Source organism: Natator depressus, chromosome 13 (genome assembly GCF_965152275.1).
Source record: "Natator depressus isolate rNatDep1 chromosome 13, rNatDep2.hap1, whole genome shotgun sequence".
NCBI classification, from domain to species: domain Eukaryota; kingdom Metazoa; phylum Chordata; order Testudines; family Cheloniidae; genus Natator; species Natator depressus.
The window spans coordinates 11563598-12140313 of NC_134246.1; the positions used below are offsets into that span (position 1 = coordinate 11563598).

A 576716-nucleotide genomic window follows, 5' to 3' on the forward strand; every position below is an offset into this window, starting at 1 on the left:
TCCTCAGGACAAGTTTCATGATGCTACAATAAGCAAAATGAGTAGCTTTGAAGTCTGGAAACACTGTCTTTAAATTGGTCTATTGTGCCTAAGAATTAGGAACGATCTCCAGTTAAGAGGGACAAAAAGGACATTAACATATTTCCTAAAGAGAAGAGTGACAACTATAGAATTCAAGCCACAATTCTGAATTCCCTTGGCTTTCTTGTATTAAGAATTGCAATATTAAACATTTTAAGATTGTAAAATGCCATTGTTAAGGTATGCAGATGCAAACATGTACAACTGTATATACATGTTAGCTGCCAAGGCAAGATTTTTATAAGAATTCAGGTGTACGTGCGCAGAAGATATAATCCCTTTAGAGTGTACTGGGGAGGAGAAACACTAACAATTTGCAGAATGGATTTCAAATTGTACTCCACTGGCAGCACTTCAGGAGAAAGAGAATTAACACTGAATACAATCAGGCATCTTACTTAAAATTTCATGTTTTTAGGGAACTACATTACGGTATACCAATCCCTGTCACTGTTATGTACTGAGCACTACCTTGTTCTCTAATGACTAAGGCCATCAATTAAAAATAATTCCACATGTGAAAACATGCACACAAATTTGGTGCTTAACCTGCACATGCAATTGCTATAGTTCTGCATGTAAATTAGGGGACTGCCAACGCAAAGGGACAATTCTGATCATTTATGCATGGAATCCCCTCATTTGAAAACACGGGCCTCTGTGTGAAAATAGGAAAAAGTTCCTTTGATTTATTTGCATTCCACAGACTTCATGGAAAAAGATATTAGTTTCCTTGCAGGCAAATTTAAAACTTGTGTCTAAAGGGGAAAGATTCCCAAGTCTACAAAGTGAAAATTCTGATTAGAGGCCTTTCCTGCTTCCACTGAAATTAATAGCAAAACCTCCATGGGAATGGGGCATTCTAAGGGATTATTTTAAAACCAAGAATAGTTGGATGGTTAATTTTTAGATTGTGGATTCCACAATCACAGAGATTAAGCAGTAGTTTGCTTACACCTGGGTGTTATATCATGGGTGTGAAATTATAGGTATATACACTATGAACATGATTTATAAACTTCATGCTTTGCATAGTTTTTATATAATAAAGTTACACATTCTTTCACTTCGACTCCTTTTCTCATTTACAAAGGGTCAGAGCTGCCCACAATTATTTGCCACTCTTTCAAGTTCATGGAATGGGTTCATAGGTCTTGCAGTTCCAGTCCTCTTCAAACTTCTCTTCAGTCTTTCCATTGCATCCTTAGTCTTCCATGTCCTTTCCTGCTGTCCCCTATATTTTTATATAGCTCCTAGACATCAGAATACTTCACTTTCTACAAGTCTGATGAAACATTTCTTCAGATGGAAAAGAGGGTTATGAAGCTCTCATACATGTCCAAGCAGTTTAAGGACATATTTCCATAATGGGAAAGTCTCTTACCTGAAAGACAGCTCTATCAGAGCCATACCAGTAAATACAGGTGTATAGAGAGTGTCTTCTTCAAAGAGGGTGGAAAAAGGGGACACTGCATTTGCAAAAGAATACCAGTCTTTTTGAAATTTTGAGAGTTTTCTGTCTCAAACAGGTGGGAAAAGAGTAGCTTTCTGTCCGACAGGCAGATAAGAAGAATTCAATTGACACTGGCTATCCTTTGCTTGGATTGATTTTTTGGAGGACCTGGGTGCTACACTAGACACTTCCAGGCTCTTGTTTGTTAGGCTGCTGTCAGGCAGGATATAAGAGACTTCAGAGTTTTGTTAAATTCTAAGTTTTAATAGTAACTTGAGTTATTTGAGGCACTTACAGAACAGAGTGATACTGTGGCTCATGGAAGACACCTGCCTGATCATAGCAGCCAGTACTGATTTATCAATAGCTACCTACTTAGACTGTAAACTCCTCAAGGTAGGGAGTGTCTTTGTATAGTGCCTAGAACAAGGGGAGAGGGTAATCTTTGTTTGGGGTCCCCTATGTACTATGGTAACACAAAAAGTAATAGAAGCAACTTTACTCATAAATTATTTAAAAATGTTTTAAGTTTTCAGAGACATTCGGAGGCATGACCATTAAACAAGCTATGGCCTGAGGACACCAACAAACTCTTCTGGCTTTCTTCTCTAGCCATAAATCATTTGTGCCAGCAAAGTTAATTCTGATGGATAAGGTGCATGACAGTTGCTCAATGGACCAGCAAAAAAAGTCCAAAAAACAAAAACCACAACTCTTCCCCACCCCCCTCCATAAAATAGAACATTAATGCTTATCCTCCATCATTATCCTGCAATGCTGGCTTGTGTTTAAAATTGCACTTGTAAGGCTGCCTCTGCTTTTAAAACAGCCACAATGCTCCAATGGCCACAGCCACCCAAAACATTTGCGTTCAGTCTCTTTAGTCCAGATTCTTCCCAATACATCCTACAAAGCCATGAAAGTGAATTCTTCAGACTTCATATTTATCCCAGTCTTTTAAAAGACAACTCTCCCTTTCAGAATGCTTCCTGTGTTGGTCAGTCATTTTGGTTAACAGAAGTTGAAGAGTTTCAGGAGGCTTCCATTAGTTACTGGTCCCCTAAAGAGCAAAGCTGTAGCCTTTTAAATCCTTGTATAATCATGCCCCCTCCTACCCTGCTGATCTCACTACTTCCTACCTTCTCCCTCTGCACTGTATCCAACCCGTCTTGCACTCATGCAAAAAGTGGAGACTATAATTGCTTTGGCCCTACCATATTGAACAGACTTTGACTCTGGTCTATCTTCACATCCTGTCTGAAGATGCACCTCTTCCTGTTTTTGTCGGCAGTTCTACAAAAAGTCTCCACAGAAACACGTACATACCCAGAGGACACGTTGGGATTTTACTTGACCTGCAAGGATATCACCGGAAAATTCTGCTCATCTGCACAAAGTAGGGCAGAGGCAACCATTTGATAGCTAAGTAAATGTTCATTAGCATTTTGATTATTATGGCAAGGGTGGAAAAGTAGACGGCAGCAAAAATCTACCAACCCAAGCCCTCCCCCGCCAGCCTTATTTAGGAATAACAAAAAATAGAAAGGGAAGCCATCTTTTTAAGTGCTTCAGGATTCAAAGGTGTGCGAATAAGCTTCAATCTATTGCACATCTTAATCTGATGGCTTCTGAAATTGGAATCCAAGAAAAATTATATGGGTAGTTGACTGAAAAGAATGTGTCATCTACAGATCATGCTTGAATATAGTGAATATACATGCCTTATAGTTAGTATTATTAATATTACTGCATTATAGTAACATTACTATTAATAGGATTATTACTGTTACTAATATTACTGCCTTAGAGTGTCACTTTGTATAAATTCTCAGGCTCACTGACTCCAATCACTGAAGACTGAAAAACAGCAGAGGATACCTAGTAAATAAACAGACTGACAATGTGGTTATTCTAAACATCAGTATTCCATCAAATGTGCTTCTCTGGAGATTGGTTCTGGAGACTAAAATGGGGCTGGAGGAAACAGTGTTGAGATAAGGCTAGCAATTTCCTGATGCCGTACATAAGCTTCATCAAAGTGACTAACTGCAGGTCCTTTAAAAAAAATTAATTGACTTTGACAAAAGTAACGAAATGAACTTTAATCTCTGGGCTTTATTTAATTTTTTTTTTTTTTTTTTTTTTTTTTTTTTTTTAAGATGCTACATAGTCAAACAGGATTGGTCTTTTTACGGCATAGAACTAGTTTACTACTAATTTTTTTGCTAGATAGACTTATTTATTTACATACAAAAACAGTTTCCTGACTGCTGTTTCCCCAATGTTTAAGTGATCAAAACTTTAACAATTACATAGTGCCCAAAACATGAGGGGGCAGAAGAATCTCGCATCGCTACAGCAGTAATTTTTTTAGTTCTATCCACTGGTTTTAGAACAGGTGCCTTTTTATACCATAGGATTAGTCAATATGTGACAATAAGGAAACATGAGATGAAATACATTAAATAAGTTAAATATGCATTAAACATCTCTGAATAACATTTCAATTCAACTAAATGAACCAACAGCAATGTAGCTTGGTCCCTTTAAGAGAACAAGGCATTGACCTTTATTCGAAATGAGTGTCATACCAGTCAATATATGCCTCTTAATGATGCCTTAATTCAGCACTGCCACATAAATTAATAGTAAGAAGCTGAAAAGAATTGTAAGTGCCAATGAATTGTTAATTTGCACGGAGTTGAAGACACTAACAAACTGTTAACTTTATGAGCAGAATGGTGGATCAACATATTTTACAGAAGTTATCAACCCCTCCTGCCTAACCCAGCTCCAAACATCCAAAAGGGCCAGCTCCAGCAGTGGAAGAATAATTAGTTTTTTTTTTTTTTAAAAAAATGGACAGGGGGACAGCAACATGTACCAAGGGCTAAATGTTTAAAATGACATTTACAGTATGCCATTGTAGTGTTAACTCATGATTTTTTCCTCATCACTTAATAAAGAAGTTTCTTTATCATTCATTCACTCATTGTACATTTTAAACTTTCAAGAGGATTACGTTATGTTATATTTGTGCAGGGGTAATTTAAAGGCAAGACCTGTGAGATGTCATACATTAATTTTTTTAAAACATTGTTATGAATAAATTTAATCCAATGATATGGCAGAACCATCAAGCCAATTTACAATCCTCAGCATGCTGCCTCTACAAGGCTATTTTCCCTATAATTACACCAACAATAAAGAACAAAACCACCAGAGCAAGTAGTCTAGTGCTGAGCCCTTCCTCCTTGACAGCAGTTGCAGATGCAGATACTGGGTTGTTCGTCTGGGGAGCCTTTCTCATCCGCAGACCATCTTCTTCCTACAGGAAGGAACCCTAATGATTAGTTTTGACCAAAAAAAGCTGTATTTAAAAAAAACCACCACACCCTGAGACCCTACTGTTAACTAAGCCTATTAGGTGAGTTTCTTTGGAAAGGCACACAATTTTGATGCAGAAGTATGACAACTCGTCTCCATTCTAGTCCTACCAGTTCATTTGAATGGGGATAAAAAAACAAAAACAAAAATAATTCATTCAAGAAGTATCCCACAAATATATATATATGGACAGGGGGACAGCAACTTCGAGGGCCTGATTTTCAGTACTATGCACACAAGTAAGCTGTGCAAATTTGAATACTATCTTGCACTTATGCAGATGCCAATCACCAATGGAATAACCTTGAATTATGAAGTAGCAATTTTTCTCAGGTACTTGAGCTAAGTATTTCCATTTCCATGCTAATATTAAAGGACATCTCACTGATACTACTGAGAATTACTGGCCCACGTTCTCCTACAATCCTATCAGTGCTCTCGATTGAAGAAGAGTCAGGCTAGTGATTGGATGAGATACCTATATTACAACTGCTGATGGAGGAGCTTTAATTTTAATTGGATACAGTATTCATTACTTCCTGACCTAAACAGTTGCGTAGCAGTGCTGCAGGCCGTTAACCACGTCAGAACGACTGTATTCAGGGGTGGATAAAGTGAGCCCTTTGTGCCCATACCATTCAAGTATCAGAGGGTTGGTGTTAGAGACATTCAACTACAGCCTAACACTAATCATGGAATTAAAGGCATGTCAAATAGTTGCAACATGGAAGTAACAGACTCAAGTTTGGGCAAATAAAATTAAGCTATTCTTCCAAAAGGAATTTTTTTTTAAAATTGTAATAAAATTACTAAAACTTCAAAAATTCACAGGGCAAGTTGGACACTTCCTTACTTTTGACTTATGTTTTTTGCATTTGCTCATTCCAACAGGATGTTCAGTCTACAACACTGCTCATTACAGCTGTGTTTTAAAAACAACAACAACAAAAAACTAGAGTCTTTATACCACTTAATATTTGCCAAATGAAGCAGGTCACAGACAGACAGTTAAGAGGTTTTATAGTTCATGTCTTAGGCGCTGAAGGCCAGATTCTCAGACAAGTTAGACACCCAATTTACATGCACAATTAGGCTAAGTAGGAGCTGCTCTGCAAACAGTTGTCTCTCTATGTTGGAAGATCTGGTACATAGTCTAATCTGTTATACTGAGGTACCAATAACTGTTGCTGTACTGCTGCAAAAACAGACATTTATGAAGGGATTTTCTGAAGGCAGGCCTAATACTAGAGTCCTGTAATTGACAATATGGATCTATGTTCATCTTAAAAAAAGAAAATGGAGAGAGAAAAACTATCATGAAGGCTGGTGGACACGAGGACTGAGAATATGTACTAAGGTTTCAATCTCTACAAGATTTTAACAGAACACTTTGCAAACATTTGCAGAGACCATTTGTGCTGTGAGCCTTCAATATGCTGTACTGAAGAATATTGCTTTACTGCTACATGTGGACAGTCCAGATCCACAAAGGAAAAAAATGAACAAACCAAGTTCTGATCCATGTAACCCTGTCGTGCCACATTGAAGCCAAAATTGGAGGACAGTGTGCAATCTTTTAAGTTATTCTTCACGGGTCTTTGGTGAAAGCAAAAAATCAGAACGAGCTTTCCCCTTATAATTGTAATAACTTAAAAGAAAGGCTCAACACAACAGTATGAAAACTCCATAATAAGAAGCACACTTAAACTTTAAGTGCCATGAGAAACGTATTTAAGAAAGATTTTTGAAAATCATATGGCATTTCAGACAATCATCTTGCGAGACACCAGCAAAGTGAGGACATAATGAGAGACTAAGCCAGCATCTAGCATGCTTTAAGAGACATAAAAATGGAGGAAAAACAAAACAGATTTTTAAATGGTAAAGATTTATTTCACACTTAAACCATTATTAAAAGAAGGATGAACATACAATCTCTTTCAATGTGACTGTGTCCCATATTACTATTTTCAGCTTTATAGCTACTTCTAGGCCTAGATCTAGAGAGCAATTAAAAACGAATTTAAAAAGAGTACTTCAAAACAGTGACAAGTGGTTCTTATATACCGAGCTTTCATACTGCTGGGCTGGTTAAGGCACGAACCAATGGTCCTCTTGCACTCCGGCTAACAGTTTAGAGTATGCATTTTAATAGCTTTGGACATTATAAGTGGGATTTCCAAAAGTGCTCAGTATTGGCCTGACTCTGTCCCTGCTGAACTCAGTGGTCAAACTCCCAACTGATGTAGATGGGAGCAGACTTTGCCCAATGCTGACTGCTTTTGAAAATTCTGCCCTAAATTCATTCTACAAAAGAACAAGAGGGGAGAAGAGAATGAATCATTTTGGGTCACTGTCATTTCGCTTTGCCAGGCTGTATGCTTCAGACTTCAGCCCATGCCCCAAGAGTGCATGGATTTATGCACTTCATTTTGACGGCAAAAACTAAATCTGCAGATAAGAATGTGTGTTCTCCTTACATGTGTAACTAATGCTTAAGTACCATGGCCCATGCCAACCACTCCCACCCACAAAGAGGGCTTCAAACTCAAATGGGCAGAACTCAAAAGAAAAATCTTTACCTTAAACTGTTTATTCTCCTCCCGTAACCTCTGAACTTCTACTTGAAGCCTCTTATATTCTTCCATTACTTTCTTAACTTCAGTGTCATCCAAGGAAGAACTTATTGATTTAGACATTACAGAGGATTCTGTCTTTGCAGTTGTGGATATAATTTTATTTATTTCTACATCATGCTGTCAAAAAAAGGACAGTGATCTTAGGGTGATAATTAAAAAAAGAAAAAAACACACCTTATATTGAGAGGACTATTAGATAACTACTCTGCATTCCTGAACTGTGCCTACCTTAAAAAAAAAATCTTAAACTTTCTTTTTGCAGCCTTTATTTCCACTTCCTGGTTTAGGGCAAAAAAGTCAGAGCAGCAGCAAATCAGACAGGGAGATTCCTAGACCAGGACTCTGCCTCTCACAATGACGGGACAGGAGCTGGGGGACACACGTTCTGATTTGCTGTTTGCTCTCCCTCCCCCACTGCCCCAATACACTAACAGAACCTGTTTGGGGGCATTAGTGCCACCATGAGTCTGAGCAGGAGGGAAGCATGGAGAGCACAGAATGGCAAATAGTTGCTTCCTATACATGCTTAGACAGTATCTTTGCCCAAGCTGCACCTGGCCCATTGCCAGGAAGCCACCTCTTGACCCTGCAGTACATCTGAACACCCTCACTGCCCTCAGCTGGCCACCACTTCTCTACCCTCCTATACTTCTGTAGTATAGGAGAGGGAGCCACCCTTCAAGCTAGTTTAGAGAACAGGAGTTGATATTTTAAACACTCATTTGTAATAAGGATGTATGTGGAGAAACAATTCCCTATTCGCCATTCCAAATATGAGCCTGGACAGAAGGAGCTCAGGGATTTCTTCCCAAACCCTTCCCTTTGAACTTCTTGCATATTCTGTACTTAGGCACATAGAGCCAAGCCCTTGTGAAAAGCACAAGTACTGGTAAAAGCTTTTGTCAAGGAATAAAGAATAGGATCTTGTTGCTACTTACAGTCTATTTTTGTCCTAATGAATTTTTGGGATTAAAGAAAAACCAAAACTGCAACTTCAAGAGTTATGTTCAGACATACAAGGTTGCAAGTTTCACATAGATACAGGGCCATATTTCCTCCACCTCCCAAAGAGTGTGCATACAAAAGTGCATTGGCCTGACACATGTGCACATAAATCCCAGAGTGAATGTGCACAATGTGGGGTTTGCAGATGCACAATATTACAAGTCTGGTCCACAGATGCATAGAAAGAGGTATAAAAGATCACAGAAGGCTTCTTGGGCTTGTAGGGCTTGTTACAAATACATAATTGTAATTGCACTAGCTTGAATGCAAGGGAGAACAGTCTGCTCTTGTGCTTCCTATACATGAGGGTGAATGCACTAGATACACATTAATAGGCAGATCTTAATCAATTCTGCATTTGAGGACACTTATTTCCATCATGAATTAATCAGTATCTTCTCTGTCCCAACAAGAAACACCACAGCTCAGCTCCTAACCAGCAGGAATCCCACGCCACAGTTGCCATCTTTGTACTTGACCCCTTGCTAGCCTTCTACTTTTAAAACACCATTTCACTCTCAGGAAACCCCATCAGATCAGGAAGGTGGTAAACTAGAAAGGCAAGTGGAAGCTTGTACTGCTGACGCTTGTGTTGTATTTGCTCTGGGGATAAACAGAGGCCTTTTGTGATATCAAACTGCACCTCTCAAGGCTGAATTTTTTTTTTAATGCATTCTTTCATTAAGGAACAAAGATAAACCCCAAATTCACTGAGAAATAATAGTAGTTTTGCTGCACTTCTGTTGTGCAAATTAAGCTCCAGCTGGATTAAGTAGCATGGATATTCTAATTAGTGTGTTTTTTCCCCCTAAAGGGGATGTTATAGGGTTGGTCTGTATGAACATGCAGTTTTATATGTTCTAGCTGTGGTATTAAGTTAAATCGCCCACCACATTGTTGAAAATACTCACAGGTTTATCATTTTCTGCTGGTAGCTCAAACACACATCTAAGTTTAGAATCCATGAGTTCTTCTGGCTTTGCTTCTTTCCACTAAAAATTTAAAAGTTATAATCCGGTCACAATAAGGCTTATGGAAAAGGTAATGTAATTCAATTCCTTGTTGCACCGCCTGGTTCAGGAAAACACACTTGGTTTAAAAGTACTGGGTGTTCATCAGATCAAGGCTTTCAACAACAACAACAACAAGTGTTTTACTTCCACTCCGCCAAGCATATAATTCTTAAGGTATACTTGTTAAAACTATCCTGTAAGGGATAGGAAGGTACAAAATCTGACTCTCTAGATGTGCTGTAAAAATTCGTGGCATTCAGACATTTATATTTAGAATTTGTACAAAAATGAAAACTACCTGTAAAACTAATTTGCTCTAGGGTGTCAGATGCACAAACGCTTCTCAGGGATATTTACAGTCTAGATCAAGCACACGAGATGCAAGGAGAAGGCTCAAAAGAAAGGTGAAGTTACTAAAAACAAAACTAAATCAAATTCAGGAATGTTAGCACTTATAAATGTACGGATTGAACAACAATCTATTAACAATATCAGTGATTTGTTTTCTAGCTTATTTCAAATGGGGTGTTCAAATCCCTTCTAGAACTGTGTCCATTAGGTATTAAACACCATTTCCTCAAAATAAGAACCGGTTTTCTATTGTTAATTGGTAAATTCAATTTCATGTGATGGGGGTGTTCACCCCACACTGGAAAGGAAGGGGTTAAAAGCAACCTAGGGAGGCTGTGCAGGGAGCAGCCAATTGTTGAGAGGCTGCATGGAGCAGCCAATCAGGGCCCAGCAGGCTTACATAAAAGGAGCTGCAGGGCACGAGGCAGTCAGCTGCCACAGGGAGCCTGAGGAGAGAGGACTATGTTCCTAGCTGGCTGCAGGAAAGTAGCACATTGTACAGAGCAGTTGCTGGCAGGGACAGGGAAAGCAAAGAGGTAGCTCCTGGCTGGAGGCCCTGAGAAGAGGGTGAAGGTGGTGCTGGAGCCTCAGGGACGTGGTCCAGAGAATTGAAGCAGCTCTGGCAGAGAAGTTAAGGAGAGGCAGCAGGAGGGTGCTATCCCACAGGATCCATGGGTCAGAACCCAGAGTAGTGCTTAGGCCCGGGTCCCCCACACTTGCCACTGGGGAAATGACTGCACTATAGAACTGGGAGATTCTTCCCCTCCTGGGAAGGGGGGAAAAAAACACAGATAGTGACATGGCTGGAGGGCAGAGTCATGAAAAGGATGCTGTGGTTCCTGGGCTGAGATGGGTCTACAGGCAGAGAAGGCACCAGGAGAGGGGATGTGGGTTGAGAACTAATCCCCGAGACAGCCAGCAGGAGACACCACCGCTCTGGTAAATGAACTCAGTCACACATAGAATATCAGGGTTGGAAGGGACCTCAGGAGATCATCTAGTCCAACCCCCTGCTCAAAGCAGGACCAATCCCCACCTCCAGGGCCAGGCCCACCTCAAGGACTGAACTCACAACCCTGGGTTTAGTAGGCCAATGCTCAAACCACTGATGTTCATATATAGTTGTTAGTTACCTGCTGAAGTCCAGAGTACTCAGTGCTGCATAAGTGTTACAGCCCTTATCCCCAAAGGAGGAGTTATACCATCTAAGCAGACTAACAATACATTTCTGCAACATTTACGTTCAGGGTTACAAATCAGAAGTTTTTGCCAGATATACACAATAACTCATAACTGAAGTGGCTGGCTCACAGGAATGCTTTCTAGCTAGAAAGGTCCACAATTGTGTGTGTGTGTGTGGAGTGTTCATACACATCTCTTCTCCCTGAACGTATTTTTGTTAGTGAGATATTTTAGATAATCAGCACATCTCAACACTCTGCAGATTGTGGCTCACCCTCATACAGTCTGATTAAGGATTTGACCCAGGTAAATAGCTGAACTGTTCTGTCACTTTTCTGTTGCTGAAATCAGGATTCTCTTTTGAGCTTGTTGGCTGGCTATGAAGCGTTGAAAGCTTTAGAGGACTCTTGAAATCTGTCACATCTGTTTATCCAGAATAGGAAGATATCTGTATTGTGGAAACATACTGAAGGACTGAGTGAGTACTGCAGGAAGAAAAAGTTACGTTGGCCTAGAGAGCTCTGGAAAATTTAAACACCCCTATAGGCTCAATGGTGTGGAGATACATTTCTGAGGACATAAAGTAGTGCATAAAAATCAAACTTAGAGATTGAAAGAAGAGCTATTTGATTGATTGGTAAATCTCTGCCAATGCAGGAATGTTTCTAACCAGGTAGTGGCTATTGTTTCACCTAGCCTCTTTCTAAAATGGGCTAAACCAAGGGGCTTCAATAACTTCCTTTGAAAGGGTGAGTTCTGGAGTTCCTAAAGGTTCAGAGCCTGTGAAACCATCCAAGAGGGTTAACATTGCAGACAAGAGTAAGATTATGTGACAGTAAGTCATTTGTACGGTTTTCTGGCCAGTCTAATAAAGACTAAGACCAACCCAGTTATCTTCATAGAACTGTGCACAAATTTGTTCTGTTCTACTATGTGATTTCTACTTGGCAAAAGGGCTAGCCTATCTGCACGGCAAAGTCACCATACCCTCATAGAAACAAAGGACGGGAAAAGAGAGTTTCTCAAATAATATATTAAAGGGAGTAATTCTCTTCAATGGAACCACTACAAAAAGCCTATTACAATTAGCATGCTCTCATTTAGCTTATCAAAAACCACCACTGCGTGCAAAGAGAATCAGTAAGTACCTTTTGGGTTCGTTTTTTTTTTTTAATTTTTAACAGTTTACTATGTCTTTTTTTTTTTTTTTTTTTAAAGAAGGCTCAACTCAGGAGACATTTACAAAAATCCCCCTTTTCTTAAAGAAAGGGAGAGACTTGCGGTCATGAGTGGGATTAGTTTAAATCTGCTGTCGCTTCAGATGCATTTTTCTTAGGCGAGTTTGTATGAAATATAAGCTAAATTTAAGTGTCCAAGAGTTTAAATGCAGGTGGATAGTGAAAAAGTATACTGCACAAAAACGATGTTAAACAGCTAGAAGTTTGTACAAGGAAATGTTTTCAACAAAGAGTACAAAAGCTACTTTTAGTGTTTTCACCTGTGTCAAATGTTTAGTAAAGTAATAAAAGTAAGGATGGAGAAGGGTTCAACAGGAAGACACTTATGATTACAGGAAGTGCCATCAGTGGAGAAACAAGAATACCGGTGAGTGTTTAACGGTCAGTGCTGCTTGCTTAAAGTAGCCAACAATCTTATTGCTATATCCTTTGTCCTTCCTCACCCCAGCCTCTACCTACCTCTGTGTTCCTCATATATAGCCCATTTAATGCTGTACTGTAAGATCTCTGGGGGTAAGGACCACATATGGGCAAATAAACAAGGGAAAGGATAAAGAAAACTCTACAATACTAGAAAAGATCCTGGTTCCCACTGGAAAGGCGGAGGCTGGTCTAGGAAAGTCCTACTGTACATTCAGGAGGATTGAGAGACTCCAGATTGAGGGAAAATGTTTCACAGAGCACAGGAAAAGCAAAACAAAAATCAGACCATTAGCCTTGTAGCCTGGTGTCCTAACACTGACAGAGCAGCCCTCAGAAACAGATGGTAAAGGCAACTCTTCCCATAGTGCAGCTATCCAATTCTGCAATGCTGAGACTTCTGGTATCAGAAACATGGGGGTGAGGGTAGATGTCATCACCCTTTGGAGTTATCAGGAAAACCATGAAGTTCATTAACTCAACCTACAAGCAGCGATAGAAAAATCTGATTCTGTTCCTCTTTAAGATGTTCTCTTTATCAAATTATACAAATAAATGACACTGTCTCTATAAATTAGTTTCAATACTTACTACTGCTTCCATATCTGAAGTATCAGCTGGAGCAAACATAGACTGTACCATAAACTTGTGTTTACTTTTCTCGTTAGGGTCGTAATCGAAAGGTTGTAGCATCACTGCAAGAAAAAAAAAGTTACATTAGAATCACTAATGATTCCCCATGACTATATGGTGTCTTGATAAGAAATATGCAAGGTTAAACTGGATTCTAAGTTGCATGCCCTTATGCCGAAATACATTGCATAGATCTGGCTGAGATTCTGAATTCAAAATTAAAATCAATTTGTGAAAGTTCAGACTCTTCAAACAGAAATTTAGATTTAAGAATCAGCAACTTTCTGTACAAAACCCCAGAAGAATAAGGATAGTAACTTGTACACAGCAGGAGAATATAGGTTTTATATATGGGATGGGGAAAGATGTGGAAAAGGGCATCTAAAATAAAGTAACTACTGTGCATTCTGATTACTCATACACAGTATTGCTGATGGGTCTGAAAGAAAACTGCACAGAGCCACACAAAGACATAAGGATGTTTTAGAGATTGAGATTAAAGTTTAAAGATGCAAGTTCTCTTTGGAAAGCATCCTGAGACTTCTAAGCAATTTTACAGCAGAGATTTTTCACATTAAAAATGTTACATAAAATTTTAATTTGTTGTAATTTATAGCACAATCTTCCTTAAAACTACAGAAAGGCTTAATCAACTTTGTAATAAGTGCAGTGAGAATGACATTATAATGCTGAAATTAATATAATGTATTTGAGAATTGACTGTGCAGAATGAGGACCATGTCTACTTTGAAATGTCCCATCCTCCCCCTTGCATTAAAATTTTAATCTGCTTGAGTAATTCAGTGCACACATTCTGCCTTGCTAATTAAGATTTATGACAGATGTTTTCCCAGCTGCAGCTATGACTTAAGATACATTTCTTTGTGCACATATAAAAAAGCCCTTTGTTCTTAATCTTTTATAATCAGCTCCCAGGAAGTAAGGCAATAGGTGCTCATACTATTTTTCAGGCGTCATGGCTCCACAAACCTAGGAGCAACGTGAAAGCAGAATACTCATCACATTAAGCGCTCCACTCTTCTAATTTATGGTACGTCATATCTCTAGGCTCTTGCAACAGCACCCACCACTGTAGGGTGTGTCTTTCAAAGGGCTGAGGGGCCAATGACAAGAACAAGGCTATGTCTACATTACAAACATACGTTAACTCAAGTTACATCAGCAGACAGCCACCACAGTTAGTACATTGCTTGTGAGCATGCATACGTGGGTCCTTGCGTTGGCGATGTGCATACTCACTAGGAGTGTTTGTGTTGATGCAGAGTGTCACTATCACAGGTAGACCACTGTGCAACTTGCCACCGTCCAGTGCACTGACTTGGGAAGTTTTGGCAATGCATGATGGGGCAGAAACAAGTCAGGCAGGGATGCATGGGGTCAACTTCCCAGTTTTCAACTGTCTCCATCCAATAATAGTATCTGTATCCCATAATTTTCATGCCTTTTTTCAAAATCCCACAAACCCGCATGCCCCTCCTCACTGTCTGCCATCTCTGACAGAAGTGCAGAGCCTACACAAGCTGTCATGAGAGTTGCAGGCACAGGGCACCCAATCCTGCAGTATTTGCAGAGCTGCAAGAAGAACTGAATGAGTGGGGAACGTAACGATTCCTTGGAGGACAGATTGCTGTGGGACATGGCAAGAACCAATTCAAGGTTGTTGGTGGTATTCATGCAGCAGCTGCAGATTGGAGAGCACACCTTCTGGCCCCAGAAACAAGCACCGACTAGCGGAATCGCATTGTAATGCACGTTTGGGATGATGAGCAGTGACTGCAGAACTTTCAGATGCACAGGACCACATTCCTGGATCTGTGCGCTGAGCTTGCCCCAGTCCTCCAGCGCAGACACACCAAAATGAGAGCTGAACTGACACTGGAGAAGTGAGTGGCAATCCGACTCTGAAAACTTGCAATGCCAGATTGCTACTAGTCAGTCAGAAATCAATTTGGAACCAGGAAATCCACTGTGGGGGTCACTGTCATGCAAGCATGCAGGCCATTAATTGCCTTCTGCTACGCAGGACTGCGACTCTCAGCAATGTGTAGGACAAAGGGGATGGCTTTGCAGCAATGGGGTTCCTAAACTGTGGTGGAGCAACAGATGGCACTCATATCCCTGTTTTGGCACCAGACCACCTTACCACTGAGTATATAACAGAAAGGGCTACTTTTCTATGGTTATACAAGCATTGGAGGATCACCAGGGATTCTTTCACTGACATCAATGGGGCTGGTCTGCGAAGGTGCATGACACTCACATATTTAAGAACACAGGACTGTTCAGAAAGCTACAAGCATGGACTTTCTGACAGGCAGATTACCATTGTTAATGTTGGAATGCCAGTAGTGATCCTGGGGGAGACCCAGTCTACCCCTTGCTCCCTGGCTCATGAAGCTGTACACTGGCCACCTTGACAGCACCAAGAAACAATCTGACTACTGGCTCAGCAGGTGCAGAACAACAGTTGAATGTGCTTTTAGTCATCTGAGGGATTGCTGGTGTTATCTACTCACAAGATCGGACCTCAGTGAGAAAAGTATCCCAATGCCTATAACTGCCCGCTGCGTCCTGCAAAAAGGGAAAGTTTCTTCCAGGATAGAGGGAACAGGCAGAGCAGCTGTCTGCTGAATCTGAACAGCCAGACACAAGGGCTATTAGAAGAGCTCAACATGGAGCTACATGGCTCAGGGAGTCTTTGGAAAACCATGTTAACAGTGAGCCAGAGTAATGTGTGGTGGTGCTGTATGCTCTATCTGGCCCTGCTCTTGTGTGGCCTGGTAGGAATTGTGTAGTGATTGCTGTACATGTAGGAATATAACGTAGTCAATGCATCTAGTAATTTTGTTTGTGACTGATCCTATGAATTGTGCCACTGTGAAACAACAGGAAATTGACTGCTTTCAGAACGGCTGAGCACTCAGCAGCATCCATTATGAACTAATAAAGATGAATTATGTTCCAGATAGAATTTTATTCTGTAACAAATAAGTGCAAAAATGCAATTTAAAAACCAATACATTAAAAACTAAACATTCATGTCCATTTCAGCTACATATACATCAACTGTAGCTTTCACAGGTCAGTATATGTGAAGCTGTGAATGTCTTTAATGCTCCCCACCGTTGAGCGGTAAGAGTAGTGCAGCAACCCCATATGCCACGTGGAACGTTGGGGGAGCGGTGTAGGGAGGTCCTGATACTGAGTTCTCAAGGGGCTGCAGAGGGAGGCGAGCCCAGGATTGGTGGACCTGCAGGTTCAACAAAATCTGCAGCATCTGTTTGCTGTCTGAAGAGCCTTGATGCATCTCCCTCCCCTTTTCCTGCTGGGATTCCTGGGCCTCTCTCCTCTCTATTCTTTCCTTCTCCAAGCTAGCCGCCATGTTCATAGCACGGGGCCTGTGCTCACAGGCCGATGCAGCATTGGCTTGAAGGATCTTACTGAATATGTCATCTGAGTCCTCTTTCTTCTCCTCATCTGGCTCGAGTGTTCTGTGGGAGTGGAGGGGGAAATCACAAAGGCCGCAGGGGCAGCAGCTGCAGATAAAGCACACTGAGGTGCTACCGTCAGTGTATTCATTACAGAAAGTGAAACCTAAAATGCTGAACTCACTCCCCCTTGCTCCCCTAAAGTGTGAAGCACTACATTCTCACCTCTGCTTTTGCTTGTGTACGGTGCCAGCCACAGCACCAGCCATGGGGTTGCCTGGGGTTGACAAAATGAAGAAGGAATTGCTCAGTTGCATGAAACTGAGTATGGAGCAATGACACTGAATAATGGCACCATTTCCCACAGGTAGTGGTGATTTTATCTGACATCTCACTCCTGAAGGTAACAAACGCAGGGAAAGCACAGCTGCTGCTGGTGTCCCAAAGCCACCCAGGTCTATATGCTCCTAGCCTGTGTATTGTAATGGTGCCTGCTAAAGTTATTGCTGAGTGGCGTGGGAAAGCGTTCTACTGTGGAGACGGAACTAAGGCAGATCTCCTGAGAAACTTTTGGCAGAGAATTGCAGGTACCTCTGTGAAAGTTTCATCGAAAGCACTCAAAAGGATTCAGGAGACATCGCTGTGTACATAACCAAACTGTTCCACATCCTCTCCCCTCCGCCTAACACTAGAGGGGAATGAAAAGCAGATAGAAGCTCTACCTCTATTGGTTGTATCATTACCTCTTCTAGAACGAGTAAATTTAAGGAAAAGTCAGAAGATGCATCCTGTTACTTTGGGGATGCCAGCCCTGTAATTAAAAGTTTATCTACATGCTTACCCGAGTTTCCTTCCCCTGACCCGGGCTTGCCTGTGCTCAACTGGTGGTACTGACTGGACTGCAGTGGAGTCAAAAACATGTCCTGGCTTGCCACACAGCTGGATTCCTGGTCATCTGTCCCCCGTATTCATCCTCTTCCTCATCCACCACCACCTTCTCCTTGCTGTTCATGGAAGAGCCTGTGACTTGGGCTCCTCAGAGGTATCCACAATGCTGTGGGGGGATGCAGGTGCTGTCTCTGCCCAGAACAGCATGCAGCTCTTTGTAAGAGTGGCTGGATCGACGGTTGGCTTCCCTGGCCTTCTGATATGCCTGCCATAGCCCCTTGGCTTTCACGTGGCACTGCTGCTGGTCCCTATTGTACCCCTTTTCCTGCATCCCCTGAGCAATCCGCTCGCAGAGGTTTACATTTCTACGGCCAGCTAGGAGCTGTGCCTGCACAGCCCCTTCAACCCCAAGCCCAAGAGATTCAGTATCTCCTGTCTACTCCAGGCAGGAGCGTGTCTGGAGCGTGCAGCCAGCATGGTCAGCTGGGGAGTTTCACTCAGCAATGGAGACCTGCTAAGCTCGCTCGCCAAGCAGAGCAATCAGGAAAATAAACTTCAAAAATTTGCAGGGCTTTAAAGGGGAGAGGGGCTTCTGGTCTCCATGACCCGGGGCACGGGAGTTCACAGTGATGACCAGAGTGGTCAGTGTGTGGCATTGCAGGACAACTGCTGGAAGACAAGGTCGACATAAGCAACACGGTATTTACACATGCACTGCACTGAATTAAGTATTTCAACTGCGGCTGTACACTGCTCGGCGAGATGGTGTTATTATGTCAGCGTAACGGATAATTACAGTGGTGGGACACCAGTTTAAGTGTAGACACATGCACAACTAGGTTGACGTAAACTGCATTGTGTCGACCTTAAGCCTGATCTACACTACGAAGTAAGTATTGTAGGCATGCAGCACATTCTGAGAAGAGGCCCACAGAAAGGATGTGATCAACTCCCGCTAGTTCCATCCAGGAAGAAGAGGTCACTACCTGCCAAGTCACCTTTCTGTGAGTTGGAAGGTGGTGAGGATTAGGGGGCAAAGGAACTTAGGAGTCATCTTTGGCTTTTTTTTGTTTTGTTTTTGGTTTTTTTTTTTTTTTTTTTTAAGAGAAAATTCCCTTCTAATAGAGTGATTAACAGAGGGGAATCCCTGTGCTTCAATTACTGACAATTTTTAATCACAGCAGTCACCTGGGACCTCTGTTGTTGCAAATTGCATTGCATGTGTCAGATTATCATGGAGAGAGACTGCTAACTATATTTTGATTGCAGCCCATTGGTCAATTAAAATACCACATGCAATTTCAAAAGCAAAAACAAGTTTGAATACGAACACATGTAACTAGATGGTACAAAGAGCTCCAAGCTAACAAACTGGAATCCAAAACTAAACTTGCATAATGCCACAATTACAATTATTAACCCGACTTAAAGATACCCAGTGTAAAATTTCAGAAGGTACATTTTATGATCAAAAGGTCCCCCCACCCCATCATTTAGCTCATGCAAAGTCCCAGAATTAAGTGTAGTCCGATCTACTAGCACAGCTAAAAAAAAACTGTAACGAGCCGCTTATCAGACGAACTACAGGAAAGAAATTTCAGTTTACAACTGATATATCCAGTATATAGCTTTATGTGGATATCTAGAGGTTTTGTTACAAGAAAGCTATGTGCAAGGATGTCACTTACTTCAGAGTAAAAACGGCCAAACCAATTTGTTTTCTTAAGTGGACAAAAAACAAACACTAAGGCTATGCCATCACATTCTTACACACAAACACAACACACAGAGTCTGTTGCCATTAGCAACTGTGTGCCTTTAAAAAATGGTAGAAGGAGCTAAACATTGACTGTTCTTATATGAAGTGCTAAATATAAAATTTAAAATGATGATGAGATGCAGTGAAGTTGTAAACACTACTTTAAAAAGTTGGTCAAAATGAAAATGTGAACTGTGACAGCACTTGTGTTTCAATATTACACAATATGTAACAGACAAGAAGCATGATAATTAAGATCAGTACTTCCTCCATTGTTGCTCAGTTGTCTTCTCTGCTGCTCGAATCTCTATAGTGGGTGAGGACTAACTGGGTAGTTGAATACATATCCATTTATTGAAAAAGTTCTGCAGGCCTGTGGTTCATATCAGTTTGCTTAGTTGAGTGCAGCTATAAGTTCATTTAAAAGTAATTATTTCCCAAGGTACAATGTTGAATCTGTTTTGAACGCGAAACAGACTGCTGTTCTGAATTTAATTTAGTGCTTCGTAACAGCAGGATGCTAGAGAAGGTTTGATGGTGTAAGTGTTGTTACTACTTGTTCTTTCAGATCAATAGATGAAAATTATACCGACAGGAATTATGTAGCAAACTTTGCATATGCCAGACTGTAAACCTGAAATACCTATCCATATCAGTTCATTCATTCTATTTACACTGTGAGGAGCCAGACTCAGAAACTGAACAGAAAACTTGGGAGCCTTCAGTCTAAAATGAATTTAATGTGAGTTCCAACATTTCTAATGCCAAATATATAACAGAAGGAGGCTAGAGCATGGATCTCTCGGTCTGTAAAACTGAACAGTCACTATTTGACATCAACATTGTAAAATATTCTCAATATTCTGCCACATGTGAGATCTGCATAGCCACATGGAGACCAGTAGACAGAGGAACAGAGTAAGACATTTGCTTGAAGCATTTTGAAAGCAATCATTCCCTCTGCTAATACAAAATGGTGGGGATTCAGATCAGGTGGGTTCTGTGTGCCGGGTTACTGCAGAAGGGAATACTGGTTTCACAACACATGCCCTGTTTTTCTCCTCTTATGCTGTGTTCACCTCTTTTGGTGGAGACAGGGGGCTACAGAGTAGTGGTGGGGAGGGAAAAATAGTGACTCCCACTTCACCTCTTTTCCTTGCATGGATTACTGGCAGAAGTTAATGCAGACACCATCAATATGAGTTTATGCTGGTTACTCACATCAGAGCAAACCTCTTTCTTCCCCAAAGGGAAGAGGAGGTTAGGAGGCAGCAACCAGCAAGGAGGCCCTGGAGAAAAACATGCTGTCACAGGGCCAAGAAGCAGTGAAGAGTCCCAGGGGCTTAGTGCATAATAGTTGTGGCCTCAAGCACTTGTCAGGCGATATCAGTGAGCCACCTGCCACAGTCTCACTATGAAGGACACTGGAGAAGACCTCTCATCCAGAGAGCCAGCAGGCAGAGATTTAGAATTTTGAAACAGAGGTTAAGACTTAATGGCTGTTTATGATGCACTTGAGAACTGCAGGAGCACCTTGCTTGTAGGATCATCTACATCAACACCTGCCTTTCAAGATTACATCAATTTTGCACAGCATAAGAGGAACTTGACAAGAGTCAAGAGTATTAGGTGCACAATGAAATCCTATGAAAGAAAGGGCTAACCAGGAATTCTCTGGCTTAAATCATCTGCACAAATTAGGAAGAGGAGGTGGATGAGGCATTTCAAGGACAGATAAATACCCAGATCACAAGACCTGGTAGTAATGGGGGACTTAATAGGGCAAAACACAAAATTTCCACTAAGTTCTAGGAATGCATTAGGGACAACTTTTTGTTTCAGAAAGTGGAAGAAATATCCAGGGGACAGCCATTTTAGACTTGATTCTTGCCAACAGGGAGGAGTTAATTGAGAATCTGAAGGTAAAAGGCAAATCAAGTGAAAGTGATCATGAATGACAGATTTCAAGATTCCCAGGAAAGGAAGGAGTGATAGCAGCAGAATAAGCACAAAGGACATCAAAACAAAAAAAGCACACTTTAGCAAATTCAGAGAGAACTGGTAGATAAGGTCCCATGGGAAGAAAATCTAAGAGAGGGAAAAAAAAGTTCAGGAGAACTGGCAGTTTGTCAAAGAGACAATATGAAAGGTACAATGGCAAGCTATCCTGACATGAAGAAAACATAGTAGTAAGAGGCTAATATGGCGCCATCAGGAAATTTTTAATGATCTGAAAAATCAAGAGAGAAATCCTACAAAAAGTGGAAACATTGACAAATTGCTAAGGAATAGTACAAAAGAATAGCACAAGCATGAACAAACAAAATCAGAAAGGCTGAAGCACAAAATGAGTTACACCCAGCAAGGGGCATAAAAGAATCTAAGGAGAGGCTCTTTAAATATATTAGGAGCAGAAGAAAGATGAAGGGAAAATAGAAGTCCTCTACATAGCAGGGAAGGAGAGCTAACAACAGATGATATCAAGGATGCTGAGGTGTTTAGTGATTAGTTAAGCTTCAGTCTTCACTAAAAAATTTAATGACCAGATACTCAACATAATTAATATTAACCAGAGAGAAGGAATACAAGCCAAAATAGGGAAAGAACAGGTTAAAGAATATTTAGATAAGATAATGTATTCAGAGAACTGTAGGACTGGAAGGGACTGAGAGAGGTCATCTAGTCCAGTCCCTGGCACTTTTGGCAGGACTAAGTATCATCTAGACCAGGGGTTCTCAAACTGGGGGTCAGGACCTCTCAGGGGGTTGTGAGGTTATTACATGGGGGGGGGGGATCACAAGCTGTCAGCCTCCACCCCAAACCCCACTTTGCCTCCAGCATTTATAATGGTGTTAAATATACATAAAAAGTGTTTTTCATTTATAAGGGGGCGTTGCACTCAGAGGCTTGCTATGTGAAAGGGGTCACCAGTACAAAAGTTTGAGAATCACTGATCTAGATCATCCCAACAGGTGTTTCTCTAATCTGCTCTTAAAAATCTCCAGTGATGGAGATTCCACAACCTCCCGAGGCAATTTATTCCAGTGCTTAAGCACCCTGCCAGGAAGTTTTTCCTAACATCCAACCTAAACCTCCCTTGCTGCAATTTAAGCCCACTGCTTTTTGTCCTATCCTCAGAGGTTAAGAATAATAATTTTTCTCCCTCCTCCTACTAATAACCTGTTTACGTACTTGAAAACGTATGTCCCCTCTCAGTCTCCTCTTTTCCAGACTAAACAAACCCATTTTTTTTTCAGTCTTCCCTCATAGATCATGTTTTCTAGACCTTTAATCATTTTTGTCGCTCTTTTCTGGATTCCTGAAATGTGGCACCCGGACCTGGACACAATACTCCAATTGAGGCCTAATCAGTGCAGAGTAGAGCGGAAAAATTACTTATGTCTTGCTTACAACACTCCTGCTAATACATCCCAGAATGGTGTTTCACATTTAGCTTGTGGTCCACCAGGACCCCCAGATCCCTTTCCACAGTACTCCTTCCTAGGCAGTCATTTCCCATTTTGTATGTGCGCAATTGATTGTTCTTTCCTAAATGGAGTACTTTGCACTTGTCCTTGTTGAATTTCATCCTATTTACTTCAGACCATTTCTCCAGTTTGCCTAGATCATTTTGAATTTTAACCCTAACCTCCAAAGCACTTCCAACCCCTCCCAGCTTGGTATCATCCGCAAACTTTATGAGTGTACTCTCTATGCCATTGTCTAAATCACTGATTAAGATATTAACAGAACCGGATCCAGAACTGACCCTGTGGGATCCCACTCGTTATGTCCTTCCAGCATGACTGTGAACCACTGATACTACTCTGGGAACAGTTTTCCAACCAGTTTTGCACCCACCTTATAGTAACTCCATCTACGTTGGATTTCATTTGTTTGTGAGAAGATCATGCGAGACAGTATCAAAAGCTTTACTAAAGTCAAGATCTCTCATTTATACTGCTTCCCCCCATCCACAAAGCTTTCTTTGACAGGGTAACAAGCCATCAGGTTGGTTTGACATGATATTTTTGGACAAATCCATGCTGTCACTTATCACCTTATCTTCTAGATGTTTGCAAATTGATTGCTTAATTATTTGCTCCATTATCTTTCCAGGTACAGAAGTTAAGATGACTGGTCTGTAATTCCCCAGTTTGTCCTTATTGTCCTTTTTATAGATAGGCAAATATAGTGCCATTTTCCAGTCTTCCGAAATCTCTCCAGTCTTCCATGACTTTTTGAAGATAATCACTAATGGCTCAGATATCTCCTCAGTTAGCTCCTTGAGTATTCTAGGATGCATTTCATCAGGCTGAAGCACAAATTTGACATCTAAGTAATTTTTAATTCAAGTCATTAGGGTCTGATGAAATTCACCCTAAGGTAGTTAAGGGAACCAAAGCAATCTCAAAACTTTTAGAAATTATCTTCGAGAACTCATGGAGGATGGATGAGGTCCCAGAGGACTGGAGAAGGGCAAACATAGTGCCTATTTTCTTATTTTTTTTTTAAAAAAGCTTTCCTAATCTCTGCCCACTTGATGTGTTAAAATGAGAAGCTACTCACAACAGCAGATTGTGCAGATACTGAAATATGACAACATATACTCTGCTGGGCACCTCAGGAGGGTTTGAATATACCCTTGAACACAGCCAGATTAAGGCGTAAGTATGGGTATAGGGCCTCAGGTCCCAAAATCATGTGATGATATCAGAGGCTTTAAATTATCAGTAGGAATCCCAGTTAATACCATGGAAATGAAGCTGTTCATACTTACAGAGCTATTGTTTCAGACTCTCTGCAGATGCAGGCAGGCATGACTGCATCGGTTACATATGTTTCACATTCTTGTGGTTCCCTCTGCAATCATCAGTGTCTTTCAATTTAAAAAGTAGTAAGATGAGACTCTGGAGATCAAGACAGCAGCTTCAACAAAGTGACAGGTTGCTGCTCTGCCCAATTTGAGTCCTGGAGGAGGACAGAGAAACAGAAACAAGGCTCTTCTGTGCAGCAACTGCAAGGCTGATGGAAGAGCAGAGCAGTAGTCAGGAGTCTCTGGGATGGAGGAAATGAATACTCTTCTCTTCACCAACTAGATGACTTTGGGGAGGGCTAATGTTATCAAGTACCTATTATCCAGAGGCCTATAAGAAAAACAGAATCCCCTAAAGATGTCCACAGACAGCATCCTAGAGGGAATCCTAGCGCTGCCCTCCCAGAAGATGAACTGAGGTGCTGGGCTTTCCACCAGGGTGTTTGTCCATGGATGGGATGCGCCTCCCCAACCCCCACTCCTTGCCGCATATCAGTATCTGGTGAAATTTTCAAATTTTGACTGCAACCGCAAGTAAACCCCACTATCTTCATGTGCATCTTTTACAGACTGCACAATCCAGGGAGCTACAAAACCAGAAGGAAGGTCTTTGTCAAAGAAGCAACTCAAACACACACACGCCCAATTTTCAAAGTAGTTAAGACCAAATGCCAATCTGCTCATTATGCAAATAGCTGCTGATGATCATTTGCACTCAATTGCCATAATCAGACACACTGTATGTACATTTATGTACTCAGCCTTTTTTTGAAAATCTGGGCGACAAGCCTGGAATTGTCGTTAAGTGTGTGCTGATAGGTATGGGAATGCTTTAAAAAAATTCTGGTATTTAAATAGTGCTCTGAAATACTCTCAAAACAATGTCTAGAGGTTGGACATTTGCCACACTGTTGGAGAATGGAAAGCTTGATTTTCAGCCATTGTAGGTGTGTTTTAAGGGAGCTATCATGCTAGCTCAAGTAAAGCAGATTATACCGATAATATGACTGGACTCCTCTTATCGGAGAGGAAAGTTATCCACTTATAAGCGTACATTCCTATGAGAAACTTCAAACGGTATTATACCGTTTTAATGCAAGACAACTGGTAGCATGGTGAAGATACAACAGCCCCCATTTTAGCTTCAGATAGTAATTTTCTGATAAACTACAACAACAACGTGGACAAGATCTTTATGCAGTCAGACTTTTGCAATGATCTTTTAAAAAATGAAATGCGGTGCCACTCTAGTGCAACCAAATTGCCACGTTAAACCTAGTCAGCAGAAACTCAGGAGGATGGAGTAGAGATTGTAAATACAGCCCTATTAGTTTCATTGGCTGGAAGTTACCATCCAAATCGTTATACTCCAATATTTTCTTATTAGGTTTTGGACGATCCAAGTGCTGTTTTATGCCTTACATATGATTTAAATTACAAGACCGAAAATATCTTGCTTCAGAAAGCAAAAAAGAATGTTATTTTTACTTCTTAAAATTTAGGACACTAATAGATTTTTTATTGCACATTTAACAAATTAAATATATGCTATTTGACATGGCTACTGACAAGTATCAGTGCTGAGAAGCAAAATTATACCAAAGTAAATCATATACGCAACTCTCCCCCCAACCTCTAATTTATTGTGTCTGGTAGCAAGCAGTACATCCGCCACTTCACTACAAGTGTTACAATAATTACTTATGTATTCATGAAATCAAAATTTGGTGAAGGTTAAAAGTGCTAACCCTATTAACATGCTGCAAGAAGCTGAAGTATTTTTGATGTGCCTAAAATATTGTTGCTTCTCTTGATCCATGAACAAACATCAAATCCTGCTTTTTAAACTGCTGTGTGTTTGACAGTTAGACAGCATGCCCATGAAGAGTTTTGAGAATTAAACTACGCTATTTGCATATTTTGGAAAATATGGGGAGAAAGGGGGAGTTAATGTAGGCAAGATCATGAAAACTAGAATGCAAGATTCAAACAGCATAGCACCAATTGACCTTTTCTTTTCCAAACTTTGTATTTCAGGCCCTGATCCTGTAAACTGGATCTGTGTAGATGGGAGGTTCCAGACATGATAGTCTGATTCTAAGGCCAGAAGGGATTACTAATCATCTAGTCGGACCGTCTGCATAACATAGGCCACTTAACTTCCCCCAAATAATTCTTGTTGAACTACAGCATATCTTTTAGAAAAACATCCACTCTTGATTTATGAACGGCCAATGATAGTGAATCCACCATAACCGTTTGTGAATTGTTCCAATGATTAATCACCTGACTGCACTCTGACCTTACTTAGTGCAGTTTATGCAGTTCACACTGTTTAGGCCCTATTTAAAGTATTAAGGCAGGATGGAAATGGGTTTGCTGTCTTTGGTTCCCATATTGCAACTAAACCAACACTTGGCAAGATGGTGACTAGCATCAGTCAATTCTACACAGGCTTCTCCCAACAGGCTAAAACACAGGTAACTTGCTATGCAACTTAGGGGAACCTGGTTTTCAGCAAGGGTTGGGGATGTTTTGAATCCTTTCCCTCAACCCACCCCAATGTGGTACCAGAGCACAACATGCTACTTCCATGGCTAATACAACAGTTCTACATATAGCAGTACCTGGTGCACTTACCCAAAAATTGTTGGAAACCCACTATCTATACATCACTTGCCTCCTCCCTCAATCTTCTCTTGAAAGCCCCTTCAATATGTAGACCCTCTTACGTGGTCTGTTCGTATTACCCTATGCCCTCCAGACCCAGGGTGACTCTGCTACTTTGTGTGTGCAGTCCCCCTCCAGGTTTTGTGGTTTAAGGAAACTTCCATGAACAAAAGGGGTGCACAGATCTTTTTGAAAGAGGCTGGAGTGCAAATGGGCCATCATTAAATAATAAAAAAAACTTACAGTTGAAAGGTCACTATAGCTTTTCTAAGGAAACAAAGAACTAACATTTGTAATCCCAGAATCCTGCTTCCTTAACCTCAAACAGTGCTTATCAAAAGGAAAGAAATCTGAAAAACTCAAGTATTTATCAGGCATAGTTTAAAAATTCATTGCTAATTTGGGGTAGGCATTTTAGGATTGAGTTTATCACCATCGTGATGTGAATTTCAGTGTGAAAGCAAGTCCATTTCAGAAGCATTTAAGTGCCACAGTTAAACCCATAAAGCTGACTGAGAAGGAGCAAACAGATCTCCCCCCCAATACACACTTGAAGGATCTGTCCACCAGTCTAGAGAGGCCAAGATTTCAGTGGGTATCCAAACCATCATTTCTATGGAGAGTACACAGATGGCAGCTACCCCTGAAGCTGCTGAAAACGGCACCGGGCAAGCTGAACTACGTAAGTGCCTGAGCCCATATACCCCAGAAGCCATACTCCATACTAGTCCATACTCCTCATGGTAGGATGGGCCTTCAGGTCTAACACAACGGCCAGCATCATCTGCAATCCTATATGTGGAACAAAGGCCTTGGCTTCCACAGAGTCCAAGACTGTTCCTATAAACTCTCTCATATAAAAGTGACAGGATTGACTTCTCCATGTGCATCAAAGATGGTTTGGATGAGTGACATTTAGGACAGCATCTGAGCCTCGGATTGGCCTCTAACTAGCCAGTCATCCAAGTAGGAATCACCTAATTCCTGACTTCCTCAGGAATGCTGCCAGCACTGCCATATACTGTACTTTGTGAACACCCGTGGAGCTGCAGACAGGCCAAACAGTAGTACTGTAAACTGGTAGTGGGTCTGATTTACCAGAAACCTGAACAATTTCCTGTGGCTTTGATGTATTGCCACATAGAAATATGCATCTTTTAAGATGAGGGCAGCATACCAGTCTCCAGGGACAGGATAATGGAAGCCAGCATGACCACGCAAAACTATCACAGGTCTAGTATGGGTCTGAGACCTACTTTTGCTTTTGGGATCAGGAAATACTGTGAAGAAAACCCTTCCCTCTGTATAACTGAGGAACTTCCTCTATGGCCCCTACTGAAGCAGAGATATTACCCCCTAAAGGAGAACCTCCTCCTGACAGTGGTCCCTGAAAATGGATGGAGAATAGGGATGGGAAGGGGGGAAAATGAAGGGTGTAGTCCCAATTCCACCCTGCACTGATCTGTAGTGATGCGGGACTGAGCACTTATGTAGTGGGATAGGAGTGGCTGGCACTCCAGAAATTGGTAGGCTGTCTTTGACAAACAGCAAGATGTTTGCTTAGAGCTCCCAGGCTGTATGAGCGAATCAGGAGCTGCTGAAGAAGGAGGGTGTCTTTAAATTTAAATAGATTGTCCAAGAGGCTATATAGAGACCGAGCAAAGACTGCTGGTTAGCAATCCTAAACTGCAGACTCACTGGCAAATAAAGTTTTCTGGCAAAGAGATCCAGCTTCTTTGCATCCTTTCCATTCCTTCCTGCTAATCTTGGCGTCCTCTCTCACTGGCAGCTGAGACCACCAATGACCCTGGAGGGTGGGTATAAATGTTCACATCTCTGTGAGGGGACAGAATATCTGCGCTTGGCCCTTTTTGCTGTCGGAGGGAGGGAGAGAGGGAAGGAAGATGGTGTCTGCCATAGCACCTTAATGGGCTCCAGATTGCTCCCAATTAATGAAGCTCCACTCTAGATGGTTCCTAAGAAACTAAGATGTTGACCAGCCTGAAACCCCTTTCTCCAACCCCTTAAACCTGGATATCCAGACCAGAAGCCACCCTTTTTAATAGCAATGATGAGCCCTGTAGTCCTCTGAGTGAGATGAGGAACCTTCTGACACCACTGCCTCATTGGGTGATGAAGAGGAGGTGGTCAAAGGTGGGTGCTGTGGAGCTCCACGGATTCCTCTAAAGGTAGATCCACCAGAGCAATTACTTCCCACTCAATTCTGAGCCTGGTACTGAGAGTGGTCTCCTGCTGCATCTGGTGTGGTGTTGGTGTCTACTTGATAAAAGCAGAACAAGGAGGATGTGGAAATCCCCAACGGATCCATGGCCATTTTGACAAGACCCCAGAGCTAAATTTCTTCCCAGCCATGGGTCTCTGCTTGATGGCCAAGACAGAGCCTCCAGGGGATACTGAGGATGGTAGGTAGTGGAAAGGGAATAATGATATTCATGGCACAGCTGCGACAGGTTGGAGTCAACTTCTGACCAAGAAGGCAGGACCGTTCCCTTCGATGCCACAGATTGATGTCTGGAGCCTGGAGATGGCAGTCCCAGTGAGATGATAATGGTTGGCACCACACAAAGAGGCATACAGCAAACCAGAGGAACTCACGACATTGCATACTGGGATGACACAGTTACAACAGGCGCCAGTACTGGGTGAGAAGTATCTTGGAAAGCCGGCGAAGCCAGTGCTAAGAGACTCACCAGATCCATGCAACACTCATGCAGCAGACTCATGCACCACCATGCTGAGTGTCCCTAGCCTCTGTTTGCCAGAAGCTGGGAATGAATGACAGGGGATGGATCACTTGATTGCCTGTTCTGTTCATTACCTCTGAAGCACTTGGCTTAGGCCACTGTCAGAAGACAGGATACTGGGCTAGATGGACCACTGGTCTGACCCAGTATGGCCGTTCTTATGTTCTTATCTCAGGCTGCTGCATAAGCCTCCGGCGTAGACAATACCAGGATAGTCTCCCACACCACTGAACTAAATGGATCCACTTCAGGGGCTGGTATCCAGGGTGCCAGCACTGGAGCTGATGGTCCCTTTTAAGCAGATGACTGCCTCGGCCTTCAGTGCACTCTTGTGTTCTCATCCACAAGCTTCCTGGATTTTGGTGCCAGGGATCTCAATCTCCCAGATTCTGAGCATTTGACACAGATTCCTGACATAAGACTCCCTGAGACACCTCAGGAAACTGGCAGGTCACCCACTGGCATCAGTTTCTTGCAAGAATGGCAAGGCTTGAAACCCAGTGACCAAGGTACCCAACAACAGGAAACAAAAAGTGTTCAAAAACACTTTAAAGGAAAACTTATGTCTATAACTAACAAACTGTCTAAAACTACTAAAACACTACCAACTATACACAAGTGAGAAAAAAAAACTTGCTACAACCGTTCCAACAACCATCAAGGGCAGTAAGAAGGAACTGAGGGGAGTCACGGCAACTCTGTCCTTTATACTTTTGCATGGTGGCACAAGACAGGCCCATGGTGCATGTGTCGCCCTGACTGGTCCCACTGAGGGATAAACCTCCGACTACTGTGCACTTACACACACCTCGAGTGGAACAGATGTGTAACCACTTGAAAAAACTTGGAATTTAGCTACCCAATTTGCAGCCATTACAATTAGAACATACAATTCTGAGTCCAAGCATATAAAACTGAGTCAGATATAAAACAATGCATGAAAAAACCCATACATGTAGTTTTATGGCTTATTTAAAATAGTCACTAAAAACTGACTTAGTAGAACTGATTCAATAAGTATTTCCATATATTTTTATAAGCACTGACTATACTATCATGTATAAATAGGGTTAATATTTTATTGCTAAGTCATAGCCATGTATTCCTCATTCCAGGAATGAAACTGCCATTGAAATCTAAGAGATTCGTACAATTATGCCCCTCTTAAAGTGTAAAAGCTTCAAAAAAGGAGCAATGATCTGCGTGAAATCCACAAAACTGATTGATTTAAATCTCTATCTAATTCTCTACTACTATTGTGACACTGGGTTTATGGAATATTATCTGACTGTTCCAGTACATCTGCAAATGCTAGAAAAATAGTCAGAGAGATGTAATTTAAAGTTGAACACATTTATCTTTAAGGGCCAAATTTTTCTCTGGGTTGCAGTGGTGTAAATTAAACAGTTACAAAACCCTCCCATTTCAGTGGGAAATTTATTCAACTCTGTAAACTTACGGCACACCAATCTGCTGTGTCTTTTTATGATTGCTATAATTCAGTTGCCAAACTTCCGCGGATTTATGCAAGTTAAAAATTCAGCTATCACTTGTCAACAAACATACAAACAAATAAACCCATTAACCTTTTCCCCTTACAAAGTAAAGTCTTGTTTTTTTTAGTGCCAAAGCACACACTGCATTTTCAGGGAGTACAAAACATGTGCATTCTGAAAGTAATTATCTGCATTGTTTACACTGATTTGTTTTAGCTTTTATCAAAATATAAAAAAGATTTAGAAATTAAGCCACCAGGAATAAGTAGAGGTGTATAAAACAGTTGGTTTTTCATGGAGATAAAATAAATATGAAATCATGCTCTCTTGCTTGTCTCTCCACTTTCCCCAATATATATTTAGTTCACACAGTGTTCTTAAAAAAAAAAAAAAAAAAAAAATCACTGATTTGATGAGACCAGCTTCAACTACAAAACAAGCCATTTTGAATGACTTACCGGAAACGTTAATTGATGTTCCTGCATCAATAATTCCACTGTTAGGCCTTACACAGTATCTACGTGGTGCTGTAGTTTTCACTTTGAAGCACACATTTCTGTCTGTAGGATTACCAAGTTTCAGGTTTGTGGTGACAACATCTGTGAAAGGACCTGCAGAACACAGCAAAGAAGATTTTAAAATTATATTAAAAACACTCTCTAAACTTTGAGTTTAGACAGACTCTAAATTTGTATCTACAAATCTTATAAAGTAGTTAGATATTCAGCTTCCATTAGCAGCATCTACAGTTAACTGTTCAAGCAGAACTGAGGATGGGTTGAGGCCTCTGAAAATCTGAGCCATATCAATAGTTGAGCTTTGCCTTTAATGACTAATAAGCTACAAGGAAGGATAGTTGGTACATCATGCAAACGTAGCAGCTGAATTCCGCTATCTTACACTGTTGTAATTGTGAAGTAAATACTGAAGTCAGAGGTATTTTGGATATTCACAGATATAACTTCAATAGCACAGATATAGGTGTGAGGTTTTTTGCAGGAATGGTGGGTGAAATTCTGTGGCCTGCGTTGGTGCAGGAGGTCAGATTAGATGATCATAATGGTCCCTTCTGACCAAAATATCTATGAATCTATGAAAAACACTGAAAGCAGAGAGTTTGACACACTTTATTCTAGGCTGTATAGAGGAGAAAGTTTTAGAAGGAAAGTCTAATCGTTAAGAAATTGTAAAGCTGTCTAAATGGACAAAAAAGCGAATAGTGCGCATATTAAAAGGGAAGGCAGCGTTATAAGACAGTGGTTAATACAAGAGTCAACCATGGAGTAGTGGGGTGTCCCAGTGAAAGCATGTCATTCAAAGGACACACTTGGGATTTCTAATTGGATCAGAGCTATGGATTGCTGGCAGTCCAAATATTAGCTACTGTGCTACTGCACTCATTTCTCTGTGCTTCATATTAACAGAGCAAGACAATTACAGAAGCGAAAACATTTAGATTAACTTGCTTCTGACAAAGGCTACAAAAAAAACAAACAACTTGGTGCATAATCATTGGAGGGAATTACCAAAAATCCTAGAGAATAAAAGCCAAGTGGACGTGAACATTTAACACTGTAGTATGCAAATTTTCTTCATATTTTGAACTGTAAAATATGAAGAAACTCCCAGAAAAAGGAGGCTAAATAGATTTTCAACTGGATACAAAAGTGATCATTTGTTTTAGTACTGTTTTTTTAATGTTACATTCCTTTATAGAACTGTTGCTGCTTCAGGAAGATGGGACTTGTTCCAGACCACAGCACCTTCAGCTTGAAATAAATCAGATTGAATGATAGGCTCGCTTTCCCTCCTCCAAATCTGGTCTTTTAAGGTGATGTATGATAAAACTGTAAAAATTCTAAAGGCTTAAAGCCAATGTCCTTGATGCAAATAGTTTAAAAAGGAAAAAACCACATACCCTCCAACATCAATATAGTATCAGTTCTGCCTGCACTGTGAACAGCACATTAGATCTGTATTTGCTATGCAAGAAGGCACCAAAAGAGGAAGCCCATGGAATTTAGGGCTGAAGACACGTTTCATGACATGAAGCAGTCCCTCTATCCACCAAATTCTGGCTCTACTCAGTCATGTGGCACCATGATTGTCCAAAGGTGTAATCACTAAATTCCCTCAGCCTTCCATATTGGAATGGAGTCCATGATTCCCGCCACCACTTTGAGAACATTCAGAGACAAAGGGCTATAATTAGGAGTCATGGAACAATTCTGAAATAGATTTTGGGGATAGATTTTCAAAGGAGCTCAGCATTCATTTAGGCACCTCAGTAAAGTAGGCAGATTTTCAAGATAGATCTTAATGGTGGGGAAAGGTACTGTTTACTGCTCTAAACAGAAATTTCTGGGTGTGAGCACTTCTGAAAAACTGGCCATTCAGGTTATGACTTTACTGCAGAGTTAACCTGGGCAACTGGCACCTATGTTTGACTAGCCAGGCTGCAAGCAGCCACACTGCAAAACCAGACTTGAATGTGTCCACTTAATTGCATCCACACTGGTGCTGCACTCACTCACGTATCTCTAGGACTTCTGGGGGATTGTCCCATGGTTCTTAGTGCTGCAGTAAGCCTCTCAGAGATTTTTTCCCAATGAGTTGTGGGATGTGTGTGTACTGGGAACATGGGGTGGGGGTGAGGGGGGCTGGGGAGAGAGAAGAGAAACTGTCAAAAGCACTGGAGGACTATCAGCATGCAAGCAAGCTGTGTTCTCACTGCAAAGTGGGTGGGTCACTAGCCCAAGCATAAGCAGCATTTGGGCTTAAGCCTCTATCCCAAGGCAGGCTAGCCAGTTAGGGTCAAAAGCACCACCACATTTAGGCAAGAATTTTGTATAGGAGAACAACGTAATAAGAACCTGAGTCAACTCTGCAGGGAAGACAAACTCTTTAGTGCCTAGATGGGAGCTACTGAAAACTGAGCTCTATTAAAAATCTGGCCTAGTTCATCGAAAGATTCAGACTAACGACAAAAAAACCATATTCACGGTTACTGACATTTCCAGAAAAATGAGATTATACTTCTATAGATTCTTACCCAGCAAGTCTAAGTATACTCACAGAAAGTTTCCCCCCTAAATGAAATTTCTAAAGTTAGGAAACTTTCTCTGTTCTTTAAAAACATGAGAAAAATGGTGAGAAAGTTATAGGAAATGGAGAATCTGTCTGTACATAATCTGACATAGGGTTGTCATGCACACTATCTAAAAGGAAGAATGTACCAAGTTGAATTTGGTGGTGAAAAGTTTGGAATGTTCTTCTGGGATCTTCTGAATTTTTTCAGCCAGTTCGAAAAAAGTTGATTTGTATTAATGCAAAACAGGCAACATTGTTTTTTTGTTTAACATTGCTAGATACTGCATACAAACACAGTATCACCTAGTTTGTGCCTCAGAGGTCACAAGTGTATATTACCAAGGACAGGAGGTATCTGACTTTCATATATACTCCAACATATTTTCCCAGTTATTTTCAAACTGTTTGTGGCTTTCCATCCAGAAGCTATGCATGCAACCCTTCACATTTAAAGATCACTGCATTATCTCACAATTTGCCATGCTCCATTTCCTATTGAAACGCCAGTGCTATATCAATCATATCTAAAAAAGTGTCATTCTACATTGTAGCGTTTTATAATTTGTAAGATGATCATTTCAAAGAAAAAAGTGTTTGAGAATTAAGTCAGAAGAGTATGCAAACTATCTAACATTTAATAAAGGCTTGTTACCTTACAAATGCAGCACACCAATTCATGTACTGTACTATTCGGCTAATACGAGTTTGCCGAATAATATAGTACATGTGTATTCCATCACCGATTATCATGGCAAATACGTCACCACACTGTCATTTCACTTGGATGGCTTCTATTTGTGCACCCTTTATGAAATTATTTGTATCCTAGTCAAGGCCTCTTACATGGGGGGGAGGGAGAGATTAGGCAAACAATCCTCGCATACAGGGAGGGTATGCCTACACTTTGAGCTGGGGACATGATAGCCATCAAACTAGTGTGCTAAAAATAGTGTAGCTGTGGCAGCACAAGTGGTTGGAGGGGCTAGCCACCCCCGGATGATGTATCTATTGTCTCAAGGCAGTTCGCTCCTTCTGGTAACTCATGTTGCTACAGCTGCATTATTTTTAGTACCCTTGATCAGGCTAATGCATCTCCTCAAGCTGGGAATCACACCCCTGGCTCAAAGTGGACACATACCCCATACTAACATCTTTAATCACTTCTGTTCTCTAGCCCTGTTTCAGCAAAGCACTTAAGCACATATCTAACTTCAAAAATGGGACTACTCATGTACTTGCAGTCAGTGAACCTACACTGCAACTGGGAGGTAGTATTTCCAACTCAGGTAATACAGGAGCTAGCTCTGCTTGAGATAAAAACAGAAGTGTGACCACAGCAGCATGGGTGGCAACCTGAGTTATCCTCCCGTTAGAGTTTTATATGGACAGCCTCAACTTAAAGGGAAGAAACCGAAATAAAACAATCACACTTCTATCTGAACATTTTAAAACCTGTTACAAACAACAGTAACACCTATGATTAATTTAACTGGAAGACTAGATAAAGCCTATTTTCTCAGTTTGTTTACTATGCATTTCACAGATCTTGGAGTCAGTTACTCTTTCCCTTGCATACTCCTTTCCCTCTTTAAGTTTGTGCGCATCTTCTTGCGGAAATAATGGAGAAATATAAAGAAAAATGGTTGATTGTAAAACCACAAAGACTGACAGGAGGGCTCAGTGGCAGGTATAGCACTTGCTATTTTAATTTTTTTTTCTTTTAAGATTTGATGAGATTTCAAGTTTATGTCCTTTAAGAATAAGCTTTAAAATGAAATAAGCTGAAATGTCAAGTGAGACACCATGGTCTGGAAGAACAAGTACATGGATGGGAGTCAGGAAGTCCTGAGTTCCAATCAAAGCTCTACCACTGTCTTGCTGTCTATCCTTAGGCTATGTCTATACTACCGTGGTAACTGGAGTCGACATACCTTAGGTCGAATTACCGTTGGGGGGGGAGGGAGGGGGGTCAATGGGAGAAAAAAAAATCTCCTGTTGACTTACCTTACTCTTCTTGTCAGGTGTAGGGTACAGGGGTCATCGGGCGGAGAGCGATCTGCAGTCCATTTGGCGGGTCTTTGCTAGACCCGCTAAATTGACCGCCGGTGGATCGATCTCAGAGCGTCAATCCCTGCTGTAATGTAGACCTGCCCTTAGATAGATCACTTAAGTACTTGGTCTTGTGATTAAAATCAATGGGAGTTGACACCAATTTAAACAGGAGCAGGTTTGGGCCCTTAAAATTTCTCCACCTGTAGTAGTAAGTGTAATATTACCTAATCATAGGGAATCTTGTGAAGAGGAGTGTTTTAAAAGCACTACATTCCATATTTTAATCATTATCACGTGGCCCTGTGGACACTTGTAATTAAGGAAGCATCAGCAACTTTTTAAAATCAAAGTAGCTGAGGAATGAGAAGCCAAGAGTATCTGTATTATATATTTCAGAAGTATTTGGTTGAAAGCAGCCCTCCTATTTTGAATTTGAAAATTAATTTTTTTAAAAAAAATAGGCAGATCTGTATAACTGCATCACTCACTTCTGACCTATTCACCTCTGGTTTATTCTTTTCACATCTTTGCTACCTTGCTTTCGCCTACCAATTCATGCTATGGCCAGGCAGTTCTTTTCAAAGGTAGCAAAAGTACGTACTACCGCTGGAAATAGATACTTCACAAAGATCTGGTCCAGCAGCCCCAAAGCCAGCCATTAACTTACTCCCTGGGGAGTGCAGTGATGCAAAAAAACAAAAACAGTCACTGTAACTAAATAACTGTAAAACAACCCTGCCAGAATAAGCACCAGACTGTGGAGCTTCTACACTGGAGAAGTGATGTGCAAATGAGTGTACTGAAGCAGCTACCTATATATTTCTACTACGAGTACACTTCTCAAAGGAGCTACTGAGGCTACCTGAGCCCTGATGGAACAGGCCCGCAATTAGGTAATATTCACAGCACAGTCTAATGTAGCCAGTAATCCCAAAAGAAAGTCTAAGTTGAAACGTGTTTCCCTTTCATCCCGCCTGTGTAAACTACAAATAAATTTACAAGCTAGCTCTTGGGGGAAGGAGCTTTTTTTGTTCTGTTTGTACAGCGCCTAGCACAATGGGGTCCTAGTCCATGACTACTGCGCCTGGGCACTATGTTAAGGCAAACAAATACCACCACCACCACCGGCTTAGTCCTACCTAGACCAAATGACAGTGTTTTATGCACTTCTAGAGTATGTAGCTTAGCTTACGTTTTTCTAGTTTGACCTGGAGAAGAAGAGGTGGTGGATTACTTGACTGAGATGGAAGTCAGAAGGTATTCTGAGGCCTAATTGCAACTTGTTATCCAAAATTATACTGTATTCTATACAGACAGGGTAAGGCAGTCTTGACATAAGGTTATGAATCTCTCCCACCCTTTAGGCAAATGTTATTGCTACCAAACACATTGTTTTGATGGACTGGTGAAAAAGAGAGCAGCATGATGCTAGGGGCTCAAAGCGTGGTCCGATCAACCCATTAATATGTTTAGAGCCCACGGGGTGATAGGTCATCTCATTAGGGGATAAACCCTGATAAGGCCCTTCAGGAATCTAGCTACTATGGGATGAGAGAAAACCGAGTGCCTTTGAACTGGAGAGGGATTAACTTGACATGACTTGTGAGTAGACTAAAGAATTTATGACCAGTCCCGATCTCTGTAATGATAAGCAGTATGCCTAGGAATCCGAGTCTATAAAGAACATAGTCGTTGATTGGCCCAAATGATAAACCTTTTCCATTTGGCAAAATAGATAGTCCTGGTAGAGTCCTTTCTACACTTACGAGGATATTCTAGATTTCTGGTGAGCCACTTCTCTCTAGCGCTGACAACTATCAGCAACCTGTAAGGAGTACGGAAGTTGGCTCTGGCCCTCCCTTTGTGACATCAGGTTCCTTTGAAGTAGTTGCTGAATAGGGGGCCAAAGTGATAGATTAATCAGATCCAAGAACTAAAATTGCATTAACCTGGCTTGTGCTAGGACTGTCATTTTGCCCAAGTCTTTCTGAGTTTTCTAATTATTCCTGAGATTTAAAAAAATTGGAGGCTAAGCACATATCAGACTTGGGAGACCAGGGAACATGAATGCATCTTACAGAGGCCCCTACCCTTGACCTTGACCTCCTCTGGAGTAGAACTTGGAACACTTCCTGTTTGCAACAATGAACAACAGATCTATGGAGGACTGATCCTGACAAATATTTCTTGGATAATCCTTGACAGCATTCTTTGCTGCCATTCATGTTTGCTTATAAATTGCCTGAGGTGATCAGCCTGAACATTCTGTGGTCCTGTTAAGTGAAGACTACTTAGATTTACAGTGTAACTGATACACCAGTTTCACAGATGCATAGTTTCCTGGCAAAGAGGGGTGGAACTTGCTCCTCCCTATGGGGTTATGTAAAACATCACTGTGGTGTCATCTATCAAGACCTGAACGGATGATCCTCAGAGCTGGAAGGAACGTTATGCAAGCATGACTAATTGCTCTCAATTCCAGAGTGTTTATGTACAATTGGGCTTCTTGACAAGACAAGAACTATGAGTCTGTAAGTGGTCCAGTTGAAACCCCATCATACTGGATTGGATGCATTTGTTATTGTTTGGATGTAACAGTGGAGAGAAGGGAACCCCTTCACAAACTTTTTCAGGACCCTTCTACCAATCTAAAATTATAGGACTTCCTGGGGGACCTACACTTTCTTCTCTAGTGATATCTGATGGGCTGATATAGGACTTCAACCACTCTTGCAGGCAGTGAAAATGAAGTCTGGTATGCTGAATTACATGAGAGCAGAAAGCTATACGGCCGAGAAGCCCAGGGCAAGTTCTCACGGAGGTTTGATGATGTGCCTGCAGTTGACTGAATCTTTCCTGAAGCAGGTAAGCCCTTGCTGGTTGAATCTAAAACCTGCTCCTATGAACTGTCTGACACAGGTAGGGCTGTGGGGATGCTCCTCCAGTTCTAGCCTCACCTGAGCTAACTCTGTAGTAAAAACATACCCATAAGTCCCAACAGATACCGCTGGCCAAATGAATTCTAACTTGAGTGCATAGGGCACATGTGCACCATCAGCGGAATACATATGAACAAGCACCCAGATTTTAAATGGGAGCTCTTTGGAAAACTCAGTCCTGTGAAAATCTGTCCTCCTCCTACCACCATAAACATCCTCAACTGCAAGGATGCTTGGTGCAATGGGAGTAGAAGAGAAGAGAATGTAATTTCTCCATTCCCATCCCCATCTGAAGTAATCTTCAGGAAAGAGCTACTGGAAAAGCAAATTGTTACACTAACAGGCACTACCAATGTCAAAATACAGAGGAGGGAATAAGACAGGGAAAAAATGTTTAAAAATTACATAACAATTTTTAAATTAAAAAGAGTCAACAGGAAAGAGAAGTGTATAAAAACCCAACATGATTACGAGATCCAGATGCCAAACTTGGAATGCTGTTCATAGTTTAAAAATTACTCAGTTTGGATGGATTAATCATTGTCCTTCCTTCTCTGCCTGTTTTGGCACAATCTATTCTTGCCAAGAATATACCTCACTCACAATGGGAGTGTGGGGGAGGGGAAGAAACATGACTAAGATAGTGAAAGAATATTTTCAGTATATGAATGGGCATGCTCCTTTGTCACCTTCTATATCCTTAGTGTCATTAACTGTTTACTTCACAGTTGTAAAAACTGTAAAGAGTGAGGTCACACTCAAGCTTGCCAACAGAGACAGATGAGCACGTCCTTCAACATTGAAGTATTTATCAGATTTTCACTTGCTTGTTCCAATCTGACTTTAGAGTTTATTACATCCAAGCATTTTGTATTAAGTAGTTTTAGAAGTTTTACACAAACAGAAAATAATTTGAGCAAATATTTTTTCTTGTGTCCCAAAAACTTAAAAACATGCTTTGTCTATGAACGATGAAGTAAACAAAAGGATTAACAGCACAGTTGGCTGGATTTTACTTCTAGACATCTGTTTTTAAAAGGTAAGCATTATTTTAGAATTGGGTTCCAAATGAATTACATCATATTGTTAATGCATGGAACAAACATTTACTAAGTTATGCTTTATAGCAGAAGAAAGGGGACATGTGTCAGAATAACGGGAGCAGAATATAACTATTCTATTTTTCCAGTGGAACAAAACAAAAAAACCCCCACCTCACCAGAATAAAATCTTCTTGAACAGAAAAAACCTCCCACACAACTTCAATACCCTACCTGCACTTGAAAAGAAAAACCGTAATTACAGAAAACTTAGCATTTTTCATCCAAAAGTATTTAAAAAAACCTTTACAGCAAGATGAAGTAGCATGAATCTAAGACACGGGTTCTCAGCTTTTTCTCTTTCTGAGGCCCCCTCACAACATGCTATAAAAACTTCATGGCCCACTTGTGCCACAACAACTGTTTTTCTGCATATAAAAACCAGGACCAGCGTAGACGGTAGTAAGCAGGGTAATTGCCAGGGACCCTGTGAAGTTAATTTGCCCACAGGTGCTCAGATCTCAACTTCCACTGGAGTTCTGGATGCTTAGCACTTAAAAATCAAGCCCTTTTAGTTTGGGGGGAGTGGTGATGTTGGGATGGAGCTCATATCCAGATCAGGTACAATGTTGATAGTAACAGCAAGGAGTCCTGTGGCACCTTAAAGACTAACCGATTTATTTGGGCATAAGCTTTCGTGGGTAAAAAACTCACTTCAGATGCTTTTCTACCCACGAAAGCGTATGCCCAAATAAATCGGTTAGTCTTTAAAGTGCCACCGGACTCCTTGTTGTTTTTGTGGACACAGACTAACATGGCTACCTCCCCTCCCCCCCCCGGATACTTGACACAATGTTGATAGTATATGCTATTTAAAAAAAAAAAGTTTCTAGAAGCATCAGTCCAAAAGAGAATTTGCTGTGACAAAGTTTTTTCTCTTATTTGCTTGTAAAATTCTGTTTTGACAACTGTTCCTGCATTTCCATTTGCTATCTAATCTGTCTTTATAGTTATGTCAACTTGTTACTTGCTCCATCTTGCAGCTATTCTCTACCTCACCAACACAACTTCTAAGATTTATTCGAGATGTGCCAATCCCGGGCTATGGACATGTGACTTTCAGTAGTGACCCAACGCAGTAGTTGCTAAAACATGTTCAGCTGCTCTGAAATCAGTTTGTGTTCTCAGTCCTATTCCAAATACTTGCATCTCAAAACACACCACACAATCTTGTTTGATCACTTAGAGTTGACTTAAGACTGAATGGCTATGGAGAATTAAGCACACCCTTACGTACGGAAGTAGTCCTTCCAACAAGAAAGAGAAGCACAAAGGCTGGAGAAGCCTGAAATGGCACTGCTCATGCTGCTATTTGTACACTGAAGTCAGCACAAGACTTAAAGAGCCCCAAAAATTTTATTTCAGGAGTTGTCCTCTAAAAGGCCTTAGTGGTATTAGTATTACTCCTGGGGGAATTCTGCACCAAAAAATTAAAAATTCTGCACAAAATATTTGAAAATTCTGCAAAATTCTGCATATTTTGTCAAAACACCATAATATAATCATGCCAGGAAATTATTTTGGTAATTTATATCCAAATATCTGTCAGCAAAAATAGATTCCTTATAAGGCATACTTCAGAACTTTGAGTCATTCATTTAAAATTACAATACAGAACTATATTTCCTGCACCTGTCAGCAGCAGTGCAAAGGCTTGGGGGAGCCCGGGGTAACGGAGGAGCTGAGGGAGAGTGAAGGAGCCTAGGAGTGAACCTGGAGGGTGCCAAGTGTGGGTAGGAGCAGGTTTTTTAGGGGGTGAGAGGGACAAAGGGGTGGGATTGTTAGGGAGTTGGGAAGCCTCCCTCATGCAGCCCCTGGCTGACCCCAAGCCTCCCCCATTCAGTAGGCACATCTGCCCGTCCCTGCACCTCCCCATCCCCAGGGGTCTCTGCAGCCCCCCTCCAACATCCTCAGTCACCCCACTAGCTCCTGAGCCCATGCCCCAGTCTGTTCCTCACTAGCCATTCAGAACTCCAGTCTGTGATATCCCCTCTCCTCCCAGCAGCCTAGTTTGCCCCACTCTGTCCTAACCTGGCTTCGTGGGCAGGGTACTGTGATGAACTTCTACGCCTGGGGGAATTCTGCAGCACTGGGCATAGAATTCTCTCCCCTGGCTCCAAAAATACATTCTGAAACCGAAGTACTGCAGTCTCGCTTTTTGCCCACCAGAGGCCGCTGTGGGCACCAGAACAGCCAGCTGCTCTGGCACCACAATGGCTTCTGGTGGGCAAAAGGCAGAACTGCAGCACTTCTTGGGAAAATGTATTTTATGTGGGAAAATACAAAAGTATGCGGGACAGAGGAATTCTGCATGTCCCCAGATATGCAGAATTCCCCCAGGAGTAAATTTCATGGTTTGGTGGGCAAAGTTTCTTCTTATATTTGCTCTGAAGTAATTTTTTCTGGCCTCAAGCCCCATCTACCCAGAGATCTCTATTTCAGAGCAACAAGGAGTCCAGTGGCACTTTAAAGACTAACAGATTTATTTGAGCATAAGCTTTCGTGGGTAAAAACCTCACTTCTTCAGATGCATGGAATGAAAGTTACTGATGCAGACAAATATACTGACACACAAAGACACCTACATGCCTCCAGCTTCCATCGAGGACACATCACACAATCCATTGTCTACAGCCAAGCCCTAAGATACAACCAAATTTGTTCCAATCCCTCAGACAGAGGCAAACACCTACAAGCATTTTTAAAAACTACAATACCCACCTGGGGAAGTGAGGAAACAGACTGACAGAGCAAGACAGGTATCCAGATATCACCTACTACAGGACAGGCCCCACAAGGAAAACAGAACACCACTGGCCATCACGTACAGCCCCCAGCTAAAACCTCTCCAGCACATTATCAATGATCTACAACCTATCCTGGAAAACTATCCTTCACTCTCACAGACCTTGGGAGACAGGCCAGCCCTCGCTTACAGACAGCCCCCCAACCTGAAGCAAATACTCACCAGCAAGTACACACCACACCACAGAAACACTAACCCAGGAACCAATCCCTGTAGCAAAACTTCGTTGCCTACTCTGTCCCCATATCTACTCTAGTAACACCATCAGAGGACCCAACCACATCAGCCACACCATCAGAGGCTCATTCACCTGCATGTCTACTAATGTAGAATATGCCACCATGTGCCAGCAAAGCCCCTCTGCCATGTACACTGGCCAAACCGGACAGTCCCTACGGAAAAGAATAAATGGACACAAATCAGACATCAGGAATAGTAACACACAAAAATGCCTGTGGGAGAACACTTCAATCTTCCTGGACATTCTATAACAAATTTGAAAGTAGCTATACTTGAACAAAAAAACTTCAGAAACAGACTTCAAAGAAAAACAGAAGAACTAAAATTCATTTGCAAATTTAACACCATTAATTTGGGCTTGAATAGGGACTGGCTGGCTCATTACAGAAGCAGCTTTGCCTCTCCTGGAATTGACACCTCCTCATCTATTGTTGGGAGTGGACTACATCCACCCCAATAGAATTGGCCCTGTCAACACTGGCTCTCCACTTGTGAGGTAACTCCCTTCTCTTTATGTGTCAGTATATTTATGTCTGCATCTGTAACTTTCAGTCCATGCATCTGAAGAAGTGAGGTTTTTACCCACGAAAGCTTATGCTCAAATAAATCTGTTAGTCTTTAAGGTGCCACCGGACTCCTTGTTGTTTTTGTGGATACAGACTAACACGGCTACCCCCTGATATTTCAGAATACTGAATGTATTTAATATTGGGGGGAGGGAGGGAGAGTAGCAATTACTATGAACATTAAAGGGACAAAGGTTACAGCAACATGGTAATTTAAAGAAATGTGCATTATCATTCTGCTATAACCCTTGTCTATTTATACCATAAAGACCCTATCAAATGTGTGGCCACTGTAACCAACAGCATCATTAACATGATGGCTTTAGAATAAATGGAGAATAATTTTCTTCTCATTATCTAGTTCTAATGTATTCATTTTCTATATACAAGTCAAATTGTATGTGTTCATATATATTATACATGTAATTTATACCTACAAAGGTTGTTACTGAATTGGAAGAGATTCAAAGATGCAATTTATGTATAATTTTAAGTACCTGAATAAAAATAACAGTGGATGTAAAATTAAAGGTTTCAGGATATGCACAGACTGGCTGCACATCGAGGAGGTTATAAAATAAACGTCTGCTATTAATATATTCAGGACCTAAAAATGGAGATCAATCCTGTTCTCTGCAAGCAGTGGAAGCTTTGGCTCTGCTGTTGAACTCTTAGAGAGCTGGATTATTAGTGATGTTTTCAGGATATGATGGAACACAAAAACAGCATTTAGGAGTGATCAGAGAGCCTAATGGAGGCAGAGAAAAACCTACAATTATTTTTCAGAGGAATCACAGCACAAAATTCAAAACAGTGAGGTGGAAAGCATCTGTAGTCCTTATATGAAAGCAACTCCCATAGAGGTAATTTGAATTTCTGCACGAGTCAGGAGTGCAGAATTAGGTCTGCAGTGATCAGAGTCTAATTTAGTTTGTAATTGGTACTGTAAGTGCAGGTACCTATAGCCACACCATGGTTATAAAATTAAAGCTTTTCTCCCAATATAATTAAAGTTAATCAATTGTTTGTACACAAGCTCTCTTACTTTATTATTGCTTCTTATGCCCACAACTGGGAATAGATGGGAGTGTAAAACAGAGAAAATAAGGCATGCTCAACTTTAGCAGAACAAACATTTGGAAAAAATGGTATAAAGTCACATGGTATAAATAAGAAGCAAAAAGACATTTTATAAAGCCTTCATTTTCCTTAGTTGTGTAGCCAGTTAATATGACCCTGGGATAATCACGCTTTCAGTGAGCTCAAGTGACTCGCACTAGGTCTTAAAACTATTTGCAGAAGACAAGATTTCCCTCCATTGTAGGGAAAACCAGGGATCAGAATCTTACAAATTGCATTGTAAATAACTGTTGGATCACCAGGCATGCAAGCATATACCTCTCCTTCCCTAATTCCCTACCTCCTACTGTGGAAACTGAACAAGAATGCAAGATTAAATTGTTCAGAAACACAGCATCTTTAATCCATAGCACCATGGTAAGAGGGACTTTGTTTACAGCTCAAAGAAGAGCTATGGCATTAGTAAAGAGATTATTTTCATAGAGTTACTATAATATGAGATAAGGCACTGCAGGAAGCACCAGAGCCAGTTTTTGAAATATCAGAAAAGGTGTTTGGAGAAAGCAACATTTTGACATAATCGATGACAGGAGAAGCTTACTCAGCTTTGTATGGTGGAGCATGATTTTTTGTTCGCATAAAACCTCAGTCACTTCTTTATTATTCAGTCTTAAAACACATTTTTAATTAAATATGGAAGTAGTCATGCTCGGTCACACAGAGAGAACATTTTGAGTGGCAGCAAAAGCAAGACAGCTGTTGCAGATTTATTACATAAACCCCTTTCTATAAAAGGCTGCCTAACAGGCCAAGTTTTCAAACTCAACAATTAATCCAGTCACATTAGAAAAAAAAATCCTGTGTCCCTTATGCACACAAGAAATTTCCACCTTGGCATGTAAAGCAGTGGCCTATAATAGATTTGTATATTGAACAAATGTTGAGGGGGAAAAACAACAAACAACAACAAGGCTATAGAGCCTTATTTTAAGACTTGCCCTTAAGTTGGATAATTGTGCTTATGTACTGATGCACATATGCAGAAGCACAGGCTCTCTTCTGTCACTGGCACTCAGTGGAGAGAGATGAAGGAAAGAAAGGTCTCAAAGAAGTGGTTCTAGCAATGAGAATTGTCTGCAGTGCTGGAGTTCATTCTTCACTAAAAAAGAAAGGCCTAATACAGAGGTCCTTAATCTAGCAAAATGCCCATTTATGACAATGGGAATTGTGCTTAGAGACAATGGAATCTGGCTTAAAGTTTGGGTTAGGGGAGTTTCTCTATGAAGCATCCTGTTTCTCTATAAACAACAGATGACATTCCTGACCAACAGTTATGAGACAAAAAAACAATAAAGCTTTCAAAAACAACCAACTGCATTCACAAAAAAGTAAAAAAAAAAAAAAAAAAAAGGGCTTTGTTATTGTACTAACTGACCAGGTTCTTTCAATACTTGTGTTTTCACCCTGCAGTGAGCTAATAAGACTGATATGGTAATGAGATATTAGAAAATGAGTGTTACAGTAAGATGTGGACATAATTAGCAAGGCTCATTTGATTCCGCATTGTCTCCAGCTTGGCAAAAAGCTACGTTTAGAGGAAATACTACCAGCCCCCGTAAACCAAAAAAAAACCCCCACACAAATACTAAGATCAACCTGCATATTACCTAGTTTTCTGCAAAACTAAATTGACACTTAAAATACCCATTAGACTTGACTGAAGCAATGCCTACATCTTTTTAAAATGGTTATTAAGAGATGTACTTTCTATTGCAGTCTTCCATGAGATTACAGGTGCCTCAAATGAAGAGAAACTCAGCAGACCAATATTACATCTTCAGTTATTCAAGCAAGTTTTATTACCATTAAAATGATAATTTGGAGCAAAATTCTGTACAGAGTGTAAAAGTAGAATTTGGCTTTATATTCTTATGTAAACAATCAACTTATACGAATCAAGAGTTCACATGACCACCATTGATGCGTCTAATTCATACAGCTGCAAAGTGAGACAGAAATGCACTGATTTACATAGGAACAAACTACTTTGCAACTAGAAGGCCTAAAATTACTATTTAAAAAAAACAGATTCAGCCTCTCCTCATAACTCATGTGTTCCAGTCCCCTAATCATTTTTGTTGCCCTCCGCTGGACGCTTTCCAATTTTTCCACATCCTTCTTGTAGTGTGGGGCCCAAAACTGGACACAGTACTCCAGATGAGGCCTCACCAGTGTCAAATAGAGGGGAACGATCACGTCCCTCGATCTGCTGGCAATGCCCCTACTTATACATCCCAAAATGCCATTGGCCTTCTTGGCAACAAGGGCACACTGTTGACTCATATCCAGCTTCTCGTCCACTGTAACCCCTAGGTCCTTTTCTGCAGAACAGATTTAGATATATCCTCCATTAAAATTAATAGAAGATGTGGCTACATCTCTTAGACTGCTTTGAAAAACAACTCATAAGCCAATTTTAGATCATGGAGTCATATAAAAGATACAGCAAGAGACAGTTGACTCAAAATGGTAAAACTGTGATAACTAGACTATATATCTACACACACTCAACCTCACCTATGGAATTGCTACTAACACATCCATAACCGTAATATATGAAATAGATAGACTTAAAAAAATTCACACTTTCAAAAGATGAAAAGTTGAAGGAATCCTTTTGGGGGATATAAAGATTGCCATGAACTATAACTTACTGTATCTTCAGTGTTTCTTTTAAAGTGATGCTAAGTTTCCATAAAGTTACAACTGATTAAAAGTGATCGGTTAATTATAAAGATAATACTAATGATGCACTTAAAATCAGTATAATTCAAGGAGGTACACAGCATGTCTGCTCTACTGTAAAGAACATTTAGCACAGTTAGAATAAGTTATTGATTTTATTTGCATTGCAAAGAGAGCTACTGTAACAAACGGCCAATATTTAAGTGTTGCTAGGAAAATGATTCGTTGTGTTTCATATTTGGGTTGTGTGTTGAGATTTGTATACATTTAGGAAGTTTAGCTGTTCTTTAAATACTGTATTAGGTTTTTTAATAATCAAACGCAAATAAGCAGGAATAAATTAATGTTTTGCTGAGAGAGTACAAAACCACTTACTTTAATTATGTAACTGATTGTTAACCAAAGTGAAATGTGAACTGATAAGTTTTCCAACGGAGTAGTGGATAGCTATTCATACAGTAGTATTCAAATAGATGGGAGTAGAGAAATCCTAGTACAGACTGCCATTATGCATGAATCCAGAAAGGCTCATGGTTTCTAAGAGTTTAAAGAAAGCACGGTATGCTTTTTCAGTTTTGTTCTTTATTCATATCTAAAAGGGCAATTTTAAGAAGATTTTTTAAATGATTTCTGTGTACACAGATCAGCACCCATTCCAGTGACAACACAGGAAATCCCCATTTAGCCACAACACAGATACATTTTGGAAATTTGCATTGTTCTTACCTAAGAACCCTTACCAACAGCATGCTTCGAACTTGGAGTATAGAAACCACATGTAGAGGAGACAGGATAGTTTCATCTCCATGACGTATTCAGTCCTTAGCCTCTCTGCTGAGACTGATAGCGATAGAGTCAATTATGCTGATGAGCTGCTTGTAGTAGACAAAGATTACCACAAGCAACTGGACTGAGAACCCTAGTTCACGAATTACCCTAAGCATCAGACATCCACTTTCAGATTTAAGAGATTTAGGGTAAGTCTGAACTAATGACAGATGATAGCTTGCAAAAAACACTACCAAGCCTCAAGCCAATGCCAAAGTAGTGTTTATGATTAAACAGGAAAAGTAAAGTGTACACCTCATTCCAGGGTTATTTTTCTGCTCTTTTCAGAAAATGAAGTTACATGGAGTCGTAAAACATATATGCAGAAGCAGGTGCTTGTGCACTGGGAACAGGAAACAGCATTTCCAACTGGAAGTAATTCTTATTGGTCTGTCTTCCAAGTTGTTAAACTCATGCATTTGGCAGTATTGCTATTTGCCAACTGGGGAGCACCACAACACACTGCTGATTCACAACTCAGGGCCTACCTGTGCCTAGCCTCTAAGAAAGCTGATGCAAGATCTCATCTGCTCAATCCAGGCCATTTCATTTTAGTAACCTCTCTGACTACTGTATTAAAGAACACTTCCTTACATCTCCCCAACCTGGACAGGAAGCAACAGCATTACAATTATATTTAAAATAAGCTAAGTCCTAAAATGGTTACTCCCTAATGAAATTGTACTTGCTGGCATTAACAGACCAATCATGTCTCTAAAACTAGTTTTCAATAAGGTGTCTATACAATTTTAATTTTGTCCCCTTGGGGATCCATACTGTACACTCAATGAGGCAGGAGTCCTGTGGAGAAAACAGTATGATCATGTAATTAAAAACTATCAAAATGTTTCAAGTGCTTGACTTTGCAATCTAAATAATATTCTTTTAAACAGTTTTTACATTTAGTTTCCTAGTTTTTACAAGGAAATGTGTGTGTGTGTATATATACACACACACAATTCTAACAGTTCTCTCCATTGTACATCATTAGCGTTTGAACCCTGAACCTTCAGCAAAAACGTCTACCACTTGAGCTACAGGACTAACTACATTGGCTAGCAACAGCAGAAGGCAGTTAACAAGGGGTTGGGAGCATGGCAGCCTGACTGGCTCTTTCTCCACATGGGGTTCAGGCTCCTACTCCAAATGATGCTAGGGCTGGGGGAGGTGGAGGGAATGGTTTGCTGTAGCCATATGCTGGGTTGGGAGCAGAGAACCTGGTCTTGCTCTCACTCTCGCTCTCCTTCTTCTCTCTCTAGCTAAGTTTCCAGCTTAGTATGTGGTTAGTCCATTGATGCTGCCTTGGTAGTGGAGGGTGCTTGGCTATAGAAGGTTCACATTCACTTATTTTGACAGCCTGCTATAGCAAGTGAGGGAAAAAGAATGGTGATTTTTTCAAACAGATTAGATTTTAATAACACCTGAACAGCATGCCCTGGGACAAATAAAAGACCTAATGCCATAGCTGAATTTCAAAGGTCTGCTGCAAACAATGGAGGTGTAAGAGATTTTCAAAAATGGCATAAAAAAAATCTCTTATAATGGACGTTAGGTAACCTGAAAATGAGGAATTGGCAGCAACCCCTCTCTTGTCTATGCCAAGGAAGACTCTCTCTCAACACTATACTAAAGCTCAGCATGCTCTCCACCTCTGGATATATTCTTCAAGGTGGTAACCAGCTTTCTAGTCTTCCAAAGTAACAGAACATTATAATAATTTTAGAGTTGGAGACTTCACTACTGTTTTCAACTCTGAACTGGCTCCATGCATCTGAAGAAGTGGGTTTTTTACCCACGAAAGCTTATGCCCAAATAAATCTGTTAGGCTTTAAGGTGCCACCAGACTCCTTATTTCAGTGCTGGGATCTTTATACCACCCATATCCAACATATGCATTATGAAACTTAGATCACAATCCTTCTTCACTGACGTCACTAGTGTCTACAAAGTTCTCCGAGATCTTCCAGGGAAGAACACCATGGCAGCACACAATGATATAAAGGAATGGAGTATCTTCTGCTATTGATATCTCTCAGCAATTCTTATCTACTAATATGATACAAAATATCCCTTCTAAAATAAGCGTACCTAGCTGAAAAATGTAATGTGTGACATATTCATAGGTAACACATAATTTAAAAAAAAAAAAAAAAAAAAAAAGGGTCACATGAGCACTACCCAGAGCAGAATAAACTTCCTGATTACTTAAAATATGACTTTTCTGAACAAATCTGTGGTATTTTCCCCAGGGAAACTAGCTAAAAATTACTAATAATTGAATCTTTGCATACCAAAGATGCATTATGATAAATCTTGTTCTAGTGTAGATGTTTAAGCACAAGTTTAAATCAAGTCATTTAATATCTGAAAATTGTCACTTGACATTTACATGGTATGTTTCCCCTTATCATAATGCTACAGTATATCAAGAAAAAAGAAAAGGAATACTTGTGGCACCTTAGAGACTAACCAGTTTATTTGAGCACGAGCTTTCGTGAGCTACAGCTTACGAAAGCTCATGCTCAAATAAACTGGTTAGTCTCTAAGGTGCCACAAGTATTCCTTTTCTTTTTTCTTTTTACGAATACAGACTAACACGGCTGTTACTCTGAAACAGTATATCAAAGCATCAAAATCACTGTCCTTTACACATTACTATTCCTGTCATATGGCTGTAAAATAAATAAATAAAATCTAGTGAGTAGTTGACAATTTCACTGATGCTGACAGTTTAGCCCTGAATCTTGAAGCTGTGCATTATTTGAACAACAACTGGTCATCTCTCTATCCCAGCAGATCTTGGCAGTTGTTAAAACTGATTGTGTTTTGTGAAAGAGAAACAATGTACAACTCCAGCCCCCCAACAAATAATTATTATGTTTCAGTCACAACTCAATACTGATTAAAGGTCAGTACTTTTGTCCATCACACATTCAGATGCTGATTTTTAAATCTGATGGAAATAATTTTGGAATGAAAATTACTGGCTAAATTTTTATTTTTACATTACTATATTATACTGCAATAGTTTGCTTCTAAATTTTGTTTAACTCATTATTGTTGCCTTTGCAACATGCAATTACCTTAATTTGCAACAAAATAAAAACATTGACTCCATACCATATTTATTACTATGTTTTTGTTCTTTTTAATAACTGTTTACCATATTATTTTTGAGATATTTATTAATGACCAAGTTAACGAATATATAGAGATGTTGCGAATTTATCAATGTTGATATGTAACCTAAGTAGATTGTATTACAACTTGATGGACTGTACTGTTGTAACATCATAATTTAAGAGCAAATAAAGTTAATCTGTTCACAGGAGGGTTCTTCTTTAAAATAAAATCCTGAACATATTATTAGGAATGTGTTTATTTTAGAAGTTTATAAAATAATGAAAAGAAAAACAGAAAAATATTGCCAGATTCAAGGCCAGAAATCCCAGATTTTCTTTCATACACAAACTGAAATCCATTCCACATGTTCCAGGGCCCTGTATGGTCCAGCTACATGTAATTCTGACAGCTTTCAGATGGCTGTAAAGCTGCTCAGGAAGTAGGAGCCACAAAACCATTCACTTATCCCAGGTGGTGGCTTCTATCTCAGCTTAAAATATTTTTATTCTTCTTTGACTACACCTCTAAAAATCACAGCAGCCAGAGCTAGTAATTAAGACCACAATCAGATTATTTAATCTGTAGGAGTATGTCAGGATACAGCTCACATAAAAGACGCCATATATATAAAGTCATACTGAATTACACCCACCATGAGACAAACTCAAGGCAGAGAGCAATCATACATAGAAGAAAAAAGGCAGAAGGGTTGTTTCTCATCCTGTCCTAATGATACCACCGAGGCGACATGGAAGGTCAGATTATTTCAGTATAGGGCTTCTCTGGAGTGGGCGGGGGGAAGATGAGAAATCTGGAGTCTTCTGACAACACCACACGATTGTGTGTGTCACACACACACACACACTACAAGACACCCCCTCCTTCCCAGGAAACACCCCAGAGAAAGACAAGAAGCATTTCACACCCCTTCCCCACTCTTTGTGGTCCTTCGCAATTTCAGGGCTCCCGGCATGCCTGGTGCCGGGGGATTGGGGCGAGGGCGGAACAGAGCCCCGGGGGTCCAGACCTAGGGGCGGACGGAAGCACCCAGCGCCCCCGCGCAGACCCCCGGGGGCACCGGCCGCCTGCCCCCCGAAGGGAGCGGTGGGAGGCCCGCAGAGCGGCGGGGCTGCGGGCCAGGGCCCGCAAAGGACATTGGAGCCGCTGGAGCCGAGCGCCAGCCCCCGGAAAATGGCTGCCGCTGGAGCCCAGCCCTTGGCAGCGGCCGCCGAGGGAGCGCCGGGCCCCGCGGCCGCTCCTCACCTTTGAATTTCAGCTCGTGCTGCGGTTCGAGACTCAGGACCTGCTCCACTTTCGCCATGTTCCTCGGCGGCGGCGGCACCGGGAGGGGGGTGGGGACAGTGGGGACGCGCCCGGCGGGTTTAATAACCCCCGAGCCGCGGGTGACCGGCGGGCGGGAGGGGAGCGGCAGCGGCGCCTCTAGACGGGGTGGGGGCGTCAGGCGGCGGCTGCGCGGCGAGGAGGCTCCGGGCTCGCACACGCTCCCCTCACAGGGTCCCGGGGCGGGGAAGGGGGCGGGGATAATGCAGCACGGAGGGGCCCAGAGAGAGGCTACCGCTGACGTCGCCCTCCAGCCGCCGCCACAGCAAACAGCCCCTGCGCGCGGCGCCGAGCGGCCCGGCGGACCAGGGCGCAGCGCGCGGGGCTGGGAGGGGAGCGCGCAAGCGAGGCAGGGGCCAAGGTGCAGCACGAAGGGCACAAGGCAGGGCAAGGGCGGGGTGAGGTGAGGTGAGGGGAGGGGAGCGCGCGGAGCGGGGCGGGGCGAGGGGAGGGAGCGCGCAAGGCAGGGCCAGTAAGGGCACAGCGCTCCGTGTGGGGGAGGGGAGCGCGCAGGGCAGGGCCAGGGCGCAGCAGCGGGGCGCAAGGAGAGGGCGTGATTAAGGCTGGGCCAGGGCACACTGCACGGAGGGAGAAGCCCGGGCCGGATTAACTCTCCTGCGGGCCCTGGGCTATTAGGCTATTTGCGGGGCCCCTGTATACAAGTCTTTTCCCTAATTTAAAACAAAGTGATCCCAGTTATGGCATCGAGGCTATTAACGCTATACTGAACTTGCCTTTCATTACCATAGAGCTGTTCTGTGGTTCTATTTCAGTCTTAAAACATGTAGAATATAGTTAATTCAAAATAGCCTACTTCTTACCGTAGGACAGCTGTCATAGTAGTTTTTTTCTGGGAGGGCATTTGGGTGCAGCAGGGGGCTCCAGGCTGGGGCACAGTGTTGGGGTGCAGGAGAGGGTGATGGGTGCAGGCTCTGGGAGGGCGTTTGGGTGCAGGAGGGGATTCTGACCTGGGGTGGGGGTGCAGGAGGGGGTGTGGGGTCTGGGAGGGCGTTTGGGTGCAGGAGGGGATTCTGACCTGGGGTGGGGGTGCAGGGTCTGGGAGGGAGTTTGGGTGCAGGAGGGGATTCTGACCTGGGGTGGGGGTGCAGGAGGGGGCATGGGGTCTGGGAGGGCGTTTGGGTGCAGGAGGGGATTCTGACCTGGGATGGGGGTGCGGGGTCTGGGAGGGAGTTTGGGTGCAGGAGGGGATTCTGACCTGGGGCAGAGGGTTGTGGTGCAGGAGGGAGTGCAAGGTGCAGGCTCCAGCCGGGAAGTGCTTAGCACCAGTGGCTCCTGGCTGGCAGCGCAGCAGGGCTCAGACAGGCTACCTGCCTGCCTACCATAGCCACAAGCCGTTCCTGGAAGCGGCCAGCTGCTGGCACATCTCTGTGCGCCCCTGGGCAGAGGGCGACAGCGTGTTTCCATGCTCTGCCCGTGCCCGCAAGTGCTGCCCCTGCCGCTCCCATTGGCTGGGCCAGTGCTGGGGACGGGGCAGTGCATGGAGCCTCCCGCCCCCTTCCCCAACCCGCCAGGGGCCGCAGAGATGTACCAGCAGCTGGCTGCTTCCGGGAGCGGTGTGGGGCCATGGCATGCAGGCAGCCTCCATGAGCCCTGCTGCACTGCTGGACTTCTAGCAGCCTGGAGATCGCGATTGACTGGCAGAGGCTCTAGGATCGACCAGTCGATCACAATCAATGGGTTGCTAACCACTGAATTGTATATAATTACGGATTTATTTTTGTGGGGGTCCCCCCTTAGCCCGAGGCTGCAGCCCCTAAAGCCCCTGTGTTAATCCGGCCCTGGAGAAGGGGAGTGCATAAGGCAGGGCCAGGTCAGCTCCACACTGAGCAGGGTGGGAGCGGGAGGGAAGGAGAGTGCAGGGCCAGAGCAGAACGTGCACCAGACTGAGTGCATTGCTTGGGAGGAGCAATTTGTGAAGGCAACAGGTGATTTTGGTGGGCCCAGGACTAGGCTGGGCTGGCTACAGAGCCCCAGGACTGGATTCTGCCACCCTTACTCCTGTAGCTCTCTCCGCAAGCAGCCCCATGTATTTAAATTGAAGAACTACTTGGAAAGTGCTACTTAGTAGCAGTAAGGGTGCCAAATTCTGGTCTTGAGAGCACTGGCCAGTGGCTGGTCTTGTCTGGTTGTGGGATTGGGATGGTGCAGACCACAAAATGTGCATGCTGGGCTGACTGCCAAGCCAGGGCGCAGCATGTGCTGGATGGTTATAGAGCCTAGGAATAGGGATATGATGCAGTAGTAGAGATACATAGTTTAAGGTGGTATTTAGGTAGGTGCATAATTTAACAGTCTGGGAGCAGTATGGAATAGGCTAGACATGCATCCTGGGAATATCACGACCAGGATGGGTTCAGTCTGGGTGAAACAGGTGCTGGACTCGACATATACCTTGAGAATAGTCTGCAGGGGACAGTCTGTGGGAACTGTGCAGAGCTAGAACTTGGCCAGGGATAATGTGAAATGCCGGAGTATACCACACAGCAGGTTGGGTGCAGAGCCTAGGTAAAGCATGCAGCAGGCTAAGTGCACAGTCTTTGAATAGTCCGTGCAGAACTTGGGTGCAGCCTGAAGCAGAGAATTCTGGTTAGATACAAGAACAAGTCTTTAACACAGCCAAGAATATTTATTCTGAATTGTAAGATGTTCACTTGCCTCTAGAAATAGCTCAAAAAAATGTAGTATTAAAGAGGAAAAGGCCCAGCAAATAACAAGCAATACTTAAATGAGTATGAAATAGTGTTGAAAATGCAATTTATAATAGGCTCTCCATTCTTTCCCGTAGTACTGAGATGAGAAAAAGTACCGTATTTACCTCCATCATCTCATGGCAGCTTTATTTCATCCTGTTTGTTTAGAACCTGATTCTGTAGACCAGAGCTGCAGAAACACTTTTATTTATGCAGTGAGTTCCCTGAGTATGGTAGGTGATGAAGAGCAATGAAAGGTTCTTGTTTACAGGTGGAGGTGGTATCAAAATGATAAATTGCAGAGCCACGCTGATAAATGAATCAGGCGCCTTTGACCACCTCATCTGTACTTTTGTGCCCTGTAATCTGTGTCCCTAGGATTTAGTCAAATATTCCATTCTCCTGAACAGCTTTAAATAATAATAATTAAAAAACCATCAAAGGGATAAAGAAATGATTCCATCTTCTGACTCTAAATGTGGAATTTTGAGTCTGCAAAATTACCCCAGTCCAAGGCATTAAAGATATCTGATAACAACTTTTCTGTACATAACATCATGAGTTTAAAGTGTGATATCTCATGACTCTGTAAATCTGGAGATTGGATTTTTAGACCACAGAAAAGGGGAAATTCTGATTTTCCAATGGAGCCCAGCACTCAAAGCTAGCCCTGGAATGGACTAAGATATACTTTAAAACTGAGATTTTTATGTATAGGAAAAGCAGTTTTATGTTATTTTTAGGTGTTTTAAGGCTCTCTCTGAGCTTTGTACTAATTTGGCTCATAGTAATTAAAGCATCTGGCTTTATGCATCAGGTGATTAAAAAATTCTAATACGATTTCTAAAAACTTTAAAACATTGCTAAAATAGTGTTTCTGTACAGATGTGGCATATACAGAATATATGATGGTATGGTATAACAGTTTAATCAAGCTGGAGTTTGGAATAGCAGCAAAGATTATAGTCTATAATAGTCTGTGACTTTTTACATACAGAAAAACTCATTCATTCAGAGCTGAATTTTGCCTATCCTAGGCCTTGGAGAGGTGTAATGTGTGTGTGTGGGGGTGGATTCCCATTTGCAGGAATGAGAAAATCTTGAGGCAGGTTGACTTTTAAAAGGGGTGTCTGTTGAAGGTGCATAGGTGTTTGGTTTGTTAAAGTCCCAATTAACTGGATTAATAGGCAGAAAAAGGTGATAAACTCATTTTTTCACAATGCTCTGCAATTATCACATTGATACAAACTCCATCTGTTTAGTATGTAAAATAGAAATGGATAACACACAGATTTTATAACTGTATATAATCTGAATACTTTCATCCAAACACATGTAAATAATATATATAGAGCTAAGAGGACCTGAGCTTTGCATTGACAAGGCTCTAGTCTTTGGCAACATGAGCAGTAGGGAATGATTGATGGTCGTGAAAATTTGCATCACTAAGTGGAATAGTTATATTATGATCTGCACCCCAAAGAAGTCAGTACAAGTACATTTCTGCAGTATTTATACCACATATCAATACTTCAGGTGCTCTTCTCCATATTTGTTGCTGTGTTTCAGCTGCTCTGACCTGGTCTCTCTTTGGATACTCAACCTGTTGCATCTTGTTTTCGTTTGCTGTGGAGCATCTTTGATTTTTTTTTTTTATAGCATTTAATTTTCCATATTATGTAGCATAAGTGACAACTGATTATGGGCAAAACTGACCTGCACTACTGAAGTCGGGGAGTTTTACCATTGACTTCAATGGGAAATTGTATTGTGGCCAAATTCATTTTTTTATTGGAGGAAAAATGGTCAAAGAATGCCACAAGGTGAATTGTGTAGTTTTTTTGTTTTTTTTCCCTGTGCCTGGAATGTCCCTCACCTCCATTCTACTGGCCTGGAATCAGGGACACTCTGGCCAACTATTACTGCCCTTTGTCAGATTCTAATTTACTGCACCCACCATAAAACAAAATCATCAAGCAACATTCATTCAGATTTGAAACAAGAGGACTTTTCATATGTTTATTGCTCCAGAAAGTACAGAACTTCTTTAGGCCACCTATTCTCTATATTATAATTTTATGATGCTCTGAAGTTTGCTTTCTACAGTTCTGATAAAACAACGTAAGAGGTTATTTATTTTCATAAACAGATTGACCCCATTAAGCTGAGCATCAATCCATAACCATAAAGAGCAATCAGTAGAAAGCTTGCAGACAAGTACAAAGCTTGGTTTTAATAAAATATTATCAGAATGCAGAGCAGGTCAGAGGAAAATCTTAGACTTCCAAATGTCCTAAAAATTCTGTAGAGGAAACGTATATTTACCCAAAGTAAATAAATAAGCAAGCATACAATATGCTACTTATACCTTTTCAAAGATCTTGTGCCTGAGGAGCCAAGGATGTTTAAAAACATTTGGTGATCCAAAAGATTTGCAGAGTTGCATTATTCTACTGAGTGCAATGTGACTGGCATCTTCTAACCTGACTCATATGCTTGGTTTTGGAGGGCTCACCTATGTTTGCTTCCAGGATGAAATGTTTAAGCATGTAAAAATTCTAGTCATGAAAGTGAAAAATTATGAACCTAATGAACATAGTTTGTCAGGCTTTTGTTCCAAGTGATTAATTGTGTATATTTAGTGCTGTAGGGATCAGATTTGCAGAGTTGGGCATACACCAAAACCACCTACAGGCTCAACTGTGAATTTTTTAACAAACCAGTAATGGTGGGACTATATGGTAATTTGTTGCCAGGCAAATTGTTAATGTAGAGGTGGGGTAGTATGGATGAGTACCCTTATCTGACTGTAAACTCCTTCTGGAGCGGTGTGCTGGAATTATTTCTTCTAACTAATAAAACTGTTTACCTCAAACATTGAGTTAGACTTGGTCTGCATTGGGGAAGCTGCATCTTCACAAGTTGTGTGCACAAATCAGGCAGTTTGCATGCAGTTACCTAACTTCCAGGTGCAAAGATGTGGTTTTGGGGGCATACTATTTCTCTTGCCAGTACATTCATATTCAACACTGAACATTTGGCTCTAGCTGTACATTTTCCCAAGCACAATCATTTCTGTTATGCAAGCACATTGACATCTTTGAAAACAATACACATGGCCAAAGAAATACCTTAAATGATGGCAGGAGGACAGTAGCTGAGCATTATGCATTAAACAAGTTTTTCTATTGTTTCTGTGGCAAAGACATACCAATATCTATTTCCCAAGTCAGCTGCAAGCCTGCTCCTTGACAGAAAGATGCTGAAGTATATTTTCTCACAAAATAAAGATCTTGAAACAAAGTGAAATAGCACTATCATTAATAGACTTTTTTTTTTCTCCAAAATTTCTTGCTTTTGTGAAGTCTGCTGTTGGTTAAACATCTTAAAAGTATAGTATCAAAAGCTGGAAGGGGAATACTGCATGCTTATGGCATTAGTACTAGGTAGTAACTAAGGAGAGGGTTTCATTTCCATCTTCTATATACACATTTATAATTGATCCTACGCAGACCTTACTGACAGTTTTGTATAATGTTCCACTGACCATAATCCTTTAGCTGGAAGCACATTGCAACAGACCTTTTAATTTAAATTCTAGCATCCCACACTAATCAAGTTTGGCTAAAAATAAATTCCTAGGTAGGTGTAGGGCAGAGTGTATTTTGATAGCTTGCCTTCACACACTAAGAGGGGAAGGCGCTGTTTATAAAGGTATACACACATTTTTAGTATGTAACTAAAAGATTTCATTTATATAGGAAACTTTGTTGAACCTTCCATGCAATTCCCACTGAAGCCACCTTTCTGTTGACTTGATGGACGCTGGGTCAGGCTCAGCGTCGGATGTGTACATAGGACTGCCATTTACTACATGTTTGTAGAGGGCCTAGTATAACAGAGCCCGGCTTTGCAAGCAAGCGGAGGGCAGATGCAATTGTTTGTGGAGGCAGTTCTTTAAGGCTTCCTTTTGCTTACCAGCTTCACCTCCATCTTGCCTGAGTTCAGCTTTAACCAGCTACTCTTCAGCCTAGTGGTGCATGTAAGCTGCAGCAGGATCAGTAACTGACTAACTGCATCAGGCCAACCAAGTCAGGGGGATGAGATTCCCAACAAGCAAAGGGACAAAGTGTCAACTGCAAGCAGGCATCTGACATGCTCAGAGGGGAAGGGGGCACAAGTAAATATATAGTGGGCCTCCCTATTCTCACTTCCTTTCTTCTTCCATTGCTAGGGCTATCCAGGCTGCGGAAGCTGGTCATGTCACGGCCTACAGCAGTTCCCTTTGTAGGAAAAAGGAGGAGCCTGTTAATTAGGTTGGGGGGCCTTTTTCAACACTTGACCTCTGGGTTCAATGAGGATGTTGCACCCCCCTTTATTATTGTAGAGGAACCCTCTTCTTTCTGCTTCCCAATGGTAACAGCTGTGTGGAGTGACCAAGAGGAATAGTCTTCAGTCAGCTTGGCTGCCTCTTCTCTTTCTGGCTCAGACAGACAGAGACTTGGGCAAACACCGGCAGTCCATTTTTTCCTTCTACATCAGCAGGTGGGGACAAAGATGCTCCTTGATCAAAACATCAAGATGAAGTACCAAATACACTCACTTCATACACAATTTGCAGAAGCTGCACAACGATGCTGGCATGACCTCACAACAGCAACAGCACATGGCTTTGTGACTGACAGACATGACAACTTCCTGCCATATCCTTAGAAGGCCTTATTGAATTAAGTTTAAGTATCTTTGGGGTCCATTGTACTAAATGAAGAGTTTATGTATGATTGTGTCCTACTGCTTGAGGGAGGGCTGCCATTCCTCCTCCAGGAACCAAAAACCATGGGTAGTGATTAAGGCAGGTCACTCAGATTGTAATAGCGCCAGAAGTGTATCACCTCCCAGAAAGATTCACATACCAAAAAGAAAAAAAAAGGACTTTTGGATAAATAGCCTTAGTTTAAACTGACTCAGTGATCTGCCTTTCTGCTCAGTCTATTGCTCACAGGTGGTTAAAGACATCTTTACAGAAAACCGTTCTTATGTATTATTCTCTTTTCCATTTTTGTAGTTTAGAGCACTTCTGCTTCACTCTAATGGCTTTATACTTACAAGATGGAGATGTTTCTTATGCTTGTCTTATTTTTAAGTAAGTTACACATGCAAAATGTGTATGCAATTGCTCACCTAACTACCATGTCACAGGCACACCCGGAATTGCATGCACCGATGACCACGATTAGCTAATTGTGTGCAAAACTGCAGGGAGTGAACATTCAGGTTAGACATATGATTACAGATGTGTTTTGTATACACAACTGCAGATGTATATTGTTTCTATAAAACAAAGTTTAGTCCCTCAGCCTCATACTCAAAAACCCAAACCATATCTCTGAATAGCATTAATCTCCATTCCTGAGATTTTGGTTTAAATTGACAATGCCAAAATCCATTTTACGCACAGACCCCTGCTGCGTCTGTGGTCAGGGGAAGGAGTAGGGTGAAAAGAGAAGGGTCTTCCTAGCTTATGTAACCAATAAGAACTATTGCAGATTCCACAGCTGCAAAGACAAGTTTGATCTGGTTAGAGCCTACTGTATGTTATGTTGAATTGACAGGTTTAATCTACGTTCTTGTACATACACTGAAGACCTGGCCGTAAATACATAGTTTCATTAGGTAACATTTGACAAATAAAGGGGGGGTGGGGAGGGATTTAAGACATGATTAAAAAAAACAACAACGTTTTTTTAAAAAACTGCAGTTTAACAAAAGTTCTGGTTTACCCAATCAAAACAATACCAGCTTGTGTAACACTTCTGTGAGCCTGCAACTAGAAAAGCAAGCTAAAAGCAATGCATTAAACAGCCTGAGACTGGTAAATGTTTGCCAGGTCCTGGAGTGGTTGATGAAACTCTGATGGTCTATATTTTCTCAGGGGCTAGGTGGCAAATGAAAGGAAGCATTAAAGACAGATGCTGCATTTCCTGTCTTTGTTATTACTCTCTCTCCTTTTGTGCAAGTTTGTCTTGTGTTGCTTGGTGTGTGCACCTGCAACAAACATTCAACTTTTAGATGGAAAATGGTAGGTGTAGCATTGTTTTTAAAAATTATATGTTTGAAGTATTACTTGTACTCACTTTTTCCTTGGGGTATTTCCTACAACCTTCTTCCTACACACTATGCTGTACATACTGAGATGTAACAATATTTCTGAGGACTTTGATAGCTAGGGAAATTGTTGAAACCAAGCCAGCACATTTATAAAAACATTTTATTAATAAAATGTTTACACCTTTTTTGCACAATACATCACATTGGTAGTGATTTTGCATGTTATTACATTATAAAAGTTTATTATGAATGATTAAGCTGAAACAAAGCAGTTTACAATATGCTAACTCATTGTTTGCAGAGTATCTACTGTAACAATACAAACTAAAAAGAGAGATCAGAAGTCTATCTTTCTTCATTAGCATCTACAAACCAACAATACAGACTTACTGTGTACACTCTCAGGACCAGCCCAAGAGAAGACCGTAAAAAAAAAAAAAAAAAAAAAAAAAAATCAAGTCTCAAAACATTCATAAGCTTAGCAATTCATTCTTACAATATTTCATCACTAGTAATCAGACTATATTTCATGCAATGAAGCAATGGTTGTAAATTTGTGCACTTTACAGTACTACAAATGCTTTTGTAACTGTGAGCTTAAATTTTGTTTTAATAATGGATGTTAAATAAGAAGGCACAGACCTTTTAACCCTTACACCAGGTTAACCCCCAACATAGTCTTTAGAAGCAGAACATTCTGAAGGACAAGAATTGCTGGTACAAAGATTATTTTTTCCCATTTATGTTTACAGACCAAACACTACTTATACTGTAGGAATTATATGCTTAAATCAAGATTTTTACTTTTGTCCCCTAATCACAGGAATTTAAATGCTTTCCTTTTTTATTTAAACTAAAAAAACACAAACCCTAAGACACGTGGAATGATTTCTTCATCCAAAGAAGAATAAAAAAAAAAAAAACATTTGCCAATGTATTACACATTCTATATAGGTCTTTATACTGTTTCCATCACCGTGTGTAACATGAGAACATGGTGTGCCATACACACAGTATCTGTCAGCCTCATTACCCTGTATTCAAGAATACAAAAGTTAATCATTTGTAAGTCTTATTAACAAAGTCTTGCAAAACTTTACACATCCTAGGTGAGTAATGTTTTTGGCAAAGGAGTAACACTTTCTACATCATCCCAGGAGGATGTAGATGTATGTGTCTTGTCCGCTGTGTTTTCACAACAGTTTTGCAAGGCAGTACTAATGAATTACCATTTTGTTTACAAATATTTGCTGCTGTGGCAGATGCTTTAAGAAGAAGAAGAAAAGATTTGCCAACCCTTACAACCTGAATCCCTTGCAGCATAGTGCAAGATGTCAAGAAAACATAATAGGTTTAAGGTACAGTACAGCTTCATGGAACATACAAATCATAACATGAGTAACAAAATAAGACACGAAAGTAGAGGTGAACCCATCTTCACTGACTACTCAAAGGGTTAAAATATGTTCAAGAACAATAACTGGATGGAATTACTAGAAAGGAAAGGTAAGGCCAGAGAGAAAAGGGGCTTTCTTCCAACATCTGAAAAATTACAGTACATACGCAAAGAAGGATAACAGGAATGGAGCAAAGAAAAATTAAATCACATCTAAAGACAAAATAAAAATACCTTTTAATAGATTCAGAGGTAATGGGTTTTTTTACCATAAAAGTGAAGACCAATTCTGGGGATTATAAAATGACCAACTCCAAGTTCTTAGATAACGCAAAGGGAAAGTCAACAATTGTTCCTTTTGGGAGAATGCCAAAATTCTGTAAGTGTCCTGGAATTCAAGTAGTTTCAACAAATTCTGTTGAAATCTTTAGAGGTTAGATCATATGCCCCATGTAGAGAAACCCACAGGTGAGGAAGAGGGGCACATGCAGCCACTCAGGTCGCCTCCCCTACTTCCACTGGATCACTCTACCAGTGGAAGTGAAAAGAAAAAGCCAGCCCTCAGTCTTAAAAATTTGATCCAATTTTAAATAGTTATGCTCACACTAGAGGTTGTCAACATTAGGAGCAAGATTTCCAGAAGCCTTCAGCATTTAGCTACTGTTATTGTTGTCAGATGGAGAATTTTTGAAAAATCTGCCCACTTCATTTAGGCACCTACATGGCAGCTGAGCTCTTGAAAATCTGGCCCTAAACCATAGTCAAATCCAGGAGGTACAACCCTACAATGTATATTACAGTATGGAACCATCTGTTAGGGTCTCAGAAAAAGTCCTGCTGCCAGTAAGCATTTCAGGTTAAAACAGACTCTGGCTTCAATTCTATCTGGAAGTTTTCTTCCAAACACCCTCTACAGGATTTCCTTTCTATGACACTGCCTGGATAAATTTCAGGAAGGTCAAAAATGTATAACCAAGTTCGGCATCTTTGGTTCCAGTTGTATTACCAGGAAGAAGATCTGCATTTATTTCTCAACACTCCAGAGAATCAGAAGGCATTTTTCTAAATTTAAAGGCAAGTACGATTTGGCACATGGATTCTTACACAAGAAACCGAAAAATGGTTTCAAGCTTGCTTCCCTCCCACAGGTTGGAACCATTTGACAAGGCATCTGCCGTCACATTCTTTGGGGAGAAAGAACAGCTGACAGCTTACAGATGTTTTATTCTAGAATCCATATTTTATTTTTGCCTCAAACATCCACATGCCAACATCTCATTTCTACACACAACAATTTTTTTTGTTGTCTAATAAAACATACAGCTGGGAATGTAAAATGAACATTAATTTTGTCAGTTTTCTTTGTAGAATTTTATAGTGAACTTTTATGTAGTTTGGTTCTGGACACATGGTTCTTCTATTAAGGGACTGACTGTAGCTCCATAAGAATGCATAAAGAGAATATTATTTGTGAACTCAGACTGCTAGAAGAGTGCAAAATCAGTCTAGACATTTACTTAGTTCTTATCTCTGTGGTTTTGGATCAATTTTTTGGAAGCTTCCAAGAACCTCAAGTGAGTAACCTGAAATTATTTCAACAAATAAGATGGTGCTGGTAAGAGTATGTCCATGCATAATCCACATTCTTGCCTCCTCCCCCCGCCCATTCTTTCTTTCTTTCTTTTTTTTTTTTTTGAAGTATTTGCTTTGAATTTTTACTTTTGTTTAGTTATTGCTATTTATGAGCAAGGCTCACTAAAGGAGAGATAGGCCATGGAGTTTAGACAGCATCTTCTGTAAATCTGCAATTCCCAAGGTAGTCAACACAGCAAAAATATAAAACCTCATTCTCAATAAATACTAGAGACACTTCCACAAGGGGGGGAAGTCATCCAAACATCACTGATAAAGCTTCTTTTCCCGCACCATAATCTTAAGTGTTTTATATCATGTTTGTCTCCAGTAATATTAAATAAGGAATAGTTTAGATTTAACATCTTCATGAAGAGCCTGTTGAGGATAGCTTTTAAATCATGCAAGATATTCACCTTGAATGATTTTATTTTCAGCAACTAAATTGAAGGCTTTACTATTTATGAAAGAAATGGCTCCCTGATGAGAGCTGGACAGTGAACAATGAATGCCCAGTCTCCTGACGAATTTAAAGAATGATGTTTCCAAAACACTATAGCAACTATCATATTTTCCAACTACACTATTTTATGGGAGGTGAAACACCCAACACATGTGCTTGTAGTAAAGTTATATTCATGTTACATATAGTCACATAAAGGGGTTTATTTTGCACAGAATGCCCCCATCAAAAACATTAAGGACCAGATCCTGTAGCACTTCAAGCAAAAAAGTATTACTGATTTCACTAGACGTTAAGGGCTGCATCAAGTTTAAAAACAGGCAAGACAAAAATAAGCTAGTAATACAAGATGTGGTTTCTCTAATAAGCTTCAACAAATAGCTCAATAATTTTAACTTCTTGGCAGCAAAAACTGTTAACTCCCAAGAGAACTCAGATTCCTAGCTTCCAGAGCATTTTCAATAATCTTGCCTCTAGAAAAAAAAACCCAGGAATGTTTCTGCCTTTTGTTAAAGTAAGTAAACTGGCAGAGCATGTCCATTTAGAGGCTTAATAGGAGGATCTCAGCAGGTACACACAAACATGGTACTGTAAAGCCACATACATCAGAGAAGCAGTTTCTAAGCATTTATTTGGGACTGAAGAGTTCAGTTCATTGTTTTGTGGGGTTTTGCCCCCCCCCCCCCCGCCCAAAATTTAGGAGCATGCTTATCCAGCTCCCAAAGCTTTATCTTAGACATGTCAGCCAACAGTTGCTACACTTTTATACTTCATTTGAAAAACAAGTAAGTCTTGTCCACAGTCTGAAGAAAGCTGAAATGTTTCTACTTTGTCAGTTTCAAAAAGATGCATAGGATCATTACAGAAAGACATGCATTGTGCTACACAGAGAATAATGTTACTTTCATCCATTATTCAAATCGTACCTCAGAGAAGTCCATTCCCTTTGAGAATATCAGAGGCTAGATTTTCAAGAGTGCATTTCAGCCATTTAAAAAGCTGAGACCTTAGAAGTGCGGAGCTTCTGATCTACTTCAGAGAAGAGAGAGTTTTTAGAAAGTCAACTAGAACCAGTGATGCTCAATACCTCCAAAAGAACAGACTCAAAAGTTATTTAGGGACAAAAAATGTAAGTAACTCAGCTGAACACTGTGCAGCACATATGAAGGCTACATCTACAGTAGAAACTTCAAAGCGCTGCTGCGGGACCGCTCCCGCAGCAGCACTTTGAAGCGTGAGTATGGTCACGCACGAGTGCTGGGAGAGAGCTCTCCCAGTGCTCCTGGTAATCCACCTCCATCAGGGAAGCCTGTCCGCACTAGCGCTTTAAAGCGCTCAAACTTGCTGTGCTCAGGGGGGTGATTTTTCACACCCCTGAGCCAGCAAGTTAGAGCGCTATAAAATATAAGTGTAGACAAGCCTGAAGAAGAATTTGCAGGAAAGCTACGTAGCTCTGCCAGAGATGAAACTGCAACAAGCCAAACACTCAACTACATGGACGTCTCTGACCCAGGGAGACGTTTACTCATGTAATTGTATTTCAGCATCCAGATTATTGACAAGTGAACACTCAAGTTGGGATTTGGGATCAAAAGAATTTAGATCTCAGCATACTGACACATTTTAAACAAGCATGATACTAACAAGACACTTTGTCTCAGCTAACGTGCATGAAAGTATTTTTAGGTAATCTGATAATGAAGACATGGAAATGCCCAAGTTAAGTCTAACAATGTGTGATTCAGAATCAGAAGACAACTGTACAAAGGGGAAAAAAACTACACTGATACCTCATTCGAGTGGGGTAGAGCTACAGAGAAATTTCACTTCTATAGATTTAAAAAAGTAAAAGGAAGAAGAGTTATGAGGCATCAAGATTTAGTCAGAAAAGGAAGGATATAGGACTGGCTTGTTAGAGAAGATGATGTATTAATCTTAGTCTATCTTGCCAGTGACCAAATTTACCATATACCAAACTGTATTTGGAAAAAACAAATGCTGTCCAAGGAAGAAAAAAAAACAAACCCTCTTTTTGGCCCTCTCTCAAGTTTTTAAAAGATTTGCTAAGAAGAGATATGGCTATATGGCTTCATTGGATCCTGACTGGGGACTCTACTGTAAGACTATTACTACAATTCTAGAGTCAAATATCTTTTTTTCAAGTAATGCATATTTTATAGGTGTAGTTAAGCCAGTTATTCTCTGCGAGGAGACAATAGAGTTTAAACGTACACTTTTAGGTGCAAGGACACTGAAGTGATAATTTAGAGGGTATCAATCTGTTTGCGGCTCCCTGAATGGATCTTCTGCATGAGAGATGTTATTGATCTTTCACAGATATTAAAAAAATAAATATGCTGTTCAGTGTCTGGAAACTTGTCAGATTTACAATAAAATTCTTATGTTCAAACACTATTAATAAGCCTGAAGAAATCCAAGGCAGGTGAACATATTATATTAAAGATAGCAAAGGTACCTAATACCTTGGTGTGGAATGGGGAAGGAGACTTCTGAAGCACTGCCAACATCAACAGCTTGCAGGTAGAACTATGACACCATGCAACCATGTGATAACAAAACATGGTATTTAGTAGCAGCTCGACAGAACCTACTGTAAGTATATACTGAATCTCATCTTTAGATAAGAAACTGGAACAAAAAGCAATTATTTGTAATTGAAGGGTACAAAATATTTTCAGTGTGGGGTTACAGTGATAACACAAGATTACAAAACAAGCATTACAAAATGGTGAGCTGATGCTTCCAAGTAAACACCCCCCAACCCCAAAAGAGGAATATATTTTTTGTTATCCTGAAAGGGAACTCTGCTACAAAAGCATACTGAAGTGCCAGAAGAGTATACTGCTTGACATCTTTTTAGGACTAGCTTTGAAATCAAACATTTTTTAATCTATCTTCATTAAGTGGATAACTACATCTCGGTCTTATTTATTAGAACTCTGCCAGTTGGTTAACCGAAGACAGAGCAAAACTTTCAAACAAGTTTGGCGTTTAATTATTGCCATTGTGCAAGGGCTTTGAGTAACTGTAATTAAGTTTCAGAGTAGCAGCCGTGTTAGTCTGTATCCGCAAAAAGAAAAGGAGTACTTGTAATGTTGATTACAAAACTATTAAACATTTCAGTCCGATGAAGTGAGCTGTAGCTCACGAAAGCTTATGCTCAAATAAATTTGTTAGTCTCTAAGGTGCCACAAGTACTCCTTTTCTTTTTATATATAATTAAGTGGTCAGTTGCTAGCCTGCTTTGATATAATACTGTATCATAGCTTTTACAAAACTTTAAACTTTATGTTTATAATCTATTGCTTCAAATGCCGCACAAAGATTTCAATCATATTGTTATATATCTTAGGGCTGAACCATGATGCACACCAATATATAATTATTCTGTCTTCATTGTAAGATTCTCTGTTAGGGCAAACCAGCCTCCATATATGTGCATGCAACTTTTTGGGCACACACAATAGACTTTATATGCTCATAACCCATCTGCACATGCAGGGAGTTTGAGCATGTGTATGCTATTGCAGCAAACAGAAGTGCACACTCAAAGGACTGCATACCCACAGATAGAGGCCACATTTTGAAATCTTGGTCTTAAGAAGTTTTAACCCCAACATTTCATTAAAGCTTATTAACCACATTCAGAATATGCTTTCTATCACACCAAGTTACGATAACAGCAAAATAGTTTTGCTTGAGGATAGCTTTGAAACAAGGATTCTGAGTATGATTTAATCTGAAGTATAAGCTGTTTCATTTCCTACTTATTCTTTGAAATCTCCTTCAGCTAAAATACTTAAGATTGCAGAATGCCAAATTACAAATCGAGAACAAATATCACAGACATAGCTTTAATTTCAGAATCAAAACTTAAACTCAAATATTGAAAATACTCTTCCTTTAAAAAATAAGAAGTTCTCTACTAGCTCTGGAGGAAACTAAAAATAAATAATGAAAATAGCATAAAAGGATACGGTCAATTTATAGTTTAATATAAAATGTAAGAAAAACAATACAACATAAGCGAAAAGCTGATTTGCTTAAAAAAAAAAAAAGCCAAGTAATTAAAAAGTTATTTGGGCTAGACCCAGGAACCAAGAGGTAACGATCTACGCTACCATACATGACTTGGATTTGGTTTTCCGTTCGTGTGCCTAGCCAGCAAGGATTGGGTGCACTGCAGAGGTGATCTGCTCAATGGACAAGCCACATGCTTCACCAACAGCAACATCTACCAGCCATTTCAAGCAGAAATGCAGATGTGATAGGAGGGAAGCATCACCCAATCTTTTTCTGGAAGAGGTCACTGCAATGTAAGACCTCACAAGCGGGGACAGAATTGTTGGAGATCTCCAGGGACTCTGTCAATGGGTGAGGAATGGAAAGACTGAAGAAAGCTGATTTCTCAACTGCTTTTACATAATTTATAATACTTTAGGCATTGGTCTCATAAATATAGTACAAACACTTTACACATGCGAAGCAATAAAGAACTTTCCCCCAAAATATTAAAGTCTTACGAGAACTATTGATGGCATCTGTTGTCAGTCAGTCATGCTCAAGTTTAAATTTAGAAAGAGTTTCATCTAGGTTCTCTTCCACCACCATTTTTAATAGTAAAAATGCTTACTACAACAAATAGGTGCTTATAAATGTATCAGTTTGCCTTTAAATGATTAAGCCAGCATGAAAAGGTAAGATTGTCTATGGTTTAAAGTTCATTGCTTGTTTGTTCATATTACTTTTAAATAAAAAGTGCAAGTGGGATCTGGGGACTGGATGGGCTGATTTGCTCATTTTTTATCAGTAACTTATTTTGTAGCCATCTACAACCAATTGCCTCACTGTACTTTGGATTAGCTACAATTATATTTAAAATAATGCTCATTATAACAATTGAAAGGGTAGCAGAATAGCCTTATAATTAAAGTCACTATTTAAACAGGGCTGTTTCTTCCCCCTTCCTCATCCCCCTGGACCACAAAAGTGCTCATTTCCCTTTTACAAAAAACATTACATATAATGTTGATTACAAAACTATTAAACATTTCAGTCCTACCATCCATATGTCGACATTCCTTTCACGCAAGGCCAAAGAACTAATGATGGATTCCCTTTGAATACAAGAGACACTATACATGTTGTAAGTAAACAGGCTGACATTATCACGACTGCAGTCTCTTCTGTGACAGACAGATGTCAGATGAGCTGGTCCATTTTTGTGGGACCTTGAAGCATGAACATCAGGCAGATAAGTTCTAAGACCAATAATGTATACTCAACATAAACTATTAGCTTCCAAGACCACCTACTTTCAAAACAAGTCTGATTTTCTAAAGTATCAGTCAACAACAGCTGCGTTTTGTCACTGAAGGCTGTCTTCTAAGTTTGAAGCCCTTACCGCTAGATGGGGGGTTGGTGTCAGTTGATGGAATTCTACGACCTATAAAGAAGAAAAAAAAAAGTTTATAGCAAGAGTTACATTAATTATTGAAACTACTTTTACAGAGCATTGGATATCTGCAAAAGCATTTAATCCAATGGATTGGATTTTGGAGGGAGCCCCTCGGAAGGGCAGGTTCCCTTCTTTCCTGAATAGATACGGGGCTTTAGGACTCCTCATCCCTGCACTGGCCCCTTTTCTCTGTGTAAAAGTGCCAGAGTAGTGTTTCAGATCTCACCCTATATCCCTAAGATTAATGCTTAAACAACATGATCTGGTTTGGCATTTTTCAAGCATCAAAATTTATTCAAAATCAACTAAATGCATAAGAAAAATAGCTTCCTGATTTCCTTAAATAGTTATAAAAGAATCTAAGTTGTAGTTAAAGTCAGTAGTAAAGAAAATATTTAAATTTTTTTAGTTTAAAGTAAAAAATATTAAATAGCTTCACAATCATTTGACAGCTCTGATCTATCTATGAAAGGATTGCCTCTAATTTTATACTGTTTACTTGACTCAAAAGACAAAGCTAAGAGAGATATCGGCACATAAGTGTTCAGTGTTTATTATAGCCATCTGAATTACAACTCAAATCCTCACTATAAGAATGCAGTACTGCACTGTATTCCCTTGTGGTACTGTTTGCATTTCTTCCATGTAAGAATCAATTTGGAATAATGTAGAAAAAAAATTTGTGGTCTAATTGAGGGACAGGGTTATCAAAAATTTCGTAAAGGGAATCCACACAAAAATGCTTGGTTTTAAATCACATTTAGTAATTGTGTGATAATTACACAATTACTACTTCCCATTAGCTAGTTATGCTTTGGATAATACATTCCCCTAATCAAATCTGAACATGGAACTCTGATTGGAAATACTATTTCCCCTTTTGTATTTGTGAAGGTTTTGGTATCCCTCATGCATTTCCTTCACTCACCCTTCAGTGACCTTGATCTACTAACTGAAACATTCACCAACAGATAGGGTAAGATGACACTTGACTTTTATGACAGTGACCTGCTTGCTATTTATCCAGTGATGTGGATCATCATAGTAGGTTTAGAATCTCTAGGCAGAAGCTTTTAGAGGTCATAGGAGGATCAGAAACCAGCAGATCATCTTGCAATCTTGTATCCCTACCAGTGGTGACAAATATGAACCCAACATTCTCTCAGCAAAATAGAATTACAAACTAATGCAGTAGTCAAGTTTCTGCTTAGGGTTCCTTCAGAGAAAAAATAATGTGTTAACTAAAGAAGTACTTACTAATTTCTATAAAGAGTTCATTTATGTTAATTGCATTTTTAGCACTGGTCTCTACAAATATGGCATGGATGGAATCTGCATAGTCTTTAGCGTCTTTTTCCATGACTTCTCTAAAAAGGAAAGAAAACATTGTGAACAAAGTAGAAACATTAAATTATCCCAATTTTAGAAAATTGGCTCGCTACTTAACAGTAATTTCAAAAAGTGATTTAGTGTCAACTGTTTGGCATCCTATTCCTCATGGAGCAGTCAATTCCTATCCTCAGCTCTTCTTTTACATAACCCCCAGGACCAGACAATAGTGTGGCCTGAACAACAGTATTTGGACAGCACCATCATATAAATTCAGCAGCCACCACCAATTTCCTCTCTGGAAAATATGGATGTGTTTTCTTCTTAAAAGTGCCAGAATGCAGCTCTGAAGTCAGCCGAGGGGGAAGGGAGACCTTTATTCTCAGAAAAAACAGCTCAAATTATAGGAAAAAACATGTTACTTCTAACATCCATCTCATTCAGTATGAATCCAGACTTTGCTTACAAACCCTAATATCCTGCAACACAGCAATGTTCTGTACAAGCAGAGTTTAAAACGTTCAGATTGTACAGACAAAAGAGACAGGAAATGAAAAGGTTCCCACAGGCATCTAAGCCATACTATGCAGCACACCCTATATATTTTATGGTAGATATTTAACACTAATATCAAGCTTCTCATTTACAATAAATGTGGGTAGAAAATACATACAAATTAATTTTGCTCTGAGAGGTCAGGAAACTAAAGTTAACTAGGAAAAAAAAAATGGTTACCTACCTTTTCGTAACTGTTGTTCTTCGAGATGCGTTGCTCACGTCCATTCCATTCTAAGTGTGAGCGTGCCCACGTGTGCCATCGTCAGAGATTTTTGCTTTAGTGGTATCCGGAGGGTCAGCAGTAGTGCCCCCTTAGGTGCCGTGCTCATGTGTCGGTATATCAGGCGCCGCCGGCCCTACGTCCTCTCTGTTCCTTCAGATGGAGCGACCACTAGTGGTGAGACAAGAAGGTCCTGCTGGGGCGATCTGCAAAACACGTTCCTAGTCCCGGGCAGATGTGTGACTACCAGATGAATAGCCTGCTGCACACAAAAGTCCTAAAGGTGGAGCACTTCTTGGGAAAGGTCGGCGACCTGGCTCTGCCCTGCCTGTTGATGTAATACATTGAGGCAGTATTGTCCGTGAGGACCTGCACCACCTCGCCCCTCAGGTGGGGTAAGAAAGCCTGGCAGGCCAGGCATGCTGCTCTGAGCTCCCTGACATTGATATGGAGGGCCAGATCATCTTGCAGCTGGCAGCCTTGCGTGCTGAGCTTGCCCAGGTGCGCTCCCCAGTCTAGGTCCGAAGCATCCAAGATCAGGGTCAGCAACAGGGCCAGGGCTGCGATGGGAACTGCCTGCAACACCAACCCTGGGTTCATCCACCAATCCAGGGACGATAGGATGTGATCGGGCACCCTGACTATTCGGTCTAGGATGTGCCTGTTGGGAATGTAAACTGACGCCAGCCTCACTTGCAAAAGCTGGAGCTGGGCACGACTGACCACATATGTACAGGAAGCCATGTGGCCCAACAACCGCAGGCAGGTGTGAGCCATGGTGAGTGGGTTGTTCTTCACATGGGAGATCAGGTCTGGCATGGCCTGAAAACGCGCCTCCGGAAGGAAGGCTCTGGCTCGCGTGGAGTCAAGAACCACCCCAATTAACTATATTCATTGGACTGGCCTTAAGGTGAATTTTTTCTTGTTTACCAATAGGCCCAGGTTGCGGCAGGTGGAACACACCAGATCGAGGCTTCTCTGTACTCGTTCCCAAGACCTGCCCTTAATGAGCCAATCTTCAAGATAAGGGAAGACCTGGACCCCTCGATGTCTCAGGTAAGCGGCCACTGGTGCCATACATTTTGTGAAGACCCTTGGGGCTGATGAGAGGCCAAAGGGGAGCACCGTGAATTGGAAATGGCATCCGCCCACTATGAAATGGAGAAAACGTCTGACGTTAGAATATGGAAATAAGCGTTCTTCAAGTCGAGGGTGGGGTACCAATGTCCTGGATCCAGGGAGGGGATGATGGAGGCCAGGGAGACCATGCGAAAATTAAACTTCTTGAGAGACTTGTTGAGGTGTCGCAGGTCCAGAATGGTCTGAGGCCCCTTTTGCTTTCAGAATTAGGAAATAATGGGAGTAGAACCCCTTTCCTGTCACGTCCTGAGGGACCTCCTGCACCGCCCCTAGGCGCAGGAGGTTCTCGACCTCTTGAACGAGGAGTTGCTCATGAGAAGGGTCCCTGAAGAGGAACAGGAAAGAGGGTGGGTGAGCGGGAGGGAGGGGTGGCTGAAAACTGCAGGGTGTAGCCTTGTGACACTATGTCCAGCACCCAGAGGCCTGAGATGACCTGCACCCAGGCAGAGTGGTAGGAACAAAGACAGTCAAGGAAAGAACGGGGTGGATCCTGGGAGTTGATTGCGTGGTGGTGGTGGTGGTGGGGGGTCGCTCGAGTGCACCCTCATAATGAGTGATTCTGGCCCCTTGAATGCTTAGCCGGGCCGGGCCGGGCCGGGCTGATCCCGTGAGCGGCAGGAGGAAGGGTGGCGGCGGCTGAAACTTATGTCCCTATCCCTTCCCCTTGCAGACCCTGGACGAGGCTGCCAAGGCTTTGGCGGTGAGGGCAGCCAGAACCGCTCCTGTGCAGACTGCGGCTTATACATGCCCAGCAAGTGAAGGGTGGCCCAAGTGTCCTTTAATCCATGCAGCCTCGCATCTATCTGCTCTGAAAAAAAGACCGTTCCCATGGAATGGGAGGTCCTGGTTCGAGATCTGCATCTCTTGAGAGAGGCTGGCGGTCTGAAGCCAGGAGCTGCACCCCATAACCACTGCTGAAGCAGCCACCAGCTCCCGAGTCAGACACGTCCTACGCCATTTGGAGGGAGCACTTAGCTGCTGTGGCGCCCTCCTCCACCCAGGTACCGAATTATTGGGTTAAACCCTGCGTGTGGTACTCCTTGAACTTACGGAGGGAGTCCCATAAGTTAAAATTGTATCTGCCTAGGAGGACCTGATGTTTTGCCACCTGGAATTGTAGGCTGGCAGATTAATACATTTTCCGCCCAAACAAGTCCAGTCTTTTCGCCTCTTTGTTTTTGAGAGTTGGGCTGGTGTGCCGCTGCTTGTCTTTTTCATTGGCTGCAGAGACGACTAGTGAGCCCGGGGGAGGGTGGGTATAAAGATACTTAAATCCTTTGGCCGTGACAAAGTACTTCTTTTTGCCCCTTTTGCAGGTGGGAGGGATGGATGATGGGGTTTGCCAGAGGGCCTTGGCAATTTTGAGGACTTCATCATGCACTGCTAGTGTGACACGGGCAAAGGTAGAGGCTGAGAGGACATTGAACAAGATGTCTGCCTGCTCGGCCATCTCCTCCGCCTCTAGGCCCAAGTTCTTGGCCACCCATCAAAGCAGGACCTGGTGTTCTTTAAAATCGTCTGGTGGGCTGGCCCTTAGGGTTCAGCGACCGCCTCGTCCAGGAACAAAGACAACAACTGTACCACAAGGGGAGGCCCGGGGGCATCTTCTCCTTTGGTGGAGGGAGGTTTAGGGGTGGGTGCAGTCTCCTCTGCCTCGACCTCTTAGCGCACCTCATGCACTCAGCCCGGTGCTGCCAACTGATGCACCTAGGCGGTGGCAGATGAGCGGTGCAAAGGGGGCAACGTCATGACCAGCACCCCCCATGCACTCCAATAAGGCCACTGGCCATGCTGCCAAGGTGGTGCCGTTGATGTCGACATGGCCCCTGATGCCCAATTGTGCCGGTGGGGTCTGGGTGAGGGGCTGAACTGCCCTTCCATGCCGGAGGAATTCCCTCCACAGTGGGGCCGTTGCCGCCTGAGTCTGCCTGCTGACTGTCACCGTCGGAGACTGATGCCTGGAGCAAGGGGATTGGTGCCAGGATCAAGTGGACTTGCACCAGTGGGACCGGAGACGCGACGGAGAGTGCTCCCACAGGGCAGGCAACTGAGATCTGTGCCAAGAGGACGACTGACAGGAGGGCCAACAGTGCTGGTAGTACAGAGACTGGTGCCTCCCTTTAGGCAGTCTGTGCTGAAACGACAGGGACGGCGATCGAGGGCTGGTGACTGAGGGTGAGCCCCAGAGGATCTGGGCTGCAACTCCAACGATCTGCGGCGCAGAGGTGGAGATGCTGTCTTGTCTTGGGGGGATCAGTGGTGCTCTACTGCCCCCTGAGGGTTCTTAGTGGCTGGCTTGCCCTTGTGGGGAGCCTTTGCCGTTTCCTGTGGCACGTGCGGGTGGAGGCCTCTGCTCTCTTGGCGCTGGGGGAGCTTGGGAAGGCATCGGTGCAGTCAGGGGTTTGGGTCCCATACCACTCCTGAGAGTTGGTGGTGGACCTTTTAACGGGCCAAGAGCCCCAACTGGGGAGGCATCTATACATGGCTCCGGAGTGTCCGGGCAGCCCGAACTGGGTCTCTTGCCCAATGACCCATGACTCTTCTTGCCTGGTGCCAGGGAGCCATACTTCCTTGCTTTCTTTTTGGGCACCGACAAAGGGGAGCGGTGCCGGGAGGAGCGGGTGCTGGGGGTGCACTGAGGCCAAGGTACTCGGCGAGTCTTGGCGGGATGGCTTGGAAGCCGGACGAAGGGCAGAGTCCAGGAGGACAGCTTGCAAACGAATATCCCGCTCTGAGTCCTGGGCCGAAAGTTTTAACAAATACGGCATTTGTCCTTCACGTGTGATTCCATCAAGTACTTGAGGCAGCTACTACTGGGGTCACTTACAGGCATAGGCCTGTTACAGTCCATGCAGGGCTTAAACCCAGGAGACCAGGGCATGGTTGCCTGCGGCAAAGTCCCCTCTGGGACTATAACTTTAATTACTAACTACACTTAACTACTTAACGCAAACTACTATAAGGCCCTAAGGCTAAACTATTTACAAGGCTCTAAGGCTTGAAGTCAGTGGAGACGAAACCGCTAGCCCTTGCTATGAAAGAAAGGCGCTCCGACTAATCACCATGGGCGGTAAGAAGGAACTGAGAGGGATGTAGGGCCGGCAGTGACTGTTATACTGATGCATGAGCGCGGCACTCAAGGGGGTGCCACTGCCAACCCTAGGGATACCGCTAAGGCAAAAATCTCTGATGGCTGCGCACATGGGCGCGCGCACACTTAGAATGGAATCAACATGAGCAAGCACTTGAAGAAGAACTATTAATGCCACATTACTGTATTATTTTTGCATTTAGTTGTCTTTTTGTTCAGTGTGCACTCTGTCTTGTCTAGTCAGGCTCTACTCAGCAGTTCTTAACATACATTGGGAAGTGCCCTCTTCAGGGAAACATGCACGCTCTCAATCTCCTGAAAGCAATGCAAACTCTTAGACTTAGTGAAATTGTCTACTGTCAATACCCAGTACAAATTTTCAAACACGTCAATAACCTTATTGATATCTAACAATTTTTTTCTCCAAAATTGGTCAAGGATGTGCTTCTCACAAAGGACTCTATGTTCCAAGTTTCATATTCAACTGTTTCCAATTTTTCTGTGTTTTATAAAATATAGTGCACAATAGTCATGCTCCTGCCCCAGAAAAACAGACCCACCCACCCAAACAACAACAAAAAAACAACAATACCTGAGGCTTTAAGAGAATACTTCCCCTTAGGGCAGATACCAAACAAAATTTCAGCCAAAAATGGAATTAAATCAAATGCAAATATAATGGAAACTTTTCTGCAACTTTAGTTACAGTGTGACTGGCAGTAAGTGCTAAAATTCCTTATGTTACAATGCTATTTTCACATTACTCCTGGGGGAATTCTGCGCTACTGCATGCATGCATAATTAATGAGCCATGCATATTTTTCAATTTTTTGCACAGGAAAAAAGCTTCTGCTGAAATGTTGCTGCAGTTCCAACTTTTGCCCACCAGAGGGCGCTATGTTGCAGGAACAGCAGCAGCTCCTGGCCACCAAGGGAAGAAAAAGAGCCTGCCTTCTTCGCAGCACCTGTTAGGCCAGGTCAGGAGCTATGGGGAGACAGACAGTGTGGGAGGCTGGGGGGTGGGGACGCGAAAATCAGACAGGGGCTCATAAGGGTTAGTGGGGGAGGACAGACTTGGGCAGGGGCTGAATGGGAGTGGAGGCACAGGACCACAGGGGGGAGGGAGGTGCAGGGCCACATTGTGATGGGGGAGGGGGCCAGAGCTACATAGGGACAGGAGAGTGGCTGGGTGGGAGGGCAGGGCCACATGAGGATGGGGCAGATGTGCCTGACTGAATGGGAGAGGCTAGGGGTCAGACAATGTCTGCATGGGGGGGGGGGTAGCTCCTTAACAATCCCTCTCCAGCCCCCAAAAATACCTGTTCCATACTTTTCCCATCCGTACCCAACAACCCTCCAAGTGCACACCCAGGCTCCTTCCCAGCAATTTACTTCCCTCTCTCTCAGCTCCTCCATTACCCCTGACTCTCCCAAGCCTTTGCACTGCTTCTGAGGGGTGCAAGAAATACAGTTCTATATTGTAGTTTAAATGAATGATTACTTAGAGCTCTGTATTAAGATGCCTAGTAAGGAATCTACTTGTCAAAAACATTTCTTGAATTATTTTGTTGTCCGTGTTGTTACAGACATACTTGCTGACAGGTATTTTGAAATAAATGACTAAAAATAATGGAAACTGGTGTGATTACAGTGTGTTATTTTGACAAATAAAACATGCAGAATCTTAAAATACTGTGTGCAGAATTTTTAATTTATTGGCGCAGAATTCCCCCAGGAGTATCACATGTAGATTTAAATAGTTTGTATCTTAAAGTTATAATTCTAGTCAATAAAATTGAAGATTCTAGAGTAGCATGTACACTGCATATGGCAGCAAAGTCCTAAGTCAGACTGCCAGAAGTCATACAAAACCATCAGCATTTTAAGTATTACACTCATTAAAGTTCAGGAGTCCTGTCACTCATCAGTTTCAATGGGGAGTTGCGTGTGCACACCTTATGGTGTTATCAGGCCCCAAACCATTAGGAGGGACAGAACTATGTTTGGCTTCACCAACACCAAGGCCCACTACGAAGCATGCAGTATCTGTCTTACAAATATTTAGCTTTTAGTCATTTACTTCATATCATTTCATCCTTGGAGATTATAAACATGTTTCTTAAAGATTTATTGGTGTTCTTTAGGTAACTGAAATTTCAGTATTTTTAAAAGTACAGGTGACTGAATTTTGCAGTCCTGTCTCCCTTGGGATCAATGTCAACCAACTTTGCAATGGCTCTTTAAAAACATATCCACCTGTTTTAGCTGAGACCCCAGTTGTGGTAGTAAAATATAAAACAAAGGAGAGATCTGTGAGCAGGTGCCTTTCCCAACCTGCTCTGAAAAGAGTCCACATGCTACGTAGAATCCAAACTCATTCCCTTTTTGGGGCTTGGCTTCATTAACCAAGACATTAGTAATAAAGAAGTTGTGTTCAAACCTTTTCTAAGACTTGGCTGCCTCTAGAATTCCTTCCTCAGGACTTCATCCCATGTTCTAGATCCACTTTCCCCAGAACAGCTCCCACCCTCTTTTATATTGGTGGGGGTAACAAGGTGCCTGAATCAGCAAGTCAGCAAAAACCCACTTAAACTTTCCCAGAAGGATCAACATTTGCTAATAAGATGAAGTGTTGCAGACATCGCAAGCCTTTCTAAAATGGGCTAGACATCTTGTACTAGTTTTTAAAAAGACTTGCATTTTTTAATTACTATATATCTTTCATGGCTTGGTAAATCCCTTAATCTTCCTAACAAATATTTAGTACCATCACTTTGTATCTGAACTTACACCTGCACTGGACTGACATCAATTTACCTTACATCATTAAGGTCACACTTATTTCCTGCAATAGCTACAACAATGTTTGGAGGTCCATGTTGTCGAAGTTCTTTCACCCAGTTCTTTAATGTTGAGAAGGTTTCCTGGTATGGAGAAGGGAGATAGAATTAAGATTCAAAACTGGTCAAACAAAACATACATGAGTGTTGGTTTGCAATATAGTTCTATAATCTCCTCTTACCTCTTTTGTGATGTCATAAACTATAATAGCTGCTGCCGAGCCTCGGTAGTACATTGGTGCTAAAGCACGGAACTGTAGGGAGAAACATCATACAGAATGGATTTAATACTGTGCCAGAGATCATGTGGCTCATTTACCAGTTAATCCAATTTTCACTGCTCTAATATAGGAAAAGAGTTTAGGTTAGTGGAAAATGTATCCTTAAATTTACAAAGAGACTGCCAGCAGGATATAAAAGCTTCACATGAAGCAATCTTAGCCAAAGGCTAGCCAGTGAATACTTTTGGGTGCTAGTAGTACAAGATTACTATAGTACAATGGACTATAAATAAAGCCATATGACAACAAACAAAATTTGAGTTTATCCAGATAAAGCTGGTAAAGAAGTGGTTTAACTCCCAAAAGAAGGCAGAGTAGAGCTATAATTTAAACCTGTAAACCACTCTGTTCCTCCAAGACCACTCACTGTTAAAGAACTCCATTTTCTGGTTACTATTCAGGCAGTCTGTACAAGTTCATTTAGATGTGGATGTGGGAGAGAGGTTTCTGTTCCAAGCCTCAGCTTCAGGAATAGCAGGAATCTAGTACAAGTAAGAAGAGGGCTGCTTCTATTGAAGATAGAGTATACTGCTGAATCTTATAGCAATGACTAATCTTTTGTGAGAGAGAGAGAGAGAGAGGATTAAAAGAAAGGGTATAAGAGACTGGAGCAATACAGAACGTCAAAGGCATAAAGCAAAATTCTTGGACTTCATGTTATCTCAGTCCCTAGTTCATAGTCCTCAGAAAAGCCAGGTTGCAAAGGCGAAATTACAGAAGGAACCCTGACAGTTATGTGAGATATGGAATGGGTCACCCCCATTAAAAAAAAAAGATAGCTATACAGATATAGACAATACACACAGGATATATGCCTAATTTTGAACACTGAGGGAGAGAAAGGGTGGGGTGAATTGAATACATTTCTTCCTTTTTGAGATACTCATGTCCACAAAAGGAAAAATAAAAAGAACCAGTGTACATTATTACCAACCAAAACATCCTGAAAATGGCTTAAAAGTGAGATAAAAAACAACAAATGTTGCACTCTTTTTATTTATCTTCTGGTATTTAGGATTAATGTTTTCAAGCTTTTCCCCTTCAACCAAAAGAGTTAGGGAAAAAAAAAAAGTTAAGGAAGAATAAAAGCTGAGAGAGTCTCACAATCACCTGACCCCTGAAGCAAAGGCTTTAGGAAACACACCAAATATCATAAGACTTGCAGGAAATCTCAGGACTTAGCAACACTGACAATTGCTACAAATCTGAATGAGCCTGCAGTACACAGATCAGGCTACTATCCTTGCACGAATGCTACTTGCTCTTTGACTGCATAAGAAACTACAATGGTTACTTTAACACATGCTTGGCACTATAAAATAACTACTGTTTTAGATGCAGTGTTCAGAAATTCTGCTAAGGTAAGAAAAAGCAAACAACTCATCTAGCACACTGAAGTGTCAGTGGAAGAAGAGAATAATTAACTGATAGATGCAGTGTATTGATGTATGGCTTTATATACACTATTTACTATTCAATAAGAAATCTATAAAAATAATGAAGACAATGTAGCTTTTCACAAAGACTTATTTGGTTATAATAAAATACTAGTTTTCTTTTGGTTAATATAGTTCAGCTGAGAGCAGTTCTCTACATCCTAAAAATTCCTTTGTTATAAAACAAAATTCCAGCCCATTTAGATTTGGGTCACAAAATTCTTCTTTTGAGAATAAGCCTTTACACAAAGTGCACAGAATGAAAATAAATGTTTGACAGGTAGGAGGGAGGAAATGTGTGATGCACCCAACTCATCCAAGAAGGGTGTAATATCCTCTCCTCCCCCCATAAGTACTTAGAATGTAAAAGGGAAACATATTTGATAAACCACTACGCGGACTACTTGACTACCTGGCTTTTTGAGGTCTATTTATATTGGGGAAAAAAATCCTGCTTTCCCTTGCTGATCTTGTATTACTCATTTCCTGCCTGCTAACATTTTGATTTCTTTTCTCACCTAGGAATAGTCAGCAGTTAAAAAAACATTTTCCCTTTAACAAAACAGATGTTTCCAGAAACTACATTTTCTTTCAGCTGTCTGTTCAAAGAATTCAGCTTTCTCGCACTGCAGCCCAACTCTGATTTGAGCTTTAACACAGAATTACCAGTGAGCGTCAGTATAACACAAGAATTTGGCAGCATGGACAATAGACAAAACTCAGATAGTGGTTGAAGGCAATTTCATACTAACTTTAGTCAATGAAAGAGAAATAGTTACTTCTGACACTTGAGCAGAAGTGCCCCAGATGAAGTGTTAAATTTAAGTGTGATGCAATCCAAAAATGAAAGCTTCCATCAGCATGAATATAGGAATGGAAACTATGTCACCAAGAGAAATGGAGTAAATAAATATGGACTGGGGGAGGGGAGATGCCAGCTAGTCAACACCACACTAAATTAATGTTTTCTGCGTTTGGGTTCCAAGACATCAGAACTTATTGGAAATACAGTTCTAGAATGACTAATTGAAGTAAATAGTAGGTTGAGGGAAAGAAAGAAGAGGGAAAAAATATCTTGACAGCAACTGATGTGTTTTCATTTTTAAATACGAGGCCATTATTTGTAATAATGGAAGCAGACACTTGAGATATTTTAGTGACTTACAATGCCAATTAAGGCATACTTTACATGTAGTCAGTGATCCTCTAACTTACTGTTTAAATCTGATTAAAAAGTTTGAACTGGCTATCAATGGAAATACACCCAACCTGAATGAAACTGCTTTACAACAGAGACAGTGTTAGTCACAGAAAATCTGCATTTTCTAAAGTCCTTGATTTTTTCCCCTCCTTGTCAAATACAACAATTCAGGAACAAAGGAGAGGGAGATCTGTGGGAAATAAATTTACATCAGGTGAAATATTGCGTTCTAGCTTAAAAATCAAGCTGTTGTTAATCAAGGTGTTTAGCAACCTGCTGAAAAAGAACTGCTCACTGATAAGCCTTGGAAGTGCATTGTTAAAATACAGCAAATGCTAAAACTAAAATATCGGGAACAGCAGATGATACTGGTTGGGAACTCAATGGTTCATATGGACCACCGCATCTGTGTTTTAACACTGTGCTCAAACCCTGATGGCTGAGGTCATATGTGGTTTGATGCCAGTTCTTAGTAAACCTGAGAAAGCCAATAATTTATCCAAACTGCAAAGTGTGTAGCGACTGTTATAATTTCTGCTGAAGAAGGCGCAGAAACAGAAAACTGTCATGGAAGTTTCAGGGCAGGAGATTCACTGATCGAACTGACTAGCAGCTTTGATCAGTCCTTTCTGTAGTTGGTCCATTCCTAGCCAATGTTCTTAACCCGTCATTTTAAGGCACACCAAGTTCTTTTGCTGTACAAAGATTCTGCAGTAAGATTTTCTCCACACAGTATTTTTTTGACAGTCCATAGCCAGCTGTCTGAAAGTGAATACAAATTAGATCTTATCTGGCAGCCGTACAAACATTTTTGTAAAGGAAAAAAAAAAACAAAAAAAACCCAGTACCAGTATTGGAAAACAAAACAGAAAAAAAAAATGTTGCAACTATGGTTGTGTATGAATAAATCCTGGTTCTGTGATGCATTACATTATCACTATCTCTTTAATCCTTACAAGACTTAGTCTTTTGAGCCTGTAAGCATTGTCCAAATTAAGTTCAGGTAGTATGTAATTTTCCCATTAGAATATGTATCTTGCAAAAGGAGAAGATGCACAAGTGATTAACAGTGTCATTTATTATTATCAGAGTGGTATTATTAAATCACTGAAAACTTGATATAAAATCCAATACCACATTCAGTACTTGATATAAAGTCAAGTGTTGGATTCAAGAGCCCTACAAGACACATGAAGTTATGGTAAGAGAGTTTACCGTGGTTTCTAGTGGCTGCCCAATTTGATTGATGGGCAAGTGGAAAAAACAGAGCCCTGAGCTTGGTCAGTTTTTCTTTCCCGGGCCAACAGAGTTTGGGAGCATCATGTATGTTCACTAATGCACAAGAGAGTTTTGCTCTTACACCAGAAGCTGTTACGGATAAATTGGGTTATTAGTAACTGACCTGTGCTATGACATTGGAGTTTGTATTTGACTGAATTGCTATGAAGCATTAATACTTCCATGTTTAAAACAAAACTTTCATTTAAAAATAAAGAAATAAATATATTAAATATAAATAAAAAACACATTGCCCTAACTGATCACTTGGAAGGGTGGAAGTATTGTTTGTAAAGGAACTCGAAACATACTGTCTGTGTGGGGCAGGAGGTGGGGGAAGGGAGAATGATGGATGCACTTGAGCTTGTAGATTCAGCAGTAGCTGTCAGAAGCACTCTTTAGTGGTGGTCTGCTGACGGAACTAAGGTGACATTGGCACCTTCTTATGAAGCATCAGAATCTTGTTCCTACATCACTGTAGTCTCAAGATGTATGTTCTCCCAAAAAATAACCCCTCACTCTCAAGGTGTGGAGGGAGAAGTCTACAGAATCTTCAGCTCTGAGTCAGAGGTGCAGGGAGGATATCTTCATCTCTTCCAATTAGACAAAGTGTTGGACAACTTGCACGGAAAAAAGAAAAGGGCATCACTCCAGGGATAAGAATAGAAAAGAGGAAACATTTACTTCATACAAGCTGACAGCACCAATTGTCAGCCATTTACAGATATACTTCCTCATAGATTGCCCTACTTTGGATTCAGCATACTACATTCTCCCACTGCTTTCAAACAGGATTCAAATGAACAGAATGAAACTCTAATACGTAATGGAAATCCCTTGCCGAACAGCTTCAGGCAGGTTTATAAAACTTCATACATAATTGCAGCTTTTGTTGTTGCTGCCTGTAGTTCATAAGAAAGGTAATTAGTATGCAGCACAAAGACACTTCCTCCAACTCCCTTTTTAATTTCAGTTTGTGTGCTTGTAAGTCTTGAATAAGTTTGTTGCATCCCCTCAAAAGGTGAGTATGTTGCAAAAGCAGCCATCAAGTTCTTCTGGAAAGAATGCCAGGTTAAAATTTGTATTTCAAATGAAAAACTTCCTGACATGCACTTCTAACACAATCAGATTAGAAATGAATTTAAAAAAAAAAAAAAAAATCAAGTTAATAAGAACAGCCATATTGGGTCAGACCAAAGGTCCATTTAGCCCCGTATCCGGTCTTCAGACAGTGGCCAATGCCAACTGCCCCAGAGGGAATGAACAGAACAGGTAATCATCAAGAGATCCATCCCCTGTCGCCCATTCCTAGGTTCTGGTAAACAGAGGCTAGGGACACCATCCCTGGCCATCCTGGCTAATGGCCATTGATGGACCTATCCTCCATGAATTTATCTAGTTCTTTTTTGAACCCTGTTATAGTCCTGGCCTTCACAATATCGTCTGGCAAGGAGTTCCACAGGTTGACTGTGTGTTGTGTGAAGAAATACTTCCTTTAGTTTGTTTTAAACCTGCTGCCTATTAATTTCATTTGGTGGCCCCAAGTTCTTGTGTTACGGGAAGAAGTAAATAACGCTTCCTTATTTACTCTCTCCATGATTTTACAGATCTCTATCATATCCCTCCTTCGTCATCCCTTTTCTAAGCTGAAAAGTCCCAGACTTATTAATCTCTCCACATATGGCAGCTGTTTCATACCCCTAATCATTTTTGTTGCCCTTTTCTGAACCTTTTCCAATATATCTTTTTTGAGATGGGGCAACCACATCTGCATGCAGTATTCAAGATGTGGACGTACCATGGATTTATATAAAGGAAATATGATATTTTCTGTCTTACTATCTATCCCTTCCTTAATGATTCCCAACATTATGTTCACTTTTTTGACTGCCACTGCATATTGAGTGGATGCTTTCGGAGAACTATTCACAATGACTTCAAGATCTTTTTCTTGATCTTTTTCTTGAACGGTAACAGCTAATTTAGACCCCCATCATTTTATACGTATAGTTGGGATTACATTTTTCCATATGCATTACTTTGCATTTATCAATGTTGAATTTCATCTGCCATTTTCTTGCCCAGTCACCCAGTTTTGAGAGATCCTTTTGTAGCTCTTTGCAGTCTGCTGGGACTTAACTATCTTGAGTAGTTTTGTATCACCTGCAAATTTTGCTACCTCACTATTTACCCCTTTTTCCAGACCATTTATGAATATATTAAATAGGACTGGGCCCAGTACAGTCCGGAGGACACCACTATTTACCTCTCTCCATTCTGAAAACTGACCATTTATTCCTACCCTTTGTTTCCTATCTTTTAGCCAGTTACCAGTCCATGAGATAACCTTCCCGCTTATCCCATATTTTCCACCAATACTGTTGTTTCAAATGCGGCGTATAAACATCTAGGCCCCAATCCTGCAGACACTTAAATGTCTGCATAATTTTACTCCCAGGATTAGTTACAATATTGAAGGCAATGGGACTGCTCATATCAGTAAAGCTACACAAGTGCATACATTTGCAGAATCAGGGCCTTAGCTTGTGCAATTAAACTGGGATGATCAGTGTTGCAGAGAAATGTTCAAAGCCAAATAGAAATGCTTCTGTGAAGTAAAACTATTGCCAAAAACCACTACCTTGCAAGTCTGTTTTTGTGACAGACACTGCCCATTTGGTAAATATAACCTGTTTTTTCTAATCTCTCGAAAGTTATAGCTCTCCTTTTATCTATAATCTCCTCAGTTGTACCTTTTCTAATTTGTCAATATCCTTCTAATAATACTGTCTGAAATTGTGCTTAATATTCCAGTGAAGTCTCAGTAGACCTTTCCATTACTATAAAGATGTTATATAAATAGGTAATCTTCACATTTTCTAATAATTTATTTCCCTAGGGGAGCCAAATAACGAAGGTGAAAGATGAAATTTTGATTAAATAAATTATCATGGGTTTGTCTCCAGTGTACTTTGAAAGAATCATCTGTGAAAACATACATTTACAGAATTTGATCACATAAAAAATCTTTACAAACTAAGGAGGAAAACAACATCTCTACTTACTCGTTCCTGTCCAGCTGTATCCCAGATTAGGAATTTATGCAACTCATTTTGATACTGCACAGTCTTTGTCATAAAAGACGCTCTGAAAGATTTAATGTAATGTTACCAAAATGCAAATACAAAGAAAAAACTATTTCTAGCATAATTAGTTCATATCTCCAAATTTTTATATATAAAAAGGTCAATATCTTCAATTGACTTTAATACCACAATTTTTCATAAAACAGGTCATTTTTTCAAAAGTGAAGTGCTTTTTACTATATATAAAACTGATTAAGATCATGATACATAATGTTTGAAATTAATTACTGTGCAAAGAACCCAGACAAGGATGCATGCACCAATTAAGTCACACTTACACCACTTAAACACTGGTGAACTCCACCTTAACAGAATACAGTACAAAGGATCAGAGAGGGGATAAGAAGCCTTGTAAATTTGCACTCTTCTTCCTCTTAACTTTTCTGTTGAAGGTGAGGGGATGTAGGTTTTGCACTGCCACAGAAGCAGCTGGGGAGTGAGAGTGGCATTCTTCACACCTCCCCCACACAAAGGAACACCACAACAAATTCACGAAAATGCACATGAATATTAGAGGAACTACTGAAGGGATACCACATGGAACCTGTGCACTAGCCCTTTCTGGACTTATGTTGACATGAAATTTGGCTGCCAACCACATTCTGGGGAGTCCCACAGAGCAGAGACTGAAAGCAGATAAGTTAATGCTGACTTCCCACCAAAATTTAATTGGGTGTTTGGGAGGTGAATAAGGCAGTGGAGAGTGCTGCCCCCAAGCCCTCTCCCCATCAGTATTTCCTGAAACCTGCAGATCCCCAGCACTTTCAAAAGAAGGGCCATAATCCTTCCTTCTCCCTAAATATATATAACTTTTCTGTGCAGGAGGATGGTAATGATGGGGCTTCAAGATATGTAAAAGAGATTACCTTAAAAAAAAAAAAAAAATCTGCCAGAACCCAGTGCCAGGATTCTTCATGTTTCCTGCAAGAATTGGATGACAACCCCAACACCTACCATGGTTGCTTCATCAGGGAAACAGTTCCCAGCTCTAAGTGTTACTGATATCATCCACTCTTGCAAAAGAAACGTTACACTGAATTTAGGTCTGCAGAATAAGAGTACAAGGTGCTTTAACTTTTTATTTTTTGGTGGCATGTGTATTTTGTTAATGCTTTGAGAGCTCAAACTGTTTCTTTACATTAGTTTTTGTCTTTCAAAATACTGCATATTTACCAGGTAATTAGCATAGGAGCTAGGGCCCCATAAAGATGTCTTGTGTACTTCAACAGGTCATACAGCAACTGACTGGTAAAGTATGCTATGGCATAAAGGCCTGTGTGAACTTACTAGCTTAAAAAAAAAAAAGTTTGATAAGTGCCAGATAGGGTGTGAATTTTTCAAGTTTGAGATGAAAACCAAGGCCCTGATCCTGCAGTGAACTCTACACAGGAGTCAGGACCTGCATAGAGCCCCACCGAAATTAGGAGTCCACCAGCCCAAAGCCTATTACAGAAATGAAGCCAAAGGGTGAATGTCTTTAGCACAGGATGCAGTATTGGACACTAAAGTTCAGTGACTCAGGCTTTAGAGTCTTCCTGGGCTCTAAGTATTGTCAGGTCATAGAAATTATGACAATAAGCCCTTCATAATTTCAGTTACACATTAATGGCAGCTACAGAGTATATCAACACAATTCAACAGTAAGGGAGCATGTAATAGTTAAGTTTAATGTATTTGTTTTTAAAAGGAAAGCAGAAAGCTCTTAAGTTCTCCCAGGGGGTTAAAACCTCCCATCACCTCAGATGGTTTAGCTAGAGTCTAGCACAAAGACTGCAAGATTTTAAGTTTCCTTTAAACAAGCTGAACAAAAGGTTACAATGACCTTAATACAAGTTAATACCAAAGCACAAGGGTAAGAGAGCCAAACTTCAGTGGATTTAAACGTAACTAATTATGTACTTGAGCAAAGGATAAGGGAAAGTAGCATGTTAAAAGAAAGTGTCTATTGTAGGCATTGTAAGCACTGCCACTTTCTTACATTATAACACTGCTGCACAACAAGAATGAGGTAAAGTGTGCAGACCATGAACATGATGTCCATTAACAGATGATTGTTAGTGTGTATTTAAAGTGTATGGATACACATTTTAATTCATCATTTAAACTACAGTGTATAAATGACTGTTTTTCAATTCACAAAGGGGCCAAATTTAGGTTGCACAGTTAATCTTAATTTTTTATTTTCTAACTTTTAAGTTTTTAAATCTAGGAAATTACACATAAAAAACAAACTGAAAAACACAAATTCTATCATGTGACATCATACTGACACCCACATGGTTCATTGGCCAGGTTGGAACTGTTTGAGCTAATGGACAAACCTCTACTACTTGAGCTAAAAGACTAACTGAAAGCAGTAGTAGGTTGTCCTACTGTATGTGGACCACATGTTGGGGGGGGGGGGAAGAGGAGAGAGGAGAGATACTTCACCATGGGTTTCACAAATATTTGTGAAAGACATGGACAGCAGAGGAATGGTCAGACTCAGGAATTTGGGATTCCTTTCCAGGCTTTGGAGGGGAGTGTGATCTAACAAACACAGACTCTTCTGCTCGTTTTGCTGTCGTGGGTACAAATACTTCTGCCTGTTTTGCCTAAGCTTGACCCCTTCCATCCCATACCTTCCAACCTGTCTCAGTCCTGTCTCTTTGTCCATAGGCTCTTCCCACCTGAGCTTGCTGTCTGAGTCTTAGCCCCTACCACTCCTAATCTCTCCCCTTCCTCACAGCCAGTACCAGTTCTGTCCCCTTACCCTAACTCCCTCTCCCAAGTCTCCTTGCCCAGGCAGTTCAAGTTATACCCCCCTGGCTCCTTGTCCAATCTGTCTCTTCCTTCTCTCCGACTGGCTACACATCCTAATCTACCTCCACTCCTAATTCTCCCCCTGAATCATAGCTCCTTGTCAGATCTATTACCCTCTTTTCCTTCCCATGATGGATTCCTAGTCCCAGTCTCCTTGTCCGGCCAGACTCATTCTTCCCACTCCTGCCAGTTTCTCACCCAACTGTTTTTTCCCCACACCACCTCCCCATAGTGCTCCCAGTCCCAGCATCCCCCACAACCCACTCTCCCAGCCTTATCTGACTAGGGCAAATCTTTATGCAATTTCTTCAGAAGAGACAGGTAGTGTATCCATCCCAATTTTCTTTAGAGACACTCAAATAGTTTAGCCCCAACATTTAATATAAATTGCTTGTGATTTAGAAAGGCCTTCTGGATTGTAAATATTCATGGCATACTATCACATCAATTCTAGTCCAAAGTTTAAGTTTTATAACGGATTTTACAGAATCTACGATCAGTTGTAATGTTACCAACAATTTTTAAAGATTCCAACGAATACAGTTGTATTTTGATTTAAGTCATCAGATGGAGCATTTGCAATCCAGCCACGACAGGTCTGCAGCTCTGTTCTAGTGTGTGCGAATCAGAGAGCAAGTAGTCCATTTTCATTTACCACTCTAAATTTACTTCGGATACTCCTCACTTTTGAGTACTAAATTATTTCATCTTTAATGAATCTAAAGTGTTTCCCATTCTCTCTTAACAAAATTAAATTTGTCTTTAAGAAAAAGTCACTCTTCTTAGCTTTGGGCATTAGGGTTGCTACTGTTATTGCAGCAGGATATACTGCTGATATCAAGGCACCCAGGGAAGAGCCTGTTTATAACTGTAGTTATATTGGTGATGATGTTCACAGTCAAATTTATGATTGTTCATTTAAAAAATGCTCACATTACCAATGTCACTAGACATATATTGTTGGAAAGCAGTTTACCAAAAGTTCCAAAGTCTCACTGCATAAAAGTTAAGGTTATATGACTTCAGCATCCCTTAGGCAAGACGCCATTAAATAAATCAGTTTTGTACTAAGCTCTGAATTTTAAACTCTAGCCAAAGTGGAAGTGAATTCTGGAGTTGCAGGACCTCCACTGAAGACATCCCATTCCCATCCCCAGAGCTTCAGATATAGGGATTGTTAGCATGAGTGTCTCATCTGACAGTGGTGGCTGGAATGAGACACATGGAGAGAGAAAGTCTTCTGGGTAGCTAGGAGCCAAAACAAATTAGGCTTTAACAATCAATCAGCACCCTGAAGAGTATATGAAGATAGTCCAGTCAATGGAACACTGGTGTAATGCACTTTCTACAGAAACCCCTATTCAGCAGCTGTGCTGCTCTATTCTGAGTTGTCTTTGTGGACAGTTCCACATAGAACATGTTGTATAGTCCAAAATGGAGGTCACCAAGCTTTGCATTTGAGAGAAATGAAGATTTTCATTGTGGCAAGTGTTACTAAAAAAAGGCAGCTTTTTATGGCTCAGAGTGCTATCTGGGACTCCAACAGCAATCCAAAAATACCCCTGAATTGGAACTACCTTAATTATCCTCAATATTGGGGTAGGCAGCAACTCCTAGCTGCTTGCCTCAACCAACTTGCATCACATCCAGCTAAGCTGGGTTAAGCTTCAACCAGCTTGCTCTCTCATTCAAGAATCTATAATAGTCAGGCAGTGGAAAAGCAGAGATGGTGCACAAACTAGAGAGATCTGCTGATCAACAGAAGCAGACTGTTTCCTCAGCATCCTGGAACTTTAAGCAGTGTTCAGCTCTTAGGGAGCTCTTAGGGAACTCCAAGTAGAACAGATGACTTCATGCCCAGGTATATTACATTGCTGTAGTCTAGATGGGACATGGCAATGCCCTGAATGCCCTTTAGTGCTTTGGTTATAATATAGCAGGATGGAAGAGAGTCTCCTAGTCAAATGGAGATGGTAGAAAGCAAAGCGTAACTCGCAGCTACTGCTATGTAAGCGCTTAGGGACAGAAAGGCCACCAGGAGCACTCCTAAACTATGGACTGAATTGACCCATTGTAAGTGTGTACCCTCAGCCAAAGAAGACAGCATCTACACTGTAAACTCTGCCCTCCAGCACAACCTCTCTTGCTCAGGTTCATCTTTGCCCCATTTGTTCTTCATCCATGAACGGATCTTATACAAACACTGGATTATCTTGGTGGTACTAGCATGGCTGAATGCGATACAAGATAGGCAGAGCTGTAGCACTTGAGTTCATATCATCCTGCCAGTTTACTTAGTGACTGCATGTAGACGTTTGGCCACACTTGTGCATGGATCCAGTGGCAGGATCAGGGTCTTTGTTGTTGCAATGATTGCACAAGATAGCTATCCAACCATCAGTCCAAAGAAGAAGAAGCAGGGACAGATTTGTAAAAGTGTTCAGGTGCCAAGAGATTCAGATAGGCACCTCAGCTCCCAGTTGCTTTTGCAGATCCCATTGAAGTGCCTATCTGCATCTTTAGGCACCTGAACACCTTTAAATATCGCGCCTGTAATGAATATATCTGCAGATAATGATTCTCAACCTTTTTTATCCCAACACAGCTTTTCCATAACCTCCTGCCCCCACATCTAGCTGGGACTTCCCTGCTCCCACTCCATTTAGTAATATAAAAAGGGCAGAGCACTCACAAACTCTACATGAAGAACCTCTGCTGTAGATTAATTAACAGATAAAAACTTGTAGCCCTTAAGTTTTGACATAAAATGATCTAGGTGTCTGTTCTCACATATAGCTTTTGTTAATAAAAGAACAGGATTTCTAAACAGCATGATTGTATTTAATCCAATTTTGTGTACCATAATTAAAACATAGAAAAGGAAAACTAGATATTTCAAAGGAATGGAGGAAACACTTGATCTTTATTAGGAAGTGTTATTGTATTTACCCCATTTTGTTAGTTAAGGGAATATGCATTTTATATTAATCTAATTAAAGAAACAGAGCTGGGAAGGAGAAAAAGATGCAGTTGACAAAAACATTTATCATTGTTAATTTGAAACATCCTAGAAAAATCTGAGACTTTGTTTTTACATTACTGTTTAAAAACTCGAGCAACCAGATAGTTACTGTACTCAGTTATTTCTGAAGTTCAAGAATGGTGCCTCAACATAAAGTGGACAAAGATTTATGTTCTTCCGTTGATGAATGAGAAACAGATATTGAGGTTTGCATCAGCAGTAGAACACACTTGTTTGTTCATAATCCAGAAAGCCTAACAGGATATTTTAGTTAAGATTATTAATACAAAAACAGGACAAGATTTTAAACCTGCCCTACAGCATAAACATTGAATCTGCATGAAGCCAGAATATTAACACTTAGCATTTTAGTCTTTAAGGGTATTTAGAAATCTTAGACATTACAATGACACTGTAAGGCAGTTAAAGTGTAGATTTTTAAAACTAACTTATTTCCATGTGCATTAGTTGTGACTGGGTATTCAAAATCATGTATCTGTGTATACAAATGGAGGGTTATGTACGTAACTGCTGATTTGCATGCAGCTTTTACTACATGCAATTTTGCTGGTCAAGCCCCAATGACTGGCCTAAGGCCTCACAGCAAGTCAGTGTCAGTGCAAACATTGAATTCAGGAGTTCCTGACTCCCACTTCAGCATTCAGAGCATGCGTTTTTCTTGCATTGAAATGAAATTTGGATAGATTTAACCGCTTTACCCAACTTCTGCTACTTCATGCAGAGTGTGTTTCATATGTGACTCTTTGGGATTAAGTTATATATTCCTCTATCTTATTTACAATTCAAATACATTTTATTTAGTGTCTTACCCTATTGTTGGGTTGATGTTAGGGTCAAAGCTGTCTTCTACAAATCGCCACACAATACTTGATTTGCCTACACCAGTATCCTGAAAAATAACATAGCAGTTACACCAATGAGAATTTAGCTACCATAAACACTTAGGCACATTTAAGGCTAGTCTACACTAGCAACTACATTGGCTTGTGTAGTCACGGCAGAGCGACTTCCATGGGGGGCGGGGCGCAGCTCCCAGCGCTGGTGCACGGTCTACACTGGTGCTTTACAGCGCTGAAACTTGCTGCGCTCAGGGGTGTGTTTTTTCACACCCCCGAGAGAGAAAGCTGCAGCACTGTAAAGTGCCAGTGTAGACAAGCCCTTAAACCACAATCCCGCAATAAGCTCCTTATGGAAAGACTGATCCCAGTTCCTATAGAGAGCATCACTGAAGTCGGTGCGGGTCCAGCCAAGTGGAACAACTCTTAGGATCAGGGTCTTAGTAATCAAAATATTTCAGTGCAGCAAAATTGAAAAACTGAAGAGCGAAAAAAACAACATTTACGTTGAAAACAGGAGATAGCTCTGTTAAAGATACATTATCCCAAAACAGATATAAAAGATATTTGATAACTTTGTGTAAGACTTAAACAAAAAGCTATTATGTTCATCTCTTGAAATAGATTGTTCTGTATGCTCCCCTCCCACCACGCCTCCCCCACCAAAAAGTCTGCATAAGTGCTTGTTTTGAATTAGGGATATTTGTACAGGAGATCGAGAAAGCTGCTGCTTTATACCTCAACTGTTAAAGTGTACATCTGCACTTGAATAAGGTAATTAACACATTCAAGTAGATCAAGGGTGTCACACTATTACAAGCATTACAAACACATTTCAGCCTCTGAGTCATTGAGTCCCGCCCTATTAATGAAAGATCTTAAACATCTTCTGAGACATACCTGAAACTAATACATTTTTAAAAAAGAAAAAGAAAAGGAGTACTTGTGGCACCTTAGAGACTAACCAGTTTATTTGAGCATGAGCTTTCGTGAGCTACAGCTCACTTCATCGGATGCATAGCATATCGTGGAAACTGCAGAAGACATTATATACACACAGAGACCATGAAACAAAACTTCCTCCCACCCCACTGTCCTGCTGCTAACAGCTTATCTAAAGTGATCATCAAGGAAGGCCATTTCCAGCACAAATCCAGGTTTTCTCACCCTTCCCGCCCCCCGCCCCCACAGACACACATACAAACTCACTCTCCTGCTGGTAATAGCCCATCCCTCTTTGAAACCTCTCTTTATAATGCGCATGATAATCAAGGTGGGTCATTTCCAGCACTAATCCAGGTTCTCTCACCACCCCCCCCCCCACACCTCCCCCTCCAAAAACCACACACACAAACTCACTCTCCTGCTGGCAATAGCTCATCTTACAATGTGCACAGCAATAATCCAAGTTTAACCAGAACGTCTTGGGGGGGGGGGGGTTTGTAGGAAAAAAACAAGGGGAGATAAGCTACCTTGCATAATGACTTAGCCACTCCCAGTCTCTATTCAAGCCCAAATTAATAGTATACAATTTGCAAATGAATTCCAATTCAGCAGTTTCTCGCTGGAGTCTGGATTTGAAGTTTTTTTGCTTTAAGATAGCGACCCTCATGTCTGTGATTGCGTGACCAGAGAGATTGAAGTGTTCTCCGACTGGTTTATGAATGTTATAATTCTTAACATCTGATTTGTGTCCATTTATTCTTTTACGTAGAGACTGTCCAGTTTGACCAATGTACATGGCAGAGGGGCATTGCTGGCACATGATGGCATATATCACATTGGTGGATGTGCAGGTGAACGAGCCTACAAACCCCCCCCCAAGACGTTCTGGTTAAACTTGGATTATTGCTGTGCACATTGTAAGATGAGCTATTGCCAGCAGGAGAGTGAGTTTGTGTGTGTGGTTTTTGGAGGGGGGTGTGTGTGTGTGGGGGGGAGGGGGGTGAGAAAACCTGGATTAGTGCTGGAAATGACCCACCTTGATTATCATGCGCATTATAAAGAGAGGTTTCAAAGAGGGATGGGCTATTACCAGCAGGAGAGCGAGTTTGTATGTGTGTCTCTGTGTGTGTGTGTGGGGGGGGGGGGGGGAAGGGTGAGAAAACCTGGATTTGTGCTGGAAATGGCCTTCCTTGATGATCACTTTAGATAAGCTGTTACCAGCAGGAGAGTGGGGTGGGAGGAAGTTTTGTTTCATGGTCTCTGTGTGTATATAATGTCTTCTGCAGTTTCCACGATATGCTATGCATCCGATGAAGTGAGCTGTAGCTCACGAAAGCTCATGCTCAAATAAACTGGTTAGTCTCTAAGGTGCCACAAGTACTCCTTTTCTTTTTCTTTTTACGAATACAGACTAACACGGCTGTTACTCTGAAACCTAATACATTTTTTAATCTCATAGCTGCGTGGAGCAAGAGAGGAGGAATTCTAAGGTGACAAACCACAGTTTAAAATAGTGCCAAACACATTAGAAATTTAACACTAGCTTGTGTGTGTTTTGAATAGTAACTACGACAACTCAAGCTTAATAAAAGAAAGAAACAAAAGGCATGCTTCAAGTTGCATCTACTTGCAGCACTAAGTTAAGATGTCTGATTGCTCACATGCCTTTAAACACAACATAGCTGAACCACTTCACAATCTTCAGATGAGAGAATCAGGTAATCTATACCCCAAATTTAAAGATTTGAAAAAGATAGTTTACCAAACCTAATATTAAGAAATGTTTGAATAAAACAAGCTTGCTTTCATTTAAGCTTGCTTTCTGTAGTGTTTGCAGCGCAGATTATATTTTTTTTATTCAAGCTAACGTTAAAAAATTATATAATACACAGGTTAAGAAAAGAGTATCTGTACGTCTGGGGATAGAGTTTAGATTATCCACAAATATTGAGTTTATTTTTAAAGTCATAAGATACATATAGTGCATAATCAGCAATATTACTACAGTACTAATCTGTACAAAATTTAAGTTTGTGCTAATCGTCTCGAGGGTTCTCCTTTTTTGGGAGAGGAGAGAGGAATTAAAAAATACACTATTCTTGTCACTTACATATTTTAGTGTTTAACAGAAAGTTATAAAGAAGAGAAAGGGAGATGAAAGTAATTTCCTGGCTGAGGCATTTAGAAGGGGAAATTTTCTTAGTTACTCTCTTACTCCCCCTTTTCCCACTCCACAAAGATTTCACAGGTAGAGTTTGACGTAAACAAAGGATAACATATTTAGGAAGGTTTCAGAGTAACAGCCGTGTTAGTCTGTATTCGCAAAAAGAAAAGGAGTACTTGTGGCACCTTAGAGACTAACCAATTTATTTGAGCATAAGCTCACAAAAGCTTATGCTCAAATAAATTGGTTAGTCTCTAAGGTTCCACAAGTACTCCTTTTCATATTTAGGAAGCAATCGTGCCAACTACCTTCCCCCAAATACCGGATATACAAAATTAGGGAATATACACCAATTTTCCAGGGAGAGGGAACAAGACAATCTAGAACCAGGAAATACATAGTCCAACCTGTCAAATTTCGTTGTTTTTTTTTTTTTAAGCAGACAAAACTCCCAATAGAGAGAGTCCAGGAAAAAGCTCCAATTGACTTCAGTTGGATTTGGTTTGGAGGACCTTTGATTGGGAGCACTCGCATTTTGGAGCTAAGAATTTTTAAAAACGTCTGTCTTTTGAGATGAAGATTTTGCCGTATATATTTCTAAACAAGATTAAAAGTCTCACCCACGTTTGTTTTGAAGTCTCCTTCATCCATTATCTAGTATTTGGAGAGTGCTTTTGAAGCCTGAAAATGGCATTAAGTGTCTGATATCAAACTACATAAATACAAGGGCTAAATATTATTCAAATGATCAAAGCCTTGGACAGCATAAGGGGGATGGGAGCCGAGCAGTTTCAACACAGGACCATTTTTTTAAATAGGGGAGCCTTGAAAATAAAAGTGTGTTACTTTGTGTCTCAAACACAGACAACAAAAATTCTTCCTAGAGAGAAAGGCTTTACTAGCTGTTGTGGAGCACACAAACAGATGATGCAGAAATCAACACGAGCACTGGAAAGAGACAAAAATATCCTCTCACCACAGGAAAAACACCGCCACAAACCACCCTCGCTTTAAAGCAGTTTTAAGGGCTTTCGTGATCATACAGGGCAGAAATCCCCCCTCCCCTTTCAAATGAATCCCTCTATGAGGGAAACTCCCCCCTCCTCCATCCCCTCCCCCATTCACCAAGACCGCACCGGGGGAGGGGCTATACAGCAGCCCCCCCTTCCCTATCCCCCCAGATACACCCAGCAGGTGACTTACCCCCAGCAAGCAAACTTTCAGCTCCCTCAGAGCCATGGCCAGGGAGGCTGCTGCCTTAAAGAGAACCAGAGGCGCAGCCCAGCGTCACCATAGCCCCCACCCTGAACACAGGCAGGAGGGTCTCCCGAGGAGACAGAGGGCTCCCTGCTACTTCTCCCCCGGTCACTGCTTACAGGTAACCCCCGCTTCTCAGGCGCCACACACCAGACGCCATCTTGGGCAGCCTATACGAGTCACCTGACTGACTACCTCCCTCCCTCCAGGGGCACACTTTTTTAAAGGCTGTAATTTTCCTGTCTCCTGGGACTGCTTGGGCGTTTGGGGGGCTACCTGCCTCCAGGGCAGCATTTGTTTATTAAAATCTAGTGGGGGGGCGGGTTGGGGTTCAGCCGGGGTCAAGCAGCGCAGGCAGCTCCGCCCTCTGCCCCCCCCCCCCTTCCCCATGTCCATTCCAAGATGGCTGGTAAGCAGCTCTCGCTCCTCTCCTTCCTGCTCCGTGTGGGGTGTGCGGGTGTGTTGGGGTGTGCGGGTGACTAACGCCAAACTGCCGTGTAACTTCGTGCGTGCCTCTTTCCTCCCCTGTCTCTCGTCCCTCCAGAGAGCCTTGTGAAACCAACCCCCCGTGTCTCTCTCTTTTGTTTTTGTTTGTAGGGATCCCTTTGTATTTTGTGGATTTGCAGGATGACTTAGATGATTGTGAGTAACTGTTTTTACTTGTTTTACTCATTCACCCACATGCTCCTTTCTGCACCGCCCCACCCCATCTCCCTCCCCACGCTTTCATCCAGATTAGGGTGAAAGGAAGAGGCTTGTGAGGCTCATTTTACTGATAGGTGAAAGATCAGAGAGGGCTTGGGTTTTCTTATCTAACACACGGACACACACGCAGTCTTGAATTTTCATGTTGCTGCTGGCGGAGGGGTCTCTGATACAGTAATTTTTGTGTTTTTATGCTAAATTTTTAGGGCGCCTTATGCCACCTAACTGTTGTGATTTGATTTTTTTTTAAATGCTCATTGACTCAGTAAAATCCTTTATTGTAAGAAGGGAAAGGGACTGGGGGCTTTAAAACTCTTTATAAAATGATAGGTTATTTTATTTTAAAATCTCACTAAAACGCACTACAGAAAGCTGTGGGTACAGGAGGGAGAGAATTAACCCTAAATGAAGGAGGCTTGTCAGATCTGGATACATGGGATGGACACCTGAATAACAGGGGAAAAGGGGACAAGTTAATTCAGAGCTGTCATAAGCTATGATATTTTGAGGGATGTTTCTAAATTGTTTTCATAATTTTTTGCATGTCTAATTGTAACCCCAAAATGTCAATCTTTCATCATACACAGAAGATATAAGGTATTTCTTGCTAAGCAAAAAGCCTAGCACGCATTTGGGTGTTGCAGAAATAATACTTTAAAAACTGAAATGCAGTTAATTGCCAGAGAAGGAGCCTACATTCAGGTCTGTGTTGTTTATAAAGTTGAGAGATGAAGTAGGCGAGGTAATATTTTTCTCTCCCACCAAAAGAAGTTAGTCCAGTAACAAGCTTTCAATCTTATACAGAGCTTTTCTTCATTTCAGGTTTATAAAGTTGACATTAGTTCTGTTGCTTGCAAAGGATGTTCCTAGCAGTTGGCCTAAGACAAGGACTTTTTGTTGTGATCATTTGAATGAGTGAGATTTTTAAATGATTAATTGAAACACACAGGACAACAATTTTTTACAAGGTGGTTATTTGTTTTGCGTTTCTTATGCCATTGTGAGAGTTACAGAGATACGGAAAAAGGTATGATCACTTTCTGTGATCTAGACTCATAGTCTCAAGTGCTAGTGAAGAATATTAGGGAGTTCATGTTCAACCTGTTACTGTAATACTCCTCCCTTCACCCAGTTTTCTACAAACTTCTCACTATCCTACTGAGGTCTGTCTCGATGGGGTTGCAGGTCTCATACATTCTCTCTTTAGCATCTCTCACTGTGACTTTTTAAAACATGTGATTGCATTACTTTCCAGAACTGCCACTGATTTGTTTGGAAGGAAACTTTAATCATGGATTAATTTTGAGTCTGCTTTTAAAAAAACATCTCCTCTACTCATGGCAGATTTTTACAGAGTTCTTCAATGTGACGTTTAAAATCTCCCTCCAAATTTTTTGTACCCTCCCTTATTTAGGCCCTGGTTATGCAGTGAGCTCTGCACAGCAGATTCTTGTGTCTATGTAAGGCATTGTTGAAGGATTGGGGCCTCATGTCCCAATCCTGCAAAGGGATGTGCATGTCAGAAGCTCCATTGTCAATAGGACAACTCATACTTAAAGTTGAGGACATACATGCTTGAGTACATATGTGTTTAGTGGCTTGAGGGCCACAGACTCCTAGAGTGTGTTTACATTGTAATAAAACACTGTGGTGGGGCTGTGTCAGCTGATTCGAACTGTGGGGAGAGGGGGCGCCCAGGCTGCGGGGCTATAAAATTGCAGTGTAGACATTCTGGTTGGGCTTGAAGGCCCGGCTTTTGGACCCCAGTGTGGTACTAACTGGCACTTTGGATGGCAATTTGAGTTTATCATTTGAAAAAAAAAATTGAGAGTGTTTTTAAAGTTGTTGCTTTTGAGGGACCTGTTCTGTATTGCTTAGACAATCCTGATTTGTGGGGGGGATGGCAGTTCAGAGACTGGGCTATAAAAATTGTCTTAAAGCTAATTGAAAATTATATGGAATCGCTCTTTAAAGTGGTGAAATTTTGCAGGTCTGGATTTGTAGGGTTATGCTTGTGTTTTGCACTTCAGTTCATACATTTGTCTCTCTGGGATATTGGTTTTAAACAGAGGGCTATTGCTTTCTAAGTTTGTTCCATGACCTCAAACAACACCAAGTACCTTTGTTGAGCAGAGGATTTAAATTGGGAGTAGATTGGCTAATACACTTCTGTGTGCCCACACTGGATTTGAAAGAAGCTTCTCAAAGCCCAGTACATCCCACCTTAAAGTTCCATTAATAACAAGGGGAGCCAAAGTAGCTGGATCTGCAGTTTAAACCCATTAGTAGAGTTGAAAATCTGTTCTATTTTGCTTTTCTCTGCCACAATTAAAATAAATAAATAAATAAACCCCCTTATAATCCAACCAGAAAATAGTCTGTCTGTGTCTTGCCAACTAATTCTTCCCCCTTCGATTGGAAAAAGTGAAAGATGCCTGTCTGCCAGCTGAACTCTTCTGTTTTCAGTGCAAGCACAGTACAAGCAACAGTCCAAACCTCCCATGGTGTCCTGCCAATGTGCCTGGACTGACTTGGAGGGTACCATCTCCAGGGGTGAAAGGGCAGTTCATTCTCCATGGCCAGTGAGTCCTTGGCTTCTTTGCCAAGGCTATCAGCAGAAGTGTCATTTGTCCTGGTAACTTGACTAAAATAGTTTTATGATTGTAAGCCAACCTTCTGGCTTGGGGGATGAAGCTCAAGTTTGCCTCATCTGAGGATTTTTGTTTTTTATCATTTTGCAGTTTTGAATCTAGAATGGTGATCCAATAATGGAAAAAGTGTGCTTTGCATATGTCTATTTAATCATATCTATATGTACCACTATCAGTTTCACATTGAAATAGACCTAATGCAACATGTTGATTTATCACTACTATGGCATGGACAGACAGAGAAAAATGTCTGACTTGAAGTATTGTTAATGACACCTGTTTGCATTTTTAATTCAACATCAAGTTCAAAACTAGAGTATGAACTGCTCCTAGTTGGTGTGAAAGAGCACCTAGAATTAAGATGCAAAATCTGAGAACTCAGTGTGTGGTCTTGATAGTTTGTTGTTTTTATTTACAGAAGGTCTCAGAAGCCCCAATCTATATCAGTTGTGCTAGGTGCAATTGTGCTAGGTGCTGCAATTAGTCTCAAAGGGCATGTCTACACTGCAATTGGGAGCTTGCTTCACACTGCAGGTAGATGGGAGCTATGTTTGAGCTAATAGCAATGTGGGCATGGTAGAACGGGTGGCAGCTTGGGCTAGCCTAGCCACCTGGGTGCAAACCTGCCCAACCTTCTTGGCATGTACTTGGATGGCTAGCTTGAGCCACTGCCCGTTCCATGTGACCACACTGCTATTTATAGCTCAGTGGCTCGAACAGAGCTAGCACGTATCTCTCTACCTGCATTGAGAAGCGTGCTCCCAGTTGCAGTGTGGACATACCCTAAGGAAAAGGTTATGGAGCATTTTAAGCAACTCATTGCAGTAAATCACTAAAACTAGATCTATGGTGTCTGAAGGAAAGAAAGCATTAAATAGTGGAGATATTGGTGAGGAGATGTAATGTGCTACAACTAATTTTTATTAAAACAATCAAACAAAAAGAGCCAGAAGAGATCCTGGGAATTATGGAATGGGAAATCTCCCCTAAATTCCAGGGGAGCTGATTGAGAAACTAATTGTGGATAGTGTGTTACTGCACTTGAATAAATATTAACTGAGGGTCAAACCAATACTGACTTTGTAAGATACTTTTTCATTCCCCACTGTGAAAGCTGTCAAACCTGTATACAATTCTTTAAGAAGATTAATAAAATAATAAATGAAGCTGATTCTATAGGGTTTTATTTAAAAACTCCTTTTGTAAGACTGAAGAAAATACTGGTTAAGAAATGAAGTTTAATGGTGGATTTAAAAACTGAGTAGGTGAGAAAAATGTAGGGAATGACTGTTCTTTGCTCTTTTGAGAGATTAATAGTTCTGCAGGGGTGGGTATTGGTATTAATATATTTATTAGTGATTGGGTGGGGAAAATGGGCAATGAGATGGTGGTATTTGCTGATGTCATTGAATTGTTTGGATATGGCAGGATATGAGATTTAAGTACCTTTGGGACGGTCACATGATATATTAAATTCAACTTCTCTGGTGCACATTGGCTACACTAGTTAAATTTCCTATACACTGATGGATTCTGAACTTGTCCACTTGATCTTCTAAGTGGGAAAATATGCTAGGCCTCTCAGTGGATAGTTGAATGGAACTGTGAGCCCTGTGTGTGTCAGCAATGGTGAAAGCCTATTGGGTGCATTAGAAATAATAGTTCATGATTTTCTGTATTTTCTTTTAAACATGCTTACAATATATCCAGAGTAATGTGTGCACTTTTGGTTTCCTCACTTTAGGAAAGAGAGTTGAGATTAAAATGGTCCAGAGAAGGTCAGTGAAGATGGTTAGAGTTATGGTGGAATTTATTTGGTATGAGTTGAGAGGCTGCTAAAACTAGGATTATTTAACTCTTTACATTCTGTATGTAACAAAAGCATTGTGTTCTGTAGCTGCTCTTCAGGGCCCGGATCGTGCAAGCACTTAAGCATGTGCTTAACTTTAGTAATTTGAGTAATCAGTGCAACTACTCAAGTTAGTAAAGTGAAGTATGTGCATACATATTTACAAGCTAGTGCAGTAAACTTTAGAACATAGAACCATGGTTGGTTGGTTTGTTTGTTTGTTGCAATCAGAGTTACAGGGAATTCTACTGCAATAGTCAATATTATGAAGGTTATAGTGGCAACTGGTCAGTTCCTTCATTTTAATGTGGTTTTCTAATACGAGAACAAAGGGGTACTTGATAAAATTAATGGCTGATAAATTTAGTATGAATTAAAATAAATATTACTTCACATGACATGTTAGTTTAAAGAATTCACTGCTGTAGAAATATGTTCAATATGTCTGGATTTTAAAAAGAACAACCTTTATTATCAATAGTATTTCTCATTATAGCAGGTCAGACAAGAGTAATCAAATCTCATGCTTCAGTATGTAAACTGATTGCTGCAGAGTCAGGAAGGAGCTCCAAGCACCTTCCACACAGGGCATAACTTACTCAGAGCTTTTAGTGATGGCATCAGGGTTTGGCTACTGTTAGTTAGGATATTAGACATGATGGAGCACTAGTCTTATTGAGAATGGCATATCTTATGATCTTAAATTGATCTGATGTTTGCTACACTAATCTGGAAAGTGTGTTTCACCACTTTCAATCCTTCTTTGGTCTGAGTAATGTGTTTTTTGATACAAATCGCAAACCTATTAAAGGATACTTATCTGTAGGCTGGTATTGCTTCTAAAATAATTAGTAATGCCACCTGCAAGAAGCAGTAATGGCTAGTTAAGTGGAAGTACATTTTAGTTTCCAGGTTATAGGTCACCTGTGCACAGTAGTATATCTCTGTGTTGCTATACTGCCCCCTCAAATGCCATATCTGTAAAAGATAGTTGTGAAGTAGTTCGATGATTTAAATATCAACAGAAAAAATACTCAGACCCTTATTTAAAAAAAACCCACAAACCCAATAAATATTAGCATGCCTAATTTGCGTGTACAGTTATGTGGCTGTGGGTGCGTTTGTGGTAGCTGAATGTGCACAAGTAAAATTGGGCCTTCACGTTAATCCCAGTTTTCTTCTGCTTTGCTTTGTGTGCATGATTCAGCCCTTACTCAGTCTCTTGTTCGAATATTTTCCTGTGAAACTTCATATTGCAGTAGAAGAGGCCAACTAGCTTTCTATTTTTTTTAAGAGACTATGATATCAAATTCTGTCATCAGCTGTGTGTGCACCATTCCCTTTGAAGTAAATTAGCTGTGTGCCTATCTAAAGGCAGAATTTGACCCTACATATGAAGGACATCCTGTGTCTGAAACCAACTTTTTTGTTGTTTTAAATTTAGTTTTATCTCTTGGCAGGAAGTCTGCAGTATGCTCCAAGAGCCCTAATTTATAATGATGATACTAGAGGGGCATGGGCCCCTTTCTGTAGTACGCAAATGTTCTCCAATATTACTGATGGATACCTCTCTGTGAGGTTGGGGAAAAAAGACACCCTTCCCTAGGATGCATATTGTGGGGGAATGGGGGTGGGGTGGGGAGAGAGAGAGTAAAAAGCAAGTTTGGCATTTCGCAGTGACTTCACATTTTGTTGTTATTTCATATTACTCTGAAAATAGCTATCTACATAGTTTTAACATTTGCTGATTGATACTCCAAATAATATACCCATCCATATCAGTCTAGTATTTATATACACTGCAGTATCACTCTAACACTGTCATTGGTAGTAGCGAATTTTAATGTGGTTCAGAGCCAAAGTTTGTTATATCAAGGCACATGTTAAGAAGGTCTTTGGGGAAAGTGTTGACCTTATTAAACCTAATGCTGTAATAAATGAAGGATGAGAACCAGAAGTGAAGGTGTTTATCCTTATTAAATGCAAGCATTTGAACCCTGTGAAGAGTGTTGTATCCAATAGCTTGGAGAGTGTAAATGACAGTGTAGATATAATTTTTTTAATGTACTGGCAAATCCAAATTTGAATATGAATAGACAGATATAACAAATATTTAATGAATATAAAGCAGTCTTGTGCAATTTGTAACATCCCATTTGGAGGAATTTTAATTATTGGCATGTCAGCTATTGGGAAAGTACTCTTCTTAAACAAAATACTTTAAGATAAAGCTTTACTTCTTCAAAGCACTTTACATAAATCAGTTAATTTTCACAATGTCCCAGTGAGGCAGATTAAGTATTATTCTTCCCATTTTACAGAGCAGGAAACTGAGAAGTGATAAAAGATCCTTTCTGGCTCACTTTGAAGTATGTTGCAGAAGTTCCATTGATTTCACTTGGAGTAGGACTGGGTCAAATGTGAATATCCCACCCCAAAGTCCATTGATGGAGTCTGTCGGAGCCAGGAGATGCTAGATCACAATCCATTAGACTATGCATGCATCAATTTAAAATTAAAGCATAACAGAATATACCTAATCAATAAGTGCAGTAAATAACTGATTACTTGATATTTTTATTGTGTTGTCTTAAGAGCTGCTTAATTTTATATATGCAACAGTAACATTTATCATTTCTTTTTCTTTGAAAGCTTCCACTAGTTTGAGAGACTTCCTTAGATGTATAGTGAGGAATTCTGGTGCAACCAATACCAATGTTGTAATTATGATCACAGTAATTACGTAATTATACTATATATGTGGGCTCTGTGTACAGTTTCTGCACCTATTGACATCATTTTACTAAGATTTAAAGTTCAAGGGACAAAATAGAAGGTATAGCTGAATGGAGGTCATCTTTATTATACTATATGCAGCTTAGTTTGCTGTTAAAGTTTATTTCTTTAAGGACAGAGGTTAGAAATATCTTATCCAGTGGATCAAATTATATCTATTATTTATGCGTGGTCTCTAATGTTTACAGGACTAGAAACCAGTGACAACAGATGTGGTGGAGGGCAAATACTGGCAGAGTACTGTTTGGGTAACAACATTGTTAGGAGTCTGAAATCACAAGAAAATCCCACTTGCATGGAGATGTTTATGTATCTTCAGAGGAAAACTCCCAAATGTGCCCACATAGTAGGGGAAAATTACTAGTACTTATTACAGAAATTCTGATCCACCCTGCATTGCCTGCCTGAAAATAAAATGAGAAACAAGGTGGGTGAGGTAATATCTTTTATTGGACCAACTTCTGTTGGTGAGAGAGACAAGAAGTTGATCCAGTAAAAGATATTACTTCACCCACCTTGTGTCTCTGATATCGTGGGACAGTCATGGCTACAACAACACTGCATACAACAATGAAAATAAATGGTAACTTTCCCACTCTATCATTATACTAGCCACTCCTATGTGATTTGCTTAAAATTATCCAAATTAGTGTTTCAACCCCTTGCATGCAAAAAGTGTTAAGCTTCAAAAAATCACAAGATTAACTTTATAATCACGAGGGTTTTTTTTAAATGAATCTTGGGTTTTGTATTTGCCTTCTGTGTTTGAGCCTTTACCGTTTGTTTTCAAGCTTTTCTCTACAATCACAAGGGCTAGAAACTTTTTTAAAATGAAAGATAAGATTTTCATGTAACTAATTGCATGATTCCAGGAGCTATGTCTTCAAGAATTACACTACATATCACACGGTTCACAATAAATTTGCAGAACTCTCTCCTTCCCCCCCAGCCCCTGGATAGCTGATTTTTGGCTTGGGCGCTAGAGTCAAATCAGCAGTATTTTTATAGAAGTGGGATATACACCCCAGATAAAATTCTTTCTTCCAAGAAGACCAAAACAGTTTGCTAGGTTCTTGTGATATGTGTATCCCTAAAATGTCAACACTTGGTCAAAATTTAAACAAATATTCATTTTTTTCAAGACAAAATCAGGGTGTTTTTTTTTTCTTTTTTCTGAAATGTGTTTAAGAAAAAAAGCCATTATAAAACCTAATATTCATATAAATATCTTCAAGGCTTAAAGAAAAATGAAAAGTATTTTTGTTTGAATGTAAACATTCACTTACAGGGTTTGGGATGTAAACTCTGTAGTACTGAGCATGAGAATCTGAAAGTGAAACTGAATAGTCTTCACTGCTGAAGCTGAGGGGCAAAATGTAAGCAAACAGCAGAAACTGAAAAGTAAGATTATTTTTTCATTTTTAATAATCTAAGGAATTATTAGCAACAGGTAAAGACAAGTTTCTTAGATATTATCTGACAGTACTTACTGAATAGCACTCAGGAATGCACACAAATATTGAGAGCTTTAAGGCAGCGCTATTTCCAAAAAACATAAAAAGCTTATAGAAATTGATTCTGGATTTAATTGTCCGTGTAATCACAATCACATTTTTGGTGAATCGCTGTTTCAAAAAGATGATTATGTAACTTGAGTCTTTGGGTGTGTCTACACAAAAGAGCTTTTTGCTGGCATAGCTACTCCAGCAAAGTCCCCTAGTGGATATTCAACATATACCAGCAAAAGCAGTTCTGTGGGTGTAGTTACACCACCTCCCTGAATGACATTGTGTTCAAAAGCACTCTTCTCTTTGTATCTTTGAGTATACACCTGGGATTTTGCTAACGTAGCTATGTTGGTTGGGTGTGTATGATTTTCCCCCACTCCTAGCTGACATAGCTATTTTGGCAAAACTTTACAGCATAGAGTAAGCCTTAAAAGGGAACTTCACTTACATGAAGGAGTTTTGCATTTTCCAAATACAAACCAGACAGGGCTGAGGCTTTCAAACCATCGACAGAAGTTTGATGCACAGCTCTCATTAATTGCAGTGGGAAATGTGTCTAGGTGGCTTTGGAAATCTCAATCTATATTACGTATAAGGGACAAATCATGACTTTTGCAGTCATTGTTAAAATTCCCATTTACTTCAATCAGACTGACTTCCCTTATGGATTCATCCTTAAAGCTTAGTTGTTGAAGTACATGGGGGTGTGGTCACTGACCTCTCTAAGTGAAGAGTTGGATTCTATCTGAGCAGTTCTCGGCACTGTACTGATAGTTGGCGCTGTTATGCAGAATATTTCTAAAAGGGATGCTGCCAAGGAGATGTATTTAATGCTGTGATTTCTTCTCTTACTGACATGTTTTTTGTTTTTGTTTTTAAAGTTGGGTTTGAAGACTATGGACCAGATTGTGATAGCATGAGGATAACTGCATTCTTGGACATTCCGGGACAGGATAACTTGACTCCGCTTGCTCGTTTGGAAAAATATGCTTTTAGTGAGAATATATTTAATCGGTAAGGACATGACAATTAGACTAATATTCTTAAAGGTGAGGCTAGAAATTTCTGCATTGTTACTTTATTCCCCATAGTTTTCTAGTCATGATGTTAATTTTTTTTTATTTTATTCTGAATCTTATTATGGATTTTAAATGAAGAATAAAATATTATGATACTATACCTCTTGTCCATTTTTTAAATGCATATTTGTTTTGGTTTTTATTGCAGTAGAAACAGGATTATTGCTGTACATAATTTCTACAAGGGCCCAATTTTCAGTTTTGGTCACCTTAATAGGACATCTAAATCCCACAGTTCTACACTTGGTTTGGGATGTAGCCATACTGCATACCTGTTCTGTATGCCTGAACATTTAAAAAGAAGATTGGCCATCCTTTTAAGGTGCAGAATGCTGCACTTAAGAGGGAAAAATTAAATGTACAAATACAAATTGGGGAATAACTGTCTAGAGGGAAGCATTGCTGAAAAGGATCTGGGGGTGATAGTGGACCACAGAGTGAATGTGAGCCAACAATATGATGCATTTGCAAAAAAGCGAATACCATCCTGGGGTATATGTATGACCACAAGAGGCAATTGTCCTACTCTACTTGACACTGGTGGCCTCAGCTCGAGTATTGTATCCAGTTTTGGGCACCACACCTGAAGAAAGATGTGATCAAATTGGAGAGAGTCCAGAAGAGAGCAACAGAAATGCTGAAAGATTTAGAAAACCTGACCGATGAGGACAGGCTAAAGCAAACTGGGTACATTTAGAGAAAAGAAGACTGAAGGAGGACCTGAGAAGTTTCAAATACGTTAAGGCTATTACAAAGAGGACGGTAATCAATTGTTCTCCCAGTATAGGTAGTTAGATCTATTAGGAAAAACTTGCTAACTATAAGATAGTTAAGTGATGAAATAGGTTTCCAAGGGAAGTTGTGCAATCCTCATCATTGGTGATTTTTAAGAACAGGTTAGACAAATGCCTGTCAGGGATAGTCTATAAATATTGGCCTGCCTCAGTGCAGGGGACTGGACTAGATGACCTTTTGAAATCCCTTCGAGCCCTGCATTTTTATGATATTCTCCCCTGCCCCTTCCCCTCTCTTCCCCCCCCCCCCCCCCAGCTGTCAGCAGGATGTTAAAGTGCACATTATGTTGTCCCTTCGCAGACAGATTATTGCCAGAGGTCTACTTGATGTCTTTCGAGATTTCAGTAATAATGAAGAAGATTTCTTGACGGTAATGGAGATAGTGGTCAGACTGTCCGAAGATGCAGGTTTGAGATTCAATTTCTTAATTTTTTAAAACTTACTACTGCTTGGTTTGGATTGACAAATACTGTGTAAGGGTTTGTTGAGCAGGAGAGACAGGTCTATGTACCGTGAACACCTTGTGACCTACTTTTTATTCAGCTCTCCACTCTATCTTTGTGTATGTGATATATGCTCTCTTTGGAGAGGTGCAAGGTCTGTTAGTGACTGAAGGACATGGCTTCTGGCAGCAGTTCCACCATGCAACACTTAGCAGTCAGGTGTATCAATGAACTCTTAGTTTAGAAATATACACATTCTGGAGTATATCTTTGATCTGTCTGGCTCTTCAGAGGAGGAGGAAGAAGGAATGTAAATGTGTTAAAGCACAGGGTAGATTGAGCAAAACACACTTGTTTAATGTACCTTATGTATTTTATATGACACCCATTACCGTGGAGTCTGAATATCTCACAGTCTTTAATGTATTTATCCCATAACATCCCAGAGGTAAAAAGTGCTGTTTATCACCATCTTGCACGTGGGGAACTAAGACGTGGAGAAGCTAAGAGACTTGGCCAAGGTCACACAGGAAGGCTTGGAGACAGTGGGGACGTGAACCAAGGTTTCCCAAGTTGTAGTCCAGTGACCTAGCCACTGGACAATTCTTCTCTGGAAGTCGTTAACTGCTTTGCCATATGGGAGCCATAGCGATTGGAACACTAACTTCTGTGTGTTTGCTTACTGCTCTATGGGCTCTTTCTTAAAGTCAGCTCCTGACTTAAAAAATCAGAAGGCAAAGTCTGTACATAGAAAAAGTACAAACATAAAAACTTAAGCCAAAAATTTCAAATCTTCCGCCTAGTTAGTCACCAGGGCTAGGATTTTCAAAGGTACTAAGGGATTTAGGTACCCAGATCCCATTAAAATTCTCTGGGAGTTGGGTGCTTGACTCCCTTAGGTTCCTTTGAAAATCCTGCCCCTAAAACTATATTTTCATTTAAATTAGCGATGAGTACTTACAAATTCCACTGAATTCAGCAGGCGCAGCAGGTTTTCAGGACCTCTAAAAACCAGGCCACTTAATGCAGGTGCCTAAGAATAGATCTAGGTGCTTAACTTTAAGCACCCAGGATTGAAAAAAGTTATTTCCCAAAACATTTCTATACTTACTTAGAGTAGTTAGGGTAAAAATATATGTAACCCTCCCCCATAAGCCCACCCACACTTTGCTCTACTGTGTATATTATTGTGGGCAAGTTAACATGGATTGAAGAATTTAGTATTTGAATTTCCTGATGTTTGTGGGGGGTTGGTTTAACATATGCATTAACATACGGTTTTGGGAGTGTTTTTTGGTCACATATAATTTATGTATATTTAATATGACAACTTCTGTATGTGATTGCTTTCTTTGGGTTATCATGTGCTGAGTTGACGCCTGAACTAGTTAACTGTTTAAAGTTTCGTTTCTATGATATTTTTCTGCTTGTTTCTTTTAAACCTGTCTGTCTTAAAAACAATTGAAAAATGTTAATTGCAATGAGGGAGAAATAGCTTTTAAAATACATCTCTATCTTATCAGTAGTTACATGATTAATATGGCAAAGTTTAACTATTAATTAGTGATTGATTGCTTTCTCTATCGCTCTATGAGGGACTAAAAAATGTTGCCCCTAAGGTAGGAAAAAATGCATGCCTAAGGTAGGAAAATAAAGCACAGGTCCCCAACCTCTGGGATGTACGCTGTCTGGGACACTGGTGCAAAAATGCAGAAAACATCTAAGTACTTTTCTATATCCCAGTTGTGACTTTTAATGTTATTTTTATTATTAAACTACACCTGAGAATGTACAGGATGCTTTTCAAAAGATGAAAAAAATCCAATGAACCTTAGCAAAACACAGGAAAACGGTGTGAAAAATAACCCTTTTATATCCCTAACCTAATAACCTATATCCCTTTTCCTTTTGACTACTAGCTACTTCCACATGCATTGGCTCATAGATAAATGAGGTACTAGTACGCAGAAGCTGTAAGGAAATTAGTTATAATGCATGAAAAGGGCCAGATTCTCAAGAAAGATAGCTATCCATTTGTTTAAAAATATGGCTCTAAGTGTCTTGGGCTGATGGGAGGTTATATTTGAGACCGTTCGATTTCTCAGCTGACCTTTAAACACAGATATTCTAAATAGTGACATTTCAAAAAACAGGATTTCTTTTTTTTTTGCTTTTCATAGTTTCACAAGAGGAAATGCTACTTACTGAATGTATCTGGTTCTAACTTTAAACTTACTAAAGCCGTTTTGACTTTCTCTATGCTGTCAGAGCCTACTGTACGGACGGAACTGATGGAACAAATACCTCCCATTGCCATTTTTCTGCAAGAAAGTCGACCAAACTTCCCAACAGCATTTTCTGACTACCTTATGCCCATTGTAGTGAGATACCTCACAGACCCTAACAACCAGGTAGGAAATCTCAGACTGTAAAAGTTGTATAGTTAATTCAGTCTGGCATGTGGACTTTTCACAATAGGGAGGAGTTATACATTAATTTCTATTAGTAATAATAATACTTAGATCTTATATAGCACTTTGTACATAGATCTGAAAAGCACTTTACAAGGGACATCTGTATCATTCCCATTTTACAGATGGAGGAACTGAGACATAGAGACTGGAAATGACTTTCCTAAGGTCACCCAGCAGATCAATGATAGAGTCAGGAATAGAATCCAAGTCTCCTGAGTCCCAGTCCAGTGCTCCAACCAGTAGGCTAGTACCCAAAGTTGGGTTAAAAGTCCCCTTAAAATCCTCAAGTTTTTCTGTTTATTACTAAGAATATCTTAGTTTTATTAAAACTGATTAGCTTTTCACTGTTTCCTCGACTTTTTGCACTCCATTCAGTGAGAACAGATATTGACTTCACTTTTATGGTTCTCATAAAATACTGCGTTTACAGTGTGTTTTTTCTGATCTTTTCTTTTGCATGTTACTAGGTTAGAAAAGCAAGTCAGGAAGCACTGCTGATACTGCTAGAACAAGAACTCATTGCTCAAAATGATATTGAAAATAAGGTGTGTCCTGTTCTGTTGGACCTGTCTGCTCCAGACAGTGACGATGAGTACAAAGTGGAAGCAGTGAATGTAAGTGGCTGTGAAGAAGAATTTTTTTGTTTTAAAATTGTATCCCCTATTTGGACGCTTTTTTTTTTTTTTTTTAATTGGTGTATACATTGGTCCATGCAAGGATCTGGGAGATGAACTTCATATTCAAACTTTTAACTTGCTAATTAAGTAAACTAGTTAACTGGAAGGTTAGTTTTAATTCTGCCTGTACTGTCACTTACCTGTTTCTCAATTGTCCAGTTACAAGTGATCTTTCTGTAAAGGACTGACCAGTTTCCCAGCCCCTTTCCAGTGTCTCAATATGCATGTCTGCCTGTGAGATTTAAACAGACACACACACCCCCTAAAAAAACAAAACTAGTGAATGAAAATTACACTAACTTGAGTTCTGGAATTTGCTGTCTTTCAGTCTCGGCCAGTGCTGGTAAAACATTTCTAGATCAAGGAATGTGAGTTGATCAAAGTCCTCTTTTGTAAACCTTCTGGAATGGAATTAATTCCTGATATAATGAAAAAAAAACACCTTAGAATTATGATTAAAACAGAGATGCAAGATGGTATTGGCCATTATTTTGAGAAGTTAGAAACCAGTGTTAAAATCCTCTCTAAGCTTGGAATGCCAGCTTCAGATGTGGTAAGCCATTCAGGCTTGAACTTATGGGGTCATTAGTAACTTGTAGTATTGGGCCCCTTGGGGCCCCAAACTTTCATTATTGTCATCAACGCGCGTTGTGCCATTAACAACATCAAACAGCACAGCTTCAAAATTACCTATATCGAAATTATAATGCAGTTGGCTTAACTGTCTGTGATGGAATTACTAATAGTTTCCTTAAACAAAGGGATATTTTTTCTGTATATAATGTTCTTGGTATGTAATGCTCCAATAGGAACTCTGTTATAAACTTGTGCCCCTTCCTCTGACTGCAGCATCACTTAATCTACAGTCCCAGAGTAATGCTGACATCACAGTGTTAATGCACAAACAAGCAAGTAAGCAAGCAACAAAAGCTATGTTAATTACAAGTGCAATTAAATTCATAGGGAAAAATCAGTGTTCTCCATATTTGGGAAAAGATCAGAATCCGAGTTTATATTTTCAAAGTGCTAAAAGATTGTTAGAAACTGAGAGCAAATAAAATTAAAACACTTGGCAGCATCCCTTAAATTGTTGCAAAGGTCATAATTTCCCTCAGTGATCTCTTTCTGAAGTCTTCAGATTTCTGCCCTGGTTCTTGTTAACTTTATAGAGAGTATGAATGATGATTAAAGTCTTAGGTCTCAAGTGTCTTGATGAAAAAGCAGATTCTGTTCACTTACAAGAAATCAAATTTGGGTTCAGCAAGGACCTCTGACACTTGACCTCTAAAATAGCTTTACCAGCTAGATTCCCCTTCCTTGCCTGGGAGTTGGTTATTACTCAGACTTCCAGGGTGACATCTGAATACCAGATGTCTTTTTGAAGGATTGACAGTTCCATTTAAAAAGTGGGATTGTACGGTATTCTTCCTTAGTTTTTATTTGGCATTCTATCACAAAGATGGAATATTCTTGGGAGTGGTACTTGTTTTTATAGAGGTAGAAAGTATATCTTTTTTGAAAATATTAAAATGTAGAGTTCTATTCAGTCAATAATATTTGTATCAGTATGCGATCCTTGCTCTGTGGGACACTGACCTAATCAATGAAAAGGCATGTGGAAGCCAGTAAGCCCTCCCTCTCTCTCTAGTCACAAATTTGGGACTCCTCGTGCACTGCACTGAAAAGACAGCTGAAAGAGTGTATATGGCTAAAGTAATTAAATGCTACAGGTAACATAGTTTGTGGTGACCTTTGAAATTGACAACTTCACACAGAAGCTTGAATTAATGAGGGTTTTTTAAAGCTGTTAGTTTATAAACTAACAGCTAACTGAATCTGAATTCCATCGAGTTGTGCACTAGCTAACCTATATAACCATGTTGTCTTAATCATTGTTACCATTGTCCGTCCTTCCCTTTGTCTGTCCTGTGGTTGGACAAACTCACTTTTTTTTTTTTTTTTTTTTGGTCTTCAGTTTAGGCCCTGTTCCTGCAAAGAGCTGTGTACATGCTTAACTTTAAACACCCGAGTTGACTAATTGAAGCCAAGGAGACTACTTGCATTTTTAAAGTTAAGCATGTGCTGCAGTTTTTTCAGGATTGTGGGTTTTGGACAACATCTACCACAGGGGGGCTTCAATCCTGGTATGGTCCTCCAACACTGCTGTCACATATATTTAAATGTAATCCACACTATGAAATAGTTTGAGAATCCTTGGATTAAACCATATATAAATTGTTGATTTCTGTAACTCATACTACGCAATTTAAAAAAATAAAATCTCAATCTTCTAATACAGAAATGTTATGCATAATAGTATGGTGTCCGTGGATTTTGTAGTTTTAATAACTCCTGGCAAGCAAAAACAATGTCAATTTAACTCATACAATAGTTGTATTTTAAAGTAGTAGTTTGCCTTTTGCTTTCAGAACTATTCTTTTTAGAAAGAAAACTTGAAGTAAAAGTGCTTGGTGACTGTTACACTAATGTTTTCCCCCCTCCCTTCTGTGTTATAGATAATTTGTAAAATGGCTTCTATGCTGAGCAAAACTATTGTTGAACGTATGCTACTTCCCCGTTTCTGCGAGCTGTGTGGTGACGGGAAACTCTTCCAAGTCCGTAAGGTTAGTATGACTTGTTTCAAAACTGAAAGACTTCAAGTACATTCGACAGTATTTTTAACATCTACATCAAATTATCTTTAAGCAAAGTATTCATAGGAATATAATTTCAGACTTTAACAGTGCCTCCGATTTTCCTTTTTCAATGTAAAGGAATTTCCTTGTTTGTTTAAATTGTGTGTGTTTTCTTTAAATAATGCTCATGAATATGAGGTACCTACGCCCCTAGCTTGAGCCAAATATAGGCCTTGATTCAGCAAACCGTGTAAGCGTGTGCTTGAAATTAAGCCAGTCAGGGCCATAGTGAAGATAGTTTTGTCAATACACTTAAGTACTGACCTGCGCACGCTTTTTTTTTTCTTCTCCATTTTTGACAGCCTCTGCTCACATTTTTAAAATATTCAGGTGGCGAGCCCCTGCGGTCCATTCAGCGTCCATTGAAGTTGATGAGATTCCTCACTGATGCAGAGGTCCAACCTAGGGGTATCACTGATTTCAACGGTGCTGTGTATGTACCACAGGGGGCTGCCCTAATCAATCTCTTGTTCAGGACTGAGGCCTTAGCCTACTGACACATTTAAATTCTGTAAATACTATGTATTGTAAAAGACATGCAAACTATTGAATCCAAATTTGATTCTTAGGAGTGAACAATAAGGGGTAAAATTCTTGACTCTAGTCAGTAGCAAAACTCCCATTTCAGTGGGGCCAGGAGTTCACCCATAACTTTTATTGTTATGGTTTTTTTAGGTTTGTGCAGCTAGCTTTGGCGATATTTGTAATGCAGTTGGACAAGAAGCCACAGAGAGATTTTTGGTATGTAAAATTTAGAGATATACAAAAAGATTTGTATTTTGCTTGAGCTTCCATATCTGCTTTTACAACTGAAATGTTTTAACAAGGAAATTACTGATAGTAACATTTAGTTTTCTTTGAGACAAAAGAACAAACTTTTGGATAACTCTTTCTTAAATTTAAACCTGATTCACTGGTTTAGTTGCCATTGGTGGCAAAAGTTTGTTTTTTAAAAGAGACTTTTCAATTTATTTTTTAAGACACTGTTTATGCAATAAGGGAGGGTTCTTTTCAGTGAATTTATTAAATTATCAGGAAACAATCAACTTGAAATCTCAACAATGGTAAAAAATTGAGTTAAAATAATTTCATGATTTGTATCTATTCATGAGTGCTCTGGCAACTTTTGTAGTTTTATATTAAAGTTTATTATATTTTAAATGTTTATTTTCTTTCTCATCCTGATATTGTATAAAAGATGCACCCAAACAGTAGGCTTAACTTACAATATTCACTTTTCTTTAGGTGATAGTGAGTAGTTTTTAGGTGTCAGTGCAGGAGCTAGCTGTACTTATTGCAAGTGAGAGTCCTGATAAAACACCACAGTTGGTGCCTCTAATATTGTGTCTATATTGCTTTTAGTGAAAGGCAAGGAAAAATCAATTTTGATTTGAGTATGATTGCTGTACAGATATGTATAAAATAGCATTTTAACAGAAACACAGAGGTGTTTGCAAGAGTCTAATTAAAACAGATTACTTTCTTCTGCGAGTAGCTGGCTATTTTCCCTTTGCTAGAGTTGTTAAATAAAATCCCAGAAACTTGTGAGAGTGTGAGAGAGGAAAAAAAAACAAAGGGTGGTGGTGGTGGTGGGGTGTTCTTAAGCTAAACCCAGTAGTTGACTTGAATGCTCCTGAGGCAGTAATTCCAAATGAGGAGCTGGTCTGGTACTGAATAGGAAGATCGTGTGTTTTGCAAGTTAACAGTTTTATGCCTCACCTCCAACATACTTTTTTTTTTTTTTTTTTTTAATAAGCACAGGTAAAAGCACAAGAGTATTTTTAAAGTGATCTGATTTTTCTGTTCCTATCCCTCGACCCTCCCCAGACTGGAAAGAATTAGTTTCCCATGCTTAATAAGTTATCCTTACACCAAGATATGTTCGCAGAAAAGAAAGCCTATTACTAATTTTCCTTATGCCCCTCCCCGTAATTTAAATGTTAGCGAGACACAACTGAGATGAATGGGGGAGGGAAATTTTAATTCTTCAATAATTAATATAATTATAATTATTTTTCTTCTAAGTCACTACTTTCACATTCTTTTTCACCCATTGCACATAAACTATTACCAACTGCTTTTTCCAAGTAATTAAACCGACAGAAAGTGGTATCTTGTACTGCAGCTTTAATATCTGTTTGATTAGCTATAGTTTCATTCATTTTTGACAGATTCCAAAGTTTTTTGAACTCTGCTCTGATAGTGTTTGGGGAATGCGAAAAGCTTGTGCTGAATGCTTTATGGCTGTTTCTTACACCACATCCCCAGAAGTTCGCAGAAGCAAGCTGTCCCCTCTCTTTATCAATCTTATCAGTGACCCCTGCAGATGGGTAAGTAGATGGGGAGGTACCTCTGACCTAAAAGAAATTCATGAAGGCAAGCTACCTTTTTCAATTACAAGGACTTTTAAGTGGCCAAACCAGGGGCTTAATAGCAAAGGTAGGTCTCCTGTATAGGCACACATGTTAATTCTCAGTCTTGGTCCCTGAAATGGAGGACACTGAGGGCAGTATGGATGCAACATGCATATGCTTCCTTAAGGCACACATGCATACCCTGTAAAATTAGAGGACAGATTAAAATCCAATTACATGGGCTGTACAGTCACCACCAAAATCTGATAGCTGGATATGTTAGGATCATGGGTATGTGGTCTGCTCTTTTTAGTTTCCATGTACACTTTAGAAATGTAAAATTCATGCTTAGAAGTTGGGTGTCATTCTGGACCTTCTAAATTTTGGCCCGTCAAATGTGGGGATGGTCCTTTAAATTTTTTTTGAAAATGTCATAATGGAGATTACATTTAACACTGTGTAAGAATAAAGAAGCATTTTCATTGTCACGATACTGGGTGCACAGGGTTTTTGGATCATGTCTATGAAACAATTGTGATTTGACTTGAACTTTGTAGTGAAAAGTTAAATAAGTCAGATGAATTATATTTACTAACACATTTTGCTGCTTAAACCCCCTTACTCTGATGTCTTGCGTTTTCCTGATTAAACTCTAGTAGTAAAATGTAATAAATGAAGCCAGGACTGGCTTAATAGCATACTCTGAAAAACTTAGATAATAGCAAAGTATAACCTTGTACATTACTACTTAATATAGTAAGAGCTAAATTTGAGCCACATTTCATATTTCATTATTAACAATTTGCCAAAAGGCAGCATGGCTACAAAATATGTCACTTGTTTATTTTTGTACTGTGCCAGGTTCGCCAAGCTGCTTTTCAGTCTCTAGGCCCGTTTATTTCTACCTTCGCAAACCCTTCTAGTGCTGGCCTTTATATTCGGGAGGATGGGACCCTCAGTATCCGACAATCAGCACAGGATGTGACTTCCAGTTCCTGCCAACCAGGCAACAATGCAAATATCACATCTGCCAGTACGAACATTGTATCCTCCAGGTAAAGCTATGGTTGAAGTGCGAAAGGGGAGAGGAAAACTGACAAAACATTTTTTCCTCCACAATCTTTGAGTTAAGTCTCTAGCTTTAGTTGATATGATCTTGTGTTTAATATATGTGACTAAAAATAAGACCTTTGGTAACGCAGATGTAGTTTCAATAATGGTGTAAAATGTGGGCTACACATAGGTCTGATGAATTGCCACATGATTTAATCTAGCTACTTTAATGTTTCACCAGTAATTTTTTGGAGGGCAAGGGGAGAGAGGAGGGGAAAATATATTGAAATTAGAGGTGAAACAAGTAGTTCTAAAGCAGGATTTGTCCTCAAGTAGAATAGCTACACCTATTGTAATTGCTCTTGCTGCCTTATCTACAGTGTGTGTCTTTTAACTGAAAAGTATTGTTTTAGGGTCTTTACCTTTCATTTTCCTAATGCTATGTCTCTGTTCTCAGTTCAGAACAACCAATAGAAATTAAATTGGAATCGTCAACTGATGGGACTTCAGCAGAAGCCAACCCCTTGATCTGTGTTGAAAGCCCAAGGACAGACCTACTGAAAGGAAGTTCGAACAGTTGTGGTAGTCCTGGAGAGGCTCTGACTAGATTGTCCCAGAATGACAAAACCACTGCTTGTGTGATAGAAGGCATTAAAGACTGTCATGTGAGCAATTGCCAGGGAGTGAACTCAAGGTTCCAGTCTGCTGAGGATGTCTTTAATACTTTCCTGTACTGGCGCCCTCCACTCCCTGATATAAGCCAGGACTTGGAGCTGCTTCAGTCCAAGACTGAGAAGCATGAAGAAGGCTGCTCTATGTCAAAGGCAATGTGTAATAACTGTGTTGCCAGTAGTGAAATAAAAAAAGTGCTGGAAAGCTTGCAGGAGCACATGGATGATCCAGATGTTCAAGGTAAAAGCCTACAATAGTAGTGATGTATGGAGGTATAGTTTCTGATTCCCTCCCTACATGAGGCTTCCCACACCCTTCAAAGCTCCTTATTGCAGCAGCCCTCTCTTGCCTACAGTTTCTCAACCCGTGGGTCAGGACTGAAATTCGGGTTGCCAGAATGTTTCAGGGAGTTGCATGTCAGTTCTGTGGCTCCTGTCCCAGAGGGCTGGCTGGGCTCGCCTCCCTGCTCCAGGCACTGCAACCTCTGGAGTCCCAGCACCACTCAGGTTTGGCCCAGACGTTACGATGACAGATGTCCGGGTAGGCCAAATTTGAGTGATTTGGCACTGCAACCCCCTGAGCCAGGTCACAACTCGACTCTCATTTGATCCAGTCAGGCTGGGAGTGGTAAACCAGAGAGATGCTGCAACCCTGGAGGTTGCAGTGCTCGCAGTGGAGAGCCACATCCAGCCAGCCCAACAGCACAGGAGCCACCGCTGTGGGGTGAGTGCCTGGCAAGACCCAACCACCCTGGGAGGGCAGGATCCAACCACCATCCCAGGGCCCCCACCCCCAGACTATTTACTGAGTCACGACAGGCCATAAACATTTTCAAATGGGTCCTGAACCCCAAAAGATTGAGAACCACTGGAAAAAGTGAGTGGTGGGGATGGAAGGCACAATAAAAAATATAAGAACAGAGAACTCAAAGGAGGAGAAAGCTTAATGACTAGGAAAAGAGCAAGAGGTGAAGTGGAACTGAAGCATAGGAATTGGCATCAGAGTGGGGAGTCGCATGGCTGACACATACAACAGAAAATAAAGAAAAGGGTTTGGGCTACTAAGAAACAGTGAAGGAGTTAGACAGGTAAATCTGTATCTTTTCCATCATACCCTTTACTGTAATGTCTTTGCTTTTCATCATTCCTCAGCCAGGCAACCTTCTTCCCTTTCAGAATAAAAGGATGTGTGAATGCTCATTTTTCTTCCTTCCTAGCCAAGCTGCCAAAACCCTCTAATATACCTCTACATGACCTGATCCTCTTCTCTTTTTTGTTACAGTCATCTCATCTCTTCCTGTCTACTCTTAAATGGGTTGTTTTGATCCATTCCTGAAAGACAGTTCACTAGAGAGACATTCACTAAATACTTCCTCTTGCTTATATATGATCAGAAATGGCTTCATCTATGTGTACGTGATATTTTAGGAATCACCCAAACTGGTAAGGGGTTCTGTCACTGCCTGCCCTGTAACTTTGGGGTGACTTAATGCTGTGCTGCTGTGGCTCAGATCCCTGATAACCGGTAGGTTGCCACAAGCACAAGGTCTCACCCTGGCTTCCCCCAGCTTAGTGACAGCAGGGCGACACCAACAGTCCTTCCAGTCCCAAGTCTCGCCTAATCCATCCTCCCCAACTTCTTAACTACCAGAGTCTCTGACTTTTTCCCTCTGGTTCATCACCCCCGAAGGTATGAAACCAGCCACCCAGTTATCAGCTCACTTTGGTGCACATATACTCCATACGGGTTGCACAACAGAGATCTGCTTGGGGTAAAAAATTCAAAGATGAAATAGTAAGGGAGAACAAACATACAAGTTACACAATAAACAAACACAAAATGCAACTTCTGGCATTTACACTTGTATGGTAGATAAAATTCCTTTTCTATTACAAGTTACCTATTGCCTTTAAACAGTTTCCCAGCATACCCCATAATTGCAGGGGGGATCCAGAGTTTCACAGGCAGCCTCCTATCTAGAGGCTGGCTTTCAGTTTCTGGATGAAGGCCTCAGTTTCAAGCTTCCTTTCTAAAAGTAGTGCTGCCCCCATGCCCTACTCTCCTCCATGTTAAATTGTTTTAGGATAGTGAAATAGGAGATGATCAGAGGTCTGTCCAGAGAATGGAAACAGATACTTATATGCTTCTGCTGGAAACGGTAATACTGCCTCTAAATCTATACTCACAGCTTATCTGAAAGGTTTTGCTGAAGTTAATTCTAGAGCTTTTTTGCAAAGGTAAATAATTCCTCTCATGTTTCTATGCATTTCATTGTGGGTTTTTTTGTTGTTTTTTAAATCTCTCCGTATAAATAATTGTAGTGTTAATACTCCTTTAAAATGAAGCCCAGAAAGGAAACTAAGGACCTATATACACTATGCTGGTGAGGGATACTAGAGGGATGTGTTTTGTAGAGCACTCTAATGTGTTGTGCTCTAGCTGCCCTGTGTAGAGCCTGATGGTGTGCTCTAAAAAAGTACCTGGTTCATGTTGTCCCTCTTTACACAGGACTACATTAATGTGAACTAGTTATCTTTCAGAGTGCATCATCAGGGGCTACACAGGGCAGTTAGAGGGCAGCCTCTTAGTGCTCTTTACAGATCACATCCATCTGGTGCACTTTGCCAAGCTGTGTAGACAAGCCCTAAATGTGCCCCCAATCCCTTTACTTTATACAGCCCAGGTTCAAGTATTGTCCGCTGCGCTCAGAGCTGCTCAGTTTGATTCCATCAATGATTATGAGACCAAACACACAGAAGAGAGCAATGGCAAACTTCAGAATGAATTGTCCACTTTTGAAGCCAGCCATGCCACTGTGGAGAAGAACAGTTTGTCCTCTTCATCATTCCAGGGCAATGTGAGCAACCAATCCATGACCAGTATACTGAAAAGCAAAGTAAGTATATACTCATCCTCTGGATAGACGAATAAGCTTTTAAGGTATGGACAATGTCTACCTCTGTTTGCACAGCACTTAGCACAGCAGTGCCCTGTTCTTGACTGGGGGCCCTAGACACTACTGTAGTATAATTTAGTATATCCCACTTATAATATAAAACAAAATTTAAAGTTTTTCAAGAAGCTTATTTCTATTTAGGTTCAGGTGAGCCAGGAAATAGAAACCTTTAAGTGGCCTTACAGGATCTTCATAGAAAACAAACCTAGAAAAATCTTTCCTGTTTCTGAAGCAAATATAAGTCATTTGTCCCCAGACAAGGGACTAAATCAACCAGTGACAACACACATTCTTCCTGATTGCCATTTTACAATATTCTTAATGTGCATATAGGCTAATAGGAAAACTTTTTCACAGTGCTTATAATTTTGTCTTTATGATAGAGCTAATCATAGGAAGATACTAAAACCCTGCTTGTCCCCTAAAATAACACATTCAGTGCTACCACATGTTTTGTAAGTACAACTTGGTGTTCGCCTTTAATTCCTCCGCAATACAGGAGTAAATATTTTAATCACCAGCTTTTTATTAGGAATTCAGAAGGGGGTGTACTTCACAAATTGACATATTGATCTTGGATTGGAGTTCACCAGAACAGTTTCTTCACTGGTCTGTGGGAAAATAAAAGCAATATCTTGAGGGGAAGTACAGGAGAAGTAGAGTTTCCGGGACTGTACTCCAAAATGAATAAAACTTTTATCAGTGTGTTATTTTTTTCTGAAGCAAATATATTGAGCTGCTTTGTCAACATCTGCTACATTTGCAGAGAGAGTAGAACCTTTAGAGAATAAATAAGAAACTACCTTCCAGTATCTGAAGGATGTTGGGTTCATTGCAATTAAAATTAATAATTTATATACCTTTTAAAGTATTGAAAATATTAGTTGCTCAATCTGAACATGGTTCTGAATTCAGAGTGTGAGCATGAAGGCAGAGGAGTTATTTCAACATTGACCTTTTTACTGAAATCAAAATATTCTGGCTAGTGTCCCGTGGACATTTTAACAATCATAAAGTTTGGTTAAAGAAAGTCCTTTGGGGTAATATATTTGTTTCGTTGCCATAGTGGGTCAATAACTAGATGTGCAGTATCTGTTAATCATAGTGATTGTTCTTGATCTGACTTGCTATTCGTGAAGCTGAAAACTGATCCTTTCTTGATTAAGACATTGCATGGAATTCATTTTGTTGTGGTTGATTCTTATACGGCCAAATTCTGCTTGCATTACTCACATAAGTAATCATCTTGACTTGGCTACTTACATGAGTGGTGTGAGCATGATTTGGCCCTCAAAGACCCGCTCTGTGTCTGAGTTGTGTTGCTCTTCAGTGTAATGCTTTGAGATATACTAAACAGTAGTTCTATAATGAAAGAAAGAAAAACTAACTATTTTAATCATAAATACTACATCCTTTTACAGGAGTCAGAGGAACAACACAATGGGACCACTGAATTTTTAAAGAAAGAACAACATCATATTCCACCCATTGAAGATGATAAATCGAAATTACAGGTGATTTAAAATATTAATTCATGAGGCTTTACCCTCAACTCTGTGGCATTTACAAATTATCACATTACAGACAAAGAAACACCTGTCCAATCAATTCCAAAATTTCAGAAAATGTTCTAGGCATTAATGAGTAGAACGCTATTGATTTTGATAAAATCCAGGCTTTTCCTTTTCCAGTCAGGTCCACAGAGTGCATATTTGGTGCTGCAGAGGGATCTCTCTCTGGTGTCCCCAGCTGCTGCCTACATATCACAGGCAGCAGCTTAATATGCTGCTGTCACTGTGTGTACAGATTGACCTACAAGCTACAATTTTGTTTTTAAATTGCCAGAGAAGTTTATATAAACAGAACTGCATTGGAAAATCTAGCTGTTAGATCTAGCTGCATAAAATAACTTGATGCAGCACCCAAAATGATGATGATCAGTAATAAAAATCGACCTTTGCTGTCTTCCTGATTTGATACATAGACTGTTGCCTACTGCTTTGTCTAAACCGGATGACAAGCCACCCACGGTAGTGACTCGTGCTGTAGTTTGTTGCGCTAGCCTGATGTAGGGTGTGGAGTGTTCAGTCATTTGTTATTCTGTCCTGGCATGTGCCCCTTGTGCACCTGCCACCTGGTTAGAGGCAAGAGAGAATGCTGTGCTAGAGCAGCTGTCTTTCCGTACCTATAATATCTTCCTCTTTTTTTAATTTATTAATGTTAATAATTTACTATCTTTATCTGTAGGATATCATACCTCAACCTTTATTAGACCAGTACTTGTCAATGACTGACCCCGCTCGAGCCCAGACTGTTGACACTGAAATAGCAAAACACTGTGCATATAGTCTCCCAGGGGTGGCCTTAACTCTGGGCCGGCAAAACTGGCATTGTTTGAAAGATACGTATGAGACCTTGGCAGCAGATGTACAGGTAAAACTGCATTTTCAAATAAGCATTCAGAATTCTAAGCAAATTATACAAATTAGAAATATAAGCAAACTATGCTGTAGTTTACAAGAAATAATATCTAAAATTGACAGTGAATAAAATTTTATGATAAATCTGGAATGTTGTGCTGGATGCACTTTTTTTTTTTATTTAAGAAAGGAGACTTTATAAATGACACACATGCTACGCAGCACCTGGTTTTCGTGTAACGAATTATGCTTTTTCTGCCCGTACCCTTCAAAATATAAGTGTACTTCTATTTAAGAGTTGCTCAAGAATATAGTGTTTAATCTAGATTGGTTTTTCTTAACTATGGACAGTGGAAGGTCCGTCGGACGCTAGCTTTTTCCATACACGAGCTGGCTGTTATTTTAGGGGATCAACTAACAGCAGCTGATCTGGTGCCGATCTTCAATGGATTCTTAAAAGATCTGGATGAAGTGCGCATTGGAGTTCTTAAACATCTCTATGACTTCCTTAAGGTAGGAGATTATATAGCAGTTTAAATTTCTGCTTTAATTTTATTAGGCACATGCAAACCTCCATTTTTTTCATGCAGCAATTGCCTCAGAAGCTTTTTGTGAATTCAAATGTATAACGTAATTGTTTTTTGGGTTTGGGATTCTTTGCAGAGAAGTTAAGTTTTTTTAATTTAATTTAATTTTAATTAAAGATCTTCCACTTTCCCCTCTGACTTTGTTTGCTTGCTTTTGTAAACTGTTGTAGTGGAATTGGTGTTCAGAGCAATCTAAGTGGCCTACGATTAATTGAGGAATGAAAAAAGGGTATCAGGTCATCAAGTCCATCCTCAGGGTCCATTGCAAGAAGTGCCGAAGTAGCCCTTGGCATACGTAGCTACCCCAACTGGGTGTGCATTACTTTCAGAATCTGGGCTTTAGTTTTCTGGAGGAAAAAGCAGATTCCCTGTGAACTGTAATCTGATTTTAAGAGTTCTTTCTATCAGGAAAATACAAATAAACAGGAGTGACAGGAGAGTAAAGAATAGAAGAATAACCCTGAAAGAAGTGAAAAGTGTTTTATAAAGCTTCAAACTGTAGTTTCAAACTGCTGGATTCATCAGTTGTATTTACTAATCCGTTGTTTGTGGAACAACATTTCCTGTAGTTGCTTCATGCAGACAAAAGGCGCGAATACCTTTACCAGCTTCAAGAATTTGTCGTGACTGATAACAGCAGGAATTGGAGGTTTCGTTACGAGCTGGCAGAGTAAGTAAAACCTGTTAATGTGTGGTTCCATTACCTTTCATGGTAACGTTCAGAATTTTAACACACCCTGAATGTGAGCAAATGGCAGTAGCTTTCCATTTAAGGGGACATGGAGACTATTTTTAGGTTAAAATTTGAACTACATTAAGGCCAGAAAATCTTGTACAGTAGCAACAATTTAGGTTACACCATATTGTCCCACCAGTGAGCCTTAGCCCAACCTTTAGGGATCATCTGTTAGACAAGAGGATAGAGCAGTATCCATTATCATTCACCTCAGCTGAGGCAGCCAGCCAGAGGTGCCAGTTATAGTGATGGATTTGTGATTTGGACTCTGTCCATTAGGAACTGTACCATCAACTTATTTCACATAGGTCCCTATCTCGCTGAACCATGCTCTGACAGCATTTCTCATTGTTGGCAAATAGTAGGGTTACTCACTACTTCCATGTAGTTAAATATGAGTAGGGAGGTAATTTTACACCTGTATATAGCATTGGTAGACATTTTAGAGTATTGCTTAAAGTCTAGTGTCCACAATTTAAAAAGAATGCTGAAAATTAGAGTGGGTGCAGAAAAGAGCCACAAAAGTGACTCAAGGGCTGACGAAAATGCATTTACAGTGAGAGACTTAGGGTTCAATCTGTTTAAATTATTAAAAAGAATATTGAGAGGTGACTTGTCCCCAGAGTAAAAGTATCTTCACAAAGAGAAAATACCAGGTAATAAAGGACCGTTTGATCAAGTGAGAAGGACATAGCAAGAACAGATGCCTAGATGCTGAAGCTAAACAAATTCAAATTAGAAATAAGACACACATTTTTAACAGTGAGGGTGATTAACCGTTGCAGCAAGCAACCAAGGCAAATGGTGGATTCTTCCTCTTTTTGATGCCTTTGAGTCAAGACTAGATGCCGTTCTGGAAGATATTATTTATTAATCATGTTTTCTATGGTAGGGCCAGCCAAGAATGGTCCCTTTTGCAATAGACCTATATAGAGCAGCAGGCGGAGTCAAATGCAGGTTATTGGGCTTGATACAGAAGTAACTGAGTGAAATTTAATGGCCTATTGTGTATAGGAAGTCAGACTAGATTGTCAAAGGTTCCCTTACAGTCTTAAAATCTATAAAACTCTGGCAGATTATATTAATGCTCATTCAGTTGTATGTCTGATCCTATTTAGTTGTGGTGCTTATGTATAAATCAACAAAATGTGTATGGCATTGGTTTTTCCATTGTACAATTAGTTGACTCATTTTGGTGTTTTCACCCAAGTGGGAGTAGAATGGGGATGGACTAGGGACTGGTAATGGTTCTAGTAATGGTGGCTTGTTTCAGGATCTAAATGGCTAGCCTGTAGACATACACATTCCTGGATTGATGTTTCAAGCTACTTTAAACTCTTTTCGTAAAGCATTTTAATGCATACAATTAAAATACTTTCCTTCACAGTAATCTTAATTCAGTATGCTTTATTTGGTCTGTTGAGTTTTTAACCCCCATACTGGACTGCTGGTGTAATGTTATCCGTGTATTATAAACCCAGTGAAGAAAACTGCAGTGAATGTTGTGTGAGTTCCCTGACATCTAGTGGGAGAACTTTGTAACGTCGGTATGATTTTTTTTTTTTTTGCTGTGATTGGCAGAATTTCACCACCTGCTGCTTGTTGTTATGGCTGTGATATGTTATGTTCAGTTTCCTACAGATGATGCAACTTAAGTAGGCGATCTTTACGTATTCACTGCAGTAATTCAAATATTTCTCATCTTAACTTCCTAAGAGTATGTGTGATTATGTTCTGCAGTTAAGAAGAAGTTTCCCATCATAGCATAAAAATTTCAAAATTCCTCAACATTTTCATCTAAGAATAATAAATTTTAAAGTATTAGTGAAGAAGGGATGAGGGGGAAAGTAAGATAAGGAATTTGAGAATCCCTAAGTAACTTACTTTGCAGTTTCTGATAATTCCCTTATACACCTGTAATTTATGTGAAATCTCATCACTGAAGCTGCATTTTTATACATTTAACTTTATTGAAATGTAGTAGTTCTGAAACGTGCACTTCATGTATAAATTTTAGTCTGGTTGGGAGACTAAACAGAAGAACAAAATCCCCAAGCTTTGCATAATAAAAAATGATTGTTCTCCCAGATTTTCAACAACTTTGTTCATGAAACCAAAATGATTTTCCTCCATCTTCAGCAGGAAGGCCATAAAGAAAAAGAGAGGAATGTTTTGACTCAATGATCCCTTGTGTTTCAGACAGCTGATCCTGATATTAGAACTCTACAACCCCAATGATGTGTATGACTACTTAAGGCACATTGCGTTAACTCTCTGCTCCGATAAAGTATCAGAAGTCAGGTGGATCTCCTTCAAACTGGTAAAGGATTTTACTTTTTCTTGCAAAAAAGATTTATGAAAAATGTATTTAATAGCAACACATTGACTTGAAAAGTTTATTGAAATTATATGGTAACAACAGATATTAGGAACACAAATATGTTTCAACTAGACCTGGTCAAAAAATGAAGAGACAATTTTTCATGAAGTATTGTGAAGTAGTTTCTGTGCTCCAAATGGTTTTTTTTTAATTTCAGTTGTCAAGAAATCACTGCAGGGAGGAAAAAGAGACGTTGAAAGGAAGAAAAAAAATCCCCAAAACGATAAATGAAAAATTTCAAAAAAATCTGTTTTTGAAAAAAAAAATTGAAATATTTTTTTAAAATTTACAAATTTTGAAAAAAGTAGTTTTTTCATTTAAAAAAAAATCTTGTTTAAAAAAAAAAAAAGTGGACCAGCTTTAGTTTCAACATCTTCCATGTATGCTCAATTTTTTTCTTGGCACAATAGAATTATACATGCACTTTTGCAGAAACAAAAGTGGTGTGGAGAAAGTAAATAAGGAAGTGTTATTTACTCCTTCTCATAACACAAGAATTAGGGGTCACCAAATGAAATTAATATGCAGCAGGTTTAAAACAAACTACAGGAAGTATTTCTTCACACAATGCACAGTCAACCTGTGGAACTCCTTGTCAGAGGATGTTGTGAAGGCCAAGACCATAACAGGGTTCAAAAAAGAACTAGATAAATTCATGGAGGATAGGTCCATCAATGGCTATTAGGCAGGATGGGCAGGGATGGTGTCCCTAGCCTCTGTTTGCCAGAAGGTGGGAATGAGCGACAGGGAATGGATCACTTGATGATTACCTGTTCTGTTCATTCCCTCTGGGGCACCTGGCATTGGCCACTGTCAGAGTACAGGATACTGGGCTAGATGGACCTTTGGTCTGACCAAGTATGGCCATTCTTATGACAAAAGGTGAAGTCCTGGCCCCACCTGAAGTCAGTAACAAAACTCCAATTGACTTCAATGAGGTTGGGATTTCATGCAAACTTTTTCAGGTGCATTTTTGCAAAGGCAAAAATCAGAGGCTCCCGAGCAACGTGGCTTAAAAAATTCTCACTCACAGTCTGTTACATTAGAACTCTGTTTGTTTGTGTTTTTTAAATTGTGGCTCAATAAAAGTTTACAGAATGGGCTGGGCATTGGGTATATTGAGTAAATACTAATTTTACAAATCTGTAAGCCTGCTAAATACATGGTTAACCAACAGAACTTTTTTTTTTAAAGACATATTTCAAGATAAAGGGGGAATTTTAATGTATGTACCCAGGTCTGCATGGACTTTTATTTTTAAACTTACTGATAAGAATATATATGTATAAAAGAGATTAAGGAAAACCTAGTTCTTTTTTAAGTCAGCCTAACTCGTATGTACAGAATGACGGGAATACAAAATGAAATCCTGACTACTTACTATAATCTGATGTGCTGTAGCCCTGATAGTATGTAATGTTGCACATCGTGTGGTGGTGAAGTATTAAACTGCACTTGGAAGATGTGCCTGCTTTGAGGGGAAAGCTGAACTCTGAATTTCCCTCTTTTCTTCCTTTGTGTCATAGTGTTAATGGTAATTTTCTTTGTGAATGATCCACATATGAGTAACTGCTGTTTTCTTCGTCTTCCTCAAAACTAAGATTCTCATATGTAATCGTAACTATTCAGGAGATAGCAGCACCATTCTCTTGAATTTATTTCTAATGACTTATTTGAGCCCATTTTGTGTCAGACCTTTTCTGTTAAATATATATGCCTTCTGTAGAGAAGGACATGCAAGTAATCTGATACATGAAAAAGTAGACAAATGATCTTACTGTTCACTGTTCTTTCCTGTAAGTTGGTTTTATGCTAGAATATAGTTTTGTTTAACAGTATTTAGTAAGTAGAGAACTTGTCTGCATGCTGGCACCACAGACATCACAGGATCTGCTCTTTGCTGCTTTGGTCCTCCATGGAAAGGTGGTGGTGGTGGTGGTATTATTATTTAGTATTTATTATTAGCAAGGATATCGCTGAGAACACCACAAAGTGGTAGTGTAACATTTCTTTTAAAACCAGTGTTTGAGTGAGACCATAGCAAAGTAGACAGTTGGGTCAGTAAAGAAGCTTAAAAATGGCCTCTTCTCTCAACCTTTGCATTTCAGAGCTGTGCTAAGTAAAGCTTTTGTCAAAACAAACAACACTATAGTTTAATGATACCTATAGTTCTGCAGAGGTTTTGGCATTCTTAAGTAGTAGTCTTCAAGTAAAGTGATGCCACTTAAATGCTAGTATTCACAGTCTAAATCTGCCCTCTGATCTTTTCACAGGTTGTGGCAATACTACAGAAGTTCTATGCAAATAATGCAAATGCGTTGGGATTAAATTTCATTAATGAGCTTGTAGCAAGGTTCCGTCATTGTTCCAAGTGGATTGGAAGACAAGCTTTTGCCTTCATTTGTCAGGTTAGATTGCCTTTTTACATGTATGGGTGTATCTACAAATTGAGAGGATTCATAATGCTGGCAGGAATGGCTTTCAGAATTGGTAAAGGAATATAGAGCCATTCACCTCCAGAGTATTTAAGAACTATTCCAAATCAGTAATGAGTGAAAGTCATTATCTTCTCAGGGTGGTTCAGTGGCTTGTGTGAACTGACATGTCCAAATCACAAAAGCAAACCTCAGAAGTAGCACCCTCCATTGTCAGCAGTCTTGGCAACAAAGCAAAATATAGATGAGACTGAAAACAAGCTGTGTTTTGTGAAATCCGCCTAGACTACTGGCAGGATTGTGCTTAGACAGGGACTATACAGTTCACGTGTGCTCTTTGAATTAGTGGTGGTTGCCGGGTGCCCAGAGTTAGTGGAAAACAGGTATGTCTCTAAAGTGACTAAACTTGTTTGCTACCGAGAGGAGGAGGAGGGGAAGTGGCCATTGACTGCCCTACTCTTCAGTTTGGTGGTCAATACTAGTCCATGAAAAGGCCATACATTGTTTTCTTTTAGCCAGGGAAATGATTCATACTAGTAGTTAGTTGTAAGGCAGTGGGAAGAGGAGAAGCAAAGCCAAGGTGTTAATGATTCCCAGAATAAAAATTGTAAGTCCACTGCCTTCGTTGGGCCAACTTTAAATGAATCTTGACATCCTAAATTCATATCTACACAGGGTAGAAGGACCAAATGGTACTTATCCTTGAGTGAATCAATCAGATACTTTGCTTGTGGTGTCCTTCCAAAAACTTCCAGGGGAAGGAAGGGCCATTAAAAGAAAAAATATATTCAAGTAACCTCCCCTTGTGAATGTAAATTTAGGCTGCGTGTGTGGAACAATATACATTTGAGAGTTAGGAATACATCTGAAATAGACAGCCAGATAACTAACATTTTTTAAATACAAGCTAAACTTGAGGCAAGTTGGAAAGGAATCGGAGATAATTGTTTTTGTTAAAGATACACTGATTGCTTTATCTTCTGTTCTGCTCTTACCTCCACAGGCCGTAGTAGAAGAAGAGTGTATGCCTGTTGACCATTTTGTCGAACACTTACTTCCCAGTCTTTTAAGTCTTGCTTCTGATCCTGTGCCAAACGTAAGGGTTCTGTTAGCCAAGGCTCTAAGGCAAACGCTGTTGGAGAAAGGTATGCTAAACTAATTCCTTTGATGTAAGAACTAATTTCTCATTAATTCCATCATTTCTGTAACACCGCAGCTTTTCACAAATTGGCTTGCTCAGCTGATAAAAAGAATGTTCAGATTTACGATATAACGATATAACAAAGGCAGAAACTAGTACACTATAATTTTGGGATCCTACATTTAAATTCAGCCTGTGCAATGCTTGATATCAGTTAGTTTGCAAAAAGAACGCAGGCTTCTTTTTCCTTTCAAAAAGTTTTTTTTTTCTGCTAGCATTAAAAAGCTACTGTATATCCTCTGTGGTTTGTCACCCTTTTGTGATTTTGACATAATACAACAGATGTGATATTCTATTCAATGGAAGGCAGTTGAATGCCTATTTATAGTGGGAAAGTCACATAGCATGTTATATAAATTATTTAAGGCAGGAGTTCTCAAACTTCATTGCACCGCGACTCACTTTTGACAACAAAAAATTACTGTATGACTGCAGGACAGGGGACCGAAGCCTGAGCCCACCTGAGTCCCACTGCCCCAGGGGGCAGGACAGAGCCAAAGCCCTGAGCCCCACCACCCCAGGTGGGAAAGGGGTTAAAGCCGAAGCCCAAAGGCTTCAGCCCCAGCCAGGGGCCCTGTAACCTGAGCCCAACCGTCCAGGGCTATATCCCTTGGGCTTCGGCCCTGGGCAGTGGGGTTTGGGCTTTGGCCCTGAGCCCCTGCAAGTCTAAGCGAGCCCTGGCGGCACCATTAAAATGTGGTTGTGACCCACAGTTTGAGAAGCACTGACTGAAGGCTAAGAAGAGACATCAGTAAATTATAGGTCCAAAGAGGAGATGCTTTTGAGAAATTCAGAGGATCAAAATAAATGAAAGGAATTGTAATCGGATGTTTAAAAGGTTCTGCACAAACTCCGTTTGCTATATTCATCAACTATTTCTCAGTTCTAGAGAATGAATAGTATAACAGCCTTGTTTACAAATATGGTCACTCATCCACTCATATGCATATTCCTGTATTTGTTTTTCAAAACATCCAGGCCGCCTCTGATATATGCCTTTTTATAAAGGGAGTCACCCTTCTCCATTCCTCACCAGAATCAGTTATGTCAATGGGAGTATTTTGATAGTACTAAAAAAAAAAAAAAAAAAAAGAACATGGCAGCCTGCCAATTTTCCTTTCTTCCTGGTACGTTTCCACTTGGGGGCCAGCAAAAGCAAAGAACCACTTATAGAAATATTGAGTATTCAGCATAGAGCTCTCCCTTTGCCAAGTCCTAAGCGAAAGAAATTAAGAAAAAAACACAGCCTTCTTTCTCAACTTCCGTGGACTTGCTTTAGCTTCCCCAGGGAGGCTAGCCTCGAAGTTAGACATACTTCTCTGGATGAGGGAAGACCCTAACACTAATCCCACCATGTCCGTTGTGTGATCTGTAACTTTAAATTTAAAAAAAAAAAAAGCAAAGTTTCATTCTCTCTCTTCTGGCAAAGGGTAAGAATAATTTTGTGATGTGCCTGAAGTGTACAGTACAGCACAACTCTGAATAAAACTGTTTTTCCCCCCCTCACCTTTTTTCCCCCTTCTTGTTCTAGCTTATTTTAAAAGTGTTGGCAACCCTCATCTAGAAGCTGTGGAAGAGACTGTTCTAGCTTTACAGTCGGACAGAGACCAAGATGTGTCTTTTTTTGCCACTGTAAAACCAAAACTGAACAATATGGACATGACTTCCCTTGAAAAACAAAACTAAACTGTTCATCTACTACAAACCCTGAACATCAAAATGGTGACACACTTCATGTTCTTGGAGGAACATGGAACCAAGCAATTTATTGCCTCCCTGGTCTGAGAGAAAAGGGCTTGTTGAAAATGCCATTATCTTCATTCAGTGACCACTTTTATATCTACAGCTGTGCGTCAGATTGGATGACTACATTCAAACGTTTGTTCTTTTCCTTGTAAACATGGATTGTAACTCATCTCTACAAAAGGTCCAGTGTTGTAAATATCCTCTTACGAAGTTGCACACATACAGCATTTCAGTATCATCCGTTACAGTAATATATTTTTAAATACTGTATTTTAAAAAAATCCAGTAATAAAGCAGTTTGCTAGAAACCCCTCTAAGCTTGTAAGTTTAAAAACCTGAAGTTAGTAAGCTTGTGTGTAGATGCTTTCCCCCATTTTATTGTGGTTTTTATATTTTTTGTTTATAGTACTGCATTTTATTATTTACCTGAAAAAAATGTATATATGTGAATAGCTCCTGACACTTGGCAAAAGAATTCAAAAAATTTGAATCCCACACCAGTGAGACTCATATAAGCCATTTTACGTTATACAACACAGGTGGCTTGTTGGAACTAAAGCATGGCTTACTTCTACTTTTAACGTACATGTGATGTTTTTTAAAATCAGGGCTTGACTTTCTCTGTATATTGGGTCAGTTTTTATTACTTTGTCTTTTGTAAACTGTATTATTATTATTTAACATTTTTTCTCACTTCCTGCTGTTAATCCTTGGTCTCCTTTTCTCACTGCTAGTACTGATGGGTGTGTAATATACATGGACTGTTAACTTCCCAAACTGGAAATTGCTAATTCTGCCCTAGCAAAGTTCATTTCATTCAAGGAACTCAAAGGTCACAGATTAGAGGTTACTTCTTATTGCAGAGACTTCATGTATAAATGCTCTGCAAAGTGTGTAAGTAGGGATGCATGTGTATGGGAGTGCATCACACACACCCACCCACCCACCCACCTGTGACTTGAAAAACACTGTATCTGGTTCAGCATTCAGATCCCTGGGAATCTGTCTCTCTGTACTGTAATGACAGAGAAAAATTCTTATGTTGTGGTCTCTGTATGTTTCCATATAGTGCAGATTTCCAGAGTACAAAAGTTGACCTATTTTACTTTACAGACTCGGTTTGTAGTCTTGTAGCTGTTGTCATGATTCTTTGGATTGGATGTAAACAAAAAATGAAATGTGAAAAACCAAGATTACATTAACTTGACAGTATATTGGATTCTTCTCATATCTAAACAGGAACTTCGGTAGAAAAAAGTAGGATGAAATCCTCTTCACTAAACCTGGCAGTTTTGCAAAATAGTCACTTAAGCTAGAGAACTGATTCTCTTTGTTGGGCCCTGCTTATTTCAGCTCTGCCTTCCCGTGTACAGAGACTTGAACTAACATAGGACCTGATCCAAAACCTATTGAAGACAATGGGCTTTGACTCAGAACAGCAGCCTTGCAGTATATATACTGCATTATGGGGAAATGGATCTCATTTAATGACAAGTAAATTACTGTGTCCAGCATTTGCTTAATGTGTAAACAGACCAGTAAAAGAATAGTTCCTTCCACTTTATTTCATTGTTATAACATGAATTACTTATATCGTCTGGAAGTTAAAAATACTCCTCTCTTAAAACTGGATTGTCAGCCTCATAGCAAGTAGCTTTCCCAGCCTGATATGTGTATGGTTTTTTGAGTGTTTAATTTTGTATAAATATTTACCAAACTAGTTTTGCATTATAATGTATAGTATTTGTAATAAATCGTTTGCTTGCAAGACCATAAGATGCTTTTAGAAACTATAGGCGGAAATATATTGTTGCTATTTCAGAAAACAGTTTAAAATCTGTAAATTCCACAATTTCCACCCTTAATTTTTTTATATAATTTAAAACAAATGCCTCTTCAATGCAAACCAATTTTTTATGACTGCAATTTCTCAGCAAAAAAAAATGCAAGTTAGTTTTTTTGTAGTTTTAATATCTTTTTCTAATGCTAACATTATACTAATATTTTTTAAACAGTTCAAATTTTCTAAGATTGTTCTGACCAGGTTTTATTTTTGTTGACTATTAACAGGTCATTAAATTTCTCAGCACTGATCATAAAGTTTTTAAGTGTACATAGATATGTTTTAAACGTACTGTATATAAACTGGTTACTTTGAACATTAATACAACCCAGCTTTCTGTTTCCATAATCGTCTTAAAAAGTTACCTTGTCCTGCAGTAACTTACTGGAAAATACAAACTTCTGTGTGTTTATGGAAAGTTGGGATAGTTTTTCATGATGGTATTCTTAGAATCACTTGTAAACCACCAACTAAGGTCGCTAAACGCCATAACAAAAATTTGTGTTAAATCTTTTTTTGGCACCTTTCTAACTCCAGAAATTCACGTCCATTTTAAATGATGTGATTTTTGGGTTGTGTTTTTGTGTTTTTTTTTTTTTTTTTTTAGTAGAGCTTTTAAAAATTCATTAAAACTCGATAGTTGCATGCACTAGAGGGGACAACAGATCTTCCTTTAACTTCAGACAACATGCAGTTCTATTAAACTGGCTCACTTTTTCCAAGGTGTGCATTTTGTTTTCATTTTATACTGGAAATATGACTTCAGCATGACTAAAGACTGCACTTTACCACTCACACTAGACAGATGGTTGCAATGAAGATTAAAGCTGTGTATTCACCTGCAATTCTCTGGGCTGTTTAAATTATGCAAAAACTGTATTTTAAAAGCCAAATGGAGCAAAGTGAGGTAGTCAATCCACCTTTGCAAAAGCAGCAAGAATATTACTCTAAAACACTTTTGGCTAAGGGATATGAGAATAACATTAGTGGTGCAATATTGCTTGGATGCTGTAGAAAATTATCAGGCACTTGTAATCCAAAGCATGTTAGTCATGTTGCTTAGAATTCAGACTCACTGTATCCACTATATATGATACACTCTTGGCAACTAACAGGATTCTGCCCTAGTGGCAGCTGTCATCTATAAACGGTGTTGTTTAGAGCCCAAATAAGTGGAGACACTCTGGAAGTGCCACTGATTTGCCAGAATATAGAAGCTATGTAACTTTCTATTGTATTTATCTCAATAAATCTCATGACTGTTTTACGAAATGTCTGTGGTAATTGACTCCTGTCATAAATAGCATATACAATTTGTTTTCTTCACCTGCTTAAAATACAAGTTCAGTACTTGGGGTTATAAAGTGGTAATTACGTGGTTAAAAATAAACCATGAACAGCTATAGACTAACAAGGAAAACAGGAATATAAAATACCCTAGTGCATGCGTGCAACATGGCAAAGTTAATGTTGCTGTAGGAGCCTTAATAATGGAATTTCCTCACTTTTCTGTGCTTGGTTTCTTAATGTTGCATCAGTGCTAAGTTTTCCATATAAGAGACTAGGGGCCTGGGGGAGTGGGGAAGGAAAAAGGATGTCACAGGGTCCATTCACTGCTAGGGGCACCTCCTCCTGGCCCGTCTGGGGTTTAGCTCCTTCCAGGTGTTGCCCCCTCCTCTGGTGGTCCCTCGGCCCAGCTTCTTCTATCACCCTGCAGCCCCTCTTGCTCCAGGAACTGCAGCTGCCTCTCTGCGACTTGGCCTTCTGGCCAGGTCACTCTGTGTGTTTCCCTCTTCAAGGGCATCAAAGTTTTTCCTCAGTGCCAGTCTCAGGCAGTCTTCCCATTCATTCCCCCATGCTGCCACTTCCTCTGTGGCTGGCAGGGGAACCTGGGCCTGCCCTCTACTCTGGGTTCCAGCTCAGGGACCCTCTAATGAGCAGCCAAGGTCTGTTCTCTCCTGGACCTTCCTACCTTTCCCTGAGCCCAGGCACTTCTTGTTCTGATCCACCTGAGCCTCATCCTGCTTCCTGGCTCCTCCTCCAGGTGCAGCTTGGGGAGTTAATTGGCCCACCTAGCCACTTTAACCCTTCCAGGGCCTGTGGGGGTGGATACCCCATCACAGGGGGGATGCTGGTTATTAATTTTCACCCATCTCAGTGCTGCTCTCTGCCTCTCAAGGTCTGTCATCCTTTCTCCTCTTTTTCACCTCCCCTAGATCCCTGTACCTTCTCATAAATGAGTTGAGAAGTCCCATACTTCTCCCCAGCTCTTACTTACCTCTCCTGACCCCAACCACCTCTGTACCTGTCTCCCCTTCTCAAGGTGCTCTCCTGCACTCCTTCCCCAGCTCTTCCCTGGATTTGTACGCACAATTCCCTTTTGTCCTCTTTTGGGTTCCTCACCTAATGTGCTCCTATGCCCAGTCTCAAGGTCCCTCTGTGTCTATTCCCCACTCCTGCCTTCACCAAAGAGCAACTCTTCCTCCCCTCTCCTCCCTCACATTCCTCCACATTATCATAAATGATAAATCTCAACATGTCACCCCCACCCTCTAGGAGGAGGGAGGAAACGAAGCTGCGGCTGGTGGCTGGGACTCTTCAACTGCTGCCCTTTGAGGTTCCGGCCTTCGTTCTGTTCTGAGCAGGAAGGACCCCAGTACTGCAGAGCAGAGAGGTGGGGCTTGTCTACGCTGGCACATTTTTGCAGTGTAAAGCAGCTTTTTGCACTCAAACTGCGGAGGTGTACACGCTGCCCAGCCACTTTGTGTGCAGAAAACCCACCTCGACGGGAGTCCTAAGGCTATTTGCACAGAGGCTCCGGCACTCTGTTGCCCGTGTAGACACTTGATTGCTTTCTGCGCTGTAATTGGCCTCCAGAGTCATCCCATAATGCCTCAAGTGACCGCTGTGCTCATTGTTTTGAACTCAGCTGCCCTGGAGACATGCGCCCCCAACCCCCCTTTCAAAGCACCTTTTCTGACAACCCTTGTATGCTGTGCTGATCTGCTCCGGGACACAAAGCAGACCATTAATGTGGAGTGTTTGTGCTGTGTGTGTATGCGTGTGTGCTTCCTGCCACTGTACTTACAAGACCGCGTGCTGACATAGTCTGTCCCCCCAAACACACACTCACTCTCTCTCCCCCCCACACACACACTCACTCTGCCCCCCCCCCTTCAGTTGAAAAGCAGCTGGCAAGGTTGTAGGATGCCCATGGAACAATGGGATTGGGAAACCTGCATCATGTGATGCTGTGTCTGCCCCATGAGGCATTGCAAACACTTCCCAAAGCACCCTCCAGCCAGTTGCACAGTGGGATAGCTACCACAATGCACTGCTGTCTTTGCCATTGCAAGAGCTGCTAATGTGAATAAGCTCCAGCATCACAAGGAGCACAGTGTGGACACGCAACAGCCATTTAATTCCAGCGTTTTAATAAAAGTGGTATAATTTGTGGTACAGAAACTTGCTAGTGTAGACACACCCTTAGATGCAGCCTTCACCCTGCTCCCTAGTGAACATCTTCGTACAAAAAGAAGGAAAAGAGTTGGCTGAGTTACTGCTTCCAGCAGGCTCACTCCCTTTCCCCTTCCCTGGCTGCCCTCCAGCCAACTAAAAGCTCTTGTCACCCTTGGTGAAAGTTGAGGGGGTTGAGACTGAGCGAACAGGCCCCCCTTTAAAATCACTGCATGTGCGCTGATAGCTCCTCTGAACATATGTACTATGATGACACACCCATGCCACTGTGATTGCTACATGACATCATACTTAAGCTGCCTACCTAGCTATTATGTCATGTGTATGGTGTACATCTGAGCCACATCCTTCATGCTGCCCAGATGTACTATGACATGCTAATGCTGCCCAGGTAACGGCACCTGGAGGGTGTTTAAGAACAACGGCCATTGGCAGGAGGAGGGAGTGGCCACCACCAGGTCCAACCACAACCCTTAGGTAGTACTATGTTTTGGTTCAACCCAAGCTCCAAGCGGGGAAAGATCCACAAAGTGGCCCCGAACAGCAGCTTGCCCCCCCGGCTATTCAGCATCAAACTCCACCTGGCTGAAACTAGTGAGACCTTCCAGTTACCCAGGTGCTACAGCGACTTGACTGTGTTGAAGCTGAAGCACCATCTGGAGCTGCTGACTGGTATCCCCCTGCATTTCCAACGCCTCCAGTACCTGGATGAAGGTGGGGACTTCTACCATCCTGGGGGTCTTCAGCCTGGGTTCCTTGCCACATTGGGCGTCCCCAGTACCTGCTTTAAGGTCAGGGGCCACCCCTGCCAATTCCAGTGACATTAGTAGCCAGATGAAGATCCTAGACCTTCTTTCCTTTTTCCTACTCCATTCCTGGAACCCATCTCTTGTTTCAACCCTTAGTATTCCCTCCTCCAGCCCTGGGATCCCCTGCAGGGCTTGGAAACCCCACTCACCCATGGTGCTTGGGAGCTTTCCCCGATGGGTGCCAGGGCTGAGTCTCAAGTTTGGCAGAATTTAACCTTTCACTATTTTTTTTAATTGCTTAGTGCTTCAGGCTGTGGCGAAACCCTTCCAGTGTGAACATAGTGCAAACTGAAGCAGGGCCCTCTTCTTGAGTCTGCAGAAAGGCAGCTCAGAACTTTGCCAAGCTGCAGCAGCGTGAAACTAACAAGATTTCTGGTCAGTTTCCCTGCTGCTCTTTAGAACCCAGTGATAACTGTCCAGAGTTACTTTTGCTGCCGGACTTCATATTTTTGGAGAGTTTATATAAATGTCTGTCAGGGATCCCTTTCTCAAAACCCAGCTATACCTGACCACATATTTCCTTTTCTCCCAGACCCCTTTGTTTTTAGAATAAAAAACAAACAGTTGTGTGCAACACACGTGCACCAGACACACACATGCTCTGTATATATTTTGATTGTATCCCTCTTTACCTTTTACCCTCCCCCAACCATTCCACCTTTCATATTTTACGTGTCGTCTTAGGCCGTGATCCTTCAATGAGCTCTGTGTTGAAATGGGTCTACTCACAAGGAGCTTTTTGCAGAATCGGGACTTTAGATTATAAACTATTCCAGGCAGGGAGCCTGTGTTTATGTTTGCACGGCACTTACGCAATAGAACTTTGATCCTGGATGGTGCATCTGGGTGCTATTGCGACCTATTTCTTAAACAATAAATGAGCGAACAGCAAAGCCAGATCAAAGTTCTGTTTACTAGAGAAAAACCAAGAGATTTTCAAATGGATGATATCCACCATATAATGGTCTTGTAGCAAGGGAATCTCTTCAGTTGATGTGCATATTAATTTCTCTCTTAATAACCCAGTTCTTTGCAAATGGTATCTTGACTTGTCGTTTTTCATTCCCTCCAGTAGATCTGCCAGATGAGTCTACGTTTAAATACAATGATATTGTCCCTGGCGGAACAATTACTATACGCGTCTGGCGACAAGATGGCTGGGGGCTTCTCGTGGCAGCTGCTGCTGGAGGAGATATTACCCAGGTTGATTCCATAGCTTTTGTAAATGATGGGTCTGTTTTGTGCAAACACTGTAAAAGGGGGATTGTTAAAAGATTCATGTACTAGGTGAATATCTTCAGAGAGCAGCCAGTAGTGGGGAGGCTGTATCTGGGGTCCTAGGTCAAAAACCAATGGGGTGATCTTGAACACCTGCTAGTAGTAAAACCCAATGAAAGGTTGACCGCAGTAATACACCAGGACTTCAGTATGTCCGTCCATTTCTGAGGGAAGTTTATGGACAACTGGGAATCCAAAGAGGATGAACAGCTTTGTGAAGGAGGGAAGAAGTTCAGGGGAGAAGATCTTTGATGTTGGTTCACTTTAGCAGCCAGCCTGCTTCTTTTGTTAAGCTCTGGCCTTAGTTGTAGTGGGCTTCCTTTTGTCACCACTACAGTTTGGCTTTATTTTTGGTAGTGGTATTTCCCAATTCTTTTTCCTGCCCACAGTCATACTACTGTTTGATCAATATACTGCCCCATGGGAGAGTCTTTATTTTTCTCATTGCAAATTGCCACTATTTTAAATATCTCTTCTCTTCAGACACTTTTTACCACCATGCTTTTTTCTGTGGGCAGCAATAATAATAATACTTGGTATTTACATAGCACTTTTCATCCATATATCTCCAAGTGCTTTAAAAAGGTGATTAAACCTTTATTATCACAGTTATAGCTAGGGAAACTGAGGCACACAGGATATGTGAGTTGCCCAAAGTCATGTGAGTCAATGGCAGAGCTATGAATATAACCTCTCTCACGTAGTCCTTTATCCACTGACTCCCGAGTAAGGACAGTAGGCTAAGGACTCCTTCAAAGCTCATGAAGCTTCCAAAATCAATGGAAGGGAGGGACTGATGTAGCAAAATCTGCACCTTCTCCACAATTCCTGGGAGTTCCATTGGTCTGAAGTCATACTGTGATCTTTGAGCTGTGATCTTTGACTAGCTAATTAGGCTTTGGCTGGGTCAGCTCTGAGATGGGAGATCTCTGTGGAACACATGGTCTTCAGTTTTCAGAGTAACAGCCGTGTTAGTCTGTATTCGCAAAAAGAAAAGGAGTACTTGTGGCACCTTAGAGACTAACCAATTTATTTGAGCATGAGCTTTCGTGAAGTGAGCTGTAGCTCACGAAAGCTCATGCTCAAATAAATTGGTTAGTCTCTAAGGTGCCACAAGTACTCCTTTTCTTTTTATGGTCTTCAGTGATTCAGAAGATGGCATTCTTCTCTCTGGGCTTAGTACTAAACCAGGATCTGAATTAGAGGGTAATGTGCTGTAAACTCAAGGTCCTGACTAGCTGTGGTCATGAAATATCCCATGGCATGTTAGAAGGGCTCTTTACCCAGTTGTCTTGGCTAATTACATTCTGCTTATCTACGTTTCCACAACTGTTTGACATGGATACAGAGGTGTACTTCACTTCCTGTCCTACACTGTTGTGTAATGTTGCAATACACTGGTAAGCAGCTGCTATGTTTTGAGCCAGAGGCGGCTGTATTTCACTGTTAAGTAAAGTGAAGTTGGTTATAGTGTATATGTCAGTTTGAAGGCCTGATTCTATGTTCCTTGTGCACCCAAAATTCCTACTGATCCTGTATTGGCTGGGTGGGCAACATAGGAGTGGGCCACAAATGCTATGGTGTCTTTTGAGATGAAACATGCAGTGTATTATTTAATACATTATACTTTCAGCTGGTCAAAAAAAATTCTGTTTAAAACTTTTTTTCGACCAGAAATTGGGGTTTCAACTCAACGACCCTGAGAGTGCCTGATACATTACCTCCCTTCACCAAGAGGAGCGATGATGGTGCATCATGGGAGATGTAATCTGACCAGGGAATCCAGCCTATTGAGGAGAATGGGAGCATGAGGCACCTAAATTACATCTCTCATGAGACACCACGGCAGCATTTCAGAATTCAAATATTTTGGCTTTTGATTTTTCACCAAAAACTCTAAAGCTTTCTATGGAGGTGGATGGGAGGGGAAATCTTTTCTGATCCGCTATAATTATAATTCTACCTACCAGAAGACCTGAATACCCAAAGTCTCTTCTAGATCTTGGTTTTGTTTTTGTTTTTTTCTGGTTCCAGTGCACAGGCAGCTGCCTAGCCAAGGGTCACTTTAAGTTTAGAACGTAAGAGCCTGTAGTTTGAGTCTTTATAGGTATCTACACACTTTTAATATTGAAATTGATTGATTGAATAATCAGTCAGTATTTGTGTGATGTTCTCGTTTATTTCGCCAGCTGCTACGTTTAGGAGTTACAAAGGGCTCCACATGCAGCACTCCAAATTCACAGTTACTGGGACCAGAGGAGAAAAAGAAATGGATCGCGCACCGAGCATTTGTGGCATTGTACATTGCCAGCCACAGAGGCCACATTGCAGCTGTAGAATTTCTTCTGGAAAATGGTAATATTCATTAATTTTCAAGGGGTCCTTATGATCATCTAGACAGATTTCCTGCATAAGGCAGGGGTAGAATTTTCCCCAGAGATTCCTGAATCAAGCCAAATGACTTGCGCTTGAACTAAAGGGGGCAACTTTTTGAAAGGCATTCAGTTGGGAGGAAGAATCCACCCCAGCCCTTGGTAAGCTGTTCCTATAGTTCATGACACTCAGGGTTTAAAAATAGGCATCAGATTTCCAATTTGGATTTTTCTGACTTCAGCTTCCAGCCACTGAATTTTGTCATTATTTATCATATTTATTCCCATAACACCTGTAGTTACTTTGAGCTCTTGGGTGGCTTCACCAGCCAGGGAAGGGGGAAGAAAGCACCCAAAATTATCCGTTGAAGGCCTGTCCTCAGGGCTTGCTTGGTCACACATAAAAGCAAACCAACTGAAAACCACTAGGTAATAACCCCAGGAGATTTCCCCTGTTGGCAGCCAGCCAGGAGGAGAGAGACACCCTTCCCTTTAGACCCACCTTCCCCTCCCTTTTATACTCTGCCTGAAGCAGCCATGTGACCAGCTGGGACCTGTTAAGTTTGCAGTCTGCAGTACCTTTACATTGTTGTTCTTATTTGCTTAAAATCTGGTATCCTCCCCCCCCCCGCCCACTTGTTTTCTTTGGAGAACCTGCTAATAGAGACTAAAGAAATGATTTGTTTTTCTACCATCTAACCCATATATATCTTCACTGGCCAGCAGGTCTTATGAAAATTGACAATGAAAATAAGACCAACCAGGGCAGCCCCCTGTAGGGCATATGGAAGATGCTGCACGTGTGCTCTTTTTGTGATGGGCTCCCTGGAGTCCTCTTAAGGTGACTCCAAGGCTATTGACTGGCTCCTCAAGACTATTTAGCTGTGTTTTTCCCCACTTACTAAACCCAGTCTTCCTTGTCTTGCCCACAGGCAATCAATATATGGGAAATCACAGAGTCAGCCATGTGCTTTGAAAAGCCAGATGTTTCGTCTCAGGTTGTTTCCATGCTGAGCAAAAGCCGGGCCAGTCAAACACCATTTTTGTATTTTATTATATCTTCATATGACAGTAGGAGTCTGATCCAAAGTGCATTGGGAAAAAATGAGATCCTTTCTATTGGCCTCCCTGGGGTTTGCAGGGTGTATGCAAGCATAATGAGCCTTTCTACTTCAGCTGCCAGTGTGCACTGTGATCCAACCCCTACACTTGCCCATCTGTACTGCATGAGTATTACTCCATCACTGTTTTGCTTCTGGTGAGGTAATCTCCATCATTAAGAGCTGTGCTCAGATCCCAAAGTCTGTTGCTTTAAACTTCAATAAATACTTGACCCCCCCACTGAAGTCAGGCTAGGAACTGCATAGAATCATAGAAGATTAGGGTTGGAAGAGACCTCAGGAGTCATCTAGTCCAACTCCCTACTCAAAGCAGCACCAACCCCAACTAAATCATCCCAGCCAGGGCTTTGTCAAGCCGGGCCTTAAAAACCTCTAAGGATGGAGATTCCACCACCTCCCTAGGTAACCCATTCCAGTGCTTAACCACCCTCCTAGTGAAATAGTTTTTCCTAATATCCAACCTAGACCTCCCCCACTGCAACTTGAGACCATTAGTCCTTGTTCTGTCATCTGCCACCACTAAGAACAGCTTAGCTCCATCCTCTTTGGAACCCCGCTTCAGGTAGTTGAAGGCTGCTATCAAAGTCCCCCTCACTCTTCTTTTCCGTAGTCTAAACAAGCCCAGTTCCCTCAGCCTCTCCTCATAAGTCATGTGCCCCAGTCCCCTAATCATTTCCGTTGCCCTCTGCTGGACTCTTTCCAATTTGTCCACATCCTTTCTGTAGTGGGGGGCACAAAACTGGATGCAATATTCCAGATGTGGCCTCACCAGTGCTGAATAGAGGGGAATAATCACTTCCCTCGATCTGCTGGCAATGCTCCTACTAATGCAACCCAATATGCCGTTAGCGTTCTTGGCAACAAGGGCACACTGTTGACTCATCCAGCTTCTCGTCCACTGTAATCCCCAGGTCCTTTGCTACAGAACTGCCGCTTAGCCAGTCGGTCCCCAGCCTGTAGCAATGCATGGGATTCTTCCATCCTAAGTGCAGGACTCTGCACGTGTCCTGTCGAGTGCGGGAATTTGTGCCTACCATGAAACATTTGCCTTACACATTTTACTGTCATGAACCTTATAAATGATACGTGGATTCAGTTGGGAAAATGGGGTTCTTGACATTAAAGAGACATTAATACAGTTTAACCTTGAGTATTAATAAATGGTGCTGAAGAGCATCTCCTGATGTTTTTATAACATGCTCTCAGCTGTCGCTGTTCAGGCTGTAATTCCATCAAGAGGTTCTGGTGATCCCATGTAACACAAGAGCAAAGCATGAGTGGTTTACTCATGTCACCAGAATCCCCTAAATGGAAGGACGTTTCTTTATCATCACTGGCACGTCTTACTGAGGAGTTGCTTAGTGGTGAGGAAAAAGATCCAGCAATGCTCTTCCGCTCCGAGGTTCTCACACCCAACCTTGATAAAGATTATCATCCTCCTCACGGATGTTCCCTTCCTGATTATCATCCTCCTCACGGTTTTTCAGCCACCAGGAGTTTCAGAAACAAATCTGGTTAAATAATAATCCTTCATGTGCCCTACATGAAGCAAGGGCAGACTTGGGTGCCCTGAACAGAATAGGTGTGTATCAGTTCTCAGACAGGATGTTATCCAGAGCCAAGGAAGAGAGAGCATTTGGCCTGTAGATATGTTAATTTAAATAAGGGTGATTAATTCAAGATCCTTTCTTAAGGAGGATTTAATTTTCACCTTCCTTGAACATGCCAGGGGATGTGCACTCTCCTCTTCTGGCTTATTGGGTTCTGAGTATGCGTTATCTTCTCCGCAGGTGCAGATTTGCATGCTAAAACACCACTGGGGAGGACTGCTCTTCACGCTGCTGCTGTCATGGGCCAATGTGACTGCATTGATCTGCTTCTTAGCTGGGGGGCACAAACTTCTGACCCAGACAATGAGGGACAAAGTGCAGTAAGCCTAGCCCGCCTCTGGGGCCAGAAGCAGAGCGAACGTAGACTGTTCCATTTCCAGTGGCAGCAGAGATAAACTGGAACCATGTCACTGTCACCAAGTTGGAGCTTACATCAGAAGATGGATTCCAGGACACAGACTTCTCAGTCACGTGCTAAAATATACATGGGCTAATTTATTTAGTGCTGGTCAGTTTCAGGGGACAGTCAATAATTCTCCCGGAAAGCCACACTTTAAATATTGGGGAGAAAAATCCGTGTGGTTCAGGTACTAAATGAGCTCTTGTGTTGGTGATGCTGCAGCCTTGATGACAGAAGGCTTGACAGCACAGCTCCCAGACACGCTCTTAATTTGTAGGTTACAGGGATCTGGAAAATTGTTACATAGCCATTTAATCAATACACTTAGTAGTGAGAGCTCAGACCTGCCTGTGAACTCTCCTTGGAATGCTCAGTGTTGGGGTAATTTTCTGATGGTTGGCACTAGGTTGTGACAGTGTTGTCTAATGGGTAGATCAGGGGCTACAAATTAGGACTCCTAGGTTATTAATTCCGTTTTCCTGCTGACTTGCTATGTAATGTAGGGCGGGTCACTTAAAGCTTGCTTTATTCAGAAGTGGGGGTTCTATTCCCATGACTGTATGTAAATCAGGTGTACAGGCAAGTGGCTAATTATGGTCACTGGTAGATGCAATCAGGATAATTATGCATGGAAATTAGACAGTCCATTGCGTCCCCAGCTTTTTAAACAATTAGGCCTGGAGGAGGGTGGCTTTTCAAAAGCACCTAAGGGAATGATGTACCCAACTCCCATTGACTTTCAAGAGGTGCTGGGCAACTAACTTGGATGCATTAAGAAAATCCCACTTTACTTTTTTGGGGTCCCATTTTCAAGGACCTACTCCCAGATCTTCCAAGAGCTCTGCTCCCATTTAGGCACCTAAATGAGGGGCAGATTTTCAAAAGCGCTCATCCCCCAGCAGCTCCCATTGAAAACCTGCCCTTCGGGGTCACCAAACAGCTCCAGACCTAGCAGCTTCCGATTAGGCAACAAACGTGGTTTTCAGTGAGAGCTGAGCACTTCTGAAAATCTGGCTCACTGCCTGTTTGCTTGGTCAGCTCTATGCATACCCAGGGTGCTTTATAAATGGTAACAAAGAGATTCATTCTCAGTTCCTTGTGTCCAAGCAAAGTTTTCTTAATTTGCTAAAGGGATAGCACAAAAATTTCCAGTTTAAATAGCACATGAGTGGATTTCAGCGTCAATATCTAGGTGTTTGTGGCTGTACTGTCGGACTTTGAGTTGACTCCAGAGTTTGTACCCAGCTCCGCCACAGATTTTACTGCATGTCCTTGCCAAGTTATTTGGGGTGGGATCCATGAAGGGACTGGGATTTGCAACTCGAAGCATCATCATCACCCTAACTTTTAGGCAACTAGTAAATCACAGAAACAACACTGTGATCCACAAAGCTGAGTTAGGTGCCTTGGCTCCCTGTACCAGGATTAGGGAGCCCTCTGCTACAGGCAGCAGAGGCATTCTCTGTCTGGCCCAATGACTGTTCACTATGGCTAATACTAAACTACCCTGGGTTCAGTCCCCCTGCTCCAATCCCTGGTTCATTATTTATCCACAGGGGAACAATGGAGGGAGTCCCACATCAGCTCAGTTGTTAGAGCACCCTCCTGAAAAGTGAGAGAGGGAGGAGTTGAACCTGGGCCTCTCACCTCCCAGGTGAGTGCTCTAACCACTGGTCTAGCAGTTTCAAGGTGGGTGGTGCTGGTCCCACCTCCTCCTCTGGATTTTGAAGGGGGCTTGATCTGGTAGGAGTGCTCAGAAGGCAGCCTACTGGATCGGTCCTGCACACAAGTTAGGTGACCAAATGTCTGTCTTTCCCTGATTCATGGATCGCTCTGGGGCTTAGTCATCCAGACGCATGAAGTGAGGCAGCAGGCTGCAATGCTCAGAGGCAGGAACATAGAATCATAGAATATCAGGGTTGGAAGGGACCTCAGGAGGTCATCTAGTCCAACCCCCTGCTCAAAGCAGGACCAGTCCCCACCTCAAGGGCCAGGCCCACCTCAAGGATTGAACTCACAACCCTGGGTTTAGCAGGCCAATGCTCAAACCACTGAGCTCTCCCTCCCCCGCAAAGGTGCCTGGGTAACTTTTTACATTGTAAATGTAGGCACTGAGGGTTTGTCTACACTGCGATAAAAAAACCTACAACACCAAGTCTCAGTAGACTCGGGCTATGGGGCTATAAAATAGCCGTGTAGATGTTTGGGCTGGAGGCTGGACTCTGAAACCCTCCCCCGCCTTGTGGGGTCTCAGAGCCTGGGCTCCAGCCCAAGCCCAAACATCTATGCTGCTATTTTCTAGCCCCACAGCCTGAGCCCTGCAGCCCGGGCCAGCTGTGGCTGTGCTGTGTCTTTTATTGCAGCAGTGACACACCCCATGCATCTTTAGGTGCCTCTAGGGTTTGGCTGGAGTTTTGTGGTTCACAGGGAACCCAAAAATGGGACTTAGATGCCCAAGTCTAGCGGGTTAGGGGCCTTAGCACTTCTGTGGCTCCTACCCCAGAGTCTGATTTCTCAAAGACACGGAGCTCTGGCACATTTCATCGATTTCAGAACCTGTTGTGCCCGCTCATTCCCTTTAAACATCAGGGCCTTAACCTTTCTGTACCATACTCACCCCCTCTGTCAAACAGGGGTACTAATTCTCACCTACTTCACAAGACTCTGTGAGGCTTAAATAATGAATGTCTATAAGGCGCTTTAAAAAGCTGTGGGTAAAAGGCAGTGTGTAAGAACAAAGCAGCATTACTGTGCTGTAGACACAAGATGGTAATATGATCTCTCGACCTTTCACACTCACGTGTGCGGGCTTGCTGCCCCCTCGCCTCGTCCTTCCGTCCCAGGGGTGGACCACACTACAAATACGCTGTGGATGTTCAGATGCACGGAGAAACCGAACTTATTATACAGCTGAGAGATGTACTTCCAATTTCCAATGCAACTACATCAGCTCAGTTTTACTTTATAAACTCAAAAGGTTCCCCCTCCCCCCACATTTAAAATGTGTTTCAACCTCAAGGAAAAACTCCAGGTTTTTTTCAATCCTATTAATAAAAGTTGTACAACAGAAATTGCACGATACGGAATTAGGTGATCATTCTTAAAATTCACAGCAGAGGGCACTCTGGGATCAGACATAATGATACAATAGGTCACACTCCTATTTAGAAACAGGATTATTAGTAAAGCCTGTGTTTTCATAGACTCAGAGAATCATAGGACTGGAAGGGACCTCGAGAGGTCATCTAGTCCAGTCCCCAGCACTCATGGCAGGACTAAGTATTATCTAGAGACCCTCCCTGACAGGTGTTTGTCTAACCTGCTCTTAAAAATCTCCAGTGATGGAGCTTCCAAACCTCCCTGGGCAATTTATTCCAGTATTTTGGGTGCAAAGACATCCCTAGTATTACATTTGAAATATCAGGGAAGACTTTGATGTTTAAGGAAGCAGACACACTGTTGGTGTAATATTTTTTGCCATTCATGTTGGGGAAAAACAACTCTTTTTTCCTTCCTTCATTTATGATTCAGGTATATTTTTATTGTTCCTGTCTATCGTAAAACAGAACATATGCTGAGTTTGGGGGAGACTTTCAAAGGCAGCCAGCTCCCACTGACTTTCTGGACCTCACTGACATATGTGCCTGTGAAAATGCTATGCGATAAGTTCACATAGCTTCCTGTGTTGTTGCTCTTGTGAAACAGTAAATGAGGGTTCAGATTTTTAAAACACTGGGTGCATAATTTGTACATGGAGTTACCTTGATTCTGGTAAACATTCCATATTGCTTACACCGACCAAGCATAGTTCTAACAATCTGAGCACAGATTTCGACAATCCAAGGGCTCCAAAGTAACTGTTCAGCGATGTTCTGCTCTTGAAAACAAAAAAATAATTTGAGTAGGAAGTGAGATGGTTTTCTGGAGACCTTTCTCTGTTCACTCTGTTGCTTCAGACTTTACGGTTTAAAAATGCAGTTGTTGTAAAATGGCTGCTGACTGGGAATGTTGTATGACTGACAGTCAATGGCGCTGATACAAAAGATGGTGCTGCTGGCATTTTGTTGAGCAGTTGCATATTCTAAGGAAGAATATACAGCTGGTGTCTCTGGAAGTCCTTTATCCTTCCCTTCTTTTATCTGCATGGACTGTCGTTTAATCTACACCCAAGAGCCTAGAAACATGCAGAGGATTTGGATCTGCTCCTGAACCGTATGTGGTCTGAGGAATGATAGCAGGTGCATTCACCTTTGGTATCAGGAAAGACCAAACGGGGCTGCTGAATCCACAGAATTATCAGCGCCTTTTGCAGGTTTTTTTAATCTGTGGGAAAGAACAAAAATTCTAGCTCAGTGTGGATGAAGGGAACATGTTGCTTGTTTGAAAATTGGGTAGCGAACCATGCCACGATGCTTATCAACACATGAAAAAGAGCATCTCGAGGGGTAGAAATCACTCGAAAGAAAGTGTGTTCTAGTGACTAGTGAAGGGGCTGGGAGTCTAGGTTTCCTGGTTGCTGTTCTTAGTTCTGCCACTGTTTGATTACACAATGTCAAACACCTGTTCTTGGGTCTGATTTACAAACATCAATGTGATAATGTATAAAAATAAACAAATGCATTCTGTGCGCGTGGTACAGCTGTGTACACAAGCTGGTTACCTGTGCAAATGGCAAAGTATATCTCTAACTGGCCATTTATACATGCAAATAACTGATTTGCTAGTGCAGTTATGGTATCAATGTGCAGATTTGACGTGCAAATACACATGTATTTTTGCATGCATTCCTTAACCTCTCTCTCCCTTTCTGTAAAGTGGGGATAGTAACGCTGATTTACCCTGCAGGGCTCTTGCGAAGCCTCATTAAAATTTGAAAAATGCTTTGAGATCCCGGGAGAAATGATGTTCTAGAAGGGAAAAGTGAGATGATTATGAACAAGAGGCTGCACTAAAAAAGCCCAAGCCCTAAAACACAGGGTTAGGACAAATGCAATGTCTGCTTTTGCTTCACAATATTAAGAAATATGAAGCAGCTGGTTTCTGCTGGATGTGAAAGGCAATAAGAGTGTAAGTTAATAGTAATGACAAGCACAGCAATAACCCATCACATTTCCTCTGTGTTATCAGCTCTACTTTTCCCTGTGTGGGAAGGGCCTCTCATTCCTGGGCTGCCCTTGGCCATCACATTGAATGTTTTCACTAGAGCGCTTGATAAAGCGAAGGTTCAGAGATCCTGAAACATCTGACCTTTGCTATTTAGGAATAAAGTTACCTTGAGCAGTAAGTGCCTTACAAGTCTCCTAATTGTCACCCTCCGTGCCATTTGTTGGTGAAATTTTGCAGTGTGTTCTGGCAGTTCCTCCATATGGGATGTCCTAGAGGTTTCTTCTTCATTCCCATCTGCTCCAGAATTACATTTTGATCTTGCTTATATTTGTTGTGTGATCGAATTCCTCTTTTTTGTCCACATTCCTCCTATGTGGATGGTGCAAGTTAGCAAGGTCTTTTGGCAGAGTTGTTAAAATCAGTTGCTCTCTGACCTCAACAAAAGACTCTCTTAGCTAATGGCATTGCTCAGAGGCTCTTTGTCACAGCCGCACTGACAAGGTAAAGTAAGTGGGATTAGGCCTTAAGTAAATAACAATACACTGAAATGCAGAAGCAAACATAGCTGAAGAACACAATGTCACTGTTGGAGCTGGAAGTTGGCTAAGCTGCATGGGTTAACCCTCCTATGGAGTACTGAGTATGGTACCGTGGAGAGTGAAGCAATGCGGTAGCCTGGCTACAAAAAAGCAGATCTCTCTCTCAGTGTGACAGTGTCGGTTCCCACTTCTCGCGAGTGCCCCCTCTCTGGCTGATACGTGCCTGCAATCTCAGTTTGGAATGGGGCAGCACCCACCTCTCACGAGCACCACCACCCCACTTCTGGTCAGATGTGAGCCTGCTTCTTTCTTTGGTCTTTCATTGGGGTGGCACCTACCTCTCGCAAGAGCCGCCATGGCCAATTGTTTTTTCATTGGGTCTTCAGCGACTCAGCCCTCCAGCTGAGTCACACACACTGTACCCCTGACCCCCTTCTGGGGAATACAGTCTCTAGTTTTTGGTCATGGTGCTGGTATGGGGCCACAGCACCAAGCCTTCCTTCCTGGAGAAACTGCCTTCTTTAACGGCTCAAAAGGGCCCATCTCTGTGCCCTCAGTTGGTATGTTCTTTTTGGCAGCCCTCCTGGGCTCAGTCTTTAACCAGACCAGCAAGGCCCATTGTGGTATTCTCGCCCGGTCTGGCTAGGTTCTGGGCTCAGTGTGCCCTCACTGACCCATCCATGGTTCTGCTGCTCTTCCAGCCAGCCAGGCACCCAGGCCTTCCTCTTCGAGCTCCAGGCAGCAACTAACTGCTCAGCCGCTGTTGCTTTCTGTCCCCTGATTGGTTACTCCAGCAGCCCCTCTGATTGGCTACTCCCCTACAGCCACTCTAGGCTGCCTGGAGGACTTCTTCTCTGCTCTTTCTGGGGTGGGGTGAGGCAGGCGCCACAACCTAGTCCACCCCACCATACTCACTTTCATCATGAATATAGGACATATTTAGATGCAGAGGTCCAAATCCTCCTTTCTGTAGAGGCCCCTTTAAAATTCTCTGGTGGCATAAACGGGGCTGTACCGCTGGTGCATCTGGGCATGGGGAAGTACTCCCAGGATAGGAGGAATCCCAGTGTGGCATAGCAGCTCTACATCAAGTTTCTACTTATGTGCTCTTGCAAAGGAGGCATGGCCAGAGGGAATGGCCAGAGCTCTGGCACCAACTCTGCTCCTGTGTAGCTTGGACAGACCAGAGAAAGTCCAGTTAGGAAAGTAATGAAGTCAATATGACTCGTAATTCCATATAATCTAAAACAACCTCTTCTCTATACAGTCATATGTCTTTCTGTTTGTCTCACCCGCTCCCATCTGTAGTGTTGCCCACTTACCTCTGACATCACAATCGCACCTCTCTGCAGTGACCTGTTCCACAGGAGATTTGTTTCCAGTGGTCACAATCCCCCCTCCCCCTCTCCCAATCAGCAGTGAACTCTATGGTGCCTAGGGCAGCAGCAGCTGTGGGGATAGGAAAGGCAGGACAAGGTTCCTTTGGATTTTACAGGTCTAGCCACCTGTTAATTTTTTTTTTACTGATACCAGCTAGCAAAGGTACCAAGCTATGACGCGCTTGGTTGATATCAGTGCATGGACACACTTTTTCAAGGACTGTACCAGAGACAATTAAACATAGCAGTAAGACCCCGATACCGCCACCAAAATCTCTTGAGCTATTCAACTATAATAAGCAGAGAAGAGTGGAAACCAGGCACACATGAGTGGAGGAAGGTAGATCTCCAGAAATAGTTTTATTAAAAGGTAATTGAGGCTAACCACATCACCTCCTTTTCCTTTGGCTGCAGTAGAAATACTGCCTGCCTCAGCCAACCCAACAGCCTCCCATAAGGCTACTGATCATGATATGTATCGGGCAGATTTAAATGCAAGCATCTGAAAATGGAAGTGACAGTAGAAATCAGCTGACTTCCTCCATTCATATGTCAATAACTTAAGCCAAAGGAAGAGAAACATTTGAGGATTAAATAAAATGAAGTAGTGATATTAAAGCAGAGGATCTGTGTGACTAGAGGCTCATAAGACTTTTTCTATGGTCTGCCACATCTACAACCACTCTAGGTTCAGTTATACATTAAGGCTTTTTGACTTACACGTGGAAAGCTTTGTTCACTAATTTGCAAAACCTCTAGTTCCTTATAGCACTTGCATACATGGGTCTTGTTCTCCAAACTCCCAGCCAGTTTGTGACACAAAAAGGCCTTTCTTCATTTCCCCATTGCCTGTGCTTTTCTACTCTTTTTTGGGGGGAACTCAGTAATCATAACTAACTGTTAACTAATCATTCAAATACATCCTTCTTCTCTCCGCAAGCTCCTTTTCACAATAGCCAGCTTTGGATCAGGTCTTAACACAGCCTTGTTGGGAGAGACTCCCAGCATTTGCATGGTGGTCAGTGGTTTTGGATTATAGTGAGAATGGATCAAAAGATTCTTCATTGAGAATGTAATCCAAAAGCCCTAATTACCATGCAAATCCTTGGATCATCTCTCAAAGAGGCTGTGGAGTAATGCCTGATGCAAAGTTGGTTGAAGTCGGGAGGAATCTTTCCATTGACTCCATTCTGGAGGCTTTGGATCTCTGGCCCATAGTGACCAAGTCACTGCTCAGGTGAAATACAGACTACAACAGCAGCCACTCAGGGTCATTATTAAATCTATTCCATAATGGGATGGCCTGTATTACACAGTAGGTTGCACAAAACCATTGCAACATTTCTCCATTACAGTCATTCCTTAAAATGAATCAAATGAACAAAAAATCTTAAATTCTGGAGTACAATATGGTTTTAAAAAGAAAAATCTCCCAATAGATATCAGGAAAGCTCTTAGATGTTGTTTTCCTCTCACTTTGGAAAGAGAATTGTAGTTAGCTTTCAATCTTCCTGACATTGTTCATGGAGGAAGCCAAGAAAAAGCACCAGCAAAACAGAATGACTGCAATTTAGTTAATTTTATGCAAACTAGACTCGGCATTTAAGTTGGGAGCTACTGACCATAAACATAGTGATGGAGAAACCAAACATTGCATGTATGTAAATGGATGAATTAGTAGAAGGATTGCGAAGATACTCCATGCACCCATATCTAATTATGAGTCTGGGAAGACACATGTGGTGAACCCAGGCTCCACTGAAGTCAATGAGGCTATGACTTTGTTCATGATAATTTAGCTCCTGGAAGAATTATTGGGGTGATCCCCAATAATCCCCAGTTGGTGTGAATTGGTGCAGCTCATTTGAGGTCAGTGGAACTATACCCATTCACACAAGGTGAGGGCTTTTAATTTTGGAGGTGGAATACCTGGATGATTTTTTTGTTTTATTTTGTTATCAATAGACTTCTGGCTGTATTGTGACTTCAGCAGAATGGAATTGGAAATTCTGAAAAGCAGTAATATTTTTTTTCCTTAAATCTTAAGGGCTACAAGAATATCATGTCAGGTGGGAAATTCAGGAAGAGTCATGGATAGCAAATTAACTGCTTATAAACATGCCATTTGGGTTGTAGAAGAAAGGAACATAAAATCTTTAATCAGGCTACTAATAGCTTTGGGTTTAATTTTGGTCAAACGCATCAAAAATGAAATGAAAAGGTGAAAGTCAGAAGTGAGGGGAGCTTGGAAGCTTATTGGAATAGCTGAGTATCTGTCAAATATTTGTGTTTCTATGTGAAGGAGGAAGAGGTCTAGACTTCTTTGGTCACTTGCTGGGATCTTGGTACCACATGGCCTTATGGTATGTTTTTATTTTATTTTTTCCCTTGCTTGCTTCTTAAAAAGTATTTGTCTCTGCTCGTGCCGCCATGTGAATTCTCTGAAATAGACCATTAGTCATTAGCCTGTGCTAAAGGAGAACAAAGAATAATGGCAAAAAATGACCGCTCATCCTAAAACAAAACAAAAGTTTTAAAGGCAGCTAGTGCATAAGATATCAGTGAGCTTTAACCATATGGGAAGTTTGAAGCCTCTCTGTCGTTCCACTATTAAGATCTCTCCAGACATAAGTGATCATTTCTGACGCCAGGTGCTAAATCTCTTAAAGAACCCAAAGGACTCATTTTAAATTTAATTTAACTCTTAAGCTAAGTCAATGACTTGTAAATTCTCAAAAATGTATTCTGTGGACAAAGAGTAAGTGCTGTAATTTTCGGGAGGAGCTGCTGGATCCTTCATAGGTAAGCAGACAATTGAATTCCTGCTTTAAGTGTGTAAGTCAGATGAACTCAACTTGATTATGAAATCACAAGTGGTGCTTCCTTGTCTTTTGCTTATCTTCCCAAGAATAAATGTGTGTATGTTCTCTCCGTGCAGGCTCTTGGTATGACTGTAATGCACCCAGTTAATAACAACAAGGGTACTGTTTGCATTTGCATCTTGAGGACCAACTCCCACAGCCTTCCTCAGGTGATGCTCCCAATGATTGCAATAGGAATTTTGCCTGAGTAGGAACTGCAGGATTTGGCCAATATTTATATTGTGTATCCACATTCCCACTTTGGACCAACAAGTTGGTGTCACTAAAAGCGTCATCTTGTTGATCGGGATGGCACTAATGTTTAAACCTGGGTGAGATTCTGGCCCCATTGAGATCAATGGCAAAACTCCCAGTGATTTCAGTGGGGTTAGGGTTTCACCTGAAATGCAGGCTAAAGACTGTGATGGGAAGGATGATTCTGTGGTTAAGACTTGTGGTGGAAGAGCTCTGAGTTCAATTCATGGCTGTGCTGTAGGTGTTCTCTATGACCGTAGACAAGTTACTTAACTTCTCTCTGCTTCAGTTTCCCATCTGTAAAATGGCAATAACATTTCCATCCATCACAGGATAAATTCACCAGTGTTTGTGAGGTGTTTGGATGCAACAGTGATGAGAGCCATATAAATACCTAGATGGAGAAGCTAATGCTAACTAGCCAGATACGGGTGTTTAGTTGTATGGAGAAAACTATGCTGGTTTCTTCCATGGTTTCCTAGGTCTCATCACAATATTCCACTATCTTCTGGTTGAGTTGTTTTTATATCCTGGGTCCTTTAAAAGTCATCATCCAGTTTGCATAGTTCCCCTCCTCCACTGGGGCACATTTCTCTGCCTTCGTATTTGGTTTCTAAATTTGGTATATTCCCTTGGTGTGGTATGTTCAAAGGGGATCGGAGTTCTGCTGTGAGGATCATGTTGGCCATTAACATTTAGAAGGGATGGCATTTTCAGAAGGAAGCTAAAAATGGTACACCTTCCAGTATGCTTTCAGTATCTCTTTTGTGTTGGTTGATGTCTACCCTAGACTTCAAATGGAGGATTACCCAAGGTTAGTGCTTTGGAGTTCCAGTTCACCATATATCATTCTATTTGCTTTCTGCATTGTATCCCTTACTTTACATTAAATGTAAGGCTCAAATGTTGGCTTTGCTGTGTTGTAAGAAAAAAATTGAGGGAATAAGAAAACGTTGCAAAATGTGGTTGACATTGTTGCCTTGTGTATTTTGGAAGGATTCCTCCATGCACAGAAGCTGAAAAACTAACTGCCGACTTTCAGAAAGTAAATCTTAAAATCTGCCATCTCTGGTCTGGATGAAGAAAGGCAGACAGTCCACTTCCAAACCTCTGCAGTGGCATTTGTGATCTATTTTAACTTCTGTGGTTTTCCAGGTAACCAAACTACTATGAAAGTCAAGTAAAAGTCAAGGTGTAAAAACTCCTTGCTTTATATACTGGGCTATAAATTGGAGGGGTAATCTGTAGTACAGGAGTTGTCTTATATCCCTGATGAGCGTTTGTATGCATAATTCAAGTGCATCCGTGTGTTTGAATTCCAGCCTATATTGATTGAATTGGTCTCTGATAATAAACAGGATAAATAAACCTGATGTGAGTTAAAGCAGGTACATTGATGTGTTATATGGAAAACATTTAAATTCAACACAGTGACCTTGAGCAGGATGTAATTTCAAAAGTGACTTAAACATGCTGACACACACACACACAAGGGTTGAGAGAGGAGGCGGTGGAGGAACAGAACAAACACGTTCAAAATTATTTGGATATATCGGGATTATGGGCTGATAAGTGGCTTATGCAGCTTGTTGTAAAGAAGTGTGAGGTAATAAGGCCAGGGACCAAAAGTAATCAGAGACTGCAGCCTGAGAGTGAGCACAGTGCAGAATACAGATTAGAGCATGGCAGAAAGACACGCATGGTATTGGGGTAGGTTCTGTTTACGATGGATGACCTAACAGACACCGGGGCCTCCTCCCTTCAAGAGACCACTTCCACCACTGTGACTGCAACATGGCTGGGATTCTGTTGGTTCCTCCAAAAGGGCTTCTGCTCAGTATGACTGTTTCATGAACTGGCTTGTAGATCAGATTGTTTTAATACTCCCTCCCTTGTTTTAATTCCCCTTTGTAGACTGGCGCCTTACTCTGTGAGCACTCCAATTAATTTCAAAGGAAGTATATGTGGAATAAAGCCCACTCAGCATGGGTAAGGAGGACAGAATTAGGCCTTATCTATACGTATAAAACCACCCAGGACTCCTTTTAAATTCACGTCTATGCTCTCTACATATTTGACCGTGTCAGAGATTCACCAAGGACTTTGAGTGGGTTCCTGCCAATCCAATTCTAATAGAATTCGACCCAAATTTGACTTACTCATTGGTCAAATTGATACTCGCTGTCTTCTCCAAAGGAAATGTTAACTATCTAACGAGCTGTCTCACATTCCATCACATCTGCTTGTGATTTGATAAGCTAGAACCTCATATCACTTGTCTTGTCGGAAAAATATGAAGCCACATTTTTTCAGGTTGGCTACCTGCTATCAAGCTGGTTAATGTGAACTCAGACTAAAGTACTACTGATGGCCAGAGGCAAAACAAACAATAGTCGATGAAGTGTCTCCAGCATTTGGAGGTAGGTTACCAAGGTTATTAAAACACTTGGTGTCTTCTGTTTTTCCTTTTAAACTTATTTCTGCATATCTTAATTTTTAAACCAGTCTTCATTTCCCCCCTAAATTCTAAGTTTTTGATCTCACTTGAAATGTAGCCAAAAAGCTTTTGAAACCTCGTCAAGGAGAGAGATAATTACAGAAAAGGAGAATTTTTGTATCTCTTTCTGAATTTAAAATACATCAACTCATCTAAAGCATCCCTTCATTTTATTAAATAGCACATCAACCTTAAAATCATATTTCTAAATATCAGTTTTATACTTAGATTTTTTGCTTACCATCTTAGAAATTTACAAATCGTTTTTCATGCCAAATATTTGTAACCATCGTAGTTTATTAAGAAAAAGCCCCATATTTGATTATTTCATGTTTCTGAACCACCCTGAAATATCAGTAACATTTAGACTTCTCTTTGGCCAGTGCTTTACCAGTCCTGTGGTTTGGTGCAGCATTAGATTGAGGTCCGGGATTGTCCATGTAATCTGGGTTCAGATTTGACCTAGGAAGTGTGGCTGCATGGGTTGTGTTTGCAGGGGTGTTTCTAGCATTGGGGAACTGGAGGAAGGCTTCACTCAGAAAAAGGAGAAAATGAAACCAGAGTAAGAAAAATATTCCTTCCTTCTAGTTCATTCAGAGCTCTGTCATTAACCCAATCGTTCTTCTGGGTGAAGGAGCCATGGAAGAGCAGTGCTCAGGTGTTCCCGTGTGTGTCATTCCCGTGTGCCCATTCCAACCGGGGTAAAAAGCAGCATCAGAACTTCATAGGCTAGCATAGAAGAGGACTTAGGGACATGTTAAGTGCCCTCAGTTATCCACCTCATGGGCAGCTAAGGCAAGTTGTGGACTGTCACTTTACCTAAAACTCTCACCCTTAGCTGCCAGCGGGTGGGAGGCTGCATGCCCGTCTGTAGGGCAATCTGCGTGAGGATGACCCACACCTCAGAGCATTGCACAGCACTACAAAGTTCAGTTGTATAAAAAACTGAGGGCTACATTCTGATAAAAGTTACACAGGCGTAAATGTGGAGTAACTCCACTGACACAAAGCTGACTTGAGATTAGAACCAGGCCCAGAGTGTGAGGGGGTGGTGGAACACTCAGAAGATGTCTGAGACACATCTGGAAATGCTTCTATTCTGGGTCTCTTAGGGCTTTTCTACCCTTCTGTTAAGTTGCTATCTGGTACACTGGCACTTCCTGAAACAACTGGGAGCACATTGTCTTGCAGAATGCACTTTAAGTGAGGGGTTATCCTGCCACACCTGCTACTGGTGTTGTATCTCTCTACATTTGCCCACCAGCCATTCTCTGTCCCTTATGTCCATCTAACTCCTGTGCCTAATAATGAGGGTGACAAAGAATTGTCTCCATGTCCTATTGCTCTGTGTTTTCGCTCGCCATCGATCCTCCATGTCGAATGGTCCTTACTTGTTGGAATCAGTGACTTTTCTCTCTGTTGTCAGTTCAGGCTGTTGTCACAGAGTTAGCTAATACCCTCTAGCACTATTATTCCTTATTCACATGCACTCTTAATGTCCTTAGTCATTAAGCTGAGAAATGTTAACCTTGTCATAGCTAGTGACTGGAAGCAGAAAAGTCCATTTAGTTCTCAGGGGGAATGAATTCTAATTTTCTGCCTGTCAGAAACTGACATTTTACATATTTTCCTCCCCCTCCCCTCCCCACCCCAGTTTAGTGCTAAATTTAAATGTGTGTCATAGGGAAGGACCTTTTGCTCATGCTAAACCCCCCAAAGCCTTGGGAGATATCCAAAGTGTGAGGCTCTTGACCAGTAGCTGCTGCTGGAGCTAATTTCATATGCTGAAGGGAAAGGGAGGTGAGAATGAAAAGTTGCAGAAGAAAGGTCTCTGCAAAGGCCACATTAGAGTTCCATGTCAGAAAACATTGCTTTTTTTTTTCTTCTCCCCAGCTGAAGTGGATGAAAAACAACTCCTCAGGATTTAAAATATGAAACAAAGAAACAAATTATGTTAATCAAGCAGACTGGTATCTAATATTTGTCATTACGATGTAACACCTCTTATTTAGTGTCACAGACTATTGGAGGCCTTTGACAAGCGTGTTGGTTGAAATGAAACATGTCTAAAGATATCCAGAGTTCACTGTTCTAGGCTCAGGTAATAGCTCATGTCTTGACAAATATATATGATACCATGATGGGGTGTATACACCCCCTACAGGCCCATAAAGAGTTAACAGGAGCCTGAGAGCCCAGTTAGCCCACTTTATGGCACTCAACAGGCCTGTCAGACTCAATTCAGTATTAGACCTAGCAGGGGAGGAGCCGGCTGGTTGCTGTAAGTTCAGAGCAGTCGTGAGGGAGGACCTAGGCCTGAGGAGACACTACCTAAGGCCCAGGAGAGCAGCAGGTTGGAACTTGTCCCCTGGGTGGAGAGGCTGAAGAAGGACCCAGACATAGGGAGTAAGAGAGGAATAAGTTGCAGGAGTCAGGGATTAGTGTCTATGGTGGGCCGCTAGGGTGGTGCAGAACTTGAGGCAACTGTCCCTGTGGATCTTTGTCCTGACAACAGGACTGAACACAATGGGAAATTGTGAAAGAGACAGAAATCTCAGACCTGCAAGGGAGGTAGTGAATTGGTTAGTGTTTTTTTGTTTTGATGTCACTAGGTGAAGAGACAGGAACTGAAGTAAGACCTTCAGCTAGGGAAGAAGACATTTTGATTTGCTATCTGTGTTTTAATAGTGGTGAAGGTCATTACGGTCACAGATGCCCTGGAAGGGGTGGGACTCCAGAGGGACCTAGCCGTTATATGAGATTGATGACGGTGCCACAAGAGCGAGCTCCATGATGGTAAGACCACTACAGACATTTACTGGAAAGAGACACATTCATCCTGCAAAATCTCCAGTTATTTGTTGTGCTGCTTCTGTATTGTGTTGACCGTATCATCTTTAATAAGTATTATAAATTCTAGCATATTATTTTTACAGTAATGCTGAGAAGCCTGACCAAGATCAAGGTCCCATTATGGTAGGTGCTGTACTTATACCTAGTAAGAGATGCTGCCTCAGAGAGTTTGCAGTCTAAACAGTGGTTTGAGCATTGGCCTGCTAAACCCAGGGTTGTGAGTTCAATCCTTGAGGGGGCCATTTAGGGATCTGGGGCAAAAATTGGGGATGGCCCTCCTTTGAGCAGGGGGTTGGACTAGATGACCTCCTGAGGTCCCTTCCAACCCTGATATTCTATGATTCTATGAAATAGAGAAGAGGGTAAAGGATGGAACGAAGGCTAATTCTCCCCATTTTACAGATAGGCAACTGAGGTATAAGGAGTCAGTGACAGGGCTAGGAACTGAAACCAGAACTCCTAATTCCCACTCTGCTGCTTTCACCACAAGATCGTCCTTCCTTTCCCTATTACAGCTGAAGGTGGAATTAGGATGAGGTGTCATACAGGCACTACATGTGTTTAATGAGCTAAATTCTGACCTTCTCTTAGTTAGTGCATCCAAAGGCTGGAGATAACCCACTGGATGCAAAACATTGTTAATATTTATTCCATGAACCATCCACCTCCCAGGCTTGATGTGAGATTCATCCCTTCCCCCTGGTGTTTTCACCAGCCAGGGGTTGGCTGTAGACTGGAGTGGAGATGGCAGTCCATTGTTCCATTCGTTGGGTGGCTGAGGAGGCAGTGGCTGAGTGTTTTGGCCCAGGTATGTGGCCCCTTGTGTTATCCCAATGCATCCAGGCATCGAGTGGTACTTGGCACATGATAAATGAATCGGTTAATACAATAAATAAACAAAGCCTTCAATAAAAGTGGCCTGTCAAGTTCCTTCATTATTTGGGGAAGGAGGGAGAGACTTGTATGCATATATCCTATACTCAGTATATATCCCTCTTGTGCTGCTCTATGGTAACTGGGTATAGGCTGACTACAAATGCAGACAAAATGAATTCTGCTCTTTTAGGCAAGTAAATATTCGTTCAGAGAGTAGCTGAAGGATTTGTCTGGCTGCATTCTGTGCTAATATTTTCTAGTGGGTGGAAGTTTGGCCCAATGGGTAAGGCACTAACTTGGGACTCTAGAGACCTGAGTTCAATTCTCTACTATGCCACTGATTTCCTGTGTGATCTTGGGTGCATCACTTAATCTTTCTTGCCTCAATTGTAAAATGAGCATAATACAAAATGTGATTTGTTAAAGACGGTGGGTTTCTCTAATATAACAGTAATGGGGGCTATGCAACATCATAACTATATAGGATATTTCTGAGAGCTGACTTTGTAGGTACTACTCACCTCTTGGATGTATAGGAAACTGCTGGTTCAGGTAAACTGCTCCAAATATGGACTCTGTGTGTGTGTGTGTGTGTGTGTTAATTCCTGAGTTGCATGTACAATGTTTTGGTGCTGTTTGTTTTGGAAATAAGTTCTCTTGTTCACAGTTCTCTGGACATAATGATGTGTTCTAATACATGACAGGTATAGGCATGCAGAATTAGCAGGGATAATACAGAAAAACAATTTATGGAATTTTATACAGTCAATTGTACATTAAACAGCTGTAATTCTATTGAGAGGGTTTGGAGTCATCATAAACTAGAACCCTGGAACCCCGACCTGGGATATTCTATCTACTACCCAAGATCCATAAACCTGGAAATCCTGGGCGCCCCATCATCTCAGGCATTGGCACCCTGACAGCAGGATTGTCCGGCTATGTAGACTCACTCCTCAGGCCCTACGCTACCAGCACTCCCAGCTACCTTCGAGACACCCTGACTTCCTGAGGAAACTACAATCCATTGGTGATCTTCCTGATAACACCATCCTGGCCACTATGGATGTAGAAGCCCTCTACACCAACATTCCACACAAAGATGGACTACAAGCCATCAAGAACACTATCCCCGATAATGTCACGGCTAACCTGGTGGCTGAACTTTGTGACTTTGTCCTTACCCATAACTATTTTACATTTGGGGACAATGTATACCTTCAGATCAGCGGCACTGCTATGGGTACCCGCATGGCCCCACAGTATGCCAACATTTTTATGGCTGATTTAGAACAACGCTTCCTCAGCTCTCGTCCCCTAACGCCCCTACTTTACTTGCGCTATATTGATGACATCTTCATCATCTGGACCCATGGAAAAGAAGCCCTTGAGGAATTCCACCATGATTTCAACAATTTCCTTCCCACCATCAACCTCAGCCTGGTCCAGTCCACACAAGAGATCCACTTCCTGGACACTACAGTGCTAATAAACGATGGTCACATCAACACCACCCTATACCGGAAACCTACTGACCGCTATTCCTACCTACATGCCTCCAGCTTTCACCCTGACCACACCACACGATCCATCGTCTACAGCCAAGCTCTGCGATACAACCGCATTTGCTCCAACCCCTCAGACAGAGACAAACACCTACAAGATCTCTATCAAGCATTCTTACAACTACAATACCCACCTGCGGAAGTGAAGAAACAGATTGATAGAGCCAGAAGAGTTCCCAGAAGTCACCTACTACAGGACAGGCCTAACAAAGAAAATAACAGAACGCCACTAGCCGTCACCTTCAGCCCCCAACTAAAACCCCTCCAACGCATTATTAAGGATCTACAACCTATCCTGAAGGATGACCCAACACTCTCACAAATCTTGGGAGAAAGGCCAGTCCTTGCCTACAGACAGCCCCCCAACCTGAAGCGAATACTCACCAACAACCACATACCACACAACAGAACCACTAACCCAGGAACCTATCCTTGCAACAAAGCCCGTTGCCAACTGTGCCCACATATCTATTCAGGGGACACCATCACAGGGCCTAACAACATCAGCCACACTATCAGAGGCTCATTCACCTGCACATCCACCAATGTGATATATGCCATCATGTGCCAGCAATGCCCCTCTGCCATGTACATTGGTCAAACTGGACAGTCTCTACGTAAAAGAATAAATGGACACAAATCAGATGTTAAGAATTATAACATTCATAAACCAGTCGGAGAACACTTCAATCTCTCTGGTCACGCAATCACAGACATGAGGGTCGCTATCTTAAAGCAAAAAAACTTCAAATCCAGACTCCAGCGAGAAACTGCTGAATTGGAATTCATTTGCAAATTGTATACTATTAATTTGGGCTTGAATAGAGACTGGGAGTGGCTAAGTCATTATGCAAGGTAGCCTATCTCCCCTTGTTTTTTTCCTACAACCCCTCCCCAAGACGTTCTGGTTAAACTTGGATTATTGCTGTGCACATTGTAAGATGAGCTATTGCCAGCAGGAGAGTGAGTTTGTGTGTGTGGTTTTTGGAGGGGGGTGTGGGGGGGGGGAGAAAACCTGGATTAGTGCTGGAAATGACCCACCTTGATTATCATGCGCATTATAAAGAGAGGTTTCAAAGAGGGATGGGCTATTACCAGCAGGAGAGTGAGTTTGTATGTGTGGGGGGGGGGGGGGAAGGGTGAGAAAACCTGGATTTGTGCTGGAAATGGCCCTACTTGATAATCACTTTAGATAAGCTGTTACCAGCAGGAGAGTGGGGTGGGAGGAAGTTTTGTTTCATGGTCTCTGTGTGTATATAATGTCTTCTGCAGTTTCCACGATATGCTATGCATCCGATGAAGTGAGCTGTAGCTCACGAAAGCTCATGCTCAAATAAACTGGTTAGTCTCTAAGGTGCCACAAGTACTCCTTTTCTTTTTTCTTTTTACGAATACAGACTAACACGGCTGTTACTCTGAAACCTATCATAAACTAGGAGAACCTTGCCTGGAATTGCAGCATTACATGCACAATTGCAATGTCTTTAATATTTTATGATGCTTCATTGTAATTAGAAAGGACTCCTTTTTGTCTCCATACTGTTTATTACAGTTGCCTGGTGGCCTTTCCCTCAACCCTTTCCTTCTGCCTTGCTCTTTTATCACCTCCTTATTGGTCTGCATCTCTTTCTCTCCTGCTTCCCCTTCTTTTATTTCTTTGTCTTCTGCTGCTCCTTTGCTCCTCCATCTCATCCTAACTTTAATAGGGCCATTATGGCTTAGAGGTGGCTACAAATCCATTTTCAGCCCATCTGGATAGACGTGATCCTGCTCAAAGCTACAACTCTTCAAAAAAAATAAGAGCCACTGATAAATACAAGTGAGCCCAATTCAAAATCCCAGATCTAAGCAACCTTCAAACTCTGGGTCTGTTAGAAATCCAAATCCAGATCTGTGTCTTAGAAGTAGTCCCTAACTTTACAGGGAGCTGAATCAAACACCCCACAGCTGAGCAAGCACAGATTTAAGGATGTTCACAATCCAACCCGTTTCTAACCTTGTCATCAGTGGGTAGATATGTTTTATTCCATGTGCCCACAGGCATCTGGCTTAGCAGAGATTGAACCCAGGCCCTTTAGTATCACAAGCACACACTCCTGCTACTTGAGCTAAAAGAGAAACTTCATTAGCAGTTTGCAAGCAGCAGTCACCTAGCCTCATGTGGGCCATTCAGTAGAGGGAGACATGATCACTCACACTTAGTCACTAATTATTCCTTAACAAAATGTAATAAAGTAAATGACAAATTAAAGGCCCAAGTGCAGACTCCTTATACAGAGACGTATGGGAATTTTGACTGTGTAAGCAATAAGGGTGAGCTCCATGGAGGGACTTAGGTGTTGCAATGCTGAGCACCATGGAGACGAACTTTTCGGCATCTAGAAAACCACAGGAACAATACTGTGATCTACAGAGCTGAGTTAGGTGTCTACGCTCCCTATACAATGAACAGGGAGAGACAGATGCTTATGAATGTGATCCACAAAAGCCAGCATGCTAGGCGGGGAGCTGCCTAAACCAGCCAATGGGAGATGCCGACTAGAGAGGTGTGTGCTAAGCCCTGACCTTCTCTCTGAGGTAGGCACGTAAGTCTTGGCTGCACGGAGGCACCTAGCTTTGCTATCAGCCCACGTCTGCCAACGCACTGCTTGGAGTCAGATGACTTAGGCACCAAAGGTATTTCTTGAGGGAATGAGTTTAGGTGCTGGCCTTGCCCACACAACAGTGGGGGTGGTGTGGTGCCCACAATGTAGCTTTTAGGTCAGGTGGTAGAGCACTCCGTTGGGATGTGAAAGACTCAGGTTCGATTCCCCCCTTGCTGCCAGATGGTGAGGGAGAATCTGAGGAGGAGTCTCCCACCTCTCAGGAGACTGCTCTACCCACAAAGCTATGGGATATTCTGATGTGGGGCTCCCTCAGCTCCGCTGTTGAACTCTGGATAAATAATAAAAGAGTGGTTGGAGCAGGAGGACTGGACTTAGGGTCTCCAACCTCCCAGGTAGGTGCCCTAACCACGGGAATACACAGTCATTTTCTCTTTTTTTCTCTCTCTTGTGCCCAATGACTATCCCACTGTAGATAAATACATCAATAGCCATTACTAGTTTTACCTCAGATCACCATTCCACTTAACACACAGTGCGTAGATATGTTTACAGTGAAATCAAGTATAAGTTTATTTAACAAACCATAGTGATTCAAGTAATAACAAACAAAAACAAATGGTTACCTAGAAAATAAAACTGTAATACACACTCTAGAACATAGACTGCATTAACTACATACACTTATGTCTGGTAGAGTATTGCTCACCCAAAATCTTACAGCACTTTGCAGCCAGGTAGGCTGTGATTCTCCTGTCATGAGATAGACACTGTCAGCTTGCCTTCTAGATGAAAGACCCTGTGTGTTTCCTTGCACTCCAAGATATACCAGAACAATCTTTTGTCTTTTTTCATAAATAGGAACCCCTGCACCCTAATGTCTGGTTCATCTTGTAGATTTCCTTTCTTGTAGATTTCACAATCTCTTTTTTTGCCTGTTGCTCAGTACACACGTAGGCCTACAGTGTGGGGCTTACAATACACAAATGATCAGACAGGGAGATAGGTGTCTGTTACCTCCTGCCCGAAAGGAACATTTCTGAGGTACTTTACCTCCTCGTGAGCTGCCTTAACTCCAAGACCTTAAGAACATAATTTTTAGCATAGATACATAACTCCTTAAATATTATCCCTACATACATTGCACATGATGACCAGTGGTGGGCTACTTGCTCTCAGCAGAGACCTCACATGCCACCATTTGGTGCACTATTATGCATATATCTGAACCAGGGGGTCTGTGGGTCACAGCTACTCATGAATCTCCATTTTCTTGTGAAAATCCCAGTTAGGTTTCTAACCCACTCAGTGCTCCTACATTTAACAAAAGGGTGAAAGAACCCACCCCTGTAAAGGAAATTACAGGCACAAAGTTATGCTAGTAAAATCATAGCCTTTGCTCATTTGCTTACAGTTGGTTCAGAGAGTCTCCTGTGATGTTCCAAGATTGGTTCTATGTAGCTTGCCCGTACGGTGAAATGTTCTCCCCCTAATCCCAGGGTAAGTCAGAATTTTATTTTATTATTCAAAATTCCTAGATTTCAATCTATGGCTTGTTACAGGACATCTGCTTATGAGATCTCATTCACACAATTAAGAATATGGTTCTTGAAAGCACAAAACATCTGCAGGGACAATTTGGAGCAGAGCACTTACAAAAAGTGTCCTTTTTTTTTTTTTTAAGAGACACTAAATATTTTGTTTTTGTTTATGAAATAAACAAAAAACTGAGCTGGCAACTGTGTGCAGTGCATCATGGTAGCACAGAGAGCGGTTGCAGCTTACATTGTAACAAAGGACATAACCATGCCTTGGCAATAGGAGGAGAATGGCTGTTTAATTTCTCCAGACAGGAACTTGCAGCTCATTGTTTTGTTTTTTGCTCCAGCTTTGAAGGATGAGAATGTTGTGTCTGATGCATTTCAGCAAGGAAAGAGGATTCACTAGCACAGTTGAGTTCATTTCGCTCCCCAGTGAGGAGTAAAAAGCGTTAACCGTCTCTCACTTCACCAGGGAAGGAGGAGGGGGTGTTTTCAGCCTGCGAGAAGTGTGAAGGCATTGTCAGGTTTAGGTCAGGCTGTAGCAGGAGGCTGTGTGGTTCTCTCAGTAGGATAGATTAGTTTGATGTCAGACAGCAGCCTGGAGGCAAAGCACAGAAAAAGCAAGAGACCCCAGGAATGGGGTGGGGGAGACTGGGGAAATTGCCATGTTTCCTTGTGATGCAAAGCTGTTCTCTCTGACAATGACCTTTCTGGAAAGCAGATTCAGAAAGACTGGTTTGTGTAAAGAAACCGTACCAAGGAAATTGGACTGGAGAGGAAATGGCCATGTTTCCAGTCCTTAAACTGTAATTGTAACTAAAGTTGTGGTTGTCTCTCCTTGAGCTCTTACATTTCTCCATGAGATTCCTGTTCAGATATATACCAATGTTGATGACAACAAGGCCTGATGCTACAGTCCTTACTCAGTCATACTCAAGGAAGATGACATCGGTGGGCCTATTCAAATGAGCAAGGGTTTCAGGGTGGGGACCATTCTTTGCATTCCTTTTACCATTGTGCTTTACTATTATACATATTTCCATAGTGCCTTACATCCCAAGGTCTCAGGATTAAGTGAGTCACGGCACACCCCTGTCAGGTAGATGCTGGGCACATGGGAAAATGTGAGACAAAGAGCCAAATTCAGAGTTGAGTGTAAATTGACATAACTTACACACTCAGGGACCACAAGGTGTAAGTTACACTAATGCAAAGTACCTTAGACTGACACATCACCTCTGAAATTCACCCAGATTTTTGTACAGCTACATGACTAAGTGAGTCATGTATCAGTGGTGGCATCGAGAATAGAAGTCAGGTGTCCTGGCTCCCGGGGTAAGCACAAGACCATATCCTTCTCTGGTGCTCAGTCCCTGAACTCCCTGGTTCTGAAGGTCTGTTGAGGTAATCCCCTTCCTCCTCTCCATTCTGAAGCAAGACAAAAATCTCCTAAAATGATGGCTTTGCTCACTTCTGCTATACTTACACAAAGGCTGTGAAGTTCATCACAGCTTGTCTGAATTCCACCAGCAGAGCTGTGCAAAATGTTCATACTTGAGCCTTGACTCAGCCAGCTCAGACTCAGTCTGAATTCAAAGTTTGCTGTGTTTTGTCCTGGCGGGGGTGTGGAAATTACAGTAAGGTGAGTAAAATCAGTTCAGCAGGGTTGGTTCAGTCATTGACATTTTGAAAAGAAAAAAATTCAATAAAACATACAAAACATTCAGACCTTTTCCTTTTGAAATGGTGGGGGAAATGCCAAAACATTTCAAAGTGAAACATTTCATTTTATAATTTGTTGTTGAAAAACGGAAATGTTTGTGAAAACTTGTGAACCAAATGAAAATCGTTGGGTTTGTTTTTCCCCCCCACAAAAATCATTATCTTTTTTTGACCATCTCTAGTATTCTGGCTGTAGCCTGACCTTTTCTTTGTTATTGGTACAAGTCAGGGGTAATTAATTTAAATGATATGATATTTGGTTATCCTTAGAGGTGCTCTTTAAAAAGGATGATTTAACATATTGTTCTATACTGCACCTGGAACATCGTTCTCATTAAGAGTAGCCCATATTATGTATTAACGGTTACGGAGGAGAAAGCACTTTCATTCTATTTTCAGCACTATTTTCAGATGCTCTTATCTTTAAAACAAAAGATTGGGCTGTTTTCTAAACACACAGCAAACTCTTCACATATGCCATAATTAACCCCAAGTTGTGTTAAACTACTTTTGAGAGCTCAACTTCATTATGATAAAAAAAAATGGAAGTGCTAAACCATGGAAAATCTTATTGTGTCTTTCAGGTATAGTGTACTGATCTCTGCTTATCTGCTCAATCTTCTGAAGCTGAGCAGTTTCAGACAAGGAGATGCTGAGTCATATGTCTAGCTGGAGCTTTTCATGTTACAGTAAATATAGCTGCATTTGTTCAAATGATTAGACATTATAATTAACCTGCTGCATTTATTGTAATGTCTGACCCCATGTGATCCTTCTCAGAACATCTGGTGAGCCCACTGCCTGGAAATGCATTGAGACTCCTCCACTCTCAGATAGCCTGAAGTTACAGGCATAGGTGGATGGTGCGGTGGAATATTTAGGGTCTTTAAGTCACCCGTCAGTGCATAACTAGGAACTCTGGTGCTTTAGTGTCTCTTTCCAATATTGGTGGTCGGGTGATACAAGACTAAAGTGGCATCTGGAGAGCCACCACCACCTTGGATTTGCTTTCTACAGATTTCCTCACTCCCACAAGAGCCTGCAAAACCCAGTGCTCTGTGTGAGGAGTGTCTCACTTTCAAAGGGGTAGCACTATAAATCTTGCTGCACTGAGATGAACATATAACCTGCAGTACTGTTCAGATTATACCCGTGAATTTCTAGTGGGAAATCTTTATGGAAATAAATCCTGCACTGCCGTGGATAGGAAAGATCATTCTTTAAACTCTGTATTCTGGTCTATCTGGTGCAGAGCAGGACTTCAGTCTTGTGTGAGCAGCCTGAAGCCCTAATGTAAATCTAGCTCCAATCCATCTGAATAATAATAACCCTATCCAGTGTTTTACTTTGAGACTTTAAGAACCAGATCCTTGCAGTTTCCTTATTGTTTACACAGGCTTTCTAGTTTTAAGTATTTCCCATATTGTTTACTGCTGATCATTCTCACGTACAGTGGAGTCCTCAGTGAGAGAAGACTAAAGGGGTGCAGTTTTGCCCATCTATAAGTGAACCAGTTTCCGAGTACCTGAGAACAAAAGAACGGCCATATTGGGTCAGACCAATGGCCATCTAGCCCAGTATCCTATCTTCCGACAGTCGCAAATGCACAACTGTGCATTGTACAACAATGTCAGTTTACAGTACAGTTGAATTTAATACAGCAAGGCTCTTGAAATAGTTAATATGCTTTCAGCCATTAAAATCGATGTAACTACATCTCCTTTGCCTGGATGCTTGCAAAAAACTTGACAACAATTAGGATGCTGCTGTGCTGAGACCTTACTTATCATGCTGACCAATTGTCTCCTTGTTTCCTTGTACTTTCCTATTTATTTATATCCACCTGTTGTCTCTTGTCTAATACTTAGATCGGGGTGGCCAACCTGAGCCTGAGAAGGAGCCAGAATTTACCAATGTACATTGCCAAAGAGTCACAGTAATATGTCAGCAGCCCCCCATCAAGTCCCCCGTGCCCTGCTCCCAGTGCCTCCCACCCACCAGCAGCTCTGTCGATCAGCACCTCCTCTTCCCTCCCCACACCTCCCGATCAGCTGTTTTGTGGCGTGCAGGAGGCTCGGAGGGGGAGGAGCAAGGGCATGGCAAGCTCAGGGGAGTGGGTGGGAAGGGGGGGAGTGGGGACAGGGCCTGTGGCAGAGCCAGGGGTTGAGCAGTGAGCACCCCCCCAGCACATTGGAAAGTTGGCGCCTGTAGCTCCAGCTCCGGAGCCGGTGCCTATACAAGGAGCCGCATATTAACTTCTGAAGAGCCGCATGTGGCTCCGGAGCCACAGGTTGGCCACCCGTGCCTTAGATTGTGATTTGGGACAGGGACAGTTCTTTTTGTTCTGTGTTTTATACAGCACCTAGCACAACGGGGTCCTGGTCCATGAGTAGGACTTCTAGGCGCTATGATAATACAAACAATAAATAATACATATGTTCCGTTTTCCAGAAACAGAAATGTCAGTTATACAATACCAGTGAGAGTTGTTTTCTAATTAAGAGTCCTCCTTGCACAGTAAGTCCATCACATATACACACACCGCAGCTGCTTATAGTCCTCTCCCCTCTCAAAATGTACAGCAGCACTTGACTGGTGACTGGAATTCCAGCAGTGTTACTTATTCAGAATCATCATTTGCCTTTCATCTAATCAAAATCTCTATCCTCTGATGCAGAATGCATCTTTCAAAACAAATAACAATCTCCTAAAACTAAGTCTCATACAAATCATCTTGTATTAGTGCAATTATATGTAGCAAGTGTCAATTCTAGGTTTTCCATGCATATTTTAACAGCACAAAAATGAACACCCTCTGAATGGAAGACGTACTAAGTTTTTGTGACCTAATTTTGTTGGCCTGTAAATAAAGTAACTGTGGCTTGAGGACAAGTTAATTTGATGTTAATAGGAGCATTGTATGGTAAATTGTAGCTGAGACCCATATATACAAAATGTTGCATGGCCAATTATATATCCCAAAAGATATGTGCAAGTGGCAAGTGCACACCCAGTTTGTGCATGCCGTTCAAGTAATTGTGTGGGTAAACAATAGGGGTCTGCCAAGTGTGCATGAGTGTTTAGTTTGCATAACTAGTCAGAGGCCTAGATCCACAAAGGGCACTTCGCTTTGTTATGCCTTAACTCTTAGGTATCCTGCTGCCCCATGGAATTTAAAGCTCAGAGTTAAGTGTCCAGGCTCCCTGTGTGTTGTACTAGGAAAGTTAGGTGCCTAAGAAAGGGATTCACAGAAGCCAACAAGCTTAAACTTAAGGCACTGCTTAAGAAAGTTAGGTGCCTAAGAAAGGGATTCACAGAAGCCAACAAGCTTAAACTTAAGGCACTGCTTAAACTAGCCAGTAGGAGATACCCAGGAGAGGGATGGGGCCTAAGCCCTCCAAGGCAGTTAAGTGTTTAATTTTGGGCTGGAGGGAGGCACCTTTCTCTGCTTGAGATTCTCAGCTATAAACCCTCTGTTGGAGTTAGGCTCCTATATCAGGTCAGTCCTTTCTTGTGAAAACACAGAGACAAGCCTCCCCCTGTTCTCTCCCCCTGCCCCATTATGGCCAATACCCAGTGGTTTGGGCACCTACCTGGGATATGGGAGAACTGTTCCTAAATACCTGCTCTACCTGTTGTGGAGCACAGTCCAGATCTACCACACTGCAAGAGAGTGCGCTCGCTACCAGGGTATTCTGGGTTGAGTCTCTTTCTGGGTATGTCTGTAATTGAACTGGGAGGTGTGATACCCAGCTTGCATATATGGACTCATGCTAGTTCTGCTAAAGCTAGCCCCTCAAAGTAGCAGTGTGTCCACGGTGGCTTGAGTGTGCCTATAGAGTACATACCCGGGGGTAGGGGGATTATACTCAGGGCGGCTAGCCTAAGCAGCAGCTGCCTCTGCTGCCACAGACACAGTGCTATTTTTAGGTGCTAGCTTGAGCAGAGCTAGCACGGTATGTCTGTGCAAGTTGGGAGTCACCACTCCTAGCTCAAATGTAGACATACCCTCCATATTTCCCATAGAAGCCATTTCACTTTGTATGAAATCATTCATGGTTTGGGGGGCAAGGGAAGAGAGACGCAGAGATAGATTGACTCGATAGCTCAGGGGTTAGGGCACTCCCTGGGATGTAGGAAAGTCAGATCCAGGTCCTTGCTCCAAATCACAGAGAATGGAGATTCAAACCTCAGTCTCCCACACTTCATGCGAGTGGTCAAACCGCCGGTGTATTGGGCATAATTGAACAGGCCCCGTCCCAGAAAATTCCTGGCTGTCCTTAGGTGGGGAAATGCCTGGTTTGAAAATCCTGCCAGAGCTTAGGCGTGAGCTAGGCTGCTGAGCAGGTTGGTGGTGTCTTAGGCGGCTTTGTGCATGCCCACTTTAGGCGGGGCTTTGTGCATGCCCAATTTAGGCGGCTTTGTGCATGCCCAGTGATGGAAGCTTTGGAGGTGCCTCCAGGATCAGGTTGCAGCTGAGTGAGGGGTTTTGAGGATCTCGGTGGTATTTAAATGTTGGATTTAGGCACTTTAGGTGCTTAAGTCCTTTGGACTTCTAGCTCATGCTGACTGTACACATAAACAAGGCTTTTGGACATGCATTTAAAGAAAATGCATCTCTTTCCCTGCTTAAGAATACTGCTATTAAATGTAAGAACCTTGTCTAAAGCAATGATTAAAGGACAGGATGGCTTCAATGGTCTGTGAAAATGTTAGAAAACTAGGGAACCGCTAATATATATTCCTTGGCTAATGTGATTATTTAACTCTATTTGTGTTAGTCAAAGGCTTTGAGAAACACATTACTCAATGAAACTTTAATTGAAAAATAGCAGATTTTTATATACTCAAGTGCAATTTTAGGCTTAAAAATTAACAAACTGTGATTTTTTGTGTACATTCAAACTTTGACTCATGCAGTACGGTGTATGTTAAAGGTGTACAAACAGAATTACATGTCTTGGGTTTTACTTCATTTTTGAGTTTAATCGTTTAAAAATCGGGGAGTTCATTGTCTTGATACTCCACTAATGTGTACGCTGAGTTTACTAATACTATACTGACCTTAGAAATGGTGTGCTATTTTAAAGTGTGCAGTGACATTTATGTGCCCTGTTGGACTCCAATAAAGATGTTAATTTTCATAGATTACATGTCAAGTTTGAAACAGTACAAGGTAATTTAGTACTTCTGCATTGTCTGTTTGCACTCATGGTTGCAGCAGTTGACTGGACAGTTCTCTCTAGTACAGTTACAAAAGAAATTGTATTAAATACAGAAAAGGCAAAAGAGGAATCTTGGGAAAGTAGATACAATCAGAGCAATATAAAATGATTCTTTCAAAAGTTTCATTAAACAAAAAAAAAATCTCCACTGATTTGTGGATCAAGTAATGGTTAATTCAGATTAGATGAAGTAATTTCAATCCTGTGTATGAGTATTTGAACATCACTGTTAGGTAGGGCTCCGTGTTTGTCACGGAGGTCACGGAAGTCATGGATTCTATGACTTTCTGCAAATTCCGTGACTTCTGCACCGACCAGTGTGACTGACCCCAGGGCTGCCGAAGCAGCTGGCTCCAGGGGCCAGCTGCTCAGGTGGCCTGGGGGACAGTCACACCGGCCACTGCTGGAGCGGCTCCGCAGCCAGCTCCTTGGGCAGTCCTGCAGCCAGCTGCACCAGCTGCTGCTGGAATGGCCCCAGGGCCAGGGAGCGTAGGAGCAGCGGCCGGTACGGCTGGGTCCGGGGATTGCCTGAGCAGCGGTCTCAGGGGCAGCCAGAGCAGCAACTGGTTGGTGGCCCTCAGCAGTGATCCTGGGGCAGGCCCCCAGAGCACCCTCCCCAGCAGCAGCCTCCCCAGACACCCGCCTAGTAGCGGCCCCCTGGGACACCTCCTGCCCCAGTAGTAACCCCTCCCCCAAGATTTAGTCAGGGATATTTAGAGTATAAGTCATGGACAGGCCACATGAATTTTTGTTTATTGCCCGTGACCTGACCATGACTTTTAGTAAAAATACCCGTGACTAAATCGTAGCCTTATAATTAGGTTACCATCAAAAGGCCTCTTAACTGAAGCAAAGTAGAACACAAATACCTATTCATGGTCTTGAGTCAGTTTTTAGGGATCAGTTATAAACTCCAGCAATTTATGGTTGGAAATTGGCAAGCTGGGAGTTATTTTGGGTTTGTAAAATGTTGTCAGTTTTGTTTTGGTTTTGCAAAATAAAAAAACCCAGGAGTTGTTTGGACCTGAACCTCATTTTACACAAATCACCACAGGATATAGGGTGCCATTTCTGGTTCTTTGCTAATCAGTCAGTATTACAAAATTCAGAATACAATCTCAACAGTGTTGTCTCTCCTTTGTTTGGCTCTATCTATGCTGGATTTAAAATAGTGCACTCTGAATTTTATGTGCCTTTTCAGCTATTAAATTACAGGTTCATTTGCAGCACAAGCATTTATCTGAAACCAGATTGGAATTAAAGGGTCAGTCTACACTTGCCTTTAAAATAAGTCTGAGAACCATTTAATGGAAAATGTGTTAAATATAATCAAAATGGGCCACTTTCCTTACACCAATATAAACACAGCTATGGCAAGGAAGGAAGGAAGACATTGATCAAAAACACTGACTTCTAGTATGGCCCTATCTGTTCACGGAGCACTGTTTTTTCTTTTTAATGCTATGTTGTTTAGTAGCAAACTTGAAACTTCAGATCATTTCCAGAGTCTGATTTTATATTATTCCTTTCTCTGGTTCTAAAGTAAATTGTCTGGGGGTGATTTCAGATATGGGTTCTCATTCTTTGGGTAATCTTTCCAAAGGATGTGAGTCACCTCTCCATTATTTGTAAAGAATATGGAGAAAGTCAAATGTTCTTTTGTGGGCATTTGGAGTGGGATGTTAACGTAAAAAATAGATGGGCTGTTGATCATCATGAGTCACTTCTTGGGAAGCAAGAAAGAAAAACAACAACTCACAAACAGCTGACCTACTGCCATTTGTGCCAGGGGGTTGCTGCTGACTCAAGAAGTAGGTATTGACAGCTGCAGGATGCATTGGAGTTTTGATAGCAATACTACAAATGGAGGATTTTTGGGGTGGGGAGAAGTCACCTGTGTTAATTTCTGGGATTTTTTAAATCTTCCTTTAATTTCAAATATCTTCACAAGTTAAAAAACCTGCAAATGGCTGTAAATTCAAAATAATCATAAAAATATAGGGCTGGAAGGGACCTCAAGAGGTCACAAAGTCCAGCCCCCTGAACTAGGCAGGACCAAGTAAACCTAGACATTTCCTGACAGTTTTGTCCAATCTGTTCTTCAAAACCTCCAATGAAGGGATTCCACACCTCCTTTGGAAGCCTGTTCCAGTACTTAACTATTCTTATAATTAGAAAGTTGTTCCTAATATCTAATCTAAATTTCCCATGCTTCAGATTAAGTCCTTTACTTCACGTCCTACCCTCAATGGACATGGAGAACAATTGATCACCGGCTTCTTTATAGCAGCTCTTTACACAGTTGAAGATTGTTATCAGGTCCACCATCAGTTTTCTTTTTTCAAGACTAAACATGCCCAGTTTTTTAACCTTTCCTCATAGGTCACGTATCATCTCTGGCACCCTGCATCCGACTCCACTCCCATGGCTTCCTGTTCTAAGCAATATTGCTCTTCATATTAGATGTGAGGTTGCCACTGGCAAGTTACTGGAGAAAGTACGCACCAACTCAAGCCTGCTGCTGCACAATGACCTTTTTAAACCACCAGCTGCACGTTTGCCGTCACATCCCCCATTATGGTCTCATCTGCCATGCCAGGATGTTAGGGTGGAAACACTCTGGCAAGAGGAATGGATATCTGTTATAATCCCCAACCAGTCCCTCGTCACCAACCACACAATTTGCCCGCCTGGTTTTGACTTGCCCCATCGCCAGTGGTCCCTGTTGAACAGGTTCTGGACCGGGCAAGGTCTCTATGCAGCCAACCAGTATCGCCGGGGCCTTCGTGACAGCCCTTTGTGCAGCTGAGGTGCAACACAGATGATGGTGCACGTTGTTGAGGAATGCCTGCTGATTAGGTTCAGCGGTGGCCTAGAAGAGCTGCATCGTGCCACTGAAGATGCCATCGCTTGGCTAGACGACTATGCACACGCTAAATAAAAGGTTTAATAACCCCAACCTATTTATCACTTGTTTTGCCCTCCTCTGGACTCTTTCCAATTTATCCTCATCTTTCCTAAAGTGTGGTACCCAAAACCGGACACACTACTCCAGCCGAGGCCTCAACAGTGCCAAGTAGAGCAGGACAATTGCCTCCTGTGTCTTACATATGACACTTTTGTTAGTACACCCCAGAATTATATTAGCCTTTTTTGCAACTGCATCACATTGTTGGTTCATATTCAATTTGTGAGCCGTTATATATATATATATAAAAGTTATATATATATACACTGGTACCTGTTAGAAGCCAGTGATTTCTCAACACTGATGAGAGGGACCAGTTTGCACAGAATTATTTGAGACTCACTGAAAGAACTGACCTAATGCTCAGTAAAGTCAATAGGAATAGGAAACTTTCCATTGATTTGAATGTCAGGTGGATCAGACCCTCAAATGTATCGGGTGAGGCAGAGAACCCTTGTTCAGGTTTGCATTCAGGCCTAATTTCTGTGCAGTAGCAAAGTGCTTTTAATTTTAAACCTGTGCATGTTATATTGCACTGAGCTATGCCACTGCGAGACTAATATGCCGGTTTGATAAGTAGGACACAGGGCGCACTCTATACGCTCTCTACCGTCATGTGACAAGCATTTTCAATCAAAGAGTGAGTAGCTCTGTAACCTGATGGCTGTTCAGTGGGTTACTCAATGACCTGTAGGCAGTGCTAATGGGTTTGTGTGATTTTTTTCTTTTTTCAAACCCACAATGTTTCTGAAAAATTAGTGTGAGGGCTTTTTGTTTGGTTTTGGTTGAAACATGAGGCATTGTCTTTGCTTATGTAAAATTTACATGTTTTGTACCTTGCTGGATGGCTTCGGAGGTGTTTGAATGCTATACAATTACTTGAATTTGGCCAACTTTGTTGCTTTTGTCAGTTTATTCAACAAACTATTTCCGAGTCTCTGGCAAGCTCTAGATTATGTAAATTATTTTAATATAATTACTGTAATTCAAATGCTTGAGAAGTCATTGTATTGTTATATACAGTTAAATGCTCACCAACGTACATATGGATACCTTTTTGATCAGTCATCTAAGTGGTTCTGATTTTGAAAGCAACCGCCTTGCATGCAGATAAATAGAATCGGTGTGAACTATTTATACTGATAAGGCAGCTCAACTGGGATCCACAAAATAACACAGATGTGTTCATTACACAAACTACCTATAAAGCATATACAATGTCTTTAGTAATTTATGGCTTAGTGACAATTCTGACTCACCAGCACAGTCATAGATAAGTTGTAATGCAGACAACTAGAAGGGTGCTACTTAAATAATCTTCCTAGGATTCTTTTACAGGAAAACTTATTGCAGAAAATAAGGTGTTTTAAATTAGGGCTGCTTTCATGGAAAAACATTCCAAAATGTGCACTAACAGTATGTATACTGTAGACTTCAATAAAACAGTAACAACTGACATGCTACATTTCTCACATACACCGCTTACCTAATATATTGCTGACACTATGCACAGACATTTACTCTCTAATATCAATTTATGCAAATCTGACATTTGTTCTACTGAATATTAACTTAGATTAAGAACAAATGGCTCAATATGCCTATTCGTTATTTCTTAATGTCAATCAGAGGGTTCATCAGGCCACTTCAGATCCTTGTGAAAGGCACCTTTGCAGCTACTGATCTGATAATAACGTTCAAGTTCCAGTCCTGGCACAGATGATCTCCAGCCAATAAATCCTTGAGTTGTTTTAGGGATTGGAGGAGATGGGTAGACCTGAAATAAGAGTAAGTAAATAGAATTAAGTATATTTCTTGTTCATTTCTATTGTACTGCCATGCAACATGCTCTTTTGTATTCTAGTGTTGATGGAATGGACAATTTATTTTCAAATAGCTCTTTTTTTAAAATGAAAATTGATGAATACTACTTCAAAGTTTAAATGAATTCTCTCTTTAAAGTGGTGCCAAGTATATGCTGTGCCATCCTGCATAGTGCTGAATAACCTTCAACTTTTATTGAAGTCAATGGAAGTTGATGGAGCTAAGGACCTTCAAGAGTTGAGCTAGCACCCTACCGGATTGAGCCCATAATACAGATGTCATAATTAAAAACCATCTAGAATATTTTGGGGGCCCATTCTACAAGCTATGTTGGAAATATTTTTAATAGCAATGGAAAATATTAAGAGGTTTTGGTTAAGTAATTGGTTTTGTTTGACCAACAGGCTTAAAAATTATTGCAATGCTTAAATCAGTATGTATCGAAGAAAATAAGTTAGTTCCAAAGGTAATAAACAAGAGGTAATCAGAAGTTAAAAGGAAAGCATTCCATTTGCCATCCAATCCTCAATTTTTATCAACATACATCTGATTTTTCAAGTTTTCTCTACTGTTGAAAGGCAACTTAAGCAAAAAGAAGAGTATGAAAATTAGCTTTAACTTCATTTGGCAGGAAAGAATTAAGTGTTTAATATATTTTAGATTATAGCTTCTCATCATTACCTTTGTTTAATAAAGTACTACAGCCTTTGTTTGGTTTTCACTGTTAGAATCAAAATTTAAGCCGATGCTTTAATTGTTTCCCAACTATCAAATATTAAAATAATCTCTGGGTAGGTAACATTTCTAAACAAGGGAAGCAGACATTTTGGTACCAAATTGGATGTAAAATAGCTAAGAAATAATAGTTCTGAGGCCAAACACTGAAGATATTACTGACCAAGCTGGCTCTTGCATCAAGAACTACTTATCCTTTAAAGTCTGTTTCTAGCATAAAAGATGGTTATGCATCAAGTTAATCAGTAAGAAGGAAACAAAACAAAAGCCAGCATTCTCTGATCACTGACTGCACTGCTTACTTTGGCTGAATCATCCCACTAAGGCACATTAGAAGTGCTCTCTGTTGTATCACTTTAACATCTGGGGACTTACTCAGTAGAGAAATACACAGTGAGAGAACAATGTTTCAGTTTATTCTTTTGCCAGAGTTGTTTTGCTTTGTTCTTTGGCCAAAACTGAAAAATGTTTTTGATATTGAGGTGGAGCATTTCCTTTGAAGAGATGATTTTCTATTGCCATAAATGCCACCCACTGAGCAGGATAATGGAGAAAACTATGTTCCACATCTATTCTGCAGGAAAGAGAAGGGGACAAGAAGGCCAGGAGATTACGTATCTAACCCAGCCAAAGGAACAGACATGTTATTACTGTGCATTGCCATGAGAGAGAGCAAATGTGATAATTTCAAGTCACAGATTTAAAAAAACATTAATATGGATCTTCATGTAAAAGGATGAACTACAGCATAGATCCAACAAAAAGAAAAGGAGGACTTGTGGCACCTCAGAGACTAACAAATTTATTTGAGCATAAGCTTTCGTGAGCTACAGCTCACTTCATCGGATGCATTCAGTGGAAAATACAGTGGGGAGATTTATATACATAGAAAACATGAAACAATAGGTGTTACCATACACACTGTAACCAGAGTGATCACTTAAGATGAGCTATTACCAGCAGGAGAGTGGTGGGGCGAGATGGGGGGACCTTTTGTAGTGATAATCAAGGTGGGCCATTTCCAGCAGTTGACAAGAGCGTCTGAGGAACAGTGGGGGGTGGAGTGGGGGGGAATAAACATGGGGAAATAGTTTTACTACACTAATTCTTGCTCTCCTTGGCTAATTCATATGTCAGAGGTCAAATCTGAAGCTCTGGCCTCTGTTTCTGAGCACACACCACTGGCTACTCATGCTAATCTTGCAGCTGAGTGCCCAACTGCTGAATTTGTCGTACACACTTTGCATGCACAAGACGGGTGCAGGTGCAATTGTGCCCACAAATTCCCTAGTAGGTCCACACTGCAGCTAAGAAGTGTAATTCACAGCTCAGGCAGCTGCGTCTGAACTAGCTCTGCTTGAGCTAGCACGCTAAAAGAAGCAGTATGGTCACAGTGGCATGGTGGCAGCTCGGGTTAGCTGCCTGGGTATAACCCCGCCCAAGATCCTAGGTATGTACTCAGACAGCTCGCCCGAGCCGCCAATCATGCTGCTATGGCCCCAGTTATTTTTTGTGCACTAACTCAAGCAGAGCCTGTGAGAGTGTGTCTACCTGAGCTTCACACCTTCTAGCTGCTGTGTAGACATAGGTAAGCTTGGCTCTGACTTGAATATTTGGTCTTACAACACTGTTTAAGAATGTGAAGCATTAACAGCAGAAAGGGTGGCACTTTTTCAATTCTAACATTCTGCACTAACTTTTTCTTTAATTTTCAGTTATTTTGATTTTGGTAACAGCTTTGTTGCTTATTATTTTTGTAAATCCTTTAAAAAGATTTTTTTCCACCAGAAGGCGGGGTTTCTAATGGTACTTTCTTCCATAATATGGTATGCATCTTAATAGAGATGTCGTCTCTTGAACTAACCTCCCCTCCCATTGGCAATTGCATGACCCCCAGCTCACCTCCTGTTTCTGACTGTGTATCCTGCTCATTGGCAATTGCTTAATTGCTTACATGGCAGAGAAATATTAAGAAATTGAATGTATTGTTGGCTGTCTTTAATCTGAGCCAGTAGCAGGAAAGAAGAACAGCCAACACCATATCACAAGTCAGCTCTCAGCAGACTACCGGTGATCAGTGGATCTACTGCTATAAGGAAAAGGTTACAATAACCACACCAAAGGAGGAAGAAGAATTCACTTCCTAGTTACAGACATTGATGCAATGTTACAGCAGATTCTGTAATAGTACTGATTGAGACACAGGTGTTCATAGCCCTTTATAGATATACGAAACAGGAGTGCTTTCCCAAGGAAATGATGATATAAGGCCCTGACTTTAAGAAATCTGCCCATACGATCTTTTTTACTCTGGCACAGTTCTGGTCAGTTCAGTGGGGTGAAGTAAGTGTCTGTGGCGGTGGATGTCTTTGTAGGATTCGGGCTTATGGGGCTTTCAATCCTAATTCACACAAGTAGTCCCTTTGAAGCCTTGTGGGTCTCTGTAAATCCAACTATCTATTAACCTAGCAGCTCCCAAATGTCTTCTGTTGCTGCCCCCTTGAAAAGGATGGATCAGAGTCTTCTCACATCACAGGTTGGCACTGTTGCCACCATTTTTATTCTGCCCATTTTCCCTTCTGTTCTCTTCTGCCTTTTAGTCTTTCCCTTCTCACGTGCTTTTATTTTTGCTTTGTTTTGTGGCTACTTGCTGCTCTTTGGCTACTAAGCAGAAGATTGCATGAGTGGGGACATCCACTTGAAGTACAAACACTGTAAAATTGTGAATTAAACAATGTGCCAGGTTCCACTGTCAGAAACAGGTGTGTGTACAACTCCCACTGGCGTTCAGGAATATGAGTATCAATGACAAGCTATAAAACCAATTGCTGAATCATCTGTTAGAAGATAGCCTAGTAGGAGTAGCAAGAAAATCTAATTTGTGCCACTAAGAGGGCTTAAAATAAATAAAATCCAGAAAAAAATGATTTATTTAAATAAAGACAGAACAAGGATTCGTTTTTACAACGTTGTTGAAGTTGAAAAATGGCTCTTAAAAATGGGTTATGATAAATCTTGAAATCATTGTGAGATGGAGGTAGAGGGGAGCTTCCACTGAGCTCCTTATAAATGCTACCCTCCTCCCCCACCACATTAGAAGACTGGTCTGATACTATATAAACCTTATGTTACACAGGAGGTTAAAGAGGAGGTGCTTTACCATAATAGTTGATTGTTGTACAGTGAAACCCATAGTAACAACCACATCAAAAGAGAAAATTCCCTGGCTTAAGCAAACCCTTTAAAGTATCCTCGAGGTTTCCAATACAATTTAGTCTGACCTTTAGTGGAAGACCCGTCTCTACTAGGCGACTGACTTTTAGCACTTGGGTGGCTGCTTAGGACAGATTTAACCTACTGGTATATTGCCGTTTTAAAATCTATTGCCTAACCTTAATATATTTTTCCACTGGTGTCACAGGTCGGATTTGTAAATGTTCTGGAAGCTCTATCTTAGGCTTAGTGGGTTCTTTCTTTTCGTCTTTTATCAACTAAAAATAGAATACCAACATTAATCAAAATTAACACTTCAGGCTAAGAAATGTGTTGTCATAGCATTTTAATATCAGATATCTATACCATTCCCATCACTACGATATCTGTGCACTGTGTTCTTGGCACCCAATACAGGACTATTTATTATACAGCTTTGGAAGCTGTTCTAATGCACTTTTCAGTTTCAGAAAGAGCTTTAATTCTGAATTCAAGACAGGCTGAATCTTGCCGAGCACCCTCAACTCTCACTTACTTCACTGAATTGAAGAAACCTGCAAATTTGTTTTGTGTGACAACAAACTAAAAATACATAATAAAAGTGCCAAATATATTTGTAATATACAATGTATAGTAATATATGGCATTAAACATATTGGTTAAAGCTTATATTGTGCTTTTCATCTTTACATCTCCAAGTGCTGTACAAAGGTGGACAAGCGTAATTTACCCTGTTTGTAAAGAAGGGATACTGAAGCCCAGAGGGCCAGATTTTCAAAGGTACACAGGCACCTAAAGATCTAGATGGACAATAGGACTTAGGTACCTATCCTTCTTAGGCACTTTTGAAAGTCCCATTAGGCACCTATATGCATCTCCAAGAGTCTAAGTACCTTTGAAAAGCTGGCCCAGAGAGATTAAGAGTCTTGTCCAAAGTCACACAAATCAGTGGCAGAGTTAGGGTGACCAGATGTCCTGATTTTATAGGGACAGTCCCGATTTTGGGGTCTTTTTCTTATATAGGCTCCTATTATCCCCCACCCCCGTCTCGATTTTTCACACTTGCTGTCTGGTTAGCCTACGCAGAGTTGGGAACAGAATGCACGTGCCCTGCCATCCAATCCATGCTCTAACCATTGGATCATAATATATAAACTTGCAAAGCTGCAAGCCCTTTGTTATTGCTGTTTGTGTTCACATTTGTTACAATTTGTTTTAGGTGCACTTAATCATTCTTTCAAGACATTCAGTACAGGAAAAATTATGCAGAAAGTAGTCTCACAGAGAAGATCGTGTCAGATAATCAATTAAGTGACTCACATTTTACTGAATTTAATATGCATCCTGTAATGTTTAAATATACAGGCCATGAACCTGTTCCCATTTAAACCAGTGGGAGGTTTGCCATTAAATTCAGTGGCAACATTAACCCTATTTCAGTAGAGATCATTTTAGCACATTGTAAAATTCCTTACTGAAAATTAAATTAGCTAAATCCTGGCCCTCCTTCCATTTTAAAAGCATCTCATAGACAAACAAAGGGGAAATATTCTCGTATCAGTGCATCTAGTTCCTGTCACCACCACTGAGAGTGATGTACGTCAAGAGGAACATTAGAATATGTGCAACACACAAAGTACAACTTGTCATATTTTATTCTGAAAGAAACTAGAACTATCACCTTAAAAGAACCTCATTTGTTAGTACTCCTACAAACAGGGCTCCAAGTTATCAGTGCTTATCTACACTTATATGCTCCATTCATGTTGTCTGCAAAAGATGAAGATTCTTTGGAGAAATACATTTTGCTTGTATGGCAGGGTGCCTTAATCAGTTCCTGCCATTCCAGCCCCAATTAGGGGGATTGGATTGGGGTTGGGTAGATAGCCTGATGCTTGCTTGGTAACGGACCACAGCTCCCTGCCTTGTTAGCAGGAGCTATAAGGCTGGGAGGAAGTGAGAGCAAAAGAGGAGGGTGGAGGCCAGGAGAGGAAGGTCCGGGTCCGGGTCCGTTGTTGTTGTTGGCGGCGGCGGCCAGGTCTGTGGTAGGCTAAACTGTTGTAAAAAGCCTGTATATAGTTGGGAACTGGTGGTGGGGACTTGATCACAAATAAAGAGCACGGGGGTTGCACCAGCCTGAAGAGTCTCTGAGAAGAGGGGGAGAAGGGCCGAACTGGAGAGGCACAGTGTGCACCCTGTTACAGCTTGGCTTTCAATAATAATGATTCTAAACTGGGACATCTTAACTGAAAGTCATACCTAACTATTCTGGGTATACTATTCAAGTAAATTTCATACACAGGCTACATCAAATTTAGTTTTACCTCCTCAAAAGGTGTTGTTAAAAATCCCCATTTGATGGACCATTTCTTTGCAGCTTCAAACTCAGTTTCAACATGGTATTTCCTGAAGCAGACAGAAATTATGTTTAAAAAGACTTTCCCAGCTATCATCAAAATAAAAAAATCTGAAGTCACAAAACACAATTTACAATGATGAGAAATGTAAATTGTGAAATTGTAGTCCCCCAACTTAAACCAAAAGTGTCTGTATTAAAAATTTAAGGCTAAAGAAGTCTGAGCCAAAGATCTTCTTATCAGGGAAAAATAAGACTGAATATGTCCCCTGCTAAATTAGATTCATATTTAGAATTCATCATCAGATGAAGTCTCAGAAACATAATCATTTGGGAATCCTGACTCAATAATACTGGCAGGTTTTGTTACAGTAGTGGCCATTAAGCCATGAAAAAATGATTGTATGAACCTGTCAATGAGAACAGACCTGATTTCATATTTTGTATGTCTCGATTAACCAGAGATACCTGTTAAAAGTGAACTACAGATAAAACTAATTTAATAAATGCATACCAAAATAACTATGACTATTGCTTAGACTTTAAGCAAAAACTCTTTTCCATTAAGAATTACTGGAGAATTTACAAAAGTGTTGATTTATTCTATTCACTGAGTGATAGTTTTTAAAGGTCCTCAACAATCAAACAACTTGATGAAACAAAAAGGTCTTACTTATAAAGGAACTTGTTATTGTATAACTCTGCTCAGAATTGCATTTACAATACTTCTTGTTGATCATTCATCTGTTTTTTTCTTACCTTAAGAAAAAGGACTTTGCTTGCTATTTTTCCCAATTACTACTGGTACCTGCCACTCTACATCCCACACATATATAAGTATATGTGAGAAAAATGGGTGTAACAAGAATCATACCAATGACCGTGGAGTGCTGAGCGTACTGATGAATGAAACACATATGTAGCCCACCTCACATTCATGTCTCATCTGCTTAGCTTTTCTGTTCAGAAGTATACTTGCTAGGGTTTTTTAAAATTAAAACAGGTATTTAATTTCATAGAGACATGAAAGCTTTTCAAGAGTTTTACATGGTATAACACTTATCAGGCAAAATCTGTCATATATATCCAGAGATGAGGGCAAATAGAGAAGGATGGGAATATTAACAAAGGCAGTGCTATATGTAATAGGCAATTTAGATAAATAAGTATTTATCAGGAAACCAGAGAGCTGGGGGAGGTCAGTGGAATCAGTGATGGGAGGAAATGAGGATTGGGATAGGGAAGGTCATTAGGATAAGGTCCTGGGAATGGGCATGAGAGGGGGCATGAGCTGTGCAATGTGTTTGAGGCTGCAGGAGGGGAGGAGTGGGTACCTGAACTGTGTCTGCAGGATTGGGCCAGGAGCCATGTGGGATGGGGTGAGCCATGTGGTAAGGTGTGTGTGCGTTGGGGTGGGGTTCTTCTGGGGGGAAGGGGTTGTGTCTAGAATTGAGGCTGGTATAGAGGCCACAGGGTGAGAGGAGAAGTTTAGGGGCTGGGGTTTTGGAGTTGGATAGAGGAGGTTGGAGGAGGAGACGCCAGCGGAGGGAGAAGATTGGGGTAGAGACCCAGGAGAGGGAGTCAAAGCAAGGGGTTGGGGGAGGAAATTCGGGTGGTGACCTAGGGTGCGGGGAGTTGGAGCGACGGATTAGGGGGAGGATTTTTGGGTAGCGACCCGAGGAGGGGCGCAAGCCAGAGTGAAGGGGATGGGGCGGGGGGAAGGAGATTCAGTGGTGACTCAGAGGGGGCACGTCAGAGCGAGAGTAGTGGGGGAGGCCGTACCAGATATTATCCTGAGCCACAAAGTTGAATTGCTGGGCGGGGTTGGTGCTTTTCTGTGCCATGGCTCCCCCCTGCCCCCACTAGGGCCCCCCCAGTGGCTGGGCTGAGCCCCCCGGCGGCTCCGGTACAGTCTGATGCCTGGGACTGAGCCAGCCTGGCCCTGCCCTTTGCCACCTCAGGTGTTGCTAGGAGACGGCGGTGTGTTCAGGCTCCAGGGAGGAGTGAATAAGGCCTGGCACCCGGTTCCCAGGCTACCACTGCCTCTCCCTATAACAAGCACCCTAGAGCCTGTTGCTCGAATCTCCCCTTTCCCCAGGGCCCCAACCCATAGCCATGATCCTCAATACATCTCAGCATCTTCCCTCCCCCTGCAGCACCCAACCTGCTCAGCCCTAACCCAGCTCCTCTCCTCACCCCCCACAGCATCCTGATCACGCCCAAATCCAGATCAGCATCTTCCCTCCTCAACACACAGTGCCCCATCCCCAGTCCCCGCGCAACAGCCCTCCAAGCCCAGAGGCTGCTGATAGAGAACAGCATTTCCAAAACCTCAGGTCTCAACCCAGGAGTCACTGAGAGCTATAACCCCCACAAAAAGCCACCCCAAACCCACACACCACTGCAACCCATAGCCTCAAAGCCAGAAGCCTGCAGTCCCCACAGAAAACCACTCTAAAGTCAGCCTTCCTATTCCAAAAACCATTGAGAGCCACCACCCCTTCCATGCCCCCAAACCACTGATAGGGCTCAGCGCCCTCCCAAAAGAAGCCTGAACCCCCAACCAGTAATCACTGTTAGTCATGACCCTTCAAGGCCCACATTACCACCCTAAACCCCCAAATCATTCTTAGCACATGCCAGCTTTCCCTTTTAATTTCCCCAGAATATTGACTATCCTCTCTATCTCCCTCCTTTATGTATTTCAAAGGGAACAAAAATGTATGGCCATGCTTTTTTATTTATTATTTATATTGCAGTGGGATCTAGGAACTCCTGTCATGGACAAAGACCCCACTGTGCTAGGTGCTGTGCAAACATAGAACCAAAAGGTGAGCCCTGCCTCAAAGAATTTACAATCCAGCTAATGCAATCCATTGCCCCTGTAGTGTATATATCTTTCCACTGTTGGCAGGTACACCACCGCCACCCACCTCCTCAAAACGTGGTGACCTCTGACACAGGTCTGCAAAACAGTGCAATTAAGAAACATCAGGATTACTACTACTTAATTGTGGTGCTTTCTGAACGGCAAATAAATAGGTGTCCTCCAGGATCCAGCTAGTTTTTAGAAGCCTTTGGTTGTGCAAACGTCCTGCATGCAACTATTAGATTTGCTAGTTATTTTCATTTGACAAATAGAATTTGATGCATCAGTCCATTGTCAAGGTGTAATCTGATAGGGTGTTTTCCCAAGTTCAATGGCCTCATTATTTATTCTGATGATCTTTCTTGCTGTTATTCTTCCCTCTCCCTGCTCCCCAACACTCTTATTAACAGACTTGTAATTTGAAGTGTTCGCTATTTTACAGATGGTGTTTTTCTTCTCAACCCACCCAAGCCCTAAAAGGTGCTCGTCTTTGTGAAGAGTGGCAAAAACAAAAATGAGGGACAAAGCAAAAATAGCAGAAGAGGAACCTTAAAGGTGTGTGTGGTGGGGGGAGACAATGGGGCTTTTTTGCTTCTTTATGATGTGTGAAGAAGTCCAGTAAGGATTGGTTTTGATTTTGAAGGTTTCCCCACCATTCCTTGTTTACATTAGAAAGTCTACCATGGAAAACTGTAATGATTAGAGAGTTAAATACCAAGGAAGTGAAACCAAATCATCTGGGGGGGGAAAGGGGTTTAATTCAGACAATTTACACCTCTGTTTTTCACTTATTTTGTTAATAACTATTTAATGAAAACACCTGAGAGAAAAACTCACTTTTTTTTTTAAAGGATCCAGTAACATAGGCCCTTGAGATAAAGGCTAAAAAACTCTGTCTCCATTACCCAGTCATCCAATGAGTTCTTCAGCAAAAGAACAGGGAAGAGCATATTTGGTGATGATATTTCTAAGGTTTAAAAAAAAAGGCAGAAAAAAGAAACTAAAAAATAAGTAGCTAGGAACACCACTTTTCTGGCTTCCTGTAGAAGAAGCAGGGGGGGAACCCCCCTGCCTTTTTTTTTCTTTGCAGCTCACCTTTACAATGTTGCACAGTAAGAAATTCTTTTATGTATAAAAAGTTTACTACAGCCCTTCTTTCATGATTTGTTATACAAAATAATAGACAGTGAAATAGCACCATGTTTTTGTAGGGTGGAGATAGGTCCAGAAACCAGGTACATTAAAAAACATGGTTACAACTATAAAGAAGAAATAACTAAATGGTATGTAAAGTAGATGGGCAAATTACAGGCTGAGAATGAATTTCTACAGTCGCTATTAGAATAAGGTTGTTGCAAATAATATGTAAACATATTTTTTTTTAAGATGGATTCTGCTTGGATTTAGTTCTTGGTTTTGCTGGGCCTGTGTACAGTGATCCTGTCTTGTGCAGGAGTTCTCAAACTGGTCTTTGAAGCTGCTTTTTTATTTTTTTTTTAACTGCGAGTGGCATCTCTGTCTGCATTGGTAGAAATATATGGAGTGGTTGCCTCACAGATGCTGGAATCTACCATTGTGGCGCAGTTTGCAAGATCAGTGCATTAGTTTATATGAAAGGTTGCTGTCTGTTAGTTGTAGCTAGCTTTCCAGAGGATATTTTAAACTAATAATAAGTAAGCACTTTTTCTGAACCCTTCTTATATTTGTCCAATGTTTTATATTCAACCATAATCAAGTTTGCAGACCAGACCAAAATTTGGGGTGTTAGGGGAGTAAAAAAAAAAGACATAATCAAACTACAACATGAGCTGGAAAGAGCAGTTGGGTCTGCAGACAATGGGATTGATATTCAACATTAATAAATGTAACTTATACTTAAGGAGAGGAAATAAACTGCAGTTTTAAAAAGTTAACAGTTGCCAATAGTTACCACGGAGTGATGTGTGAGATTACTAATTTCCCCTAATATTTAGAATAGGTGATATCTGTGGGAACCGTTGTATAGAAAGGACATAACCAAGTAGCCACATCCATTGTGGTAGCAATGTTTCATAATTACCTCTTAATATTGCATTTTCCATGCATACTTGCTGCAGAGAAGGAGTGGAACTGGTTTAGAAGGTTGGAAAGGGAGCTATTTGTAAGAGAGGGAGAGAGGCTGGGAACAGGTATTAATACTTGGTGGTATGGGCCCCATGATGAGGGCCTTACATGCTAATTGCACTGCCTCCTCTCTCCACTGTGGAATATCAAAGCTAATTTTGATTCCATTAGGAGTCTAGTTAGAGGCTGCTGAGCTGAATTCACTTTGGGCTAATGGTGCACCAGCACTGAGGCTCCCCTACTACAAGCTGAAATCACTGAGTGTTGTGTTGAGTAGTGGGGGAGCCTGAAGATATATTGCGGAGTAGTTTGCGGGGACGGCTGGCAGAGCTGAGCGGCTGGTGGAGCAGAGCAGTTTGTTGGATGCTCAGTGGTTTGTGCTATCCCAGGGATGTGAGTTCAATCCTTGAGGGAGCCATTTAGGGACCTGGGACAACTATGGGGGATTGGTCCTGCTTTGAGCAGCGGGTTGGACTAGATGACCTCCTGAGGTCCCTTCCAACCCTGATATTCTATGAATATCTTCATCTTTTATCTTAAGAATGTGCTAAAATTTGTTTACAACTTCACTGTGTCTTTCTTGCTAATACAATATATTTGAATTAATCTGATGGAAAGCTGACGTATCCCCTGGGGCTTTAGTGAGTCTTATGTCACAAATAGCGGTGCTTCCGTAAATTCAAGGTATTATTGAATCTAAATTAGCTTCTTTTTAATAGGAAGCAAATAGTAAAATACTCTCCTATATTCTAACTGATAGACTTGGTTTAAATCTGAACATGCAAGTTTGTACCAAGGTTAAGAATTTTACAAGAATGATATTTTAATTTTTATTCAATTTGTAATAAGACCTTTCACAGATGCTGTTTATTATCTTGGTAGGAACCAACTTGCTAATATGTCCAAGGTCCAGAAAGCTAGCCAATCAATATCTGCAATGATGGATCTTAGTTCTTATTTAATAATTTTTTAACTAACTAGCCTCCAATTCCTAGATAGTTTTGGTAAATATAAAAAGGATCTTACTTCTGGTATCTGTAATGGGAAATATGTAGGCCTTTTGACAAACAAAATGACTTTCCAAAATATTTTTTTAATATTGTTTTGTTTTTTGTAGATGTTATTTATCATGGACTACAAACTTCTACTGGAAGGTTTGAGAAAGAAAGGACTCAACATACTTTATGGTTATATGTGGGAACCCGAGAAAATATTTACAGATTGCAAAAAGTTCACTGTGTTCCAGTATATTAATATTTTTGGCCCTCTACCAATTTTTCAGTACCGTTTTTCTTCTTGCAGTTGCTTTATAAAACATTTCAACAACAAATAAAGCCAACTGGCTCTTTCCACTAATGTGCTTGAATAGTTTTCCTCCTTTTTGTCTGAAACCTGTTTTGTGCAATGAATTGTTAAAGCCTAATGTAGCTTTTTCATGCCATGCAACAGGTTTTTATTCATTCTGTAAAATGAATGCAGAGAGGGTTTAAAACTAAACTTACCAGTTTACAAGCAACATATTTGACTGTTTAATTGCCAAGTTATTTTTTTCCTAGGGCAAGGGATCTAATGGCCTTGAATACAAAAATACTGTAAACACCTTCAGTAGTCATTTTAGATGTACAAAAGAACTTTTATTTGCTTAGCAGAAAAATAAGCACCACTCTGTACACCCAAAATAGCAGTTATTATTGCTCTTTGGGGTCTCAAAAATCTTTAAACTACCTAAAATACAACAGTTATCTCACTTGCACCTAGCGGCCTGATTCTATACTGTGTCTAATTATCAATTAGTTCAGCAATTAAATTGGTTGAGTCTTCAATCACGCTCAGAAAAGCTTACTCACTGTCCTATTTAATTAGCTCCTTCTGTTTAGTCACATTTATCTCCTGGAACCCTCTTAATGTAGTCTATGCCACTTTATGGGCAAAAAATAATCTTTTAATGAAAACAATCAAAATCAGAACTTAAATTCTAATGCACAGTAAAGGAATTGCTTTAATTCTCTGTCACATGGAATGAAACTTTATATTTGAATATTAATACTAAATTTAGCAAAAAAAATTCTTGTCACCATTATTGAATGGAATCAGAGTTTTCAGATATGAGAAAGCAGATGTAAAACATGACTATAGGTTTTAGGATTTTCATAATATCCACAGTTTAAAAAAAATCCTCTCTTTTACATTTCCCCCCTCCAAGACTGTGCAAAAGTATGAGTGTACTTGTGAACATAATTCAAAAAAGCTGGGACTGATTGTCTTCAAGATCTGAAATCCATTTATAATGTTTATCCCTAAATTGATGCAAACATACTGTATTTGATGCTTTGTATCTTATTCATTGGGGAAAAGAATCTGAAACTCATACACGGGAGTCTTCTGTGAGATAATCTGTTCACTGAAGTTATATGCCATGACCAGGGTTCATCTCACATGGACTCTATATAAGTAGCCCATAAGTACTATTTATGAGTGTTTTCACTCCCACACAAGTGAACTGAGATAGATGATTCTATTGTATATCTTGCACTCAAGTAGTACAGATATAGGCATAAAGTATTTTTCCTTTTATTGGACTCTAAAGTATCTATTCTGTAGTTTTCATCTTCAGTTACAAAACCGGGCTTCTTATTTATATCTAAGATTGGGTTCCCAATGTCAATATTACACCATATCATCAACTGAAGAGATTTGACAACAGTTGCTATCCTTGCCAGTAGAGACAAGAGTGTTACCGTGGATGGCTTTCATCAGAGGTTAGTAATGCAAAAGAAAAGTTGTTATAAAAGGAACTTTTGAGGGTCTTTGTATTTTGCTAGCTCTTAGTCCATCAGTACTTTGAATTATTCAGGAAAAAGTGAAGTGGCAATTATAGGGCTAGATGTTTCGCCCCTGTTTTAGTTGCTTTGTGCTGCACATGTTGGAAAACTGCCTTAAAGGGGCAGCTGAGAATCCCCTTATATAGGGGAAGCCTCGGGTGTTGTAAAGATGAGTTGTTTTACTTTCCCCAAAAGTATAGGTGGTATATTGGGAGTAGGGAGGGAGTCTGTTGAGGGCAGGTGAACACGGAACTAGAGCTCACAGTGCTCTTGTGGATCCTGGTCTGGCAGAATAGTTGCTATGAAACTTTCCCACCTGGTGCAATTTAGAGGAGCTGTTAGACCATAAATTACACTGGGGATTGTTTCAGCTCTTGGCAGTTCTAGGATTGGAGCATCATAAAGGTGGCTTAGAGACATCCTCCATCCATCCCCATTTTTCATGGCAAAATTGTATGTGCTTCATGACCTACTGTGCTAACTCACATATATATTGTGAACAAAATCCTAAAATTGTAAATATATGAGAATATTTTTCATCTCTACAGCCTAGAATTGCTCAAGGTAGGAAGCATGTGTCACTAAGAAAAAGCTTTGAAGTATGTGTTTGTCTTTGACATTTTTGAAACACACAATAGTAATTGTAAAGATCTGTTACAGTATCGGAGGTATGTTTTATACAGAGAGTGGCAGGACTTATGTACAATAGTTCTCTCTCTCTCTGGCTCTATATATCATCAGTCCAGGGGTCAGACATTTTTAATTTTTTGAAGGCCTCCATTTCAAACTATGGAGTTAGGCACTTCAATGTATATATAGGCACCTAAAAAGAGGCTTGATTTTTAGAGACGTTGAACATCCCCAGCTCCCACTGAAGTCTGTGGGAGCTGTGGGTGTTTCTGAATATCAGGCGACTTATTCAAGTGTCTAAATATACATTTAAGTGTCTACTTTTAGGCAATCGCATTTCAGAGTGTTTACCATTGGCAGTTCTGTGCCTGTTGCTGTGATATTGTTTGGGTTGCTAACAGCGTAGGAGACTAAGAGAAGAGATGGTACACATAACTTCAGCCTGTTTTACTAATGTTTTAACATTACTGTTTCAATTTAGGTACCTTAAATGGTACAGTCTTCGTTATGATTACTATGATTTTTTTGAAGTAGACAAAATCCTATTGATGTTATAGACTGGTGGTTCCACTCCACTATAAGCTGCTAAGACCTGTCATGTCATGAATTCATTAATTAAAGTATGGAATAACCATTTTAACAATGGTCCCCAATGGTGTTGTTGGACCCATTAGAGTTTATGGTAACATTTAGGGCTGTCACCATCCTAATGTGACTGTAATGATTCCATTGCTTTGAACAATGTTGTCTTCACTTTCTCAATGATTGACTGTTCTTTTGCTGTCCATAAAATGACACTGACAACAGCAGTCTTTTGTGGGCTTTCATGCTGCTGAAGCTGGAATAATTTTAAATTGAATTTGGACATAACTGTTGCAATTTCCATGAATACTTCAGAGGTCACATAGGCATACTAGATTTTGGCTCTTACCCCCAGGGGGGTACACATATCTATAATCTGGCTGACAGAATATCCATGTGTAGCACCCCAAAGAAGATTATTTCTTCAAACAGCATAGGGGACTCTGCATATGTGTACCTTTGCATGAAAGCATGGCCCTTGACTCTTCAACCCTATCCCCGAACACAGTTCCCAGATCCTGTTGCAAAGAGTCTGCATAATGGTCTCACTGAGATTTGAAGGAAGACAGAACATGGGCAGCCAACTTCCAGCCTGTGCTTGGTGAGGATTATTTTTGTCGGTGCCTACAGGCATCACTTACAAGAATATTGCTCATACATGCTGGAGTACCTAGGCATAAGAGCATGAATTAAGGATGAAGTGAGAAGATTTAGCTATGAATTTGTTGAATTATATGGTTTGATATCAAACTCTTAATGTTATTTCAAAGTAGTTTTCTGTGTCTCATACAGTGCAAGTTTCAAATCAGGAGAGAGTTACCTTTTTTTTTTTGGCATGTTAGTCAGGGAGTCTAAGACATTTTAATAGCTTTCATATTCCACTCTTCAAATATATTATTGCAGCACAATAGTTTCTTTGCATGAGAATTACTTAAATGATTGAAAATGGATTGAAAAATATATTTCAGGTTTTAATTTTATGCACAGAACTTTAATGAGCAGTGCCCCTTAGAGACTTGCTGTCAGTTTAACATATTCACAATAATCTCAACACAGATGTTATTCCATCTAAATCCTTTTAGAGGGAAGAAACTAGTAATTTTTCCTTGGAGGATGTCAGAAAATATATTATTGTTGAAATTACATCTTGATCCCAGAATGCTACGTAAAATATCATTGCTAGGAAGAATAAATAGCACTTTGTTTCTGAAGTAATATGCATGTGAAACTTTTTTTTGAGTCTCCTGTAAATGTAAAAACAAGTGATCTTCATTTTGTTAGTCTCATACTGTTTTGCTTCCCTTGTAGATAATCATAGGCAGTGATGGATTTCAGCATCTAATTTTCCTCTAATTTAAGGAAACATTTGTTATTAGCTTCAGATTTTCCTACACACAAATGGCACCTGTAGCATGGTGAAGTTATTATCAGCCCTGTCTAGATATATCTCACTGGGCATACTTTTGAGCAAGTAAATTAGAAATATTTGATAAAAGTGAAACTCAAAATTACTAATTTTTTATTGCAAGACATTACAGTATTTCCTCTGGAGCACATGAACAAATACACTTTAGTCCTGTCCTGAGCCCTGTGATGTATCAGTGTTCTCTTTCCACTCAGAACATAAGAATGGCCATACTGGGTCAGACCAATGGTCCGTCTAGCCCAGTATCTTGTCTTCTGACAGTGGCCAGTGCTAAATGCTTCAGAGGGAGTGAATAGAACAGGGCAATTTTGAGTGTTCCATCCCCTGTCATCGTGTCCCAGTTTCTGGCAGTCAGAGATTTAGGGACACCTGGAGCATGGGGTTGCATCCCTGACCATCTTGGCTAATAGCCATTGATGGATCAGTCCTCCGTGAACTTGTCTAATTATTTTTTGAATGCAGTCATACTTTTGGTCTTCACAACTTCCCATGGCAATGAGTTCTACAGGTGTTGTGTGAAGAAGTACTTCCTTTTGTTTATTTTAAACATGCTGTCTGTTATTCTTATCGGGCAACCTCTGATTCTTGTATTATGTGAAAGGGTAAATAAGACTTCCTTATTCACTTTCTCCATTCAATTCACAATTTTGTAGATCTCTATCATATTCCCCCCATGTCATCTCTTTTCTAAAACAGCCAGCCTCTGTCTTTTTAATCTCTCTTCATGTGGAAGCTGTTTCATACTCCAGTCATTTTTGTTGCCCCCTCTGCACCTTTTCCAATTCTAATATGTCTTTCTGGAGACAGAGTGACCAGAACTACACAATATTCCAGGTGTGGATGTATATGAATTTATATAGTGGCATTATGATATTTTCTATTTTATTATCTATCCCTTTCTTAATGTTTCCTAACATTATTAGCTTTTTTGACTTCTGCTGCACATTGAGCAGATGTTTTTAGAGAACTCTCCACAATGACTCCAAGATCTGTTTCTTGAGTCGTAACAGCTAATTTGGACCCTGTCATTTTGTATTTATAGCTGGGATTATTTTGAATTACTTTGCACTTTGAATTTCATCTGCTATTTTCTTGCCCAGTTAGTTTAATGAGATCCCTTTGTAACTTTTCAGTCAGCTATGGACTTCACTATCTTGAGTAATTTTGTGTTGTCTGAAAATTTTGCCACCTCACTGTTCACTCCCTTTTCCAGATCATTTATCAATATGTTGAACAGCACATGTCCCAGTACAGATCCTTGAGGGACCCCGCTATTTACTGCTCTCCACTGAGAACTTACCACTTATTCCTACCCTTAGTTTCTTATCTTTTAACCAGTTATTATCCAGGGGAAGAGTTTCCATGACTGCTTACTTTGCTTAAGAGCCTTTGGTGAGGGACCTTGTCAAAGGCTTTCTGAAAGTCCAAGTACACTATATTAACTGGATAACCCTTGTACACATGCTTATTGCCACCCTCAAAGAATTCTGACAGATTGGTGAGACATCCTACTCTGCTTGCTCTCTTACACATTAGTTTCTAAATATCTTCAATTATATTATATCAGTGCAACTGTATTGTCTCAGTCAGCAGGGTTGGAGAATGAAGTTGAAGTCAATGGTGCTACAAAGGTAGTACAGGACAGAATTTAGTCTTCTGAGACTGGACCAAGATATCCCTGTTTCTGGAATCTTAATATTGGTAGAACTCTTGTTGCTTCACTTTAGATGACTCACATGTTGCTGTGGGGTCAGCTTCAGTGGAGAGGCTTTATCTAACCTGTCTAATGTGTTTTAGGGCTTACTGTAGTGACCATCACTGCAGTAACAAAAGGCTAGATCAACATTAGGCATTGAAAAAGAGGCACTTAGGGATAGATCCACACATGAACTTCAGCAACTAAGTGGGGTCCATGGTGGACTTCATGGAGTTATTCTGGTCTTTACCCTTCCCTAATTCTGGGAAGCTCTCCTAGGGCTCTGTGTGTATATAGGCACACAATCGATTGTTAATGAATTGTTGACTGTGGAGCCCATAATGCTTCACTGTTTCTACAAATGGTCTGATGTAGATAGTGAAAAGATTGGTGGGGACAGGATAAATCCATGTTGGAGTCAAAAGGTGGGGGAGCTTTTGCCAGGGGTAAAAATAAAAGGGGCTGAGGGCGAGAGGGCACATTTTACCTTTCTCTACTAAAAGTAGAGGGAGAGCTTCCCTTCCTCCTTGGCTGTGTGGTGAAGTTCCCTCTCCTGTTTCAAACTACCAGCCAGCTTTTGGGAAAGATGAGCAGTTGCCCACAACCGTTCTCTGTGTATTGTTGAGAGTAATCAAGATTTCAAACATTGTAGTGCTATATCACCTACTTCAGCTATGATGAGGAAGCAGGATCAGCAATACCTCGTGGGCAACTGTGTTAAAAGCTTCAGACAGGTCAAGAAATATGAGCATTAAGCTGAGTCCTCTATACATTTCAATAAGGAGGTCATCCATTAGTGCTACTAAGGCTGTCTCCACAACACATCCCAGCCTGAAGCTTGGTAGTAAAGCTTCCAGATGTCAGTGGATGTCACACGTTGTTGGAACTTGGCTGTCACTACTTTTTGTATGTTCTGAATCATTTTGCCTGGAAATTGGAGGTTGGAGAGGATTTCTGTATAGGATTTTGACCTTCTGAGGACAGGACAGACTATTATGCTTTCCAAGGATGTTGGCAGATTCACTTGGAAGGAAGTTTTGATTCATTTCCATTAGCAGTGGGCACAGTTTTCTTTGCTGGCTTTCTTCAGCCAGCGGGGGCCACTGGTATGTGTCACATGTAGTGGCTAGGATATTTCTCATGACTTCTTGTGCTTTCATCATGTGTGGACAGAGCCAACCTCAATAAGCAACAGTGGGATGGTTAATATCAGCGGGTCAGGTTTTGGGTTTTCTGCCTTGTTGAGTTCATCTTGTTTATCTTTTCTGCAAAGCAGGATGAATGCTCTTCATAGTGGTCAAAATTTGAGTTTTATTACACAATCTGGGATTATTAGCTGCTCACTAAGAGGAATATAGCACTTCTAACTGATGGTTGCAGTTGTGATGGTGGAAGAAGAAAGGTTTCTATTTGCTTCATTTACTGCCATGGTGCAGTGCTAGCAGGCGGCCTTCATTGGTGGTGAATGGATTCAAAGTGCATTTTGCTTCATTTGCATTCTATGGTTTTGTTTATGCACCTCAGTTTTTGATCAACCACTGTGATTTTCATAGTTAGAGCAGGACAAAGAGGTGACTTGCATCCAAATCACTGAATTTACTGAGGCAGATATTTTCATGAGAAATGGCTGTTCCTTGCTGTTGAGAATGCTAAACGGAAACAACTGTTAACTCTACGATATAAGAATGAAACGGGTAAAAAAGTGTAAGAACATGCACAAAGGTGGCTCAGATGAAATTGTCCAAATGTGAATGTCAGTCTAAACAGAATCAATTTTTATTTAATATTAACATGGCTCAGAATCCTACTCAAATGTAAAGATAACTTGTATAATCCTACCACTAAATTTTTCAAGCCGGTGATAAAATTTTTATGAGTTGAACTTGTAAATGTAATATTTTGACATGTATTTAAATATTTAAAGAAATTTGTTCTAGATACTCAAATATAAAATATTCTTATGCATTTTTAAAGAGCAAAGAGTACAATAATTTGCTGCTGTCATCTGAGGTTGTTTTAAGTGTGCATTAATGACCTCTAGGATATACATCACAAGCTTCATGCTCACTAAATTATAGAGCTTGGGAGCTTTGCCATTATTGGTCAGGTTCTGGTTTTTTTTTTTGTTTACATGAATTTTTAAGCATGTCATTGACAAGATTTGTAGATCTGAACGTTAGACAAGAATGAAGGCTATACCTGCAGCTCATGGTGGCAATAGTTACTATTTCTAATCACATCTAAAAACACTTGTTTCAGAGAGAGACTACCAAAAAATGTGGCAATTTTTAGTTGCTTTCCAAAAATTATTTGTATTAACTTGGGTAAGATGAAGCATTTTAGGTTATAGATAAACTATTGATAAAAATCACAAATGGTAAGGTACAGGATCCTCAATATTATAACTGAATTGGGTGTTTTTGTTTTTTAAAACATGGAAATGACCATTTCAAAAGGGGTTGATTGGCTTAATTTTGTGTAACTTAATTAGTTGTGTTTGGATGCATTTTACTGTCTCTTGTAAGTTCCTTCCAGTGAATAGGTTTTAACTTTTTTGGTCTCCTTAAAGGTCCCCAACAGAGAAAACAGGATACATAATGCTTGAGTCTGTGTATTTGCTAATGAACACTGGGAAAGATAAGCACAGCCTGAGAATATCACAACATTTCCTGCTCTCCTGAGTGCTCTTGAGTATCAAAAAGTCTCCCAACATTCTCAGACACAAGTTCCCTAATTAAGTGCTTTTTCTTTAAGGCAAGAGAGAAGGTGGCTTTACTTTGTTGCAAAGTAAAGGAAGCCATGGGAAAGAAAAATAAAAAAATTTATAGGAGGTTCAAAACTGCACACCAATTAGAATCATGGTCTCATTTTCTAGCATGAGATTCCCCCCTGAGAAACCAAGTTCAAAAGTAGCAGCAAAACATGATTAATCTGCACCCTATAGGAATACAGATGAGAGGAAAGTGAACCAAAACAACTGGAAGCATAAATATTCCTGTACAAGATCGAACAGAAAAGGGCTAAAGGGTTCCCTAAGGTTGAAGATAAGGTTGCTTTATGCTCCTCCTACACAGTCCCCTAGTATATAGATAAAATTGATACACTGCAACGGGAAGGAAAGCTTAGTTGTTTCTGGGATCATTCTGCACAGCATTTCTTATTAACGCTTATAATATCAGACTATTGGCCATATTCTTCTCTGCTATTTCACTGTAAAGCTGAATAGAATAGAATTTTTCCTTAGAAACTTAGATAAGCTCCCATGTGTTGAGCTCAGTGGAGTCAAATCTAGAATAAGGTAGTCATGTATACATCTCTGCATTTAAGTTAGGACAAGCAATCCCTTTGTTGTGGTGTTAGCCACTGGTATTCATGAAAATGTTATAGGTCTGGGACATCCTTAGGTTTGTGAGTCTGCTGGGGCTTAGTAGTGCAGTTGACCGCTTCTGACAGAATGCATGCCTGTGTCAACACCTTACACACTATTGTAATAATCTTTGTATAAAATATACTTTGTGAGGTATCACTTGAAAACTCATAATTTGCTGGTCATTATTGTCCTGACAAAATGTGTGTGGTGACTTTGTATGTGAACTGATAAGTTTCCACTGTATGGTGTTATTAACACATTCCAAACTAAGGTTGGCAAATAGGTGTGTCTCAAACAACGGAATGTGTGCTCTGTTTAATTTGCATTTAAGCAATACACAGAGTCATCATGTAGGAGGGGAAACAAAAGAAGCTCCAACAAGAAAAAGCAGCAGAGAACATCCTCTTTGTCTCTTGAATGTCAACTGGAAATGTTTTCCAAAAGGGGGACTGACACTGTAAAAAGGAGGGACAAACACCCCAAGGCAACCCTCCTCTCCCTCTCTTTGCCATTGATTCACTGCACCAGAAAGGACAAAGAAAGCAGCCATTGAACTGGGGTCCTGACCTATGAAGTTTGGTCAGTGAGACTGCTGAAAGCGTGTGGTGAGAAAACTTTGCTTTGAGTTTAACATAGTTAAGTTGGGCACCAGTTGTATTTTATCTTTATTTTTCTCGTAACCCTTTCTGACTTTTATGCCTCATTACTTGTACTCACTTAAAACCTATCTCTTTGTACTTAATATAATTGTTTTATCTAATCCACTAATTGAAGTGTTTGGGAAACTCCATTTGGTGTGGCAAGTTATGTGCGTATTAGTATTATTAAAATGTCATGCACGTCGCAGTAAATGCAGCTTTGTGGTTCCATCCTGCAAGGTGCTGAAGTGCCCTCACCTGCCGTCGCAGCTTCAAGAACCTGAATGCTGTTGAAAAGCATAGACCAGTCTGTGACATCCTGCACTACGATGTACTGTAAAAGATGGTTGTCATTGCAACAATAGTCTTGATATTAGAGCCTCGGGGGCTCTTAAGATGAGGCCATGCACAGAGAATAAAATTCATTTCCTCAGTGGAATACAAAGAGGAAGAAAATGCATTCCCCTGCAATGTGGCTTTTACTGTAGCTGTGGAGGGTCATGGGACTTAAAATATTTACACTGCCAAATGTATGAAATCCTAGACATGTCAGTATTTAGACGTACGTTCCATATGTGGTGTTGCTATAGCGAAGAATTATCTTAATGGACAATTATTGTATGCTGCCTGCATAAATAATTTTACCAACAATTTCTGGCAAATGTAAGCCTCTGTTATTGGATTTAGACTATCATTTTGCTTCTTCCCCCCCCCCCATCCTGTATTTCAGTAATGGATACTTTTAACCCGTTCTTTATAGAAGGAGCAATTCCAAATGTAGCAAAGGTTACTGGCATCAATTATTGCCGCCAAGATTACCTACCTTTCATATTTCAGTCTGATTTGCTCTTCCTTATGTAAATTGCCCCTTTAAACATAACCTGAGCTAGTCCATTTTCTTCCCAGGATTGTTTGAGAACCTGTCATACGATGTGCTGTATAAAGATATATGTTAGAAAAAGGCAAATGATGGAGCATCCTAATGTAGTTGTAAGTTTTGGTATAATAGATCTTATTACTATTAACCCATCTGAGCTATATAACATGTAATTTAATATATATAATTTAATGAAAGCCTCCATCACTTCTCAGTAGCATGTTAAATGTTACAAATTCAGGGAGGTTTTCACATAAAAGTAATTGGAAATAAAGCTTATAAGAACAGAAAGAAAGTTTACTCTTCCTCTTTATAGTGAAAACAAATGTGTTTTTCTCTAGACTCTGCCAAGACTGTGTTTTAATGATTTAACAGATGGAGTTGGCACATGTGAACCTGGAAGATGCATCTGTCTGATTTTTCCAGTCTGAGGATTTTTTTAACTGCATTAATAGCACAGATGATGGTAAAATATCACCTCCCCAGGCTGCTTTGCTCTCCTAACACATAATGTCTTTTAAGAAAAAAGTGATAGAAGACTGGGGTGAGGAAAAGGCCAGGGAAATGAGGATTTGAAAAGTTTAATATTTTCTGTCTTCACTGCACCAGGCTTTTAAAACTCTTGCTTTGATGAATTCTGTGCATGTGACTTGTGTGCATGTGTGTGTGCTGAAGCTGAAATGCTACCCAGGCAGCCTTATCTGCGATCTTACAGCTCTGTTAATTACTTGCTCTAAATAAACAAACACAATTTGAAATAAGGAGACCAAAGAAGAACCAGCCTTTCAGCTTTTCAGTTTTAAGTGAGTGTGATTTGAAATGTTGAATGTGCAGTATGGTCGTTCTACTATTTTTAGGAGCTTATCTTGCAAAGGCATGCTTAATATTAGATATGTGAGTTGTATCATTGTCTTCTGAGACATTACTATGCATGCATGTAAAGCACCCGTGTAAGTGTTTGACTTCAATTTTCTCAGTCCTTGTTCAAACTTCCTAGTGAAGCCAACTTGGATGTCTACCTGAGGGCTTAGCTGCACTAAAAATGCTGCAGCAGCACAGCTGCAGCGCCGTAATGCTTCAGTGTAACCACTCGACGGGAGGGATTCTCCCATAGATGTAGGTAATCCACCTCCCCGAGAGGCAGTAGTTAAGTTGACAGAAGTCTTCCATCAACCGAGCACTATGTGGGGACTGAGGTCAGCTTCACTACACCACTTGGGGGGGGTGTGTGTGTGTGTGTGGATTTTTCACATCCCTGATCAACCTGGTTAAACTGACCTAATTTTCTAGTGTAGACCAGGCCTGAGTAAAAACAGCGGGAATTCACTCTTGATTCTATCCTGCTGCCATTTTACAACAGTTATGTTAAGTACAGGTCAATGGATTGATAGTTCTAAGCCTGTGAATTATATAATACCAATTTAATTTGTGTAAGGATTTAAAATAATTTTAATATTTTGTATTTGTGCTATAATACTATACTATAATAATAATAATAATTAATTAATAATGATAAATATTCCAGTAGTGCCTAAGATCCAATTGATAGGGCCCATTGTGCTAAGGGTTGTAAAACTCTTACTAAGAGTGGGTCCCTGTCCCAAAGAGTTTACAGTTCAACAGCCAGACTGTAAAGCCCTTAGCCACGTTGGTTAGCATGCAGTCCATCTGGTTTCAGTAAGTTTAGTCTCATGAGTAAATGCTTGCCAGGGTGAGCAAGGGCTCTATAGTCTGCTCCTAAATAAAAATGTTAGTGAAAATTAATTTCCAGGAGGCTATGGATCTTCCCGTGCTTGCTTTAATAGAACTGGGCCTTTTAATTAATTTCAGTTTTACTTTACTAGTTTTGAGAAAAGAGAAAATGAAAAATGGAGCAGCTCTCACTGCTTGTGGATTCATCATAGAGAAACTCAGGAGCAAAACCAGTCTGGACTGAGCAGTGGAAAGAGCATTAATGATACTGATGGTATGTTAAAATTAAAAAATACTGCAATGAAGAAGAACTTGTTTCCTTATGAACAGCACTCTCTCTCTCTCTCTCATCCGCTGCAAAGCAAAACAAAATGTATCAAGCTACCCCGTGCACCTGCTCCACAAATGCCATGATGCATGTTTAACTCTGCACATGTTACTCCTTGCACAATGACAGCACTTGAAAACCAATGCATGGTAAACATATTTTTTCATATAAATGTTTAAAATAGATTTATGCTTTCAGCCATGTTTGGATCATTGCACAGTGTGCAGCTGTGCTAACTCCCTTCTGCTCTGCCTCTCAGCTGCAAACCACAACGGGTCCAACACAATGGCCACTTCTCTTCACCTTGCTGAGTCCAGGTTGGAAGCAGTTAGCTTTCTTTCTATTAAGGCCAAAACCAGAGGCCCTTACTCAGGCAAAACTCTTTCTGAAACGGCAGGGAGCTTGCCTAAGGAAGCAAGGAGTTGACCAGGAGCCTCATCCAAAGCCCAGTGAAGTCAGTGGTGGGCTTTGGATCAGGCCCCCTTTCTAACCACTCCCAGACACTATTAGACCATCCGCCCATACAAACATTTAAAAACATTTCTCAGAAGGGGTGCAAACCTTGCTAACACACAAACATCCTGTATCAGAATCAGGAGCGTGCTACTAGAACCTAAGTTACGTAGATTCTACAGGCACACAAGTTTCCATGGATAGCAATAGGAGTCTGGGATTTTCAGGAAATAAAAGACTGAACTCAAAATTATTAAAAATATCTGCACTTAATTGTCCTGTTAAAATCCCAATCTTCAAATCAAACTTCAGTTGTTGTTAATAGGCAGATTGGAGGTTGGGACTCGGATCACTGACAGCAGTAGAAAAATGTCCAGTTTAGTTTTATTGTAAACTCATCATGGCAAGGATTGTGGGTTTTGGGGTTTTTTTTTATTTATTTCTGTAAAGAGTCATGCAAATATTTTTGGGCTATAGAGACAATAAATAACACTAATGTATTTTGTATGGATTACAGAATGAATTGCTGTTAGTTATATTCTTTAGCTTATGAAACAATATAAAATATTTCCTTTTGAATCAATGGGAGTTCAGTGGGCTTTAAACAGTGGTATATGAAGTCAAAATGTAGCCCTTGACATCAGTGAGCACTGAAGTAGGTTCTATGTTAGAAAAAAAAAATTGCACAAATTTTTAAAAATCTCATTCCAGTTAGGGGAAATTTCAGTAGTCTGATTTAGAATTCAGGTTGTAATGACTCGACAGTTACACAGGCTCTGTGGTCTTTATCTACATAGCTAAATAAATGACTTGGTCATTGGTAGGAACTGAACTGAGAGCCTTTTGCTCCCAGAACATAAGCCTTTACCTTGTAAGCTAAAGGAAAATGTCTATTGCTGGCAGTATTATGGTTTAGATACTCTGTAGGCAAGTCACTAGGGAAGCAACATTACGGGCACTGAGGATATGTCTACACTGCAATTGAAGGTGTGGTGCAGCTTGTGTAGGCATACCTTTGTTAGCTTTAATTTAGCTAGCATAGCTAAAAATAGCAGTGAAGATATGGCAGCAGGGGCTTCAGGACAAGCTGTAGATGCACGCCTGGAACTCTGTATACATATGTGCATTGCTAGCCTGAACTGAAACCCTAATCAAATCTGAGATTCTATGCAGGGCAGTGGTACATATAATACACTAGATGGCCTGTTGTATGATTTAAAAAATGATATTGCAAATCCACCATATTTAATGCTTAAATTATGGCCTCTATTTAGCATTATGTAGAGCAATAATAGGGTATTTGGCAAAGTCTGTTTGTTGAATCATGCTAGCTTTTTTTCTATAATAGCCATAGTAAATAAGCTAACATTTTCTGTTTGATGTGAATGAGATAATCATTTGTTAAGAAAATAAGATACATGATATTCTGCAGATATAAGAAAAGAGGGATAATATCATTTGAAGCTATTGCATCATATTTCTTTGGAGTGTTGTACTAAAAATAATTAATTTCCCTCGTCTTGAATGTACATCAATTTTGACACTTCTTTATGTCATGGCTACAGGAGAGAAGGAAGCTAGAGTTAGTGGCAGCCTATTGACATGAATGGTGTTAAATTAGAGGCTACAGAGTTTAGGTAAAATGGATTTATATGAACTGAATCAAATCTAATCTTTTGAAAGAAAAAAATTGAGTTATGACATAAATGTTTTTATATAACGGAACAGTCTTCAACAACCTGACCCTGTTCTCATTAAGTCCATGACAAGTCTCCAAGTGACCCTAAATTCACTGATAAAAGTTTTTGGCTTCTGTACATGTAGGGGGAAAAGAGAAATAATGGTGCTGAAGAAATCTGAGAAGAAAGTACTGTACTGAGAAATCTGCCTTCTTCCCTTAATAATAAAGAGACATTTGTAAGGTAATGAACTTTAACAGTTCTCTTTAGACTGTTAACAGTTTGGCTGAGTTATGACATTTTAAACTTTTTAATTTCTCTTTATAGTTCCTTTGCTCTCTCATTGTGATTGGTAAAATAGAAGTTTCATTAACTGGATGTGCAGATAAACCTATCAGCTGCAGTTACTGCCCAAGTTACCAAAAGTAAAGTGCAGCAAATCATAAAGTTTTTCTATGCTTTGAATCTCACCTTCATCTTAAAACTAAGTGATGTACATGACAAAGCAGAATAAAAGAAATTCAGTCTGCTTCTAAAGGAGTGGACTTACCGCTGCGGCGACTCCTGCTGGTCTTGGTTGGGAATTAGCTCACCAGGTTCTGGAGCGCCATATGCAGGCCAGTGATCCACCTTACTGCTGGCTCCGCATCCCTCCCGGACCCGGTGCCCCTTGTCTCCTGGATGGCTGCAACCTCTGTATCTGCCTGGCTTTCTACTAGGTCGCAGCCTGGGATTTTCCCGGCTGGAGCTCCCCAGCTCCCTTAGCCTTTCTCCAGCCCTGCTGCAATCTAGGTACTCTGTGCTCCCTGCAGCCAGGTCCCTCCCTCTCCGAAGGCTAGAGAGAGAGTGTGTTTGCTCCTGGCTCACTGTCTACTTATAAGTGTAAGGGGACTGTTGCCCCCTTACTAACATTCAGTGGGGGTGTTTTAGTTGCTAGCTCCCAGTACTAAAAAAGGGGGCAGGGTCGATGGGGACTCAGGACCCTGAAACTGACAGCCCCCAGGAACAATGGGGAGAGGCCAGTGCCTGTCAGCCTGAATGACAGGGTGGGCAGGCTAATCAGGGAGTCAGGAGGCCAAGGAGGTCCCGTCCTCCGTGTGAGCTGGATTTGCCTGGGTCAGACAGAGGGGGGCTGAGCTAAGGAGAAAGCAGGGGCCTGATCTGAGCTGGGGAGCAGAGCTGGGCCAGATCCAGAGGGACCAGAAAAGCAGCCCAGAGAGAGCAGACCCTGTTCTGGCAACAGAGCTGCAGTCCCAAAGCCAGAGGCACAGCCCAGAGAGAACAGACTTGCCCTGGGAGCAGGGCTGCAGCAACCAGAGCCAGAGGGGCCAGAAAAGCAGCCCAGGAAGCAGGTCAGTGCTGGGGGCAGAGTCACAGAAGCAGCCTGCAGAGCAGACCTGTCCTGGGAGCAGAGCTGTAGCAACCAGAGGCAGAGGGGCCAGAGAAGCAGCCCAGGGAGCTGGAGATAGAGCAGCAGCGCTGAAACCGAGTGGCGGAGCTGGGGCTGGAGCAGTCCGGAGCTGGGTGCGATGAGCAGCTGCGGAGAGCGAGGGGGACCCTGGGCAGTGGGCCCAGCACAGGGAGACGCCTCAGCCAAGAGGGTCTGCAGGCCAGGCTTGGATCGTAATCCTAGCAGGGCAGGGGCGACACTGGAAAGAAGGGTCCTACCACTTAGAGCCTGAGAGCGTGTGGCCACCACCAGAGCAAGTGTCCAACCCACAGCATCCCTGCAGCACAGCCAGGGCCTCAGCAGGAGGCCTGGGACTTACAAGGAACAGACTGTGAACTGCCCGGACATTCCAGAGACACTGTTTGTGATGTTCCCTGCCACAGAGCGGGTTGATATGTTTCCTTTAACCTTTCCCATTTTTCCTTATTCTTTTTAAAATTAATTGTTGATTAAATAACTTGCATTTGCTTTAACTTTTATGTAATGGTCAGTGGGTCAGAGAAGTGCCCAGTGCAGAGAGAGTACCCCGGAGTGGGGACACCCTAGCCCCTGTCCTAGGTGACCACAGCAGGTTTGGGGGTCGAGCCCCACAGGAATCCTGGGCCTAGCCTTGTTGGGGTTATGAGGACTCTGCCAGACAGGAGATCGGAAGGGGAGTCCTCAAGGGCAGGGAGGCCACTGGGTAAAGGAAGTGGGAGCGAGGACTCAGATCCTTTCACTAGCCCACTTCACCGGGGTAGTACAGAAGCCAGGAAAGTTCCCCACAATAGTGGGACTATTTCCCCGCTTACATAAGGCCAGCTGAGCCTACTTCCCTACTCAGCCTGGGCTGCTTGCCCCAGCCCCAGACCTCCCCGGGCTGTTCTAAGCCACTCAGGGCAAGAGTGTGTGTCTACCCCATTACATTGCTACACTAGAGATCCAGCTATTTAAATACATATGTACCGATGATAATAAATTCTTATTGGCAGTTTATATCTATCCTAACAAGGTCAGATAAGAACAATGCTATGTTTGCTTGGGTGGTGGTGGTTTTTTGAAATTCAGAATCCAGCTCTTTTCTAGATTCACCTTTTGAAATAGTGCAGTTTGATGGTTAACTTTCTCTAGAATAGTGTTGCAGCATACCTGTACATGAAACCAACTCCCTTCCTTCTTTTGTAAGGGGCTGGTAAACGATTAAGACCCTCTCTCGCTCTTCCTGATCGAGCTTAGCATTGCTCGTTGACGTGCGATGCTCATGAATTGTGGTGTGCCCGCTTTTTATGCAAACACGGTAAAGCGAAATGAACAAAGATGATTTCTGGTTAGTCTAAATGTGCAATTGTGGCCACTTTAGGAAGCACTGACAGTGAAATGGAGCTATTAAGTTTTATGTTTCCTTAGGTCCATTTGTTTTCATCTCCCCAAACATGGATCTTCTGCTGAAATCATGAGAGCTGCAGATGCTCAGCACCACTGAAAGTTAAGTCACCTATTTTGATGCCTAAATATGGTGCCTACATTAGGTTTAATTGTCTAAATTTGGGCATCCAATTTTGGTCTAAGTGACTTAGCTGTAGCAAGAATAACTTGGTGACAGTTAGAACCTGTGTCCAGATCTTTATTTTAGCCACAAGGTCATCATCCTCTCCAAGAAAGACCTCACTGCCTTTAGGGAGAGATTCAAGATAGCAGTTTGATCTGAGCAAGGTTCTGGCATTTTTACCTTCTGCCTCTTGCTAGCCCACAGATGTGGCACTCGAATCTTTGTTCCTTTAATAATGTTACTCATTGTGGTGCACTTAACAAGGAGAGCTTTCTTGGATAACACGTACTACCCCTTGAGCATGAATGGCACAGTCTCTCCTGAATCCCTGTCTCCTACAACATGATATAACACTATCTGCTAGATTATTTTGATTCCTCTAAGATATCTTCATTTGATACTTGTCTTTAATACATTGATATAAACACTCGTGTGTATTTGGATCTGTAACTTAAAATACATAGTCCATATTCAGGGGCTATTAGGGTTAAATTGTCAACACTGAACTGAACCCATGAAATTTCTGCAAGCACGTGTTGGACCTGTGGTTTTGGCATTTCTTTTTTATAGAGCACCATCAATATGCATGGTACCTTATAGACATACAAGAAGGTAAATTCCCTGCCCTGAAATGCTTAAAATCCTAACAGGTAAAAGGCAGAAGAGGGAAGGGAGAAAGGGGATGATTCAAATCCCATTAAAGTCAATAGGAATCTTTCTGCTCTCTTCAACGGGATTTGGATCAGACCCAAGCTGAGCAAAATACAGGCAAAGTGTTGAGCAGTTGTGTTTGGCCGTAACTTGCTAGTGCCTCATGAGGTGTTCTGGCAGATTCATTTCTAATGTACAATAGGGATTTTGAAAATATTATAATGTAGCTCACTATAAAGATTATAAAGTGAGGCATGAGAAAAGGTATGGACGGTAATTACTGGAAAGCTAGCTATTGGCACATCAGGTAATTGTCACAATGGACTCGTACAAAGGTAGTAAGTCATGCAGTGGGGTACCAGTGTTGTTTATCCAGCTGCTTCACAGACTTACCTTATGAACAGCAGACATTGTTTTTAATTGTTTGTGCTACAATGTCCATGGGAAATCCATCATTTTACTATGGCTGGTGTGGCAGATTCATCTTCTTCCCAAGTCACAAGAGAAATGTATGGTATACCTTTCTATAATTATTCTATACATAATAAATCACGGTTTGCTGTATTTCAGCAGGTGCAGCCAGTAGAATATACTTGTAGTCTTGTATCAGGTACTAATATTTGCTTTAAAGATTCCCAGGCTATCGTGTCAACCAGTTTGGCTGGTACTAAGATCTGGGTTACCGGCCTGTAATTGCCAGGATCGCCTCTGGAGCCTTTTTTTAAAAATCAGCCTGACATTAGCTATCTGCCAGTCATCTGGTACGCAGGCTGATGGTACTTCTTGATGCTTGTGCCAAGGGGCTTGGATAAAACGCTGATGGGAGTCATATAAGTACTAACTTAGACAGTTTTCTTCCTGAAGCATGAGGTTCGATCGCCTTTATTGTAGCGTGCATGACTGCAGACTGGTCCTAAAATGATCTAATCCAGTTGCAGTATTTAACTCTGCAGTGCTGCCTGTATGTTGTGCACAGGAGTGCCACCTTTATTTGTTCTCGATTTACCAGCCATTCATTTCCTAGGGACCGTCCCCCTTGTACCTGGACATCTTAGATAAATAAAAATTGTACCTGTCATGCCAGAAACCTGTATTTAAACTGAAAGCAGAATGTTATAAATTGTTCCTTTCTGTCTGTGATTTCCAGTCTTTGGGTGTTTTCCAGCCCCTTTGCCATTATGCAGGTACCTCAGCTTTTATTCACACCCGGCAGTGGGGCTGCTACAGTACCGCTAGCTCTTTCAGTAGAGGCTGTGGGATGCTGTCCATTTATCCATGGTACACCAGAGGAATCAATGCCAGGTCAAATCATACCCTATGCTTTTCTTGGTGCAAGGCAGAGGTGGAAATTGCTCTTTCGCCCCTTGCTTAATGTTAAGATTCGGCAGCTTGGCTTTGTATTGTGATTTCACATTGTAACCCATCAGCTGGTGCCGACATTCTAATTTGCTGTCTCCTTTGTAATAATAATCAGTTTCCCAACCCACAAACTTTTTTCTCTGCTGTCTGCTATTCTATTCTAAAGCAAAAAGTTTGAAACGATGCAGTCATGTGGTCATAATTGTGACTCTCATAATAGGTTTCAATGAAAGGTGAAGTCATGTTTAAACTAGCCATCAATCTGTTGTTTCAAGAGCAAACTAGTGATTGGAGCCAGTAGATCTTTGCAATTTGGTATTAAATGTCTATTGCATACCAGTGCCCACTGTTTCACCTTCTGTTGACTCAAATTCCCCTTTCTAGATGCTACTAAGATTAGTGTGGTAAGCCTTCATGCTTGTTTTTGCCTGCAGAGCTTCACCAATCCTGCTAGACTTCCCCATTCAAGTGCTAATTTTCCAAGGAAGGAAGAGCGAAGAAAGAAAACAACAACAACAAAACAATAACCCACCCAAGTGGCTAATTGTTCCACGCTGAGCAAAGTATCACACCAGATTGAGCATCTACATTTTCCAAATCATTCTGGAAAATAGTCCTTTGCTTTTTCACTGAATACAAATGCCAGCTCAACATGCATGTTTCTGGCTTTCAACCTCCTTCCTTGGTATTGGGTCCTGCTGAACTGTTTTCTTTTCAGTTGTGCTTGCTGTTGCATGCCTGGGGTTGGTGTCTGAATAGATGCTGGGGTTGTAATGCTGAGCAGACCGTGTGATTGCTAAATTTGGTGGTGGCATCACTCGCCCCATATGAGTCTGGTGTGGAGGCTGTGCTTTTTGAATGTGGAAATAGATAGATAATGAGTGATTTTCTGTGTGACAAAATACATTACATTAATTTAACAGTGAAAAAGGCAGCGGAACTAGCAAAGAGGCTCCAGAATCATGAATTGTGGGCTAAAATCTAGACGTGCCATTGTACCTCTAAAATGCGTGCATACTTGCCTGTCTTAATGCATATACGTGTCTTGTTATGTGTGTGCAATTGCTTGTCTAAACTGTCCTATACACAACTTGGGCCTTATTTGCTTGTTACATTAGTGTCCTATCACTGTAAGGCCATCATACTCAATGGAGATCTCTCATCTTACACCTGCAGAGAATTTGACCTCTGGTATCTAAGGGGACAGCATAGCTCAGGGAATAGTTACTGAGATATGGAGCTTGTCATGACTGCTAGAGAGCACTGGTTCAGAGATGAATAAAGGTGCTGGCAAATGAAAGTAATTCATTACCACCTGATAACTGATTTTGCAAAGGTGCACAAATAACTCGCCCGATTCAGTTCTTAATGGACAGCTGTTCACATTACAAAAGCATCAGCTCAGCTGTCACCCTTGTTTGTATTCTGATCAGAAAGGCCAAAAATTTGCCAGGGCATGGACTCTTAAGCTTCCTCTCTCCCTTGTAGAAAGAGAATGAAACTTTGTTTTAAATTTCCAGTGCTATTAATCCAGTGTCCTTCATGGGCTATATACTGGGCCTGGTTTTGATTTCATTTGCTTTTTCTTTTCAACCAACAGGTATGTTCTTTAATACCAATAACAAGGGGCATCTTAAAAACACTGATGTGAGGTAAGGTCTGTACAAAGGGGAGAAAACAAGACAGTCTTGAAATGCAGTGATGGAAATTACCCACTCTTTATGATTCAGGGCCAGCTAATGAACAAGAGAATTCCAAACCTCTCAGATGTGCTTTACCTCATACGAGAAGAAATCCACTAATACTGTCTGTTTAAAGCAAAGTCTCTCTCATAAAGTACTGAATCCTGTAATGAATGGGCAATGCTCTTCCATTAGTATTAAGATGATTATTCATTCTTTTGGGTGCTCGTTGGAGCAATATTAATTACGGTGAACACTTCTGGGAGTCATTTGGAGGAATATGAACTTTACAGCCTTAGAAATTCTAACTCTCAATGTGTTACAAATTCAGGGCTGGATTAACCCATCATTTTTTCCTCTGGACAAATATAGGCACTACAGTTGTACCCCCTTTTTATTTAAAAGAGAGAGAAAGGAAAAAAGGTGGGTTTTTTTGCTTAAAAATAATGCGAATTCAAAAACTATTCCTTGCCGTGTGAGAAGAAACCACTCTAAGAGCAGTTATATTAACAGGTGCTTTGCCAGCTACTGAACATTCATTACATTTCTGTAGGTATTTTTGATCTCCTTTGACATTAACATTGTTATATTAAAATGGGCAAATAAGCAAGCAGTCCATGTAAGATACTTGTTGAGTGTTTATTGCCATCTAGACTTTACATTTGGAAGGACAGGTATCCCAGAAATCGTGAATTCGTGTGGCTGACCAGTAGACTTAGTGGAAAAGTGAGAAAATTTTCAGATATTTTCATGAAAAATGCCCCTTTTTCATTAAAAAAAAATGTAGAATTTGAAATATTTTGGGCAGCTCTGCTGACTGTCTGGAGTACTGTGTCCAGTTTTGGGCCCCACACTACAAGAAGGATGTGGAAAAATTGGAAAACGTCCAGCGGAGGGCAACAAAAATGATTAGGGGACTGGAACACATGACTTATGAGGAGAGGCTGAGGGAACTGGGATTGTTTAGTCTGTGGAAGAGAAGAATGAGGGGGGATTTGATAGCTGCTTTCAACTACCTGAAAGGGGGTTCCAAAGAGGATGGATCTAGACTGTTCTCAGTGGTAGCTGATGACAGAATGAGGAGTAATGGTCTCAAGTTGCAGTGGGGGAGGTTTAGGTTGGATATTAGGAAAAACTTTTTCACTAAGAGGGTGGTGAAGCACTGGAATGCGTTACCTAGGGAGGTGGTGGAATCTCTTTCCTTAGAAGTTTTTAAGGTCAGGCTTGACAAAGCCCTGGCTGGGATGATTTAGTTGGGGATTGGTCCCGCTTTGAGCAGGGGTCCCTTCCAACCCTGATATTCTATGACTAGGTAGCTATATTAAAATTTTATACAGAATCTCATTTTAGGTGTAAATCCTGTGAACTTGTATTTCAACTCTAACATGTTAATATTTTGGAAGTACATAATTTATACCTTTCTTTTGAGGTCTTATACTCATATTGAATTTATCACATAAATAATATGCATGCAAATGAAGAGTCTGATTTTCATGAATTTGTGTGCGAAGTTCATAGCATGTGGCCAAATATCTTTTTGGATCTTGCATCTTACATGGCAACTATGAATCTACATACACAACCCATGGTCCAGAGAGCAAGATATTTCTTATCTCATTTCAGTTTACGGTTTCCCCCTTTGCACTGAGTTACTACTGAGTCTGCTGTTTGCCTAACTTGGAAAGTCTAGCCAGGCCTTTCCTAAGTTTTTCATGTGGATTTTTGTCTGTTTTTAGTGAACTCTCCAAATTTTTTTGACCAGCATTGGATGTCATCTATATAAGGTATCCATATCATGTTTGATGAGGCCTATATTAAGATGTGCAAAATGAACTTGTTGGACTAGGGCCCATTCCATCTCCCAGGTAATTCAGTGGGATTCTTTCCATGGTTAGACCCCCCCCCCCAAGTAAGTCTTTTTCATATCTAATTGCTATGAGTATCCACTGCCCACAGGCTGCAGCAAAATATGAGAACTGGCATCTCCTGAGTACCTAGATTAGATCTTTATTCTATCCAACTTGTATAGAATCTCCAACAGATAGAAAGGTGGCAAGTCAGGGTCTAAAGTCAGCTATCACCACGAGTGGGTGAGTGACTAGACAAAACAAAAGTGGTGGACCAAGCCCGTTCTTTTCTTAAAGAATAATGTTTTCCCAAGATGAGCTTTGCAAAAATACGTATTGTTCCTCAGAAGATACCTCCTTTTAAAGTCCAGCATTTTACCAGTATGGCTGTTTAAAGCACATAGACGTTCACTGAGACAAGGTGGGTGAGGCAATATCTTTTATTGGACTAACTTCTGTTGGTGACAGAGACAAGCTTTTGAACTACCCCGAGCTCTTCTTGAGGAATCTCGAAAGCTTTACAGTCTCACGAATAGAAGTTTGTCCAGTAAAAGATATTATCTCACGCACCCTGTCTCTCTGGGACTGACACAGCTACAATAACATTGCATGCAATAGATGTTTGCTAACAGTCTCCTTAGTGTTCCAATGTCTAAAGGAATACAGTCCTAGACCTCTGTTGCATTTAATAGGCAAATACTATATAAGAATTGGCACTTGCATCAGCAAAGCCGAGATTGGAAAAAATGTCTCCCATATAGATGGACAGAACTTTTTTCATTAAAAAAAATGCAAGCAGTTTAATGTAAGTATAGAAAGGTGAAGGATTTGCAATATTTAATGTCCAGAGTAAGATGAAAAAATTATGTGGAACTCAGGCTCAATCTCTAACTTCCAACTATAATTGTCATGATCAGATTTTATAAACGTGGCATGTGGAAGAATGCAAGTTCTCCTGCTTGTGAAAAACCACAATGAGTACTTGGGTTAGAAAATGAGGTGGGAAATTAATATTGGACATATCATAAAGCCAGAAAAATCCATATGACATTTTATACCAGCAATATTGTTAGTGCTGACTATTTTAACTTTTCCATTGTACATATCTTTCCTCTACACGTCTTCTGTGCGATAAGGTTGCAACACACAGAATTTCTGAAATACCATACCTGTACACCAGTAATGTGTGTGTGTGGGGGGGAGACTATTTATAAATGAGCATGGATTTTTTTAAAAAATAATCTGTTTGTTAAAAAATTTCCAATGAATAGAACAATTTGTGCAGCAGGAGCAAAAGAAAAGGTTATGCTGGTAGCACAGTGCACAAACATATTATCAGCCAATGAGAAAATGAATTATTCAGCTTCTGTTGTTTTATAAACCTCAATTATTTACCAAACAGATTAGGGTGGTGACTTGGCAAAAGCTAGTCATAAATCAAGCAATTTTATACTCAAATACAGCCCTAAGTTTTGCGTTGATTTTTTAAAAATAGTTGTCATCAGCCTTATGGTTTGAGATAATTCATATAATTCAGGAATAAAATATAGGAAATAATAAAGAATAATAAAACAGGAGAGACTGGAAAAGATAAACAGAATAATGGATGGGCCGGATGGATGGATTCCCTCCCCTCACTAACTCACAGTTTTCTGAAATGATTGACTTAATCACGTTAGGGTGCGAACACCCTCAACCACTGGACCTTCTTACTCTGATTTCAAACTCTTTCTGGATTCGAAAATTCCTTTAGTATGATCCTAAAACAAAATTGCATGTATAGGGAGGGGGTGGGGAGCTCTGCAAAATTCTGCAGTAAGTTTTCTACAGTAAAACTGTATGTGGTAGAAGATGTTGCTCTATCAGTTCTGTAAATTTACTACAAGATGGTTATGTTTTCTGGAGAGCCAGAGCCAGATGCTGATCTTGGTAATGCTGGTGCAAATCTGGAGTAATTCCAATGAAGTCAGTGGAGATACTTGGATTTACACAGTGTAACTGAGATTTAGAATCTCTCCTCTTTCAATGCTGGTCTCTTTATGACTATGTCCATTATGTGCTAAATGGACACATCTCTCGAATGCAGCAGTAAGGAAGCAACCTCTGTCATATAATGGGAGTGGGTGTACTTCTTAGCATAGGGTGAAAGAACTCAGGAGAGACAGTCGGTTTGGACTGGTAGTCAATGCTGTATCCATTTCTAATGCTCCAAAAAAAGTTGGAACTTACTTCGCTCATTTCACTACGTATGGCCAAGCAATTGAGCATGCTACTTGCAGGAGCTCCCATATCATGATAGGGAATATTAAGATATATAAATACACACACAGAATAAAACAAAGATGGGGCAAAATTCTGACTTGGTGTAAGAGGTATACAACTTCCAGTGGAGACGAACCTCTTACAGCTGGTCTAAATTTGGTCCAGCATGCTGTGACTATCATTATTATCATGATCATAATTATTAAATCCTATTATTGCACTTTGAAGTGTTCAGTCTGGTAGGACTATATGAACTAAAGCTGTACTGGAATGAGACTGCAATACCAGGGGAAGCCAGAGCATACACAGTGAATAGCGCCTGGGAAAATAGGGGCTTATGCATTTATTTAATCATATGTAAATTAGCATTAAAACAATGAAGGACTCACAACCAGCAAAGCAATCTGCCAGTCAAGTGATGGATGCAAACCCAGGGTTCTTCCTGGAGCATCTCTTTGTTACCTGTCGCCCCCACCTCTGGCACAAGAGAAAGGAGAAAGCTCTGTACTGAAAGCACGATCCCCCTCCTCTTCCCAAGGTCACATCCTGCCTGGGAAATCATCTGTCAGTCACCTGGGATCCTCCCCTCTCAGACATATGTTTGGGCAGGAAGGATTAGAATGGGACAAGGGAGATCTGAGATCAGTTCTGGACTCTGCAACAGACACTCTGTGTGACCATGGGCACATTACTTAAATATCTCTGGGCCGCAGTTCCCCACCTGTAAAATGGAGATGATAATGGATTCTTCCTCCCATCCTTGGAGTTCCTTTTCTGTTTAGATTAGTAGCTGTTCATGATGGAGACTGTTTCCTATTATGTGTTTATACAGCATCCAGGACAACAGGGCTGTGATCTCAGCTGAAGCCTTTAAGTCCAACAGTAGTATAACATTTATTAAAGAGGAGCACCAGACTCCTAGGGCTCCAGTCCTCATTCTGGTTTCCACTGGAATAACTGATGGCCTCTTCTTCTGGCAGCCAGACCAACGGCTGCTTCAAATGTGCTAATGCCGAGTAATCATCCAGGACCAGCAGGGCCAAACTGATCACTGGAAATTTATGGGGAAGCAGCTATGCCACAGTAATGAAGAACAGAATGGAGAATAAGACTTTCCACATCTATGAAGTAAACAAGAAGTGGGGGGGGGGGGGGAATGCTGTGAAAAGTGTGTGTGAGAGATTTTTTTTATCTGTAAACAGAACAAAGGGCTAATGAAAGAAGTAGCCAGCAAGTAGGACCATTACTTCTGTTATTTAAGACATTCCAGCATTTCATATTTGCAAAGATGCACATCCGTGTAATTCAAATATTGTAGGTTAATTGCTTATTGTATTAAATTATTTCCGATGAAAAGAAAAAAAATCCCTCTACAGCACATGAAGAGATGTTGCTTTGTCTTTTATTAAGATGCTAAGCAGAATCCCAGACTGCAACCAACTCCCATCGAATAGCTGCACATTCCTGAAGTCAACTTGGGAATAAGGCCAGGCTGCAAAATTACACCTTGATTGCAGAGAAGCCTTCCTTGATGTATGCATTGCCACTACAAATGAGTAGTTTGTTACTCATTTACACTTGGAATGTCTTTGTCTAAACTAAGTTGAAAATCAAATATTGTTTCTACTTTGCCTGCCATGTAAATGCTGCTCGGTAGAGGCCACTGTTATACTGTGCTGGTAACTTTAAAAGGAAAAGTAGGTGCAGTATTTAAAGAAAATATGTTGTACTTTTTTCAAATTTACTAATCAAAGCCTCAAAGAAACAGGCAGCCCCTTTTAATCTGCTCTTGATTTTTAGTCATGCATCAGTGTTTTTATTTTCAGTGTTCTCTGTTTCTTTATATTGACTGGTTAAGTCCTTTAACTTAACAAGAAAATAGTAACTATTGTGGTCGTAAAATATCATTGGCAATTGAGATATCTTGGATGCAGAGTGGATAGGACGAATAAAGGCCAGCTGATATAAATCAGTGTAGCTTCACTGACTTCCATACTGATTTACACCATCTGAGGATCTGGTTTTCTCCTCTCTCCCAACACATCCATTGATCAGTATTGGGAACTGTAGCAACAGGATGGCTTAGATTTAGGGGTTTTTTAAATGTATATTTTTCGTGTGTATAACACTGAATAGAAAGAGAGAGAGTCAAATTTAGCCTTGATGCAAATGGATATAATGTGTACTAACTTCAGTGAAGTTAGCTTACAACCGGCTAAAATCAGTCCAGAGAGAGGAATGAAACACGCTTCTTTTTTTTTTTTTTTTTGCACTCTTTTGATCTCATTTTTTTCCCTAAAGGGAATATCTTTTTTTCCCTTCACAATTAAAAAAAATAGGGGACTGCTGCTCTAATGCCATTAAACCTCTCTCATTTCATACTCCAAGAATGTTGCACATTTCACACTAGTCACGGATAATTCAGGCAGTGATCTCCTTTGTATAAATCCATGACAGGAAAATCAGATGCAATAGAGGTTGAGCAGACTGTTGTTACTGGGATATGTCATGAAATGATGGAGATGTGTCCAAGTTAGACAGTGAAATCTGTCAGTTTGCTTTTTTTTTTTTCCATTTGAAAAGTGCAGAGAATGTAAACCAGAACGACAAGGATCTGTGCCCACTCTTAGCAGAAATACTGTTGTGTTGAATGGAATTTTTTGGTTAGTATTTGGTATGGTAGTTATTATTATTTATTATTATGGTAAATGTCCCAAAGAAGATTGGGACCTCATTCAGCTAGGTCCAGTGCAAGCACATAATAAGAAACAGTCTCTGATCCAAAATGTTTACAGTCTAAGCTGAGAACACAAAGGGCGATAGAAAGTAAGGATTGTTACCTCATTTTACATATTGAAATCTTAGGCACAGACAGTTTAAGTGTCTAAAGTCCCTCAGGAAATCAGAGCAGGGAATTGAACCCAGGTTGACCGAGTCTCAGCCCAAGGCCGCTGTCTTTTGTTTTTGGGTGATTTGTAGTTCCTCTCTTTCCTTGGTAGCAATTACAAAACAGAAAAGAGCCTTACCTTGAGAAATCTTTGGAAATGGCCTTCCAGCTTTCGTCTTACCTCTGAGGAACAACGTGAGGTGCAGGAGAGCTGGGTTGGGATATTCATACCTCTCAATGGTAGTCTAAAGTGCTCTGCTGGTGTGGAGAAAGTTCCATCAAAGCCATTGATACAAAATATCCACGAATCACCTTCTTGTGTGCAGTATCTAGTAACCTTATAATGATTACATTCAGGAGCACCATTCCCAGTTATCATAGTCTTTACAAAAGTAAGGCCAGGCACGTGTCTTTCAAACAAGAGACAAAATGGCTTTTGGAGGGAAGAGGTCCTCAAAAGTCAAATATATACAGAGACAACTGAGCATATGTTGTTTTGAGGGAGTTGGAGTATGGGGCAGAAGATTGATAGATTTTATGCAAAGGTCATCCTCCTTGTTTAAACAGAAATCATACTTTTCCAGAAACACAGAATTTTGTAAATGTTCTTACATTTGTGGCTTACTCTTCCATTTCTTCACTAATATTTCCTGTTTTAATCATCAGGCTCCTCAATATGCTTTTACACATTACAGGAACAGATCTGTGCAGACACATGCCTAGAACCCCGACCAGGGGTATTCTGTCTGCTTCCCAAGATCCATAAACCTGGGAATCCTGGATGCCCCATCATCTCAGGCATTGGCACCCTGACAGCAGGATTGTCTGGCTATGTGGAATCTCTCCTCAGGCCCTACGTTACCAGCACTCCCAGCTATCTTCGAGACACCACTGACTTCCTGAGGAAACTACAATCCATCGGTGATGTTCCAGAAAACACCATCCTGGCCACTATGGATGTGGAAGCCCTCTACACCAACATTCCACACAAAGATGGACCACAAGCTATTGGAACAGTATCCCTGATAATGTCACAGCAAACCTGGTGGCTGACCTTTGTGACTTTGTCCTCACCCACAACTATTTTACATTTGGGGACAGTATATACCTTCAAGTCAGAGGCACTGCTATGGGTACCCGCATGGCCCCACAGTATGCTAACATTTTTATGGCTGACTTAGAACAACACTTCCTTAGCTCTTGTCCCCAACGCTCCTACTCTACTTGCGCTATATTGATGACATCTTCATCATCTGGACCCATGGAAAAGAAGCCCTTGAGGAATTCCACCATGATTTCAACAATTTCCTTCCCACCATCAACCTCAGCCTAGACCAATCCACACAAGCGGTCCATTTCCTGGACACTACTGTGCTAATAAGCGATGGTCACATAAACACCACCCTATACCGGAAACCTACTGACCGCTATACTTACCTACATGCCTCCAGCTTCCATCCAGGACACACCACATGATCCACTGTCTACAGCCAAGCTGTAGGATACAACCGCATTTGCTTCAATCCCTCAGACAGAGACAAACACCTACAAGATCTCTATCAAGCATTCTTAAAACTACAGTACCCACCTGCTGAAGTGAAAAAAAAACAGATTGACAGAGCCAGAAGAGTACCCAGAAGTCACCTACTACAGGTCAGGCCCATCAAAGAAAATAACAGAATGCCACTAGCTGTCACCTTCAGCCCCCAACTAAAACCTCTCCAGTGCATCATCCAAGATTTACAACCTATCCTGAAAAATGATCCCTCACTCTCACAGATCTTGGGAGACAGACCAGTCCTCGCTTACAGATAGCCCCCCAACCTGAAGCAAATACTCACCAGCAACCACACACCACACAACAGAACCACTAACCCAGGAACCTATCCTTGCAACAAAGCCCGATGCCAACACTGTCCACATATTTATTCAAGTGACACCATCATAGGGCCTAATCACATTAGTCACGCCATCAGGGGCTCATTCACCTGCACATCTACCAATATGATATGTGCCAGCAATGCCCCTCTGCCATGTACATTGGCCAAACTGGACAGTCTCTACGCAAAAGAATAAATGGACACAAATCAGACGCCAAGAATCATAACATTCAAAAACCGGTACGAGAACACTGTAACCTCTCTGGCCACTCAGTAAAAGATTTTAAGGGTGGCAATTTTGCAACAGAAAAGCTTCAAAAACAGACTCCAACGAGAAACTGCTGAGCTTGAATTAATATGCAAACTAGATACCATTAACCTGGGTTTGAATAGAGACTGGGAGTGGCTGGGTCATTACACATATTGAATCTATTTCCCCATGTTAAGTATCCTCACACCTTCTTGTCAACTGTCTAAATGGACCATCTTGATTATCACTACAAAAGTTTTTTTTTCTCCTGCTGAGAATAGCTCATCTTAACTAATTAGCCTCTCACAGTTTGTATGGCAACTTCCAACTTACCTGTATGTGTGTGTGTGTGTGTGTGTATCTCTCTCTCTCTCTCTCTATATATATATATCTATCTATATATCTATATCTTCTTACTATATGTTCCATTCTATGCATCCGATGAAGTGGGCTGTAGCCCACGAAAGCTTATGCTCTGATAAATTTGTTAATCTCTAAGGTGCCACAAGTACTCCTGTTCTTTTTGCAGATACAGACTAACACAGCTGCTACTCTGAAACCGTACACATTACTATCTTACTTCCTCTGCTGTTAATTTCCTACTCTTATCTATACCTTCTTTATTCCTGCAATGGCTTTTTCTTTTTGTTTTTTCACTCTACTCCTTCCATCTTGAGTAATGTTTAAAAAAACCCCTCTAAACAGGCAACTGACATTGGAACCTGGCCACTTTACTCCTTTTCCAGCCCTGAACAATCACTTTGAAACTCAAAGCCTGTCAATATCTGTGAAGGGAAGTCAGCACTTCACAAGGAATTTTTCCATACTGAGGAATAGGATTGCCAATTGCCACAGAGAAATGGAATTTCCAGTGCCTAAACAAATAAAGGAGGATGGCCTTGGATATTTAACAGACACTGATATTTTTCCTCCCATTTCAGAAGTGATCCCTGCAATTCAGAGTTGACGCATATTGGCAAAGGACTCAGATGGAAACATAATACTGACAGTGCCTGAGTTGAGTTGTACTCATTCTGTGCATAAACAGGAGAACTGAGTCTCCAAGCCTGCCAGCCTTTCATCTTCCTGAAAATTTATTTCACTTAGGATTTGCTTAAACATTGTCTAGATAGACAAGGGAGTGATGGGATATCTTTTATTCGACCAACTTCTGTTGGTGAGACAGACACAGAGCTTTCAAACCACATAGAGCTTTTCTCTTGAAAGCTTGTTTCTCTCACCAACAGAAGTTGGTCCAATAAAAGATATCCCCGCACCCACCTTGTTTCTCTAATATCCTGGGATCAACATGGTTACAAATACACTGCATATGACTTGTCTGGATAATTGAGTTATCCTCCTCAGGTCACTTCAACTCAAACTTTATGGTCAGATTTGGCAGAACTAATCAGGAAAACTTCTTGTCAAAGCCATTGTGTTTCTGGTTCACAGAGTGCTGGATGCTGTCCTAGTTACAAAGGAATGAAACTTTATTTTAATCTAATGGTGAACTAAATAAAGCAGAAAACTGTCTATTGGACTATTTTGAAGAAATCACTACTGCAAGAGGAACTAAGGTTTGTCAACACATTTGTGGAGACCCAATACAAAAGGAGACACCTGCATTGTAGATACCCTAGTGCAGGTTAGATAAAACATTATGTAAGGGAATCAGGCTGATCCTGTTATTGATGATTAAGAGTTTGATCAGTAATTTGAATGGGCTTTGCTTTTCACTGTAGTCAACTAGCAGAACAAGAAGAGAATGAGCCAGCGGCAGCCTCTGTAACGAAGAATAATCAGGGAAAGATAAATGAACAACTCTTTCAACATGACAATGCTGGCTGCCTTCTATATGGAATTAAGCATCCTGAGAGAAGACCAATGTTCTTTGCAGCACAAAGTGCGACTGAATGCCTTAAGGAACGGAAAGCACTAAATGATCTGTCATCACTTCAATCACTAGACTAGTTAGGGAAATTTTTAATGAAGGTCATAAGACTGGGAAAATATCATAGGTGACAGTGTAAGCAGCACATCTTTGGTTGTTACATGTTCTTTCTGATGCAGGCAGTTTCTTAAGATGTTCTTTGTCACCTGTGGCTGCTTTTTCTTTCAGTGACCAGCTTTACAGTGTACTACAATATAGTAGGATTGGAATAGATCTGAAGATGTCAGGTGATCATGAGTGGCATTTCTTTCATGCTCTCTGTAGAGAATGAGATAATTTAAAAACTTTTCTATCTGTTGTTCTTATAACAACACTTGAATTCCTTTAACTCCATTCCAATAGTACAGGAATTGTCACTGGCAGAATTGCTAGTGCAGTGGGTCTCAAAGTTTTGTGTTGGTGACCCCTTTCACACAGCAAGTCTCAGAGTATGACACCCCTTCTAAATTAAAAACACATTTTTAAAATATTAAACACTATTATAAATGCTGGAGGCAAAGTGGAGCTTGGGGGTGGAGGCTGACAGCTCATGACCCCCCACGTAATAACCTTGTGACCGCCTGAGAGGTCACGACCCGCAATTTGAGAACCCCTGTGTTAGTGCTTACAAAAGTTGCAAGTGGCTTTTGGAACTGAGGGGCCATGAAAATAAATAGCAGCTTGGCCTGTACTCCACCTTTTAAATGTGTGGTAGCCCTGCTGGATTTTTGTTGCAAGGTAATGTCAGGAACAGTGACCCAATTAGATCTATAAGGCCTTGGCATAGGGTGGTTGTTCCTTTAATGGGTGTTGGGCCTAGCCCCCCCCCCAACACCCATAACTAATCAGCTGCCTCCTGGCTGATGGTGTGAGGCTGGGGGGCAGGTAATAGCTTAAAGATAGCCTAGTCTTTGTAAAAGCTAGCAAGTACTTCAGTTGAGAGGGAGAGCTGCAGAACGTGGGAAGGCTCCCACAGGAGACTTGGGGGAAGGGGAAAGAACCCAGTTTATCTCTGACTATCAGATTGGAAGGCTGTAGGGAGCAGCCCAGGAAGGAGATGGGAGCGGAGGGGCTCCCCTTGACTCCCTGGCAGATAGCCTGTGCAGTGTAAACCTGGAGGGAGTAGATAGGGTCTTCTGCAGGAGCTTGGGACAGGGTGAACTGGGGACATAATTGATACTTGTGTTACTAGTTTCATTTTAACAAAAAAGGGACTGAGCATCCTGCGTATGGGGAGTGTTCTTTGGTGAACGGGCCACTGAGAGAGCCCACCAGCTTCCAGGCATAAATTTAAAAAATTTAAAAACTGTGGTCAGACTCCTTGTGGGCTCAACATTAAGCATGCACTTAAATGTTTTGCTGGACTTGGAGGCCTTTGTGCCAAATTCTGGAGCCAGGGAGGTCAATGGCAAAAGGGCACAATTGATCCCTTTGTACTTCTCCCTCACTTTTACTGTAGCCTAGAGAATTGTCCACTACCAGCAAGAACACTAGCAATAGAGGATGAATCGGAGGTCTGATTTTCAAAAGCAACAGCATTAGAGATACAGGTGCTCTTCTCATTTAGGATGATGGTCTCAGAGGACCAGATTCACATTTACACTACGGTGCCCTTACACTACTCTGACCACACCCACCTCAAGACACCCACTGTGCCTTAACCTTATAAGGTGCTAAGTTGGTTCTTTCCTAATGACTACAATGAGAACCAGTCTGCAGAGGCATAAACATTCAACATCTAAAAGACAATTTTCCAAGCAGAACGTGCATCTGATGAGCCATGTAGGACAGCCATAGAGAAATGGAGTCATGCGTGCATTTAAAAAAAAAAAAAAAGACAGAATTCTTCACCATCTTGATTGAATAGTGATGAAACATTTACATCCTGGGTATTTGGATATTGGCAAAATAACCTTTTTTTGTCAGTCCTCCAATTTAAAACATTGTCATTAGCTCAGAAAAGAAAAGTATATTTATTATTTCTTTACAGGTTCATCAGGGAGCCAGTGATTTGTTTTTCAGAGACATCACATTATGTTACATGATGCAATACCATGAAAGAATAGGTCTTGAAAGATGAAAATGTGTCTCTCTGGGACAATCACTCTCAGAAGCATTCATCTATCAGTTTGCATAGTGTCTTTTCTTGCCAAACCACAAAAGCAGAAAGCCCAATATCTGTGATGCCAGCTCTTACTTTTTATGAATCAAATGTAAACATAAACAGTAGGAGGCCTGGTCCAGAGATGAAATATATAAGCTTTGAGATGGTGCCATTAATTTTCTGTGTTTCTCAGTGCATTCTGAGTAGGTTGTGTTACACCTGGGACTAGTGCTTCACAGTGGTTTCTGCAAACCTTTCCTTCAATTTCTATCTTCTGAAGGTTCGTTCCATCTGCTTCCCTTGCTCTGCAAGATTTTCTGTCAGTTGTGATATCAAATGAACCCACATTGAATGCAAAATTCATTCTAAATGGTTGAGTTTCTTCTGGCTCTGCACCGAAAACATTCAAACCCATTCATTTTGCAGGACTTCAGAACCAAAACCATAAATCTGTTGAAGATTGCTGAAAATGGGGCCTGCGTTAGTTCAGGAAGTTACACAAACCTTAGCAAAACTGACAGAGAACCTGATTTACTCTGAGTGAGTAACTGAACCTCAAAACTAGGTGAGATTCAGGCAGTTGCCAAGGTGACTAATGCAGAATATTTCGCTAGCACTAAGTGATGCAGGAGGGGCAGACAGAGTTGTGGGAAAGAGATTTTTATCAAACTTGCTGAGAGGGCAGTGTTTGTCCAGTGGCAGCCTGGCCAAACAATTTTTCTTGAGCTCCAGGTATCACTCCAAATTAAGTCCCTCCTGGACTGGTCCTCTTTTTCTAGTCCCACTCATCATACCACAAAGAAGAAGATGGTAAGTACTGCCTCCACGGACTTTCAGGGGTCTGCACAGCAACTAGCTAAAAATACCCCAAGGACAGCAACAAAAACAAAGACCCAACCAACCAAACACCCCCCACAAAACAAAACACAACAAAAACACAACACCAGAAGAAAACATGAATATTTTCATAATATATTTTCCTGTTTTAATTGAAAAAAACATTTCAGACTGGACATTTTCTGACCAGCTTTAGTATGCACAAACTTCAGAGTGATACAAAAGGCAGGCAACTGAAGAAAAAGGGAATACATGGGACATTGTCTCTGGGAAAACAGTAGATGCCTGATTTTCATTTACACTAAGTCCTCTTAACATTGCCAGGGTGGTGCAAAGAGGCCTTAGTGTGAATTAGAATCAAACCCCCAAAGTATATCAGGTTTATCTGCTCATATTCTGCTCATATTCACCAGCCTTCATGGTGTGGTTCTGGGTTTCAGTGTGAACTCTCCAAACAACTTTAAGTATAAAGAAAAGGAGTACTAGTGGCACCTTAGTGATGAAGTGAGCTGTAGCTCACGAAAGCTTATGCTCAAATAAATTGGTTAGTCTCTAAGGTGCCACAAGTCCTCCTTTTCTTTCTGCGAATACAGACTAACACGGCTGCTACTCTGAAACTTTAAGTATGTTACCTTGCTGAATAGCTGTAGAGCTCTTCTTCTATTAAGCCATTGTCCACACTACAACTTTAAACTAGGGATTTTATAACTGTTGTTGTTGTTAATTATTTTATTACAGTATCACTTAGCAAACCCAGTCTTGGGCCAGGACCTCATTGTGCTAGGCACTGTCCAAACCAGAACAAAAAGACAATCCCTGCTCTAAAGAGCTTACATTGATTATAGGCACAGTCAGCATAATTGGTTACAAATGCCATGGGATGGGAGGGCACAGGTACTCTGATACCCTTATAAGAAATAAAATAGGGTACAAATCCTACTGAAAGCTCACCATGCTAGTAAGTGGTCACAAACTCAATTCAAAGCTGTAGTGTGGACAGGACTTGCCTGCAAGTTTTTCAAGTAGTAACAGGCATGCCTACAATACTGTGTTGCCATCACTAGTGTGGTTTTATCACAAATCTTGTGATAGTTGGTGCTTTTCTTAAAGCCTCAGCTCCTGGAGTCATGTTAATATGTGAGATTCTCAGGTTTTGGGTGGAGGGGGTTGTTTTGTTTTTTTAAAAGTAGGTTTCTGGCCCTCATGATTGTTGAGAAAAGCTTAAACACATTACCTGAACTTCCTAAAGGGTAACCTCCCCGCCCCAAAATCAAAACCTAACCCAGAAGACAAATAAAATCAAATGCTTTATTTTTAGCCTAAAAATCACAAGTTTTTTTTAAAAAATTCATTATTTGGGGGCTCCTGAAATTTTTTAATGCTTGGGCTTTGCAACACTGATGATATTTGTTGGGTAAACACGTCTAATAAAGCAAGTCTTGTTTTCTGCATGTACCAATGGCACCAGTGACTCAAATGCCTGGGAACCAGTTGTGTAAAGTGTAAACACACAGGCTAGGGTGTGGCTTATTCAAGTTGCTCAGTCACTTCAGCTGAGACTGTTTACCAACAGGACATAGTTTTTGTCCTTCACTGCACCTGCGAAACAAAGCTGACATGCTCAACAGGTGCCGGAGAGCATGAGACAGGAGGTGTTTAGTTATTCAAATCTTCAGGAGTGTGGAAATTCAAGGAGATGTAAGGAAATGGGGCAACATCGCAAAGTACCTGTTACTTTGTAAATATTCTGCGTTAGCACATTTGACTGGTATGAGTAGATGTGGCTGTCCTGATTTTTTTCTCCTTCCTAGACATTTCCTGAATATCTGTTGCATTCACTCCAAAGACATTTAGCTCTGTCACATATCTGGGCTGTGTAATGTGCAACTCCATGTGGCCATGCCACACACATTTTTCAAAGAGAAGAAAACTTTTACGCAGAATCTTGACTCTAAATCTCAGAAGTTCTGAGTCAGCAGCGTGACTAGCATGCACGTGTGCTACATGTTTTCTAATGTCTCCATCGGTAGTTATCTGTGAGCATCTGCAAAAAAGTAGTTCATTGATAGCTTTCTTCATATCAGCTGGATACACTGTGTTATTCAAGCACAATACGTGTTAAAGTGGGGAAGAAATTGATGAAAGATTTTAAGACAATCTCACCATCAGAGTATGAAGTTCCCCTGAAGACTTGCAAAGGGCTTTAAAAAATGAAATCTGGCCTTGAGCAGAGGGCCCACAGAAATCCACCAGTTATCAAGCTAAGGAGTGATTGAGACAGAAGGGGTGCATGGGCCTTTTGCCAGCCCTGTGCACAGGGATTGAATTTCACCCAATATATGTATGTAACATGCCAGGGAATATCAACAGCTATCATTGTTGCTTCAGGATCAAGCAAAGGTCACTCCATCTTGAAAGATGGGCATCTGGACTACAGCGACAGATCAGGGAAAATAGACTGCTGTAGATTGCAGGCTCTGGGTACTGTGTTCTATGTTGTTTCAATAAAAATATATAATTGTTCATACAAGCTCCCTGTGCCTTACTGACAAGAACAGCATGTATCCTACTTTCATGTTCAGATCTCGCAGAAAGCCAGTGCCACCTGGCATAGATTCCATCCTGAAATTCTGAGGTTCCACCATTTAACTCTCACATGCCTTGGACTTACTGCATCTTAAGTTTTTCTTCTTTTTAATTATCTCTGTGCAAGCTGATTCCTTAAAACTTTCCTTGTCCGCATACTACAGGCACCGGTTTCAGGGGAGTGCTGGGCACACACTATATAGTACAGCGGATAGCGACGTTCTCAGAGAGAGAAACTGCATTCCAAGTGTGATTAGTCTGAGGCAGGAGCTTGGCACGGGTGGGTAGGGTGTGCCATTCCAATGCCCCATCCCTTGTGCCCTACCAAAGAGGCCAGCAATAGAGACTATCCTTGTGCAAGGACCTAGCAAGCGTAGTATGGACAGATGAGATTTGTGCAATGGTCATGTCCCAGTTTCTGGTCTGGCAAGCAGAGCTGGACTGTTTACCCTTTCAGAGGATCATAGAACTGGAAGGATGTAGCAGAGGTCACTCTGACTTGTGCTTCCTGGAAGTCTTGGAACCAACTTACCCAAGTCAGGATCAATGCCTCTGCACTGATTTTGAGGCAGCATGCTGCTGCAGCCCTCCGACTAGAAGCTTGTCGCTTCACAGCCACAATCTAGCTGTAACCAGGGAGATGGATCCTAACTTTTGTCATTGAGGTCTTCAGAAACAGGGCTTGGAATGGAAACATATTTTTGTGACTGAGGAGTCGGCTCTGTGACCCCATGAGGCGGAATGGGTGTCGTTTTGAAAGGGAACTCTGTTAACTTTGCATTACAGACTTGGCTTCACACAGTGGTATTGAAGCAGTAGCTGGAAGCAGCAGGAAAACCCATCATGTACTCTCTTTCTAGTGTGCTGTTTTGTCTTTCAGGCTTGTTAAGCTATTTTCCAACAAGCCCTTTCATAATATGTCTGGTTCCTCAGCCCAGGGGCCATGGTAGCCCTGAAGGGCAGCTGTGCCATTAAAATAAACTGATAGCGTCTTGATAACAAATATGCCTTTTTACATCTCATCTGAAGCCCTGGCAAGTAAACTGGCATTTGCGGTGATATCTGATCCAACATAACAGTTAAACCCCAAATGAACTGTCTATTGAACTATCCTGTTTGGCAACTGTGCTGCAGCTATTTATGTAAACAACCATCAGGATGTTCTCTAAGCAATTTAAACAAGGAGAAGGAAGGGTCTTAAATGCCTTCAGTCATAGCCCAAATAAGGGTCGGAACAGAAACTGGAGCAAAATGTGAAGACTAAATTGAAGAAGAAAAAGGTCCATAGACAAATAGCAATAGCCCTCTGGATTTCTGGGGAAGAAAGACACGTGTGCAACACAACATGCATATGCACAAAAAGAAAACTTGCTGTTCCTATCAAGCCAATATTTCCGACTGTATGTTCAAATCATTATTAGGAATATTTTAGTAATCTAATTGAAATGCCAGTTGCATATTTGAACCCAACAGACAGCATAATATGTTATTAAAACACTTACCCCCAAACTACTATATTAATGTCTCACTGGGAAAAACAAAAGTACATTTCTCACACTTAAAAAAACCCCAAACAAAACAAAACAGGCTAAAACATAAGCCAACAAGAATCTAAGTTAACCTATTCAAATGCCATCTCCAGCGGCCTTTACACCTAGGTCTTAATATCAGTTTTACAGAAGGGTAAATAAATAATTTTAATGACTTCACCAATGTAGCATGGCAATTCAGTGGTAGAAATGGTACTTGATTTGATCCTCTCTGCTTTACCTCGTTGACCATCTTCTTTAGATGAGCAAGTGATAAACAGCAAGTTACTTTAACCATTAGTGAATTCTGGGAAATTAAAATGTCAGGTTCTCCTCTTCAAATTGGAAGTTCATGGCGCTGACACTCTTTTACACCTTTATATATATATGCACATTCACAACCCCCCCCCCCACCAAATGCTTTAATCATCCATCTCTAGTGGGTTAAATTCTCTCATGCAGTACACATGCAGTTGGTCCAGTGTCCTTGCTGAAGTTAATGGGAGCCAGATGCACAGGTCTGAGGACTGAATTTAGTCTATGGACAGAAAAGTTCAGAATGGATAAGCGGATCAATCCTTCCTAGAAATAAGTGTCAAAAACTTTCAACAATGTCCTGACAAAAATTTGCTTTCGTGGTTGCCCAAGGTCTTTAAGGACCTCATCCAATGTCCATTAAAGGAAAGATTCCCATTAACTTCAGCAGCATTGGCTCATGCCCAAATTGATTTCCTGGCCTACATATTTTTTCTCACCACTTTTTCCTCTTCAGCTGCGTTCAGATATCCAAGAAATTCTTTTTAACAGCAGCTGGTTGCTTCACTTCAGTTCTTCTTAAAGCCATTTTCAGTGTTTACAACATTTTTAAAGGGATATCAAAGGGCACTTCAAACAACCACCTGTGCAAAATATTTTTGCTACGTATGCAATAATGTTTGGAGCGGTAAAAATTCAAACATTTCCCCTGTCTTTCCCCAATACATCCAATATTTATGTTGGATGTGTGAGGCTCGGGTCTATTGTCTCAATGTCTAATGCATTTTGTATATACGGCATTATGGAAGCCTACCAAATAGTTATCTAGCTGTGCAATAGCTTGCCGTTTCTTTTAGCTACCTGGTCATGAGTCTGAAGCGTGTTGTGAATGGAAGGGACATGGATGTAATGGAGGAATTTTAATGGTGGCAAATGAATCGCACTGAAAGTTCGAGCTTGTCAGTGCAGAAACACATTGGACCAGATTGTGATAACCTTCCTCACAACGAGAAGCACTTTGCACCACAGGTAGTCCTGCTGATGGTAATGAGACTACTGGAGTAGTAACCTTCTACTCAGTGTGAGAAATGTATCCCAATGTGTGCCTTAAAGAGCAGTTAGCCATTTGTGTACAGAATGGTTTGCTCACAGATGAAAACAACTTACTAAGTGGATTAGACTTTGGGGCAGGGGGTCATGTGGAATGTGCGGCTCTTAGCTGCCTTTTTTATGTATGAAAAACGAACCGGTTTGTTGCGTTTCTTCTTCTTTTTTACAAAAATGAAAGAGAATCCCATGTCGCCCGGTCATGTCCCTTAAACCACCTTCTCCAGAGTGTTAATTTCATGCAGAAAGAACCCCAAAGGGACCCTCTGACATGAGCCTTATAAAGCCTGTTAACATTTCCAGCAAAACCATCTGTGAGGGCCCCCCACTTGGAGTGTGCTGTTTGAATGGCTTTTTAAATATCTCATGGCTTCAGCTGCTTTCTGACCTCCACAGTTTGTTTCGTACAGGAAGTTTGGAAGGAATAAAGATGTGACGTACTGCCTGTCTGTCAGACCTGCAATGCTGTGATGTCCTTTGAAGCAGCAGGATTACAAAGTGCTTTGATGAAGTGGTAGATCAGTGATGAATACAGATGGGGTAGTGGCAATATGGTTTAGTTTATTTGCTGCAGCCGGCCTTTCCTCTTTGAAACAAGAGAAATAGATACCGTTTCACTCATAACACGCTGGCCTGGCCTGAATAACAATGAGATGTGAATTAGATGGTCCTGTAATATACTTACCTCTTGCAATACTAAGGTGATTGGCGTGCATTCCTCGTGGCTGGTCACTGACATTTTGAGATAAAGCAGACATAGGGATTCACAACATGACTCCTATGGCATGCCCTCCCCTGTCTGCACACTTTGGAACACTAACACCTGCATGCATGTGTGATAGATAAACAACTACGCACATGGGAAAGGAGATCGTTCACACGCAAATTCCATTTGAACAAATGTACAGAAATCCTGTCAGCTGTATGCGCACGTGTTAGAATATTGCAGTTACTAGTGCCTCACATTGCATGGACAAGTGTGTGCACAGCACTGGAAACTAGCTTTGAGCCCCACTGAAGATCAGCTCCTCCATCTGTTGCTCTCATATTGTTGTTGTTTATTATTAATAATATTACAATAGTGCCTAGAAGTCTCGGATCAGAGACTGATTGTGCTAAGTATCACACACACATTGACATCGCTAGCCCAGAGAGCTTACGCTATAAAAATACAAGTACGATGGGGTTTCTAGACCCCACACAGAGATTAACGGAATGATGCCGGAGCAATACGGGCCAAGAGGGCCCCGCCCTTCTGTGGCTGCGGAGTGTGCTCCAGATGGACAATCTGCTCAAACGGGGACTCTGACAGTCAAGCCGGAGGAGAGAGTGAAGGTGAGGCTGTCCAAAGGGAGGATGCCAGTTTGTAGCTTGTGGGGACACAGTGATCCACAGGACTGTGGGAAAGACCCCAACTTAGAGTAGGGGCCTGGCCCTCTTCCCTCCCCCGCTGCCGGCTGAGGGAGAATAACAGAACACTGGGGAGAGAACTGGAGAACACTTCTTTGACCAACTGAGCTGCTGAGACTGGCTGGGAACTCCACATTGGGTAGATGGGGGCTGTGATCACACTCCAAACTGAAGAGAGAGCAGGGAGGTAGGAAGCAACCTAGAGGAGACTGGTCAGATGCACCAGGAAGAGGCGACTGAGACACTCCTCGCCTCTCCTCCTTGGGCCCAGGTCCCCTTACTTTTCCCCCTGCTGCCGCGATGCTGGGAGAACCATGGCGCACTGGGGAATGACACACTGCAGCTTGGTCACTAGGCCTGCTGACTGCCAGGCTAGCCCATCCCAGTACTTTAGGGGTGAAAGTACTGTAGAGCCACAGCTTGCCCACTAGGCCTGCTGGTCTCTGAGTGACATCTGCTACAACAAGACAGACAAAGGATGGTAGAAAGTGAAATACTAGTATCCTCATTTTACTGCTGGGATCGGCAGCAGAGAGAGATTAAGTTATTTGTCCACGGTCATGTAGGATGGTCTGTGTCAGAGCCAGGGATTGAGTTAAGATTTCCTGAGCCCTACTTTTGTGCCTTTAAACACAAGACCATCTTTCCTCTCTCCTGCACTGTTATATTGTGGTGATGAAGGATGGCTAGTTTCCCTTGTAAACCTTGTCCATTTCTGATTTGCTGTGGTGAACTTTTATGGCCATTTATGAGGTGCTTTCAGATGCTTGAGAACTATATTCTTGATGTTTATGGGGAGGAGAGTTTTCCAAATGTTTGGGCTAATTCAGAGCCAATGCCATGAAAGGCTCAAGGATCCTTCAGGAAAATGTGTTACCATATATACGTGTGAATTAACTTGCAGTTATTATTACTACTAGCATAATATTTATACAGTATTATATTTATTAAAGCTTTTGTAAGCTTTAGGTTTAGCGCATCAAGTCCAAGCCATAGAAACTTTTTTCAGAATTCTTGTACAGTCACAATATATTGGTGTTTAAAGCTACAAGTAGTAACATGGCATGTTGCATTGAAAACCTTACCACATTAAACTATATATACTTTCAGAAGTATGGTTACGGTAGGCATCACTAGCAGGTGCTTATTTAGACATAGTCTGCTAAATTCTTTGTCTCAGCCTGTGAGTAAGTTTTGACTTTTGGGAAGAGATGGTGTGTTGTTAGCTTTGCATTATGCAAGGTTTTGGTGTAGAGGCAGCTTGGTGGGAGAGAGACCTGTGTGAGCAATAGGAAAGGTTGCTCTGTGCCTTGGCTCAGATTGGAGTTAATTCTACACAAAAGAATAAATGGACACAAATCAGACGTCAAGAATTATAACATTCAAAAACCAGTCGGAGAACACTTCAACCTCCCTGGTCACTCAGTTTCAGACCTAAAAGTTGCAATTCTCCAACAAAAAAACTTCAAAAACAGACTCCAACGAGAAACCGCAGAATTGGAATTAATTTGCAAACTGGACACCATTAAATTAGGCTTGAATAAAGACTGGGAGTGGATGGGTCATTACACAAAGTAAAAACTATTTCCCCATGCTAATTTTCCCCCTACTGTTACTCACACCTTCTTGTCAACTGTTTGAAATCAGCCATCCTAATTATCACCAGAAAAGTTTTTTTTCTCCTGCTGATAATAGCCCACCTTAATTGATTAGTCTCGTTACAGTTGGTATGGCAATACCCATTTTTTCATGTTCTCTTTGTATATATATCTTCCTACTGTATTTTCCACTGCATGCATCTGATGAAGTGGGTTTTGGCCCACAAAAGCTTATGCCCAAATAAATTTATTAGCCTCTAAGGTGCCACAAGTACTCCTCGTTTTTTTTGCTGATCAGACTAACACGGCTACCCCTCTGAAATCTGGAGATAGAATTGCTCTCTGGGAGCCAGGCACTGGTATAGGGGTGAGATTCCTGGGAGAAGGGATTGCTCTGTGTGATGTTTGACCATCTCATTGCAGGACTGGTGTTTAGGGTTGCCAACTTGCTAATCACACAAAACCGAACATCCTTGGCCCGCCCCCTGCCATGCCCCTTTCCCAAGGTCTCGCCCCTGCCCCTCTCTTCTGAGGCCGCACACCCTGCTCACTCCATCACCCCTCCATCCTCCCTCCGTCGCTTGCTCTCCCCCACCTTCAGTCACTTTCACCAGGCTGGGGCAGGGGGTTGGGGTGTGGGAGGGAGTGAGGGTTTCAGCTGGGAGTGTGGGCTCTGGGGTGGGGTTGGGAATGAGGGGTTTGGGGTGCAGGAGGGGGCTCAGGGCTTGGTCAGGGGGTTGGGGCGAAGGAGGGGGTGAGGGCTCCAGAAGGGAGTTTGGGTGGGGGGGGGGGGCTTCGGGCTGGGGCCAAGGGGTTCAGAGTGTGGGAGGGAGCTCAGGGCTGGGGCAGGGGGTTGGGGTGTAGGAGGGGGTGAGAGATCTGGCTGGGGGTGTGGGCTCTGGTGTGGGGCTGGGGATGAGGGGTTTGGGGTGCAGGACGGGGCTCTGGGATGGGGGCAAGAGGTTGGGGCGAGGGCTTCAGGAGGGAGTTTGAGTGCAGGAGGGGGCTCGGGCAGGGCACTGGGTTGCAGTCTCTGGGAGGGAGTTTGGGTGCAGGAGGGGGTTCTGACCTGGGGTAGGGGGTTGAGGTGTGGCAGGGCTTTGGGGTGTGGGCTCCGGTCGGGCGGCGCTTACCTCAGGCAGCTCCAGGAAGTGGCCAGCATGTCTGGCTCCTAGGCACCCTTCCCTGCCTGCACCTGCAGATGCCACCCCCACAGCTTCCATTGGCCGCAGTTCCCGCTGCGTCGCTGACAGGACTTTTAGTGGCCTGGTCAGCAATGCTGATCGGAGCCATCAGAGTCCCTTTCCAACTGGGAGTTCCGGTCCAAAACCAAACACCTGGCAATCTTACTGGTGTCTATGTGTAAATAAAGCAAGTTACACTTATAGGATACTCATACTCCATGTCACTAATTTGTCCTCCATTGTGTAGCTGACTTTAAAGGCCCTGGACATCCGCTACCACTACCCAGAAATGTGGCAGTGGTCAGAATGGGACATTAGGGATAGAAGAAGGGGCAAAACCATATAGGTCAGATCCTCAGCTGGTACAAGTTGGCATTTACACCAGTTTACACTAGCCGAGGATCTGACCCCATATTTTAATATTACTCTCTATCTTGCTAATAGAGAGACAAGGTGAGTGAGATAATATCTTTTATTGAACCATGTTCTGTTGGTTTACCTTGGTGTGACACTGGTAACCACTTGAGGAAGACGGCAGCCAAAGTCAGTACTCGGACAACCTGCTCAGAAAATTGGCCAGTTCAACCCGGGGTGTGAGCGCCCGGACGCTTCGAACATCCCCTTTGCTATTCAACAGCAGAGTCTGGTGTTTCTCATCTCACAAGAGGCTGGTCGATGTAGAGTTTAACAAAGCTATGCGTATTATTACTGGGACTTTACGTGCAAATCTGTTGCCATGGCTACTGATACTTAGTGACATAGCACCGCCCCACATTTGGTGTGAGAAGGCCTCTGTCATGCTGCTGGCCAAGATCCTTGAGAATAGCGACCTGCCTTTGTACGCAGACCTCTTCAACCACTCACCCACTCGTCTATCTTCTAGATGCCCTTTATGGTCATTTACAGTGGCGAATTAGCCACTGGGTCAACGGGGTCCATGCCCAGGGGCCTTGGCCAGTTGTGGATCCCCCAGAAAAATGGGCACCCTGGCACCCTGACCCGCTCTGCCTGTCTGGTGCTCCTGCTGGGGAGCTGGTTCAGGAGCGGGAGCTTGCCCTGCTCCACCCGCCCGGTGCTCCTTCCAGGAAGCGGGTCAACCCCGCATACCCCAACCCCGCTCTCTGGCAGGAATGTGGGCGAGTGGAGTGGGGCAAGCCCCCGCACTTGACCCAGCTCCCCAGCAGGAGTGCTGGGGGTGGTGGTGGGGGGGGGTGAGGCAAACCCCTGTGCCCTGACCCCATTTCCCTGGCAGGAGCACTGGGGGTGGGGACTGCAGGTGGAAGGGTTAGGGAGTGGTCCCCGCTTGCTCTGGCCCAGGGCCCCACAAACCCCTAATCCGCCTCTGGTCATTTATGCCACCACAGGATATGATGGTGGAATCTGTTTGCCGCAATGAGTGGTCAGTAACAGTAGTTGTGAATCACTGTCTCATCAGAGATCCAACCATCAGTTCACCAGGTTTTGATCTGCCAAGGCACCTGTGGTCCTCCTGAACCGGTTTCAAATAGGACAGGGCAACTGTGTGGCCAATCTCTTTCAATGAATTTTTTTAAAGACCCACGATGCAGCTGTAGTCAACTTCAGACTATGTTGGATATTCTTGATGAGTGCCCACTGACTTATTTTGATGGTGGACTACCGGCTCTCCACCTGGCTGATGACAGTGCCATCAAATGGCTGGGCACGTTGTGCATATGCTGATATACATTGGTGGAAGAGACAAGCTTTTGAGCTTCACGGAGCTGTTCTAAAACCTTGTCTCTTCCACCAAAAGAAGTTGGTCCAATAAAAGGTATTACCTCGCGCACCTTGTCTCTCTCATATCCTGGCACCAACATGGCTACAACAATACAGCAAACAACAATGGAAGCTAGCTATCTAATAGTGATTTATGTGGAATTAAACTCCAGTTGCATAAGTTGTTTATTAGTTGCTCTATAAATCTAATAATCATTTAGTGTGTTGATTAGTCAGTACTGGCTACAAAAACTAGTTCTTTATATGTGCAGGTGATTTTGCATTACTGTAGTAGGACTTCAGGAAATCAACAAGTCTCTCATATGTCATTTTTTATTTCCTGTGAATGATTTGTGTGAATCATGAAAACAAAATAAATAAAAGCATTTTCTCTTCTGACACCAAGCAAGCAAGCAAGCGAGACTGGGATAGTCAGCAATGCAGGAGATACTGTAGGTTTTAAAATGCAAAATCTTTACATTGGTGCTTTACTATTAAGTAAAGAGCAGTACCAATAGGGGTGCTTATTTGAATATATAGAGCCAGCTCCTCAGGTGATGTAAATCAGAAGAGCTCCATCAAAGTCAATGGGGCTCTGCCGATTTACACCATCTGAGGATCTGACCCAATAGTGTGAGTTCTCAAAAGCACGGAGTATCATATATCCTTGCATCTAAGCCTTGGGGAGTGAATTTCCAAAGGTGGAGGCTCCAGTCTACGTACTCATGAATGCATGTACAATTATGGTATTTGGAAATGGGAGCATTTGCTTAATAGCTTGAAAGTGGAAATATATTTGAATGAAATTGGTTCCATTTTCTTCTGGAGATGGTGCTATTTTCTTAAATTTTGAAATTTCAGATATCTTTGGGAGAAAATGAATTTGCATAAAATACATAGAGTGTTGCAGGAACCATTCAACAGCATACACAACATCTCAGCTTGGGAAGCGGAAAAATAAGAAATAATGAGCCACAATTAGCTTCCTGAGGCTGCTCCTCTTCACTGGGTCCAAACATAGCCCAGAATCAGGGCCATGGTATTCTGTCACCTGCTGGCTTAGCTCCATATTCTGTTCTCAATTACACCTGTGCAGTGGGGTGATTTCAGTGATATAGGTAAGGGCAGAATTTGGCTCCCAGAACTTGCAAGCTGTGTACTTGTCCTCAATTCTAGTTTGCCTATCATTCTTTTTGCTATCGCGTCTAAAATGACACGTTGGCATCAATGCAGGTAAATTACCAGAGCCATCTTAATTGTGCATCTGCCAATTCCAGAGCAAAGCAAATGCCAGTGTCCCCTAGGGAAGCCGCTTCTATGTGGAAGAAGTAATTGAGACACAATATACTGAAGACTTCAAAAACCATACGTCCACGTTTTGCTCCCAAACTATAGCATGTGACTGCAAGACTTAGGCAGTGGTCTACTTTGTAATCCATTCTGAAAGATGCCTTCTTGTTACCATTTTTTTTCCTGTTGACAGCTCTGTTATTCAGTATGTTCTCATTAGAAAAACCAAATCAACAGCTATTTCTAAAAACATAATGGAAGGTGAACAATCCAGTTTGTTTCATGAGATTCTGACTACGCATACTGCTCTAGGCCGGCATAAAGTTTTACATTAAGATGCTCCTTAAAATAACCATTCTGTTGACTTGTTTATACGTGTGTTGGAGTGTTTACCCTGCACCAGCCTGGATAGGGTTAGTGTGGCTCAGAAAATGTTATGTAACCTTATAGGCCACACCTGAAGAAGAGTTAGGCTTAATAGGCAAGCATGACTGAGGATGAAGCCCACCTGGGTAGCAGCAGGCAGGGCTGGTCTAAGGCCAGAAAATGAGGCCAGAAGGGGTTGCAGTGTGGATGCCTGCAGTCACTCACTGAGATTAGAGAAGGAAAAAAGAGGAAACCCAGGGAGGAAGGGAGTAGAAATCCTGGGTTCCTGGCCCTAAAGGAAGGGTTTACCCCTGGGGGGTAGGCAGGAGTGGAGAAAGAAGCCTGATAGAATAGGAAACAGCCAAGGGAAATGGCAGCAGGGTTTTGGGACAGAGCAGACTTGGGCTGCTGAAAGTAGGGTCCCTGGGCTGGAAGCTGGAGTATTGGACAGGCCCAGGTTCCCCCACCCACCCACTGGGGACGCAGCATAGCCTTGAATTGGAGGAGTGCCGGGAACGATACCTGGTCAGCCAGTCCAGTGAGACTTCGAGTACCCTGGAAGGGGGAAACCACATAGTGACCTGGCTGGAGGACTGCATCTCCTGACGTGTGAGAAGAGCCACAGCGTGAATGACAGACAGAAGGGGGCGTCAGACCGAGCGAAGCTAGTCCCCCGATGCAGCCACGAGGAGGGGCCTGAACGGTGAGTAAACCCCATGATGATGCCCCCCAATATTTTCTAAGTCCCATTGTGTCTTGGATATGTACTGGGACTTATTCTCCCCGAGAGCATTATTCATATTGAGGGCAATTATGATGCAGGGGAAAAGAGAGTTTGGCTTTCATAATCGAAAGCCAGTGAAAGCATTTGTAGGATTTGAAGTCGGTGTTTTCTTTAAAAACAACAACAACACAGCAATAACTCCAGACTGTATTTTCTGTCACTTTTCAAGAGCCCCATTGCTGGTGTGTGATGTGAACAGGTCTCGCTGCTGCTCATTCAGGCTCAAGCTGGATCAGAAATTTGTGAAGCGAAATTTCTAGCCCGGGTCTGAAATGTCAGCAGGGCCGCAACAATGCTTGGAGGAGTCACCCTGCTCTGAAATGACTGTGGGAGAGCAGCAAAAAGGAAACCACATTTCTCCTCATTCCAAACCAATGCGGTGGTGTGTGTGCATGGCTTTTTTTTGTTTGTTTGTTTTTTTGTTTTTTTGTTTTTTAACAAAATGCATGTCACAGCTTGGCAGACGCTGACTATGTCCCTTTGTGGAGACAGTCACTGCTGGAAGCTGGCTGCCACCGTCAGAGGATGTGACCAAAACAATACGGTTTTCTCTTTTATTATTTTTTCCCCTCTCAGAACAACTCCTAGATGTTCTGTGTAGTGTCAGGCGGAGGGAAGGGAGGCAGATGGTCTGACAATGGGAAAACTGTCTATTTTAGCACTAATTAAAATGGGACTCGAGATCCACGTACTCCAGGGAAACAATAAACTGGAAATGCCTGGACCAAAGCAGGTCAACTGGTGACCTTTTGAGCATTACAAATCTACAGAATAATGGCTTTGCTTTCTCATTTAAATATACATCTATAGCCCCTCCACACTCCCCATTCAGGTCAAATCAATGATGGGTCTGGGTGGAAAAAACATTTTAAATAACACTCATATTCAGAATAAAATATCTTTCTGATCATTTTATTGTAGGACACAAAATGTTAGCAGTCCAAAAGGAAGAGCAGATTTATTGTGTTGCTACATCTTTCCCATAATATCCTGCTTGTACACGTCCCATCATTAGACAGTGGTTCAGGTTCCCGGGTTGCCATAAGCTTGAAGGAGTTACTGGCTTTGTGCACTGTTGCATGTGGGCTCTTTCTGTTCTGCTGGAAGACAGTCCTATGGATCTATGACTACACAGATCCACCTGCTTGGGGGGCATAACAGCCACAGGCCTCATGCAACTCTGATGCCATAGTGGCTAAGAAAGAAAGAATCCATTTCTCCTGATCCCCAGGGATCTTCTCACCACATAGCTCTGAGAGAGGTCTGACATGTGGCTCTTAGACACAGGTACTTGTTTTATTGTGAGGGAGGGAATTTTTGCCTGAGAAGACGCTAGGCTTCTCTCTTACTCTTGTTAGAAAGAGCTTGAGCTTCCAGACATGAGCATAAACAGGCTTAGTTTAAAGTGTTTCATTTGAAGGACACTGCTTCTAGCTTGAAGCATGTTTGTTAAAGTTGATCTACCCAGCAGGAAAGAGTTCTGACTCTTGGTGCAGACAGGAGAGGCTACGTGAGAGGGAGAGAAGACACTTGAAACAGGCTGATGACCACAGGCTGCCCTCTCTGGTGAAAAGGGGAGGAGTTGTTTCTCTGCATCTTCAGAAATGGAAACATAGCTGATCCCCCACAAATATTGACTGAAGCCTTGGGCACAATGCACAGTCAACCTGTGGAACTCCTTGTCAGAGGATGTTGTGAAGGCCAAGACCATAACAGGGTTCAAAAAAGAACTAGATAAATTCGTGGAGGATAGGTCCATCAATGGCTATTAGCCAGGATGGGCAGGAATGGTGTCCCTAGCCTCTGTTTGCCAGCAGCTTGGAATGGGTGACAGGGGATGGATCACTTGATGATTACCTGTTCTGTTCATTCCCTCTGGGGCACCTGGCACTGGCCACTGTTGGAAGACAGGATACTGGGCTAGATGGACCACTGATCTGACCCAGTAGGGCCATTCTTATGTTCAGTGTAAATGACTTCAATTAGTTAGAAGCCAGCGAGTGTGAATGTGTCCCAGTTTGGTTCTAATACGTTAAAAAGTTCAGAAAATAGGTTATTGGGGTTAGAAACGAGGCACAAGCAATCGTCATGTGATCTATTCCCAATATATCCTAATGGGTGACAGCAGCCGTTAATGTATTACGTTGACAACATGTCTTCTGCACACAGGAGATGGGCTTTCGTAGAAAATAGAATACTGTCCCAGTAGCATTTTAAAAGAAATAAATAAATCAGTATTTTAAAAAATGGTTTTGTAATCCACCCCTACTTCTAAAAATATTGTTATTCTAACACTCCTCTCTGCAGTGGAAGGGGAGGGTGAATTTACATTCATTCCATCTAAATCCATTACAATTTTCTGTGATGACCTGTCTGTTTCTTCCTGTGGCGTAGGGCTTTCCTTTGTACTTTCATTGTCAGTGCTGTCTAACTCTTTCTTTCAGTATCTATTCATGAATAATTTTAAATGCTTCTCTATGGTATTCATCACCTTAGTATCTGAGCACCTCTTTAACGTTTACCAAATTGAGCTTCACACCCCTCTGTGGGAATAATTATAAAAGTAATAGCAGGAAACTATTATTCCCATTTTACAGATGGGGAACTGAGGCACAGAGAGAGTAAGGGCCAGATCCACAAAGGGACATAGGTGCCTAAAGCCCAGGTTTTGGCAGTACTACGATCCACAAAACCCCTGCTCAGCTGCTTCCAAACCCTATAAGTGCCTAAAATCACTGATGGCCAGATTTTTAAAGGTATTTAGGTGTTGCTATGCGCAGCATTGAAACGCCAAAATCTCATTTTTAAAAGAGATGTAGGCACTTAGTATTGACTCTCAATGGTATTTAGGGTCCTATATGCCTAAATCCCTTTTGTAAATGAGACTTAGGTACCTAAATCAGTTAAGCATTGCAATGCTGAGTGGTGCAATGGCTAAATACCTTTAAAATCTGGGCTTAAGTACCTAAATTTCCACTGTAAAAGTTTCCCATGGCACCTATGTTTCTGCCTCTGGGCATGCACATTGCTGCCTCAAGCAGGTACTCAGATGCCTATTTCCCCCCCCCACCCCCCCCGTGATCTTCAAAGCAGGTGAAGATAGAGATTGGCTCACAGCAGGTGAAGATAGAGGTTGGCTCACTTATCTTGCCTATGTGGTCCAATCTGGTAGGCATGCTCTGAGCTCTGTTGCAGTGCCTAAGTTCCTTTGTGGATCCAGGCCAAAGTGGCTTGCTGAATATCACACAAGAAGTCTGTGGTATAGCAAGAAATAGGACTTGGATCCATTTATGTGCAGTCCAGAGCCTTACCTAAACGGCTATCCTTCTCTATACTGATGTACAATGAAGAGATGTTTCTTTGTGCTTTGCAGTGGGTGAAATATCTGGTGCAGTTGTTCAGTGCTGGCAGGAGTCATATTCTAGTGTATAGTTGATGTCACCACTGTGGTTGAAAGACTGAATGAGGAAGCTACAAAGATGACCAGATTAGTAGAATCTTCTTTCTCTGTACATACAGAGCTTTTGGTTCCAAGGTTCCCTAGCTCAAAGGGCAGCAAAATGTGATTATTGATAATATTTATAACAACTGCCCAATAACAGGTTTATCGCACCCTCCATCTTGTCCTTTCCCAAGAACCAATATAGCTAAGGTCTTCTTCTGCACAACAGTGAATAACAAGACGTCACACATGCCCTTTCTAAATTCAAATATCCTTTCACTGCATATGTTGAACTATGTTCATGGGCAGTTAAAAGCCAGTCTTCTGTTTTCCTCATTGACTTTCATGGTTGCAATTTATTGAACTCCAAAGAATGGATGTGCACCCTCTTTGCTTATGCCAAAATCAGTGAGCACAGAAGCGATTGTTCATATGAACAAAATGGGCACCTGGCTCCTTTAGTTGGTGCAATGAGTTGTGTTTGCAAAGCAGGCATGCAGAATTGCAGGCTAGAACATAAAATTTGCACACTTATGTAACAAATGCACAGCAATTACACCAGTGCAGAAGTGAGTGACAGACACACATGGATATTTATCCACTACTCACAAAAAGAAGTTGGTACCAGGCCACCTAAATTATCCACCCTTCTTGGCTAATTCTAACCCAGCCTCAGAATACCCTTCTATTAGCTTCTCTACCACTGGTGACATTGAAGAAAAGGGCACTGCCTTATCTCCACAGTTTGTAAAAGGTAGCTCTTGGAGTGATATTTCAGCACAGGCTGATCTGGCTTTAGGATATGTGCCATTTGGAGACAGTACTTGCAGACCTGACACAGCTCAAGAATTGGGAGAAGCAGGAGGAGTAGCCAACATGCCCAACTTATGGGACAGCCTTGTGCCAGAACCTCGCCTGGTGTAAAATGAGATGGCTCCATTTGAATCATTGCAATTCTATCAGTTTACACCTGCTGATGGTCTGGCTGTATCTGTTTGCAAGTCCCAAGCTCTTCTGTATCAACTCAGCTCCCAGCACTAGTTTATGTTGTATGCTAATGCCCCAAAGCCCTGTTATGAACTCAAAATGATTTTTCAAGGAAGGAGAGAAGAATGAGTGAAACCATGGAAGCCTACAGATTTTTCCATTGATTTCACAGGGAGTTGTATCAAATGCTTAATGAAAAGCCCGTCAGGAAACCCCCAAGCCTCCTTTTGTATTATGCATCTGCACTGAGTCTACTGAATTTATTAAGGGAGAGAGTCTAGCACACAGCATGTGGAAAATAGAGGGGGTGAAGACTGTGTGGTGGGAAAAAAAACCCAACACATCAATGTGTAACTGGCAAAGTCCCTTAATATGAAACGTTCTACATATATCAAAAACATTAAAGAAAACCCCACAAACCCTTTTCACATTTACAGTCATTGACTTCATCACTTCACAACATTAGTTGTCAATCAGCAAACATCAGAAAAACAGAAAAGCAGATTTATGGCTGTTTATTAGCCAGTGCCATTGTTGTATTTATTGTAGTGTGAAAAAGGAAATGGGGAAAAGCACTATAAATCTCCGCATCTGTAACCAGATACCTTTATTTACTTTCTGAGATCTTTGCACACTGGTAGTTTAGCAGATACCTGCTAGGTTACAGTATATTTTGAGCACCTCAGTAGACTGCTATAGAGGGACTGATGTTAACCTACTTTGTGGTGGTTTCTGTAATGAGGGCTGTAGGAAGAAGCCAGCAAAATATGTTCTTCCCTTGGAGTGCAACGGACAACAGTACCCTGCCACCAATCAGCGTTTCAACTGAGATGAAAATAATTATATATAAAAACCGGATCCAATACCAATGGGAAGACAAAAGTCTGGATTTTATTAAAAAAACCACTGGTGTCCCTTCCCCCACACCAAGAAAGGAAGTATCTTAACATTGAGAGGGACCAAAATCCTCCTAGGTCTTATCTACGGTCTTGGAGCTGTAACATTCCAGCGTCAAAGCAGGGTGAATTCTATTAAATATTTAGCTCCACTCTCCTGCAGGTCAGGCCCAAGGATTGTACATTTGCCCATCTATAAAATACACTTCTGTCTGTACTGTATTAAACCTTCCATTGTAAAGACCCCATGAAGTGTTGATATTCGGAGAGATGCAGAAGACCTTATGCTCAGGCCAAATACCCATTGGTTTCTGTGTGAGTGCAGACAGAGCAAAATTTGATTAAGGATGTTAGTATCTGGTCCTTTTTATCTTGGGGTTATTTCTTAGTTGCTAGGTGCCCATAATGTACGTGGCACTGTACAAGGGGAGCAGTGGGGGCAAAAAAAACCCCTAACTGGCTTCAAGACTGAGCTTATGGGGAGGATGGTATGACGGGACTGGCTACAATAGCATGTAGCCAATCTGCAACTGCCAGCAGCAGATATCACCGGCCGTTGGGGATGGGGCATAGATGGGGAAGGCTCTGAGTGACTATAGAGAATTCTTTCCCAGGTGTCTGGCTGGTGCATCTTATGCACATGCTCAGGGTCCAACTGATTGTCATATTTGAGGTCAGGAAGGAATTTCCCCCCAGGTCAGATTGGCAGAGACCTTGTTTGTTTGTTTGTTTGTTTGTTTTTTTGTCTTCCTCTGCGGCATGAGGCATGGGTCATTTGCAGGTTTAAACTAGTGTAAATGGTGGATTCTCTGTATCTTGAAGTCTTTAAATTATGATGTAAGACTTCCGTAACTCAGCCAGAGGTTATGGGTCTATGACAGGAGTGGGTGGACAAGGGTCTGTGCCTGCGATGTGCAGGAGATCAGACTAGGTGATCATGATGGCCCCTCTGACCTTAGAGTCTGAGTCTACTTTGCAAAGCATTAGGGGTTCCCTAGTCCTAAGCGTTATGCTTTACTAGGTCTGTGACATCTTTGCATTTTAAAAGAAATCGTATTTTCAATACTGCCTTCCATACTTTGGGCCTGTTTTTTGGAGGTGCTCACTGTTTATTATGTGTATTGCGGTAGTGCCTAGGAGTCTTAGGCAGGGACCAGTAACCAGGTGTGCTAGGTGCTGTACAAAAACAAGAACAAAAAGATGGATTCTGCCCCCAAAAGTTACAATCTATGCATAAGACAAGAGACAACAGGCGGGGGAGACCGAAACAATGAGACAATATTGGTCAGCATGATAGGCAGTGGTCTCGGTTTACCGACAGTTCAGAACTTCCATTCCAGAACAGAGTTTAGTCTTCAGAGCATCTCCCAGGAGACAATCAGCACTTTGCAGGATCAGGCCTCTGGATGCCCCTTCACCTATGAAGAATTTTTTAATTTATCCGAGCCCTACTTTGTCCACCACACATCTGATCCGAGTTTTAATCAGTCTGTGTCATCTGTCCCTGATACATGGCTTATTTCTAATCACAAGCTCAGATAGGCAGGTGTGCACATGCATACGTGAAGGCTTCCTTCACAGAATACTTCTATTCTGATTAAATGCATACTATTTTTATATAAAAATCTGCCTTATGAAAGCAAATTGATTGGCTCCTTAAGTATTCATTACCTTTAAATATCTATTTCATAGGTGGAATGTCAAACTGAATTTTTGTGCTAAAAGCACACCAAGGTAGATCAATTTCAACTTTCTCACACAAATAAAACATTGGGTTATTTATATATATTTTTTTATCCTCAGGTTTGTGATTTGGATTCAGGTTCAGTTTCCATATGCACCTCCCCACAAGTGAAATCCTAACTCTACTGCTGTCAATGGAAGTTTTGCTATTGACTCAATGAAGCCAGGATTATACCCCTAAACCTGAGAGGTGTGTGGAATTGTTTATTTTCTACAGGCCCAATATCTCTCTGAATCACCTGGGGTGACTTGTTCATCTTTTATTTTTTTTGTCTAGTTCATTTTGTTTTTAGTCTAGATAGTTTTTTGCCCCTATTTTTACAAATGAACTGTAAGATGCAAACTATAAATTATAAATGAACAGTTTCAATGAGGGTGTTCATTGCAACGACGGAAATCTAATTAAGCAGCTTAATATCTAAGTGATATTATTATTAAAGAGTTACATTAACTGAGCATTTGATCAGCCTCTTAATTTGTTCTTTGTGGATTGTATTTATGAGATAGTATGCTTCTGAATGACACAAAGATCAATTCCTTTATTCAGAGGGAAACATGACATCATGAGTTTAAATTGAAATACATTAATATAGAAGGCCAATGGAAACAAATACACTGTTCTCTCAGCCTAATTGACTTAGTTTAATTGACTTTAAGTAACTGTTAGTATTGATTGGTTTCAGGTTGTGATGTGACAGCCACATAAAGGGCCTAATTTTTAAAGCAGACCAGAGATCCAAATGCAAAAATGCATATGAAGTTCCACATCCCATGGTACACTCATTTACCACGGTGCCAAGCTCAAGTCACAACTCACATTAAACAGTTGATTTGCATGCATACATTTTGTCCCTTAAAGATCTGGTCCAATGTGACTTTATGAAACAATGGGAGCCAGATTTTCCAAAAGTTTGGATCTGCATTTACAATCCTAATTTACAAGCACAATTAGTGCACTTGGGTGAGCAAATTGGCTAACTGCATTTGCAAATGTGGCTAACTAGGCATTCGAGCGTGCAATCATGGCAACTGCATGCTCAATTATGTGCCATACACACACTGCTACTTTTTGAAAATATGGCATGTGTTGGAAGATCTTCTGCAAAGTTATCCTTTGGGTTGTTCCATCCCATCAATATATCTTCCCCTCCCAATGAATTCCTTCAATTTTACCTGTCTCACTTCTTCTCTGACTAATGCTAGGCAGAGCTATGGCTAATGGATCAATGTCCAGCAACAGTATGTACTCAGAAAGCAGCAGACCCACCACAGTCCCACATTAAATGATACACCTGGTTTGCCAACAAGGGTTCCTTATAAATTGATTTGGGCTGACCTAGTTCCAAAAGATGGTTCTTTCTTTTCTACTACATAGAGAAACAAGTTGGGTAAGTCAGTATCTTCTATTGAATCAACTTCTGTTGGTGAAAGAGACAAGCTTCTGAGCTTACAGAGCTCTTCTTCAGGTCTTCTTTGTACATGGCATTCATGACACAGACTTTCTTCCTGTACCCACCTGATTTATGCCACAAAGTTGTGAGTCCTACCTAAATATAATCTTGTGAACACATTTCTAAAAAGTGGCCCTTAGAGAACGAGATCCCCTTGCCCAACCTGGCACTATATTGCTCTTTTGACGCTGAATGATGCCTTGTCTGTCTCCCTGAATGCAGTACTTGGTGCTAATCTTCCCTCCATCCCCCCTTCTCAGTGAGGATATTCAGGGGTGCTGGTGAGTCACAAAGGCTAAACCCGCAAGCCAGAGAACAGCAAACAAAGAGAAGAGTCTTCAGAAAACTCTTGTGAAGGAGAAGCAGGCACCAAGAATCTCCAAGTGGTGGTCAAGAACGGTCCACACTGGACCACTTTGGTATGTTACTTTGTAGCTGTTCCAAGCTTGTTCCTTGGCTATTTCACAGTGAAACCAGGCAGGACTTCAGTCTATTAAGTCTTCAGTGCAAGTCATCACATCCTTGCTCCTTCTCTGACCTGTCTGCATAGCAGAGACAGGCAGTGACCCTTACCCTAGCTCCCGGAATTCTCCTCTAGCTAAAGAGCAGAGCTGTCCTGATTCAGCTACCAACCAGGCCTTCTGCGCTCCTGGAGGGCTAGAGGCATCATTGTCATCAAGGTCTTCATTTGCCTTGGCTACTTGTGAGAAAAGCACCCCTGGCAGGTGCAACCATCATTTCTAATTCACATTTATTTTTAAACTGCTGAAACTCTAGGGGAAAAGATAGGTGAGAGGGGGAATATAAAGAGACCTGACACGCTTGAATGTGTGGCAGGATCTGAACATTTCAGAGAGAAGAAAGAGAATGATACAGAACAGAAAGAAAATGACACAAAAAGGAGACAAGCACAACTGGTTGATTTCCCCTGCACTGTGTTATTACTGTATGTTTTATGGATTCCATATGCAGTAATCAAACCCCTATGCCTAACTTTTCCCCTCGTAGTCTTGCTGTGCCTAATTTTATATCACTTTTTCCCTATTGCATCTTGAATACAACCTCTCATGATCCAAATTTTGCAGTGGCATTTTTTGAATATTTTTTCCCTTTTATGTTTAAAAGGATAGAAAATGATTTTTGCTCTTGAGTTGATTTAAAATCTTTCTCCCACATTGAGGATCTTAGAAGTGGGGTCGGAAGATAATGTTTGTTGGCTGCAGGCATTAAAGCAGGATCCACAGGGCAATCCTCTTTAAATATTTAACTAGTAGTAATCTGATTCAGAATGCTGACTGGGTGTTTATGGAAGACAATGTTGATGTGACAGATGCAGTTAATTTTACATTTCTAAAATTCAACAAATCTGAAAGTCATTCTCAAAACATAAAAACCTGTTTCATTGTGGTGCAGAGGGTGTCTTAAATGTTCACTGCTCACCATTCTCAATGTCTAGAAGATTCTAATTAGCATTTGTCTTTGTATTTTTAATGTAATGCAATCATTTTCTGTGTTTCCAATCACCACATAATACAAAATTCTGTCTGACCATGAATACTTTTTGTTTTCTGTTCCACAGCCGACAGATAAATCCATCAGAGAGAACTGGTAGTCATTAGCACCTTGCAATGTACTATGGCCAAGATTTTCCAAAGCAACTAGCCATTTTAGGGAAGCCTTAGTTCTTGGATTTCCAACTCAAGAGACCTTAAACAGAGCCTGATTTTTTCAGAGGATGAGAGTTCAGCGCTTTTTGGAAATCGGTCCCCTTGGGCAATGAAAACAGGAGAAACCCAAAATCAAGTTGGGCACCCAAAATCATTAGTTGCCTTTTGAATGTCTTGGTCTATGTAACCAGGGCCAGGTTTTTAAGGAAGTGAAGAGAATAAATGCATGTGCCAAATGCATATACATTTGTCTGTCTAATTTCCACTTGCAGCTCTCATGATTACATAGATCTAGCAGCTGTGCACACAAATTGCTCATGCAGTTACATGGTGTGTCCATGCAGTCACATTAATTCCATATGCATTTTGCCATATTATGGTGCAATTAAACCCTTTGAAAATGCAGTCCCTATTATGTGAAGATTTTTGATCCTGAAAGCTCTGCAGGGGCGCTGGAACAATTTGTAGAGTGGCGGTGCTGAGAGCCGTTGAACCAAACTGTAAACCCTGTATATGATGGAAACCACTTCATGAACGGTGGTGCAGCAGCACCGCTAGTTCCAGCTCCTGTGAACTTCCGGTTCATTTCACAGTCCCTTTCCTCAACATAAGGTGAGGGGATGACTGGAACATGGCAGGTTTGACCAGTGAGAAGGGTGCTGTAACTAGTATGTAAACCCAAAGGCTGGTTGGTTGGTTTGGCAGCAAAAATTCTGGATACGGATTCAAACCTTCTGTGAATTATCTGAATCTCCTGTGTCTGCTAAATGCAAGTGGAAACCCAGAGATAAGACTTTTTGATGGTGTTATTTGTTCCTTCCATTTCCTCAGGAGAATATTTACATCATTATGAAAAAGTTATCCAAACTGTCCACTGTGCCTACATTGAACTTTGTACCTACACTGCGACTTCTTTACATCTTGTCCTTAAGTGGTACATAATGATCCTGTGCCCTGTTAAACTGCTGCCTCATTCTGTCTCAGAGCTGGCTTCATGTCAGTTTGGGTAAAGAGATCCCTCTATATTTCAAACGTACCTCCTGTGGGTGTTGTGAGGCTTAATTAATGTTCATGCAGGACTTTGAGATCCTTAAATGAAAGGTGCTGTAAAACAGTGTTGTTTTTTTAGTATGTAAACTGGCATGTTGACAGATGAGTGCTGTTGAATGGTGATTTCCTGTGTTAGATAATAGCGTCCCATGAAATCTAGATTCCCCAGGGATACACTCCCCAAAATGAGCTTAGGTGCTGAGTGGAGGGGCTGACAGGGAACTCATTGTGGCTTGTTGATTCTCAGTTGCCCAGCCCCAGCAAAAACTGCAGTCTTGAACTTATACCACTGGTCGAAGGTCCCTGAGAAAGTGGAGAAGTGGGTGGAGTGGAACCTTACTTCACCACGTCCCCTCACTTTCCTCCTCTTCCATGCCCCTGACATACAGCCTGCCTCCCTCAAACACCATGCAGTAGATTTCTCGCTCAGGAGACAGCAGAGGAGAAGATTGTCAAGAAGCCCCTATGTTTATCTGTAGTCCCTGAGTGATGCAGGTTTCAAATAGATTTGGAAAAAAAAGATAAATGGAAGCCATATGAAGAGAGGAGAAGATTAGGTTTAGCCTTGCTAGAAAGCATTATGCTTATTGCAAAGTTAAACTGTTCATTGTATTTCTATAGACACTACTAGAATTGAAATAATAGGCCCTGATCCTGCACCATGGAAATTGGTGGGAGTTTTGCCTTTGGACTACTGTGTGAGTAGGAGCAGGGCTACATATCTAAACCAGGATCAGGGCCCCATTGTTCTAGGCACTGTACATGTATGCTGTAAGAGGCAGTCCTTGCCCTGAAAAGCTGACGAAGGGTGGGAGGGAGGAAATAGGGTTACTCCCATTTTACAGATGGGGAAAGTAAAGCATGCTGAGATTAACTGGCTCAACCCCAGTTCACATGAGAAGTCAGTGGCAGAGCCAGAGACTGAATCCAGATTTCCTGAGTCCTGGCCCGGGCCCTTAATTGCAAGGAAAACCTTCTACTCTTTCCCTCTTCATTGTATGTATTTTTTCACAAAGGGCGCAGGTGCAGTAGAAACCATACAAGAAAAAGCATAAGCCCATTGCCAGCACAATAGAGTTTAAACTTTTTAATTTTTGTTGTTGCAAAACTGTCAGTCAGCTGCACAACCCCTCTTCATTTCACTCCCTTCTAAAGGGCAGTTGCTTATTGCTTTTGATTATGTTCTTTGGCTTTTATGCAAGCAGCTGCTGCTTGAAGACTTTCATGTGTCACTCATGCATCAGCAGGGAGAAATATCACCCATATCTATCACTGGCTTGCAGCTGACACACAGACAGAAAGGTGACCTATTTCATAATTACAATCAATTTCCTTTCACTGTCACCACCAGCATGTGCTCCAGTATTCTGTTTTTCTTGTGATAAGCATGGACTATGGGGTCAGTTTGTAGATCCCATGGAGGTAAAGTTTGATTCCGTGTCTCATTGCGAGACTGGGAATTATATTTTAATATTGAAGAAAAAAACCCTAGACACTAGTGGGGTTCAGTCATGCTTTTGTATCAGTTTCCTACATGACCTTGATATTATTTCCATAATGCAAAGAGTCGTACATGAATCTTGTAAGTTTCCAGGGATAATCGTATGTGTTCCTTGTATGGTCTCAGTACTTTGGTTTACATTTTGTGGTGTTGTTTTTTTTACGTTTTGTGAATTACCATATTGAACCTTGGAAAATTAATAAAATGTTACATTTTAAAAGAGACCTATTCCTGCATGTTATATGGAGTCTGTGGTGCACAAAAGAAATAATTGGAATAAGCCTATCACGTTCCTGACATCTGTTTGAATTGTTGAACAAAACTAGCTGTGTTCACATTTTTGCAGACACAATAATTCAATAAAAAGGTGCAATCTGTTTTTGCAGAAACCTCAGGTTCGTCACTGAATTTCATCACTAGGAGCAGACAGGTCCTGTGAAGGAAGAATGCCCAGGAAAGGACTGTTTGCCAGTAAAGAAGAATCTTTAGAATAAAGACAGGCTTGGCAGGAGCCCAGGTTTTGCTCCAGTGCACATTGGAGTTGAGATTCTCTGTGGTTTGCTGTTTCAACTATTTTTTTTCCCCAAGTGCTCAGCCTGCTTGAACATCCTGTGCTTCTGGGTCTAGATTTAATTCAGATCCAAGAGATGTAGAAAATAAGTTCCACATTTGACACTGTGGACTGACTTTCCCTTCTGTTTAATTCTGCTCAGATATTGCACACAATTTAGCTGTTTGATTTCTCCTCCCCTTCAGAATGTAACTACTCCCAATTTTCAGTAGAATCACTTGTTAACCCCACAGCAGTGTAAATAAAGCAAAACAACCCTCCCTTCCTCTCCCTCCCCAAAGCTGGAATTTTCTGAAACCCTGGTTCTCAGTGTGATGATTCCAGAGGAGACAGATTCCAGAACAAGACCCAGAACTCAGCAGTTCTGTTCATGCTATTACCACTAAAGAACAATTCCTTATACAAGATGGCCAGACTCTGATATTCCTCATGTTGGGTAGCCCCTTACTTCTACTAAGCTCACTTGGGGCTATTCAGGGACTGAGGAGCTATACAGCATGAGTTAGCCTATAAGAATCTGCTCCTAAAGAGAGATTTTATGCCTATGCTGGATAGTCTTTGCAGTGGAAACCATTTGAATTAGAAACTGTTAAGACATTTCTCCCAAATATAAAGGTTGGATTGCCCCATGTTACTGCTAATCAAGATACTGAGACATAGTTATTAACATGTGGCTCCTAAAGCATCACTCTCTCTCTTCTTGCATTAGCTTATTGTCACTTTTAGCTGTGACCTTGTGAAGATCTTATGAATCACTTTTGTTTTCAGTTCCGTGAATTCATTTTAAAACTATGAAACAATAAACAGTGCAACAAAGGACAGGGTTTTGGAGACAAAACAACAGAAGAAAAGCAATAGGGCTGGAATCAGCACGCCAGCTGCAGAAGCTTTTCATCTGCGGGGAGGTAAGTAAACGCCAAATAGCTTTCAACTCTCTGACATCCAAATCGGGAGGATAACCATTACAAACCTCCAGGGTGTAACCAGGTGGATTCTAGCAAACTGTTCCGAATGCCCAGACCTATTGTGGGAAGAGGTCACCTGCTGTTATTGAGAGTAACAATACTTTGCAGTCTTATACATGCTGTTCTGTACACACTCTATTTGTTGCCGAAATGCTACAAAGATGGGCAATGGAGATATGTTGATACATAAGGGGCCCGATTCTCATATAATTTGGACAGTAACTCTGTTGGTTTTGATTCTTCTTTCACTAAACCTATGGAGTCTTTCACCTGAAGATAGCAACTTTGCAAACCTTGCTACGCAATACCGGTATGAAGCAGGCAATGATATTCCCACTGGCCAGATGGAGATACAGAGAGATTTTAGGGTAAGATTTTCAAATAATGTAATCCTGGTAATTTCACATGTGGCTTCGATGCACAAATGCACACACAATTTTTGCGCCAGCATTTGTGCACATAACTTTCTGCAAATGTAGACCTAAATATCTTTGCCAGCTGACACATTGGCAGTATCAAAGTCAGGAGAGGATCCAGGAGTCCCTGCTATAACTACTGCACACACTTATCATACTAGCCATAAGCTGTCACCCACCCAAATGCTTCTGGTATACTACAAAAGCCACAGAAATTTGTGGGCTAAACATATTTGGACAGAACCTCAGCTGGTGTAAATCAGCAAAGATCCATTAACTTCAGTGGAGCTATGTCTATTTATGACACTTGGGACCCGTGCCAATGTATTGTGAAATGAAAGGAAATGATAATGAATGATACTGTTTCTTGAGTGAATTTGTTTGTTAAAATATGGGGATTATAGTTGGTACCCACTCTACAGTGCCATGCATCTCAAATGTTTAGAGTATGTTTTGTTTTGCGGGAGGATCACTGGCTATCATTTGGATTAGCTGTTCTACATGTCAATGCATTTGGCAGATCCCCAAAAGGCAGATGTTCTGCAGAAGTGGTTGCTGCTACTGCTTATAAACTTCTCCCCCCAGTTCCTGGCTGTTCAGAGCAGATCATTTGTTCAGTGCTACATTTTACTGGCCCCAAATCCTCTAGGTTCTGCTACAGTTTTCAGTGGGCTGTTTCTCAGCTCTCGAGCACCCAAGAGGGTGGCATTTGAAATCATGCTCTCAGATGGTTAGATGACCCTCAGATTACAATGCTGGAAGGGAAAATGGGAAAACCACAGAAACAATTGCTCAGAACTGCAAGACTTAGCCTTACCCACAATGTAAGTCTCTAGTTATTTTATATTAGAAACTGATTACATATGTAAGAGGCTGATATCATGCATCCTGTCTCTGGGGCTTAGGAGAGAAAATTCCTGCAAAATGATTGCAAATATCTACAGTACAGGTACCGTAACACTGCCATTTGCCTGCACAGCTAGGCCAGGGCATAAGAAAATGAGCTTAAGTACAACTGTACATGCTAGTGAATTATAGCAGGTAAGAATGAATCTGTCTGAAACCAAAGCAATCCCATTGGCAAAAAGATTGGGACCCAAAATTCTCAACTTTCCTCATTCCGGTTCAAACAGAGTTCCTAGTCTCATTGGACTACACAGTGGATTGGAGATATTTGGTTTTGTGGAAGGATATCCACCTAGGTAGCGGTACAAGAATTTTCTCTGCAGGCAATGTGAAAGCAGATTAAGATAGTCTAGGGATGTGAAAAGATATTAATTCAAACAGTGTGAACATGTACATCCTCACCTTAGCCACTGACTATTCTTTGTGTTAGGTTACATCTGAAACCAATGGAGCGATTTGATCCTTGCCAAAATGAAAGCATTCGTAATGACTACATGTCGTTTTCCACTTTAAGGTCTTGCCAGCTTTCAGAGTGGCATAATCTTTATGGTTGGCTGATGTTGTCTTTTTTCTTTTCAAAGACAGAATAATTTATGGTCACTCTTATAACATATTCATTGAAGCATTAGCACAAGTCTAACAAAAAGTTGTGACCGGTCATATATATTTTCCACTGTTTTAAATATGTAAAATTGGAATTTTTCACCATGATTTACAGTCAAATGAAGTGGACAGTTAATAGGTAATCACAACTGCCCTTCATTCCAGAGTCCTTGAAAAGGGTAAAGCCAATAACTAGGAAACTTTCCAAGTACAACGATAAATCTCAGACATGAAACACAAAGGCTGAGGAATAAAGCACTTATTATTTCGTGAGAGTATTATGTATTGATCTTTACATGGATATAACTATCCACACTGTCCATATACTAGTGCATATTTCCATTTTCTGCATTGATATTTTTCTAGGCTGAATAAAATCCAGACTGTGTTAATGTGTATTGGGCATGGAATTATGAGCTGAAATCTATTACTTTAAAGTGCATTCAGAGTTTACTCCCATGTTGATTCTAAGAACTTCAAATATTCAACTCCAGATATGGTGGAGATCTTGCAATGTGGTTTGGAATCAGAGTATGTTTGGGAGATTTATCTGGGTTATTTGGGTGGTCACTCCGTGATTAAAGACCTTGTAAGAGATCTCAGATCTGCTTTATTCCGTGTCCAGTTCCAACTGGCTGTGCATAACAAGAGTTTCACAGCACCCCATGCAGACTGTCGGGGAAGTTCAGCCCTTAAAGCGGTGGTCCCCAGACTTTTTACCTTGTGCCCCCCATTAGCCGTGTCTGCACCCCCCCCCACACACACAAAACCGGGAGCCGAGCCACAGCTCTGGGAGGGGGAGGACGCAGACAGGTTTAAGGGGGCCAGGGCCACAGCTGAGGGTGCAGGCAGGCAGCCAGCACTCCAGGGGCAGGCAGGCAGCCGAGGTCAGAGGCAGAGCTGGGCAGTGCTCCCTCCCCACCCTCTGGGGGGGCTGGTCCAGGCCCCAGCCATGCACCCTGAACATTACTCAGTGCCCCCCGTAGCGGGGCATGCCCTACAGATTGAAGACCTCTGTCTTAAAGGCACAGTTGCCCATACCAGAGAACCTATTCCCCTGCTCGCCCTTGCTCATCTTGTGCCTCAAGCTGAGGTGGTGGGCAGCTGAGGCTACACACTAGAGCTGAGTGACATTTTTGAGACAAATAGTTTATTTCATGAAAAATACAGTTTCAGATTGACCCAAAACTATGAAAAATGAACCAAGCCCCCAAGAATACCATGGCACTTTGTGCTGAAACCTGATCGTTGGACGGCTTGAACTGCTGTGTAGGTAAAGCTGGATGGTGGAACATGCCTACAATCTACGGCACGCTACACAGTGCACAAATACTCCTTTTGCCTCTTATGTCACCGCAGCCAGATTATTAAAGAAGTCAGAGTTAGAAACAGATTTTTGGCTGAAGGTTTTGTGGATAAGTCGTGAATCTATCATGGTATTAAATGAGACAGCAGAGTAGGCAGGGCCTGAGTAAAATGGATTTCCTCTGCTTTGTGTCACGCTACAATGAAGGCATTTTGCCTGATTTATAGAATCTGTAGGAAAATGGAACGGGCAGTAATACACATGGGACAGATAGGGGAGAACATGAATTCTAGCTGTGTTTTTAAGAATGGATTTGCCCTGATTTGAGTGCTTTTGTATGTTTGAACACGTCTCTATCTATGCCGGCAAATGGTGTGAAGCGCCTAGGCTCTGATTGATTAGCATCTGTACCTGTTGCTTGTGCCTGGGAACAGGATAACATCCCATTGTGGGTCATAGTGGCTTGCTAATGAATAAATAAATTAATAAACGAAACAGCCCAGCTATGGCACAGATACTGCAATGTTGCTAGAGTTGCCTGGCAGCCAGTGAGAGATGTAAGAGATTGAGAGGGACCTGAATGAATGAATGAATGGAATTCTTGGCTTCCATTCATGGGAGATCATAAGTGTCCAGAGTTTTGTGGCTTCTCAATGCAGACTCCACAGAGGAGACTGCAGACTGTTACCTTTATCAACCAACCTTGTAATGATATCAAAAAAGATATCAAGTTAGTTTGACAGGATCTGTTTTCTATAAACCCATGTCAATTGCCATTAATTATATCACCCTCCTTTAGTTCTTTATTCATCAATCCCATATCAGCTGCTCCATTATCTTGCCTGGGATCGATGTCAGATTGGCATAATTATTGAGGTCATCCCATTTACTCTTTTGAAATATTGGCACAACATTAACTTTCTTCCAGTCTCCTGGAGCTTTTCTGCGGTTCCAAGACTTTCTTTCTAACTTCAGCCATGTAGTGGTTGGCTTATGCCCCAAAGCAGGAAATTTTGTATCCTCAGGAAGTTTATAGAGTTGAGGATTTTCAACTCTTCCATATATCAGTCAATCAATTGTTCTGAGGTATGGAAGAGGTGTGAACACAGCATGTGATGTGAAGAGGATGTTAGTGGGAAATCAGTAGCAGTGAATAGCCTGAGGAAAAGAATAGTGGCTTTTTCTGATGGGTTTTGACTTTTGATACATTGCTGAGTGCGTTACACCCAATCTCAGATATATACACTTGGAATGGATTATACAGGTCAGGCAAGCTAAGATGCTCTCCTCACCTTCCCTCCCACCCTGTCCATGAAATGTTGCCAATTTGCATCTGAATGTTTCTGAAGACTTTTGAAAAATCCATTTAACTTCTCCCCACCTCACACTGTTATTTTTCATTAGTGCTGTTGCCTCTACGCTTCTGAATTCTAGCCAGGTCTGGATCCAGAAATGCTAAAATACCCCAAGGACGGCTGATCTCATGGTAGTTTAGGGCAGTTTAGAAACAGGAAGTCCGAGAAGTCTCATGAGGTAAGCCAGCTCATGTGAAACTTTTTCAGGCAAATTATGAAAAATCAAGATATTTAGAGAGGTCATATACAGTTTGTGTTAATCCCCAATCTGTGGCTGCTTATTCATTCCGAAGCTAAACTCCAGACCTTTGGAGAGTCGCCCACACTTGAGGACGGGGGGGAAGACATACCTTCTGCTGAAAAGTACCACCAACATTACATCTGTTGGCTATACTGGTGATTTCCTCTTTCTGTGGGTGTTACATCAGTGTCAAATGGTATAGGCAGGTGGATAATCAGCCCTAAAAGATAATGGGAGGTGGGTGGGGGGGAAATGGCCATTTTTAGATCGCCATTCATCTTGACTTTCGGCTCTGACCTAACAGATAAGACAAATAGAGTTTTCCTAGTCATAGTTTCTGATAACAGAATCATAGGGTCAGGTCCTCAGATGGTGTTTATTCCCATGAGGATCTGACCCATGATATAAATAGTAAAGACCTACACCCCAATCTTATAACCTCGTCTCCTTGTTTTAGAATTGGATGTACAGAAGTAACATTGCCGCAATATCCTTATGCACAGCCTCGTGAGTAAAAGATAGAGCCATACTTTACATTGCTTTTGCAGGAGAAACCCTCAGAACCCTTTTTTTCAGTCACCTACTGTCATTAATATTACTTAGTTCTGTGTGCCTTGTTTAAAAAAATCTGATTTTATTTTTCTTTCCTCCCACCAAAAATGTACATTCAACAAAGAATCAGACGTTTTCTGGAGGAATCAGCTGTATAGGAGGCTTTTACAACATGCATCAAATGGCTCGTGGCAGAACAGCAAGCTGCTCTGTACCATCCCAGCAGCTGGCAGAGTGAGTCACTGCTTCTGGCCTTGTAGTTTGGACCTTGCATGTTTGGGAAATAAAGCCCAGCCAAGTGTGATTGCAAGCTGCTATTAAGGCTTTATTTGTGAAACTGGTGCAGATGAGGTCAAATGTCTTTCCCTGTATTTTCATGCGGTACTTTCAGACCATTTTCAATAGGATCCCATTAAGCCCCTACTGTAAAGACACCTTACCTCCTCTACAAATTACCAGTTAATTACTGAACAATTTTTTACATTTGACTCTGCTTTTGAGTAAGACAGTGTGACTTTGAGCCAGAAGCAGCATTGACTAAAGAACAAATGGGGAGTCTGATCTTTAAAGGAGACTACAGGAGGTTCTAAGCCAGATGTGTACAGCCAGAGAGCTTCTGTAGCTATTTAAAATGTGCCATCCAGAGCCTAAAATTATTAAGAGGCATAATGGTTTACCCACCAGTCTCCAGACAATGGGAGTATTATATTATCCTCCCTTCCTTAAAATGTTTTCACTCCGTTATATATGACAAGATGGTTGAAAATGGGTTTATTGGTAACATTGACCCATTCAAAGATGCTTTGAGAATGAGCTGCCATGTGATATCTAGTCACGCCTGTGCAGGACCAGGTCTGAGGAAATGGGCCTTATCCAGTTGTCATTCCTCCACCAACTGCATGGTACATTGATGCTGCTCGGAGGGGGTGGAAACCCACTCTTGACCCACACAGTCTTTGTGAAGATGGTCCTGGCCTTGCTGAAGCCCCTGAGATTCCATGCAGTGTAAGGATCTGCTGGGCTTGAAATTTGAGCCCCCAACTCATTCTGCCCCTCTGAAGGAATCCTGTCAGGAAACTCTCTGTAAGGGGAACTGCCAGATTTTGATGCAGGTCATTCCTGCATAGTTGAACATGTAGCCCTAAATACAGCCTGAGGCACAGATTTTCAAACAAGTGATAATTGCATACCCAGCTTCTCTGAGACTTTCCCCAGAAACCAAGCCTTCTGGAAGTCACTGATTCACAAGCCTCTCATACAGTGTACAGACTCATAGAAATGTAGGGCTGGAAAGGACCTTGAGAGGTCATTCTCTTCCATCCTCTATGATGATACAGGACAAATAGATGTAGACTATCCCTGACGAATGTTTGTCTAACCTGTTATTAAAATCCTCCAGTGACAGGGATTCCACAACCTCCCCTGGAAACCTATTCCAGGACTTAACTATCCTTCTAGTTAGAAAGTTTTTCCTAATATCTAACCTAAATCTCCCTTGCTGCAGTATAAGCTGATTACTTCTTGTCCTACTTACAGTGGACATAGGGTTGCCAACTTTCTACTCCCACAAAACTGAACACCTTTGCCCCGCCCCTCATGTGAGGCCCTGCCCCTTCTCTGAGGAACCACCTCCCACTCACGTCATCCACCCTCCCTCACTCATTCATTTTAACCAGGCTGGCTCAGGGGGTTGGGGTGTGGGTTCCAGGGTGGGGCCATAAATTAGGGGTTCAGAGTGAGCGAGGGGGCTCTGGGCTGGGGAAGGAGGTTGGGATGTGGTGAGGGGGTGAGGGCTCCATCTGGGGGTGCAGGCTCTGCTGTGGGGCCAGGGATTTGGGGTGCAGGAGGGGGCTCCAGGCTGTGGCTGAGGGGTTGGGATGTGCGCAGGGGAGGGCTCTGGCTGGGGGTGCTGTCTCTGGGGTGGGGCTGGGGATGAGGGGCTTGGGGTGTAGAAGGGTGCTCCGGGCTGGGACTGAGGGGCTTGGAGGGCGGGAGGGTGATCAGGGTTGGGGTTGGGGTGCGGGAAGGGGGTGCAGGCTACAGGAGGTGCTTACCTCAGGCACCTCCTGGAAGCAGCAGCATGTCCCACCTCTGGCTCCTATGTGGAGGCACGGCCAGGTGGCTCTGCGGGCTGTCCGCAGGCACCACCCCTGCAGGTCCCATTGGCCATGGTTCCTGGCCAATGGGATCTGTGGAGCTGGCACATGGGGTGGAGGCAGCACACAGAGCCCCCTGGCTGCCCCTATGCCTAGGAGCTGGAGGGAGGATATGCTGCTGCTTCTGGGCGCCGTGCAGAGCCACGGCAGGCAGGGAGCCTGTCTTAGTCTCACTGCACCACCAAACGGACTTTTAACCGTCCCATCAGTAGTGCTGACTGGAGCCGCCAGGGTCCCTTTTTAACCCGGCATTCCAGTTGAAAATTGGACACCTGGCAACCCTAAGTGGACATGGAGAACAATTGATCACCATCCTCTTTATAACAATCTTTACCATATTTGAAGACTGTTATCAGATCCCCCTTCAGTCTTCTTTTCTCAAGACTAAACATGTCCAGTTTTTTTAAACCTTTCCTCTTTCAAAATCTTTTATTATTTTTGTTGTTGTCTTCTGGACTGTCTCCAATTTTCCCACATCTTTCTTACTATGATGCCCAAAACTGGATACAGTACTCCCGTTGAGGCCTCACCAGTGCTGAGTAGAGGGGGAAAATTACCTCCCATGTCTTACACATGCAACGTTCCTGTTAATACAACCCAGACTTATAGTAGCCAACACAGTGATGCAGTTGCAAAAAAGACTCCTATTCAATCTGTGGTCCAATATAACCCACAGATCTTGTTCAGCAGTATGCTTTCTAGCTAGTTATTCCCCTTTTTGTAGCTGTGCATTTGATTTTTTCCTTTGCTCTTGTCTTTATTGAATATAATCTTGTTGATTTCAGACTAATTCTTCAATTTGTCAAGGTCATTTTGAATTCTAATCCTTTCCTCCAAAGTGCTTGCAACCTCTCCCATTTTAGTGTCATCCTCAAATTTATAAGTCTACTGTCTGCTCAAGTATCCAAGTCCAGCGAAAATATTGAATAGTACTGGACCCAGAACCACTGCAGGACTTCACTAGATATGTTCTTCCTTTTTGACAGTGAACCACTGGTAACTACTCTTTCACTACAGTCATTCAACCAGTTGTTCATACACCTCATAGTAATTTCCCTAGTTTTCTTATGAAAATATCAAACGCCTGACTAAAATCAAAATATATCACATCTACTGTTTTCCCCTCTATCCACTAGGTCAGTGACCCTGTCAACGAAAGAAATTAGGTTGGTTTAGCATGATTCGTTCTTGACAAATCCATGTTGGCTTTTACTTACAACCCTATTATCCTTTAGCAAAAAACGAGGAGTACTTATAGCACCTTAGAGACTAACAAATTTATTTGGGCATAAGACTGGGAGTGGATGGGTCATTACACAAAGTAAAAACTATTTCCCCATGCTAATTTTTCCCCTACTGTTACTCACATCTTCTTGTCAACTGTTTGAAATGGGCCATCCTGATTATCACTACAAAAGTTTTTTTTTCTCCTGTTGATAATAGCCCACCTTAATTGATTAGTCTCGTTACAGTTGGTATGGCAACGCCCATTTTTTCATGTTCTCTGTGTATATATGTCTTCCTACTGTATTTTCCACTGCATGCATCCAGTGAAGTGGGTTTTAGCCCACAAAAGCTTATGCTCAAATAAATTTGTTAGTCTCTAAGGTGCCACAACTACTAGTCATTTTTTTTGCTGATACAGACTAACACGGCTACCACTCTGAAACCTATTATCCTTTAGGTACTTGCAAATCAATTGTTTGATAATTTGTTCCAGTATGTTTCCGGGTGTCAAAGTTAGGCTGACTGGTCTACAATTCTCCAGATCCTCTTTATTCCCCTCCACTGTTTTGGTTTTTCAACCAGCAATAAAAACATAAATAAAAAGGTATCCAGCTTCAGGTGGCTAATCAAAGATTTCCTCTGCAGTCAGAGTAAAGTATCACAATCCTAACAAACTGATAGGAGACAGAAAATGGGAAATTTGCACTAATTCTGAGAGCAAACTGGGGTAATGTCCCAATGCCAACTTCCATTGCGGCATCTACAAGAAATCAGTCAATTTATGGATGCTAGCCTGAGTGGGGGAGGTGAGGAAAGTTAGCACTTTATAATAATGAAAACTATTTAGCAAATGTATACAAACATGTATCTGTTTAATTGGATCCCTCTGTCTACGTACCCTTTGGGTGTCATTTGCCTTCTTAGTCTGTAAGCTCTTTGGAGCTGGGACTGTGTCTCTGTGTTTGTACAGACCCTAGCTTACTGGGGCCCTTACTTCAAGCTGGAGCACTGGGCTGTACTGGAATATAATAATATAATTGTTTTATTTTAGGGGTTGGCCTTCTATCACTTTTAAAGAGTGAATATACTGGTAAGGAAACCGCCATGTACAGTGGTATATAAATGTTTTTGCCAAGCTGACATAGACTTTATAGCACAGAGCAAGGACTGCAAATGCACTTACTTTAAAGCAGTGGTTCTCAAACTTTTTTTTTTGTGGACCACTTGAAAATTGCTGAGGGGCTCAGCGGACCACTTAACGATCTTTCCAAATGTTGTTTGTGCCGTTAGCTAACTATTGTAAAGCGCTTTGCATAAAAGTGCTATATAAAAAAACCCTTAATAATAATTAACATTTTTGTTCTACAAATAAAAGCACACAACTCATATTTTAATATCAGTAGTCTTACCTTTCTAATGCGATGGATGTGCCCTCTCTTCCCCGCTGTGGCAAGCCCCGAGCTGGGACTGGGAAGGAGGGGGTTCTCTCCCTCTCTCCCCCGCCATTGCAGTCACAGAGCTGGGAAGGAGGGCCGGCTCTCCCCTTGCTCAGAGTCACAGAGAAAATCTATGGAAGAGCGCAGAGCTGAACCCAAGTCTTCTCTCTCCCAGATTGGCTGTTAATCACTGCTCCATCTTTCCTCTGGGCTCTCTGGTACATACTTGTGAATATTTGCATTAAAGCCAATGAGAGTATTCATGTGAGTCAAATTTGCAGGATCAAATGAGTCTGAATTCGTATAGGTGTAAAAGTGTTGATATTTCCTCTCTTTAAAAAAAGAAAAAGAAAACCATATTACGATAGTAGCCTTGCCCAGAAATACTGACTTACGGTACTTAACAAAATTATCTGCCAGTAAAAACTCTGCACAACTTCTATTTTGGTCAGTGAACATTGCTAAGGAGTAAATTAATTTGTGAGAAATTCATAGGTCAGCAGAAAGTACTCTTGGTGCTTCAGCTGTGTATCCTGGAAGGGTAGTTTTCAAATCACTAGAGTAAACTCAGCATTTTGTGCTTCTAGCAGGAGAAAAATGATACAGTACTTCTCACTTAACCCACTTCCCCCAATACTTCCTTGTGTGACTATGTAATTAATAGTAATTAACAATCTCTTATTTCTCACATCATTGCTTAAGTAATTGTCATAGTAATAATACCCTTTACACCAGTGAAACTCCATTGGACTGACTCCTGATTTACACTGGTGTGATGGAGAGAAGAATCAGTATATAGCACACTCCAAGTAAGGATTCTAACATACTTTACCAATGTTAAATAATGTAGCCTCCCAACCTCCTTTTGAAGTAACTATTACCATTTCACAGATGAGGATACTGAGGAGGAGGAGGAGAAGACTAAATTCTGCCTTGATTTACACCCTATATAATACCATTGATCAAAAAAAATACAATGGGAGTACATCGGTGCATGATTTGTCCCTAAAGCCTAGATTTTTAGGCATTGCTGTGCTCAGCTTTGCAATTCTGAACTGATTTAGGAGCCTAAATCTCATTTTCAAAAGGGATTTAGGCACCTATGAGACAAGATCTCATTGGCAGTCAATGGGATTTAGACTAAGGGGCTGTCCATAAATTATGTGATGCACTGGAGGTGGGTGGATCCTTAATCTTGCATATTTGTTTTAGTGTTGCAAAGGTGGGTGGTGGGTCTAGAAAATCACCAAAAAATGTTATGTAATTTATGTACAGCCCATAAGTGCCTAAGTCACTTCTGAAAATCTGATGTAGGCTCCTAAATCAGTTTGGAATTGCAATGCTGAGCACAGCAATGCCTAAATACCTTTAAAAATCTTGGCCTAACTGACTTCCCTGAGGTCACAGAGCTGATGGTTTGATCTCACTTACGATAGTGTCAATCAGGAGCAGTCCCATGAAGTCAATGCAGGTACATAAGTGTATAAAACTGGCATAAACTCAGAATTGGGCCTCCTGATTCCCAGATTTGTTCCTTAACTCTTCTTCTCTCAATTGTCATTACTCTGTTTTCTGTCATGGGGAGACTCAAACAATGCACTGATGAAATCTTCAGGTGGTCATCATCTCATCTGCAATGACAGCACTTCTTTCTCAACCTCTTCACTGACTGGCCACAGATGCGCAATATACCTCCTTCTGAATACCACTTCCTTTGGCTCATGCTCACGTCTGAGGTATATGAACAGTATTCTCCACCCTGAACTCGTTGTCAGCGACTGTTAATCCAGCATGAAAGAATATCAGATTGTGGAGATTATCTGTTATTTCCAAGAAGCCCAGTACTGGGTGCTCATGGAGATGGTAAAATGCATAGAAAATGGGAGATCCAGGAAGGAGTCCAATTAAAAATCTATGGTATGAATTTGTTTGCTGATGTAACTCCATTAAAGTCCCTTGGAGTTATATCAACAGGAAATTTGGCCCAATATCAGTAAGCCTTCAATTAATAAGTTGATTAAAGGCTAAACTGTACAAACAGGATGAAGAACTGGTTTTAAAAAAAACAACAGATTTGTCTCTTCCTTCAAATTGGAACAAAAGGGGCTGAGTAGAGCACTCTTTTGGCAGTGTCTGCAGTTGGGAGCCACAATACAGAACTTCCTAAATCCTTCTCTGAGAACATCACCAGACTGCTGCCTTGCAGACCAGTAACAAGAAATAAGATGCAAGAGGTATCAATCTTCCACTTTGCAGAGATGTCTGATTCAAGTCAACCCAAGGCCCCCTAGCACACTTGGAAGCCTTCTGAGAACTGGAATGAGATCTTAAAAAAATAAACGGATGTTCAGTGTTCTCAGCTGTGAGGAGGCCATTACTGAGCACTGGAATATACTATTCTAAAGTCCAGCACCCAGCACGGTGCTCTATCCCTTCTGCAAAATTTGAGTGCCCTCAATTCCCATTAGAATTACTTTCACAGAATCAGATCTTAAATTGGCCATAATTAAAGATGTTAGAAGTTCTGCATCTCATTATAGTGATTCCATGAACTTGAGAAATTCCATCACCTGCTGGAATTGCAAAAATAATACTAGATTATTATTTATATTGTGCCATAAATGTATAGGATGCTTTACACACCTAGAATAAATCATACACTCTGGAAGGGTACTGTCATTCATGAATTTTGGATAGAAATTGTAAAATAAAAATAAGTTACCATAAAAAGCCCACTGTCCTTTTAAGTATCAGATTACAGATCTATCCTGCCCTCTGTATTTTAAATGATACTTCTGAAATGCAAAGTGCCTCCAGCTTAAATAGAATGTAGAGAAAAATTGCCCCAATATGCTCTAAAAAAGGAATTAAATTAACAAACTGGAAGAGTAAAACTCGGCCATCTGGTGCCGAATGGTTGATTCAATGTCAAACTCAGAAGCATATGAAAGAGTGACGTACAGTACAGACTACAGAACAGGGCAGATATTTTTGGTGACATCTGGATGCTTTTTATCAACTACAAACAAGAATTCCGGGGACAACAAACTGTTAGTAATAAGCACTTAGAATATCTACAAAAACAGAAAAATTAAAGCATAGAATTTGGCTAATAAGGATGTATATTTCTTTCTGGAAAGTGGGCCCCGTTAGCCAGATATAACAGACATTTTTGTATGCTGCACTCTGATTTACAACTTTTTTTCAGGTGCAGCTTCTGAATCAGCTCATCACTGAGATGATCTGCCTCTTACCAGTTCTATTCTGGACTGGTTGCATTCACGATATGCTTGATTATAATGGGCTTTGGATCAGGCCCTGTCTGAGCTCCAGCCACTTGCCCTCTTTAAGCCCCCCAGCAGAATGAGGCTTTCAGGTAGCTTATTTCTGCTGTGCCTACTTCTAATGGATTTCCTGCTACGGCAGAAATATGCAACATATTGGCTAGGTGTATCATATCTTCTGAGAGGGGCCCAGATGATAAGAGACTACTGTTACCAAATAATGGATTATTTAGTGGTAGAGACCTGTGCTTGGTGGTGAAGGTCCCAAATTCTAGGTGTGCTGATGACCTTAGAAAGTGGTGGTCCTTACAGGGAATTGAACTCCTGTGGATCCTCTTATAGACCCTCTTCCTGCTCTCACCTCCATCTTTTACTCTATGATTTCACTGGAAAATTTCTGTCTGCTCCTATTGACATAGCCTCTCTTAAGTGAATGTGAACCTAGTCAAGATTGAATTGAAGCCAAACTTTCAAACCCATGATTCCTGTGGGTTTGAAACAAGAACACAAGTTCACTCACCCCTACTGAGAGTCTCAAGTTTCCTAGTTTCCACAATATATCCTGGTGTGTCTCAGGCCTGAGACTGCAGAAATTAGTGAAGGAAAGGCAGTGGTGGATCCAATAGTTGTCAAGGCAAGCTTTCCACTACAATAAAAATACACTAGGCTTATATTTATAGGAATATAGATTCAGCATGGCACTTAAGCACATGCCAACTGTAAATACCAGAGTAGAAAGGGATTACGTGTGCTTGAAGTTAGACACATGCTGAATTGGGAATATTTTGTAACATACATTTCAATAAAAAGAAAAGGAGTACTTGCGGCACCTTAGAGACTAACCAATTTATTTGAGCATGAGCTTTCGTGAGCTACAGCTCACTTCATCGGATGCATACTGTGGAAACTGCAGAAGACATTATATACACAGAGACCATGAAACAATACCTCCTCCCACCCCACTCTCCTGCTGGTAATAGCTTATCTAAAGTGATCATCAAGTTGGGCCATTTCCAGCACAAATCCAGGTTTTCTCACCCTCCGCCCCCCCCCCCACAAACTCACTCTCCTGCTGGTAATAGCCCATTCAAAGTGACCACTCTCTTCACAATGTGTATGATAATCAATCATAATAATAATAATATAATAATTAATAATCAATCATACACATTGTGAAGAGAGTGGTCACTTTGAATGGGCTATTACTAGCAGGAGAGTGAGTTTGTGTGTGTGGGGGGGGGGGGCGGAGGGTGAGAAAACCTGGATTTGTGCTGGAAATGGCCCAACTTGATGATCACTTTAGATAAGCTATTACCAGCAGGAGAGTGGGGTGGGAAGAGGTATTGTTTCATGGTCTCTGTGTATATAATGTCTTCTGCAGTTTCCACAGTATGCATCCGATGAAGTGAGCTGTAGCTCACGAAAGCTCATGCTCAAATAAATTGGTTAGTCTCTAAGGTGCCGCAAGTACTCCTTTTCTTTTTGCGAATACAGACTAACACGGCTGTGACTCTGAAACCATACATTTCAATATTATACATACACACTGTAAAAATGACCTAGATATATAGGGGCAGATTGTTTATATAATTGAGGCATAGAATCATGCCTAAATTACGTATGCAATTACCACAATAGAGTACACAAATCAGGTAACTATGTAAGTACAAATGCATCTAACTGTCCATTTGCAAGTTCAATAGCTTGATTTGCACACGGCAGCAAAGTAATTGTGTTAATAAAGTCTATGAAAATCTGGCCCACAATGGATAAACTTACAATACAGTCACCCTAATGGTGGATCTATTTAATTCTGCAGGGCACGCCGATCGCATGCTAAGAGGTGATGCGGTATAAATATTTACATACTACTAAGATACCTCATGTTATCGCATACTCATGTAACTCAAAGGAAAATGTAAAAGTGAAACATTATTGCATCAGGTTGGAAAAACTCAGTACTGAATTGTACAGTCGTCATATTTAAACTTCACAATTGCCATCTGTAGGTATTGAATCTTACTCTGAGATTAGTGGTAATACAGTGGTAATGTTACTAGCATTGTCATGACAAAATTGCAAAGATGTTATTGTCCACCGCTCTAACAAGTTTCTATCGACTCCTTTCTTTCCCCAGCATAAAAACGCTAGTTTTGTTTTCACTTTAAGCTTTTGTTTTTCTTTTTTTTCCAGTGGTACAATGATTGAAGGCCATACTCCATGGGAGAATAATCCCAATACCTACTGACAAAGAATGTGGTTTCTATACTAATGTGCCACAAGGGAGCTCTCAGAGCAGGCTCCTTTATCTTTATTCAGGTGTTGTCTCAGTTAGGTTCCTTTCTGAGTTTATAGAGAGGACTAGATATCTAATTCTCATTTTAGACTTCGCTCTGGGAAACACAATAGTGATAGTTTTTCTAAGTAATGCTATTTACCAAGTTTGCTGTGCTGGGAGGAATTGAGGCTTATTGAACACTAGAGTGGACGCTTTTCTTCTTGAGGTGATGGCACGTCAGACTCCAGTGCATGCTTCTCACCTTGTTCAGGCCCAAATGTAGAACACAAGGTGGGACAGAGAGCCAATGAAAAACACAAAAATTATTCATGCAAGAAACTTAAAATACTCTCAAAAAGAAAAGGAGTACTTGTGGCACCTTAGAGACTAACCAATTTATTTGAGCATAAGCTTTCGTGAGCTACAGCTCACTTCGCATCCGATGAAGTGAGCTGTAGCTCACGAAAGCTTATGCTTAAATAAATTGGTTAGTCTCTAAGGTGTCACGAGTCCTCCTTTTCCTTTTGCGAATACAAACTAACACGGCTGCTACTCTGAAACCTTAAAATACTCTGGGATTCATTCATTTACAGTAAATAATTCTTTCTATAGCCTCAGTTCAGGTAAGTGTGGGAGTAGAACCAGGGACACAAGAGAGGTGTGGCTTGGAGTGGCTTCCCCTTAATAATTACTTGGGGCCTGATTCCGTTCTCATCCCAGTTTTACACCAGTATAATTTCAATGGGTTCAGTGAAGTTGCTCCTGATTTACACTGGTTTGTAGTAAGATCAGAGTCGGGGTCTTGGGCCCATTAAATCACCTCATCCTCCTTATAGCTATCCCTGGGGATGCTGAGGTAATGCTAAGGAGGCTCAAAAGGAAGGTGCTTATCCCTGAGGGCTGAGGACTTGATGATGCTTCAGTCCCTTCCACAGATGTGTGATAGCCTCAGGGCATCTCGGATGTGCTAACAGCAGAGCTATTGAGCTGGAGATATCTGCCTCAGTCTACATCCCAGATGGGATCTCTGCTCATGTAGGACTTGATCCAGCAAAGGGCAGAGCAACCCCCACAGGAACCGAGAATAATCAATTCTCATCAAAGCCGCGGGAAGCTGAGTGTGCGCTACACTTCCAGGAACTGATCAGCCCTTTGCAGTGTCAAAGATGAACTGGGGTCAAAGATGAATTGCAAAAGTTAAACACTGAGTTAAGACCCTATATCAGTTCCAATATCACATGTGAATGGCTTCCTCATTCATATTTTCTTTACTATTTTTATTATGGTGGCCCTAGGGGCCTCAATTGAGATTCAGGCCTTCTTGTGCTAGATGCTGTACAAATGCATAATAAGAGTCAGTCCCTGCTCCAGGCACCCAAGAGCTTAATTTAAATAGATGAGACAGGCCAAGGGTGTGAGAGAGGAAGCATTATTATCCCCATTTGGCACAGGGGGAGCTAAGGCACAGAGAGGTCAAAGTCTGGATGCACAAAAGGAATTGGGCATTGTGATGCTGAGCATCACCACGCTCAACTTTTAGGCCCCTAGAATATCACTGTGATTCACAAGGCCTGATTTAGGCACTTGTGTTATCTATACAGTGAGTGGGGAGAGATGCCTTAGAGTGTGATTCAGAACAGTAAGCATGCTAGGCCAGTGGGCCGCCTAAGCTAGCCCATGGGAGATGCCAGCCAGAGGGGAGTGTGCTCAGGCCCCCCCCCTCACAGAGATAGGTTCCTAAATCCAGGCTGCAGGGAGATGCCTAGTTCTGCTAGTGATTCTCAGCTGTGAAATCTCCTCTGGAGTTAGACACCTCCACACCATTCTACCGAGAAGAATTCTATCCTCCTCCCTCATAACTTTTCACCCAGTGGTTAGAGCACACACCAGGGATGTGGGAGATCTCCAGTTCAAGTCCCTCCTTTGCCTGGAGGGGAGGAGGGATTTGAATTGGGAACCTACCACCTCTCAGGTGACAGCCCTAACCACTGGGCTATGGGATATTCTGATGTGGGGCTCTCTCAGTCTGTTGTGCTCTGGATAAAAAGAGTCACTGGAACAGGGAGACGAGATCCTGGGTCTCCCATATCCTGGCCAAGGTCAATAACCAGCTGGCTAGAGAGTCATTCTCATGCTTGGGCACACCCTCTACATCCTACTGGTTAGGGCACTCACCTAAGAGGTGGCAGATTCAAATTCAAATTCCCTTTCTCCCTTTGGCAGAAGGGGGGACTTGAACTGGGGGTATCCCATATCCCATGTGAATCCCTGTACCCTGGGACTAGCAGTTATGAGGGAGGGCCTGCTGCTGGGCTGTTTTGTGTGAAGTGGCTCTGAGCTTGCCTACTGGGTTGGGACTGGCATGCGACGTAGCTGACCAAGCGTCTCTTTTCCCTATCTGTGAATTGCTCTGAGGCTTATGTAGGAAGTAGGCATCTGGATGCCTAGAAGGAGGCAAAAGTGCTCATGCCCAGAGGCAGAAATATAGGCATCTAGGGAACTTTTTCCTGCAAAAATTTAGGAGCTGAGTGAGTTTAGGTGCCTACAGGGTTCAGGGGGAGTTTTGTGCATCACAGTGGTCCTGAACCTGGGACTTAGGTACCTAAAACAGCGACTTAGGCACCAACTATTTCTGTGCAGTTTGGCCAAAGCAACTTGCTCAAGTTCACCCAGGAATTCCGTGACAGCTAGTTAAACCCAGATCTCCTGAGTCTTAGCCCAGTGCTTTAACAACCAACAATGTCCTTTGCCTCTAAGGGGGCTTCGTGGGAATTTTTTCTGAATAAAAACCGAGTCAAGACCTTAGGATTTTGCCCTAAGAAATTAATGTGACTGACATTTCACTACTGAATCAGGCTATCTGTAAAACATTCATGTTACTAACACAAGATGGACACCCACAAGGCTCTGTGCACAGGCCAGCCGGAAAACAATCTCTGCTCTAAATAGCCCTTTATTCACTTCTTGAAATGTTCTTCATTGCTTCTTTGTTGGTTTCTGATGTTTTGTGCTGATATAAAACTAATAATAATAAAAAATGGTGTGATTCAAGGATGAAAAATTGTGTTGGTCAGGTTAGGACCTAAGTGGTTAGTAATGAGGACTAATACTTCTTTGTCCTTGATGATTATATGCCAAGAGCATGAAGGACTTTGGATGACATATTAGGGGGTTTTATTTCCAGCATTGTTCTCGGCAACAGGAAGCTGAGGGAAGAAATTGCAATGGATCCATTCAACTTTCAAAACTTGTTTTGAATAAACAGGCTTTGAAATCAATCCTGAATGCTGTGGGTTGTGGCCCTGTGCTATATTTCACAGTGAGCTAGTTTAGCAATGGGAGGATTAAACTAAAACAGCTTTAAGGAGAGCTCAGTATTTGTTCTAACTTCCTAATCTCTTAATTATCTTGAAACCCATTTTAAGATTATTTAATATTCCTACCTATCCAATAAGGATTCCTGTCTCGGCAACCTGGGAGCATATTACTGCAATAGAGATGAAAGACTGCAAACTTGCTTTTTATAATTATTTCAATCAGTTTTATTTGGCTGCAAACATAGACCCCAATCCTGCAAACATATTTGCACAGGAGTAGTTGAACTGAGTTCAGTGAGATTATAGGCATGCTTAAAGTTAAACATGTGCATAAGTGTTTTAAGGATCGAGACCTATGATTGTAAAATAAAGGAAATTGCTTCTTACATGTTTGCTAGGAAAAGTCAAGAGGAAACAAAGCAGCTCTCCAAAACTGCTTCATTTCCTTCTCTCAGGAGAGAGTTGAAGACTAGTGGAGGATATTCAAGGGTTAGGAAAAGCCAATGTTTTTTCATGTTGCCTTTAAACAATACTTCGGATCATAACATTCAGAAATCTTGCTGCCCAAAAATAAAGATGGTAGTCCAGATTCTGATCTCAGGTACATGAGTGTAACTCTATTTGAACTGCACTCTGACTTCACCAGATTTCCCATGGTGCAAATAGGTCGGGCTCCGAGAGCGCAACTGCCCAAGCAAAAAAAAAAAAAAAAAGGGTGGCCGGAATGCCGCCCCTGGAATTGTGCCACCCCAAGCACATGCTTGCTTTGCTGGTGCCTAGAGCCGTCCTGGGTCAGGCTCAAGCACAGACTGTTTCTGGTTGAGAGAAAGTGTAACTAATCTTGATTTATCCAGCTTTGTCCTATGTGCACTTTGCTTTCATTCTTCTTAGCTTAGACCTTAACTTTGCTGGATCTTGAGCTTACTTTGTTTTTTCTCAGCACTTCCTTGATGTTACAGTCTCTGTGACGTGCTGCAATTCATCCACAGTGCTGCCTTTTTACTTCTTGAATTTACCTCCCCAATTCACTCATTGACAGTCTCTTTACATCCCCACTTTCTGAGCTCCAGAGATCCCAACATGCTGTAGCTAGACTGCTCTCCCGCTGCAGGAAGCGCGGCCATATCACTCCCATCTTCCTTTACTGGCCATCTAGCCATTTACATCATGTTCAGCTCCAGATTACATTATTCACTTTCAAAACTTGCCACTGAAGCTCTCCCCACCCCACCACGTCTCTGATCTTATGCCCTCTAGCTCCCTGCTCACTCCTTCTCCTCCTCCGGTCTTGGGCCTCCACTCTTTGCCATCCACAGTGGTGGGGCAGGAGATAGTGCTGTCCCTTGTGTTTAATCTCTGTCATTGGAATTCTGCCTTTTTCCTTACTACCCGTTCTCTGGGAAACACTTCTTCTTTGCAAATGTCACTTTAAACACTTTTTCTTGTAGCTCACAGTGAAACATTGTGTGATACTGTGTAGGAAGGATGCTCTATACAAATAAACTGTATTGTCTCTCTGGTTTGTGATATGCATGTTAAACCGTGGCTTTTCCTGCTGCTCCATACTATATCATTAGGGGCTATTTAATTCCAGCAGGGTCTCCAATTTTGTGCTAGCCTCTCCCTGGACTAAGGAAGTTTCATCTCAAGTTCCCTTACAGATGTTGTTTGGTAATAACTAGAACTGGGAAGAAATCCAGATGCGATCAAATTATCTGTCATTGTTTCCATTCCTGCCTACATGACCTTAAAGTAAATGTTAAAAAAATAGGCAAAGAGGAAGGAAGGAAGAAAGGATATAAAAACTAGAAATTCTTGGTTAAAAAGGTACTTAAACATACTGTTTTAATTTTTGTTCAGAATTCATAAAAATCTCACTCTTGTTATCTTAGTTTCCGATTTTCCCCCCAAAAGTTCCCTTGAGTGTACTGCTTGAGTGTTGTTCTGGTCTCACAGTCTGTGAAAGATGGAAAGGGCTCTTGTTTGTGTTTGTGGCTCCTGTTTGTGCATCAGCAACTTTGCGTTTGCAGGGACTTTTGAGGATTTTTTGGGCACTTTCACTTGTATCCACAAGAAATAATATACAACTGGTAAGCTCATTTCCATGTACAAATTAAGGCCAACATGAAGTTGCTTTGGTTGGTAACAAATTTTCAGCTGTGGTTTCTGATTCTGTGAGCCAGCTTACGTGCCGGCTCGTACTCTCACAAGAACACGCGCACACATTTTGCATCAAGCAAAAGGGAAGCTCAGCATGCTAATCAGTTGTACATAAAGTGGGCTTTAAATATCACAGTCTGGCTGAAAACTTGATGCAAAATCTCTCAGAAGAAAAAAGTATTTTAAAATGGGGCACCAAAACCTGTAAAAAGGGATGAAAATATAAAGTGTTTATTGTGTGCAGAGACCCCAGCGTTCACATCTCTGAGAGCAGTTGTGTGTGTATTAGAAGGCTACATTTGTGGACTGAATTGACTAGTTTCTAGAGCTGGTCAAAAAATGCCAATTAGTTTTCATGGGAAATTGTGATTTTTAAAAAAAAAAATTTCCTGCAAACATTTTTCAGTTTTTTGGCTAAAATGGGTTAAAGAAATGAATCCAATACCTGAACAGTTTCCAGATTTTGAAAAATATTTTCAGTTTTCAAATATGAAAAATAGTAAAAACAAAACTGAAAACTGATTTTTTTACCGAAAAAGTTTGTTTCAGTTTTTTGATGAAAATACAAAATTTTGACTAAAATGACAATTTTGGTTTGGTCAGAATGTCATTTTTCATTGAGAAAACTTCCATCAGCTCTACCAGTTAGTTGTCCAAACCTAGGGACAACAGAATAATCTAATGTGTGTTTTTATATTTTGTTTTTTTTGTGGAGCATTTGAAGTTTGTTTTTAGAGAGACCAAGCTACATGAAGTAATTTATTTATGAAGCCCACAAGACTTCCCAGGGACTGAAGCAGCGGGATGATAAAGACAAATGGGTAAAATGTAAAGTCCAGATTTTAAAGTCCTTATACAGTTTTACATTTAACTCGAACAACAGTGGCACAATCCCCTCATTTGGTTTTGGTTGACGTTATGTTATGGAACATGGGCAGCTATTGTCAGTAGGACATCAAACAGTGACTGCTGCCAAATGCTATTTTCTCATTTAACCTTATGTTTGCTGTAGCTCAAAATGGAACCCTTTCCCTAACTAGAGACGGACTTGAACAGGAATGGTGACTCCAGACTGCTTTCATTTTTGGGAGAGTTTAGATTCAGACCCCAGAACTGAACTTGCCATTAATGTTTTGGTTAAAGCTCAGGTCTCAAACCAGAAGGGTCCCATCTTCTATTTGTGTTTGGGGTGCTGCCCAAATCATGTGAGATTTTGACCCAGATTGGCCAAAATCTTGTGAAAACAGCTTGTGAAATTGTTACTCTTTGTATGGTAGGAATCTCACGATGTCAGTTGATCTTCTGAGTTTTCCAACATTGGGGCCAAAATCTCACAACCCAAGTCCAGCCTGGCCTTCAGTTTCTGTGTGAAACTTTTTGAGGATGAGGACTCCTTAAAACAGAGAGACAAAGAAGAAGAAATTCTCTCCCCAAAACCCTTGTCGGGTCCAATCTAATAAGACACAGAGCCCCTTCCAGCACAATGGCAGAGCTTATCAATTCAGAGGATTGTACCCAGTCCCAGATTACTATTTTATGTTCTGTCTGTCTCTCTCTCTCTCTCTCTCTCTCTCAGACAGACAGGTCAGCCTTAGGCTTGCTTATACAGGTAGTAGTAATAATACATAATCCCCCCAAAACGTTCAGAGTGATCATTGTCCATCATTAGCTTCTGCAGCGTGAGTCTAACGGGGATATTCAGGTTTGCGCTGAAGACTGAGCGTAACAGAAGAGTAAACTGGCCAGCTCGGGCTCATTAGCTTGAAGCAGCTGTGTGTTGCCCAGAGGGAAGAAGCATTTGCCACAGTTCTGTTTAACAGGCCAATAACCTAATGTGTGTTTGTGGTTTTTTTGTGTGTGTGGAGCATTTGAAGTTTGTTTTTAGAGAGACCAAGTTACATGAAGTAATTTATTTATGAAGCCCACAAGACTTCCCAGGGACTGAAGCAGCGGGGTGATAATGATTAATGAAGGCAGACGGCATGTGGCAACTCATCCCAGCCTAGCTCAGCACAGGCTCTGCTCACTGATGAGGAGTATTCATCAGGCTGCCTGGTGGGGAGGGCAACAAGAAGGATATGCTGAAACATTACATTTCAGTTCCAAATATCCTGCCGTAGCGAGGGCGCATGCTGCATGTGTAAATCATGTCATGGAGGGGAGGTGTGTGCAGCAAATTTCTCATGGAGCAAGCATGAGCCAAGAAGAAAGCACAGCCTTCTAAAAGCTGTTCAGTGCGTCAGCCATCGCCCAGAGTCCACTTGTCTCTGTAGAATGGGAATAATGATGCTTACCCACGGTCGTAAATCACATTGAGGGCTATGGGTGAAAAGGGGTTTATGATGGCTATGTTCATTACTGTTTCTAGGGAGGCCCTAATGGATATTGTGGCCTCATTGCACTGGGCACTGGACAAACACATAGTAAGAGTCTTTGCTCCAGAAATCTTACATTAGAAATGGTGAAGTGACTTAATTAAGCTCATGAAGCAATGCCAGGACTAGAACCCAGGTCTCCTGACTTCAGCGAGCCATTGGACCATGATGCCATTCGATATTAACTAACCTCGTCTTTGAGCCAGTGCCCTGGCTTCTTTAACGGTGTGAAGATGTCTGTTCTGGAGACAGAGGGCAGCACTATTTTCTTTCAGCAGCATGTAATTCACCTGACAGTGTCGGGGCAGTTCTAGCCACCCCTGCCCCTGGCCCACAGGGAACCACAGCTGTTCTGCACAAGGAGATGGGCAGCTGTCGAGCAGGAGTGTGCCAGCTTCATATCACCAAGTGAGGAGGGGCTTGTGTTAGGAAGTAGCCCGAGATCCTCTGGGTTCATGACCATGTGGCTCCAGCGGACACAAACCTTATCATAGGAGATGCTCCCCCTGGCTGGAATACTGGCTGCAAGAAGAAGAGGTTTCCCATGCCTTGCCCCTGGGTTGAACTAATGGTGAATTCCGCCTGCTCCAAACCCCATGGTGTTCCCCTTACTAAGCCTATTGATCAAGGCTTTGTTCAGGGAAGGAGGAGGTGGAGAATTTCACCCACCATGCATGTTCAAGCTTTTCACTTCTGTGCTCAGTGCAAGCTCTTGGCATGTCCCTGTGCCTGCGCTGAGCGGGGTAGTTCTCACTCTAAGATTAAGGCAGGAAGATGTCTGTCCGCAAGCTATCCGCTTGAAATAGTGAAGACTTATTTGCTGCCAGCAGCTAACACAGCAACAACAATGAAAAAGCTACTCCCCCAAGCCTAAAAGAAAGAGAACTAACCCCGCTCCTGAGCTGCTGAAAAGTTCAGCTCAGAGAAAGCTCGTTGTGATATGGTGCAGTGGGAGTAGCATTTATGTAATACTTATACAGTACTTTCTCCCCTATACTTTTCAGCCAGAAAAGGGGTTGTGATTCTTCTGCTAGTTACTGCATTGATCCCTGGCAAAGGCAAAGGAAAATGAGGGGGAAAAGGCAACAAGAAGGATTTAAACATTTCAGGCCAGATCCACAGCTGGTGTAAATCAGTGCATCTCCATCAGCCAGTTGATACCAGCTGAGGATCTGGCTCTTCATTCTTTATTGCCACACAGTTTGAGATGTTCTTGAGCAGTGATTACAAAGTATAAGTAAATGTTTAGTCACCTATATTATACGTGTATGGCGCAGAGCACAAATGCACCTCCACTCTTCGTTCAGGAGCAGATCTCAGATTCAAATAGCTGGTGAGTTTTAACTGTCCCGGGGAACTCACAGAGTAAATACTCTATAGCTGGTCAGAAAATGTGAAGGGGGTGGGGTTTCCGTGGGACGTTTCAACATTTAACTGAAAATCTACAAGCGGAGTTGTTTGATTATGGGCACCTGAAAATCAAAAATTGTAAAATTTTGGCTGAAAATGGAAAAACTATCCAAGATACCATCCTAGAGAAATACTGATCTGGAGCTGCCATCAGAAGAGGCAAGGTCAGTTAATAGACCTTCAGTAACAAGCACCTCTCGAAAGCAATGCACAGACTGAACAAAAAAGGGCTGGTGAGGATACCAGCATGCCCAGTGGCAGATACGGTAAAGAAAACAGCACTAGTTCTCATAACACGAGTAATCTCCAAAACAACTCACTGACTCCTAATAAGCATTTCACCCAGCAGCTGTGAAATGTCTTTAGATCCATGGAGCTCTGTCAATGGCTGCCAGCGATATCACACCTATACCCTGTCTACACATGAGGGCTAGCTGGCTCCTGTATTGTCATTTGCAAATATCATTGCATAACAGTGAGAAAAGATTCAGGGCCACCCCTTTTAAGTGGATATTGTGCTTCTTGCGTGGTGACATGGTTGTTCAGAAACATAGCAGCCTCTTGTTCCTTATTGTACGTAACAGGAGTAATGCCATAGACAATGGAGGGGTTGACATCTGAAAGTGGGTAGGTGCAGAATAAACCGTCTCTGACTAGGAGGAGTCTCCACTGGCCGTAACATACTTGGAGTATGAATGACTCTTTTACCGATGACTTATCTTAGATCATTGGAGGTTTATGCCCCCAGGTAAAGGGGCAGGGTGGTATAAAGAAGCTGTAAGAGCCCCAGGTTCGCTTGGTGGAACATGAACCTGGTGCAGGATCTCAGGAAGACAAGGACCCCTTTGCAAGCCCCAGTGTAGGGGATATGACTGGGGAAGGGCTGGCAGTGAGAGGGCCATGTCAGGTGCAGGGCTGCAGCAGGTAGCGCTGCAGGGATTCTGGGCAGTGCTGCTGGCAATGGATGGCAGAGACAGTTTGCCGTAACTTAGACAGTGCCACAAGGCTGGGGGTTGCTTTGGCCCTAAGAGCAAGGCACAGCACAGCACAGAACCTCACCGTCAACTGCAGTATCTTCCTCCCACCAGGAGTCTTTAATCATTTATGTATCAAAAATATATATTACCCAGGCTTTTGAGATAGAAAAGGTAGCCAAAAACTCCTCTCCCGTCTCACTGAAACTTTCAGGGATTCAGATAAATAAGACTCAGATCCAAAGCAGTCTGGGGTTTTGTTTGATTATTATTATTTATTATTTATTAATTGCATTGCAGTAATGCCTAGAGGTCCCGGCCCCATTGTGCTAGGTGCTGTACAAACAAGTAACGAAAAGATGGCCCCAAAGAGCCACAATCTAAGGATAAGATGAGAGACAACAGGTAACTATAAGAAAGATTCCCAAGCTAACAATAAGATGGTTGTGATAAGCAGTGGTCACAGCATACCATGGTCAAATTTTTGTAGGCATCTCAGCCGAGGTGAGCTTTAAGGAGGGATTTAAAGGAGGACAGTGTGGTGGCTTTGCAGATTTTTATGAGTGTCTAAAATCCAAAAACCCAAAGTCTTTCTGGCCTGATTTTGCAAAACCAACACCACCCCCAGGTTTTTTCCTCCCTCACATTTCGGCTCTCAAAATCCTATTTCTTATTTTGTCAGGAAGGTAGAAGTTAACTGTTAGACCATTGTGCTCTTCTATATGAGTCAGTTCTGCTATATTCAACAGAGAACAGCATCTGACAAAGATGGAGCACAATTTAAAGGGGGGAGGGGGAAGGAACAGCACAGTGCTTAGTACTGTGCCTGTTAATTGCTCCAGTTCTTTCATTTATTGTGACAGCTTTCCATGATGCATTATCACGCTGGTGGTTTTTATCCCCCTTTAACTGCTTTGGCTTAGTTTAATTTCTATATGTTGGTGCAGATGGGTGCACTGAGCACTCATCACAACATGGGAGTAATAGGACTGGTCCCATTTGACCCAAGTGCAGAAGAGAATTTTGATCTTTGTTTTACTGCTCCAGCTCCTTGAAATGATAAGAACTGACAAAGCTGATGCCTGTGAAAGCATCCAAGGGCATGGTCATTGCTGCTCTCCTGCTCCCCTCTTCTCCCTCTGCTAATGCCCTACATCATTATTGAGTGATTGCATTGTAACATCACAGCAGGCAAGAGGGCTGGGCTGGGCTGGGTGTCATGGGGGAAACAGAGATGAGAGACAAATGGGAAAGCGAGGCTATTATAATAGACATACTGCCTATAGAAATAAAAAGATTCAGTACTGTTTAGCCAACAGGGTTTATTGAACCTCTGTTAACTACTATGGCTTTGAGCCTGCAGGTGACTGGGTGGTGGACTTCAGTGGTATACCTATCCATGCTCTAGAAAAGTCTAAGATAGGTAGGTAGGGAGTGCAAGGCTGTTCTGTTTTACTGTGAGTGAGCAGAAGTTAGGTATGGACTCAAGTGAGGAGGAGCAATATGCATTTTTTCAGCCCTGAGGAGATACAAAACTCAAGTCTCTTGTCCCTTACACTCTTCCACTCTGGATGCTGCGGAAGAAATCCTGCCCCCACTGAAATCAATGGCAAAACTCCCACTGCCTTCATTAGGTCCAGGATTTCACTCTGCATATCCCATCGGAACAGCGGAGAGCTCAAAAAGCCCACTGCCACCGAGAGCATGGCCTACTAGGGAGACCCTCCCACCAGACCATTGCTCTGACTTGTCTTTACTGACTTTTGTGCCTAAAATGCACTCCACATTAATGATCCACTGGGCAAAGCCTTCTGCCCACGTTAATGTCTGAATCAGACAATTATTCCTCCACAGATTACAAATTTAAAATCAGAGAAGCAGGCATTCTGTCAATGGTTTAAATGACTTGACTTGACTTGACAGTAGGCTATTCTTTCAAGATTAAAATGCTCCAAGAGAAATCAGTGGGTTCAAAGGGAGACGAAGGCTACACTCTATGCCAAGAATTAGATGTGTCTCTCACATAAATATGTTACTCTATTAACTATGTTAATAGTTACTCTTAATACCTGGTTGATTGATAGGTCATGAACTTCCGACAGTAAAAGAGCAAAGATAATGAAACAAAGGAGGGTTTTAGAAATGGAAAGCCAGGGCATTTATTCAATTTTTTTTTCAAACTTACAGACCTATATTTCTCTTTGTTTGTGGTTCAAGTTCTCAAGCTTGCCAGATTTCTGAATGAGAACCTTTTGTCCACATCCAGTAAATATTTTGGTAGCTCAGTAATATGTAAAAGTGGCAGAAGTGGAAAACATCAATACAGTCAGATATTCACTGTGCCCCTCCACTGGAAATGGATGAAGATATGGGATAACACAGAGACACGATGGGACTATTTAAACACAGATCTCAAGTAACAAAGGGCGCAGTACCTTTTTAGATAGGGATTTTACTGTAATAGTAAGGGAGAACTGTTCCAGTCCTGTTATATCTGTTATATCTGTTATATATTAGTTCTCCCTTACTATTACATTAAAATCCCTATCTAAAAAGGCATATATAATATGGTATTTAAGGAGCGAGATTTTCAAAAGAGCTCAGCTCCCATTTAGGAACCTAAATAAATGGCCAGATTTTCAAAAGATTTCAGCAAGTTGGGTGTCGAGTTCTCTTGACAAACTGCCCATCAGTGTCACAATAGGGTTTGGAAACCTGACCCTTATGTAGGTGCCTAAAAGGGAGCTGAGCGCTTTTGAAAACCTAGCACTAACACTATATTATAAAAGGGCCTGAACCAGCACTTTAGATCCAGATCCAGATTTTTCAGAGATGATAATGTTGGGGTCTGTTGGATCCAGGGTTTGGATTCAGACCCATCCCTATGGTATTACTAAATTGTAAGGCATATATAGGCAAATTAAACTTCTGAGATGCATTGGCTTGCACTGTCTTATAAGTAAGTCTTTTTGTTCTCAGAGTTTACTGATTTTTACTAACGATTTCCTAGGTGTTACAAAAGCTAGCAATTTTTGTTTTTTACTGATTTTTTTTTCTTTTCACCTGAACTTTAGCTGTGGCTAGAAAACTGGGGCAGATCCTGGGGGAACTGAAGGGGCTTCCCTTGACCAGCTCAAAGGGAGAGATGTTGGCTGAGGAACCTGGGTCACTCAGGTTACTGAGCTACCATCTCTTCGTCTGGCATGGACCTGGAAGGGGAAGACATGGAGGAGGCAGTGTGAAGAGATGGTGCCCTCACCTCTTTATTTAACCTTACTTTTCTCTATTTTTTGCTTTTTTTCCCTATCTTCCCATCCCCCCAGTATTAACCCCAGTATTTACTCAGAAAACAGTGAAGTTAATTTTTTGCACCTACTTTCATCTGTTTTTAAATGTTTGTAATAAACAGTGATAAATTCCTGGGAGATTTTAAACAACCTAAAACAATAATGATATCAGGCTGGCAAGTTCTGGTGTTGATCTACCTGAAGTATTGCCAGCCCTCCAAAACTTGACTCAGACCCCCCCAAAGATAGAGATTTAAAAATAAATAAATGTTGGATTCTATATTTGCATGCTGGTTTCTGTACCTTTAGGAGACCCAAGTGGGTCATCTTTTCAAGCTTTTCTCCATAGCCTTGTGGGCTAAAAGCGTTGGATGAAAGCTGAGATTCTAAAGTAATCACTGAGCTCCAGGAGTTGAGGTTTAAGAAAAACACTCAGGGTGAAACCCTGGCCCTATTGAAGTCGATGGCAAAACTCCCACTGATTTCAACAGGGTCGGGATTTCACCCTCAATATACTGAGACTCGCAACAAGATTTGGTAAGATTTAGCATTTTTTGTATGATGTATATGTATTAACAAAGAAATAAAACAACTGTCTATGCTGTCTCTAAGGAGAGTGAATACATTTAAAGAATCAGAGCTGCCGCTATGTCAGAAAGCATTTGCAACTTGTACGATGCTGTCCCTCAGCCTAGTATAGTTCCAGGAGCTCATAAGAACAGGGATGAATTATTTTCATGACTCTTGCTAGTCTAATCACTTTAAAAAAAATGAATTACAGCTTGGTGCATTTTTTGAATGAGCTATAATGCAGGCTGTTCCTTGCTGGGATACATTTCTCTTAACAGCAGTGGAAAGATTATGGACGGGCTTTTCTCGAGAAAATAATTGAGTTACATGTCCAAGTCCCACTGAAAGTCCATGAGAGTTGGGAACTCGCAGGAACACTTTCTAAAAAATCTCATTGTTTATTTTTTAAATTGGTGATTTGAGACACTTCTAATTAGCCTGGCACTTTGATTTCTTGGTAAGCATAGGGAGCCAGTAATTTCTTAGCTGGGAGGGAGCATGCTCTAGTGGTAAGAGGGTCTATAAGGGAATCAAGAAGCTTGGGTTCTAGTCCCAGCTCCAACACTGACTCTCTCTGAGTTTGGGCAATTCACACGTAGCCTGACTTCTCAGAGGTGAGTTCTCAGTACTTCTGAACATTAGGCCCTTAACATTTTGTGCCTTACTTCCCTGTCTATATAATGGGAATGATAAATACCTATCTACCTGTAAAATACTATGAGATTTTTGCATAAAAAATGCTGTATGTATAAGTGTAAAGTATTGTTCATATTTTCAAAAGTGACTGTGATTTTGGATCTCTTACTTTTTGGGTGCCCAGTCTGAGAAGCCTTAAATGAGTCTGATTATCAGAACAGGGTGGTTCAATAGCTCCAGAAAATCAGGTCCGAGGAGTATAAATCCCATTGACTTTCAATGAGGTTTAGGCTACTAAGTTCCTAACTCACTTTTGAAAATGGAATGTAGGCTCCTAAGTGACTTAGGCACTTTTGCAAATGTTATCCTTAGACTGTCTTCAAAATCCCACCCCAAAATGTTTTCAGGATTGACAGAATGTGTTCTAAGGCTAGAAAGAGTGTTGGTACTGACTGTAGGATTTTGCAAAACTACAGATCACCCCACATCGAATTTAACGAACTTTTCCCCAACATTTTAAAACCAGAACTGCATGGAATTCTAACAGGTGCAGTTGAAGTTTAAGCACTTCACAGATGGCTATTAAACCACTCAGCCAAAGCCACAAACTCCCCAAAACAGCTATAAATACAGAAATGCATTCCAGTACTTTGTCTCTTGGCACTAAGAAAAGATTTCCAAATTCTTCTGATTATGCTGCAGTCTGTTGTTTTTTAATTTCTTTGCAGAGTCCTTCTGAGCAGGTCTGAATGTTTCCAGCATGAGGACATTGATCTTGGATCTCAGTTCAGTTTATCTTAGTAAGCCCACACCCTGAGCACAAATTACTGTTGAAGATCACTCCCTTGTTTCATCCTGCCAAACGTTAACATTAAAGAGATTTGGGATGTAGATGTTCTTTTGTCCTGCTCAACAGACCCCTGCCTGCGATAATATCCTTAGGGTTATGAAGTATTATTCAAAGGCAGCACAGGAAGGAACACTATGCTCTAGTTCTCCTCCATGTGGCTTTAGTTACAGATTCTCATGAATCCTTTCTTTTCATACCTGTTAAGTTTATATACTGCAAGTTCTCCTGGATAAAATGAGTTGATAAGATCCTGTAGGAACAAAATTAACAGAATCAACTGGTCCAACACTTTTTTATCGGCTTGTTTCTAATGTGACCTGCTGACACTTTCTGCCTGTGCAGAACATCTTGTAGGATTAGTGCCTCTTTCAGCTTCTGTTGGTTGATGCTATTCCCTGTAAAGCCTTTATATCAGCAGCACTGGGGTTCATCCTGTCCTTAGCAAACCATAGATGCTCAATTGCTGAATTTTCATGTCGCACATCATGCGCACCCATATTCCTTAGCACGATCACGCTTTGGGAACTTGTATTCTCGTGGTTTATTTAAAGGCAGTAACAGCATCCTTTCCATTTTAAAATAATCAGTTATATTAATGTATGCTGCATAACAAAATATCCTATTGTTTGGCAGCTCTAGAACGGAAGCATCTCTAGTTTCCATGATGAATTTTTTATCAGGCAGTTTGGTAAAAAATTAACCACCGAGGTAGTTAATGTTCAGGAAGTTAAAAAGTCTGTGGGTTAATTTTTCCCCTCAAATGCTCTGCAGATGTGGTTTTATTCAATGAGAACTACATACAAAGCATCTGAGGGCAGAATTTATTCCTCCTGTAGAAGGCAGAGGTAAATTAAGCACTAAGTCAGAACAGAGTGTGCATTCCCAGGCATGCTGTAGGCCAAATTAATCTATGGAGTAATTTACACTAAGGATTACTTTGATCATAATAAGATAGTCCAGCATGTGCATCTTGGGCACTTAAACACAAAGTGTGTGTGTGTGGGGGGAACGGGACAAAATATGTTTCAAAAACTACACAAGAAAATTTGAGACGCTAACTATGCATTAGCTTGAAGGGAAAAAATCCCACCCATTTTTTATTGAAAAATACTTGTTCAGAGGATGAGATTGTTAGTTTTAAAAACACTACATGGCATCCATTTGTTACATGATGGATTGAGCTAAGAGTTTGAAAAGTGATTAGTGATTCTGGGTGCCTTAATTTTGGAGCTCAGCACAGGACAATTTGAGGGGGTCTGACTTTTCAAAGATCATGTGGTCAGCAATTTCTGAAAATCAGGCCCCCTTTATGGTGTCTTATTTCAGGCACCGAAAAATGGAGGCAGCCAGAATCACTAGATGCTTTTGAAAATATTAGCCTCATTAAATAGCAGGTGAATTGTTAGCTCTTTTTGGGGCAAAGCAGTGGTTGCCAGAGGTGTCTCTGAAGATCAGCGGGGAACTCCATCCTCCTGGAAGCTACCCTGAGACATAATGAAAACAATCCAGATATAATCTCTTTTCAGTGATGAGGTTCCATTAATGAACCATGGGTTGGCTATGCAGACATAGCTGGACAGTCAGAATAAAGGCTGTCCCCACATTATAACCCACATTTCTCCATGTAAATCATTGTGCATTCAGCACCCGTTCTCATCATTATTCCTTTGGCTTTTGAATCGTAGGGCAAATTCTTCAGAGTTAATGATTGGATTTTCTAAGGAAGCTAAGCACTCACCTCCCATGGAATTGGGCATTTGTCTCCCAGAATCACTTTTAAAAACCCTAGTCTAAATAATTTTCTGAGGACAAATCCAAGCAGTTGACCACCCAAATAATACATGCAGGCCCTCTTAGGAGTGGACGACTGGTCCAGTAATTAGGGCATTACCCTATGACTTGGGAGACCTGGGCTCAATTCCTTTCTCCACCACAGACTTCCTATATCACCTTAGACAAGTTGGTTGGCCTCTCTGTGCCTCAGTTCCCCATCTGTAAAATGGGGATAACAGCACTGCCCAGTCTCACAGGGGCATTGTGAGGATAAATATATTAAAGGTGCTGAGGTAACGGGGGCCATAGAAGTACCTAACAGAGTCATTGTGATAATAATAATACTCCTGATCCCCATGAAACTTTCCTTTGCTCTCAGCTGGGTTGTAGACCAGTTGTACCAAGATGGCAGCCCAGGCCCTCCTCAGGGAATGAATTGTTTTGGTTCATTGGAGTAGTCCATCCTTATTCATGTCTGGATACCCCTACTGGTTGGAGGCAGAATCCTATTTGGCTGATCTCCTAGAAGGAACACCTCCTTTTCATTTCAAACACCTATATTTCAAAAAGTGAACAAATCCCATGAGACTTTTGACTGTTTTTTTAATCAGTTCTGTTCTAAAAGATTGTACTGCTGTCAGTAATAACCCTGGTGGGCAGATTCTTTATCTGCATACTTTGAAAGTAAAGTAAATCCTTGTTGAGAGGATTTTTTTCTTGGTTCATTGTAATTGCTATTTTTATTTATTACAATAACATCTAAAAGGCCCGGTTGAGATCAGAGCCCTGTTGTGCCTGGCATTGTACAGGCCATCCTCTTAAAAGCTTATCCTATATCAACAAACAAGACAGACGTAGGATGGGAGAAATGAAGCATTATTATGTCATATTTGCAGACAGGAACTGAGGCATGAATCCTCTTGAAATCAATGGAGTTAAGTGCCTAATATCTCTGGCCAGGCCAGAGAGAAACTTAAGTGACTTATTCAAGATCACACAGTGCTTAGCTGAGCACTGATCACAAATCTCCTGGACTGTGGACCAGTGGTTTAACCACAAGGCTATCCTTCCGAGTGTTGTTATGCTATTTACCTATTGCTGTTGGACTCTTTGGGAACACTACAGACAACAACTGCTTTCTTACAGTGTGATACCAAAGAAGAGATGGGTGTTGGGGCAAAAGCTTACGGTTGTATTCTATAGTTGTTCGGGAATGGAATTCCCATTGGATCCAAGGTCTGAGGTCTTGTACAAAAATTAAGGGCCACGTATAGCTCTGTGTCTATAACGATGTATCTGCTGCTGTTAGACATTTAAGGGAATTAAATTGTCAACTTTGCAAAAGTATTAATTATCCTTAAATTAGAATGTGTTTCTGGAGTACAGCATAACTGAACATGAAGGCTTGTCAGATTGCAATAGACTCTTTATCCAGGTTGCCTACTGATGGTTAGGAAATAATGCTATGAAGTAGAATATAAGTGGCGAGGTGTGTAGCAATATGAAGATTTAACTTGCTTGCTTTCTTGCTGCTTTTTTGCGTTTGAATGGGGTAAATCATCAGTTAGCACTGACACTTTGGGTAGTGGGATAATAGTATTTCTAATTTGTTTGCTTATACTAAAAGGCACCCACTTTTTGACTTAGTCTAGTCTAGTCTAGCTTCCTCCTCCCTGTAGTATCTGAACACCCTCCAGTAGTGCATTATAAGTGCTATATAAAAGCAGATGGTGTTGCTAGGATGATGACTATCGTGCACCATGACTAAAATCTGTCATGTGAAATTTGTGCACTCTCATTCTCTTGACCAAATTGACTACATTTGGTTTTACAAGATCTTAACTCAATTTAGGGGTTATTACCCACTGTAACAGCTATAAATCTCTAAAGTTGTTTGTCTCTTGCTAAACTGCAGCCAGTATATTTTGGATTACCTGCAATTCCAACTTCCCTACTGGTGGATAGGCCTACCTGCAGATGTAGCATAGGCCGTTGGTTGGTACATAGGATACAAAATGTACACTCAGGAGTATTACTGACTATAACCAGGTTATAATTCTACAGGAAAAAAACCCAGACAAACATGTGGAATCCTAAAAAATATATGGTTTTCGTACTCCTTTAAGAAATTCTTCCTCTGCAGTGAACTGCAATATGCACAATGCTACATCTATAGCTCCTTGGTGAGGAATAAGGATTAAATTAGTGCATTCAGAATGGAGTAGTATATCCACTGTGACCAGTCAAAACATCAAACCAGCAGAGCTGTGTAGAATCTGGCACCTTTTAGTTGGCAGGATTTACATGTACATTCTCTTCAGTTTTGATCTGGGTTGTGGTTTTGACTCAATTTAGCTCTGGGCTTGAACCACAACCCTGGACCCAAACACCCACAAAATCTGGTCCAAATCTAGTTTTTTCATCCTGAACTCATCTCTAATTCAAACAATCCCCAAAACTCAATGCAAAATTTTATCAAAACCACCCAATTTCACTGTTTCAATGCCAAACCACAACTCAACTCAGGTTTGTTTGAAACTGGCCCTAAATTCATTCAAAACAGGTCACAGATTGACTTGAATTTGGTCCAAAGTTGGCTCATAACATTTACAAACTTTAGAAAATCTGGGCTGAGCTTGATGTTTTCAAGAAAACCTGACATTGAGAGAGAGGTGTGGGAGATTCAGGTTTTATTGTGGCCATTTCACACAGTTCTGCAAACCAGTCATGAGAGCTGTGCTGGTTCAGAGCAATTGTTCAGAGAACTGTTCTGTTTCAGAGCAATTCTAAAAAAGCTGAAAGACCTCCTGCAAACTTATAAATTTTCCTCTCTCAGACTTGTTCCATTTTTAGTGGAGTTGTTAGAGCTCTGCTCTGCATTTTGCACAATTAAAATAAAAGCCTTTGAAGTGTCTGAATTTGCATATTTTATTTTTTTCTGGAGACTTTGTCATAGTCTCTTATGTAAGTGATAGCATCAAACTGGGGCAGCAGAATGGATTCCAGGGACAGTGTAATCTGCATTAAGCTTGTTTATTTGCAGGAGCGCCATTAAATTAAAAATTCCTTATCAGGATACCTCTCCACTGATGAAACCAGCCTGATTGTTTGAAGGAGAGGAGGCAGGAGTGGTGCTATATCCTTGCACCTTAGGGTACTTGGATCTTAATCATGCCTTTGGGGAGTGCACAATGCATCAGTAGTCTCCATGCTCACATTAAATCTATCTGTTATGTGGCAGCTATTTCTGTAGTAACTGAGGCCCAGATCCCAGACTCTGCTCCCTATTGTGATGACTAACTGCTAGGTGCCCTGCCACCTAGCAAATCCTCAGTCCCAAGCTGGGTGGCTAAACTCCCAATGCAATGCCCGGGAGAGTTAGGCGCCTAAGAAAGAGCCTCGGAAGACAGCAAGCAGTGCAGGGAACTGCCTAAGCTAGCCAGGAGTGAAATGCTGAGGGAAGGTATGGGGGAGAGGAGAGGGGCATAGGTGCCTAAGCAGATGACCTGGTGTGCCTGGCTAAGGGGCTAGAGTTAGGCACCTTCCTCCACTCAGGATCCTAAGCTATGAACCCTCTCTGGGAGTCAGGCACCTAGGCTTAGGCATTCTGACCTCTAACTTTTAAGTACCTTGACAATCCCAGAATCCACAAATGTGGAGAGAGAGGTGCCTGAGGCTGCATCCACAAAAGCCAGCATGCTAGGCAGGGAGCCACCTAAGCAAGTCCATGGGAGATGCCAACAAGAGGTGTGCATCCTCTGCCCTGCCTCCCCCTCCATTTTGTGTGGAGTTAGGCACTGTCCTGTGGGGGGGGAGGGGCTGGAGTGGAGGAGGAGGAAGAGGAGGCCATGGAGGCTCCCGTCCAGTTGTGGCTTAGGCTTCTCCGGGGCTGTGGGGCTGGAGGCTTCCTGCAGCCACCGAGGTCCAGAGACTGTGAAAAGGGAGGAGGGACTGGGGAAGCAGAGCTGAATCCCCTTGCTGTGGGAAACTGGAGGGGGATAGCCCAGTGAGCTACATTGGTAATGCTGGGGAGAAAGTAGGAGTTGTGGGGGCGGGGGAGGTTTGGTGCCTGGGAGGATGCAGGGGCTGGGTGGTGGATGGCAGGAGAGGATTATATGGGAGGCAGGCGTTGATGGGTGGTGGGTGTCTCTAGGAGACAGGGAGTGGGTGCCTGCAGGAGGCAGGGGGTGGTGGGTTCTGGGAGAGGCAAAGGGGTGGGTGCTGGGTGCCTATAGGAAGTGGAGAGGAAGGAGCATCCCCGATTCACTATCATCCGCTCCCTGAGCCATACCCCTGGCAGGAGTGGGTACCAGCTGCGGCCGCCTCTTACTTGGAGAGCCCAGCGAGTCACCGAGACTACTTGCAGCCAGGAGGTTCCTTCGAGTATCCTGCTTCCTGACAGCGACTGTGACACCCTCCCTGGCTGTGTCAACCCTGGCACCCCTGCCCTAAGCCACCAGAGCCTGCACACTATATGGATTGCCGCACGTGCGTGCAGTTCCCAGGTCCCCAGAATGTGTGCGCAGGGATGGAAACATAAATGACCCCCCCACACACAATATTTCCATTGAGGTGGCATTAGTCCCTGCTGACCTCCCAGTTCTGCCGCCCCGAGATAGGTTCCCACACCTAGCTGAGAATCCTACTTTGGTGCTGCCGGGGCCCCGAGCTGCTCATTAGCTGGGGTGGCATCGGAGCTTAAATGGCTTTGGGAATACAGACCGGCACCTAGGGGATGCAGGTGATTATGGCAGCTGAGCGGTGGTTTTGATAATGGCAGTGACACCTAAATAGTGGCCATAGGTGCCTAAAGAGGCAGATAGATGCCAAAATACCATTGAGGAGCTGGGCCTGAGTGCCCCCGTATTATTGTCCCCATGTTCCAGACAGACTTGGTCAAGTGTCACACAGAGCTTGTGTCAGAGCTGGGAAGTGAATGCAGATCTCCTGAGTCCCAGTCCACTGACTTCACCCCACAGTCCTGATGTAATTAAAATAGCGAGCAACATTGCCGCTCAGGAGTGCGGTTCATTGGCAGAGCGATGTGGGTGGGGAAGCCTGCATAGTGCTTGGCTGCCACATGCTTTGTTCTGGTCGGTGCTAACTTTTTCACTTTCTGTTGTTACCCAATGTACAAATTGTACTTGTGTGACCTGCAGTAGGTGGATATATAAAAAAACCACCATAGAAGTTTTTCTGAACTCAGAAAGGTTCCCGGACTCATTTCTGGGCAAAGGCTTATCAGTTACTTATTTTATTTAAATTTGTTTCTAGTCACAACCAAGTGGGCACAATGAGCAAAATACTGTCTCATTGATGTCAGCAGCAAAACTCCCACTTATTTCAATAAAGCCAGGGTTTAGTTCATATATCAATCATCCAGTAAATAATATTAAATAAATCTGTTGCATTATTTAATTTACGCTCTAGCCAAGAGCGGGGACCCAGTAAAAGTGGCTGAGGTTCTGTGACAGGCCAGACTTGTACATCTATTTCCCATTGTGTTGATGTGGCTAAACAGAAGACTTCTTAATCCAGGACTTTCAGCCTTTCAGCCAGCAGCTGAAACTCCTGTTGTACTCAAATAGGAGTACTGCACATCATACATTTACAGGATTCTGCCCCTAGTATTTCTTTGCTGGCGGTCTGACACCTGGCACTAAAATTGGAAGGTGCGGGAGAAAGAGAAAGAGAAAGAGACCCTTGCATGTTCGGCTATATTTAGTTCTACACTGTTGGTTCCAAAATGGTAACATTACAGCTTGGTTAACAGGTGCTGTCTTTACATATTTGATAGAGATCCAAAGTGTACTAAACTATAATAGAGATGTCTGCCTTCAGCAATCAATATCAAAATAAAATTACATCTCATTTACACAATCCTTTTAGATACACTGTAGGTCATTTATATTAAGAGGTCCCTTCCCCCTCTAAGTTTGCAAACAGAAGACTTATTTTGCTCATTAAATTTTTACGTTAAACATTAGCTAAAACATCCATGAGTTGTGAAAAGCTCTAAGCATTGAGCCACTTAGGTAAATCAATGCGTTCTAATGTCAAGTTTTTCAAATGTTACAAAGGTTTCTAGTTATGAAACCTTAGCTAATGGCGGTGGATCAGTGAAACTTCCTTGCCTGCTGTTTTAGCCTGACCTGATTTGCTGTGTTCTACCACTCTAAGAGCTATTACAGTTATAAAACAGAAGAAAAATATGTCAGCCTCTGTGAACAGGTGGGCAAGGAGAATGAAACCCTTCAAATCACACTCCACTAGAAAGATGAATCAATTCTTGATGAAGCAAATGAAAACCATTCGATGTCAGAGTTCCAGTGTTAATACTTAGCAAAGGAACTAATAAAACAGGTAGCCAAACTTAATTTCCCACCCTCAGTTTTAAATGATGCCAGTAAGTCATTGATTGAACTTTCATTTTCCTTCAGTTGATTAAGGCAGAATCAGACATTTGCCCTTCTCCAAAATACGCAAGGAATTGTTTTGAGATAGTTAAACTGTGTTGCATCACCATACAAATAACCAGAAATAGTCACCCCCAAATGGTAATTGTTGTGGTGAGAAGGACACTTTAGCAGACAGATACAGGAAGCCCTCAAAACCAGGAATCCACTGAAAAGGCATTTCTGCTCTCACTTAATTAACCAAGTGACATTTGGTTCCAATGTAGCTATCCTGCTGAATAACAACAAGAAAAATGAGATATTAGTGAAGCAGAGATGACCGCACATCTGCTCACATTTGCCCTCCTGGCATGACCCATCATGTCGGTATTTAGGGCTCAAGATAAAAATGCAGGAAGCTGAAAAAAGCAGAGCATTCTCCTAACTGAAAATGTATAAGGCTTCATAGAGAGAGACTGAACTCTCAGATATCTGGGTGTTTGCATTCTGATCACAGAAGTTGTGTGTGTGTGTGTGTGTGTGTGTGTGTGTATATATCCTCTTACAATTTAGGGGTATTTTAAGGCAGACTCGAGCAATTTTTGGTGCCAAACTGCTTGAGAACGAATGCATAGAAAACAGTGAGAGAAGGTTCAAACGATCAGATCTGATTCACATTTTAGGTTGCTATTCCTGCTGTATACAATATAGAGTGACTACAAATGAAGGCTTCGTCAAGTTCAGAATGAGAACTGCGGGCTCTAGAAGGGAAGGGTTATCTGCTGCTGCACAAGTTTAAAAAATGGTACTGAAACAACTTCCAAAGGGGCTTATTATATCTGAATTGTTGAAGGATTTGTAAGGCTTGATTTTTAGCAAGAATTGCCTAAAGCAATATTAATTTGATATGCATCTTCTTTTTGATAAACACACTGTACTTCTAAAATTGTTGTCATCAGCATGGTGACAAATAAGCATGGAGGAATAAATTTCTAAGCAGGAAGCACACTAGCTGAAAACTTACTGAAAAGGGTAGAATTTAGCCACTGTGTTTTGTAAACAACTAAGCCCATGGGACCACATCAAATGGGCATTGCTTATGTGTAATATTTGTGGGATCTGTTTTTGTGTCATAATAAAATATGTAAGAAGATTAAAAATGAAGGGAACAAATGAAGGTACAAGAAAGAAGGAATTTGAATCCATGGGAGGGCAGCAAGTCCATGAACTTGATGTGTTGTGTGGGATGTGCTTCTGCACTCAACAATATGGACATAGCCTACTTACTGGAAAATCTAATACCTCAGTACAAAATCAAAATATCCCTTCCTTGAGAACCTGGTTTTGCAAACTTCCTGTGGAGAAACTCAACAGCAGACCAAAACACAACAGACCAGGCAGCGTTCTAGAATATGGCCCCATTTCATAAATTACAGTGAATATAATAAAGAGGCAGCTAACTGATCCCAAGCTTTAATCTCTCACTCTTCCTCTGTCTCCAATTTTTCCATTGTGCCTACCACCATAATATTAAGCCTCCAGAATCTTTCTGCCCTATTAACAGATGGTTTACAGTACAGGAGATGGTTTGACACCTTGATTGTCCAGAATTATTTGCCCCTCTCAATGGCTGTTGGATTCTGTGTGTTCAAATACTAAAGCAACCAGTACTCAGGAGAAAAAAACTATTTCTCTTACCACTCAACCCCACACCCACCCGTTAATTATTTGTATGCAGTATTGCATTGGTCAAATTTTGAGCAGGTCTCAAAGACAGCCTCCAAAATTGTATCAGCAAGTTTTACGCACATCCACCCTGGATTTCGGGGTGTTTCGCTGCATGAGCAAATGTGAGGCTTGAGCAAGCAACTGCCTTACTGGCCCAGGCTTGCATGTGCCATTGAGGAAGACAGCCAAAGAAAATTTTGCTCCTGTGTGCCTGTGAGTGCCATGCAGTAAAGCACAAAAGATATTTTCTTTCTTTATGTTTCTTATTTAGCTTACTGGATCATTTTCATTTTTAGTCCAGGCCTTCAGTGGCACTTGTGTGTGCATCTGTTACTAGAGCTGAGCTAACTTTTGGAGAGCAAGTTTCCATTTGCATGAAAACTGGTAACGCTGGATTCTGGTTGTTATTCATGAAGTCTCTGAAAACAACAACCCAACCTAAAATGAGGAAAAAAGCCACATCCTTCAAGCTCTGTAAAATGTATGAGTGTGGCCATTACAGACCTGAGGCCTTTTCTCATTTAGAGTAGGCACTGCTCTGGCAGTCTGAAAGTTTCAAGGGGTCTGTGGGTTAATGAGAAGCCAGTCCCTACAGTTTAGGTGTATCTGATACTGGGGCAGGTCAAATTTGCGTAGTAGAAAAATCGGCATCTTTTTAAAAAAAATTGAAATTCTGCTTGAAACAGAACATTGCCTCCTTATCACCTCTTAGGAGAGACTGTCACGCCCATAAAAGGAGATATAATATTTGGCTTGTCTCTGAATTGATTTGGTGGGAGAAAGCTAGTTCTTTCAGTGGTGGTTTTCATTGGCTGAAACAGAGCCTGAAAGTTTGGTCTGTACAGAGTTAAACTCCCTGGAGTTGAGGTGCCTTTTCACTCACTGTTTGTTGGGGTATGGTGGGTCAGGTCCTGCTAATTGGATAGGGTGAAGTTTAAGGGCTTTGTAAATGGAACAGGTGAGAATACAGCTGGTTGTTAATGAAGGCCAGGATCTTCAGCTGGTGATTGGTCACCTGGTGATATGAGCCATATAAGAAGGAGAGACTGGGAAAGCAAATGGGTGAAGGGCTATATTTTAAGCTTAGTAGAGTTCTTAATAGTTTGTTCTATTTTATTTCTATGTAACTTTGGTAAAAGCAAATGGGTGAAGGTTTGGGGGTTTCCTAGGAGAGTCCTTTCTAGAGTCTGTTCTATTTTATTTGTTTAGTTCAGGAAAAAGCAGATAGTGGACTCTTTGGGGGTGGAAAGTGTTCTTATTTGCATTCTAAGCCCAGGAGAATTTTTTTTAAAGTCTGTTCTATTTTATTTTCACTTAGCTCAGAACCTGAGGAGTTTTCCTAAAGTGACTAAACTCAGTAGAACAGCACCATTTGCAACTTCTTCTGTTGTCCCTATTGTCTTCACATAGCATAAGTGATGTCATCTGTTAGACAGTCCCTTTCCTTTTATCTCCCAGTGAAGATGTTCCTCTCTTAGTGCTTTATCATCATTGATACTTTTTCCTTCCAGTATGGATCTCAAATCTTCTTTCATCAAGGCTATAAAGAGCCACATGAAATACTGTAGCTGAGCAAACCACTTTTACAAAGGTTTAGATTTCATGCTCCACTGATACTTTTCAAGGATTTGGTTGAGCTGAGGTCCATGTCCTTGTAATTGTCTGGGAAACATACGATCTATTGGAAAGGAGATAGAGAAATACAAGACTCAACATTGTAGTTGAATGATGGCTATATCGAGTAACCTCATGATAATCGGAATGAATTAAAATGATGTATTTCTCCCTTTTCCACCTCCATGCAGATGGGTGTGCTGTAAACGTTATTTATAGGATTCATTTAAATTCCACAATTTTCCCCCAACACATTTTTCCACCTTCTTTTTACAGTATGTACATGTAGAATCAGTGCTCTCAAACAGCTTCCTCTCTCCCTGCCTCTAAAAACTGCCTCGTGAGGCTTAATGTGCTTCTATGGAGCTACTTTTTAAATACTTCTAGACAAACAAACACAGAACTGCATTTAAAAGAGCTGAGTGGCATTACATACCATAGTGGGTACCTAATCATAGTGAGGTGTCTCCCAAATCTTTAAAGTTCTAAATAAAAATTATGAGCGATCAAAATGTCCTTAGCATTATTTCACCCTCAGAAAGTCATTATGTAGCTGCAATGATTTTTTTTTTTTTTTTTACAGTACAGGTAAAATAGTGTGGGGAAAAGTGCTTTAAATTACACTGCAGAATTTTTTCATATTACCCTAGTTTCTTAACATATCTGTACTCTACAGAGTCTCAACAACTATCATTATTATTAATAATGAAGTAGCGAGGGACACTTTAATCCTGCAGCTCCAGTTTTTGAAAATGGGTGCTTAAAAATAGGTTCATAGATCCAAATTTAGGCACCTAAATACGAGCTCAGAGTTTTCAAAAGTGCTGAGCATCCAGCAGCAAACAGTGCATGTAGACTTGATTGCTTTATTGGTGATGTGTTAGGGTGATGGGGCTTTGCATAGGTACGTTTTTTATTTTAAATCTAAGCATGCATATATATATAGAGAGAGAGAGAGACAGAGAGAAAGAGATCCTGCAGACCTTATTAATGCAACCCCCCCAATTACTTAACTCTGCAGGATGAGCCCTACAAATCAAAAGGTTAACACTGTGTAACTGTGTATAACATACAATGCCATGCAGTGATGCAAAATGTTACAATGGGTCAGTTGCAGTGTCTGCGGGAACTATAATTTGCCTTGATTGACCTTTTGTGTATTTGAAATCTCTGACATCCCATTCCATTTGTGTTGGATATTGTCTTTAATGATAGACTAGCAAGGAAACATTACAATGAATTCTAACAGTTTCTTTCTGACTTCACCTAACTTGTTTAAGATGACACAGATATACTTAAAGAGAGTGCACCACGAGTAAGCTTCATTATGCCCCTGTTTATAACTCTCATGCTTTTGTGGGCTTCCTGAATTTTAATTGTGTTCCTCTTGGTTCTAGGACTCTTCCGGTTATTATCTAAACAGGTTGGGTACCACAAACAGGACGTGAAGTTATCATTTCACAGTGCCAGGAGAATGCCGGATGCCATTGTGCTGAGCCTGCTGAGTTAGGTTTTGTTATAAAATGTTCGGCTCAGCTCTTAAAAAGGAAACTGAGTTAACATGATGCAGTTTGTGTTTTCATTCAGGAATACAGTCTCTGTCTTTCACTGTTTTTGTGTTTTGCACTTCTCTCGAATCTTTTATCTAGGATCTCAGAATGCTTTGCAAATATCAGTGAATTAAACCTTCCAGCATCTCTGCAATGTAGGTAAAAATTAGATCCGTATTCATTTTGACCAAACAGGTATGCCTTAGAGATTGCACAAAACACCCACAGATCCAAATACCTTAGATCAGATGCTACAAATGAGTAAACTGAGGCACAGAGTATAGGATTTACTCCAATGTCATACAACAAATCAGAGGCTGATCCAGAAATAAATTCTGAGCCCCCTTATAAAGAACATAGTATTTGCTCTGTCACATCAGACTTGGTTCGGCAAGCCTGGTATTCTGTTTTCAGAAGCACCCAGTGCCTAATGCTTTAGAGAAAGGAAAAATTATTTCATAAAGTACCTTGTTAATAATACAGCACGGTCTCTACCAGCAAACACTCTAACAAATAATCTTCCTTTTACCTAACAATTCCAATCCATTACACAAAGGCAGCATGGTACCTTGACCCTCAAGACATAAGTTTTCATGATGAAGCTTGAAATTCAATTACTTTTATATTAATGCCATGAGGAGCTATTGACGATAAAGCCAGTATGCAATAAGAGAGCCTTGAATATTTTTAACCTCTTTAATTCATGGGGCATGGATGTTGTACCTTCGTTTTATTCTAATGGTTATTTGACCACAGCACGGATGCTTTCAACATGCAGCACCTTGTGTTATCAGGTGCAACTGACTTAAGCAAAGTGTGTTTTGCAATTGAGAATTTTTTAGAGCAACCCCATTTTGTCCTGCAAATAATACCTTTTTTTAAATCAGCTAAGGTTGAGAAAAGAAATTTTCAAACACTCCCCCGCTGAGATCACAGGGATTTTCTAAAAACATTTTGCAGCTAACATTCTGAGAAACAAAAAAGCACTCATGACAAAATGTTCAGAAATCCCCTTTTCCAATTAGCTTGACAATTAAATCCATTCTCTACCAGCAAACACTCTAACAAATAATCTTGCTTTTATACAACAATTCCAATCCATTACACAAAGGCAGCCAATATTGCCAGGAGCCTGGAGAGTGTTGCTAGGAGTGGGTTAATTCTGTCAATTTTGTGAATGTGTGGCATAAACAAAAGCAATTTATTCAGCAGCTCATTCACTGTCTGGCAGTCTGGGTTTTTCTTACACCTTTTCAGGCCACTGGTGGGGAAAACAAGCATGTGGAACCAGATTTCCAGAAGAGTTCAGCTTTCACTTAAGTATCAGATTAAGTCACCATTAGCGTCACAATGGCATCTTCTGGGTGCAGAACAGTTTTGAAAATCTGGCCATTATATAAGAGCCTAAACGGGAACTTAGCTCATTTAAAAATCCCCACATGTCCAAAAGGATATGAGCAAAAAGTATCTAAAGCTGAAAAAGCCACAAGGTAGACAAAGCATTCATTAAAACAACATGACGATTAATTATGAAGACTAAATGACATTTAGGAGTCTGTTTGTGGGGAGAGCTGGTCCAAACCCAGTGGGCCAGTTCCTCAGCTGGTGTAAATCAGTGAGAAGATAATGGAGCTAGGCTGATTTATACCCACGTGGGATCTGTCCCATTTTATTCAGAGATGCCCATGATGATCTATATTATTTTCTATGATGGAGATGAGATTGTAAAGTTGAGGTTGTCTCAAGCCATAAAACTGAGATCCAGATGTAGTTTTCATGCTAGCCAAAGTTTGGGTATGGACATTTGGTTCAGTCCGCTGTAAATATATGGGTCATGTTCAAAGTCCATCTCCGGATGTGAACTGGGATTTTGACTGCTCAGGTGTGATCTTCAAATTTAGGCCTATTCTCCATAATGAACTGAAACAGAACAAGGAACAAGAATCCCTCTGCAACTCTGTCTCTGTTCTCCCCTTTTACAGGAGGAATCTTGTAAGGTTTTATCCTATATGCCTACTTTTGCTCCAAAACCTTTGAAATGTGTCAGGTTTGAGACTCTTGGCTTTAAACTCCACACAATGTCCTCACCCAACAGCCCTTCCAACGAGCCCAATGGTGGGTTTAAAAAAACCAAACTGTATATAACACAGAACACTGGAAAAACTCAACGCACAGAGAAATGATCATGCTTGGTTGCTGGGGTTTTGGGGTTTTTTTTTTTTGCAAATCATCTTTATTATTTGCTTCCGAGTCTCATGTTAATCCCCCCTTCACGCTGCCAAGGTTTTTCCATTGCGGTGGCTGGGGCTGGAGATTAAATGGCAACATTCAGACGGACATCATAGAGCTACATTTTCAACATAGACTCAAACTTGGGGCTTGTCTACGTGGTCCTGCAGTGTAGGCTATGGGGTGTGTGAGTTGCAGTGCACACTAAAGTGCTGCATTGTAACTGTCTGGTGTAGACCCTGCTACTGTGCACTAAAAGGTACCTAAAGTTCACACTCCCGTAGTCCACACTGCAGGGCTCTTGCCTCCAATTTGGAGGGCAATATTTTGCGTGCATAATTATTTGTGCTCACAGTTCTGTATTTGTTACTTGCACAGTGTATCCTCCAGTTCTAGAGCATTGATGTATGTGGATTTTAGACCACTCTCTTGGATATGGTGCAGAAGGGAAAAGGGGATGTGGCCAGAGAAAAGGGAGTGAGGTGAGAACACCCCTGTATCATGCTGATCCTGGGCTGTATTTTCAGTCCCTTTGGCTCTCTGCAGTCCGGCATAAGTCAGAGCAGTCTTCAGGCAGAGATGAGAGCCCTGAACCAAACAGCACCAGGATCATAGGGGCACCAAGAAGAGCTTTGAGTCCTGTGAGCTGTGCTCTGTACAGATCAGCCCAAAACATTGTGAGATTTGGGGATTTTCATGCATGTGAAATCTATGCGAGACAGCCTCCATCACTTAATCCGTGAAAGCAGTTCAAGAACCAGCTGAACAGAATAATAAAAAGGTGTCAAGAGGAAGAGGGAAAAACCGGGGGAGGGAAAGATTGGTTTCTTTGGGTTGAAACATGCTTCTCACGTTCTTGGCATCCAAGCAAAAGGGCACCGCTGCTTTACATCTGCTGCAGCACACTGGAACCCAACAAGCATGAATGAAACTATTCTGAACCCACTCTGATTGTTTTGTTTGCTCTGGAATGGATGCAATATCTTTTGTAATTATTAGCACAGAAAGCTATTTTCTAATGGCTTTGCATGAAATCATTTGACTTATAAACATTTTCTTTCAAAGGTGAGGCCTATAGGGACTTCCAGAGAAGAATTTGGTCACTGGTAAAGATTGTGTATGTCAGAACTAATCTCTGCCCTAGGAGACGGGGTGACCATTGAATTACTCAACTGAAATGTTGCCACTTATAGCATGCACAGTACTGATCAACAAATTACTCTTTGAAGTAAAATCCCATACTGACTATATTTCATCTGATAAATCTTCCTAAGCATTTTGGGGCATGGTGTGTTTGCACAGAGCTTAGAAAAGGGCTGACCCCTAGGCATTGCTGCAATGCAAAGATAACAACAATAATAATATATAATGTATTTACTGCCCCAGACGTTTTAACATATATAGGACAATGAAACACTATCCCCCAAGTGTCTTCATTTAAACTAACACTGTGAAAGCTCAAATCGAAGTTCAAAATCTCTGTGGGTTCTTCCCCATCCCCAGGAAGATGCACAAGAAAGCAGACTTTTCAATGAATCCTGCATTCAAATGTTGCCAGCAGGTGGTAATAATTAATATCAAATATTTTGCACTTATCTAGTGTTTTGTAACTAGGGAACTCACAGTGGAGGAGTCCATCTCCCATATAAAGTCCATCTCCCATATAAAGTCATCTTGGAGTGCTGTATTCACTTATGGTCATCCTGTCTCCAAAAGAAAATAGCAGTAAAAAGGTGACGTTTAGTGATAGGAAACAAAAGTGAAGAGAGCCTGAAAAAGTTGGGACATTGGCTTGTGGAGGAGAAGACAGAGTTGTAAAAATTGATTGGTCCAGAGAAGGAATAGTGGGTGCTCCTCTTTCCCCTCTCTCCTAATATATGAACAAGGGGACAGACAAGGAAACGGAAAGGCAATACATTTTAAAATGGAAAAAAACCAACAACCTTATTTTACAAAATGCATCGTTAACTTGTGGAACTCACTTTCAGAAGATCAGGCTACAATTTGCTCCTTAAATCAAAGCACTGAAACTCAACAGTGAATTCCATAAACTATGAGCTTCATTGATTGTGTGTATCTACAGTTTATAAGTATTCACACAGCAACAACTGACCTCAAGGGAATCCTTCCCACACTATGTTATTGCAATATTTGGCAAAGATTCTCTGGGAACAAAGATTCTCTCTTGTTTATTCCACAGTTCTGGTCAGGAATCTGGAAGGGATGTTCCAGGATATTACGAGCTGTTTTGTTCTTTAATTCCATGCAGTTTGGGGTTCTTCTAGTGCCTCATTTCAAATCTTTTCCAGCTTGTTTAATGAATTCTTTTCTGTTTTTCTGGAAACTTTTATTTATGACTCTGCTACTGAATGTCTTAATTCCAGAGACTGGGGCGTTTGCTGTGGTCAGGTGCTATAATTTACTGAGCCAATTAGTGGACTTCTCCATTTTGCTGGTTTGATTACTACTTCGTGTCCTGGCCATTCTTGTTGGCAGATCCACATCGGAAGCTCTGTCCAGGGAGCCACATGGCAGCCTGTCTTCCGGATGGATGACACATGGATCTGTGCTAAGCTGAGCTCAGCTGGACGTTGCTCTTTACCCCAGTTTTTCCAAGGATGGATGTAGTTCTGTGCTCCTAGGGGGGGAAAGAATGCTGCTCTCCAGCAACTAGTTGGTGTTGTGCTTTCTTTGCTATGTCCCATTCTTCCTGTGAGCTTTGTTTTTCTTTCTGGCTGCACATCTGGAAGGGGTTCCATTCCTTGATCCCTTTCTTTCATCCTGAGCAGTTTCATATCATCGTAGATTATCTTTGGTCTTCTCAATTCCATGTTCCAGTCTGTGGCAGAAGCAGGGGTTATTTTGTTCAGTAGCTTTTTCCCCACACCTCCTTCAGCTAAGGATATAGGGTCCTTTCTTTTTATCTCCCAAATTTCTGATTTCCCGAGTTACAGATTTGAAGCTTCTAGATAGAGGCAATTGGCTTCCCTGACAACGGCAATTAACCCAAGAGAGGCAGCAAATTCATAACTGATTAAAATAGGGTGACCAGATGTCCCGTTTTTATAAGGACAGTCCCGTTTTGGGGAACTTTTTCTTATATAGGCGCCTATTATACCCCACCCCCCTCCCGTTTTTTCATAGTTGCTATCTGGTCACCCTACATTAAAATATAAAGACAGAAAAGATAGAAACTTCTACAATCAGCCACAAAATCAATGCACAGGTTGGCACTCCACATGAGTAGGGTATCAATAATTTGATCTCAGTCTTGTACTCCTTATGAAACTTTCACTGGAGTCAGTGAGGGGTATGAATTGGGATTTATAATGACAAACTCAATTCAAAAGCGCAGAGGGGCCTGAGTTACGCAATTTGTTGCCAGAGAGTTTGGGAGGAAAGGGGGGCACACTAGTGTTTTTGGATCTGGAGTTTTGCTTCAGGCCCATCACTATTAAAAATCTCTGCTAGTGCGATTTCCCTTCTTTCCTGTTAGATTAGAGGCATCTGCTTTTGTCATTGTGTAAGAGTCCTGCTTCATTTAGCTTCACAGTACATTAGCATACACCTATGGAGGCGGCTGGAGCTGCATCTTTGATAATTAGGACAGCGGGCAGCAGCATCATGGTTCCCAGTGAAGCTCTATATGAGGGGTGTGTGTCATATGGCTGTCTACATTGCTTAGGCACAAGCACTGGTGAATGCCTGAGTCTTTCAGACAAGCATATGAAAACCATTTGACATTTCCCAGTGGTCTTAAGGAATAATAAACTGTGGCAGACCATAATGTTAATAGGAAAATGTAACCTGGGTGCAGCTTGTGTGTATTTTTAGGCTTCATGTCTCCTAATGGGGCCATTTTTGGGGGTCCATCTATTGCAAACAGGTAGAGCTGTAAAGAGTGATTTTAATTTGGGAAGTGACTATGTAATTGGTGTGTCTCTAAGCACACGTCAGCCATGTGCCTCGTGCGGTGTCTGGTACAAAGATCTTTTTTTTTTTTTACAATTCCAGTGTCTCAGGGGAAATACTGAAGAGGCCATGGCAAATCCCTCATTCAAGGAGATGTTGGTGGAGACTAGGTTGCTGCAGATCAGGCTTTTGGAAAACATTCAGCACTGCTGTCTAGACAGAGTCAAGATGCAAGGGCTCCCCTCCCCCTTCCCCCAGGCCCCGGGAGCCTTGTCACAGAGTTGTATATGTCTGCTAATTAAACTGGAGTTTTGCATTTCACCCTTAGGAGTTTCTTTCTCTGGAAATGTAGGTCATTTGATTGACGTGTATTCTTCAACATCTTAACTTCTGGTGAGAAATTTATGAAAAACAAGCTGTGCTAGACCCAGGCAAGACTGGAAGCTGAATGCAAATTGGATGTTTTATTATATAAAGGATTTAGGAAGCCATAACTGTCTCGCCTTCCCTCCCCCCCATCAGCAGTAGGATTGTAACTGCCTGGCCAGTGAGCGTGGCGAGGCGTATTTGTTCTGTGGCTAACAGGCATGGCTGCATGTCTAACTACTGAAACGATAGATTTCTATTATTGAGATTTCATGACATCAGACAGGCAGGAAAGGGAGGAGAATGGTACCTATGTGCAAGAATATGGTGACTGAGAATACAAATTCAGAGTTCAATATGCTCTCTAAGGGCTAGATTGCAATCTAGGCCATGCAGGAAAGTAAGAGGGAGTAAGAACTCTGGGGTAGGAAGGGGTGTTTTCAGATGCTGACACCCAAGTAATTCTATCTAAAAATTGATAAAGATGTACAGACTAGAGAAACAAGAACTGGCAGGCTGAATCTTAATAATTATCTCTTAATTATCAGGGATGTGACTCCCACTATTTAGACCCATGGGGTACTCTGGCTACAGTTTCTTCTGTATGTGTCTCAATGGACAGCTTTCAATAGAGATTATAACTTCACAGTGGGTCCACCTTTGGTATGGATACTGATCTCTAGGTGAGCTAGGATCAAAGTACATTTTCCCCCTCATCAGTAGTGAGTCCCATCTTAGAGGATCATAAATCAGTAAAACAACTTATAAATGGGCCATTCAAGAAACAGCCTTGAATATTAAGACTCTTACATTCATATTAAATCCCACTATTTCCTCTCTGTTTACCAAAGTTCGCTTATGTCTTTAAACTTAAATGGTTATCAGTTGTTGTACATTTACCATTTGTAATTAAAGGCTTCAGCAAAATTCTATAAAAGGCACAAATCACACTAACACTTATTTACCTCTCTCAGACATAGCATAAAAGAAAACAATATTGAAAGTACATGTTATAAAGCTGCATCCCAGAGTCTGTGTAAACATATGTGGAGATAATAAATACAGCTTTATGGCTAAGGAGGTGCCCTCTTTGACACTCTTGGTGCCTGTCACTAGTTGATAGAAAGCAAAGATTTCCTAAGAATTCCAGTATTTCATTTAACTAATTAAGCCGCCAAAACCATCAGCATGTGGACTATTCTCCAAACATCATGTAGATAAAAATCATCATATCTCCTAAATTTAGTAAAGGCAAAATAAAAATTGCAATAACCTAAAATTCTTAGAATAAATAATAATTTTACTAATAACCATTTTGGGATCAATATTAAGATCTATTCCCTATGGAAGCCATACTCCTAAACTCTAGGATGGATTATCTGCACTTCTGGTCCAGGTACACAGGGGTAAGTGCGGCTACCATGTCTGTTTATACCCTCCCTGGAACAGGTGGGCAGGGAATGAGTGGAGAGAAATGGGAGAATAGGAAGAGGCTCGTGCCCACCTCTTGCTAGCCAGAATAGCTGAGTGTGTGTGGGGAGGATGGGAGTGCATAAGCCAGCAAGAAATTACGACACCCTTTCCAGGAGGGAGCAGGAAGCAGAGGAATAATTGTGACTCAGGTGTGTCTTTGGGGACAGCACCTGCTGCTACTCCTTACCCAGGGACTCTGGTTTTGCACTCACAACAATTTACTCATGTGCATCTGACTGCCTGTAAAAGCTGATGTTTGCAGCCTTTTCATGCAGAGGTCAGGAAGCTGGCTGCGGCTGATCAATTGTACAGTCAATTGCTTGACCACATTGTGGCTCATTATGAAATATATTCAAGAGACCAAATAAGCAACATCAGTCAGGTTTATTGCTATACGCCAATAATAATATAGTACAGGAGAAAGGTTCAATACGATACCAGTCTTCAGGAAGCCGTCTTGTGCAGCGTTGTTATATTCCTTAACTTTATGTTCTGTTCCTTTCTTTATCTTTTGTCTTGGATACTAGCATTCCAAGTACTGGTCCGTGAAGGTACCTCCCTAGCTTGGACTATAACATAGAACAAATGTATCTTGATTTTGACAAGTTTCCTATCTGCTTATGCCAAATGCAGAGTTGTACTATTGCAGGGTATTGTGGGATGTAGCTTAGCATGAGGGAACAGAACTCTGGGAAAAACATAGGCCAGTTCATCTCTCATAATTGCCCGGCATCTGTGTAATGTGCTATATACTAATCTAATATATATATGTTCACTAACACTGCCCGGCCATTTTTGCACATGCAAATGCTAGCTTAATTTGTTTGAAATGGGGATGTGATGTATTCTTTTGCTGATAAAAAAAATCAACTGACCGTGCAAAAAGTGTGTGCGTAAAATCAGAGAGCTTGAGAATGGTTTCAAATTTGGAGGGAATGTGGTTTAATTAAGGCAATTATTTACAGTACCCTAGTTGCTCAGGAAGAGCTCTATCCTACTATGCTGAAAAACATAAATTCTCTCACATCTGAACGTCACAAGGACAGATATATCTGCTTTTTCATGGTGTATATTGGGAAGAATCCATCCAATTTTGAAACACGTCCTTGATTTCTAGGGTTACTTAATACCTGGGTTAGTTTGTGTATATCGTTGTATAAACACAGGCCTAATGCAACTACTGTTATATAGTCAATGGAGGATTTCCCATTGACTTTGTTGGGAGGCAGAAGCCCCCCATAGGCAGATCATGTGTTTAAGATGTTTGGAATCTACTGCTGCCTGCCAGGTAATGTGAGTGTTGAGATAGGAGTGGAGATGGGCATGCTGCAAAGGTTGCAGGGAACATTTTTGAGTAGTTTGAATTTAGCCAGGAGAGCAATTTCCACCTCCTCTTGGATTAAACCATACAGCAAACTGGGGACATGAAGGTTCCTGACAGAACAGTAACTGTGAAGCATCTTCATCCATAAATGCTGAAGGCAGAACACACTTGTCTTCTCCCTCGTTCCTTCCCCAGCAGCTAATTATAAACATACACAATCTCACTTATGCACACATAGTAAATCTGTGCATCCCAGGGGGTGGGGGAAAGTGGAGACTGTAATGTATACTGTTGCTGAGCTGTGACACATCCTTCTCAGAGAGGGAAATACAATCAGTAGTAAACCAATATTATTCACTTTTTTGTCACAGGAGTATTAATTGCCTAGATGCTAAATAAGCAGTAATATATTAAATCAAAGACCCAAAAGACTCATTGAGCTACTTCAATCTTTTCAAGGATGTTTGAGGAAAGTATCTAGGACAATGTTTGGGGAGTAAGAAATGCAGATCCCATTAGTGCCAGGGAAATTTTGCAGATACAGTTCAACTTATATCACAGTGTGGGCCCAGATTTTGAAAAGTAGATGAGCAAAAATGCTTGTGCATCTCCATGATAATTTGCAAGTGCAGGAATTGCTCATGCAATTTCAGTACTTGTAATCACAAGTGCTATACTTAAGCTCCTTGGGACAGGGATCATTATTTTGTTCTGTGTTTGTACAGTGCCTAGCACAGTGGGCTGCAGGGCTATGACTTGAGGCTCTTAGGTGCTACAGCAATACAAATTAATAATAATAAGTAATATAGAAATGTCTTTGTTAGTCTATAAATTAATGAACGTCTGTGTTTTTCACTGTGGTGGGAAAGCAGCAGCAAAAAACCCCATAAAAGCAAGACAATTCCCAGTTAAGAATTAAATGTTCTATTGTCAGGGTTTCCTTGACTACTTCCTACTCTGTGTCTGGGTGTCAGATGTTTAATACCTAACTGTGAATTCCCCTCATTTTGTTGAGTTCATTGCAAGACACAAAATTTGCTTTGCTTTGAGGTAGATTTTATTCAGTGAATGTGTTTTTAAGACTGGTTTTTAAGGTAATAACATTTTACAGGTTACTGCAATTGCTTACAGTGGCTGGTAGATTCTGCATGGGAATCAGCACTGATGCTGCATGACCTCTAGTTATGTTGTATGTGCCGGTTTGGAATTCTAGGGAAAGCTACCCTGAAAAAAACAAAAGATGGAGGTATGGGGGAGAGAAGGGGAAGGAAGACCTTGAACACTGGAGACCTAGATTCAGTCACTCTTGTGTGGAGCAGCAACTTTACACGGTACCACCAGCGTGTATGGATATAAGGCTGGAGTAAAGGGGTCATGATGAGCGATGCCTTTGCACTAAGCCAGATCTCAGCTGCAGACTATGGGCCCTTGTGTCTATTGCATTGCAGCCTGGCATACGTTTGATCAGGCCTCAGTCTGCTTACCGTGGTATAGTAGGACTTGCCCTGCTCACTGCAGTATCAGGAGGAGGGGAGTGCTAAGGTGAGTTGTAGCCTCTTTTGCACACCATCCCCTAGCCTGCACTCTAGGCATTTTGGCTGTCCCTGAGGATCTGTTCCCTGGAATACAATATGAAATGCATCAAGAAGATCTATAGAATTATCTGCATCATCTAGTGAGGAGAGCTCTGGGTCTGGGAGCCAGGAGAACCTTGGCTTTCAATCTGTACTGGACAAAAGCCTGGAATCTAACACAAAAGTGGGGCGCTAGAATGCCTCAAGTCTGTTCCTGACCACTAATCCACTGTAGCCTTCAGCAAATTGGTGAAAATCACTGTTTCTCAGTTTACCTTTCTCTCAAATGGAACTTACTGAATATTGACCTACTGCATGAAATTATGTGAGACTTAGTTAATGTTGCTTAGGGAATGACCAATGCTTTGAGATTCTTGATTGAAAGGTCATCAGTGCAAAGGGCTGAGTTTCCCTGAATTAATTACAGCAACAATATCAGAAAATAAGAAATGATAGCTAATATGACACAGCTAAACATAGGAAAGAACATTTTCCTCCATCCAAAAGCAGTATAAAGGTCTATATAAGTAGTATACACAAAAAGACATATGCTATAACTTGATCCTCCTAGTGTCTCTGTGAGGAAGGAAATACATTTGTGCTACAGTAATGACATGTGTTAGCTTCTTAGCTGCCAGAATGGTGAATGATTTTTGCATGGCAAGTCATGAAGGACTGAGGTCTAGTAAGTCATACCATCCAAAAATGCTCCATTCACTGATTCATTACCAGCTGGTACATCCAGCTTATTGTTCTAGAATGTGTTTTTGGAAGCCTTGAGTAGGAAATGTGCCCTGAAGTATTCTAATTCCTTCCTGTACCACCAGATATCGCTAAGGGAGTGACCAAGGCTCCACCATCCCTGCCTACCATGCTGTTTGCTGGAATAGCTCCCTTTTTGTCTTTCTGTAATGTATCGGTAAAGGGTCTCTCTCTCTCAAACCCCAACCTGGAGGACCAGGGAACTTCTTTTTATCTGGTCCCTGCGCTTTGACCCGTTCAGGTTGGGTGGCCCTACCAGGAGTTAAAACTCCCACCAGCATAGCTTTCAGGGTCATTGAAAACCATAAACCTTCCCCCACTTCAGGGTGCAGTCTCCAGGGAAGGAGCTAAGGTATTGGGGAAGAGAAATTTCTGGGAGTAGAACCTCACATGAATCAGCCAAGGTCAGTCCACGGATGACTTTTGCTAACCGTATGGAGTCTGGTTCATACAATCCTTATGAACTGGTTTTTACAGGCTTTGTTCAGCACCAGTCTGTATATGATTTGTGCTGGACGCCAGTCCAAACTGTAGTCACATAAAATCTTTTTTCACTAGCTAGTTTATTTTTCCGCTGCAAAACTGCATCAGATTCCTGATTCTGCCTATCCCATCCCCGCCCCCCTCCATTCATGATAGGATTTTTTTATGGTTTAGGACTAGATCTATAAAAAGATGATAATCTACCCAGTGTCCATGAATAGTTTTCATGTGTCATTCACTTTTCTTGTCCATCTTTTGTGACATCCCCTTTCATTGCTGCATTAGATTGGCCACAATACAGAGCAATTTATGCTTGTCATATGTTATGTATCAGGCTTAATTGTTCATCCTGCCTTTCATCATCTCATCATATTTCACAGACCACGATTAACTATAATTCTTGTGAGGCACACAGTTTGCCTTCACTTGCTACTTAGCCTTGCACATCCATATGATTCAGTTGGGTTTTCAAAGTTCTCTGTCATTTTGCTACTTTATTTAACATGACAAACCCAACATTATTTTGTAGAGTTTCTTTGCTGTAGTAGTGAGATTTCTGAGAATTAATATAAAAGAACAAACTATATCTGGTAAATTTGGAGGTTTGTGAAAAGCAAGCCTGGAAAAGACTGGCCTGAAAAACCTGAATTTGGAGTTATTAATGACGTTATTTATTAATGATCTTATTCCTGTTTGATGTCTTATCTCTCCTTTCCTCAAACCTCTGCAGTAATGATGCCTTCATCATCGCCCTTGGGGGAATTCTGCTACCCAATCTCTCTCTCTCTCTCTCTCTCTCTGCTAAAAATATTTTCTTAATATGAAATTTTCTGCTGTAATTTTAGGCCATCACTCTTTGTGCTATCTATTGTCTTCTGGGACTATGAGTGATTCTCAGGGCTGCATTTTTCTCTCATGTTCAGCGTCAGTAAAGCCAGTAGAGTCATACCAGTGAGACTGAGAGGAGAATGTTGCCTCTTACCTTTATCTTACATTGTTAATCTGAAGGTATTTATAGAATGTGATCACAACACCTCCATTGTCTCTCTAGATTTTCTCTTTTCTAAACTGCATACATTTAGCTGCCTTCATCTCTCTGCATACCTTGCGTCGTCCAATCTTTGTACCACTTCCATTGCACTCCTTTGTATTTTCCTCTATCCTTCCAAAACTACGGGGACTAAAACGGCATGCAGGACTCTAGATGCAATTACATTAGGTTTCTGTAGAGAGGCAATGTTACCTCCTGAGTTTTACACATGATCCCCCAGGATACACATTCAGGAAAAGAGGTTTTTACATTATTTCTCACTGCGAGTTCATATTTGACCCCAGAGTGATAAATATTGAAGATGGAAAAGACCTGCCATCACGGTTCCATCTAATCCTTCTGTCACGTGGTGACTAGCTCCTTTAAGATGGAGGGGGTCCAGTATACTTGTAAGCTGTTGCCCAGCTGGGCTTCAGGGAAAACACCTGGGCCATAAAAAGGAGAAGCTGAGTCAGAGCTGCCTGAAAGAGACAGGGAAGGGCAGATTAGAGCAGAGGCAGAAGGAGCAGCAAAGAGTTGCCCAGGGGAAAAAGCTGCAGGAGAGCAGTAACTGTGAGTTGCCAGTGACGAGTTCTGTGGAAAATTGGTGGTAGAGCTGGGGAATCCCCGTTGAGTTACAGAAGAGCTTGTGCAGAGGCCGCTAGGAACAACGGGAAGAACCAGCCTGGGTAAGAGGCTGAAACAAGGGGATTGATGTTGGAAGGTGGATCTCAGAAGCTGGGGTAGGACTCACAGATGAGGCTGCCTGGGGGAATGAAACATTGCAGAGAGCCCTCTCACGGGAGACCTGATTTTAGGCTACAGGAGAAGGCTTATGGGAGAGAAGCAGGTGTTGGGACTCTCAGGTGGGTGCCCTGAACCGTGAGGCTCTAGAACAGGGGATGGAGACCGAGTGGTTAATGGCTCTCAGATGGATGACTCGGGAATGGTGACCTTTGAATGGGATTGAGGAGCTGCTGCGTAGTAACCTTGTTTTGCTTTGGGGGCAACTGTTTTTGCCATGAGGGAGCTGTGGACTGTGCCGCTTTATATGAATAAAAAGCTTTGAAATATGCTGCTGAGAGACACTTTTCCTTTGTGTGGCAGGGATGAAAGGGAAATGAAGGCAGGTGTACCCGTCATTCCACAGGCTGACACTGGAGGGCGCTTGAGGAGGGGCCATGTTGTGACACTTTCCTGTTGTTCAGACAGGATTGTTCCCTACAGTATGTTTTATAGTAATGTGACAGTCTGTAGCCTTATGTTCTTCTCCATCCATGTATACCTCTCTAATATTTGTAGATGATTATATGTTTCCCCTTCAACTAGCCAAGCTAAACATACCTATTTCACAACTACTATTTTACTTTCTCTTTTGGATTGCCTGTCTGGCTACGCTGTTACTAATTATCCCATCTTTTATTGGAAATGACCTGAATCGTCCAGAAATAGGTTTGCACCACTTTGTTATTCAGTCTGATATCCCCACTGTGGTGTATTGAAAACTGTGTAAAAATTACAAGCTGCCACTTTAAATCCTAAGGGTTTCCCCAGTCCTCCTTGCAGAGTAGGGCATTGTGTAGGGAAGCATGTGATCAGAATAAGTCTGCAGAAAATCAGCCTAGGGTGAGGTGGGTGAGTTATGCCGCTCTGTTTTTAGGGAGCAGCCTGCTTTTTTTCTCTCTGTTTTTGGTTCTTGTGTGTTATCATTCTGAATTCTAGGAAATAAGGTACTGTTACATTGCAACCTTCCAGCAAGAATACTTTGTCCTTATCTAACTTCTGTGTGTATACTGGGAACGTAATACTGTGTAATCCAAGGTAGAAGCAGAGCCTATTTTCACTGTATTCATAGATTTTTTTTTTTAAGGCCAGAAGGGACCCTTACAACTAATCCAGTTTGACCTCCTGCATGATACTGATATTAGAATCTCGTTAGCCTCTCTTTTCAAAGTGAATGGTCAGCAAAACCAGGTGGGTTGGGTTGCAGGGTGTGTAAAAGTCATGCTAGAGGGAGTGCATAATGTTAAATACAACCCAAGCTTTCTCAGGTGTGTGAAGCTAGAGAAATACGAGGGGTTAGAGGGAGCTGAAGATTCCCAGTGTTGGCTTTATGCTCTACACATGTTGCCAGCACAGGGTGCAGCATTTGGTGTACTGCACAGGTTTAAAGAAGTGGGAGCCTTACTCATTGTTTATTTAATTAAATCACTTGATTTCTTCTCAGAGCTGTTCCTCAGGTCTGGAGCAGGTAACCATCTGTCCCACCTTGTATTTAGCTTGGACACTCTGAAGTATAAGGGGTTCACACATGCTGTAGCAGTCTGCTTAAAATGAAGTGAGCAATTAAGGGTTAGCAGGCCGTAGGGTGTTACAAATGGTTGTAATGAGCCATAAAGCCAGTGTCTTTGCTAAGTTCATGTTTTTAAGGTCCAGCAGAGTTATTAAATTGAGTTTCCAGACTCGTCTTTCGAAGATGGTGTACAGGTTTCCTTTGAGGACAAGGACTGCAAGGTCATATATGGAATGAGACCTTCGTGGTAGCACTTTAGTATTTATTGACTGTAGCACCTATCTGGCTATTCCCAAACTCTTGGAAAACCTGCTGTTGGTGAAACATTTGTTTTATTTGGATGTGATATAACCAGGGGGTAAAAATTCCTAATGACACAGAGGAGAGGCGAATATGGGGGTTTATACATTTCACTAATTTCCTAGGTAAATCTGGAAAACAGCTACTTCCCTCGCTTTGTTCTTCTGTTGCTTTGCTTTTAATTACTCCCACCTCTTGTTAATGGGACATAAACTACCCTTTCACAACTGCATATGATGGACCAATCCTGCAGCAATTCTACCCAGACAATAGTCATGACATTTGCAGGATTCTGAACTTGGCCTTTCTTTCTGCCAGATGTCTTCTGTGCAAACAAACTAAATATTGATTTAAAAACAGCTTAAGGAACAAACACAAACAGTTTCAGTGAACAAGGCACATGAAATACATTTGTGGAGGTCAACGTATGGCTTGTTTAATTTCTGCATGCATGTGCACTCTCCCGAAAGGTGGTGGAATTAAGACCTGATTCTTGTCCAGTGCCGTTGGGTAGAGGAGGATATACATTTGGTAATCACCCCAGCCACTTTTTTTTTAACAGGCAGCAAGCAGTGTCGTGGGGTCTTTTCTCTTTGTAACATGGAGGTATGCAACAGTTGGGACAAATCTTCCCAGGTGTGGGCCGGACCCAGGAGGTCCAAAATACAGCCGGACAAAAGTAGTCCTGCTGAGCCAGGGGTGCTGTTCACTGGGACTGAACAAGTCTGCCAAGCAAACTATAGGTCACAGTATATTGGAGGCCTCTGTATCAGGCCAGGGGAAGAGCGACTGAGGGGCATAGAGAGTAGGTTTGTGACTGTGAGGATCCACTGATCAAAACCCTGCACGTAGGGTCCATAGACACTACTGCAGCTCAGCCAAGATGGTTCTGTGCCATTGATCCACCCAATGTCCTGGTTGTGGAAGGAAGTTGTCCGACTCAAATCAAGCCATTTACTTTGAGTCTGTGCAGAGACTAGGAGTTGGGAACAGTATTACTTAGGAAATAGTAGTGTTCCTAACAAATTCCTGCCCAGAACTACATGTATGTAAATGACTGTATGTGTAGAAAAATCATCTCAGACATGCATATGCATGGAGACCTTTGGGTGCAAATTACCGCTTGCATTGTTACCGGAGGCAATCTATTGCTCGTCCAGCATAAGAATGAATGGCACTGCATTGCAGCAATGGTCAGACCAGCGGCATAAAGCCATATACGTCAGATATACAATTACCACAACAGAGTGGAGACCATGAATGAGGACGGATGAGTGAGTAAAGTAATGTTAACCTGGATGGAAGATATAACATTTAAGATATTGTGGGCCAAATACTGCCCTCATTTATGTGTCATAGATTGCAGTGGGTTAGCATGGATGTAACTATGAAATATAAGGCACAATTCAGCCCTATATTTTTACAATTATTTTTCACTAGGATAGTATATGTTCTCATGCAAGTGACTTAAAACATTCACACCGACACCAAAGATTGCTCAGACTCCTCTCTGACTTAGTCCGATACCCAGTCTTTGACCTTATAACCTGCATCTGCATTTTGAGAGGTAAAATGTTGATTTGATTCAGGGAACATTTTTAACAATAGCAGCAGAGGGGAAGCACCCAGCTCCATCTGGACCCTTTTGGCTTAAATTGTGTGTGGTGAAAGGAAGAGGGGGGGTCATGTCTCTTGACCTGCCGAGATCCAAATATGTGCAAACACGGTGCATAACAAGGGCCTAGAATGGAGAACACCAAAATATTACTCGTGCAGGAAAAAGACAATGCCGTGGGATTCCTTCCTTCAGTGTAAATAATTCTATCCATAGTCTCACTCTCATTATTCTATATTTGTGATTGTAAATAATTTTCAATAATAAAAATGAGGGAGGCACCAAATTTCTGGAGAACCTAGCTACAACTGGGATTAAAATGAGAGGCATGAGTTGGGGGGAACATATGGGCACAGAAACTCACTGATGAAGCTGAACAGAACTTTTAAGGCCCTCTACGTACATACATTTGTGCACGTCTGACTCGGGGTGTGAATACTGTAATACGCATGAATAAGATGGGATTTGAGAACGTGCACATTGCTGCACAAATCCCAGTAGCGGACTCAATCTCAACAGGATATCCTGAGCTGAACAAAAGACACGAAGGTAGTGTGTGGGGAGAAACACACTTCCTTGTGCAGAAGGGCCAAAGGAGAGAGGAAATATTTTCACAGCTGGACAAAAGGAAAGGGAAAACAGATTTTTTTTTTAAAAGGCCAAATGAAATTAAACTACGTAAGACAGGTCAAAAGAGGAAAATGGAAGAATATGAAGGAAACCAGTCAGACTCCTATGGAAAGGAGATGCACAAGAAGACACAAAGTGATCAGGACTTGAAGTCCATCAACTGCTGCGTGGTTTCTCAGGTGCTACGCTGCTAACGTAGCATCTCCTTGGTATGGCATGTAGACTTGACTGTAAGTGAACTAAAATAAAACACATATTTATTCCATTTCTCTTAAAACCTGAGTGTTTCCAGAAATGGGGATCTGAATTCTAATAGAATATAGGGCTAAGTCAATGTCCTCTTGTTGATAAGTCCCAATAGATGTTCCAGTTCCAGATGAGCAGAGAGTTAAGAATCTGAAACAGGGCTATTCCCAAAATCCAGAATGTATATTTCCATTTCCAAGTGGAGTATCACTTTTCTTGAAACAGCTTTTCCTATGTGTCTAGGATTGATTTAATTGTGTTATTGGCACTGCTTAAAAGCTTAAAGTGTTTTTAATTGATAAAATATGTTCTGTCTGTTATTTATGTCAGCATTCCATGGGGAATCTTATTGTTCTGAATGTGTTCTTAGACACTCATACATACACAAATCCCTGCAGACATCAGTTCAAGCACTGTACCCAGGGAACAATGACTAACAGACTTACTAAAATGAAAGGCCCAATTTAAGGTCCAGAACTGGATTATAAAAACTATTCTTTGTAGATTTCCTTTAACAAATGCACTCTGTTTGCAATTTCTAAACATCTAATTATATTCATATTTACATGGGTCAGTCCAAACATCCCCAAGACCACAAGCAGAGGAGAGTGGAAAGGAAGATGGAAAACATACAGCTCAAATCCGATCTGAATTTTTAAATTCTGACGTTTGCATAGCATGAAGAAACATGTTAAAAAAACTAGTTTGAGTAGTTTAGATCTTTGCCATGTGTTTTACATGAGAGCATTTTTGGAGTTGCTAGAGATTTTGCTTTTAAGGCTAAACATTGCAATGGGTGGTATTTGAGAAATATTTAAATATTATGATTTAGGCTGTTGTTTCTGGTACTAACCGTGATTGATTCATGGAAATCTATGGCTATTTTTAATTTGTTCAAGAAAACATTTTGGAGACAAAAATAAAGTGCCATTTGTTTTCACCATAACTTTATTTTCCTTGTTCATCCCCATCCCTCTTAATCCTCTTTCACTAAAAATTAATCCAGGTGTCCCTTAAACTTGTTTATACACTTTGCTTTAATATCCCATCCCTGTTTTATGCCAGATATTTTGTCATGGGCCAGGCCTGGCCAATCGTTACTATACCTTTACCATAGTTGTACCATTTCCATATCAATAACAGATTATCATTGCGGTATCATTCCTTTTTAACATGACTAGAACATCTCTGTAGGATACACATATTTCCTGTCGAGTCTCCAGTAGCCTTTGGTTTTAGCCAGTCTGTGCAAACTCACAAGTGGCCACATCAGAATGGCACTGAAGAAGAGATCCAAAAGGACCACTGCCAGCACGCAGCCTTGTTTCATCCCATTAGAGAGGACATGATCTGAGAGTATTTTGACCAGTCATATCTTTGTGGAATTGTCATGTAATGTTAACCAATTTGGTGGGGTGGTCAAACTTTTCTAGAATTTTCCATGGGCCACGTCTGGCCACAGAGTTGAATGCTCTTTTTAGATCAGTAAAGGCAACCTAGAGTTCCAGGTTTTGCGGTGCATTTTCCCTAAATCTATCTCACAATGAAAATCATATTGTGTTGTTCTAACTTAATTTAAAGCCACATGGGGCCTCTGACAGAAGGTTCTCCTACTATCTTGGCAAGTTGGTTGAGGAAGATATCAGATAGCAAGGAGATCCCCCAGTAGTTGCCACAGGCAGACTTGTTGCATTAATTTTTGTATAGCGTAACTGTGATGGCATCTTTGAAATCCTGAGGAATTTTCTCAGTTTCCCAGATAGCCTTAATACTTTTGTTTAGATATTTCAACAGTTTTGAGGACTGAAAACTTACAGGTTACTGTAGGTTTTCTGTCTTTGCCTGGTGATTTACCTGACTTATTTGATAGCTTTCTGCATTTCATCAATGGTAGATAACTGGATGGTTTCTCCATGCATGGCATGCTGTACTAGCTCATCTAATACCTGAGGGTTGCCAGTAGAGGGATTGTTTAATAGGTGCAGAACTTTACCGAGCTATCTTTCAGAGACTCCTCACTTCTCCTTGATTAGGATAGATCCATCGAGGGGCTGACCAGATGTCCCAACATTTAATCCTTTGTCCCGCACCCCAACCCATGTACAATTGGGATGCCATTTGTCCTCATATTCAGGTGAGGAGGCGAGCGGCAGGTGGGGGAGTGAGGAGGGATGCAGTAAGCCAGTGGCGGGCGCAGGGGTGAGGAGGTGAGCAGCGAGCCAGCAGCAGGTGGGGGGAGCTCTGGCAAAGGAGTGAAGAGGCAAGCAACAGGCAGGCTTGGGGATGAGGAGGCTAGCGGGGGCAGGGGTGTCTCTCCCCCACCAAGCCAGGACACCTCCAGAGTCCTGACTCTTGATGATCGCTGAACAGGAGGGACGGGAAAGGGCTGCCCTTTCCTTGAGGCTGGGAACAAAAGACAAGCTTCAATTCAGCTGTCACCTGCCAGCTCTTTGTGACCAGGCTTAGCACTGTGCCAGATCCAAATCCGCTCTTGGCAAATGAGTTTTGGGATCTGATCCAAAGTGAACTGAAGTCACCCATTTATTTTAAGGGGCGGGAGCAGCACCTCCAGAAAGCTCTGCCATCCAGGAGACTCACTCTACAGTGACAACAGAGAAAAATCCACCCCAGCCAATTGAGTCTGGGGGGCCAAGCGGAGGAGGGGGCTTGAGGCTGAGCGGGGGCAGGGTCTGGGGCAGAGCTGGGGTGGATTGTGGGCAGGGCCAATGGTGCCCCGATATTTTACTGTTGTCACCCTAAATCCACCTGTACTCTTGATTGGAGCGAATCCCAATTCCAGTGGCCCATAAATGGCCTTCAGGGAGTCATAGAACAGCTTTGTGTTGTCAGTATTAGCATAGTGCTGTATTTTTTCTGCTTTCTTTTCCCTCGGTTATCCTGTACAATGCAAAGCCATCTTTGAGCCTTGGCTTGCAGGTACTTCCATTGGTTGTTGTTGCTTTGTCATTTTGCCAAGACATAAGCTCATCATTCTTTTCCTTAAGGATCTTTTTGATTTCATCACCATTTTCATCAAACTAATCCTGGAGTGGTCTTTGATTTTTTGCCTAGAGGTTTTTATGAGTCTTGAAGAACAGCCAATTTGAATATACACCACTTTTCAAGTGTGATGATATAATGCTCTCAGACTTTCCCCTAAGATTTTCCTCAGTTCCTCCGTTTTTCTTGATAAAAATCCTATCCTTTGGAGGATAGGATTAAAATTCAAAATGATCTGGACAAACTGGAGAAATGGTCTGAAGTAAATAGGATGAAATTCAATAAGGATAAATGTAAAGTACTCCGCTTAGGAAGGAACAATCAGTTGCCACATACAAAATGGGAAATGACTGCCTAGGAAGGAGTACTGCGGAAAGGGATGTGGGGGTCATAGTGGATCACAAGCTAAATATGAGTCAGCAGTGTAACGCTGTTGCAAAAAAAGCAAACATCATTCTGAGATGTATTAGCAGGAGTGTTGTAAGCAAGACACGAGAAGTAATTCTTCTGTTCTACTCCGCGCTGATTAGGCCTCAACTAGAGTTTTGTGTCCAGTTCTGGGAGCCACATTTCAGGAAGGATGTGGACAAATTGGGGAAAATCCAGAGAAGAGCAACAAAAATGATTAAAGGTCTAGAAAACATGACCTATGAGGGAAGATTGAGAAAATTGGGTTTGTTTAGTCTGGAGAGGAGAAGACTGAGAGGAAACATAACAGTTTTCAAGTACATAGAAGGTTGTTACAAGGAGGAGGGAGAAAAATTATTCTTCTTAACTTCTGAGGATAGGACAAGAAGAAATGGGCTTAAATTGCAGCCAGGACGGTTTAGGTTGGACATTAGGAAAAACTTCCTAATTGTCACAGTGGTTAAGCACTGGAATAAATTGCCTAGGGAGGTAGTGGAATCTCCATCATTGGGGATTTTTAAGAGCAAGTTGGACAAACACCTGTCAGGGATGGTCTAGATAATACTTAGTCCTGCCTTGAGTACAAGGGACTAGACTAGATGACCTTTCGAGGTCCCTTCCAGTTCTATGATTCTATGTTTCAACTTCACTATGTTCAATTTCAGTTTAATCTGTTCATATTATTTCATTGAGGGGCAACAATGTGTAAACTGAAAACGGCTCTGGTCGTCCTGTAGTTAGTCCAACAGTTTGCTCTTCGCATTACTCTGGTGATCCTGATGTCCCTTTGCTATACAGTGACAGTGTCAGACAGGTGTCAGTGCTTTGATCTTGGATGCATCCACAAATGTTTATATTTGTCAGCTTGCCTGAAAAGTCTATTGGTGGTAATGAGCTTGTACTCAGCATACTTGCCAAGTAGGAGTAGACCACTGCTGTTCATTTCCCCAACTCCATTGTTCTTTATTACACCACTCCATGCCTACCAATCTTTTCCAACTCTGGTATTAAAGTCTCCAAGAAATATATATTTGCCTTCACTGGGTATAGAGTTGATTGTCATCTAAACAGAACAGAACTGTTCTTCAATTTATTCTATCTTCTCCATGGTTGGAGCAGAAGCTCTGGTAAGAGTCACAAAGTGTGAATTTTCAGTGGGAAGTTAGAGTCATTAGTTATTCATTTTTTTCCCACAGGTAAGTCTCTGAATTGAGGTAGCTGTTTTTAATTGCAAAACCAATGTCATAAATCTGTCTTGCTCTGCTGGTTTATCTTTCCAAAAGAAGTTGTAGCCACTTTCCTTCAAAATATATGTTAAATAACTGCAGGTGCAAACAGCCATTTAGATGCTTAACTCAGCATTTGCAAGCACAAATGCCTGACTTGGGCAAACAACTGCAGTAACTGAAACTGCCATGTGATGGAGAGAAGGGGGAAAGAGAGTTGTGTGCAAATGTCCCTAGGCTTCTGCCTCTCAAAATATGGCAATGCATAGTGCAATGACATATCACTGCCACTGGCAAGTGAGGAGAAAGCTTCAAAGCTTTTCATGGAGTTTCCTCCCTGTGTGGGTTACATCCAGCTATTTGAAAAACCAACAGAACAGCAAAAGAGATCAAATTTGTGCAGCTAGAAATGAAGTTCACATGAGACCACCCTTTCTCCTACCGCAGTCCTCTTCATTATTCATTACACACCTTCCAACATCCGCAACAAATGAGGCAGGGGTCCTACAGACAACAGCCCCCTCTCATTACACAACCTTGGTTCATCCCCAGAGCAGGTCCAGCTTGTGCACTGAATGATGCAGGGACCCTGTGGGAAAATAGTACGTGATCATGTAATTAAAGAGAGCATTATAATGCGTATGGGAAAGGGGGCTGAACTAAGGTTGCACAGGCAGCGATAATAATGGCATTTCCCAACTTTTGAGTGCTTGACTTTGCAAGCTTAATGTTCTTTTAATGCAGTTTTTTGTGTGTGTTTAATATATTTAGAAGCCAATCTACAGGGCTGTGTGTGTGTGTGTGTTTGACCATGTGATATCCAGTACGGCTAAGAGCAGGATTACTCAGAGCAGTATAACACCACGGTCACAGTGACCCTTACGCCCTGAAAGGCTTAAATTACCCAAAGCGAGGCCTCTAGACATGAGCTTGTTAGATGACAACCGCTCCTCCGTGCTTAGGGATCATTTGACTCGGTGCCACATGAAGCAGGTGCTTGCGGGAAAAGGCAGCCATGAGCAGGTATAATATACAAAAGAACATAAGAGCTGGGATGGAGACAAGAAGAAAGCCGTTTGCTCTGGTCAATCTGAATCATTCCACCTCAAGTCAGTGCTCCCGTGCTGCCCATTCCCCACAGAACTTTTCTATAATACATTATTTCGCTTTTTGGGGGGTATATTTTTTTTTAACAAGGCCTAACACCTTTTTAAGAAACTGACCACTTTGACACGGTGGCTGTTTGTCTGTCAGCATCGTGCTAAAGAAAAGGGCTGGACGGACAGCCCAAGAAACTAAAGTCATTTGCTTTTTCACAGACCAGGCATGGCAGAGTCAGCAGCTACACGCACGTTCTCCCATACGTTGTCCCACCAGTGTACCTCAGCTCTGACCTGGGAGTACAGATTCTGATCTCAGTTATACCAGCTTAAATCTAGAGTGACGCCAGTAGCTTTTAGATGATCGCTCAGCTCAAGCCTTTCCATGGGCCACTAAACGCTGAAGCTATTAAAGGTGAGCCTGAGCTCTGGGGAAAGTTGGATCCACTTCCACGCGTAGCAGTTGGCTGGCCCCAGTCTCTGCAGTATACAATGATGGATTACAATGCAAGAACATGGGTGGACCAAAATTTGAGATGTGAAAACTCCCTGAACTTCAGGCAAGTTGAGAACTGGACAAACAGCAGGATTTGAACTGTACAACTCCAGGCCATCTCTCCCATACTATATGCCCCATACTAATGCCCCATACTAATACAATAGTATTAGTCAGTTCCAGTTCGGTCACCCTGAGTAATGCCTTGCTCTCCAAGTAGTCCCACTGAGTCCACTGGGCTAAGTTCTGGGACCCTTACTCACAGCAAGAAAACTCTTCTTCTTGAATTCTGCCATTGATCCTTCTGTGATGCTCACTTTTCTAGGGAAGAAAAAGTATCAGGTGGTGTCAGACATGCGCTTTTTGATATTTTGTTTTCCTTGCTGTATTACATTTTGGCCTTTGTCTTTTAAATCATTTTAATTTTTGTTTAAATCATGAACATTTTTCTAATGCAATTCCCTGTTGTTTATTTACGATATGTATTCACTTTAAAGATTTTTATTGTGTCACAGCCTGAGAATAAAGTTTGAAACTAAATCAAAATATCACAAAGTTATTGTTTTGTCGTAAAACCCTGGTTGAACTATAGTTATTATGGCAAAAATATGCAAACTATACAGATGCTAACATAAAAATATATCTCAACATGATTACCACAATTGCAGTAGAATGGTTGTGGCCTGACAGATTTAACTTAGTAAACTATAGCTCTGTTAATGTTACAGGATCTGCAAGCTTCCCCCTCAAGTTTTAATACATTATCTACTATTCATTTATGACTTTATAATACAGAGAGCATTTATTTCTCCAGCCACAGCATCATCCCTGATGCTTATTATAGATGTAACAAAATACCCAGGTTACAAACACACACACACACTTTTTACAGCCTGACTTGGGAACTGGCTGCTGAACTGAGACATGTAAAATTCACCAACTTCTGTTCACACGGAGTTCATATGAACATCTTTCTGCTCCACTGGAACTGCTTGACCAGGATTGCCAGAGCAGTGTGCACGCTGGCCTTACCCTCATTCAAATCATCTAACACATTCGCTACGGTGGAGCTTCTCATAAAGCTTGAGGGTTTTTTTCTCAGGTCACCTTGACCTTGTCTGGCAGTGAACAGACATTAGCAATGGCCAAGGATCTGGCTATAGAGGTTCACGATGCACTGAAGTGACCAGCATTTGTGAGAAAGGAGAATGTTGCCCTTGGACTTTAGCTGACTGGACATCTTGGCAAACACATAATAAAACAAGTAAGGGAAATAGGATTGTCTGGGAAAATGCAGGGAATTCCCTTAAAAGCATCAGCAGAACAACAAGCAGTGATTCATTCTAGGCCAGATCCTCAGTGGGCAAAAAGTGCCATAACTCAATTGACTTCAACGGAGCTATTTCACATTACAGTGGCTGTGGACCTGGCCCTCTGAATGCATTTGGGGATACTTCCTGCATCCTCTGCTGACAAAGTCAATGGATGTTTTGCCTCAGCGTAGGCTGGTTTCTTTTTCTATTGCTACTGGGCTTTCTATATGGAGAAAGGAGGCCATTGCTCTTTTTCCACTGATCATCTCATATCCATTTAATTTTGTTTCTGTGTTTTAGAGTTTTCTCATGTCACTTTATTCCCCTGGTTCATTTTCAAGTTTATTATTCCAGTTATTTGTAATCTGTGTGTTCTGACCTTTCTTCTCCCTTGGTGTCCCCTCTTTCTGCTTTGGGTTTGTTACGCAACGCTCTTCCTTTAGTTGCTTTTGCTTTTCTGCCTCCCCCTCCTCTCTGCAGTGACTTAACTGGCCTGTTTTCCTGTGACACCAAAGCTGCTCAGCCTACAACAGGAAAGAACCCTTCCCCCAACACCCCACATCCAAAGTTGACAATGAGCAAAGCCGTTTTTATCATGCAGGTGCAGAAAACCGGAGTCTAGTTAGAAAGCTTAATTAGACAAGGGATCTGAGTCTCACTTATACTGTGGGCTCCATGACACTATTCTGGGCTAGTATGGTGTAAAGGAGCTTTAAAGATAGGTTCAGGTCTCTGTACACTGCCTGGAGTGACATAAAAGGGCTTTCCTGTGAATGAGAATAAGGTCCAAGTACTTTGTCTTTTCCTAGCAGCGACTCATTTGTAGAGGAGGCCAGGGAAATCCCTCTCTTGCCCTGCTCTGTCTATTCTCTGGCAGTAAGAGTGAGATTTTCAGCCAGCATTTGAGTTTGCATGCTCACTGTCAGCGCACACAGCTGACTATATGGACTATACACAGTTGAACAAAGTGATGTTCTTTCAGGATCTGGAGAACAAGCTTTCTTTGTTATGAGTCCAACAGGAGTAAGGATGGCAGAGTTAGCACAGAAATTAATGGATCTATTGCTCTCACAACATTACTTTTGGTGGCTGCAAAACCCACAGCTTCTGCTTATTTACTTTTAATAAGCATTATGGCATCTGCGATTACTGTGAGTTTAATGTGGCCTATATGGAAAATAAATTAGTGCTGACAATGCCTCGTTTGGCAGGTGATCGTGCACGTTGGGCTAGGATATCTTTTTCTGATGAGATACTCTTTAACCTGACTTGATAGAAGATATTGCCTTCTACCATCTTGTTTCAGTGGGACTTGTAAGAGGAATGGGATGGTTTGCTCCTCATTCATTACAAACTCCTCACTTCCAAGAGTGCTAATTTCACCCAAGAAAACCAGAAAGAAAAATATTGTATTTTAAAACCTACCTCCTTTGTTCATAGTGCATTTCTGGTGCATTTTGATTTTGTGCACTTTATTTCTCAGTCATGCTGGAACTGACCAAGTAAAGATGAATCTGGATCGGAAAGACTTGTAAAATGGGAAACTGAGGCACAAATTCATCCAATTTATGCTTAATCAATTTTTCACCTTTATATTTTTCAGACAGAATCATTGTCACTTATAGTTTCTGATCATATACATATAGCAGACAATAAGACAAATAAAATGGAACAGGTAGGGGCCCAAGTTACTGAATTCCAGGGTACCAGAAGGTTCTCCACTTCGTGATAGTCGTCTCAGTCTCTGGATTGGTGTTGTCCAATTTGGGCCCTTGGTCACTTGATTTTTAGACACTAAATTGTTTTCTGCATCATCTATAATTCCACATATCCAGGTATACATTTTACCCAAGTTGTTTTTTATTCTCCATTCTATGTTATAAATCATCAGCATTACATCACCCCAACATTACCATTCAACACACATTGTCATAAAGTATTAACATCAGGGTAACAAGACATAGCCTATATTTTTACCATTCAGCTATTTTCCATCTTTTAGCATCAGACTTCAATACTTGTGAAGCATCCCAAATTATTCATTAGCAGAAGCTCATTTTTCTCTTATTTGCGTAGGAAAGTTATGGGGAACACCATGCCCTAATACCAGCATATTCTTACATTTCCAAACATGGGTTTTCAAGCAACTTTTGCTCAAAGCTTGGCATCTGTTTGTAGAGCATTAGAAAGCTGCGTCAGCAATTTTGCCTGTAGTATTTTGAGGTGCTTATTCATTTAGGGTCTAGACGTTTTAGCTGTTTCCCAACAGAATGCTGTCTGTGGAACCCACTTCCTCCTCTTCACACTCATGTCTGAGCTTCGGGGAAGTTCAGATCTGAATCCTAATTCAATTTCTGTAGCAGGCCTAATTGAAACACTAGATCTGAGCTCAAACTTCGGTGAAATTCAGTCCCAAATCTTCCAAAAAGCAATTTGGTGAATGTGCCCAACTTGCAACCACGCATCCCTCCATGCAAAAGGCACATATGAAGATTACGTCTGGAGAGCCAGACCAACATCCAAATTTCATGACTCAGACCCATCTCTGTGAAAGTGTTCCTTGTTAGAATGATAGTAATATGCAAACAGGCTAAGAAAGGAGTCCTTAAGGCCTTTAAAAAGTAGAGGCTAGGATATAATGCGGAAGGTACAGTGCATGGCTTACTATGGTCCACCCTGGCTGTAATGTGATGAAGATTTGGTTGAGGAGAGCAGCAAAGCCTGGAATATTACCCTGAGCTCAAGAAAAAAACCCAAGATTCACTGAAATCCAGAATATTGGACATCATATATAACAATCATCAATTGTGCTACGTCCGTAGAACAAGCTGGAGACAGTACAGAACAATGAGAGAGTTCTTCACAGCAGGGCGACGGCTCAGTTTCAGCAAGGAGAGAACTCAAAGCATCTCTAACTATGGCCATGCCTTCTCCATATTGTTTCTTCTGCTGATTTGTTTTGGTTATGGGAAGGGTACAGGAAAGGACTAGTGAGAGAGACCCAGCATTGTTATTTCAGCTGTGGAGGAAAATACCTAATAAAAATGATTTGGAAAGAAAAGTCCTGAGAATTCACATGGCAATCATTTTAAGTATGTGAAATATTTTTACTAGAATGAGTTTGTTTTTATTTCCTGCTTCAGATGTTTAGATTTGGAGGAGCATTGTTGAACCTACTACAATCCATAGTGTCTAAGAATTTAAATATTGCCAGACTGTAGTACTGTACTCTTTTTACCCTTATAAGATTGAGCGAGAGGGAAGTTTGGGTGATAGGATTAGAATCTTTTACCTATGTTACAAATCTGCCCAGGTTGGAAGTGATCGGAAGTTACCATCAATTATTATTAATATTATTGTGTTTAGCGCCTAGATGCTCCAGTCATGGACCCAGGTCTTCACGGTGCTCGGCCCTTTACAAACACAGAACAAAAAGATGGACCCTGCCTTAAAGACATCATAATTATCTGGTGTATGTTTGAGGGCTTGTAACTCTGTTCAGTTTCTAATGGACAGGGTTCCGCATCATAAACCACAGCATCCATTGCTGGTCATTCGAGCTGGTTGGAAAATCAGGGGAGGGTTTCCTGCTGAGAATTTTGAAAGACCCTGATTTTTTAACCTGTCTGTATTAAAATTTTCTACGGATAAATGCCAACTTTTGGAGAAGTATCAAAGCTGAAATATTTCAGCCAACGCCAGAAAATTTTTGATTTTGGTGTGTTGAGTTTTTTGACAAAATCTTGACATTTTTCCATGGAAATCAGGGACCTTTTATGGAAGAATGTGTTGGATCAAAACCCCAATTTCCCATCAAAAATCTGTTTTCCTAGGACTCTTTTGGCCAGTCCCACTGGTCACTTTCATTGGCAGCCTTTGGGAGGACAGTAAATGAATACGTTCCGAGTCTGAATTTTAAATGCACTCTGCAGATCCCTACCGGTAAAGAATCAATCCCCAGAGGGTTATGTAGTGTGGTATAAATCTGACTTTGTGATGACTGCAGTACTCAGAAGAGGTAAAGTACATATTTTCCAGACAGAAACAAACTGTATTTAGGAATGTTGTAGAGAGTGAAAAAAGCTATTCCTAAATGTCATAATCTGTACAAGTCGCTAGGAACTGATAAAATGTATTATGTTTAGGGCCTGAGCCTGCATTTGTGACCCATGCAAAATTCCCACTGCGTTCACCGGGAGCCTTGTCTGAATAAAGAGCACAGGATCTGGCTCAGAGTGTTCCAGTCTTTGGCCCAATTTCATTGCACACTTTGGGCTAACTTACACATGCCACTCATTCTTTGTCTGTCTGCAGCCTCCCCTCTGTTTGCTTCGTGAATATGTTTTCTAGCCACCCTCTCCACCTTCAGCAGGTGGACTGGGCTTGCAATTTAATTTAATTTAATTACCCAAGGTGTTTCCAAAATTAATTTGATGTTAGGGCTAAAAATTGTACTGCAAATTATAAATCAAAACATGCCGTAGTTTACAGAGAACATGCACATTAATATTCAGCTTGTGTTCTGGATAGAGATAGAAGGTTGTACAAATGCAGGGTATTTTCATATTGATTGGGTCATTTTGTGACCATTTGAAAGAGTTTTTGTACAGTCAAGTGGCATGTTATCAATAATAATTCAACTTACCTTTGGAATAAGCTATGAAGTCAGGTGACAGTTCTTATTTTTTCTGGATGCTTATTGGAGATACTAAAAATGTTCCCTTGAAATTTAAACATTTCAGGGGTGCAAAACACCATGGTGTAAAGCAGAGAGTCTTTTTTAATGTACAGTAGAGATAACACTTAGGAATAGACATATCCAAATATTAAAATTACTTCACCATAAAATATCTTCTCATACATCTCAAACACTCCTCTTAAGAAATATCAAGAATATTAAAGGGACAAATAACAGTACACAGATAAATGACCCATATACGATTCAAACACCTGTGCACAATGGGTCATAGCATGATCATTAAGGTGACACTGAGTTGTCTTGCTGTATTGGGGGATATGAGAACTGAGTTGCTGTCTTTGGGGAATACCAAAGATCTAATAATACTAATACCTAGTACTTATAAGGGCAGATGTTCAAATTTGCATACAGACTTTTGCCCATGTTTAACTTACACAGACTCATTGGAGTTTGCACGGGTACAAGCCTTGCTTTGTGAGACCATGTTCATACAGAAATTAGGGTTTGCATGAGCTCTGAAGCCAATGGAGTTACACTGCGGTACCAGCAGGAGAGAAAAATCATGCCCTGTGTGTGAGCAGGGGGAACTGAATGTGGGTCGAACTAACAAATCTTTGCCATGCTCCTAATGTTGGTAAGAATTATCAACACCAAATTCCGGATGTGGAAAGATGTTTCTAACTTCCAGGCCCTATGCTCAACAAACAGTGCTTGCCGATATCGTTCTCTTGAGAGACAGACCTTGTTTCCCAGTATCACTGATGTGTATGTAGACATGATGGAATTACATAACCGGTGTAGATTTTACACATTCAACAGAGACTGTTAAACAGGGAGTTTCTTCAAAGCCATTACGTATCTGAAAGGTGGAGTAAAACGCATCCCGGTCCCAACTCCATGCAAGGCGCTATCATTGAGTGTACTCAGCTTGGTGACTGACTGGATCGTACACTATGTGCTGGATTCTTCTTATGTTTACCAGTGCGACTCCACTGGACTTAATGGAGAGGCCCTGGTATAAATAGGAGCAGAATTTCCCCTGGCCACTTGCTGCATATGTGGGAAATGGGTACAGCCGATCAGGAACAGCTCTGCTTTACATACATGTTTTTTGGCTGCTTGTTTGTTTTAGGGAAGAATCATTCTCTTTGTTTTTCCTCAAAGTCTTTCCCTTTGGGGCAGTGCACAGCCCCCTTGCATAAAGTATCATTGCTTGGCATGTGTGTGATAATTTAGAGAGGAAAGTACCAAGTTAAACCACTTTTCATCAGCTTTTCCTCCTCCAGTCAACCAACTGTATTCCTGTAACAAGAGCCTTGGCACTAATAGAGTTAAATAAAGGGAGCCATTTGCCTGTAATCAAAATTAGAAGTAAGGTTATGGTGAGAAGCTATTGGAGAAGACATTGCAGGGACACTGAAAGCCAAAGCCTGTGTATCTAGTATATTCAGCCTGGAAATAATGTACAGAATTTTTAATAGTGAGGGTAATTAACCATTGGAACAACTTACCAAGGATTGTGCTGGATACTCCATTGCTGGAAGTCAGACAGGAATTAATTCAGGGAGGTCGATGGCCTGTGTCATGCAGGAGGTCAGACTAAATTATCATAATGGTCCTTTCTGGATTTATAATCTATGACTATATCTAGTTTTGGGTTTAATACAGTCTGGATGAGCGGATACGATGGGAAGGTGTAATGCCAAATCAAAGCAGAATGAGATGTTTTCCTTTGCCTACATGTGCCATGATTGACAGCAATTTGTAGTTGGACATCTGAAAAATCTAAGCTCAGGGAGGGGAAAATAATTTTGCTCCCGATTATTATCAACAAAAGTGATTTCCAACAAAAGTCCGGATGTGTGAATGGTTTACAGTGCTGGAAAGATTGGAATTTGTCAGCAGAACATTTTAAAATACTCGGCAGGATTAGTATTCTATATTGAATAGATCAAGGTGTTTGACAAAATACATTTAGTCCTAAGCATTTTTTGACAGAATATATTTTATCCACATAAGGGGTTTAGTGGAACTGTCAGTGATGTCTCATGACGGATGGCAATATGAAGCACTCTGAGAGCCCAAATGTAGAAAGCACCGGAGGAATGAGTGCGTGGCAGTCTGTCTGACTCAAAGTTGAGGGGGACAAAAATCTTCTAATGGCAATTTTAGCATTCGCCTTCTAAAAATAATGGGAATCCGGAGACGATTAAGAAAAGGACTGGGCAGTAAAACATTATGGAAGAATTTCTTTACAGAGAGGGTGATTTATTTGTGAAGGGGCTATCAAAGGCAGCTCTAGACACTGCAGCTAAGGATATATTAAATAAAGAGTCAAGCAGGTACTTAAGTGGAGAGAAAATTATGGAATGGATATAAGCACAGCTGGGAGTGGGATGGATCTACTGGGCCAGCTTTGATCTCAGTTAGGCTGGAGTAAATTAGTTACTCTGTATTTGCATTGGCATAGCACAGGAGTTCTCAGCTTGGGCATCGTGACTGCCATGGAGCATCATGAACAGATGTCAGAGGGGCTACAATCATCCACTCCTTCCTGTTAAATCAGAGGAGGGGTCCCATCTAGGTCCTGGCTAGATGGGAGGGAGGTCTTGGCGGGGCAGGTTGAGGGCTGTTTCAGAATGGGAAAGGTGGAGAATCACCAGTATAACAGAAAGCAAACTTTGGCCCACATCTGTATCCTACCACATTACTATGTATCCTGGTGGTAAGAATCTCCTGTATACTGCAGTAGATCAAAAGGCAGCTATATGGTGTCACCAAGCCACTTTTCAGAGATCTTGGGATGATGAACTTTGACGACCTTGGGCAATGGGGAGGCAAGACATTTGAGGGAGATTAATGTGTTGAATAACAGACAGGGATATGAGGAAAGTGTCATTCAGGATGGGTGAAGCTTATGGGAAGGCCCAGAGCATTCAGGAAGGACAGGAAGAGTAGCTGAGAGGGAACAGATAATAAACAGGGTGGCCCCTGGGCCCTGTACAGACCTTTTGTGTTACTCCAGTTTCAGCTGAGTGTTTGAATTTGTTGAAACCCAGGTTCAGAGTCACGCTCGAAGGGTGGCATTCTCACATTGACTGAGACTGAAGGCGAAGTTTCGAAGAGCCTCAGTCCTGAGTTTCACATAGTTCTAATGCTGATAATGTTCCTTTTCCTTTTTCTCATGATTGGTCTTGGTTTCAGTGGAGTCACTCCTCCTTATACCAGGTTGGAACTGAGTGCAAAATGTAAAATGAATGAAAATGTTACTAATCATCAGGAGAGACAGAACAAGAACTGAAACTGCTGGGAATATTTTCATTGCTTCCCTCATGCTATCTCTCTCTGTCATATTTCTAAGGCACCTTGCAGCTTATCCACCTCCAGGTTACTCTCTGCTATCCTGTCAATACACCAAGCCAGCACCAGGAGGATATTTACTAAATAAGGCTGTAATGATAAAACAGAGATTATTTTTGAATGCTGTGAGCCAGATCCTCAGCTGTTGCAAATCAATGTAGGTCTGTCAATGTCAATGGCAGGACACTAATTTACACTAGCTGAGGATCTGGCCTTGAGATTCTTTGTGCAGGGGACAAGAAGGCTTTCTGGAGAGGGTGAGGAGGCAAACTTTTGTTTTGAAAATTCCTGTTTTCTTAGGGAGATTGTGACACTTTTCTAGTTAAAATGTCAAGCAACGACATGGTATCATCTCAGTTCTGGGAATATGATGGCTCAGTTAAAAAAACCCACATCTGTTCTTCAGTCCACATGCACCTCTTTCAAAACATGTCCAAGCGACCTACCTAAAAGCTTCCATAAAAGTAGGTTTCAATTACTTATGTTTCACTGTGTACGGCATGTTTCCATGGCACATAGGGTTGCCAAATAAAGCAATCTGCAGCCCATTTAGTTTATCTTGAAGTCTTTTAAATCTGTCTCCTTTAAGCTTGAAATTTTCTCATTCAGGCATCCAATGTTGTTGAAATCCCTATGCCAATAATTCTTAATGACGTGTGTGTCTAGCCAGAGTAATTCTCCTCATTCAATTTGCAGTTTTCCAAGTCAATCTTTTCAGCATTCTGACTGTAGCAGTTTATTTTTCATTCTGAGACATGCAGGTTCTCTCATTCAAAATGATCCTGAGTCTATAGTTGAGGCAATGCATTTTAATTTAAGTCTGGCTGCCCCTTAATGTCTGGTTGGGAAACCTGAGGGAGCCATATCCTGTGCTTGCCTGCTTTTCTGGGTTCCAAGATCATTATCTCTCTCTCTCCCTCCCCGCCCCCCCCCCCCGACCCCGAGAGAAGGTTTTACATAAAGGACAAAAAGCAGAGCCTTGTGCCATTCCTCCAAATGGAGGAATAATGCCATCTTTACTCAGTCACAGATGACACACATCGTTGAGGGATACATCTTGCTCAGGAATTAATACCTGTCATGACCAAATGGAACTCTACAGCTAAAGCAAAGAACCCTTTTTGGGGAGCGGGAGTTTTATGGAGTTAGGAAGTTCAGGCCCATATGGAGGACTGCATAGGACCACTTTGCTGCTTTCAATGAGTGATCTCACAGCTTTTTATTAGGGTAGGTTGACAGACTCAAGAGGAAAACCGCCCATTAATATAACATAAAATCCCCCCAAAATACACACACTTTGTTTCAATGGCCATTGTGACTTGTTTTATCCTGCACACTAAAAGCTGCTTTGAGCACTGAATGAGCAGGATTTCTGTGACCCTTGAAGGTTTTTCCTTGGCCACTGTGCAAGAAGGATTTAGTCTCAATGCCTCCCACGATTATTTCATGCATTTAGTTTTGACTGTTTTTTAATATCCATTCAAGGAACAGCTTCATCTAAAGATGTTTGTTTAAGTCAGTCCTGGAGACTGGAAAGGTTTTGTCATCTGTTTCTGCCCCATACTGGATATAACACTTTGCACATGGCAGCACTTAACAGAATCCCACTTCACACTACTGGCTTTCTGCCTTAGGAAAGAAAAATAAATGGGCCTGATTCACCCCAGTGCAATTCCATTGAAATCAGTGGAATTACACCCAGGATGTATCTGACCCAAGATCACAAGTGAAGAGAAGCAGTAAAGCGCTTCCTGCAAGTGACTAGTATAATACAAGGACAAGGCACCGTGACTGTATCTGTGTTGACAGTTTTAATGTAAATACATTGAATTGTGTTTATTTTTCATGATTATTGAAAATTATTGGTTTGCTTTAAACACTAAGCTGCGCCTCTCCTGGTCTATGGATGATTTAGGCCCAACTTTCACAAGTGCCTTCTCAAATTCCAGCCACAGAAACTTAGATTTGGGAATATGAGCTGCATCTCCATGCAGAAATTGGGAAAGCGACTGGTCTCTTTTGGTTGAAGCAGACGGCTCAGCTGGATTAAACTGGATTTTTTTATTTAAGCCATCTCACAAAACATAACTTGTCCACCATCTTAATACTCAGTGTTCTCTCTTTATCTAAAAAACTTTCTAGTGTTCCCACATATGGACTGCATTTAGTCATTCCATGCAATAGTCGAAGATTCTGCCCATGAGAAGCACCTTACACCACAGGATAGCCCTGCTGACGTCAGTGGAACTAGTCATGGAAGAAGGTACTACCCACCTGAAGTAAGGGCTGACAGAAGCTGGCCCTTTATTAGTTTTCATGCAATAAGGTCCAACTACCATAGCTCCATGCTTACGTTGTAAGAAGAAATTCCATTCTCCAGCCCTATTTTTCACTCCCCTCTAAGTTTATTTTTCCCTCTGTTTTATTCTCCTGCAGTTTGATTTGTATGCTTCAGTTACCAAACAGTACAGAGTAGAGAGCTGGAGGTAGCACAGGCCATCATGCCAAAATTATCAAGATTGGTTACGGAAGGAACGTTTTCATGTTTTTAGTGTTTGGGGGAAGGAGAGGGAAGAAACTATTTACGATGAAGCTTCTCAAGTTGATTCTCAGCCTAAATGTCATTTGTTTTGGAAAGTGTGAAGAAACTTGGTTTGAACCTCGTTTGAGTTAAGGGAGTGGAGAAGCAGCAGTGTGACATTTTATACTTTTCCCTCCCCGTCCTCTTACATAGAAGGAGAGGTCAGGAGTAAAACAGAATTTCCTTTTGAAGTGTTTACCACTGAAGGCCTGCAGAGCATGCTGTGTTTGTGCAGCACTATTATGAAGAGTCTAATCTCAGTCAGTCTGCAGATTTAAGGGAAATCAGAAAAATAGCTCACCTTTGCATGCTTTTGTTTCCTCTCCTATCCTTTGTCTAGCTTGTTTATCTAGACTGTAAACTCTTTGGGGTATGGACTATTTCTTACCACATCTGTACCATGCCTAGCACAATGGGGCCCAGATACCTGATTAGGACCCAGCGAGGCAACAGTAGGCAAATAATAAGAATTTAATTTGATTGGCTAGCAGAGATCCCATTTGGTATAACTGCCGACACTGTAACCCCTTAGTGAATTATTGTGGTGGAACAAAGCAGAAATGTTATAAATCTTGATTAACCGGGAACTAATCTTGATGATAGTGACAGAGTTATTCTCAGAAAGGGCTGCAGGATGGGAAAGGCAGGAAGCTTAAAGATGCCCATGTCATGACAAAGGCTGACATGGCCTTCTCAGTGGTTATGCGTCTGAGGCATCAGGCTGAAAAAATGCTTCAGAGATTTGTAGGCTACTGGAAAAGTTCCAACTATTTAGCAAGGTTAATGCTGCACATCCTGAGTGTGTCTGGCTCACAGTATTATCAAGGCCCCCCAGTCAATCCCACCACTGAGATGAATCAATTAGTTCAGCAGAGCACCCACCCAGCCAGAATAACTTCCCTTCTTGTTCATTTTTAAATCCAGCAAACAGGTAGTGAAATGGTAATCGAAATGAGATAACAATTACAGTACTGCAGGAACCAAAACAGTAGCCAAAATATTTAGAGCTAAGCTTTCAGGAGGACCTCAACCTCACGCATGGGGCTGCTCACATGCTTAAAGTTACATATCTGCCTAAGTGCCCTTCTGAATTGGGGCCTTAGATGCTTGCAGAAGTCTCAGCTCTTAAACCTACTCAATGGTCATTTGGGGTATTGCAATGGGAAAGTTCTCTCTGAATATTTTGGGGGTGACAGTTCCCTGGCCCAGAAATTGCAACTGTGATGGCTGCCATCATGGATGGCACACAGAATTGAACTAGGGACCTTCCAGAGCCAAAAACATAGTCTGCTATAGTGTGAGCTAAAGAGGCAAGTCTCTTTACCTAGGCTGTAGGATACCTGTGCAGATCAGGCACAGAGGGACACCTAGACTATTCACTCATCAGCGGGTTTCACCTTAGTTTAGTGTTGTCTTATAGGAAACTCTTGGATTCACATTGCCTGCTGAACCCCTGCATCCTTAACCTCCTGGTTCATTCCTATTCCTGCAGACAACCTCTGTGAAGTCTCTTGGGTCTCCCCTTGATTCCTGCAGGGTTTTCTCCATGCAAATAGCTCTTGCAGGCATTCTCCAGCTTGGTAATCACTGCCACTATTTTTTATTGCTTTTTTTAAAGATTAATTAGTCAATGCTACCAAATTACCTTTTGCAATTAAAAGCATAATTTACTAAGAGTGATTAAGTAGATGGCTCTAATTTATCATTAAACCGCTTGTAACTGAGACTATTGTGTGCTGGTAAAAACAACATCAATTAAAATAAAAAGCCTACCGGAGTGCTTAGAATGACTCAGATTTGTCCTTCAGTATTTAGGACAAAAAAGAGTTAGGTTTGCAATTGACATTGCTAATAAAGATTATTTGGGCTTTGGGAGCTCTGAGCTGAGCTGTTATCCCATGGAGTTGAAAGGGCAATAGATGAAAATAAGCATTATTTAAACTGTCACATAAAAAGGAATGGCAAATAGGGTACCTCAAAAGTTGTCCTTTGTGAAAAACGAAGGATGAATCAGTTCTTGCCAGTGTAATTGTTTAGTTATCCATCAGATGACTACAGACTGCATTTGTGTACCCTTTCAAAGTGCTGTGGTGTAGACCGGCAGACCTTTGCTGCTGAGGAATTCAATGATTTGCCCCCTGGGAGTGACTGGGCTTGCTGGAGTTCACCTAATGACACTGATGGGTCAATTCTCTGCCAGAACCAACAACTCATCTTCATCATCTTCTCAACTTCACATCCACTAACCATCAGTCCTCATAATGAAGGCATTTTTCACCCTGCTAGGAGTCGCAAGGAGAAAAATTGATTGACAGAGTTATCTGGATTGTAGTAATTAAATCAGGGTAGACAAATCCCTGCTCTCATTATATTTCAGACATGTCTGAACCATGAAAAACAGAGGTGAAGTGTGATGATTTGCTTCCTCCAGTTCAAAATATAGTATTATGTGTCTGTATATACTGAGAAATTGTATAGAAACATGTATGAATTATAAAAGGAGCATTATAAGTGATAAAAGTGCTGACTAGGAGTGTCCAATATAACCACCCACATTGGAACTTGGGTCTCAAATCCTATATATACAGTTATATAATATAAAGCATTAACACATTCTAGAAAATTAACCTGAAAGTACTTTACCTTCAGTCATTTGCTTCAAAATGCATCTGAGATCAGCGTACAGGCATTCTGCATGCATACAGATTGTATATACCTCCAATAATACGACACGGATTATAGAGGTAGATGGATAGGGCATATACAGTATTAGATATATTATAGTGATAGTAATTTGAGCATCAACAGAAAATGGAACTTATACACATTTTGCAAACTGGATTACAATTTGCAAATGACCTTACAAATGTACTGTATATAATCCAAACCAGAATTTCAGATGCTATTTGTCTTCCTTTGTTGCTGAATCACTTGCAGTCTGGTACCTGCCTTGAGGAAGAGTAGAAAATGATGGATAGGTTAGTGAGGCTTTTCTTTGTGTAATGCTGCTATCTAAATTCAAGATTTTTTTCCGTTTAAAACTTTCCCTCCCTCATTTTCTTCCATTGTACTATGAAGTTGAGCTATGTTTTAGGTACTGAAATGTTGCACCTGCTCTTACGCATGAATATGCGAAAGTAGCTTGAACTTCCATTAACCTTCTGATTAAGTTACTTATGTAAACAGGTGAACTTAGTTTATTTTGACTCTGAAAGACCCTGCACACCTGGGGCCAGATCCTCAGTGTAGCTTCATTGAGGTCAGTTTATCCCACTGACTTACACCAGCTGAGGATCTGACCTGTGTACTAGATTTGGAAACACCTTTCAGACATGGAGATAAAGACTGGAAGTAGAATTTAGAGAACAGCTGCATCAATCAGTAAGAAATAATTTCAAAAGAAAATGAAGGCTTTTGGTGGCTAATGCTCATTCCCCTTGCTTGATGGGTTTCATGAGTCCTTCCATTTTAGCCCCCTGAAATCTTACAACTCCTCACTTAAAATCAAGAGATTAGAGTCTGTAAATAAATACTTTGCCTCTGGTGCTGCTGCAGGCCGAGGGTAGAATCTGTATGATTGCTTATGGTTTTCTGCATCTCCCCAGTGCCAGTCAGCATTTGAGCAGAGTCAGAACTCCTTCAATGAGGATCAAAGAACACGCTGATAAAGATGGGTAATTAGAGAGAGGCTTTTAAATGTAGTTCTTTTAAGTATTATTTTCCTGGGCCTCCGTTTTTTAATCATTTTTGACCTTCTGAGTTTACAAAACAAAGCTGTGTTTTATAGCTATGATGTAGGACACAGACTTTTGAATGAGCTTCCTGGGCCACCTTTCACACACAGGTTTGCCAATACACCTTGCTCCTGACTGCCAAAACCTCTGCTTTTCCTGGGAGAGAGAATGTGGTCTAGTGGATGAGATACTCAGCTGGGATTCAGGTTACCTGGGGTTCTACTGCTGGCCTCGCTGACCTTAATGGCAGCACTTCCATTGACTTTGATGGGGTCAGTAATTTCTCTTCGGAGCCAGTCCCTTGCCCTGCACTGACCTGCTGCGTGGCTGGGCAAGTCACTTGGAAAAGTCTTTGTGATTTAAGAGAAGGGTTTTTTTCCCCCTCCCTCCACTTCTAAGCTATCAACCTTTTGAAATGAAGAATCCATTTTGGATCTACTTAAAAACCTGAGCACTTCCTCTTTGTGATGGGTCTCTTACATCGCAGAGACCAATGTGGTCTAGAGGCATGAGCGTAGGACTGGGAGTTGGTATCCAAAACCAGATGTCAATCCTGGTCTGACGCTGACCCCCTTTTGTGGCCATGGACAATTCAAATGAATTTTCTGCCTAAAATTCTCCCTCTTGGTGTGAGAGAGTAGGAGCTTGTGTGGGGAGGTGAAATGGGGTATACAAACCCCACACTGGGCACCAAGGGGTTAAGGGATTATTTTGGGCTCAGTCAGCCCTGCTACACCTGCAACAAATGCTCCATCTGCTGGAAGAATTAAAAGGCAGGGAATTAGCTCATTTGGGGATGGCAGAGCTGGAGGTGAGCAGACCTGCAGACCAGAAGTTCAGCAGTGTAGAGCAGAGGGAAGCTTAAAGGCTCTGACACAGCTGCCCAAAGGGGCCCTCCCTGAAGGAAGGGAGGACTCACCCCAGAGACAACCAGAGAGGGAAGTATCCTGTGGACCTTAGACACTAGTAATGCCCTCTTACTTATTTTGGTTTGGATTTCCACACCACGGGAAAGTCTTGGACTAAGCTGACCCTGGGGGTGAGGGTTATGAGAGGAAGAGGCCTCGGCTGCCAGACTACTGGTAGCCCAAAGGGGCCTGGGTCAGAGCCTGGTGGAGTAAGAGGGCCTGGGCTCCTCTCCCCACAACCACCTTGGCTGCACTCTCCAACCAGAACCCGAGTGAGGACCATTATAGGAGGGCAAAGCTAAGATTCCAAGCACTGAGGTATAAAGCCCCCCTTTTTACCATGCTCATTGTCCAAATATTCTAAACACAACTCAAGTAGAACCCAAGGTGAATGTTTGGGAAACAAAATGGAACTATGGAAAGTTCCTATTTCCATTTTAGACAGACTGGGCAACTTCTCAGGGAATGACAGCTAACATATCATGACAGTTTCTGTCCAGGAATCCCTAGAGCCTCATTAGTGTCTTCACTCGTTTCCAGGGAAGACCTGGAAATCCATGAATCCCTCTGACATAGGTCTAAGATATGTGTACGCTGAAATCCCACAGTTGACTTCTACTGTCAATATGTGTATAAAGCAAATTATCTGCATTTGGCATATTATCCAACCTCCTTCTTAGACAGGGTTTGACGGTTTGCTATTCAGCAATGCTATCTGTGGCCAGTACCCAAAGTCTCAGGAGTGGAGACTGATGCAGGCTTATGCTGTCGATTGCAATTAAAAAATGCAGTGCAGTGTAAATTAGCAAACTGTCCAAGTCTGACGAAAAACATAAGTTTGGACAAAGTTCCACAACGAAGATAGAAAAATCCATTGAACTATACAGACCTCTGGCTCATAAACTAGGAGATCAAGTCAGAAATAAAAGGAGAGTATAAGGCAGAAACAGTAGAAGAATAGCTAGATTACATAGTGAAGAAATGTCATTTTTTTTTGATACATAAAGGTTGGTGTGTAAAGGGCCGATAAGTAGAAGATAGAGAATGTGTCAGATTCTCCCCTGCACCAGGGTGGCTTTGTGCTGCAAAGCTGCATTCAGGGAAGTGTATTTGGTTAAGGGAGGATCAGCTTCATGTAAAGGGATACTCTGGCAGTGTAAAGCCAGGTAATGACGCCTCCCTTGGTGGCCTCTCGGTGGCCAGGTGTCATGGGGAGCTGCCCTCCTGCATGCTCTCTTGTGGCCTGGCAGATGTATTGCACTCAAAGCCCCCTCAGGTTCTTACAATCAACTACCCCAAGTGAACCGATTCAAGTGGGGGCCTGATTTACTAAGTCTTTCGACCAAGGATAACTCACTTTTTTAGCTGTCCCTGGTCAGCCCACTCTGGGTCCATATAAGAGTCTGGTCAGCTCTCTCAGAAAAGGAGTTGCAAGTTCTCTTCCTTGGAGCTGAGTTGCAAATTAGGCAGCTATAGGGCCTTAGCCAGATTCTCCCTCAGCTGCTCCCTTTTCCCCAGTTAGGCCTCAGGCTCAAAAGGATTCAACCGACCAGCCTTTGCTTTCTGGTACATGCCCAGCTATGCAGAAGGAGGCAGCATTTATGCTGGTTCCCTTCTCATCCCCAATTGCCTTGTCCCACCCCATCTGTAAGACTCCTGACTCAGGGTTTTGAAGACATAGTGATGGGATGTCCTCATACGCACCACTGATTTCTGGGACCACCTCCTCTCTCTCTCTCTCTCTCTCTCTCTCTCACACACACACACACACACACACACACACACACACACACACACACACACAGAGAGATGGGCTGACAACTAGGCCCTACTACCCTTCTTTTGTATGGAAATGGCAACATCCACATGTTAATAGAAAGACCTGAAATCCATTTTCAGGAGATGCAGAGTGCCCTTTTGCTATACCTCCTGGAAATGAAAAGGTGGGGCACTTTTTCACAATGTGTTTGATGGTTTGGAGGTCTCCACATTTGCACTGTGGCACATCCTTCATTCTCCATTTGTGCATTGGGTGTGTGCCTCTTCCATGTAACATCCTAATATAGTTGACGGTCATCCACTGTCTTCAGCAGAGCAAGAACTCAGGTGGTTTGACAAGTGGGATCATCTAGGAGGTGCTTGTTGTTTACATCAAAGCCTGCCCATTGCATCTGCCTGGTGTCTTCTGGGTTGCAGTTAGCTGAGAGATGAGCTTCTCCAGATGCCCAGAATGGTTGGGGGGACTTAAGATGAGTGCAAGGAGGGTGAACAAGGTTGTCATGGTGTGGGAGCTTTGGTTACTGAGAGCTTTCCTGTCCTAGCACAACGTAGCCATCTCTTGCTGGGTGTTGGTGGAGGATATTTGTGAAGACTCGAAGTCACAGCAGCAGAGTGAACTTCAGGGTGCCAGTTACAAGTCTCATAGCCACATTTAGCTGGATGTCAATGAGGCTCATAGGCAAGCTGCTTCCCTCAACAGGTGTGCAGTAACAGGCTGGGGAATAAACTAAAGCCAAGGTTGCCATTTGTAGCTTTTGAGCATTACAACCCCAGCTAGAATCTGCTCACTTTTGGAAAATATTGGTATGACTTTGTTTTATGGCTCATCTGCTTCAGATATTGACAGGTAAGACTGATTGAGGTTGACTCCTAGGTAGCGGGGTTAGGACTGTGAGCAATTGCCTTGCCTCAGAAGTTTACATTCAGCCTCCTCTTAGCTTCAGAATTGCTGAGATGGAACGCTGATGACACTGGTTTTGGTTTGAGCCGCCAGTACTGAAAGCAGTTTTCCATCTTCTTCAGATCAGCATTAAGGGTGTCTTCCGCTTCCCTGAGTGTTGAGGCCTGTGTCATTAGTGCCAGGTTGTTGGCATACATGACCTTGTGGTATGTTTTTTGGGCACATCACTTGTCTAGAAGTTAAAAAGGGATGGTGTTATTATTGATCCCTGCCGGAGGCTGTTTGCAGACTGCTTTTTGCTAACCTGATTTCTGAGCTGGACACGGAACATTCTGTCCGAAAGGATTGACCTGCTGAGATGAAATGTCTGGCTGCACTGAAGCAGGTTGGATAGCAACTACTATCCTAAATGGGGCAGACTCCCCTGATGTACCAGGGTATGGGAAGAAACCTGGGAAAAGGGGGCCTGGCTGGGTCTTCCTGTGCCCTGATGATCTTTGGCTGCTGTTGGCAGCTGGTGCACATTAGTCTTCAGACTTCTCTAACTAATGCCAGTGCATCGGAGTAACCTACAGCAGCCTCAGGATCAGAGGAGCAGCAAGGTGCCTTTAAGGCTTGCGATGAATCTGAGTTGTTCTGAGGTTTAGGCCATTGAGAGTAGCTCAGTCATTGGTTGTATGTACTGTGGACTCTTTAGAAAATGGAGGCTATTGCATCAGACAAGGCTGTGCACTATTCGATATATGGAATTAAAAGGAGTCAAAAAGTGAAGTCTGGGTAATATTAAATATGGATGAGTGAGTGTAAAATAATTGCATGACAAGTCTGCGCTCCATTAAATAGGAGGGAGAAGTGCTAGCAACAAAGTTTGCTACTGCAGAATAAAGACAACTGGTTAAGCAGCTCAAAGCACAAGGAATGGGATGGGGAGGATCAGGATAAATGAAAATCTGTCCTTAAAGAAATGGAGACTCATTCTTGTAACATCTGGGCCAGATCCTCTTCTGGTGTAAATCACTGGAGCTCCGCTGACATCAATAGAGGTGTATACTGATTTATGTCAGCTGTGAATTCAGCTCCGTGATTCCGACTGCCTAGGAGATTGTAAATAACCCTGATACTTGATAGATGGCTGCAAAAATTATAGCTGAAGAAACAGCACGGAGGAGGATGAGTCAGAAGCTCATGAAGGAAGGATCGGTGAATAATGAAACCAAAAGAAAGGCAGCCATAGGCAGGGAAAGATTCTGAGCATTTAAAAGCATAAAGATGATGATGACTTCTCAATGCAGAATAATGAGGACATTATCTTACAAGTCTGTGTGTGTGTTAAAATAATGAAATAGGGTGCTGAGGGTGGATGGGAATCAAGCTTGTTCAGATCTGTGTGTGTGTGTGAGAGAGAGAGAGTAATAAATGAGGAGAAACACAGGCAATGGTATTTGGTGGATGTGAGGATTTGGTTTTGTTTTTTCCCCAAATGTCTGCAGGCAATATGAAGTAGAGCTGGGAGAATGCTGCAAAAATGGCCTATATATTTTCTTTCATATTTTTAAATCATTGCAACCAAGTTCATGATCCTTTAGTTTTCACCAGAAATCTGATCGTTGATCTAATTCTGCAACATGCTGGATGCCTCATGAGAAGTGCAGAGTACTGTTAGTTCCTAATTTAAGCACCCTCAACTTTACTTTAATGGCGGTTGAGAGCACTTGGCAACTCCCCTACCTTGCTGGATTAGCCTCCACGGCCCCAAGTCAGCAACACACTTAAGCGCCTGCTTAACTTTCATCACATGCTTAAGGACATGCCTCTTCAGCAAAGCATGTGACATATGCTTAACTTTTTACTTCAGTGGAACTTAAGCACATGCCTAAGTTCTTTGCTGAGTGGGAAGTGATTTAAGCATGTACTTTGCTCAGTGTTACTCAACCAGTCAGGGAAAAGTAGTAAAAAGTAGTGTCCAGGAAATGGACCGCTTGTGTGGATTGGTTATCCCCGATAATATCATGGCAAACCTGGTGGCTGACCTTTGACTTTGTCCTCACCCACAACTATTTCACATTTGGGGACAGTATATACCTTCAAGTCAGTGGCACTGGTATGGGTACCTACATGGCCCCACAGTATGCTAACATTTTTATGGCAGACTTAGAACAATGCTTCCTTAGCTCTCGTCCCCTAACACCCCTACTCTACTTGCGCTACACTGATGACATCATCATCTGGACCCATGGAAAAGAAGCCCTTGAGGAATTCCACCATGATTTCAACAATTTCCATCCCACCATCAACCTCAGCCTAGACCAATCCACACAAGTGGTCCATTTCCTGGACACTACTGTGCTAATAAGTGATGGTCACATAAACACCACCCTATACGGGAAACCTACTGACCTCTATACTTACCTACATGCCTCCAGCTTCCATCCAGGACACACCACATGATCCATTGTCTACAGCCAAGCTCTAGGATACAACCGCATTTGCTCCAATCCCTCAGACAGAGACAAACACCTACAAGATCTCTATCAAGCATTCTTAAAACTACCATACCCACCTGCTGAAGTGGAAAAAAAAACAAATTGACAGAGCCAGAAGAGTACTCAGAAGTCGCCTACTACAGGACAGGCCCAACAAAGAAAATAACAGAATGCCACTAGCTGTCACCTTCAGCCCCCAACTAAAACCTCTCCAGTGCATCAAAGATCTACAACCTATCCTGAAAAATGATTCCCCCCTCTCTCTCACAGATCTTGGGAGACAGACCAGTCCTCTCTTTCAGACAGCCACCCAACCTGAAGCAAATACTCTCCAGCAACCACACACCACACAACAAAAACACTAACCCAGGAACCTATCCTTGCAACAAAACCTGATGTCAACTCTGATGGTGTCACTTGAATAAATGTGGACATAGGACCTAATCACATTAGCCACACCCTCAGGGGCTCGTTCCCCTGCACATCTACCAATGTGATATGTGCCAGCAATGCCCCTCTGCCATGTACATTGGCTAAACCAGACAGTCTCTATGCAAAAGAATAAATGGACACAAATCTGACATCAGGAATCATAACATTCAAAAACCGGTAGGAGAACACTTCAACCTCTCTGGCCACTCAGTAAAAGACTTAAAGGAGGCAATTCTGCAACAGAAAAGCTTCAAAAACAAACTCCAATGAGAAACTGCTGAGCTTGAATTAATATGCAAACTATATACCATTCACTTGGGTTTGAATAAAGACTGGGAGTGGCTGGGTCATTACACATATTGAATCTATTTCCCCATGTTAAGTATCCTCACACCTTCTTGTCAACTGTCTAAATGGGCCATCTTGATTATCACTACAAACTGCTGATTTTTTTCTCCTGCTGATAATAGCTCATGTTAATTAATTAGCCTCTTACAGTTTGTATGGCAAATTCCACCTTCTCTGTATGTATATATAAATCTTCTTACTGTATGTTCCATTCTATGCATCTGATGAAGTGGGCTGTAGCCCACGAAAGCTTATGGTCTAAGGCAGTGGTTCCCAAACTTGTTCCGCCGCTTGTGCAGGGAAAGCCCCGGAGGGCCGGGCCGGTCTGTTTACCTGCTGCATCCGCAGGTTCGGCTGATTGCGGCTCCCAGTGGCTGTGGTTCGCTGCTCCAGGCCAATGGGAGCCGCTGAAAGCGGCGCGGGCTGAGGGACGTACTGGCTGCCACTTCCCACAGCCCCCATTGGCCTGGAGCAGCGAACCGCGGCCACTGGGAGCCGCGATCGGCCGAACCTGCGAACACGGCAGGTAAACAAACCGGCCCGGCCCACCGAGGGCTTTCTCTGCACAAGTCTGGGAACCACTGCTCTAATAAATTTGTTAGACTCTAATGTGCCACAAATACTCCTGTTTTTTTTCTACCTTGAATGGTCCTTTAGAATATGTGCTAACTACTTATGCTAAACAAGCATTTAGCTGTGACAGAGTACCTTTACCAGACCTGAAGAAGAGCTCTGTGTGTCTCAAAAGCTTGTCTCTTTCTCCAACAGAAGTTGGTCCAATAAAAGATATTATCTTACCCACCTTGTCTCTCTAAGTTACTCATTAGCAGAGATGGGCTTGAAGCAAAACTCCAGATGAGAGCTCCCCTGCCCCCAAACTTTGGAGTGGGAAGAAGGCAAATGAAATCCAGATGCAATACTGAAAGTGGCTACACAACCTTCTCCCCCCCATCCAAGATATACACAACCACTAGATTTATTATTGCAGTATAAAAAGGAAGAGTAAGTGTACAGTACTGTGAGATGAAAAAACATGTGGCTTACTCACAACCTTCTACATTTCAAAGAGCTTTCGGAGAGGGACCTCTCATTTGATGAAGATCTTTTTTTCTGTTTAGTCATAAACAGATGAATCCTATAATAGCCTCTGTTTCCTCTGCTACAGGAGGTCTGTATGATTAATAAGATCTCCCTGTAGTGAATGCCAAGCCAAACAGATGAATGCAAGATGCATCTGCTGTAGATTAAACATTTGGAAAAAACATTTTATAAATATTTTTATATTTTTTCCACAACATCATATCCATATGGCAGTTAACTAGGGTATATATTGAAAACCTTGCATGTACAGTATATAGCCATGTGTATGTATTTAATATACACGGTCTAATAAGTACTTATGTTGTCACTCAACAAATAGCTCTCTGATATGACTTCTAATTTATTTTAGATGTCACATCAGACTCTTTGAAAGGACCACATGTGCCTTCGCAGGCAAAACATGTGAATGTTTCTGAGTAGGTGGGATGGTAGGAAGCAAACCTTTTATTAGTTCTCAGAAACAGAAATATGTAAGATGATCTCCCTGTTAGGAAGAGGTAAATGTAAAAGAAGATACAGTACAAGCTGTCCTGTACTGAAGATGGTTAGAAATATAAGGCTGTCTTTGAGAAGAACATAAACAGACTTCTCTGGCAGTTTTTAGAACCTCTGGGATAGGACAAAAAGATGGAAGGAAGGAGTTTTAACTAATTTTGGTTTCCAGAATAATTCAAACCTGTGGGCCTGATTCTCATAATAATTAAATACACCCCTTTTAAGGCCAGTTTACACTGCTAGAGTGGTGTAAAGAGTTTTGTGTAAATGAAAATGAGACATATTTTACTACAACTGTATTACATTACATGATAAAGGAAAGGTCTGCTTTTTTCTCTTTGGTCTCTGAGCATTCTGCATGCTTCTGAAATCCCCATCAAGTTCAATGGCACTTTTGGGTGGACATAAGGAGGACTGGACCATAATTTTGAAACTAGTAGAAAGTGAAATGTGTGACAATTAAACTCAAAGAAAAATCTTGTTCAACCCAGGTCTCTGTCTCAGACATTCTTCTCGCTCACCATATGCCTGTTGTCCTTGTAAGACATAGAAGTATTAGCTAGTGCATCAGAATGTTGTAGGCTTTAGTTGCTTGATAATCATGAGACCCTAAGAACCTGCTGCATGAGTCAAATAACTTGATTCATTAAATGTTCTGTTGATCTTTCTACCTTTGGTAATTCCTCCAATCTGCCTCAAAACACAAATCATTCACCCCCACCCCTTCATTGCGGAGGCGCTTGCTTGGATGGCTTGTAAAGATTAAAGTCTGACTTGAACAATGCTCATCCAAAGAGAAGGGCTCAGTGAACAGATGTTCGCACTAGCAGGGACAAACCCTGCAAGGGGAAGTCTAACGCTTGTCGATTCATGTCTGTTTGGACTCTGAGAATATGGATTTCCAGACTTTACACCATGATAGTCACAATCCAACATGACATTTCCATGTATGCCTTTGCCCGGGTTGCAGTGCAGAGGCAAATAATTGCTTGTGCTTAATTTTGCCTGTGCCATACACTATTAGATATTTAGCTGACAAAAGTGGCTTAGGCTCCTCACATTCAGGTTGGTTTTAATATTTATATTATGTCTTTAGACTCCCCTAATTAAGGGATTTGTTTCACTACATGTTTCCCATATTCTTGCTCAGACCCCCCCCAGCTCCTGAGGGCTACGCCACTGAAGGGTCAAACTGAATTCTGGATTTGGTAAATACTCTGGGTTAATGACTTGGTAATATTTCTTTGGTGATTCACCCGCATCTGTTTTAGGTCAGTCTTTCTCCCCAGTCTACTTGTCATTGTGTTGCTCCTCCACTGCAAGGCACTTCCCTCAGTTTTTTAAATTAAATTCATTTTTTTCTGAATTTGTATTGGAATACCAACAAAGTTTTGGATTCACTGGCTGCACAAAAATGGCAGAAATGTCATGGTGGTAACTGTGGGGGAAGAAGGCAGGTTTAGTGAGGGAGTTTCCAAACCTAACACCTTAAAGTGGCTCAAAGTTTTTGAATCCGGTTTGGATACAGAACTCAGAAGGCTGGCCTAATCTGAACATGGCACATTGCGTCTCTTCAACTCAGCAGACTGAGTCTTAGGTTCAACTTCAACCCAATTAATGCCGATTTTAATAGGAAATGCATCCACAGAAATTTGAGACAGTCTTGCATTAGAGGGATATTCTTGTACAATGGACATCACTTCTGTGTTCTGAAGAACCTCCATCTAAAACCATTTATGTTGGCTCTTGTACCCAGCCCAAAGCTGTGTATTTACTCCACTGCTGAAATGCAGCCATCTCTGGGGTTGAATGTGGCAGCCATTCTACACTGCTAACATGGCGCGCGCTCTCTCTCTTTATGGTGGGAACTGAAATAGCTTCTCTGACTGTAGCTACTAGGGGGAGTTTAGTTGGTGTTAGATTTCAGGATTAGGTAGACAGAAAGGGCCAAATTAATCTTTGGTTTAATTCCACTGTTTTCTATTGGTTCACATCAGGGATGAAACTGAGCCAGAGTACCATAATTACCTGAGTTTAGCTAAAACTCCAAAGCTAAACTCTTTATTATTAACACACTTACTTGTGCAAAAAATGTCTGGAGACCTTTAATGACCATAGGGGACTGGGCCTTATTTCTCTTACAGCTAGTCTAAAAGAAAGATAAAACTAGAGCTAGTAGAAAATTTTCCATTGAAACTTTTTTTCCAATGAAACAAATTTTTATATCCGTTTAATTTCTTAAATTTTTAGGTTATCAAAAAACTCCAAAACTATATATATATATATTTGGCTTTTGGTTGCTGAAAAATATTTTCAGCTTTCAGCGTTTGTTTTTTTTAAACCAAAATCCAAACCTTTTAGAGGAAGAGTTTTAGAAGAAGAAAAATATTTGTCACAACTTTTTCATATGACAAATATTTCCGGATCAGCTGGAGTTAAAACAACAATGAATGCAAAGCTTCATGGCCCATAGCTATGGGCTTATTGCATCTCTTCTCTTGCTCCATCCTCTTTTGACTCTCTATAGAAGGCACCCACAGGTCTTTGCCAATGTGTTTCTGTCACTTGGCTCAATTTCCTGCCAGAGAGCTCAGCTAGATACAGATCCCTGGCTTCTGTGGTGCGGAAATCTGAATAATAATTTCTGCTGCAGACAATCCCGGTGAATCACTGTCCTACTTTGGATTCCCAGGGGAAGATTGCATTTCTATAATTTGGGAGCAACTGCTTCAGTAGATGTTTCCATTTATTCAATGAGCAGGTCAAGACAGAAAAAAATATAAAATGTAACCCAAGAGCAGCCGATTAAGGGAGAACTCCTTGTTACTGTACCACAAGTCATTGTAATCTAAGCCCTCGAGGGGTATAATTTTTTTAAAGAAATTCACTGTGTTGGATTCTAATTAAAAGAAAACAATACTCAAATCTATGATTAAAGAAAACTAATTATGTCATTATCTGTTTGTCCTTGGTAGGAGTATATAGACTCATAGACATTAAGGTCAGAAGGGACCATTATGATCATCCAGTCTGACCTCCTGCACAATGCAGGCCACAGAATCTCACCCACCCACTCCTGCAATAAACCTCTCACCTATGTCTGAGGTATTGAAGTCCTCAAATCATGGTTTAAAGACTTCAAGGTGCAGAGAATCCTCCAGCAAGTGACCCATGCTACAGAGGAAGGCGAAAACCACCCAAGGCCTCTTCCAATCTGCCCTGGAGGAAAATTCCTTCCCGACCCCAAATATGGCAATCAGCTGAACCCTGAGCATGTGGGCAAGACTCACCAGCCAGATACCCAGGAAAAAATTCTCTGTAGTAACTCAGATCCCCCCCCATCTAACATCCCATCACAGGCAATTGGGCCTATTTACCATGAATAGTTAAAGATCAATTAAATGCCAAAATCATGTTATACCATCTCCTCCATAAACTTATCTGGCTTCAAGACTAAACTCGATAGGTCTTTTGCCCCCACTGCTTCCCTTGGAAGGCTATTCCAGAACTTCACTCCTCTGATGGTTAGAAACCTTCGTCTAATTTCAAGTCTAAACTTCCTGATGGCCAGTTTATATCCATTTGTTCTTGTGTCCACATTGGTACTGAGCTTAAATAAATACTGGAGAGGGAGAGGAATTATCCCTCTGATATATTTATAGAGAGCAATCATATCTCCCCTCAACCTTCTTTTGGTTAGGCTAAACAAGCCAAGCTCCTTGTGTCTCCTTTCATAAGACAGGTTTTCCATTCCTCGGATCATCCTAGTAGCCTTTCTCTGTACCTGTTCCAGTTTGAATTCATCCTTCTTAAACATGGGAGACCAGAACTGCACACAGTATTCCAGGTGAGTTCTCACCAGTGCCTTGTATAACGGTACTAACAGCTCCTTATCGCTACTGGAAATACCTCGCCTGATGCATCCCAAGCCCGCAGCAGCTTTTTTCACGGCCATATCACATTGGTGGCTCATAGTCATCCTGTGATCAACCAATACTCCGAGGTCCTTCTCCTCCTCTGTTACTTCTAATTGATGCGTCCCCAGCTTATAACTAAAATTCTTGTTATTAATCCCTAAATGCATGACTTTATACTTCTCACTATTAAATTTCATCCTATTACTATTAGTCCAGTGTACAAGGTTATCCAGATCCTCCTGTATGATATCCCAGTCCTTCTCTAAATTGGCAATACCTCCCAGCTTTGTATCATCTGCAAACTTTATTAGCACACTCCCACGTTTTGTGCCAAGGTCAGTAATAAGATTGGTCCCAAAACTGATCCCTGAGGAACTCCACTGGTAACCTCCCTCCAGCCTGACAGTTCACCTTTCAGTATGACCCGCTGTAGTCTCCCTTTTAACCAATTCCTTATCCACCTTTCAATTTTCATATTGATCCCCATCTTGTTCAATTTAACTAATAATTCCCCATGTGGCACGGTATCAAACACCTTACTGAAATCTAGGTAAATTAGATCCACTGCATTTCCTTTGTCTAAAAAATCTATTACTTTCTTAAAGAAGGAGATCAGGTTGGTTTGGCACGATCTACCTTCTGTAAAACCCTGTTGTAGTTTGTCCCATTTACCATTGATCTCAATGTCCTTAACTACTTTCTCCTTCAAAATTTTTTCCAAGACCTTGCATACTACGGATGTATGTAACTAACAGGCCTATAGTTACCCGGATCACTCTTTTTCCCTTTCTTAAAAGTAGGGACTATGTTAGCAATTCTCCAGTCATACGGTACAACCCCTGAGTTTACAGATTCATTAAAAATTCTTGCTAATGGGCTTGCAATTTCATGTGCCAATTCCTTTAATATTCTTGGATGAAGATTATCTGGGCCCCCTGATTTAATCCCATTAACCTGTTAGTTTTGCTTCTACCTCAGATATGGTAATATCTACCTCCATATCCTTATTCCCATTTGTCATGCTACCATTATCCCTAAGATCCTCATTAAAGACTGAGGCAAAGTATTTGTTTAGGTATTGGGCCATGCCTAGATTATCCTTAACCTCCACTCCATCCTCAGTGTTTAGTGGTCCCACTTCTTCTTTCTTTGTTTTCTTCTTATTTATATGGCTATAGAACCTTTTACTATTGGTTTTAATTCCCTTTGCAAGGTCCAGTTCTACTTGACTTTTAGCCTGTCTCACTTTATCCCTACATGTTCTGACCTCAATAAGGTAGCTTTCCTTGCTGATCCCTCCCATCTTCCACTCCCTGTATGCTTTCTGCTTTTTCTTAATCACCTCTCTGAGATGCTTGCTCATCCAGCTTGGTCTACAACTCCTGCCTATGAATTTTTTCCCCTTTCTTGGGATGCAGGCTTCCGATAGCTTCTGCAGCTTTGACTTGAAGTAATCCCAAGCCTCCTCTGCCTTTAGATCCGTAAATTCTTCAGTCCAATCCACTTCCCTAACTAATTTCCTTAATTTTTGAAAGTCAGCCCTTTGGAAATCAAAAACCCTAGTCTCAGATTTTTTTTTGTTTGTTTATCCTTCCTGTCAGTTTGAATTGAATTATCTCATGATCACTTGAACCAAGGTTGTCCCCTACAACCATTTCTTCTACGAGGTCCTCACTACTCACCAAAACCAAATCTAAAATGGCATCCCCTCTAGTCGGTTCAGCAACTACTTGATGAAGGAATCCATCAGCTATCGCATCTAGGAAAATCTGAGCCCTATTATTACTAGCACTTGTCCTCCAGCCTATATCTGGGAAGTTAAAGTCTCCCATGATCATGCAGTTTCCATTAGTATTTACTTCATTAAAAACATTAAAGAGGGCTTTATCCATATCCAAATTAGATTCCGGCGGTCTATAGCACACCCCAAGCACGATCACAGGGGAAGCTCTAGCAGTTTTCTTCCCCAATGTGATTTTTGCCCAGACGGACTGTCTTATCCATTCCATCGCTTCTTATTTCTTTACATTCTACCTCATCATTGATATACAATGCTACTCCACCACCTTTACTTCTGTCCTAAACAGCACATACCCTTCAATAGCTGTAGTCCAGTCATGACGACTATTCCACCATGTTTCTGTTATCCCTATAATATCTGGTTTCACTTCCTGCACCAGTAGCTCTAGTTCCTCCATTTTGTTACCTAGGTTCCTCGCATTGGTGTACAAACATCTTAATTTTTGCTGTTTGGCCTCGCTCACATTCTTTACCCGATTAGGCATGGACATTCTACAGCCAGTATGACCTATTAGACTGGTATCCACACTGCCCTTCCTCCTTATGTCCATTCTCTTACCCACAGCTGTATCCTTTCTTACTTTGTTTTCTTCCCTCTCAATGCTAAAATCCGGTGTGGAGATTACCTGGACATCTCCCAACCATCTCCCCCAAATTCCTAGTTTAAAGCTCTCTTAATCAGTTGTGCCAGCGTCCTTCCTAGAAGTCTGTTTCCTTCCCTACTCAGATGAAGTCCATCCCAAGAGAACTGTCCTCTGTCCATGAATGCCTCCCAGTGGCCATACATCCCAAAGCCCTCCTTATAGCACCACTGTCTGAGCCATCTGTTGATAGTCTTAATCTTGTCACACCTTTGTTGCCCTTCTCTAGGAACAGGCAGAATCCCACTGAAGATCACCTGAGCCTCGATTTCCTTAAGCATCTTCCCCAGCTTGGCATAGTCTTCCTTGAGACTTTCCAGTGAGAATCTACCGGTATCATTTGTTCCCACATGAAGGACAATCAGTGGATTCTTTCCCGCTCCCTTTAGGATCCTCTTCAACCTCAGGTCCACATCCTGTATTTTAGCACCTGGAAAACAGCACACCCTTCTATTCTCTGGATCAGCTCTGGTTACAGGCCTGTCCATTCTTCTCAGTAAGGAGTCCCCGATCAAGTAGACCTGCCTTTTCCTGGTGACAGTGCAAGTCTCCGGTCTATCCCCTGTTCCCTCTGGCTGCAAGTTCTTTCCATTCCTATTCTTCCTTGTAATCCTTTTCAACCCATCCTGTATCCTCCTGGGGCTCATATTTGGTGTAGTCTCCATTGACTCTTCCCCTTTTCCTATAGGACTAGCTGCTCTTCTCTTCTTCCTTGCCCTTCCACCTTCAGTGACCACCTGCTGAGCCCCTTCTTCATTTTCCAACTTTGCAAATCTGTTCTTGAGCTCTATTTCTCCTTCACTAGCCCATCTTTTCCTTTGCCTGGTTCTCTTAGTCACATGCTTCCACTGTCCACTTTCCTCACCCAGCAGTCTCCCCTCAGAATTCTTCAGTCCTGCTTCCATCTGCAAGTCTGAGCTTTTCTCTTCAGCTGCCTCATGTCTTTGCTCCATAATCTGCTCGAACCCCCTTCTAAACTCAACCAGACTTTCCACCTGCATCTCCAATCCTCTGGTCTTTTCTTCCATCAGCTCGATCCGACGGCACTTCACGCAGACGAAACTCTTTCCAGATACCCCCTCCAGGATCACGTACATACCGCAGCTTCCACATCCAGTCATCTTCATTGTGTCTTCCACTACATGGGTCACTCCCACTGCTGCCTCTGTATCTGTCACAGCCTTCCCACCTAAATCCTGTTAATCTGGGAAACACAAACCCCACCCAAACACCAGCACCCACAGCAAAAACAAACCCCAAATGAGAACCGCAATACGAACTCCCCTTTCAAACTCCTCTGTTTGCTGGCTCCTGTGCCGCTGCAGCTGTCTGTGCCACTGCCTGACTGGCTGGCTACCTTTATAGGACCCCTACTCAGAGAAGCCCCGCCCCCTAATCAGGGCTCCGCTTCTCTGCCAGCACAAAGCTGGGAAATGTGTTTTCTTTACATTCTTTATATTATGTACCCAAGTAAAAGTGACTAGTGACAAGCAGCACTAATATCCCAGATCAAAACAGCCCTGAGCTTTTGCAGGGTTTAGAATGTGCAGTCAGATCTGTATCTGAAGTTAGCAGCTCAGGCCCCTCACTAAAAATATCTTGAGGGGCATGAATTCGTATACCTAATAGGTCTTCTGAATACAAACTTCACTAAAGTTTGAGAGGATGGGAGGGGTTTGGATCTGGTGGTCTGATCTGGACCCATCCCTGGAAGGAATGTATTTCCTATTTTCACTGCCTTGTCACTAGGAATGAAGGATCTGGTTCATATGTAAAGTGACAATGTCCCTTCCTGGTCTGCACCCACTCAGCCTTTGAACAAAATCAACATTTTGTGAGCTTCTGAGATGCTGGAGAATTATTTTTCCCATTATTGTGTGCTTTTGTGCCCCTCGGGCCTTCCAGGTTCTGGATGGGACCTGAAACATGCAGTCTCTCTCACACTATTTCTGGCTTGACTATGATCCGGCACGACTGAGAATCACAAAATAAAGCCTGTTCTTGGGAGGTTTCCAGCCCACTGTTTCAGATGTGAGAAATTCACATGATGCAGAGAAGATTCTGAAGTCTGTGTGGTTCTTCGCACTGAACCCCAAACCTTTTGCAGCTCATTCATTCTTAACATGCTGATTCATTTGCTGCAATCAAATCCTTACTTAATTAAGAAGGGGAAATGGCTCTGCCATTTCCTGCAGCTGTCAGGGCCAGACTGTCCCCCTGATCTTTGTACAGTGAGGAATACTGGGCGGGGTGCAGTGGAAGGGGCAGGGGAACAGGAACACCCCATACAATTTCACTCCTTCAAGTTCAGGGAGTATAGGGTCTTTCCTCCATGCCCCTTCTAGGCGCACATTGCTGCAAAGAGTCTAGGTGGTTGAGAAGGTATCCCTGTGCAGCCTACACAGTGCCCCAGGAAGGAATGGGGGCGGGGAGGGGGGTGTATACCATTTTAATTATTGAAGTATAACTATACCAATATAGTTAAAGTAGTACATCTATACGTAGACAAACCCTTAGGAGAAAAGATTCAAAAAGCGACCAACCAAATATTTGGGTTCCAAAAAACAGGACTTCAATGTACATTAGAAATCTGATTAAATTTCATCTCTCTGTTAACTGAAGATCAAACATGCTTGGATCCAAATGTAAAAAAATTAGAGTTTTTTGTTTTTAAGGATGCTCAAGAAAAAAATATCGTTTGCGGCAATTTTCCTGGAACTGAAGGAACAGTGAGAGTCAGCAGTTTCAAGTTCTAGTTGATTATTGGATTCATTAGGAATGGGGTATCTGAAACCGACACTATGGTTAGGCTTGGAAGGATTAGATTTCTATCGGTAGATGTCAATTTTATCGTACACAAACATTTCCATCGACTAATCAAAATTCACAGGCAAAGAAAGAAAAATGTTGCTTGCAAACTTAGACTTTATTTTAAGGATATTTACATGGTATATTTTGACATGTGATGTTGACAGTTTTAATGGTTATAAAGCTTTAACTTTTTTAATCTCAAAGTCTACTGTCATTAAATTATTGTCTGATCGCCCCCATTGTCTGACTCCCCCATAATTCCCTGCAACTGTGAAAACTGAAATAGATAAAAATTGAAAAAAGTGCTAAAAACAAACAAACATTCATATTGTCTGTTAAAATAAAAAAATAAAAATTGAAGACTGCCAAGTTTAAATCTAGGCAAACTCTGGTCAAGGGAGGTTCTCGTCATATAATTTTTTCCAGTGACTAGATGTTTTGAATTATTTCAAGCCATTATTCATTTTGTTGGTAAACAAGCACAACTTGATCATGGATTTTTGTGCCTAATAGGCTTTATCCAAGGAAGAAAAGATGTGGGTGAGAAACAACCATACACACGCGCACACACAAAAGAAGCTCAAACAAGGAAGTCTCTGCAATGGATCAAGGCCAGTTATTGCACTATTTCAGGCTGAGAAAGGTCATTGATGTTTTCCAACTTGGATTTATATTTTACACTTATTTGTAATGTTACCTCAGTGTGTCTCATAATGTCAGGGAAAATGTTTGGTTTTGGTTTGAAAATGTCAGGGTAGGATTTTCTAAAGCAATGTAGCATTAGCTCGCGTCTTCTCCCATTGGGGTCGATGGTAAAACTCCCATTATCTTCAGTGGGAGCAGAGTTAGGCCAACGCTGAGCACTTCTGAAAATCCCACCCTTAAATGTGTTGTCAGATTTTCAAAGGTATGTAGGTGTCTAACTCACACTGAAATCATTCAGGAAGGATATATATCCATCTAAAACTATTTCATTTGACAAGAGTTCACAGAGTTAGAACTTATGGATTCGCTTCTGGTGTTCTGCCACTGACCTGCAGTGGGAATCATGTAATCATCCTGGACCTCAGTTTGTTTATCCATAAGTAAAATATAAAATACCTACCTGTCTCACAGATCTGTGGTGAAACTTAACTGACCAATACCTGGAAAGGGCTGCAGAATCTTGGTTCAAAGGTGCCTATCTACAACAATATAAGGGAGATGTGATGAAGAAATCCAGAGAAGGATACAGCTTGTGAAAAATGCATTTGACAACTTCCAAAGCCTCCTGTGTTGTCAAAAGCTAAAACTGCACATCTACACTAGGTTGCTGAAGTGCCACATAGGGTCAACTCTCTTGTGCAGATGTGAGAGCTGGACACTTAAAAGGGACAATCAAAACCGAACGAAGAGGTGATGAGAAGGATGAATTTTAAAAGAGCACAACTACTTGAGAGCCAATGTAAAACAACATCTTTTTGTAGACGCATAGCTTGCTGATCGCAGAGTGACTTAAGTCTAACACTCAGGGTATGTCTACGCTACGGAATAAGGTCGAATTTATAGAAGTCGGTTTTTTAGAAATCGGTTTTATATATTCGAGTGTGTGTGTCCCCACAGAAGTGCATTAAGTGCATTAACTCGGCGGAGTGCTTCCACAGTACCGAGGCTAGAATCGACTTCCAGAGCGTTGCACTGTGGGTAGCTATCCCACAGTTCCCGCAGTCTCCGCTGCCCATTGGAATTCTGGGTTGAGATCCCAATGCCTGATGGGGCTGAAACATTGTCGTGGGTGGTTCTGGGTACATATCATCAGTCCCCCCTTCCCTCCCTCCCTCCGTGAAAGCAAGGGCAGACAATTGTTTCGCGCCTTTTTTCCTGAGTTACCTGTGCGGACGCCATACCACCGCAAGCATGGAGCCCGCTCAGGTAACCATCACCGTATGTCTCCTGGGTGCTGGCAGACGCGGCACGGCATTGCTACACAGTAGCAGCAACCCATTGCCTTGTGGCAGCAGACGGTACAATACGACTGGTAGCCGTCCTCGTCATGTCCGAGGTACTCCTGGTCGCCTGTGTGAGGTCGATCAGGAGCGCCTGGGCAGACATGGGCGCAGGGACTAAATTTTTAGTGACTTGACCAGGTCATTCTCTTAAGTCCGGCAGTCAGTCCTATTGAACCGTCTTATGGTGAGCAGGCAGGCAATATGGATTGCTAGCAGTCCTATTGCACCGTCTTCTGCCGAGCAGCCATGAGATGTGGATGGCATGCAGTCCTTCTGCACCGTCTGCTGCCAGCCAGAGATGTAAAAGATAGATGGAGTGGATCAAAACAAGAAATAGACCAGATTTGTTTTGTACTCATTTGCCTTCTCCCCTGTCTAGGGGACTCATTCCTCTAGGTCACACTGCAGTCACTCACAGAGAAGGTGCAGCGAGGTAGATCTAGCCATGTATCAATCAGAGGCCAGGCTAACCTCCTTGTTCCAATAAGAACAATAACTTAGGTGCACCATTTCTTATTGGAACCCTCCGTGAAGTCAACCCTGTAAGCCGTGTCCTCAGTCGCCCCTCCCTGCGTCAGAGCAACGGCAAACAATCGTGCATCTGAGTTGAGAGTGCTGTCCAGAGCAGTCACAATGGAGCACTCTGATTGGGCTAAAACATTGTCGCGGGTGGTTCTGGGTACATATTGTCCGGCCCCCGTTCCCTCCCTCCCTCCGTGAAGGCAAGGGCAGACAATCGTTTCGCGCCTTTTTTCCTGAGTTACCTGTGCGGACGCCATACCACCGCAAGCATGGAGCCCGCTCAGGTAACCGTCACCGTATGTCTCCTGGGTGCTGGCAGACGCGGTATGGCATTGCTACACAGTAGCAGCAACCCATTGCCTTCTGGCAGCAGATGGTGCAGTATGACTGATAGCCGTCCTCGTCATGTCCGAGGTGCTCCTGGCCACGTCGGCTGGGAGCGCCTGGGCAGACATGGGCGCAGGGACTAAATTTTTGGTGACTTGACCAGGTCATTCTCTTTAGTCCTGCAGTCAGTCGTATTGAACCGTCTAATGGTGAGCAGGCAGGCAATACGGATTGCTAGCAGTCGTATTGTACCATCTTCTGCCGGGCAGGCAAGAGATGACGATGGCTAGCAATCGTATTGTACCATCTTCTGCCGGGCAGGCAAGAGATGACGATGGCTAGCAATCGTATTGTACCATCTTCTGCCGGGCAGGCAAGAGATGAGGATGGCTAGCAGTCGTACTGTACCATCTTCTGCCGAGCAGCCATGAGATGTGGATGGCTTGCAGTCCTTCTGCACCGTCTGCTGCCAGCCAAAGATGTAAAAGATAGATGGAGTGGATCAAAACAAGAAATAGACCAGATTTGTTTTGTACTCATTTGCCTTCTCCCCTGTCTAGGGGACTCATTCCTCTAGGTCACACTGCAGTCACTCACAGAGAAGGTGCAGCGAGGTAAATCTAGCCATGTATCAATCAGAGGCCAGGCTAACCTCCTTGTTCCAATAAGAACAATAACTTAGGTGCACCATTTCTTATTGGAACCCTCCGTGAAGTCCTGCCTGAACTACTCCTTGATGTAAAGCCACCCCCTTTGTGGATTTTAGCCCCCTGAAGCCAACCCTGTAAGCCGTGTCGTCAGTCGCCCCTCCCTCCGTCAGAGCAACGGCAGACAATCATTCCGCGCCTTTTTTCTGTGCGGACGCCATACCAAGGCAAGCATGGAGTCCGCTCAGCTCACTTTGGCAATTAGGAGCACATTAAACACCACACGCATTATCCAGCAGTATATGCAGCACCAGAACCTGGCTAAGCGCTACCGGGCGAGGAGACGACGTCAGCGCGGTCACGTGAGTGATCAGGACATGGACACAGATTTCTCTGAAAGCATGGGCCCTGCCAATGCATGCATCATGGTGCTAATGGGGCAGGTTCATGCTGTGGAACGCCGATTCTGGACTCGGGAAACAAGCACAGACTGGTGGGACCGCATAGTGTTGCAGGTCTGGGACGATTCCCAGTGGCTGCGAAACTTTCGCATGCGTAAGGGCACTTTCATGGAACTTTGTGACTTGCTTTCCCCTGCCCTGAAGCGCATGAATACCAAGATGAGAGCAGCCCTCACAGTTGAGAAGCGAGTGGCGATAGCCCTGTGGAAGCTTGCAACGCCAGACAGCTACCGGTCAGTTGGGAATCAATTTGGAGTGGACAAATCTACTGTGGGGGCTGCTGTGATGCAAGTAGCCCACGCAATCAAAGATCTGCTGATATCAAGGGTAGTGACCCTGGGAAATGTGCAGGTCATAGTGGATGGCTTTGCTGCAATGGGATTCCCTAACTGTGGTAGGGCCATAGACGGAACCCATATCCCTATCTTGGCACCGGAGCACCAAGCCGGCAAGTACATAAACCGCAAGGGGTACTTTTCAATAGTGCTGCAAGCTCTGGTGGATCACAAGGGACGTTTCACCAACATCAACGTGGGATGGCCGGGAAAGGTACATGACGCTCGCATCTTCAGGAACTCTGGTCTGTTTCAAAAGCTTCAAGAAGGGACTTTATTCCCAGACCAGAAAATAACTGTTGGTGATGTTGAAATGCCTATATGTATCCTTGGGGACCCAGCCTACCCCTTAATGCCATGGCTCATGAAGCCGTACACAGGCAGCCTGGACAGTAGTCAGGAGCTGTTCAACTACAGGCTGAGCAAGTGCAGAATGGTGGTAGAATGTGCATTTGGACGTTTAAAGGCGCGCTGGCGCAGTTTACTGACTCGCTTAGACCTCAGCGAAACCAATATTCCCACTGTTATTACTGCTTGCTGTGTGCTCCACAATATCTGTGAGAGTAAGGGGGAGACGTTTATGGCGGGGTGGGAGGTTGAGGCAAATCGCCTGGCTGCTGGTTACGCGCAGCCAGACACCAGGGCGGTTAGAAGAGCACAGGAGGGTGCGGTACGCATCAGAGAGGCTTTGAAAACCAGTTTCATGACTGGCCAGGCTACGGTGTGAAAGTTCTGTTTGTTTCTCCTGGATGAAACCCCCCGCCCCTTGGTTCACTCTACTTCCCTGTAAGCTAACCACCCTCCCCTCCTCCCTTCAATCACCACTTGCAGAGGCAATAAAGTCATTGTTGCTTCACATTCATGCATTCTTTATTCATTCATCACACAAATAGGGGGATGACTACCAAGGTAGCCCAGGAAGGGTGGTGGAGGAGGGAAGGAAAATGCCACACAGCACTTTAAAAGTTTACAACTTTAAAATTTATTGAATGACAGCCTTCTTTTTTTGGGGCAATCCTCTGTGGTGGAGTGGCTAGTTGGCCGGAGGCCCCCCCACCGCGTTCTTGGGCGTCTGGGTGTGGAGGCTATGGAACTTGGGGAGGAGGGCGGCTGGTTACACAGGGGCTGTAGTGGCAGTCTGTGCTCCAGCTGCCTTTGCTGCAGCTCAACCATACACTGGAGCATACTGGTTTGGTCCTCCAGCAGCCTCAGCATTGAATCCTGCCTCCTCTCATCACGCTGCCACCACATTCGAGCTTCAGCCCTCTCTTCAGCCCGCCACCTCTCCTCCTGGTCATTTTGTGCTTTCCTGCAGTCTGACATTATTTGCCTCCACGCGTTCGTCTGTGCTCTGTCAGTGTGGGAGGACAGCATGAGCTCGGAGAACATTTCATCTCGAGTGCATTTTTTTTTCTTTCTAATCTTCACTAGCCTCTGGGAAGGAGAAGATCCTGTGATCATTGAAACACATGCAGCTGGTGGAGAAAAAAAAATGGACAGCGGTATTTAAAAAGACACATTTTATAAAACACTGGCTACACTCTTTCAGGGTAAACCTTGCTGTTAACATTACATACATAGCACATGTGCTTTCGTTACAAGGTCGCATTTTGCCTCCCCCCACCGCGTGGCTACCCCCTCAACCCTCCCCCCTCCCTGTGGCTAACAGTGGGGAACATTTCTGTTCAGCCGCAGGCAAACAGCCCAGCAGGAATGGGCTCCTCTGAGTGTCCCCTGAAGAAAAGCACCCTATTTCAACCAGGTGACCATGGATTATATCTCACTCTCCTGAGGATAACACAGAGAGATAAAGAACGGATGTTGCTTGAACGCCAGCAAACATACACTGCAATGCTTTGTTGTACAATGATTCCCGAGTACGTGTTACTGGCCTGGAGTGGTAAAGTGTCCTACCATGAAGGACGCAATAAGTCTGCCCTCCCCAGAAACCTTTTGCAAAGGCTTTGGGAGTATATCCAGGAGAGCCGCGAATGCCAGGGCAAAGTAATCCTTTCACATGCTTGCTTTTAAACCATGTATAGTATTTTAAAAGGTACACTCACCGGAGGTCCCTTCTCCGCCTGCTGGGTCCAGGAGGCAGCCTTGGGTGGGTTCGGGGGGTACTGGCTCCAGGTCCAGGGTGAGAAACAGTTCCTGGCTGTCGGGAAAACCGGTTTCTCCGCTTGCTTGCTGTGAGCTATCTACAACCTCGTCATCATCATCATCTTCTTCGTCCCCAAAACCTGCTTCCGTATTGCCTCCATCTCCATTGAAGGAGTCAAACAACACGGCTGGGGTAGTGGTGGCTGAACCCCCTAAAATGGCATGCAGCTCATCATAGAAGCGGCATGTTTGGGGCTCTGACCCAGAGCGGCCGTTCGCCTCTCTGGTTTTCTGGTAGGCTTGCCTCAGCTCCTTCAGTTTCACGCGGCACTGCTTCGGGTCCCTGTTATGGCCTCTGTCCTTCATGCCCTGGGAGATTTTGACAAAGGTTTTGGCATTTCGAAAACTGGAACGGAGTTCTGATAGCACGGATTCCTCTCCCCATAGAGCGATCAGATCCCGTACCTCCCGTTCGGTCCATGCTGGAGCTCTTTTGCGATTCTGAGACTCCATCATGGTCACCTCTGCTGATGAGCTCTGCATGGTCACCTGCAGCTTGCCACGCTGGCCAAACAGGAAATGAGATTCAAAAGTTCACGGTTCTTTTCCTGTCTACCTGGCCAGTGCATCTGAGTTGAGAGTGCTGTCCAGAGCGGTCAAAATGGAGCACTCTGGGATAGCTCCCGGAGGCCAATACCGTCGAATTGTGTCCACAGTACCCCAAATTCGACCCGGCAAGGCCGATTTAAGCGCTAATCCACTTGTCAGGGGTGGAGTAAGGAAATCGATTTTAAGAGCCCTTTAAGTCGAAATAAAGGGCTTCATCGTGTGGACGGGTGCAGGTTTACATCGATTTAATGCTGCTAAATTCGACCTAAAGTCCTAGTGTAGACCAGGGCTCATACTATCAGACAAGATGACAGGCAAACCAGGAAGAGAAGAAGGAGAGCCAGTTACATAGGAAATATCAGACAGACTGTTATCCAAAGGAGAGCAGAAATTTTACAACTCTGTCGTGACTGCAAAAGATGGATGGTGGTGGCCAACAATCTTTTTGTATCGGAAATGTTACTTGAAGAAGAAGAGGAAAGTATACTGCAAGTGCCACGTACATATTATGCATACTATTCCTATTAGCTCTCCCAGTATTAGAAGGCCTGATTTTCATTGTGGCCACAACCTAGCCTCTCTTTCTTCATCCTTAGTTATTTATGTTCAGTTGATTTCATTTAGCCATATAACTACCCATCTGTGCCTTCACAGCAGAGAGTTTTACATCTAAATGACAGTGATTGCAACTGCAAAACATTGTGCATGCAAAAATGCACAAATACTTGCAAGACGCCTAGTAATTGGAGCAACAGAGTCATCTGTCAATGTTCCCTTCCGAGTAGTGTGTTCTTCACTGGGTTCGTCTTGACGAGGGTAAAAAGGTAGGTTTTAGAACATGTTAGCTCTCATATTCTAACTATCACATTCCAAAACTCTACCTCCTCCCAAGTGTCAACTCTACTGCTAGCCTGTGCTAAAGGACAATTTGTCCTGTCTACAGCAGAGTTTTAGGATGTGTTAGAATCTGGTAGCTAACACATTCTTAAAAAAACAAACAAAAAACCCCACCGTTTAGCCTAGTGTAGATTCTGGACATACCCTCTGAGGTCCTGAAGCGTAAACACCTCTCTGGGGAAAAAAGCCACTAAGTCTCTCTAATCTTCCTGAGAAGATAAAATCCTGAGGTCCCATATTATTGTTTGCCCTCTCCCGTACCCTACACTTCTACCAAATCAGCGTTACCATAAGCGGATAAGAGCATCGTACAATAAATGTGTTCTCACTAGTTCCTCGTAATTCTTCTGACTTCTATTCCATAATTCTTCTGACTTCTATTCCATACCTCAGTTTGCACACATCCTCATTCTGCCCAAGAGCACTGCTCAGACAGAAGGTGATGAGGCTGCATTCCACATCTTTGTGGTTTCCTCTCCTCCCCCGCTGGGTGTTTCATAGCATTTGTCCATTCTGAGTATTTTTCTTTTGTTTCTTTTGTGTGCCTGCATCCCATGGAGCTGCAAAGATATTTCAGACTCTTCTGAAATGGTGCTGACACATCCCACATCCGCTTCTCTACTATCAGAAAACCATCACCATCTTATTTGTGCTTTCCTGCCCCACTTGTGCCCCACTGACCCTGCAGAACACGTTTTCCTGCCTCAGACTGCTGGCTCCCAATCAGAAATAACCTCAGTCTTATCTGTCAGTGCTGTTTTGATTTCAGTGGGGCCAGGATTTCCCCTCCATGTGTTTAGAACTGGTGCATGCATTTCTGGAGGAGTTTAGGAAACAGTACATCCAGATTTCCTGGCAAAGCAATGGAGAGGAAAACCTGCAACATCTTCCGCCCAGGGCTGCGATAAAAGGGAGAACACTGATTTCTTAGGGAACCTGAGTTGTCCTCATCCCCAGAGTTCTCAATAACACACAGCAGCTCCTATTTCACTCCACATACCATTGGATCTTATGCAATGTAGCCTTTAAACCTCTCTGTGGTGGGGTGGGTCTCCTGTGGCTTCAAGTTTGGTAGTAGTGTCTCAACTGCCCCTGTGCCCTAAGTGTATCTCCTGTGATCCTAAAGACCTCCTCAGTACTTAGTTTATTCATTTGTGCACTGGCTCTTGAATATGGCTCTAAAGGGTAGAATTTGTAACTTACACTAGTAGGTTGAGTTTCAGAGTAGCAGCCGTGTTAGTCTGTATCCGCAAAAAGAACAGGAGTACTTGGTGCCACAAGTTATCAGCAGATTCCCTTTCTCATGCAGTCTTTTACAACAGAGCTACATGCATTGCATCACTTTTGTAATTCTCAAGAGATGTAATCTAGGAGTTAGAATGGTGGGATGCATCCGATGAAGTGAGCTGTAGCTCACGAAAGCTCATGCTCAAATAAATTGGTTAGTCTCTAAGGTGCCACAAGTACTCCTTTTCTTAATGGTGGGATGGTAATCTTAAATTTTAATTCATTGCCTCTACAAAATAATAATAGCAGTTAATATTAATCCAGGTTTATTGACCCTGTTTTTAAAAAACCGTGTTGCCCTAGTTAATGGCAAATCTTTGCCAATCTCTATCCATTCTCTGAGAGCTTCATTATGAAGAATATTTTTCTCACAACTGGAAAACCAGTTTGTGCCTGATCCTACAGACACTTAGTTCTGATCCCATTATAACTTTTATGAGTAGCCCAATTTACATTCTCTTTCACTCATCCTAACTTCACACCCAGGTCTCACATATGACTCCATGTAGCTGCTAGTACATAGCAGTAGCCACACCCCAATACACCACTTTGACTGGTAGAGGAAACCAGGTAGAGGGTAGCCTTGAGAGGAAATGCCTGTCTTCATCATACTAAGTTTTGCTTTGGCAGACTGGGTGGAGAAGACCTCTTGGTCCAACAGCTGGGAAAGGCACTGCAACAATGTACTGAGGACTACCTAAGGCTTGATGAGGCACAGAAAGGTGTCAGTGGCTAGCCACTGCCGCTAATGAAGTTCCCAGTCATTGCAACTTTTCATGCCACTGGCTTTTGACTTCAAGAGAATGAGCCAAGAGAATGAGATTACTCCCATGCAATGTCTTATCGTGTAAAAAAAAAAAAAACCCCACACCGGCATTCACACATCATTAAGAAAAAGTCCTGTGTCAAACAGTGAAGTGACAGGTTCATAGGAGCACTAGAAAGTATAAACCTACACGCAGGCAACTTTGGATTCTGGTTGCTCAGCCTTGCATTCTGGAGAGCAAAGATGCTTGGTAACACCCTAGGTGACTGAGCAGTCTTTTTAAGGACAGCACCGCTCACCCCAGTAAGCAAAGGAGCTGAAAAAGGTGCCCTAAATATTGCCTGCCCAACTTTACTCCAGCCATTTCACCATGACTGCTGGATCATCCCCACACAAGCCATTCTATGAGGAAAAACAAGAGCTCTCACTGTTCTGACACAGAACATTCAGACCCTAATGGACACAGATAACACATCAAGACCTGATAGATGTACAGCATTATTGCAAGGTAACTTGCTACATACAGCATCAACATAGCTGCCCTCAGTGAAATGAGATAAAGACAAAGGCTCCATAAAGGAACTTAGGAAGTGGCTTCACCTTCTTTTGGGAAAGCAGGCCAGCAGAGGAAGACAGAATTTATGGCATTGAAAACAGCCTCCTGAAGTCTCTGAAAGAATTACCTCTGAGCAAAAATGAAAGCCTAATGACACTACAACTTTCCATTGGAAATTAATGCTTTGCAACTTTTATCAGTGCTTATGCTCCAACTCTGAACAGTACAGAAGAAATAAAACAGTTTTGGGGTGATATAGTCAAATTCTATACCCAGTGAAGACAAACTTCTACCTCTGGGAGACTTTAATGCCAAAGTTGGAAAAGATGATGAGGCTTGGAGTGATGTAATAAAGAACAAAGGAGTTGGAAAAAACGAACAGCACTGGTCTACTTCTACTCAGCAAGTATGCTGAGTGTGAGGTCCATATTGCTAACTCAATCTTCAGGCAAGCAAACAAATATAAAATATGGTGGATGTATCAGAGATCAAAGCATTGGCACCTGACTGTGTCATCATGTGCAAAGAGACATCAGGGACACCAAGATCAGCAAAGCAATGTGAGGAGAAAACTGTTGGACTGACCACAAGATGATCAGAGCCATTTTCAATTTACATGTAGTTGCCACTCAGTAAAACAGTGTGAACAGATTAAACTGAAATTGCAAATAGCAAAGCTGAGACATCCATTTCATCAGAAAAAACTAAGAAAACAGAGGAAAATTTGATACCATTACATCATCACCCAGTAGCACACTTGAAAAATGGAATATATTCAAATCAACCATCCTGCAAGCCACAGAAAAAACTCTAGGCAAAAATCAAAGACAGCATTAAGAGTGGTTTGATGAAAATGATGATGAACTCAAACAGATCCTCAAGGAAAAGAATGATGAGCTTATGTCTTGGCAAAATGACAAAGAAATAGCATTTTAAAAAAAATATTCAAGTACCTGCAAGCCAAGGCTCAGATGGCTTAGTCTTATACAGTATAGCTGGTTTTAAAAAGAAAGCAGAAGAGATACAGTATTATGCCAATACAACGAACACAAAGTTGTTTTATGACACCCTGAAGATCATTTATGGCCCATCAAATTGGGACCAGTTCTACTAAAGAGATCAGATGGGTCTACCTAAATTAAGGACAAGTGAGGCATCTCTGAAAGATGAGTATAGCACTTTACCAAGCTACTAAACCATTCCTCTACTGTCAACCCTCAGATGCTAGAGGAACTAATGCAGCACCCCATGGATGGAGAAATCACCCAGTTACTACAGACGAGGAAGTGCAAAAAGCTATCAAACAAATGAAGTCAGGAAATTCACCAGGCAAGACAGAATACCAGCAGAAATCTATTAAATATATAATCCCTAAAACTGTCAGTTGTCTAGACAAAATTAAGGCTATTTGGGAAATTGAGAAGATTCCTCAAGATTTCAAAGATGCAATTATAGTTACACTATACAAAACTAAGGGCCGGAAAACTGACTGTGGCAACTACTTGCTTGCTATCTGTAGGTGGTAAAATCATTGCTTGTATTTTGCTCAATTGGGTTGTCAAAACACTATCAGAGAAGCTTCTACCAGAGACCAAATGTGGATTTGGATCAGGTCAGAGCAACACAGATGTGATTTTCGTTGTGAGATAGATTCAGGAAAAAAGCATTGAACTGTGTGCAGTCTTCATTGATTTTTAAAAAAAGCATTCAACCCTGTGAGCAGAAAAGGCCTTTATCAGTCATATTCAAGCAACAGTACTTTATGGACCAGATTCTGATGTTAAACAGATGTAAACCTAGAATAACTCCACTGAAGTCAGGTTTCAGAGTGGTAGCTGTGTTAGTCTGTATCAGCAAAAACAATGAGGAGTCCTTGTGGCACCTTAGAGACTAACATTTATTTGGGCATAAGCTCCCACGAAAGCGTATGCCCAAATAAATGTGTTAGTCTCTAAAGGGCCACAAGGACTCCTCATTGTTTCCACTGAAGTCAGGATCAAAACAAGTATAAGCAAGGGGTCTAGTGCAGGTTTTTCATTTCAATAAAATCAGCAAGATGATATTGGTTTTGGTGCTGAAAATCATTTTACATTCTGATGGAGAGACTCATTTGTAACTTCACTGGTTTTAGAAATCCAGAATCAAGATTTAGCCAGACAGCTGTCAAAAACTCTGAATCATAAGGAGTGCAGGGCCTGATCCTACTCACCTTATGCAGACTGAACTCCTACCAAAGTTAGTAAATAAGCAAAGATATTAGAATTGGAGTCTAAACTTGACATTCATTTTGGGCCCTAATTCATTAACATGGAATCACTGTGTTCCCCTTATTAATAAATCTTTCTAGAAATATGTTTTTACCCAATTTTTAATTATGTTGTCAGGTCTATAGATCATAAAGCAAAATTAAGTATACTTTTATACACTAATGGGAATTTATTCAAGAAATAATTTTCCCATCTATGACAGCAGGTAGAGATTACTGTCTATGAGCTTGCAGCACTGGAATTGCAGCAATCTGGAAGTGATCTAATCTGAAATGCAATAGCATAATCTATACCAAGAAGGGTCTTCTGGGCTTTTGAAATGCTAATGTTTACAGAAACAAACTGCACACTTTTCAATATCTCAGATAGCACATTAAATTGAATTGTTTTGTAATTTTTCCTTCCATTTTGTTTTAACTATTTCCTTTTAATTCTCTTTTGTTAAGGACTTCATACACAGGATACAACCCGGGTCAGGAAGGCCAGTTGACTGAACTGTGCCAGATTCTACCTAACCTACCATTGTTTCAGCAGCCAATGATGGAAAGGGGTTGTGGGACCCAGCTCTGGGTGTCTATACTATACAATGATGCAGTGTATATTAAAAATCTGCTATTTTATAATTGTAAAACAGAGCTAATTTCATGCCCGTTCTTTCCAGAAGCCCCAGTCAGCACTGGGTCTGTAGCAACCTGATGACTCACTGGTGCAGCACCTCCTGCTGGTCATCTTGGGAATTAGCTCTTTCCAGCCTTCAGAGCACCCTCTGCAGGCCGGTGTCTCACCTGCTGCTGGCCCCGTGTCCCTCCCAGACCCTTTACCTCAAGGTTCTGCCACAGCAGTCCCCACACTCTGGGTCTCCCCTCCCAGGGGAACTCCCAGCCCTCTAAACCCACCTTGCCTCGGTGGCTACTGCCAGTCATCATCTAACCCCCGGCTCACTGGGGCAGACTGCAGTGTAATGGCCACTCTTCATTGGCAAGGGGTTAGGACCTGCTGCCTTTGCCTATTCCCAGGCTGTATCTCTGCAGCCTCAGTAGCTCTGTACTGTAGCCTGGGGGTTTACCACTGGAGCTCCCCAGCTCATCTGCCCTATTCCCTAGCACTGTTCCAGCTAAGGTACCTTGCTCCCAGGCAACTAGCCCTTCCTACTCCAGGGCTAGAGAGAGACTCCCTCAGCTCCTGGCCCACAGCCCTTCTATCAGGGTCAGCTGGGCCCTGATTGTGCTGGCCACACCTCAGCTCAGCTCCCTCAGCTGCTTTCACTCTTCTTCCTCACTACAGCCCTCTCCAGGGCTGTTTTAACCCCTTCAGGGCTGGAGCAGGGTGACTACCCTGCTACATACCCCCCACCTCAAGTTCCCCCCCCACCAGGGGCAGCGGATGTTCTATCTGCCCAGTTTCTCCCTCAGCTGGGCCCTCAGGACATCCCTTTCTAGCTGGTTTAAAAAGCTGTTGGAGTGGAAAAGAGGAATTGGATTGGTTTGTAAGGACTGTAAATTATGAGGCACAGGTTGGACTTCATCACACAGAATATTAAAATAAAACATCTTACAACTACAATAAATACACTCCAAGGTATAAAGGGATGTGGTCAAATGCTAGGGACATTTGGTCTACCGCTGTGTGATAGCTCACAATGACAACACACCCAAGGTGTCCAGGAGCTTGACATTTTAGCCATCTGCCCTCTAGTGCTTTAGCCTGTCCCCTGAAACACATGATAAAAACATGCTTTATGTTGCACAGTTGAGCAAACTTTTTTCTCGCCTCATGTCACAACATTATGTATCATTCAAATAATATTTATTAGCAAAAAGAAAAGGAGTACTTGTGGCACTTAGAGACTAACCAATTTATTTGAGCATGAGCTTTCGTGAGCTACAGCTCACTTCATCGGATGCATACTGTGGAAATTGCAGAAGACATTATTATATACACAGACACCATGAACCAATACCTCCTCCCACCCCACTCCCCTGCTGGTAATAGCTTATCTAAAGTGATCATCAAGATGGGCCATTTCCAGCACAAATCCAGGTTTTCTCACCCTCCGCCCCCCCACAGACAAACTCACTCTCTTGCTGGTAATAGCCCATCCAAAGTGACCACTCTCTTCACAATGTGTATGATAATCAAGGTGGGCCATTTCCTGCAGAAATCCAGGTTCTCTCATCTTGATGATCACTATAGATAAGCTATTACCAGCAGGAGAGTGGGGTGGGAGGAGGTATTGGTTCATGGTGTCTGTGTATATAATAATGTCTTCTGCAATTTCCACAGTATGCATCCGATGAAGTGAGCTGTAGCTCACAAAAGCTCATGCTCAAATAAATTGGTTAGTCTCTAAGGTGCCACAAGTCCTCCTTTTCTTTTTGCAAATACAGACTAACACGGCTGTTACTCTGAAACCTGTCAATATTTATTAGATTACTACGAATATTCAAATTGTTTTTTTTTAAATAACGTACAACAAGGAAAATCCAAATGAAGTTAAGGTGAAAAATCCCGCTTAATTTCAGCCTGTACAGTCAGATGCAATAGTCTGTGTGCAAATGGATTAACATGCCAAAAAGATAACTCAAGGCTAGAAGTGTAACATCACTCAGTAAATTAACATCAAGAATTATAAGATGTAAACAGTAGCAGATATAATTAAGATTTGAGGCCCAAGGGTTGTGTATGCCTAGCTGCAACTGACATCATCAGACACAGTGATCTTGATGTTTGAGTCCCTCAGGAGGCAGCAAAGTTACCAATGTTACACTACGTGTAATAACATGCCAACATGTTAAAAGCATTTGCAAAGGTTTGTTTTTTTTTCTAAGACAAAGAGAGCTTTTTTAAAAAGATGAAAACAATAATATTCTGATGCGCTGAGCATGATTCTGTTGTTGCTCAAGATAACTCTACAGCCAAAGATGTGTCAGCACTCTCTCTCTCTCTCGCTCTCTCTCTCTCTACTTCAGAGGGTTAAATTTAAACGAGCTGTTACATTCCCCTGCAGCCTGAAAACTGGCCCAAAAAATCTGAAGAGGATGTTGCTTTGTTAAATTTTATTGGGAGGTTGTGGTGGGAAGGATTGGGGAGAGAGAAATATTGTTTGTGGGTTTCTGAGCTGTTGGAAAGAAAAGTAAAACCAAATGGATGATTGGATTGGGAAGATTCTTTTTGTGCTTTCAAGCAAAATAATAAATAAAAAGGGACACACACTTCCATCTAATCTATTCAAGCACTTAAGTAGGTGGTGTCAGTGTGGGCACTCAGTACCCCAAATGAGGTGGTTAGCACTTTGCAGGGTCAGACCCTAAATCCTTAGCGAAAACCAGTTGTGTACCCTACTATGGAAAATAATAAAATAACAGTTGTTCATGAGTTTGCACTTCAACAAAGCACTCATTAGAGACAGAGAACCTGATTCCCATTTTAAAAAGGCCACAGAACTGTTATACTGGACAAAGCCCTGATGTAGATACAGTTATACAGGTATTTTAGTGCATTATACCATTATAGCAATTCCCCTTCCTGTACAGGAATAGCTCTCCTGCTATAAGAAAAGGAGTACTTGTGGCACCTTAGAGACTAACCAATTTATTTGAGCATGAGCTTTCGTGAGCTACAGCTAGAGCACCAATACAATTAAGTCCACACTAGGGAGGCTGTACCACTTAACTATACCAATACAGTTAAAGCAGGACAACTTTCTAGTGTCGATAAGCTTTAACCCACTTTATGCCCTCTAGCCATATAAAGGGGCTGTAAAGTAAGTGTAATTTACTCCCATTTAAAGGCCTCTTTACTTGGCCAGAGCAGTGGCAGAGTGGAAAGTGACCCCAGTGTAAATGAGAACCAGGCCCAGAAAGGGAATGTTGTTTTTATTTTTAAGCTTGGGGACTCCAGGTCTATTCCTGCACCCCTGAGATCAATGGGAGTTTTGCCATTTACTTCAATGGGTGCAGGATGGAGTGCTCAGAGCCCAACCCTGCAAACACACACGGATGTAACTTCATGGGAGGGCGCTGATTCATAGACTTGTGCTGGCAGTGCGTGGGGAGGTGGTTATTTTTGGGAACAAGCAAGTTTGTCAAGCCTTATGGCAGGTACAGAGAAGAGATGGGAAAAATTGTTGTGACAAGTCTGTTTCACTCATTTTGATCCTCCTGCAACATTTGTGTTCCATGAAAAGGCAGAGAAATGGTCATTTCACAGCAAGTCACTGCTCAGTCAGGAAACTGCACACAGGCAATTTTGTTCCTAATGGCAGATTTTCTTTTGCTTGAAAATAAGTCTCTGTTTCCACTGAAAAAAGCCAAAATAGGTTAGCGGAGGTGGGAGGAGAGGGCAGCATTGCCATTTGTCAAGGAGAGCTAGTGGCTGAGGACACGGGGGACTTGGAGAGCTAGAAGATCCTATTCAAGTCTGTTGGCTGGAAGAGCAGCTACAGAAGACCTTATCCCTTCCTAGCATTACCCAGGACACCATCCTGTGTTGAAGTTTCAAGAGCGGGTTTAGGCCAAAGCATTTTTTCCTGTAGCATACATGTCTATGTCACAGTCAGAACCCAAAATGGCTGCCTGCAGAGTAATAAAGAGACTATTGGGGGAGGGATAGCTCAGTGATTTGAGCATTGGCCTGCTAAACACAGGGTTGTGAGTTCAATCTTTGAGGGGGCCATTTAGGGATCTGGGGCAAAAATTGGTGATTGGTCCTGCTTTGACCTCCTGAAGGACTAGATGACCTCCTGAAGTCCGTTCCAACCCTGATAGTCTATGTGGTAGAGGAGTCTTAAGTAGTTGATCCATATAATGGATGTGGTGTGGACTAGGATGCAAGTAAGGATGGGAACTCCCAGCATCTCAAATCCCCATGATTGGAGGTGCCCATATTTTTATGATGCAACTCAGCTTATTTCCAATCACGATATTTAAAATGTACAGGCTGAGTTTTGAAGGCTGCCTTGAGGATTTGGCTGCTGAATGAATTGGGTGTTCTCATCCCAGAGGCAGCTCTGATAATATCAGACACAATATTTTCCCACACATTTTAAATTAACAGAGGGAGAAAACCCAATCTTCTCCATTTGTGTTCCATCAGACGCCCTCCTGAGGTCAGGAAGCACGTGGAAATGCGAGCTGCCTGAATTCCATATGAGTAGCAAATAGGTTAAAAGTGCTACTTAGTGACTGTAGCACTTTACAAAAGTGTGTTTTGTTTGACAGGACATAATAAAAACATCTTTTAATCTTTGTCACAGTGGGTAGGTGGAAAGGCCAAAAGTCTAAATGTTTTAAAGGAAAAATCTAATTAGTATGCAAATTTGACTTTCTGCATTAAAATGTCATTTGCTAAGTAAATGTTGTTGCACTGCAAGTTCAGGTATTTGATCATGTTCTGTCAAGGTGCCTTTGCAAATTTCCTGAGTGTAATAATAGCATTTCAAAAACAAAATGAAATTCTCCCTTCGTTACAATGCATTGGGGTATGCACCTCCAAAGTCTATGTGCCTAGAATATCTTAAGCCATCCACTGACTACTTCTGCTGGTCCCCCATCCATCCCCCACCCCCACAATTTTGCAAAATCTTTTCTCTACTTGGTTTCTGCAGAGTCTTTCTGAAGCAGGGGAACAGAGAAGTATACGCCTGCATACTATAAATTCAAATTGTTCGAGCATACCAACGAAATGATTACAGAAGCTATTGTAGTCATTAAAGTCAAAGGAAGTAACAGCTGAGTTATTGTCAATTACCACTGAAGGTTACAACAGTGATAGCATTTACAGTGTTTGGAAAAGAATTATGTACATTTTGATAGTTAACTAATTTCATTGTCTCAATAAAATACACATATTCCTGTCTGTCGAGGAAGGACATGAACAAGATCAGTGGTTGATGGGCTTGCCTTGTTCTCAATGTGAAGATAAATGATCTAATTTAAAAATGATGGCAAAATAATGGTCAGGCAAAAATTGGAGAAAAAAATAAAGACTAGGAATTCCAAGTGTAGTCATCCACTGACTACATGGGTCAAGTGCCTGCCTCCAAACGCCATTCAAAGAATTTGCTATCCCAGCATCCATCTCAGACAGGGACAACTCAGACAGCTCTTCAGGGATAAGAATGCACTGCACGCATTTGCCAGCAGTTACTGAGAATTGAGATCCGGGGTGAAAACAGATTTTAAAAATCCTTTTTTAATGCTCTGAAGTAAAAAATAATAATAATAAAAAAATCTTGCAGTGGTTGGCAATGGAAGGGAAGGGTATTTTGTGACACAATGTAGCAGTGGTGCTGAGAAAGCACAGACGTCCTGTGGAAAAGAAGGTCCTTGCTGTGCTATATGGGCTGTCTGGCTAAAGCTATGACATCCTGATATATGATTAAGTTGGTGAATACAATGTCATCAGAGTTCATAGATTTATAAGTTCACAGTTAAGGGACTATGTAGGAGCATCCAACCTATTTGCTGAGAGCCAAGTGTCTGAATGTCCAGACACCTGTCCACCTTGAGGTATAAGGGACTATGGCTAATTTGGCCTCCTTTACATTTATTCACACACACCAGTGTCCCCATCCAACCCATTAACATGTCCCATGCAAGGCCAACTAAAGGCAGAATTTGGCCCATGGATTTTTTGCATATAGTTTATACAATTTCATTAATCGATTTCCCTATATGTTCAGAAATTTGTGCATCCATGATTTACATTACAGTCACTGCAGAAATACCAGGTTAGGCTTTCAAGGGCTTTAGGCACATAACAAAATGCCTAATTTGCACATGCAATTACCTTGATGGTCACTCTGGGTGACAGGTTCGAGAGAGGCTAAATGGTCCATGGGGACTGGCTTACCCTCTTACACCTAGAAGTTGTCTTTTCATGGCAGATTTGAGGCACCTTAATAGGAAAGCTTGCTCTACCATTGTCCACGCCGATTCTGCGGATAATCACCAGCCAGTAATTCCTGGCACTGTTAATCTGGCCCTTTTGTTGAGCACTAAATTCATATACTAAGAGAAACTATAATAGATTTTTATTTATTTGCATAGTAGTAATTGTGCTGGTTGAAAAAAATTACCAACTCCACTGCATAGAAATCTTTCGCTGCATTAGCAATTTTTATATCTTATTGGCAACACTCTAAAGCAAGGAAGAGTCAGACGCCTTGGGTCCCCAGAGATTCTTGTAATTATAGCACTGAGTGCTGGAGCATGAATAAAAAAGTCAGTTGGCAAAATGGCCATCTTGGCTTGCTCTGTCTTACCCCTCTCTCTCTATAACTTCTAAGTCCTGTTTGCTCAGTTTACTAGAGAAACACATTGTTTGCTCCTCGCCAAGGCAGATGTTTGTTTAACTCAGCACCTTCTGCTTCTTTCCCTAGGCTCAGGAAAGTCATTCTGTTCGCTGTACTTTCTTCTCTGTTTACATCACCTCCCCATTGCCAGCCAAGGTGCAGGAAAGAAGAAGAACAATGGTTGCTTTTGAGAATTGCTTATTCAACGCATGAGAGTGGCTCCATTTGCAGTAGTTTATGGGACCTTAACCACACACCCTTGTATTTTATAAATGACACATAACAAAACACAGGGAGTGCTGGCTAAATTGTGTCACTATGCAAACATGCTCATCCAGCCATTGAATATTTATGTGTTAAGTACAAAACCCGTCTTTTAAACGAACATTATTAAGGTCCAAATTTTAACTGGCTCATTGCCTATTCAGCTGAGCCCTGCTGAAAGAAGCGGGGAAGTGTGGAGAGCCAAAGTGCTAGTGCTCTGGACAGCACTTGCCGTGTAGTGCAGATAAATGAGCCCACTGGCCAGCAATGTGAGTGATTTATTGTCAGAACTATAGGATGAGAGAGAAATACTGCTAACACTAGATCCGTAGAGGCTATGCTACAAACCTCAGCACTGTTGACCAGATTCTGCCCATGCCTTAGCCACCTTAGGTAGTACCACCCCTCATGTCCCTAGAGCAGGGATCAGCAGCCTAGGGGAGAGGGATAGCTCAGTGGTTTGAGCATTGGCCTGCTAAACCCAGAGTTGTGAGTTCAATCCTTGAGGGGGCCATTTAGGGAACTGGGGCAAAAATTGGGGATTGGTCCTGCTTTGAGCAGGAGGTTGGACTAGATGACCTCCTGAGGTCCCTTCCAACCCTGATATTCTATGATTCAATTAACTTTTGGCATGCAGCCCATCAGGGAAATCCGCTGGCAGGCGGGACCGGTTTGTTTACCTGCAGCATCCGCAGGTTTGACCGATCCCAGCTCCCAACATGTTGAGGACCTCTAAACAGGGTTCAGCTGGGCTGGCTTCCTTGTCAGTAAATGCCTGGTCTTGCCCATCACAGGGCCAGGGATAGGGGAATCTGGGATGGGTAGGGGAACCTAGGCCCTCCCAATCCACCAAGTCCCAGCAAGTGTGATCTACACTTGGCCCATCTCCTGTTCACCTTCACCTAGGATACTTCCTACCTCACCCAATGTTTCCGTTTGGGGCCTGGCTACTGTTTGATTATAGTCTTTTGCCTCAAACCCACAGAGTCTCAGGGCTGATGCTGGCGACCCTCTGGTGCCCCTCCCCCAAATGGTTCTCCATACCTCTGAGGTGATGTCTCAAAGGAAGGGGGCAGGGAAAGACACAGCCAGACCACCTCAGGAAAAGCTTCTTCTCCTGTTTCAGGGTGGTGCCCCTTCTGGCAATGGCTTCTCTCCGCTTTTCTGTCTAAGCTACTGGAGCTCTTTTTATACTGCTCCTTTGTCCAGGAGGGATCAAAGTTTCCTGGCCCAATACTGCTCCAGCCTTTCCCCTCCCTCACCCTTCATGTGTGGTTTGTAAACCCCATCACCATTCCCCTAACAGGTCTGAATCTCTCTCTAGTGCACTGCATCACTATTTCTTCTTTCTTCACTCCTTGAGATACCTGCCATTTTAATATCATCAGTCAGCAAATACAAATACCTCATATTTGATATTCTTATTCAAATCACCACCACAACTGTTCAGTAGGTATTGTAAATAACTGTTACCTCAGGATCTGTCATATTCCTTATACTAAGCTTAGGGAAGTTTATGGAATGCAGCAAACACCGTTATGAGTGACTTTATCTAGTTGGAAAGGCAAAACTGGAACATTCTTTAAAGGTGACCATTCTTATGGGTCTTATCCAAAGCCTTTGAAGTCAATGGGAGTCTTTCCACTGACTTTAATGGGCTTTGAAGCAGACCATCGTGGACAACTGTATAAACAAGGGTACTCCACAGGTAACCTCTTTCCAACTAGAAAGGCTGCAATACACAGCTATCAGAGTAGCAGCCGGGTTAGTCTGTATTTGCAAAAAGAAAAGGAGTACTAGTGGCACCTGTAGCTCACGAAAGCTCATGCTCAAATAAATTGGTTAGTCTCTAAGGTGCCACTAGTACTCCTTTTCTTTTTGCGAATACACAGCTAATTTCAGTTTCTTGATTTTCAGCCAGTTTCTATGTTACACAAAATTACTTTACCCCTATACTGTAATTCTCCTCCTTGGCAAATGATTCTTCACTACAGAACATTACAAAATGCTTTGAAAAGGCTAAGGGCCAAATTCTTCTCTTGATTATACCCATGTAACAGATCAATGGGCATGATTCTCTTTTCACTTCCAGGAGTGTAAAACAAAAATAAACCCAATGAAGTCAATAGAGGTGCACTGGTGGAAACCCATTGTATGTCAGAGGAGAAGCAGGTCCAGTGACTTCAGCTGAGTTGCACAGGCGTACCTCAAAGCAGAATTTGTCCCTAACTATTCTCTCTCTACCACATTTCTCCTGTTGTTATGGCAGCAATATAGATGAGGAACTCCAGCACATTGCTGCAGTTTAGCAAGACCTCCCTCTCTCAAAAATCCATGCTGACTCTCCTACTAGATGACATTTTTCAGTGTATTCTTAAAGTCTCTCAGGCCTGTAAGGAAGCGTTTAATATGATTCAAGCTGCCGTTGAATTATGTTCTCTACTGTCTGGCCTTTCCCCCAATATTCAGGAATCCCATTGTCTATCAGAGAACGGAACCCTGTCTCATTTCTGTTTTTTTCCCCTTTAGAATTCACGGAGACCTGGTACTTAGTTGACTAATGGAGCATCCAGTCTTCTCTCACATTGACTGTTTCTATGGAAATCATAATACTAGTTCTGCTGCTGCTGTAAAGGGAAATATATGAGCCCTCTCAATCATCCTCCTTTGTAAAGACAGAAACAAACTAAGTGCTGCTATCTTCCTTTGGAGGCACCCACAGGTGACTCCCATTGCGGGACCATGGGAGACCTATGTGTTTCTAAGGGAAACATTTGGCCGTGCCTATGTAACAAAGCTACCGCCACCTTGTCTCCACTTCCTTCTGACATTTTTTTCAGTGAACCAGTTTTCTTTTTCCTTCTACTAACAGTGAAAATAGAGTCATTGAAGACCCCAATGAACTATTAGCTGTTCCATATTTCTTTTTCTCCTCTAACTATCCTTTTAACTTCCTCCAGATTTTTTTTAAAGCCTAGCTCTCCCCAGTCCTACTCTCTACTGGATTATTTGTATTGTAAAAGCCTTCTGCATACTGCTTATACTAATATTTACATCCCCCACTTATTCACATTGGCCTCTGCTGCCCTTTTTCCTGTTGGGCTGGATTTCAGTTATATCCTTGCCAACTGTTCTTTGACTTTTTCCAGCTCTGTGCAATTGCCTTTCTGGTTCACTGTAGGATTCCAAATCAGCATTCTTCTGGGCAGTTCACATTTCCTCAAAGTCAAATGTCCATAAGGCTAAAAACAGTTTGGATACTTTCACTGATGGGTATTTTAAAGGTAATGACAGTAGCAGCGGAATTTGCCAAAATCTGTGCAATGGGTGCAATGTGCAAAACATGAGTGGCTGGGGTAACTGCATGTGCACATGGTTACTTGTTCATGCATTTGCCTGATTTGGAAGTGCAAGTGATAATTTGTTTGGCAAAGATGGGTTTTTGTCCAATCAGGGGATGTGCAGGGGGCTGTGCTACAGTGGTCAGTGGGGGTTGATCCTGAGACTCATCAGCACCAAAAGCACCAACCTCTGCCACTTGAGCTGAAGTGGAAGGTCATTAGCTGTGAGTAGGTAGCAGGCTCTGACTGGTGACATAGGCCAGCCTCTAAAAAGGAATCTGATCACACTTATTATGCCAGTGCATTACAAACACATGTTGAGATACCCTGTGAAGATGTATCTCTTAGATTTGAGGATCCATTTTTATTTATCCTTCCGTAACAAAATCACACCAAACCACTGTGCTCAAATGAAGCTGGAAGTGTTGATGCATACTAAGGGCTGAGTCTGACTTTCAAGGAAGTCAGCAGCAAAACTCCCATTGATGTCAGTGGCAACAGGAGCAGACTCTAACAAAAGGCAAGAAATTCAAAACTGGGACTGATGCGCTGGCCTTCAGTGCCTGATGTTTGGAAGGAGAAAGTGGCACAGCCGAGTGAGCTGTTGTTCTGTCCTCTTTAACCTCGTACTTCCTGGCTTTAGTTCATTTGTGCCAGAGATTCACCAGCAGAATATTAATTTCGAAAGCAGGGCTTTTTTCTTCTTCCATTTTCCGGCGTCGGGCTTTGTTTCCCTTTGTCTTAAAAAAAAGAAAAACATGTTACAGGGAAAAATATGTCTCTAGCGTCCTACTAGTCTGTTGGCTAGCAGTGCAGCAAGTGCTGTCATCAGGGTTAAAAACGAAGGCCCTGGTTCTGCACCCAGGGAAATCACCATTATTTTAAGTGGGAGCAGGATTAGGCCTAAAGAAAAAATAGTTAGAGGGGAAACTGATTGGATACAAAATAAATAAGCCTTATTCCAGAGCTTCAATAGCAACAATTTAGAGCCAGGACCTAAGGAGATACCATCTTTCCCTTACTACCTTCCCTTAAGGATTACAATCATTACTTTGTCATTTAATTAATACAGTGATAGCACTCCTGGAAGTATCCTCTTAGGTACTTGCTGGGATGGCATCAGTGGGTACCCTGAGCCATGAAGAGATTTGAATTTTTTTGTTCAGCTTAGATCTACATTGAAATGAAAACAATTTTCTGTACTTGAAACATAAAAACATTAGAAATTAGAAACTAAGGCACAAAAGAACTTAGGAATTGCCATAACTAAACAGCTTGATGTTCATCTAAACTGAAATTCTGTCTACAACAGTGGCCAATGCAAAATGCTTTAGAGGGGGATTTAAACCTCCCTTAATGCTGCTTCACCATCCCATGGGAAGCTATTTCTTTCTGCCCTCAGAGGTTAATTAGTTATCCTTTCAACGATAGCCCTCTGTCACCCTTTCAAGACGAGCTTTATAACTTTTTACCTAGCTATAGGATGGATATGGGATATCCTGGATATGTCTGAGGCGTGAAATGGTTAACAAGCCCAGGCTCGCTCTCACTATTGGTGAGTCAAGTATATTATTTGTTATGGAGTGAGAGCAAAGGATTGAACTTGCTTTATTTATAGGGAAACTCAAGACAATAGAATTTTCTTCATTAACATGTGTAAAAACAATAAACAGACCAAAAAGGTATAGGGGATGAAGGGCTAAGGAACTTGTATTATTCTACCCTATGTGATTATGTTGTCAGTATTCTTATGCTCTGCAGATATTGCTTTCAGCACAGTTACCTTTGAATAAACAGGATTGTGCTGTGCTAAGAGAAACAAAATAAAAATCACAGAGATATTGGAAGACTCCATCAGGCTTGTCTGTGCTTTCTCTTCAGCTGCTTAAACAGATGGACATCTCCCCTGCCCCAAATACTAACTAAATGCTTTAATATGCATTTTTTCTATTGAAAAAGAAGATCACCCTGAAAGAAGACCCCCTGAGGTCCTCTCATTCCAACTACTAGTCTGCTTTTGTCTTGTTCAGTGTGGAGAAGGATAATTTAATTGGTGGCCTTCTTGTGAGATTCTCACAGTTTACTCTATCCCCATTGCACATTTAGCAAATATTGTAGTCATGTTTGATGGGGGGAAGTAAGATAAACTTTTCAGTGTCTGTAGGTCTGTTGGAAAGTTTATATTGAACTTTTTCTTCCGTAAACATAAATATTGCGAAAAAATCTACTGCAAAAACAAACAGTTTAAACAGGTTCTCACGAAAGCTAGTAGACTTGCCTTTCCCATTCATGGCACAGACTTGTGGTTCATATTCTCAAATCAATCAGTTGAAAGAAGGGGAAAATATCTATGCATCTGCACATCCCATTATATCTTAACCTCTGAATGCAGAAATGACATCTGAGAAGTGAAAAGCTGTAAAAGTTATTGATGAAACCCAGCCATGGCTTATTATAAATTCTACTCTCTTTGTAGTGTTTTATTCATTCCACATGAACAGCTTTCAGAAGGGCCATCGGGAAACTGGTATCCATAGAGCAACAAACTATATTATTTCCTGTTACATGCACACATTCACATTACCCAAGTACCCTCTGACTGCAAACCAAACTTTGATATAGTCATCTCTTTCCACAGGAATACTGCGTATTGCATCCGTCCTCATGAATGTCCTACATAGTGTGCTGTCACTGGCTCCATGGCTATTTCCATATCACGTGAGTTAAACAACATGCACACAGTCAACTCAGGTCATCCTTAAACATGAGCCTAACTCCTGTTATCCTCAGACTTTAGAGCAGTTCTGGTCCAAATGGGATCTTTTTAATGGCTGTTCCAAAACCCAGCTTCTCTACACACTTGAAATGTAGATCTGTAACTTGTAATATACCCACTGTATGTATACCTGAGCACCTGACAAGGCTGCAGTCGGCATCTGCTTCTGTGCTGAATATGACAGCAAACATCATGGTGTGTTTGCGGTGCACTGAGAACTCAGGATAGAAAGGCAAACATTTTTCACTTCATATATCATCACTTACAACTCGCTGCTGGGCTTCTACTGGCTTTAAAGTGTTCTGGAAAATGGAATTTCCTTGGGTTGTTGTTTGTGGCAGTTCTACAGTGTTCAGAGCAAACCATTTTGGATTAAGGGGGCACTGGGACTAATATGAAAGTCATGATGTTTCAGCCAGTTAATAAGGGAAAGTTTACTTTTTGTTACCTGCCCTGGTACCAATGCGAACAAATGACTCTATCCTGCCAGTGCTGAGCACCTTCAACTAGGTCCTGAGCACCCCCAGCAGTCTTAAGATCAGGGCCTAAGTTAACGTCACTCCATCAAAAGCAATCCCACCAAAACCATCCCCTGCAATGTCAATGCAAGCGTCGAGCACATTTCCAGTCTCTCCTCAAAGGCCAATAGTCAGGAAGTAGGCACAGGTCTGGAAACATTAAGTAGAATGAAAAGGGGTAAAACTGAGCCAGGAAAAATTAGCTGCTGTCTCACCTTTGGGTTTCAGCTTCTCAGAAGCCCCAGACCCTCCTGTTTCATCAGGCAGACCTGAGCTAGAGAGACATACACTGCTTCTTCTTCTCGGCCCTACAGCATTGCTGGGGTATTATGCCCCTTTACTAGTGGTGAATGGGGCAGGAGTGGGGGCCGTATAGCAAAGGAAACTGATCTCATATATTAAAAGAAAAGTGTAGCGTCAATTCTGCTTAACAAAACCCATGGCCAGTAATTGCACTGAAGTTTTGGCCTTCTTTTTCGACTAGGTACTCAGCTAAAGAGCAAGCAGCAATGGCTGTTGATGGTTCTCATGCTTGTTAAGGAAGGCACGTACATGGTTCTGAGAATGACACCTGAACTGCGTGCCCCGTTCCAGGGAAAGACTCTCATGATCAGTATTAGTGCAGAGGAGGGATTGCCTTTCGGCAGGGGTAATGTCCACAGCTCTGTGCTACGGCCAATGGCCATGCTTGTGGCAGCATGTTCCCCAGGCCTCTGCTGGTGTGCTCTGTATGCACGTGGCAGGGAGGTGTCCCTTGGATCTCCCTCATTTGTCTCTTTCTGAAGCACGGTGCTTAATCCCCAAGGGACTGGCATCAATAATTAGTTCCGTTTCTCTATCTGTATTGAAACAGCCAGGCGTGCTTCACTTGTCATCTCCTGTTTGATGCTGTGCAGTTCTCTAGTGCGGTGGGGCTTCTTTCTGAGTGAGCTCCATAGTGTCAGCTCAGTGGGGCTGATGGTAGAAGCAGGAACACTATCTTGTTTCTGCATTCTATGATGGGCTCGGCAAAGGGTTACTTGACAGCACCAACTGCATCTGAGTGCTCACAGCTTGAGTTTTAATATGACTGACATCCACTAGCTACGGTAGCTCCTCACACATGTGACTGTAGATCTTAGAATATTTCTCCGCTCAGAGATCGTAGAATATTTCTTTGTAGTCTCTTTAAATGAGGTTTGTATATGAATGACTTGTAGAGCAACAATATGATTTCACTTGACATAGGCTCTGGATAGTTGATTGTTCTCTTGCCATGCAAGCCGGCATAGATACAATCTATTACAGTTCCTGCAGTGGTAGTTTGGGATTTTCTTTCTTTCTTTCTTTCTTTCTTTCTTTCTTTCTTTCTTTCTTTCTTTCTTTCTTTCTTATGAATTGACTTGATTTCTCATGCTTCTTTTTGAATAGCTGCAACAACTCAACCCCTTGCACATTAAAGGTTTCAGCTTATATTTTCCATCCAGCCCAGCTAGGATATAGCAACCTAGAGAAGATAGTTATTTCTATCACACCTATAAACTAACAGAGCCTGATTCTGCTCTCACCCTAAGGTAAAGCAGGGGTAACTATGCAAATCAGTGGACATACAGCAGAGTGAAAGTAGCATAAGTAAGAACAGAATCATGCCCAGAATTCCTTTTGCCAATATGGGAGACCCGCTCTAATAAATATTGGAATTCCTACATGATTATTATGATGCTTTAGAAAGTAAAGGTTATAGTATAGACATGTTTGTTTAGGGGATAGGAAGCAGTTTCATTGAGCATCATCAGTCTGTTAATATCGATAGAGCCAATTACCAGCCATATTATGTTTGGATACAAATGTAATGATGGGATCCTGACTATACAGGATGTCAGCTGTGTTTTTCTCTTTGATATCCCTGTTGCACGTTAACTATATGGTTATCACGTGCTTGTGCGGCAGCGACATGGTAACTATAAAATGATTCCACTGGAAACAACGATCATTAAATTAGGCAGCAACTCACATTATCATGGAACTTAGAGATGGAACAGCCTTTTACGTTATCTAATGCTTCTGTTTGCAATGCAGGATTGTTCCCTGTGGCAAGTTTTCTAATGCTTTGTTCACAATGTTTGGAATACGGCTACCTCGTTACATCCTGGAAACTGGGCAAATAACATGTGACACTAATGGAGTTTCTTTTCTATTGTGAGATGAAAACACAGTATTTTCTTAAAGTTCTGATTAGTACCTCTCCTTCCCACCCCCACCATCACATGCTTGAGGGGTCTGAGTTGTGATATTTCAAAATCCTTCCTTACAGGCGTGAGAGACTTTAAGAAAAGCTTTTAAATGAATCCTAAATAAGTGAGTGTGTCTCAGGACATACGTGTGAGACTTGGCAACTCCATTGACCTTTGAGTCATTCCCAAGACTCCAACTGTGAAGAACTGGTTGGGAACCTATTTGGAATCTGTCACTGCCATTACTTAAGCTTCTGGTGTTGCTACAGAGGGTATCACTGTGAGATTTTCCTTCCCACCGGGGTCAAGCATATGTCTTCATGGTGTACCAAGACCTTAATGGCTCAAATGTGATAGAAAATTGTGCCCACGCTTACGGCATAGCAGTGCATGACTCTGTCATCAGGGTATTGGGCTGGTGCCCCGTGTTTCCAAAATGTGGTGTATTTTCATTGCTCAAGTGTGCCAGGCTCTGAGTCTCAACTGATTGTTGGTAAAGTGGAGAAATGGGCAATGTCATAGAAAGAATAGTCATTAGAGGTTATTTATCTGTGCTGTAGAAGATGTTTAGGCCACACATTCAATTTAAACCCAACCAGCAATTAAGTCTTGTCAAATCAGTTTTTCGTTTATCCCTTCTAAACAGGAAGAAGTCCCTCTTTCAATCCCTCAGCCTAGAACTGAGAGTGGACATTTCCTATAACCTAAATGAAGTGTTTCAATTATATACTAGGTAAGTCTTTATATTTGCCATTCTGTTTCTGTGTGCTAAGCAAAAAATTTGCCCTCAAGTGTTCTAAAGTGATTTATTGTCAGAACTATAGGATGAGAGATAAATACTGTATCACTAACTGACTCCAATTTCTATAGGAATAATCTAGGACCCTAGGCACTGCAGGATTTAAAACCAAGAGTATTCATAACAAAAATGTATCCACCATGATTTACATCCAGATGTGCTCAGAACCAACAAACAACCTATCCCTGAGAACCAGAATAGAATAAGCATACCAAATCAAACTCACTATATGCTCATTCCATCAACTCATGCCCACACCTGAGTGCCTCAGAAAGAAGATGGTTTTGCATCATGCCTGAATGATTAACAAATTCAGGCTCTGGTGGATCGTGGTGGTGAATAGGGTGGAAGTAGAGTTACACTGTGAGATGCAACACTAGTAAAGAATCACAAAAAGAATGCACCATGATCATATGACTCCCATGATGCTCTGTGGTGCAGAATTCTCAAGCAGAATGGAGACCATAGTGTACTATAAGAGATGTAGTCCAGCCAGGGAGCCAGACACATAGAGGAGCATTGAGGCATGAGGCACCCACGTTGCAGCTCCATTGAGACACTGGAGCCACTCAGACACAGATTAATGCCAACTTAAGCAAAAATGAAATATTTCATTTTTATTTTCCCAAAGGAAAATTGAAAACTTTTTGCAAAATAAAAATTTTCCCATGAAAAATTTCAACAAAGCAGAAACTGCATTTTCCATTGAAAAACACTTTGATGGCAAATTCTCAACCGTCTTTATGTAGAATGTTCTCTGAAACTCCAGCTACAAGCAGGATGTGAAGTGTTTTAATGTTTCAGTTGTCTTCCCATTGATGTCAACATACAAATGCATTAGTTAGAGGCAGTCCCTGTCCCAGAGAGCTTCCAGTGTACATAGACAAAACAAAGGGAAGGCAGGGACAAAGGGAGTATTATTACCTCCATGTGACTGATGGGGAAATAAGGCATGGAGAGATGAAATGATTACCCCAAGGACACACTGAAAGTGTGCTACAGAGATGGGAATTGTATCCACATTTTTTGAGTCCCACTCACAACAAAGCCAACCTTCAATGAATAAATTTGAATAAAAAAACACAGATTATTGATTGAATATTAAATACTGAACAAGAGCTACCACTGGATGGTTGAAAGTTTTGAAAAAAGTTCAAAATTTAAAAACAAACCACTCAGGACCGACACATATTAGAAACTTTGCCTGAATAACAGCATAGGATGGTAGGCTGTATTGAATGTTACCAACTGTAATATTCTGAAGGGTTTTCTGTGCTGCTCTTTGTCAAATAAGTGCAATAATAGCACTAAAAAAAAAACCTCTTCAAACACGAAGCCATTTTTGTTGGTGGTGCTGAATTTTCTGAATGCAAACTACCTGCTGAGTAACTCTTTGGAAGCACACAAAAAAGTTTGTTCTTTTTAAATGTGGATTGGTTTGAGGTATTGTTTGATTCTACCTTTGATAAGGGTCATGTTTCTGGATTAGTTGGATAGTTTGTTTGTTCCAATTCATTTAAAAGGGACCCTGCAGCTATCTGAGGAGAGAGCGTGGTATTACATTATTATTGCTCTGCAAACTATGGGCAAGAATTTATTGTAAAAATTCAAAGATTTTCTGTAGGAGTCCTCTCTAAAATGAAGGCATTCAGTCTGCTGGAGTGTAGTTAATGTGCTAGCATTGAACTGGGCTCATTAGACTAATCTCTGACATGCAAAATTAAAATGCCTGATAAGATAATACTGGGTATCATCTATACCTGCAATAGTTCAATGTAAGGAATGAGGAAGGTGACTGAGGTCTATCAGCTTCCAATCTTGATTCTGCTTTGGTTACGTCATCCACTAAAACTCACCCTAGTCATGTGTTAATGCTTTTGAGGCTGCAGCAGCCCTATCTTCCTGTCACGGAACCAAGAACTCCCATTAACTTCAGTGAGAGTTACTCATATCCTGGGGCAAGATCCCTTGGAGGGGATCAGCCTTTCAAAAGGCTGACTGCTTCTTACAAAGTACTGATTGCCTTCAATTCTCTTGGACTTCATTGGAAGGAGAGGATGCAGCACATTGCAGGTTGGGCGCTAGGATTTTTACTTTTTACACAAATGGAAAACAACAGCATATAGTTATCCTACAGTCTTTCTCTCTTCCCCCTCAAGAAGTTTTAGGGTTTGTCCACAAAGGGAAATTGACCTGCATAACTGTTCTGGAATAACTATTCTGCAATAGCTGCCCATGTGTACACTATTCCAGAGTAAAAGTGCCTTTATTCCAGCATAATTACTCTGCTCACAAAGCAGAGTAATGATTCCAAAATGAAATCACTTTTATTGTGGGATAGAATGCCCACATGCGTGAGATATTCTAGAACAGCTATGCCGGTCAATTTCCCCTGCGACCTTAGGTCTTAGATCTTTAGGACTAAATCCAACAGTTTACTCCTGTGAGAAATCCCATTGTATTTAGCCCATGTTTGGGGCTTAATCTTGCTTCCATCAAAGTCAGTGGAAGCTTTGCTATTGTTTTTATTGGCAGCAGGCATATGCCTATGGTTGCTGTCATAGTCTGGTGCCTAACTAAAAAGAGAATGGCATTTATGACTTTGAAATCTCTATTTATGTGCCTGTGCATGCATTTACCCTATCTTGCACTTTACTCGTTTGTAGGACTCGTCCGCACATTGAAAGACTACTTCAACATGCTTCCACTGCCACTGACTAACTTTTCCAGGAAGAAAGTCCCAAGAGATTTCAGCTGTACTGTAATGCAGAGTATAATGACAATATAATAGTATCTAACCTCCTACAAAGTGCTCTGAAAATGGGGAGGTTGGCTGAGATTATTCACTGCTGTGAACAAATCCCCGCATTCCTCTGTGCAGATAAAAAAACTCCTGCCTAGCAGCTCCAAGTTGGTTGGAATATTCATGCCTCTAATTAGAGAAACCTTTATAACCCACTCCTTACGCCATTCCAGAGTTACTGTGAAGAGGATCATAAAGAGCCTGCAGAATGTACTCTCTGATTCACCTGTCTTATTATTTTTGCAATCAAGCATAGTAGGGATGCCCAATGTAAGTGTTTCGCATACAGGAGCTTATGGCGTGATATATTGTGCGTGGCTGTGGTGATATCTTCTTAGCATGACAGCAAACAGGAGCTAATAACATAAACAAAAACAATAATATTAATATTATTAGCAGATAAATCCTTTCTACTTTCCTGAAACACAGACATTACTCAGTAAAGCTTGGCTTTGATATTATCCATAGTTTTAATTAAAACATTTTTGCTTCTTAAGCGTCAGTTAATGCAGCAGCATCTCCTGGACCCACTGGGAATTTCCAGCAGAAATGTCCACGGAGGCGTATGGTAAATACGGTTATTTAGAACCAGTTGGTCAAATCCTTCAGCTCTTTTGAAATCAATGGGAGTTGTGCCTGAATAAGGGCACAGCAGCGTAAAAGCTGGCCCGTGAGAACTGATAGCATAACTGGGCCCCATGTTTGTTTGCCCACTCTTGAACTGAGATCTGTTTTTAACTGTAAGTAACCAAGAGGAGACTTCTGTGTATCATTTACCTCAGTGTGTCCTTCCTCTCATTCCTACAGTGTGCCTCTCTCTCTCCTTTCTCACTGGAGTCAGACATAATAAAAAGACATCACCGACAATTACGATTATTTCTCTCCATTCCAACACCTGCTGCTGCCTTCCAGCACCTGGGTAGCATTTTAATATTGGTATATACAGTTGGCAAATAATTATCACCAGTCATCATCATAACTCATGTTTTATTAGCATGTAAAGTGGTGTAGGGGACTGGGTTGAACATTCCTGTTGAAAGTCATAGAATGTGCCATACTAATAACTTCCAGGTACTATTCTTCCAACTCCAGGGCCTGATTTCCCCTTTGCTATACATGAGCAATTTCCACTGAAGCCACTGAGAGATGTGCTTGAGATTTCAAAGCAGCCTAGTGGATTTAGCCAGATATATTCCATTAAAATTAATTAAAAACAAGTGTCTAAATGCCTTGGACTGCTTTAATCTTAATCTATTTGTAACATGAAGGTAATTAACCGTTGACGCAACCTACCTAAGTCTATGGTGGATTCTCCATCTCTTGAAGACTTTATATCAAGAGTGGATCTCTTTCTAAAAGATTTGCTCTCACTCAGCCAGAAGTTGTAGACTTGATGCAAGAATTACTGCTTGAAATTCTATGGCCTGTGTGAAGCAGAAGCTCAGACTATTTGATCATAGTGATTCCTTCTCGTCTTTAAATCTACGAATATCCTGTATGAGGAAAAACTGGGCTGGAAATTTTCCATTTACATTTCCACGCTATATATTTGTTTTTGCTCATAATTGTTTTTTCTGGTGCTTCAAACCTTGTTCCAACAATCTATTATGAACTGTGTGTCACCAGGATTAACTAACTATTTATTTATTATTTATTATTATTTATTTGTTTATTTATTTATTTATTATGATCGCTCACAGGAGTGCCAGTCATGGACCATTGTGCTAGGTGCTCTGCAAATACAAAACAAAAAAGATGGTCCCTGGCCCCAAAAGTTCAAAATCTAATTAATTGTTCTATCATATATTTAATCTGTCTAATCAAAATAACTGACAATTGTCTAGGGATCTGATTAATAGTTTAGATGAAGATGAGTATGCATAGCTCCTTTTTATAGCTATGAAAGAAGCTGTCTCATTTCTTTCTTTAATTTTCCTTTGAATTTTTTGGTGTTTTTCTGCAGCATATTTTCCTATGTTCTTAACAATGATCAAAGATCTGGAATCACTACAAGCCTGTAGCTTTCTATTTATCCATAGGCCAACTGCCGGGCATGCAGACATATTGCATGCTCTTATACAATATCCTGCCAAAGAAATGTCTTTAACTACAAAAGGCCTCTTATGGGACACGAGAGAGATGAGCTGGTGGGGATAATGAAAGGAAAATATTCACAAGTGTTCATTTATTTCCTTTCCATGGATATTTATACAGTTTTATACTCATAGGAATGTTTGTGTGAAGAGGAAGCATTCTGAATACGTGTATGAATAGGTTTGGGCACAAGTATTTCTACTTGTAGCCGGCAAGCGGGCCTCATGTTGATAGAAGTTTTAGTCATGCATTGAACAAGCAGTGACCATGGACACAGGATGAATAGTCTATTACAACTGGTGGATTCTCAAAATAATAGCTACAGTGGATAATTCACGTGCTGCCCATAGGCTGAAATGTGCTGGCATAAGCCATTTGACATATAATTCCAAGAAATGAACAAACTCTGACAACTGAATTTGTGAACAGCACAATGGCCAAATTCATTGAATAAATTGTCTCCCAGCGCTAGAGGTAACTTTGGGTTGGATCCTGTGTGGTGCTGAGAACCATCAACTCCCCCCACCTTGGCTCCTGCAGAACTCTGTTAACGGCAATACAGTCACACTGGTTTGAATGAGATCAGACAAAACCCGTGTGTGTTGAATGAGTTTCCATACGTATTGACTTTGTCCAGGTCTTACCTTAAAGAGAAGGTTCAAAGGTTTGGTTACATCTAAAATGCCTGGTTCTGTCCTGCCTTTCATGTACACCAGGCCTAAAGCATCTGTGACCATGGAGACACAGCCCATTCTACTTGGGACAATCGTCGGCTGGCATAGAGGTGTTCCAGTGACTTCTACATCGTCCCCACCTTGTCTCTACAGGGCATACAGGAGGCCTCATTATTTTATGCTTCCACAGAGAGATTGCTGGAGCATAGGGATTATGGGTGGCATAGGGGTCATTGGTAGCTGGCACTATGTAGAGCAGCCTTGTGACTGATCTACTTTACACTAGGGACTGTACCAGCGGCCAGACATCCCCAGTTTGAGGGATGCCTGAAAGTGGTTTAAAACTACTTTGACCCCACCTATTCTTGAGTGTGCTGAGCTCAACTCAGACACTAGAAGGGATCTGGGTTGTTATTATTATGTACATCCATGCCATGTTTTAATTTGCCTCCCCAAACAACCAGAACCTAATCCAGCATTTCTTTTATTTAAAAACAGCCATGTACTCATTAGCTCCTACAAGAACAAACTAACAAACTAACAAGAACAAGAACAAACAAGAACAAGAACAAACTAACAAGAGGTGAAAGAAATTCTGGAGAGGGAACACATTTTAGCTTGATGGGCTTATTATAAAAAAGAGTGTGTGAAAAAGCATGATATCAATAAGGGGAAATGACTAAGTGTAGTCCATTCTAAATCTTAGTGTGCATCTAAAATTATTTCTGTTAGTTACCTGTCCAGATATGAGCAGTAATCATTGTTGGTCTTATAACCGTCTGATGAAAAGAATCAGAGCTACAGAAGGTGAGTGTTTCAAAGATTTGTAGAAAAGACAGATCAGTGCTCAGATCAATCTGACCTTGAAATCCAAGTGTTTTTGTTGCTTCTGAATCTTTGGCTGTTTTCAGAAACGGATTATTTCTGGCGAGAGAGACAGCCAGAAACACGGAGAGCTTGAGAGAATCTGGCTTGTGCTTCACAGGCGTAAATCATTTTCTCTTGATTCTCCTTTTGGATTTTTGCATAGACCAGAATTAAACTAATTAATTATGGCAATGGCATGACCATTAGGTGCCCAGCCATGCGTTAGTTGAGGGTCGGTGAGGGTTTTCCCTTTAAAGTTAAACACTGCTTGTGTTTGGCTCTGTGTGTGTGGTGGACATGGATGTTAAGCACCAGGGCTATTACAAGTGGGCTAAAAATAAGCACAAAGGTTTGCATCCAGGATGTGAGAACTATTTAGTTTTTCTCTCTTGTCCTTTCTTTGTTTCCTCTGTCGCCTTCCTTCATTCCCTGGTCTTTTTCACAAGAGCTGCTCTCTGTGCCTCAGTGCCCAATGCCCTGTCCCCCTCTCTGTCTCCTACTTTCAGGTTTTTTGTGTCTCTTTCACTGCTTCAACTTCTGGCTCGCCTCACTTTTCTCCTACCCTGTCCACCATGCCAGCTACCATTCTTGCTGCAGAGAACCCATTCTCACTGCTGCAAATGAAACCAGGATGGCCTATTTATTTCAGTGGGATTTTAGTGTAGCAAAAATACCATATTTTGTATCAGTACTAGGACCCTAAGTGCTCTCTGGGTGATGCTTGATCCAAGTCGGCTTAGAAGCAGCCCTTTATTCATACTCCGGGTGGATTATGTGCTGGGAGGCAATTTCCTTAGATAAAATGAGGTGAGTTAAGAACCAGGGCCTGCCCACAACATTTTGGCACCTGAGGCGGGGAGCTCAAATGACACCCCCATGTGCCCTCGCTTGGGCCAAAACTTTGAAACTCTGGGTCCTAGTGCCCTCTCTGCGTCTGGCACCTGAGGTGGCTGCCTCAGTTTGCCTCATGGTAAGGCCAGACCTGTTACGAACAGACTGTAGTCTTCATTTTGATTTTTCTCATGTCTGTGGCTTTGTGTCAGGCCCTTTGGGGTGAAAATTCAGAGTGTTTATAAATAGGTGGACAGTTTTACTCCCCAGATTCAAGCAAGCACATTTTTTGCCCATTCTGGTTAAGTTGCAAAATTTCAGGAGTGGAGGGATCAAATCTTGAGCATTCCTAAACAGCTAGGGTCTGCTGTGGCTCTCATTGACAAAATTTGCATTGACTTTGATAGGAGCAGGATCAAGCATCTTCAGTTCCCACTGGACCTAATCCTGCAAGGTACTGAACGCCCTCACTTTCTATGGGATTGTGGGTGCCCAGTGTCTCTCAGGAGATGCCCCTAATGTGGGGTTTATTCATGCCCCCATACCACTTTATATGAGGGGACATGGGAGTGCAAAAGTTCAAGATTTTCATGAAATCACACCAAAAATAAGCTCTCACTAAAGCAAACACATGGGTCTAGGGTTGTGCAAGGCATTATACTTGCTCAAATCCTGCTAAAGACCCTGGGATTTGCGTGGCTTACACCCTGAAAAACACCCCTTCAAATGACTCCCACTGAAGTCAATGGCAAAACTCCCAGAGACTTCAGTACTGCAGGTTTGTACCTTAAATAAGCTCATTTGGGAGGCATGTTAGTTTTGGCAATGTCGGGAGGGTGCAGGAGTGGGACTCGGGAGACCTGGGTTTTATCCCTGGCTCTGCCACAGACATGCTGGGTGACCTTGGGCAAGTCACTTCAGCTCTTTGCATCGAGTGGGACCCATCCGCTGGATCAGGTAGACCACCTCAGAGAAAGACAGTTTCAAATCAAGACTGTCAGGTCTGGCCAGCTAGTTTGTAAAAGTTGTGCCAATGGCATATGCTCATGGGTTTGCTCCGCCAACCGCGGCTAACGGGATAAGCTTTGGCTACATTTTGGGCTAACGTCCCAAGCTTTAATTTTGGCTATGTGTGGGACACTAGAGTCATATAGAATTGAAGACCAGAAGGGACCACAAGACCATCCGGTCTGACCTCCTGTGTATCACAGGCCACCAACAACACCCAGCACCCAGGAGAGACTGCTCCTGCCCCCAGCATCTTATAATCTATGAAATAGGTTTAATCTTCTCTAAATTTCATCTTTGTTTAGCACTGACTGGGCCTTACACAAAGGCCATGGAAGTCAGTGCAAAGAATCCCCTTCACTTCCCTGCGCTGTGGATCAAGCCTATGCTGAGCATACAAAGTTCCTGGTCTGTGCCCAGAACTGGGTCGATGTTAATGGGAGCAGATAGACTGTGGGATCAGACCCTGAAAATGTGCCCCCTTTTGGAATAAGTCACATGCTCAACTTTGAATTATTTTAGGGTTGCACTGGCAAAAAAAACCTAAAACTTGCGAAGCTGCCATTGGAACTCTGAGTGTTTTGTGTTCTTTTTTTGGCCATTTCACAAAATTTTCAAAATGCCTAAATCCTCCCATTTCACTTGCTCTGCAATGTGCTCCATACAGCTCTCTGCATGGGATACGAAGTATTTGCTCCATGCTGCACTGCATCCCAGTGAAGCAAAAATCATTCCTTGCTGACTGGTACCCTGCTGACATCCCATTTCTGTTAATTAGGACCCTGAGTATTTAGCACAAAATATAAATGTGGCAGGATTCCAAGCTGCGGAAAGAAGGGAAGGGGGGTGGGGGAAATGGTTGGACAGCTAAGGGGATATGTAAATGTATTTAAAATAGATGATTCTAGCTGCAGTGAACAGATGATTTTTTTTATTCTGACTGGATGGCTTTAATCAAAAATGATAGTTCATACATCTGCTCTTTGAAGATAAGCCTGCAGTTACACAAATCACTTAAAGAAGGAGGCTGGGGTGTGCTGGTGAGACCTTAAAAAGTGTAACCCATGACTAGGACGATTATAGTCTGGTTACTTCAGCAAGTTGCTAATTCTGAAATATTAGGCTGAGTTATATGTCCTGTGTGAGACATGAAAGTGAAGCCTGTAGATTGTGCTGGAGCAATTAAGATGTTTTACAAATCATTAGAGAACTTTCTTGATTTAATAGGGCCTTACCCCCTCCCCTTCCCAACTTTTCTCCAAATGTTTGACCTAGAAAGGCAGCTTTCCATCATCCTGGCATTTATTTTATAACAGAAGGTGGAGATTATAAATTAAAGCGAGCCGGCTTTAGGGGGATGCAGGGCTCCTCTGGAAGCTACAGACTCAAATTTAGGATGATACCAGAAAGTATTTACCTTTAGAAAGATTAAGTGACATAGGTTGATAGAACTCAGATGCAATCTCAGGAGAAACAGGTTCAGAACGTACAGAAGAAATCCATTCTTCCAAGCCAAAAGAGAAAGGAAACACACACTCATCTTGCTTCATTTCCATTTTGATTTGAATTCATTAGAAACAATATTTAAAAAAAAAGAGTGAATAAACTGCTTTATTTCATCAGGCTCATGTGCTCATTGTCCGTGTACAGTTGCACAGGGAGGAGCTAATTAGACAGAGACGTTGGTGGCTTTGAATGTGAAGCACTTGGACTGTACAGTCATCAACAACGTTGTGGATTTGGGGCCTGATCCAAAGCCCATTGAAGTCAGTGGAAAGTCTCCCATTAACTTCACTGGGCTTTGGATCAGGCCCTTGGTGAGAACGTGGTAATGGTGTGGCACGTAGCTGCTGAAGAGATCAAAAGCTGAGGATCAGAAGGAAAAAGATGGGTCCTTCCTCCGCTTATCCTTTGCCAGATGTGGTGTTTCTCTCCTTCCATGCTATTTTACATCCCCTATTCCCTAGCATAGCAAGGGCAGCACGAGAACTTTGTTGGCTAAGCTGCCTTTGACTCTGTACTGCCCTTTCTGGCCCTTGTGCTGGGGTCAGGGTACATTGGCCCCAGAGGATATGTTAACACCATTTCCAGCAGTATTCAATAATCTCCGTTTTCACATGGACTTTTGTCTGCAAGGACAGGGGGATGTGTTTGTGGAACAGCTCTTTCCCAGGACTCTTTATTTCTTGCAGACCTATTGGTGAGGCGAAACAATCTATTTTTCAACTGCCAAGTTTTAAAAAAAACACTGTATGTGGTGAGAGCTTCTGGAGATGTTGGGCATCTTTCCCGCTGAGTCAGAATGGTGGCTGAGCGGATGCCAATGGGTTCAGTTTGCCTGGGGTGGTAAGATTCCCTTTGGGTTTTGGATGCACATTAACCTGAAACCTGCCCCCCCCCCCCCCGACTCTCAAAGGAGGGACACTGTGAAACTTGATAAGCTACTCCTTCTATCAAAACAGGGCCTAAGACGCCTCATTACTTTTTCCTTCTTTTGGATCTCCAGCACGTGGTGGGTTGGGGCAGTTAACCACATCTGGCATCTTTGTGGGACCAGCTAAGCAGGCCTGTTTCTCTTCTACTTGTACCATCTCATCACTGGTATCTTCCAGAGAAAGGTCCACCTGCCTCCCTCATCCCCTGTTCAGCAGCATCTCGGTGGATCACAAACACCTTTCTGCTGCTGACCACCTATGCCTCAGTCTGCGACCTAAGGTGTCCAAAAAAGGGCACTGTGCAGCTAGGAATTCCCAGAGGTTCCCTGTTCTCATGAGCCTCCGAGCTGATAGTAACTGAAACTACTGATGGCCAGGGAGGAGAGGGTTCAGCTGAGGCTGGGGAAGGTGGAGAAAGAAAAGGAAAGAGTGGGAAAATGTATTAAAAACCTTCAGAAAATATTGTTAATATCTACTCAGTGGTTTAGGCTGGGTTATTTATTAATTATTATTAATAAATTAATATTCCCTGGACACAGCTCTGAATGTTGTGAGCTTTTCTGACTGTATTTCCCTTTGGTTCAACAATAGGTGTCTACAGCAATTAGCATTAGACTTGGGCTGAGATTTTTCATTTCCTTGCTACAAACTGCAAAGAGCATTGAGGAGCTCCATAGAACCACTATAAAATGGCTAAAGCTCTTTAACTATTATATGGTCCTAGAGAGGATATTTTTATAGCTATGGACCATTATAAATTCTCTAGCTGATGAGCCTTACATTGAATTTTTTGTCCAGACTCTAAACTGTAATTGCTTAATAATTAATTCTCCTGCTATGGTGAAATAAGTAACTGGAATGTGTCGATATTGTTTACAACCTGGGATTGTTCTTCCTCATTCAGGCCCGAGTCTGCAAGGCAACGAGCGCCTTCAACTCTATCTCAAGAGGCTCTCAGCACCTTACAGGATGGAGCCCCCTCTTCAAGTCAGTTCAGTTTGCAGAGATTTGGGAGCTGGATCTCTTGGTGTGATGCTGTTTGGTTCCTACTTTCATGGGTCTCATCTCCTGGGAGGCTTGGATCCAGGATTTCAGTTTGTCCTACTGTAACAATGGTTATTGTCACCTCTTTCTGCTTCCAGTTCTCCCCATACACTTTGTCTCTAGGCTTCCAAGTCTTCAACCTCTCAGCTGCTTGGCCTTTGCTCCACCCTCTTGGCTCTAACCCACCTCTCTTCTCTGTAGGTGGTCCTAAGATGTTTCACACTAGTGAGCACCATGATTTAGTTTAGTACATACACTTTTCAGGAAATAATGCCCTTCTTTAAACTCCCACTGACCTTTTAAGTCTTGGATAATTAAAACACAGGTGCATTTTAAAAGAATGGCTCCAGATGTCCAGCACATCCAGCTGAACATAGCACAATCCACATAACACACAAACCAGGGGTTATCTGATGAAATTAATAGGCAGCAGGTTTAAAACAAACATAAGGAAGTACTTCTTTTTACAGTAAAGTCAACGTGGGGAGCTTGTTTCCAGGGGAGGTTGTGAAGGCACAAAGTATAACTGAGTTCAGAAAATAAATAGATCAGTTGATGGAGGATAGGTCCATCAATGGCTATTAGCCAGGATGATCAGGGATGCAACCCCATGCTCCGAGGTGCCCCTAAACCTCTGACTGCTAGAACCTGGGACTGGATGACATGAGATGGATCATGTGATAATTACCCTGTTCTGTTCACTCCCTCAGAAACATCTGGCACTGGCCACTGTTGGAAGACAGGATAGTGGGCTAGATGGACCATTGGTCTGACACAATGTGGCCATTCTTATGTTCTACCAGTTAACCCACTTTACTGGTATCTCAGACAACTACGTGGGCTCAGGGAAAATACTGACAGTTTTTAATTCAAACTGATTCCATTCAGAAACATCAGAGAACCATCCTCCATCATCTAACAATTTGGTAGCTGCACAGGACTTTGTATGTGCCAATTATTCCACACACTGCCTGCAAAAATGTCATGTTTGTTGCCTGGAATAAAACTCCAGACCTTCTGCACCACACAAAAACACAAATCCCACCCTCTTGAGCTAAAGCAAGTTCTTACAAATGGGCTACTGGCCTGTTGGCTTTACTGTGATACAATAATAAATAAATAATTGTCCACTAACTGTAGCAGCATTAGGGCCTGTTGAGTCTGTGACTCAGCCACTCAAGAGCAGCACATCTGAGCAGGTCTGACATTCTGTACGCAAGAGGGATTGGTATACTTGTAAACGCAGATACAAATATATTGCACTCACTCCATTAGTCCTATAGTTTGGGCTACATTCCAGACCTAATTTATATGTATGTGTATGGGACGTGTTTCAGCAAATATTACTAAGTCTAAAGGGTTCCCCCATATAGTCTCTATCTCCTATTATATTCTCAGTGCTGTTATTTCTTTGTGAGGGCTGTACTTTCATCAGAACTTCTTTTTTTTTGTCTCACCTCTTATAAGTGATACTATCACTTCTTCGGAAGCAAGTGTCCACCTACTCCTGTGGTGTTCTCCAGATGCTTTCTGACTGTAGTGTAGGAGACTTACCTAGTCTTGGAAGTTTGCTTTCTGTATCCCAAGGCTTTTTAAAGGATTGCAAACCAGTTTGGGTCAAGTAAGAACATGTCTGAACTTACACCCAAGACAGCACACTCATTCTCTTCCCCAAAAAGTGATTATACAGTGTGACACCCACCCCCACCCCCACAACCCTCCAGCCCATTGACACTAGTGGGAGAGCTATACAATATTTAATGGGTCCAATCCTGTTCTCATGGAAATCAGTGGTGGTTTTGCTATTACTTTCAGGTAGGATTCTGGGTGCAGGATTGGGCTCATCATTGTTATTCATGAGTTGTATCTGCAAGTATTCAGTGTAATCTTGTTATAATGTAATTCAATAAGTTATATGTTTCTACTGCTCATCAGTCATAAAGCTGGTAATTAGTCCTACAACTCTACAGCTATGACAATACCTAATAGTATTATCACAGAGAATGTATTGAGAATGTGTTTTGTATTTTCATTCTTGCAACTGAAAGGGAACAAATCTGCACTGTTTTATTTTTAATTAAATGTATCTATTGAATCCCACTCTAATTTAGGTTTTAGAGGTTCCATCAATATCATGGCAAATAATAAATATGCAGATGCTTGGACTACATCAGTTTTCGTGCTGTGATAAAGAGGTCATTTAGTGGAAAGCTCGTGTTTATACATACTGTATTTCTTCACCAACACTAAATAGATCAGTCGTTTCATTCATTCTTCCGCAGAACAAAGTCGCTGATGGTACAGTGCCCAACTGCAGAGAAACCTCTTTATAAAAATGATGATCATTCCCCTCCCACCCTGACCAACCTGATTTCATGTCTTCAGGAGCCCTGTGTCAATTATAGACTAGGAAAGAAAGAAAAAGCTGCTGTCAAGGGATTTCCGAGGAGTGGAATTGCCATGCAGATCTAGTTACGCCATGTAAAATTAATCATTATATTTCTGCTGCTACCTTGTTTTTCTATTTGTGTCACACAGGGATTCTTAAATGACCTAATACTGAATCTGGTGACATGCAGGCTGGAGACCACAATGTTTGCTATGCCCTGACAGAGAATGGATTGATCTACAAGTTGCAGTTGTTCCTCATTTGCTTTGGAGTCTGTTCGCCTCCTGAGCCACCTCATTAATCATTCCTGGATTTCACCCTTCCAGAAATGAGGAACTTGTAAGTGGACTATTGTTTCTTTGCAGACTATATTTTTTTAAATAATTTAATGGGTGATAAGCACAAAATCAAAGGGACATTGTGCAATCTTTCAGTGTATTGTATTCATTGTATTGAGTTTCACCAGCTGGTATTTCTTGACTAGTATATTGTCAGGTGATCACTTCATTAACGGGGCCCAAATAACCATTTCTAATATTGTGCCAAGTCCTGCAGCTTTTGCTCATGCAAAATGGCCTCCATGGGAGTTTTGCATGAGCAAGGGCAGCAGAATTTAAACTTAATGCTTTGCACATCCTTTTAAAGTTGATTTATTTGAGAACAAAGGGTCTTCTAAGCACAAAGATAGAGGATTAGGAATTCCAGAGTTCTAACCTTGGCTTTGACAGAGACATTGTCACTGACCTTGGGCACTTTTACTCAGTTTACTCATCTGTAAAATGGCACTAATAATAACTCCTATCTCAAAAAGTGTCATCCGGTTTAACTTATCACTGTTTGTAAAGTGCTTTAAAGAAGAGTGTGATTATTTACACTCAGTTAGTAATGCAGTTAATATCACTTTAAAAGAAGAATGGAAATTTTTCCATGACAGTTTCCACGGTGTTGAAAAACCATCTTCCACTGAAAAAAATGTTTTGATGGAAGGTTTTTCACCAGCTCTAACAAACATTGATTTATACAGCTTCCCAACTTGTCCATAAGATAAAGGCACAGAGAAGATGAGACTGAATGTTTCAAATGGGAATACCTAAAGTTTGGGAACCAGATTTAGCACCTTAACTTTAGGCACCCTCGTTTGAAAATTCTGGCCTAAGGTCCAGAAACTCAAAGATATTTAGGTGCCTAACTCCTATTGAAATTAATGGAAGTTAGATGCCTAAATACCTTTGAGGATCTGTGCCCAAGAGACATGCCTGTGCCCAAGTTTACATAGTTAGCCATTGGCTGAGTCCTTAATAGAAGCCAGGTTTCCTGATTCCCAGACCTTTACCCACTGCAAGTTTCATTTTAGCCTGCTCGGTCTCTTTATCAAACTATTCCCGAAGAGCCGGGTAATGGCATGGAGAAAATTGCTGTGCTTTCTGTTCAGTAATGATCAGGGCTTCTAATATGAGATTCTTAAATATGGTATCTACCTGGATGGTTGCTGATGAGTTAAGTGTTTTCATTTGGGAGCCTTGATCTTAGTATTCGTAAATCGTGAGCCTGGTCTGTTCTATAGGAGTATAGCTTTCTATGTTTATAAGTATCCTTTTGAGGATGAAATTGCTGATGTCACAGTCTAGAATTTGGTAAATTAACTCTCTTTGAGCTAAGGTGGGAACTCAGTGAAGTATTGTTCTGATCCTGATCCTCCTGTGAGTGGGGAGGGACCTTCAACTCTTGTCTAAGTCAATGGGAATTGAGGGTGTTTGGGAGCTCTCAGGACATATGGAGTATCTTGGAGGATCAGACCATAAGAAGAAAGAGGGCACTTTTGGCTCTCTAAGGTATACAAAGGGTTTATGTCCACCCTTTTACCTTTCAGCAAAGAAACAGGTATTTCCTTCAAAGAGACAGATCAGCTAACACCCCAGGTAATTATCATTAGTCTGAGTTGGAATATGCCCTTTTATGTTTACACTTTACCACCAGCTGTGATATTGGGCAGACTCTGAACGCAGGTGGAATTAAATAACATGCATAGAAAATGAGGTAGTGAATGGGAGACATGAAAAAAATCTTTTCAATCTTGACCTTTTGACAACGCTGGCTACGATTCCACTAACCTAGTGATGCACATTTTGAAATTATTTCCAAACAGCCTGGTATACTGGATGGCTGGGGGATTAGTAATGGAAAAGGGAGCCTCACTGGTTCAAATATAGACCAGGTCAGTAGTGTCAGAACATCATAACCATGTGAAATGCATTTCTTGGTCTCTGTCCCATTCTTAAGAGCTGATCCAATGAAGTCAATGTCAGCCTTTCCACTGACTTCAGTAGACATCGGATCATGTTGTTAGGGCTCAAAATTCACTACACATCATGAAAAGGAGTACTTGTGGCACCTTAGAGACTAACCAATTTATTTGAGCATAAGCTTTCATGAGCTACAGCTCACTTCATTGGATGCTCCGATGAAGTGAGCTGTAGCTCACGAAAGCTTATGCTCAAATAAATTGGTTAGTCTCTAAGGTGCCACAAGTACTCCTTTTCTTTTTGCAAATACAGACTAACACGGCTGTTACTCTGAAACTACACATCATAAAATTCACTACAACCATTTGCCCCCCTGTGGGCAGTCTCAGCAGAGACTAGCTTCTCATGGAATCTGAACTATTCTCTCGTCCTTTGAGTCGGTTCCTCCAGGAAAGGACTGTGGGCCTAATCTGCATATCTTACACATGCAACACTGCCTCTAACTAAGTGGTATAGATGTTCTGTGTGGATAAAACAGGCAGAGAAAACACCGATGCAGTGTGAAGAGGATTGCACTGCCACTGTCCATGCCAGACCTCTCCCTTGGATAGACAGACAACATCATTCCCCATTTTCTTCTTTCCGACAGGGTGGCATTCATTTCAAAGAAACATTGCAAAGACACTTCATAATCCATGTGTGCAGTTGAATATCCATTGTGATGGACTTTTTTTTAAATGATCTTATTATGAGTTTTGGCAGATATGTCTATGTAATAATCAATTGTTGTCTCTCCTGACCACCCACCGCACACATATACACAATATTAGAACTGCCCAGAGAGAAAGTTAATGGCTCTCTATTAGACAGCAAAAAAAAAATGTATTAGTCAACTATCCACTGTATAATATTATCTCTCTGCAGGCATACTCCGCTATTGATTCACCTCAAGAGAAGTATTTCTGCTGCATCTACTGTAAAACAAGTAAATTTGCTCTGTAATTGCAAAGGTTGCAAATTAACACGAAGTGGCTGTGGCTGGGTTCTGGTCCTTCAGCAGCACCCTCTTGGGTTTTGATGGTGTTGTAGACTCACTCCGGGTCCAGTCGCTCATGTGGGGGTGCTTGTAGCACTCTGAAGGGGAAGAAGTCTCATCTGTCCAGCTGAGTTTCTCCGGATGCTCATCCTTTCTGGGGTTTTGACGGAACTAACATCTTATGATCAAGATAATAAATGAAGGAAAAGGAAATAATCAGCCAATCCCTACTGGGCCACTGACCTCTCTTCCTTCAGAGGGCCCTGCGGTGGGCCACAGTCTGGTTTAAAGTCCACTGGTTCACCAGCAGAAGGAACAGGATACAGCCCTCTTCACCTCAAGGTGACTTGTGCCTCTTTTAGGCAGGGGATTAGGCTCTGCCCTCTGCTAGCCTCTCCCAGGGAGCTGGGAAGCTCAGCATTCTGCTCACCTCCGAGAACAGCCTGCTACTGAACTGAGCTTTCCCGCTCTTGAACCCCATCTCCATTCTTATCATGACTTGCAGGTGTGATGAGGCGGGGCCACTCCAGCCCACAGCAACTCCTTAACCCATTCCTGATTGGTGCAAGGTTTATACATCATATCACAGGTAGAGATTAAAAACAGAATTCCATCAAACACATACGAGCATTTGGGTTCCTATGCCCAACCACTGTTACACAAGGGAAAGGCATAGAGATGACTTCCACTGCAGTTGTATTTTTGACAGTTGGCACGTCAGGTGGCATGGAAGTGCCATTTCATGAGCTTTTTTGCTGCAGTGAATATTTGTGTTTGAAAGGCTAAGGAACTGGCAATATTGAGAAACCAAATTTTCTGTTGCCTCAGAGGCTTCACTTTTCAGTACTTACAGTTCCTTTCTGATATACACAGCCTCAGTGAGTACCCATCTGCACTGCCCTAGAGATGACCTGGAGGGTGTTTTGTTTGCAGAAAGGAGATAATTCAGTCTCTATCATGTCTCTGAAAGACGAACATGAACAATTTTATAGAACTATTCAAGGTGCCATATGAGGCAATCTTCTGTCTCGTAAGGATTGAGACCACATGATTTATTTGACTAAGGACTCTGTCTAGACTGGAATTCTGTCCAAGAGATGGCTGCTTAGTTTCCTGTGGATACTTAGTAGCTCATCTCTAGTTTGTACAGAGGTTTGGAATATTTTAATTCTATTTTTATCTTGCACACTGGTATTGTTAAAGCACAAGGAGTGCTTCTGTTACTTCTGTTACTGCACATTCCAAGGGAGTGGGGATGGGAGAGCATGGCTTGTCTTCTATATCTCTTGGAAACTGTAGGAATTTAGAAAGAAATGGAACAGTTTCTTCCCTCTCTGAGGGATGGAAGGGTTTCCCTTGAAATGATCTAGTCTCTAACTCTTTCAGTGTATTTTGGAGTAGGTTGCTTTACTGATCTTCAAGTTTCCCCTTGGATTGGTTGTGTCTGTGACCTGTATATTGCTGCTGTAAGAATAATACACAGGTACCTCCTCAGATAAGTCAGACTTCATGACTAGGACTGGAATAATTAACCCATCTTCACAGATTTGATCTTTGCACATGCTAGTGTGGGCAGGCTGCTCTTTTTAGATCCCTCAGACTTGAAGTCATACGTTCTTTCTCTCGAGGGAGTTTGCTGAAGTCAATATGGCAGCCTGTGTCTTTTTAATAAGTGATTTTTGTCCCCTGGATTTTTCATATCAGCAATTCTATTTTGTCATACTCTGAAGAAACCTTTAGTATCCTTCATGTCCCACCAGGGGTCTGAAGACTTTGCAAGTGCCTGAAGCACTGGTAATGTAAGCTTAAAGCTCACAATTAGAACACTGCTAATTCCTTTCTACATCAGTGTCTGTGCTCAAGGTGGCTGGGAGCTATATATCAATTTAGCCTTTAGTATTCTGTATCAAGCAAAAGCAATAACCTGATCAAACTTCCTCTTCAACTCTATAATTCTGAACTAACTCAGACACAAAATCGTGCACTTTCTTAATTAATATAGCTTTATAAATCTAGGGAGATTTCTTTGGGCTTAGTGTAGGGATGAAACAGGGAAGTTAAAATCCAAGGCTCTGCTTCGGCATGCTAGGGAAATTAAAGTTTGTTTACATCCCGAGCCAAACATTGGCATTATCTTTTCATTTTGAACTCTTTTTCATTCTCCACAAAGTTTAAAATATCCAGGCAGATTAGACTGGAGAGGCAGCTAGCTAGGACATTCTAAGTCACCCTGTATTTCTCAAGCAGCCAATGAAAATGTTTCTTTATTGGAAGCACAAAGAGTCTCCAGAAATTCCCACTGATATGCACACAAGTATCAGGCTGGATGGAGATGCTTTGCAGGAATTGTGCAGCATCCTAAACTTGTTTTGGTAGCATTTTAACCAAATATCTAAACACACCATTTTCTGTAAATTGATCATACGGTGTAGTTAAATAAATATGCCTTACCAGTGTCTTGGTGGGAAGGATTGTGTGCTGAGGGTTCAGAGAGTCCAAGAATGAGAATAATTTCTTGGATTTCACTTCCTAATTTCTGAGATCCATGAGCCTGGGTTTAGGCATAGATTCAGTGCTGAATAAGAGCTAGGGTTTGCATTCAGATTTGAGCTTTTCTCATAAAATTTCATTCTCAGATGGATGAAATCTTGCAAAATCAGCCAATCTCTTGAGTCATAGCTGTAAAATTAGCTGCCATTTGAACAATTTTGGACACATATGAAAATAAATCTTCTCTCAGATTTATAATTTACCCAGAACCAAAACTCTATGGCTGGGTGCAATCCTAGGATTTGAGTTCAAAGCATGTCAGAATTTGAAGGGGTTCACATACATGTTGCTGGTTTGGCCTATCTCACTGCAAGGGTAACACCTGCAAGTTGGTTGACTGGATCATAAAATGGCGTTGTGACAGGGCACTACCTGAAGAACCCTGATCATTAAGGTTGCTGCTGCCCTGGGAAGGTTGCAGGCTTAATTGAAGTTAATTTGCCAGTTTCTGTTGGGGTTTACTGACACTCGGGTGGCAGTGGCTGGGCTAATGAGGTAATTGGTTCAGTAATTGGGAGGATATATTTGAGAGGAACAAGGATGTAAGGGTGGGGGTTCAGAGAGCGAACTGGGAAGAGGAGAGAATGTTTTGTGGAAATTGCCTTCCGCTGTATAACTGTGGTTCCCCCTATAACAACTTTGTAATGAAAGATTAAAACATACCTGGTGAAAGGCAAACAGCCTACACATGTCTGTGGCTAGGACACCATGAGAACATGCTAGGCAGTGCTATTCACAGGGTAGGTGAAGGGATCAATGTTGATCTTGAAGAGGGCTGGCAACACCATGAGCATTTATGGAAAATGAAGCACTAAGTGATTAAAATCCTCACCCTGTAATGGGCCAGGTGTCCTCAACTCTTGCTGATTCCCAGCATCTTGTTGGAGCAGTTGTAAGTCTTGCCCAAAGTTGCACAGGAAGTCTGTGGCAGAAGCAAGAATGGAACTCAGGGCTCCTGACTCCCTGTCCCATGCTTTTAACTACAAAGCCATCGTCCCTCATTACAGAAGAGAACAGTGCTGTATCCTCAACAAGAGAACAGCACATGGTAGCTTCCTGTTGTCCTCCAATCTATCACCCCTGCTGAATACCTCCCAGGGGCACTCACAAAAACTTAATGGGCTTTACAAAATGAATTAAGAGGCTTTGTAGCTTTTATGCTGTGCACAAAGGATTCTGAAAACTTCTGTCATCGGTGCAGTAAATCACTCAGAAGTAATAGGATGGAGTGAAGAAAGTAGCATATAAGGTGAAGAATACTGTTGCATTTACTCCCAATGGAAAGGATAAGAAATCATGTTGGCTTTGAAATACCTATCAATCTTAGCTGTACATTCCAGTGAATATGAACAATTCTGGAACCTTTTAAAATTCTATAACGCCCAAAGTGAGTCAAATATGAAAACTGCCCAAAGCTTTCTGAAGCAGTGTTATTTGAATGAACATTAAAAGTGATATTCTTATCTCAAGAACATAATGTGTGCTTCTGGAACAATTTCCGATTGGCGTAAATGGGAACTGGACACTAATTCCAGGACATAGAGCAATTCCTCCTTGAGTTATTAAAGTTGCTCAGTTTTTTTTAAAGAGACCCAATGGATGGCAATGCTGTCTGTTCTGTGGTGTGACACTAGATGCACTTCTGCTGAAATGCACCACTTTTGTGAGCTTCTTTCAGAGATTAGTTGAATCCTTATCCATGAGGACTCATTATAAAGTGTCTGTCAGCCTTTTCATTAAAAACCCTATTTTCCGGGGCTTATAACTGCTCATAAGTATTAATTCCAGGCTGGAACCTATGATCTCAATTCAGGAGTAGATTTTTTTTAAGAGAGACAAGTTCCCTCTTTAGAAGAACATTGTGAAGCTTGAGAGCTTGTCACTTCCACCAGGAAAAGTTGGTCCAATAAAAGATATTACCTCACCCATCTTGTCTTGCTCATCTTCTGGGACCAACATGACTACCACCACAGTGCAAACAACAATAGAAGATTTTTTTAAACATAAATTTAACAATAGCTTTATCAGGGTTAATGTTCTGGGAAGTGCAAAAAAGTGAGAGACAGAAAAATGATTTAGAGGCTGCTTGAGTCATTTCAAACGTTTGGTTCAGGTTTTAGCAAAAGTTTTAGTTGATTCTTATTTTATCCCAGCTGGTTCTCCATGTTTAAGACCTGATCCAAAGTCCTTTAAAGTCAGTCTGAGTCTTTTCAGTGACTCCAGTGGGATTTAAATCTAGCTTAGTTCTCATTCTTACTTTCTCGTCTTAAAGGCTGAGGTCCTATCTTGATGCAACTAGGATTTTTGATATTGACTTTAATGGGAGCAGGTAAAGTATAATAAAAACAGCATGGCCTACTCCTGCCCCCAACCCTTACATGGAAGTAATAGATCTGATTACCTATGAATAGGCTGCTGTACATATCCAAAAGGCCAAACTGTATTGCCCAGTTCTGATGTGTTCTTAGTGGATCTTGTGAACTGTGGAGTACTGACTTGAGTAAGAACCATTTGCCTGCCCTACTGAGCATTCCACTAGTTACATTCAAGAACTCAGTGTAGACAAGCAAGGGCTTTAAATATGAATGTCTTACCTGTTGTACGGGGGGTTAGCCTTATCCACAGAAGTAGATAGCATAAGGTTTCTCTTGTCTCTCTTTTTAAAGATACAGTGGGGCAAATACATCCCTGCTGTAGCTCCAGTGGTATCCGTGAGGTGAATTTTGTCTAGTATGTTTTAAGAACTTACATGATGTAACAGAATGTCTCCAGAGGTGGTTAGAATTTCAGGGGCATTGGCATCTTTCAAGTCTCTTTTACGTGGCGGGGGAGGGCGGGGGGTGGAGGGGAGAGAGAATAAATCTATTGCAATCATTCTATCCATAGCATCCTTTCCTTGATGGTTGAATTACTGGAACTTGTGGCTATATTTCCATCCCATACTCACTCATACGCTGATGGCCTTTTGACTAGTAAGCGGATAGTAGCGTTTTTTTTTCCAAGATGTGAAAAAAAAAAGGTTGAAACTTCAAATATAATTGGGAGGCTCTGGAGATCTGCCAACCAGACAGAGGACAGATATTCCTTGGACTAAAAGAAGAGCATAGTTGTTGCACGCTGGTGTTCTAATAAAGGGAGCACATCTGCTGAGTATCAGTGTTTGTAATTGCTGTGCCTTTTAATGTTGTGGGGAATATTATAGTTTATTGATTGGGAGTTGGTCAAAATAGACTGGCAGGGAACAGCATATGGGTGTTTTTTGCTCAAAACCTCAAAAGTAAATCCATACCTACTGTTCTCAGTTTGCAAGTAAAACAAAGTTTTTTCTAACTGCCAGCAGCACACACTTAAAGGCTACTGGACTTGTATGAAAGTAGCAATATGGGCACAACCTGAAAACAATGGGATTGTGTAAGTGAATCTGAGAGCATTCTCTGATGCATTGTCATTCGTTGTATCTTTGCACAGTCCCACTGGTATAATAAAAATGTTAAATAATGACTAACATAATTAAACCTGTCATAATTAGGCCTGCATAATTAGGCCTTTTTTATTGGGATGATGTGATAGATAAAAAGAACCAAGCCAGACTGAATCCAGGCTGTGTTTGTGGGGCTAGTGGTTAGAACAATCACTGTGAAACATAATGGGTCTGATTCTCCATTGCCCTGGATCTTGCCTAGTCATTTACACATGTGTAAAGTGGGTATAAAACGCCATCAAATAAGAATCTTAGAGGGAAATCCTGGCCCTACTGAAGTCAGTGGCAAAACTCCCATTGACTTCAACAGAGCCACGATTTCTCCCTTAATGTTTTGCATTCACTTTGCGATGGTGTAAATGATTAATCATATGGAGAATCAGACCCCATGACTAGGGAACCCTAATGCTATTTTTGTGATCTGTTTTTAAAGGCAGAACCACACTGTAAGTAAATGATTCCTTCTGGTATCCTTCTCCTGTAGAATTACTCCAGTGGAGGTTGGGGGGAAATTGTCTTTTTTTTTTTTTTTTTGTGAGGCAGAAGCCATGATTTCGGCTGGGGCTTCCCTCAGATATTATTAGCAAGAATCTCTCCCAATGCAGTATAGTATTACAGCTTTGTCAATTTTTTCTTGAGACAAAAAGCATTGAGGCATAGACGGAGTCAATTTCAAATGGACACTCCAGTTCTGATGATTGTTCTCATTAAATTAAATGGATCATCATTTGAGGAGAGAGCTTACTACCTGTCTGATATTGGAAAAGATTCTGTTTACAGGTACATTGTTTAGCGTCCTCTCAATTTGCCTGTTTATTGTGAAATGATTCATCATCTTAGGGGCTTATTAGATTCATCACTACTCCTTGCCTGTCATATTGCATCCTGGTCAAGAAAAACTTTTGTTTCATCTGCAGCTAGCCAAAAGATAACACCCTTTTTTCTCAGTTGCTAATTGACCACTGTTATCCACCTATAGGCATGACTGTCACAGTGCTTTGTACCTGGCAAGGACCTTGATGGCCACCAGATACTTTGACTAATGTAGAATCAGAATGAAGATGCCCACCTTCCAAGTGGAGGAGAACCTAATTACTTCTGGGCTGTTTACCTTGTACTGGCTGCAAGTCCACTTCTGTGTGATATTTAAGGTGTCACTCTACCTCCAGACTCAGAGTCTGCTTCTGAGAGCTGGATGTGGAAAATTCGTAGCAACAGTTAGACTCTGTAATTTTCGTCTACTGGATATATACCTAAGACTCAGAATTGGTTATAAGTAGAGCTGAGTGAAATTCGTTGCCTCTTCTTTCAGTGAAAAATGCAGATTCTGAGAGATTTCGTGAATTTGTGTCTGTTTTGCCATATTGTTCATTTCAGGGGGAAAAAACCCCAATCAAATTTAAAAAAAAAATCAAAACATTTTGTTTTGAAAATGTCAAAACAAAACGCTTCAATTTTTCCATTTGGAATGACTTTGTATGTCAACGTGTCCTTTAATTTGATTTCAAGAATTCAAAACCATTTAAAAGTGGTCAAAATCAAAACATTTTGTTTGACCTGAAACAATTTCTTCCCTGAAATCTCAAAAACTCTGTTATTTGCCCTGCTGTGGTTCCAGGATGAATCAGCTGAGCCCTGCTCTTCCCTCCCCATAGGAAGGCAGGCCCACAAGCATTTGAAAGACACATGAGCTCATTTGGCTACCCTTCAATGGTAGCAATACAAGGACCTGTGACGCTTATGAGACTTCAGGTCTGTAAAGTTTCTTTTTCCATTTCCGTTTTCTCAAGCCAGCTGAGATTGTTAGTTGGGTAAACTTTTAGCTTGTGCTTTGTATTCTCCTGAGATCTTTGGATCTGCCAGTTATACTAATCCAGATCGGTCTGCACCTTTGCTTATTGAATATTATCTTTTTTTTCCCCTTGCCTCTTCTTTCTAGTGAGGGGCTGGAGTGAGAGCGCTGATTAGACTCTGGTGCCAATTTGCTGATGCACCACTGCCTGGTCACCCCGGGAGAGAGGGATTAACAGCATTTTGGAGCTCTTAGCGAGTGTTACTAGCATAGGATATCTGTAGTAATTCTGTCACCAATGATATCTGCATGACATGCAAATTAACCTTTTCTCCATATTGAACTCTACCATCTACTCTTTCATTTGAAACCCCTCCCCGCCCCCCAAAAACCTCACAACACCTTATCCTTATTGCACCTTTTATTGCTGCAATAAGTTTCTAGATATTTGGGGGGTAGAAATCTTAGTGTTCCTATACGGTACTTTTTTTCTTAAAGAAAGTCATTGCCATTCCGGGTGTGGATATGGAGAAATTTGTTATGGGAAGATAAGCTGCCCATGCCGTTCACTGTTGGAAAATGTAAAGTAATGAGGTAAGGTACCTTTACAGTTTAACAGCAGCACAGCTCAGAATACAGAGCAAGAGAGAAACCTGAGGTGACTGTGAATAACCCACTTTATCTCTCCGTAAAATATTTAGTAGCAGTGTGTAGGGAATGTGTTTTGTGGAAGCTATTTTGACATAAAACAAGGTAATAGCGAGACTTCATTTTAAAGAGTGTGAAATGTAATGTATGGTCTTATATAACAATGACAGAATGAGACAAAAATGTGGCACATCTTCATAATTATTATTTCTATTGTGGCAGCCTTTGGATCCCAGTCAGGGATTCTGGGCCTTATTGTACTAGTCACCACACAAACAAATAACACAAAGACCATCTCTGCCTCACAGCTCACAATCTACGGGTTTAGACAATACACAGTAGATGAATAAACACATAAACAAGGATGGGGAGGGAGACACGGTAACAGTAGAGGGAAGTGTGATGACATAAGGGAGTGCATAGGGCAGATAGTCCGCAGCCTGACCGCTTTTCACCGAGTGCCCTAATGGTAGAACCTTACATTGCCAAATTAGCTAGTGAATTCATTGTCCAGGGGATTCCCCATTTGTCAACCAGGATGAAAAGATTATGGATCATTTACTTGTCTCTGTTTCAGGGCTCTGGTCAGAAGTTTTGGGATCTCTCTTCCCCTGCTGTCCAATCACTAATCCATCCCATATAACACAGATGCTTGCCAGTGCAAACACATGACTGGCCAAGACTAGCATTACTTTCCTGCTAACCTTCCCCCAAATAAGACTCACTGGTTCAAATGTATGCAGAATGTGGGCATAAAAGTACAAAGCTAATTCCTTTTTCAGTTCAAATGCCCCCTCTGCTCCCCCCCTCCACCGCCTGGCTTGGGAAGATATTTGGTGATATTTGCCCAGCTCCAGTTCAAGTATGCAGTAAATTGCCTAGCACAGCGATAGAAGTGAATGGGAGTAAATCAGACCTAGAGGATGTTGGACAAAGTAATGGAAAAAGAAGGAACCTGGCGGTGCAGCCAATAGCTGGATGTTTGGTATTAAGATGTGGGATACATGGGTTGGTTTGATTTAATGCTGAGAAGTTAATTAATCCAAACATATGAAAAAAATAAGAATTCCAGGGCAGTCACAGCAGGAACTGACACATTCCCCTACAGTTAAAGAGAATCATAATAGAAGCAGAGGTTTTTAAGAGTCTTCCTATGGAATTTTTTGTCTTTGAGTTTGCAATATGGGAGGGTTGCGCTCCTCAGTGATAAATCCTCTTTTGCAAACTGGACTGAGAAGGAGGGGGGATGGAATCAATTACAAACCATATCAGACATTTAAGTTTGAACACACGACCTTGCAAAGGCTTGCATGAAATCTTACTAGCAATATAAACAGAATTGGTGCCAAACTAAGCACCAGAAGTATTCAATAATAAAATACAGCTGTCTCCATTGGCATTTACCCATGAAAGTTTGTCATTTTTACTGTTAGAAATGCTGACAAAGAGAAATCTGTCAAATGAAAACATTTTTTCAGAAGAGGGGGAGGCTTTCATGAACTGCAGCCTAAATATTCATTTAACATTTGAACATTCCATAAAAATAATTTATAACATAATTTCTTCTTACAAACTCATTTCAACTGAGTACTTTCCAAAGACCCTAGTTGAGCTTGGCAATGCTAACAGCTTTGCTTTCAAACCCATAATTCTTAATTATTAAAATACTCAATATACACTTTTCTTGGATTCTAGCAAAGCACATCAAAGCAGGGGCCCCTCTTTGCTTCAGCTTAATGCACACCATGTCAGTTAAGGAGGAAATAGGAGTGAGACTGGTCTGTAGAGCATACAGCTTGGATTTTGCAACCCTTGTTTATGTAAGCAGTCCTAAAAAGCTGCATAGAGCTGCTTGCATGAGTAAGGCTATTTGTATAAGGGAGGCTTTGCAGAACTGGATCCTGTGGAGGCACTTACTTTTGGCCACAAAATAATATTGTGAAACTGAGAAAGTAGAACTAGACCAGCATTGGTTATCACCCGTAGGTCACCCTACCTACTGACATTGATGGGAGTTACTTGAGCCTTGTGGCAGGACAATAGGGCAACTGAGGTCCCAAACATGGAGGTCAGCTTTTCAATACCCTTCCCACTCCCTAAGCATTAACAGGAAGGGAAACGAGAGAGAGACATACAGTGAATTGTTAACCCGCCTACGTACACTTTGTAGCTCTCACCCATTGTGCCTATTTCCTCCATTAGGATAGTCTTCTGAATCAGTTTAGCTTTTTGAATATTGTGTTATTTGATTGTCTGCTTGTCCAAATTCTTTACTTCTATACAGCCTTTCATCTGAGTAGCCATTCAATCAAAATGCACAGTGCTGAAGGGGTCAGGTAAGTATGACGTACCCCCACAGTAAGACCACATCTCAACACATAGAGCCACATCCTGAGGTTTTGAGCATAGCCCTTTCTTAAGCAAATCCCCATTGATATCCATGGATCTTTTGCCTGATTAAAGGAGGAGTTGAGCCATAGATTTAGATTCAAGTATCTCCTTCTTATTGCAGAGAAGGTGGCAGTTGCCCCCTCCATGAATCCCTTCACTGGATGCCTGTCTCTTACCTCAGCAAATTCAAGCTTCTCTTCCTCACCTACAGGACCCTACATAGCCTTGTCCCCATTTTCCCATTCGCTTCCTGCTCTCCCAGCTCTCTCATCTCATGGCTCTGGTCACAGCTTCACTCATGCTTCTCCCTGCTTCACCTCTCCTTGCTCACAAAGAGCTTTTTTGCTTCCCCTTAAAACCAGTCAGTCCTTTCAAGAGCCCTTCTCTTCTTTCTTCCCTTCTTCTGCAGTCCTCACAGAGAGAAAGGGCCAGAAGGAGGTGTCAACTACACCAGCTTGGACTGCCTTAGGCTCAGCTCTGGGTACAGCCCTACATTTTTAAAGCATTGTAAAAATGTGTGGTTGATTATAATAACGATAGTAATCAGTTTTCCAAACTTATAATGATAATGGGAGGATATAAACTCTTTCTCTTCAGATGTCCTACCTTGTTTTCTTCGCACCAAGTCAAAGGTCCTTAAACTGACAGATTAAGTGCATTTAGTCCCAGACGTGAGAGAGAGAGAGAAAAAGAGAGAGTGTTGTAAAAACCTCCTCTTGTTAAAATGATGGTCCCTGTAGTGTCCTCCTTGTTAAAATACTGCATAGTCATAAAATTCATCTTGAAAATTATATGATTGGTCTCAAAGCAACTACTATCAACCATTCTCCTTGTCAGTCCTTTACAGTTTAAGTACCGATTAAATTCTATAAAGGTGGACAAAAATGACATTCCAGGTTTGTGAAGCTGAGATTGCTTTGAGCTTGTAGGTAATACACGGTCCAGCAATTATTACTGTTTAACTGAATGACATTGCAAGTAATGAGATGACACTGTAACTTTAAAAGAGTAATTTCTTTAAAGGCTAAGAGTGACTGTTATCTTTTTTTTAAAAATATTCTATATTTATTCCAGCTTAGCCCTTAACTCTCAGCTGTGCTATGTAATAATAATGGAACTGCTCAGACAGCAATTTACCAATGTGCTTGAGGCCCTGTCAAACCACATGGAGTGATGCCATAATCAAATTCGCAATGTCTTATCTTCCTCAGATAAAGTAATCATCAAAGGAGTGCTGGCATGAACAGAGAAAAGATTCAGGGCATAGACCTACTCTAATATATTGAGCTGGGACACAAATTGGGCTGTCCTTGTTTGCCTTTCTTCTCTGTCTCTGTTTCCAATTGGTCTGCCAAAGCAACACTGCTAGTTTGGTTTCACACCATCTATTTGAGACAACAGACCTTTAAAACAAATACATCTAGAAAGGGTTAAAATTCAGACTGCAGTATATTTTTTCCTTTCCTTCTTTTTCCTTTAACACACTCATTGACTGACATTATAAAGAGTAAATCCACAGAATAGAGATTTTCTATTAAATCAATAAAATATTGTTTAAAAACTGAGTTAAGTGCATTATCTGTCCATTACTACATTGTGGTTTGCCCTCAGTCATGGAACTGAGACAAAGGCTCCCACAAGGCAAATCACATTTGTTGTTAACCTATATTAGATTTTCCATATAAGGGAGCTATTTCAGGGCCTCTCTTCTACAGGGTACTTAAAGCACGACTAACTTTAAGCACAATGAGCAATCCCACTGATATCAATGGGACTACACACATAGTTAAAGATAAGCTTAACAACCTTGAGTTGAGTATTAAATATTCAGTATAAGCAAAGTAAAAAGAAAAGACAAGTGTTTGATATAATGCCTATTTAAAGAGTAATCTTTTCAATTGTTTAAGGACAGCTAAAAGGAGAGAAGAGGTAGAATCAGAGTTTCCATCAAATTGTAGAACTGTAAGACTGGAAGGGACTCAAAGTCATCAAACCCCGACCCCCCACCCCTGTATTGTGGCAGGACCAACTAAACTTAGACCATCCCTGACAGGGAGTTGTCCAACCTGTTTTTAAAAACCTCCAAAGAGGGGGATTCCACAACCTCCCTGGGTACCCCTGAGTGAGAATCACTGATCTAGACTACCTTTCTCTAGTTTGCTTATGAAAATGTCACATGGGGCTGTGTCAAAAGCCTTACTAAAGTCAAAATATATCACATCTACTACTTCCCCCCATCCACTAGGCCAGTAACTCTGTCAAAGAAGGACATCAGGTTGGTTTGGCATGACTTGTTAACAAATCCATGCTGGCTATTTCTTAAACCCTGTTATCCTTCAGGTGCTTACAAATAGATTATTTAATAATTTGTTCCAGTATATTTCCAGCTATTGAAGTTAGGCTGACTGTTCCATAATTTCCCTGGTCCTCTTTGTTCACCTTTTTAAAGATAGGTACTATGTTTTCCCTTCTCCAATCTTCTGGAACCTCAACTATCCACCAGGAGTTCTCTAAGGTAATTGCTAATGGTTCTGAGACTGCTTCATCTAATTCCTTAAGCACCCTAAGTTGAAGTTCATCAGGCTATGCTGACTTGAATATATTTAACTTATCTAAATATTCTTGAACCTGTTCTTTCCTGATTTTGGTGTTCATTCCTTTCCCCTTTTTAATATTGTGTTGACTATCAGGTCACCATTAAATTTTTAGTGAAGACTGAAGCAAAATAGGCATTAAACACCTCAGCTTTCTTGATATCACTGGTTATTAGCTCTCCTTCCCTGGTATGTAGTGGACTTATACTTTCCTTCATCTTTCTCTTGCTCCTAAAGTTTTAAAGAACTTTTGTCACCTGCCCCCTTTAACCCTAGTTTAAAGTTCTCCTCACTAGATTGGTGAGTCAATGTGTGAAGACGCTCTTCTCCTTCTTGGTCATGTTCACCCCACCTCTTCCCAGCAGACTTTCTTCTCAGAACAGCATCCAATGGTCTAGAAAACTGAAGTTCTTCTATCGACACCACTTGTGCAGCCAGCCATACATTCATCTTCAGAATACGTGTGTCCCCGCCTGGGCCCTGACCCTCAACTGGAAAGATGAAAGAATATAACCTGTGTCTCTGACTCCTTCACTCTAGCTCCTAGAGCCCTGTAGTAACTGCTGATCTGCTCAGGGTCAGACCTGGCAATGTCATTAGTGCTCATGTGGCTGAGTAGCATGGGGTAGTGGTCAGAGAGATGGATGAGCCTCGACAACCCTTCCATAATGTCTTGGACTTGGACTCCAGGCTGGCAACATATCTCACAGGACATCATGTCAGTTCCTTCCTAAGGGCCTGATTCAAAGGCCAGTAAAGTCACTAAGATTCTGTCCATTGTCTTCAGTGGGCTTTAGCTCAGGGCCCAGTTGAACAAATCATAAACTGGCCATGATCCAATGATATAAAACTCCATGCAAGACCTAGAATTGGGGTGCTAGCTTTGCAGAATCCTGCTCTATCTTCTTTTTAATTTTTGTGGATTTTATTAGCTACAAGACAATGAAGGTCTAATCCTGCAACCTGCTGAGCACCCTCAACTCCCACTGACTGCAATGAGAGTTGAAGGTGCTCAGCACTTCACAGGCAATGTGTAGCAAATTGCAAGATTGGGCCCTTATAATTATGTTAATTCTTTAGCATTAAGCTATAGCTATTTTCCCTAAATGTGTTACACTCACAATTAAACCAAAGAGTATTTGCATTCCCTGGGACTTCAGCACTTGTAAGAAAGGGAAGCATATTTGATCCAAACCCTTTTAGCCTTCCTCACAGGCATAGCTCATTTGATTTTGAGCCCCAATCTGTAGCAACCCACGCTGTTATTTCCTAATGTGAACTAACTCCAGCAAAAGTTGTAACAAATTTGTATAATTCAAACCCGGAATATAGATTTTTTTTAACATTATCTTAAACGTATTTTAAGATTTGTAAAGCCCACAAGTATACTATTCTGAAAGGGAGGGGGGAAACACAAAAAAGACTCTGTAAGAAAATGTACTGCAACATTCCAGAATTCTAACCACGCCTACACTGAGAGTGTCTTTGGTTTACCTCGTTTTGCAGAAGGGTTTTATAAAGTCAGATTTTGGAATAACTACAACCCCGACACAACTAAAAGAGCCAAAGCTGTGCATTTGAACTAAAGGAATGTTTTCTGAAAGATGATGAATAGCTGGCTTGTGCTTTTATAACCATGCAAATGCTAGGTAGATAGAACCACACACAATAAGAATATATTCAATGAGCCAGACGCTCTCCCCACTAATAACCCCCTGCAACTCTACCAGCTCCAGTGCGAATCTGCAATCCTGGCAGAATTTGGTCCCAACTGTGTGTATAGTGGGCCTGCTCCCATTCCCAGTGATGTCAGTTGCACAGGCACAAATGCCTCTTCACATGTCTCCAAACAGAGGGGAACCAGTGCCTGTGGATTCCGGCTATAGGGGTGCAGAAGGAGGCAGTTCCCTTCTTTCTGCTTATCCTGTAGAGCTCCATGGGTCTCTTTGGGTTCTAGCTCCACAGGTTGGGAGAGGTCATCCAAGCTCCACCAGATTCTTGCCCCCACAAATGCACAGATCAAAGGGACACCAGTTACTGCACGCATTCCCTGGCCCTGTGCAATAGGTTCCCTGGAGCAGGGTAGCAGAAGAATGGCCGTGCTGGGACAAGGGCACCTCCATATACGCTGTATGCTGGGAAGATGGTTTCTTCACCAGCTCTGAAAGTGAAGCAGAAAGGAAGATTTGGGGGTGGAGTCAACCGGATCCATACCTATGAATATTGTGCATGGAGGGGCAGTGTGGCTATTCCAGGCCACAGACTGGATCAGTGGTTGCACAGATGTACAGAGCACTGCTTCCCCACAGCCTTCCTCAGGACTGGGAAGGGATACTCCAGTCTCTGTTTAGCTCCAATGCAAAAATTAATTGTCTCAGGCTTTGAATGAAGGTTAGATATCACCTAGAGAGGATTAGAAATGGACTACAGCAGTCAAGGAAGGATTTCTGAGTACCGGAGTATCCAGCTGCTCTGAGTTAGAGGAATTCACTCTAATAGAAGGATTCCTCTATTACTCAGATTGAAAGCTCTTTGAGCAGGGATTGTCTTGTTTGTTCTGAGTTTGTACAATGCCTACCACAATAGGGTCCCGGTCCATGACTGGGGCTCCTAGTGATATACTGGGCACTACAGTACTACAAATAATATAAAAGCAATGAATACTGTGTGACATCTTGCACAGCAGGTGCCAATTTCAATGTGCCACCAACTGTAACACATGCAAGAAGCATTGTGGTTGCAGTGCCTACTAGGAGGAAGCAGAAATTTCAACAATTCCAGTTCACAAAGTTCAATAATAAAGGGAAGGGTTGGTGTGATTAAAACTTTCTTTTAAAAAATCAAACTTTTTCCGACCATCCTAGGACATTACTTAGGTGGGGGGAAGGGTTTCTCAGTGCTTGGGACTCCTTAAGCGGATGCAGGAGGCAGAAATTAAAAAAGTTTTAAAAGGGGTTTTCCTAACTTTGTATTATGATTATTGGTTTGCTTCTGGGTTGGTTTCTTTAAGTTATTGTCAAAGTTTAGCATAGATTTCATGGGACCATAAGCGCCATCAGCTTATAGCACAGTCATATAGCATGAACACAAAATAGGTAATACAATAAAGGAGAGACTCTTTTGTTTTGTTTCTGAAATGTTTGTCTCATGGTCAGGCATCGTGACCATAGGTGTCATATTCTTGCAGGCATGGTGTGTGGAATTCACTGCAAAGTATCCCATCCTTATCCCTCAACTCAGATGTCTCTCTGTATATTCGCCCTGATCATAGAGATGGGTGTCAGCCAAGTGATGGATCCAAACATCTCAGAACCTTGGAGAGAAGAAATGGGAATCCGAACCGCGATCTGCATTGTACATCTGGCTTTTGTCTCGGTAATGGGCCAAAACAAAACACTGGATCCAAACACTGCTTTTTGGAGGGGGGCATGCTTTTGCATTTTACTACTCAGGCCTAGATAATGTACACAATGAGTCTATAATCCTATATCCATATGATTTATTATTTATGCAGTCCCATAGCTGTGCAAAGGGATTATATGTATAACTTCATCTTTTCCAGGGATGCTTACCATTGGAATACTCTGGGCACGTAGCAATAGTATGGGATTTGCTGAGACCTGCAGCAGGTGACGAGTGTTCACCACTCAGTAAATTCCCAAATCTGCTTATTATAGCTGGGTTTTTTTTATCCTTGCTTCTAGGCATATGTACAACACAAGCAACAACAAATCTCACCACCACCACCACCCCACCAAAAAAAACCCCAAACAATGTCCCCAACTTCTACACAAATAAGTTATGAACTCATCTCACTTTTTCGAATCATCAGGATGAAGATATTCCCTCCCCTTTATCTCAGTTACCCCCATGTTAGCTCACCCCCCTGTTTGAAGGACTGGGAGGCAGTATGCTTAGGGTCTGTTGGAATAAGGGTGGAAAGCCAGAGGTGGAGGGGTCTCAGTGAGAATACCCTGCCAGTAGCCCCCAGCCCATTAAAACAAAGCATAAGCTCAAGTGCATTTACTGATCTCAGCTGGTGGTATTGCGTACACAGCTGAAGGAGTAACGATAAGAGAGCAACAGTGGGGCAACAAAACTGCCTCTAGGTATATCACCTAAGCCCCCTGGGGATGGATTTCAGTTCCCTTTCACATAATACCGGATGAAGCATCAGCGAGAGAAATTCTTTTAGCCTTTTGAAAATTCTGTCTAGACACTCTGGGAATGTGGTGCACTTCATCACACCATAGTTACCCATAGGACTTAAACAACCAAGATAAATCTATGTCAACAAGAGCAATAGTAACTTAGGCCAACAGCCTTGGCAATGGCATTGCAATTTTTCACTCGTTCTCTGTTTGTTGGGTGTCTCCGTGAAATCTTATTGCCTCAGCCCCATGCTGCAGCTCACTGGTCTGAACCTCTCCTCCGCCGCCCTAAAAACCTCCCTGTTGAGCAAAATGCAAAAATTAAAGACTCAGAAGAGAAAATGAATGGTCATGCACAGTGCTCCTTAGGTCCCATTTGTCTCACTTTGATTGGAGCTGAGGTTGTGCGTTCCACAATGAACTCTGCAGCTTGTAGATATTGTCTTGCTCCCATGGATATTGTCTTAGGCTGAGAGACACCCATTGTTTTTTGTTCACTGGTCTCAGCTGGTTCAGATACATAGAAACATAGTTATACAGATATTGCCTTCCTGGATCAGACTAGTCCAGTCGCTTGTCTCGAACAGTGGCCAGATTCTTCAGAGGAAGGTTCAAAAACCATCAGAGTGGACAGGTCTGGAATAACCTGTTCCTAGGGGAAGTTTCCATCTAATCCCAGCCCCTTAGTAGCTGGATGAGCATTTAAATTGTTTAAACTATCTAATGTAACCGTGGTGGTTCTCATTATCCATATAAATAGCTAATCCTGCGTTGCTCCTGGAAAAGCACAGGAAGGAACATTGGTATCCACTGGGGTTACGCAGATTTGCGAGGGTTTTGTTTCGCTGTAGCCCAAAACCATTAGCCATTTTGATCCTGGACAATTCACGTATTAAAGATAATGATAACAGGGCACCTCCACTGGGTTAACACTTTAGGGTTGGGTTTGTGCTGTGGGAGTGGTGACCGAGTTGCAATGCAGTCATTGTGCAATGCTTTTGTTTTCACGATTCACACTTGTTCACAAATGTCTGTTATTGGAAGCATGGAATCCCAATTAGCAGTTGATATGGAGCAGGGATCCCTATTAAGGTTAAACTGGTCAAAGTTTGCCAGTGTTGAGTGAGAAAGAAGAGCTGTTTAATCACCAGGTAGTAACTAAGCAGATGCCTTTATGGTTACTTGAATTGTGAACTAAGTCATAAAGACATTTATCTATGAATTTCCTGCGCTGTAGATTTCTCCTATGTTGGGAACTAGTAATGCTTTCTGTCGCCACATATCACTAATCTCACTTTGCCCATCCCTCCCGTGTATCCTTGGGACTCCTGGTATTTCTGAACCTGGTGGTGAAACAGAAAAATAAGTGTTTGCAGTATGCTGGCACCAGACAGTTATGCCATTTCATTCCATGTGCTGTGAATCGCGGGCCCCAATCCTGAACCTGAAAACATCTGTTCATCGTCATTAGGAAGGAGGGTTCAAAGTCAAGGAAACTATAACGAAGTATAAAAAGTACTCGATGGAATGTGTAATTACAATATTGTAGAAAAGAAGTGCAAACCAACAATATTTAAAACATAATGGGACTGAACAGTGGGCGAATATTAATGTCTCTGCATCAGTCCCCTTGCCCTCCACCTGGCAAGGGGGAGAATGACAAGGAGAAACTGTTCTTGGGAACAACCAGGGACATCTTTTGCATGGGGCTCAGGGAAGCAGGCACTTGGTGGGGTTCAGGGGCTACCACAGGCTCATTGTTCTTGTCATGGACATGCAGGGCAGTCCCCCGGCGCGGGGTTTTGGGTGCCAGTGGAAGGTAAGGTCCCAGTGGAACTGAGCTCTTTGTTTTCCTTCTTGTTTGGTGGGGGAGTGGGGGAGAGGGTTGACCCCTCTGACTCAGCAGCACCATGGGCAGAAGCTGAAGGAGGAAGAGATGGAGATTCATGGACAGGTACAGTGGTCATGGCAGCAGGTGGACCCCAATCTCATTTGGCCACCAGTTCAATAAGCCCCTATATTTGGGAATGCTTCTGTTCCCTATGGCATGCCTCCTGCTCCGTGAACCAGTTCACCAATGTCTCCTCCTGCTGAAGCACCCGCTTCTCCCTGGCCCTGAGGAATTCAAACTGCTCCTGGTTCCTCCTGTCCATCCCTATGAGCAGCTCTCCCAGAGTCCTTCTCAGGCTGTCTCTGCTGTCCCTGGGGTGCGGCTTCTGCCCCCCATTGGGAGAATGGTTTCGCTCTCTGGAGCCAAAGATCCTGCCAGTTCAAAGACAAGGGTCGCATTATATTTTGTTTCCTTTATAAGAAGCTGAGAAATTCCACCCACACCCCCTCCACACACACACACATAACATAACTTTGCTGTCAATGGCCACAGCATTGATACTGCTCAGCATTCCAGGAATGAGATTATCCTTGGTTCTCAGACAACGTGGCGCATGAGGAAGAAGAAGAAACTCTGCTACTGTTTTCTAAAATTTAATTTTTTCATATTGTCTCAAAGGAGGGTGGCAGTTCCTTCTAGGAGCTATGTTACCAGTTTGTTCTTCCTTAAAGGCTGGCCAATTTTGGGAGAACATAGGCATTTTCAAGGTACCAGCATGGAAAGAGAGATGACTTTTCAGTCCTGTGAAGAAGAGCTAGAAATCTGTGCCAGAGCGATCTTTCTGCTAATAGTTGCTCACTATATATTGCTGAATGGAGGGGTTTGGTCAACTATAAAGGTGGACCAAGCAGATTTGCACTGCCATTGAACATCAAGACCCAGCTGGATTTTCTGCTACACCAGAAATTTGTTGAAATTTGCACTGGGAGGCAATTCGACTGGGAATTCACTATATTCTCAATTAGCATATGAGCTTCCATGCAAAGGGAGATGCGAACTGCAACCCACCCCCATTCCATGGTCTCAGCATCACCAGAAAATCGTGCCCAACAGTGGTGGAATAGACAGGGGCATACCGCATATTTATTTGGTTCCCCAATGTTTCAGATCAGCACCACAAGCCCCTCACCTCTCCACTGAAAAGGGGCACCACACTGTGTGTATCTAGTTGCCATACCAGATCCTTCTCCCACCCCTATTTCCCTTGGCTTGTGCAGCAGGACTCAGCCCCGAGAGAGGCCAGACACCAGGGACAGAAAGGGTAAACATTCTGTGATCTTCCAAGGGAGAAAGGACTGCTGTGACGAACTTCCTCAGATAACAAAGGTGTTACCTTCCCCTCTCTATCCCCCGATTCCACACAGCTCCCACTGGTAAGGGGATGGTAAGACAGGGGGGAGAGAGGGGCAGAAGCATCGTAACTGCAATTTTCCAAGGGACAAAAGACAGCAGTTACTAACTTTAGACAAACGATAATAAGTGTTTGTTCTATCCCCAGCTGGTACCTTTCCAACCCTCCCCCTCACTTCCGCTGGTCTGCGAGAAGCCGGAACCATCACTGCCTGTGTGTTGGCCGAGAAATGCACAGACACGGGCACAATGATTTTTTTTGTTGTTTCTCATCTGTTTTTGAGCCATAGATTCAGCCAAATGCATAATAGTGGTTCATCAGAAATCAATAAAGTCATTGATTTGTAGCCATGTCTTGTTTAGAGTCAAGGTTTCAGGGTGGAGTGGAGTGGAGTGGGGCCTGGGCTTAAAATCAAGAATGTCACACCAAAGCAAGAGGAGATATTGATAGGGAGGGTGGGGTTCCATTGTAACTTACCAGCCTTGAGGTCTGCTTCCTGCAGTGGCTTGGCGTCCTCCTCAACCAGTTCCTTCAGGTAGAGGTGCAAAATTACATGCTCTCCATCTTCTGGGACTTCCTTCTTGCTCTGGCCTTCCACAACATCCTGTGGAACAATGAGGCAGGCTGGCTTGAGGAGGGGGTCATGAGCCACTTCAGGCTCTGTACTGGGAGCCCATGACAGCACCCAGTCCAGCCCATTGTAAAAGGGGCATGTATGACAAGCCCTCCCAGAGCGACTGTTCAAGTCTTTTGTCCTCCTGTAGAGGAGCCTTAAGTGCTTTAGATGTTCCTGGCATGGAGCTGGAGCCTACTTAATGTCCATCCAGTCCAGCCTCTAGGAAATTTCCTAGTAGAGGTAAATGTTCCTGCCACTCCAGAAGAAGTCCTGGAGGATGGTATGTGCTGAACACACATTGATCAGCAGCTGGGTGTAGTTGGCAGGCCAGGCAGCTGCTCTTGGAGCAGGAGCCATGATTACCAGCTGTATTGATTAAAAGAATGCAGTGGAAATCTGTTCTGATGTGGTCAATACAGCTCACTACCGCTAATGAAGACAGGGACCTATGTAGACTGGGGAAGGGTCCGGAAGAAAAGGATTCACTACGTTATGGGACTGAGGGTGGAGGACTATTGAAACTTGAGACCTGGTACATGCCTCTTACCCCCATCCACGCTGCAAACCGGCATGGGTACAGAGTTGTGCCCCAGCCTGAGGCATGTACTTACCCACACCCCTCAGGTGTGCTTGCTTGCTCACCTCCTAGTCACTTTTAGCCATCTGTTTCTGGGTTTAGAAGTGGACAATATGGGGGTTGGACACATGTACAGTTACTAGCATAGATGTACCCAAAGAAAGACTTCCTGAGCAGTATTGTGTCAGCATTGGCTGCCAAGCTCAGAAAACAATTAAGCTCCTCAATAGCAAGTACCAATGGCATCGTGGCTTTTCTCCTCCCCCTTCGTTTTCCTACAGTGCTGAAAGACCAAGGCTAGTAGCTGTCTGCAGGACACAGACAGCTTGAGGCAATGCAGGTCCAGTGGAGGGATGGTATGAGGCCCGCTTGCACATGTCTGGACACATGGGGCATCATTTAAAGTAAAAGGAGTACGAAGCGATATCAGCTGGCTGATCCCCAGAACCCATCCACAGGGGAGGTTTACTAGTAGCAAGAAACCATCAGTACCTAAAGCCTGCCAGTGCTTGTTAGGAGAATGCTGGCAGACATGCTGTACAATACAAATCAATCAGTAATAATAATAATTAATAACACTTTGTACCCATGTGACACTTTTTGTCTGAGGGTCTCAGACCCATGGAAGAGTAAACATGACTTGAATTTTACATTTTGCTTAAGGTCATAGACAAAATCAATGGAAGAACAGAGAATAGCTTTGTTGAGTCAGGCTTCCTGCTCTAACCATTAGACTAATCGGTTCCTTTATATAATCACAGATGCTGGCAACAGAAGACCTAATGTTTTTGTCCATCTACCTTATCCACTTAGTCCATCTATCTAAGCTTTAACCTGCAATTTTGCATTATCCATGATAAATCAGGAAAAAGATTTGGGCTCCTCTCCTAAATTAGAAAACAACTCCGCAGTTGGAAGATCACAGAAGCTTCACAGACAAAATCCTCGACACAAGTCCTGTACGTGAATTCAACCCTCTGGTGGTGAATAATTTTTACTGAAGTTCATTCAGATTTCTGAGAACTAAGCAAGGAAACCCTGTTGAATGTCAATATGATGTTGGCACTTCACCTTGGATAAGTACTGATATTCTGGGACGATGACTTTAAAACACACAAGGGTAAACAACCCCAGAAAGATATGTCTTAAAGCAGTGCCTACAGCTTCACCATAGCTCAGACAAGGCTTTTATTCTACCACCCTTACATTTACATAAACTAGTACCAAACTCTCTGTGAGTAGACCTGTTGAAAACAATGTGAATACGGCTGGCAGAAGTGAGTTCCATGATTGCAGTTTGGTGTCTGACTTTTTCAAATTACATTAGGCTGAAATTTGGATTTGGAAGCTTGCTTAGCAATGGACCTACAGAGGGGGAAAAAAGGTTTATTTCATTATTCGGCAGCAAGTCCATAATTTTGAATCAGTTTCAGAGATGTTTTTATTGTTAAATTCTTCAAACAAAAGAAAAACCTCAAACCAATCAAACAAACAAAAAACCCCACCACAACTATGCTTTTGTAGTGCTTGTGATCTCAAAGCACTGAAGAAATATTAACTAATTCTGGCAACATCTTGGACCAGCACGTAAGTGTTGGTATCCCTGTTTTACAGATGGATTAAATAGATCCATACACATCCAGAGTTATACACTGAATCAGGGGCAGAGCTAAGAACAGAGGAGAGTAGGTCCAGATCCCAGTCCCTGCATTCTAACCACTTCATAACACTCCAAATTGCAACTGCAGGCAGCCATCTAAAGTGGATTAATGAACTGGTTTATGTTAGTACCGCATTTTGCAGATGCTATGGACAGGCTAACCATATTAATTACAAATAGTTATATGTTAAATAATATAATTTGGTAAAAACAATAGTTTGCTCCGGGCTACAGTTTATCTGTTTTAGCTACTTTTCACACCCATGATTTCCCAATCCTTTCAGTGGAAGCCTATGAAGATATTATCATAAGGTCAACCAGAGATGTACGGAAACAGACAGTGAAAGTCTCACCTTGGTATTTTAGGACAAAGTGATGGCCCAAGTGATGGGACACACTGACCTGGTCCATAGGTTGGCAGGGAAAGGGCAAATTCTTTCTCCTTGAGGTTAGCTGAAGGAACACAGCTGCCTGCCCTGAGTGCAGAGTAGCAGAGCTGAGCCAGCTGTAGAGAATTCATTAATTCCCCACAGGAACATTACAAAAGGGATGTGCTGGCGAGAGTGGAAGTTTGAGTGTGGTAGCGATAGTCTAGGCAGACCAGTCTCGAGGGAGATGGTTAAAGGGTGTGTGCGCAGGGGCATGGGAATCCTTCTTTCCTGATTAACTTGGTGGAAGTGAGCTATGCTCAGAGTGTTGCTTTGCACGTTGGTTGAGGGAAATTTTATATTCATGGCCCTAAAAGGGCAGAGCATGCTTTAGAGTGACACTTTCGTTTTCCAAGGAAACAACAATTTAAGGGGGATTAAGCTCCTCTAGACCCAGACCCAGAGCACTTTCCTCCTACAAAGGGAACGTTCTGACTCTCTCGGAAGCTTCTAACTCTGCAGATACTCGCTACCACCCAGGCAGTGGGAATTTGACTCCCACACTTTGCCAATTGGAAACCATGTGGTGGTGGGTTTTTGGGGGTGGGGAATTAGCTAGAGTTTAGAGAGGTGGGGACAGTTATGCTTAGTGGCTCAGATCCTCCGCTCAATAAATTGGTCCAGCTACACTGACTGACCCTAGCTGAGCTCTAGTGTTCTGTCAAACATGAATTACCTGCCTGGGAGCTGCCAGTGAAATACAGGGCAAAACCACTGAGTTACTGGCTAATTAAGTGACAGAAAAAGTGAAACTTCTCGCTCATTATAGAAGCAGGAGGAAAGCGTCTAGACTGGCCAGTTCCTGAAAAAGTTCTGAAACCACAGTGGCTATTAAACGAAGCCAAGTATGATTGATTGATTTATTTATTTATTTTGCAGACACTAAGTCATCGCCTTTAAAAGTACAAACGTCTAGATAATGAGAGGAACTTCCAGTCTGTCTTCATGGCTTTTCAGACAGCATGACCTTGTCAGCTATTGCACTGGGTATTGATCCCCACAAAGCCCCGCTCTTCCCAGCCTTCCGTTTCAGACCCGCCACCCCGTTCCCCTGCATCTCGACGCACAGAAATTGGATCAACACGATTGATTAGTGGGTCTGTAACCCCCCTTTGCCTCGCGGCGCTGCAGCCGAGGCAGCCCTCCTCCCCTCCCCCCCCCCCTTTTTTTTGTTCTTTCTTCAAGTCGCTGACTTGGGGGAGGGGGAAAGTCGCTAGCCAAAATGGATCCGAGTTCTAGTTCTTTGTTACAATAATGCACCCCTCCCCCCCACACACACCGACACACCCCTCTGGTTTTCTCACGACTGGAACCGGTGCTAAAATCTCTTCCCCTCCCCCACCCAGTTCAAAATAAGTTGAATAAGGAATTTCAAGGCACATGAGCCAATATGGGCTGCACTGGTTAATTGTGTAGAGCAGCCGCGTTTTATGGGAGCCATTTCCCAGCTGAGAAAGGAAGGAGGCATTTCCTTATTTCGGTTCAGTTTCAGGCAACAGACCATACACAGAGCAACTTCCAAGCCACACAGAAAACACAACGCTTTTCATCCTCCAAGTGCTGTCCTAATTAATCTTTACAATACCCCCTGAGGCTGGTGAGCCGTGGTTACAGGTGGGCAAACTGAGGCACGGAAGTTCTGAGCCTTGTCCAATGGGATAGCGTGGGGGCCGGTTAGAACGCAGGAAGGCTTGGCCCCCAGGCCTTTGTTTTAGAATGGCTAGAGGATTTGTATTCTTCTACTTATAGGGGTAGAAATACGGAAACCAACAACAGTACATCTCAACAGGAGGTGAAATCATTCCCTCTGATGAGCCTTAAGGCTTTAAGTTATATCCTGAAAGCTCATGAGCCCTGTCTGCCTTCGAGTAAATAAGAGAGACAAGGTGGGTGAGGTGATATCGTTTATGGGACGAACTTCTGCCGGTGGAAAGGACAAGCTTTTGAGCTTTGAGTAAACAAACAATGGAGAGAGAGAGAGAGAGAGAGAGAGAGAGGTAGCTGGATAGCCCTTTGTATTGTATAGTGCAAAGCATGCTCTGCTCAGTAAATAACACCCAGCACAGGGTGGCAGAGGCTAGGTGCTAGGTTGCCTGAGATTATTGTACAAAAATGAGTATTTGGGGTTGAGCTGAATGTTTTCAGATTGATATCTTGCCCCGTTGGCAGAATGACTCCCCAAGGATTCCTTCAGAACTTCAAATATCGGAGGGGTAGCCGTGTTAGTCTGAATCCACAAAAACAATGAGGAGTCTGGTGGCACCTTAAAGACCAACCGATTTATTTGGGCATGGTTTCTTCAGAATTTCAGTGCTCCCCTCTCCCCAGGGCCTGCTTCCATGGAGTTTCCTGTCAGAGGAGCAAGCCCTTTCCTTATCCTCCCTCAAACCATACTTATATTCACTAAGAAAACATGCAAGAGACCACAGATAGGTTGGGCAGCTGCATTCTGTTTCTGGCTCTTCCACAGACCCCCATAAGATCTGGAGAAAGTCACTCTCTGCCCCTCAGTTTTCCTCTCTAGTTTCTCCCATCCCAGAGATGATATTACTTCCTCCAAGGCTGTTGTGAGACTTTGTTCTTCAGTGTCTATAAAGCCCCTGGAGATTGGCTGAGGGGAGGTGCTATGAGACAGCAAAGCACATTGCTGTGATGTGTTTAGTTTCTCTACTGGTTGGGGTAACTGCCTAGCTTTTTTTCCACTGAATGCATCCGATGAAGTGAGCTGTAGCTCACGAAAGCTTATGCTCAAATAAATTTGTTAGTCTCTAAGGTACCACAAGTACTCCTTTTCTTTTTGCCTTGCTTTTGACATTCTTTCCCAGAGGATGTCTCGGAATGAGAGAGGGCTGCTGGAAATGGCAAACTCTTACTCATCATCGATATAGTTCAGCGTATCTCATCACTCCTGTCACACAGGTGGGTGTTTTCAAAGTACCTGTGATGAGTAAATCTTATCATTTAAATTAAAGTCGGGGCTGAAATATTCTGTCCACTGGGGCTGTTCATCAGATGAACCATCAATGGTTGGGGAACATGAATCACTTAGTGCCTGAAAAAGTGCCAGCCGGCTGGCTGCTTTCAAGCTGATGAAATTACCCAACAGTGCCCTGGGGCTGCAGTAGGTATTATTTCTTTGGTAGTCAGCACCATGCCTATTGCCCTAAAGGGGCATGAACGATAGAGGCACACAAACAATAGACTGGTGGAGAGTGGTGAGAAAGGAGAAAGCTCATTTTAAAAAAAATCACATTATTCATAAGGAAACAGATAATTGTGGGTCACTAAATAAACCAACCTAATGTATTCTTGTGTCTTTCACGGAGTAAAGGCTTACTTGGCAAATCTATCTCGTCACTGTGGTCAATGCCAAGGGATAGATTCCTTTAATTCCCTCTTTTAGCTTCCACGTTCCCATATAGCAACTTTTCAAACTCCACCCACAAAGCATCATTTTGGATGGCTCATTTCTAGGCAAAGGTGACTTTCCTATCAGAGCAACATCTAGTATTATAAAGAAATGAAGCTTCTGTCTGGAGCAGTGAGTCAGGTTAGAGTGGTATATAAGTAGGTAACCTTATGATGTCCACAGGGAGAGATCCAGAAAATCTGCACTATCCACAAAGATAGGCAAATTTCATAGTTAATCTCCGAAATATTTTTGACTGCAGTTGAACATCTGTCTCCTAGTAAGATCTAAAGACCTCAGCCACGTGCAAAGATAATTGTTTTCCTACTACCAGTGTCTGCTGAATCACATGGGCAGCTCATACATAAATAGCTATGGGCTCAGGTAGGCACCTTCTCATCTCTGCTTTCATGGCATTCAGTTCTGCTGGAAGATCATATGTGATCCACCCCTACAGAGCCACCAACACCTCCATCCCAAGTAGCATGTAGCTCTGCTCCAAGGGAACAGGGAAGGTGAGCCACCAAAATGAAAGAACACAAATTTGGGAGAAAAATGACTGAGAAAAGAAAAACATAACAGAGAGAGAACTTGTAGTGAAAGAAAGATAGCAGCTACACTGGGGCATAGGAACAGGGGACATAGCACAGTTGCTTTCGCAGAAGAAGGCTATGCATCCCTGAATTAATGCCTTAGGCGTCTCATCACCCTGTGAGCTAGGGAAACAATATTTCCCCACTTTTACATGTGGGAGAACTGAGGTAGAGAAGGGTTAAGGCCCTGTTTGCATTTTCAAATGTCTGCTTCTTTGGTGCACCTTTATTTTGGTTGCTCCACCCCATAGTTTTCAGCAGGGATCAGCAACCTTTGGTACGCGGCCCATCAGGGAAATCCGCTGGCGGGCCGGGACAGTTTGTTTACCTGCAGCGTCTGCAGATTCGGCTGATCACAGCTCCTACGGGCCGTGATTCGTTGTTCCAGGCCAATGGGGGCTGTGGGAAGAAGCGCGGGCCGAGGGATGTGCTGGCCGCCGCTTCCCACAGCCCCCATTGGCCTGGAACAGCAAATCACGGCCCGTGGGAGCTGTGATCAGCCGAATCTGCAGACGCTGCAGGTAAACAAACCGTCCCGGCCCGCCAGCCGATTTCCCTGATGGGCCGCGTGCCAAAGATTGCCAATCCCTGGTTTTCAGAGTTGCTGAACACCCATCACTCCAGATGGAGTCAATGGGAGCTCACCTATTAAAAACAGGTCTTTGGCATCTCATGCTGGGCACCCAAAATTAATGGACACTTTTGAAAATTTTGGCTTCAGTGTCTTGTCCAAGGTCACACAGGAACTTAATGGAGTTGCTGGGAACAGAATTCAAGTCTCCTGATTCCAGTCTTTTGCCTTAGCCCAAAATTAACTTCCATCTTATTTAATGAATATGTTTTCTATATATTACGTTACTCCATTTTAATTTAAGGTTAGATATCCACATCCTGTATAAGACTTGATTACCAATAGTCTGTGTCTAGCAGTACTGAATCCTGTTTACCACTGCTTTAATGGCTTCCTTGAGCCCTAGCTCCACGCTTCTGGTGTTGATGGAATTCACTCACCTGCCCTGACATTCTGTTCTTTGAACAGATGTTTTGTAGGATACAGTTGTATGCATGTCTAGGAATGGTTAAAATGGTTAGCATGTATAGGATGGATGAGTAAATTTTCTAGATTCCTCCAATCCGGCACATTTCCTCAGCAGAGCTGTAAATATATTAAGCAGAGGAGATCTGCTTCTGATTGAAGTCAGTTCTGTGTAGGGAGTTCCCTGTAGGGAGCAGCTTCAGGTCCTAGCCCATGTGTTGTACATTGTTGTAATTGTTGCAATTTTGGACACCATGTGCTCCTCTTCTTTGTTGCAGCTCAGACATTTCCATCAGTGTTTTCTTTCTTCCCTTTGTTACCCCCAAACTGCCAAAATTAGAGGCATCTGACATAAGAAAGAAAGTCAGTTTTGTTTAATTCATCTCAGATTTATTTTGTGACATTTCTGGATGCATTTATCCATCACATTATTAAACAATTGTTTACTTTCTGGAGGCTAGAGCTTCAGCTTTGGCTATATTTCTGTAAGACAGGAATTCAAATAATGTCAACACACTGAGAAATTAGTCTCTTTCAGGTGTGCTTTGCAGGAGACAATTCAGAACTCTCCTATCACACTTAATCATAGGCCTCAGGCCTTTTAAAAATATAATCTTATTTTTACCCTCATTTGAAATGTAAACAGAGAATTTTCATAGAAGAGAAGGAAATCCATCAGTAGATATTAAGGTATTTGGTTTTTTGGCAATTTGGTCCTTTAATTATGATAAATCCCATTTGGCAACAGCACAAAGGAATATGCTTTTGCATAGTTTTTGCAGGTTTTTATGCTTTTTCAGGTTTTTAAGACCTGGCTTGACAAAGCCCTGGCTGGGATGATTTAGTTGGGGTTGGTCCTGCTTTGAGCAGAGGGTTGGGCTAGATGACCTCCTGAGGTCTCTTCTAACCCTAATCTTCTATGAGTCTATGCTATCTTTGTTCCATCAGAGGGACTATTAGAAGCCAGGTTGATCTCCTTCAAAAAGAAATTCAACTATATGTCCATATGAGTCTCATAATTTGCCCAGCAAAAAATAGGAAGGGCTCCCCCCCCCATGGGAAGAATACTTGGTTGTGTTTCACAGAACATCTTTTTGCTCTTCACTTGGGCAAAGTCTGACTCATGGGGCTGTACATAAAGCTCCAAGATCAAACTGACCTCATCTCATAATAATGCTGTGATGAATAAGACACAGTGAAACAAGTTTTCTGCTGAAGTAAATGGATTCAGCTTGATGACTTCATTAACATTTCACCCATACATACCACTAGGGAACTTGGCCTTAAAGGCTTGGTTTGGCTCAGATTAGAGATGATCCCAAATCAATGCCACCAATCTCAAGCCCTCACCCCAAACTTGTGGCTATTGGAAACATGGATTCAGATCCAAATTTTGCAGCTGGAGTCCATGTCTATATGAAGGACCATTCAAAAATTTGAGAGGTTATTTAGAAATTTTCTCTGAAAACTGGTTTAGAAATTTCATGAAAATAATCTTTCTTGTGACATTTCTCACAAGTTTTGGAGAAACGTGTAAAGTTGGTCTTTCTGCTTCCTATCCAGAGATAGACAAGTGGAGAGGTGCAAGTGTAAAAGAAAAAGATAAATAAAATCACTGTTTCAAACCTTTTAAAGGGTCCAGATTTGGCCTGGTTCAAGAACCTAGACTAAAATTTTATTCATTTTCCCCCCACACACACACACACTGAAAACTAGTTCACCCATCCCTAGCCGTGATGTGTATTTGTTATTAATTTGTATTTTACTAAAATACCCCCTCTATAAAAAAAGACAAAAAGAACAAAAAAGTGATGTATTTAAGAACAAAAGAGTTAAGGCAGTTTTTATTACACATTTTTGGGACTATTAAATCGTTCCATATTTAACACTAAATACAAGTGATGGTACACCTGAAACTTTGGAAGACTGTATGGTAACATCCTTTTGATCTTCAGTTAATACATTCCATCCATCTCAGAACTCTGCTCAGACTCCAAAAGGTTTAAGATGGGCAGGACATTGATTTTATTAAATGATATGAATTTAAAATACAGTCAGAGGCTGAACACCAAGAGAGGGTTTGGTAATTATGAGCTTTCTCCTTTAGGTCATTCTTTCAAATCATCTAGACCAGAAGTCAGTCAATGGAGCTACCCTGATTTATGCCAGCTGACTAAGTTGCTGCTGGTGTCTGTTTTGGTGGTCTCAGTCCAGTTTCTGGCAGACAGGTGTCTACAGCACAAAACACCACCCTCACAATGGGTAGCCTCAGTAGATAGGCCAAGGATGAAGTGATCCATGGAGACTGAATACTACATTGTCAGCCATTCGAGGTGAGAGGCATATTTACAGAGGACAGGCTACGGTAAATTTGCACTGCTGCTTCCCATTCTGTACCTATGCACTGAGTGAATAGAGCACACCGGTCTATGGAATCGGCACCTTTCATGAGCACTAAGTTCACAGAAAATTTTTGTTTAAATAAATTTGAGAAATAATAAAATCTCAGAATGTCCTGCTTTAAAGAAGAATAAATAAATTACTTTAGCCTCCAAATGTGGGCCAAAATGCTATTGTGAGCCACAAATGACCCAGGGGCTTCACTTGCCTCTTTAGTCTTCCATCCAGTTAAAATATAAACTTGCTATGGCAACCCCTGCCTTCCACGTACATATGCAAGCACTGAGACAAGAAGCAAAATGCATCCATTTGGCAATGCAATATGTACAAATTATTTGTTGCACTAAAGAGTTCTATGATCAGCCTTCTGCATTTAGAGCCGGTTTGATGATCAGTTCTTTTACCTTTAGAGCTGTTAAAATCTTTTGGTTCTTTTTTATCCCCTTGCTTTTTTCACCCTTCCACTTCAAAATAAAAATACTTTGTATTTTTTAAAAGGAGGTTAAAAAAGAGTATACTCGGCATCCTTTTCTGGGCTGATATTATGTTGTTTGGAGAAAGTACAAAGGTACAAATACAAATAAAAGTACAAATAAAAAATAATAAATTCCATTCATTCATCATAATGCGTTCATTAAGATTACTGGTCCTTTGGTGGGTAGGCATGAAGTTCTCCATCTACCCAGACTTCATTTCTGCATGTCAATTGCACTGGTTCACTTATACACTGTCTATATGCTGACACACAATCATTTGAACCTTTCCTTGTTCGTTTTTTGGGGAAAACATCATAAACCCCGCAGCTCAACTCTACAAAAATAAAATATGAAACACCCACAGGGGGTAGGAACATTTCATATTGCTCAAATGCTGCGCAGGCTTGTATGAAATAACTGTGTGAAGAATGTTCAGCACTCAGAATAACTGAATGGGCCCCTATAGAGAGCGCAAAGCTGGATGGACCAGTTATAGTTAATGCTTTATTCAACAGATGTATTCCTTTTCTATTTTCAGATTGCCCATGAATGGATTCTTTTAAACTACTTTGTATGGTATACTGTTTGATGCATGCTTTGTATGAACGTAGTTCAACCTATGGATTGTGAAGGAGTTATTCATGTTAAACTGTTTATGGTGTTTGGATGGTTACCTAAGTCAGATGGTATTTTTTTCTGCTTCTTGACTGGATGACTGAAACTTTTATAAAATGTTGGAGGAAGCAGAATCTCAAGATGACCTTGCAAATACTTCCAAAGCAAATAGTGGGAGGGAATATATTTGCATAAGTACTAATGAGATTTGTGTGTTCTGTAACATTATTGCAAACAACAAAATAAAATAAAATACATCACTAGTATGAATGCTAGTGGAAATGAATAAAGAGAATTGCAAACATGAGAATGCAGCTTGGCTTTTATTCCAAGGAATAGTTTCTGGCAGTATTCGCCTAGAGCTAATGCAGAGGGAGAAGTGAAGATGCATTATTCCGTTTCAACATAGCTCACTGTGTTAGACTAAACAATACTTACTGCACAACTCAGTAAATCCCTCCCTTTTTGTGATGTTCGATCTAAGTTACATGAAAGTGCAAAAATACATATTGAGAATGTTTCAGCAGGCGCTTTTGTAAGATGAGCAGTGCATACTTCCTGAGATGCTATACAAATAGTTTTGATCAGACCACAGAGCAACATAAATTGTGTGGTCAGCGATTTCATAAGAGTTGCTGAATGAGTTCAAACATGTTTTATTACATTACAATACTAACCAGCTGTGTGGTGATCTGAGGATATCCCTTGCAGATTCCTGCCTAGAACTTTGAAACTATCCTAGAACAGAACACACCCAAAGAATCCTTCCATGCTCATATTTCTCAACTTTGACCTTGAATCCAGTCTGCTAAGAAAGAAGTTTGGAAGTCTAATCACTGCTCTGTGATTACAAGACAGTGTACCCTGGATCAAGCAAGCTTGTAGCTATTGCCACGCTGACTGGAGTGGCTCATGAGACAGAATACCAGCCTCAGGGCAGACTGTTAAGAAGCAAGGCAAACACCCCAAACTGGCTGTGAGTTCTATACTTATTTCACCAACCAAATATCAAGTATAAACTCTTCTGGCACTTTACAGCCTTACCATGGAGTCACGGACAGTCTCCTTGGGTTTTCCAATCTATCTTGTCACCCAGGCAAGCTTGACTCTGTGATAGATGGTTACTTTACAGCAAAGATCACAAAATGATCAGGTTACTCACAGTCCCAAAGGACCAGTTATTTTCCTTAGATCTCACACCAAAGATAAAGCTTGTAGCCAATCCTATAGTAAACTAACTAAGGATTTATTAACTAAGCAAAAGAAATATGAGCAACATTATTTACAGGATTAAAACACACACAAATGAGTTGCAGTCTTAGGTTTCAGATGGTGATAGAGCTGCTGAAATATGCCAGCTCTGTAAATCCTTTACGGCTAACCCAGCTTAATCCTGGGAAACTCTTGTTTGTGTTTAGGAATCTTTGCCCCTGAGAGTCCAAACAGCATTAAAGGATACTAATTCCTTCTGGCCAGGGATTTTTATCCCCACCTCCCTAAAGTCCAAGCTGATGTGACGAGGGCTTCTGCACATCTCCCTCTTCATGGGTGTGCTGGGAGAAATTAACAAAATTCTTGTTCTTTGATGGTTTACTATGGCCCATTTGGATTCAATAGTCCCTCCTGATGGGCGGGAGATCACCCCTCTTTATAGGTGCAAACCAGTATTTCACACTTAGTGATGTTTCTTCCCCGTCTGGATTTACAGTTTCAGAGCAAACATTTTTACAGTTATAGAACAAACACTCAAGTATTACCTTATAGCAGGGATTGGCAACCTTTGGCCTGCGGCCCGCTAGGGTAAGCCTCCTGGCAGGCCAGGCCAGTTTGCTTGCCTGCCATGTCCGCAGGTTCAGCCGATCGCGGCTCCCACTGGCTGCGGTTCGCCGTCCGAGGCCAATGGGGGCTGCGGGAAGCAGTGCGGGCTGAGGGATGTGCTGACCCCCGCTTCCTGCAGCCCCCATTGGCCTGGGATGGCGAACCGCAGCCAGTGGGAGCCGCGATCGGCCGAAGCTGTGGACGTGACAGGTAAACAAACTGGCCCGGCCCACTAGGTGGCTTACCCTTGTGGGCCGAGGGCCAAATGTTGCTGATCCCTGCCTTATAGCATGGGTTACAGATACTATCAGTGAGATTAATGCATGCAGCAACTTACAGCATTTCATAAAGTCTAAATACATTGTTACAAGTCTAACAGTTAGTATTTTAGCGATACTAACACACAGGTGAGTCAGACTGGTTTCCAGCTATGCATTTGATAGTGTTCACTTGATGCCTAGGGACCTTGGCATGAGTGGCACCTGGTCCACTAACATCACAGATATCTATCTCAATGCTTAGTCTCAATGTCTTGATTCAAAGACTAGCCCAGTAACTTTGGACATAACATCAGTAGATTGATTCGCCAGGACTATGATGCTATTAATATCCGAGGGCTGGTATGTTTGTGGGTCATGATATGCATAGTACAGCAGCTGGTATTGTTCAAGTGGATCATTGGTCAACTGAAGGAGGAAAAGATCAAATCTACTAGGTTTCCAAATACATCATTATTCAGGCGTACTTGAAATAACCCAAACATTAGCTCCGTTCTAATTCTGGCTAGAAAGAGAAGAGATTGGTAGGTCACCTTAAAAACTCCTGGGAGTTCTGCTCTATAACACTGCCTTACTGGGCATACTTTTCAACCCCTTAGGACCAGAATGAGTGACACAAGCAACAACCAAAACCAATCAAACAACAACAAACAGGAAGTTTGCAAATATGTTGGGTTCATTTATTTAACCTAATGGATACTTTCTATACCTTTGGACTATGTGATTTTGTATTTCTAAGCATAAAAATAAAATAATTAGTGGTGAGATAACATCTTATTTGCATGGGTCAGAAGTAAAGTTGGGTCTGAAATGACGGGCATTCCTCATAATGAGACATACATTCCTATGCTATAGAAACAGCTAACTTGGCCTAGTTCCCAATTTCAGCAGCATTAAGGAATAGTTACTGATTTGCATTGTGGTGTGATCATATGAAAGATTAGATGCAGACACTAATGATGATCGACTAGAAAGGTAAAAACAGAATCAATGTGGTATGAGGTAGACTTTATTTTAAGATTCCTGTTCATTGAATACTTTACAATTATGTTTGGATGGACTAGAACGGCACTTAATACATGGCAATCTAAATGTCAAAAGACATCCAAATGGTTAGTTTAACTTACAAGAAGAAACAAGCCTCATTTTAAGCAGATTATTTCTCTTAATATAGGGGAACAATATCATCGTTTGTCCTTTGCGAAAAGCAAAGGCAGTTAGGAGTGGTTTACAATAAAATTCTTATTCACCTAGTTTGGGGCAGGGTATATTTTCCTTTGATATTTATGCATAATTCCTGTACATGCTGTTTGAATATCACTTGAAAGTCAGAGATGGTCAGGATCTTCACACTTCCTCCTATCCATTAAACTCTCCACATCTCACATCAGGTTTAGCTGGAGTTTTTTCCCATCTTCATCCTTCATCAAGCATATTTACTGTGGTAATTCTGCAGTGATCTCAACAGAAACTGAAGAATCAAACTAAATCAAATCAAGTGGGGGGGGGGAGTTGCAGGTGCTTTGTTCCCAGAGGAACATGTCTGCCAGACAAGAAGTCAGTTTTTGTTACTCAATGCAGTACTTTCATCCAACATACATAAGGAAGGTTGTACATTGTGCAAGGCTTTTTGCAAGTATTTCATACCTTTGGCTACAGAAAAATATACAATTACTGATCAGGGAATGTTGAATTACAGAACTATGCCAACATTTATACTACTTAGAAGTTGCAAAGGCAAAGGTTTGTGTGATCACTAAATAGATGATTTTTCATTGCCCTGATGTATGCACAGCTAAGATGCATCCCATGTCTGCTGTTGATTTCTCCATGTCTTTTGCTAAACTGGTGATTACTGCCTCCCTGTTATAATCTTCAAAGCCTCTTGGTGACCTTTTGAGTCTATGTGTTTATGCTCTGGTTTTATGTGATGCCTGCTATTTCTCTTTGTGTCCCTCTTTGCTCCAGTACCACCATGCTGTCTAGTGTATGGAAATCTGGTATTTCATTCCATCTTCACACTTTGTAGTAGGACTATTGACCCCTGTGCTGATGGCACACTCTCTTTATTGGAAAAAAAACCCATAAAGACTATAGCAGCAGGCAGGATTTCTGTGACCTGGAAAATGTTCACTGTGAGAACGTCTAGGGTCCCTGGCAAGTTATCATTATGGATTTCATTTACTTATCAGAGTTTTTAAACCTCATGCAAATCTGGTACGTTGCATCTGGGGCATAAAAAATTGCTTACTATGCCTACAAAATGAGAAATCATAATAAAATACTATTTGTATATGAAATACCCTCCGTATAGGATACACTAGTTCTCTAGGGACTATACTACTATTTATAGACAAGATGGGCCAAAGCCTCAGCTAGTATAAGTCAGTGTAGCTCAATGGAGCTGCACTTACAGTACTGGGGGGTGGCCTTTTTCCACTGAGAGCATGGACATTTCTTTATCTGGGCTTGGAGATAAGGAGGGAACGTGACTGAACTTAAAAGGTCCATTTCTTTGCGTAACCATATCAGCTCCATTCTTATTATTCAGTGGTAACAGGTTGCATCCTTCCAATCTATTGCTATTGCTAGAAAGGATGGAATCTATAAAACCATAGACAATATCAAAATACCAGTCTGCCACCCAAATAGTGCCCATTGACATGGCTGCCATATAATGGAAGAGTCCTGTTTAACAGGAACTTGATTTTCCTCAATCCAGCAACAAATAGAGAACTTCCATTACTTGGCATGGAGTAGAGACTGATTCTGATTAAGGACAAGAGAAAATTTATTCTCTTTTCCTTGTACATGTGTCACTGGCTTTGGAAACATGCCTTGAACTGTTCCAGATATGAAAATAAATTTCCTCCTTGCCTCAGATAGTAAACTGAAAGTGGGTCAGATGGCTGATCATTAAGTTCTGGTGTGTGTGTGGTGTGGGTGAACAGCAGTAAACATGCAGGGTAAACTCAGCAGTGAGAGGCAGAACATAAACTGCTGCAGATAGAAGCCCTTAGAGGCAAATGGCCTGCTTGTCAGTTCATGTCCTTCAGGGCTTGACTACAGGTATTTTTCAAACTCTCCCTCATGAGAGTCTCAAGCAGCTGATTTGGGACACTTTCCTTCTCACCTTGATGTGGGATTTGGACAGAGATGAGCTGCTTATTACTTTTAAGTAACCAACCCATAATTTGACAATTACTGCAGCTCTTGCAAACAGTACAGACATGATCTTAGAGTGACAAACACCAGCGTTCATCATTGTGGGTTATGCCCCTGGCCATTCTAACGTACATGTCTTTAGCACCTTATGGTTTGGGGACAAGATGAGGGTTCACAAAAAGAGTCTTGGGCAGAGTTATCTTGGTTGCCCACAAAAGCATTCTTTCCCATGTGTACTAGAGTATTTTGCCACAAGGTAACATTTCAGTGCACCCTTCCCATTAAAACAATGGTTAGGTGATCTCCTTGATCTCAGGTGATGATTATCTTAACTATCACAGACTAAGATTTTCTCTCTCTTCTCAAATGTTTAGCTAGCTAGTGTGTTTCATGTATGCACCATTGCAGGACCTGAGATAATGGACATTCATGTTAGAGGAGGTCACCTATATGTTATCAACTGGATTTTTTTAATAGCTCCTCATTTTTCATTAGAAGTCCAGGTCACCACCAGTGAACACCTCACAGCCCCAGTCACAGTAGGAAAGGGAGACTTGTTAATGCATACTCCTTTGACTTCTTCCATCCTTGGTGGCCTATTGGGAAAGTGAATGTGTTCAGCCTCCTTAGCCCTCATCCTAGAACTGATAAAGATGACAGATAAAGATGTCAGGTATCTTCATCTCTATCTCTGCCACTGATTTCCTAGAATTGTTTATGTGTCAGCATCTAAGTGGAATACAATTACTTTTCATTATAGGCTTGACCCAAAGCTCACCAAGATAAAGATGTCAGGTATCTTCATCTCTATCTCTGCCGCTGATTTCCTAGAATTGTTTATGTGTCAGCATCTAAGTGGAATACAATTACTTTTCATTATAGGCTTGACCCAAAGCTCACCAAGGTCAATCAATAGAAAGACTCCCATTGGCTTCCAAGGACTTTGGATCATTCTACTGACTTAATTTGAACATTGGATCAGGCCCCATGTGCTTGAACATATCCAGAAAGCCTGTTTTGGGTCCTCACAACTTGGCCAGTCTTTGTGAGTTCTCTTACCTATATAGGAATAATAGGATATGGTCAAATCTTCTCCTTACTATTGGCAGCATCTACTGCACATTTAATATAGGAAGGGAGAAAGGACATTTCAGTATAATGTTTAACCTGTGAAACAAAAAGAAATCTCTTTTGTCTGTGGCCTACTGGGGTTGAATAAGCTATAACTGAGATAGTGTTAGCTGAATGTTAAATATACATTTAAATATTAAATGCAGTCTTTGTTAAGTTTGCCTTTCTTGTAAACCCTTTTCAATGTTCATAAAAAACAAACCCCATTATATATAGCTTGCCAGAAGTGACCTCAAATTTTCTGTTGTATTAATATCAATTACCTGTATGCATAAGTCACAGTGAACTGTATCACTTTGTTGGAGGAGGACTTCTTAGAATCTATCCACATCATTTTTTCCCTGAAAATGTTATTGGCTCCCCATTGCGGGAAATGAATTTACTGTGGGGTGGATGCACTCTTGGTGCCTATATAACTCTATAGGTTCCTCACTTTAAAGTCTTTTAACATAGGGCACATTTTACTTTTTTAGCCATCCAGGTTCAGAAGATGATAGAAGGAGGATTCTTCAGAAAGGTTCTAGTCAACTAAATGAATTAATGTAACTTGAAAATGTTTGCCATAGATACTGATCTATAACATCCACACGTTTGTTGCAGGCTGTATGTACATTTTATAATTTAGATCATTGTGTACTCATGCTATGTCCCTTCAGCTGTGAATTGCTACTCTTTGTTCAGGACTGGGCAACTCTCCAGTAGCTACATTCTTACAAGGAATGAATTTTCCATTCTTTTGATTTAATGACTATTCTCCAAGCTACAGTCACTTCCTTTCTCACACTATTTTGGGCTGTGTGTGGTCAACTTTAGTGCTACTGTTCTCAGAAAATCATGGGATTTTTTAATGCAAAAAACTAGTTATGCACCAAAATGACAAAATATTTTTGGTTAGGACATAATTTAGGATCCTTCTTTAATGGGCATATCCTGAATTTACATAACAGCTGAGGCCAAGGTATTTATTAGCCCAAGATTGGTCGTGAGAAAATCCTCCCATTTTATTCTTATTATAACTGCGGTAGTTCCTCAGAACTGCAGTCATTGACCGGGACCCCATTACGTTAGGTGCTGTACAAACACAGAACAAAAAGACCTGATAAGTGCAATTATGTCGACTGATGAAATATTAGACATTTTTCCCATTCTAGCAGCTGCATGAAATGATAAATTAAGGCAGCTGTTAGCTGAGGATATGGGCAGTGAACGTGAAAGGTGAGAGCAAATCCAAGTACAGGGATTGCCTTGATGCAGAGTTACTGAGAGCTATTGGAAAGTGTTGAGTGGGTGAACGTGTGACATCCCTGCTCTCTCATTGGTTGAAACTGTTCCATTTCAATGTCATTTTGTATTCTTTGAACACTGGGCAGAATTATCATTGTTTTTTTCCATTATTTACACATAGCCAAGTGTGCTCTGCACAGGAATGCTCAGAGATTATTTCACATTCCTTACATTCATGGTGAGGAGTGGCTGTCTCAGCTCCCATCTGTATCTTGGTGTCCCCTATAAAGAAACTATTTTGTGCCTTTTGCTTTCCAATAGGGGCTGATGCAAAGCCCCTTATTTTAGAGGCCCAAGTGAAGGTTTTCATTGACTTCAATGGGCTTTGGATCAAACCTTTAAAGAGAGTGGGTTGACCAGATGAGTGCCCTGCTTCACCATTGTCCTATGTCCATTTTAAGCAGTCAGGCCTGGTCCCTTTAGCATTCCTTTCCTGCACAATCTGTTAGAGTAGGTGGAAAATGTTCATTCATTTATTCGGGGGGGAATGAAACTTGACTCTTTCTCACAAATGGTGACTTTTAAAAATATATATATTTGTTTCATTTTCAGTAGAAAAAAATAATTTTTTTTGCACTTTTTATTTGTTTTTGCTTTTGCTAACTTCCCCCATCACCAGTTTTGATCGGGTTGGCTTAGTCAAATGGTGGGAAATTTTCATTTTAGAAAACTACAAATTTTCAACCACAACAAAAAAAGAAAGCATTCTAGGAAAAAAATTCAAAGTCAGCCCATTAAAATAAAATGAAACAAAATCAGCTTTGAAATTTTCATGTAAAAAAAATGTTTTGACCAATTCTATGCTCAATTCAGTGACAACGGATCTCATAAAATGTACTTAATTACCTCTCCAGTAGATAACAATTATTCAGTGTAATTATGATGAGCCAGTTTGTTTTTTAATTGACAGCTCGATCAGTGTTTTATGATGTTTGTTCAACCTTGATGCTCATCGTGCACCATGCCACTGTGTGTTGCCAGATGCATTGCTCGTTGGATTTCCATCTCCACTGATTGCACTCACTATTTGTTCTCATAGTTGTCATTCTGCTGTCTGATTTGTCCTGCACCATCTCTCAGTGACTGCCACTATAGCATTATGATCCCTCATGATTGATGTGGGGATGCTCCCAGTTGTTGCCCCTCTGCTGCCTGCCCATCCAGGTTCAATGAAGGAGCAGTGTTAAACAGGCGAATATGTAAGAACAACGCAAAACATAGCACTTGGAGCCAGATAAGATACTCACTCTTGGGACATAAATCACTTCCTGTATCTGCTGGTTTCTACATGTAGCGGATATGGATTTTGCAATGATAGCCTCGCTATCTGTTTTCTACTAAATGTTCCAAATAGTTCAATAACCAAACATCTGTCCTGATGGAATAAATGCATTTTTTTGGATGTATCATGAAATCTTTCAGAGGATTTTTATTTCTCCCAGAAAAGGCAGAATAACATTCCTTTCAATAACTGGATCACAAGGTTTTGTGTTTCAGTATCTTACTGCCATAAAATACAATGTTTAACAATATTACCCTCTGACAAGATATCAAAACAGTGTTCTTTTTACTAAGAGTTATTGGGCTAAAATTTCAATTTCACTAATTTTTCAAAGATGGATTCCAGAAACTTCAGGCATTTTCCCTTCACTGAATAGAACCAGGCCAAGTGAGAAGTGATGGATGAATTAAAGTTAGAGAGGAAAGATAACCTTGTGGCTAAGATACTCAGCTGGGACTAAGGAAACCTGAGGTCAATTCTGAGATCTGCTACAGACTTCTGTATGGCCTTGGAAAAGTCACTTAATGTATCTTAGTTTCCCATCTATGAAATGGGGCTAATCGTACGTCCTTTCTACTACCTCTTTCTGTCTTAGAATCTAAGCACTTTGGGGCATGGACTGCCCCAGATTAGGTGTGTGTGTTCAGTATCGAGTATAATAGGACTCTGTAATCTGTGGGCATTATTGTAGTACTACATCTATTAAAAATAAGTGTCTGAAAAAAGTGGGTATATTAATACTGTGTATACAATGGCCTCATAGTATTCACTTTCTGCAAACTGCAAATGAGCGTCAGGCTGCTTCAACACAAGATTCATCCTGGCAAAGTAGCACGTAAAAAATTCTGATTCCTTCCTTTGAAATGTAGTTGTATTAATTGCAGCCATTGTTTTCCAGGTGGAGAGGAAAAAGAGTCACTCCCTTCACAGTTCTTTCAGAGGTCTACCAGAAGGTTCTTGTCTCATAAATTATTTCCCTCTCATGAGGAATCGACCACTCAGTAGCCACCAGCCTGGGTAGTCTATAATTCTTCATCCACATTTCAATTCTTCATCCACATTTTTCATGGGTAAGAGCTTTGACTGGTCAAGAGCTCCTGTGATGCTGGCTGTTAAGAGGCGTATAACAGACATACATAAAAACGATATGCAGTGTTGTTGTAGCCATGTTGGTCCCAGGATATTAGAAAGAGAAGATGGGGGAAATTATGTCTTTTATTGGACCAATAAAAGAAGTTTATTAAAATAAAAAATAAAAAAAGAAGTTGATCCAATAAAAGATATTACCTCACTCACCTTGTCTCTATAGTAAATAATTAGCTAGTCACACACTTACTAAAATCAAGTTATGTTCAAGAAATGCTAAGGGTGGAACATAATCAAGGAAATTAATAAGGGCAGATCTCTTACAGTGTGTCCTCATTATGCTTCAAGGTCCAGAATGGATAAGCATCCAAAAGTATGCAAACATATCCTAACCCTGCCTATGAAACTCTGTGAACCTCTTGAACCAAATTTATCTCTGGGGTAACGTAATCAAAGCCATATTAAATTAAATTAACCAGGGACAAGTTGGACCACTTAAGCCTGCAAAATTGGGTTTGAAACTACCCCAAAAAAGGCTTTCCCCTGATATTTCTTGTTCTTTCCGATTCCATTAGGGATGACAATACACTGAGAAGAAGCTTTTTCTTCATCATATCATCCAGGCACTTCCAGGCAGTCTTAGAATGTGCAGTGGGGCACAAGACTGAGTAATAACTATTACGATGTGCTCAGCATTGTTTTGCACAGCACTGCCAAAGAGAACACATGGTCCCTGTGCCAGAGTTCAGAATTGGACAGACAAGAGGTTACAAATACTAGCTGCTCTTGATGACCAGAGAGAGGTTATCATAAAGGGCTACAATTTTGTGACCTTAAGAGCCTCTGACTGCCCACTGATGCAGGGTTCAATGTCATTTAACAGCAGCTGCCGTCAACCCTGACAAACTCACTTCACCTAACACATTGCTGTCATGATATTTATCTATAGAGAATGTTATGTGAGACAGCCAATGAAAACCAGTGACACAGTGGCCATTAATACCATTGTGAATCATATGTATTAACACTGTATCAGAAATTATGGATACTTACTGATATTATAGTTTAAAATCTGTAAGCAAACAAAGGGAGAAACAGGGGGTTTTTTTGTCAAGAGGGAGGATAATTATTTCCCTGACTCTAATGTAAATTGAGCATGGTGATGCCAGAGACAATGGACAGTTCATTTGAGTTGAAGGTAATCAGGAGGAGCAAATTAACATAAAGATGTGAAATCCACATGGGAAGACACTGGCATCTGAACCCTAGGTGTTCATCCTAACTCTGGTGACAAAGACAATAAAGTTTGGGGGATATAAGGAGAGGCAAAAAGACGTTTTGGTGATCCATCACTGAGGTCAGTGCTCTTTGCATCCAGGAACCGTGGAGCCCCAGCCATGTGGGTTAGTGATACTAAGTGTCTGTAGGTGAGAAAACTGCCTTAGAAAAGGCTTGTAGCCTGTTAAGTTTTAATCACTAGAAAGTGTGATTACAATTTTGTTTGTAACCATTTTCTGTTTCGATTATCTCTGCTTTAGTATCACTTAAATCTCTGTTCTTTCTTAATAAACTTATTCTTGTTTTATTAAAAATTCATCTCAAAGCTGTTATATTAAAGTAAGGTGTGACTACTCAGCTGAACCAACAGGCTGGTTTTTTACTCCCTTTGGAGATAGCTGACTTGGTAATTTCTGTGAGTGTCCCGTGACAGGGGCTGGATACTACAGAGGAATAAACACTCTTCCAGGAGGTTCAGGGACTTGTGTGTATCAAGTGTTACCCGCAAGGCAAAAAGGACTGGCAGGCTAACACACTGGGATGAAAGGGAGCTGTCACTTGGTTTAACAGCAACAAACCTCTCTTTAGCTAAGGCAGAGGGTAACAAGGTCACCCATAGTTCTGGACACTTCACAAAAACATCACAGCGGGCCTGGTAGAACTTCTAATTTAGATGGTTGACCATAGTATGTTATGTTTTAAGGAGAGATTTCGATAAACAGAGGGAGTTAAAATGTACAACGAAAGAAAGAACAAAAACAAGAGTGGGGCAAAAAACTAGAAAGGGAGAAATGAGACAAGAGAAATTAGGGAATGCATAAGACCTGGGTGTCTCACTTGGTATAGAATATAAAACCCAAGGGAGGAATTTGGAGAGAGGAGTGACAAGGTCCTAGAAGATCCTGGAAGGTGAAGATGATATTTTTAGATCCCGTGGTTTGGATAGACTGGAAGAGAGTAAAGTGGGAACCACCAAGGGTCAGAGAACAGAGGGAAGATGCAGAAGTCAGGGGGGAGATATAAATATTACCCAAATATTTTCAAAGATCAAAATATTGATTTTGAGGCCTAGGTGAAGATTTGGAGCTTGTTCTTGTTCCTTTCAAATCAGTTTACTAAGTCCCTGCTTGACGGGAAGCACCTGTTTGTAAATGAGATACTCCTGAGAACCATCTTACAGGTTCAGCTATCAGCATTTTCAAGCACAAGGATTAGCCACAACAGATATGATTCTTTGTCAGGAGGACATTTTGGAACCTACATTTTTAGGAACTTAACGTTAGTGGGCCAAATTCTGTCTGTCTAGGTTTTTATAAGGTGGCCCACTGTTGTGGCATCTGACATGAACTCCTATCTGCAGTGCAATCAGATGTAATGGTGCAGCCTGGAGAGCCAGATTCTCAGCGGGCGTAAGATGGAAAAGGTTCAGAAAAGGGCAACAAAAATGATTAAGGGTATGGAATGACTTTCGTATGAGGAGAGATTAATAAGACTGGGACTTTTCTGCTTGGAAAAGAAATGACTAAGGGGGATATGATTGAGGTCTATAAAATAATGACTGGAGAAAGTAAATAAGGAAGTGTTATTTACTCCTCATAACAGAACAACTAGGGGTCACCAAATGAAATTAATAGTCAGCAGGTTTAAAACAAACAAAAGGAAGTATTTCTTCAAACAACACACAGTCAATCTGTGGAACTCTTTGCCAGTGGATGTTGTGAAGGTCAAGACTATACCAGAGTTCAAAAAAGAACTAGATAAATTCATGGAGGATAGGTCCATCAATGGCTATTAGCCAGGATGGGCAGGGATGGTGTCCCTAGCCTCTGTTTGCCAGAAGCTGGGAATGGGAGACAGGGAATGGGTCACTTGATGATTGCCTGTTCTGTTCATTACTCTGAAGCACTTGGCATTGGCCACTGTCAGAAGACAGGATACTGGGTTAGGTGGACCTCTGGTCTGACCCAGTATGGTTGTTCTTATGTTCTTATGATGTAGCTCCATTGATGGCACTGGAACTATACCGTTTTACACCATATTATGAACTGGTTTTCATGTTTATTTTTGCTTTTGCTAGCACATGCCTTCTTGATGAATGGGATTCCATAAAGACAAAACTCCAATAAAGTCTAAAACCCAAATAGCTTTGTGTATCAGTTACAGACACAAATAATAATCATTGTAACATAAGGTTTAGAGATACATTGATTGGCTTCATAATAGAAAATATCCCTTGGGATCCTTATAATATTATCTGACCTTAAGAGTGAAATGACATTTACGCAAATGCCACTGGAATGGATTCTGTGCTTTTCATCTTGGCATTCATAAAGTAATTCACACATCATTAATAAGGAATCATTTTTCAGCAAACCCCCCCCCCCAAAAAAAAAAACCAAACAAACAAAATCAGGGAACACATGGCTCATTGTTATTGATTTTAAATTACAACAAAGACATTATCTAAATAGCTCCAGAATACGAGCAATATTTTCTCAAGAATCTAAATTTGATCATGGCTCCTCAAATGATTTAAGTTTAGATCTTACCCATTTTTTTATTTTTCCATGTCAAATTATTGGCACACACTATTGCCTTCTTACTGATCTAGGATTCACTTTTTGCTCTCAGTGTATTACATGAGGGCTTGAGAGCACCTGGTTGCATCTGTGGTGCATTAAAAACCTTTATATGCATGAGCTCATTAATGTGCCCTAAACATTTTAAGATGGGCTGAAATGTAAAATTACAAGAGTTCAGTTTGGGAACAATTCTCTCAAGTTGAAAAAATATAGCATAAGTACAAACCCAAAAGTTTTCCTATTTTTTGTATTGTTGGTTCTTCTGACACTTAAAATGTTTGTTTTCTTCCAAACAATTTTCGATTCCTTCACTCACACTCTAGAACGGTGGCTCTCGGCCAGGGGTACACGTACCCCTGGAGTACTCAGAAGTCTTCCAAGGGTCCCATCAACTCATCTAGATATTGGCCTAGTTTTACAACAGGCTACATAAAAAGCACAAGCAAATTTCATACAGACAATGACTTGTTTATACTGCTCTATATACTATACACTGAAATGTAAGTACAATATGTATATTCCAATTGATTTATTTTATAATTATATGGTAAAAATTAGGAAGTCAGCAATTTTTCAGCAATAGTGTGCTGAGGCACTTTTGGTTTTTTATGCCAGATTTTGTAAGCAAGTAGTTTTAAAGTGAGCTGAAACTCGGGGGTACGCAAGACAAATCAGACTCTTGAAAGGGGTACAGTAGTCTGGAAAGGTTGAGAGCCACGACTTTAGAATCTTTGTGAGCTGAGCCAATAGATACTTTGTGATGAGTCGAGCTAGTTAAAGAAATACAAAATTAACTTTTTTTCAGCAAAACACTGGGATAAATTTTTCACAAAATGTCCCCATTTTCCCAATAGCTCTAGCGACCAGGGGGCTCTGTGGGTGGGGCTAGCTAAAGACATTTTCTTTTCAGCAGCCAAGAGAGGCAGAGTTGCTCCCAGTGGGCCTAGTTCTCCCCTGCTTACGACCTTGTGTTGTCCTTTACACCTCTGCAGATTGGGAGGCTGCGTGGTGTAGTGCAATGGTGCGCAAACTTTTCCAGTCGTGCCCCTGTTACCAGTCACAGAATTTGGCTGGGAGAGATTGCAAGTGCTTTGGGGGATAGGATTATAATTCAAAGTGATCTGGACAAACCGGAGAAATGCTCTGAAGTAAATAGAATGAAATTCAATAAGGACTAAGGACAAATGCAAAGTACTTCACTTAGGAAGGAACAATCAGTTGCACACATACAAAATGGGAAATGACTGCCTAGGAAGGAGTACTGTGGAAAGGTATCTGGGGGTCATAGTGGACCACAAGCTAAATATGAATCAACAGTGTAATGCCGTTGCAAAAAAAGCAAACATCGTTCTGGGATGTATTAGCAGGAGTGTTGTAAGCAAGACAGGAGAAATAATTCTTCTGCTCTACTCTGTGCTGATTATGCCTCAACTGGAGTATTATGTCCAGTTCTGGGCGCCACATTTCAGGAAAGATGTGAACAAATTGGAGAAAGTCCGGAGAAGAGCAACAGAAATGATTAAATGTCTTGAAAACATGACCTATGAGGGAAGATTGAAAAAATTGGGTTTGTTTAGCCTAGAAAAGAGAAGACTGAGAGGGGACATAACAGTTTTCAAGTACATAAAAGGTTGTTACAAGGAGGAGGGAGAAAAATTGTTCTTCTTAGCCTCTGAGGATAGGACAAGAAGCAATGGGCTTATATTACAGCAAGGGAGGTTTAGGTTGGACATTAGGAAAAATTTCCTGTCAGGGTGGTTAAGCACTGGAATAAATTGCCTAGGGAGGTTGTGGAATCTCCATCACTGGAGATTTTTAAGAGCAGGTTAGACAAACACCTGTCAGGAACGGTCTAGATAATATTTAGTCCTGCTCTGAGTGCAGGTGACCTCTCGAGGTCCCTTCCAGTCCTATGATTCTATGAATTAGTATGAAGGGGATTGCTACACTGCAACTCACTGGGCCACAACCCAGTGGTGAATTAAAACCCATGTAGCCCTGCGTGACTGGGGTCAGAAGCACTGCTTTGCCCCAAGAGAAAAGTGGGTTTGTTTCAGCCCCTCTCTCCCCTCTCTTTGCATAGGTGCTAGGGGAAGGGGCAGAAGTTGGCTGCATGGGAGTAAGAGGGGAGAGACTGTGTTAAAGAAAGCCAAGCTCCACACTCAGGGTCATAGGTCTGTGCTGAACCCCAAGCTGGGGAGATTTCTGGTTCTTCTGCTGCTTTTGTGATGATATTTTGCTGCCTGTTATAAACATTATCCTTGGGAGGAAAAGCCCTAGCTGGCTGTCCCTATGTATTTTTTTTCCCTGATGAGTCATTCCACCAGCATATACCCAATCATCAGTTAAGCCAGACAATGAAGTCAATAAGGTTTCCTGAGAGCAAAATTGGCCCCATTATTCACAACCACTGTGTCTGCCTAGTTATTGATAACACACCACTCAGGGGCTGGAGACCTAAATATGATGGAAAATCACTAGGGACAGGAAACCTTCATTCCAAACGCAAACATTTACTGATGTTAGAAAAAAGTTGGGTTAACATTTTGCTTGTGTATGTTTTCCTCCTGTCAACTGGAAGCAGAAATGCTCAGGTATTGTCAGGAGAGCGGCTATTCCTGTGGCATTTCTGCCATGGCTGTAACCATTCTTGCAAAATTCTCAGCCTGGTTTCTGAACCCAACAAGATGGATGGGCAGCAGAGCAGACATTAGAGCCAAACCATCACACTCTTTGATGTCTGCCCATCACAAAATAGCAAAACGGGAGTACCAGGCAGAAAGGATGGATTGCACGAATAAAATAACCACCCAACCTTCAGAAGGAGATTGTCCACCAGCAGTGGATGTAATCTTCACCTGAAGTTTTCCAAGTGGGCTGACTCAACTTAGCCAAGGAATCAGTAACACTTAGGGTGGCTGGGCCAGATTCACCCTGGGGTAAATTCATAGACGTCAGTGGAGTTACACACAGGGATGAGCTAAACCCATTGTCAGGTTGTGAACTGTGCCCCTCTAACTGGGAGAAAAGGAGTACTTGTGGCACCTTAGAGACTAACAAATTTATTTGAGCAAAAGCTTATGCTCAGATAAATTTGTTAGTCTCTAAGGTGCCACAAGTACTCCTTTTCTTTTTGCGAATACAGACTAACACGGCTGCTACTCTGAAACCTGCCTAACTTGGAGAGTCAGCCTTAGTCTACCAACATGAGCACAGCCAGGAAACATCTATCAGAGTCTCACGGTTTTTCTGCTAGCAGAAATAATGAGAAAAAAGGACAGTCGATAGAAAGTATGTATGCATGTATTTATTTATTTGTATCACCGTAGCATTAAGAGGCCCCAAACTTAGATCAAAGCTCCATCATGCTAGGTCTGTCCGAACATGCGGAGAGTGACAATCTCTGCCCCCACAGAGCTGGCAGTCTACAAAGAGAAGGCAGATAAAGGATGACTCGGGCAGTGATGAGGCAGGTCACACAACAGGTCAGTGGCTGAGCTGGGAATAGTCTAGAGGTCTTCTGACCCCAGTCCAGTGCTCTTGCCACTGAATCACACTGCCTTTCAATATAAATATAAAGAGACTGTGTTTGCCCATGATGTAAGGTCACACGATAGCCAGCTAAAACCCGAGATAATGATTTATAGCTGGTCATTAGGGATCTTTAACAGTTTGTTGAGAAATTCCGTAATAAACGCCAATATTAAACCCTTTGCAAGTCCAGCAATGGTGATCAGCTGCTTGCATGTATAAAGAAAAAGCAGTAAAGGCAGAGCAGAAATTAGAGCCCCCTCTCCCTCCCCTTTCAGTATTTTTAATGAAAGGAAAAATGTTCCAGTCATTGGTGAGCTGGCCAGTTCCAGCAAGAACAGTGACCATCAATATGCTGCTGCCATGCCACAGAGTCTGAGTTAGAGCATCTCACTGTGGAACTCGCTGGACTGATTCTCCTCTTGGTTTTACATTGGGACATTCTTATTTATTTATATCCATTGCAGTAAGGCTGAGGAGCCCCAGTCATAGACCAGGGACCCGTTGCGCTAGGAGCTGTACAAACAGAACAAAAAGATGGCCTCTACTCCAAAGATTTTACAACCAAAGTAATCTTGGTGTGCCTCCATTGAACTCAGTGGTGTTTCTCCTGATTTACAGCAGTGTAAGTGAGGTCAGAATTTGGTCCTCAGAGCTCTGTTGTGTTTGGCGTCCTTTTAAACAGAATTTTGCAATGATCAAATTGCAGACAGACTCCTTAACACTGAGCTAGCGTCAATTAAATTACCTCTGACTGAATGGTGAAACTTACTCTGCTATTTGGACCATCTCAGTATCACAGTCCAGAAAGCAACAAGTTAAATTGCATATTAAAATGATCTTTTTTCTCTCCAGAGTCTCCTTTTCTTACTGGCTGGCTGCTTTACCTGCTTTCCTTGTCAGTTTTGGTGTGAGCCTTTCTTTCCCCTCTGTGCTCTATTACACCGGAGGGTGTTCCCCCGCACCTCCCACATTGTGGCAGTTAAGAAGAAGGCTGCAAATACTGAACAAACTGCTGATGTCCCTAAGACACAAACGTGTGAAAAAGACTTGCAAATGAGTCTAGCACACTCGGAAACAATCTTAACATCTGTTCATGCTGGGGTACCATTTCCATTGCTGGGAAAGGCCAAATTGTCCTCCCTGTGATTTAAAGCTACAGTTTTCTTGGGGTTAAAAACACAGAAGGGGAATGAATTCAAATCATAGAATCATATCATAGAATCATAGAAGATTAGGGTTGGAAAAGACCTCAGAAGGTCATCTAGTCCAACCCCTCGCTCAAAGCAGGACCAACCCCAACTAAATCATCCCAGCCAGGGCTTTGTCAAGCCGGGCCTTAAAAACCACTAAGGATGGCGATTCCACCACCTCCCTATGTAACCCATTCCAGTGCTTCACCATCCTCCTAATGAAATAGTGTTTCCTAATATCCAACCTAGATCTCCCGCACTGCAACTTGAGACCATTACTCCTTGTTCTGTCATCTGCCACCACTGAGAACAGCTGAGCTCCATCCTCTTTGGAACCCCCCTTCAGATAGTTGAAGGCTGCTGTCAAATCCCCCCTCACTCTTCTCTTCTGCAGACTAAATAATCCCAATTCCCTCAGCCTCTCATGTGCCCCAACCCCCTGATCATTTTCGTTGCTCTCTGCTGGACTCTCTCCAATTTGTCCACATCCTTTCTGTAGTGGAAAGGATAATGAACTGTACTGATTGTGGATGTGTGATGGTGGGGAGACAATGGGGAGTTATACAGGTATAATTGCTAAGATAGTGATCCTCTCCTTTTTCCTTACTTGACTACCACCTCCTGTTAGCAATATGGGAAAGGTAGTGTGGCTACAACCCACTGACATCTGCTGTTAACCCTTTGGGGTCATGATCACCAAACTGGGGACCCATGTGCTGGAACATTAGTTTGCACTGTCTGTATGGAGCTCATGAACTCTTTCCATGTCAGAGGAGTATGCCGCAAAGACAGGTATTGGTACAAATGAGGATGAAGCAAACCTTCCTTAGAATTTAATAAAAATAGTCACAGTCCTGAAGTCCTTTTATATTCACTGTCCTGCTGACTCAAATGAGTTTTGCCTGATAGTAAATATTTCAGGATTTGGCCAAAAAAAATAGTGGTAGTAATAAAAATAATAATAATTAATAATTTAAACATATTTAACATCAGTGAGACAGGCGCATTATAAAGACAGACCGACCAACAGACAGTGGCAGAGCTGGGAATCGAGCCCAGGAGTCCAGGCTTTCACTCCCCTGCTTTAACTGCAGTGAATAACTGCAAATGTAAAAACTACAATTAAAAACCCCAACAACTGGAAACCCAGAAAATGAGAAAATAAAGGTTTCATTTCATTTCATTTCAAATGCTAAGCAGCCCCAGCAGTGTAATGGCTTTAATTTTCAAGGCTGCTGCAGTAACCTTCATTTGCTCTGACAGAGCTGAGGGATGGTGACTGCTCAGGATGACTACCCTAATTCTGTGTCCATTTCACACAGATGTCACATGTGCAAGGAGGTTGAGCTCTCTGTGTGTGTCTGGTGGAGAGAGAGGGCTGCTGCTGTAAAGACCTCCAACTGGCTTCAAGAATAGAGTCACACAAAGCTGTCCCTGTGGCTGAATCCAGCAGGAGGTTGGGATACCAGTGTAACTGGAAACAGGGGAAAAGGCTTCAGAGGACAAGTTGTAACTTTAATTTGGCCAGATGTAAAGCACACCAGGACTTGTACAATAACTTGAACATTGAAGGACATGTAATGACTTTATTTAACCATGATTAATTAAAGAGTAATTCCATTCCAAGTCATTTTTATCATTATAAAAACCTAGTGATGGTAACTACAATGTCTGTGTTACAATTATTCTACTCTCATCATCTATAATAGGGGAGGGCAAACTACAGCCTGTGGGCCGGATCCGTCCAATCAGGGCTTTCAGTCTGGCCTGTGGGACTCCTGGAAGCAGCCAGCACCACGTCCCTGTGGCCCCTGGAGGTGGGGGTGGCAGAGGGCTCCATGCACTGCCCTTGCCTGCAGGCCCCGCCCCCCACTGCTCCTATTGGCCGGGAATGGGGAACTGTGGCCAATGGGAGATTCAGGGGTGGTACCCACAGGTGAGGGCAGTGCGCAGCGGCGCCTCCTGCCCCCACCCCCACCCCCAGGGACCACTGCTGGACATGCTGGACACTTCCAGGAGAGGCACAGGGCCAGGGCAGGCAGGGAGCCGGCCTTAGCCCCACTGCACGCCGCTGCCACCATGGAGCCGCTCGAGGTAAGTGGCACCGGGCTGGAGCCTGCACCCCAAATCCCTCCTGCACCCCACACCTCAACCCCCTGCCCCGAGCCTCCTGCCTTTAGCCCCCTGCCAGACCTCTCCTGCACCCAAACCCCCTGCCCCTGAGCCTCCTGCCGCACCCTGCACCCCTGCCCCCTGCCCTGAGCCCTCTCTTGCACCCCAACCCCCTGCCTGAGCCCCGTCCCGCACTCCGCATCCCCTCCTGCACCCCAACCTCCTGTTCTGAGCCCCTGCCACACCCCACACCCCAACCCCCTGCTCTGAGTCCCCTCCTGCTCCCCACACCCCTCCTGCACCCCAACCTCTTGCCCTGAGCCCCTTCCTGAATACCCTGCACTCGCTCCTGCATCAGAACCGCTTGCCCCAGCCCTACATTCATGGCCCTGCGTACAATTTCCACACCCAGATGTGGCCCTCGGGCCAAAAAAGTTGGCCCACCCCGATCTATATTATTGCTATTAGTCTTTTTTGAAGGATATGTTTTGTAAGTAACAAATTTTATTGCTGATGCAATACTGAGAGATGAAATGCTTTCTCTCTGGAAGGATATTGTGGAGCAAGTTTCCCTATGACTAGGAACAAAAAATACCAGCAGATGGGCTACAACTCGAGCAGAAACAATTCTGTGAAATTCCAGCTTAAAACAGGCAATAAAACTAGCAATAGCATTTCAGCAGGAATGATCTTTATTGCAATGGAAAAGTCCATTGGAACATGCTAGTTGTTTCAAGAACGGTTCGAACCTGCAACTTTGCTAACAATGCTGGTGGATTTGAAACAAGAAGCATGTTATGTTCATAACCCTCTAAGGTGTCCAAGGGAACAAACTGGATTCAAAGTAGAAACCTACAGAGAAGGGAGTTGGAGACTTTCTCCTTTTTGGGTGGGTGAGGCTGGTTTTGTTATGGGAATGAGCCAGGCCTGGATGAAGCTCTTGTATTGTCTTGGCCAAATTAGTTCTTAAAACTATTCAGATCCAATTTTGGAACCAGTCAGTGTGACTGGAAGGCGAGCCTGCCGATTCAGGGAGTTGTCACTCACTCTTTGCTCCCCTGAAAGATATGATTTGCCTTTAATCCCTGCTTATTTTCAGCATCAAATAGCCTTCTGTATCCCTAGAGTTATTCTGACTGTTGGTGCTGCTCATTATGGGCCTGCTGTTGCATCTATTGAAGTCAGCTGGGATTTTGATATTAGGTGGAGGATGGAGCCTAACTCCTTCCTATGTTTTGTCTTCACCTGACTTGTCTCCTGCCACATTTTTTCCATTGACACATCCAACATCCTTCTATTCAGTAACCCTCATATATATATTTTTAAGTATGCAGACAATCCATAATAGGTTTTAGCTCATGATGGCCCCACAGCGAAGCACTTAAGTACAAGCATAGCTTTAAACACAAGAATAGTCTCATTTGAAATCAATAGTATTGCACCCCTCGAGTTACATGTGTCACAGCTCAGGTCAACTGCACCTGTATTTCCCCCTCTGTGATCCCTAGGGGGTACACACACGCTCGGCTTCTGCCTCCTCAGGTGTCATCTCTCTTGGGCAGAGACCCATACTTCTCTCCCTCCGGACCGGGGTTTTTTCAGGCTGCACAGTTCCCTGCCTACTTTGTGATGTTCCAGCAAACCAGACTGCCCGAACAGGCCAGAATCTGTGCTATGCTTTCGCTTTGAAGACTTAAGACCAGCGTAATCACCAACAGTTGTAAGTTACCACATGTCCCTTTATTAGCAAGCACATTTATTCTTAAGGTGAAAGCATTACAGAGAAAACATATAAAGGTTCCTATACACATGCTAAAAGCTTACCAGAGGTCACCCATCAGTCTTATGGCCTCAGTAGGCCAAAGTCCTTTCAACCCTTCCTAAGAAGGATTAGGTTCCCCCACCTCCCCTTGGACAGGAGGTCCTGTCCATTTGCTGGATCAGAAAGAAGGCCTGGAGTCAGTTTAACCTGAGACTATTTATGCAAGATTCCTTTCTTTGTTAGTTGGTCTCTGGAGAATCCAGTTTGAACCAGTATATGTGAACCTCTCCAGGTGGTGGTACTTCTTTGGAGGCATTTCAACCTGAGTGAACTTGCCTAATCACTCCTCATCCACTGTTCTTAGTTCTTGGAGGAGCTGTGGTAACCCTCCCCCCATGGAATTACATAAATCCCGGGTGCAAAATGATACATCAACTTAATACAGTAAGATCTTCAAAGATATTACAGGAAATTGCCATATCTGGCATTACAGACTTATGCAGCAGGACGTATGGGGCTATTCTGCCTTGTCTTGTCAAATTAATGAACATTAATAATTTTTTGCCATGCCCTCCTGCTTCTGATGCCATGGTTTAGCTCCTGCCATCAGATAACTACCTGATGATGGTACCTGACCATCCTGCATACCTACTAAATACCAGGTGTTGGGCATCCTTCCACCTTGTCCATCTGATAGCCACTTGTTGTTGCCATCCTGCCCACCTGCTGTTGGCCTCATGTTCCCTTCACGTCTGTTTAGAATTTATCTGTGAACCGTGCTATTTTTTCCAAAAAGTGCTGGGAGTTAAAATGCCTTCTCTATACCATCATTCAGAAATGCATCTTGAGCAGCGCTGGAGAGGAGGAGAGAGCTGTGAAAACCCCGATCCCAGATTCAACCTTCTGCACGGGAATGGGAGCATCTTGCTCTTACAGACAGCAGATCGATCCTCTGTAATGGCAGGGGAGAAGAGAGAGGATGCCTTGTAACAAGTTACTGATGATCGAACTCATCAGAACAATCAGTTAGAAAACTTGATCAGAGTGCTCAGATGATCTTTATGTAGTGACAGCTGTGATGGAAGAGAGACTGTTCTGTGCGGAAATGCAGACGGGGTGGCACAGAGCATTGCTTGCACCGAACTTCAAATCAATGTTAATTCCCTTATTACTTGAACAGCCATGAGCTTTGTCAGCTCTGTGGGTTATTTAACTTGCGAAGAGTTAATTTAGTGTTTGAAAATCACAGTAGCTCCCTCCCCGCAACTTGCTGATATGCATGTGTCTCACATATCCTATGTAACAAAACAGGGAAGCAGACTTGGCATCCAGAAAAGGAGACAGGGGAACAAATGATCAGATGGTCTCTTCAGAACACGGCTGTTAAAATCATCTTCCTCTCCCATTGCTCTGACCATGTTACTCACTTCTTCAAATCCCTTCACTTTCTGCATTAAATTCCCCACTGCAATTTCAAGGCTTTCCCAAATTGTTTGTAATCTCTGCTGTTACTTGCACCTGCTCCTCCCAAACCTTCTGCCTGATTTACCCTTTACCATTCCCATTTTCACACTGCCCTACACATGCCACCCCCGCACTGTCTCTTCCCCTTGTTCACAAAGCAATCCCCATTGCTATATTCAAATATAGCCTTTAAAATATACTCCTTCCCTCAAAGCTTTCAGCGGTGAACCATCAAGAACTGAGTATAAGAACATATATTAAGAAAGCTTGCTGATCACTCCAAGGTTTGCTCTGGGCATAGATTTTCAGAAATAAATGGGTGCTCGTTTACATATGTAATAATTACATGCACAAATGACTTAGATAAGCATCAAACCAGTCTTTTCAACATATAAATTAGGCATGCAAATGTACACAACATTTTGGGCAATCAATATTTCATGTATTTTGTTTAAATGTGACCCAATAAGTTTGGACAACACTGTCTGGATCCTTTAGATTGCAAGCTCTGTTGGATAGAGACCAGTTTGTCATCTTTGTTCTGTGCAATGCCAAGCACATGCTGCCATTGCTCAATAAATAATAATGGTTTTTATGCATAGTTTATAGTCATGACACTAAATTCCTTTTACAATGCAATATTATAAGCTGAAAGTGAGAAGAAGAGCTACAAATTTATCACTATGCAGCCTCTAATGCTGCTTCTTTAGAAGAATATAGTGTAACACAAAGGAGGAATATTGCTTTATAATTGCTGCTTAACCCAGTATGTAGTGGTTTCTATGTAATACACCCACATAGAGTGTTATAGTAAGGTGCAAGTGGGAAAAATCAACTACTTGGGGGCAAGACATGTTTGCAAAATGAAACTCAGTTATTTCACATAATCGGACACAGAGAAAAGAAATAAGAAAAGGAAAAAGGGGAGATAGGAAAAAAGTAGACTAAGTATACTAATCTAGCCAGACTAAGAGCAGAGTCAGTATGGAGTAGGGTATAATGTGGTGAGATAAACATGGCTACACTTGTTGCTACAAGAATTATTCCATATGCTAAAGCAGAAGCATGATGGGTATCCCCAAATTATTCTCAAATACTTATTCATGTTCATATCCCACAGTATTCTTGCCAGCAAGTTAAAGAAGTATGGGCTGGATGAATGGACTATAAGGTGGACAGAAAGCTGGCTAGATCATCGGGCTCAACGGGTAGTGATCAATGGCTCCATGTCTAGTTGGCAGCCAGTATCAAGCGAAGTGCCCCAAGGGTCAGTCCTGGGGCCAGTTTTGTTCAATATCTTCATTGATAATCTGGAGGATGGCGTGGACTGCACCCTTAGCAAGTTTGAGATGACACTAAACTGGGAGGAGTGATAGATACGCTGGAGGGTAGGGATAAGATACAGAGGGACCTAGACAAATTAGAGGATTGGGCCAAAAGAAATCTGATGAGGTTCAACAAGGACAAGTGCAGAGTCCTGCACTTTAGGACGGAAGAATCCCATGCACTGCTACAGACTAGGGACCAAATGGCTAGGCAACAGTTCTGCAGAAAAGGACCTAGGGGTTACAGTGGACGAGAAGCTGGATATGAGTCAACAGTGTGCCCTTGTTGCCAAGGGACGTGATCGTTTCCCTCTATTCGGCGCTGGTGAGGCTCATCTGGAGTACTGTGTCCAGTTTTGGGCCCCACGCTACAAGAAGGATGTGGAAAAATTGGAAAGAGTCCAGCAGAGGACAACAAAAATGATGGGGGCTGGAGCACATGACTTATGAGGAGAGGCTGAGGGAACTGGGATTATTTAGTCTGCAGAAGAGAAGAATGAGGGGGGGGATTTGATGGCTGCTTTCAACTCACTGAAGGGGGTTTCCAAAGAGGATGGATCTAGACTGTTCTCAGTGGTAGCAGATGACAGAATAAGGTGTAATGGTCTCAAGTTGCAGAGGGGGAGGTTTAGGTTGGATGTTAGGAAAAACTTTTTCACTAGGATGGTGGTGAAGCACTGGAATGGGTTACCTAGGGAGGTGGTGGAATTTCCTTCCTTAGAGGTTTTTAAGGTCCAGCTTGACAAAGCCCTGGCTGGGATGATTTAGTTGGGCATTGGTCCTGCTTTGAGCAGGGGGTTGGACTAGATGACCTACTGAGGTCTGTTCCAACCTTGATAGTCTATGTTTCTATATAGAAATAATTGGGACAGAGGAAGGCTATTGTTCAATATATATATAATCAGATGTAATAGCGCAGCTCCAGAAGCTGGACTTAACTCACTAGCAAACTTGTAGCAAAAAAAGCTAGTAAATCACAATTGGATTTTATGAAAACAGCTGAATGCATTTGAAACGCTAGAGCATGTGTATGTTTGGAAAGGCACTGACTTGGGATAATAATGGAACTTCCAGAAGCCAGTTTTCAGTATCTGACGTTACTTTGGATCTCAAGTTACCATCATGCTAGCTCCATAAATACTTACAAAGAAGACAATTTCAGTGGCATATATATGAAGGAACCATGCTTTGCATTACTTGGAATTCCATAGAATGCCTAGGTTTACTCTTAAATTATACTTTACTGTTACATTTTCTGATCTCAGCTTATCCCTCATAGAATCTATATCCAAATTCTGTCTTCCATGCTGTCCATTGCCAAAGTGTCTAAGACTAAGCATAAATACATAGTATAAATCATGAAGTGAACTCATTGAAATGGAAATACTTGTCAGTGTAAATATCAGTGAATCTAGTGTACCTACCATGAGGTAGGTGGGTGGGTATTTTTTTCAGTACAAACGGCTGTGTCATCATTTGAGCTTTGTCAGAAAGTGAATTAAATTTGCACTAGATGAATGATCTCTAAGCAAGCTACTGAAAAATGTTGGGGTGGATATTGAATAAACTAGGCTATATGACACATTCATCTATTAAATCTATGACTATTAGGTTGGTGAGTTGAATTCTTGTGCCTCTAATTTCTGTTGAGTCGTTCCTCCTTCTGAAGTCTTGAGTCAGCTTGATAAGAATTTTTCTGATTTGTTTGCATTGCTCTGAATAATAATGTTGCTTTACAAATGGAAGTGCTTTTAACTTTAAAAGGAAACTACCTTAAGCAACTTTATCCAGTGTGTAGAAATTACAGCAAAAGGGAACAAGCAGAATTACATAGAAGAGGGGCTATTAAAGACTGGTTCTTTTGGGTGTGTGTGTGTGGGGGGGTCATTTAGATATAATTATTGTGTTCTCTACATCATTCAAGGCTCAGACAGTCGACTTTTTCATATCCTAGCCATAACAGTTCTTGCATTTTATAATATTGCCTTTGTAAGTTTCTCAAGTATGATATGCAATTCTTTAATTTGCTTGGCTGTTCTCTAATAGAACAACCTAATTAAACATGATTAGTTTTCAGATTGCATTAAACTTGATCCCTACATATAGAAAACACTGAATCCAATTAGAGGCCATAGGAATCATTTGAGAAATGTGCAAATAGGACACCATACACTAAAATACAAATGCCTGCTCTTTTTAGCATTTCAATTTCCTTTGCTGTTTAATGAAATATGAAAATGTGGGGGAAAAGCCATTCATGATTGTGGCTTTCATATTGCAGCTCCTGCATGGAGAGAATGCGTGGATGGGGGGCTGGTGTGGGGATCCTGTTGAAACCAATGATAACTGCGTGTGCACATTTGAAGGCAGAATTTAGCCACATGTATTCAACTAGAATTCAGACTATTCATTATTATTTATTTATTGCAGATGCAGAAGGGAGAAAGAGAGCGCCTATAAAACATTTAATCCGTGTGTAATGTGGGAGAGCTGCTGGTGCTGTGATTTGACGTGATCACACGTAATTACACCATGGGCCCAAACCCATAAAGAATGGATTTCTTGGTGAAATCCACTCTACTCACATCAAACATGAGAATTTGGGCTAACGGCCACTGAAGTAAGACTCCCATTGACTTCAGTGACTCTGGATCAGACCTTATGTGGGTTGAATGTGCAGAAGGTGGGAAAGTAAAATCCATTTTAGGGTGTGAGGCAGCCGCTCGGCCTCTAACCCAGCTGCTATTTCAACTTGTGGATTAAGATAGTGACCGAAGCTGACCCACAGTAATTGTGCAGGGGTAATAGGGCTACTAGGGCTACTGGTATGCAGGTGGATTATACCCTGTGTGCATCAATGTAAGTTATCATTTAAAATGATTGTGCAATCTTATATTCAACTTTTAAATGGCAACACATTGGATGTTTTAAGCATCAGTTTTATTAGCTGGCTTTATCTATCTATCTATCTATCTATCTATCTATCTATCTATCTATCTATCTCATGCTACCAAAGACTGAGCCCACTGGGTGTCTGGATGAAGAAAGGCAGGGGGTAAAATATTTGTTTTAATGAATGATACAACTGATGCATTAAAAATACAAAAGAGAGCCCAGATGAAGTAAATCTCCCATTACATAGATTTTGCTAATGAAAATGTAAGCAAAGGGATAAAACAACCCCCCACTCTTTCTTGCCAAGCTTCAGTCAGAATCAGGGTGAACTTTTATAGCTTTTTTTAAAAAACTGGCTTTATAAGCTGTATGCAATGTTGTTGTAGCTATGTCAGTCCCAGGAAATTAGAGACACAAGGTGAGTGAGGTAATAACAGGGCTGATGATAAAATTTACCTCCATGGTAAAATACTATGGATTCTACAAATGACAAGAGCTACACAAGTAATAGGTATTACTACATGCTGGGATTTTCAAAGGTGCGAGTGGGCTTTGGGTGTCTAATTTACTCATGCACCTTTGAAAACCACACCCATAATTTCCTTAAGGCCATCCCTTAAACATGTAAGCTCCTCTGGAAATCCCTTTTTTTCTTGATTCTCATCTATGTGGGTTTTAATTTCGGGATGATAGAATTTTTTGTTGTGTGATTTTTAGCTTTCATTCAATACTTATGGTGTCCTTGACATTCTGCATCCCTGATCATTTTGCCTGGCACTAATATGACCAAATCTCTCAGCTGGTGGAAGGTTCCAGATGGTAAAGCATTCCGTTTCAAGATGTTCCAGCATTACCAAGGAAGCAGTAAAGCCAAATGAAGATGACAAAGAAAATTCTAGAGCTAATGGAAAGCAACTTTGTAGATGAAATTTGTGTGGATGTTTGGCTTAGTCTTGAATGGGAACCATCTAGTGTTTGATAATATCTTGTTCAGTACTCAGTTCTGACACACTTTGCTGCAGATCTAAACATGCATCACTGATTTTGTTGCTCAGTTTTGCATCCATGTATAATGCAACTGCTGGATAAAATGTGAAAAAACAAATGTTCGGAAACCTATAATGTACATTTTTATCTAAATTCCAGCGACCTGACACTGTAACTCTTTCTCAGCTGAGTAATCCTTACTTCTGCAGGATTTACTTTGCTTCCCTGGGACTATTCATCCGAACAAGGGTTTAGGACAGGACCTGTAATTTTAAACAATTAGTGAGAGATTCTCAATTGGTGTAAATTGGCAGAGTTCCCTTGACTTCCATGAAGTTATGTCAATTTACACCAGCTGAGAATCTGGCCCTTTTACTGTTTTTTTTTTTTTTAATACATTTTGCTGTCAATTTGGGAAGCGGGTATAATGTTTTCTATGATCTACTAACAGCAATGCCAAAACGTAACAGAGGTCAAAAGAGTCTTAGACACAGAACCTGCAGATCAACAGATTATATGGCATGCCAGCCACCTAGCAGGTTCCTTAGCCCGAGTGTATATTTGTAACGGTTCACCAAATGAAGGAAGACTTCAACACGCCCTGCCCTATGCCCAGCAATAGAACAGTTATCAAGTTCACCAAGCAATATCATCTAGGACTAGGATACGCAAAACTATACATTTTTTCAGTTTCAAAAGGAAATATTTGGCGATCCATTTACAGGCCTGGGACTTCATTGGCATGCCAGAATAGCTTTTGTAAAAAGAAAAGGAGGACTTGTGTCACCTTAGAGACTAACAAATTTATTAGAGCATGAGCTTTCGTGAGCTGCAGCTCACTTCATTAGTCTCTAAGGTGCCCCAAGTACTCCTGGTTTTTTGGGGGATACAGACTAACACGGCTGCAACTCTGAAACTTAGAATTGGGAAATGCGCTCTAATCTCCTGCTTCCCAGCACCTGCTCCAACCAGCATCCAAAAACACTGACTCATATTTGAATGGTCAGCCAGGATGACTCTACAAACTTTCTGAGATTCACCCATCACTTTTTGAGATTCCTCTGGGCTACATCCCGCCGTCATTTATACCTTGGTACATCCACTGATTAAGACGGAGCTGCATGAGGATAGAAGGAGGTGAAATCTGGTCCTCAGTTTCTGTGAACAATTTTTACCTTCCATGCAATTTCTTTGGAAATCCTCTTTAAAGCCCTGCCCATTGACCACATGCTGAAAGAACACTGTGGTGGATACACATACTGGCACACTGTTTGGGGACAGAAAAGCATTTTCCATATTGGCAGCAGTACACTTACCAGGTCAGCTTTGTTATTTGATGGAGGGGAGCATTATTAGAGAAAATCTGCAGCCTAAGTAGGTTTATAGACAAAGGTGTCAATGCAGTTCATGCAGGTGCTGCAAGGGATGATGCTTACGCTATCAATATATACCATGCTCTGCACATTGCTTAAACTAAATCATCATTTAAACACTGCCTGATAATGAAATTGCTGAAAATATATTAGTACTATTGCTCTTCCCTGGGAAAGCATAGCTGGGCCTGGAAGACACTTCCTGTCAGCAAAGTGCAGCAGGCATGTCAGCAATCTTCCCCCTCTTCTTTCTCCCAACTTAATACAAAAATGTGGTATTCTCACAGCTTTACTTTTATCTCTGCCTCTTGTTTCTCTGCTGTTTTTCTTCTTAAATGTTGATGGTCCTGAATTCATAGGCAGAGACAAAACTGGGTGCTGACAATCTTAATCCTTTGAGGGGTTAATACTTTTGAGTATCAAACTCCTGATGCTTTTACCGTTTTTTTTCTTATGGACTGTCTTCCTTTTTAGCCAGGGGTATTTTGTTGGTACCTACAGATCTCCTGCCAGTTGGGTGCCTATGCTAGCTTGCTAGGTTATCTGAAGTCTTCACTTCTGGAGTTCCAGTTGAGAGAGGAAAAGACCACACAGACATAAGTCCAAAGTAGGGTCGGTCAAAAAATATCCATCAAAACTGTTTTTCAGTGGAAAATTAGGGTTTCAACTAAATTAATTTGTTCATGTAAAAGTGTCTGCTTTCCACAGAAAATGTTGATCTCCAAAAGCTGAACAACCCACCAATATATATATATATATATATATATATATATATATATATATATATATATATATATATATATATATATATATATATATTCAGCCAAAAGCTGAAATATTTTGATTCCGAAATGCCCTTTCGGTGCCTCATGGAAATTGTAGTTTGGGTGCCTCATGCTTCCATTCTCCTTTATGGGGCAGGCGTCCCAGCTGGACTTCTTCTCCCATGATGCACAGGTGCCCTGTAACTACCATGGCACACTGCCTGACCTCCCCAGGAGTGCAGAGGCCATGGCGCGTCATGAAAGTTGTAGTCCCACCTGGGAGCCTGGCCTATAGAGAATGAGAGCATGAAGTACCCAAACACCTCCTCCCACGAGGCACTGCAATAGCTTTACAAAATCAAAATATTTTGGTTTTTGACCAAAATATTTCAGATTTCAGTTTTTCCAGTGCAAAACACGAATAAAACATTTTTGTTTGTTTATTTCTGTTTAAACTTTCTATGGAGCCCCTCCCCCCTCAGTTTCTGACCAGCACGGCACTAGTCCAAAATAATTGCTAGAGGGGAAGAATGGCAACACAAGGAAGTAGGTGAGCGTGTGATAAAGATTAATTTGAACAACAAATGAATGGCTGCAGAAAAAAATTTACACTGTCTAGAACATCCAGTTCTGGCACAACACATTTCACTCTTTACAAGGTAGGTGCTAGAAAAAAGCGTGGCTCAGCAAATATTCTCAAGTAACATGTTCACCAACCTGCTTCCTCTCTCTTTGGTGCTGGTTCAGTTCCAGCATTCTTGGCTGTTATCTAATCCAAGCTTTGCTCAAATACAAACTCCTATTCGCTAAGCTGTCAAAGCACTTTCCTGAGCAAACACAAATCAAATATTTCATCTTGACAAAGCCTGTGCTCTTGACTTCCACACAAACTTGAGACGTGAGAGGATGTTTGCTACGGTTGAAGGCACCTGACACCCTCCCCGATACATCTTCTTTAGTTTTAATTAGTTTCTAATCTTTAGGGTCACCTAATCAAATGAATTTCTGGCTCATGTCAGGGTTCCTTTTCTCCTGTATACAACCTCTCTTACCTCTGCTGAGCTGCCAAGGTGCTTTCTTAAACAAAAAGGTCATCTCAGTTTGTGCTTTTGATTTGCAAGTTGCTCACAAACTTGAAGCAGATATTTGTTCTGCATTATTAAGACAGGAATTAATTTTCTTATCTTTACACGATTGATATCTTCCTTCTGATATTTTTGGAGGAGTTGAAGGAAGATATCGAATGCATGTACCTACCTAAAGTCATATCTATCAGAAATGAAGGCCCTGAATCAGCAAAGGGCTTAAGTATGTGTTTAATTTTAAGAACAGCAGTAGTCTCATGGAAGTCACCTCACCATTTCCTACCTCTATAATATTCTGGATGTTAGTAATGAATGTTATATTATTATTACGGCTGCGGTAGCACCCATTCCATCTCTAATTCCACACAGTCTGGTTTTCACTGAGTTCTTCCAGGGGAATTTTGACTGAGTCGGGAATTAGTAAATTCTGTAGGATTTATCCCATTTCTTTTTCAGAGGCTGCTCCTGCTCCCATTGAAATCAGTGGCTAAATTCCCATTGGTTTCAGTGGGAACAGGATCAGGGCCCAGAAGAACAGACTGTGATTTGAGGCATTTTGTTCACTGCTGTAAGAATCCTTATTGGCGGGTCTTAATTATCTTTTGTTTTATCAGTCGCCTAAGAAAAATATACAGTGGTTGCACTTTAAAGGCTTTCGTCAGTTAGAAGCTTTTTGCCAGTTCTGCCAGTATTTGCCATTTCCCATTGTGTAAATTGATTTAGCTCCACTGAAATCTCTCTCTCAGATTTTCAACCCCGTAGAGCCATTGTAAGTGGAATCTGATGCTGTAACAAGTGGAATCTGATGCTATCTATGCTATAACAAGAGGCACTCTTTAATTGCAGCCACGTATTCACTGGTGTCGAGGTTTCCATACCTGGAGCAACTGCATCTACGGAACGTTCGGGTGTGACCCGAGCCTGGGGAAGGGAACATTAAACAAAGCTGTCAGACCGCAACAGTATGGATTAAATAAGAATCCCACTTACCATCATCTCCCCCATTAGTGTAAACATACCTAGAAATAGGTCCGTCATTTGTAGACGCATAAAGCAGAGGCATTGTGATTTCAGCGCAACCCTTCACAAAGACAGATGACATATGATACAGCAGATTCTACATGATTCTCTCTACTTCCGCCCCCAAAAACAATCTACAGTAGAATTCGTTTGCACCATGAGCATTTAAAATGCCAGGTTTAGCTGTCAATGTATCTAGTCCCGTGAGTCAAGTCAGATTGCTGCATTGGATATACTCAGGGTGATGAAAGGGAAATGACCAACACTGTCTTTGATATAGGTGATTTTATTACACACACAGTGTCAAGTAGAGTAAATTGACTTAGTGCAACAGGACATTCTCCCCTCACCCGAGCTGTGGAGTGACCATGGAGCCACTCTGGCTACTGCAGCTTCAGGGATGTAGCAGTATCTACAGTTCATTGTGCTGATTGCACAAGGGTGGGGTGGTGTACCGCTCCCCGCCCTCCACCCCCAACCACCACCCCCACACACACACATGCTCCCTGCAGTGGTGCAAAAGAACCTCCTGTAAAACAGACAGGGGTCTGCACATCTTGCATGGCCAGCAGGAACCCTTCTTCACCGCTCAGCAGAACCTTATCATTTCCATTGCTAGCTGGGGGGGAGAGGATGCTGCATTAGCCACCTAATGCTACTCCAGTCTGTCAGTTAACAATGTAAAAGTGGAACACTAACCATCTTCTGCCTTTAAATAAATAAACATCTGTCAGAGCATATCCAGGAATGGTTCCTTGTGAGATGCTCTCATTTCGCTGGGAAATGTTTCAGACAAAACAAAGCCTGATCGTCAGACCTGTACATGCAATAAGGGCACGTGCATTTGCTCATACAGTTGCCGTGATTGTGGGTGCAAATGGCCAGACATGAACCTAACAGGCTGTTTGCAAGTGCAGAGTCAGGGGCTCCATGTTATTCCGAACAGCCAGTTTACAGTCTCGCCCTGATCAGCTACCCTGAAAAGAAGAATGTAATTATATTGGGTTCAAGCTGTTCAAGCTGAAGCTTCTTGCCTCTTATTTACAGGAAATGAGTGTGAATTGTGCTTTACTCAGCGCCAAAAAAAAACCCAACTCATCTATTGACGCCCAGAGGCCTACCAGGAAACTTGCACTCTTCTGGGGAAGGCAAGGCCCAGCATCGCTACCTCTGTCACAGGAGGCTCAGACAGGCATTCTGGGGATGGGCATAAGGCCCATGGGATGTGGTCCATGTGATTATGACATCCTCCTTGTGTCTGAAAGTGGGCCTATTCACAACTCCCCCAGCCCAGCTTTTTTATGCTGCTGATGGTAATAATAGACAGTGCGGGTTAAGTACGAGGCTGGTGGTAGCCAGAATAGGGGCTCATGTGACTCAGCGCTCCTGATCACATTACTGAGCCCACTTTTGCAGGAAATGCAGCCGCAAGGTTTGGAGGATAGGGCAATGGACACCAGGATTCTGTTCCCAGCTTTGACACTGACCTGCTATGTGACCTGGGATGGGTTCACCTCTCATGCATCTTGTCTAGTTACATTGCAAGCTCTTTGGGGCAAGCACTGAAACTTACTGTGTGTTTATTCAGGGCCTGATCTCAGGTGCCACTGTAATACAAACAAAAAACAACAGGCCAGTTTGGGGAGCAATTTCACATTATTCCCAAACTTGGCCCCGTAAAGATGCTCATAAAATCCAGAGGGATTAGAAAAATGAGTAATACTGAAGTGGACCATTTACTGTGAATCATGAATAATGAGGTTTAATTCTTCCAGAGATGCCATTTTGTACTATTGAAAAGGCCTTCAACTTGGAGGGTCAACCAATTCATTGGATAGATATTACCTTGATGAAGATGTATGGCTTTGATCTGTTTGGGGAGAGAGAATGATTTTGGCTGTGGGTTTGCTGCAGTGTGGTTACCCTGCCAAGACACAGGGGAGAAGCTGATGGGTTCTTTGGGACTGTTTCTTTTTTCCTTTAAATCCATTTTACACCAATGTAACTTCCTTGACTGTAGCGAAGTTTCTCCAGATTTACAATGCTGGGAGATTGGAATGAAGCCCATCATTTTGTCCAGCCATAAATATCTCTCAAATCTTACTTTCTACATTTACTAGGTGAAAAGCAGCTCAAAGTGAACTTGGTGTGATTTGCTTTAGAGAGAGAATATTTCCATTTTACACTTTTACAAACAAGTCAATAGACACTTCTAGTCAACTCAATATCTCACCATATAATCCTTAATAAATGGTCAGGATTTTTGGCTACAAAGACAGTATTGTTCTAAATCAACCCTGTATATGCCTATGCAGACCAAGTAGCCACCCCACACAGGCTGCAGAATAATAGCTGTGACCACTTTAGGAGCTGCTTGGCAGACCCATGGCCGGGCACAGTTTAGAGAAGTCAATTTCACTCACCTACTTCTTGTCCCCCTTATTTTCATAAAGCCTGGTTTGATTGCTATAACTTTACCCTATAGGCAGTTGTTCCCATTTGCAGACCTGAATTCAGCCAGACCATCTTGGTGGAAACGAGCTTCTTATAGTCAATTCTGGTTCATGGCTTCAAATCAAATCCCAGTGTTACAAATTCCTTGGGCAAATGTCTCTCAAGCACCCATAAATTAACGTCCTTCCAATGTGCCCAATCCTGCAGTATATGAATGACTTTGCAAACTGAAAACCCCTCAAAGATAGTTCTAGGACAGTAACCACTGGGGATTTCAAGGGGAAAATAGTTTCTGAGGGAGCCCTGAAGCCATAGTAGACAGATGAAAATTGAAGGGTTTTGTGAAATGCCTCTACCCACTGGATTTTCCTTCCTCATTAAACCCAAAGCAAATCCAACCCCCTTCCCTTCCTGATGAAATTTACATGGATTTCCCAGACTCCTTGCGCATGTGCCGGCAGAAGCCACGGCCCTTCACAGGCATCTTCAAGGTTAAATGTAATTGATTTAAAAAAACCCAGATCTTCACCTGTTAAAATAACAATAATTGTTGTTATATTTGAAAGGTTTGTAAAAGTTAAAGTTAATTTGCTTTGAATTTTTATTCTGATTTTTAAAAATATTGAATTCTACCCTGTTTGGAGAATGAAACGACTTATTGGTTTCACTCTTTCTCTCCATTTTATTGAGCGTCTCATGGTGTTTGTTTGTTTATTTATTCATTCATTCAGCATATACTGGTAGTGCCTGGGGGCTTCCATCATGGACCAGGATCCCATGGCACTAAGTGTTTGTACAAACACATGATGAAAAATATTAAAGCCCTATTTCCTGGATATAAATGAATATGCTGGAATCTGAGCTAACATTTTTTTTAAAGGAAGTTTCTAGCCCACCTTGTTCTAGGGAAAAGCTTTAAAATGTGAACCCTGAAAAAACCAGGAGAATAATAAGAACCTAGAATTTATTATTTTGATTCTTCAGGCTCATGAGTTTTGAAAGCTTCAGGTTGGCAGTACTGCTATTCTTAGTGCTGATTTGTTCTGTTTCTCAACATAAACAGAGAGATGCCTTCCTCCACCCATATATCCTATTCCCTCTCATCAAGCACTTCCTGGCTGTAGAGGTCTCTAAATTCCTAGATATAATCATGCTATAGCACCTCCTGTTGGGAAGCGATTTAGCATAACATGATCCACTAGTGCAGGGCTACAGTGTTCAAATTGCAAACAGTTCAAGGGTGTGCTTACCTCGCAACACAACAACACAAACGAAAGCTAAACTTCCTTATCTGAATTTTTAAAAATTATTAAAAGCGTTCCTGTAATATTTTGTAAAATGTGTCGTTTTTAAACACAAAACCCTAAAGGACATGACAGTAGAGCTAAGATAATAAAGGGTGGGGAATTTCCATTCTGTGGAAAATTCTGGTCTTTAAATGCTTGATTTAATCTTAAATCTGGACAAAAAGTCAAAATCTCAAAACTTTTCACAGAACGAAACTGTCAAAAAAAAATCATTCAGCAGTGTTGAAACACCATGTCATTAATCTGACATTAATCGATGTGGCCACCCGATCCACTACAGTGCACCATGGGAGTTGTAGTTCCGTGTCCCTGACAGCCCCATTTTCCCATAAGGGCCCTGCTCCCCTGCCAGACTACATCTCCCCTGATGTACCATAGCCTCTCGCTGTGGCTGAGCCTACGCAGTGCTTCATGCAATGTTTTGTTTCAGTTTTCCCAATGGAAAATTCCACTGAAATAGAACTTTCCCTCTGAAAATTTCATTCAAATAAAATAAATTGTTCAAACTTTTTCAATTAGCCCTCGATGACAGTGCCCCTTTAATTATAATCAGGACATTGTAGTTGTAGCCTATAGAAATAGGGTATTATCTCTTTAAATAGGTTGTGCGCCCTCTAGTGTCAATATGTTGTAAAAGCTCCTATAACCCAATCATAGCTCCAGTATGTTTGTAGCTAGGCCTGGCATCTTTGTGTCTCTTTAGAAAACATGATTTGGGACCTAGCTGTGCGTGTGTGGTATCTTATTATTTCTGTTGTGCAAAGGAAACAATAGTAGCCCCTGAACCTCTGATGCTTACAATATGACTGGACTCAGGAAATAAAGACCAGTTTCTTCCAACCACCCCCATGTATCTCATCAGAAATACAGTTGCACTTACATTTCAGCTTGCAGGCAGAGAGGGACTGAGGCTGCAACTGTGATGCCCAGAGAACTACCACTGATGGGCATGGGAATTCTGTGCACAGGCATCTGATGCTTTGGGCAGTAAGTTTTGGTTGCTGTATTTATCTGACACATGTGCTTTCTGGTACCTAGATTGTGATGTAAATGTAAATGTAAAGACTGTGAAGGGCACTGAGTGAATGTAGTTGATAGACATCCATACATCTCAAGAACCAATTCAACACAACATGGCAGGGGCAGATGCACTTGTACATTCTTATAGTATTCTGTACGTGGGCATCCTTGCCTTCTAGATGTAATTTTCTATGCTAAAATACAATTTGTGGCATGTGTATTAAAATCTGATACTGCTGGGCTGGAAGCAAACATAGCCGGAAGCACAACGAAGTTCCATTTTAAGCTAATTGAGTACAAAAAAATGCATCAAGGTAAAAAAAATCCTACCTCTGATTTACACAGAAAACCTAATAAAACGGAGAGGGCAGCGTTTACCATGCTAAACCATCAGGCTTCTTTAGAGAAGCTAGTGTTTGCGTTGCTGCAGTAAGACTGACTTCGCTAACAATGCAGCCCTGCTTTTTCCCCACCACCCCTCTCAAATGTTGCTTGTTAAGACAAAAGAGCTAATGCCATTGTCAAATGAACTCCCCTGTTTATCTCCACAACAGATTCAGAGCTTGTGGAACTTTTATGAGCTTTGCAGCACTGCCCTGCCAATGACCTGAACCCTGATCAGCGAAGGTCACCTCCATCCAGGGCAAACAATGTAATTTACATGCTAGCTTAGTCAAGGGCCTCTCCCGCACAGAGGATGCTAGTCACACCACATTTTGCTGAATAATGCAAGATAGTTTTGTGAAATGCACTTGTTTGCTAGGCCTTCCGCTGAAAGGCAGCAAACTCAGTTCACATAGCAACTGTTCCTGAGCTGCAGTGTGAGAACTGAGAGGCCAAGGTCTTGCTCATTAGGTCACCCCACTCTGTTAAATAATCCAAGACACAAAGAGAATTAGAGATCTGATAAATATACAAAGGGCTGGTTTTTAAAGGCTGGGCTCTGCATTCTTTGCAGTGGGAGAGCTTGGTGTGCAAGGAACGCAAGTCTGAGATCCTCAGCAAAGAAATAAAATTTGATTGATACAGTTTTAAATCCAGAGGCTAAAAGAGCTGACTTGAAAATGTCAATACCTCTTTAAACGTGGGTGGTGTATAAATCGCAAAGCACAAATGTGAAGCGGTAGAAAGATTTAAAGAGCGCTGGGGTGAAATGAGTTTACAGTTGGAAACATGTTTGCATAAGGGACTGAGAGACACCCAGGAAGGATTTATTGACACACCAGGATGGCAACAGCCCTTAAACCCTAACTCCAGCGTGTGATTTTCTGAGCCCATCTATTTTTAAAAATAATTTTAAAATTGGTTTGACATTCTGTGCGCGGAGCTGTTGAGAAACTCGTTATGTAACATTCTCTCAGTGAAATGCTCGACGCTTAGCTGGTCTGAATCTCAGTGCAGCTCTTTGTCCCACTTCCTGTATTTTTTCCCCTTCCTCCCATACGGAAAATAGAATACAAACCTAAATTCTGCAGCCGTAAATACTGTAGCAAATAATCGTTTATGCGCTCTCGTTCCTTATTCCTCTCTAAAATGTATTTGAAACACGATTACTGTGTTTAATGATTCAATTTGTGAAGACTTTGCCACTGGGCCAATGAAAGCAGCTCAAGTATGATAAAGCAAAGGTACCAATAAACCTTGTTTTTATTGAGTTGTAGGAAGCTCAGTTGTCTGGGTGAAAGAGAAAGGTAGCTGACATCACTGTAGTCCCATTGGAATGTAGTGATAAGCGTCAGCCTGTTTTTCTTACAGGCAATTTCTCTGGTTATGTGATGTCTGGCTGCAAATTTAAAATAAATGACATTCCACAATCTGGTGGGGATGTGAGGTAAAGTCTGCACGATTTGCTTCAGCATTTAAAATAAATTTGTGTCTCAAAATTTCTGCAAGCGTCTAGACAACATGTATTACTTGTCTCACTGCAATATTAAAATTGTATACCGTGCATGCGGCATAGCTACTTTGGTAGTAACCATACAGATTTGATTTAAGATTTTTAGATTGATGTCTATAGCACATTGTATTATTATTACACCTGGGGGAGCCGGCTTGAATCTAATTCCGGGAGTCAGGTACACAGTGCTGTTCTGTGCAGGTCGAGTTGACATCGAATTTTCTTTAAATGTTCATTTGCAGCTGCTACATTTTACTGTCCCCCAGCCCAAATGTGCTAAATGCATCCCCACGCATGAGGGGGGGAAACTGCCGGAGATGCAGTGCAAACAAAACACTGTGCTGTAAAAACAACAACAACCCCAGCTCTCGTTGTAGTCTGTGGGCTTCTTAACTTTGCAAAACCTATTTTATCATCACAGGGGTGGGTTGTTTTTAAGGCAGGCAGTGTCTCTAATGGTTAGAGAAAAGGGCTGATAGTATGGAATCTTGGGTTCAGTTCCTGGCTCTTCCCCAACCTTTCTGTATGACCTTACGCAAATCACTTGTTGATATCTTATATTCACATTGCACTTTTCATTCATGAACTGTAATGTAGCATTCACTCCATGGTTGCAGCAGGCCCAAGGGAGAAAGGTATTATCATTATCAGATGAGGTGATAGACGCAAAGGGAGACTAAGGCCTTGACTTTCAGACTGCTTCTGTGATTGCATAGAATCATAGAAATGTAGGGCTGGAAGAGACTTCAAGATTTCATCTAGTCTAGCCCCCAGTACTGAGGCAGGACCAACTAAACCTAGAGCATCCCTGATGGGTGTTTGTCTAACCCAGTGGTGCCCAAATGTTTCCTCTTGTGCCCCCCCACCCCTTACCAGTAATGGGCTTTGGGCGGAAGGGGCGGGGCTGGGGGGTCAGTCTTCCACGCTGCCCGGCCCGGCAATTTAAAGGGCCGGGGGTTCCGGCTGCTGCCACGGTAGCGGCAGCGGCCGGGAGCCCTGGGCGTTTTAAATCACCAGGCCATTTTAAATTGCCGGGCCCCGGAGCAGCTGTCCCTTCCCGCCCCCCCACCCCCACCCTATCAGCGGCCCGGGGGGGCGGGCAAAAGGGGCAGCGACGTTAAACCGCTGGCACAGCCGTGCTTTAACATAGGCTGTGTATGGGCCGGTACTGGCAGCCACTTCTTTCTGGTACGCCGTACCGGTTCACTTTCGGTAGAGCAAGAACAGCAGTCAGTGGACAAATCCTGGTCCCACTGAGTCAATAATAAATTCAATGGGATGGGATTTAGCCCCAGCTCTTCTGACTCCTAGACTTGTGCTAAAACTATAAACCTATTGCTCGTCTGACTAACCTCTCTGGGCCAATCAATGTCCGTGCCCTTTGACACAAGTGTAAATCCAGAATAACTCATACTGAACCAGATTCTTTCTCACTTACACACTGGTAGCTTTACACCCGTATAACTCCATTGACGACACTGGGTAACTTTGGGCAGAATCAGGCCCAATGGAGATACTTCACAATTTATACTGGGCGATACCTTGTCCATGATGTGGCTAGTGGCCATATTTCCATAAGAGTTCCCAGTTTGCCTCTAGGTTATGTTTAAACCTTTGATTAAGTACCATAAAGCTGCCAGCTGAATGTTTTTGCTTCCTATCGGAAAACCATTGGGAAGGTTTTATTGTAGTCACCAGATCACCAATCTGTTATATTTTAACAAGGTCATTTGATCACTGGTTGGCTTATTGGATAGCTAAGCTTTGACTATTCCTATCAACAGGCATCTTAAAATTAGTGTCCCTTTACAGAAAATTCGTAAATCTATTCATTTAATAATAATTCTTTTGCATACGTAGCATATGTATCCACAAATCTCAAGGTGAATTATGTGGGTAGATAGATATTATTATTCTCTATAATACAATTGGGACAACTTAGGAATAAAATATCCCTTGGGTGGAATGGGAAATTGGCATGTGCAAACTGAGTGCATAGATATTTCTGCCTTTGAAAATCTGGCCCCTCATTGTTTGGACAATTTTTTTAAATTGATCAACCAAATCTTTAACACTAGGCCTATGATGTGAATTCTCAGGTGTTTGTGAGAGTCTATTACAGCTCATAAAAATGAAATAATCATAAAAGAAGTTTATCTTGGTCAGGGCCGGCTCTAGGTTTTTTGCCGCCCCATGCTCCGAGAGCGCAATTGCCCAAGCACGTGCTTGCTTTACTGGTGCCTAGAGCTGGTCCTGATCTTGGTGTGATTTTTTTTTTTTTAGCAATTCCATGATCGTTTCTTTGTCATATAAAACTCAGCTCTTGCTAGTCAGTAAAGAATTATTTTTGACTGTAAAGTACACCACAGCTGAATCAGAGCAGAAAAATTAAACCAGACCATGAATATTAAATGTCAAAACTGTATCTGTCCCTCCTCTGTTTGTTTCTCCCTTACAGATGACAAGCATTTTGTGGCCACAAAAGGGTCTTTTTCTCCAGCAAACAAAAGTGGCTTGTGATACTGAAATCACTAATCTGATAGACCAATTAAGTGGTATTTAGCGTAATAGAAAGATGCAGGATAATTCCTTAGGTAACATGCAGGTCTCCTCACTGAGCAAGAAAGTAGCAGAGAATCTTGCTAACCTTTAATGAGTCGCAAGGTTTATTTCTTTCACTCCTTTAATGCTTTCTCTTGTGGAGATCAAACCTTACTGTTCATTTCCTGCTCCTTAAGAACTCCCCCTGTTCCTGACTAGCTCTTTCTCTTTTAAGTTTCCAGCATTGCCAACTCCAAGTGTTAAAAAATCAGCAGTCAGGCCCCGCCCCGCATCATTAGATTGCCTTACAAACAATATATTTGGGGACCCTTTATTTGCTTTCTGGCTTTTGAACTTTTAGGGGACAGTCACTTCGCTTACATTTTCAAGCTGCAACCAGGAGAACTACAAACATACTTGTTTAAAAAAAAAATGAAAACTGAGATTCCCTTGCAATCCCTGGAATCCAGCACCTGGGGCTTTAAGAAAAATGTCAAATATAATGAGACCCATGGTCTAATCACAACTCTGGGGTTTTTATAGGTGAAGACACTTGTGTTATTAAAGTACCCACAAACCCATGAGTAAAAGGCACCTGAGAATAAAAGCCAACAGATCTAAAAGGGCTAAGAAGCAGAAATGATGACAGACTAGGGAAATATCTTGCTTGATGGGGTTTGAGCTAGTTCCCATTCCTACAAATTATATTGTAATACACCACAGTGAACTAACTATAACACACCAGCCTAACACACATGAACGAGTTCACCCGTAAGTTATTGGGCTCAATTGTGTTGTCCTACTTAGTAAGGGAGAACAATTCCTTCCACTGCAGGAATTCCTGGGTGAAATGCAATGGTCTGTATGATTTAGGAGGTCAGACTAGCCAATTATAGTGAAGCGAGCCTTAAAATCTATTAACCTAGGCCAAGTCCATTTGTGCTGATCTAGGTCCTGATGCTGCCTACATGCCTTGCGTACCCAAAACTCTAGTCCTATATATATGTAGTCTTAATAGACTTCATAGAGAGTTCTGAATATATGGGAATGCAAGATCAGGTCCCTCCTCACTTTCAAATCACTTTCAAAGTCCTCAGATGTTGCCAGAATCAGTGGTGAGGTTTTCCAATGGTCACATTTTGCTGCAGTTTAAAGCTAGTGCACATACAGACCCAATATTTCTTGTAGACAGTTGGGGGAGGGGGTAAAATTGCCTTTAATACAACTATGGCCAGTGGTGGAATTATGCCCAGGCTCACTGAGAAACCTCTTGTGACGGGAGGGTTTGAGTAAATTAAATTGTCAACTTCCTTATTTCTGCCAGGGGAGTTTCAGTCCTGTTGGTTGCTCACTTCTTTTGCATTGTGTATTCCTTTGTTTTTCATTTATATTTTGCATATTTGAACGGAGGCAAAATATGTTTTAAAGGTGATACTGATATAATTATAAGGGCTGATATACGCTGTGTAAACATCAAGAGAAATACTCACATGAATAATACAAGGCAAGCTTAGAATGCAGGAGTTTCCCACGCTACAATGAGGTACTTATTAAACAACCCACAGGTGTGCGCTGTGTGAAGAAAGGGGAAGAAAATGAAGGTGGGAAGGGGCGTGAGAATAGCTTTGCAGCCAGGATAGATTCATCTAGACAACTGAGAGCCTGATCAGAAAAGAAGGCAAATGAATGCTGCAGATTGGACAGCAATGCCGAGATTCTGTCCCCACATGGCTGAATTATTTTGTATGCAAAACATTTGTTGCTATTTTCCATTTTGCTATTGGTAATTAATCAGTGATTAGGTGGTGCAAACATGTTTCTGCCTCCAGGAAATTGGTTGGTGAACTGCTCATTCTGGTGGGTCACCCTAAGTCTTGAGGTATTTTTTCCTGCTCCCTGATTGGATGACTGAACTGGTTTAATCAGAAACAATGAGGAGTCTGGTGGCACCTTAGAGACTAACAGATTTATTTGGGCATAAGCTTTCATGGGTAAAAAAACACTTCTTCAGATGCATCTGAATAAGTGGTTTTTTAACCACGAAAGCTTATGCCCAAATAAATCTGTTAGTTTCTAAGGTGCCACCACACTCCTCGTTGTTTTTGTGGATACCGACTAACACAGCTACCCCTCTGGTTTAATCAGGAGAATAATGAATGATGAATCACAACTAAGAAGCGGGGAGTTAGAAAATATTCTTCTTTGCACATGACGAATGTCCTTGTTCTCCTGTGAATATGGATTCTGATGTTGGATGACATTCCCTGTTGTGCAGAGGTCTAACACAAGATCTATGGACTACTTAAGCCTCTGTGACTCCCAGAAGGCACACGAATTACCCTAGTGGGTTAACTTATCTGGTGCATGGGCATTGTGGTAGACCTCTTTACAGGGGTGACTTTCACTCATGAAGGCCAGCCTCTCTACAAGTACTCATGTAGACAGAAATCCCGATCTTGTGACTGGTGAATGACAAGGGGCACGGACATGGTGGAGCTCAGAATCCGCATGGCTGCAAAAAGGTCTGTACTATTCAAATAGCTTAAATAGCGAGCACTGTAGACAGCACAGAGGTGGATTTTTTAAAACACATTTGTAAAGGTTAGCTCTTGGTTGTTTATCTTGACACCAGTCATTTCTATGGAAGTTTGGTGGACATCACCTTTAGAAAGTAGCTCAAACTACCTTTCGGCAGGTAGCAAGGTCTTCAGTTATGAAGTGCTCCAAAGCTCATCCAACCATTTCAGCTCATCTCTTCTCCAAACTGCACTTTATTGTAAACTCATGGTCGACATTTAGCGGGCAAATTAATTACTAAAACAAGGACAGAGAGCTCCACTCAGAGAGCAGGGTTTGGGTTTTTTTTCCTCTAACAGTGTGCAACAAAGATAGGGAGGAAATTTGAATAATTTAAAAATCAGACATTGCTATGGGGTGATTGAGGACTTTGCAGTTGGGCAAAACTAGAAGAATAAATTATTCCCTTCCCTTGTTGAAAGACTTACTTTTCTGTTACAAATTAGGAGTTGTATCTGTCTGGAGAGAGAATGTATATAAGACCCCTCTCTGCTTTCAATTTTTTTTTTAAACCAAAATTACCATTTGCTTATTTTTTTACCAAAACTAAGAAGTAAGGAGTGGGCTGGGGTAAAAATATGAAACCATGCATTAGTGATATAGGAAGCTTGAGCTATTTTAGCATGGCCTCAAAATCATAATTTGAACCTGAAATGAATGGACATGTGACACAAATAAATTTCTAGGTCAACATCAGAATCCTGAGAGCCATGTTTTCCCCTGTTGTCTCAGACTCACATGTATGTACATGCTAGGTCCTGCTCTCTACTTCAGTTGGGCTGCTCACAGATGTAAACACAATGGCTCAAATATTGTGCTGCCGTCCAGCTGTTCTGAGCCATACTACCAGCTCAAAGTGGCTTCAAAGTTGGCAAGGCCTGCCATAGGAAGATCACCCCAGTGCTGGAAGTTCCTCCGGTAGCTCAGAGTATTTCCTTCATCCTCTCTCACTTCTGGAATAAGGAATGTGGCCAGAATAAAACAGGACATCAGTGGGCGTGATCCCCAACTGATTGATTGGGCCCAGCAGCCATTGCAATTTAGAGAAGCCCCTAGGCTACTCATATATTCTTGGGCACTAAACCAATGCAGCACAAAGAAGAAATTTACACCACCACCCTGCTGTTCCTATTTCTGAGATTGTTTTATCTTTTTAAAAATTTCACTGGGGATTCTAAAGCATCTGAAGGTAACAGAATGTAGCTCTAATTTTATTTTTGAAAGGTTTGGAAGTAAATATACGGAAAGTTATATTATTCTATTCCATTAGCTGGATGCGGAGGAGCTCTGATAAGAACCACCATTCTGTGCCTAAATGCTGATGGGAATTTGTACCTCCCATTGACTTCAGCTGGAGCAGCCCAGGTCAATCACCTCTCAGGATCTGGCTTCCATGCAGAAACACACCTTGTGAGTCAAACAGAAGAATACAGATATCAGTTAGGGGGCTACTTTGTTCCATTTGCTGCCATTTTTTTTTTGTCATTCCCAAGTGGTACTGCAGATTCCTGGGATTATGTTGCAGTTTGGCTGGATTCTCCAATCATGCACTTAGGGGCTTCTGGCAGGTTTCAAATATTTTGTTTCCAGTCCCCTATGTCCATTCTAGATTATAAGACTAAAGCAAAGCTGAATAATTCATTGTCCCTTGATGGTTACTATACGTAATTAGTAGATGAAAGATACAGCCTAAATTCTAGTGACATGCTTTTCAGGTTCATGGAACATCTGCCTTGAACACAAATCACAGGTGTCTCTTGACCTTTGTAGAATATCAGAAATCGCAATGCAACTTTGCTCTGTACCTTGTAAACAATATATTTAGAAAGCTGCAATTAAGATGAATGTGTCTAGTTAAGCCATCAGTCTTCCTATAGGACTAATTGGCCCGGTGCCCAAGGAATGAAGCTGTTCCAACATGTAATCAAGTAACTCTCAAGGGCCTCAAATGCTGCCTAATATAGCCATACCTGCTACAATGGTTTACACTCTCAGCCAACCAGAACAATCTCCCTTTGGAATATGCAAGTCTGGGAGTACAAACGTATCTGTAGCCTTTCCAAGAAGGAGAACTAGAAACAAATAGAGATTCTTATACCAATTGTTTGTGCTTTAATTATTGCAAAGAATAAGTAATCAGTTCCCACAAGCACTTGGATTGGGTTGTAAAGCATGCAAACTCTCTGCTTTCAGGCTGCAGCCAGCAAGCTCTAGGTATGTTACAAGGAGTTCAAGGCATTGTTCTCTGATCTGTGAAGGGATTTAATTCTAGATTTCATTAAAACATATCTCAGTGATACTGCCCTGAGCTCTTGCCTCACATATCTCTATTTCACTGTGGATGAAGGCTTCGCATTCTGATCTGAAAGCTTCTGAATTACTTGACCATTTACTAGCCTCTAGATGATTATATTAGTGTTTGTGTTGCCTCCAATTCCATATGTCCTCATAGAGGAACATCTACATATCTTCCTATGGAATTAGAATATACAGCTTCATCGTCTTCTGCCACCCATGAACAGGCACTGGATGCAAAGAGCAACCAATGTTTGTGGAATCCTCTCAAGAACCAAAGCAAAGGGCAAACCAATGTTTGTTTTTCAAAACTCCTTTTGACGTTACCGCTCCTTCATCTCCTACTGCTTTTTCTTCTGCTACTGTGCTGCTACCACATGATACTGAGCCAATCCAGGGACACTTAAATTCTGTAGCTGTGGGAGGCAAACCAAGGCTCCTGACGAAAGGAAAAGAGCTACTGTAGCTATCAGTTGCTACAGAAGCCACCAGTAGCTGTTTGGATGACTGAGAGGGTCTGGACAAGATCTTCACTTTCATTAAGTCATTTGCCTATTACAAAAAGTAACATTGGAGAACTCAAATACAAGAGTCCTAGTCAAAGTCCAATGTGTTAAAGATGTAATGCCCATCTTTAAATTCCCCTGCAGTTTAAGATTAATGGCAAAATAACCAAGCCACAGGAACAGTGATTTGCATTGTTTATGGAAGTTGTAGGATGCTGAAGCCTCTTAGCCAGGTCTAAGGAATATCAGGAGATACCTTTGTAATTGTGTGGAAAGAAGCTATCTTTATTGTTCAAAAGAGACCAAGTAGTTTCTTCTGTTGCCCCATCCCAAGATTACACCTGTTAACTCCCCAAACCCCAGGTTTTTTTGCTGATAGGACTCAAAAGGTGAGATATGAATGTCCTACTGTGGTGTTGGGGTTTTGTTTTGTTTTACCCACATTCACTTATTGAAGTGGGGAAGGAAGATTGGTCTCTTTCTCTACCTCTCTTCCTTCTTCCTTTTCCCCTGTTCTCAGTATTTTATTAAATAAAATCACCACCAGTGTTCTGTATGCTATTGGATTATTATTTGTGATAAGGTGGGGTTTACAGACCTCAGCTGAGACCAGCACCCTATTGTATGCAAGTTTGTGTAAACACAACGTGAAGACAGTCCCTGTCTCAAAGAGCTTGCCATCTACAAAGATGAGAGACAAGGGGTGTGGAGAAGAAATATAACATACAAGCAGAATGGACAGTGCTGTGGTTTGCAAACATTGTTAGTTTCCCCCAATTTGGGGTGGAGAGTGCGTGTGGACGGGTGTTCAGAGGTGTTGGGCAGGTTTCATATGAAATAATATTTTTTTCAATTTTTAAACATTTATTTGAATTGGGATAAAAGAAAATGAGGAAATATAAAAAGCACAAAAAATGCTCTATATCACCTACAGTCTCAAAAATCCACTGAGCTCCTGAAGGTTATTTTATAAAGAGAAGAATACATTTAACTTGCCATTTGGAACAAGCCTGCACTGTCGCTTGATGTCTCTGAAGCATTCGTGACACAGGTGCCCTAGGTACTTCAGAAGTTGTGCTCCAAATACAGGCATAGCTATAAAAAACACCCAGTTTTGCTGTGCATGTGTTTGCTCATGAAAATGGTAGTTTGACCAACATTCATGAGCATTCACAAATCTCATCCAGGTGAAATGCGACCACAGCCTCTTGTATAACTTTTTTGTTGCAAAACCATAAATTTGTTCGAGGTTGGATATTTTCCTTGTTTGGAACAATAACTTTTTTTTTTTGGAGAGACAACAGATTTCTGCCTGTGAAAACTTCCTTTTGAACAAAATTATGCAAAATATGGAGCTGTGCAATTCCGAGTGTAAGTCTTGGTGAACGAGAGGCCGAAACTTGCAATCTGACTATATTCACTAAAGGCAAGTAGATTAACAAGCCAAGTTCAGCGGCTAACCAAATCCATTGAACGATGTTCTATTGAACCAATTCCACTGAACGATGACAGTTTACACTAGCTAATGATTGGCCCCGTTATCCCTCATCAGGGTTTATTGGACACAAAATGTACTGATGACGCCTGGTGCAGGTACAGCATGTTCCTGAGTACTTTTCGGAAGAAAGCCATTACATGTGTGGGGGGTTAGAATGATTTAACAGCTATTCCCCAATAATATATGTATATACAGTATCTTCCTTTTCCATCCTTCTCAACCAGTAAATCTTCACTCTGCATATGAGCTCTTTATTCCTGTTCCCCGATATAAGGTAATTCTTATTTTCCTGCTGATTCCTACTTTTATGTTGCTTTTTTTTTCTTTGCTAGTTAGATGCACGATCCTGTTGTATGTCAAAATCCTGTCATCATTCCAAGAGATGACAGCCGAGTTGATTGTCGTTAGACTCTTCTGACCTCCAACAAATCATTTGCATCTTGACTATAGAGAATGTTCTACTTTTTAAGGAACTTCTTATACTCTTCATCCTGCTCCTAGAACTAAATTTTATGGACCGGATCTAACGCCCCCCTAAGCCAACGGAAGTCTTCAGTTGGCTTTGAACCAGGCTCTATCAGAGCAAAGTACTGGTCTTGGGGGCTCATTCAACATTTAAAATAATGGGAATAGGGCTATTGTTCTCCTGAGGCACATTTTGGTGCTCATTAGTTTATATAGGGGCAGGGGCACACTTGCATGAGCAAAGCCCTTTCCTTGACCATAGATTCATCAATGTATTTAATATTTCCATACATCAGTTCATACATTATAAAACTAACCCAATTGTTGTATATGAAAGCACCTAAGAAACAAGGGCAAGTTGATTCTTTAGTTAAATGAGATCTGAATTTCACCAAGGTGTATGACCAATATGCAAATAAAAAAGTATTCAACCATTCTTGGCAAGTGGGAGGATATTCAGTCCTTTTGCAGAGGGCTTCACTGTCTGATCTCTTAGACTCATAGACTTTAAGGCCGGAAGGGACCATCATGGTTATCTAGACTGACCTTTTGCATGTTGCAGGCCACAGAACCTCACCCACCCATCCTGTAATAGACCCCTAACCTCTGGTTGAGTTACTGAAGTCCTCAAATCATGATTTAAAGACTTCAAGTAACAGAGAATCCACCATTTAGAGTAGTTTAAATTGCAAGTGACCCATTCCCCATGCTGCAGAGGAAGGCGAAACCTACCCCCAGGGTCTCTGCCAATATGACCTGGAGGAAAATTCCTTTCCAACTCCAAATATGTGTCTATCTAGCCAAACATGGAAAAGAAAAGTGTTCACATGTGCACTGAAATGGAGTGTAAAATGAATCATAAATTTTAAAACTATGCATTGGTCTGAAAAAAAATAGTAGATTAGGACATCAGGCACAAGTGAAAAGGGATATCTGCATTAGCTTTATGATGATGGTCTATAAAATAGTGCATCTGGACTGCAGTCCTACTAATAAAGTGTGCAAATGAAATTAACACGTCTGTACATAAAGTTTCCTTTAAAAAAAAAAAGAACTCAGGATTTCAACAAAATATGAAGGGAGATATGGGCCAATGGGATTGGAAAAACAGGTTTCCTTGAATACAAGGTGTTTGGAGACCTACAGAGTAGGATGCATATTTGGCTCCCAACACCATCCCCTTGTTCCTAGCCACTGTATTTGCTTCAGTATTCTGAACAGCATTCTCAGAAATAGCGTATTGCAAAGCAGTTCCTCATGCACTGAAGATCAGCACCAGAAATACTATTTGTATGTGGTCATGAGACAGTACTTCCAGAAATGGCCTCATGGTGGGGGTATTCAGTGTACTTGCAGATATAATCGTACTGGCATGGTCAGCCTTAAAACTCCTGATGCCCCAAGCGAAACCAGACTGTAAGAGCCCCATATAAGGTTAGAGATGGGAGAGTTTCAATATGTCTGTACCCCTTGCTGCCCCATGCAACCATGTGTTTCAAGCGCCCCTAAGGCCAGTCTGGGTATTTTGATCTCAGCTTATCTCTGGATCATTAAGACCTGTATGGATTGTATGCCTCTAACAGCTGCTCTACGTGATGAGTATTGTGAAGCCTGATATTGATGGCACCGTGCAGTCAATGATCTTTGCTGGATGACTGCTGTCTGAGTGCAGCACAAGTGTGGAGTCCTCCAGTACATGCACACACACAAAAGAGATTGGATCAAAATTTAATCAACAGCTTTATTCTGTTCTTCAACTTGTGCTCATTGTTTTGTATCTGTGAGCGTTCTGAAGCCTGGAGTGATTGAGGGGGCTTGCTGTCATCGCAGCTCAGTCTGCTCTTCACGCTGAGCACTTTCTGTTTCTCTGCCTGGAAAATTTCAAATAAAATGTCAGTCTGTGCATCTCATTAATCTGCTAACAGCTAAGTAAAAAATCTGACTGCTTTCAAAATATAACACAGATTCGAAGTTCAAGGATGCAGTTCATCTCTCAATCTATTTATCTATCTATCTCCAGGCTTGCTATACTGGTATCTGAGCACAAATGAATCGAATGGAGAAAGGAAATGAGGTTACCTTAGTCAACTCCAAAGCAGAAGTCTATGTATTTGAAGTGAGACAGGGATTAAGTTCAGCTTAAGTCATCCATTCAGATTGACACTGTTGAAAAAAATAGGTTTAAAATGTCAAAGTATGAGTTTCTGGGCTTGGACATCTCAGTCCATTTCCTGTCGGGCATCTCTCCACACATCACAGAAACCATACCACATTTGACACGGATTGGCACCTTTGCTGGCAATTGCAACAGTCTTTGGACTGAGTGAGACCACAGAGACTGACCTATCCTCTTCTCCCTAGATGTGGTGTCCCCAGATCAGGGTTAAAAGCACATGGGTGTGGACAAGTAAGAAAGCTTCTGCAACCATAGCTCAGGCTGTATTGTACCTGTTCTGTGAAGGGTGTCAGTCTCTAGTTATTGCAACCCAGCAACTTTTGCAAGTGTTAAAATGCACTCAGCATGAAATTTAGCCCTGGGTAGAGAACGACAGGTTATGTACCATTTAAGTGCCACTTAGGATCTCAAAATACATATACGTATATATATATTTCTTCACAGTGACATGTGTGTGTATAGATGTGTGTTCGTACTTGTGTGTGTGCTGAGTATTATTTATATTTAATTCTTCATCCTTTGCTATTTCTTTTCTTTCTGCTTTTTATTTTAAATGGCATATTTTCATATGCTTTTGGATCCACCTTTGTGTGTACAAAATGTTTACTCAATCTGCATGCACTGTTACCGCCACGGGAGATGCAAATTGGCTAGCACGTACAAATAGCTAAGTAGACATATTTGCATACAATTATCTGATTCTTGCCCAGTCATGGTAATTGCATATGTAAATTAGATACACAGTTGTGCATGTAAATTTTTGAAAATCTGGCCTCAATAGTTTATTAGGCAAGCTCCACGTTTCCTCTGATAAAATATTGAAGATTGGTTGAACTCCTGTGGCTTTTCAGTATTATGTTTCCTCAGTAAATGTTCTCCACATTTTTATTCCCTCTAGTATTCAAGAAAGGGTTAGTCTGCAAATTTATATATCCATTATTTCAGGGTCTTTTTGATCTTTTCCAAATACCTCCATTAATCCACTTTAGTTTTAAGTAGGAAAAAATACCTCTGTTTTAATTTTCAGAGGATATTCCACTCCATGTGATTCTGTGTTTTCAGTTGAAACTGCAGTTTCTCAGTGAATTAATTCTAATGGAGCTGAAAAGATTCTTCTACTAACAGATTTCATCAGATGCTAATTTTGATCTGTGAAAGCCAGTCCCCAGTTTGTGTTCTGTCTCTGCTTCCATGCTGGAAACGGACTTCAGCAGTGACTAAAACAAACGTTCTTGAAACCAGCTTCCATCCAACTGAAAACTTCCTGAGTGCAAATGTGGGGACTGAGCCTGCAGTTTTTTCAAATGAAGAACTTGCTTTATTACTATTTATTGTTTTCATTGCGATGGCGTCTTGAGTCCCCAGGCTCTGACCCTCTTCACACTGAAATCAATGGCAAAACTCTCAGTAGCTTCAATGGAAGCTGGATCATGCCTCCAGTCTGGGTTATTGTGCTAGATGCTGTATTGACCCATAATAAAACAGAATCTAGGAGTTGTATGTAGATAAGAGTGCAGCTTAAAGCTTTTCAGTTTCCTCAGATTGTATTGAAGCTTCAGGTATTTTTAAGCTCCTTGTTCTTTTAAGCTCCTAGCCACCTTGTTCTGTAATTAAAAAGAGAGAAACTCATGAGAAGTTGATTTTCTTTAAATATACCAACAAAGCACATAAGAAGTTAGAAAAGCAACTGCCTAATTTGACAGTGCAAGATCCATGACTGCATAGGTAAAGCAGCCAGTTTACAATGATTGTCATAACTGCACCTGCAATGTAGACCAGCAATAGTGTACACTTTTTGTACATGCCGTTCGATGCCTAACATTTTTGAAAATATGGTGCACAGTGAATAAAAGTGCAATCCAGCAATCACTCCATCATTGGGACTTTGAAGTCAATAGGAGTCCATGAACAATGCTTGCAGGGTTAGGTCTGCTGTTCCTTTGTGGCTAGACAGACTAGTCTATTACCCCAGAATGGCTTTTGCAGCTGACTTAATTAGCCAATGTGTGGGCAGTGGGGGAAATGCAAAAAGATGTTCATCCTTCCTCAAAATGTGCTCCAGTCAGCTCCAGTCCTGCTGAAGCCTAGTATTGCATTCCCATTATGGCATGACATCTGGAAGGAGGCCTTCTGCAAATGTTTCCTAGCAGGGAGAAGAACAGATGACTCAGGGAGGACAAAAACAAAACACAACAAAAAACCCACCCAGGTGCTTCTTCAGTGTGGCAAAGCATTGATTTCTGCTACTTGTTAGAAACGGCTCCTTTCATTCTGCAGAGAGCTCATTTCTGAGACTGCAATTGGCACACCCCACTGCTGACTGAATTCCGGTGTCAGAACCCCCTCCCAGAAAATGGGATGATATTATCGAGGCAAAAGGAGCTGTTTAATGGGGCCCAATTGTTTGCTTACCCCCACAGGACAGGTTATGAAAAATATAAGAATGAACACCTTTCTGAATGACCTCCCTAATGCAGCCTCGGAGATGACTGGAGCAGAAAGGAAGGAAGAAAATCTCCAGAAGAAAAAAGAGCTAAAGCGAAGTCTAAATCTCTTTACCAGGGTCATCTCCATGCCAGGATTAGAAATCTATTCACATGAAAGAAGATTTGCAGAACAGTGTCTTATTTTCTTCCTCTGCCTTGATCTGTTTTGATCCTGGGGAGCCTTTGGTAACTTGTTCATGTGGGGTTTTCTGCACACACGTTTTTTCCAGTCTCTGCAATGCTCTTTGTTCCATGACCTTCTCTAAAGCAATAGACCCCTTCCTGCTCTGATGCTGTAACATGGTGGCTTCTCATGCCTGAGGACCGCAATAGAAAACCAAGGGGAGGGGTTGGAGTAAAGAGAATCCGATACTATATAACTCTAAAGTTCAACTCAAGAACTGAAAGGAATACACAACAGAGACATCAGCATTCCAAATTTCCAAGTGCCAAATATAGTATCTGCCAATACGTGGCCAAACCATGCTAGGCCACTTTCTGATGTCACTCCCGGCCTGGGCTGGCTTCAGTGGGGTGACTGGGTTTGCATTAGTGTAACTAAGGCTTTGTCATACCAGCACTTTTGTCAGTAAAACTTTCATTGGTCAGGAGTGTGAAAAAACAACCCACTGACCAACAAAAGTGCTGGTGTGGACAGTGCTATGTCGGCAAGAAAGAGTCTCCTGCCGACATAGCTAACGCTGCTCGTTGGGGGAGGGGGGGGTTTCATTATTCCAGCGGGAGAGCGCTCGCTTGTCAGCAAAGAGCAGCTATACAGGAGACCTTACAGTGACACGGCTGTGCCACTGTAAGGTCCATAGTGTAGACATAGCCTCAGATCTGACTGTGGCTCCAGTTAGATATATTCAGTTAGTAGCATCTCTCATCCCATGCCTGCACTGCCTGGGCCTGATCCTCAGGTCCAGCTGAGTTATGCTTATCTCCAGGTCTGAGGTGTGGGGCAGGAAAGGTGGTTTGATGACACCTTAGCTCCATCCTGAGCCTGCAGCTGTCTGGGTGTTCCGTTACTGAAGAGTTCCCAGCTACTAATGGCACCAAGGGGCTGTTTCTGCAATTGGAGATCATTGGAGAGCAGCTGGGGTTTGGCTACACTCGCTTGCCCTGGCCACACCCCGATGTGCCCGATTTTCCAGTGCTTGAGTGGGGCCTTGTTAAGGGGATAGCTATTCCACTCCATCCTGTTGAATCTATTGTAAGAGTGCTCCAGACAAGAGAAATGCCTGTATCTATGTAAATAGTTAATAGATACAATGCCAGCAGAGGGTGCATTAGAATATGCATCATTGTTTGTAGGTTTTGTTGCATCCACAAAGCTTATTGTTGTGTGCTGCAGATGACTTCATCTGTGCGGGTTACATGGAGTTCTTCAGGAGTCTCACGCAGCCGGGGAATCCTCAGCTGGCTGGCTGAGAGGAAGATCAGAATCTGGCCCCCTATGTGCACATCATGGTTAGGGCTGCCAGCAAGTCTTGAGCTATGATCCTTGGCTGGCATCAGCTTTACAAAGTGAGCTTAGAGGAGCCTCCCTGATGACCAAGAGAGCAGGAGCTGTCCTACTTTTTTCTCAGTGGTGAATTCCCTTTTGCCAGCATCATGTCTTCTAAACCAAGTTCAACAGTAATATTACACCCTAGCCATTCTTTCTCCTTTTACCTTGCTTGACAGGTTGCAATGAATATAGTTTCCTCTACTTTTACTGTGTCACGTAGTTTTAAACATCATTAAAATCAAATTTGGGGTTTGCTTTTATGCCAAAAACACACAGTTTGTAAACCCCAGTCAGAAATTACCTGGAAATGTCTTTCTTTTTGCAGGAAATCATATACAATTATAGCATATTATGGCCTGCTCATGCCTGCCAAGCATGTTACTCAGCCCCAGTTTATTCTTGAGTTTGAAGACTGCTTTTTAATTAAAGTTCTGCTTGATTCTGTCTAGCTCAGACAGGGCCAGATGTTGCCATTTGGATCCTTGCAGGCTATAAGGACAGCAGAATTTCAACCATATTATACAGCTTGAGCAGTCATTTAAACCAACCACCTACAATCCCCATTGACTTGCCGGCCGAAAATTTAGCAGGAAACCCACTGTGTCTTTCACACCAGCATTTGGCATGTTTAAAGAAGAAAAATACGTTTAAACCCAGCTCCAGTCCATAACCTATTTTGGACTGAACATTGTCCATGAGAGAGAACCTTGGTGCAGGTAAAGTCTCCTTTGCTCTGTCCCAGTGCAGTCTACTGCAGTATTGGTACCTGAAAGTGAAACTGACTAGCTGCAGGAGTGAACTGACACCATTGTTTTCCTTGTCTGCCGTGAGAGAAATGCAAAAAGTAAGCAAGGAGCATAAATTGGTGACCAACAAATTGGATTTAAAATAAACATTTTCCCTTTTAATAGTAAAATGGATTTTTGATAGTGTTGTAGGTAAATAAATGTGTTTGTTTACAGTATTGCCTGTGACTTTGAAGTTGAACATTTCCAACGGCAGTGAAAGTAGAAACAAGATGATAGCAAGCATTGTTAATGATCTCATAACATCCCACAAGAGAAGGCTGTTTTGCAGTGTAAGACACTAATGAAACCTCAGATAAAGTAGTGAGTGTGGTCCTTATTCCTTAGGAAAAGCTAAATTGTTCTTTAAGTAATTCAGTGTAGTAAACCAATGTTATCTCAGGTCTGAAAGGTTTAATTTTTCAGAGCAAGAAACAGTAGGAAATTGGTCTTATTCTAACTGTAAGAGACCGAGAGAGAGAGAGAGAGAGAGAACATACTGACCTAAATAATTGAAGGTTTTGGAACTATGAGGGAATGGATAAAAATTGATCCTGGCAAACTCCTCACACATTCAAAGGATAAGAGTGTGACACCTATCCTTAGAACAGTTTATTTAAAACATATGAAACAAGTGACTGTGAAGGGCTATTTGAAGCCTTGAGGCACTACTGGGTGGCAGCAAGAGGCATCTAATGCAGAGTCCCAAAGGAAATGGAGAATTATAAAGGAAGCAGGCATAATGATTCACCATACTTTTTCTCTTTTTCTGTGAATCTATGCTGTTTCTATATGTCAGGAACCTTACCAATTACCAGCAATGATAGGGGCACCACTACAAAGAATATTGTATCCTCTCTCTGTGGAAATATCCACTGAGACATAAGGAGGTGATAAAACCTGCATGGGTATCAGGCTGTTTTTAAGGACATCCTTCAAAGTATGTGATTTTGACAGATGGCCCTTTGGAGAATGGGGTAACAGAATCAGGAAGGAAAATATCAGTGGATTTAGCGGGTAACTGAAGAGGTTTGATTGGACTGTCTGGTAACCAAACTAACACAATTAGTTGATGTTAAACTATGGGCACTGTACTGTACAGCAGAATGCAACAGCAGGAAGAAGATGAGAATGGCAGATAGAGAAAATAATTTTAAAAGGGAGCAATAAAAATAAGGGGAAATGGTTAGCTGAATATTTCTTCCAGGACACTTGAGGTAGGTAGCATCTGAAGAAGAGACCTCAACAACCTAATGATTCTTTTACTTACATCAGCTACTACGTTTGCTGTTGCAGAAAATGCTGAGGCTATGGTACTAGGGACACAACTGCCTGCCATCTTTTTTGTGCTTTCCTGTTTGAGGCTGAGCTTTCCTTTCTAGGGCTTTCAGAAAGAGCAAACATGCAATTTTACATGCAAAATGGGTGAACAGTTTACAACGGATGTGTGGGTGCACGGCCATGATTTTGCATGCAAACTGAATAATTATCCATGCAAATGGACAATTCTGGTCATTTGCACATGGAAATTAGTCAGATATTGGTTCCCATAAACTCTGTTAAAATCTGGTTTTCAATAGAGAGTAGTGAGCTGGGGAGTTAAGACATCGCTGAGATAAGAAAACAAGTGTTAAGTTTTGATAACAAAAATATACCAAAAAGAAAAGGAGTACTCGTGGCACCTTAGAGACTAACCAATTTATTTGAGCATAAGCTTTCGTGAGCTACAGCTCACTTCATCGGATGCATACTGTGGAAAGTGTAGAAGATCTTTTTATATACACACAAAGCATGAAAAAATACCTCCTCCCACCCCACTCTCCTGCTGGTAATAGCTTATCTAAAGTGATCACTCTCCTTACAATGTGTATGATAATCAAGTTGGGCCATTTCCGGCACAAATCCAGGTTTTCTCACACACACCCCCACACACAAACCCACTCTCCTGCTGGTAATAGCTTATCTAAAGTGACCACTCTCCTTACAATGTGTATGATAATCAAGGTGGGCCATTTCCAGCACAAATCCAGGGTTTAACAGGAACGTCTGGGGGCGGGGGGGAGGTTGGAAAAAACAAGGGGAAATAGGTTACCTTGCATAATGACTTAGCCACTCCCAGTCTCTATTCAAGCCTAAGTTAATTGTATCCAATTTGCAAATGAATTCCAATTCAACAGTTTCTCGCTGGAGTCTGGATTTGAAGTTTTTTTGTTTTAATATTGTGACCTTTAGGTCTGAGATCGAGTGACCAGAGAGATTGAAGTGTTCTCCGACTGGTTTATGAATGTTATAATTCTTGACATCTGATTTGTGTCCATTTATTCTTTTACGTAGAGACTGTCCAGTTTGACCAATGTACATGTGTCATAAATATAAAGGGAAGGGTAAACCCCTTTGAAATCCCTCCTGGCCAGGGGAAAGCTCCTCTCACCTGTAAAGGGTTAAGAAGCTAAAGGTAACCTCGCTGGCACCTGACCAAAATGACCAATGAGGAGACAAGATACTTTCAAAAGCTGGGAGGAGGGAGAGAAACAAAGGGTCTGTATGTCTGTCTATATTCTGTCTTTGCTGGGGATAGACCAGGAATGGAGTCTTAGAACTTTTAGTAAGTAATCTAGCTCGGTACGTGTTAGATTATGATTTCTTTAAATGGCTGAGAAAAGAATTGTGCTGAATAGAATAACTATTTCTGTCTGTGTATCTTTTTTGTAACTTAAGGTTTTGCCTAGAGGGGTTCTCTATGTTTTGAATCTAATTACCCTGTAAGGTATCTACCATCCTGATTTTACAGGGGGGATTTCTTTATTTCTGTTTACTTCTATTTTTATTAAAAGTCTTCTTGTAAGAAAACTGAATGCTTTTTCATTGTTCTCAGATCCAAGGGTTTGGGTCTGTGGTCACCTATGCAAATTGGTGGGCTTTTTATCCAACATTTCCCAGGAAAGGGGGGGTGCAAGTGTTGGGAGGATTGTTCATTGTTCTTAAGATCCAAGGGTCTGGGTCTGTAGTCACCTAGGCAAATTGGTGAGGCTTTTTACCAAACCTTGTCCAGGAAGTGGGGTGCAAGGTTTTGGGAAGTATTTTGGGGGGAAAGACGTGTCCAAACAGCTCTTCCCCAGTAACCAGTATTAGTTTGGTGGTGGTAGCGGCCAATCCAAGGACAAAGGGTGGAATATTTTCTACCTTGGGGGAAGTTTTGACCTAAGCTGGTAAAGATAAGCTTAGGAGGTTTTTCATGCAGGTCCCCACATCTGTACCCTAGAGTTCAGAGTGGGGGAGGAACCTTGACAACATGGCAGAGGGGCATTGCTGGCACATGATGGCATATATCACATTGGTGGATATGCAGGTGAACGAGCCTCTGATAGTGTGGCTGATGTTATTAGGACCTGTGATGGTGTCCCCTGAATAGATATGTGGGCACAGTTGGCAACGGGCTTTGTTGCAAGGATAGGTTCCTGGGTTAGTGGTTCTGTTGTGTGGTATGTGGTTGCTGGTGAGTATTTGCTTCAGGTTGGGGGGCTGTCTGTAGGCAAGGACTGGCCTGTCTCCCAAGATTTGTGAGAGTGTTGGGTCATCCTTCAGGATAGGTTGTAGATCCCTAATAATGCGTTGGAGGGGTTTTAGTTGGGGGCTGAAGGTGACGGCTAGTGGCGTTCTGTTATTTTCTTTGTTAGGCCTGTCCTGTAGTAGGTGACTTCTGGGAACTCTTCTGGCTCTATCAATCTGTTTCTTCACTTCCGCAGGTGGGTATTGTAGTTGTAAGAATGCTTGATAGAGATCTTGTAGGTGTTTGACTCTGTCTGAGGGGTTGGAGCAAATGCGGTTGTATCGCAGAGCTTGGCTGTAGATGATGGATCGTGTGGTGTGGTCAGGGTGAAAGCTGGAGGCATGTAGGTAGGAATAGCGGTCAGTAGGTTTCCGGTATAGGGTGGTGTTTATGTGACCATCGTTTATTAGCACTGTAGTGTCCAGGAAGTGGATCTCTTGTGTGGACTGGACCAGGCTGAGGTTGATGGTGGGATGGAAATTGTTGAAATCATGGTGGAATTCCTCAAGGGCTTCTTTTCCATGGGTCCAGATGATGAAGATGTCATCAATATAGCGCAAGTAGAGTAGGGGCGTTAGGGGACGAGAACAGAGGAAGCGTTGTTCTAAGTCAGCCATAAAAATGTTGGCATACTGTGGGGCCATGCGGGTACCCATAGCAGTGCCGCTGATCTGAAGGTATACATTGTCCCCAAATGTATACCAGTAGTTTAATGAACTGGGAAACCTTGTCTTGGACCAAGTAAGCATGGAAAGATTCATGGCCTTGTTAAAACTGAGGACTGAGGTCTGGCTGTACAGGTAACTAGGGCAACTAGGTAACTGTACAGGTAACTAGGATAACTAGTCTCTCTTCTCTTTTCTCCCCCAAGAGAGCTGGTGACAATGTTCTCCTCATAGGCTCATAGGCCAGAAGGGACCATCTAGTCTGACCTCCTGCACATTGCAGGCCACAGACCCTCGCCCACCCACTCCTGTAATAGACCCATAACCCCTGGCCGAGTTATGGAAGTCCTCACATCAAGATTTAAAGACTAGCTGTTCCAGGCTGGTGCCGGTGGGAGGGAATGTGAAGGGAACAAATGGGCCAATATTGTTTTAAAGCTTTTCTTCTTGATTTTTTAAAAAACCCTTTCTCCCCATGCTGAGGTGAAATTCACCTCTCCTACAAGTCCACTGAGGCTAATTTGGCCCATGATTTTTCCTGTCTCACACTGAGACAACAAACTTAAAGGGATGCCAACCAATCATGCAGCAAAAGGAGATATTTGCATTACATACTAAAGTCTCTCCCTGGGCTCAGTCCTTTATATGCACTGCAGTCTGTCACCAGCCAGTGGGAAGTAAGTGGTGAGTAGGTCTGATGTGCATGTTCTGACAGAGGATGGTCTTATTTCAGCATGAACTGTTTGGACCCATTCTCCTTCCTATTGCCACTGAATATTCCATCCTGGGCACCTCTGCATTCATTACATGTAGCCAGGCCTGAAAGCAGGGATTTTTCTTTTTTACTGGGAGGACTCATTTGTGCTGAGAGTACAGTTTTTATGAGGCTGCCTGCAGGACAATACAATAAAAGATTTATCCTTAATAGCATTTCACTGAAGTTTTGCCATAGGAGACAGGTTTTTTTTCCTTCACTTGCTATGAAAGTTTCTATTCTCTGCTTTTTTTTTTTTTTACACAGCATAATCCCAGATCTCCTCCGGTTCCTTTTCTCTACTCCTCATCTCCTCCCCTGCCTCCCGCTCCCTGCCTGCATCCTTTTCCTCTTCAGAACCCTTCTTCGATCCTTTCTTCTTCCTCCTTTTATAGTTAAAGCAGGACTGACATGAAGCAGGCTGGCTTTGAGCAGAGCAGTGGAAAATGGCAGACCATGCAATGAGATGAGAGTGCTGTAGAAGCAGGCTCTCCTTTGATCTGCCCCAGCTGTCTAAGGCACCAGGCACCAGTTGGACCCAGCTACTTACAATGAATCCTTCTCTTTTAAACCCTGCAGTTTTAAGACCCGATCTTGGAAGCCTTCCTCACGTTGGTGACGTCGATGGGACTATACGTGTAAGTGATCACCAGCATGAGCATGGGATGCATAATGGGGCCCTTATTGTTAGTGTATAATATGGATCTTTTTGGCCCAAATCATGCTTTCCCTGTGCCTGCAAAGCAGCCATTTAAGTCTACTTACTCCCATGACCATCCTCTATAGCATACCCCCAGCACAGAAGGGCTTCCACATCGAGCACAGATCTGACTCCACCCCAACTCCATCCTCTGCCCCACAGCCCTCCAAAAGACCCCTCAGTGCAGGGAACACTCCATGCTGGAGATGGGTCAGGGGCCTTCCCAGACCTACTTTCTGGCTATTGCCTGGCTGCCCCAGGATCCAAAGGGGCTGTGGGCAGCAGGACAATATAGGGCAGCCCTCAGGGAAACTCTATCCAGTGCCAGGCACTGATTAGGCTCCCACCAACCCCAAGATTGGGAAGCATAAAATACGCCACTCCTCTTTGCCAGGCTCCTCACTGGCACCGGGATGAATCAGGGGCTTATCACTAACCGCCCATTAATGGTGGTTTATGCCATGAATTACTCTTCTCGATGTTTGTGTATTGTGCCTGATGCAGCCAAGCAAGTGCATGTTGTTCATTTGCCTAAGTCATGCCACACTGTTTCCGTTCCCAATTGGCTGGCTTATCTAAGGAACCAACACAGTGCAAATTACATATTCAAGTGTAAAATTCAAATGTGCCATTTGAGTTAAAATGTGTGTCTTACCAGTCTTCCTACCAATACAGCTTGCTGACTGGAATTGTCACAGATGGCAAACACAGAAGGGGGTGTGAGTGTCGAAATAAATTCATTTGAAAGTTCAAATGAACAATCACAGGCATTTTCCACCCCAGAATTTGCCCAGTTATAGGTGACACGTGTCTAAATATTTGGGTACTGTCCCAAACTGTACCTTCAGACTTTTCGTGGTTCCTCCATCACATGCTGAGTGTAGTAATTTTGACACCTGCTTGTTTTTTTATGGAGAAGCGTGTAGCTAAAAAGACACACAGAATTCCTGATGATTCCCTTCTAACATTAAGCCAGACCCTGCAACCCTTACCTAGTAGTCCTTGAGTAACCCCACATGCTTGAAGGATGTCATGACAGAGCCCAGAACTAGCCAATTTCAGAGTCTTTCAGGGATGCAGGATGAGCCAGTGGCTAGGGCACGGGATTGGGAGTCAGGGGAGGTGGATTGTATTCCCTGCTCTGCTACCAACCTGCTGAGTGACCTTGGATAGATCACTTAACCCTTTTATGCTTCATTTTCTTCATCTGCAAAATGGGGATAAAGCTACTTTCCTTCCTTCATAAAGAGCTTTGAAATCTGTGGGGGAAAGCTCTATAAAATGGTATGTATTATAAAGAAATTATTATTACCATCTTTTCAGCAGCCTAGCTGCACAAACATCCAAGATGTGCTTTCTATAAGGTCTGAAGACTAAAGGAGCCTCCATTATTTGTTAAATAATTTTTAGAACTAGAACTTTTACTCTTCATTTTGTAGGTAAAGTAAATCAATCAGATTTAACAAAGAAATGAAGATGATTTGCCCACAACCATGTCTGAGTGCAAAGATGCCATTTTGCAACCTAATGAAGCCTTCAGTTAAAAAAAAAACTAGGAACAGGGAGGATACCTTTTGATGCCGAATAAAAATGATTCGGTAGCCACATAAGTTTGACAAGTGATGTGACTTATGAACCTTCCAAAGGAGCAACATAATAGCAGAGGGGGAATTGAAATGGGTGTACCACAGATGGTATAGAATAACAATAATAATAACAAATCCTCCCAAAAATCCAAAAGGGCTCTGTAGAACCACTGTGAATTGAAAGGAGCCAAAGTGAGCTGACAAATACAAACAAGTCACCTCAAGAGAAAAGGTAAACTTTGCATTTGGCACCTAATCCAGCATAGCATTTAAGCTTGTGCTTAACTTTAATCAGGCGTTCAGGCCCATGTAAATTAATGGGAAATTACTTAGACTGTAAATTCTTTGGAGCAGGGATTGTCTTTCTGTTCTGTATTTGTACAGCACCTTTTACAGTGGAGTCCTGCTCCATGACTGGGGTTCCTATGTGCTTACCAAAATAAATAATACCTCAATACAAATTACAATAATAAATGGATTATCTATGTGCTTAAAGTTCAGCATATGCTTAAGAGTTTTCCTGGATCAGGATCTAAGCACATAAAATCCTAATTTCATATTTAGGCAAACCAAGGCCCCAATCCTTCAATGAACTCCAGAAACAGATTCCTCTACCGGCATCAAGTCCCATTGGCTTCAACAGGGTTCCTCCCAAGCATGGGAATCTGCCCATACACTGCTTATTGTAGGGTAGGGACCATAGCCCTTGTTTACATATTAACCACTTCCATCCTTTCTGACATCAAACAAGGTAATGTTAATTTGCTTTTCCCCCTTCTCTTTACTGATACTTCATTTGATCATTACAGAGATTAAATGGAGATCCATTTTAAAAATGCTATTTAGTACCTTTATAAATCATCAATACTTCATAATCTGAGATTATTACCAGATGGGTATCTGCTGAGGCATGTCTAAAGGGACTATCACTGACTTTCATGTATTTTTTCCAACGCTGCTAACAAATGGGTCACAGCCCAGTGCTTTGATTATACAACATGTTTACAACTTCTGCCACACTGAAGATGCACAGAATATTTCCTATGTATAGGCTGGGCCCAGGAATGTCTATTGTATAAAGAAAAAAGTTCCCTTCCCTTTTTCCCCCTTTGTCTATGCACGTAAGAAGCTTCACATATGTAAACCTTCCCTGCTGTTGCATGTGAGAATTGTACTACTGACACGTACAAACATAATCTCTCCCAATCTTAAATAAATTTTCAAGGTTGGCAACAAAACCTGATTAAATTTGTGCTGAATCAAGGCTCCTATGTTATGAAGTATCATCATCCAAACACTTTAAATAGTATTTCTATAGTGCATTCCTCCATAAGTTGAGTTTGTATTCAGTCACTTGAAATGCACTTAAGAAAATTGCTTCTTTTGCTGTTTTCACAGCAGCTTTGAAAGTCAGCCTCTGGTTTAATAACTGCTTTTAATCACAGTCTGGCTTGTTTCACTCTGACAGCATAGATGTAACAAATTATTTATTTTCTATATGTTAAACATAATGTCATCGCAGCTCCTAGAACTTTGTTAATGCAACAATAAATACAAATGGCAAGGTTTGCATCTCATTAAGGACATTTCTGTACTTATAATTTTCAGTCAACACAGCAAATGAAATAACATGCATTCTCTCCTAACAGTGTCACTTGAAACCATTTGTACTTGTTTCAACAGTCGAGCCTGTTTTTCATGTTCTCCGATACGGTCCAAAACATGGGGGTCGGGGTGGGGGGTGTTAACAGAGATCCCAAGCCGTAATGTATATGCAGAATCCTCAAGTGGTGATTGCATTACAAGTGTAGTTACATTTTGTTACTCTGAACAGATCTCCACTCATTTGCCATGAATCATTGTGTTCTGTGTAGAAAACAAAATCGAACTATGTAAGTAACAAGTGATGCTTGTTTATGTATTTTTAGGAGAGGACGGGTGGAGGGGGGAATGGAAATCCTGCCACTAATTTGTTCTGATCCTGCTGCCTCATTAGGGCAGCCCATAAAAGATGGGAAATGTTTACCATGTCAGTGAATGTGAACTTTCTGCATGGAGCTGTTAACACCGTAAATAGCTCAGGAGGAGGGAGGGAGACAGCTGGAGCACACTGAGTTTCATAAAGACTATACCAGGGCCTTGAATCTTCATTTAACCCATCATTGAGGTGACAAATATCCACCGCTTTGCTGCTGAGTGATGCTGCTGCTGCTTGCCTGTTAATTTATCTGTTTTCAGGCTGTCTAGACATTGTTTGGGTCAGAAAGTGCTGTCTCTCCCCCGCGGTGGGATTTGCCTGTTCAGCGCTTGCTACAGAGTCCTACTGTGCCAAACAGGGTTTACAGAAGAATGCTCCCTCTGTTGGGGTGGTTTATTAAACAGGACTTGGAATATGGTTTTTTTTATCAGTCTGAAGTTTTCTACAGATGAAGTTTATTTTTAAAAAATCCCTAAAAATACACACTGGCTGAGATAAACATTTTCATTCAGGTAAAAACCTGAAATGCTTGAAAGTCCCAGTGAAATGCTCAGTTGTTTGCTGTGTATGTTCTTGTAGGTTTTGGACCTCCTATCTCTAGCATAATCTAAATTGTAAGCTCTTTGAAGGAGGGACTGTTCCTACCTTTGGGTTTGTACAGTGCCCATAGCACACAGGAGCCCTGATCTTTCGCTGACCCTCTTGATTGTTACTGTTCTGTGAATATTAAAGAATGATTCTCATAACTGAGATTCTGCCACCCCCCACTTTTTAAATTGTGCTTCAAGTCAATCAAATTTGTTACTGGGTGACTTGCATATACGTTTCCCAGCACTGATGAGGAAGGTGTCACATTTTTCAGAGAAATAACTACAGTGATTTTTTTAAAATCTTTTTTCCAGCTCCCTTACGCAAATTGTGGCTGTTAGGTTTCCAAGGAAAGAAGTCCGAGAAAAGCAAAATGTCCTTTCTACTATAAAAAAAGAATTGGAGCTGCACTATATCTTATATACTACTACTGTCTTTCTACTGCTTTTTCTACAGTAATAGAACACAAAGACTGGCCATCAAGGGCCAGTCAACATTTTTCCATTAATAAAAGACAGTTGAAAGGTTGAAGTAAATTATTTTTGTTGCAGAAGCATCTGCTTTCCTTGAAAATGTTCTATTTTTAACTGGGAAACCAAATGCCCAAAAACTTAAATATTTTGATTCTGAAATTCCATTGTGCTTCATCATGGGAGCTGTAGATGTGTTCCTCGAGTTTCCACTCTCCTCTGTCAGTCAGGCTCCATAGCCAAACTTTATCTCCCATAATTTACTGCAGCCATGCAACTGCCATAAAGCACCATCTCATTTTACCAAGAGGGGAGACAGTGTTACAGCATGGGAGATGTATTCGATCAAAGAGTGCCTGCAGAGGAGAATGGGAGCATAAGGTACATGAACTACAACTCCCTTGACACCGCAACAGTATTTCAAAATACAAATAATTTGGCGTTTGGCCAAAATATTTTTTATTTCAATTTTTTGCCTAAAACTCATTTTGTTTCATGAATATTTCTGACATAAATCTATTTTCACTGAAATTTTCAACAGAGAAAAATCTGTTTTCCAACTAGTGCCAGCCCCGTTCCTTTGTTTATAGCATCTAAAGTGGAGTACCAGGTCCACAGAGCCTTTTCTTCTCCTTGGTCTGGAGCCTTACTCTAGGCACGCCATAAAGAAGAGTAGATGGATGCTTAGACTCCCTATTCCCATGCACAGCCTTGTAAGGACAAAGGATCATCTTGCTCTGAGTGAAACTCATCTATTTTTTTAGCTTATACACTGAGTGGGAACAGATAGCAATTTTCTCAGGTTTATTTACAATATAAAGTTATTTGCTGAATAATTTCTGGGAGCAATTCTTGGTTTGCAACTCTTTTATTGGACAAGAGGCCCTGGTTCTGAACTGTGAATCCACACGGGCAGACTATTAAATTTACACAGTAGCCCCATTGACTTCTGGGAGGCTCCACTTGGGCATAACACATGAATCACACCAGACGGTTTAGACCATCAAAGTTCAAGCAGTTCTAATTGGACACATAGGTCACTTGGTAAGTTTCTGTCCATAGTAGTTCTTGGAATCTTGCTTTACAAATATTCTGCGATATGCTTTAAGTTGCACTCGGTCAACAAAAATTATTGTTGGTAAACTCACATGCTGAAAGGTTTGTAGAAGAAAAGATGAAAGGGACGTACATTTAGAAGAATGCTAGCAGATAATTCATTGCAGCTTTTACCCAGCTGTAGTTTTCAGTTTCACTGACCAAGACTCTCAGGCCTGCGAATTAGTTCTCATTGAACAAGCACTATTGGGCAAGGTTGTTTTGTTTTGTGTTTTGCTTTTTTAACTTTTTCCACTGGAATTTAAAACAAAATGTCATGGAAACATAAGATTTGTAAAAGTTAATTATTTCAAAGCCTATATTTTAGGCCAAGTTAAACTTGAAAGAGACCCATGATAAATTTATATATATATATTTTTCATAGAATTTGTATAGTTTTTCTTAAAGAGTTACAATAAGAATAATTCTAGCAATATCACTTTCCAAAAGACAAACGGAATGAAGGGGTAGTTTGGCTGAGTGGTTAAAGATCTGTGAGATGCTCGCTGCCAAGTTTTGGACAGCACTCTATCTGATGCATGACAGTGAAGCAAGTGAGGGTCACTTAACTATCAAGAAACAGGTGTAATTTAACACAGTGGTTCTCAAAGCCGGTCTGCCGCTTGTTCAGGGAAAGCCCCTGGCGGGCCAGGCCGGTTTGTTTACCTGCCACGTCTGCAGGTTCGGCCGATCGCGGCTCCCACTGGCCGTGGTTAGCTGCTCCAGGCCAATGGGGGCTGTAGGAAGGGTGGCCAGCATATTGGCCTGGAGCGGCCAGTGGGAGCTGCGATCGGCCGAACCTGCGGACGCGGCAGGTAAACAAACCAGCCCGGCCTACCAGGGCCTTTCCCTGAACAAGCAGCAGACCGGCTTTGAGAACCACTGATCTAACACATTCACACCACTTGTAAATTGACATTGTGCAGATACTGCTCTAAGCACCTTCCACTCAAAGGCATCTCCCGCAAACCCTTTCCCCACCCCTACTGAGAATTCCATTCCCCCATTCCAAATATGTTTGTCATGGTGCAAAAACATACCTTAGTTTCCTGCGGCTGTCTCCATTTGCTCCGTACTCATAGCTTGTGTAGGCCACCAGTGCCCTGCTTTCTAGTCAGATGTCTTTGCCTGCCCATGGCCTATCTGCTGCTGTCGTGATTTGAATCAGGGTGGATAAAAATCAATGGTGTTTTTTTAAAATAAAAAAATTGGGTTTTTTTAATTTAAATCAGATTTTTTTTTAATTTAAATCCGATTTTTTTGATAAAATGCTTTTTGAGGAAAAAAACTATCTAAAGATAGTTTTAATTAAGATACATTATAGCTCAAAGATATCTTCTCATGGAATAGGGATTATAAATTCTAATTCTATAGTATGAGACAATATATTCATGTAATGTTTAAGAAAAGTTTTGTAAATGAGTTCCAGTAGTTCATGGATTGGGGACCCAATGTTATGGGGTTCCACAGGCTTCTGTATAGATTATTTAGGTTAATCTTTCTATCTACCCAATGGGACTCAGTGCTCAGTATAGAAGATACCATCAGAAATGCTTAGTTTTGCAGTTCTCAAACTGTGGATTTGTGTTTCCAGAGATAACATGCTTGTTAACAGCAAAAATGCTTTTAAAATAAATAAATAATATATAGAGGTGAGAAATAACAGACCTTAACTCTATTGTCCCTCTGCAAATTTGTGTACACAGAGTCAATCCCATATCTCTTTCTAAAAGCGAATAGAACAGTGGTTCCCAAACTAGGGGCACCGCTTGTTCAGGGAAAGCCCCTGGCGGGCCAGGCCAGTTTGTTTACCTGCCGCATCTGCAGGTTCAGCCGATCGTGGCTCCCACTGTCCGCGGTTCACCGCTCCAGGCCAATGGGGGCTGCGGGAAGGGCGGCCAGCACATTCCTCGGCACGCACCGCTTCCTGCAGCTCCCCATTGGCCGAGAATGGTGAAACGTGGCCACTGGGAGCTGCCATCGGCCAAACCTGCAGACATGGCAGGTAAACAAACTGGCCCGGCCTGCCAGGGCTTTCCCTGAACAAGCGGCACCCCTAGTTTGGGAACCATTGGAATAGAAGATTTTTGGGAGCGGAATAGATCTGGACAAGGAGAAGAAGACAGGAGATAAATGTGAGAAGCGAGGGACATATGCTTTTTAGTTAAAAAAGTTATGTTTGCTGTTGAAGAAAAAAATCCAGAATACTTAACGTTGTTGTTTTAGTTAAATAAAACAATTCAAATGTCTGTCTGGTGATGTTTTCCTCCTAATACAACATGGCAAGAAAATCCTCCAAATATTAATGATTAACCTGTTGAATTGGAGATAGTTCACCTCCAAATGACTTTGATAAATGAAATAACCAAACAATCACTCATTTTCTGATATAGCTGTTAAACTAATCTGAAAAGTTTTCAAAATAAATCACTGTTTAAAAATGTATAGTGTGTACCTTCTAAAAATGAAACCTACATCTATCCCTGAGTTGTGAAGAATATGTATTAAGGTTATAACAACCAACAAGAATGCACTTTTATGTAGAAAACCATGATTAAATCGAGTCTTCCTGACTAGTGACTTAAATCATGATTTAAATCAATTTGATTTAAATCAAATCCACCATGATTTGAATAACCTGCATCTTTCTAAATCAGGCACTAAGGGAGGAGGAATACATTTCATTTTTCAAATTGTAATGAGTAACCAGCACTCCCAGGCAAATCAGTGGCTCGTTGTTGCCACTGTAATGGATCACATTTGGAGGTTCATTTTTAATCATTTACTGCTGGGCTAACAGGGGTGGGAACATTATTGAAGTAGTAAAGTCTAATGACTAGGGTACCAAGTTAGGAATCAGGAGTTCTGGGTTCCACTCCGAGCGCTGCTACTGACTTGCTGAGTGGTCTTGGGCAAGTAACTTCTGCTCTTTCTGCCTGAAGAACAATGGATCAGTGGTTATGGCACTAGCCTAGCATTTAGAATACTCTGCCACAGACCTCTCGTGTGACCCTGGGCAAGTAAGCTTAGCCTTTCTGCGTCTCAGTTCCCTATCTGTCAAATTGGGATAATAGCATTGTCTGACCTCACAGGGGTGTTGTGAGGGTATCTGTATTAAAAGATTATAAGATGCTCAGATACAATGTTAATGGGGGCCATGTTAATACCTAAGACAGAGAAGTTTACTCGTGTGTGTGTATGGCAACCATATGCTAGGTTGCCAGTTCAAAACAATCCCAAGTCAGTATGTTTTGATTTTTTTTTAACCAGAAAGTCAACATTTTCTATGGAAAATGTTGATGAAAACAAAAAAAATTTCACTGAGATTTTCCACAGAGGAAAAAGCCCCACATATTCTGACCAGTGCTATTGTCAATGTTTTCTTATAATTTGGACATTCATTTTGGGAGGAAATTTAAAAAATATATAAAAAATCCAATTTTCAATTCAAAAACTCAAAAAATTCAGAATCTTGCGTGTTTTTCAATACAGTTTGCTTTTTATTTGGAAAGGCAAAATTCTAAAAATTTTGCTCAAAAATGGAAACTTTTTTGAGTGAAAACTGACCATTTTCATTACAAAATGGCCCTGTTTACAACCACTAAACCATGAAATTCCAGGGAGCAGAAGTTAGAGGGTTTTTGAAACTTCTAAAGAAAACACACAATTCAAGATTTTCAAGGATTTTAGATGTTTTTTCAGATTTTTCACACACATCCAGACTAACTGGTAAATGTTATCATTGGACTGAGTAAGGATCTGTGCAAATTCAAGATGCTTGTCAGTGCAATATAATCTGTTCTGTGGGATTGATTGGGGAGAGAAAGTACCTCATTTCAGCCCTCAAGTAAACTCCATCCTACACAAACATGCTGTTTCCTCACATTTTCTATTGTAAATTAGACAGCTCTCAAAGGCAGAGCCATTAAATGAAGGTGTTAGAAAATGTGCTCTAGGATGAAGAAGTGAAGTCCTATGTCCCACTGAGCTTTCCTTATATTTGAATCTTTATCTCTCTTCTAGGGCTTGATCCAAAGCCTCGTGATGTCCTTTGAGAAACTCCCACTGATTCCAATGAGTTTTTGATCAGACTTTTTGTAAGGTGCTAATTTCCTTCAAAATACATTTACGTTGAAAGGAACTGAAGACACAAAGAACATCATAACAGGTGCTCAGCACCTCTCAGTGGAGCAGACCTATACGTGCCATATTTGGGCCTTGGCAGAAGACGGATGGTCCAGTAGTTAGGGCACTAGCCTAGAACTTCGGAGGCCCAGATTTAACTCCCTGTTCTTCCAGGATATGTCTACACTGCAATTAGAGACCTGTGGCTAAACTACACAGTAATAAGTCACCAGGACCAGATGGTATTTAGCCAAAAGTTCTGAAGAAACTCAAATGTGAAATTGCAGGACTACTAACTGTAGTCTGTAATCTATCATTTAAATCAGCTTCTGTACCAAATGACTGGAAGATGGCTAATGTGACACCAATTTTTAAAAAGGGTTCCAGATGTGACCCCAGCAAATACAGGCCAGTAAGCATGACTTCAATACTGGGCAAACTGGTTGAAACTATAGTAAAGAACAAAATTGTCAGACACATAGATGAACATAATTTGTTGGGGAAGAGTCAACATGGTTTTTGTAAAGGGAAATCATGCCTCACCAATCTACTAGAATCCTTTGACGGCGTCAACAAGCATGTGGACAAGGAGGATCCAGTGGATATAGTTTATTTAGCATTTCAGAAAGCCTTTGACAAGGTCTCTCGCCAAAGGCTCTTAAGCAAAGTAAGCAGTCATGGGATAAAAAGGAAGGTCCTCTCATGGATTGGTAACTGGTTAAAAGATAGGAAACAAAAGGTAGGAATAAATGGTCAGTTTTCAGAATGGAGAGAGGTAAATAGTGGTGTCCCCCAGGGGTCTGTACTGGGCCCAGTCCTATTCAACATATTCATAAATGAGCTAGAAAAAGGGGTAAATAGTGAGGTGGCAAAATTTGCAGATGATACAAAACTACTCAAGATAGTTAAGTCCCAGGCAGACAGCAAAGAGCTACAAAAGGATCTCTCAAAACTGAGTGACTGGGCAACAAAATGGCAGATGAAATTCAAAATTGATAAATGCAAAGTAATGCACATTTGAAAACATAATCCCAACTCGACATATTAAATGATGGAATCTAAATTAACTGTTACCACTAAGAAAGAGATCTCGGAGTCATTGTGGATAGCTCTCCAAAAACATCCACTCAATGTGCAGCGGCAGTCAAAAAAGCGAAAAGAATGTTGGGAATCATTAAGAAAGGGATAGCTAATAAGACAGAAAATATCATATTGCCTCTATATAAATCCATGGTACACCCACATCTTGAATACTGCATGCAGATGTGGTCGCCCCATGTCAAAAAAGATACCGGAATTGGAAAAGATGCAGAAAAGGGCAACAAAAATGATTAGGGGTATGGAACGACTGCCATATGAGGAGAGATTAATAAGACTTGGGACTTTTCAGTTTGGAAAAGAGATGACTAAGGGGAGATATGATTGAGGTCTATAAAATCATGACTGGTGTGGAGAAAGTAATTAACGAAGTGTTATTTACTCCTTCTCATAACACAAGAACTAGGGGTCACCAAATGAAATTAATAGGCAGCAGGTTTAAAACAAACAAAATAAAGTATTTTTTCACACAACGCACAGTCAACCTGTGGAACTTCTTGCCAGAGGATGTTGTGAAGGCATAGACTATAACAGAGTTTTAAAAAGAAATAGATAAGTTCATGGAAGATAGGTCCATCAATGGCTATTAGCCAGGGTGGGCAAGGATGGTGTCCCTCGCCTCTGTTGCCAGAAGCTGGGAATGGGCAACAAGGAATGGATCACTTGGTGAATACCTGTTCTGGTCATTCCCTCTGGGGCACCTGGCATTGGCCACTGTCGGAAGACGGGATACTGGGCTAGATGGACCTTTGGTCTGACCCAGTATGGCCGTTCTTATGTTCTTATGTGGCTGGCCCATGCCAGCTGACACAGAGCTCAGACTAAGGAGCTAATCTCTCTGACCTCACGGGGTCCCTGCACCTGAACATCTACACCACAGTTAAACAGCACCTTAGTCCGAGTCAGCTGGCATGGGCCAGTCACAGATTTTTAATTGCAGTGTAGACGTAGCCCCACAGACTTCCTTTGTGATCTTGGGGTAGTCAGAATAGCTTCAGAAGAGGATTAATTTAAACCACACAAAAAGCACTTAGTACAGAATAAGAATGTTTACACAGGTAATTAGTGTGGTAGAGGTATTGTGCTTTAAATTCACACCCTAGTTATTTTGCACTAGCTTCTCTATGAATTCCCTCTGTAGAAAAGCCCTAAGCCTCTCTGTGCCTCAGTTACCCATCTGTAAAATGGGGATAATAGCACTGTGCTATCTCACAAAGGTGTTGTGAGGATAAATACATTAGAGATTGTGAAGCGCTCAGATAGTACGGTAATGGGGTCATGTAAGTACAGTAGGTAGGGCAGTTGAAAGACAAGATTGACGAGAGAAGAAATTCTCCATAGTCAGAGGATTTCTTACTTAAATCCTTCTTATCTGCTGGTGCACAGTTTTGTAAAACTGACATTTTTCTCTATGAATCACCAATGGAAGGCGCATCTAATGTCACACACACACACACACACACACACACACACACTTACTATTGGAAAGAACATGACTCAGATGTACTCTTTTTCTGAATAGAGCCATAAGACAAAATGTTTTGTAACATTCTGGCTAGGAGTGCCTGTTCTCCTCCCCCACTACCTCCCTTTATTTCCCTCTTCAGGAGGTTGTTTACTGCTACTGCTTCACTTCAGCGGTGGGTCATGGCTCTTATTATATAGTTATGATTATTTGAGAGCAAGTGCCACGCATCTGGTCAGGAATGCTTTAAGAACCTTAATTACTTTGTGGCTAGACATCAGGCTGTATTTCTAGAAGTAGCTTGTATTTCTGTACCACATTCATTTCCTACAGTGCCTGGTTCTGTGAGGGTTGCTGAAAGCTTTCAGGTTCTCTGGTCCCCTGGAAATTCTCCCCAGACAAAACAAAAGGTGAACATTTGGAAAGGTTTGATTGTTTTCAGATGTTTGGCTAGTTTTAATCAAATAAGTGTCGTCAATGGGAGCATCTCTTATTTACACCCCGTGAAGATCTGGTATAAATAACTCTTTTTTATGAAGCTCTCTGATTATGTATATTAGTTTTCTACATTTCAGGTTCCTGAGGGATGAAATGTGCTATAGAAATTATTATTATTAACATAATGTAATTTCTGGTAATGGCCACAAACCTTGTTAATTTTTAATATTTTTAAAAAGAATTACAGGGGATCCAGTGGAGAGAGACAGTAAGTTATTTCCTTGAAGTTATGTCCCCTGCAATTTGATTTTTCTTGACAGCTTGTCCATCATGTGATATGCTTATTTAGAAAAATAAATAAGAAGGCTGCTTCCTCCCAGCCTGGCCCAAGGGCTCTGTAATTACATTTTAGCAACACTCACAAAAGTCTGTCAGCTTTTCCTTCGGAATTAGAAAAGCTTATGTAGTCATATCATATCATTATCATATGATAATATTCTTTCCATTCCACTAGCATCTCAGGAGGATGTTAAACAGCAGCTACGAAAGTCTGATGTTTTTAAATCATCAGGTCTGGATAACTTGCATTCAAGAGTTTTAAAAGAGCTGGCTACGAAGCTTGCTGGACCATTAATGTTGATTTTCAATAAGTCTTGGAACACAGGGGAAACTGGAGAAGTCTGGAAGGAAGCTAATGTTGTGCCAATATTAAATATTAAAAGGGTAAACATGGCCCGGGTAATCATAGGCCTGTCAGCCAGACATCGATCCTGGGCAAAATAATGGAGTGGCTGATATGGGACTTGATTAATCAAAGAATTAAAGTCCGGTAATATAATTAGAGGCAATCAATATGGATTTATGAAAAATAGATCCTATAAAACTAACTTGATTTTTTTTGCTGAGATTACAAGTTTGTTTTATAAAGATAATAGTTTTGATGTAATACACTTTGACTTCTGTAAGGTGTTTGACTTGGTATCACACAACATTTTGATTAAGAAGCTCTGACGATATGATATAAATATGGCACATATTAAATGGATTAAAACCAGCTAACTGATCATCTCAAAGCATAATTGTAAACAGAGAATCATCCTAGAGTGGGTATGTTTCTAGTCGGGTCCCATAAGGACCAGTTCTTGGCCCTACGCTATTTAACATTTTAATCCATGACCTGGGAGAAAACAAAATCATCACTTGTAAAGTTTTCAGATGATACAAAATTGGGGGAGTGGTAAATAATGAAGACGGGGTAAGAGTGATCTGGATCACTTGGTAAGCTGGACGCAAACAAACAACTTGTGTTTTAATAGGGCTAAATGTAAATCTATACACCTAGGAATAAAGAATGTACACCATAATGTATCCTGGGAAGCTGTGATCCTGAAAAATATTTGGGAGTCATGGTGAACATAGCTTCCAGGCCAAAAGGGCTAATGCAATCCTCGGATATATAAACATGGGAATAGAAAGTTATTTTACCTCTGTATTTGTCACTGATGCGACTGCTGCTGGAATATTCTGTCTAGTTCTGGTGCCAACATGTCAAGAAAGATGTTGATAAATTGGAGAGGGTTCAGAGGAGAACCATGATTAAAGAATTAGAAAATCTCCCTTATAGCAATAGACTCAAGGAGCTCAATCTATTTAGTTTATAAAAAAGAAAAAAAAAGAAGAAGTTAAAGGGGTGAACATAAGAACAGCAATACTGGATCAGACCAGAGGTCCATCTAGCCCAGTATCCTGTCTTCCAGCAGTGGCCAATGTAAAATTCCAGGCAAATTAGTAAGCAAATCATTAGTGCATATGTACTTGATGTGGAAATCTGATAAATCTGATAAATACATGTGCACATGCACATTACCCCATGGTGTGCACAAGTCACCCACTTGCATGTGCAAACAAGGCATATATTTATGCCCCTAATTTATCTGAAAATCTAGATTTTAATTTACAACCTGCTAGGCAAGTCTCTGTGATGCAGACGAACATGGTCTGTACAGGAGACAAGTGTAAAAAGCTCCTGGGCTGTACTGAATGGCCGAAATATCAGTGTGAAATCACACAGATTAATCAGGATAACTTTAAAAACTGAAAGTTGAAATAAAGCATGGATGTGTGTCATTATCAAGGAAACATGGGATAGGCCTAATCACGTACTGATTTGAGCAAATGCAGCTTTGCTGCTAACTTAAATAACAGCAAGAACAGGCCCAGGAAATGGAAAATAAGAACATTCCTAAAGGCAATATATTCTCCATCACTTCTGAGTTACCCAGGTTTGGAAGCTAGGAAGACAGCTGTCTCTGTAAAGAAAAGACTGTCTTGTGTTCTGGTCCTAAGGGAGTAATAACTGTTCACTTGCTTCTTAATTTTTAAATATGCTTATTGCAGTGGGGATAGTTTAAAGCGACAAATCTAAAAAATACTTTTCATCTGTTGCCTTCCCAATCTACCAACAGAACAATCTCACCCCGATTAACAAACTGCAGTGTTTAAACTAAAGACTAATGATCCTCCATTGGCCCCCACCTCCATTAGCAGCTGCAGAATCCCAACAGAAACCTAATTAACACATTGATTTGCTTAAAAGGAAAATAGTGATCTTTGGCTGCCCATTCCACCAGCTGTGAGCATGCCACCCGATCTCCAGTAATAAAATTGATTTCCTTCAAATAAAAACACTAAGCATCCATTACTTTCCCTCTCCTAGCTGCAGGGTCCCACTCTGAGTCCTCTTTTGCCAGAGTTCACAGGGACGTTTTATCTAAGAAGCTTAAAAACTAATATGCCATGTTTGTCTCCTGTTGACCCGCCGGTCCATCAAGCTGATTTCAACTGACTGCTAGTGCAGCACAGGAGGGGAATGCTCACTGAGGATGTTAGCAGCATGCTGGCTGTTAGAACTAGGTGAAGCATCTAGATAAACTCAGTAAAGGACAGGGACATGACAGACTTGATGGGATCCTGTACAGAATGATTGTGTCACCCACAAGAATCCTTTGACAATTAGACTTTGCATCTAGAGTGAACTAATTGTCGTAGGCTCTCCAAGTGCTCTAAAAATGCTACTCTTGCTAATGTCTGGAGGCCTGGAAGAAGCATATCAGCAATGGTAGTAGGGACAATAAATGGAGACTCTCTCTTGGGTCAAATGGTAGAGTGGCTGCTCTTGGGGATCCTAAAGTGACTGTGTTCCAGGATTCCTCCCGAGGGCAGGGGGCTAACGTACAGGAAGGGTTTTTAGTTGAGTGTACCTTGGTTGTGGACAGCTTGCTGCAACTCTAGGTTGTAAATGATTGAGAATGAAAGAATTTATTAGGATAAAAGAACCAACCTAAGCTGACCATTTGACTTGTAAGTAAGCTCTTTAGGGTACTCTACCTTTTATCTGTCAACAAAGCATCATGCACACCTCCAGGACTATACAAATAACAATCGTTCTAGTAATCTGACCGTGCTTTGAATGAACCATAAGGCCAAGAGTTTCAAAGGTGACTAGTAATATGGGGCACTTCGGTTTTTGGCTGCTGTCATAACCATACAGCTAAGGGTAGCCTAGAATTCCTCCTTACCTGTAAGGGGTTAAGAAGCGCAAATAACCTGGTTGGCACCTGACCAAAAGGACCAATGGGGAAAGAAGATACTTTCAAATCTGGGGCGGGGTGGGAGGAGGCTTTGTTTGGGCTCTTTGCTTGTGTGTTCTCTGGGGAAGCAGAGAAGCATCAGGTCAGAAAACTCCTTCTCCTAAAATCATCCTAAAATGAGTCTCAATATTGCAAAAAGAGTAAGTAAATAAGGCAAGGCGCATTAGATTATCTTTTGTTTTTAGCTTGTGAATTTTCCCTGTGCTAAGAGGGAGGTTTATCCCTGTTTTTTTGTAACTTTAAAGTTTTGCCTAGAGGGGAATCCTTTGTGTTTTGAATCTGATTGCCCTGTAAAGTTACCTTCTATCCTGATTTTACAGAGGTGCTTTTTACTTTTTTTTCTTTATAATAAAGTTCTGTTTTTTAAGAATCTGGTTTACCTATTTGGTTGGTAGATTATTCTCAAGCCTCCCCAGGAAAGGGGGTGAACGAGCTTGGGGGGATATTTTAGGGAAACAGGAACTCCAGGTGGTCCTTCTCCTGAATCTTTGTCTACCGCACTTGGTGGTGGCAGCAGTACACATCCAAGGACAAGGAAAGATTTGTGACTTGGGGCAGTTTTTAACCTACGCTGGTAGAAATAAGCTTAGGGGGTCTTTCATGTGGGTCCCCACATCTGCACCCTAGAGTTCAGAGTGGAACTCTGGGGAGGAAACCCTGACAGCTGCCGAACATCAAAGACTTGAACTCTTTTTGAACATCAACTCCTTTTAAGGCGGGTCAAGTTGGGTACCCACAATCACTCTTCACTTCTGGAAATATTGGCCTCAGCACTTTCAGCTACTTATCTGGCCCAAACAGCTGCACTTTCCGCGGTTCCCCCATCACGATGAATGAATTTGTTTTCTGCACAGAAGTAAAATACCCCGTTCCTATGGCCACCTATACCCCTGCATTTCACAAGCAGCCTACTCCATTTGAGGCCTGCTATCCAACAGCTAATTCTAATACCCACAACACTCCTGCAGTAAAGCGCACAATAAAAACCACTATAAAATAATAACTAAGTGATAAAATTACAAGTAGGAACAAATGAAAAAAATCACATGCACGGTACGAACCATGATAAAAGCCTAGCTATGAACCTGTCTAGTCGCACATACAAACTGTACCCTTGGGCATAGCCAACAAGCTGAAAGTAGAGTAGGAGTAGCGTAAGCGAAACCATATGATTGTGTGGTGTGTATTGACAATTCTGAGTCCATGAAATAGAAATCCTCGGCTGCATTTTTCTTTTACTGTTCATATTAGATTCTCAGGTATTTTCCCACATTAGCAGTATTTGAGAAATGGAAGTAATTGTAACATACACAAATACTAGGGTATCCTACAGTAAGAATCCAAAGATACTATAACATCACTATTGTCAGCTGAATTTTTAAGGACCATTTCTGTAGGATACTGTAGTACTTTTTTATGAGAACATCCTAAATAGCAACAGGAGGGAGGTGAAAAAATGCGAGTGATGAGGCATACAGTTCTCTCTCCTATAAATTTCACCTTAAATCAAGCTCTCGTCTTGCCTATCTTTGCTGACTGTCCAGTTAGAAATTAAAGTTCTCATTTCGCTTTTCAAGCAGAGCTGATAATCCTGGCATTTTGGTCATGATTTCCTATGTCAATATGACAGGTTGAGGGAGAAATAGCAGAGGGCTGAAATCCTGGCCCTAATGAAGGCAATGGGAGTTTTGCCATTGTCCTCAATGGAGCCAGGATTTCATCCCATGTGTCCTGGTGTCTGAATGGGAATTTCTGTGCCTGCAAGGTGATTTGAATAACAGTGAGCACAAACATTTGTGGAAAGAGAGCACAAAAGGGCAGGATCAAATCAAAATTAGTTTTCAAATTCAAACAAATATTTGCAGTCCATTTTTTAGCCACTATTCACGTGGCTCTACAGAATGGAAATATATAGAACAGTGTATATAAGCCCATTTTTCAATTAGAGAGCTCGGTCTATGTATTGGAATAGATTCACATTCTATAACTTAAAATCTAATCAGTCTTAGGTTCATGACTGAATACCAGCAATATGTGCTGTATTTCCAAAGGTTTGGAGTTAAAGACAAGGTGTTGAACAGTCCCCAGAGCAGAGGGGTAATTCTCAAGGAGAGTAAAATGAAGATAAAGCTGAAAATAATGTTGCACTTTTAGAAGATAGATAGCGGTGCCTAAAAAAACTGGGCAGGGATGCATATTTGTGCACTGAGGGTTTTTTTGGGTTTTTTTTGGAAAATCCAAACTGAATATTAAACAAGAACATAAGAATAGCCATACTGGGTAAGACCACTGGTCCATCTAGCCCAGTATCCTGTCTTCTGACAGTGGCCAGTGCCAGATGCTTCAGAAGGATTGAACAGAACAGGGCAATTTATCAAGTGATTCAACCCCCATTGTCCAATCCCAGCTTCTAGCAGTTAGAGGTTTAGGGACATCCAGAGCAGGGGTAGCGTCCCGAACCATGTTGGCAAATAGCCATTGCTGGACCTATCTTCCATGAACTTATCTAATGCTTTTTTTAACCCAGTTATACTTTTGGCCTTCACAACATCCCCTGGCAATGAGTTCCACAGGTTGACTGTGCATTTTGTGAAGAAGTACTCCCTTATGTTTGTTTTAAACCTGCTGTCTATTTATTTCATTGAGTGACCCTGGTTCATGTGTTATGTGAAAGTAAATAACCATCTAAAGACTCTCAATCTAATCTACAGACGGAATGCATACCTAGAGCGCTGGATGGCTCATTGTTATAAATTGCTATAAGAGTATTGCCAGTCTCAAAAGTTCAACAATCAGGAGTCAGATGTCAAAAAATCATGAGATTGGCCCCAAAACCATGAGCTTTTTTTTTTTTTTTTTTTTTTTTAAGATATTGCCTTTTTTTGCTGGTCTTTTCATTGTTGAACTCACCCCTGCTCTGGCCCCTCCCCGTGTATGAGTGAGAGAATAAGTGTTGCCAGCCCCTCTCTATTTAGAGAATATGGTGATTCTGCCCCCCCCCCCATGAGCTCTCTCTGGCTTCCTGATTATGCAAAGCTTCCAGCTTCTTCCCAAGTCCCGACATTCACACTAATTAATTGTGTGTCATCCCTACCCCCAACACCGCATCTGCCTGCCCTCTAGCCCAGCAATTTGTTATGCCCCCAACCACCAGAGCAGTTCTGTCCCGGCCCTAGTAGTTTATTTCCTTGATAAAAGAAGGGCTGGATGGTATATAGTTTGAAAACCTCTGACCTAATTAATACATCATAATTCACACTCACACCTAGACCTTACCTTGTTATTTTTTAGGGTTGGTGAGTTACAGATACAGGTAGTAAAGAACTTTACATTCACTCTTCCTTTAGCTGAACAGGGTACAGAGGAATATGTCAGGAGAGAGAGTCTTAGACAAAAATGACTGTGGAAAGTATTTGTGATATTCGAAAAATAACCCTGTAACGACAGTGTTTCTGTGCAAAAACTTACAATGTATTGATCACTCATATGAGCTATAATGCTGAATTAACAAGAACATTGGTTTCACCTTTTACAAGAAACAACACTTCCCAGCCCCCTGACTTCTCTGCCCAAGACTGGGCAGCACTTCTCACCTATCCTACAATCCACTGCTCCAGACCCTCATCTCTTCCCTAGCTCTAGATCTCCCCTCCACTTCCTTCCCCACCCTTGCTCTGCCTCCCCCCTGCTCTGGCCCCACCTACCCCTTTCTCTTGCCCCCACATTCCCCTGTACCCCCTAAATCTACCTCCTGCTCCCCCTCACTCTTTCCAACCAACTTTCACAGTGTCTCTGCTGCTCTTCGCAGTCCCTATGTCCTGTCTGGCCCTCTGAACTATAGAGTGGCAGCCATTTTGCCTGGGAGCCTGGTTTCAATCTCCCTGAAAACAATGGCAGGAAGCAGCCAGCTTTAGGAAGGGCAGCTTCATTTCCACATGCAGATAGACTGTAGGAAAATGGAGGCCATCTTGCTGGCTTTGACCCCGCAGACAATAATAGGAGACGGTGATCATTTTGAATTAGGGAAAATTCATGAGTTGGAAGCCTCTCATCATATTGTCATGAGATAGGTTAAAAAAAACCCCAAATACCCCAGAATCACTGGAGTCACAATAAAATTGCAAGATCTGGTAATACTGAACTTGTGATTATCTCCACGTGCAAATAATAATTTATACGACTAGCCGGTCCATTATATGAACAAATGCTCAATTTGCAGGTGAAGTTTTATTAATTGCACATGCATTTTTCAACACTCAGAACTGCATGCCTGACCTTTTGAAAACAAGGCTCTTAATGTCCCTTTATGAAAAATTCCTTCTTTTTCTTTCATCAAATTAGGCTGCTATAAGTACTTCCTGCTTTTGTTTTTAAGGGTACAAATAGAGGCTATTACAAACGACATCCTTAAAAACGAGTTACAAGTGTGATTGACTTTGAAATCACTTTAGTCTTCTAGTTTTTAAAGAGGTTTACTCTGATTAACTGACCTGAATGTTAACAGAACTGGAATTTTAATTTGTATTCAGACTGTAAGAAAATCATCTACTCAGATGAGACAGTGTTGTTTAATTAGGTCTAGTAGTTAACTCAGAAGAAAGTAAATGTACTGCCAGGGGTTTGGAAGACTGCTACAGACCCCTGGGATTTGGAGGAGTTTGGAGAAGCTTAAAAATAAGAAGTCAGTAGTTTTAGGAATTAGAAGTGAATACCTTTAGAAGATATTACCTAGAACCTCTAACTCTGTAGTCAGCACCTTTTCACTTTGTATCGCCCATCAGTTTTAATGAACTTGGTAAGAGCCTGATTTGGAATTCAAAATTTGGAACCCAATAAATAAATAATTTTAAAAGGTTCTATTTTTAGCATTTGCAAAGAGCAGCGTCAGATATTCTGATAAATCTGGTACCTCCAGGGTGATTGTCTGCCATGGGATTAATTTGTGTCTCATTTATGATGCGAATGAGCTGTGAAAATTATAAGTACTGTACACTCCGCAGACAACAGCCATTAATAGCAATGGAAGGATATTATCTTCACTATTATAGGTTGAGTCTTTACAGTTCTCTCTGTGGTTCATGAAATAAATTATACATATTCTCGGAGATCCCCATGCCCACATAGTTTAATATACTGGTAAGACTTTACTTCTGTTTTTTCATTTAGGGTTTTTTTTTTGTTAGTTTATTTATTTTTATTTGAAAGAAACACTGCAAATTACAGACTGACATACTTTTGATGCAATAACAAGGCAAGCGTAAAGCTATACAGAGTTGGCAAATGAGGCAGAAGAAAAAAATTATTTTTTAAAGTTATAAGATGTGAAAATTGATTCAAGAACACTAGCTGTTTTCAATTTTTTATTACCACTTATTTTAAGGACACCCATGTTCTCACAAACTGGAGTTTATATTCTGATATGAAAATATAATTAACACTTAAAATTGACACTTTTCATCCTGTGGAGTGGAAGTTTTATGGCCTGAAATACAGAGCAGCCTCATGTAAAATAATACATTAATGGAAAAAAGGGAGATAATTTTAAATAAGGGCATGATCCTACAGACGTTTGCATATGTGAGTAATTTCATTCACCTGAGTTGTCCCAAATGAACTCACCAAATAGCTCTGTATACCTTAGAAAGGAAGTATGGTTCAGTGGTTAGGGTGCTAGCCTGGGGCTCAGAACACCTGGGTTCAATTCACTGCTCTGGAACAGACTTTGTGTGTAACCTTGAGCCAAATCACTTGAAGTAAAACTTTCTAAAGCTCCTAAGTGTATGTCTACACTGGCAGCTTGCAGTGTATTGTGCCCCCATCATCCACAGTATAAGCCCTTACACCCACGTCTAGGTGTGAGTTGAAGCCATGCTGATGTGCTTTTCTCCACGCCTCGTCCCTCTCAGATTTTAGAAGGCATTTCAAGCCCCTTGGATCAAGTGCTGTAGCTATCTTTAGAAATCTCACATTGGTACTTTCTTTGCATTTTGTCAAGTCTTCAGTGAAAGTGTTCTTAAAATGAAGAATATGTTCTGGGTCATCATCCGAGACTGCTATAACATGAAATATATGGCAGAATGCGGGTAAAACAGAGCAAGGGACATACAATTCTCCCCAAGGAGTTCAGTCACAAATTTAATTAACGTATTATTTATTTAACGAGCATCATCAGCATGGAAGCATGTCCTCTGGAATGGTGGCCAAAGCATGAAGGGGCATATGAATGTTTAGCATATCTGGCATGTAAATACCTTGCAATGCCTGTTCTCATTTTCTGGTGACATCGTAAATAAGAAGAGGTCAGCATTATCTCCTATAAATGTAAACAAACTTGTTTGTCTTAGCGATTGGCTGAACAAGAAGTAGGACTGAATGGACTTGAAGGCTCTGAAGTTTTACATTGTTTTGTTTCTGAGTGGAGTTATGAAACAAAAAAAAAATCTACATTTGTAAGTTGCGCTTTCACAACAAAGAGATTGCACTACAGTACTTGTATGAGGCCTATTGAAAAATACTATATCTTTTGTTTATCATTTTTACAGTGCAAATATTTGTAATCAAAAATAATATACACTTTGATTTCAATTACAACATAGAATACAACATATATGAAAATGTAGAAAACCATCCAAAATATTTAATACATTTCAATTGGTGTTCTATTGTTTAACAGTGCGATTAAAACTGCGATTAATCGCGATTAATTTTTTTACTCGTGATTAATTTTTTTGAGTTAATTGCATGAGTTAACTGTGATTAATCAACAGCCCTAGTCATAAGATAACCTACTGTATAGAAAACTTTACCTGTATACGCCTAAGTGCTTCAGTAAACCAACCACTCTGCAGTGCAGTACTACTACTGGATTACTGAGTACCTGTATACTATTTTATACTTTATTCATTTTATTGTATTCTAATTCTTTGAAAATTGGTATTCCATTGGTAAGTATAATTCTTAGTTAACTGGAATTTTTGATTAACCAGCACCCCCATTCCCCCAACATGCCGGATAACAAAGCTTTTACTGTAATAATTTTTTGGAACTGCAGTGACTGCTGCTCCAGGATCAGCTTTAAATTTAAGGTTTCAACCATTAAGATTCATGCTTTTGTACCAAGGTGCGTCTGTTCTACTGTGGACAAAGTCCCTAAAAGTATGGACTCATTCTCATCTGATAACACTGCCTCTTGGATTATTTCACTACTCTTGGTGACCTGCACGCTATTGCAAAATGTCCCATTTTGTGGCATCTCCTACATTCTGCCTCTTTTGCTGGACATTGTTGCCAGCTGTAGCTTGGTGTCTTGCCACATCTCCCACAGCTTTTCCAAGCCTCCCTCCTATTAAGGTTTCTCGGTCTCCCACTCTCTACTTGTGCACTGCTCTTATGTTGTCAATTCGGTCTGACTGCTCCTTTCACATTTGTGTCTTTTTCTCATTACTGTGTCAGTATTCTCTGATGCAGTCTCCCCTCTGCCACTAGCATGTCAGTCACACTGCTGATTTTTTATGGTTTCTTGCATTCTCACTTTCACTATAACTTTTGCTAGTGTGAGATTTGGGTATAACTGAAGCTGTGCTGATAAATTGGTGTCTCTTATACCAATAACTATCCTGTCTATTATTAGTTCTTCCTTTAACATTTCATAATGGCAATGTTCAGCAAGACTATGAATTATAATAATAAAGGTCTTCACTTTTTCCTTTTTCTGGCACCTCCTATTAAATTTGGCCCTTTCCTATGTAATATTCTGTCTGCTTATGAAATGGGCACCAAATGCCTCTTTTACTTTCGTGAATTCGTGCCCTTCCTCATCAGTGATATCACCCAGGATATCAGCTCCAGGATATCAGCATCAACATCACCCATGGAAAATATCAGGGCATTTACAAGGTATTCTTGTGCTTTCTCTATTAAGCCAGAAGCCAACTGGAATTGCTCAAGTCTCTGGTTTCAGCAAGGCCAGATTGGATCTGAGTTGCCACAATCAAACTTCTCTAACAGAGCGACTTCTGCTATGGGCTCCATTGCTGTGCGAGACAGGGCTCCCCGCCTTCCTCCTGCATCTTTCACAGGTCTCTTCCCTGATTTTCCACTGTCCCCATTCACCACTCTGGAAGTCTCTTTCCTTTCCTTTACTCCTTCTTTAGAAAGAGCGCTTCACTCACTTCTGACACCAGGTAGTGTGAGGACATAAACACCAAAAGCCATGTTTTAGGCAGCAACTAGAGAACAAACTCCATAACCAGGAAGTCCCTATATTTATTAAGCTCCCCTCTGCAACAAATCCTGGTCCTCTCTAGTGGAGGACCAGGAAATCTATAACCCCTACACAGTGGGCGACATATAAGATGTACAGATGTAGATGGAGGTAAATAAGAGTGAATAATTCATAGCAAATCCTTCAATTGATTAATTTAATCTCATTTTCTATTCACATATTGTCCATGATCAGACTGATATTTCCTTACTTTTATTCTTTACTTGTAGATATTCACCAAATACATTCCATGAATAGTTATTGGTTGGCAAATCGTCAGTGAGAAGTTCATTATGAGCATTTGAGATTTTAAGTTTGAATTATCTCCGTTAGTTTTCGTTGGACTGCCAGGTCACGTTGTATTGTTTCTTTCCCCAGATGGCTGAGAATTGGTCAAAGAAACAGGTTTCCGATGGAAATACCTGTGATTCACAGTTCCCCTTCCATGAATATTCTCAAACATTTGCTTAAAATGTCCTGCTTCCATGAAAGTCCATGCTAGGGAACTTGTTTGATAGAATGCAGGCCTGATCCAAAGCCTTTTGAAGTCAATGAAAAGACTTCCTGTGAGAAACAAAGCACAAAAGGAGCCCAATCTACAGCTGTCAGTTATTTTATTTGAGCAAATATTCATGGAATTAATGTTGAAGAATTTCATCAGCTCAAGTCACAAGTGATATGGCTTTCTCTAAACTATGCAACAAATAACCTGCCTGGCAGGGTCTGAATTCTTTATAAGGAGGGGAGTGGGTTTGTACAGCAACTCCTTATTCATTGCTGTAGTAATTTCACAAAGTTAATACATACAGTATTCTTAATAGGAAGAAAAGTGTGAAAAATAAATATGTTTTGTTGTTTGGAAAGATAACTGTAGGATCACTAAGAATGGATTTCATTGTTATTACATTGTAACATCATAAGATGGATTGTCGCAGATTCATAAATATAACATTAAAATAATTTTTAGGTTAAATTTAGTGTGATTGTACAATAGTTTCATTTTAATAACTCTGCATAAGTAGAAGGGGTAATGCATTTAGTTCACTGTGTTAGAAAAAAACCTCATCTCTAACTTGCATGAAGAAGAAAATCATAACTCACAGCTCTTATGCAATAAGAAGGCAATAGGGTTCATTCACTGATGATTCACTGAGCCACCAACTCCACATAGGTCAGATAAAACTCTTAGGGTTAGACAGTGATTTGGATTACATGCCCGCACCAGGGAGTAAAGGGGATTGAGTATAACCCACACATCCCTGCCTGGGCTACCTGGATCAGCACCGGAATGAATTGGAGTCCGTATCTCCCTGTGCCTCAGTTCCCCATCTGTTAAAATGGGATACTAATATTTCCCTCCTTTCTTGGGGATGCTGCAAGGATAATCTCATTAATGACTGTGAGGCACTTTGATTCTATGGTTATGAGCACTAGTGAGAAGCCAGTGAAAATAAATAATGAAGCAGGTCCCCATGTAGCCAGTGGCTTATGGAAAGGCCAGGTAAATGTTGAGCTTTAAACTCCCTACAAACATCTTTTTAGAGTTATTTCCTTTAGGTTGGATTGTTTATCATTAGGTTGCAAGTACAATATGTAACCATTTTTCCATGAGGGAAATAGTTCAAATAACATTATTTCCATAGACTGTCATAAAGCAATAACCCCAGTGAGACTGAGTGTCTTTCACTAACTCGCCCTTACCTTCCCATGGCAGGAGGAAAGACCTCTTCAGCAGCCCTCTTTGCCCATGATGTTGGATTGACCAAGGAATCCACCATGCTTTGGCAATGCAGTAATACTATTAGTCATGCTTTTCTCCCCACTCCTCTTATTGTCATGGGTCATCATCCCAGTTACCATCACTCAGGATTGCCTTTACACCTGCGTTGCCACTGGATACGCTACTCCGTGACAGTATCTTGTGTTGCACCTTTTAGAGTTGCAACACAGGATGCTGTCCAGGGGGAATGGTAGTTAAGATGGCTTTACCTTTAAGCCACCTTTGCATGCTCCCAAGTACTGCTGTGAGAGAAACTTTGATGGACCCATAGTCCACCAGAATATGCAGTTCCAGAATTTTGTTTCAGAGGACAACAAAATTTCCCAGGGGGAAAAAAGTTCCAGAATGGTTGGAATGAACCATTTCAAAGTTTCGTTTGAAATGACTTTTCATTTTGAATTATTTTATTTTGTATTAAAATTGTACATTATAATGTAAAATAAAAAAGTCTAGATCAAAATGAAATGTTTTAATCGACCTGAAATGAACTTTATTTCAGAATTTTCCTTATGGAGATTTTTGAATGTTTCGATTTTTGTTACAATTGCAAACAAAGCCAAATTTTGACAACTGAAAATCCTTTGTGAAATGGAACTTCTATCCTCCACAGAGCCGTACTCCTGATTGTTGGCTGCTCTGGGGACTGAAGCAGCCCACAAAGTAACTTTGACAGCCCTGGGGAGATTGGGGCAATCTGCACTGCTCAGAATTTCCAGAGCTCTGTGGACTGCAGCTCCACCTCATCTTTCCCCTTAACACATCCCTTCCACCTCCAGGCCCATGACTGGCATATGCTCTATGCCAGAGTTTGCATGAGAGTTCTCAGCAGACAGTGGCTGAATGTCTTCTTCAGTTCCTGCTCTAAGAGATTTCTTTCCTGGTTGAACTAGCCTTTTAGAGACCCTTTATGCCACTCCAGCCTCTCTTTTTTGGCATACAGGGGCCGGGCAAGGTGAGAATCTCACCCAGTGGAACTAAACTTGTATAAAGTGGTTTGCACTGGTGTGATTTAATCCAGTTTGAAATCAAGGTAAAAGAGACCGATGCAAGATGCTTATTACACCAGTGCAGCCTGTCAGCACTAGGGGATTGTACTGATGCACGTACATTCCTGTGCATAATAACCCAGGGGAGGCAAGTAGAAAAACATCCCCAACATCCAAGGAGGAGTGACATTCGTGCCAGTTTCAGTGGGCTGTCTCACAACAGGACCAGGCTGCAGAAGTTCCTTTAAGCCAGGGGTTTTCAACCTTTTTTCATTTGTGGACCCCTAAAAAATTTCAAATGGAGGTGTGGATGCCTTTGCAAATTTTAGACATAATCTGTGGAGCTCCCGGGATCCGAAGACCACAGGTTGAAAACCATTGATTTAAGATATCACCAGCCATCCCTGAGTGAAGTATCAGCTAAAAGAAAATCCAGCAAACTAACAGAAGCTGGGTGAGAGGAGGGGATTTGTTACCTAAAACAACAGTTATTCAGAGTGCAGGGGTAAGTCAGAGAAACAGCGACTTTTTAAGAGTTCGTTTCAACTACACGAGCAAGCTGGAGAAGAAATTCCAGGTCAGGCTGGTTTCAGAGAAACACTGCCCAGACAGCAGAATACAGAGTGGCAAAACATTACCAATAAAACACAAGCCCTGTCTTCGGAACAAACTGCCACTGGCTAAACATGCCCAGAGTGAAGGACAGTAGAGAATTTAAGTGAGATGCCCTTGGCGCAAAGATATTTATGGTCTATTCCACAGACTCCACTAACCAAACTCTCCAGCATAAAACCAAGTGACTCCCTCCTCAGCCAATGGCACACCACGTTTGAACCATTACATCATCAGAACAAAATGTTATTGGCTTGTCTTATTCTGAGGACAGCACACACTTCCTTGCAGTTTTTCAAAGCTGCTGGCTCTTAGAAATTAACCCTTTGATGGGTGTTTCATTGAGCACAGCCTACCTTCTTCATGGTAAAGTTGGGGTTTTTTTCCATACCAGCCTGCATGGTTTTGTAAGCCACAGCTTGAAACTCTAAATAAACAGCTAGCTCTCTTCAGCTCAGATTATTTCTTAACCTTCACTAGAGAAAAATGAGCTATACGGGAGGTTTTTTTTTCATTCGGGAAAAAAACCCAACAACCTGCCAATGGTACTACAAAGAGTAGAACAGACTGAAGCAGAAACACTGCACATCCCGAAGGAAAATTACATAACAAATGTCTCAAGGCAGGGGGAAAGTCTGCTGCAGTGTAATGAAGAGTTCCTCTAGCTGGTTCATTAGACTACCTAATGGCTATGAAAAGGGATGCTGCAGACACAGGTTAGCTTTGCCCTGTTTGTATTTGTATTGCTCTATTTCAGCTTGCTTCCAAAAATACATGCTAGCTTAAACTGCATTAAGGAGAAAAGAAAGAGGTATGTGTATTCTTCTTCCTTTCAGTATTTCCAGTTTGTCTGGTGAGTGTTAAGACTCCGTTTAATCAGATTATTGCACAAACTCGGAAGCCGCTGATGAAACCCTTTGCATTCTAAGTAATTTGGTTATACAACTTTAAAAAAAAGGCAGACAGAAAGATGCAAGGAAGCTTCTAGATCATTTCTTGCCTAACTTTTTTTTTTTTCCTGAAGAAATGTTGTTCCAGGGAGTGTCTGACTAGTTCTGCAGCTTGGCAAAAAAGCCAGACGTTACCTCATAGCTGCGGCCAGACAGCCCATTTCTATGCCAAGCAACCGCTGCAGGAGCACACAGCACAGGGCCCTGCTTGATTAGCACTTCTGCTGTTTCAAGAGTCCTGGAGTGTTTTGTTCAAGGTGGGCTGCTGAGTGGGTACTCTGTGTTCTTTTGTGCAAATGAGCTTGCAGGCAGGGGGAGGCTTGGGAGGAGGTAGAGTTGGAGGGGGGACCAGGACACAATAGAAGAGGGCTACATTAATATTCTGCATTTGTGTTATCGTTGGGAAACAGGATCTGTTTGTGGTGACCTGTGCAAAAAGCACACGTAGGACCGCATCCTAAAGGTCAAAGCAAATGAAAGAGATGGGAAAACAAAAGAGTTGTAATGACAGATCAGGTCAAACTGAATTAAATGCTTAATTGTTTCCCTTGTGCCTCAGCAAATGGCTTTCTTTAAAGCCACGGGGATCTTTTCTTTTCAGCGAAAATCATCAATTCATCAGTGCGCTGGAAGATGAAGAGTGTTTGCAAACATTGCTGCCAATATAATTTTCCTGTCTTCTGCCCCTTCCTATTGATTTACCTAGTGTATCTGTGTCTACACACTTTATAATTTATGGGCCAAATTCAGACCTGGGGTAATGCATAGAATTACACCTGCCTACACCAACTCTGAATCTGGCCCCATCTATGTGCTTAACACTGTTTTTGGTTCATTGTGTTGCTCACAGAAGTGAAGGACAAATAGCACAAGCATGGAGTGGGCTAAAGCTGTCCACCACACAGCTCTGCCAAGGCCCCTCCGTTCTGGACTGCAACACCCCCTGCTGTCACTGTCTCAGACTGACCTCTCCCAACGTACTCGACATCGCTAGTCATGCTGGCCTTGTGCCAGACTGGGCAGTGTTTGTAAGGCAGATAAGAGATCGAGTCTCACACTTATTTTACCTGGGCCTCAGTGTAGAGAAATGGAAAAATAGTGTCATTGGCTCACTGCGCCACACATTGACTTATTTTCTCTAGATGCAAATAACATTGGATCCTGCTTTCCGCTTGGACGAAATAAAACAGAAAATGTTTTACGTCAGAATCTTGCCAACGGGGTAATAAGTAACAATAATAATAATAATAATAATAATTAATAAACGTTTGCATTTTTGTCTGGGGATCTCAATGCATTTTACAAACATCAGTAAATTTAGCCTCACACAGCCTCTATGAATTTGGTTGGTATCTTTAGACCCATTTTACAGATGTGGAAACTGAGGGATGGAGAGGTAAAGTGACTTGGCCAACGTCACCTAGGAAATCAGTGGCAGGGACAAGAATTCTATAACTCCTGACTCCTGGTCCTGTGTTTTAATCACAAGGCGTCACTTCCTCGTGTAAGAGGAATGAACCAACTCCAGTTCAATAAGAATCCTCTTCAATCTTCAACCAAACCTGAATCTTTTCTTTGTGAATGTGGATTAGTTTATTGTCTTGTGCACCTCTGCTCTGCTGGGTTCTAGCCGACAAGTGCAAGTTAAAACACCTGGTTGAAAGGTCACAATCCAACAAAATGCATTTTTGGTACAGCCAAATGCAAGGTAATACACCTGGGAACAAAGAATGCAGGTTATAACTAGAGGATGAGTGACTCTGTCGTGGAAAGCAGTGACTCAGAGAAGGAATGAGGGATTGTCATAGCTAATCACCTCCACGTGAGCGCAAGGCTGTGGCAAAAGGAGCTAACTGGTTGTTGAATGTATAAAAAGGGAACTGTCAAATACAATTAGGGAAATTATCTTGGCTCTGTACACTGCATAGGTAAGACTGCTACTAGAATACTATGTCCAGTTCTGGTGTCCACATTTCAAGAAGGATGTGGAAATAGAGTTCAAAGGAGGGCCACAAAATGATCCAAGGGCTAGACAACAAGCTTTATGATGGGAGGCTTAGGGACCTCAGTCTAGTCAGTTTATTGAAGAGAAGGATGAGAAGTTGATCATTGTTTATAGGTACTTACGCATGGACAAGGTATCTGATAGAATGGGCCTGGGGGTGCAGGGTGGTTCAGTCTTACAGACAAAGGTATAACCAGAAGCAATGGCTGGAAGTTGAAGTTAGATAAATTCAACCTTGAAATAAGACACCATTTCCTAGCAGTGAGGGTAATTAAACATTGGACCGGCTTATCATGGGCGGTGGGGCCTCAGCAGCCGTCTTGTTGAGTGTTTAAAATGTGATAAGCTATCTTTCTAAAAGACAAGCTGTAATCTAGCTTCTGAGAGAAATTCTTCAGCCTGTGTGTTCGGGGGGATGGGTGAGTGCTCTTGGATGGTCATGGTGGTTCCTTCTGGCCATGGAGTTTGTGCATCTGTGAATGCCCCTGTTCATTCCCTTCCTTTATGGGCCGGGGGAGAACAGGATGGGCTGCATTGCCCTCAACATGCTCAGAACACTTCAGCTTTGCATTAAGACAATGACTATAATCAAATTTCATGCTTCAGACAGTTGCCTGCAGGGGTCAGGAAGGATCTTTTTTCACCAATGCAAAATTAGCCAGGTGGATTCTGTGGGAGTGGGGTTCCCCCTTCTTCTGAAGCATCAGAGATGCCCACAACTGAAAAGAGGACACTAGACAGGCTGCACCAGTGTGGTGAGGTGGTACAAAGAATCCTCTTTCTCAGATGCCTGGCTGGTAGGTCTTGCTCACATGGTCAGGGTCCAGCTGATGGCCAGAGTTGGGATCAGGAAAGAATTTCCCCCAGGTCAGATTGGCGGAGACCTTGGGAGGGTTTTGCCTTCTTCTGCAGTATGAAGATCATTTGCTAGGATCATCTGGGCATGCCTCACCTAATCTATTCCCTGCCATTGCAGCAGCTATTGGTGGCACCTGGGTCTGTCCTGTTTTCTGCATGTGGCACACAACTGGATGAAATTCAATGGAGGTTAAACTCGATGATGTAATGGTCCCTTTTGGCCTTGAACCCTATCAAAGTATGTAAAGCACTAAAGTCCCACGACAGCAGGTACAGTATACGGGCTGGATTCAGCGCCCATTGAAGTCAATGGAAAGGTTCCCACTTACTCCAGGCCCCAAAATGCATTTCAACACCATCATCGGGGAGAGCAGCACTTGGAGGCTTCACAAAAGGAGTGAGGGGATAAAGGCTCAGATCTGGAGCTCGTTCCAAACTTCCCCAGGAGGAGTCGGAGTTTGGAGCCTCTCTCCAGTTCTGACAATGTCTTGGGAGGATAGGGCAAGTATAGGGGCACATGGCATGCATTTCTCTACTCCAAATGTAAAAATGCCTCATGGCTTTCAAGGAGAGCATCAACCCCTCTTTTCTCACTTCTAGAAACCTGCTACTTCATAAATATCAAACTGTGCTTTCATGTGCAGCCAGGCCCCTTGTCTTCCTTCACCCAGGACAGGCTCTCCTAGCTAAAGCTGCTTTTTAGTTTCAGTTTTCATGGCATAGAATAACAGAGATTGGCCCACCGTGACACCAGACTGTGAGGAACCCTATGGACTTCAGTGGGACTCTACATTTGCCTCACAGGGCCGTGGGTTGGATCTGATTGCAAGATCAGGGCTATAATTTTCAGAGGAGAAAAATGAGTGATATATTTTTGCTAATAAGAATTCGGAGCAGTGACCCTAATCAGGGGTTTGCTAAGAGCTGTGACTTGGACTGATTGTAACCATGGCTCTGGCTTCTTACCAACCTCATCTCTTAATAAGTAAGATAAATATTTTCTTAAAAAATAACATTTTATAATCACAGCAAGGCACTGCAGGGCAAAAAATTCATTGTCTTAATTTACATCTAATGGAGAGGTGGCACTCAACCTTTAGCTTTGTATTTAAATGCATACTAGTAACCCGTTGGCATATGGGAATGAATATAACACTGTTCATACCCAGTCCTGTCTGTCTCCTTCCACGCAGTGCAAGTATATTTGCTGTGACTCATGGCTACAATTGTTAGTGTCTGCATGTGTGTGTGTTTTCTCCCATTTGTTGCCTGTGGACAAAGGAAGAGACACATGAGATAGGGTTTTGAGTGCATGTTTAAATTCTGCAGTGGTGTGCTGTGTAAGTCAGGCTGACTGAATTGGTTAAAACCATTGCTGTTTGATTGATGATGAAATTTTTGTTCATTAGAATGGCTAACCGGAAAGCCTCAAGCCAGGATACGTTTCCTGGAGGCTTGCATGTAGGCTAGAGGAAGTACATCTGTACAAAGTACAACAGGGTAAGTATCTCAGATCCAAAAGGCTGGATCTTCAGTTAAAAATGGTTATAGCTCCATACACAAAAAGCAAAGCAAACGGTTGAATATTAATTTTATCCGAAGAAAAAGGAAACCAAGAAAGCACAAAAATAAAGTCTCTAGGAACAAGAAGCGTGTGTGTTTGTGTCTATCCTCCACACTGGATACAGCAATTTGGAAAACAAAATGTCTGCTGTTACTACAGTCAGGCAGAGTTCTTAGCAGTGAAAAGAAACTTTGCAGGCAGTATGCAGGACAACAAAAACCAACCAGTTCCATTTCAAATTATCTGGCAAAGATCCTTTGGTAAAACAGAGTTTGCTCTTACAGACAGCTGTGAAGAAGCTAATTAAATATACTTCTGGGATGCATTAGTAATAATCTAGTACAGGGCAAAAATCCTCCACACTCTGGATGTTTCCATTTCAGACATATTTGGAAGGGGTGGGGAGCTGGAAGGAGGAGCTCTAGAGAACCATGAATGGGCACTAACAAGGACCAGTCCAGATGAAGTCAAAGCCTTTCCTCCAAACAAGTAGTTAGTAAGAGACTATACTTGTAGATTCATAGGCACTAACATGGAGGGATTTGGATCATTGTTTTGTGTCTCTGTATGAATGTAAGAAGTTTAGCTGAATGCGTACGTACCGCACATTGGAAAATGGCTATGGATGCAACTGAAATTTCCTTGGAAAATAATAGCAGTATTAACAGTAAAGAGTAGAAATTGTTTAGCTTGAGGGCCTGGAAAGGGAGAGAGGTGCTTGAGAAAGAAGGGGGTTTATTAGTCTTTGAAAGTGGGTATCTGAGGGATGCTGGAAAGGAGCTACTCTGTCATTATGGACTGCAGTTGGGGATGTTTCAGAGAGTAAACTAGTAATAGAAATATTTTATAGGCCACCTGACCAGAAAGAACAACTGGACCGTAAAATGACTGTACAAATAAAACAGGCGTGTAAAAAGGAGAGAGTGGTAGGAACTGAGGATTTTAACTACTCAGGCATTGACTGGAATACATTAAGGGGAGAAACATAATGCAAGAAGTATGTTTATAGATCAGACAAAGGCCCGCTTTCTAATTCAATCTATGCATCAACTGCATGGCTTGGGTATTATGAAGTAATACAAAGGGACTGAGTAAGGACATGAGGGGAGAACGCTGGGGAAGCCCCAATGATAGGGTCCCAGGGAAAAGACTTTAAAGGTTATATATATAAAGAGAGAGAGAGAGAGAGCACTCTGAACACTTGGAGTTAGGGTTAGGATGAACTAGTGAACCTTCAGCAGCATCTCTGAACCACTCTGCAGGATTCAGAACATGAACCCAACCCTGGAGTAAATGGAACTACCTTAATTGGCCCCTCGTGGTAACTCCTCGGAAAAGAAGGGGTCTGGGGTGAAATCCTGATCCCACTAAAATCAATGACAAAACTCCCACTGACTCCAATGGGGCCAGGACTTCACTCCTAGTATTTCATGTTTTCCTTATCCAGAAGGATGGGCTCTGAGTATGGAGCTGTAAAGCAAGGCAAAATGGTCTCCAACAATTTCACAAAAATCTTCTCCAGAAAATAGAGGGGTCGGGGACCACCCCTCTCAACTATCCCACACAATTCTTGGTTACTCATGGTCACCAAAGGGAGAACCGCCAGTAAAGGTAATGATCCAAAAATGCAGAGAGCCAAACTTGAAACCATGCACTTCTGTGTCCACCATAATGCATAAAAAAGTATTTTGCACTTGCAAACAAGGACTTGTGAACAAAAAAGTGATCACCAGACCTGATTTGCTTGCAAAAACTCTTATATATGCATTCTTGTGGGTGCGAACACTTATGTGTGCATTCTTGCAGGACCAAAAAATTTGAAGACTGGAGCCAGCTGAAAATTTGCCCTACATTTTACAGTGTGTTAGTGCAACAGGGTTTTGATCGTTGCTACCAAACTCTGAAGTAGGTTTTTTAAAAAGGGAAATACCTCCTTGTTTTAGTGTCATTGACTGAATGACCTTCACTTGTTTTTAAAATAAAAGATTTAAGCTTCCAAACTGTTATGAAAATAGAGTTTATTTTAATTTAGAAGACTCCTACCCCATTAATTTTCTTTGCTGGGTGATTACTCAAGGTTACTCTTGGCAGGCTACACAGTGTTATGACTGTGATTTTTTAAAAAAAGTGGAACTGATCAGAGTAGAATTTCCTGTTCAAGAGCGTAAAATTGACAGACAGTAGATGATTTTTGGAACATTGCAGCTTTCAGGAAGCATTCATTGTTTTCCCACAATTCATAGACTTGACTCTATCTCCTGTTTCCTGATCTACTGTAAACAGTAGATAAACAGCATGGTGGAAGACTTTAAAGGATTATAGGCACTAGTGGAGTGTCTGACAATGGCTACAGATCTGATTTACCAGTAGTACATGAATGTTACAGGAATCTCCAAATAAACACTGCATTATTTCATTCTGTTGTTTTACAGAATGGTTTCTTTTTTGTAAAAAGGTGAAAAAGAAAAAAAACTATATCAATAAGTGCCAATGAACTACAGTTCTGTTAGTCACACCACTGGCTACGCAAATCGATAGAAGACTTGGACTATTAAATAAAGATACGTCCTTTGTGTAAAATGTTACCTGACGAGCGAACAGTCTCTATTCTGAAGTTGTTGCATCAAAGGCTCAGGACGAGACCTGGGAAGAGGAGAGAGCAGTAAGCAAAGTCACGTAGCCGGTGACTAGTGTGAAAAACAAAGGCTAAATTTTTAGGGGCTGTCATAAAAATAATAGTAAACTGAGCATATATTTTTTAATTACTTAGAATGAGCGCTCCAGGAAAACTCCTCAGTTTAGGTGGAAAGTTTTCATCCGTCCCTAATAAATAATAATAGCCACTTAGCTAAGACTCTGCTAGGAGAGTTGATAGGGTATAATAAAAATTCTGCGTATGTCCTTTTTCATGATAAAATATTGTTATAAATAGTGGATATTTTCTATATGATTTTTTAAAATGTCTGGTTGAATTTCTCATACTTGCTCTGGCGATTTGATGCAATTACTGGCCTCCCAGTTTCTAACATGTTAATTGGTGACGGTAGTGTCAGTACATTTAAATTATCAGTAACCTACTAAAAAGCTACTGCAGAGTAATGCTCCCGTAACAATAACCACTGCAATGCTGTAACCTGCTAGAGGGCTAGTATTTTTAACTCGAGAGCCAAGCTTTGGTCCGTGCTGCTGTTGGCTGGGGTTAATTAAACAATCAGAGCAAAGTGATTAGTACATTCTGGGGACTTTAAAAGTTGTGTAGAAGAGTTGATTGAATTTGTGGCAAGAGACTCCCTACATTTTACAAGGCAAACTAAGCAAAATATGAAGATCTTCAGCAATTGTTGGCGTGTTTCTTCCTTAGGGTCTCTGATCCATTGTTTTAATTTATTGGCGTAAGTCACCACTTGCACCTGCATCAGATTTTGCCCTGAGCCATCTTGCTGTTCCTGACAGTTGGCTAGGGCAAAAGAAACCCATCCAGCTATGAATGTTTTCTCATAACTTCATAATGAGGGTATCTGAAAAAGTCTAAACCTTTGAGATTCAGGCCTTGACTTATTTTTAAAAAAAATGGGGCTGGCCACTGACATCTGTGATTAATTTGTGTACCCACACTCTGGTTGCACATGCAACTTGGGTTATGGTGCACACAAATTAATCATCAAGGCAATTGGAAAATACTTCCCTGATTTGCTTAAGTAGTCATGATAATTAGAGGTCAATTCCTTAGCCACTCTTACCAGCTGCTTTGTGCCACTCAGGCAGCTGAAAGCTGCCTTAATGGGGCAGCTGGGGATGCCCCCTTGCATAGGGGAACTTCTGGGTGGCATAAAGCCAGGATGACTGGCTCTAGATCACCTGCATAGGGAAGTGTCAGAGGGAAGGCCTGGAGTGGAAGGGGGCCTGGCCAGAGCACCTCCCCCTCCGGCGATCACTAGCGGGCAGAACAATTCCTTGGGGATCATTGCTGCTGGCATAGTTTAGCAGTCATAAAGTGCAAAGTCTTCAGGCTGCTCCGTAATGCGCTGAACTGACCACCAACAGTGCCCAGCACAGGGGAAGAAGAAAGTTCATTTAGAGACATCTTCCCACTCTTTCCCTACCTGTCCTTGTGCTCTGCCAAAGATCAGATCTCATGTATCCAAATCACACAGTCACACCCACCTTAAAACATTCTTAAAACCAGGCTGTATTTGTGTAAACTAATTTGTTAAATCCAATATTCCTAGAAATTAGCTTTATGAATTGCTATAAATGTACATCCTACATTTAATTGTTCTTGAAGGGTTTTCATTTGGGCCCTGTCCTCAGTGCAATTAGAGCCATGCTAGGAATGGAATGTTGCCTTTTGAAAAGGAGATTTCGGCTCCAGAATCAGCTAAACGTTGCAATGCTGAGCACAGCAACACCTAAAGACTTTGAAAAACCTGGCCCTAAGTGACTTGCCCAAGGTCTCACAGTGATTCAGCGCATTTCCCCTGAAGATTTGCCAGATAATATGTGTTCCAGCACAGGTCCTCCTGGAAGTGTCTGTAGTACAATTTTACAGTGGCCACTGACATTATGGGACACGACCTTTCCACTGGGACTGCCAGCTTGTAGTCCTAGCGCTCCTGGTTCCAGGGAAAGTCAGTGTACATACAGTTCCCAGAGGTAACTCAGCCTCCATTTTTATCATGGCTGATCTGGGCCTTTCACTCCTCTCCCTTCCCCTCCACTGCCTCCCTGCTTATAAACTTGTGTGTGTTGGAATATCCTGGAGGGAGGTTCGTTGTGGCTCTAATATATATTTTGCAGTCCTGATTTTAGACTCCAAGTTTGCCAACGTGGCTCTGAACACCTGCTAGCCCACCCCGATTCCTTTCCTAGCTACCGGGCAATTGTTACACCTAACTCCTGCTGGAAGACAAAATGGTGGTGCACGGCACTGTGCCGTGGTTCGGTCAGCAGAGGACAGAAAGGAAGCAGCAAGGCAGCTGGTACCGGCATGACATCCTACTATAAAAAAAGAGTTTTGTTACTGCTGAACCATCTCCAGTTCTCATTGGACGAGGCCTGCAAACCACCCTGCGAGCCAAGTAGCAGACTCATACTTCCAAGGGAACAGTTGATGAGTAAATTTAAGATGGAATAGTGGGAGGATGGGTTCCCAGTATCAGTGGCTGTGAAAATGCCACACCTGTCACTGATGAATCAATCTCTCCAAGTTCTCTTTATCACGTGTCTGTCTGCCTGTCTACCAGAACTGCACTTATCTGGTGGTCAAAGTCACTCAGTCTTATTTACATTATCTGTGGGAGTGTGCTGTATTGGCCAGGGAGTGCACTCCTTCTCTTGTTATATTGTCTTGAATGTAACCCTATTAAAATCAGCTCATCCTCATACTAGATTGCAATTTAAGATAACGTGGTTCTTTTATATAAATTAGACAAGAAAGATTATGTTAAATGCCAGACCCCGTAAGTATTTAAAGAGCCCCTACATTGGTGAGAACAGTTTCTCCCCGAGTCTGTACTTCAGAGCCAAAGAAAACACTTCCCTGACCCCCATTTTTCTTCCTGTTTTGGTTTTTTTAAAGGGCATTTTCCCTATATCTCCTACTAAAATGACAAGCTGTCATGATTCGTGATTTCATTACAGTTGTAAATGTAACTCAGTAGGGAATCTACTAACGTTCACGTGGGCCTTATTCTGATCTCTTTTATAGCAGTTTACCTGCAGTGGAGTTATTCCAGATTTACACCTGTGTAATCGAGATCAGAATTTGCTCCTAATTATAATACTTAACTTCTGTGTAGTTCAGAGCACTTTAAAAGTCATTAACTAATTAATCCTCACAACAGCCCTCCAAGCCACTAATAGTTCCTCTTTTAGAAACGGGGAAACTGAGGCAGAAAGCATAACTGCCAAAAGTCACAGATAGCGCCAGCACCAGCTCCAGCATCAGAACTCACTGTCTTAGCACCAACACAGCTTAGTACCTATGCTCTATCCATCATTTCTCACCAGCTTTCCCCACCATCTCCTAGCAGTAATCCCCCCAAACCAGCCTTAGATTTTTGGGGGTTCGGGTCAGTCCTGCTAAGTTATCACGGATAGATTTTGGGTCCCAGGTGAAAATACATTTGAAAACCACAATGTATCTATAAACTAACATGATTGTGCCTGCCAATGCCTATATGTTGCAGTTAAATGTAGTAAACCTGCATAGCTATGTGGGGGGAGGAGGGCATAAGCTACTCTTGTAATGGCCAGATGTGAAACAGAAAAACTACAGGACACCATGTTTCTCATCCAGAGGATTTTACATGCTGAAGAGGTATATATTTACCTAGACAGGTCTTTTTTCTCTTGTATACTGACTCAGGTTATTGTGGTAACTTGAGTCAGTCACATGCATTTTTATAGCATATGGGGTCACATGCCTAGTCCCATTGAAGTCAGTAGGCGTTTTCCCATTAGCTTCAGTGGAACCAAATCTATCCAAGTGTTTGCTCATGTAAACACTAAAGAGAAAATGGCTTTGCTGGCCCATGCTGATGCTAACCAGGATTAACATTAGTAATAGGCACAACAGGTCAGAGAAGATGAAAACTGCATCAGGCCAGTAGAATATTTTTTTTTATCAGTTTGGGTGGGGAGTTTGATTGCCTCTTCCCAACCCTCACTGGACAGACTTAGAGCTTGTCTACACAGGAGAATTTCCCAGCATCCCTATACCGGATATATATTCCACGATGGTTAAACTGATGTAACAATAGCAGAATAACAGGTTTCAGAGTAGCAGCCGTGTTAGTCTGTATTCGCAAAAAGAAAAGGAGGACTTGTGGCACCTTAGAGACTAACCAATTTATTTGAGCATAAGCTTTCGTGAGCTACAGCTCACAATTATTCCAATATAGATATGCCAGGAAATTTCCCTTTGTGGACAAGTCTATTGAGGGAAGGGGGGAAAGTGAGCTTGTTGAAGGATTACGAAGGAGGAGGGACCTATAAAAGTTCAGATAAGCTTTAAATAAACCAATCCCAACCTTTGGAGTTTTCCCCATCACTTGTCAAAGAGGTCAAGTCACTTCAATCCAAGGGAGAGGTGGAGAACAAAAGGGGCAAGGACGCAGATTACTTTTACCAAGGTAGTCAGTTGGACAGGGGAACTAGAGGAGTAATTTCTAAGAAAAAAGGCATGGTGCTTAGACTTTAGATTATTTGCTTTTGGAAGGTGTGAGTCATTAGGAGAGAAAAGAAAAAAAATCTTTGTCTCTGGTCGCTATGCAGTCCTGTAGAACAGTAGTTTCTATGTTTATTTCTGTGTTTTCCAGCACTGAGCTTGTTGCCACGCATCATTATGAAACTAGAGTTTGTGCACACTCCAAAGAGAAAAGCAAATATTCGCCAATACAATAGCAGCTGCTTCCAACAGTAACAACTGACGCAAATATGTTAAACATATCGGGGTAGGAGGTATAATTAAAAGAATCAGGCATTCTTTGTAACCTTCCCTTGCTAGAGATTTTTTATATATATAACAGAAGTGACTGGACTGGACTGGACTGGAAGAGCACCCAGAGCAAGCTGGAAAGAAGAAATCTTTGATTTCCCCCTTTATTATGATTGTGTCTCAGAAGAGAGAGAAATACTCCCTGTTAAGTTACTCTGTTAAAAAACATGGGCAGCAGGAGATTTGATGGTTTGATCTTCTTCGAGTTTGTTATTCCTTAAGTTTGACATTTCAGTGCTAGAATTCTGCCCCTTATTTTCACATCTCTTTACCATGTTTTTGGGGGGGAGTTGGTTGTTTTTGTTTTTCTTTCTTTTTTTTTTTAGAAAAGTTGAAAATAAAATATGAACAAAACAAGCCTGTGTTTGTGAGACACTGTATCTTCCACAATCAAGCTATTGCCTTTCTCCAGTTTTGGTTGGGGTTTTATTATTTGGTTTGGTTTTGGATTTTCAGCCAACTTTTACCTCAAGGTTGATTAAAGGCAGGATTTTGTCACAATGTTTATTGTTTACACTAAAATCAGCCCATTTCAGGGGAAATGAACTTACAGAAGTCAGGTGTGCTGATGCCGTGGCAGCTTTTTGCAGACTGGCTAAGGTGGCTTGAATCACTGCACAGTTCTTGCTCCCTCTGGCCTCTCCTCCTTTTGGGATAGACTCATAAACTGACAGGAACACTAGAGATATTCCAAGGACCTATCGTTCACAGAAGCTGGCAGACTGCACCATTCTTATACCCCTCAAAAGAAAAGATTCCTAAAAGTATTCTCTTTTTCTAGCAGGGTTGTCTCCCTCCCATCCCACAAGAAGAGATTCTGATACACAGATATATTCGGTTTCCACAGTGCCCTTGCCTCCTGCACACACTCCCACACCGTTATATTTTCTGAGGCTCAATGCTGCGCACTGTCTCTTCATGGTAAATCTAATGGAGTCATTCAGAAATGCCAAGAAAAGACAGCCTAGCAGGTAAGAGCCAACGTGCCCCTTGCGTGCTTTCTGAATTGCTTTCATGCTTGGTGAAACTGGCAGGGGAGGGGGGGAAACACTCTGCAGCTCCAGTCTAGACCTCCCCTGCTGTTCAGGGAATGAGAGAATTTGCAGCCGGAGTCGCTAGCCTGGGTGAAATCATAATAGTTCCATTGACATCATACAGTGTTTGAAGGACTTGCAGACCCAACACTCTGTCAGCTGAAATGTCTCATACTTGCACTGATGCTCTGTTGTGACTGAGGGACCCTGATAATGATGCCAATTGTGCTGCTTTCTCATGCTACGACTAACGTGTGGATCAGGACAGCTCCAGTGAGATTTTAACTGGATCAGGAAGAGCCCCAGATCTGCTGTAATATAAGTAAATGGTACTTTATCTTCCCATTTATATTTAAAGTGGTGTTGTTGCCGTGTTGGTCCCAGGATATGAGAGAGACTAGGTGGGTGAAGTAATATCTTTTACTGAACTAACTTCCGTTGGTGGAAGGGACAAGCTTTTGAACTTCCTGGAGCTCTTCTTCAGGCCTGGAAAAGGAAACCAGACTGTCCAAGCTAAATACAAGGTCGGACAATCCCACCCTGACTGACACCATTCTGTGGCAGTTATCAAGATTATGTCCCCCAAAATCTCATAGCCTCCTTCAAATATCCTCTTCCAAATATACACTCCCAGAGCTACTGAGACACTGTAAAAACTAGAGAAAAAACAAGGTACAATACAGCTGAACAGTGACTTCTCAGCAAATCAGCTTGTAACAACGTGGAGGCTTCTGCAGCCTTCAGAATTATTTGGTGCTGGTTGACCAGAATTCTGATCATGTGCCCCGGCTTATTTTCTGAGCTGCTGCTGACTTTTAAGACCTACTGCATGGCTAACTGATGGAAAATAAAACCATTATGTGTGCTACTGGCAGTGGGGGTAGGGGAGGATCTTGTTATGAAGGCCATATATGGCACACTGGCCTGTGCTATAACTGTATATTTCAATTGTGCTCTGCAAACTTTGCCCCTGCAAACTAATGGAAAAGAGCTAGCTGGAGCACAGATTCATTTTCGAAAGGAAATGAGAATATAAATTCATTTAGGAAATGACATGTCAATTTTTCTTTTCCCTCTCCCTCTCATAATAAACTGTATGACTGCCAGGAATTTTTGTGAAAATAACACTTGCTTTTTTAAAATCCTGTTTGAGTATTATGAAGGACCTAGAGACTGATGTGTCATATTTAAGTTCTCAGCAGAGGTAATCCTCACTAAACAAATGAGGACATCTCCCTGAGTTTTACTGCTGACAATGATATCAGTGTAGGATGCAACATTACTTCACTGAAACTTTGAGAAAATATATAACCCATTTACTTAATGGACTGAGCTGTAATGTCATCGCTTAAGTGAATCCCATGAATAAAGAGCAAGATGAAGTAATTGCTTCCAAAACACTTCTGGAATGAAGCAAAGATTCATGGTGGTTGGTCTCCTGGGGCCCCATTGATAACTTGTTTTCATCACCGTTTGCTCTACTGTGACACAGAGACCACTTTCCAGGTGATATTACAGGGTTAGCTCAATAGGTGGGGCTAACCATAGGACACTTGTGGTCTCGTCCTTCTTAGATTATGGTGTGGGTTGGGTTAAAGTGTAGTAGTACTAGAGAGAGAATACATTCTAACCACACTGCTGAAAATTACAATGGTGGTGAGTCAAATATTTTTGAATGTGAAGTGGAGTACACTAGGCCTTAATAGCTAAAACGTGCTGGTCTAATGAACTGAAGACAAGTTCAGAAGCCAGGCCCTCTGACTTCCGTCTCATGCAGGCAGACTGCAGCAGAGCTGGGAGTGAAACCTGGACCTTTGGAATCCTAGTTGCAAGGCTTAACCCCATGATCGGCCATTTCATTCTTCCATTGTCCGTGTGACCTGCGGCAAATCGTTTAGACCAAAATTTTTAAACTTGAGTGCCCAAAGTGCGAAGCACTTCTGTAAAACTGACCATATTTTCCCAGCTGCGGAGCACGTGCACCTCTCATTGCAGGCTACCACACATATACCTACATCAGCACCAACAAACTAAACAGAAGCCTGTGGTGCAAGTCCTAGCTGGGATTATTTCGACACAAGTGAAGAAACATTAATGGGCTGATGCTGCAGTCTGTACTGATTCACTACAGTGGGGAATTTTACATGAGTAAGGTCTGTAGAATGAAGTTTAATTTGACCACATCTGCAGATAACCCTGTTGCTCTGGCTTCTCTCCAAAGAGGGAAATCTTCTGCAGATGTACATGAGCAGACCTAAGAGGCGGTGGAACCGGTAGTGTTCCACTGCAGAGGACGGGGGCAAGAAGCTGGCATGCTACCACAGGGGTCTGCAATCTCTCTGATCGGCAGTGAGTACCTCCCTCTATCCCAGGACTCAGGGATTTGTGTGGGGGACCAGGAGAGGGCTGTTCCGTGGATCTACCATTACTCGCATCCACCATCGGAACCCTCCCACCCTGGAGGTGGCGGAGCAGTTGTAAGGGTATGGAGACAGTCCTGTAACTGCAGCAATGGCTGAGGAGAAGCACTGCTGCTAACCCACAGAAGAGGATTACTTCCCCTTGAGTGCCACAGAACCCTGCCTGTTAACTTGGATTTCACGCTAACTCCTGAACCTCAACAGCCCATGCTATTCCTAGCTCACTTAACTTATTCTCCGCATGATGCACCTATCTGCTGTTCTCATTTAATTCCAGCATTTCCTTTCAAAATAGTATCTGCACAATGCATTTTTTGTCCCCCTTTACTTATATTTGCTGGACACTTTGCGTGAGCTGAACTATTGAGTTCTTTCCATTGAGTTTCTGTCCTTCCAGTCACTCTGGAAAGTTTGAAGTGAAGAGGTAATTTGCAACTACTGGAAAGGAAAAGAAAAAATATACAATCACACTCAACATTCTAAGGATTTGCTCAGGAGAAAGGCTAGTATTGTGGGTAAAGCCCTAGGCTGAACTCAGGAAACCTGGGTTCAATTCCTTGCTCTGTCACAGACTTCCTGGGGGATCGTCAGCAACTCATTTAATCTCTGTGTGCCTTGATTTCCCATCTTCCGCTTGTATGTTGTATCCCCTTATTCCACCCATTGTTTGTCTTATCGGTTTAGATTGTGGGCAGTTTGGAGCAGGGACAGTCTTTTATAATGTATATGTACAGAGCCTAACAGAACAGGGCCCTGATCTTGGTTGTGGCCTTTCAACCCTTCTGTATAACAAATGATAATACAAAAATAAAATACCTTGACTGTCAGTGTTCCTGCATTTCCTACACAAAGGCTCTGGATGCTGAATGTATCTATCAAAGCAAACAGAAGAAAAACAACTTCAGTTCTTTTTATAACAGCAGTAAAATAGCCTAAGAAAAATCTGGCCCAATGTCCCAGTTGTGCTGGGAATAAATAAAAGGGCTGAGAACTCTATAAGTACAAACCCAGGATACTTGAGACCCGATATTTTGTTAGCCAGAGGAACAAAGATAATGGAGATGTGGTGATTAAAGTAGGGCAAGGTTTTCATATCAAGTTTGTCTCAAGGAACTCAGTATTCTGCTCCGCTCTGCATTAAGAGCAGTTTATCTCATTATAGTCAGTGGAGAGGGAAGAATTCTTTGAAGGGAAAAGGGACTGCATGGTTTCTAGATACCTGACTTCTAAACAAAATGTCTTGTAGGATTAAAGCAGCAAAAAGTTTGACAACGACAAAGAGTCTACCTTAGAAAAAACCTGTCAGCAGGGCCAATAGTCTTTTGTAAAGAAGTACTTTATGCATGACCAGGGATTAATCATGGACATGCCAGCACAGGAAGAAAAATAAAAAAGGGGTAGCTGACATTCAGATCTGGGCATGGGGCAAGAGCTCTTTATGTTCACCAGTTCCAACAGATGCTAGCTACAGAGCCTGTCCCAATGGTGTTTGTGCTACAGGGCAGCTTGTGGCAGGGGAGAGAATGCCATGAACTAGAGCAGCCCCAGAATCAGAAGGGTGCTCCAGCCAGTAGAAACCCTGGGAGAAAGAGAGGGAGGGAAGAACAGAGGGGGTAAAATGGAACCCAGCCAGGGCCACCGCTCCCCCACGCTTCCACACTCAGAACAGTGCAGCAGAGATTCCTCCCCACCCTACTTTGGGGAAGCTAGGACCCAGGTGGTGCCTCTCCTTTCCCTCCCACTGCCCACTTACATACCCCAGCCCTGTGGCCTTGGGGAAAAACTGCAGAGAGGAACCAGCCAAAGTCACGCACTGATGGGAGCGGCTGCAGAAACAGCTGAAGCAGGGACCTACAGACATTCAAGCCACGCCTTCACTGCATAATGCTAAGCATGGGGTAAGTCACCCCACGGTAACCTAACCCATGATAGCACAACTACATTACTGTACTGTCACGACCTCTGTCTGCCATGGTGCCATATCTAGCCATGACAAACCAGGCAGCTGTCTGGGCACATAGCCCAAGATTCAGAGTGCCACAACTCACTATGCTGCTCTGAACTCACATTTCCAGGGTATCGTGGCACGCGTCTGCCCAGCCTGGGGCTCGTGGAAGGAAGTAGTCTAGGCCTGTGGAATTCATTTCCTGGCATGCCCTCTACCCCTGTGTAGATGAGGAAACCATCTCCCTGCTTTGGGATAACCCTGTGTTCCTTCCCCAGGGACAGATTCCACTCTCTGCCCTATCTGTATGTGGGCTGCAAGTCAAAGTCCCTTGTTCCCCAGTATCCATGGCCACTTTCAGAAAAGGATCCTTTACTATAGGCAGCAGCCTCATGGCTGCTGCACACATGACTTGGGCTTTTTTCACCTTTGGGTGGGCATCACACATGAAATCCTCCTTATCTGCCTTGATTTCCCCACTTTCAGCTGGGGTCTCAGCTACAGCAACATGGAGCTTTGTGTGAAGCTGGAGAAACTGCCAACTGCAGGGAACTATGCAGACACAGACTGATAGTCCATTTCCAGTCAGAGGGCTTATGGGAAGGGATTGGCAGACCAACATGACTCAATCCTTGTGACTGCCCATGGCTCTCATTACCAATGCAGTTACCTCAGGGTAGCAATGCATGTTAACAGCTCCCTTGCAGTCTTCCCTATAGCTCAGGATGACCTTTGCCATGTACCACTGACAGAGAAATGTAGATGTGGAACATGGGGCAGATTAAGGGAAAAACTGGCAGTTGAGGCTGAGTTTGGTCTGTGGTGAAGACAAGCTCTCAGAGAATTGTCTACAGTTCTGACTGGACTTGCTCTGCCCTGTTCTGAGTGGCTGTTTCCTCCCACCTTCTCCCTCTCTCCCTCCCAGTCTCCTCAACTCAGCTTCCCTTCACACCTGTCCCTCTTATCGTCTTCTCCCCTGCACTATTGTTCTCGGCCCCCTTCCCTTCAATGTCCCCTCTCCATTTGGTTGATCTCCTCCTAAAATCATGGCACTAACCCAAAGGTTGCTGCCAGCACATTGTTCACTTTGCTTAGATCTTATCCCACTTTCCCCCTACCCCGTGTCTGTCTTGTCTATTTAGATGGTAAGCTCTTCAAGGCAGAGAGGTAGCAGATTTAAAACAAACAAAAGGAAGTACTTCCTCACACAGCACTCAGTCAACCTGTCGAACACACAGCCAGGGGATGTTGTGAAGGCCAAAACTATAACAGGGTTCAAAAAGAATTAGATAAGTTCAAGCCATCAGTGGCTATTAGCCAGGATGGTCAGAGATGCAACTCCATGCTCAGGGTGTCCCTAGCCTCTCGCTGCCAGAAGCTGGGAGTGGGTGGCAGGGGATGGATCACTCAATTATTGCCCTATTCTGCTCATTCCCTCTGAAGCACCTGGCATTGGCCACTGTCAGAAGACAGGATATTGGGCTAGATGGACCATTATTCTGATCAACGATGGCTGTTCTTATGTAGAGACTGTTTGCTACTCTGTCTGTAGAGCAACTAGTACAATGGGGTCCCATTCTTGGCTGGCCCTTAGGCACTACCATAATAAACATGATCAATAATAATAATGAAATTGCATGCTACCTTATTGCATGGCCCGAAAGCATCCCAGTCACCCCAGCAGGTGCTGGGCTGTATTCTAGAGTATAGCCAACCCAGTGCTCAGTCGCTTACTCGCAGGTCTGAATGAAGTTACATTGCAATGGAATTCCAATAAATAATATGCCAAGACCTTCAGCCCGGCAAAGATTTCCTCCTGCAGCATTTTCATTCATTCATCATCTGCTTAAATGGACCATCCTTCCAGGGAGAAATGTTTTTCACCCAGCTGGGATACAGTATTCCTTTTTCCTATGATATGTTAGCTATTTATGTGTGCACAATATTGAGGTATTGTTATGGTAACTTATGTATTATTATTGCTTCCACATATAATGCAATCACAAATGCTGGTTTTAAAGGTTCCAAACTGCCTTCAGACCCACCCATGTAACTCGCATTGACTCAATGTGATCTGTACATCCAGTTCTGAGGGCTGAGCTGGGCTGCAAATATCTCATTTAGATTTCAGGTTGGTTGAAGAATTAGAAATTACTGCGAAAAAAGGGACACTTTTGTTTGGTGACATTTTTTCACATTTTTCTAGCTTTTCTCCACACCTGTGAGGGCTAGACACTTGCTTTTTTCCTTTCAAAAGAAATCTAAAATTCTGAGCTAATCACATGAGCCCAGGAGATGGGACTTTAATAAAAACACCAGAGATTGTGAGACTCACACTAAAGTGGTGAAGTTGGGAACACTGTTCCCAACGCATCCAGATAAGTTTGTGTGCACAGTAGGAAGTGATTACATGGCGTAAGACACTTTTACATCTCTCTGTCTCTCATAAACAAACACACACACACCACGGCTAAAACTTTTTTTCAGATGATTCAGAAAAGACTAATCCCATCATGGGACCTATCAGGGCACGGAAGAGGTATGCCAACAGCAGCCTTGCCCAGTGTATCATGAGCTAACAAAGGGAGAGGCTGAGCCATGCTGAGAGCTGAAGGACAAGTCAGGATACTAACAGGAAGCCACAGAGTAGATGGGAGCTAAGGGAGAGTGCAAGCGCACGGCTCGCTGCTGTACCTCATCTGAAGACTCAGTGAGAGAGACCGCTCTGAGGGGACACAAGCTGTCTAGACTAATGCTGAATACTAACCGCCTGCTATTCAGAAGTGCTGAGCATGCCCACTAGCCACTGATGTCAATGAGTACTCAATACCTTTGAATATGAGGACATCATAAATAACTCTTACTCCTCCGCCATGTTACTGCTTCCTGTCGTGTTCAGTGTACAACGATGAAAAAAATAAAAAGTCTGGTCTCCATCTCTGAGGCTGGTGGTGTTCTTAGGAGGGATCAGTCCTAGCGGGCGTAATGTGATGTGCTAGCAGCCGAGACTCTGTAAAAGCACAGCAGCTAATGGCGAGAAAGGGAAATCCGCTTTGAAGCAGACATACGAAACCAAAGGAGGGCTTTTGTTTGGGTTTGTGTGTTTTTTCGCATTCTTGGGAGATGCTGCAAAAACGTTCTAGTCTTTGGAGATGCAGGAAGCATTTAGAAAGGTTGCATTCTTCTTTCTTTCTTCTCTTTTCAGAGACACGTCAGCTGCAAACAGGGCCCGAGATCTACTGAGACAAAACGGTTTTCAAAAACCCAACATGAAGACTGTACAATGAAAACCCACCTCTGATCTTTGCCTGCATCTCCCCAAGCAGCCAAAGAAACACCTTTCATGCTGAGTTTTTGTCTTTTTCTTTCTTTCTTCTGTGAATATTTTTATCCTGATTTTTTTTGTCATCCCATGCAGCAAAAGAAACTGCTCATCTTTGCTCTGCCTATTTGATGTGGTAGAAAAGCCAAAGAGACAATCTGTAAAAGTGTTTTCTCCGTTTGCTAGATTTTTTTTTCCTATGCAGACTGTGAGTCGGAGAAAGAGGTCAGGGACTCAGGTTTCTCTTTGTTTTTTGTGCCCAGCTGCTATTCCTGTGTTAAAGCGCGAGGTCCAGATAAATAAGGGAATGGAAACAGAGGCAATCTATTCAAAATAAAAGGTCTGTCCCCAAAAGTCTGGGGAGATAGAGGATCTATTGTGCCCTGGGCAGTATCCAATGAATCTTTTGCAATCTTGATGCTGGAGCTACAATACCCAGTGACTTACTGTGCCCTTACCAGAGGGATCATCCAAGATCTGAGCTGCTTCACAAGGATCCCAGCTTAAGTCTTGTTTGAGTGCCTCTCTGCCGGGGACCTTGTCCAAGGAGTGGAGGAGCTCCTTGCGACTATCCAGAGCCACCCAGAGTAACTCAGACAGTATCAACCTGAGCCCCAAAAGGAGGGCTGTGACAGTGCTGATGAATGTGGCAAGGATGATAGAGGTAGCCCTTGGAGATGCAGAGGAGGCTTTGGATGGATAAGAGAGAGCTCTGAGCTGTGAAAGTCAGACCTAGATTGGAACCTCCCCGTAGTCTGAGAGTACTGGAATCTATTCTTTAGGCTTTGACGATTGTCATGATAGGGGCCAACTGTAATATTCAGATCTGGAGCCAAAACTTCCCCAAAAGCCTGGGGGGGTTGGTTTGGGCCCATCTGTAATGTAGATGGGGGGGAGGGATAGCTCAGTGGTTTGAGCATTGGCCTGCTAAACCCAGGGTTGTGAGTTCAATCCTTGAGGGGGCCATTTAGGGATCTGGGGCAAAAAAAATTGGAGATTGGTCCTGCTTTGAGCAGGGGGTTGGACTAGATGACCTCCTGAGGTCCCTTCCAACTCTGATATTCTATGATGACTTTTCCTGGAAATTATAGCTAAGGAAAGGGAAATCTGCAGATGCCTGAGTCAAATCTCATGTTTCAGAGCAAAAGGAGCTGATCGCTCCAGAGGTCAAGAAGGAACTCTCTGCTCCACCCCTTTGCATAACTGGCTGGAAACATTATGGGTTAGGCTTTTATCCTTGCTGTTCCTCAGAAGCATCTGGGTATTGTCCACTGCCCCAGTCAGGCTATTGGACTAGATGGGCTGATGAGGTAGAGGAATGTCTCTGGCAGGCCCCTCCTGCTTTTGATGAGGTCAAACACTATTATGGGCACTCACTCCGTTTGTTCGAAAGGGATCAAGGAAAGCAACGGCACTGTTGTCAGTTAATAGGACAGCTGGGCTTTGTCTCCATGCGTGAAAGCATGGTGTGGAATGGACTGATTTAGCAAGGGAGTAAGCAATTATGAGAACAGAGAAGCTGGTTACATCCAATGTATAAAGCAGGAGTGGCCAAACTTACTGACCCTCCAAACCACATACAGTAATCTTCAGAAGTTCAAGAGCCTCAAGACACGCACAAGGCACCACGTGGCGGCACTTGCTGGGGCACGGAGCTAAAGCCCTTAGACTCTCCTCCTCCCCCCGCAGGGAAGAAGCCCCTAGTCCCACCACCCCACTGCAGGGCAGAAGCCCTGAGTTCCCCTCCTCCTCCACCCCCCCGCCCCGCAGTCTGGAAGGAAGAGAATTATGTGGGGGGCATGGGAGGCTCCGCAAGTCGCACTTTAATTGTAATAGAGTCACGAGCCACAGTTTGGCCATGGCTGGTATAAAGAGCTTTGAAAACCAAGAGAGCAATTTGAATGTGGGCTTTGTAGCTGGCTAAGGGTAGGGTGTGTACCAGCTTTCCTGAGTGGGATGTGAGTCTTGCCACAGATTTCTACATCAGTGGGAGCTGCAAGTTTTTAGCACCTTTGAAAAATCAGGCCAGTTTTTAGTCTCCTAAATACGGATCTAGGGGCCTAATTTTAGACAGCCACGTTTGAAAATATTGGCCCTAGAACACAGAGTTCAGGCTGAATTTGAAGGGTGGCTCTCACATGGGTTCTTCCATCACTACCATGTGAGATTAGTGCTTGCATCCAATAGGCACTGAGCCACAACCAGCAAACACATCCAGTCTGCCAGCTGGACTTCAACCAGACATCCAAAGGTGAAATCTTATCTCCATGCTTGAGAGAACACAGGAGGAGGTGCAGATGGTCTCTATAAACCATTGCAGGAAACAAAGTACACTCGATAAGGGGAAAGGGAAGAAGATGACGAAAATGGCTAATGCCAACGATTGTGTTAAAGACTTTGACCGTGCCTTATGGGAGACTGCATAGTTAAAATATAAATAAACTGACTTTAAAACATCCAGGCTGGAACAGTAGCTGCTGAGCTGAATTTAAATCACCTTCTGTAGCTGTTGGAATGTTTAGCACTGTAGGGGAGAGGGGTGGTTTTTTTTCCTATTACATAATTTTCTTTTCAAATCTCTGGAGCAGCATATTGAATTTATTTTTTTTAAAAAAAGCCACCTGAGATGCCCACACCTCTTTTCAATATTTTACAAGTAACATGAAAGACGACATAGGTTCGAGAAGGGGAGCTAATAACCCAAATTGCCCTTGATAGCCCTCTTCAAGCAGTCCTTTGCCTTTATCTGAAAACCTGAACATTTTCAAAGAAAAAATGTTGGTGAAAACAAAATATTTATCAAAAAGTTTCCACATGTGTGCAGGGGGTGCACCTGGGAAAGGGTGTGTAATTATTTCCTAGTTCAAAACTATCCTCTTCCAATGGACTTTTACATATTATGTGATCGACCATGCAACCATTTTGTTGGCAAGTACTTATAAGAGAAGTCCCATTGGCTTGAGTGGGACTACTTTTATGAGTAACTGATAACAAACAGCTGCAACTCAGTCAGCAGCACAAGGTCTATCTACCATATAAGTTCTATTATGAGGACTTAACTGATGCATTGGCTTTGTTCTGATCCCCAGCTAAGAAGGAATGTCACCCCATTCTGACCAAGAGCTGCGCCATCAAAATCTATATATAGTTCAGCATCTTTAGATCAACCCTTGACAATGTTAGATTTAATATTAATTTCATAGTATGTTTATGCCTCCAGCGGATGCAAGACAATCCTAAAGCCCTTTTCCCCCTTCCAAAATGGTATATGAGACAAATAAATCTACAGGACTCTCTTAGACTGACTGCTGATTCATTTCTGATTCATAAAAATAAACAGATAGCAAGACATATGTCTGAGCCAAACAGCATTTACTCTGTGGGAACATGTAAATGTAATAACACACTTTAACAGGGTTAAACAACATTAGCCCTCTGATTTGTCATTATTAGTGTCACTAATTCTAGTTTCATGAACATCACTGAAAATATATGGCACACAAAAAACAACCACCATAATGTGAGTACGTCCATCTGTCTTTCGAGAAGAAAAACAGGCTTGGCAGGGACAGCAGATCTGCATGGATTTAAAAATCGCAATTTTTTATTCATTAAAATGTGGTGATGGTCTGAAAATGGACTTGGAGGGGATGGGAAAAATGACCCCCCATTACAGCCCAGCAATTTTCTTTTCCCCCGACAGCTGGGCAAACTCTGCTGACAGATACAGAGGCCTAACATTGCTCCCAGTGACGCCAATGGCAGAACTCCCGATTGACCTTCAGTGGGAGAAGGACCCCATCCCAAATGTCTATTGCTGTCAGCCGTTCAGCGCCCATGCCCCCCCAAAGGGAGTGAACTGGTTTCTTTTCTGCCCCAGGCATCTTCAGCAAATTGCCAGCTGAGCTTTGAGTCCAGACTTTTTATTGCGGCTGAGGATAGCCGATGACTGGGCTGGGCCAAGCCTGCGGAGTCTGAGGCACACTCCACATTGCCAGCCACAGGCACACAGCTCCTAGGGTATGTACAGGGACTGCTCCTTCCATGCATCCCCAGGGGCAAAAAATACCCCCAACTGGCTGGGGAGGAAGCAAGACCCTGTGCTCCCCCGGCCCAAAAGCTGAACCATGATGAGCTCCCTGAGGTACAATCCTTATTTCAGTCCTGTGGCAGTATAACTCTGCACCATTCCCTCTTCCGGGGTCTCCCTATGTGACACAATCTAACCCTAACAGTAGAAGGCCGCAGCCTCCTGTGGCATACGTGGCTAACAATGCTTGGCTGCAAAAGTTGGGGGGAGAACAATCATGAAGACCACACCAATACAGGGACCCTAGAGGCACATGCTAGTGCTGCAATCTCTCTGCCTTGTCTCCCCTCCTCCAAATGCTAACCTGAGACAAACATATGGCATATGCTTTGTCCGCTAGTATTTCTCTCTTTCCTTCTCTGCTCTTTTCCTTGGTCTCTTCGTGCTAGTTTTTCACTCCACCTGCTGTCTGTTCACCCTCTTTTTCTCTCTTCCCCTATCTCCACTCTCATTTTCACAGCCCCTCTCCAAAAGAGAAGGTGAACCCAACACGTTTCAAAGTATGAGGTGAGGCAACACTCTCTGAGCAGGTTTGAAATAAGGCAAAGTGAGCTAGCCCATCCCCTGGCAGGGTGATGAAAGAAGTAGGAAGAAGGTAGACTGAGCTTTGGATACCAGGTAGAGCACAGGGTAAGCACCTATTTTAATCTTCTCCAGTATCTGTGCATTGGCTTGTACAAGCAATGCTGGTTTTCTCAGGTAAATTGAGCCAACAGGGTAGCAAAGTCGCTGATGGGAATTAAACATTGCGCACTAAGCTACAGTCATTTCTTTCTGACACGTTAAAATATTCTAGGTGCCAGAAAAACCAGTGTGTATTAGTGCCAGAAAAACCAGTGTGTATTAGTCCATATTTTGTGGAAGATAAGCCTAATCTTTACACTCATCTCAAATGGGACTTTGGGGGCTGGATTGAAAAAGTCTGTCTAGCATCACTGTAACTTCTGGCACTGCCTGCTTCTTAGTGGGCGATCTGTTATTTCACTGTTATTGCTAAATTCTAATAGTCATACTGCTCAGTGATTCACAACAGATATTGCTCTGCCTACCATGGGAATGGGGAGAACACACATCCATGACCAATTAGTCATCTACCAGAAGTTATTAATACTGTACTTATCACTGGAGTCAATCAAAGCTCCAGGTAATGGTGGCACATTCTAGATCCTGCTCCATTTGAAGAAGAGATCTGAAAAGGCAAATATTTGCAGATCTTTCTATAATACAGACCAAACTGAGATTGAAAGGGATGCCTAGACAACAGGGGCCTGATTTTCAGAGATCTTGAGCATCCACTGATCCCAGTGACTTCCATTGGAGTTCTGCTTGCTCAAAACCTCCTAAAAAATATAGCCCCTAATCTGAAAAGTCAAATCCCTTAGGATTGAACTGTCAGGTTCAAATCTTAACCAGTTTAGCCCCTCATCATCTTGAGGTAAATGAACTGGGTACAGGGTACTGTGTCTGTGTGTCTTTTATCTGTTTTCTACATTAAAGATCCCAGATAACTAAGAGGATGTTTTCCTCTTTCTGCTGAATCTTTGTTCAAATATTTCTCTTCCTCCACCCCAGGGAAGGTGCATTTCAGTGCTGCTGTTGGTCAGCAGCTTGTAGCTCTTTGGGATCTTTCAAAATGATGGAAGCTACAAAACCCCAAATTAGCATTGTTATTACTTAATGCATGTATGGTATAAAGGATCTGAGGGCTTCACCTTTTGGGGATATATTACTTGTATATACCCTGCTTGCAAAACAGCACAGCAACACCTAGATTATTAATCTTGATATTAATCTTATTGGATCATTAAGAAAGGGCTAGATAATAAGACAGAAAATATAATATTGCCTCTATATAAATCCATGGTACACCCACATCTTGAATACTGTGGTCGCCCCATCTCAAAAAAGATATATTGGACTTAGAAAAGGTTCAGAAAAGGGCAACAAAATGATTAGGGGCTATGGAACAGCTGCTGTATGAGGAGAGATTAATAAAACTAAGAGTTTTCAGCTTGGAAAAGAAATGAGTAAGGGGGGATATGATAGAGGGCTATACAATCATGACTGGTGTGGAGAAAGTAAATAAGAGTGTTATTTACTCCTTCTCATAACACAAGAACTAGGGGTCACTAAATGAAATTAATAGGCAGCAGGTTTAAAACAAACAAAGGGAAGTATTTTTTCACACAACGCAGAGTCAACCTGTGGAACTTCTTGCCAGAGGATGTTGTGAAGGCCAAGACTATTACAGGGTTCAAAAAAGAACTAGATAAATTCATGGAGGATAGGTCCATCAGTGGCTATTAGCCAGGATGGGCAGGGATGGTGTCCCTACTCTCTGTTCACCAGAAGCTGGGAATGAGCAACAGGATGGATCACTTGATGATTACCTGTTTTGTTCATTCCCTCTGGGGCACCTGGCATTGGCCACTGTCAGAGTACAGGATACTGGGCTAGATGGACCTTTGGTCTGACCCAGTATGGCCGTTCTTATGTTCTTATTCCCCATTCCCCTTTTGAATTGTAATGATGCATCATTGCCTTTGATTAATGATAAACCATTGGAAGGGGAATTTTCAAAACCCAGGCAGGATCCTTAAAATGTATTTCTTTAATTTTTTAACATACCCCAGGCCCCTCTTCCCAAGAACCCCTTAACACTGTGTACTTAGTGGTTCTGGTGATGGGAAGTCAGGGACAGATTTTAAATAGATTTATGTCTCTAGACTGTGTCCTGTCATTCACAAATCCAGTTAGTAAGACTACATGACTGTAGAGAACTCAGAGAAATTTTATACCCACTCATTCACCTGCAGAACAATTTAACATTGCATGTCAGCATGTAAAGAGGATTGTCTATAATTAGGCTACTATCAACAGAAGTACAGTGGTCACAGATAGTAAAACCTGAGCAGGGATCTCTTTCTGCAGTGTCTCTTTGACTTTGGTATTCAATAGTCTACATTCAGTCTTATGCAGGAGACACACAGTGAAAATGAGTAAGGTATAAACACATACATTACAAACATAGATTGTCTCCAAGGGCAATATCAGTAACATATTGCCTTGCGGAGGCAGGAAAGCTTGGGACTAAAGGAATTATTTTTAATTGACATAAATCGTTTTACTTCTGTGGTCCCAAGAGACACATGGTTTCATTATCTTCCTTTCTTTTTTCCCCTTGGAGCCAGCTGGAAGGATGTGCAGGGAGCAGCTCTGCTGGGGAGATGTGCTGGCTTCACTGAAGGCAAAGATGGGTCCCTTTAAGGGATGGGAAGCACTGGTTTCTTCTGTTGTTGGTGCTGACCAGCCACAGGTCAAGAATTCCAGCGTGTCTGTGCTCGCAGGTGATCTCCTGAAGCACAGCTCTGCAGCCGGAGGCCCCAGAGCACCTGTTTCAGGTGGCTAGGCATGTTCTCTTCAAGCCTTGCAGACAGGTGTCTTCTCATGTTCTGCATGGGCAGGTGGGCAGTCTCCTGAAGTTGGGGCTCTGGAGTCACAGGCCCCAGAGTTCTTGTATCCTGGGCAGGTGGATGGGCAGCAAAGAAAACAAAGTAAAATGAAGGTTCGTCTGTACAACTACTTAACTGGGTCAGATTTTCTGAGTGCCAAACACCTGATCCAAGGGAAGCAGCATGCCAGTCTGAAGGGAGTCCACATACCTGTGTTCTATTCCTGATTCACTGTGTAACCTTGGCTAAGTCACTTCACCAACCTGCTCTGCAGCTTTCTCAGCTGGCCAATAGGGACAATCACACTTACGCCCCCTTTGTAAAGCGCTTGGAGATGTAAAACAGACATTTTTCACAGGGAGGGTAATTAACTACTTGAACAATTTACTAAGGGCCGTGGCAGCTTCTCCATCACTGATGCCTTTTAAATCAAGATGGGATGTTTTTCTACAAGATCTGCTCTGAGAATTATTTTGGGGAAGTTCTCTGGCCAGTGTTATATAGGAGATCAGACTAGGTCATCACAATGATCCTTTCTGGCATTGGAATCTATGAATGTGCAGAGGCAAAGCACTACGTAAGTCACTTACAGCTTCCCATGATATTGCCAGATGCAGAAGGGGCAACAAAAGAACCCACTGGGCAACTACTGATAATTTACTTATTGTTACCTCAGACTCGTCTGGCAACAAGCACAGCTTAACTACAGGGCTTGTGTCTGTCTGCTGCGTGTTTAGTGGCACCGCTCCATGGAAGCTGGGCAATATATGGAGGGGCAATAATAGATGTATATGGCGGGGCAATAACAGAAAAGCTAGAAAGAAAGATTTATAATTTTCCCCTTAAGCTTGTCACTCATCTCACTAATATAGATGTGGTTTAGGAGGCAACAACGTTTTTTTTTTTTCTTTTTTGATAAAAGCTTTGTGTATGTACCCACAGCCTGACAACCAAATGGGGCTGGTTTTGTTCTTCTTCTTTCACTATCCGGATTGCTTCTAAGCCTGTCAGTCAAATGGAGCAGCAGTTTCGTGAGGAGGAATGATTAAGGCTCCTTCAGAATAATGGACTGCATGCTGTGTTTTTTCTATTCGCCAGCGCTGAAGAGGGAAGAGCGATTCTGCGCTGCTGAATAGCACGGTTTCTCAGACACACAAAACATATCTCGGCAATACTGTACTCAATGAAGCTCAAAAGCCGCCAAGTGCCTGTGCCTTTTTTCTGATTATTTCTGCATGAACATGCTTTATTTTTTTTTCTTTTCACCCTGTGCTCCTGGGCCCTGATTCAGCAAAGCCTTTGAGCAAATGCTTAACCGCAGCCCCATTAAGCACATACTTTAATCTTAAGCACTTATTCTGCTCTCCATCCCTGTTCAACAAATTGCAGAGGCCCATGTTTAAGTTCCACTGAAATCAAAGGGACTTAAGCACATGGTTAAACATGTTCTTGAGTGCTTTGCTGAGTGGAGCTGGGCTCTGTGAAGATTCCAGAGGCTTTGGGTCAGCCTCTGACTCTCCAGAACTTATTTTTCATTGAAAGTTATATGATCAGAACAAACAAACATTGAGACCCAGTATGTTTGGGTGGAGAGAATGTGCAAATCACTCCCAGTAGAACCCTGCTTCAGTGACGTCAAGGCTGTTCATACTATCAGGACTTGGGATAAAGGGTAGTGAATAAGGGAGTCAACAGGACAGGGAGATCCTGAGCACTTCATTAGAAAGGGAAGTTTGGAGTGTGAGAGTCTGAATGATCATATTAAAGACCTGCCTTATCTGTACAATTAATAGTTGTATTAAAGACCTATGTAGGACCTGGGATATCATGTGCATTTAAAAGTGAACTTTGTTTTTATCTAGCATTTTATGGGTTTGGTTCCCTTCTCACTTACACCTGTGTACATCAGGAGTATCTCCAATGGAATTACAGGCATGAAAGAGGAGAAGTGGGCCCTACATAGTCAAAGAATCAGGCTCCCTCTATATGCTGTAAAAATATTAGCTAATCAGTTAACCCACACAGCCCCTTGCAAATAGGAAAATGCATATTATTATCCCTGTTTTACCTGCGGGAAATCCTAAACATGGAGGTGTGATATAGGAGGTCAGTGGCAGTGCCAAGATTTCCTGATGCCAAGCCCTATGCTCATTGTACTCAACCATGCTGCTTCTCAGCAAAGAAATGAGGAAGCTGAACAAATGGGGGCAACAAATGGTGTTTGGGCACTTTCCTGCTTCTTTATAGTGTACAAAGACAGCCGCATAGTGGATCTATTCCTGCCAAAAACCCAGGATAAAATATGTATTTATTTTGTTTGCATTATTGGGTTGTAACTTACCTCTTCCTTGTGGAGGACTCTGGCAAACTTTGGAGGACCTGAAATATGACATTGCATCTGGATGTTGCCACATGAGCTGCGGCTCTCCTCAAAGAAGAGAGGAGATGTTTGGTCTTGAGTCTCAGGCAGGGCCATGTGCAGCTAAGGTTCTCAACTCCCCACGGTAACATTCTCCAAAGCTGCGCCAACATTGCTCTCCAAGGAAAAGGAGGAAGTTAAGATCTGATATCTGAAGGCAAAAGAAGTGGCTGAGGTTGGTGTTATACCTTTGAAAGGAATAATAAGGGGCAAAGTCCAAAAATATGTTTTTGTTTTGTAATTCAACTAAGCACAAGCTCCATATTGGTATTATTAATTATGTATATTACAGTAACATTTAGGCGCTCCCAGAGATCAGGACCCTATTGTGACAAGCACCGGGCAAACAAATGATAAGACATGGTGCCTGCGCTGAAGTGCTTACAAAGTAAATGGGAGAGCCAGACGAAGGGTAGGAGAATGGAAGTATTATCTTCCCAGCCGGGGAACTGAAACACAGAGAAATTAAGTGACTTGTCCAGGGTCACACAGAGAGCCTGTAGCAGAGCTGGGAGGTGAACCACAGCTCCTCAAACTTCAGTTCCATGCCTTCATCACAGCACTATCCTCCTCCATCCAGTTAAGGCAAAATGTATAGAACCTAGAAAACAAACGCACATGTATCCACCCAAAGTGAAGGTATGTCTGCACTGCGATAACCCCTCCCCCAGCACTGAGTCTCAGAGCCCAGGTCAGCTGATTCAGGCTGGCTCAGATCAGGCTGCAGAGCTAAAAATAGCAGCATAGACATTTGGGCTTGCCCGGGCTCTGAGCCCCTGCAGAGTGTCAGAGCCCAGGCTTCAGCCTGAACCCAAATGTCTACATTGCAATTTTATAGCCCTGCAGCCTGAGGCCTGCCAGTCAGGTCAGCTGACCCGGTCAGCCACAGGTCTTTCACTGAAGTGTAGACATACCCTCAGAGACCCTGTGTCGTTCACTGAAATGCAGGATATCACTTCACAACTCCCTCTGATGCTTTATTGTGTGGCGAATCTATTATGGAGGTAATTTTCAAGGAACGCACTTAACTGAATTTTAAAAAAGGAGAAACTATTCTGGTCAGTTTCACTTATAGCTTTTAATGGCTGCAAGAATCCTGCCTGTAACAGCCTGTGTGTTATGTTTGCCAACGTACAATGAAGTGAACACTTTGGTACAACATGGTAAATGTTTCATGAAAAGGGTATCAAATGGACGGTCTAAAACCCTCAGAGACTGTCTGCACTGCAGTCAAATGCAGGACATTATTTTATGATTCCCTGTGATCCCTTTTGCATTGTAATTCTAAACTGTGAAAAGAAATGTGGATGAAGGTAGATTACAAATCCTAGTCCATATAAAGAACCCGTAATTATTTGCTAAACCATTGCATTTAGTCTCTCATGTTCTTTTCTCTCCAGTCTGGGATATGCTGTATTTGCCTGCTTCACTCTCTTGACTGTATTACCAGAACAGTTTAGAGGGACCATCTGCATCTCCTCCTGCTTTTTCATATGCATGAAGATAAGATTTCACCTTTGGATGTCTGGTTGGAGTCCAACTCGCAGTCTGGATGTGGTTGGTAGTTGTGGCTCAGTGCCTGTTGCATACAACCCTCATTTTGAAAGGAGAGTTCATGATTCTAAGGAATGGTAGGAGGGAAAACAGAACAGTAAAGATAATGGATTTCAAGAAGGCAGATTTTAGCAAACTCAGGGAGTTCGTAGGTAAGAAGCAAGTCTAAGGGGAAAAACAGTTCAAGAGAGTTGGCAGTTTTTCAAAGAGACATTATTAAGGGCTGAAGAGCAAACTATGCCACTGCATAGGAAAGATAGGAAGTATGGCAAAGGACCACCCTGGCTTAACCAGGAGAGCTTCAATGATCTCAAACTTTTCTTTTTACGAATACAGACTAACACGGCTGTTACTCTGAAACCTGTCATTATGCAAGGCACTGCATTTAGCCGCATGGAGTGGAAATCTATCAACTGCATGAAAAAACTTGTACAGATACAGACAGACATCATCTTCCTTTCCAAATGCAAACAGATGGACATCGTACCAAAAGGACTGAAGGTAAAAAATCCATTACAATCTACATACCACACAGACTATGCTGACAGCTTGTGCCACACGCTCTCAAAGAAACTGCGGAATCACCTGATCAACATCCTCTACAGCAAACAGGGAAAGATTAAGAATGAGCTCTCAAAAATGGATACTCTCATAAAAAACCAACCTTCCACACAAACTTCCTCGTGGCTGGATTTTACTAAAACTAGACAAGCCATTTACAACGCACACTTTACTTCTCTACAAAAGAAAAAGGACACTAAACTTTCTAAACTACTACAGGCTACAAGGGGCCACAGCAATGGTCCCCTCAACCCACCCAGCAATATTGTTAACCTATCCAACTATACTCTCAGCCCAGCAGAAGCAGCTGTCCTATCTCGGGGTCTCTCCTTCTGCCCCTCCACCCCCTCGAACATGATACAGTTCTGTGGTGACCTAGAATCCTATTTTCGACGTCTCCGACTCAAGGAATATTTCCAAGATACCTCTGAACAACATAATGATCCACAGAGGCCTGCCTACCAACATTACAAAAAGAAGGATTCTAGGTGGACTCCTCCTGAAGGTCGAAACAGCAGACTGGACTTCTACATAGAGTGCTTCCGCCGACGTGCACGGGCTGAAATTGTGGAAAAGCAGCATCACTTGCCCCATAACCTCAGCCGTGCAGAACACAATGCCATCCACAGCCTCAGAAACAACATAATCTGACATCTAAACAGCCTCTGACATCATAATCAAAAAGGCTGACAAAGGAGGTGCTGTTGTCATCATGAATAGGTCGGAATATGAACAAGAGGCTGCTCGGCAGCTCTCCAACACCACTTTCTACAAGCCATTACCCTCTGATCCCACTGAGAGTTACCAAAAGCATCTACAGCATTTGCTCAAGAAACTTCCTGAAAAAGCGCAAGATCAAATCCGCACAGACACACCCCTGGAACCCCGACCTGGGATATTCTATCTACTACCCAAGATCCATAAACCTGGAAATCCTGGACGCCCCATCATCTCAGGCATGGGCACCCTGACAGCAGGATTGTCCGGCTATGTAGACTCACTCCTCAGGCCCTACGCTACCAGCACTCCCAGCTACCTTCGAGACACCACTGACTTCCTGAGGAAACTACAATCCATTGGTGATCTTCCTGATAACACCATCCTGGCCACTATGGATGTAGAAGCCCTCTACACCAACATTCCACACAAAGATGGACTACAAGCCATCAAGAACACTATCCCCGATAATGTCACGGCTAACCTGGTGGCTGAACTTTGTGACTTTGTCCTTACCCATAACTATTTTACATTTGGGGACAATGTATACCTTCAGATCAGCGGCACTGCTATGGGTACCCGCATGGCCCCACAGTATGCCAACATTTTTATGGCTGATTTAGAACAACGCTTCCTCAGCTCTCGTCCCCTAACGCCCCTACTTTACTTGCGCTATATTGATGACATCTTCATCATCTGGACCCATGGAAAAGAAGCCCTTGAGGAATTCCACCATGATTTCAACAATTTCCATCCCACCATCAACCTCAGCCTGGTCCAGTCCACACATGAGATCCACTTCCTGGACACTACAGTGCTAATAAACGATGGTCACATCAACACCACCCTATACCGGAAACCTACTGACCGCTATTCCCTCTTTGAAACCTCTCTTTATAATGCGCATGATAATCAAGGTGGGTCATTTCCAGCACTAATCCAGGTTTTCTCCCCCCCCCCCCCACACACACACCCCCCCTCCAAAAACCACACATACAAACTCACTCTCCTGCTGGCAATAGCTCATCTTACAATGTGCACAGCAATAATCCAAGTTTAACCAGAACGTCTTGGGGGGGGGGGGGGTTGTAGGAAAAAAACAAGGGGAGATAGGCTACCTTGCATAATGACTTAGCCACTCCCAGTCTCTATTCAAGCCCAAATTAATAGTATCCAATTTGCAAATGAATTCCAATTCAGCAGTTTCTCGCTGGAGTCTGGATTTGAAGTTTTTTTGCTGTAAGATAGCGACCCTCATGTCTGTGATTGCGTGACCAGAGAGATTGAAGTGTTCTCCAACTGGTTTATGAATGTTATAATTCTTAACATCTGATTTGTGTCCATTTATTCTTTTACGTAGAGACTGTCCAGTTTGACCAATGTACATGGCAGAGGGGCATTGCTGGCACATGATGGCATATATCACATTGGTGGATGTGCAGGTGAACGAGCCTCTGATAGTGTGGCTGATGTTGTTAGGCCCTGTGATGGTGTTCTCTGAATAGATATGTGGGCACAGTTGGCAACAGGCTTTGTTGCAAGGATAGGTTCCTGGGTTAGTGGTTCTGTTGTGTGGTATGTGGTTGTTGGTGAGTATTCGCTTCAGGTTGGGGGGCTGTCTGTAGGCAAGGACTGGCCTTTCTCCCAAGATTTGTGAGAGTGTTGGGTCATCCTTCAGGATAGGTTGTAGATCCCTAATAATGCGTTGGAGGGGTTTTAGTTGGGGGCTGAAGGTGACGGCTAGTGGCGTTCTGTTATTTTCTTTGTTAGGCCTGTCCTGTAGTAGGTGACTTCTGGGAACTCTTCTGGCTCTATCAATCTGTTTCTTCACTTCCGCAGGTGGGTATTGTAGTTGTAAGAATGCTTGATAGAGATCTTGTAGGTGTTTGTCTCTGTCTGAGGGGTTGGAGCAAATGCGGTTGTATCGCAGAGCTTGGCTGTAGACGATGGATCGTGTGGTGTGGTCAGGGTGAAAGCTGGAGGCATGTAGGTAGGAATAGCGGTCAGTAGGTTTCCGGTATAGGGTGGTGTTGATGTGACCATCGTTTATTAGCACTGTAGTGTCCAGGAAGTGGATCTCATGTGTGGACTGGACCAGGCTGAGGTTGATGGGAAGAGTGAGAAAACCTTGATTTGTGCTGGAAATGGCCTTCCTTGATGATCACTTGATGATCACTTTAGATAAGCTGTTAGCAGCAGGACAGTGGGGTGGGAGGAAGTTTTGTTTCATGGTCTCTGTGTGTATATAATGTCTTCTGCAGTTTCCACGATATGCTATGCATCCGATGAAGTGAGCTGTAGCTCACGAAAGCTCATGCTCAAATAAACTGGTTAGTCTCTAAGGTGCCACAACTACTCCTTTTCTTTTTTCTTTAAACTCAAAAAAGAGTCCTACAAAAAGTGGAAACAAGCTCAAATTACAAAGGATGAATATAAACAAATAACACTAGCATGTAGGGACAAAATTAGAAAGGCCAAGGCACAAAATGAGATTAAATTAGCTAGAGACATAAAGAGTAACAAGTAAACATTCTACAACTACATTAGACTCAAGAGGAAGACCAAAGACAGGGTAGGCCCATTATTCAATAGTGGGGGAAAAACAATAACAGAAAATGTGGAAATGACAGAAGTGCTAAATGACTTTTTTGTTTCTGTTTGCACCAAAAAGGTTAATAGCAATTGGACAGCTAACAAAAAGAATGCCAGTGAAAATAATGTAGTATTGGACGGAGGCTAAAATAGGGAAAGAACAAATTAAAAATTACTTAGACAAGTTAGATGTCTTCAAGACACTAGGGCCTGATGAAATACATCCTAGAATACTCAAGAAGCTAAAGTGAGGAGATATCCAAGCCACTAGCAATTATCTTTGAGAAGTCATGGAAGATGGGAGAGATTCCAGAGGACTGGAAAAGGGCAAATATATGACCAATCTATAAAAAGGGAAATAAGGACAACATAGGGAATTTTGGAACAGTCAGTTTAACTTCAGTACCAGAAAGATAATGGAGCAAATAATTAAGCAATCAATTTGCAAACACCTAGAAGAAGATAATAAGGTGATAAGTAACAGTCAGCATGGATTTGTCAAGAACAAGCCATGTCAAACCAACCTGATAGCTTTCTTTGACACGGTAACAAGACTTGTGGATGGGGGAAGCAGTAGATGTAGTATATCTTGACCTTAATGGTTTTTGATACTGTCTCACATTACCTTCTCATAAACAAACTAGGAAAATACAACCTAGATGGAGCTACTCTAAGGTGGGTCCGTAACTGGCTGGAAAACCATTCCCAGAGAGTAGTTATCAGTGGTTCACAGTCAAGCTTGAAGGGCATATCAAGTGGGGTCCTGCAGGTAACAGTTCTGGGCCTGGTTCTGTTCAGTATCTTCATCAATGATTTAGCTAATGGGATAGAGAGTACACTTATAAAGTTTGTGGATGATACCAAGCTGGGAGGGGAGGTGCAAGTGCTTTGGAGGATAAGATTAAAATTCAAAATGTTCTGGACAAAGTGGAGAAATGGTCTGAAGAAAACAGGATGAAATTCAATAAGGACAAATGCAAAGTACTCCACTTAGGAAGGAACAATCAGTTGCACACATACAGAATGGGAAATGACTGCCTAGGAAAGAGTACCGCAGAAAGGGATCTGGGGTCATAGTGGATCACAAGCTAAATATGAGTCAGTGGTGTAACACTGTTGCAAAAAAAGAAGACATCATTCTGGGATGTATTAGCAGGAGTATTGTAAAAAGACACGAGAAGTAATTCTTCCGCTCTACTCCGCGCTGATTAGGCCTCAACTGGAGTATTGTGTCCAGTTCTGGGCACCACATTTCAGAAAAGATATGGACAAATTGGAGAATGTCCAGCGAAGGGCAACAAAAATTATTAAAGGTCTAGGACCTATAAGGGAAGATTGAAAAAACTGGGTTTGTTTAGTCTGGAGAAGAGAAGATTGAGAGGAAACATGATAACAGTTTTCAAGTACATAAAAGGTTGTTACAAGGAGGAGAGAGAGAAATTGTTCTCCTTAACTTGCGAGGATAGGACAAGAAGCAATGGGCTTAAATTGCAGAAAGGGCGGTTTAGGTCGGACATTAGGAAAAACATCCTCTCAGAGTGGTTAAGCAATGGAATAAATTGCCTAGGCAGGTTGTGGAATCTTCATCATTGGAGGTTTTTATGCAATGTCATAAGAGTGGGTTAGACAAACACCTGTCAGGGATGGTCTAGATAATACTTAGTCCTGCCATGACTGCAAGGGACTGGACTAGATGATCTCTTGAGGTGCCTTCCAGTCCTACGATTCTATAATTCCATGATTTTCCCACAGAACGAATGGGAGTATGCATGCTGAAATCCAACTTGATCTCAGTCATATTTTGATCCATTTTTAGATGTCTTAGGACAATTTCTTGAACATATTTTGGGCTGCCATTTTTTGGTGTAAAACTGGAATTTTTTTTCCATGATAGAAAGCTAGAGTCTGCCCTAAATCTCAAGGAACTTGAAAAAAAGTCCTTTTCTTTCTTTCTTTCTTTCTTTCTTTCTTTGAATGGGGCAGAAAGGACGTTCCCCCATATACATATACATATGTCATATACATATACATCTCCAGTAGTAGCAGGATGCACATATACATATGCTCTCGCTTATTCTACTTTTTTGCAATTCAAAATAGCAACACTCTGGCTATCTGTTCTTTCCCATCAAAGACAGGGAGGGGTTATTTGGGTGGAGTGGGGAAGAGCTGATTGTTTGAATTTTTTTAAGTCATCACAATGAACTTAAATATAATTTTCGTGACATGCTCCAAGCACACCACATTTGCTTGAGTATGTTGTTTTTCAAGCTTTCTCCCACCTCTAATCAGATCTGATTCGGCACAGTTGGCAGTCGCTACTCAGCTGTGGCTCACATCTAAGCTAGTAAGCAGACTGTCTGAATCACAACTCAGCCCTAGAAAGGATGGTCTTTCTAGGTCAGGGCTAAATATACCGAGTATGGGGGTGAGGATGGAAAAGTTCCCGTTAAAGCTGCCTACACTGTGCCTAGCCTGTGCTGAGTCTCTAGGGATAACGATTCCCTACCTCACAGGAACGTTGGGACGATTAAGTCACTAACATTTGTAAAGTGCTTTGAGATCCTCCAAAGGAAGATGAAAGGTATTATTATATTCACAATGGCCTAGCCTTGTGGGAAGCTCGGTGGGGTGTGTGAGTCGAACTAGCCCATGGCCAGCTCCAGGACTGGGGGGGCAGGGTATGTAAAAGTGGTGTGAAGCCACCTTTGCTGCCTCCCTTCATCTGTACTGAGTGCTGCTCAAGACCTAGCTCTCCCATCATTGTCAATGCCAGTGAACCTGGCTTGTGCCTACACATAACATGGTTAATATATGGGATGCCAAACTGTGACTGTGTAGCTGGGATGGCCCTCCTTCCAGCTCCTAGTGCAGCAGGACATCCCAGAATGCATGTTCCACATGATGCATGTTTGTGCATGTTCTTTGGGCACAATTCCCTGCTTAAGCAGCATGGGATAGCTGCTCAGATTTTTCCAGAATGCATTGATACATTCACACTTAGACAGGTGGTAGGAGTGGATGCACAAGCTCAGTCGACCAGTGGTTGTGCTGTGAAGAAAAGTACTGTGTGGATACATTTCACCCATGTTTGTTGCAACGGGGTCGGATGAAGGTGTCAAGGTCTGGTTAAAAAGCACAGAAGTCCTTATGGTGTAGATGGAGCCCAAGTGCTTTCCTTGGGGGTGAAGTCTACATGATACAATCTGAAGCACATCTCCGATGGAAGAAAGCAACTCCCAGAATCTACCTCCAGCCTGGTCCAGGTCTCCCTCTATCCTGTGACTGAAACTTGGTAACCTGGCTGGAAAAAATAAGGCACAGATCTGCACGCTGCTTAAAGGCAATAATGAAATGAATGCCCATTTCCTTTGGAGCAGAGGCCACATTCCATTAATTCTACAATAGCGTCTTTTGGTGTTATATAATACATTAGCCCTGTGTAAGAGTTTTCTTCCCTTTAGAAGATGAAGCTTATTCTCGATGGTTACGGTTGCTAGAGGCAACTATTCTGCAAAAACTGTTTTCTTAAAATTTATTAAGTTAATTAAAAATATTGTAATATCAACTGTGTACGTAGGATCCAGTATCTCCTGTATACAGTGCATATAATGGGCGAAGTGTTAACTTCTTCTGTAGAACCACAGATAAACAGGGAATTTGGGGATGAAAAAATGGCTGCCCCAATTCAGCTAATCCTAATGCACCATCTCCTAAAAAGCATTGGGACCCATGATCTGTCTTGTTTATTATAGAAAGAAAAGTAACAAAGTGTGTGTGTGTGTGTGTGTGTGTGCGCGTGGCGGGGGGAGCTTATAATGGAGTCAATGCAATGTAGTTGGCAACAGGAATAGAACAGCCTTACATCAGTGACATTTTCCAGTGAAACAAACCTGTCGTACAGGGAACAATTTTTAATTAACTCTATATCTCATGTGTCGGGGAACGTGAGCAAACTTCTTTATGACTTTACTTTCGGCTTCAAAGTACATCCCAATTTTTACTCTCCAAGAATAGAATGGGGGGGGGGGTGAATGGCAGGGAAGGGTGGGTTTCTAAAAATGCACGTGAAATTAAGTGCAAAACAACTTTGCAAGTATGCCACTGATTTTTTTTATTTGCCTATTTTCCATAATGCAAAGCATAGTGCATTAACCATTACATGGTCCTGAAAAAATTCATGTGGCACCAGAGGTGGTTGAAGGATGTATTGAGATTGGAGCCACCAAATATTTGGCTTCCCTTCCAAAAAGGGTGGCCCCACCCAAGACAGCAAGCAGTATGTGCCATACACATTGGCCAAATCAATCATCAGATCCCCAACTATCACCTGCCCGCAGCTTCTCTCCTGCCATGAGATGGTTTGGGAGGAGCTGCCAATGGCCCAGAATGCACCTCTCCTTCCTGTGACATCTGCTGCTCAGCAGCAAAGCCTGGATCCCGTGAAACTGGCTTTAGGGTGTGATTCTGCGATTCTTTAGGGCGTGAGCTCCATGCGTGGAACTCCCATTGAAGCAAATGGTTGCTCTACATGAAGAGGGCCTAGAAGATCAGACCCTTAAACTTAACACCCCAGCACTTTGTGATAGGAAAGTCTCCTGACTTGGCTAGAGCTTCCCAAAAGGAACAGGAAGGGTTGGGAAGGTGGGAAGGGAGGGGACTGGTTGGCAGGGTGGTCCATTGCAGAGGGGAATGCACATTGCCAGTTCTCCCAAGGATAGCGGTGCTGCTAGTATCAAATGTGCATGCTGGAAGTCTTTATGAAGAATTCTTTCAATCAACCCCTCCACAATATCAACATGGCCGTAAGCCAGAATCTATCCACAGGATAGCACAGGGAATGTAGACATAGCGCTTGGAACAAACAGATTCCAAATTGCTATATATGGCTCAGTTCTGAGCCACCTCATGTACCCCCACAAAAAAGTAACAGAGTGTACGGCACTACACACTGCTCGCATAGGTAGGCAAGCAGGGGGAGCAGTCTCTACAGAGACGCTACACTCTGTCCCACGTATTTGGGTGAGGGTGGGCGGAGGCTTGGGCAGCAGAACTCAGCTGGGGCAGCAGGGCAGGTAATCTATGCCAGGTAAAGGGCTCAGGTCCCAAGTCTGGTCCTGGGGCAGTGCAACAGCATGGTTAGCCTTATACAGAGCTTGTGGCAAAGCCATAATTGAGCCCATACTGAAGCACTAGAAAAACAAGGGACATTTCTCCAGTGTGAGACCACCCCTAACTCATATACTTTTTCCCGGTCAACAATATAAAATTATTATTCTTATTTGTTGTGGTTTTTCTATAGATGAGTGGGGGGCTTTGCAGATAAGCACCAGAATGCTCTGCCCCCAAAGAGTTTACAGTCTGAACTAATGGACAGGCAAAGAACTGGAGAAGGAATAACAAAAGGGGAAGGTCATATTTGGCTTGGCACATCTCTTGCTATTCCAGGGACTTGATTTAAAATGTATTTTGTGTTTTTGGCACTGGCAGGAAAGGATTGAAAGAAGTGCGGTTTTAGTGGGGACTTGAAGAAGAAGAAAAATCAACCAGCTATAAATTAACCAGTCTGCAGGCCAAGGAGCATTATAAATGCAGCCAAAGATCCCCCAAATCTCATGCACATGTCTCAGTAGAGTGTTCTGTATGGGCTACGCAGCTGCTCCCAGCATATAGGCTGCAGCTGTGTTGCAGAACTGGCGGATGACGTGATGAGCAGCATAGATCATCTGAGATATGAGCCTGTGTGCTTTAACTCAACTCACACTGGGTTTCCAAAGTCCTAGAAAGCATAATGACAGATCCAGAGGGATTGTTAGCCCAAGACTGCATAATAATCTCATCCAGGATTTCCCTAATGGACAATAGTAAAGATGTTTCTCAAAATAATGGGTGAGTCAAATGAACCAAAAAGCAGCTAAGTTGGAGGATATATGATCCAGTTCAGGGGCCTTGGAGTTGGGAATGAGAGAGTCTTACAAGCTGTAACAATTCTGGAGAGCTATGCCAGTGAGTGGGTAGCAGCCTCTGTGTTAAATACAAGGGTCTAGGGAGCATTATATTTATGGATGAAGAATTATTTTATGGGGCCAAATCTTTCTCCCATTGAAGCTAATGGGAGTTTTGCCACTACTTTCAATAGGAACAACATTTGATCCATAATGAGAAAATAATAACAGTAAAGAGCAGAAAGAGCCAGCATTCACAGCAGCCAAGAACATTCTAAAGAGATGTAGGTAAACTATTTGTAGTTTGGGTGCAAATATAGGCTTTTACATAAAAGCCAGTCATTCCCCAAACATTTGTGGAGACAGGTGAACAAAAAGGGGGTGCAAAGTTTTATTAAGTTGCACCAAAATATCTAAAAATAGTTCGTTTAAAGTTCTTAAGTTTTGGACACTATATTTTTAGTTTAGCTTTTGGGCCAAAGTCAGCAGCATATAAGGTGGTTAAAGTGCTTTGAGATCTATAGATGAAAAGCACTATAGAAGAGCTAGGTATAATTATTATAAGGTGTAATTTACAGGTTATATGTGTGGGATTCTAAGTTGTTTTATTTCAGAGTAGCAGCCGTGTTAGTCTGTGTCAGCAAAAAGAACAGGAGTACTTGTGGCACCTTAGAGACTAACAAATTTATTTGAGCATAAGCTTTTGTGGGCTACAGCCCAAATTACACAGACTTAGTCCCACTCACGGATGTGTAATTTACACCTCTTTGCTTAGTACCTTTGAATTTAGTCCATTATTCTCTATCAAATTGAGGCAAATTGAAATGGCTGAAAACAAGTTTTAAAGAGATCACCTGACACAGCTTCTCAACCAATGAAGGGCCTTTACAGACTCCTTCCTGTGTTAGATTTCATTAAGGTTGGTTTAGATGACTATCCCAAGCTACCTAACTCACTATGGAGGTGCAAAATAGCTTTGTTTCACCACTCACAGTTAGGTTACGCCCCATATTCAGAGATTTGCTTATCTGAGTCATTTCAGCCCACCTCTATTTTAAATAAGCTGGGGGAAGAAAGTCAGAGATCAATAAAAGTGAAGCACATAAGGCAGCCAGCAAGTAATAGCTTTAAGTATTTCCCCTAGAGACCCGCTGCACCAGAAACCTTCCACTTAGTGCTGGTGATCCTGACACCTCCTACAAACTGTCTGTGGGTGGTCACACTCAGTATGTGGATGGGAGACTTCTAAACAACACCCCTGTTGCTGCCGGAAATGGGATTGGTAATTCAGTAGGTAGCCCTCTTTTCTCGGAGTCAGTACTCAGTCAGTGGCTCAGTATGTTTGCAGGGGCATTCGACTGCTGGTGCTGTTATTTTTTTAGTTGAGATTTAAAACCAATGTTCCCACAGTCATCATCTGTATTAAATGACACTTGGCCTTTTCCCTAACATTCGGGTGTTAACACCAGTGTCCTGAGCAAATTTCAAAGCAGTCATTTATATTCTGCCTCCTTAAATTCCCTGTTTGCAGTTTTTGTTGTACAAGGTACTTTTCATTCCTGCCCTACACTGGCAAGTATTGTAGCTGTGTGCTGTTAAACAACCGAGTGTGTAGCCCCAGAGGTGGCTGCATTTTATTGATGTATTTAAATGATCCCTTTCTCAGTTTGTAACAAACAGTGCTCTCAACATGGAAAACGTAGTTATTATTATTGCCTAACTCTGAACTCCTCAGAGCATATTCCCATTGCAGGATCGGCCCCATTGTAATTAAACCTGTATAAGAAGCTTTGCTCATCTGTGTAGTCTCTAGAAGTGACCCAGGTTCAGCTTAGAATAAAGTAAAGGACAAACCAGATAGACGAGACAACCCATATGTTACTGACTGGAAAGAAAAACCTTCTCTTACTTGTATGTGATAAGACCCAAATATTCAGTCTGACACAGGGTTTAGCACTGTCTCAGTGAGCCCTCATGACATGAATCTGTATCTTTTGTTCTTGCAGTAGTTTCTACTAGAGCCTTTTATTTTCAGAAATGCGAAAAATTTGCATGATATTAAAATGCATAATTCCATGGGGCTTGCCGTTTAATTTTTTTTTTTTTAACAAACAGGGCTCAGTTTCACCATTGTTCAGTTTTTCTCTTATTTAAGCAAAATTTTAAGCTCTTCAGCTGCTCTGCCGAGATTTTTCTTTCATTACTTTATGGCAGATGAAAGTTAAGAGGCCCAATTATGAACATTTTATGATGGCACAGAATATTATTAAAGCACTTAAGAGGTTATTAACACCTTTTATGTACCTCATTATTTAAAAGACTGCCATAGTTAATCATTTTAGCACCATTAAATTGGCATTAACAACAACCCTATGACTTACACTCACAAAATGTCACAATTTGACAACACTCATGTAATAAAACATCTTGGAGAAACCTGCAAGCTCCAGGTAAGTACTAATGCTTCTGGAAAAAAGGACTTTTTAATAGCGTTATAGCTACAGAGAGGCAAAAGGAGCCCCAAAGGCACTGCAGCTTTCGTAGGCCTTTCCCCCATTGAAGCATTTTCTTGTGCCCAAATGCAGTTGGATGCCCTCACTCTCCATTTAGGGCCTGTTACCCACCAGTGAACAATACTGAGAATAGCACTTGACTATACAGGCCTGGGCACAGAAAAAAAAAGAATCATGTGATTGCGTTTAATGTCCACCAAGGTTTGAGATGGCTGGTCATAGCTGGATGCAGTGAGACAAGCGAAGGGCAACACTTGTTCCATACATGGCTCTATCCATGAACAGGAAGCCTAAAGCTGGGCTCACCTGCCCTGAGTCCGACAGGATTCCCTTTCTTCAACAGGGTTATCCAGAACCAGCAGAGAAATAGGAAGAGTCCAGAAAGCTTTAGGTTTGAACCATGAAAGGGAGCCCATTAACTTGTCTTTGAGACACTAACCCTCACATACAAGTGACTGAGTATAAAATAAATCAGATCTGTGTACAAAACATACTGATACCATCGGCTGGAAAGATGCCATCACTGCTATCAAGGATATTAGTTCAACCATTTGGGGTAAATGTCAGCAATTCCAATGCAAAGAGGTCAAGACATTCTGTTGTTAATTATGCTGTCT

The 576716-nt window shown here is 41.8% G+C and overlaps 6 protein-coding genes and 2 long non-coding RNA genes across 13 annotated transcripts; 4 read left to right on the forward strand and 4 right to left on the reverse strand.

The window, feature by feature from the left end:
* Positions 1–3648: 3648 nt before the first annotated feature.
* VAPB (VAMP associated protein B and C) lies at positions 3649–53234 on the reverse strand. Of its 2 annotated transcripts, XM_074969786.1 has the most exons (6): positions 53078–53234; positions 31704–31856; positions 13361–13464; positions 9477–9557; positions 7504–7677; positions 3649–4862 (listed from the first exon to the last, which is right to left on the reverse strand). In XM_074969786.1, exons 1-6 carry the CDS (start codon positions 53133–53135, stop codon positions 4704–4706), a joined length of 729 nt encoding a protein of 242 aa, XP_074825887.1. In that variant the 5' UTR covers positions 53136–53234; the 3' UTR covers positions 3649–4703. The 2 variants fall into 2 exon arrangements, with proteins under 2 accessions (XP_074825887.1, XP_074825888.1); XM_074969787.1 differs by lacking the exon at positions 7504–7677.
* Positions 52446–74976, forward strand: LOC141997422 (uncharacterized). The gene is made up of 3 exons (XR_012641727.1): positions 52446–52569; positions 73988–74107; positions 74862–74976. It is a non-coding gene; the product is annotated as an uncharacterized LOC141997422 (long non-coding RNA).
* RAB22A (RAB22A, member RAS oncogene family) lies at positions 65048–98690 on the reverse strand. The gene is made up of 7 exons (XM_074969788.1): positions 98458–98690; positions 94119–94198; positions 87384–87465; positions 80305–80376; positions 80100–80206; positions 72202–72311; positions 65048–70932 (listed from the first exon to the last, which is right to left on the reverse strand). The coding sequence occupies exons 1-7, from the start codon at positions 98491–98493 to the stop codon at positions 70835–70837; spliced, it is 585 nt and encodes a 194-aa protein (XP_074825889.1). The 5' UTR covers positions 98494–98690; the 3' UTR covers positions 65048–70834.
* Positions 98444–137780, forward strand: LOC141997418 (serine/threonine-protein phosphatase 4 regulatory subunit 1-like). Of its 3 annotated transcripts, none has more exons than XM_074969782.1 (20): positions 98444–98632; positions 99109–99153; positions 108902–109034; positions 110195–110301; positions 112606–112748; positions 113279–113425; positions 116005–116112; positions 116860–116925; positions 118356–118514; positions 119400–119593; positions 120049–120503; positions 122942–123159; positions 124641–124733; positions 125467–125652; positions 125991–126152; positions 126796–126896; positions 129162–129282; positions 131616–131750; positions 132781–132922; positions 134510–137780. In XM_074969782.1, exons 3-20 carry the CDS (start codon positions 108937–108939, stop codon positions 134662–134664), a joined length of 2790 nt encoding a protein of 929 aa, XP_074825883.1. In that variant the 5' UTR covers positions 98444–98632; positions 99109–99153; positions 108902–108936; the 3' UTR covers positions 134665–137780. The 3 variants fall into 3 exon arrangements, with proteins under 3 accessions (XP_074825883.1, XP_074825882.1, XP_074825885.1); XM_074969781.1 differs by lacking the exon at positions 98444–98632 and adding an exon at positions 98901–98920; XM_074969784.1 differs by lacking the exons at positions 98444–98632; positions 99109–99153 and having other exon boundaries at positions 108968–109034; positions 110199–110301.
* A 2749-nt stretch (positions 137781–140529) lies between these two features.
* On the forward strand, positions 140530–147728 carry ANKRD60 (ankyrin repeat domain 60). Its single transcript, XM_074970078.1, is given in 4 exon segments — positions 140530–140758; positions 141926–142056; positions 144321–144486; positions 147415–147728. Coding segments are annotated over 4 exon segments (840 nt in total).
* Positions 147729–180949: 33221 nt separating this feature from the next.
* Positions 180950–268327, reverse strand: CIMIP1 (ciliary microtubule inner protein 1). 3 transcript variants are annotated; one of them, XM_074969583.1, is made up of 4 exons: positions 189535–189596; positions 187721–187802; positions 185576–185674; positions 180950–181401 (listed from the first exon to the last, which is right to left on the reverse strand). In XM_074969583.1, the coding sequence occupies exons 1-4, from the start codon at positions 189594–189596 to the stop codon at positions 181246–181248; spliced, it is 399 nt and encodes a 132-aa protein (XP_074825684.1). In that variant the 3' UTR covers positions 180950–181245. The 3 variants fall into 3 exon arrangements, 1 of the variants encoding a protein (XP_074825684.1); XR_012641702.1 differs by lacking the exons at positions 185576–185674; positions 187721–187802; positions 189535–189596 and adding an exon at positions 267875–268327 and having other exon boundaries at positions 181313–181401; XR_012641701.1 differs by lacking the exons at positions 180950–181401; positions 185576–185674; positions 187721–187802; positions 189535–189596 and adding exons at positions 262702–262750; positions 267875–268327.
* Positions 243251–424461, forward strand: LOC141997279 (uncharacterized). Its single transcript, XR_012641703.1, has 5 exons — positions 243251–243349; positions 386175–386254; positions 389690–389776; positions 404137–404326; positions 423910–424461. It is a non-coding gene; the product is annotated as an uncharacterized LOC141997279 (long non-coding RNA).
* On the reverse strand, positions 359000–366645 carry LOC141997321 (uncharacterized). The gene is made up of 3 exons (XM_074969630.1): positions 366216–366645; positions 365210–365627; positions 359000–359081 (listed from the first exon to the last, which is right to left on the reverse strand). The coding sequence occupies exons 1-3, from the start codon at positions 366619–366621 to the stop codon at positions 359000–359002; spliced, it is 906 nt and encodes a 301-aa protein (XP_074825731.1). The 5' UTR covers positions 366622–366645.
* Positions 424462–576716: the final 152255 nt, after the last annotated feature.

What these genes read in the sequence shown, in the direction of transcription:
- VAPB (XM_074969786.1), bottom strand. Translation starts at nt 53,135, where the DNA reads ATGGCGAAAGTGGAGCAGGTCCTGAGTCTCGAACCGCAGCACGAGCTG. An exon ending in GCACGAGCTGAAATTCAAAG is followed by an intron (nt 31,857 to 53,077) that starts GTGAGGAGCGGC and finishes TGTGTTCTGCAG; the next exon opens with GTCCTTTCACAGATGTTGTC. An exon ending in AGGAGAATAAACAGTTTAAG is followed by an intron (nt 4,863 to 7,503) that starts GTAAAGATTTTT and finishes TCCTTCCTGTAG; the next exon opens with GAAGAAGATGGTCTGCGGAT.
- RAB22A (XM_074969788.1), bottom strand. Translation starts at nt 98,493, where the DNA reads ATGGCTCTGAGGGAGCTGAAAGTTTGCTTGCTGGGG. An exon ending in TTTATGACATCACAAAAGAG is followed by an intron (nt 80,207 to 80,304) that starts GTAAGAGGAGAT and finishes TCTCCATACCAG; the next exon opens with GAAACCTTCTCAACATTAAA. An exon ending in TGTGACCTTAATGATGTAAG is followed by an intron (nt 72,312 to 80,099) that starts GTAAATTGATGT and finishes TTTCCTTTTTAG; the next exon opens with AGAAGTCATGGAAAAAGACG.
- LOC141997418 (XM_074969781.1), top strand. An exon ending in AAGCCACAGAGAGATTTTTG is followed by an intron (nt 116,926 to 118,355) that starts GTATGTAAAATT and finishes CATTTTTGACAG; the next exon opens with ATTCCAAAGTTTTTTGAACT. An exon ending in GGTGGATCTCCTTCAAACTG is followed by an intron (nt 129,283 to 131,615) that starts GTAAAGGATTTT and finishes ATCTTTTCACAG; the next exon opens with GTTGTGGCAATACTACAGAA.
- CIMIP1 (XM_074969583.1), bottom strand. Translation starts at nt 189,596, where the DNA reads ATGGCACAGAAAAGCACCAACCCCGCCCAGCAATTCAACTTTGTGGCT. An exon ending in GTGGCTCAGGATAATATCTG is followed by an intron (nt 187,803 to 189,534) that starts GTACGGCCTCCC and finishes TGTCTGCTTCAG; the next exon opens with GAAATACCATGTTGAAACTG. An exon ending in TAACAACACCTTTTGAGGAG is followed by an intron (nt 185,675 to 187,720) that starts GTAAAACTAAAT and finishes TTCTATTTTTAG; the next exon opens with TTGATAAAAGACGAAAAGAA.
- LOC141997321 (XM_074969630.1), bottom strand. Translation starts at nt 366,621, where the DNA reads ATGAAGGACAGAGGCCATAACAGGGACCCGAAGCAGTGCCGCGTGAAA. An exon ending in AGGCGGAGAAGGGACCTCCG is followed by an intron (nt 365,628 to 366,215) that starts GTGAGTGTACCT and finishes TTTCTCCACCAG; the next exon opens with CTGCATGTGTTTCAATGATC. An exon ending in CCCAGACGCCCAAGAACGCG is followed by an intron (nt 359,082 to 365,209) that starts GTGGGGGGGCCT and finishes CATCTGAAACAG; the next exon opens with TGGGCTGGAAACCTCCCAAG.